General features: G+C 42.3%; 4 protein-coding genes, 2 long non-coding RNA genes and 1 pseudogene across 15 annotated transcripts in view; 2 read left to right on the top strand and 5 right to left on the bottom strand.

Annotated features, from left to right (window-relative positions):
• Nucleotides 1-32,422: 32,422 nt before the first annotated feature.
• LOC146894715 (interferon-induced transmembrane protein 2 pseudogene) lies at nucleotides 32,423-32,895 on the bottom strand (annotated as a pseudogene).
• Nucleotides 32,896-52,760: 19,865 nt separating this feature from the next.
• On the bottom strand, nucleotides 52,761-80,393 carry LOC125416053 (uncharacterized). 2 transcript variants are annotated; one of them, XR_015737631.1, is made up of 7 exons: nucleotides 80,339-80,393; nucleotides 79,913-79,952; nucleotides 66,507-66,601; nucleotides 64,470-64,597; nucleotides 64,039-64,209; nucleotides 59,180-59,213; nucleotides 52,761-53,800 (listed from the first exon to the last, which is right to left on the bottom strand). It is a non-coding gene; the product is annotated as an uncharacterized LOC125416053 (long non-coding RNA). The 2 variants fall into 2 exon arrangements; XR_015737630.1 differs by having other exon boundaries at nucleotides 79,740-79,952; nucleotides 80,339-80,391.
• Nucleotides 80,394-85,884: 5,491 nt separating this feature from the next.
• Arhgap32 (Rho GTPase activating protein 32) lies at nucleotides 85,885-334,432 on the top strand. Of its 5 annotated transcripts, none has more exons than XM_085689766.2 (23): nucleotides 85,885-86,331; nucleotides 190,470-190,578; nucleotides 207,100-207,191; nucleotides 207,674-207,715; nucleotides 208,068-208,152; nucleotides 229,220-229,306; nucleotides 242,602-242,739; nucleotides 246,599-246,691; nucleotides 247,918-248,040; nucleotides 251,041-251,118; nucleotides 275,499-275,580; nucleotides 307,107-307,256; nucleotides 316,352-316,454; nucleotides 317,085-317,229; nucleotides 317,641-317,723; nucleotides 318,460-318,567; nucleotides 318,846-318,991; nucleotides 319,745-319,940; nucleotides 321,401-321,546; nucleotides 323,657-323,728; nucleotides 324,800-325,678; nucleotides 326,340-327,322; nucleotides 328,556-334,432. In XM_085689766.2, the coding sequence occupies exons 1-23, from the start codon at nucleotides 86,282-86,284 to the stop codon at nucleotides 330,803-330,805; spliced, it is 6,240 nt and encodes a 2,079-aa protein (XP_085545892.2). In that variant the 5' UTR covers nucleotides 85,885-86,281; the 3' UTR covers nucleotides 330,806-334,432. The 5 variants fall into 5 exon arrangements, with proteins under 5 accessions (XP_085545892.2, XP_087761863.1, XP_048314654.3 ...); XM_087905737.1 differs by lacking the exon at nucleotides 85,885-86,331 and adding an exon at nucleotides 101,288-101,417; XM_048458697.3 differs by lacking the exon at nucleotides 85,885-86,331 and adding an exon at nucleotides 182,316-182,532.
• A 21,685-nt stretch (nucleotides 334,433-356,117) lies between these two features.
• Nucleotides 356,118-360,494, bottom strand: LOC146894714 (uncharacterized). Its single transcript, XR_015001898.2, has 3 exons — nucleotides 359,985-360,494; nucleotides 358,996-359,159; nucleotides 356,118-358,792 (listed from the first exon to the last, which is right to left on the bottom strand). It is a non-coding gene; the product is annotated as an uncharacterized LOC146894714 (long non-coding RNA).
• Nucleotides 360,495-370,545: 10,051 nt separating this feature from the next.
• Kcnj5 (potassium inwardly rectifying channel subfamily J member 5) lies at nucleotides 370,546-400,083 on the bottom strand. The gene is made up of 3 exons (XM_048458777.3): nucleotides 399,833-400,083; nucleotides 377,913-378,851; nucleotides 370,546-373,418 (listed from the first exon to the last, which is right to left on the bottom strand). Exons 2-3 carry the CDS (start codon nucleotides 378,847-378,849, stop codon nucleotides 373,096-373,098), a joined length of 1,260 nt encoding a protein of 419 aa, XP_048314734.3. The 5' UTR covers nucleotides 378,850-378,851; nucleotides 399,833-400,083; the 3' UTR covers nucleotides 370,546-373,095.
• A 23,983-nt stretch (nucleotides 400,084-424,066) lies between these two features.
• Nucleotides 424,067-449,838, top strand: Kcnj1 (potassium inwardly rectifying channel subfamily J member 1). Of its 5 annotated transcripts, XM_048458798.3 has the most exons (4): nucleotides 424,067-424,256; nucleotides 437,051-437,180; nucleotides 445,256-445,346; nucleotides 446,928-449,838. In XM_048458798.3, the coding sequence occupies exon 4, from the start codon at nucleotides 446,949-446,951 to the stop codon at nucleotides 448,065-448,067; it is 1,119 nt and encodes a 372-aa protein (XP_048314755.2). In that variant the 5' UTR covers nucleotides 424,067-424,256; nucleotides 437,051-437,180; nucleotides 445,256-445,346; nucleotides 446,928-446,948; the 3' UTR covers nucleotides 448,068-449,838. The 5 variants fall into 5 exon arrangements, with proteins under 5 accessions (XP_048314755.2, XP_048314754.2, XP_048314757.2 ...); XM_048458797.3 differs by lacking the exon at nucleotides 445,256-445,346; XM_048458800.3 differs by lacking the exons at nucleotides 437,051-437,180; nucleotides 445,256-445,346.
• A 23,626-nt stretch (nucleotides 449,839-473,464) lies between these two features.
• Nucleotides 473,465-499,684, bottom strand: part of Fli1 (Fli-1 proto-oncogene, ETS transcription factor) — a 116,642-nt gene continuing 90,422 nt past the window's right edge. Inside the window, exons 6-9 of the mRNA XM_048458682.3 lie at nucleotides 481,018-481,083; nucleotides 479,154-479,213; nucleotides 476,774-476,821; nucleotides 473,465-475,434 (exon numbers count right to left, since the gene is read on the bottom strand). Of these exons, the coding sequence (XP_048314639.1) occupies nucleotides 474,905-475,434; nucleotides 476,774-476,821; nucleotides 479,154-479,213; nucleotides 481,018-481,083 (704 nt within the window). The 3' untranslated portion in view covers nucleotides 473,465-474,904. The remainder of the gene's footprint in view (nucleotides 475,435-476,773; nucleotides 476,822-479,153; nucleotides 479,214-481,017; nucleotides 481,084-499,684) is intronic.

Below are 499,684 nucleotides of genomic sequence, written 5' to 3'. Positions count from 1 at the left end.
TTTACAGGAGGCACTGGATTTTTTTTAATTTTCCTGGTGAGACATGCTCTCCACAGTAACTGGGAATGTTTGGAGCACATTTGTCATGGGGGCCTGCAAGAGGTCCCCCCAAAGAGTTTCCCAATGATATCAGGTTGCCTTGTCTGTCTTTTGTCGACCTACATTCATTGGTCCAATGTCGGCCTTTGCCACACCTACTACATATACCTGAAGGCTGAGTCCTTCTATTCTTGTCATTCCCAGAGGAGGTATTATTCCTAAGAATTCCATGTCTACAGTCTCTTCTCAGATGTCCTATTCTACCACAATTAAAGCATTTGGCAATTTGGTGTCTCCTCATGTCATTGGAAATTACTTCTCCTACCCAAGCTTCAGTACTATAGTCAAAGGTCTCAACATTCATTGTATGCAAGATCCACTGTATTGTATGCATCCATTGGTGATGATCTGATCTTTAAAGGCCCAAGGATCTTTTTGCATTCTAAATTGGCATTCTCAAAAGCCAAGGATTCAACTAGTACACATCTAGCCTCAGGGTCTGTTACTCCTATTGGTACAGCCTTAGTTAATCTTTGTAAAAAGTCACTAAAGGGTTCTCTCTGATCCTGTTTAACCCTAATATATGATTCAATTATCTTTCCTAGTTCCTGAATCCTGTCCCAAGCATTTAAAGCTGCTGTGCTGCATAGGGACAAGGTGTGTTCATCATAAAAAGCCTGATCCTGAGGACCAGAGTAAGTCCCTCGCCCAGAATTTGATTTTGGGAAATCTCAAGTCCGTTTGCTTTTCCCTGTTGTTCTGAAATTTTTGCTTCTTCCCTCCAATAACATTTCCAAGGAATCTGCAGTCTATTTTCTAGGACCACTGAGATTAATTAAAGCCAATCTTGAGGGGTTGCCTTATTGCTTGAAGACCACCTTTTGATCATTTCCCTAACAAAGGGTTAATGTATTCCATAATTAACTATTACTTGTTTAATTTTCTTTAGATCATTCATACGTATGGGTTCCCATGTAAATTCTTCAACTACCTTTAAGTACTTGGTGCCAGATGCTCTTTCTGATGATGTCACTGGATAGGCAGGTAGAACTCTGGGTAAGCTATCCCAGAGTTTGGTACGTATTGATTAGGCTACATTTTGTCTTTGTACCTTCTGTCCTTGGTCATAAAATTTGATAAATTCCTCATCTTTTCAAGTCTTTTTACCACTGCTCTTTGTAAAGTCTAGATCTCCTGTCTGATGTTCTGTTCTAATGCCCTCATTGAAGATTCCAAGGTGTGAAGTCTGTCCAATAAAGATAATGTCTCATCTTTGGACGTAACTTTAATATCATGCATATTACCTTCCTAGAGAGACGTTCTATCCATCAATCTATTATAACCATTTGACAGAGTCTGATTAATACATTCAACAGTTAGAACTCTCTCAGATAGAGAGCACCCTCTGTCATTGACTTAGTTTTGTTCCCAAATTGGTTGCATTCTTATGCAGAGTGCTGAATTTCCCTTTTAGTTGGTCATTATAAGTCTGTAAAGACTGTATCATTTTTAAAAGTGCCGCATTCTTGACCCTATTATCAAACCATGTTTTTAAGGAGAAATATGAAGGACAAAGCTAATCCCCAGAATCAAATAGAGGGATGTAGAAGGGAAATCACATGCATAATATCATACATGGTATAAGTAAAAAGCTGTTAAATTCTTGTATTATCAAGTTATCTGTCATCTTGCCCTTTTAAATTATAATTATATTAAATTATAAATCTCATCTGTGATGAATTGGAGTAGGTGCAATAACCGTTACTGGCCAGTAGGTGTCGGGGCGCAGTTGTAGCTGCGTGACCAGCTTGAACTTGGTTATAGTGCTAGATACTGAAAAATGTGCTCAGATTAAAAACAGTTATTCAGTGTAAATCACAGACTGTGTGCTCTGCAGAGGTCCCTGACTAGTCAGCAGTATCACAAGCACAAGGCCAGCAAGGCAACAAGGCCAGCAGACACCAGGAGAAGCATCCCACCTGAGCTCCTGTGGCCCACCAGTAAAGCTGGACCCACAAGCCAGATGAGCAGCTGTCGGTGGCACAGAAGTCTGAGGACCTAGAGCGGCTCCGAGATGCTATCAAGGCTAGCGACTACTCAGGGCTGCTGCAAGGGGATTCTATACCCAAACATACCATGCGGAGTCTGACCGTGGTTGGCTGGAGCCACAGCGGATCCAAGCCCCACGATTCAGTGCCAACTGGCGAATTATCTCAGGTCAAGAAATAACCATGCTAGCTAAAAGATAGAGCAATTATATTTTTCTTTATGATAAGGGGCAAACTCATGAAACAGGAATGAGAAGTCCAAGCTTAGCTGTGTAGAGCAGAAACCACAAAGAGAGAGAGCACCTGGGCTGTGTAGCATTTTTCTCCAGATATCCAGAAAGCCAAGCCCTAACTTGGTCCCACCTCTTAAAATTGGCTGACAAAGATTCCGCATCAACATGATGAGGGCTATCAAAGCCCAACCCACAGTGACACACTTCCTCCAACAAGGCCATACCCACTCCAACAAATCCACTTTCCTAATAGTGCCACTCCCTATGAAATTATGGGGGCCCATTACATTCAAACTATCACATTTGCCTTACACTTTCAAAAGATGAGTCCATGACCATCATGACAGGGAGCATGGCAACAGGCTGGCAGGCGTGGTGTTGGAGCAGTAGCCAAGGGCTTACATCCTGATCCAAAACAGAAAGTAGAAAGACCTAAGTGGAAATGCTATGGGCTTTTGAAACTCCAAGCCCACCCCCAGGAACACACTTCCCCCAACAAGGTCACACCTCCTAATCCTTCCCAAATAGTTCTACCAACTGGGGACCAAATATTCAAACAAATAGGCCTATGGAGACATTCTCATTCAAACTACCACACATATAATCCAGGTACTCAAAATAATCTTAAAAGAAATTGCAAAAGTATACTCAGATGTTCACTACATTAGTATCTACTATGGCTAAAAATTACAGAAACAACATGAGTCTAACAACAAAAAATTAAATAAACATCAAATGTTACATACGCACAAGAGAATGCTATTTGGCTAAGCAAGGAAATAAAGTTCTGATACATTCTACATAGATGCATCCATTTAAGTATTACACTAATTGAAATAAACTAGATACAAGTATATAAGTATTTTATTAGTCAAATTTATAAATTATTGAGTAAATTAAATTTATAACCCAGCTAATTATAAAAGCACTTGTCTATAATCCTAGCATTTGGGGAGGGGGAGTAGAAGAACATGATTTGAGGCCAGTCTGAGTTAGTTCTGTGACGCAGGTTCAAAGAAAGAAAAGAAAAAAGAGGAAGGGGAATGTAGGAGCCAGCCATGATAAACTAAATAGAAACGGATCACCCGAAGGAAGTTCTTAACTTTCAAACATTATCGCCTGCCAGTGTAGGACTCAGCCATCAATAAGTTTAATGGAGGCCTGAGTCTCAGTAGTTTACCTGGAAGCAATACCTGGTTGCAGGAAGAACCACAAACTGAGATTACCTGAGCACCACCCAAGAACTGATCATCCAAAGAAAATGCCTAAAGTTCCAACCATTGTAGAGAGGATCACCTGCCATCACATACTTACCAAGACACTGCTAGACAAATGTCAGCCAATCAGGGGTCCTGAACCCCAGAAACCCCTCACCCCCACCTTTACTACTATAAAAACCCAAGCTCAGGGCTCTCCGATTAGTCCAGTACATTGAACAGACAGAGAAACCAAAGTTCGTAAACTTGTATAAAATAAAGGCTCTTTGTTTTTACATACGGGACTCAGTCTTCCTGTTGGTTTTTGGGGGGACTTTGTGGATCTGGGCATAACAGGCAAGAGCTAAAGAAAGGAAGAAAAGAAAGAAACAAGGAAGGAAGTATTGTTGGTTGTTTTATTACTCTTTTGGCTCTTTGAGGGGACCACTACCCAGCTCCCAAATAAACACACATGGAGACTTATTTTTACTTATAAATGCCTGATCTTAGTTTGACTTATTCCTAACCAGCTTTTCTTAACTTAAATTATTCTGAGCTATAAAAGAAATAAAAGACAAAAGCTTAGAACAGCACCAGGAGGGAAATTCGGTGAATACTGAAACACCCACATTTGTTTTCCACATGCTTATATACTTCACTCCAAAAGGGGAGGGAGGCAACAGACTTCATTAACATGATTTAAGGAATAGACTTGAATTCTCTGACCTTTGGTCTAGGTGGAGCGGATCCACCTCTATACCTAAAATACTAATTAACCACACCCTAGGTCAGGATCTCTTGTTTGTAATAACACCTGTTGTCAGCAACTTTGAAAGAGCAAACATAAGCTCAAACTCTCTGGCCTCTAGGCAAGGTGAAACAGGGTCACATCTGTGGGCCCCCACACTTCATATTTCATATACTGCTTTGATCAAACCACGCCCTATTCCTTCCCCTCCAATTCCTCCACTGTTTTCCCGCCACCATTTCCCTGCATATTTCATGCACTGTCTTTTTTTCTTTCTTAAGCTCGTTAATTTTACTTAGTGCCGCCTATATGTACATAGATGTATATGTACATAGATGTATATGTACATAGATGTATATGTACATAGATGTAGGACTATCTATTAAAGCATGGGTAGCTTTTCAGAGGTCCCATTCCTGAAGAAAACATACTCTCACTTCCCCAGCTCCCATCGGTTGCTAATAGCCTCTTAGCTAGCCCCTCCCTCCTCCATGCTGGACAATCTTGTGTCAGTCTTGTGCCTTCAGTCCTAATTACTGTGAGTTCATGTGTGTAACAGCCTGTTATGTCAAACAAATGTATTTCTCTTAAACTTCTTTTCAGTCTATAAGAGTTTCCGTGGGATTACATCTTGATTTTCAAGATAAGATTACAGTTTTTCAACAAGAAAGTGGATATATAAATTGTTCTACATTCATAAAATGGAATATTATCCAGAAGTTAGAAATTAACTGACTAGGGCTAAAGACATTAGTGGTTAAGAGTACACTGTTCTTCAAGAAGACCCAAGTTCAATTCCCAACACCCACATCAGGTAGTTCACAACTGCCTATAACTCCTGTTCCAAGGGATGACACAGTCTTACACACACTTGCATGCACACGTGCACACACACTAAAATAAATCTTTTTTAAAAGAAATAATTAGCAACAGCACACATTAAATCCACAGACAAAATTTTGTATGTAGTTACTGGGTGGTGGTGGCACACGCCTTTAATTCCAGCACTTCAGGAGGCAGAAGCAGGCAGGTCTCTGTGAATTTGAGGCCAGCATGATATAGAGAGCCAGTTCCAGGACAGGGTCCAAAGTCACACAGATAAACCCTGTCAAAAAAAAAAAAAAAAGGAAAAAAGCTGTGAATGGAAGCTGTACTGAACAGATTATAATACATTTCTATTATTTTTAAAGATAAAGGGCCCACTGTGTCAACTTGGTGATTGATCAACTACCAAACATGCCAGAGGTTCAGAATCACAAAAGAAAGAACTGAGTAACTATACTGTTTTCTGATGTTTGGATATTATACTTTGGGGTTTTTCAAAAATCTTTCTAAATATCCTTAGAACTTCGTCACGGGGTCCTAGATTATATCAGCCACAAAGAAAACCACAATGTCTTGGGTTTTTTTTGTTTTGTTTTGTTTCGTTTTGTTTGTTTGTTTGGTTGGTTTTGCTTATTCAGCCGACTAGGCTGTCTTATGATTGAGGAATTGAGAGCCTAACTTTCCGTTATTATTGGAAGGTATTTGTTAATTACTGTCATATTTATATTTTATAGTATTGGTGTTTCCTGTTCACCAATTACCGACTGTCCCAGCGTGTTTCATCTTTCCTCTGCCCTTACAGATGTCTCCATTTTTCGCTTCGGTGCATAAAATTCCTTCCAGTATCTTCTGCAGTGTTGGTGACCGTGCATTCCTTTGGTTTTTGCTTATTTTGGACAATTTTTATTCCTCCATAAACTGCAACAAGGAGGTTTGCAGAACACAGTCATCTCAGCTGGCAGTTATTGTCTTTCAGTGCTTGGGTTAAACTGCTCCATCCTTTCTGATGAGAAATTGCTGTAATTCTGTCTTCCATTAGATCTAGTCTATTTGTGAAGTTTTATACTGGGGTTTTATGTGAGTTAATGAATATTTTGTTTCTGAAATTTTCATTTTATTTTTTCAATCTATCTCTTTATTGAATTAATTTTTTAAAATCCTGTATTGACTCATTTACCTCATAAAGTTCATCATTTATATTATTTTAAAATGTGTTTAGGAGCTTTTTGACTCCTCTCTGATTTCATTAAACATTCTTATAATTATTATTTCGAATTATTTGGGATTGAGTCACTCTTTTTAGAGCCCGGTATTGTGGGATTAGTGTTGCTCAGGGGGATCATACTATCTTGATTTTTTTTAAAAAAAATGTTTTTTGTATTTCTGCATTGGGACTTGTTCATCTGGGGTCTGGATTTATGCATTCCAGCTGTTTTTTTGTTTTTTTTTATTGAAAATACTGTTTCCAGACAATATACAATGATCCAGTTGAAGTATTTACACCTCTCAGAGAGAACTAGGTTGAGGTGTTCTCTCTCCCCAGCGGGCAGGGGACTGCGTTCTGCTGTTAAACCCTCAATCCATGTGCTCAGGATGCTAAGTGAGAGCCCCAACATCACTCTGAGATTTGAACATCAACTGAACATGCAGCCACAGTCGTCTCTAACATCAATAACAACAAGGACAGCGCCACATGTACTGGGGACATTAGTGTCTAAGTTAGTGATGGAATAGAAATGGACTAGAGATGGGCATGAACCCATCAATCTCCTCCCTCCCACAGTACCTCAGTGCAGGTTCTCTTCAACCCATTAGGTGTCTTATCTTGAACCCATGATTCCCCTTTCCTCTGCCTCCCTAGAATTACAGGCATATACTTCTACATCCAGGTCAGGAATTACTATTTGACCAACTGAGAAAAAAAAATCCAAAAGGGAAAGTAGGTGCAAAGAGAAGGTTAGGATGGTATTAAGACTCTCAGAGTTTACAGATAATTAAAGGCAGCCAGTAATTGTGGTCCTTGACTTTAATGCCAATGCTCAGGGAGGCAGAGGCAGGCAGATTTCTGAGTTTGAGGCCAGTTTGGTCTATAGAGGGAGTTCCAGAACAGCCAGGGCTACACAGAGAAACCCTATCTCAAGAGAGAAAGAAAGAAAGAAAGAAAGAAAGAAAGAAAGAAAGAAAGAAAGAAAGAAAGAATTTAAAGGAAGAAAAAAGAAAAAGAAAAGAAAGCTTATTGGGGGCTGGAGAGATGGCTCAGTGGTTAAGAGCACTGCCTGCTCTTCCAAAGGTCCTGAGTTCAATTCCCAGCAACCACATGGTGGCTCACAACCATCTGTAATGAGATCTGGTGCCCTCTTCCGGCCTGTAGGCATACATTCAGACAGAATACTGTATACATAATAAAATCTTTAAAAAAAAAACAACAAAAAAAACTTAAAAAAAAAGAAAGCTTATTAAAGTCACAGAAAGTAAGAGGTTAAAAAGGGGAAGGGATGGGAGAGAGACGGCAGAGAAAGTGAGGTAGAATGAGAGGGCGAGCGCACAGACGCACAGACGGTGTGTCGAAGGGAAGTCGGTGACTATAGAATAAGCACAAGCCTGAGTGACCAAAATAAACTAATGCAAAGCCAGGAAGAGGAGCCGAATTTTTAAACAAAATAAAAGAGATTTTGAAAATTATTTATAGTTGGCAGACAAGATGACCATGGAGGCAAAAGAGACTGCTGAGCAAGCCTGGAACCGACATAAAGGTGGTCAGAGAGAACAGATTCCACAAAATTGTGTGTGCGCGCGCGACGGAATAATAAGTAAATACATTTTTAAGATTCTGTTTTTTTTTTTAAATTGAAACATTGCTTCCTTTGTGGAATTGGTTGTGAATTACGCAGAAGCAGGAGGTGCGGTTTACAGCTTCAGTTCAAACCGGTAAAACACATTTGCTAGTGTACCAAACTCCACAGGACACAGATTTGAGTCCTGTGGAGTTCAAATCTATTGAGCTGAGCTTCTGCTCAGTCACCACTAGGTGTCAGCACACCCTTTGGTTTTTCTTTTTCTTTTATTTCCAGACCTTCCAGGAGAGCTCTTCTGAGAAATGTCCATCAATTATTGTTGCACACAAGTATTGGGTTTCTCAGTTAAAGCCTGATGTGACCACGCCCCTCTGCCGGCCATATTTAGACCTGGAAAGCTTCTCCTCACCAGCGCTCCACTGTGTTTCTTGGTGTCCACCTGGAGTTCTCCCAAGTTGCAGATCAAGCCCTTTCACCTGTGGTGAGCTCTGCCTCCGCCGCCACATACTGAATTCCTCAGCGCATTTCTTGGCTTGCCCAGGCGGTGGACCGTCAACAACAGGTTCACATGTCACAAGAGCTTCCGTCTCTCGTCACTTCGTTGGGTGTATCCAACCAGTTTCTTTTTCTTTTCTTTTTATGTAAGCGGAGATAGGTAGAGAGAGGGGAGAGGGGGAGGATTGGGGAAAACTTGGGGGAATGGGATGGGTGGGATGGAGGAAGGGTGGATATGGGAGCAGGGAAGTAAATATCTTAATTAAGGGAGTCATTTTAGGGTTTGCAAGAGACTTGATTCTAGAGGGGTTCCCAGGTCCAAGGAGAGGTCCCCAGATTGTTCCTTGGGCAGCAGAGGAGAGGGTGCCTGAACTGGCCTTGTCCCATAGCCACACTGATGAATATCTTGCATATCACCACAGACCTTCATCTGGCGATGGATGGAGATAGAGACAGAGACCCACATTGGAGCACTGAACTGAGCTCCCAAGGTCCAAATGAGGAGCAAAAGGAGGGAGAACATGAGCAAGGAAGTCAGGACCACGAGGGGTACGGTACGTCCACCCACTGAGACAGTGGGACTGATCTAATGGGAGCTCACCAAGGCCAGCTGGACTGGGAGTGATGGAGCATGTGATCAAACTGGACACTCTGAATGTGGCTGGCAATGAAGGCTGACTGAGAAGCCAAGGACAATGGAGCTGGGTTTTGATTCTACTGCATGGACTGACTTTGTGGGAGCCTGGTTTGTTTGAATGCTCACCTTTATAGACCTGGATGGAGGGGGGAAGACCTTGGACTTCCCACGGGGCATGGAAACCTGACTGCTCTTAGGACTAGAGAGGGAGGGGGAGGTGGGAAGAGGGAGGAAAGAGGGAGGTGGGGAGGAGGTGGAAATTTTTAATAACTAAATACATTAATTAAAAACAATTACTTTATTATTTCCTGTGTCGGGGTGTTTTGCCTGCAAGTATGTCTGTGCACCACATTCATGTAGTGCCCCAGAGGTCACAAGACGGTGTTGGACCTTCTGAACCTAGAGTTGCTATATTGGTGCTGGGGATGAAAACCCAGGTTCTCTGGAAGAGTAGCCAGTGCTCTGAGCCAGCAATCCATTGGTCCAGGCTCAACCACAGTTTCTCACTAGACATGCCTTTAAAAATATTCTCTCCCATTCTTTGGGTTGTTTTTTGTTTTGTTTTGCTTTGTTTTTCACTTTTTAAAATTTCTTTGAAGCACAAGTATTTACAATTTATTGGGGGCTTTTAATTTTTTAGTTTTCTTTTGTAGATTACATCTTTAGTGTGGTATTTAGCAAGGCTTTGGTAAACACAACATCAAAAGGACGAACTCCTAAAATGTACTAGCAGGAGACTTATCATTTTAACTCTTCAGTTATTCCTCATGATATGAGGGCAAAGTAAACCTTCCCTCCAAAGGGATAAAAGGCAGTTTATTATGAGCCAAATTCGAGGGCACATGACCTGGGACACTGATTCGGGCTGCATCAAATGACACACTTCTCCTGGAAATGGTTGCGTGAACTTTCATAGTTACAGAACAAAAGACGGTCACAAATCCAGACTCTGACACAACACAGCGGGAAGGTGGTCAGGAAGGGCGGGATGACAGATCAGACACTGCAGTGGGCAACCAGCGGATGGCTATTCAGAGACTTCAAATGTCCCAAATTGGGCTCTGGATTCCAGCACATTCTCTACACAGTCATGAAATTCTACTCGATCCTCAGATTCTTTTTTTTTTTTTTTTTTTTTGGTCCATTAGCTCTAGCCTTTTATTGACTAACTCTTTTTTTATTTATTAATTAATTAATTTGTTTGTTTATAAAAATTTCCACTTCCTCCCCTCCTCCCCATACCCTCCTATTCCCCCCCTCCCTCCCCCCCCCCTCCTCCCTCTCCAGTCCAAAGAGCAGTCAGGGTTTCCTGCCCTGTGGGAAGTTCAAGTTCCTCCCCTCTCCCTCCCGGTCTAGGAAGGTGAGCACCCAAACAGACTAGGATCCCAAACAGCCAGTACATACAGACGAAACAAGACCCAGTGCCATTGTCAATGACTTCTCAGTCGGTCCCCATGTCAGCCACATTCAGAGACTCCGGTTGGATCACATGCTCGTTCAGTCCCAGTCCAGCTGGCCTTGGTGAGCTCTCATTTGATCAGTCCCCTTGTATCAGTGGGTGAACGCACCCTTCAATGTAGGTGGAAATTTTTTTTTCAGGGAACCTTAGCTCATAAGACAGACCCCTTTTAAAAACAAATCAGCTGGCTTTCTGTGACAATCTCTCCCACGCACATGGTGAACACTGTGAAGACCCACCGGACATTCCGCTAGACAAACGACAAGCACCAGTTCACGAAGTGGCACAGTACAAGATGAGCAAGAATGCTTTGCATGCCCAGGGGGAGCGGCATTGGGACAGGAAACAGACTGGCTTTGGTAGGCAGACTAAATCTATTTTCCACAAAAAAGGCTAGAACTACAAAGAAGATTGTGTTGAGTTTGAGTGTGCTGAGCTTAACTACAGTCTAAGAGAATGCTGGCTATTCAGAGAATATTGACTATTAGAATTGGGAGGGGGTAAGAGAAAAGGCGGCGGGGCAGAGAGAAGACAGCCCCAGCGAGAAACAGGTACGTGGAGCAGAAATGAGCGAGAAGGAGGAGCAGAGCAGTTCCTGTACTGTGGAGAGCAATGGAACTGAAGACACAAAGGAGGTGAAGAACAGGCCAGTCTGGACGGCCTGTGCTGCCACCAGCGGCCATGGTGACAGCTGAGCCCTGCTGCAGCCCAGGGCCATGTCTGGGTCTGTGTTGACATCCGTGGGTCGTGTTACTAAGGGCCATGGGAGAATTGGTCCTGTCCCTCACGACCCTTGCCTGAGGTCTGTGATGCTATTGGAGGCTCAGACTCAGCAACCACCCAGGCCACATCCATGGCTTTGAGTTGGTCCACCCTAACATCTACCCAATCTGTGACCTGCTGGAAACATGTGAAGGGACCGGTCCTACAGAACCATAGCTGCAGGATCTCCATGACTTATGGCAGCAGCAGGATGTCTGAGAGGTATTTCAGAGAGTATCCGGAGAATATCCATTATTGATGGTATACCAGAAGCCAGAGGCCTTGAACCAGACCAAGAACTTATTGCAATAAACATTTGCAAGTAAAACTGTTTGGGCAAAAGAGTCTACTGCGCGACACACCACAGCTCCCAAGGTCACGACAACAAATGCATATGAGCTGAAAGAGGCAGGAAAGATGGAGGAGCTAAATGGGTTTTGGTTTGTTTGTTTGGTTTTGGTTTGCTGGGGTCGGGGATGGGGGAGACTGCATTGGTGGAGGGTAAGCATGGAAGGTCTGGGAAATGCGTGGAGTTGGGGTGAATGATGTGAAATTCCCCCAAAAAAAATCAATAAAAAAATAATTATAAAAAAATAAGAGAAAATTCCAAGTGATCCAGTAAAACTATAAATCGTCTTGTCTGATTACTTTCATTTTGTTTCCATGTATCTCCAACAATATAATATAAGATATATAAATAATAGATAAAATAGCAGTATTTGTGTTATGAGATATTAAGAAGAGTAAACACTGAAGATTTTGATTTTCTTCTGGAGAACTCTTTGGTGTATTTTTGGTTGTGTGCTGGAGAAATCACATTAAGTGAAAGTATGCATTTTTAAATGTTTGTTCTATCTCATTGGTTTAAAGATATGCAGGGGTGCCCAGCTAACTTCAGGCAACCTGTGATGGTTAGTTTTATGAATCAACTTCACTAGACTATTGTATTTGTTACTTCTGTTGCTATGATAAAATAGCACAATCAGAAAAGCAACTTATGAAAGAAAGTGTGTGTTTTGGCTTGAGGTTGATAAGTCCCTTTGGCAAGGAGGCACAGGAGCAAGCAGCACGCAGCATGCAGCAGATATGCCTACAAGGGCAGGAACTGAGCAATCACATTCCCACCCACACAAGGGAACTGGAGAAGGAACTGAGTGCAGGATAAGCCAAGGAACTCTTCAAAACCACCCCAGCCAGGCTGTACCTCCTAAAGGTTCCATAGCCTCCCCAAACAGAGCTCCAAACAGGGTACCAAGTATTTAAATATGTGAGTCTATGGGGAACACTTCTTTCTTTCTTTCTTTCTTTCTTTCTTTCTTTCTTTCTTTCTTTCTTTCTTCCTTTCTTTCTTTCTTCCATTCATCCTTCCTTCTTTCTTTCTTCCTTCCTTCCTTCCTTCCTTTCTTTCTTCTTTCTTTTTCAAGTTAAGGTTGTTTTTAATTAAAATCTCAGTTATTCGATTTTACCAATAAAGGTTCAGGAACCAGATGCCTGAGAAGCAGAGAAAGCACCCAGCTGACCTTCCTCCTCAGCTAACCTTCCTCCTCAGCTGACACCCCAAGCCTCTCTTTTCCCAGCCTTCTCAAACAAGACCCTCAAACTCCATGTCCCTCCCTCCTACTTCCTGTGCATCTTTCTAGGCATCCTCCGGACTTCCTCTCTGTGTTTTTTCTTGTTTGCTTCCTGTCAACTGACTGCTTGCTCCACCTCTTGACCTAGTGCTGACTTTACTTAATGCTGTTTACAATATTCAATCTGAAAGCTCTTGGATTGATTAAAGGTGTGTGCTAGGGCTGAGTCATATGACAATTAGAAACAGGTTTTTCCAGTAAATAATCAGGGTTCACGATGTTCTTAAATATTCTGCAACTTAGGATTTCTATGTGTAGCCCTGGCTGTTCTACAACTTGCCCTGCTGACCAGGCTGGGCTCTGCCTGCCTCTGCCTCCCAAGTGCTCAGATTAAAGGTCTGTCAGTGCCACCACTGCCCAGCTGGGGGGCACTTCTTTTCAAACCACCATAGCTATAGTTCTTTTTTTTCTAAATTTTATTACTTTATAAATAATACCATTCAAAATTTCTACTTCCTCCCCTCCTCCCACTTCCCTCCTGCTCCCCCACCCACCCTCCCCCTTCTCCAGTCCTAAGACAGGGCAGGATACCCTGCCCTATGGGAAGTCCAAGGCCCGTCACCCCTACATCCAGGCTTAGGAAGGTATGCATTCAAATATAGAATAGGATCCAAAAAGCCAGTACATGCAGTAGAGACAAATCCCAGTGCCATTACCATTGGCCTCTCAGTCTGGCCCAGTTGTCAGCCACATTCAGAGCGGCCAGTTTGATCCCATGCTCCTTCAGTCCCAGTCCAACTGGATTTGGTGAACTCCCATTAGCTCAGGCACACTATCTCAGTGGGTGGGCCAACCCCTCATGGTCCTGACTTTCTTGTTCATCTTCTCCCTTCTTCTGCTCTTCAGCTGGACCTTGGGAGCTCAGTCCAGTGCTCTGATGTGGGTCTCTGTCTCTATCTCCATATGTCGCTGGATGAAGGTTCTATGGTGATATTAAAGATAGTCATCAGTCTGACTACGGGACAAGGCCAGTTCAGGCATCCTCTCCTCCACTGCCCAAGGTCCTAGCTAGGGTCATCCCCGTAGACACCTGGGAACCCCTCTAGAATCAAGCCTCTTGCCAACCCCAAAATGGCTTCCTTAATTAAGATATCTTCTCTGCTCCCATATCCGTCCTTCCTCCATCTCAACCATCCTGCTCCCCCAAGCTATCACCAACACTTCCCTTCTTCCTTCTCTCTTCCCCTTTCCCCTTCCCTCCACCCCACCTGACCCCCATACTCCCAACTTTTGCCTGGCTATCTTGACTGCTTCCAATTTCCAGAAAGATCTATATATGTTTTTCTTTGGGTCCACCTTATTACTTAGGTTCTCTAGAATGGCAAACAATAGGCTCAATGTCCTTTGTTTATGGCTAGAATTCACTTATGAGTGAGTACATACCATATTCATATTTTTGGGTCTGGGTTATGTCACTCAGGACAATGTTTTCTATTTCCATCCATTTGCATGCAAAATTCAAGATGTCATTGTTTTTTTTACCACTGAGTAGTACTCTAATGTGTATATATTCCAAACTTTCTTTATCCATTCTTCCATTGAGGGGCACCTAGGTTGTTTCCAGGTTCTGACTATTACAAATAATGCTGCTAAGAACATAGTTGAACAAATGCTTTTGTAGTATAATTGGGCATCTCTTGAGTATATTCCCAAGAGTGGCATTGCTGGATCCTGAGGTAGGTTGACTCCCAATTTTCTGAGAAACCACCACACTAATTTCCAAAGTGGTTGCACAAGTTTGCATTCTCACCGGCGATGGATGAGTGTTCCCCTTACTCCACATTCTCTCCAGCATAGGTTAGGTGTTTTTTATTTTAGCCATTCTGACAGGTGTAAGATGGTATCTCAAAGTTGTTTTGATTTGCATTTCCCTGATAGCTAAGGAAGTTGAACATGTCCTTAAGTATCTTTTGGCAATTTGAAATTCTTCTGTTGAGAATTCTCTGTTCAGTTCAGTATCCCATTTTTAATTGGGTTATTTAGAATTTTAATGTCTAGTTTCTTGAGTTCTTTATGTATTTTGGAGATCAGACCTTTGTCTGATGTGGGGTTGGTGAAAATCTTCTCCCATTCAGTAGGTTGTCTTTTTGTCTTAATGACTGTGTCCTTTGCTTTACAGAAGCTTCTCAGTTTCAGGAGGTCCCATTTATTCATTGTTGCTCTTATTGTCTGTACTACTGGGGTTATACATAGGAAGTGGTCTCCTATGCCTATGTATTGCAGGCTACTTCCCACTTTCTCTTCTATCAGGTTCAGTGGGATCAGATTTATATTGAGGTCTTTAATCAATTTGGACTTGAGTTTTGTACATGGTGATAGATATGGATCTATTTTCATTCTTCTACAGGTTGACATCCAGTTATGCCAGCACCATTTGTTAAAGGTGCTTTATTTATTCCATTGTATAATTTTAGCTTCTTTATCAAAAATCAGGTGTTCATAGGCTTGTGGATTAATATCCGGGTCTTTAATTTGATTCCATTGCTCAACATCTCTGTTTTTATGCCAATACCAAGTTGTTTTCATTACTGTGGCTCTGTAATAGAGTTTGATGTCAGGAATGGTAATGCCTCCAGAAGCTCCTTTATTGTATAGGATTGTTTTGGCTATCCTGGTTTTTTTTTGTTTTTCCATATAAACTTGATTATTGTTCTCTCAAGGTCTGTGAAGAATTGTGTTGGGATTTTCATGGGGATTGTATGGAATCTATAGATTGCCTTTGGTAGAATTGTCATTTTTACTATGTTGATCCTACCAATGCAAGAGCATGGGAGATCCTTCCATTTTCTGGTATCCTCTTCAATTTCTTTCTTCAAAGACTTAAAGTTCTTGTCAAATAGATCTTTCACTCCTTGGTTAGTGTTACCCCAAGATACTTTATGCTACTTGTGGCTATTGTGAAAGGTGATGTTTCTCTGATTTTCCTCTCCACTTCTTTATCCTTTTTGTATAGGAGGGCTACTGAGTTTTTTTGAGTTGATCTTATATCCTTCCATATTACTGAAGATATTTATCAGCTGTAGGAGTTCTCTGGTAGAGTTTTTTGGGTCACTTATGTACACCATCATATCATCTGCAATTAACAAAAGTTTGGCTTCTTTCCAATTCGAATTTCTAATTCGAATCCCCTTGATCTCCTTGTGCTATCTTATTGCTATTGCTAGAACTTCAAGCACTATATTGAAGATATGGAGAGAGTGGACAGCCTTGTTTTGTTTCTGATTTTAGTGGAATCACTTTGAGTTTCTCTCTATTTAATTTGATGTTAGCCGTTGGCTTGCTGTATATTCCTTTTATTATATTTAGATACGATCCTTGTATCCCTAATCTCTCCAAGACCTTTATCATAAAAGAGTGTTGAATTTTGTCAAATTCTTTTCAGCATCTAATGAAATGATCATATGGTTTCCTCTTTCAGTTTATTTATATGATGGATTACATTGATAAATTTTTGTATGTTGAACCAGCCCTGCATCTCTGGGATGAAGCCTACTTGATCATGATGGATGATTTTTTTTATGTGTTCTTGGATTCGGTTTGCCAGTATTTTATTGAGAATTTTTTTGCATCAAGGTTCATGAGTGAGATTGGTCTGTAATTCTCTTTTCTTGGTTGAGTCTTTGTGTGGTTTTGGTATCAGGGTAACTGTAGCTTCATAAAAAGAGTTTGGCAATGTCTCTTCTGTTTCTATTATGTGGAACACATTAAGGAGTATAGGTATTAGCTCTTCTTGGAAGTTCTGGTAGAATTCTGCACTAAAACCATCTGGCCCTGGGCTTTTTTTGGCTGGGAGGTTTTTGTTGACAGCTTCTATTTCCTCGCGACTTAAAGGTCTATTTAAATTGTTCACCTGGTCTTGATTTAATTTTGGTATATGAGATTTATCTTAAAAAAATGACCATTTCTTTAACATTTTCCAATGTTGTGGCGTACAGGCTTTTGTAGTAAGACCTAATCATTCTCTGAATTTCATCAGTGTCTGTGGTTATGTCTCCCTTTTCATTTCTGATTTTGTTAACTTGAGTGTTCTCTCTCTGCCTTTTGATTAGTTTGAATAGGGGTTTGTCAATCCTGTCGACTTTCTCAAAGAACCAGCTCTTTGTTTCATTGATTCTTTGGAATGTTTTCTGTGTTTCTATTTTGTTGATTTCAGACCTCAGTTTGATTATCTCCAGTCTTCTACTACTCCTGGGTGAGTCTGCTTCTTTTTTTCTAGAGCTTTCATGGGTGCTGTTAAGTCTCTAATGTGAGCTTTCTTCATTTTCTTTATGTGGGCACTTAGTGCTATGAACTTTCCTCTTAGCACTGTTTTCTTAGTGTCCCATAGGTTTGGGCATGTTGTGTCTTAATTTTTGTTGAATTCAAGGAAGACTTTAATTTCTTTCTTTATTTCTTCCCTGACTCAGGGGTGGTTCAGTAGTTGACTGTTCAGTTTCCATGATTTTGTAAGCTTTCTGGGGGTGGAATTGTTATTAAATTCTAACTTTACTCCATGGTGATCCGATAAGACACAGGTGGTTACTCCAATTTTTTTGTATCTGTGGATATTTGCTTTGTTACCGAGTATGTGATCAATTTTCGAGAAAGTTCCATGAGATGCTGAGAAGAAGGTATATTCTTTCCTGTTTGGGTGCAATTTTCTATAGATGTCTGTTAAGGTCATTTGATTCATTACATCTGCTAGTTCTCGTATTTCTCTGTTAAATTTCTGTCTGGTTGTCCTGTCCATTGGTGAGAGAGGAGTGTTGAAATCTCCTACTATTAGTGTGTGGGGTTTGATGTGTGATTTGAGTTCTAGTAATGTTTCTTTTACATATGTGTGTGCTTTTATATAAGGGGTGTAGATATTCAAGATTGAGACTTCATCTTGATGAATTGTTTCTGTTATGAGTATAAAGTGTCCTTCTCCATCTCTTCTGATTAATTTTAGTTTGAAATCAATTTTGTTAGATATTAGAATAGCCACACCCACTTGTTTCTGAGGTCCGTTTGCTTGGAAAATCTTTTCCCAATCCTTTACTCTGAGGTAGTGTCTGTCTTTGTGGTTGAGGTGTGTTTCTTGTAAACAGCAGAATGTTGGATCCTGTTTTCATATCCATTCTCTTAACCTGTGCCTTTTTATAGGTGAATTGAATCTATTGATACTAAATGATACTAATGACCAGTGGTTGTTAACTCTGGTTATTTTTTTGGTAGTGTTTGTGTGTTTCCCTTCTTTGAGTTGTGTTGGTGGAGGGTTGTCAGATGTCTGTGCTATTGTAGATGTTGTTAGCTTCCTTGAGTTGAGGTTTTCCTTCTAGTGCTTTCTATAAGGCTGGATTTGTGGATACATATTGTTTAAATCTGTTTTTGTCATGGAATATCTTGTTTTCTTCATCGCTGGTGAAAGAAAGCTTTGCAGAGTATAGTAGTCTGGGCTTGCATCCATGGTCTCTTAGTGTCTGCAGCATATCTATTCAAGACCTTCTGGCTTTCATGGTTTTCATTGAAAAGTCAGGTGTAATTCTGATAGGTTTACCTTTATATGTTGCTTGACCTTTTTCCTTTGCAGTTCTTAATATTCTTTTTTTTATTCTGTATGTTTTGTGTTTTGATTATTATATGGCGAGGAGATTTTTTTTTGATCCAATCTATTTGGTGTTCTATAAGCTTCTTGTACCTTCATAGGAATATCCTTTTTTAGGTTGGGAAGTTTTTCTTCTATAATTTTGTTGAATATGTTTTCTGGACCTTTGAGTTGGAATTGTTCTCCTTCTTCTACCCCTATTATTCTTAGGTTTGGTCTTCTCATGAATTTCCTGGATGTTTTGTGTTAAGAATTTGTTGGATTTGCTGTTTTCTTTGATCAGTGAGTCTATTTCCTCTATACTATCCTCGGTGCCTGAGATTCTTTCTTCTATCTCTTGTATTCTGTTGGTCATACTTGTCTCTGTAGTTCCGGTTCATTTACCCAGGTTTTCCATATCCAGCCATCCCTTGGTTTGTGTTTTCTTTATTACCTCCATTTCGGTCTTCAAGTCTTGAATTGTTTCCTTTACCTGTTTGATTGCTTTTACTTGGGTATCTTTGAGGGATTTATTAATTTCTTCTAACTTTTTGTCTTCTCTTTCATTTCTTTAAGGGAGTTTTTCACTTCCTGTTTAAGGGTCTCCATCATTTTCATAAAGTTACATTTAAAGTCTATTTCTTCTACTTTTTTCTGGGTTAGGGTGTTCAAGTCTTCCTGTTGCATGTTCACTGGATTCTGGTATTATCATGTTGCTTTTCAGGATGTTGTCGGAATTCTTGCATTGGCACCTGCCAACCTCTTCCTTCAAATGAGGCCAGCACAGTTTTGGCGTCTTGGTCCAATCTTTGCTGTGGCTGACTGTGTACTTGGGAGTTTTTCTTGGTCTGCCCTCTCTTAGGTCCCCTCAGCACTGGAGCAGGCTCTCAAATGCCAGCTGCCCTGACGCAGGCTGTGTTGGGGGATCCAAGGACCCCTGCAGATGAAAAGAAGTGCTTGGGGGCAGGGTGAAATGGGGTAAAGAAAGCCAGCAGCCAGGAACACACCCCACTGGATGACAAGAAAAGCTTAGGGACTTGGAGGGGGCCTGGACTCAATTTCCCAGGGCTGTCCGGCCTCGTGGCCACTCACTCACCTCTCCCAATCCCCTCAGCACAAGAGCAGGGCCTCTTGCCGGACTCCAGGGACCTAGCAGACAAGAAGGTGGACTTGAGAAGCAGGGTGGGATGGTACAACAAAGCCCCAGCAGCAGGAACACTCCCTGCTGGCTCCCTGGACCTCACAGCCCTGAAGCAGGCTGAGTTGGGGGATCCAAGGACCTCGTAGATGAAACGGAGTGCTTGGGGGCAGGGTGGAATGAGGTAACCGGCCAGAGAAGCATAGGGGATTGGAGGGGGCCTGGACTCTCTTGCTGGGCTCCAAGGACCTCACAGACCAGAAAAAAAAAAAAAAACAGCTGTGGTTCTTTAAACGGGTTATGGAAAGCTGTTAGATGGAGGTCGCTTCAATGCCCTGGATTCTTACATAAGTGAAATGAAAATTGGGTCTCACTTTCTGCAAGCAGCAAAGCAAAAAGACAATGAGAGGTGATCCAAATTAATAAGTCAGAGATGAAAAGGAGGGAGCATTTCAACAGATACTGAGAAATTCAGAGACTCGTGAGAACACACCTTAAAAATCTGTGCTTTGGGAAGGTGCCCACAGGCCTACCTGGTAGTCATGATTACGATGAGCAAATATATGGTGTAAAATGGGAGAGAAAGAGAAGCAGACCAGTTCATGTGCTGTGGAAAGAGGCAGATCTGAAGAAAGGTGGCAGTGATTGCTTGCCATCCGGGTCATGGAGACATACAGCCCCCCACCCTCCTCCCCACTCCTTCAACCCCCCCACCCCCGCTTCTCCCTAGGGCCATGTCTAGGTACATGGCCTTACAGCAGCCAGGGTCTGTGTTGACACCCCTGGCTTCAGTTATTGCTGAAGTCCTGGGGTCGGATTGGATTTCCTGGGATCTGGTCAGTCACCCGAGTCCATGTTGGTGTCCGAGAGCCAGGCTGCCAATGGATCCAGGCTGATCTGAGTGGCCTGGGATGCTGTCTGGGACGATGGTGTCTGGGCCTGAACTGCAGCCAAGGTCATGTCTGGTCTGTGACCCTACAGCAGACAGGGCCTGTGTTTGTATCCATGACTCCTGTTACCACTAAAGGCTGTGTGCAGGCCCAGGGTTTGGGCCTCAACCTGGGGCCATCTTGGTCTCTGAGGGCCACGCTGACTCTGCGACAATGCTGATCTGAATGGCCTGGGCTGCCACCTGGAGCCACAGTGATGTCTGGGCCCCAACTGCTGCCAAGGGCCGTATTGGGTCCATGGTCCTGCCACAGCCAGGGTCTGTGTTGATCTTCGTGGCCCATGTTACCATAGGGGCCATAGGAACCATTCCTATTAACATCTGAGGGCTGTGCTGAGCCAGCACCACACTTTGCTGACCCTGAGAGAGCTGGCCCTGCCTTTCTCTGGCCACTGCAGCTGAAGAATTGGTTCCATAGAGGAGAGGTTGCCCTACCCCTCAGGATAAGCATGGGAGAACTTGCTCTAATGGTACTGGTATAGAAGAGCTAGCTCAGCCCCTCACCTGAGAGGGGGCGGTCCCAGCAGCTCAGACTGATCACATCAGCTAAAACTCAGAGCCATATCCAGGACTTTGAGTTGGTACACCCCAAAAACTACCCTGTCTATAACATGCAGGAATGCATGAAGGAACTGCATGAAGGAACTGATCCTGTAGAACCATAGCTGCAAGATCTCCATGACTCGGGGCAACAGCAGGGTATCTGAGAAGAGTCTCAGTGAAGGTCCAGTATTGATGGTGTACCAGAAGCCAAAGACCTTGAACCTGACCAACAACACATTACACAATAAACATCTGCAAGTAAAACTGAGAGGAAAAACAAGTATATATACTGCGTGACACACCTCAGCTCCCAGTGCCACTGGGTGGATGGAGATGTAGGAAAGACAGAGAAGGGTTTTGTTTTGTTTTGTTTTTATGCTTTGTTTTGTTTTTAATTGATAGTTTTAATTTTGTGGCGGTGGAAGGCAACAAGAGGGGAGGGATGACTGAGAAATGAGTAGTGTTGGGATTCATGATGTGAAATTCCCAAAGAATCAATAAAATACGATGTCAAAGAAAATCTGTATTTCACTGAGCTACATAATCTAAAAAAAGATGAATTTCCTGTCACATGTAACCTACCAAAGTTAATCAAGATGAAATAAGCAATTTAAGCAGACCCACAGCCACTAGTGAATTGGAGAAGTAATTAAAAATTCCCCAACCATACAACTGGGTGGTGGTGGCACATGCCTTTAATCCCAGCACTTGGGAGGCAAAAGCAGATGGATCTTTATGAGTTCAATGCCAGCCTGGTCTACAAAGTGAGTTCCAGGACAGCCAAAGCCACACAGAGAAACTTTGTCTTGAAAACTGAAATAATAAATAAATAAAAATAATATTTTTTGACTTCCCAACAACAACAACAACAAAAGCTTAGGGTCAGATAGATTCACTGTAGGGTTCTACCAGGCCTTTGAAGAAGAATTGATGCCAATATTCTTCAAATTGTTTCACAAAACAGAAACTGAAGGAACATTTCCTAATTGTTTTCATGAGGCTAATATTACCCTGATACCAAAACCACAAAATAATCTTCCAAAAAAGAGAATTACAGAACAATTATTTATTATAACATAGATGCAAAAGTTCTCAATAAAATACTTGAAAGCAATATTCAAGAACATGGCAAAAAGATTATCTGTCATAATCAACTTAACTTCATCTCAGAGATGCAAAGATAGTTCAATGTACATAAGTTAATAAGCATAAACCACCACATAAGCAGATTGAAAGAAAAAAAATCACATAATCTATCCATTAGATTTTTTTTAAAGTCTTTGACAAAAAAACCAATACCCGTCATAGTAAAAGTCCTGCAGAGATTAGGGATACAAGGGGCACACCTTAATAAATAAATGCAATTTGCAGTAAGGTCATAGCCAACATCAATCTAAACAGAAACTCAAAATATTTCCACTAAAATCAGACAAGGTTGACAAGGTTCACTAAAAGCTAGACAAGGTTGCCCACTCTCTTCATATCTATTTAATGTAGTACTTGAAGTTTTAAACAGAACAATAAGACAAGTGAAGGACATCTAGGGGGTGCAAATAGAAAAGAAAAAAGTTGAAGTATCTTTACTTATCTTTATTATACAAAAGGGATCCTAAAATGTCCACCAGGAAATTTCTTATAGCTGATAAACACTTTCAGCAAATTAGGAAAATACAAAATTAACACACAGAAATCAGTAGTACTAAGTTAACAGAAAGAAATCAGGGAAACAGTACTTCCTTCCACAATAACATTAAATACATATAAATGTGTTTAAATATGTATATATGAATATGTATATAAGCCTATATAATAGATATATCTTATGTATCTTATAATAGATATCTTTTAAATGCAATAGACATATTATAAGATATGTATTATATATGAAGATTTATTATAAGATATATTAGGATGACTCTAACCAAGCAAGTAAAAGACCTATATAATAGACATATTATAAGATATGTATTATATATGAAGATTTATTATAAGATATATTAGGATGACTCTAACCAAGCAAGTAAAAGACCTGCATGATTAAAAAACAGCAAAACAACTTTAAGACATTTTAAAAAGGAAATTGAAAAAGACATTAGAAGATAGAGTCCCAACACTCATGAATTGGTAGGACTAATATTGTGAAAATGACCATCCTAGCAAAAGCAATCTACAAATTCAATGTAATCCCCCATCAAAATTCCAACATAATTCTTCACAGAAATTAAAAAAAAAAGAGAGACAGTCTTTGTTTGGTTTTGTTTTGCTTCATTTTTTTTTTCAAAACTGGGTTTCTCTGTGTAGCCCTGACTGTCCTGGAACTCACTATGTAGACCAGATTGGCCTGCAATTCGTAGATCCACTTGCCTCTGACTCCCGGGTGTTGGGATTAAAGGTGTGCACCACCACCTCCTGGCTGAAGAAAGACAATCTTAAACTTCATATAGAAACAAAAACAACCAGAGGAGCTAAATCCATCCTGAATCATAGAATAGCTACTGGAGTTATCAGCATTTCAGATTTAAATTGTGCTGCACAACGATAGTAAGAAAAAGAACACAGCACAGACACAGTGAACAATGAATGGAACTGAACTGAAGATGCAGAAGCAATTACACACACCACAGAAACCCAATGTTTGTGAAATGAGCCAAAAATACAGAACGAATGGTGCTGGTCAGACTGGATGGCTGCACGGGGAAGAATGAAAATTGACCCATATATGTCACTTTGCACAAAATTAAACTCCAAGTGAATTAAGTACCTCTATATAAGACCAGATACTCTGAATTCTATAGAAGAAAAAGTGGCTAATAGTCTTAAATTCATTGGCACTTTCTTCTGAACAGGACTAAGACCAACAACTAATAAACAGATTTCATAATGAGAAAAGTTTCGGTATGACAAATGATACCATTATTCAGGCAAAGCAGCAGCCTACAGAATGGGCAAAAAAGTGTACTAGTTATATAGCCGATAGAGGGTTAGTATCTAGAGTATATAAACAACACCCCCCCAAAAAAAAACCCTGAGCATTAGGAAAACTAATAAATCAGTTACTAAGAAAAAATGGAATTATGAAATTCACAGGTTGGAGCTTAAAAAAAAAACATCCTGAGTGAGGTAATCCAGACTCCAAAGGACAAATATTTTATGTTTTCTTTTATATGTGTACATTAGCTTTAAGTTTTTAATATGTGTGCTACACTCTGAATAAGCACAGAAATTAATTACCTGAGAAGGGACCAGGGAAGAGACCACTAAGGAATGGGAAATAGAATACGATGTTATGGAGAGATAAGAGGAAATGAGAGAGAGGGATGGAAGAGAAGGGGAGGGGAGGAAATACATGGAGGAACAATTCACACTACAGGCCATTTGAAAAACACATGGAAACCTAGTGCTGCATAACAAGCATAATTCCCTAAAATATATACATATAAGAAAGAAATCTAAATGAAGCCACCAAATAATAGAAGTGACAATGCTCAACTAGACATCTTACGCCACCAAGTGAAACCTCCAGTGCCATGGAATAGATTATATCTTGTTGAGTCATTGGCCAAAGGGATCCCAGGAAACCCGCAAACATCACAGACTATTTTCAAGGCTATTGACTGTTCTCCACAACTTGATGAAAGATAATAATTGTATGTGTCATCAAACTGGGAAAAAATCGAGCTGGTCCCCAACTAGAAGCTTCACCTGCATGGACTTTATTTGTTTTCTTAATGTTCAGGGTTTTAATTTGGTTGTTGTTTATATACTCTAGATACTAACTCTTTATCAGATATATAACTAGTACACTTCCTTTCCCATTCTGTAGGCTGCTGCTTTGCCTGAATAATGGTATTTTCCATGAATAATGGTGCTTGTGGTACTGGAAGATACTTTGCATGGTGCTGGAGGAGAAAGATAGTCATCAATAGCACCCAGCTACAGATGCTGTCACCTACAACAGTGACCTGCCTGTAAGACATATTGATACAATAGTGGCACAAATGTTATGGGAGTAAACAACCCCTTTTTGATTGAATTTTAGTCCCATTCCATGAGCCAGAACCCATACCTGGCACTGCCAACGTGGCCAAGAATCTGAGGCCAGGTAGATCATGGGCCTGGGGAAAACCTAGTGCTATTATTCTGCTAAAGGAACATAACAATAAAATGACTCCTAATGGCATAGTGCTATACCCATGGATCTGGGCCTTGCTTAGCCGTCAGCAGAGAAGCTTCTTGTAGTAGATGAGAATTGTCTCAGAGATCCACGACTTGATAATGTGGAGAGAGTGAGAGGCTTTGGATCACTTAGCCATAAATGGGATGTTTTTTCATCAAACTCCTCTCAGGGGTCAGGGATCTATGTGGAAGAGGAGGCAGAAAGATTGTAAGAGCCAGATGTGACGGATGACTCCAAAAAAAGGGTCTACCAGACACAGGACCAACGAACATACGAACTCACAAATGCTGTGGGAACATGCTCAGGACCTGCGCAGGTTTGAGGTAGATGGGGTTCTAGCATGGAGAGGAAGAAGTAGACACAGGGTTCCACGCCTAACCAAGAAGTTATCTGCAATTTATACACGCTGGAAAAGGGAACATCAGTTTTCCCCAGTGGAGTGTCACTGGGCATATCAATGACATGCCAAGACAGGCCTCTTGCCCAGAAGCTGGTCAACAACACAAAACAAGGTTAATGGAATGGTATTTTTGTGACTTTTTGTTCTGCTGTGTTTTGACCTTTTTTTTTTGTCTTACTAGTCTTTTGTCAGTTTATTTAGATATTCATTTTTAAGAGGGTATTTGCTTTTGTTTTTGTTTCTCTATTTTTTTGAAATGGAGAGGGGGAAAGAATATAAAGTTGGGTGGGTAGGGAGGTGGGGAGGATCTAGGAGGAGCTGGGAGGGAGAGATAAACATGATCAAAATATTTTGTATCCACCCAGCAGTGGTGGCACTCACCTTTAATCCCAGCACTCGGGAGACCGAAGCAGACAAATGCATCGTGGGTTCGAGGCCAGCCTGGTCTGCAGAGCAAGTTCCAGGACAATCAGGCCTACACAGAGAAAAACTGAACAAACTAAAAAAATATATTGTGTGGGGGAAACTTTCTTATTAAAAAAGAAAGTTTAAAATAAAATAAGATAAAACAAAATCTTTTGTAAAAACCACAAAGATAAATATTATCTTAATAAGACTGACAAAATCTCAGCTAAATTAACTAAAAGACACAGAGAGGAGATCTAAATTAACACCATTAGGGAGGAAAAAAGGGATGCAACAATGGACTTTGAGGAAATTTTAAACCCGTGCTCTACCAATTTTGAAACTTTAAAAAACGTGGATAATTTTCTTAAAACATGCCACGTAACAAAGTTAAATCAAGATCAGACAAGCAATTTAAACAGGCCTATAACCCCTCATAAAATAGGTGGAGTAATTAGAAATCTTCCAACCAAAAAAGCACAAGGTCAGATTGTTTTATTTCAGAAGTCTATCAGATATTCAAAGAAGAGTTAACCCCCATACTCCACAAATTATTTCACAAAGCAGAAACAGAAAGAACATTGCCCAGTTCTTTTTACAAGGCCATATTACTCTGCTGATACCTAAGCCACACAATAAACCAACAGAAAAAGCAGATTACAGACCAATTTCCCTTATGAACATAGATGCAAAAATTCTCAATAAATTACTCAAAAACAATTTCCAAGAACATTTCAAAAAGATCATCCTTTATGATCAAGTAGGCTTCATCACAGAAATGCAGGAATGGTTCGACAGCTGTAAAACAATAAATGTAATCCACTTTATAAACAAACCAAAAGACAAAAGCTGTGTGATCATCTTATTAGATGCAGAAAAGGTCATTGACAAAATCCAACACCCTTTATAGCAAAAGTCCTGGAGAAATTTGGGATACAAGAGATGTGCCTCAATATAATAAAGGTAATTTACAGCAAGCTCATAGCCAATATAAACTTAAATAAAAAGAAACTCAGAGCATTTCCACTAAAATCAGGAACAAGAGAAGGTTGTCCACTTTCTCCATACCTATCCAATACAGTACTTGAAATCTTAGCTAGAGCAATAAGACAACCAAAGGAGATCAAGGAGATACAAATAGAAAAAGAAGAAGTCAAAGTATCTTTATTTGCAGATATGATAATATACTAAGTAACCCTAAAAATTCCATCAAGAAACTCCTACAGCTGACAAACACTTTCAACAAAATAGCAGAATACAAAATTAACATACAGAAATCAGTATATACACAAATGACAAATATAATTTGAATTTAAAATCCTATATACAAATAAAAAACAGACTAAGAAAAAAAAGTCAGGAAAGCAAGATCTTTCACAATATTCTCAAAAAATATAAAATAACTTGGGGTAGCTCTAAGTGAAAGACTTATTTAATAAAAGTTTTATGACATTGGAGAAAGAAGTTGAAGATGAAAATATCTCCTGTGCTCATGGATCAGTAGGATTAACAGTAAAAATGGCTGTCCTACTAAAAACAATCTACATATTTGATGCAATCCCCATAAAAATTCCACTATAATTCTTTACAGAACTTCAGAGTACAATTTAAGCTTTATCTGGAAAAACAAAAAAACCCAGGATAACTAAAACATTCCTAAATGATAAAAGAACTTCTGGAAGTATCTCCACCCCCAATCTCAAGTTATACTACAGAGCTACAGTAACTAAAACAGCGTGGCATTGCCACAAAGCCAGGAATGTTGGTGAATGAAATAGAATTGAAGTCCCAGACATAAGTCCACATGCTTATGGATACCTGAATTTGGATAAAGAAACCAGAAATAAATATTGGGGGAAAAAAAGACAATCTCTTCAACAAATGCAGCTGGTCAATGCGGATGGCATGTGAAGAATGCAAATAGGTCTATACTTATAACTCTGTCAAAACCAGACTTCAAACGGATCAAAGACATTACCATAAGGCCCAATACTGAATCTGATCGAGGAGAAAGTGGAAATAGCCTTGAGCTTATTGACACAGGAAACGACTTTCTGAACAGAACACCTATTGCACAGGCATTAAGATCAACAATTAACAAATGGGACCTCATGAAACTAAGAAACTTCTGTAAGGCAAACGACACTGTCATTTGAACGCAGCAGGAGGCTTCAGAATGGGAAAAGATTTTTTTCCAACTCCACATCTGATAGAGGACTAATACACAAAATGAATAAAACATTCAAAAATTAGACATCAAAACAAATAACTCAATTTTAAAATGGAGTGCAGAAACAAACAGAACATTCTCAAACGAGGAAACACAACTAGCCAAGAAGCACTTTATGAACGTGCAATATCCTTAGTCATCAGGGAAATGTAAACCAGAACTCTTTTGAGATTTCATCTTTGGCCAATCAGAATGGCAAACTCAATAAAACAAGAGACAGCTCATGCTGGCTAGGATGCAGAGTAAGGAGAACACCCATCCGCTGCTGGAGAGAGTGCGTGCTGGAACAGCCTTTGTGGAAATCAGTGTGATGGTTCATCAGAAAGATGGGAATTAATCTACTTCAAGATCCAGCTATACCACTCTTGGGCATATACCCAAAGGATGCTTCATCCTACCACAGAGACAACTTCTCAGCCATATTTATTGCTGCTCGGTTCATAATATCCAAAAGTTGGAAACAACTTAGGTATCTGTCAACAGATGAATGGATAAAGAAAATGTGGCACATTTATACAATGGGATATTATTCATCCATCAAAACAAATGAAATCACGAAATTTGCAGTAAGTGGATGGAACTAAAACAAACCGTCCTAAGTAAGGTAACTCAGACCCAGAAAGGCAAATATGGTATGCATTTATTCCCTCATACATGGATGTTCTCTGTTAAGTCATTGATAAGCAAGCTACAGTCTATTTAGGCACAGAGGCTAATTGGAAAGTAAAGGGCTAGGGGAGAGGGATGGATCTTCCTAAGAAGGGGAAATGGAGTAGATAGTTATGGATGGACAGGGTTGAGGACTCGAAAAGAAGAATCAAACAGGGAGGGAAGAGGGGGCTGAAGGGAGTAATGCAGAGAGAAATAGCTAAAACTAAGGGCCATTTGAGGGGTCATACAAGAAACCTAATACAGTAGCAGCTTCCTATAATACATACATATATGAAATCAACCTGAATGAAATCACCAAATAACGAGAAAGACAGAGCTCCAATTGGATGTCTCATCACCAAATGAAGCTTCCAGTACCAGTAATGGGTTACATCTAATCAAGTTGTTAGCCAAAGGTGTCCTATGGGAACTCCCAAACAACCCAGGCTTTTGCTAAGGCTAGTGATAACTCTCCACAACTGACGTCAAGGTCTTATTGCTAAAGACTACACCTCCACACAACTCATTGAACACAGAGAAGTTGAGCTGGTGCCTTTACCCCTACGGTATCTATTCATGGTACTGGGAGGTATTCTGCACACTGCCAAAGGAGAGAGGTAAACAATGCCTCCATCTTCAGGAGTCACCAGTCTGCATGACATAGTGGGGCAAAAGTGTCACAAAACTTGTGGAAGGAACTAACCAATATCTGATTTGAGTTAATGCCCACTTCATCAGGTAGAACCCACATCCAACGCCGCTTAGGTGGCCAAGAACCTGAGACTGGATAGCCCAAGGATCTAGGGGAAAACCAAATATTACTGTTCTGCTAAAGAAATGAAGCAATAAAATGACTCTTGATGACATCCTGCTATATTCATAGACTCATGCATTGCTTCGTCATTGTAAGAGATAATTTCTCTTGCAGCAGATGGGAACAAATACAGAGACCCAGAGCCAGAGGTTAGGCAGAGAATGAGAGACTCTGGTACACTCAGCCCTAAATGGGATATCTCCATCAACTCACTTCCTTTGGGGCTCAGGGAATTCTGTGGAAGAGGGGCCAGAAAGAGGGTAAAAGTCAGAGGGTACGGAGGACACCAAGGAAACAGTGTCTTCCAGATACAACAAGATAGGCACACATATGAACTTAGAGAGTGAGGCAGCATGCACAGGGCCTGCGTAGATCTTCACCAAATGAGGTCTTGGAGCTGAAAGAAGTGGACGCACACCCTATCCTTAGCCCAGAAGCTGTCTCCAATTGATAACTACTTGCAAATGAAAAATTAGTTTTCACCAAGGGAATTTCACTATCCCAACAGTAGATAGTCAACACAAAACAAACTCATCAGCATTTTTGGAGGTTCTTTGTCTCATGATGTTAAGTCATAAGTCTCATAATGTTTGTTTTATTTTTTCCCACTTTACAGGCCTTTTCTGTTATATAAAAGCTTCCAGTTTGAAGTTTTAATGGGATTCCTGAGTGTGCGTATGTGCGTGTGTGCATGTGTGCGTACGTGTGTGTTGCGTATGTGTGTGCGCGTATATGTGTGTCTGCATCTATACATGTTTCTTGTGCTTTATTCTTTTGGCTCGTTTGTTTGGTTGTTTTGTCAAATTCCAATTGTTTTGTTACTGATTTATCTTATTTTATTTTATTATTATTCCTTAGGTTCTATCTATCTATCTATCTATCTATCTATCTATCTATCTATCTATTTATCTTGACTTTTTTGAGACAGGGTTTCTCTGTGTTGTTCTAGCTGTCCTGGAACTCACTTTGTAGACCAGACTGACCTTGAACTCACAGAGATCCACCTGCTTCTGCCTCCTGAGTGCTGGGATTAAAGGTGTGCGCCATCACCACCCTATGGCTTTTGTTTTCTAATAGAGAAAGAAAGGGGTGGATACAGATGGGAAGGGAGGTGTGAGACCAAATCAGGAGCAATAGACTTTGAAAGTTAAAGGTTCTGTTTGTAGTTAAGACAGCTAAAATTAATTATCTGTTTATCCTCTTTGTTTGACCTATCTGCACTGGATGTGCTGGGTCCCATGTAGGTGGGAGGTACATAGGCTGGAACTATGTCAGGATGTATGCTTTCCCCTGATTGGACTTGGTGGGAAATGGGGTGAATTATGGGCTTTGCCTCTTTAAGATCCTGTAAAACTTGACTCGTGACCATTCCCTGAGTACCTGGGTATGGATCTAACTAGAGTTCATCTACTCGGCTAGTATTTAATTAAAGTTTACTTCAGATTTGGTAAAGATTGTCGTAGTGGTCTTACCCTCAACCAATGTGATTAATAGTGGGAGGGTGGAACTGGGAGGAGGGGGATTGTAATTCGAATATATTACATGAAGAAAGCTACTTTCAATACAAGAAAAGAAAGCATTGTTGGGAAGGCAGCAATACATAAAGGAGGCCCAAAGTGAGAAGCATTTTTTTTTTCTTCGAGACAGGGTTTCTCTGTAACTTTGGAGCCTGTCCCGGAACTAGCTCTTGTATACCAGGCTGGCCTCGAACTCGTGAGCAGCATTTTAAAAAAAGTGTGAAGAAAAGAAAGCGTTAGCTCTGACTTTGGGGTCCACGGATGTCTTCCCATGACATGTCGTGAAGCACAGCCCTGCCCAGCTCTCCAGTGAAACTCATGCACACTATTATTAGAGAAAGAATTCTTTTAAGTTTCCTAGAAATAGTCCTCAGGGTAAATGGCAAATGAAGAAACAGCAAACCAAGAGCGTCTAATGCCAAGGGAAGAGTCTGCGGTTTAAACACAACCAGTTACTTGTAACCACCCTAAGAGGAATGGGATCGGTCTAAAATCCCCTCCTTTTGGTTACCGGAATATTGAAACAACGGATTGGAAGAAACTGGAATTTCCCCAAGAGTCTCTTGCTAGGAGAAGCAAAAGGCAGATACTGCCAGAGGAGGAATTTGCCTCCCTGAAAGAGAGTCAGCATGTCTGACTGCCTGCAGGAGATACTGGACCCAAGACAAGGATGAGTCAGCGCTGGGCAGAGCCAGGCCTTGACCAGCTCTTCTTAGCTGTGCATAACATATCTAGTGTCCTCAACTTAAACCTAAGCCTCATGTTAGGACTCCAAAGATGGGTTTGTGGGTCACTGGACACCTTTATCTCCTCTCAATGTGACCACAGTGAATAAGTCTCCTCTCTCTGCTTCCCACCATTATCTGCTTCTTTAATTGGCCTATTGAGAATGGGAGGACAAGCCTAGCTTGTGTGCTGCCAGGGCCCATGGTCTGACGCTAACAACCCTGGCAACATGCCCTCTCCCGTCACCCCCTACCCACTCCACTACAGCTACTGCAGCTGAGCGTACAAGATTCCATCCTCCTCCATTTTCAGTCAGAAAATCTTCTTCTCTGGAGGATCAGGCTACCAGAGTTTCCCATCCTGTCTCCATGACTTTCTATTTTTCGCCTTGCCACCGCGTACACGTTATTGACTCCACCTCGGACAGACGTGTGGAGTCTGCATCTGTAGGGTAAGGGGTCAAGGCTTCAGCCTAGGGGGGAAATCAGCTGTGGACCGTGGAGCTGCAAGGCAGAACTGGAATCCAGACGGTGGCGCTCTTTGTGAAAAGGCTTGAATGACGGACACAGAGGTGGTGGAGACAATAGAGATGCAGATAGTGACCACGGGATGGGGAAGATCAGGGAGCTGAAATTCAGGCAGAGGCCTGGACTCCCATCCCATCACCCAGAGTCTTCCTGTCCCTGGACTTCACAGAGTAGGCACAGGCAATGAAGCCCAAGCAGCAGATGTCCAAGAAAAGTGTGCTGAACAGGGACCAGACTGCACGGGCAGGCACAGAGGCCTCTCTGGGCATGTTGATCACAGTGGTCTCACAACAGCTGAGTTGTGGGGTCCCTCCAGCTCAGTCACTGCATACTCCTTTTTGATTTTCTCATAGCTTGGGAAAGTCTGGTATTGGTAGCCAAGAAGGCTTGGGAATTATGACTCATGGTATTACTCTGGGAGAATTGCCCTGTCTCCGTGACTTCTTGTTACGGTCAAGTCCTGTGGGAACACACAAGAGAGATGGCTCCCTTCTGCTGTTCAATCCACTTATGAAAGGGAGGGCCAACCTTGGGCTTTGCCTGCAGGAAAGACTGGAGCCCTGTCACTTTAGCAACGGCCAATGCAGTAGTGGATCTGTGTCAGAAGAGGCAAGATGGAAGGACATTTGGAAACTGCCCTCATCCCGCCACTAAGCACTCTAGGGACAGCAGCGTCCTTCACAGAGAAGCTTGCTGTCCTCAGTCCTCACCCAGAAGCACCAGACTGGCTCAGAGGAGTCACCTGGAGAAAAAAAAAGTGGGGGGCATGATAGAGGGAACTCCTAATTTCCTCCCCAGAAGAATCTGCTCATTTACAACAGAGCTTGGGGAAGTAGGTCCTACATAGAAACTGTGGGTGACAGGAGCAGTTCGAGGTCCAAGACAAACCACAAACTGGCTGCTGTGTAGGACAGGAGCTCAGACTACAACAGCCAAAAGGAGCCCTCTTGGGAAAATACCAAGTGCTGACCTCAGAAACCATTTCTATAAAACAGCTATGATTTTATTACATTTGTCAATAGAGTGGTTTATGCACTAGGAAATCCTTGCAAACAGAGAAGCAATCACCTGGTGTTTGTGGTCAGAAGAAAGGAAGGAATCCCTGCGGAACCATTGGCTTCCCAGAATGGCTGTCTGTTAGGCCACGGAAGCTGGACTCCCGAGGGACATCACCATATTCTTACTACAGTGCAGTGAAGCGAGGAGGTCGCTTCATTGGTCCAGAGTTCCCAAGCAGGAAAGTTGCTGAGGCAGGGAAATGGAAGGGGGAAAAAGAGGAAGGTAAAGGCTTTGAAACATTAGTTTTATTAATTTTTTTAAATTTTTATTTATAATTATGTTTATTGGGTTAGTATGGACACAAGGGCAGGTGCCCCCTGGAACTGGAGTTACTGGTGGTCATATACTACCCCATGTGGATGCTCAGAATTGAACGTGGGTCTTTGGCAAGGGTAGTGCTGGAAAAGAATATTCTTGGTGTCTTGTAAAGAAGCACAGGAACAGAGTCAAAATAATGAGCTATGTAGTAAGACCTTATCTCAAAATAATAATACTAATAATGAAAACAGTTTAATGTATTATTTTCTCTTGTGCTTCACTTTCATATCACTTAAGTGTCCAATATCCACTATTAACACTGGCAGTAAAAGGCTACATTGAGCAACTGACCTGGAAACAAACTTTACAATGGTTAAGGACTCTGAAGACAGAAGGTCAGTCAGTGACGGCTGTTGTTCATCAGTCAGGAATACCCAGTGCACAACAGCTCTGGGCTTGAAGATCAAGAAGGAAGTGATGGCAGTCATTAAGAGATTGGCTTTATTAAAGACATTAAAATGAACAAAAACTTGAGAATATTCTGGAACAGAGAATCTTGTAATGACAAGCGTAAATTCATGTCAATAATAGCCTTAAGTGTGAATGAATCAAACAATCCAATGAAGAGACAGAGATTCTAATATTATTCAAAGTGGCCTATAGGTCACTGTAATCCCCATTTGAGTGCCCACTGCTTTCTCTGTAATAAAAAACCAAAAATTAACAAGCTTCTTTTAAAATTCTTATGAAGCTGCAAGACACCCAAAATTAAGAAAGTGTTTTTGAAAAGGAAGAACAAAGTGAAAGGACTCAAGTTTCCCAACTTGAAAACTTACAGCAAGGGACTGAGGTGATGACTGTGAACAAGATGCCTGCCATCCAAGCATGAAGACTTGAGTTCTAATTCCTTGTACCCTCTTTTAAAACACAGGTGTAGTCTCTTGTGTCCAAAACGTAAGCAATATCAGGGTGGAGACAGGCAAATCTTTGGCACTAGAAGGCCGGCCGGTCTAGAAAATCAGTGAGTTCAGAGGGAGATGCTGTCTCAACAAACATAAGGTAGAAAAGGATAAAGAGATACCTGACATTGACCTCTGATCTACACACAGGTGCTTGCACAGGTATGCACACACACACACACACACACACACACACACACACACACACACTACAGAAACAGAAAACGATTACTGCAAACCAAGAGTGGGCAAGAAAGTGTGGTACTGAAAAGGATGACTATAGGTCAGTATAGTAGGATTGAAAGTCTATGTAACTTATGAGCAGCAAGGTTTCCAGGACCATTCCAGGCAGAAGAAGAACCATTTGAAAACAATCCTGGAGGAAGCAATGATGCTGAGACAACTGGATGGCTACATGCACATGAATGAAGCTGGGACCTTACCTCCCAACATACACAAGAAATAACTCAAAATAAGTTGAAATCCTAAATACTAGAGCTAAACAATAAAGTTCTTAGCAGGAAACACAAGATTAACTCTTGATGACTTTATGTGTATACTAACTGAAAAACATATTGTCAAACTAAAGTTGTGAAGATTTCTCATCACATTTTTCCTAGGAATCTTGTGGGTATTAGCACAAATAAATTTCATCTCTTTAGGCAAAGGAACTGAATATACATTTCTCAAAAAAATCAATAAGAATGGCACATGAAGACCTGAAAAGACACTAACATCACTAGTTATCAGTGACAAGCAAACTAAAGCCACAACAAAGGCTTAATATGGTAGCCTGTAATCCAAGCACTCAGAAGACTAAAGTAGGAGAATTACAAATTCAAGGACAGCATACGCAACTCCATTTCACAAAATAAATCATTGAACAAGAACAATGAAACCTACTATTATTCGGTATCACTTTACTCAATCAAGCTGGTGGCCCTGCCTACAAGGTCTTCCCTGATTAAAAAAAAATAAAAAATAAACACAAGTGCTATGATGTAGGATTCCCCTTTGTATGCTATGACTATGTTTTGTTGTCATTGGTTAACAAAGAAGCTGCTTTGGCTTATGACAGGGCAGAATGTAGCAAGGTGGAAAATCCAAGCAGAGATAGAGGAGGACAGGAAGTGGAGTCAGATGCCATGGAGCTGCCCAAGAAGCAAAGGTAACAAACCACGAACCTCGAGGGAAAGTATAAAATAATAGAAAATGGGTTAATTTAAGATGTAAGAGTTAGTTAATAAGCTTGAGTTAATAGGTCAAAGAATATGCAATTATTATTAAGCCTCAGAATGGTTATTGCAGGAGCTGGTGAGCAGAACCTGGTGGGTGGAGAGAGGAGAACCAGTGGAATGGAGAATATTTGTTGCAGCAGTAATAGCCATCCTGTAAGTCACTTTCCCCAATAGAAAGAATGGGACTTTCTTTTATTTATTTATTTATTTAGTATGTATACAATATTCTGTCTGTGTGTACGTCTGTAGGCCAGAAGAGGGCACCAGACCTCATTACAGATGGTTGTGAGCCACCATGTGGTTGCTGGGATTTGAACTCAGGACCTTTGGAAGAGCAGGCAATGCTCTTAACCACTGAGCCATCTCTCCAGCCCCAGAATGGGACTTTCTTACATAGGTAAGTGTATTACAGCTGTTTTCTTCTTTCTCAGAATGACTTCTCTCCCTCAGTTCTCTTTATTATTCCCTTGCATGCTGATCATGGGGGAGTGAATGATATGGTGTCTTCGTAGAGTGTCATCAGATGCTCCCAGCCCTCAGGCCTGAGCCCTCAAGCAATTGCTTTCAGATTTCCTGATGAGATCAAACATCATTTCAATCCCATTCAAAATCAAAAGAAAATCCCCCTCCATCCATTGTCTCATATTGTTTCTCATACATAATTGATTTCTTTAAGGAATCTTTTGGTCTCAGGTTCAAGTCCCAGCATCCACCAGGCAGCCCACAACAGCCTGTAACTCCAGTTCCAAGGAATTTGACACATTCGCACAGGTGTATATGCAGGCAAATTACTGATACACATTAAATAAAAATAAATAGACTATTTTTAAAAAGAATCTCTCTCTTATAGGGTTATATCATAGTCTTTTTTTAAGTCATAGGTAATTTGGCCTTATGAGCTTCTCCATGAACATTCTGGCGGTTGAATAGACAGTTCAGTAGCTAAGAGTGCTTGCTTCTCTCACAGAGGACATAAGCTCAGTTCCCAGCACCCACACTGGATGGCTCTAGTCAATTCAGTATCCTCTTCTAGCTTCTCCAGACACCTGAATACACAGAGAGCACACATACATGCACACACAGAGAGACACACACACATTCAAAATGTTGTGAGGTATCAATAAAAGGTTTTATTGGCCAGCTGGTGATGAAGCTCATTGTTCTGAACCTGAGTGCAGTCCTGAGCTTCCCTCCGGGTGGACTTTTAAGGGTTAAAAAAAAAACAACACATCTTGCATTGACACACCCAAGCAAGAACAGCCAGAGTGGAACTACAGAAGCCGCAAAGCAAGGTCACTATGTTTAAAACTTTGATGTACCAGGTCTTTCATTTTCTTTTGGCAGGTATTGCTGGGTTCCAAAGCATGATGCTTCACCATGGCATCAATTGTGCTAAGGTTTGGGGACTACTAAGGTCTTGGGACCAGTTACAAAATAAAAATAAATTTAAAACAAGACTAAGAATTATAATATCATTCAACTTGTTTATTTATTCATTTTTGGCTTCTTGAGATGGAGTCCTCTTAGACTTACTTGGAATTTTTTTTTGTAGCCTATGCAAGTCTTGAACTCATGATCCTCCTGCCTCAGACTCTGGAGTGCCAGGATTGTAGGCCTGTAGCATTATGCTCAGCTCAGTTTTTTTTTTAAAGTATGAAAATGGGATTAAACATTGGCCTTAGTATGAAAGCTTTATTTTCTTCCTCCTAAAATTTGGGGGTAGCTTACTTTAATATAAGTGAAATCATTCTACGAGTCCCTGAAAATATGGGAGATCCAGGTGCTGGGCTTTTTGAGTCCAACTTATTAAGCTGCCCCCTAGTCTTTCTGTCTTTGTTTCCTTAGTTCCTAGTCTGTTCACAACTGATACTCAAGATGCTTATTTTCAATGAAATTAAAATTCTAGACCCACCTAATAAAAAGAAAGAAAAAACAAAAACAAAAAAGTTGTTTAAGAATCAAATGAGAAGCCAGGCAGTGGTGGCACACACCTTTAATCCAGCACTTGGGAGGCAGAAGCAGGCAGACCTCTGAGTTTGTGTCAGCCTGATCTACAGAGTGAGTTCTAGGACAGACAGGGCTACATAGAGGAACACTGTTTTGAAAAAACAAAGAATTAAATACCAAATGAAAGAGGAAGCGATTTATAATAGCTGGATGTGATAGTATAGAGGCAGGTGGGTTTTTGTAAGTTCAAGGCCTGCCTGTTCCACACAGCAAGCTCCACGACAGCCGAGATGACATAGATAGAACTTGTCTCAGAAAGAACAGCAACAACAAAAATATCTGAGAGTCTAGACAAATAAAAGAAATCTGGGGGTGATGAAAGAGATGTTCACTGGGGGCCTGGAACTAGTATTTCTCCCCTAGAAGAAAGAGCACCCTGCTGAGGACATCTCTAAACTGGGAAGCAGAGAAAAACGTTGTCTTCCTCAGTATCTTACAGAGGCTTAAGCCTGTGTTGTGCTCGCCCCTTAGATCTGGACAGCTGTCAGGAAAACCAGCAGGGGAGAGGAACAAACATATGTGAAGAGACAGGCAGCCTCAGCCTACAAAAGCTGCTCCGCAGGCCCAGCTCCAGCAGATGGCAGTGTGTCAACGGGGAGCCTGACTGGGGAGACTCTGGGAGCCCCGATTAAAAGGCCCTGCGTGGCCTCTGGAGCGGAGGAACTGTTTGTTTAGATTGCTGCTGATAATGCTTCTTCTCATTGTCTAATGAGGACTTTTTTTTTTCTCAGCAGCAAAGAATCCAAAAGTGAGTGCATTACTATATCCTTTACACACAGTAAAATCTATGATTGGGACCAGGAATTATGACATACCTGTAACAAACCTGTAACAGGGACAGGCGCTGTGTACCAATTAGATCATCAGCATTGTTCTTGTCAATTACAAACATCACTGGATTGACCTTCCAAATTGCCTGAGCAATGCTGTAAATTGTACAGACAGCCTAGGCTAATAGTCATTGCAAGAATATTGTCTGTGAGGATGAGAGCCTTGCTATGTCAAAGGTCATACTCACCAGGCGGGTTGTTTACATCCTTCCCCCAGCAGCCAAGGGCATGCGGAGAGCTGCTGCATTGCCCCATAATACTTGCCAGTGCAGGCTGCCAAGCAGTTACAGGAGCATGGGCCTTGCTGTTAGGACACTGGTCTCCCTCTGCTAGGGCTGCCATAGCAACCTGATACAGACTGAGAAGCTTACACAGCCCAGACTGATTCCTCACAGTTCAGAAGGCTGCAAGTCCAAGTTGGTAGGACTGGCTTCCGAGATCTCTCTTTGGCATACAGAGACACCATGTTCTCCCGTGGTTTTCACACAGCCTTCCTCCTGTCCCTGTCAGTTCTGCTATCTCCTCTTCGTCTGTGGCCTTCAGGCTAGGCTAGAACCTACTCTGCTATCTCAGACCTCCAAATCTGGTCAGATCCCAGGGTGCCAGGGCTTCGGGCCTCAGCACATAAACCTTGAAGGGTCGCAGCTGAGCCTGTGACGGTCACACTCGAACTCTCAGTCTAACGCTGACTGAGTGGGCAATGTGTTGGTGCCAGCTGACCACACAAGTCACTTTCTAGGCCTAAGGATGCCTGGCTATAAAATTGAGGTGGCCATTTTATATAAGCCCAATGGCCTCGGTCTGTGATTACTTCAGTCTGAACTGTGAGTCTGAATTTTGCAAAATGAAGAACAGCATGATTTCCCAAACCAGCTACAAAGGACAATTGTCTACTTGCATGGAACACAGTATGAGTCTGCTCACCCATGTCTTCATGGACCCACATCTGTAAAAATGCTTTAATTGGTTCAGGAAGGCCACACTCAGAACAAAACATAGTAAGGATGTATGTTTGGTAATTTTTCAATATTTGAAGGAAACAAATACACTTAAGGGTCCCAGAAGTAGTCAGTTTTCCAGTTGCCCCAGCCTCTTTATTGTCTTCAATTTATTTAATTTATGTGTGCTTTGCCTACATGTATGTATGCATACTACATGAATGCTGGGTTGTGGAATATTCCTTTACACTGTGTGAATATATGTCACTGTGACTAGTTTAATAAAGAAGCTGACTGGCAATAGCTGGGCAGGATAAGGTCAGGGGGAGAGCTAAACAGAGAGTGCTGGGAAGAAGAAGGGCAGAGTCTCAGGAGTAGTGAGTGGATTCAAAGAGAAGCAAAATGGACATGTCATCCTGAGAAAAGGTATCAAGTCACATGGCAAGGCACAGATAAAAATAGGGTTTAATGGTAAGTGTAAGAGTTAATTAGTAACAAGCTTGAACTATTGGCTGAGCACTTATAATTAATATTAAGCCTCCGTGTTGGTTATTTTGGAACTGGTGGGCAGAAAAGAAAACTCCACCTGCACTTGGTGCCTGAAGAGGTCAGAAGAAGGCATTCAGTCACCTGGACCTGGAGTTACCGAAGGTTGTGAGCCACCTCATGGGTGCTGGATATCAAACCAGGTTCCTCTACAAGAGTGACAAGTACTCCTAGCCACTAAGCCATACTCTAGCCCCACCCCATCTTCTATCATGAGTCCTTGGCTCTGTATCAATGCATTCCATAGTTCTATAGGACAACCACAGGCATCAGTGCTCAACTCTGATGTTATCTCCTCCATAAAACTGTCTTCACATTCCCAGAGACTATGTCAGCCTTCCATTCTATCCATAAACCCGGTAAACATTCCTGTGGTAGCAAAGGCAGACTGAGTATCCCTCATCTGAACTGCTTGTGACCAGAATTGTTTCAGCGGTTTTCTGTATTTTAGAAAGGGTGCATAGATGTATTGGGGTATCTCAGGCATGAGATGCACATCTAAATTCCAAATTCACCCATGCTTCTTACACACTATTGTGGTTTGAACAAGGAATATCCCAAAGAGTTGTACATTAAAGGTTTGCTCTCCAATGCGTCCATATACAGAGGTGAGGCTTTGGAGAAGTGAAGGATCATAAGGGTTCCAACTTTTTTAAATATCATGTTTATTTCTTCACAACTTTATATGTATTTAATATGTTTTATCATAATTTACCAATTATTATCTCATTCATTTCCCCTTCCTTCTTACAATAGACACTTTCTGCTTTCATGATTGTGTGTGTGTGTGTGTGTGTGTGTGTGTGTGTGTGTATGGTGTCCACAATATTTAGTAAAGATTGCCTGCTGGGTGTGAGTGAAGGTTTGCTTACTTGAGCAAGGGAAACTTACTGGTGGTTACACCACTGAGGAACAGGACTTCCTCTCTTTCAGCAACTGTTTTAGTTACTTTTCTATTGCTGTGAAGAGACACCATATTCAAGGCAACTTATAAAAGAAAGCATGTAATTTGGGGCTCACAGTTCTAGAGGATTAGTCCATGACCCTCATGATGGGGAGCTGGCAGCAGACACATCACTGTAGCAGCAACTAAGAGCTTATATCTGATTCACAAGTGAGAGATAGAGGGAAGGAGGGATGGACAAACAGACAGACAGAGATAGAAGAGAAGGGGCTAACTGGGAATGGCATAGACTTTTGAAACTTCAAAATCCACTCTCAGTAAGATACCTCCTCCAATAAGACCACACCTCCTAATCCTTGCCACACAGTTCCACTAACTGGTAACCAAGAGTTGAAACATATGAGCCTATGTGACTGTTCTCATTCAAACCACAACAACCTTTATGTGCTTACAGCTTCTTAGCAAAGGGTAGAACCTATGACCTCCTCTCCCATCCATGATGGAATGCCAATGAGCCCAGTCTTGTGCAAGTAGCCAATGTTGCTCTGGGTTCATAGGTGAAGCAGCTCTGTCATGTCCAGAAAACAGCATTTCACAGTACTCCATCCCAACCTACCTCTGGTTCTTACATTCATTTTTCCCCACTTTCTACAACATTTCTTGAGCCTTTGAGGGAGTAATAGGTTTTCTATTGCTGGGACAAAACACCATGATCCAAAAGCAAGAAGGGGCGGAAAGGATTTATTTGACTCACATGTCTATGTTGTAGTTCACCATTGAAGGAAGCCAGGACGGAACTCAAACAAGGCAGGAATCTGGAGAAAGGAGCTGATGCAGAAGCCATGGAGGGGTGCTGCTTACTAGCTTGCTCATCATCATGGCTTGCTCAGTCTACTTCCTCATAGGACCTAGTATTAAAACTAAGAGTTTTGACACCATATATATATATATAATGAGGACATGTCTATTTCAAGGTATAGTAGAGGGGAAGATTTTTTTATTGTAGATGTGAGGAAGAGTACAGTCAGAGATTCTGGAAGAGTGTGAAGCAAATATAAAAAGTAGTAAAGTGAACATAGTCAGCAGACTTGGCCATGAGAGGGGTGACAGGGAGCAAGAGAAGGAAGACAAAGGGAGAGAGAGAGAGAAAGAGAGAGAGAGAGAGAGAGAGAGAGAGAGAGAGAGAGAGAGAAGACAAGAGGGAGGCCAGTAGAAGAACACACAAGAGCCCATAAACTAGAGAAATGTAGGGTAGGGGGTGGTACGAGAAGAGCTGAGAAGAGCCTCAGGTACTGAGTGAGCCTGGAGGCTAGCTTGGGCTTTGGTATGCTATTAGGCACTACAGACAGTCATTTGTCTGGAATCTATTTTCAACCTGACACCTAGGACCAGCCCAGGGATGGCACCACTCACAGTGGACTGGGTCCTCCCCCCATCAATCACTAATTAAGAAAATGCCTTACTGCTGTATCTTATGGAGTCCTTTCCTCAACTGATATTTCCTCATTTCAGATGACTTCAGTTAGTGTCAAGTTGACCTAAAACTAACCAGCACAGCCTGTTTAGAGCTGAGTACTCAACAGTTACTTATTCTTAGCAGAGACTTCTGGATTTGTCCAGGAATTAATCTATGAAGGGAGGGGGTTCTAATTTGATGGGCTATTAGGAGGTGATGGAGACTGAGTCATCCCTTGGGTAACATCTTGTCCTTGTTGTCTCCTCTGCGGGAATATAAGCTGGTTTGCTCTACCACATAGGATCTCCATGTCCTATGGTGCTCTGCCTCACCACAAGCTCAGAAGCGAAGAGGACTGAAACTCCTAAAAGTATAAACCAAAAGAAATCTTTCCCCCTTCAGGGTTTTTGTCATAATCCTAAAAAGGCGACTAACACACATGTATACTTTATCAACACGGCTGGAAAGTAATTCTGTGCAGGATTTTTAGTTTACTTGCATTGTTTACCACAACCTATCAAATGAAGTTGGGTAGAATTTTCCCAATTATGGTATCAATTTAATAGTCCAAAACTTTCAGGTATTGGACCTTTTTGTTTGAGGTTTCAGATTAAAGTAGTCAACATTCAGTCCCAGTCGGTGACACTGACTACCCTGGCCTACATAGTTATTCTTCTGACTTGTCCTGCGTGTGTTCCTTAGCAGGTCTCTGGTAGCCACTATCCTCAAAGTTGAGGCCAGTTCAAAGTATTCAATCTAGACCTGGCTTCAGTAATTATGGACTATTGTTTTTCATGCCGGACCGAATGCTTTCTTTCTGTTGGAGTGTTAGCCTGCTGTTGTTTGGAATATGGAAAGAATACCAGGTGTAGTGGCACAGGTCTTTAGTCCCAGAATTAAGAAGGCAGAGGCAGGTGGATCTAGTGAGCTCAAGACCAGCTTATACAGAAGCATCCAAGGATACCCAAGCCTACATAGAGAGACCCTGTTTAAAAAAAAAAAAACAAATAAGCAAAAACTATACAGAGGGAATTACTATAAATGGTATAGGAGGGTCTTCTTTCTATGTGTTGCTTTCATTGGTCAAATAAAGAAACTGCCTTGGTTTTTTGATAGGGCAGAATTTAGAAAGGTGGAGTAGACAGAACAGAATGCTGGGAAAAAGAAAGCAGAGTCAGGCAGACACCATGGCTCTCCTCTCTGAGACGGACGCTGCTTAGACTCATGCTGGTAAGCCACCGTCAAGTGGCAATACACATTAATGGAAATGGTTTAAACTAATATGTGAGAGTTAGCCAATAAGAGGTTAGAACTAATGGGCTAGGCAGTGTTTAAATGAATACAATTTCCGTGTAATTATTTTGGGTAAAGCTAGCCAGGAGCCGGGCGGCAAGAAGCGGCCCGCTGTTCCTTTTACAACACTATAAAGGTAGAGCAATACCCACAATGTTCCTTCTCTGGAGACGCTGGTAAATAGATGACATTAGCCCTAGATTTATCACCAGCCTTGCAGTCTATCAAACAGAAACCACAAGAGCCCCCTTCTGTCCTCTGCCTATTTTCCCCTGTCCCAGGCATCTATCAGATAGACGTATCTGGCTAAAGCTGTATGACTACAAGAAAATCAGTAACTTGTTCTCTCTTTACTTACAAACAAGTGTTGAACTCTACCATCACCAAGATGCCCCTTGGCTATAGAAATCCAATTCTCCCAATCCATTCCAGGCAAGTGTGGAACTTTTTGGCAAATTATTTCCGGTATAGAGGAGAGAGAGACACACACACACACACACACAGAGAGAGAGAGAGAGAGAGAGAGAGAGAGAGAGAGACTTTTCAGAGGAAAGGAGTATTAGGTAAAGAGTTACAGGCTTTTTTGAACTGGCTGTAAAGAAAGCAAATTCACATCCCACCAACGGACTGGGGGAAGAATGCATATGTGAAGACGTGTATATTTCTGCATCAGCTTTTTTTGCTGGTGAAAATTTTCATCTATTTCAATTAAATAAAGTAATGAATTTGCTCCATAGGCTGCCAGAATAATGACATAACTGGTAACTGTAATTTTGTTCCACTTTAATCATACATTTTGTAGAAGAGCAAGTATAGAACATTTTAATGCAAAACTCATAGAATAGAAGCACATTGATATGAAATTTAAATGGGATAAATTTTCTTTGATAGCTAAACTTAGTAACTTTAGTCTTATGGCTGGGGGAGTCACATATGCAAAATAACTTTAGCCTGAGACCAGATTAGATGCTGTCAAATTTCAGACTGTTTAACGGTTGGGCTTTGGGTTAATTGAGGGAATGTTGTGAGCTGGGAAGTTCTGCACTCTTTCTGTTTCTCAACTTTGCTCATGCCTTTGTGCACAACCCCTTCTTTAGTGACCTCTCCGCGGATTTTATCCCTTGACTTCCCAAGGGATAAAATTTGCTTTTCCTATTTTCCCTCCTGTTGTAATTCTCAAATTAGTTTCATTTTCCCCCAAAACATGGTATTTCCTAGCTAGTATTTCTCTACACTGCCTTTATGAAAGCTAGGTTGCCACGACCTCCAGTTACTCAGATCCTGAGAATCAGCCTTCCATGACAATGTCCTCCTAAATAATCCAACTGCTGCTCCAGTCCGTGCACAGGAACAGAACACTTGCAGCAAAGGAGCTGACTGCATGAAAACTTGCAGGGCAGTCCCTAGAGCTCACCTTTAAAGCTTTGTTAATTGATAGGAGTGACCTCAGGGAGAACACTCTCCTAGTTATAAATAACTGCTGAGATGGCCGTAGCTGAGTGCAGTGAGATATGCCTGCAATCCAGGCATACTTGGACTTGAGTCCAGGTCTGGGCAATCCCCAAAATGATAACAGCAGTAATACTGAGAAGGAGGAAGAGAAGGAGGAGGAGATGACTAAAGAGAGGTCAGGAGGGTAGTTGGCACTATGAAAATTTGGGGAGGCATCTGGGGATTTGTTTGCCTAGCATGTGCAAGGCTCCGGGTTCAAGTCATAACACCATTAGAGAATAAAATAAAACTTTTGTTAAAAGAAAGAGAAAATAGGAAAGTTACAGGAGATATAGAAGATGGGTAGAATGTAAACAAAGAAAACCAAATTCTGAAAGACGGGGAATAGCTTTTGCAAGCTCTGTTGTGCAGCAAGGTGGTCACGGTTCATCCAGATGCATTGAGTGTCTCAAATAGCTCCAGGAGTAGATTTCAAAAGTGTGTCAAGTGCAGACATCCCAATTTTCTTGACTCAAACCTTCCACAATGTATATGTGTTATTGGACCATCTAATTTGTGCCTCATACCCTAGGCTATTATTATTTGTTAGTTTTAATTTTTTGATAAAAAAGGAAAATTCATTGTCTTAGAAAAAGTGCAAACTATTTACGATGTTTAGCATAGAAGAGAGAGAAAGCCTAGCATTGCGTGATAATACATGGTGGTCTTATTGTTTTACCCCAGGAGGTGAAGGAGAAGGAATCACTACAGGTTACAGAAAGGCAGATTTCAGTGAAGCGTCCCCTGCAAAAGCTCACATACGGAAGGGTTCATCTCCGGCTGATGCATTATTGAGAAGTGGTTAGATCTTGAAACTCTAACCTAATCTGTGACTACTGAGCATTCTTAATTTAATAGCTTTATTAGAGGCATAAAAACTTAAGAAGGCAGCGCCTCCCTGGAGGAAGCAGATGGCTGGGTCCCTTTAGAAGTGTGTCCCCCACCTCCTTCCTCTGTGTGGCCTGCTTCTTGACAACACTGAAGTGAGCAGCTCTGCCTCACCATGCCCTCACCACCATGATGCCTGACCTCGCTCCAGATCTAAAACAATAGAACCAGTCGACTAAATGAAACTTTTGAAACCATGAAACAAGCTGAATCATTTTCTCCTGTAAGAAATGGTTTGTGGCCTCCCCGCCTTGCAAGGCGGGTGATGGGAGCCAGCCAGCTGTGCCACTAGGATGAACAAACACGTTCTGGAGAGGTGAGAAAGACGGGGAAATGGAGCGGTGCATTCACTGGGAGAGAGACTGGAGAGGCAATGGCGGTAACAGGAGCCTGGAGTTTATGGAAACTCAGACTTAGCCTCGGAACATGCCACCTGGCCTTGGAATTGCCCCAGCTCTGGGCAACATTGGAGGTCAAGATGAGGAACGATTCACTTTATGGACTGGCACTCCTCAAAGGACCACCATGGTCTGTGATGTCACCAGAGGCTGTGCTGGTGTTTGTCTGTGTTCTGTGCTGCTGCCACAGGCCATGATGAAGCCTAAGATCTATGTGGACAGCCACAGTTTGTGCTTGAAGCCTTGGTGATGTCCTTGGGCTTTCCTGCCTTGGGGGGGATCATGTGGATATGAGTGGCCTATGTAGCCACTTGAGGTCAGATTGAGGCCCATGGTCCACGCTGCCGCTGAGGGCCATGAGTGAGTCTGTGGTGCTGATACAGCCGGGGGCCGGGTTGATGGCTTTAGCCAGTGCTGCTAATAGGTTTCTGTAACACAATAATAGGGTTCTCCTCTGATGCAGTAAGCCAAATCAAGCCAAATAGAAAAAGCAAAAGAACAGGTATATTTGAGCAAAGCAACACCTGGGAAAGAGAAAGCCACATGCCCAAACTAAAACAGGGAGCTTATATACCCTGTAGGTGAGGGGTTATGACACATCCTCCCCAAGTTGGGTTTGTGCCCAAGTATGGTCAAAAGCTGACCATATTAGGTGGGGTCTTGGGTTGCTGGCAACTTCAGGGGAGAAGCTGCTGCAGCCACCAAGAATGTAGAACTGGGCTTTTGGGCATCTTTTCTTTGTTGGAAATTCTCTGAGAGGGCAGGATTTGGAGCGAGAGAAATGGGGCTTTCTGGATCAAGCAAAAGTGAACTGGGGGTTCCAACTAAACAGTTACCACCCAAGGCTATGCAGATATTCATGGTTAGTGCCACCACCTAAAGCCATGTTGATGCCTAAGGAACATGCTGTAGGCCAGGGAGCATGTTAAAGTGAGTAGCCCATGTAGTCACTGGGGCCATGCTGATGCCCTTGGTCTATGCTGCTGAGCATATGTGAGTCAGTGGTCCTGACGCTGCCAGGGGCTAGACTGATGTCCATGGTTCACATTATCACCTAAGGCCATGCAGATGTCTGTGGTCTATGCTATGGCCTGAATCCATGTTAATGTCCACGAGCCATGCTGCTGCAGAGGGCCAGGCTGATGTGAGTGGTCAGTGCAATCATCTGAGGCCATGCTGATGCCTGAAGTCTGAGGGTCATGTCTGAGTCCGCGATGTTACCCATGATGTCTGGGACCCGTGTTACCAAAGAGGGCCATGAGAATTTCCATGGCCTGTGCCGCAGCCTGAATCCATGTTGATGTCTGTGGGCCGTGCTGCCTCTGGGGTCACACTGACAGGAGTGGCCTGCACCACCACCTCAGGCTATGATGATTGCTATGATCTGGGATCCCTCTGTGGGTCTTGTTTGGGTTCATGGTCTGTGCTGTGGGAGACCTTGATCCATCCTCACACTGACTGTGAAGAGCAAGGAAGCTACTCTTGCTGTGGTCTCAGTGACTGCAGACACAGTTGACAAGGAGGGACACAGAAGGCCTCTGTGACAGCCCCTACCCCCATCCCAACCCCCACCCACCCAAAAAAAGTTAGAGCCTAAACAGGAAACCATTGGAGAGAACTCATTAAAGTGTGATAAGGATGCTGCAGTGTGGCTCCCCACAGCTGATGACCTCTAGCAGGGGTGTGGGAGGGCAAGGAATTGGTTCTATTTAAGGGGCGGGCCATTGTGCGTGTGACCACGCTCCGGTGAGCATGGGTGAGCATGGAGATAACACAAAGTGAACTACTTGCACTTTTTTTGTCCTATTTTTAAACTTTTATTTATTTATATTTTGGGAGGTCCCAAGGGTGGGGGCAGGAAAGACTGAGGAGTGAGTGTGATCAGGGTGCATGATGTGAAATTCCCAAAGAATCAATGAAAGCATTGTGTCGGGGAAAAAAAAATGTTTGCATCAACTACTTTCTCTCAGCAATGAAAAGCTGCCTAGCAGAGCATCTAAGAAGAATATTCTGAAATATCAGAAGTTTCTCTTCAAGGGATGGAGGAGTCCATGAGTCAAGAACCTGCATTTGACTAAACACGATCAAACAGAAACTCACTGGGCAGCTGAAGAAACCGTTTTTAAAGGAGGAGATTTGTCAACAATCATTCATCGAACACTTCCTCCTCCTCCTCCTTTGCATTTGGGGGGGAGAAAGATTTGTTTATTTCTATTTTATTTGTATGAATGGCTTGTCTACATGTATTTTTTTATTTAACATTAACATAACTTCTTTATTGATTCTTTGGGAACTTCACATCATGTGCCCCAGTTCTGCTCACCTCCCAATCCTCCCATACCCTCCCCTCACCAACAAAAGAAAATTCTAAAAAAATCAAACCAAAACAAGCTAGAAAAAAACAACAAGCAAAAACCTCTCTGCTTCTCCTTCTTTCCCACTTCTCCAACACCACTTCGTTCATCCTGGTAACACTGGGAGTGGTGTGTCACACAGTACACCCTTTAGTCCTATGAGCTTTACCAGTAAATGTTCATTGCAATGAGACATTGGTCTGGTCCAAGTCTCTGGTTTATGGCGCACCATCTTCACGACAGCCTCAGTGAAACTCCTCTGGGATATTCTGCTGTTGCCCCAAGTCGTGGAGTTCCTGCAGGTATCATTCCACAGGACCTGTCCCTTCACACGCTCCGGCAGGTAATGGACGGGACAGATGTTAGGGTGGGCCTGGGTGGTAGCTGAGATTGTCAGTCAGGGCCATTGGTGCCACCTCCACAAAGGTAAGGGGGCAGAGTCAACTCTCCTACATCCACGCCGTCATGGTCAGTTCTCCTTTGCTATGGTGAGGGGCGGGGCCATCTCTCCTGAGTTCAGCTGCCAGGTTTCTTGCTGCAGTGTCCAGAGAGGGGCAGGGCCAGATAAGGGGAAGGGTGGCTCAGTATGACCCTCTGATTTCATCACAAATTGTTCCTATGCCCCCTGAGGTGATACAGGTCATAGGCATCAACACAGACCCCAACTGCAGCAGGACCATGGACCCAGGCATGGCCCTTGCAGTAGCTCAGGCCTGGACCACATTCTGGCTCTGTGTGGAAGCACCAGCCACTCAGATCAGGATGTCTCTGGCAGTGGCACAGTCCCTAGACATCAACAAGTCCACAGGTTGTGGCCCCAACCCCAGGCTTCCATGTGACTTTTGGTGGTAGCACAGGCCTTGGACTTAACACAGACTGTGACTGCGGTAGGACTACGGACCCAGACATGGTCTTCAGCAGCAGCCAGATCTGGATATCACCATTGCCCTTGGTGACAGACAGTGCAAGTCACACAGATCTGCACAGCCCCAGTGGCAGTGTAGCCCTCAGACACGCTTGAGCATCTGTATGGCTTTCCATAATAGCAGCAACCTCAGACATCAACACAGACCCTGACTGCATTATGGTCACAGACCCAGGCATGGTCCTCAGCTACAGCTCTGACCTAGACATCACTATAACATCGAGTACGGCACAGGCCAATCGGATCTGTGTGCACCTGGCTACAGTATGGCCCTTGCACACCGACGTGGACTCAGGTGACTGACCTGACCCCAGGCATCCACATAGCCCTCGGTGGAAACAGGAGCCTCGGACACCAACCCAGACCCTGGCTGCTATGAGGCCAGGGACCCAGACATGAACCTCAGTAGCAGCTCAGGCCTGGATGACAACATGGCCTTGGGTGGCGGGACAGGCCACTTGGATCTTCATGGCCCCAGCTGCCTCCATGTATGTTATTATGTATGTGAATTGAACATTTTTTAAGTGTGTGCTTGTGTGCAAGTTTATAGTATATGAGTGTGGATGTGTGAGAATGTTCATATATAGTATATGTGTGTGAATGCGAGACCGCGAGAGCATGTCAGGTATCAGACTTTATCATTTTCCACATTTTCCCCTGGAGGGAGGGCCCCTCCTTAACCTGGAGCTAGGCTAGCAACCAAAAAGTCTCAGTGATCCTCCTGTCTCTGCCCACCACAGCACTGGGATTACAGGCCCAAGTCCGTCACTGCTGGCTAATGTTTGGGGATCTGCACTCAGCCCTTCTTACTGAGGCAGCAAATGCTGTTAACAAACGAAAACAAACAAACCCAAAAACCCACTGGTACTGCCATGGGAGTCATCTAGATGGAGAAACAGACCTATGTGCACCCAGCTAGTATTAGACCATAGTCAAAGCAAGCAGGGCCACTTCTCTCTGTGTATGACTCCCAAGCTCCTCTCCTTTCTGAACACTAATGACCCCATTCTGCCAAGGCAGGCATGAACAGGTCATGTTTGAAGGTCCAGGACTAAGAAGGGAAGAACTTTTACTGTAACCAAGTCCTGACATGTTGCTGCTACGTGTTCAGTCACTTGGGGTTCCTCAGCGACGAGAGGGAAGAGAACTGGGGTTTCAGAGGTCTCCTTAGTGATTTTGCTTGTACAGCAAAGTGTCTTGGTAAGACTCAAAAGAACCGGGACAGCCTGTGCTGTGCAGTCTAGGTCCATGTCACTCAATGGTTAAGGCTGGTTCATTGCTTCTGGCTCTGTGTGCGCTGCTCTTGCGGTATTTACTCACAGTGACAACTCAAACAGCCTAGAAGGTCAACATTGCTCCTGCTTCCCTTCTCATCCCAGCCCTGTCTCTCGGGGCCAGGAGGCTGATCCAGTACAGATGGGATTCCTTTGGCAGAAGTGACCCCAAGGCTCTGAGAGTGTCCTAAGGGGGAAATTTCATTTTGCTGTTTGCAGCGCAAACAGGATGCCACATCCTTCAAGCACAGCAGAATAATGAACCTCCCGGAAATGCCAAGAAGTCCTTGAGGAGCTGAAACAGCCTTGATTCCGGAGAAGGGGGAAAACTATAATAATGATATTACCCCAAAGAAACTACTTAGAGGACTCAGTTGATTTTTTTTTTAACCTGAAAGTAAAGCTCTGCGAGGGGGACAAGATACACAAGGAGGTCCCTTGAAGGAGTGGATGTTGCAACACTGTATCCAGATGGCTCTTTCTAGCATAGGCTAACCTGCTAGGGAAGAAAATGGGTAGGAGGTAGTGTTCACACCAGGCAAACAAAGGGAAACGTGCATTTACTTTTAAACAAGAATTCTTGGGCTCCCGACCGCTGGAAGCACCAGACAACACAGGAGAGGAAAATATCAATATTGTTTGGTGTGTGCTATCGTGAGAGAATTCGTTCTCTCGGCAGTCACCGCAGACAGTTCCCATGTGTTTCCCTGAGGGCAGTGGATTCCAAAGGGAGTCCAGGCCAGCATGGATTCTCAGAGGAGCCATCTGTGTTACAGATGTGGGGCAGAGCTGTCATTTGATCAAACTATTACAGACATACCTGGTTTATCAGAATTTTCAATGCTGCTATACTGCAGTGCCTCTAGGTACATTGTAACATTCCAAAAAAAGGGGCAGTATGTGGTAGCTTCCAAATTTAGATGAAAAAGTATTTTTCATAAAATGCTCCCCAGACCTAGCATTCTAGCAATGCTGTCTGGGAGCTTTCTTTTAACCCCGTGTCTGATTATCATCTAGTCTGGCAATCTCACTTGAACCAGTGTTTCCTCTCTCAGCTGACCTTACACTACTCTCAACCCCAACACCTCAACCATATTCCTTATACAATTCAGTTATGTTTACCAAGTTTATCTCTTCTGCTGACTCTGAGATACCACAACATTTGGGTCAATATGCCTCCGCTTTTCCTTGGAATAAAGACAAGTCGTTGAGTACCAGCCAAAGACAGGAACCATACTGAACACTTTCTCAGGAGTCCCTCAGGCTCCATGGAGAATTGGTTCCAGAGTCTGGGGCACCAAAATTTTAAGTCTTATGTGTGAGATACCTTAGCATTTGCATATACCCCAACTGTACAGCTTAAATTCTCTTGAGATGAAATATGAGGATGCCATAAATCGAGTTGTTTTATGGTATTATTTAGGGAATAGTGACAGGGAAAAACATACTCAGTACAGATACAATGTTTTATTTACTTATTTAATTATTCATTCATTTATTTAAAATTGAGTATATAACCCAGGATAACCTTGAACTCTTTATAAACTCAATATCAAGGATGATGTTTAACCTCAGATCTTCCTGCCTCCACCTGTCAAATGCTAAGATTATAGTCACGTTTTACCTCAACTACTTGATATAACACTGGGAGTTAAATTAAGGGCCTCAAGCATGTTAGGCAAGCACCACTCCAACTCAGCTCCATATAGGCAGGCCTACATCTATAGTAGGGCTAGGATGGCCTTGAACTCTGATCCTTCTGTTTCCTCTTCCCAAGTTCTGGGACAAGAAGATTATGTTACTAGACACCAAAAACATCAATAAAAATATTTTTTTAACTATAGTTGCTTGAGTCTACGATTGTGGAAGTTGTGGCTATGAAGGACCAGCTGTGTTTATTTGTTCATTCAACTTTCTCCAAAACTTTGCCTTTTAATTTTTTAAATGTATATGGATACTTCGCTCACACGTATGTGTGTGCACCACTTGTGTACCTGCTGCCCACAAAGTCTAAAAGGGTGGGTGTAGCTCGCTAGAACTGGGGCTACAGACTTTTGTGAGCCAATGTGTGAGTTCTGAGAATCAAAGTTGTGTCCTCTGAAAGAGCAGCCAGTGCACTTAACCACTGAGCCATCACTCCAGCCTCTCTTTGGAATGTTTATAAGTAGAAAAGCAGACGGGGTTTGGTGACTTGTCCAGGGACCCGTGTCTTATTAGCAGCAGCATCATAGAAGGAACACAAACCTTGAGCAGGTGCTACAGATTGGCCCCCGGGGTTCCCTATTTTCAGTTCCTCTTCCCAGGCCTTGCTCATGGTATATCTGCAATCTGCACCCTCCTCTCGCACATCTCATTCTTCTAAAAACGAGCTTTGGTCCAAGGAGAACTTCGGGGAGTCCAGACAGAGAGTTTGGTCCTGACACCAATAGGGGCCATGAGTGGTGTTAGGAATCAGTGAGGCAAGGGTGGGTTGTGCGGTTGAAGTCTCTCGCCTAGAAAAAAATGCAGAACAGGTTGGTTAAAATCTGACAGTAGAGAGCAGGGAAGAGTTTTGAAGACTAATAATTCATTTAATTCTTACAAAAGCCTATAAGGTTGGGGTACTGGTCTCCCCACTCCCATCCTACCAATGGAAAAACTAAGGATCTGACCCAAAGTTACCCAGCTAGAGAGTAGGTCAGGCCAGGTTTTGAGTTGAAATTTGTTTATTGTTGAAATGAAGCCACACGTATTTCCAAAGTTCTCCCAAGTGTTTTTATTCTTTTTGTAAACTTCCTTGAGAAGCAGTCACTAACTGTTTGTAAATTCACAGGAAGGGGACAGACTGGATTTTGTGAACCAGTGAGAAGGGCATCCCTTGCATGCCTTCCAGCCGAGCCATTCTGGTGAGTGCGGCTCTGGACAGAAGTAAAGAGATGCCGGGGACAAATCACCTTGAGAATGACCCAGAAGGAGACTGCAAGATGGTGAGGAGGGAGATGTGAGAGTCAAGGGTGAAAGCGGAGCCAGAATGACTGCCTAGAAACTGGGGTATCTCCCCCAGCTTCCATTGTCTCCTCTGACCTCTCGCCTGGGCTGCTGGTTCCCAGTTTCCGCAGATGAATTTCTACCCTGCTCCTTGCTTTCTGCTTTATCTTCACCAAAGAGCCAAAACTGGTAGGGGAGTAAGTTAAGGAAAAATGACTGGTATAAAGTAAACAAAAACTCAAGCAGGAATAGTACAGAGTACCCCATCATTATCCAACAGAAATCTAAATCCCTGACAGGTGTCTGTCATGTGCCAGGCCCACACAGCTAAGCACAGGACATGTCGATGGAGGCACAGATTAAGGTATATCAAAACACACCTTGAAAAAAATCCTACTGCACCGAAGTCCTGGAAGAGAAGGGACGGAGCGCACTTGCCTCAACTCCAGCACTTGAAATTCTATGAACTCTCCAAATAGGAAAGCTTAGAGCCCATTGTATGCAAAAACGGGATCCAAAGGGCTTGAATAACTGCTCCAATACCAGCTTGTCACTGGTCACAAATTCAGAATCCTGAATTCTCCATCTCTAGACGCTTCTCTGCTAGTGGAAATACTGACGCAGAGAAGCGCAATGAGCCGGCATTCTTAGGATCTCAGTCAGATTCTCCCCTCCTTCTCCAAAGGAAGGGCTGCACAGGATGTTGTCTTGGAGTTTGCTAACAGTTACTGTCTGGATCCTTTCTTCAGATCAGGCAGCTGGGGAGATGCTCCCAGGCAAAGTGACAGTGTCCTCAGAGACACCATCCCTTGGGCTGGTAATCTACTTAGGAAAACAGTCTTTAGGCCTCTTTTAATCCATCTGTCTCTCCAGCCCTGCTGGGAATGAAATCTAGGGCTTCCAGAAAGCTAGGCAAGCTCTCCCCACTGAACAATATCCCCAGCACTATTAAAAAACAAAACAAACAAAAAATCTTATAGGTCTTATCCACACACAAAGGGCTCTGCAGCACCTTTGACAACAGATGGGTTCCAAGTCACTATATCAAACATCTTTAGTCGTATCAAGTCCAATTTATACCCCTAACCCCATAGAAAAGGGCCCGAGTCTCCGAGTGAATGACCATCCTGCCCAAGGTCATACAGAAAATAATTAGAGCAGTCACTCAAGGTTATTACTCAGTGGGATCCTGGTGGTTTAGAGGGCCAGCGTGGAAAGCAATCATAAATACAGTGACATTTCAGAATCCAAAACTAGGACATTAGCCTGACAGCCCCTGGTGCCTTCCCAGAGGCAGGGAGGGGTGATTGCAGTTGGCATCAGCCCAGATAAAAGGGATTAGTGGTACTGACTGCAAGGACTCACCCAGTCCAATCTGCTCATTCACAGCTGAGGCCCCTGAAGAGACTCGGTGACTTGACAGAGGAGGAGGAGGTGGTGGGCAGACATGTTTTCTGTTTTCTCAAGTCTCAAGGTTGAGTCAACAGGCGTGGGTGGGCAGAGGACAAAAAGGAACCATTGTTCCAGGCTCCGTCAGATGGACTTGACTGACCCACAGTGCCTGCTGTAATCCAGAATAGGTGCAGCTCTCCCCTACACACCAGAGACCCCATGGGAAGCCAGATGGAGCTGAGGGTCTCAAGTTCTTGCAGACTGAGGCAGAAGGCCTTTGGAAAACTACATAGAGGTGTTTTTGCTTTAATTGTTTGTTTTTTTTCAGAGCATATCGTTCCATGCAAAGTAGCTGATATTTCCTAAGGTTTTCTCTTCCTTTTTTTCTTCCAGAAACAGAATATTAAACTGACAAGGAGCAAGGCTAATGACCTCTCTGGCAAACCACATCCTGGTGTAAGTTGGGGCAAGCAGTCAAACTGACAGGAGTTTAACAAAGATCTACATAAGCCCCGTGATGAGCTAGGCAGCATAAATATTTATTAGCGAATCCTCAATTTGCTTCTAACCCCTACTGCATGTGCCATTTGACCTCATTTTATATTTAGTAAGAGAAGACACCAGGAAGAGTCAGCTCAAGGGCTCCAGTGGGTGGGGTCCGCTCTCAGCTAGCTGCCATTGCCTGGAGACTATTAATCTCTAAATCAACACTCTTCCACATTAAACAATTACATCTCTTAGCGTCCTTTTAACAGGGTCGCTATCTAAATTAGGACTCTGGGTAGCAGATGGAATCCTTCCAGTGGTCAGCCTAACCTCTCCTCTTGCAAATGCCCAACCTCGGTGCTGATAGAGAAATTGCTTCCTGGGAAACCAATTCCCTCCCTATTGTCCTATGTGCTGCTAGGCGACACCGTGGTGTCCGGGTGGGCTCCTGGCCTGCTTCCTCCTCTGAGGGGCCCGTAAAGCACAGGCAGTGTGGCTGAGCCCGGGGTTTAGAAGATATGTGTGAATGGAAGTTGTGTTCCATTTCCACGGTTTAGACATTTTTTCCCTGCTGCTTATTTTCCATTTGTGGAGCTGCTATGCAGCCTGCAAGGGCCTGGAGCTAGTGTTCTCAAAGCCCTGCACTGCCCACATTACACCCACTATTACCCGGGCTCAACAATTATTTCATTCATTACTTCGTTCATTCATTTCCTTTAAGCTTGTTTCCAAAGCAGCGTAACACATCAGTCAAGCTCACTCTCTATTCTACCGGCAAAGAGACTGGGCAGAAGGTGAATGCCCGGTGGCAATGCGCTCCCAACACACTGTTCAAGCGAGGGCACTTTTCTCTTCGCTGTCTACCTCAACCTTCAATCCAGCCTTGAGTGAGTGCAAGTGACAGTGAACTTGAGAAGAGCTAATAAAAACCTGATCTCCCTGATAGGATCTTCTTTAATTATTTAGAGAGAGGGACAGGCTGTTTAAAAACACTTCCTGTTCTAGTTCTTGGGTTGAAATTCTGAGTCGGCGACAGGTCGTAGAGCGGGGAACAGCAAGGGGTTGTCACTGTGGAGAAGGTGCAACAGAAAAGACGTTTTGGAGCCGCGCTTTTCAACCTTCCTCATGCCGCGACCCTTTAATACAGTTCCTCATGCTGTGGTGACCCCAACCACAAAATTATTTGTGTTGATATTTTATAACTGTAATTTTGCTACTGTTATGAATAGTCGCATAAGTATCTGTGTTTTCTGATTCGTCTTAGGGGACCCCTGTGAAAGAGTCATTCAACCCCAAAGGGGTCTTGACTTATAGGTTGAGAACCGCTGCTTTAGTTGCAAAGAGGAAGGTGGGGCTGAAGACCTGTCATTTAGAGAAATGCTATACTTAAATTCTTTTGGCCACCAAAATTATTAGCAAGTATTCTACATGCTAGAGAGAAGAAAGGAGAAGGCTGGAGAGCAGGCAAGTCTGACTCCTGTGGGAATGTGGGCGAGCCTGGGAATACAGAGGGAGGGTGAGAGGGTCAGGTCAAAGGTCACTAGTTGTGTGAACTAGGACAAGTCTTAAATTTATCTAATCCTGGGCATCCTCATCTACAAAACATAACATCAACTGTCTGAGAGAGGACATTTGAAGATAAAGTGGGGGGATACAGGGAAGTCTAAAAGAACTTGCCAAGGACTTAATACATGGTGAAAAGTACCAAGCAAGTACGAGACCACTGCCATAATTTTGAACCAAATCTAAAGCAAGCTTTATTTAAATAGTGGTCAGGATGATGTGCTCTGACAAGGTCCGTTTCTGGGTTGTCAGAAAATGACCCCAAGTCACATTTTGCAAAGGCTCAAAACGGCAAACCCACAAGGCCATCGTATCAGGGCAAACATAAACCCTGACAAATTTCTTGCCTACATGTGCTCAAGCTCACCCAGTACAGATGGGTTAAACAAATGTATTTAGGGGAGCAAAAACATAACAATAGCCTCCAGCATTTCAGGAAATATCTGTCCTTGGATGAGGGGCTTACAGGTTAGAAGCATTTTTGTTTCGTGGATATCCTAGGCACAATAATTGAAACTTAAAACAAATTTTGGTATAACTGGGTTTTTGGTTTTGTTTTTTGTTTGTTTGTTTGTTTACTCTTTGGGGACCTGCGGCCACCCAGCTCCCAAATAAATATACGGAGACATAATCTTACTTACAAATGTCAGGCCTTAGTTTAGCTTGTCTCTAGCCAGCTTCTCTTAAACTAACAAGTTTCTCTTCTACATTTTGCCTCTGGGCTTTTCCCTTTCTCTATTCTATATACCGTTCTTTCCTTCTTACTCTGTGGCTGATTGTGTGGCTGGGTGGCTGGCCCCTGGCGTCCTCTATACTTCTCCTTTGCTCCCTCCTCTTTTCTCTTATTTATTCTCTCTGCCTGACAGCTCCTCCTATTTCTCTCTCCTGTCTAGCTATTGGCCAATCAGCTCATAATTAGACCAATCAGATATTTCAGATGGACAAAGTAACACAGCTTCACAGAGTTAAACAAATGCAACACAAAAGAATACAAGACATCATTGCATCATTAAGCAAATATTCCACAGCATAAATGAATGTAACACATCTTCAACTAATATTCCATAATACTTTGACTCTCACAATTTATGTGTGTGCGTGTGTGTGCATGCATGTGTGTGTGTGTGTGTGTGTGTGTGTGTGTGTGTGTAAACTTACAAATGAATAGAGCAATCAATTAACAGAAGAAAGGGAACCAAACAAATGACTGCCTGAACACCTGACAGTGTTTCTGGCAGATTTCTTTCTTTCTTAGGCTTTATACCTCAGAACATGCTCTTGAATCCCTCACACAAATTTAATAACCATGCAATAACCATGCACTTAATTAGGATTAGACACAATATTCAGTGAATTTCTGGGTATTTTAATGAAAAATCACAAAAGGAAATATTGGAAGCAGGGCAGCAGGTAGGAGACATGGAAGGTGCAAGCTGCACTATGGTGTCTGCTCACAGACTTACCTGGTCCATGTGGATTGACCAATCAACTCCTTTCCTGGAAGAGAAAAAAACACTGAGTAGAGAGAAAAGAAGAGAGGGCTGATGGAGATGAGCCTGCCTCTGTTGGTCAATTAACAAACTATCAACCGTTGGGTAGTTTATAGACAGCGGAACTACATTTTCACATGTGGAGACTGGGAATTCTAAGACCAATGAGCCAGCAGTGTCAGGTGTTTGGTTAAAGGCAATGTCTGGTTTTAAGATGGAGCCTTGTTATTCCACCCTCCAGAGGGGATAAAAGCCATCTTCATAAGACAAGAGGAACAGAAGGACACAAGGAGCTTGAGCCAGTTCCCTCTAGTCCTTTCGTTACATATTAATCCTGTCTATAAGGCACAGCACTTACAATCTAATTACCTCAAAGAGGCCCCACCTCTTAGTACTCTTGCATTGGGGAACAAGTTTCAACATGGATTTGGGAAGGGACACAGGCATTGAAACTCTAGCAAGGTACAACTTGCAACGTTAGCAGGGGAGGGAAACAATAGAAACAATAGCTATCTTAGGAGAAGCCAGGCTCAACTCTTTCACAGTCCTGGTGAATGCATTAAAACTAATTTCAACAATTGAACGAAAAAAGAAAGAAAGGAAAAGGAAAGGAAAGGGCATGACTGCTTTGGTAGGTGGAGGAGGAGGTTTATTACAGATAAAAGTAGAGCAGAGGCAGGAACATCTGGGAGCGTCCAGAGTGGACATGACCAGACTGAGCCCGGCCATTGTAGGGAGAGAGGGAGGGGAAGAGAGAGAAGGGAACCAGGTGCAACAGCCAAGAGGACAAAAGTACGAAAGGGACACAGGTAACCAAAGTGTCTGGATTCCGTATATATAGGGAAGAACTGAGGGAAGAGCAATGCAGTCCCCGGACCACAGAGTTCAGGGTAGACGGCAGGGTGTGCCAATCACACTCTGTAACAGGTAGGGACTGAGGGATGCTGGGAGAACCTGGAGGTTAGATCTGTTTTGATGTTAAATAGGCACACCAGCTGTTTGTCCAAGGTTTGAAACTTAACAGCAATAATTATGAAGAATCTGTCTGGGCAAAGCACCGGAAAATAGTGGAATGAATAATTTTATTTAATATTCACATGGAGTTTGCTGTGTTCTAGGCACCTTTCTAAGGCTCTTATAAATATTAGCTTGGTTAGAATTCAAAACAACTCAAGGTGATGGATATTTTATTAGCCCCATTTTTTTTAAAAAACCACAAAGGAACTGAGGCATGATGGTAAGACTCTTTACAAAGAGTCTGTGGGCAGGGTTTTGGTAGTGCTTAAATGTAGTCCTTAGAACACTGTAAAATCTGATTCTTGTGATTGTTATTTGTGGTTTATAGAGGAAGAAGCTCAGACCAAAGAACTCACATAGCCTACTTACAGTTACATGGCTACGTGGCTGAATTCCACTACACCAAACCATCTCCAGGGTTTCCAGGGTTCTCCCTCAGGGAGCTTTGATGATACATGACAATGTAACTGGTCCATCAGGAATAGATACATTCTAAAGAGACAGTCAGAGTGCCCCTCTTCCGCTATCAGACCGTTGAATTATAATTTTGCCAGTAATTTGACCTGGGGGCATCAAGACATGGAACTTATCTCAGGGAAAAGGGTTTATAATTTTCTAGATGACCTTGCAGGACAGACCTATATATAGCTGAGACAATGGTGGGCAGAGACCACACCTTGCACCACTGTTTAGTTTTGCCTGTCTCTTGTTTTCTAGATAAACACTACCTGGATCCTTGAAGTCAGACTTGTAGGAGTTGCTGGGTCTCTTTGTCCCTCTTCCCCATATGGCCATAGTGAATAGATCTCTTTCTTTCTGCCTTTCACTCTTAGTTTGACTCCTTTGGTTGGCTTATTGAGGAGGAGTGGGTCCTGGCTTGTTGAGGGTATAGGCTGTAACCCAGAAGTGCAAGAATTTTCTCCATCCTGTTCCTCCCCTTTCTCTACTCTGACACTTTATAAGAGAATAGACTTTCTGGCCTGGTTGGAGACTCAGCATTCCAGCTGGGCTAGTTCAGTCACTTTGGCTAAGATATTACCCCTAGGAAAGTGGGCTCACTTTAAGGCATGCTAAAGAACAGGCAGAATAGTTATTTCAAAACAAAACAAAACAAAAGGCACATTTTGTTTATTAGATTTTTGTCATTTCACTTTTTGTGTGAGTGTTTTGCCTGCATATTTGTTCATACAATACATGTTTCTGTGTGTATCATGTGTGTACTTGGTGCTCACAGAGGCCAGAAGAGGGTATTGGATCTCCTGGAACTGAAGTTATAGATGGTTATGAACCCCCGTGTGGGTAGAAAGAACTGAGCCCAGGTCCTCTAGAGAAGCAACAGTGCTCTGAACCTTTGAGCCATCTCTCCAGGCTCAGAATAATTAGTTCTCTAGTGAGATAGCAAGCTTTCCTTCCCAGAATCGCCACTCCAAAAGCAGTGGCTTTTGGGCAGCAGTCATGTGAGGGTTGTAAACTTTCTGCACGCCCTTTCCCTTCCTTCTCTCTCTTTTCTAAGCATGCTTTCCTTGACACTTTTGACTTTCCTCCCCAACATTCTGGGCAGCTGGGCTGCCATGTGTCTGACCTCCACGCTAACTTCAATGGTGTGACCTTTCCATCACTCCTCCTCCAAGTGGTGCAGGAGAATTGTCTGTAATCTGTCAATCATATTTTAAATAAATGCTGATTGGCCAGGCAGGAAGTATAGGTGGGAAAACCAGACAGGAAGTAGAGGTGGAGCAAAGAGAATGGGAGTATTCTGGGAAGCAGGAAGCTCCCTCTGCATTCCTGCCCAGATCACCAAAGAAGCAACATGTGAGCTGACAGCAGAAAAAGGTACCAAGCCATATGGCTAACACAGACAAGAATTATGGGTTACCGTAAAATGTAAGAATTAGTTAATAAGAAGACTGAGCTAATGGGCCAATCAGTTTATAACCTAATGTAGACTCTGTGAGATTTTCTTTGGGACTTGCGGGCTGTGGGGTACTGGGTGGGACAGAAAACCCAAACAAGCCAGCCCTCATGTTACATCCAAGGAGTGATGACTTTACTTGCCTTGGTTTTTGTGCTTGGTTTGGTTTTGTTTTTTCAAGAAAGGGCTCTCTGTATAGCTCTGGCTATCCTGGAACTCACTCTGTAGACAGGCTGCCCTTGAACTCATAGAGGTCTGTCTGCTGTCAAGTGCTGACATTAAAGGCATGCACCACTACGCCTGACTAAAATTATTTCATTTTTAATTATGTGTCTGTGTGTTGATCTGTGCATGTGAATGCAGGAGTCTGGAGAATAGTGGTGTCAGACCCTCTGGAGCTGGAGTCGTACATGGTTGTGAGAGCCCCAACATAGGTGCTACAGAGAACCGAACTCGGGTCCTCTGAAAGAACAGTATATGTTCTTAACCACTGAGTCATCTCTTCAGTCCTTTCTTTTAAACTCTTAATAAAATTGTCTTTGAAAAAAATAAATAATAAACAAATAAACAAAATTTTCCTTGAGCTTCTATTTGAGTGTATTTTTAAGTCATGTCATTTTAAGAGCCCCAAAAGGGACTCCGTTTTCCCTGTATCAGTAAAGGTGGCGCAGAAAGAACCAGATTTCTAGGGAAACTGCACACTCTCTCTCCCTGCCTCGGCAATGCTCTGGGGCCCAGAGATTTAAGGGTAGAGATCTCATTCCATTGTTCTGAACTCCGCTCCCATCCTTACTCCCTACCGCAATCCCCACCACATCTAGTCTGCCCTATTGTACATCCCCCAGTCTCTGGAAAAGAGAGACAAGAAGGAAGTGACCTACAGAGCGCAGAGCCAGAGGATCCCAAAGAGAAGTCCAGACATCATTCCCTGAGAGGCCTTACTAAGACAGAGAAAGACAGGGCTCGGTACAATAGGGTGACTATCAGCGGGGGTTTCAGAGTTAGGGTCAGGAAGATCCCCAGAGTCCTGAGACAGAAGAAATGGACTCAAGGATCACCTTTTGTGGCTACTTCTGCCTCCTCCCTGCCCCTCTGTACAGTTACCAGGAGTGCTGAGTTTGGGGCTTCAGAGTCTTTCAAGTCCTCTTGCTCTTTGCCCTCTAGTTCCTTAATGGATCAGCCTTCCTAGGGCAGGACCCACATTCCACACACCACCCTCTCAAAAGGGACCTGATAAACCTGGTCTAGCCGGTTGCTGCTGGGGAGGAACCCTGCAGCCAGCGCTGCCACTGTGTAGTTAGGTAGCTGTAGTGGTTAGCGGGGCAAGCCAGGAGTCAACGGGAGAATGACTATACGTCACGTCATACCTCCTATTTGCTCTCTCTGCCCCACCCCAGGGGCTGAGTTAGCACAGACCCTTGAGTTGTTCTGGACAGAGCCAAGAGCACCACTCTCAGTCAATGTTTGGGAAGGATGAACTCAGATATTGGGAGAACAGACAGCGTGGAGAGGCAGGTGCATAGGAAGCAGGGAGTAACCAGTCTGGGACAATTGCCTGGAATAAATACAATTGTCTGTCACAGACTTTTCTGTGCCAGCCAAGCCTGCTGAGCCAGCCAAGTTTAAAGGGACAATTGTGGATTTAGAGGCCAGCTGATCTCATTACCGCAGTAACTGATTTCAGGATGGAACCTAAGGTTCATCACAGAGGCAGGCCAGAGTCGGTGGGACAAGAAAGACCCAGGCTGAAGACTGAACCAACGTTGGATGATGGTTTGTACCAGTGAGTGACTACCTGACTAACTACCAGTGCCATCTCCAGTGGGTCAGTTTAAAAGCAAACGAAAGTGACCAGAGACCTTCCAGTGTCTTTCCAGATATCTGGGGCCAACCAATCACGTACCTGCTGCCTCCTTCACTCATCTATGTTATGCGTGACCTGACGAGAGCAGACACCACCACCTAGCTTGTCCCTCTGACCCCACCAACGTTCACCATCTCTCAAAGGCTGGCTTTCTGTGTTGCAGGAAACTCACATCCGCCTATTATTGTCTTCTCTGCTCTGAAGTCCAAACTGTGAAGACAGAAAGATTCAGCTGTATCAGCTGCCACAGTACCCTCGTTTCACCTAGTGATATCATCCTCTTCCTACTTCTTGGGGGAAGATTTGCCATCTTGTTCTCTCCCCTCCCTCTAGACACTGTTAGGAAACTCTCACAAAATTGGAGCCCCATGGAAGAGGGCGCTAATATGCTCCCCTAGAGAGAGCCCATCCAGAGGACAACAGGACAAACAGATAAGTCTCCTAGGAAATTGCCCCTACCTTATTCCTACCTCTGGACTTTCGTGAAACTTCCTTTTGTTTGAAACGGATCTTCTAAAACCTGTCAGCCTTGAACTCTCTGTCTCCACGTAGCCAAGGGTGACTTCAAATCTCTGGCCCTCCGGCTTCAACTTAACAACTGCAGTGATTGCAAAAGTACACAGTTAGGGCAGTGCTGGAGGCTGAACCCATGTCCCCTGAATATTACGTACATACCTTACCAACTGTTTTATATTCAAAGCCGCCCTCTCTAATAATTGCTCAGGGTCAATTAAGGTGATCGTCCCCCATACCTGGGGGGTCACACCCAGGAAACTTGGTAGGTAAGAGTTCTATCAGGTGATCTGGGTCCCAGCGTAAGGATCCGTTTTTAGTTCTTATAACGAGGGAAGTGTTAAATCTGAAGTGATGGAGGCCATTTGGAAATAACAGAAAGCAGATAGACATCCCCAGAAGCAGAAAGGCTGCAATCTCTCTGAGGAGGTGAGACTGCGCACACACGATTGGGGTGGGGGTGGGGGGTCTTTGAGTTTTAGAGACGGGAAAGGGGGGGAAACTTTGGGAATGGAAGAGTCCATTAGCAGGTCAGTTCTCCTGCAGTCTCCACATGGTAGGAACCAGAGGATTTGCCACGTGCATCTGCTAACAAGAAGCCTCTATGGGTGTCACCAGTCAAGTTAACTTTCTTGTCCAGAGCTTCTCAGTCCACCTTCTGAAGGGTGGGAGGGCAGAAATGGAAGGAGGAAGGAGAAGTGGAAATAATGAGGCCTGGCTAATCATTGGTGGTGCTTCCTCACCACCGCGTGAATGGAAAAACATAAACAAGAGAAAGAAAGAAAGAAAAAGGAAAGGAAAGGGCATGACTGCCTCGGTAGGTGGAGGAGAAAGTTTATTACAGATAAAAGGAGAGCAGAGGCAGAGACAGGGACATCTGGGAGTGTCCAGAGAGGACATGGCCAGGATGAGCTGGGCCATGTAGGGAGAGGGGGAGGGGAAGGGAGAGAGGAGAGAGAGGAACCAGGGCAGCAGGCAAGAGACAAATGGTGAGGTAACCAAAATGTCTGTATTCTATAGGGAAAAGTCTCTGGGGGAAGGGACAGCTCAGCCCTTGGACTGGAGAGTAGTGTGGGTGGAGGGGAGGGTATGCCAGCCTTACCCTGTAACTGGGAGGGACTGAGGGATGCTGGGAGAACCTGGAGGCCAGGTCCACTTTGATATGTTAAATGGTCTCCTCCACTGTTTGTTCTGGATTTCAAAGTTAACACCTTGCTTATTTTAGCCTTTCTGTTCTTTGTTTTTCTGGTTTTTGTTTGTCTGTTTGTTTTTGTTTTGGCTTTTTTGTCTGCTCATTTGTTTTGGTTTTTGAGACGGGGGTTTCTCTGTGTAGCAGAGTTGCCCAGCGTGGTTGAAGAAATCTGAACTCAGGTCCGTCCTCTGGAAGAGCAGCCAACCTTCTCAGCTGCTGAGCCATCTCTCCAGGCCCTGCCTTTTTTTTTTTTTTTTTTACACTGAGACCTGAACTTAGGCGGTGGGGATGGCAGGCCAGTGCTACATCTCGGATTCTGGCTCTGTCTCTCATCTAAGCCTAGCCGCATATTAGCCAGAAACAGTAATCCAGTAAGCCAGAGAATAGGAGGGGAAGGAATCCTGCCTCCTGCCTCACTGGAGTCCGTGTGCTTGTCCTGACCGCCCAGTGAACACAGACTCCTTTTGCTTGTGTATCCCTGGGATGCACAAGTGCAGAACTGGCAGTGTTCTGTGTCTGTAGTATCCGTAGCACACAGGCAAGGAAGCCTGATGTGTTTGTGTTTTCTTTGTGCACAGGGTCCACCTGCCCAGCTTAACACATTGCACACGAGAAATTAATAAACATCTCAAACTTGAAGGTTTCCTGCTGCCCCCGGGCTCCTTTAATCTGGTTTTCCCCATCCTCTGTTGTGACAATTCTTGGCTGAGCTTCAAAATCACCACTCACTGCTCTGTCTAATCTGAAAGCCCACGGCAGGCGGAGGAAGGAAGCATCTTCATTTTCTGGTTGCCCCACTTACCAAGTCAGGGACTGCCAGACCAAGAGGTATGTATGCACTGAGATGCTCCAGAAAAGTGAACTCTGACCTTCTGAAGGATTCTGCAGAAACAGCCTCTGGGGTGGGGGTGGGGGGGAGAAAGTATATGCTAGTTGTTATTATGATGAACGTGTTGGAAGAAAAGCCAAAACCAAATACCTTGTCTGCTACCTAAAAAGGTTCTTGGAAAAATTTTGCCTGCCAGCAAAACACTCAGCCAATCAGAGTTTTTCGGATGGCATCATACTCCACAAACGAGTTTTATTGGTAGGAGAGCCCTTAGGTATTGTGAGAGCGTGAAGTTTCCACTGTAGCACAAGGGAAATTGTCTGTGGCTTGTTTAAGGTTCTACTGAATTCCACCGTGCCAGTATTTCCAACCAAGCTGAGCCTCTTTGAGGCACTTGTTAAAAACCGAAGAATTAAGAAACTTTGTTTTCTTCGGCTCGCCAGAGCAGCAGATTCCAACCGAGTCTTCTAGTTTTGCTGTCTCGCAGCTGAGCGTTTCTTGCACAGAGGCCTTAGGACCCTTGCATAAGTTCACCACAGAGGTAGGAAGCGAGGCCACTGCGGGTCAGGCAGTAGAAAGGACTCTTTGGGGATGGGGGAAGGAAGTGAAGTAGGCTACACGCCTGCATTTCCATCCGATGAATTCCCTTTGCAGGCACGTCCTAAGTCCTCTATGCCCTGAGATGCTGCGCTAAAAATAGCTCCAAGATTACGTCCCTGCTTTGCAGCCTATAGTCCTCCAGACAGAGGCCCCGCTGTCAGCCAGTCTGTGCTGGAATTAGCACACAGTGTCAACACTGGGTTGCATCCCTGTTGGTGGAGGCTGCGGCCTCCCGTGTCCTTTGGTTACCTGTGTCCAGGAGGCCAGCCACACCCATCCTTAACCACTGATGTAAAGGATGTCATGGGCTGACTCACTCTCTCTGTGTTATTTCAGACAGCAAGCTGTTCCTGCCTCCAGCACCTTTCCATAAAGCAGCTTTTCCTTCTCTGTAACTGGCCCCACCCTCCCGGGCATCCAGGAAACCTGAGCTCCCAAACTCTCCTCCCTGCAGTCAGTGTCTTTCTCTCAGCCGCTGTCTTTGCCACCCTCTACCCGGCTCTGGACTCCTAAGCTGTGTTCATGATTCTTGGACAGGCTTACGTATTTTTGAGTTTCTGGGTACCATCTGTGTGTGTTCTCCTCACCTTCACCCAGACACACTAGAAACATTACTCATTGAACCTGAAGTCAACCAGTCTGGAAATCAAAGCGGGTTGATATATTTATGGTGTAGAGAATTTGTAAGATTAATGGCCCGAAGGAATTTGAGAAAGATTGGTTAAACTGAAATCCTAGAATGTAAATGTTTAAATGTCTTATATATACTTACATAAGTATATATAATCTCCTGCCCCCATTTTTCTCGGTACCTAATTCCTAGGGAGATGAGAACATACATGGTTTTGTGTTCAGAAATCTTAGCAAATAAATGAGATATGTTTGTCGGTTTTTCAGACAAGTTCCCATGGTGTTGGGCAGGTTGGCCCTAACTCCCAGGCTCAGGTTTATTCTCCAGAGTATCTGAGGCTACAGTCACTCATTACCAAATGTAGCAAATAGGCAATTTGGGCATAAATTACAGCCTGTCTCAGGGTTACTAATGCTATGATGGAATACTGTGACCCAAGTAACTTGGGGAGGAATGGGTTTATTTGGTTTACACTTCCTTATCACTGTCCACCATCAAAGGAAAGCAGGACAAGAATTGCAATGGGGCAGGGACCTGGAGGCAGGAGCTGATGCGGAGGGCTAATGGAGCTGCTGTACTGCTTACTGGCTTGTTCATGGTTCCTACAGCCTGCTTTCTTATAGAATCCAGGCCCTCCCCCCGTAAATGGCACCACCCACAATGGCCTGGGCCCCCCCCCCATCGATCACTAAGAAAACGCCCTACAGCAGGATCCTATGGAGGCATTTTTCTCAATTGAGATTACCTTCTTTCAGATAACTCTAGCTTGTGTCAAGATGGCATAAAACTAACCAAGACACAGTACAATAAGATGAAGCATTTAACAATCCAGCACCAGCTTCCTAAGGGCAGGAAGGAAGTTGGAGGACCAAGTGTGAACTTTTTTCAATGGCACACTCAGGTTCAAGGCACAAGAATTTTCAAGGGACATATCATCGCTCTCATTTGCCCTGACAAAGGGCCATCCTTCACCTACTTCAGGGCATGTTCTTCCTTTCAGGTGACATTCCATCACTTAGTTCTTGTAGTGGTGGTAATAATTAAGGCACCTATAAGGCTGGAACTGATAAGAACACAAGGGCCTGAACAACTTGTTTTACTGAAAACAGCCTCCCAAAGGTGGAAATGTCTCTGTAGGTCCCAAGAAACTTCAGATGGAGGAACAGAAAGGAGAGGGAGGACTGTGGTGTGAATTCAGTGGTAAAGCTTGTGCTTAGCACACACAAGACCTCAAATTAAGATTAGTGAAAGAAGAAAAAGAACAGAGGGAAGGAGGAGAGGGGGGAGAGAGGGAGGGAGGGAGGGAAGGAGAGAGGAAGGGAGAGAAGGAGAAAGGAAGAGAGGAAAGAAAGGAAGGAAGGAAGGAAGGAAGGAAGGAAGAAGAAGAAGAAGAAGAAGAAGAAGAAGAAGAAGAAGAAGAAGAAGAAGAAGAAGAAGAAGAAGAAGAGAGCAAACTGTTTGCCCCTGAGGCTCAAACATAGAGTGAGAGTTCTTCAGTAGAAGTGGTAGGCAAGACCTGCCTCTTAGCCCCATCCCTTTGGGCCCTTGTTAGCACCATCTCTTAATCCACCACCAGAGGTTAAATAAAACATTGAAGGACTCAGGTTGTTAAAGTATGCCTTGCATTCCCATATAAAACCATGTAGCCAAATATGGGGGTCGTGGGAAAAAAAAGTGTCAATAGCAAAGGTTTCTGAACATGCAACAGCAAGGACTTATTTAAAATCAAGCAAAAATCAAATTAAACCAAGCATGCAACCAATCAGAGTTGCTTCTGGCAGTGTTTGCCCATGTGGTATCGAGCAACCTCACTGGACCCTTGGCACGTGCAACATACACGCTTCTGTACTGTGTATGCTGCCACGTCACGAACCAATGAGCGCTCCTGAAACATCTTGGCTCAGATTAGAGGCAACGGCACACGTTTTTGAACCACAGTGCTTTTACTGCATACATATGGTTTTCTGCGCTTATGGAAATGCCTTTCTGTCTCCTGGCTAGCCTTTGTCATGTCTCGGTCTTCAGACTATGGTATCTTGTGCAGACAGGTCTCGTCACTTAAAAAAATGAAATGGAGAACGAGACGCCTTCAGTTGTGCCTCACTTTGTTCAGTCTCCTTACCCTTTCTCACAGCAAAGGCCGTTGTTGGTTGACTGTGGTATTTGTTTGGTTTTGCTTTGCTGGCGAAATTCTACTCAAGGCCTTTTGGATGAGCTATATCTCCCTCCCATTATTGACTATTTTAAAATCTGTAGCAAGCACCCATTCATATATCCTGTTTTGTATGTACTCTCTTTAAAAACTAACCCTAAAATCGGGTGTGGTGGCACACACCTTTGATCCCAGCACTCAGGAGGCAAAGGCAGGCAGATCTCTGAGTCCGAGGCCATCATGGTCTACAGAATGAGTTTCAGGACAGCCAGAGCTGCACAAAGAAACCTTGTCTTGAAAATCGAATACAATCAGACAAACAAACAAACAAACCCCTAAATTTAATTATGTACCTGCTATGCTGAACATTGTATTTGGAGTTAAGAAAACATAATCACCACAAGTATGTGTGGCAGAGACAGTCCTCAGTAAATTTTCCATGTGCTCACTTCTAAAGCAGGTGATTAGTACAAGCTAGTTCTGCCTAGTAAACTATGAAGAGAATTATCTCCATCTCTCTTCCATGGCAGAACAGGTTTTGTGTTTGTTTTGAGATCGGATCTGTTTTTCAGGTTCTCCAACCTGTGGCTCATGACTTCCTTGAGGGTCAGATGACCCTTTCCCGGGAGTCCCATATCAGACATCCTGCATATCAGATATTTATATTATAATTCATAATAGCAGCAAAGTTACAGTTATAAAGTAGCAAGAAAAATTATGGTTCAGGATCACAACACAAGGAACTGTATTAAAGGGTTGGAGTATTAAGAATATTGGGCACCACTGCTTTGTATTATAGCCCTGGCTGTCCTAGAACGCACTGTGTAGACTAGACTGGCCTCGATCTCACAAGAGATCTGCCTTCCTCTACTTCCTGATTGCCGGGATTAAAGGTGTGCACCCTGTCACTGGGCTGGTAGTCTTGGAAACTCGTAAGATGGCGTCATGAGCTGTTATATGAAAGGACATCCTGGCTTCTTAGTAGCATGTTGATAGGACAGCTGGAGTTAAGGTATCCCCTTTGTACGAATAGGAAAACACCTTTCATATATGCCTTAATTAGGGCTTCTGCTGCTGTGATAAAACAGCATGACCAAGAGCAGCTTGGGGAGGAAATGGTTTATTTTAGCTTAGACCTCCATATCACAGTCCACATGATGGAAGACATGGCGGGTCCCCAAACAAGACAGGAACCTGGAGGTAAGAGCTGATGTGGAAGCCACAGAGGACTGCAGTCTACTTGCTTGCTCCCCCTGGCTTGCTCAGCTTGCTTTCTTACAGCGCTTAGGACCACAGTCTCAGTGGAGGCACCATTCACAGTGAGCTGGGTCCTCCCACATAATCATCAGCCAAGAAAATACACCACAGGACAATCTGATGGGGGCATTTCCTCAGCGGAGGCTCTCTCTTCCAAAATGACTCTAGCCTGTGTCAAGCTGTCATAATTTAGACAGCCCAATATTTTCCCCTGTGGTATTAAGGTTTGTTATAGATGCACAATTTGACATTGTGCTCTCTGATCAATACCACGTAGAAGTATTAATCAAGTATGGTATTTGTTCCTATTTCTACCACTGCCTAAGAATTGTTTTCTAAAAAAACACAAACTTAGGCTAGGGCAATAACTCTGTCCATAGGGAGTGCACTGTGCAAGCATGGAGACGAGTTCAGAGCCCACATGAGAGGCAATACATGGCGTCATGGATTTGCATACCCAGTGTTGCTTAGGTAGAGACAGATGGATTTACTGGTAAGCCAGCCACGCCTTCTTGGTTAGTTCCAGGTCACTTAAGAGACTCTGTCTCAAAAATCAAGGTGGAAGCTGGGTGGAAGAGGCGCCTGCCCGATCTCTGTGAGTTCAAGACCAGCCTGGTTTATAGAGTGAGTTCCAGAACAACCAGGACTGTATGGAGAAACCTTGTCTTGAAAAACAACAACAAACAAACAAGCAAACAAATCAAGGTGGTGGGCCCCTGGGAAAAAATACCTGAGGTTGTTCTCTGGACTCTGCAGACGCAAGCACTTGCATACACACGTGTGTACATACACATTCCTGCACACACACACACGCGCGCGCACACGTGCATGCACACACACACACACACACAATCCTCAAAATTTATATAAATCATATAAGTTTGTTATAGAAAATCATGAATACCTGTTGCATGCAACCCTGCCTTATTTGCATGTGAACTCAGGGAGGGCCTAGAGTCTATAGTGTGTGTTGGGGTGGCTAGGGGAAGAAACCTCTATCAATGGTTACAGGAAATGCCTCAACCCCTCTCGGTATGACCTTTAAGGGGGGACAGAAGCACCAATGCCCCTTCAAAGAACCCCTCTTCTATGCTCTGTAAGGAAGCTCAATAATGTCATTGGTTCCCCAGGGTACACTTGGGCAGTATTGTGCCTTGGTTTGCCTTTGGGACCTTAGAAGAAAGGGTAGATGTTGCTTACCTCTCCCCCCGGAAAGTAATTTTAACAATAAATCCACATACAAATGCATTCATATTTACACATTGTTTTGAAAGCTGCTTGAAAAGATACCCTGTTTATTTTCTCAACAAGCCGTAGAAATTATTCTTGAACCCAGTTCCCCATCATCACATACCATTGCTTTGTAGTTGTCCCTATTTATCTGCTGCTGGACAATCTCCTGTCTCCTTCTACCTAAATTCCTCCCAGAGCATTTCGGCTCCTTTTGTACATATTTTATCACTTCCTCTCCCACTCATAGGATGACTCTTAACTATGCACATTCACAGAATTCAAATGAAACAGTCCGAAAATAATAGAAGCAGCCATGAAATTCACAATGTGTGATATTTGGGGGTGAGGAAGGAAAAGGCGAAGTATTTGCCCCGTAGCCACTGTTATAATTATTACTGTCATCCTTACCCTCATTTGCTGCTACATTTTAGTTTTTATTATCAGAGTTGTGGACCCAATGCGAGGAAAATAGTGAGATGGCCGGATGGAAAAAACCTAAAAGCAATTCTAGTTAGGGTAGGTGTGTTGCCAAGAAGCAAAGCAACATCGAGCTCAAAGGAACAATGGTTTAAGTAAGAAAGAAAATTATTTTACTTTTGCATAAAAGTCTGATGCACGCACCTATGCCATCCATGACGTTATTGTTTGAACCCAAAATGTACCCCACAGTCTTGTGTTTTGAATACTTGCTCCCCACCTGGGACCTAGCTGCTGGAAGTAGGTCACTAGGGGTGGGTCTTTGAGGGATAGGGCCTGACCCGTGGTCTAGCCTTGTCTTCCTCATGGCCTGCCATGGTGTAAGGAGCTCCAGGAGCTCCATCAAGCCTTCCCCACCATAATGGTCTGAATCCTCTAGAACTCTGGGACCTTACGTTGTCTCTCATGGCAGCATTAACACGAGAGTAACTAAGGTGCATCAGAGATCCACTCTTCTCCTTAACTCCCTGAGACATTTTCCATTCTTGGGGTCACCTGGCAAGATCTGAAAGGTAACTTCAATATCAACATCCCATCAAGAGGAGAGGCTGTAAATAACAATGTCACCCCTTTTCAATTCATTTTTGGGGTGAGTTGAACACCCCATGTCTACTTATCATCCGACCTTGTACTGAAGCAAGAGAGAAAAATGTCTATTCTGAGTGTCCCTGTGCCCAGACAACAACCTAGGATGCAATCGCCACAGAAGAAATCAAGGATGCATATTGATGGGCACCAGATATCTGTCACAAGAACCATCAGGGCTTTTAACTTAAAAAAAAAATGTTTTACAATTTTGAGAAGTAAATGCTCTGGTCGTGTTCCTGATGGAAGGAACTCACAGTGAAGATGCCAGCGGTGAGGTGTAATTAAACTCTGGCAATGAATCGATGGGCTAAGTAAATATGTGTTCATTGTCAATTCCTGTTGGGTTTCTGAACAGCCAACTCCTATGGAACGGACATGTGCTAGAGGAGAGACGACCTGATAACTCCCAGAGCATCTAAATGAGCACCTGGCTTCCTCAGAGGGCTGCTACCTGATACATGGGTAGCTGAGCTTGGCAGGCTCCCAGGGTAGCTAGGTACAATCGCTAAGGGAAGAGTGGCTGTATGGAGAGAAGAAGCCAATCTCCTTCATGTTCCTGAGGCTTTGCTCCGGTTGTTCCACCCATCTAACATCCATGGTCCCTGCTCTTTGGGAAGAAATGCTGCTTCCCTCTTATCCCTTAAGGCGCCATTTAAATCTTTGCTTCTCAGGATGTCCGGTTCTGCTCCTTTAGTTCCACGATCCATTTGTTTACTCATCAAATACTGGTACAGTCGACCGTGTCACAGACACCGTATGAGACACCAATGCTCGCCATAATGAGCATTGCAGAGGAAGACATGAGTTAGATAAGGATAAACCAGACGTGTCTGTGCACTTAAATAGAACTGGTTAGATTGGTTGGCGGAGCGTTCTCCTAATGTGCCGGGCTGTCTGACTAAACAAAGGACAGAGAGCGTCCAGAGGGCAAATGGCTGATGTTTCAATTAGCAAGCGTGTGTAGAGTTCATACTGTGTGCCAGGCACTGTTTCGTTCTGCATAGATTCGTCTACTGACTCTTCTAAGTTTCGTGACAATCCTTTGAACACATACTCACCATCACCCTATGTTACAGGAGATGAGACTGGAGCAGTAAGAAGTCACTTGACCAAGGTCACACAGCCGGTAAGTAGTGATGATAAAGTGGAATCCAGGAAGACTGGCTCTAACTAGTGTGCACATTGTATGACTCTCTAGGCCACTATGTACTCCCAGTATTTAATAGGATTCCCGGAATGTAGTTGGTATTCTATAGGTGTATGTTCAGAGGCAGTGAGCGAGCTGCCATACAGGGTCAGTTCTTCTCTCTAAGCCACACTCTACAAAGATGAAAACAAGTTGGCCTGACAGATTTCTAAAAGTCTTTAAAACTCTGAACTACAGAATCTAAACTTACCACCTATTCATGCAATGATATCCTAGCTTAAGTCTGGGGAAGATCTTAAAGAACCATCAGGTAGGACCCTTAGACTTCAGGCAGACTCTATCTGCAGTGGATGGATGAGGATAGCTTTGGTTTATCAAGTCCTCAGGGCTGCCTCACCTCTGTGAAGCAGGGAGTAGCTGAGCAGAGACTGCAAATCATACCCTGTAGCAGGATGAAGAAGCTATCAGAAGGTTGTTCGGGAAAAGACCTTCCTCTGGGACAAAAATGGTTTTGTAGCAAAAAATATTTAGATCTCTCTTCCCTTTCATCTTAAGAGGCCTCAGATCATACTCTTAACTGTTCCTGCCCTTACAATAGAAAGATGGTATGATATCTTCCAGACCGCCATTCTTTATAAATTTGGCTGCAAACAATACCCCACTCCCGATAGCTTACTCTAAATTACTCTTTCAGATTATACTATGACATGGCATTGTTGCCCAAGACCTGACAGTACAAAGCACCAGACCTTTGATCAGAGGCCAGCACAGTCCCCATGATCTGACTGAATGCCAGTTCAGGTCATTATACTTTGGCTGATCTTCCCTTCCCTACCGCGTAGATTGGCTCTACTGGCGTTCTTCCCCAGCGCATGCTGCCTGGTAATCCGTGAATTGGCAGGGCTGGTTTCTCTGGCAAGTGATGGTCAGAAAAAGGCATGCATTGAGTTTGGCTAGCACTGACCACAGGGGTAATAAGCTTCCTAAACTATAATCAGCACATGGATTGTTTTCTGTACAGAGCTGAAGTCAACAGGGAAGTACTATGTACCCCTGCATTTGAGGATTAAATGTGCCGTGGAAATTTTTAACTACTTTTTTTTTTAACTCTGAAGTCCGTGATAGAAAAATTTTGATTTTTCTTTCATTTTGCCATAACAGCTGTCCTGGAACTCACTCCGTAGACCAGACTGGCCTCGAAGTAGCAGAGATCTGCCAGCTTCTGCCTCCCAAGTGCTGGGATTAAAAGGATGTGACACCACTGTCTGGCTATTTTTGTTTGTTTGGTTTTAACACTTTTTGGGGGGGGGGTTTCAACACAGGGTTCCTCTGTAACTTGGAACCTGTCCTGGAACTAGCTCTTGTAGACCAGGCTGGCCTCGAACTCACAAAGATCTGCCTGCCTTCTGATCATTTGTTTGTACTGCAGCTGTGCACAACCATGCCTGGCTATGCTGTGCTGAGGAGGACTTCATCCAGGCCAGGCTCTACCAACTGAGCTACAGACTTATCCCTCTTCACTGAAATCTTATAAATCTATTTTGTGTCTATGTGTTCTTAATTTACATAAATTGTTCCCTATTTCTCTCTCCCTTTTCTCCCCCCTCTCCCCCTCCTCTATCTCTTCTCTCTCTACCCCCTCTCTCTCTCCTCTCTCTCCTCTCTTCTTCTTCTTCTTCTTCTTCTTCTTCTTCTTCTTCTTCTTCTTCTTCTTCTTCTTCTTCTTCTTCTTCTTCTTCCTCTCTCTCTCTCTCTCTCTCTCTCTCTCTCTCTCTCTCTCTTTGGTTTTTCAAGACAGGGTTTCTCTGTAGCTTTGGAGCCTGTCTTGGAACTAGCACTTGTAGACCAGGTTGACTTCGAACTTGCAGAGATTCACCTGTCTCTGCCTCCCGAGTGCTGGGATTAAAGGCTTGCGCCACCTCTGTCCAGCCTTCTTTGTCTTTTTTTTTTGTATGTCTGTCTCTCTCTCTCTCTCTCTCTCTGGTCTTAATCTAAGGCTTTATAAATTCCAGGCAAGAAAAGCACTTTGCCATTGAGTCACCTATCCTCCTTTCTCTCTCTCTCTTTTTTTTTCCTCCTACTCTACTTTTTTGGAGATAGCGTCTTGGCACCACATCTGGCTCTTTTCATATGAAGCTAAAAACTATGCTTTAATATCATTCAGGTTATCAAATATATATTATTTAACACTTGAACTATCAGCATATCATTTCATGGCATACTATTTTAACATATTGTTTGTCCATTTCTCTTATTATGGACACTAGGGTAGCTCTTTATATATGTATGTGTGTGTGAATATATAGACTTCTGTGTGTATTATTATTGTATGTACAAATGTCTTCAATATGCCATATATATGTGTGTGTGTGTCTGTGTGCGCGTGTGTGTGTGACTGATGAGTCTGAGTGCTCGCTAGGTTCTGACAGACAGCTTGCCAAGTAGTTGTCCTTATTTACATTGTACCAGCAATATATTTCATATTTCTTATATTATAAGTCTTAGTTGATTCGATTTACTGACTTTAAAATATATTTGTATAGTTGGACAATCAATTAACTTACAAAGCAAAAGGTAGGGAAGAGTCAGATGAGCAGTCCTCTCCAGAGTCGCTCTTCCCTTTCCCTGTCCTGTGTGCCTTGGTCCCTTCAGATTACTCCATACTCCGCTGGAGGGAAGCTTTATCTAAACCTGCTCCCTGAACTACTTCCTTCTTTCATCTCTTTTAAGTGACATGTTTTTCTAGAAAGAGAGATCAGGAAAATGGAAGGTGTGAGTAGGGTCAGCCTCATACTTTCAGGACGTCAGTACTTTGTGTTCGGGTGGAGGCTCCACCCCAAGCTCCTCTCCTGGAGCGGCCTCAGTCCAGACTCTGTCCCCTGAGAAAGCCAGTCAAACAATGACCCCTCCCCAGAGATGCTCAAGACCACTCCCATAGAGTATTTAAGCCATCCCCCAGAGAACAGACTCATGGTTTTCTGGTCTTCCTTTCCCATCTTCTCTCTGGGAAGCTGGAAAGCCATCTGGGAGCATTTGTATCCATTAAACCTGGGCTTTTTCTAATTTGGTTTGATTTGGTCTGATTTGGATTATTGCGTCAGTGGAGAGGCTTATAGAGGTCCAGAAACCTTTCACTTTGGTTCACAGCGTTTATGTGATTCATAATCTCTCAGTTTCTGGAGGCGAATTAAATCCCTGGACTAGGCTCACCTATTAACTCAAGCCAGTCTTCCACAGGGTTACAGAAGATGTCCCTAGAAGAAATGCACGTGGAGTATTGCAATTGCAAAGTATCTCTCAGTCACATACATTCCCTCTCTCACAATTTATGTGCCTTTGTTAACTCAGAGTTTGAGGAGCTAACCAGATCCCAGGAGGACCTTTGGAGCTCTCTGCTGAGCTTTGCCTGTTCCGTGTAGGGGTTGTCATTATTAATCTTTCAGCAACCACCTGCTCAGTTGCTGAACAACAGTCAACCCTCCATCTCTTTCCCATCTACTAAAATTAATTCAGAGAAATAGCCATTCCCACCTGAAAAGTTTAAGTCCCCCGGAAGTAACACAGCTGCCAGTAATAAATTAGATCAAGTCAAATTAGTAAATCCAGGTTTAATCTGAGCATAGGAAAGCAACTCCTGGGGACCTTTGGGAAGGCAGGGGAAATGACACATGGTACACATGGTAAATATGGCTAGCAGGTCTTATTTAGCCTGTCGGTGTGGTCTTGACCAGCTCCTAGGAGGAGCTGACTTTTGGCAGACTTTCTCAGGGATGGGGTTTAGGATGGGCAGGAGTGAGACCAAAGCATGGGATGGGGCCCCTAGCTAGAGATCCCTAACACCACCCCTGTTACACAGTATTATTTTGACATCTTGAATTTTCACATAAAAATCTTATGTTGTATCAGAAATCAATTTTTGTGTGTGTGTGGTTTTTATTGAGACAGGGTTTCTCGGTGAAACAGCTTTGGCTGTCCTGGAGCTCACAGAGATCTGCCTGCCTTTGCCTCCCGAGTGCTGGGGTTAAAGGTGCTCACCACTATGTCTGACCTCAAAATTCATTTTTCAAATATTAGCTTATTTTCTGTGAAGGGGTGTTCTGCTTGGAGGACTGTCTGTGCCCCATGTGTGCCTGGTGCCTCTGGAGGCCAGAAGAAAGCATTGGATTTCTTGGACCTAGACTCACAGATGGTTGTGAACCTTCGTGTGGGTGCTGGGAACTGAACCCAGGTCATCTGGAAAAGCAGTCAATATTTTTAATTGTTGAACCATGTCTCTAGCCCCAAAGTTAAATTTTTAAAGTTAAATCTCATGTAGCCCATGCTGGCCTTAAACTTGCTCTACGGCCAAGGATGACTTTGAATTCCTGAGTTTCTTTCCTCCATTCCCCTCAAAGTGCTGGAATTACAGGTGTGTGCACCACACCCGATCACCTCTTGGTTATAATCAGAACATTGACATACTTTAGGGGGGCAGAGTCAAACTACAAAACTGCATTTCCCAGTATGTCTGGTTGTTGGCAATTGACATGACAGTTATTGCCATAAAAGCGAAAGACAGCGGCATCTATGCAAGACTTTTGAGAATGTTCTTTAAGGACAGATGAATAATGCTTTTGTCCTCTCTACTTCTTCCTTCCTAGAATGTGAGCACGGTATCCAAGAGTGGAGGTGAAACGGATACTATTTTAGTATCATGAAGATGTAGAGACGGCTTACTCCATGGATGACTGAACAGAAACATAAAACAGAATCTAGAGTGCACATGGAATGACCTTTGCTACCTTGGACTGACTTCTTCTAGAAGATTTGTAATGCGTGGGTGGAGCTATAAATTAGTTCAAACACTCTTTCTTTTCTTTCTTTTCTTTTTTCTTTTTTCCTATGTAGTCCTGGCTTTAGCGGAACTCACTCTATTGACCAGCCTGGCCTCGAACTCAGAGATCTGAGTCTGTCTCTGGAATGCTGGGATTAAAGGCCACAACCACCTGGCAGTACAAACACTCTTTTTGCATGTTGTCTATTGTCCATATGCAAATTTAAATTTTGTGTGGTGATAGATTTACTGCACTTTGTTAGCAATCATGCCTGGTTCAGAAGCAACCTAATGAAAAAATCAGTTACCTCCACTTTGTGAGAGCCAGTTTCCAAGATCAGAGCTTTCAGGTGGAACTCGGAGCCTCGCCTCAGGCCCCCTGCCTGTCTTCCACCTGGTGAATTTAGTTGCTGTAAACAGCCCTTCCCTTGTCTCTTTAGATGATCTTTCACGATAAAGCCAGAAGGTGCCACACACTTACTTTTCTGGTCTCCTGTGCAGCAAAGGATTGAACGCGAGATCTGAAAGGCAACGGAAAGACAAGGAAAAAAATCAAGTGCTGAGTCATCTTTGGTCTGGGAGGCAGAAGATGACGGCAGAACTGAGCCGGGCAGTTCCTAGCCTTGGCATACTTCTGAGTCACGTCACCAGTCTGGATTCTAGTAGCCTTTGAACATGTAGTAATGTTTATGACACGTCTTTTAAAGTTAATTAATTTTTAAATATTTACATTTTTTACATGAAGACATTAGAAAAAAATCCTTTCTTCTGTGTTTATGAAATTCTGTTACTAGCACATGGGTGTCAGAAGAAGGCTGGTATCTCACTTCAGCATTCCTAAGTCAGCCTCTGTCTGTCTGTCTGTCTCTCTCTCTCTCTTCTCTCTTCCAAACTCTTAGTTCCTTACCCAAGGAGAACTCTGGGCAGCCTGCTTGGCCAGTCATTCATCCAAACATGCTCAGACGGGTCTGAGGCTGTGAGCAGGAGAGCTCAGACTTTGTACCGAGCCGTCTGTTCTACCCCGCCTCAGGCCTGTCTCCTCTAGTGTTTCAAATGTCAATACAATCTCCAAGTGTGGTGTGCTGCCATTTTTATTATGTGCAATAGTTTTTATGATCAGTGAGGAGCACTAGTGAGAAAAAAATTTCTTTGTTTAAAAAAGAAAATTTAACGTTGGGCTGGGAGTATACCTCCTGGGAGAATACTTGTGTAACATGCGCAAGCCTCTGGAATTAATCCTCAGAATAGAAAAAAGGGAGTGAGGGCTTAGTTCTATGTTTTGAAAAATCCACAAATTTGACTTAAAATGCATGAAGTAAAATATGGATCTAAACTTTCATCGGCCGTTAAAGTACTTGACAATAGTTTAGGAGTTTATTTAGTAACCTTTAAAGGAGAAACCAAAGGAGATATTGACTTGTTTTAAATAAACATTCTATTTAAATTTATACCCTTGTGTATTCCAGGTGAGATACAATCAGATCTTTGGCCCTGCAGGACTTGCATCCACATTCAGCCAACTGCAGGCTGAAAACACTTGGAAAGAAAGAAATTATACTGAATGCCTACAAGCCGTTTTCCTTAAGCAGAACAGAATAACAGTTTTTGCATAGCATTGATCTTGTACTAGGTATTATAAGTAATCTAGAAATGACTTAGCACACTGAGGAGGAGGTGTTCAGGTTATACGAACTTGAATGCCCACGGACTGGGGGATGAGCAGGTCTCAAGTCAATCTCCCACACACTCTGAGAGATGATTATATTTGTTTCTAGTTAATTTTATATTCGTTTGTATGGTAGATCAAGAGGGGACTGCAGGGCAAATAAGACTAAATACTGAATATTACAACTCAAACCTTCCAGGTGCGTGCATGTTTTGATTATTTTCTGACCTCATTCTCCCCACGGCAGATATACTGGTCAATCCAAAGTAGCTGAAAGTCTATCTGGCTTGCGCGAAACCTTTGCAGGAAGAGGGAAATTTTTCAGTTCAATTCTGCTGGTCTCAGACTCAAAGGTAAAGCCTAAAGACAGACTCGGGTATTTTCTCTCTCGCAGACAGTTGGGCAAGATAAAGACACACGATTGGGGTTTGTTTTTGTTGTTGTGTCCTGAAAAAGTTACAAAATGCCCCAGAGGAAATCTCTGTCTTGTTATGATGAAGAAAAATAAACCTACACACTGGAGTGTTGCAACCACACCTTGTTACCAAGGATGTGAAACTTCCCTAATGAAGTGGCATCCAAGGGAAAAGACTACTAAAACAGATTATTTTCGTATTTGTATTTTTAAAGCAGAATTTAGTTAATCTAGTAAGGAAATTTAGCTAGGCGAGGATTCATGGTCAGTTAGAAACAAGCCCCGCTCTGAGTAAGAACTCTTTGTACAACTTTTGCTAGAGACCTTTGACCCTGTTTGGACCTTGCTTTGTCTTTTGTCTTTGTGGCACTAGACTGAACCCAAGGCACCCTGCCTGCTCGATGAGGGCTCCATCCCTAGGCTACCTTCTCTGCCTATATTTGGATTCTATACTGTTAGCAAGAACTCTAGAGGTAGGATGGAGAAGGTACTGTTAATCCCGCCAGTCGAGAATAAGACGACTACCTGATTTTAAAGCCAAATTTGAAGCAAGCATTAATTCAATTAAATTAAATACTGGCCAGGTGGATGGGCTCTGGCCAGGTCCACTCGAATTTTTAGAAAATGGCTGAGTCATGGTTTGCAGGGGCTTTAAAAAGGCAAAACCTACAATCCATCACATGTCCCATCAGGTCCAGTCTGTCTCCCTGCCTGCAATTTGTGGATCAGATGTGAGGTCTCAGCTGCTGTTCCAACACCAAGCCTGCCTGCCTGCCTCGTACTCACCGAAATGGTCGTGGACTCACACTTTGGACCTGTAAGCAAGCCTCTAGCTAAATGTTTTCTTTTTTGCAGTCTGAGAGTTAGACTGGGCCTGATAGAAGCTTTTGAAAACTCAAAGTCCGTCCCCAGTGACACAATCTCCTTCAACAAGGCCACGCCTCCTGATCCTTTAAAAAAAAAGTTATACAACCTAACAGACCAAACATTCAAACACGTGAACTTATGGGGGCCATTCTCATCTAAACCATCAATCACACTTACCCAAACAGGTTAGATATTTCCCAAAATAAAAGTGTCACTTAAGAGAAGCAAAGTCATTAGTAACACCTTGGTGATGGTAAGCAATGTCCTTCTCTTGCCACTGCCTGCTTAGGGTTTAGACGAGTAGTGAGGGTGAAAAAGAACTGGGCTAAGAGACTAAACTTGCTAGGTTTTTGTGAGGATTAGATTAGAATATTAGAAATGGTGGGACTGAGAGCAGGGGAAGGGAAAGGTAGAGGGGAGAGAGAGAGAGACAGAGAGAGAGACAGACAGATTTCTTGGGCAAGCACACATTGCCCAAGTCATGGAGCTCCTAGGGAGGCAAGGCATGCCTCCTCTTGCTGGTTATAGACCTTGTTTAGATAGGTAAAGCAATTACCTTTTTTCCTGTTTCTGTTTTATTTCATTTTGTGTTATCAAAACCATTTAGCTACCCTCAAGTTTGTTTTTTTTTTTCTAATAAGCTTTAGAATTTTGGGGAAGATTATTTAAATCCTAGAAATAACACAAAGGTGGATAATACTTCTTCTCCATGTCATATGGGAACAAAGGTCACCTTAGGTCAGTGAGGACACATATTGCTGCTTCCTGTTGGATAAGGATGCAGACACTGTCGTTACTTGCTGTATTGGCTACTTTTCTTGTTGCTACGAGAAAATAACTGACCAGAGCTAACTTAAAGAAGGATCGGTTTCTTTAAGGTCACAGTTGGAGAGCACATTTTGTCTTGGCTGGGAAGGTGTGGCAGTTAAGAGCCGCTGTGGTCCTGGAAGAATGAGGCAACAGGTCACATTGTGTCCTTAGTCAGGGACAGCGATGGGAACGCTGTTGTTCAGCCAGCTTTTTCTTCTCCATCAATCTGCAACGCAGCCATGGATAGTGTGGCCCACATTCCAGGTGGCTCTTCCCACTCAATTAAACACCTCTGGAAAAACCTTCAACTGTGGCTGGAATGTGGAATGTCCCCCGCAGGCTCATATCTATGAACCCTTGGCCATCAACGGATGGGGATGGTACTGTTTCCAAAGGTTGTGGACCTTTTAGGAGGTGGAGCCTCACTGAAGGAAGTGGGCCATTGGGAGCGGGCCTTGAGACCTTTACAGCTTGGTCCCACTTCCTGTTCATGCTCTGCTTCCTGACTGTGGATACAATGTGACCAGCCAGCACCTGCTTCTCCCACTGTCCCTTTCCTACCCGCTACCATATTGACTTTGCTGTGGACGCTAGCCCTCCAGGACTCTAAGCCAAAATAAATTCTTTCTTCTTTAAGCTGCTTCGGACTATTTCGTCACAGCAGTGAGAAAGTTGACAAGGCAGCAACACATTCAGAGATTTCTCTTCAATTTGATTCTCAATCGTACCAAGTTGACAAACAAGATTAACTGTCACACTTATTAAGTTGTAGATTATTTTTTTGGTCTGGTAAAGGTGCAAGTATTTTTTTTTTTGTCCCATAAAACTGATCATCTCAGATTTATAATGTGTTGGATATTATCCAATTTTAACAAAAGCAGACTTGGTAACCTCAACATTTCTTTGTATGAGATAGTTTGTAGCAATGATTCCTTTCAAATTCTCTCCACCTCTGTCATGCTGTCACACTGATTTCCTCATTAGTTAATGACAGAAATATTTGACATGAGCTTATTCAGTATCTGCCTGATATATGCTATTATATTACTGAAAATTACCCTTTTACGCACCATATTCATTACCACCAAAAAACATTAGTGGAATTTTTTTTTTTTTTAGAAATTTGTGATATTTATATAGTTGTTCAGAGAATTCTTCTGGAATACTCGCTAGATTTAGATTCTGTGTTTTTTTTCCTTAGAGGTTTAGGATTCCCTTCATCAAAATTCTATACATTTTCTGTCCATTATTCTTTGGTAGTTTGTGTTTTAGCTATTGATAATGAGAATTGTTTTAATTTTTATTTTCCAAATATTTATTTTTTAGAATATGAGAAAGATTAATATTTATTGATTCTCTTCTTATGTGCATGAGTGTTTTCCCTGTATGTATGTCAGTACGCCACATGTGCCTGGTACCTGAAGAGATAAGAAAAGGGGGTTGGACTGGCATACATCGTTAGTCCTAGCACCTGGGCAATAGGGGCAGACATATATCTGAGCTGAGAGCAGCCTGCTCTACAGAGAGAGTTCCAGGACAGCCAAGGCTACACAAAGAGGCCCTGTCTTGATAAACAAAAACAAAACAAAAATGAAAACAAAAACGAAGAGGAGGCTAAAGTTGTGGATGGTTGTGAGACATCACGTGGGTGCTGGGAACTGAGCCCAGGTCCCCTTGCAAGAACAACAAGTGCTTCTAACCACGGAGCCACCTCTCCAGCTCTGATATTTACTTTTTATTTTGTATTTCTCTTGTAACTGATCAAATTAGTGAATTCTCATACCATTTTTAAATTTTTACTTAATGTGTACGGAAGTATTTCCATGCAGGAATATGCATGCTTGTTGGAACCCCTAGAAATGGAGTTACTGATGGTTGTGAGGTACTGTGTGGAGATGGGGACTTGAAACAAAGACCTCAGCAAGAGTGACAGGTGCTCTTAAACTGCTGAGCTCTCATACTTTTTCTTATGGTTAATTTTTCCCTCAGATTTATAATGTTATTATAATTAGGTGAATAATAACCTTGCTGCCCATTTGCCAAAATGAATAATTCTCATCTTCATAAAGCACTCTCAGAATAGTGTTGAATGCTAGAGCAAGCACCTTTGCTTTGCATAATATCACCACACTTAATGTGAAAGAAGAGCTGGGAGTGTACATCTCAAGGGGAGAGCCTTGGCCAGCTCAACACTTTCCGAAGGGGGCCCAGGAAAGCATATTTTAATAAATTAGACACATAGGAAAATGTCCTTGGACAGCTCAGCCTTCATTTCCACCTGGCACCCTGTTCCTGCAGGTCTGTCTGAGGCCTGCGTTCTCTTGCGTTGAAGACAGGCAGTGCTACTAATGCTCCATTCAGGTACCATTATGCTGATGGTTTCTATATATAGTGACTGTAATGTTCTTTGAATTTACCCTGCATTTCAAAATAAAAATAAAAACAAAAGTTGCTGCTTGGATAGATAAAGGATGTTTTTAAAGCTGGAGGCAATCTTGGGAAAAGTGCTCGGAACAGGTTGCCCAGTTCCTGCTCTGTGGACCGTGCTGCCCTGTCCAGGTGACAGGAGGGGCCAGACGAGTAGCATTCCTGTTTCTGCCAAAATGGCCCTGGTCACTGTGCTGGCTTTGCCAAGGGCAGGCCCCACGATAGGCCCTGTGGACTGAACGCTGAATACAGAATGCTTCTCTGTGCTTCTCGCCTGTGCGGCAGGCTTGTCTGCCCCAGATCACACTTGAATAGATGAAAAGAATCCGTTTTTTTTTTTCCCCCTTGCCTTGGCCTGAGGCCTGCAGTGGAGGCCACAAAGGCGCTTACAGACAAACTTAAGTGGAAAGGCAGCAAAGGAAGCAGAGGGAAGACCCAGGAAACCGAAAGAGGACACAGACGTGGACGTTTCCAGCCGATGGAGATTATCGGTCGCGCCGTGACCTGCTCATTCACATTTGGAGAAACGACCATTGCAAGGCAACTTGTTCCAGCGTCCTGTGATTTCTCTGAAGAAACATCTCACAATCTCTTTCTGGAAATCCAAATCTGTCAGCTCTGAGGGGGTGGGGCACCTTTGGAAATGAAACGCCCTCATAAGCAAGATGGATTTCTCCTCTGAAGCTGGAGCCATGAATTCAAGAGCTTATCAAAAGTAAGAGAAATATGTATTATGGATGACAGTGTTGTTGGGGATGTAGTAGTGGTTTCTATCATTGAACTTTGGTGAGTAATTGCGAGGACTGGCCCTGCTATTTGAAAGCTGTCTTTGGGAATATTGGGAAGGCAAGTTCTTACTGTAGTCTTACTCAGGCGGCAGTCAATAAGATGGGAATCTCTTGTATGAGCACTGACTGCTTCCGTCGCAGGTTACCTGAGTCTTAGCAACAAGGAGGAAGGCTCTGTCTGTAACCCTGAGTTGGGGCTGAGCAGTGAGTGAGATCTGTGAGGTTTAGGTCGCTGAGGAAGCTTGACTCTGCTAGGCACTGGATGTGTTAATTTGGACTGTTTCTGAATGACAGGAAACATATGTTTGGGGAGGAAAATAAGTAGACAGACAACTCTGATCCTCAAAAGCTATCAAGTCTATGGATTTGATGGTGAATCCCCTTCCACATATGACTTACATCTGGGCTTCTTCACTATCTGCTCGTTGCCAGTCTTTGCTGGTGAGCAGAATCGTATTTCGAAGTGCCTGACTTGGGTACCTGAGCAACTATGTCAATACTAGTGGTGATGGATGTTAACAAGCCGAGTCCTGGTCACCCCAGAATGACTAAATCAAAAGATCGGGAGGAAGGAGGAATGTGCGTATCTAATTCTGCCAAATTTGAGACGGTCTGACCTCTGAAGGCCTAGAGACCTGGAGTGCTGATGGCTGTGTGTGACGCTAGGGAAATCATCCAACCTTTGCCTCGTGTCTCCAGGCTACAAAGCAGATATAATTGTATTTAATTGAATCTATTGTTGGAAATGCTAAGTGACATACGTATAATTAATGTGAATAGCTTAGCATGGAGCAAAGTAAGTGTCTCACAGATGTGAGCGCTTATCTGATCAAATACGTAAAACATTTCTTAGGCCCCATGCCTAGATGTTCACATTAGTACTACGCTGTGTTATGTGTTTATCTCTGTGCTTAGGACTCCGAGGTGATTGCAGGTCAAGCTGGTTTACGGTTTACCAATCTGTCCTTCTTTAGCCCTTCAGTAGCCACCCCTCCCCCACACCCTGCCATACACAAGCAAGAAGCTAAGTGCCTTGAGTCCTTATCCCAAGTATTAGTCCCGGTCAACTTTTCCTGTGGATCTTGTCCCTGCTGCTCCTTGCCTTATTCTTCTTGTCACTCTGCCTGCTGGCTCTGTTTCCTGGCTTCCATTTCTGCTGCCTAGCTCAGTGCGGTGACTTCCAGGCTCCCTGTGCTGGTTCATGGTCCCAGCCTCTCTTTGAACGGCATGTTATCTTTATTTTGGCTGTATTTACCATGTTTTGTAAAATACTGCCCTTCTTCCTCTCTTTTCCTGTGGACCTCCCAGGGGTGCAATGAGGTCCTCCATCCTTTGTCAGGAAGAGGTTCCAAATTCCCTGTGAACAGACCCAGATGGAGTAATGGAAAACAATTGACTATTTGTTCAAAATCACTCTCCTCTTGGTTAAAGCCTTTGGTCCATATTCACTTTATAAACATCTTGATGTTTGCTTTTAACATCATTTTCACTCATTAGCCTTTGAAGATTGGAAAGTAAGCTTCTGTGATTTTTATTTTATTTTATTGTTTGTAAAGAAGGCATGCTCGTTAAGGTTTGCAAGCGCAATTAAAGTAGCATGATGGGCATGCATGTGGTACAGAGTCTCACATGCAGGCAAAACATCCATGCGCATTAAACAAACAAACAAACAAACAAACAAACAAATAAGCATGTTAGACATGACAGCTTCCAACTCAAGGAGCTGGCTATTAATTGCTAAGCTTGAAATTCCAGCTATGTGTGAGTGGGTAGAGTCTCCGCCTTCTCATGCTTGCTTACTTTGAACAATTGCGTCCTCTTCCCAAGAGAGCAGTACAGAAAGGAAGCATCCTTGGCACAGTTGCTTCTTCTTAAGGGTTGAGTGAACATATAGGCTATATAAAAGATAGCCTGAAGTAATCATGTAAACAAGCTCATTCTTATGTCTCTGCAATGGAAGGAGTCGGAATATATTATCATCCTTGGTTTTCAGATATGCAGCGGGAGGAATGGAAGCAGTCTGTCATTTTCACAAAGCAGCTACCTGGATCTCTGGTGGAAACCAAACCAGCACTTGTTACATGTCTGGTAGCCCTTAACATTGAAGATCCCTTTCCCTGGAGATAGAAGAATTCATTCATATTCTCTCTCTCTCTCTCTCTCTCTCTCTCTCTCTCTCTCTCTCTCTCTTTCTCTCTTTCTTTCTCTCCCTCCCTCCCTCTCTCCTTCACTCTATTCTCTTTCTCAGTTACATTGAAACAGAAACTTCAAATATCCTGGACTCAGCTTTTCAAAGGTAGCTAGTACACTGTGATAACACAGCTCAGAGCCACATTTGCTTGGGCTGAAGAAGGTTCTGGATTGATAACTTAGAAGAACAGTTGTCTCTTTGTGGGTTACAATGCACCAGCCCTGAATTCTAGGACCCTTTCTTACAGTTATATTGCTTAGAAGTCATAAAAAATTACCATACATGCAAATATGTGTATGAATACAGGTGCCCTTGTGGACCAAAAGAGTTGAATCTTCCCAGAGCTGGAGTTCTGAGCCACCTGATGTGGGTGCTGAGAACCAAACCCAGGTCCTGTGGAAGTACAGTTAATGCTCTGAACCATTGAGCAATCTCTTCAACCCAGAGCACTTTGTAAAATTGATGTCTTCATAAGGATAATTCAATGACCCTGCAGTAAATAACAATGAACTAAATAGATTTATGTTTTAGAAATCCAAACAAAAACATGAATGAAATATATGAAACTCAAGAATAAAATTAATGGCTATGTCAACCAGGTCGAGAGAATATGCTAAGAACTGAGTCTGTTTCCTACAATAAACTAGATCTAGGGAGTAATTAGCGTCAGACAGAATTAACTATGTTCCAAGCTGCTTGAAGATTTTATTCAGTTACAAAGCCATAACATTTCTACTGGAGCATGCATGAACTTCAGGGCTTCTTTTACAGGATCAGGCGTAACATCCATTTTAAAACTCATCCCAGGACTTCTCATGTGAAAGTGGGAAGTATCAAAGAGGCAGAGAGAGGCAAAGAAACAGGCCTCCTAGCTCAAGCATAATGATATTTGCAATCTGGGCACTCAGGCTGAAGGGGAGGAGCTTGACTTTAGGGACAGCCTGGGCTACACACTGAGACTATATCAAAAGAAAAGAAAAAAAAAGTTTCTTCTAAAGCTGTTTTACCTTTTTTTCTTTTTCTTTTTTCTTCCTTTTCTTTTCTTTTTTCTTTGCACGTGGGTGGGGTTCCAAGACAAGGTTTCTCTATATAACAGTCCTGGCTGTCCTGGAACTTGCTCTGTAGACCAGACTGGCCTCGAATTCAGAGAGATCTGCCTGCTTCTGCCTACAAGTGTTGTGGGAGTAACTTCCGCTGCCTCAACCAATAATCACTGAAGCAGGAGCCCACAGTGCAGCGGGGAGCAACTTCCGCTCCGTCAGCCAATAGCTGCTGAAATACCAGCCCACTGGGGCGTGGTATATTTCTCTTTTAAAAAGAGAAGCAGTTCCGGATAAGGCCCTCTTGGTTCCGGCTCTTGGTTCCGGTGCTCGGTCTCGGCTGCTGCTCCCGGCTCCTGCTCCAGCGACTAGGCTCCCTTCCTGACGGTTTATGGTGTATGTAAGTTTTACCCCCCGCCAAATAAATAACCCCTTAAAACATAACTGGTGTCGGATTGATTCGTTAATATACAAGTGCTGAAATTAAAGGTGTGTGCCACCACCATTCGGCACTGTTTCACTTTTTAAACTAAACACTGATCTTTTATCTCTGAGTTCTTGGTATCAGTTAGGGTGAGGGAAGGCTTTTTGTGTGTTTAGCTTGGTGTGTATTGCTTGGGATTGAACTCAGGACCTTATGCTAGGCAGGTACTCTACCTCTAAGCTACATCCCTAGTAGGAGAGAAGACATCTAACTCTCAGGAGTCTACAATGTGCACACACTTTCAGCTGCAAAGATGATCTGCCAGCTGGGCAGTGGTGGTGCCTGCAGAGACAGGCTGATCTCTGTGAGTTCAAGACCAGCCTGGGCTACGAAACACGTTCTAGGACAGGCACCAAAGCTACACAGAGAAACCTTGTCTCAGAAAACCAAAAAACAAACAAAAAAGATGATCATTGCTCTGGGGGACTATGAAAGAGAGTATGGTATGAATATATGATTACATAAAAATAATGTAAGCACTTATTGACATGAAAAATCTAAATGATACTATGAAGGAAAAAAGTAGATTATATACAATATTTCCAGTATGATCTTTTTGATATAATTTTTAAAAATTCATAATTTTCAATGATATTTTATTTATTGATTTGTGTTTACACACATCCATGCCATGATATGCACGCAGAGGACAGTTCTACTGTGCCCATTCTCTGGATGTGGCTGTCCATTCTTCCTCTGTCACGCGGGAGAGGCTATCTGTCTTGAAGGCAACGCCTCGAAGCTACTGTATATTATTGGCCCTTGTAAAATTTTTAATATATCTATAAATACCAAGTTGTATATGAAAATATTAACAGTGATTATGTCTAAATTGTGGTTCTGGATTTTCCCATGATTTTCCCACTATCATTTCTAATTTTATATCAATAAGATTGCATTGTTTTGTTTCTTTTAAAATCTTTACTGCTTTTTCAGATATACACTACGAGATATAATGTCTCTGGACAAACATTTATTTCCACTTAAACACCACAAATCTTCCTCCTTTTCAGCATCTAAAGTAAGATTCAGGAGCATCATAGTAAATCATCAATCATTACTGTGTTCCATGCACCAGGTGTCGGCTCCAGGCATCTGGGCTGATTTAAGCTGTGTCTCTTCGTTAGGAAGACCGAGGACATTTCCACGCTGCCAGGCTAGCAGGCAGGGTCTCCCATAGCAGCGGGCCACTGCTGTTCACTTGATGGCCCTGAATGCACGTAGGAAATCCAGCTGTCCTTTGAGGAAGGGCAGTTCTGGTGGCAGCTCTCAGGCCTCTTCACTGGGTCCCTGCTGTTACTGGCCACTGGGGCCATCTCTAGCACTTTAAAATTAGTTACTGACACAGATTCTCAAAAGCACGGCCTTCCATAGGAGAGCAACTTCTGAGAAACCAACTCAGTGCATTCCGAAGACCAAGGTTTAGAGGTTATGCACCCGCGGATGAGGGTTTATGTAATAGTTTGTCTTTGTTCCCTGAGCCACATGTGACCTTTCTGCTCCTTTCTGCCGACATCATCACCAACAGAAAAAAAAAAAAAAAAAAGCTCTTTGCCTCCTGTCCCTCTTCTTCTCCCGAGAGCCCTAGTCGAGAAGAACAGCAGCTGTGCGACTTTTACATAACGTAAACACTTTATTTACTTTCGTGTTTAATTTTCTGCCGCTGCCCAATGTTTGCACAGCTGTTTGATGTCTGTATGCCCATAGATTAGCCCTTGCTGTTTTCATCTCTCTTGAAGTCCAACCCTTGCGAATCAGAGGCACTCCCTGTTTGCCTTTCTCTGCCCACCCTTTAGCATGGTCCCTACTGTACAGGTGAGAACTTAATTAGGAAAGTTGCGGTTCCGTGGGCTTTCCTGGTCTCTCTGGAGCTAGCTTTCTCCCTTGGTAAAAAGAAAAGACAAAAGCCCTGACCTGCTGTGGGAAAACAGGGTGATGGTTTCTCTGTTAAAGGACACTATTGAAGTATCACAGTTATACCTAGAAAGCTTCTGACTGGTCTAAGAAACCACGATGGGGGTAGTGAGGAGTGGGGTGGGCGGAGAGGGTATGGGGGTTAGTTTGGAGGCGGGGCTGTTGATTATGGGATGGACTGATCTCTTACTCTGGCTTACATGCCTATCAAAAGACAAAAAGGAGTGCTGGGCATGGTGACACACGCCTGGAATCCCAGCACTTTGAAAGCCTAGGCAGGGGAATCGTGAATTCCAATCTATCCTGAGCTGCGTAATGACATTGTGTTTCCGAAACCCAAACCAAACAAACCAATGAGCAACCTTTCCCTCCCTCCCTCCCTCCCCCACCAAGAAAAATCTCAGTGAAGATTAAATGGTTGAAATGACTGTTAGTTGTAATGTTTAATCTCTGTAGGCGGGTCTAGTTCGAATCACTGTACCTGGGTGTGGAAGTATTGTCTTTGACATCTTCAGTGGACTTGGGAAGGGACACGGTCAATTAATGTGAAGCAGTGATGGGAACGGAAGTGCAAGGACCCTTGTTTTCTCACCCCTTTTGGTAGATGTGAGGAAACAGGGTGGAAGTGGGTGTTCTCATGGGGCGGGGGCTCTAGCCTTTCATATGTAAGAAAGCCTGGTCTGTTGAGCAGCTTTCTGTTACGATACTTCAGAAAATTAGTTTATGTAGAGGAAAGGTCCATTTTGGCTTCTGGTTCTGAAGGTCCTAGTCCCTCATCAATTGCTCCTATTAATTAGGACCTGAGTTGGCACATGACCACTTTTAAAGCCTGGTGGAGTAAATTGAGCTCTTACTATCACAGGGCTCCCCTTCAGTGACCTAAAGGCCTCCCACTGGGTGCCACCCCTTTTTTATTAACATATATTCGTTGTATACAATGATGGGTTTCATCAAGACAATTATTACTGAAATTTATTGTGTAACTTTGTTCATATTCATGTCCTGTTTCCCTCCTCTATCCCCTCTCCCACTGATCTTTCTTTCTCAAATAGCACCCCTTCAGTTTCCATGTTACACCCCATACACCCCTTTTCTACATTCTGTATGTGACAGAAACGTGGTACTTGTCTTTTCTGATTCTGGTGTAACTTCCTTAAAATGAACTGTAGCTCGATCCATTTTTCTGCAAATGAGATAGGTTCATGCTTTTGTATGAATGAGTAATGGTTCTATTGGATACATGGACTACGTTCTCTTTCAAAAACATTTTTATTATTTATTTATTAGTGTGTGTGTGTGTGTGTGTGTGTGTGTGTGTATGCTTGCATATGACACAGAGTCATGTGAAGTTCAGAGGACAACTTTTTGGAATTCTTTTCTTCTTCTGCTGTGAGTTCTAAGGACTGAACCCAGGTCATCAGACTCGCCGACAAGTGCCTTTACCTGCGGAAGCATTTTCCCAGCCTTAATGCTCACTATGCAGTCATTTGTAGGTTCTTTGTCTGCCTGCCATTGCGACTACTGTGCAGTAAAGAGGAACAGTCTACAGGTATCTCAGTAGCATGCTGGACTAAACTTACTAGGGTATATTCCCAGTGTTCCTAGGGGTGGAACAGCTGGATCACTTGGTAGTTCTAGTTTTAGTCTTTTGTTCTTTCATCTTAAGATAGGGTATCATTATGTATTCAAGGATGTCCTGGAACATGCTGCATAGCCCAGACTTGCCTCAAACTCATGATCCGCCTGTCTCTACTTCCCAAGCATAGGGACTTCCCAAGCATAGTTCTTTGAGGAGCCTCCATGCTGTTTTCACTGTGGCCGGTCTAATTTATTTCCACACCAAAAGGATGTAAACCCTTCCCTCCCAGTTCCCAGCCGTGGTTATTTGTTTTTTTGATGATTGCCATTCTGATAGGTGTATAACTAAATCTAAGTGTAGTTTTGATTGCATTTCCCTGATGGCTAAAAAATTACTTTCATATATTTATTGACCATTTGCACTTCATTATTTAATATATTTGGGGGGATTATAATTACATCCTCTCTTCTTCTCCTTCCAATCCCTGCCATGCACTCACTCCCCCTTGTTCTCTTTCAAATTCATGGCCTCTTTTTCTTTAATAGTTGTTACATATATAGGTGTCTAAGCGTATGTGTGTGTATATGTATATAAGTATATTCTTAAACATATAAATGCAACATTCTTAGTCCATATAATGTTACTTGTATGTATGTTTTTAGGGATGACCGTTTGGTACTGGATAAGCAATTGGTGTGCTCTTCTCTGGGGAAGACTATTTCTCCTGCTCTCAACATTCCTTAATTGCCTATAGTTCTTTGTCTGGGTTGAGACCTAGTGAGCTTTTTTCCGTCCACTTTAACTTGTCTATTGGTGTTGTATTATTTACATTATCTTTCGAGGACATTTACTGACTGTGCTACTTCCTCAGCGCAATAGCGCTCTTTATTATCATATAGACTTTATGAATCTCTCTTTGCTTAAACTTCTCTCAAAGTCAACACTGTCTCATACTTGCATAAACACTCAGTCTTCTACTGAACACCCCAGAGAGCATTCCGAAGCATCTAAATTACCATTTTCTCACTTGTTCAACACTATCTCTTGGTTGTACTATATTACAAACTATCCCATGCCCTAAGCAAGAGGGCCATTGCTTTTTATTTTTTTTAATCCATCAAAGACTACAGAGAAATTGTTTTGAGATTAGAGCCTGACCCAAGGAAGAAAGAGTGAGCTGGTGAGTTAGTGTGTTTCCAGCTCTGCTGGAGACTGGCCTTTTATATCACTCAGAGGAGTAATGCTGTTTGTTTTCAGTATGAAATTCATAGAGGAAAAATTGAGTGGGGAACAGGGGACTAATATTTTGATAGGGTAGTTTTATTGTTTTGTTTGATATATTATGACCCCTAGCTTCCAGTATATCCAGGGATCATCTGTATTTAAAGTTAAACACAAAACAACTTCCTAAGCCAAGGACAAGTGATTAAAAAAATGTCATATAGGATTATCTAGTGCAGTTCCTCTCAAGCTGTTGGGAAACCTCCTATTTTCTGCATTCAGTTTCAGAAGCCTAGGTGAACCTCTCAGCCAACATGTATTTTGAAAGTGTCAGGAAAACCCAGATGCTTTAAGACTGTCTGAAATGAATTCAGTACTGAAACTGGAAGTCATAAAAGACAAGATTGTGGGAGGGGAATTGCTGGGAGCACCCTGGGAAAGCAGCAGCCTGAGGTTGAGTGACCTCTCTTTGATCTTTCGCTTTCCCAAGTCACTTTCCCATGCATTCCCTCCACACTGGCTTCAGTTCTTTAGATCTAATAAAAGGCTTTGGGGTTGGAAGCATCACCATGTGTCTGAGTGGAGTGCTGATTCAGGCGAGCTGAGCTTGGAGGGAGGAGTGGAGCATTCAGTGCATGTACAGGAAAAGGTGTGTGTGTGTGTGCGCGTGCGCATGCGTGTGTGCACATAAGTGTGCATGTGTGTGCTTTGTCATAGTGTCATCTCACCACTGTCATAGCCACCAAAGGGATTTGGAGATTCTCCCAAGTCACCTCAGGTAAGTATGCCCTCTAAGGCAGCAGGCTTGCTGAGGTATACAGCTTCAAAATTGCTCTGTACCACACTCCCCTCCAAGATATTTCGCTGCCTCTCAAAGGTCTCGTACCCAAAAATGGATAGTTTTCTCTTTGTCCATTAAACTTTGCACAAAACTCCACTTGATTGTGCTTGCTAAGAAACAGAACCAATCGTTTCTATACAAATATCTACATTTCCGTGTTATTGCCTTAATTTCCTGGCCCACCTCGACAGCTAGCTACACAATTAATTATGTGTTGTCTTTCTGATTCCACAGAGTATGGGATCTGACTAGGTGGTATACTCGTGTACAGGTTGCTTCGGCCTGTCTTTTAAGCTGGTTTTCATTGCTCTAAGGGAATACTTAATGCTGGGTAATTTGTAAAGAAAACAGGCATATATACCTCATAATTTGGGGTGTTTGAAATCCCAAGCAGTGCGTTAGCTTTGGCATGCTACTGCCCACCCACCATGGCGTTACATCGTGACAGATGGCACTATGGCCGGAATATATGTGACAGGAAGAGACCACATGGTTAGATAGGAGACCAGAGACAAAGGGAGAATCAAGTTTACTCTCTTATAATAACTTGCTCTTGAGAGAGCAGGGTCCTAGAAAAATGACCATAATCCCTTCCAAAGGGCAGGGCCTCCAGTGGCCTAACCAACTTCTACTAGATCTCACCTTTTAATTGTTCTAACAGCCAGGCATGGTGGTACATGGCTGTAATCCAAGGCCTGAGGCAAGAGGATGACCTAAGCCCACAAGTTTGAAACAAGTCAGGACATTACAGAAAATGTCTCAACATTGCCACATGGAGAGTAAGGGGTGGAGGATAGAGAGGGGATAAGCTTTTATTATATGGACCACATTGCTATTTCTGAAAACTTTTTTCTGATACTTTATAAAGGCTCAGGGACTTAAATGCTCATTTAAAAAAGCCAATTATTTAATTTTGTAATTTGAAGCTGCCTCCATTTGTAGTAATACAGAGTAACAAGTACCAATAGATAAGTAAGTTTTTTTTCCTGTGTTTCCTGTTGGTGCCATTTATCCATTTATCCATATGGACACAATGGTGCATAAAGAAAGTTGTTACCCTTACAGTCCTTACATTTCAGTGAAAGAGACAAATACTAAGTATCAGTCTCACACAAAACCAACACAGGGGTAAGTGCTTTGTGGAAAGAAAAAAAGGAGAAGCCAGAGTAGACAGACCATTTGAGAGGAAGTTCAGGAGGTTAATTTAAAAGCCAGGGAAATGAAGCTGCCCTTGAAGGTCTGAGGAGCAGTGGGAGGCAGGTTGTTGGTGAAGGGTGGGAGAGTACAGGCTGGATAGACAGGCAGGGCTTAGGGACTGGAAAGGCTGAAGGAAGAGGATCAGATTTCACCAGTTGTGTGGTTAGAAGCAGGGAGTCCTGGAAGGCTTCAAGCAAGAATGGTGTCCTATTAGCTATCTAAAAGGCATTCTCAGTGGGCTGTATTGAGACTAGACCATGGGGAAGAAAGAATGGAAGCTCATCAGGAGAGCCATCATGAGGGTCTGTCTAGATGGGAGTAGCTAAGAGGGAAGGATTTGGGTTCAGTTTGGAGGGTGGAACAAGAAGAATTTGCTGACAAAACCCACATGCTGCTTGACAGAAAGGGGTGCTTTGGCCATGGGATGGGAAGGCCTTGGAGAAAGCAACTTTGGGTTTTGTTTTGAATATAAATAATAGTTTTCTTTTAGGACTGGGAATGTAGCTTGGTAATAGTGAATGCTTGTCTAGCAGCATGTGTAAGATGTGTAAGATTGTGGGTTTGATCCTTAGCCCCCCGTCCCCCCCCCCCAGAGAGAGAGAGAGAGAGACAGACACACACACACACACACACACACACACACACACACACACACACACACAGAGAGAGAGAGAGAGAGAGAGAGAGAGAGAGAGAGAGAGAGAGAATGAGCTGAGCATGGTGGTGCATACCTGTCAAGCCAGAACTCAAGAAGTAAAAGCATTATGCATTCCAGCTTAGCCTGGGCTACATGATGGGTTTGCTTCTGAGTTACACAGAGAGATTCTGTCTTAAGAACTTTTCTGTTTCAGATACATCAAGGTTGAAATATCCAAGCATAGCTGTCTGGGAGTCAGCTGGATGTATAAGTCTGGAGCCCTGGGAGAGGTCAGAGTCAATGCATGGAGTTCTATTTAAAGCCTGACGTTGGAGATTGCCCAGGATGGGAGTGCAGGAAGAGAAAAGGAAGAGCCCAAGGTCAGAGCTCTGAAGGCCACGTTTAGAATACTAGAGGACATCAGAGATGACAAAGGACTTGAATGACTCAAAAGCAAACATGCAGACAGGTGCAGCTGGTGTCAAGGTTTAGAAAAGGTAGAAAAAAAAACCTTTTGTGGGAGAATAAGCAAAAATCTCTATGTTGCTGAGTAAGTAAAAATTAAAAATCGTTGTGGCAGAGGGTAATAAACTAAAAGTGATAGGGCAAGAAGATGAAAAGGTTAGCATTTCAAATATACCAAGATTTGTCAAGCCTCAATGAAGAAGACTCCACATGTTCCTTAAAATGTTGCCCAACAGCTAGGAGAATTAGTACATTAGAGAGCAAATATTGTTTTTATTCTTTCAAGACAGGGGTTCTCAAGACAAAGTAGCCGTGGCTGTCCTGGAACTCGGTCTGTAGATGAGACTGGCTTTGAACTCAGAGATCTGCTTGCCTCTATCTATCTCCTGAATTCTGGGATTAAAGGCATGGGCTACCACTGCCAAGCTGATAGCAAATCTTTTTTTAAAAAATTTCCTTTGTTGTTCTCCCCACTTTTGGAATGGGGATGTAATATGGAGCTGGCCTCTTGGCCAGAAAAATAAATAAGCAAGGCAATGTCAATTGTCCGTTGGGGAAAATTTCCTATTAAACTTGGCCCACTCTTAGCAACTTGCTTGTCTCAAGTCAGCTGTTGAGCATTCAGTTTCGGGACTCAAATAAGCTCCTTTCTCTCCCTCACAGTCATCTGTGAGGCTGCTCTTTTGGCTGGCTCTATCCTGCACTGTGACTCGGCTTCACAGCCTAGAGGGGACTGCAATGCAACAGATCTGAGATGCAGGGAGCGAGCCCAGATGCCACCTCCTGGAAGATGACAGTGCCAGGGCTGAGAAAGGAGGCCAGCCTGACGCATCCAGCAGTTCCAGAGAGGGGGAGTATGCATTCCTTTTTCTCTGTAAATTCCCTCACCTTGTAAATACCGAAGCAAGTCACAAACAGATAACAAATCTTACCATTTAGCTCCATTTTATAGTTGGATGGATTTTTAAAAAAATTTTTAGGGACTGTTGCAATTTTTGTGATTTATATATTGAGTCACTGAGGGTGTTATGAAGACAGAGGTAGTTGATTATAAACATCTAAAACACCAAGGTCAGATGGCTACAGACCTGCCCAGTGATCAAAGCCTCAGGCTTGTATGCAGGTTTAGCAATGATAGGCACTGACAGGAGGACTTCTGGGTGATTCTCTCCAGAGGGAGGGAGTGTGGCTCACAACAGATAAAGGAGGATTAGAATTTTTGAACTTGCCTGTTCAGCGCTGGTGTTTGGAAAACACCTGGCATTGATTCTTTCTCTGAACTAGATAAAGTACAAATAAAGTCAGAGTTACTAAAACATTTAAAAGGATTTAAAACAAAATGTATTTTGTATCATCCAACGTATATGTAAACCCTAACCCCTTTATATATCGCCCAATCCCAACACTGGATCACAAACCACTCAACATTCAGTATTTAAGGGTTTTATGTAAAACTTTAGCATGTGAAGCTTTTCTGAATAGAATGGAGACTCTTGGGGTGGGGGGATCTCAGCTGAGAGTAGTCAAGATGCTGTGGCCTTGGGAAAAATTTGCCTCCTGTGGTGACCTAGTTCTTCCACTCTGTCGTCCTTTGGGTATTCCAGGGTATTTCAGGGTATTTGTATGTCGTGCTCACCAAATCCCCAGACCAACGTAAGTTACCAGATTCATGCTTGTGCCTCTGGCAGACATTGCTCTCTGTGACCCAAAGGGGCAGTTGAGATTTGGTAAAAGAAAGAATTTACAATTATAGAATGTTCCCAGAGTTCCTCATTTACCTAGGACCCAGGTGCTTGTGCTTCTTCCGGTAGACGGCTCAGATACACTTACCAAACATGGCTTCTTGATGTTTCCCACCCCAGTTCATGCCTCTCCAATTCTCATTCCATTGCTTTCCCGATTCTAGGCTAGAAAACATGTAGGATCTTTATCCTAAAGAAACGTTGGTTTTACTGACACTTTCAGGAAAATGGAATTACTGTACGTGTTCACTCTCTAATCTCTCTCCAGGATGTGGTGAAATCCTGGTTCGTGTGTGCCCTTGAATTTCAGCTAATTGCGGTCAAGGCCATGTTTTACATTCAATGACTCCCACTGAAATGACTGAACGCTGAGTGGACCCAATCACTGCAGTGACTTTAGACGATGCAGTATTTGGCATTAATAGGCTTGAACGTAAAAGCAAGTTATGGAGGTTAACTGCTCCCCTTGGCCCCAACATTAAGACATGGAAGGAGTCAGAAGGACTAAAGGGTATATAAAAGAAAAAAGGGGGGAGGATGGCGGCGGAGGAAAATCAGTAGACTATCCTGCTATCTTTCCTGCATTCTGTCATACTGATGGCTGTTGCAGGTGGAAGCTCTGCACAGTCTTTGGAGGCGGAACAAAAGAACGGGCGGAGGGTGGCGGGGGAAATCAAGGGCAATGGCATCCAGTCAGAGGGTTCCTAGGGAGTCCCTCTCCGTCTTACCACGCGCCTTCAAGTTCCCTACTCTTTCACCCTTTCTTGCCCTTCCTCTCACCACTTTCAATTTGCTGGTCCAGAACTCTGGATGAAGGAGCCAACTGAGGGAACTTTTAAGCACCCTACACACCTCAATTCCAAAATATAAAGCGACGCGAGTTCAGTCTAGCCCCAAATCAGCCTGAGAGCAAGGGTCGAGGTCTCCCGATTGGCGGCCACGACCCCTCCCGTCCCGGTGCACTGACAGGATTCTGGGGTCAGCAAAGGGAGGAAGGAGAGAAGCCTCTGTCGTGGTCTTTTTTCCTGCTGAGGCTCTGGAATCTTAGCACCCTCGCAGGACGCAGGGACCGAGAGAACAGCCGAAGTACAAGGTCCAGGGCAGCAACTCGGCTCCCCGCTCCCACCCCGCAGCGGCCCCCAGCCGCGCCCCCCGTGGTGCACACGCTCGCCCGGACAACAGCAGGCGAGGCCTCGCGGCGCGCGAGGCGGCCGTGCGCGCGCTCTTTGCGCCCTCCTCGCGCGTGCTCGCGCCCGCGGCCGCGGCGGCGCGCCTCTTCTCCCGCTGCGCGCGTCGCGGGTGCAGAGGAGGCGGAGCGCTGGAGGCGGAGGCCGAGCGGGCGCGGACCAGCGGGGCGGGGGCGGCCCGAGGCGTGCGGGCGAGGGGCTCTGCAGCGCGCCGCGGCGGCCCGGTGGTCGAGGCGGCCTCGGGAGGGGAGCGCGCCGCGCGCCTGAGGTGCCGACCCGAGGCCGCGGCAAGCAGCCGGCGCCCCCGCGCCTGACGGGGCGGCGAGGCGGGATGAGGCGCTGGCGCGGGGGGCGCCCGGCCGAGCCCCCGCGGCGGCCCTGGGCGGCCCGGCGCTAAGCGCGGCGGCGGAGGCGGCGGCGGACGAAGACGGCGGGCCCAGCCCGCGGAGGGCAGACACGGAGCGGAGAGCGGCGCGCAGCGACGCCGCGGCGGCGCGGCGGGGCCGCGGGGTTCGGTAAGGCGCGGGCGGGCAGGCGGGCGGGCGGGCTGGCCGGGGGCGCCGCTGACGTGGGCCGCGCGGCGGGCTGGGCTGCGGGGCCTCCCAGCTTGGCCGGCACCGGTGCTTTTGGACGTGCACGTTGCGATCCGATGCCCTTGGGGGCATCTTGGATCTCTCCCGCCCCCTAGGGCGACGGAACAGCGTGCCCGCCACCTCCCGTTCTCATCCCTCGGCAAACCGGGCATTCCGACGGCCTCCGGGCCTGCTGTGGCGCTTCCCGCCCGAGGCCGAGGCCGGCGACCGCGCGCCTCCCCGGGGACCCGGCTGCTGCCAAAGGAGCCCCGGCGCGCGTGGGGACCGCGGAGGCAGCGGTCTCGGCTCACTGGGACTCCGGTAGAGTTTCCCTTCTCATCCTAATTGGTTGAAGTTGATGCTACAGTTGGACGGTAGTGGTGACTTAGTGCCTCCCTTTTTCCCTTGACTTCCCCCCCCCCCGCCACCCCCGCGTACTGCGTTTCCCATTTTGTTGACTAGAGTAAATATTTATGCTAAAGGTTTCGTGCACAGCGCACAGGACACTGTAGGGAGAAAGTCACCCGGTTTCTTACCTTTAATCTGGGACCATTTAGAATCTCACCTGCGGCCGAGGCTTAGAGAAGGTGGCTGGGAGGAGGAGGCCTTCTAAGGATGCTTGGGATGGTCTCACAGTTATCCTTTAGGAAATAGAATTCGGATAATTATAATCTTGATCCTATGTAGAATTACAGTGAAGCTGTAAACTGCTCGAGGCATTGCATGATGCTACATGGATAGCTGGGCCGTGGCATTGTTGTAAAGCATCTCTCTTTATTTTCCATTCTTTCAGAGTTTTATTTGCACAGATTGAGACCTTTTACGTGAATCTGAATGGGAAGAACTTTTCTGATACATTGGTTGCTTTTGTAAACATTGCCTTTATTTGTGTGCTTTTATTGGAAGAAGAAAAGGCAAACGGTGCCTGTAGTAGTAACTGGCTTTTCGAGTCCACAGACTGCTAGTTTGATTCAATGACTGGGTTTGTTGGGATATTTTTGAGTAACGATGTTTGTGGTTCATGAATGCGTTGTTGTCATTATTGAGTGAATTGAAGTCAGAATCCACATTTGTTCCTTGGCCTTGAGTGGGAAGGCAATAGGAGCAGCAATTGCCACAGCACATCCTCAGAGTTTTTTAAGAGTTCTACTGTATATTCTTTTTCAGGGGGTTGTTGTGAAGATGAGGTATGATGACGGTGTGGTTTCCATTTGCAGGCATGTCTGGAGTCTGATTCATCCTAGAGTTGGACATGGCGGTGATGCTTTTCAGAATAAGTAATCTGTAGCGGTGTGAGGTTGGAACTGTACTTAAGCCAGTTAATCTCTCCTTCCCGAGGTCTGTGAAGCAGTCCCTGGAATAAAGCAGCACTGTGGACAGAGGCTTGTCCAGCTGTAGCTATGGTGGCAGCCCAGATTGCTTATGATCCTGCCCGTGGAGATGGGGGGCAGGGTGACGCAGTGGGGGACAAAAGATGTATGTGGGACAGAGAGGAAGTGTTAGTTGACGAACCTTGGTCAGTTATATAACAGTTTTGTTTCCGAGGGAGAGGCTGAGAACCAGCAAGGCAGGCTCAGCTGTCATTAGAGCCTTTGATGTCGGTTTGAATTCCAGTAGTAGTTATGGTCCTTTTATTTCCTTTTCCCAACCCCACATTATTTTTCAATCACCAGAAGCTTAGCCAAGTTGGACCTAGACTTTAATGACAATACATTCATTTCTGCTTCTTTCTTTTCATCGTCTCTTTCGATGTTATACTGAAGATGGTTTTACTGTTGCTTTTTCCTCTCTGGCTGACTTTTTTCTTCGTTTCTTAAGACAAGGTCTCAGGGGTGCGAGGTTGTGCTCAAATTTGATATGTAGCTGTGGAAAAGACACATCACTAGACTCCACTTATACGGTGTTTCATGTATGCTAGGCCAGCTCTGTTCCAACGTAGCTGCATCTCCAACCCCCATTGGATGTTTTTTTTTTTCCCATCAAAATAATCCTCTTTCCAAACCGACTGGGCATATTTTGTGCATAGTATATATAGACTCACTGTTGCCTATAGATGAGTTTAATAAATGTCAGGAACTAGCAGATGTTTTCTTCATAAGACTGTAGCAAAAGGAAGATGAGATGAACTAAACATAGTATCTTTAAAGGCTAAGACTAGCATCTTTGGGAATTTTAAGGGTTTAACCAGTGAACATGTAATCTGGTATCCATGGAAGTAGTCAAGATGCAAGTGGACTTGAAGATAGGCCGTGGCTGTTCTGCTACTCAGTAACTATTCTAGTTACTTTTCTGTTGCTCTGAAACACTGGTCATCATGGAGAGGAAAAGGTTAGCCTAGCTTACACTTTACAGTCCCTAGCTGCGGGATGCCAGGACTAAAGCAGGGACTAAAGCAGAGATAGTGGGAGAATGCTGCTTAATGCCACTTCCTGGCTTGTTCGCCATGGCTTATTCATCTTCTGTTTTCTGTTTCCTTTTCCCCCACATCTTCTTTCTCTACAACCCAGAACTCCATGTCCTGTGGTGGCACTGCTTGTAGTGAGAGATACCCTCTCTCATCAGTCATTAATTAGAAAAATGACTCCACAGACATGCCTACAGGCAGGCACTTTGATGGAGGCAGTTCTTCAATTGAAGTTCACTCTTCCTAGTTGATTCTAGATAGTGTCTAGTTGACGAAATAAAACTGATCAGCCCAGTAGCTTAGTTGCATTATACTCTCCTTGGGCTCAACTGGCATCTCAGAATCTGGTTTTATTTATTTATAAAATAGGTGTGGGAAAGCTTGTGTTATCTTCTTTTTATAGTTGTGAAAGGTCAGGTGGTAGAAAGCATGTGGAAATGCTCTGTAAAACCTGCTGTGAGTGAGGCAGCGCTGTGATTACACACAAACGGTGTTAAATACAGTCCCGTCTCACCTGGCAAATTGGCTTGGCAAACTGTTTCATTAATTTGATATTTTCTTGTGGTGCTCGGGGTTGATCCCCGGGACCCATGCATACTAGGTAAATAAATGTTCTGTCTTTGAGTTTGATCCCTAGTCCTTTGCAAATATTTTAAAAGTGATTTACAGCATGTAGATAATGAACAAGGATGTTTTAGATTTCTTCCAGTTCTAAGCTTTTGTGGTACTTATTTCTGAGGCGATTCCTATGCAATAACTACAGTTTTGGATTTTTGAGAATTTTTAGTTATTCTGAGAAAGGTTAAGTTTATTGAGACCTTGGGCTTCTTTAGAGTATTCAGAATACTAAGAATTTTATAAGTAAGCATTTGTAAGTTATGAAGTTATTATATAGGGCTAGGTATGTAATGGTGGAGTGCTTGCTTGGTACGGCCAAGGCCCAGGCTTTGATCTCTAGCACTCTAAGAAGCAATTGTGTTTGTTTGTATTTATGTGTGTGTGCGCTCTTGTGGGTGTCCATGTGTATATGGCGGGCAGAGGTCAGCCTCAGGTATCATTCCACAGGAGTCGTCCATCTTGTTTCTTGAGACAGGGTCTCTAATTGCCCTGGAGCTAGTCTAGACTAGACTGACACGTCAGTTCCAGGGATCTGTCTGCCTGTCTGCACCTTCCCAGCGCTGGGATTGCACGTGCAGACTATAAGACTAACCCTTTTCCCCCCTTTTTTCAAATGTATGTTCTGGGGATCTGCACTTAGGTCCTCATGCTTGCATAGTTGGTACTTTATTGATTGAGCCATTCCTCCAGCCTCTTTGCATTATTTAGGTTGGGATTGACACAATGCAGACTACAAGCCTAAATGACTCATGAGCTAAGAGCAATTTTAAAATTTTTTAAAGGTTGAAAAATTAAAAAAAAATACCGGGAGCTGGGGATATCACTCAGTGGTTTAATTATAGAGCCCTGCTCTAGCTGTGGAAGACCTTGGGATTGATCCTTGGTGCCATAAGAAAAAGTTTTATTAGATATGGCCACGTTCATTTGTTTTACGTGCTATTGATGGCCAACTTGACATTTAATAGTAGAGCTGAGCGTTTCTGGAGGCAGTGCATCCAGCAAACTTCTAAAATCTTTAACACTGAGTCCTTTGCAGAGAAAGAACTTGACATTTTTTGCTGTAATTAGCACAGGTGTTGTTTCCTGTCACAACCTCCTGAAGTTGAAGTTCTGACTTCTGGATGACCACTAAATTTTAGTTTGGAGCCAGATAGACTTGTATCCATTTGATATTAAAAAACCTTTGGTCTTGCATAAGCTTGTATCTTGGTGATATGGGTATCTCTGTTATAAGTAGGAAATTGTCTAGTTACAGTCTACTTTAGGAAGCTATCATGGGGGTTAAATGAATGATGCTTGTCACATCTTGACACAACACTGAGTACACAGTGAGCAGTAAGTAAGTGAACATGGTGGCTGTGAGTTCTAGTCTAAAATTTTGTAATAGTTTGAGCTCAGATTATAGAGTTTTTTTTCTCCTTGAGTGTTATGCTACTTGGAATTTTATGGAGTTTTCTCTTTTACTGAAACTATTAGTTAACAACTAACAATAAATAGTTTGAACTATGTGTTATGTATTGTAATATGTATTTATTAAGTAAATATACTAGATAATTAAGAGAAAGGGGAAGATGCGTCTGTTTTTTCAGAGGTCCTGCTTCTTGATAATTTTCTAGCAATACCCTCAGGTGAATTTAAATACCACTTCTATTTTGGTATTGGCTTTTTTTTTCCTTTTAGAAAGATGTGTGAGAAAGACCTGCTTTAATTAGGCCAGGGAAGATAACTGCCCCTGTGTGTGTGCTGTACTCCAGCTCTTAGGATTTGCAGCAACATCTTTCTAACATTCTCTTTGGAATTAAAATAATAAAAATTATTTTTTTTTGCTGTTTAGAGACCTTGATATTAAACTCTTTCTCAAGTATTTGACTTAAATTATTTTACAGTTCAGAAATAGGAGGTACATCTCAAATGCTATTTTGTTTAGTTTTAATCCCAATGGAAGAGTGAGCAAGCAGAAAAAGGCCTTTGTTCTGACAGTTAAACAAAATAGAATTGGGGTCACTGTGGCTCTAGCAGTCCTGGAAATTGGGTGTTGTCTGGCCTTGTATGATCCTTAAATGAAGTGATATGAACCAGGGGAGGTAGAGGAGGTGATTAAGTTCCCTCAGTGCTCTTGATAGAACAGTGGTTTAGAGGTGGAGGGGGTCTTCCATAGTGGGTCAGCACTGTGCACCTGCTAAACTAATGGGGAACAGTTGTAGCACTTGAAAAATTGAGAAGTCTAAGGTAAGGTGACATTCTCTCTACAGATAAAAACCCAACAAAACCAGAGATTTCTTAATCTGGCAGATGAAGGTTAAACAGAAATATCCCCTGAGGGACTAAAGAGTGGGATCTGATAAAAGTAATTACAGTTTAACAGTATACCTGGACTAGGACTCTTCCTTGGTATTTTAAGGAATCCACTGTGGGATGGAGAAAATTAAGTGAGGAATGGGGTATCTGGTTTACTTTCTCACATAAAAAGCATGAACTAGGATATTCAAAGTGAATGTAATATTGTATTTTGTGGAATTACTCAGTGATTTGGCTTATGGCCATCCTCTAGCTTTTCTCCTTTCTTAAAGATTTATTTTTCATTTTTATTTATTTGTATGTGTGAACCACATTTGTGGATGCCAAAGAGGTCAGAAGAGGGCATTGCATCCCCTGTAGCTGAAGACAGAGGAGTTTATGACCCACCTGATGAGGGTTCTGGGATCTGTTAATGGGTTCCCTGGAAGAGCAATGTGAACTCTTAACGGCTAGGGCATCTCTCCAGCCTGCTAGTTTTGCTTAAATGCTGTATCCCATTAATCTTGGATCTTGTAGAGATGGTATACTTTGAAAATAAAGGTGTATTGCCACCATCAGAACATGTTAAACTAGATTCAGGTTGTCTGTAAGCATATGCTGGGTGATAACTGCAGTAGATATTCCATTCAGTTGTCTGAAGTAGTAAGATCTTTATTTTTTTGTAGCCCAACCTTTATCCTGGGTAGGTCACCTGACTGTGCTCCTGTTTCTCTTTTCATTGCAAAAGTAGATGGTCAAAGGATTCTGCCAATAAACATTTTTAGTGCTTTAAAGAATATATCATTTAAACTCAGTAATTACCCAGAGTATTAAACACTGACTGCCCCTCCTAATGAAGCAACTTTTACAGGTTCAAAGGAGTTTTGAACCTAAAGCTGGAGAACCGAGGCATTTATTTTGACCCTGCTGTGAGCAGTTTGTGACCTTGAATATATGGTTTGTCTCTCAGATTCATTTTCTTCAGATACAAATTGAGAGATCAGATTGGAGGTTGCTGAGGTCCTTTTTTGATCCAAAATTCTTCACCCCCCCCCCATTGTGGGGAATGCTGGGGATTGATCTATGCTCCCGGTTCCTGTGTGTCAACAGTTTTTGATTCTGTCAATTTTTTTTTTTTAAAATTAAGTGAGGACCTTTATCTTATCTTGCCCATTTTCTGTTGGCTGTTCCAAGGGGAACCTGACAGGTTATATCTTGCTGTCCCTGCAGTCCTTCACATTCAGTAGTTGTCTTCACCTCAGAATGAGGAAAACCATCTCTCGCTTATCAGTAGCTATCAAGTACACCTACAGATTTTTGTATGTTGCTTCTACAGTGAAAAGTAGAGAAGAAAGAAGGTGTCTTGGTCTCTGCTCTAGGAAGCTTTGTTAGGAGGAGCATTCAAAAACACAAGAAGGAAGACAATGGAATGAGGCTGTTTTGTGGCCTGCCTTCTTGAACATGTGCAGATGAGCTCTATTAACTCCTTCCAATTCTGAAATTTGGTTACTTTCTTCTTGGCCCAGAAATAACAGCTCTGAATGAATCTATTAATATTTAAATGAGAATTACTTAGTCCAGGCCATATTAGATGGAATTTGCTTTTTTAAGTTTTTTTTTATTTATTAATTCTTCAAGTTTCTATTACTGTGAAGAGACACCATGACCGTGGCAACTTTTATAAAGGAAAGGATTTAATTGGGGCTGGCTTACAGTTCAGAGGTTTAGTCCATTATTTAGTCATGGTGGGAAGCATGGTGGCATGCAGGCCAACATGGTGTTGGAGAAGGAGCTGAGATCCACATGAGACAGGAAGAGAGTGAGACACACTAGGCCTGATTTGAGCTCAAAGCCTCCCCAAAGTGACATACTTCCTCCAACAAGGCCACACCTCCTAATAGTGCTAGTCCCTCCGAGTGTATGGGGACATTTTCATTCAAACTACCACATTTCTTTACTCTTGTGTGGCATTTGTGACCACCTGTGTGCATCCAGGGGCTAGAGGAGGACTTTAGGTATTTACCTCTGTTGTTCTCTGTCTTATTCCTTGTGACAGGGTCTCTCACTATCCATGAAACTTGTCATTTTGGCTAGGCTTCCTAGCCAGCAAACTTGAAGAATCTACCCATCTTTGTTAGAGCTGGGGTTTCAGGCACCTGTACGTGGGCGCTAGGCATTTGAACTCAGGTCTTTATGCTTACACCATAACTATTCTTACCTAAGGAGTTTTCTCCCCAGCCCTAGAAATTACCTATTTTACATACTTTAATTTACTAGAAGTACATGGAAGGGGCAGCCTTCCTTCTGAAAAGGCAGCCGTGTGAGAAGTGACAGAGCAAAAGGATCCTGTTCCTGACACAGTTTAAACCACAGATTTTACCTTCTTGGCTTTCATTTGCTCTTCTTTCTTTCTTATTTTTACCATTCTTTCTTTCCTGGCCTATCTCTTTTAGGCACACATGAGTATGTTACTGGCAAGTTTGGTAACTAATTGTTTTCTAGATGCTATTCCTACAGCTTTCCTCAGGTTTTAGCTTGACACGTATCTGTCCAGCTAGTAACTACATTTTGTAGCCTTTTTCTGACCGCTAGGCATGGATATGTGTCTCAGTTCTGGCTAAATGGATGTGAACAGAAGTGGTATGTGTGATATCTAGGTAATAGCCTTAACAGAGGAAGCTAATTACCTTCTACTTCCTCCTATTCCTTTTTGTGGATGAGAATGTAGCATGTTAACACAGAGCTATTAGTGTGGACATACTATTCAACCTTGCAGCCGAGAGCTTTGCCTTTGAGGGCAGTGGATACATATTATAGGTCCTTGATAATTTTTGCAGTAGAACCATGGCCTAGCTTGGGACTGCTCGTTTTTCTTAGGTGGACAGTTTGAGAGGAATAATATTTTTCCTTCCAGTCATTGTTATCTTAATTGAGTAAGTCACTTGCTTTAAACCACCTTTGCTTTTACCTTAGCCTTTCTTCTGCTGCCCAATTACTTTGTTCTTTTTGAAGCAGAAATTTTGAAGAGTTGTTTACATTTATTGTTTCTCCTTTCTTCCTGGATTTTCTTTAGCTTGATTTATTCATACTCTTCTCCCACCATTCCACTGATATTGTGATTTTTTTTTTAAAAATACACTTTAGTCTGTCTATGTAGATCAGTTGATAGAGTGCTTGCCCAGTATACATAAAGCCCTGGATTAGATCCCCAATGTCAAACAGCCTGTACCTAAGTGGCACATACCTCTGATCCCAGCATTCAGAAGGGGGAGGAAGGAAGATCTGGAGTTAGAGTTCATCCTTGGCTTCATAGCTAGTTTGAAGGCAGGCTGGTACGTATGAGATCTTGAATCTCTCTCTCTCTCTCTCTCTCTCTCTCTCTCTCTCTCTCTCTGCTTACCTACCTACCTATACCTACCTGTACACACAAGCACACACACACACGCACATACATACAAAGGCATGCCAGGTTTGGTAGCATACATCTACAAATCTAGCACTTGGCAAGCAGAGGCAGGAGGATCAGAAGTTCAAGGTTAGCCTCAGATACATAGTCTGTTCAAAGCTAGCCTGGATTACATAAGAGCATATTCTTTTTTTTTTTCCTTTTTGCCAGATAGGGTGTCACGGTGTCACGCATCTATAATCATAACATCCAGAAGTCAGAGAAAATGATTGTCACAAGTTTGAGCCCTGCTTGTTCTAATGATTTCCAGGACAACCAGAGCTACAAAAGGAGATTTTATTTCAACAAAATATTAAAAAAGGATTTTTAATCAGTTATTTATTTTTCAGTCCTGTGAATGAAAGCCAGACCATATACATAAAAGGCAAGAACTCTCCCACAGGTCTACATCCCCAGGCCTTGAAATTGGTATTTTGCAATCAGGTGTACCTTACCTGCATCTTGTTGATATTTCACTCTGGCTGTGTCCCGCAGCCACATTTTGTTTTTTCTATGTCCTTTTCTGTCATCTTATTCCTGCTTGAAAATTTGAAATGACTTTGGTTCTCAGGTGACTCACCCATTTTCATGGTTTAGAGGTCACTCGAGTTACATTCTGATCTCTTCTCCCTTAGGGTTTCTATGGTTCTGAAGAAACACCTTAACTGTGCAACTCTTATAAAGGAAAGCACTTAACTGGGTCTGGTTTATAGGTTCAGAGGTTTAGTCCATTATTGTCCTGGGAACACAAGCAGACCTGGTATCAAAGAAGTAGCTGAGAGTTCTGTATCTGGATCCACAGGCAGCTGGAAGAGAGAATGATACTGGGCCTGGTTTGGGCATTTGAAACCTCAAAGCTTGCCACTAGTGACACATTTCCTCTAACAAAGCCACACCTTCTAATAATGCCACTCCCTATGAGCTTATGGGGGCCATTTTCATTCAGACCACCATACCACTTGAGTTCATGTCTCTCCCTAAATTTCTGATGGATTCCTCTGAGGAGAGCATGGACAAAACAAGACTGTAGGTTCCTTTGTTTTACTTCTCCCTTCATGTCTTCCCTGTCTCAGTAGGTTGCACCATCAGCCATGCACTGTGAAGACCAAAACCCCTGGAGTCACCTTTGACCTTTTCTCTTTTTCTCATATTAAGACTCACCAAGCTCAGCCATCACAGTATAGTCTGTCTGGTCCTGACTCCATCTTAATTTTCTTTCACTGTTTACAATGTAGGCCAAGCTACTTTCTCTGCTGGAAACCTGCCAACAGTTTCTCTGCCTCTGCTCTGGACTCTGTCCTCCTTACATTCCTCATCACAGGGGCCAAAGTAATGATAAATGTTAGTCAGATCTTAACACTCTTACTTTGAATGGTTCCAGTACACTTAGTACAGAAGGCAAACCCTAACATTTTAACACAGAAGCAAAACCTTTAGCCTGACCTGTGTCAGTGGTTATCTACCCAGGAAGGTTTTGCCCATAAGGAACATTATGTAGTGTTTAGGGACAGATTGGCAATTGTGATTGACATCTAGCAGGATTGAGGCCTGGATCTGCTAAGCATCCTACAGTATACAGAATAATTTCAGTAATGACATACTCTAGTCCAGCATTTCTATGCACATCCTCTGATCCCTAGCTTCTTCCTCGATTTTCTCCTGGTCATTATACTGAATTCACAATGATTTTCCTCCTTTTTTTTTAAAGGCTATTTATTATATAGTTTGTCAATTTGTCAATAAGTCCACTTAATGAAGCTGGGGATAGACTCTAAGTATTACACATGCTAGGCAAGCACTCTACCACTAAGCCATGTAGACAGATTTTTAGGTTCTTAGCAAATCTGAGTAAGTGGTAAAAGTGTCCCATACAAATTTCCTGACTCCCCTGTCTCCCATCTCCATTATTAACAGCTCTGGTGTGGTTGCATTTATTAAAGCTGGTGAACTCATACCAACACATCATCCAAAAGTCCAGGGCTTATTGGTACACAAATGGTAATGAATGATGTATTCACACTTTTACCATACAGAATAGTACCACTGCTGTTAAAGTCCTCTTGTGTCTGCATGCTCAACTGCATATTTATCTCTCCCTAATAGCTGCATGTCTTTTTACTGTTTTCACAGTTTTGACTTTTCCAAAATGTTTTATAGTTAGAATTATGTACAGTGTAGCCTCACCATCCTTTCTTTCTTCAGTAGAGTATTTGTGTGTATGCTCACATGGTATATCTGTTGTATGCTCATGTGTATGTGCATGGGTTTGTGTACCTGTGCATATGTATAAATGGCAGAGGAGAGTATTGGGTTGTTGTGTTATTCTCCACCGTATTCCTTTGAGACAGGGTCTCACTGAATCTGGAACGAAGCTGGCAGCTAAGAAACTTCAAGAATACTGCTGTCTTTGCCTCTCACGGCACTGAGGTTATAGACCTATGTGTGGCCATGCCCAACATTTATTTATTTATTTATTGAAGAATGTGGGTGCTGACATACAAACCCAAATCCTTACACTTGTGTAGTAAATACTCTTCACCGTTGGATCGTATTTCCAGCTCTAATGTAGCCTTTTCTTTCTTTTTATTTCTTTAAATTTATTTTATGTGCATTGGTGTTTTGCCTACATGTTAAGTCTGTGTGAAAGTGTTGGATCCTGGAATCACAGGCAGTTGTGAGTTGCGATGTGGGTGCTGGGAATTGAACTCTGGCCCTCTGAAAGAACAGCCAGTGCTCTTAACCACAGAGCCATCTCTCCAGCCTAATGGAGCCTTTTTATACTGGCTTCTTTTATTTAGTAATGTATTTAAGATTCTTACATGTATTTTTGTGGCTTGGTAGTTCATTTCTTTTTAGCAATGAATAATACTCCATTGTTTGCATGCACCACAATTCATTTATGCATTCCTTTGCTAAAGGATAATTTGGTTGCTTCCAAGATTTGGTGATTGTGAATAAAGCTGCTATAAACACCCATATGCAGGTTTTATGTAGATCTATTTTCAGCTCTGTTTTGAGCAATGCCAAAAAGCATAGTTGATAGGATCATCCGGTACGAGTATGTTTAGTCCTGCAAGATCTTCCTTCATAAGTGGCCATACTATTTTACATTTCCTCTAGCAGTGGATGGGGATCCCTATTGTATATCTGTGTCAGCATTTGGTGGTGTCACCCTAATTTATTTTTGCTATTGCAAAATACGTGGATGATATTCATTTTTCCTACTGCAGCAAACACATATACTTTCTTAGGTATGTTTGCTTGCTATTCTCTTTGATTAAAATGTGCTGTTTTCAAGAGCTAGGATCATGGGGCCCTAGATTCAATCCTTAGAACAAAAAATAAAATAAAATAAGCCACCCCACCCAGATCAGTTAATGTCTGCTTTCTTCTCCACCAGAGAGGCCATTGTAATTACCTGTGTTTAGCAACCACCTCCATCTTATGTTCTTTTATCTCATCTCATTTTATCTTTTTCATATTATTTTTATTTGATTATAGATTTAGTTTGCAATCATTTTCTCCATAAGCTCAAAGAACACGGGTTTGTTTTCTGATGAGAGAGGGTAGAATTTAAAACAGGCCTTCACTTTGTAGTCCAGGCTAGCCTGAATTTCCTTATGTAGCCCAGGTTAATTTTGTGATCCTCTAGTGTCCTCCTTTAAAGTGCAGGGAGATTATAGGTTTGAACCATCATGCCTGGTTTACAGCTTCCTCAGATAAATTTGTGTGTGTGTGTGTGTGTGTGTGTGTGTGTGTGTGTGTGAGAGAGAGAGAGAGAGAGAGAGAGAGAGAGAGAGAAAATGTGCAAATTGAGGGTAGAGGTCTATGATTGGTGTCTTTTCTGCCACTCTCTACCATATTCTTTTTTTGAGATAGAGTTTCTCCGTGAACTTGGAGCTTAAACAGGCACACTCTGTCATGTGTTTTTAATGTATGTTAAGGTTCCAAACTTAGGTCCTTGAGTCTGCATAGCAGATACTTTATTTCTACTGAGCAATTTTTCCAGCCTACCAGATCAGATTTATTTTTATTTATAAAAAAGAATTTATTTTTACTTAAGTGTATGTGTTGTCTGCATGTATGCATATGCACCAATTGCATGCCTGGTGCACACAGAGGTCAGAAGAGGGCAGGAGATCCCCTGGAACTGTAGTTAAGAATACTTGTGAGCCATCATGCAGATGCTGGGAATTGAATCTGGGTTCTCTGCAAGAGCAACAAGTGTTCTTAACTAGTGAACCATCTCCCCAGTTTCCCCTCGCTCAATCTTTTAAAAATGTTAAAAACATTTTTTTTTTTAAAAAAAAACCCAACCAAGCAAACCTTCTTTCTCTTACGTTAGAACACAGTTTCCTGCATTTCCACTATTACATAGGTCTGCTTAGTTTTCATGGGCTAGCTCTTTAGCTGACGGAAGATGACTCTTTTGTCTTCTTAGTAGCCTTTTCCATTTCTAGGCTAAGTGTATATTTTTCTTCAGTTATTCCTTATGTAACAGTGTTTTTAGACCTGCTTCTAGATCCATACCTAACATTTTGGGGGAAGTCTTCTTGCTAAATGTCTAAAATCTGAAGTTATAAATCAAACCAACAGAGAAAGGAGTCCCATTGTCTGCCTTACAGTGATTTGGATCAGTCTTAGAGATTAAGAGATTGAGAAGTTCTGCTTGAGAACATGGTGCAGTACAGGTAACTAGTCTCTTCCCTGACACCTTCTCTCCACTAGCCTCCTGTGCCAGTGATACGTACATGGTGTGAGCACTACAGCCCGAACTCACGCAGCAGCACTTTGTCAGCCTTTGGTCTAGGGCTGTACATAATGGTACCCTTGAGAGAATTAGCTCAAGGAAGAGGCCTGGGCACACACTGGCAGCAGGAGTGGCTTTCTGGGGTCTTAGTTAAGGAGAAGGCATGTAGGTTGCTTACGGACACATTCTGTAGGTCCTAAGAACTGGCCCCATAGGAGTGTAGCCAGAGGAAGGGCTGGTACATTTTTTTTTTTTTCAGGCAGGGTTTTTCTCTGTATCCCTGGGTCTCCTGGAACTCCCCGTGTAGACCAGCTGGCCTTGAACTCAGATCTGTCTGCCTCTGGCTCCTGAGTGCTGGGATTAAAGACATGTGCTACCACTCACAGCTTGGTATAAGGCTTTTTAAAGCCTGAGGCCCAGGACAGGAGTCCTAGTTGATTAGGTTCAAGGTGTTGTAGATCTGTCCTAGTTAGACTGTGGACTTTATCTTGTTTGCTGGAGTCATTTACTAGGGAGTGCCCCCAGTTGGACTTGGGGCTTTACTGAAAGTGTTGTAACTGGTGGGCCAAGTCTTGTACTGAGTGTGCACAGATGGGTCAGAAATAATGATTCCCTGGTCTTCAGAGAGGACTGGCAGGACAGATGAGCAGGAACTAGGTTGATCATATTTGGGCTCCAGTGGCATGACCCATTTACCCCAGGGTTCTTGCACCAGTACTGTCATTTCTGTTATGTATTGTAAGATGTAAAAGGCTGGGAAACCTTCCTTCCCTTCAGACTGCTATGTGACCGTACAAGTCTCAAAATACCAGGGATTTTATGTACAGCCTTAAAGGCATTCTAAAGGAATCTTTTGTGTGTGTGACACTTGACAATGTTAGTGCTGTCAAAGTGTTTTTTTTTTTTTATTCTTCTCCTTATTAATGAGGAAATAAATCAGGTTAAGTGACTTGTCTAGCAACACATTCTCACTCAAGTAGGCCAGCTGAAACTGGAACTCGATTCCTTCGACTCTTTTTTTGGTAGTCTCTCTACTAACCCAGATAGTGGTCCTTACATCCCCCCATCACCTCCAGATTTAGGGCATTCTGCCAGTTCTTTTCCTCCTTCTCCTCCTCTCTCTTTCTCTTTTTTAGAACATTGCTATCCTAATTTTCATTATATAGTCACTTTGTATTTTGGCCCGAATATAAAGTTTACTTAATATATCATAAATTATTTTTTATGAAATTGACAGTTAATCTAACATCTTGAATCTTGACACTATATGTTAACAATATTAATTGTTCTCTTTCTTAGATTGGTTTTGTATTTGGTTATTATAGTAATATTTGCCTGAAATGGTCAGTTTTGAAAACTTTATTAATTCTTTGTGGATTTAATATTATACATCCTAGTCCCATACATCTCCCAGTCCCTTTGTATCTGCCCTCTGCCCTTGCAACCTCTGCCCCAAAATACAATTATAGAAGATTTAAAAGAAAAAAAAATATTGTCATGGAAGCTGTAGTGTGACACAGTGAGTCACACAGGGTACTCTTTAGTCCATAAATTTTTACTTGCAAGTGTTCATTGCAATAAGTCATTGGTCTGGTTCTAGGTCTTTGGCTCTTGCTACACTATTGATACTGGGTTCTCACTGGGAGTCCTTTTGGATATTCTGTTATTATTCTGTGGCATGGAGATTCTGCAGCTTTGGATCTGCAGGACTGGATTCTTTACATGATCCAGCAGATCATAGATGGGGTAGATGTTGGTGTGGGCCAACTCATAGCCCTGGTGCTGGGTCTGGGTGGTAGCTAGGTTGGTCAGCCTGCCAGCTCTCCTGCATCCTCAACGCCAGAGTGAGCTCTCCAGCACTGCCCTGGCTAGTTCACCCTATGCAGTAGGCAAGAAGGGGCATGGCTAGTTTGCCTGCTCTCACATTGTCATGACCAGCTCACCCACAACTCACACTGCCAGGACCAGCTCTACTGTGCTGCTCAGGTGAGGTGCAGGGCCCACTCCCCAGTGCTGCAGCTGATGACGGGGGTGGGGGGCAGGGCCAGCTCTCCTGCTTTCATGCCCCTGCCCCCAGGGCAGCTCTCTCCCCTGCTATAGGTGGTGATGGGGGCATCCTTTCCTTGCCCATGCCACCACATGGCAGTCAAAGGGGTCAGGACTAGATCTCCTACTCTCATGCTCTCAGGGCTGGCTCACCCATGCCCTGTCAACAGGGTCAGCTCTATTATGCTTCCCAGGTGAAATTCAGGGCCTGCTCTCTCAAGTGTTGCAGCTGGTGAGGGACAGGACCAGCTGTCCCACTCTTATGACCCCAGGGCCAGCTGGCCTATTGCAGGTGGTGAGGGGCAAAGGGTGGGGGGGCGCATCTCTCTATGAAATGGTCATTCTAAAGTATTTATGAAAAATTAAAATACATTAAGGAAAAAATACATTAAAGTAAAAAAACATGTAATATATTTTCATAAAACTAGTTTTAAAGTGCTAACCCCAAAATATAAATTTATTTTTCCTTTTCACTGAGTGCATACTTTTATTGATCCTTACAGATGTCGTTTTATTCAGACTTTACAACAGTCTTGGTGGTGGTGTCATTCAAAGAAACATGGTTAACTAATTTTAGCTTGCTCTGCTAGGGTGAGGGTAGATTCAGAACATAGGGCTGGGGTCAGCTGATTTGAAGTGTGGGTTTTTCTCAGCACTACTTTGCAAACCATGTGATTTTATAAATACTGAATTTGGCCTGGGAAAGGAATGTCTTCCAGATTTGTTTTTACATTTGGAGAAATTAATTCTCTAGCATACTGAACAAGCAGAGAAACCTCCCCTGCTTACCTGTCAAAGAACTATCTGGAATGAAATGTCAGTTGTGCCAAGGTTCAGAAACTGCTGAGAATTTTTGGGTAGTCAGCACATCTCTGCCCACCTTCCCTTTCATGGCTTGGACAGGGTGATAGGCAGTAGAATGTTAGCTTCAGCTTTGTGGGGTAAATCCAAGAGTCTTTCATGTGTGTTAGGCAAGTTCTCTACCAATGAACTACATCTTTGGCAAAAAACCGGAGACAATGTTAAAGGTTTTTATAAGCAGTGAATGCTAGGCCTTTTATGTTTTAATGCTTACTTTTTTATAATTTTAATGGGAAAAGTTGACTTGAAACGTGTATTTGAACTGGTTTTTGTCGATTGCCTTGGTAATCTTCTATGAGAACGGATTTACCTGGAGCATAGGCAGTTTAGCAATGCCCCTCACCCACAGCATCTATTAACTGCCAGTAGCTCCTTAGTTAGGGATGGAGCCCATGAACCTCTCCCACACGTGTGTTAGAATGTGGATTGGCTAGGTCTTATGTCTTGTGACTGCAAAGTATCCACAGTGGATTCCTGAGTACAGTAGCTGTGTGTGTGCACAGGACAATATTTCATACCACTCCTTCCGGTCCTTTGCCCTCTTCAGCAGTGTTCCCAGAGCCTTGGAGAGCAGGGGAGGAGAGCAGGGGAGAGGAGCGGGATCTAGATGGGTTTAGGAACTGAGCACTCAGTTGTTTCTTAGCACTTTGACTAGTTAAGAGTCTCTGCAGTAGCTGCTGCCTATGAGGAGAGAGGCTTCTCTGATTGAGATTGAGAACAGCACGGATCTGTGGTATGAAAGTATATATTTAGAAGACAGTTGACAACATGTCAACAGTAGTAGGTTCCTTTTAGGTCTTACATCCTCTCCAGCTTTTGACCAGATTTGCAGTAATGGGTATGATTTCCCTCTTATGGAACCAGCCTCAGATCCAATTAGAAATTGATTGGCTATCCCCATAACAACCATGCCACTACTTCCTAGTGGGTATATCATACCTGTTAGATTGGTGTTGTGACACACAGGGTCCACAGCTAGGTATAACCATTGATGATTCCCCCCTCTTCTGGAGTCCTGATCGTACAGGTCATTTCCAGCTGGATTTCTCTGTATCCTGGGACTCAAGCGTGTAGTGACTTCACAATAGGCCTTTACCATCTGGTTTAGTAAATAACCCAGAGCAGAGGCAACAGCCTATGTTATTTTTAGGTTTCTAGGGGCTTCCCTGATCAACAGCTCATAAAGAGGTACCCTGTAGCTGGCAGTGGTTCAACATTGAATTAAAAATATTTTATATGTACGAGTGTTTTGCCTGTATGTTTGTCTGTATATCTTGAGCATGTGTGGTCCCTGCAGAGGCTAGATAAAGACATTAGATCCCTTGGAACTGGAGTTACAGTTGAGTGCTGCTGTGGGTGCTGGGAAGGTAATTCAGGTCCCCGGAAGAGCAGCTGTTGAGCCATCTCCACAGCCCCCTAGTTCAGTTTTTTTTTTTGTCTTGTTTTTTTGAGTAGGGTTTCTGTACATAGTCCTGACTGTCCTGGAATTCACTCTGTAGACCAGGCTGTTCTTAGACTCAGAGAACTGCCTGCCTATGCCGCCTGAATGCTGGGTTAAAGGCGTGGGCCACCACTGCCTAGCAATATTTTTAACAGGAGTGTCCTGTTTCCCACTGTTTCTGAGTTGAAGGCATGACCAGAGCTTCCTCTTTATTTTCAATGCTTTCTCCAGGCTTAATATTATGTCTCCTTGATCTGGATAACCACATCTACCTCCATAAATTTCAGTTTTATTGTGTCGGTCTAAGCAGTCAAAAGTCATTGTAATTATCCAGGTGTGTACACCCCTTAGTAAGCTCTAGTTTCCAAGAGAACCTTTTAAAAGATATCCACCATGATTCAAGACTCCGTTTTATTGAATAAGAAGTTAATAGCTGTAGTAGTTCTTGTTATTGGTAATTTAATTATTATTAAGAGACTAGGAACCCTTCATAGCCCCTCTTAGAAGTTACTTGGTTTATTCCTCACAAATACCTTGTGGAGTAGTCCCCTGCTGTGTGTTTTTTTTTAAAGATTTATTTACTATGTATACAACACTCTGCCTCCATGCATGCCCACAAGCCAGAGGAGGGCGCCAGATCCCATCACAGATGGCCGTGAGCCACCATGTGGTTGCTGGGAACCGAACTCAGGACCTCTGGAAGACCAGCCTGTGCTCCCAACCACTGAGCCATCTCTCCAGCCCCCCTGCTGTGTGTTTTTGTGTAAGATGTACACAGTATAGAATTTCCTATCCAGTATGTTGAGGTGCACTGTGGTAGTGTTAAGTGTCTTCACAGTATAGCACAACTGAGCTCTGGGGGGTTTCTTCTTACTTTCCTTAAGTGTTCTTACAACACAAGAGCTGGAGATGCCTCTGTGACTGTCAGAAAGACTTCCGTACAGCATTGCTGGTGACATAGTAATTGCCTGCTAAATAATTTCGAATATTTAAGATTGTTTTATTAATTTTCTTAAAGTCATTTAGTGAGACATTTAAATTGAAAATTGCCTTGATTAAGAGAACCAGTTTACTTGAGCTGTTTGCTCTGAGTAGGAAGCAATTTTCCGTATATTTATTTTCTCAACAGTATTTCCTGAAAACTGATAAGTTTTTCCTACTTGCTGAGCCTGGGAGAGAGTTGGAGGTGAAAGAAAACTCTTTATTATTGGCTTTATTCTTTCAGTGTTTCTGTGTAAGCATGTGAGGAGCAGGCTTCTTCTGTGGAGAAGCCATCTATTGTAACTGGAGCTTTGCTTTTGTAGGACAGCCTCTTCAGAAACAGGAAGGGAAGTCTGAACTGGAGCAGAATTTCTGAAAATCCTTCATTTTACTTTTAACTAATTCAGTGACACCAAAATATTTGGCTATTCCTACTACTTTTGGACTATGGATTGTAGGAGAAGCAGAAAACACTCTGTTCAGTGACTTTATAAAAGTGACAACAGTTTGTAGATTCTCTTTGGTCACCGACAGTCCTGCTCCCGCCTCACAGAGTTTCTCTGTATGTCTTGGAAGTCTCTCTGTAGACCAGGCTAACTTTAACCTCATATACCTGCCTCCCTCTGTTTCCCAAGTGTTGGGATTAAAGGAGTGTGCCAACATGCCTGGTTCTTTGTTACTGAATTTTATGCCATAAAATCTTGGATAACTTTCCCGTTTTACTTTAGTTTTTAAAAAATTCCTAAAAGTTTTTTAGCATGATTCAATTTCAGCAATGTTTCTGTGACCTTTGCTGTTGTGATCTTTGTGTCCCTCTTTCGGAGCTTTCAGCTGTTTCTCTCTTCACTTTATGCTCATTAAGATCAAAAAATTATAAATGATTGGGCTCATTTTCTCAGTGGATTGCAGTATTTCCCACATTGCTGGTGTCTTAGTAAGTTTTGAATAGTATTTTCATCCTTGTAGAGTGTTTGCCTTGGTTAGGTAGGAGGTGTGGAAAGTTTTCTGTGACCAAGTGGTCCTAAGTTTGTGCTTGCAAAGCTTTTTCTTCTTTAATGCCATGGTTCAGTTCTTTGGTGTTTCTTCAGAGTTTACAGGGTGGTTGTACAAAAAAAAACCAAAAAAAAAAAAAAACCTTTCAAAGATGCTCAGGTAACCTGTGCTTTATCACTGCCTAATTTTTGGGAGTAATTTTTAGATTAACTATCCAGTGATAATAAAGTAGATTTGGAGTTCCTAGTAGCATGTTAAAGTAATAGTAATTTACTTAAAAATATGCAGTTTAGTCATTTTAAGCAGTTCTTATTAAAGTATATAAAGAAAGCCAACATTACTTTTATGTTTTAAGTATATTATTCTAAATAATGTACATATTGGTTATAAAAGCTGATTGTTTTAGACTTTTATTTGTTGCAAATAAAGTTAATAACTTTAAGATTTCTTCTTTTGTCTGTCCATCCTTCCTTTCTTCCTTTCTTTCTCTTTCCTTTTTTTGAATTTTTTTGAGTCAAGAGTCTCACTATGTGGTCCTGCCTATCCTAGAACTCACTCTGCATACCAGGCTGGCTTTGAACTCACAGAGATCCACCTGCTTCTGCCTCTGCCTCACCAGTGCTGAGATTAAAGGCATGGTCTACTTTAATTTTAAGATTTAAACTTTAAATGTAACATAAGATTTATATATCATAGTATAAAGGTCCATAATACATTTCAATATTTTATGTATAATTGAATAAAGTAACATGGATAAGAAAAACCTCAGAGAAATGAAGCTAAAAAATATCTCAAAACAGTGCTATATGACATATGATAATTATCAGAAGAAATCATAAAGCCATTTGGGCCAATGATTGTGTTTGACTAGAATTAATATTACTTTATACCCAGGTAAATAAATGACTTCCTTTCACAAAAGAAACGTGATAACTCAGAGTTGAAGTAACCTGACTTGTGCAGGTTTCAGATGTAACTCAGGCTGCAGTTGCTATAGCCCATTTCACTGAAGGAATGGGGACAACAGTTTGTTTGTAACAACCATGGAACTGAGTACAAAGAAGCCAGTGACCTCTGGACTTCTGTGGCTGTGCATATGAAGGAGGAATTGTTTGAAGATGAGAAAAGCTGCCAGTAGACTTGGGATATTCTTTCTCCTTGTTTTCTGCAGAATTGTTTAATGGTCCTACTCCAGAAAAACAAAACACCAAGAAAGTCTCATTGGAAGAAATTACTACGCTCTCAGAAGAATCTTGGGTCTGAAAAGCAAAATATAATTAGATATTCGTATCCTAAAGTGATAGTCATTAAAAACATTGCTTCTCTGTAAAATGGCAGCGTTAACTGTTGCTGTTTCATACACTAAGAAGGATGGTGCGTGCCTGTGGCTTCTTCCTCAGCAGTTCTTGTTATGCTCCTGTTTACAGCTGTCTTCCAGCTCCAGTGGTTGAGAAGTCCTGAATCTGGGTCATGCTAATTCCTTGGCTTGCTTTTTACATCATTTAGACATTGGGCATTATTCTGAGAATAAAACCTACGAATATTTGTCAGATGAGTGAGCTGGTCACAGCAGTTGCATACTTTGTTCTCCTTTTTTTCTTCCAAGGTGGTTAACAAAAATCTGGCAGATGTCTTTAGCACTTACTATATCAAATATGTCTGCAAGTAACGGAGTAGCTCAGCCTTTGGTACACTGCGCTTTGTTATATACTAGTATATACTATATATACTAATGATCAAGTTTGGGTCAATATTACAGGCTTTTATTTAAAATCTGTTGTCCTTGGAAACAGTATAGAGAAGATTTTGGATAACACCTCGTTTTGATTCATGCCATTTTGTAGCTGTCTTTTAGTATACAGAGATGTTTGTATTTAATTATTTGTATTTAATTATTTAATTATTGTAATTAATACCCCAATTAATCATTAGATACTACATGTTCTTTGATATGGTTCCTCTCCCATTAATGATACATCTGTGCCTGTATTTTTTAATATACTTTTAGGTAGTTTTATTCCCTTTTTTTCAAAGATTTATCTATTTTATGTATGAGTGCTCTATCTGCATGTATGCCTTTATGCCAAAAGAGAGCATGAGATCACACTAGAGATGGTTGTGAGCCACCATGTGGTTGCTGGTAATTGAACTCAGGACTGCTTGAAGAGCAGCCAGTGCTCTTAACCTCTGAGCCTTCTCTCCAGTTGGATATTTATTTATTGGGTTACGGAAGGGAAGAGGAGAAGGAGAAAGAGGAGGGGGGGCATAGTTTTCTTTATAACCAGTAGTGAGTACCAGACCTTAATGTTCTGGTTAGGATATGCTTCAGACATCTGGGGTCATATTACGTAACTGGAATCATATAATTGAATCATTAGCTACTTTGTCTTAGGTAAGGAATGATAAGATGTAATGTGGGAAAAATTAGTGTGGTAGTTATGGTAAGAGAATGATTAATGTTTCAATAATGTTTTGAAATATACTGTTATATATTTCTATCAATTAAAAGTTTAACATAAAATTTAAATTGGTTGATAGAGAATTTTATTCACTACATTTATGAAAAATCATTTGGTAGTTTAACCTCAAATATTGATTTATTAGCTATTTTATTTTTTAAACTATTCTTATGTGATAAAACAATTTATTATTAAAAGTGTGAAAACTCTATGCCTGTTTTAAAGACCCAAGATAATATGATTTTCAGGAGTCAGTTATCTGAGACCCCTTCCTTTAGGAGTCAGAGATGTGAGTGACAGGAACTGTGAAGGAAAGAGTGGGGATGAGGAGACTAATGGGGATAAAGAAGTGTGTACGGTGCAAACTGCTGCAGACAGCAACTGTTCACACTCAGCCTAAAGGTGATAGGTGAGAGACTGGACTTTGGGTAGGATCTTTGAACATCGTGTATGTTTGTGTGTGTGTGTGTGTGTGTGTGTGTGTGTGTGTGTGTGTGTTTTATTTTTTTTAAAGATTTATTTATTATGTATACAGTATCTGCCTGCATGTACACCTGCATGTCAGAAGAGGGCACTATATCTCATCATAGATGGTTATGAGCCACTATGTGGTTGCTGGGAATTGAACTCAGGACCTTTGGAAGAGCAGTCAGTGCTCTTAACCTCTAAGCCATCTCTCCAGCCCTGTTTGTTTTATCAGGTGAAAGGCACCATACTTAAATGGCTGTAGATTAACAAAACAAAACAAAACAAAAACTAAACTCAAAAGATTTGGGTTAATTTGTATATCTTTACTTTAGTATTATGTTTGGTTTCTTTAAAATTAGCCCTATGATATTTGTAGGTCTGGGTTTTAATGCGATACCTGTTTAAAAAAACAACAAGTAGACTATGGTGCAGAATAGAGGATACATTTGACAGAATGCCATAAAATAGCCAAATAATATTGCATGAGTTGAATATCTTGCTCTCTCCTGCCGTGAGCTGGGGGTGAATCTGTGGCCTGGCAAATTCTGTACCACTGAGCTATATCCCAGCTTTTGAATTCTCCCTGGACCTGAATGTGATTCAGTGGTGGAAGGCTTTCCCAGCATGTGCAAAACCCTGGATTTGAAAGAAAAATGAACATGAAGTATGTTCAGTTACAATTGTATGCAAAAATACTGATTTTTGAATTGTCCATTTAATTAAAATGGGTGGATTATAAGAGGAAGATAAAGAAGAGTACTGAAAAGTGTGGGAAATACTGATTGTAATAATTTGTACATGTTATGCTTGAAGGAAAGGCCTGTGTTCTGATATCTACATATCCACGACAGTGCCACATCATAGGAGGTCCTCTGAACTGCAGTTCAGCATCCATTGATTCAATTAACTGTCAGTATCAGCTCTTTGAAAGAAAAGCATTGCATCTGTGCTGAACAAATATGAACATTTTCTTGTCAGCATTCCCTAAACAATACGGTCTAACAGCTATTCACATAGTTTATTTATTTATTTTTTTTGAGACAGGGTTTCTATGTAGCCCAGGCTGTCTTGGAACTCACTCTGTAGACCAGGCTAGCCTTGAACTCACAGAGACCCACCTGCCTCTGTTTTTCAAGTGCTGGGATTGAAAGTATGTGCCTAACAGTGAATTGTATGTTATTACTTATGTTGTTTTGGGACATATACAATAGAAGGTTTAAGTCTATAGAGAGTTGAGCAAAATATTACCCATTTTACATAAGGATTTGTGCATACATACATTTTAGAATTCATGGGAGTCAAATCAATCCCTTGTGTATACTGAGGGACAGCTGTATTTGATTCTGTAAAATGAACAATGGTAAATTAATGTGAGTAACCTAAATCTTGGGTCAGAAAAGCTCAGACTGAAAACTTGGTCAGTCTCTTCGATTGACATTCTCTTCGATACATCTTTTTTTTTTCCTTTTAGATTTCTTTTATTTGTATGAATGTTTTGCCTGTATCTATGGATGTGCATGACTGTTACCTGAAGATGTCAGAAGAGGCTATCAGGTCTTCTAGACTTGGAATTATAGATGGTTGTGAGCTATCATGTAGGTGGCGGGAGCCAAACTTGCCTCCTCTGCAAGAGAAACAAGTGCTCTTAATTGCTGAACCATCTCTTCAGGTCCCCCCATCTCTAAAAATGATTTATTTTGTGTGACTATTTTGCCTCTATCATGTCTCTGTACCATGTGCGCCTGATGCCCTCGGAGGTCAGAAGAGAACATTGGAATTCCTGGAACTGGAGTTACAGATGACCATGAAACACCATGTGGGCACTGGGAATTGCACCCAGGTCCTCTAGAAGAGCAGCCAATGTTCTTAACTACTGAGTCATTTCTCCAACCCTTAGTTACATTGTTTTTGATCTGCCATTATCTTACAGCATGAAGAAATACTGTAGGAAACATATTCAACTCTTTGGTAAATATTTGGTTAAAAGGCCTGAAATCTGACACGCTGGACACTGGTCCCTCTGCCTAGCCCTTTAGTTAGAGGGCTGGTGGTGCTGTTACAATTTCCTCTTTTTGGAAGTAGTACCAAAAAAAAAAAAAAGCTTTGGAAAAAAAAAAGTTGCCAGAATTATACTACAGAAAACTTGTAAGGGTGTGAGTCAGGACTTGTCAGTTGTTAAAGAAATATGCTCAGTTGGCAAACACATTAGGCACACATCGTTGCAGTGGCAGTCATCCCTGTGTGCCTTTCTTACCCCACACCTCCTCGCTTTGTCGCTCTATGTATTTGTTAGCTTATTTCCCAGATGGAGTAGCCACGTGGCAATCCTTGGTCAGTGAGATGGAGGTGGAAATTGTGAATGACGTCATGAAGTCACAGTTTTTTTTTTTTTCTGGCAAAAGCCTACCCCTCCCCTCTTTTTTCTTTTTGAGACAGGGTTTCCCTTTAGTCCAAGCTGGCCTGTAAAACTTACAGTCATCTTGCTCCTGCCTCCCCTACATACTGGGATTACAGATATTACTGCCACATTTGATGGGAATGATAACCCCCCAAGCCCATTTCTTGTTCCTTCTGCCTAGATATTACACATGATGACAAACTATAGCAATATTTTGGAAACATCTGGAAAAGGCCAAGCAATTTAGCCTTTATACAGGCTAAAAATGAATGTGTGTGTATGGTTATGTTTTTCATGTTGAAGGAGCTGAACTTGGAGTTGAATGTATGTATATATGACAGCTCTATGCCATTGAGGCCCATCCCTTTCTTATATAGTATTCTTGAACTGCAAGGCCAAGTGTCAACAAGTGCCTCCTTCCAAACTTGCATTTCACGGGAAGAATAAACCTTTAAAATTATAAAAATAGTTTTTTTTAAATTAGTGTGTGGATGTGGAAATGGGTACATTTATGCACAGGCACACACATGTAGCTGCATGTGTACACTCGAGGCAGTGTGCTTGTGTAGAAGTCAGAGGACAGTTTGGTGGCATCATTTCTCATTTTACCTCACGTGAATTCAGGAAATAAAAACTCTCCAGGCTTGGGAGGTAAGCTCCTTTATATTCCTTAAGAAATACATTGTTCTGATCCATTTTCAGTGTGATGTATGCTTGGAGTTCATCAAAGTTAAAGGTAATTAGGAGGCTCTAGGGTGTTCTCTCTCCTAGCTGTTTGTCTCAAAACTCTGAAAGTTGGAAAGTTAACAGGCAGCCTGCTATGTGACTGAGCCCACCATCAGAAAAAAGGGCAGTCTCAAGCCCCATATTACTCATTGGGTAGGCTTTATGTTCTAAACCAATAAAACAGTAAACTTAAGAAGGGGGTCTGTGTAGCCAGGCAGTAGTGTTGCACGCCTTTAATCCTAGTACTTAGGAGGCAGAGGCAGGTGGATCTCTGAGTTTGAGGCCAGCCTGGTCTACAAGAGCGAGTTCCAGGACAGCTAGGATTAGGACTGTAACACAGAGAAGCCCTGTCCCGAAAAACCAAACCAACTAACCAACCAACCAACCAAACAAACAAGGGGCCTATGTTAGATTGTGAATCTCTATAAAAGTACTGGCCTGTGGAAAAAAGAGAGCAGGAATTTCTTGTGGTCAGGGACTTAAAACCACTGTCTTGTACCAATCAGCACATCCACCATTTTTGCCTTTTCTCTATCCTAGTGTCCATTTGTGTATTAAAAGTGTTCCATTTTCATTAGTGTTGAACTGATTATTACAGAGAGAGGATCAATCTTATTTCCTACACCTCTGAGCCATCTTGCCTGCCTGTCCCAAGGGAAGAGTACCCTTTACCTTGTTGAAGCCATTGTAATTTGGACTTCCTCTAACATGTCTCCACCTTTGTCTCTAACAGATAAATTAGTTTCTGTGCCCCTGTGACAATATGTCAGGAAATTTGGAGACTTCTGATTTTAATTTGCAAGGGATTTTTATTTTGAAATTTTTGGAATTGCTTCTTTTAGTCTTGATTGACTAAGCTGGATATCCAGCCAGATGGATGCCAGCTACTTGCTGGAGAGTTGAGAAATGCAAGGGACATTCAAAAATAGTCTGTGGTATTTTCTACTATCATTTCATCTTTAAGTCTTCTGGCTTTATTTACCTATATAACCTATAGAAACTATAGCACTCCCAACAATTTCGGTAACTGTGGCATAATTAGGATCAGTCTGGGCTAATCCAAGATAGGAGCTTATGGTCTAGATCCTTCTGTATGCCCATGTTCACTGTTCATTTTCCTATGTGTTAATGGATTCTAAGTCTATCCATATGCATAACTCCATGACTGCCACCTGAGCATGTATGTGCAGTTAGCTTCCGATGAGGATCACAGCAAACACTTCTATTGCCTTGGTGGATTTCAGGTTTGAACTTTAAACAGTAGGGATTAGTTCTTGCCTGTGTCAGAATTGTAGACTGGAGTTGTACAGAACATACTTATTTTGTGTGTGAGTGTGTCTGGTTCCTTTTATTCAGCATCCATATTATTATGCATAATTATACATTATGCTCAGTGCTGTATAGCATTCCATTATGTAAATATACCCTAACTGTTGGTGGGCATTTTGGTTGTTTCTTGCTCTAATTATTGTGAATACTGCTGTTAAGAATGTTCTAGTACACATGTTTTGGTAATTGTATGGTTGGTTAATATGTGTAAGCATTGTCTTGTGTATGTACTTGAGAATAGAATGCAAGATGAGAGGGTGTCAGCAACACACAGGGTTCTTGACTGTTGTTCTCGCTGGCACTTGTTTTTAACCTAGTCATTCTGGTTTTCTTAGTACCTGTTCAGTTTTTTTTACTTACCCTTCTATTGGGTTGTCTTTTCTAATTTTTGTTTTTTTTTTAATATAGCAGGTTATAATTCTTGTCAGATATTTATATTATGAGTTATCTTTTCTTACTCTCTGGGTTACTCTTTAACTATTTTAGATGCTTTTCAGTTATTTTGATCAGATAAATTTGATTTCAGTCTGATTTCATGTATTTCAGGCTGGCCTTGAATTTGCTATGTTACACAGGATGACCTTGAACTGATTTCTGGCCTCCACTTCCCCAGTGCTGGAATTACAGGCAATACATTACCACACCCAGTTTATGTAGCACCAGAGCTAGAACACAGGAATTTTTGCATGCAAAACAACCTCTCTAACTGAAGTACACCCTCAGCCTATGTTAAGAATCCTTTAAAGAGTACGTCCAATGTATGTGTAGTTTGGATGGCCATGTTTTCCTTCCTGGTTAATGCTTCTTGCGTTTGTGCTGTCCGGCTGCTGTGCTGTCACACAGGTGACGGCACACGTTTTCTCCCAGAGGACTTTGCTGCTTGACCTTTGCATTCCACCTGCATCCTTCTGTACTTGCTTTTTCTGTAGGATGTGAAATGCTACGGGGAATTTTTTTTCTCCCCAAATGGATGTTTAGTTGAGTCTTCATCATTTATTAGAAAGATGATCTTTTTTGTTGTAAATCAGGTAACCACTTATTTAGGGAATGCTTGTCAACTCTGTGTAATTGTGTTCTATTGACCATATTTTCTCTATTTGCAAAAACCACACTGTTCCAGTTATTATAGCTTTATGGTAGGTTTCCTAACTCTTTTTTTTTTTAAAAAATTGGTTTTATTGAACTATATATTTTTCTTTACTCCCCTCCCTTCCTCTAGGTTTCCTAACTCTTACTATCAAATTCTCTAGTTTTATTCTTCTTTAAAGTGGTCTCAGCTAATTTTGGGAATTTCCATCCGGCTAGGTGAAGGTATATTTATTTTGTATGCCTTTAAATCATACTATATATATATCCCTCAGCCTGCTGTCTGGCATGCTGGCATTAATCTACTTCGCCATATAGAGAACCCAGTCAGCATCTTTAACCTTTTAATGGATTTGCAAGTTTCTTAAGTGAAGTGGAAATATTTTGTGGTTCATGAATTATACACACACTTAAAATCAGTGCTCACTTTTAGCATCAATAACTATAGTGTGTAGTAATCATTCTTAGTTCAAATGTGTATATTTAATTGCACTGACACTTGATTTTCTCATTTGTAAGTAATCAGCTGTTTCGTATACCATTATGACCAGCTCTGTAGATGTGGTGTTTGGGAATTAGTTTGTTTCAGAAACATGAGACGAGAATAGTGACTGCGTCCATCTGGAGGTGTGAGTCATCTTAACATGACATTTAAAGGCTTTTGTCATCTTTTGTCAAAGATGTTCTTTTTAATAACCTGCCTTCTTTTCCTTTCCATTTAATGTTAATTCATGTGACAGAAATTGCAAGGTTTTAAAGTAAAATGGTTATAATTTATTTACAAAATTAATCATTTGTAGCTTTTGTTATTTTAAAATAAATTAATTTTATAAAGTTTTTAAATTAAAAGAGCTTGTGAATAAACATCACATATAATAACTAACCAGACCCAAAGTATATAAACCTCAATAAACTTCTTTTAGGATAGCCATTCTGAAGCTGTAGAGTTTCATATTGGATTTTACATTTTCACTATTGAATACATTTTATTCACCACCAAAAATAAAAAATTAGAGCTAGAAAAGCCAATTAGTATTATGTCTTAGTTAGGGTTACTATTGATGTGATGAAATACATGACCAAAAGCAGCTTTGGGAGGAAATTTGGCTTACATCCTGAGTCACAGTTCACTAAGGGAAGCCAAGTCATAAACTCAAATTGCTGGGAACCTGGAGGCAGGCGCTGATGCAGAGACCTTGGAGGAGTGCTGTTTACTGGCTTGCTTTTCATGGCTTGTTCAGCCTGGTTTTTTATAGAACCCAGGATCACCAGTCCAGGGATAACACCACCCACACTGGGCTGTGCCTCCTTCATCAATAACTAATTAAGATAATACCCTATAGACTTGCATAGAGCTGATTTTATAGAGGCATTTTTCAATTGAGGTTCTCTTCTCTCAAATGACTCTAGCCTATGTCAAGTTGACATGAAACTAGTCAGCACATGTTATATCCTCTTTCATAACTCATGTCTATTAAGTGCATCCAGCCCTTTCCCATCCTTTAGTATTCCTTGTTTTCTTTGGTGAATGGAGACTATAGGGAGGAGGAAGATATGTAGGTCCCTGGGTAAGAGAATGTATGCTGTACAGCTCGGAAATTGAAATATGTGACTGCCATAAGAACTCTGGGAAACTTTTTTCTTACTTTTAGAAATAGGTGACCAGATACAGATCTGTGTGCATAGGAGCTATATGAATGATTTTTGTTCCTCCCATTTGGTTACCGAATGCTGAGTTATAAGAGCAAAGTACATGCTTGATTCAGAAATTGAAACTGAAGGTGAGTTATGTATTTAAAAACGTATTTAAATATTTATAATAATGCACCTCATTTATAATGTAATTTTAGTAGAATTAATCTTGTACAGATAAAATATATGCTTAATTGTGTTCTGTTTCACTCAGATGAAGGCTCAGAGTTGCTGTGCTGCTTGGCAGTCTATTTACACAACTGTAGAGTGGGTGGGGTTTCTTTTCTGTTCACAGATCAGGTATATGTTTTTGCCTGAAGAGTTGAATGACAGCCTTTGCGCTTCGATATTTACTGAGTACATGCTGATTTTCAAACTTTGTGTAAATGCCAGAATAGAAAAATAAGTGAAACAGATATGATTCAGATAGAACTTTCCAGTCAGAGTTGAGCAGAGGAGGTTCATAGCATGTCTTATTTGCATTTGGTGACTTTGCTTGCTGGTAACAATATAATTTGGTATTTGTGTTTGTGTAAGGTAGATACATCTTGGGACCCACAGTGCATGCTTACAACATTGAGCTGTATCTGTACCGTTTTTTTCTAGACTTATATACCTATAATAAGGTTTAATTTATAAGTTACATTTAGTGAGACATTAATAATAGTAATATTAAACAGAAGAGTTATAACAATACACTATGATAAAAATTACAAGAAAATGGATCTCTTCTCCTCTCACTGCAACTTGCTGTACTGTGCTTCCCTTTTTGTGGTGATATCAGAGAATGGTAAGTGCTCATCAGCCACTTAGCGTGATATGGTTACCAGATCAGCTATCACAGGTTACTATATAAGTAATTCTTACCTAGTAGCCTGTCATTCCATCACAGCTCTTGCATCATTCATGTTGCTTCATCTTATCCTATCTCCTTAAATCATGTACCAAACAAACCCTTCCTTTTTCTATCAGGTGTTTGGTCATAGCATGTAGAAGTAAGTAATATAATTCTGTTTATGTTGTTATAGATTGTTATTATAGGAGGAAGAATGGATACTTACCTTACAGTCCAATCCTCCAGAGCACACCTGGGCTTATTTTATTTATATAGTTCTGTGTTTACATCTTTTAAACCACTATCAATTTGTCAATGTCTCTTCACTTCTGTTGCCACTGCTTTAGTTATTTTTAATTAAAATAAAAAATTAGCTGGGTGGTAATAGTACACACCCTTAATCCAGTCTAGCACTCTGGAGGTAGAGGCAGGCAGATTTCAAGCCAGTCTGATCTACAGAGTTAAGTTCCAGGACAGCCAGGGCTACACAGAGAAACCCTGTCTTCAAAAAGAAGAAAAATCACAAAACAAACAACAACAAAGCAAACACCTCCCCCCAAACTGCATATGGGTGTTTTACCTGCATATGGGTGTACTTGGTGCATCTGTGTCAAAAAAGGGTGTTGGATATCTTGGAACTGGAGTTAGAGACTGTTGTGAATCACATGTGGGTGCTGAAATTGAACCTGGGTCCTCTGAAGATCAGCAAGTTATCTTAACCATTGAATCTTTCTCCAGCTCCACCGCTTTAGTTCTGGTAGGTGTTCTGTCTCCTCCAGTGATTATAGCAGCCTCTTGCTGTTCTTCGGTCAGACCTCAACCTTACTGTTTTAATTCCTCCCGTTTGTTTGGAATGGCTCAGGAGATCCTTCGTGCCTTAGTTTTCTCAGTAGATGGAACTTCAGGTGTACTTCACGTGCCAGCTCCTGTTTTGAAGCCAGATCATTTTGCTCAGATGCATGTGTAGGAATTCTGGAGCTCTCTAAGCAATATGCTCCTTGGTTGTGTTTACAGCTTGGCTAAAAAGTGGCTGGAAAGTGGTGACTGGGGAGAGGGATTAGAATTTTGGAAGGCTTTCATGTTTTTAACCACGACTGGAGTTCTTTTAGACTTAATGATTATTTACCTCAGAATATGCTCGAAAAGCAGTCATACTGCTTTGTGGTAATATATAGTTTTGTTTCAGTGTATTGAAACAATGATTGTGTGCAAATAACAGTTGAACCTGTTCTTATACAGTTGGATTTGAAATATCATTTCTGCCCTTTGTAACTAATAGTTTTATAAGCTATTGGCTTGTTCCTCCGATACTCCTGCAATATTTGGCTTACTTTACAGTGTTTATTTAGTTAACAAAAAGAGTTGATTTCTTTCCTTCTTTTCTTCTCTCCTTCCTGTCTCTTCCTGCTTATCTTTGTCTCTCTTCCCTTTACTGTATTGACCAAGCTTGCTCTGAAGTACTGGGCTAGATGCCCCTGCCAACTCTAAGTACTGAAACTATGGACTTGTGGTGTTGTACTGGGGTGAAATTCCTAATTTATAATGGTGATCAGTAGTTTTCTCAATGCGGTTGGTATCCCATGTCAAAGAAAGAAGTTGACAGATTATTGAGTAAAAACAGCATGTTTACTAGTATGGGGGTTATTGTAATATAGGCATAGTTAGAAAAGGCACCATTATTCTTCTTACTATAGTACCCCCAAACCTTACAGAAACAACTTAAGGGAGGAGATTTATTTTGGGTCACAGTTTCACTGGGTTCAGTCCATTGTGGTTGGAAGGCTAGGCAGAGTAGCTCATATAGCGGAAGACAGCAAGAAGCAGAGAGAACATAGGAAGGGTTAGAGCAAGATAGAGTCACAAGGGGCTGGAGAGATGGCTCAGAGGTTAAGAGCACTGCCTGCTCTTCCAAAGGTCCTGAGTTCAATTCCCAGCAACCACATGGTGGCTCACAACCATCTGTAATGAGATGTGGTGCCCTCTTCTGGCCTGCAGGCATACACACAGACAGAATATTGTATACATAATAAATAAATAAATATTAAAAAAAAAAGATAGAGTCACAAGGATGTCTCCACTGACCAGCATTCTCTCACTAGGCCCTACTCTTCACTATCTCTCATAATGTTACATTATGAATCCATTGATACTTTGACCCATTACTAGAGCCTTTAAAACTAGTCTCTTCCCCCAAACTCATCAGCCGACAATCAAGCATTCATTAGAGGAACTCATGGAAGACATTTTGGGTTTGAACCATGGATGTAAAAATTCTCAATAAAATAGTGGCAAACCGAATCCAAGAACACATCAAAAAAATTCATCCATCATGATCAAGTAGGCTTCTACCCAGAGATGCAGGGCTGGTTCAATATTCGAAAATCTATCAGTGTAATCCATCATATAAATAAACTGAAAGAAAAAATATGTGATCATTTCATTAGATGCGGAAAAAACATTTAACAAAATTCAACACCCCTTCATGATAAAGGTCTTGGAGAGATTAGGGATACAAGAATCATATGTAAATATAATAAAAGCAATATACAGCAAGCTGACAACTAACATCAAATTAAATGGAGAGAAACTCAAAGCGATTCCACTAAAATCAGGAACAAGACAAGGCTGTATGCTCTCTCCATACCTCTTCAATATAGTGCTTGAAGTTCTAGCAATAGCAATAAGACAACATAAGGAGATCAAGGGGATTCAAATTGGAAAGGAAGAAGTCAAACTTTCATTATTTGCAGATGATATTATAGTATATATAAGTGACCAAAAACACTACCAGAGAACTCCTACAGTTCTTACAGATAAATACCTTCAGTCAAGTGGCAGGATACAAGATCAGCTCAAAAAAAATCAGTAGCCCTCCTTATACACAAAGGATAAAGAAGCTGAGAGGGAAATCAGAGAAACCTCACCTTTCACAATAGCCACAAATCACATAAAATATCTTGGGATAACACTAACAAAGGATGTGAAAGACCTATTTGACAAGAACTTTAAGTCTTTGAAGGAAGAAATTGAAGAAGATACCAAAAAATGGAAAGATCTCCCCTGCTCTTGGATAGGAATAATCAACATAGTAAAAATGGCAATGCTACCAAAAGCAATCTATAGATTCAATGCATTCCCCATCAAAATCTCAATGAAATTCTTCACAGACCTTGAAAGAACAATAATCAACTTCATATGGAAAAACAAAAAACCCAGGATAGCTAAAACAATCCTCTATAATAAAGGAACTGCCGGAGGCATCACCATCCCTGACATCAAGCTCTATTACAGAGCTACAGTATTGAAAACAGCTTGGTATTGGCATAAAAACAGAGATGCTGACCAATGGAATCAAATTAAAAACCTGGATATTAATTCATGCACCTATGAACACCTCTGATTTTTGACAAGCAAAAATTTACTATGGAAAAAAGAAAGCATCTTTAACAAATGGTGCTGGCATAACTGAATGTCAGCCTATAGAAGAATGAAAATAGATTCATATTTGTCGCCATGCACAAAACTCAAGTCCAAATGGATTAAAGACCTCAATATAAATCTGACCACACTGAACCTGATAGAAGAGAAGGTAGGAAGTGACCTTCAATGCATGGGCACAGGAGACCACTTCCTAAATATAACCCTAGTAGCACAGACAATAAGAACAGCAATGAATAAATGGGACTCTTGAACTGAGAAGCTTTTGTAGAGCAAAGCACACAGTCAATAAGACAAAAAGGCAGCCTACTGAATGTGAAAAAAATCTATACCAACCCCTCATCAGACAAAGGACTGATCTCCAAAATATATAAAGAACTCAAATTAGACATTAAAATTCTAAATAACCCGAATTAAAAAGTGGCGTATTGAACTAAACAGAGAATTTTCATCAGAAGAATTTCAAATGGCCAAAAGATACTTAAGGACATGTTCAATTTCCTTGGCTATCAGGGAAATGCAAATCAAAACAACTCTGAGATACCATCTTATACCTGTCAGAATGGCTAAAATCAAAAACACCAATGATAGCCTATGCTGGAGAGGATGTGGAGCAAGGGGAATACTCATCAATTGCTGGTGGGAATGCAAACTTGTGCAACCACTTTGGAAATCAGTGTGGTGGTTTCTTAGAAAACTGGGAATCAAACTACCTCAGGATCCAGCAATTCCACTCTTGGGAAATATACCCAAAAGATGCTCAATCACACTACAGAAACATTTGTTCAACTATGTTCATAGCAATATTACTTGTAATAGCCAGAACCTGGAAACAACCTAGATGCCCCCCAACTTAAGAACGGATAAAGAAATTGTGGCACATCTACTCATTTGAGTACTACTCAGTGGTAAAAAATAATGACATCTTGAATTTTGCATGCAAATGGATAGAATTAGAAAACACTATCCTGAGTGAGGTAACCCAGACCCCAGAAAACGAATATGGTATGTACTAGCTCATATGGTATGTACTAGGCATTGAAAAAAGGGCATTGAGCCTATAGTTCATGATCCTAGAGAAACTAAGTAATAAGGTGAATCCAAAGAAAAGCATATATAGACCCTTCTGGAAATTGGAAATAGACAAAAATTTGGGAGCATGGGAACAGGGGGTAGAAGGAAGGGAAGAAGAGGGGGTTGAGGAGAACTTGAGGGAATGGGATAGTCGAGATGGAGTAAGGACAGATATGAGAGCACGGAAAGAGATACCGTGATTGAGGGAGCCACTATGGAGTTAGCAAGAAACTTCGCTCTAGAATAATGCCCAAGAACCCACAGGGATGACCCCAGCTAAGACCCTAAGCAGTAGAGGAGAGGATGTCTGAACTGGCCTTGCCCTGTAGTTAGACTCATACTTATCTTAAATACCACCATAGAACCTTTTCCAACAACAGATGGAAACAGAGGCAGTGACCCACATCAGAGCACTGGACTGAGCTCCCAAATCCAGTTGAATTGTGGAAGGAGTTAGACTATGAGCCAGTAATCCAAGACCATGAGGGATTCATCCACTGAGACAGTTTGCTTGAGCTAATGGGAGCTCACCAACTCCAAATGGACTGGGAGTCAACTCTGAAGGGGGTTGACAGTTGGGGCAGACTGAGGGGTCACTGATAGTGACACTGGGATTTGTCTCTATGGCATGTACTGGCTTCTTAGAACCCTGTTGTCTTTGGATGTAAACCTTGTTCAACCTAGATGTAGTAGGGAGGCCTTAGACTTTCAACAGGGAGGGGCGCATGGCCCTCTCTTAGGATTGGAGGGGGGTGGGGTTGGAGGGTCTGTGAAGGGAGTGGGAGGAGGGGAGGGAGTGGGAGGGGAGTGGGAGGAGGAGAGGGAGTGGGAATTTGGATTGATATTTTTTTAAGTAATAAAAAAACAAAAACAAAAATAATCTTAAAAAAAAAAACCAAACCCAAAACAACAACAAAAATCCTTGCTGTAAAACCCAGGCTGGTTTGAGCTAATGACCCTTCTGAACTACCTTTTTGAGACTAGGTCTCAGTGGACTTTTTTGGTATTCTTCTGTTAACATACCCACACCCACACCCACATCCACACACCCACACACACATGTACGCTTACGACTATAGATCACAGAAAAGTTGTCATAGTAAAAATTAACCAATTAGTATGGCAGCAAAGATGTTTCAAGGTGATATAACATACTGTAGATATAAATTAAACATTAGTTTAGAATTGATGTTTCCTTTTGTTTGATAACATATATTGAGACCCTATCATAGAGGCTCATTTTGGTAATGACATTTTGCTGTTGTTTTAGCGTTCACTGTTTTCTGCCTTATTTCTTTGATAATACTTTGACATAAATATAATCCAACTATCATTGATGCCATTTTGTATGATCATTAGGCAGATTTCAGTTAAAGTTATCATATAAAATTAGTTTCACTTAAATATTAATTATAAGCAAATTAGATGTTATTTTCTGTGTTTTCATTAAACCATTTTTTTGTGTTATTTGTGTAGGCTGCTCCTGTGCCCATGGCTAATCTTGATTTTCAACTTGACACCTGCAAAGAGGCAACCTCAGTTAAAGAATTGACTCCATGGATTGTTTGGCCTGTGGGCATATCTATGGAGAATTTGTTTGATTGCTAATTGATGTGAAGGGCGCAACACATTGCTTGTGCTATGACTTGGGCCTTAGGCCCCAGCCACATCAGAAATGAAGCTGACTTGTGAGCTTGGGAGGCAGCCAGTGAGCATTTTTTTCTCTTTTGAGTTGCTTTCCCTGTCTCTTTTAATGATGCATTATGACTTGAAAGTGAAATAAACCCTTTCCCCTTCATGTTGTTTTTGGTCATGGCATTTATCCCAGCAACAGAAAACAAACAAGGACAGCTGCTGCATCCTTTTGTTTGTTTGTTTGTTCTTGTGTGGCAGTGCACAGAGACCAGAGAAAGACATCAGTACCCTGATTTCTATTTCTGTTCTATAGAAACAGTGATTTCTATTACTGTTCTTCTTATTTCCTTGAGAGAGGATGTCTTACTGAACCTGGATATATGCTTATGGCCAGTGAGCTCCAGTGATCCTTTTGTATCTACCTTTCACAGTGCTGGGGTCACAAATACAGGTGTACATGGCCTCATGTGGCTGCAGTTGCTCCCACCAAAGCAAATAATCATACATACACCCATTCCTGCATACATATATACATATATACATACATACATAGTGGGTTCTTGAGATTTAAACTTAGGTCCTTATGCTTACACTAGCACTTTGCCTGCTGAGCCTTCTTCTGTAACCCTTTCTGTACCTTTTATATTCAGATGTACATGTCTTTGGACAGTTTGTCCAAAGAGTTTATAATGTAGTTGGTGGAAAATGAGTCACTTAGCAGAGTTACAGAGTTGTACTCCACAGTCCAGGTTGTTGGAGCACATTTCACCGAGGTACAGGTTCCTGAGAAAAGTAGTCTACACCTTGGCCAACTTTGTTATCTTATCACCATCATCATTGGAGTTACTTAGTGGGACTTTCTCAAGATAGGGTCACTTTACTTGTCTTCTTTGTTAGAATTACTTTAACCAATACATAAGAAATCATAACTCACTAATTTAAATTATCAGATATTCTCTGATCTAAGCAAAGTCCAAAGTTGAGTTTTAGCATTCATTGCAATATTTTAGCTTCTAGTACTTTGTATACATTTATATATATATTTAAAGAACAAAAATAAGCTGGATATGGTGGTGCAGGCCATTAATCCCAGCATTTGGGAGGTAGAGTGCTGCGGGAACTCCTTCCGCTCCTTCAGCCAATCGCCACTGAGTTACCAGCCCATTGGGGCGTGGTCTCTCTCTCTTTAAAAAAAGCAGCGGTTGTCCTCCTCTCCCTCTCTGACTTCCGGCTCCACTTCCGGCTTCTAGACTCCTTTCCTGTTAGCACGGAGGAGCTGTTGTCTGGGACGGTAATCTGTAAGTTTTTTCCCCTTTGAATAAATAACCATTCTATTAATCATAATTCCAAACTGGTGTGGGATTGTCTGTGACTTACGCCTTCATCTGGCGCTCCACGTTTGGTTGTACAGATTTATAATATGCAGAAAGAGTTATTTTGCATATTGAAACCGCTGAATTCATACCAGATGACACAGAGTTGACTTCATTGTTTATCCAGGTACAGGACATAATTAGGAATAAGCTGTGTCCAATGTATATAATACACATCCGGTCCCATACCGGTCTGCCTGGCCCTCTAGCACAAGGTAACGCTGAAATTGACCAATTATTGATTGGAAGCATTCTGCAGGCCTCAGAATTTCATAAAAAACATCATGTCAATAGTAAAGGCTTAAAGAAAGAGTTTTCCATTACATGACAACAAGCTAAGGACATTATAAAGAGATGTCCTACTTGTTCTTTCTATAATCAAACACCGTTGCCTGCAGGGAGTAACCCAAAGGGTACTCAAAGGAATGAAATCTGGCAGATGGATGTGTTCCACTTTATGGAATTTGGTAAATTAAAATATGTACACCACACCATAGACACATATTCAGGTTTTCAATGGGCAACTGCCCTGAGCTCAGAAAAAGCTGATTCGGTAATCACACATTTATTGGAAGTTATGGCCATTATGGGTATACCTGCACAAATAAAGACAGACAATGGTCCAGCATATGTATCTAAGAAAATGAAACGCTTCTTTGCTTATTATAATATAAAACACGTTTCAGGTATACCAAGTAATCCTACAGATCAGGCAGTTATAGAAAGATCAAATTGTACTATAAAGGATATGCTAAACAAACAGAAAGGGACGAAAGATACCCCCAGAAATAGATTGCATAATGCTTTATTAACCTTGGATTTTCTTAATGCTAATGAGAAAGGAACAACAGCATCAGAGAGGCATTGGATAATGGAAAAAACTTCTGAACTAAACCAACCTGTTTATTTCAAAGACGTGCTGACCTCTCAGTGGAAGCTAGGAGATGTGCTACGTTGGGGAAGGGGTTTTGCTCTTGTTTCTACAGGAGAAGAAAAATTGTGGATACCGTCAAAATTAATAAAGGTTCGATTTGAAGAGGAGAAACCTCTTGGAAAGGAGAAATGACAGCTCATCTACAATGATGATATTCATACAGGTGGTAAGAAAAACAAATAGAATGGGGGCAGGGTTCTGTTCTTATCTCCACAGGAAAACACTGATCTTTGAAAAGTTCAAGGGACCCTGGATATTTGAATACTGACAGATGGAAAATAACGGCCCAATAGGGACTATCAAGAAAACTGAATAGGTTCTGTAAGTACAATATACTAAATCATATTTCTAAATTTATAGAGCTGGTTTTGGAGTTGGACTCTGGCTCAGTCCCTCTCTAATTCTAAGCCTGTTGTTAAAAGAAAAACCCAGAGTTTCTGGAGTTTCTGTCTCATGTCAAGAGCCATGATATGGGACAGAAAGAAATATGAGTTTAGAAAACATCTTTACTTTTTTTCGTATCTATCATACCTTTCATTAAATATATCTATCATGCCTTTCATTGAATATATGTATGTCTGTATATGTCTATATGATTACTGTTTAAGTTTTCCACAATGAACGATGAGTTTTTCCTGCAGTGACATTTGAAGTTTCCAGGAAGAAGATGGGGCCCCATAACAACAGCTCCACCTGGTTGAGATGACGTCATGATACTGATAGCGCTACTACAAGACCTGTTTAGGGTACCAGCTGCACAAGATGGTTCCAACGTGGTTAGCTGAAATGGTGCACATCTTGTACAACATTCTGGCCAGACCTCCACAAAATACTCAGAGACTATTTGCAATTTTAAAAGACATTGATCTTGAAATTTAACCATCATTTTACTTTCACAGGATCCCCCAGAAAGAACGTTGCCCCCATGACAGCTGGAAGTAATTCTAGACAACGACGTCTCCTCTCCCAGTAAAGTTTGTCCTTGGGTTTAGGGACATCATTTAGGGGTTGGTTATAATTACTATACGGTTGAGGGTTGGGGGAGAAATTTTATAAGCGCAGGAATCTTTAAAAAAAAAAGAGGGATAATTGGATTATGGGATAATAGATTTGTACTTGTGAGCTATTGTTTTTAGACAAACATATTGGTGTCGATTCTTATATATTGATACAAAGTTAAATTATGTTGACTATTTTATGCATGCATGCTTCTACCTCTGTTTAAAACATTTTTATGTATTGATATATATATTGTATTGATATATGTATATTTACCATATTGCATTTGTACACTTCTACCTCTGATCAAGATACTTATATATTGTTTATGTATTGATATATATATTTACCATATTGCAATGTATACTTGCAAATCGTTTATATTTGGAGGTCACATTGTCCTCATTTATTGCACAATTGTTTATTATCTCAGTCTTTAAGTTAGGTAGATATTGATCATATAGATCAATAGTCATCTAAGTTTGTCATTTATAATTAGACTAGTCAGGTTCTTTAGATACATAGAGATTATATTCAGTATAGATAGATAATCTTCAACCTCTTCAAAGAGCTGTAGAAAATGGCCTTTAATCTAATTCAGAGAGTGTGTGGTAGGGAGACACAATCGCTTCTGGCAACACCCATCTATTCCCGAGAGAATGTTGAGCATCAAAGACACTCTACCTGGAGCCTTTCTTCTTGGCAGAACTGGCCTTTGGGTAAAGAAATGCTCATACCTCAACTACTGAGAGAGTTACAGAACATCCTTAAATGGATAAAACAGGACTGTCCTATCCTGCCAAGACAGGGTAAGATAGTTTTGAAGTTTCTTGCCTTTGAAAATGGTATGTCAGTTACATCAGGCCTTAGCCAAAGTTGGTTGTTTCAACGCTGCAAACGTGACTTTGGTTGTTTGCCCAGGTAGCCAGTTGTCTCTGTGATTTGTTACATGTTCTGGAAGTTGTTTGATTGCACTTCCTAATTACTCAGGTAACATTATTTCCCTTCTCAGATCTTTGATGGGATTGAAGATTATATAAATGTAGTTACTTTCCTTTCATGACTTGGCCAAGTTATTTGTTATACAAGACTTAACCTAGTTAGAATAGGATATTTGTATTTATTGTATATAATTTCGTAGGTTTGTACTTATTGTATATAATTTCGTAGTAGGCTTAGAACTCTCTTACTTAAACAAAAGGGGGAGATGCTATGGGAGCTCCTTCCGCTCCTTCAGCCAATCGCCGCTGAGTTACCAGCCCATTGGGGCGTGGTCTCTCTCTCTTTAAAAAAAGCAGCGGTTGTCCTCCTTTCCCTCTCTGTCTTCCGGCTCCACTTCCGGCTTCTAGACTCCTTTCCTGTTCGCGTGGAGGGGCTGTTGTCTGGGACTGTAATCTGTAAGTTTTTTCCCCTTTGAATAAATAACCATTCTATTAATAATAATTCCAAACTGGTGTGGGATTGTCTGTGACTTACGCCTTCAGTAGAGGAGTGGCAGGCAGAAGATCTCTGTGAGTTCCAGCCAACCTATTTTATGTAGTGAGTTTCAGTGCAGCTGGAGCTATAGGTAGACCCTGTTTCAAAAACAAAACAAAATCACCAAACAAAGATAAAAATAATACAGTGGTAGAATTCATACCTGTAGTTGACTGTTTTTTACTCTTTGCTCTTTTGGCTCCCAAATAAATCACACACAGAGGCTTATTTTTTTCTTAGAAATTCCTGACCTTAGCTTAGCTTATTTCTAGCCAGCTATTCTTAAATTATCCCATCTATCTTTTGCCTCTGGGAGTTTATCTTTATCCTGTATACCTTACTTTACTTCATACTCTGTGGCTTGCTTTGTGACTGAGTGACTTGCCCCTGGAGTCCTCCTTCTCTTGCTTCTAGATCTTTTCTTTCCAGATTTCTCCTTCTATTTCTCTTTTTGGCAGCCCCAGCTATCCTTTTTCCTGTCTTGCTATTGGCTGTTCATCACTTTATTAGACCAGTCAGATGTTTTAGGCAGGCAAAGTGTCACAGCTTCACAAAGTTAAACAAATGCAACATGAAAGAATGCAACATATATTTGTATCATTAAAACAAATGTTCTACAGCATAAACAAATGTAGCACGTTTTAAAATAATATTCAACAACATATACCTGCTAGTTAAATAGAATGTATTTTTATGTAGGACAATTAGACATAATGTATCAAGATCCATGAAGTGTTACTCTTCACCCAGTAGTTAGGCTTTTAAATTCCTTTTTTCTTATTTATTATTTTTTTGTGTGTGTGCGTGATATTTGTGTGTATATGTGCCATCATGCATAGGTATAGTTCAGAGGACATATGTGGAGTCAGTTCTTTCCACCTTTATGTGGGTTCTGGAGATTGAAATTATATCCTCAGACTTACAGAATAGGTATCTTTACTTGCTACACCATCTCTTCAGCATCCTATGATCCTATCTAAATACAATTACACGAAAGATTTAACCAAAATACTTAAGATAGTCTTGTATTCATTGGTGAATATTTGACAAATTAAAACTTTTGAGGAAAACAATTTTAGCTTATTCATATTGACAAATTTTATGTAACCATTGTAAAGTTAATTCATAAAGACTACTAAGAAAAGTCCGCACAAAAAGATGAATTTTCTAAGTATTTGTCAGTTGAGAGCAAAGTCTTGGAGCTACATTTGCAGCTTTGTGAGAGAACTTATGTAGTACACACAGTTTTGGGTTCATGCTAGTTCTGTACCTCCATCCTAAACCAAAACACAAGTGAGACTTGCAAGTACCGACCTGTAATGATTAAATATGTAAAAGGAATAATATGTACATGCACACAAATTATAAGCACATACATGTATTCATACACATACACCAACATACAAATGTACACACAAATGAAAATAAAGGTAACTCTCAGAAAGAGAAAGCAACATATCAAACATATTGTGAATTGTATTTATAATCAGAATTAAGGATATACATAAAAAATATCTGTTACTAGCTCTGGATTTAGAGAGGAGGGGAAACTATACTTTTTATTTACTTATTTATTTTTGAGATAAGATTTCTCTGTAGCTTTGGTGCCTGCCCCGGAACTAGCTCTTGTAGATCAGGCTAGCCTCAAACTCCCAGAGATCCGCCTGCCTCTGCCTCCCGAGTGCTGGGATTAAAGGTGTGCAACACAACTGCCTGGCAAAACTATACTTTTAAGTTTTAATTAAATTTTGAGTAAAATGCATTTATAAATCATTTATAATTAAATGTAAAGAATAGAACTAGTAACATTTGGGAAGGGATGCAGAGTTTAGCCATCCATGACTACATAAACATGGGCTACATAATCCTATTTGTCTTAAAAAGAGGGAAAGGCTAGGAGATGGCTCAGCCGCTCCTGGAACCCGTGGAAGGGTGGAAGGAGAGAACCAACTTAAGTTGTTCTCTGATCCCTCTACATGTGTGCTGTGGCATATCCATCCCAATCATATACCCACAATAAAAAAAAGTGGAACATTATAGAAGCGGGAATATAGCAGAGTGGGTCGAAGAATAGGCTTGGGAGATCTGGGTGTAATGGGGTGTCCGTCCCTGTAGTCTCAGCTGCTTTGGAGGCTTAGGCAGATAAGAAGTTTGAGGCCAGTGTGTGCAATTTAGTGAGATCCTGAAAACCTTAACAGAAGGCTTGGGTATGTAATGCTTACCTAGCATGTTCAGTACCCAGCACTGTGTTTAAAAAGGTAAAGAATAAAACTATTTCCAGCAACTTTGAGATTCCATTTATAAAGAAAAATCCTGAAGTATATGCAGTGGCTATATTTAGAAGGCAGAAGAATGGGAGGTTGTAGTTTTCTTTGTACATTTCATGTGATTTTTGACAATGAATAAACATTAATTTTGTAATCTGAAACATTAGTAAGATACTGTGCTGGGAATGCACACATACTCACCCATGCAAGTATGTGCTCTACTACTGACTGCTATACTCCATCCTTGAGATTTAAGAAGGTCTGAATAAGGTAAAGACACTGTCTGGAATTAAAGTTGGCTTCATTCAGATCCTGACTGAGACTGTCACTCTAGTTGCATGATTCTAGAGAGACTGCTTTGGTTTTCTTCCAGGATTTTCTTTGAGGGTTAAGTAAGATGTGATAGAGGTAACTATTTAACTTTCTTCTTTCTCGGTTCTGTATTTAATCCTATAATAGAATATAACTGCTTCCAAAATGGATAAAAAATACCACAGAGCTTTTAAGATTTATTTATTCCTTTTATGTGTATCGATGTTTGTCTACATGAATGTCTGAGCATCACGTGCAAACCTACTGCCTGTGGAGGCTAGAGGAGGGTGTGGGATCTCCTGGAACTGGAGTTACAGATGATTGTGAGGTGTCAGGTGAGTGCTAGGAACCAACCTCATCTTCTGTAAGTGTAAGTGTAGTGAGAGCTCATACCCATCTCTCCAGTCTCCAAACACCAGGAATATTTTAACAGAAACTCAAAGGTAATAAAAACCTGGACAGCTGAGACATAGACCAGTTTCAGAAGTGCATCTGGTATAGATAGGAATGAAGATGTTCATTAGAGCAAATCAAAGTGGTTTGTGGAAGGAGGAGGAATTAGAATGCATTCTTAGTAACAATGTGTCTCTTCTAAACTAGGTTCACCCCTAGTTCAATGTAGTGAATTTTTTGTGTGTTCTGCTTTTGGTAAAGTGCTGTCTTTACTCATCAAACCTTCCAATACTAAGACAAAAGAGTCCACGGTTTGAAGCTAGTAATCCTGCAGTAATCACTCAACATCAAAACTGAGATGTCTTTTTTTTTTTTAAATTCCAGAGGTTGCATTTCTGTGGCATAATGAGAGAAAATAGCAGCATAAAGTACTCCAGCAATGAGTGATTCCATCATCTTACTGTGACTACTTCAAGTGCAATAGTGATAGAGAAGTTTGCCTTCTTGCTGTTTTGCAGAGTTTTTGCCACAGGTTTAATAAAGAATGCTAATTGATATCAAATAGCCTGTTAAGTGCAAAGCAGCGATCTAGCTCTGGCTGTCCTGGATTTCAAAGTGCTTGTGTTGTTGCCTCTAGGTGTTTTCATAAAAAGTTTTTAAAATAAAGGAATCAGTTTTTGTGGGTATCAGATGTTTCTGAATCTCCATTTGCTTCTTTTTCAGTCATGTTTCTTGAATGAGTATATTGCCTCCCCTTTATTGCTATCATTTTTTGTAGTCATTCTCTTGAGTTGTAGCCCTTCAATAATGCATATATTGAAAATGGTTTGGATAGGTTTTCATGTGCTTGAGAATGTGGCTACTTTGAGAAGTTGCTTTCTTGTGAGTGAGTCAGCAGCAGTTCATAATTGTAGTTGTGATTCTGCAGCAGCAAGTGTGCTTTTTAATATCAGTTATGGGTAGAAATGGTGATTTTAACACCAGTTCAGTGCCTTCAAAAACAGTAAACTGTAAGATTCCTTGAGATTGACCCTTCTGAGTTAATCTCTATTCTAATATATGTGTTTATATTCATGTAGTAATATTTTTAACCTCTTAAAGCCTTAAAAAAAATCTGAGCTGGTCTGTGGTGGCACATGCCTTTAATCCCAGCACTCTGGAGGCAGAGGTAGGCAGCTCTCTGTGAGTTTGAGGCCAGTCTGGTCTACAAGAGCTTACAGAAGGTTAGGTTAGAAATTGTTTAAGCAGGTCACACACATCAAAAGTTTAATCTCAATATCAGTTGTTTCTAGTGATCTTTAGGAATAACCCCATTGCTAAGGAAAAACACGAATCCGGTGACCTGTGAATATCAGGTTTTTGACTAAATGGGAGGCTTAGTGACAGAAGTTTAATGAATATCTGAGCATAGATTGTATTTTTATTCATAAATATTACAAAATAACTTCTAATAAATTTATTAGGCTCATTGTTTCTTACAACATTATAATAATACCCAGACACAGGCCATGAGGTAATGAGTTGAGCAGTTTAGGGTCAGGGATGAAGCCTGTCCTTCTTGGCTTGGTTTTAACTATGAGCAAGAAAACCATTTCTCATGTACATTGTTAGTAGTTTCTTTAAGACTCCTGTTAGAAAACACAAAAATAAATATGAAGAACTGCTAAAGCGTCTGTACTATTTGAATGTTACAATTTTTAGCATAGAATAAAATAGTCTAAGGAACTAACAGTATCCACAGAGAAGCTAATTATAAAATCACTTACAAATGGATTATTGTTAAACCTTGAATAAGTGTTTCTCTGTTATAGTTTTCTTTATTTATAAAATGGAAGCTGTATAGGTTGACCATCCCTACTCTAAAATTTTCCAAAATGTGAATTTTTTTTTGGCCTAAGATAAATCTTTATTATATATATATTTTTAATTTATTAAAAATTTCCACCTCCACCCCGCCTCCCTTTTCTCTCCCCCTCCCCACCTCCCTCTCCCTCTCTAGTCCTAAGAGCAGTCAGGGTTCCCTGCCCCTTGGGAAGTCCAAGGTCCTCTTCCCTCCATCCAGGTCTATAAAGGTGAGCATCCAAACAAACCAGGCTCCCACAAAGTTAGTCCATGCAGTAGAATAAAAATCCAGTGCCGCTGTCCTTGGCTTCTCAGTCAGCCTTCATTGCCAGCCACGTTCAAAGTGTCCATTTTGATCACATGCTCCAACACTCCCAGTCCAGCTGGCCTTGGTGAGCTCCCATTAGATCATCCCCACCGTCTCAGTGAGTGGACGCACCCCTCATGATTCTGACTTCTTTCATGTTCTCCCTCCTTCTGCTCCTCATTTGGACCTTGGGAGTTAAGTCCAGTGCTCCAATGTGGGTCTCTGTCTCTATCTCCATCCATCGCCAGATGAAGGTTCTATGGTGATATGCAAAATGTTCATCAGTGTGGCTATGGGACAAGGCCAGTTCAGGCACCCTCTCCTCTGCTGCCCAAGGAACAATCTGGGAACCTCTCCTTGGACCTGGGAACCCCTCTAGAGACAAGTCCCCAGCAAACCCTAAAATGGCTCCCTTAATTAAGATATTTACTTCCCTGCTTCCATATCCACCCTTCGTCCATCCCTCCCATCCCATTACCCCAAGCTATCCCCCATCCTCCCCTTCTCCCCTCTCTCTACCCATCTCCCCTTACATCTACCGCCACCCCCGCCACCCCACCACCCCCGTGCACCCAAGTTTTTCCTGAAAATCTTGTCTACTTCCAATATCCAGGAGGATGACTATATGATTTTCTTTAGGTTCACCTTCTTATTTAGCTTCTCTAGAACCACGAATTATAGGCTCGAAGTCCTTAAATTATGGCTAGAATCCACTTATGATTGAGTACATACCATAATCCTCTTTTTGGGACTGGGTTACCTCACTCAGTAAAGTGTTTTCTATTTCCATCCATTTGCATGTAAAATTCAAGATGTCATTGTTTTTTACTGCTCAGTAAAACTCTAATGTGTATATGTCCGACACCTTCTTTAACCATTCTTCTATTGAGGGGCACCTAGGTTGTTTCCAGGTACTGGCTATTACAAATAGGGCTGCTATGAACATAGTTGAACAAATGCTTTTGTAGTATGATAGGGCATCTCTTGGGTATATTCCCAAGAGTGGAATTGCTGGGTCCTGAGGTAGATTGACTCCCAGTTTCCTGAGAAACCGCCACACTGATTTCCAAAGTGGCTGCACAAGTTTGCATTCCCACCAAGAATGGATGAGTGTTCCCCTCACTCCACATCCTCTCCAACATAGACTATCATTGGTGTTTTGAGTTTAGCTATTCTGACAGGTGTAAGATGGTATCTCAAAGTTGTTTTGATTTGCATTTCCCTGATCGCTAAGGAGGTTGAGCATGACCTTAAGTGTCTTTTGGCCATTCGAACTTCTTCTGTTGAGAATTCTCTGTTCAGTTCAGTACCCCATTTTTTAATTGGGTTAATTAGAGTTTTAGTGTCTAGTTTCTTGAGTTCTTTGTATATTTTGGAGATCAGACCTTTTTCTGATGAGGGGTTGGTGAAGATCTTCTCCCAATCAGTAGGTTGCCTTTTTGTCTTAATGACAGTGTCCTTTACTTTACAGAAGCTTCTCAGTTTCAGGAGGTCCCATTTATTCATTGATTCTCTTATTGTCTGTGCTACTGGGGTTATACATAGGAAGTGGTCTCCTGTGCCCATGTCTTGTAGACTACTTCCCACTTTCTCCTCTATCAGGTTCAATGTGGTCAGATTAATGTTGAGGTCTTTAATCCATTTGGACTTGAGTTTTGTGCATGGTGATAGATATGGATCTATTTTCATTCTTCTCCAGGTTGACATCCAGTTATGCCAGCACCATTTGTTAAAGATGCTTTCTTTCTTCCATTGTATAATTTTAGCTCCCTTGTTGAAAATCAGGTGTTCATAGGCTTGTGGGTTAATATCTGGGTCTTCGATTCGATTCCATTGGTCAACATCTCTGTTTTTGTGCCAATACCAAGCTGTTTTCAATACTGTAGCACTGTAATAGGAGTTTGAAGTCAGGGATGGTAATGCCTCTGGAAGTACTTTTATTGTATAGGATTGTTTTGGCTATTCTGAGTTTTTTTGTTTTTCCATATAAACTTGATTATTGTTCTCTCAAGGTCTGTGAAGAATTTTGTTGGGATTTTGATGGGAATTGCATTGAATCTATAGACTGCTTTTGGTAGAATTTCCATTTTTACTATGTTGATCCTCCCAATCCAAGAGCTTGGGAGATTTTCCATTTTCTGGTATCCTCTTCAATTTCTTTCTTCAAAACCTTAAAGTTCTTGTCAAATAGATCTTTCACTTCCTTGCTTAGAGTTACCCCAAGATACTTTATGCTATTTGTGGCTATCGTGAAAGGTGATGTTTCTCTGATTTCCCTCTCTGTATCTTTGTTCTTTGTGTATAGGAGGACAACTGATTTTTTGGAGTTGATCTTGTATCCTGCCACAGTACTAAAGGTGTTGATCAGCTGTAGGAGTTCTCTGGTAGAGTTTTTGGGGTTGCTTATGTACACTATCATATCATCTGCAAGTAATGAGAGTTTGACTTCTTCCTTTCCAATTCAAATCCCCTTGATCTCTTTATGCTGTCTTATTGCTATTGCTAGAACTTCAAGCACTATATTGAAGAGGTATGGAGAGAGTGGACAGCCTTGTCTTGTTCCAGATTTTAGTGGAATGACTTTGAGTTTCTCCCCATTTAATTTAATGTTAGCTGTCGGCTTGCTGTATATTGCCTTTATTATATTTAGGAATGAACCTTGTATCCCTGATCTCTCTAAGACCTTTATCATAAAGGGGTGTTGAATTTTGTCAATTTTTTCAGCGTCTTATAAAATGATCATATGTCTTTTTTCCTTCAGTTTATTTATATGATGGATTACATTGATAGATTTGCATATGTTGAACCAGCCCTGCCTCTCTGGGATGAAGCCTACTTGATCATAATGTCTAATTTTTTTGATGTGTTCTTGGATTCTGTTTGCGAGTATTTTATTGAGAATTTTTGCATCGATGTTCATGAGTGAGGTTGGTCTATAATTCTCTTTCTTGTTTAAGTCTTTGTGTGGTTTGGATATCAGGGTGACTGTAGCTTCATATAAGGAGTTAGGCAATGGCTCTTCTCTTTTTATTTTGTGAAACACATTAAGGAGTATAGGTATTAACTCTACTTGGAAGATCTGATAGAATTCTGCATTGAAACCATCTGGGCCAGGGCTTTTTTTGGTAGGGAGGTTTCTGATGACAGCTTCTATTTCCTCGCGACTTACAGGTCTGTTTAAACTGGTCACCTGGTCTTGACTTAATTTTGGTAAATTGTATTTATCTAAAAAAGTGTCCATTTCTTCCACATTTTCCAATTTTGTGGCATACAGGCTTTTGTAGTAAGATCTAATGATTCTCCGAATTTCCTCTGTGTCTGTGGTTATGTCCCTCTTTTCATTTCTGATCTTGTTAATTTCTATGTTCTCTCTCTGCCGTTTGATTAGTTTGGATTGGGGTTTATCAATCTTGTTGATTTTCTCCAGGAACCAGCTTTTTGTTTTTCATTGATTCTTTGGATTGTTTTCTGTGTTTCAGTTTTGTTGATCTCAGCCCTCAGTTTGATTATTTCCAGTCTTCTACTCCTCCTGGGTGAGTCTGCTTCTTTTTTTTTTTCTAGAGCTTTCAGGTGTGCTGTTAAGTCACTAACGTGTGCTTTCTCCGTTTTCTTTATGTGGGCATTTAGTGCTATGAACTTTCCTCTTAACACTGCTTTCATAGTATTCCATAGGTTTGAGTATGTTGTGTCTTTATTTTCGTTGAATTCAAGGAAGACTTTGATTTCTCTTTTTATTTTTTCCTTGACCCAGGGATGGTGCAGTAGTTGACTGTTCAGTTTCCATGAGTTTGTAGGCTTTCTGGGGTTAGAATTATTGTTGAATTCTAATTTCGTTCCATGGTGATCTGATAGTGCACAGGTGATTAGTACAATTTCTTTGTATCTATGGATGTTTACTTTGTTACCAATTATGTGATCAATTTTTGAGAAGGTTCCATGAGATGCTGAGAAGAATGTATATTCTTTTCTGTTTGGGTGGAATGTTCTATAGATGTCTGTTAGGTCCATTTGGTTCATTACATCTGTTAGTTCTCTTATTTCTCTATTAAGTTTCTGTCTGGTTGACCTGTCCATTGGTGAGAGAGGAGTGTTGAAATCACCCACTATTAGAGTGTGAGGTTTGATGTATGTTCTGAGTTCTAGTAATGTTTCTTTTACATATGTGGTTGCTTTTATATTAGCTGTGTAGATATTCAGAATTGAGACTTCCTTCTGATGAATTGTTCCTGATATGAGTATAAAGTGTCCATCTCCATCTCTTCTGATTGATTTTAGTTTAAAATCTATTTTGTTAGATATTAGTATAGCCATACCCGCTTGTTTCTTTGGTCCATTTGATTGGAAAACCTTTTCCCATCCCTTTACTCTGAGGTAGTTTCTATCTTTGTGTTTGAGGTGTGTTTCTTGTAGGCAACAGAATGTTGGATCCTGAATACGTATCCATTCTCTTAACCTGTGCCTTTTTATAGGTGAGTTGAGTCCATTGATATTAAGCGATATTAATTACCAGTGGTTGTTGACTCCGGTTATTTTTCCTGGTGCTATTGTTTGTGTGTTTCCCTTCTTTGAGTTGTGCTGGTGGAGGGTTGTCAGATGCTTGTGTTATTATGAGTGTTGTTGCCTTCCTTTGTTTGTGGTTTTCCTTCTAGTATTTTCTGTAGTGCTGGGTTTGTGGCTATGTATTGTTTAAATCTGTTTTTGTCCTGGAATATCTTGTTTTCTCCATTAATGGTAAATGCAAGCTTTGCTGGGTATAGTAGTCTGGGCTTGCATCCTTGGTCTCTTAGTTTCTGCAGCACATCTATCCAAGACCTTCTGGCTTTCATGGTTTTCATTGAGAAGTCAGGTGTAATTCTGATAGGTTTCCCTTTATATGTTACTTGACCTTTTGACCTTATCCCCTTGCAGCTCTTAATATTTGTTCTTTATTCTGTATGTTTTGGGTTTTGATTATTATATGGCGAGGGGATGGTTTTTTTTTTTTTTTTTGATCCAGTCTATTTGGTGTTCTATATGCTTCTTGTACCTTCATAGGAATATCCTTCTTTAGATTGGGAAAGTTTTCTTCAATAATTTTGGTGAATATATTTTTTTGGGTCTTTGAGCTGTAAATCTTCTCCTTCTTCTACACCTATTATTCTTAGGTTTGGCTTTTTCATGGTGTCCCAGATTTCCTGGATGTTTTGTGTTAAGAATTTGTTGGATTTGTTTTGTTCTTTAATCCGTGAGTTTATTTCCTCTACAGTATCTTCAGTGTCTGAGATTCTTTCTTCTATCTCTTTTATTCTGTTGGTAATACTTGTCTCTGCAGTTCCTATTCATTTACCCAGATTTTCCGTATCCAGCCTTTCCTCGGTTTGTGTTTTCTTCATTACCTCCATTTCATTTTTCAAGTCTTGAACTGTTTCCCTTACCTGTTTGATTGCTTTTTCTTGGATTTCTTGTTTTTCTTGGTTATCTTTGAGAGATTTATTCATTTCATCTACTTTTTTGTTTGTTATCTCCATTTCTTTACGGCAGGTTTTCACCTCCTGTTTAAGTTCCTCTTTTATTTTCATATAGTTCCACTTAGAGTCGATTTCTTCTATTTCTTCTAGAGTAGAGTGTTCAGTTCTTCTAGTTTCGTGATCCCTGGATTCTGGTGATGTCATGTTGCCTTTCAGGTTGTTGGAGGAATTCTTTCATTGGCGCCTGCCCATTTCTTCCTTCAAATGGAGCCAGGAGAGTCTTGGTGTCTTTGTTCAGTTTTTGCTGTGACTGACTCTCTGGGTGGATCTTTTCAGTGCAGGAGCAGGAACTGTTCTTTTTCCTCTAGATGGTACTCCTCAGCACCCTCTGGATGGAACTACTCAGCACAGACACAGGAATAGCCCTCTGGATGGAACTCCTCAGCACCCTCTGGATGGAACTCCTCAGCACTCTCTGGATGAAACTCCTCAGCACTGAAATAGGGATAGTTGGTATTCCAAGGACACAGGAGACAAAAGGGCGACCGTGGGGGTAGGACAGAGTTGAGTGGAACACAGAAGACCCTGCAGCAGAAGCTGGGGGGGGGCTTGTGTATGTGTGTGCTCTCTGCCAGGACAGTCTGCCCCGAATAGCACAGACTCACCCCTCTGGATGAAACTCCTCAGCACTGAAATAGAGACTACTGGTATTCCAAGGACACAGGAGACAAAAGGGCTACCATGGGGGCAGGGTAGGATCGAGTGGAACAAAGAAGACCCTGCAACAGAAGTTGGGGGGGGCTGTGCTCTCTTTCGGGACAGTCCACCCCAGATAGCACAGACTTACCCCTTTGGATGGAACTCCTCAGCACTGAAATAGGGACAGCTGGTATTCCAAGGACACAGGAGACAAATGGGCGACTGTGGGGGCAGGGTAGGGTTGAGTGGAACACAGAAGACCCTGCAGCAGAAGCTAGGCAGGGGGACTTTGCTCTCTACCAGGACAGTCCGCCCCGGATAGCACAGACTCACCCCTCTGGATGGAACTCCTCAGCACTGAAATAGGGACAGCTGATATTCCAAGGACACAGGAGACAAAAAGTTTGTGAAATTTTTGAGTGCTACAAAACATTCCAAGTAGAAAATTCCATACCTGACCTCATGTGATAGGCTGTAGTCAAAATGCAGGTACATTGAGAGGATTGTATAAAATTACCTTTATAATATGTGTAAAGGTGTTTATGAAACATGAATAGTTTTAAAAGTTATCACTTGTCTTCTATTCCTAAGAAACACTTTATCATGCATTTGAAAATATAAATAAGAATGTGAAATCTGAGATACTCCTGGCAATTTCAAGTAAATATTCAATCTGTTGTACCTTTTTAATACAGCTGCTATGAGGAACAAATGGAATATTGTATGTATTGTGCCCAGGATAGTGCCTGGAGTATGTAAGGTGTTCAGATTTGGCTGCTATTACAGGCATGTTTTATTATTTTAGAGCCTATAACCCTTTCTAGATATTTAATTCTGATATTGTACTAGACACTGTAAATAGGGCAGTAAGAGATGAGTAAAGATTTACAGATGTTGCTGTCCCCTCTAGCCACTTAATGACGACCATTGTCAACCTTTCCATTTTTTTTAAGATTTAGTTTTAAATTTTCAATATGAATGTGATGATTGTGTATGCCTATATGTGTCTGTGCACACGTGAGGGTGTTCATGGAGGCCAGAGGACTTGGATCTCCTGGAATTGGAGTTACAGGAGGTTGTGAGCCACTTGGCATGGGTACTGGGAACTGAACTCCATCCTCTGCAGAAGTGATATATACTGAGCTATCCTTCTAGCTCCTCCACCATGGTCTTGGCATGGTCTTGGCATCACAGTTGATGGTGAACTCTTGGATTGTGTTTCCAAAACTGTTTGCAGACAAAATTCAAAAGATAGCAGAACACCAGTTCTCAGCCCCAGAGAGAAAAGACTTTGCTATGAGGGCTCCTCCATCCTCAGAGTTACTGCAGAGTCCGTGCACTGACTTCACATGCTGTAGTGGCACTGCTGGTTGTCCACAGTGAAAGACTTGGTGATTGAAAGCACAGCTTATTAATAGAGTATTTAATGGTTGTATTGTGGCCATTATCTGTAGAAAATGTGCTATTACTTGACTGGTCATCCTGTACTTCTCTAACTGTGATGAGAAGTATGGGAGCATGGGCAGTTAATAGAGTCAGTAGGTGAGAAAATGGAATTAAGTGTTTATAAAATGAAGGGACGCTGTCTTAATTTGTATTTCTATATCTGTGATTTTAAAAAAAAGAACACAAAAACTACTTGGGGCAGAAGGGGTTTATTTTACTTATACTTTCCTATCACAGTTTATCCTTAAAGGAAGTCATGGCAGGAACTCAAGGCAGGAATCTGGAGAAAAGAGCTGGTGCAGAGACCAAGGGATGCTGCTGCTGGCTTGCTCCTCATGTCTTGCTCAGTTTGTTTTCTTACACAGCCTAGGACCACTTGTCCAAGAGTAGCAACCCCCCATAATGTTCTGGGACCTCCCACATCAGTCATTAATCAAGAAAATACTACAGGTCAGTTTTTCAGTTGAGGTTCCCTCATTTCAGATGACTATAGCTTGTGTCAGGTTGACAAAATCTAGCCAGCACAGACAGCATGTTGCTATGTAGTGAACTACAGGAATTGTGCACATCATCATTGGGAATTGTTCAAACTTAAATGCAATGTTGAAACTTTCTGATAGTTTACTATTATGGCAGTATACTGATAAAGGCTGCTGCGACAGAAAGACCATTAATACCAAGGATTGTATGTAGAGACCATTATTTGTGAAGTGGAAGAGGTGATGAGAATTGACCAACAGGAAGCTGGAGAAGCAGTGGTGGAACATGTATCTAACTTGCGTGAGATACTGATTGGCGTCTCAGCTCCACAAGCAAACAGAAACACAAACACAAACAACTCAAAAAAAAAACCAACCAAAATCCCCCAAGAAGTATTAGTTGTTTTGCAAACCTTCCTTGCAGAATATGTTTTCATCTATGTGTACTATTTGTGTGAAAATGACTTACTGTTTTGCTTATAGCTAGAGATATTAAGATGGTTAATCTTCAGTGTTGTCTGTAAGGCATTGAGACTGAGCTTTTGTAAGTAGAGTCATATTTTCTCATTTATATGTATGTATTTTACACCTGGAGAAGCACCAACTCATAATAGGTTGGCAAGTTGTTAATGTTCACCGAGTCATTTCCTTTTTGTTCTTTGCTTCATTTTTTAACTTTTTTTTAATTTTATGCATATTGGTGCATTAATTGTATTTAGTGGCCACAGTGGCCAGAAAGTGTCAGATCCTCTGGGACTGGAGTTACAGACAATTATGAGCTGCCATGTACATGTTGGAAATCACATCTGGGTGGGTCCTCTGCTATAGCAGTCAGTTCTCTTTAATCACTGAACTGTTTCTCCAGCCCCAGAAAGGCATTCATAATGCCAAATGTGAGTTAAGTGAATCTGAATTTCCTTGAAATTCCTTATTCTTCTTCAGAATCTCCATAGATTTTATACTTTGTATGCCATATCATATTTAATATTATGGAGGTATAGCAGGTATTAAAATTGATCTTCCACTGCTGGAGAGATGGCTCAGAGGTTAAGAGCACTGACTACTCTTCCAGAGGACCTGGGTTCAACTCGCAGCACCCACATGGCAGCTCATCCCTGTCTGTAACTCCGGTTCCAGGGGAACCCAACACCCTCACACAGACGTACACATAGGCAGAACACCAATAAACATAATATAAGAGCAATAAATTATTTTTTAAAAAATGATCGTCCAGGAAGACATGCCATTTTGTCTTTCTTTATATACTTACCAAGTTTCTCTATTTGACTAGTAGTATCAAGATAGCCTGTAGGCAGTTTTCTGTCTCACCAGCAGCTCCCAAATAAACACACTGAGGCTTCTGTTAATTACAAATGATCAGCCAATAGCTCAGGTTTATTTCTAGCTATATATTACAACTTAAATTAACCAATTCTTATTAATCTACATATTGCCACATGTCTCATAACTTTATCCGTCCTCCAGAAAGGGTAAGGCCTCCTGTGGGGAGTCAATAAAGTCTGGCATATCAAGTTGAAGCAGGACCAAGCCCCTTACCCCTGTATTTCGGCTGAGCAAGGTATCCCTCCATAGGGGATGGTTTCCAAAAAGCGAGTTCATGCACTGGGGATAAATTCTGGTCCTACTGAAGATGACCAGTTTTTAATGTAATCATTTATGTTGAAATATCAAACTTTGAAATGGAACCACAAACAGTATTTCACCTAAAAATTATTTGTCTCTCTCTGTGTAAATGTGGGTGGTGGTGGTGGTTGTGGTGATGGTGGTGTGTGTGTATGTATGAATTTGAGTGTGTGCCTTGGTACATGTGTGGTGGTTAGAGCCCAGCTTTCAGGAGTTGGTTCTTACCTTCCACCTTGTTGAGACTGATCTCTTGTTTCTGCTGCTGCATTGCCTACTCTGTGTTAGCTGGATTGCAGGCTTCTAGCTAATTCTTGTCTCTGCTTCATTGTAGGAGTTCTGTGTTTTAAATTTTTGATATATAATTTACTCTCAGAGTGTAAAAGTGCTGTCATTTTTCTCTAGGGTTGCTTGATAGTCTGTTGAATGTTGATGTCCCAGTCTGTACTCTCCCCACCCCGTCTGGATCTCTCTTTTACCAGTGCTTGAGTGGGTTGTTGCATTATAGCCTTGACTTTAGTGTTGAAAAATGCATTGTCTCTTTTGTTCACAATGATATGTAGAGCTAATGAAAAGAATGAAGACAAGTATTGGGAGCTGAATGAAGAAAGGTGTTCTCTGACATTTCCTAATTGCTAGAGATAAGAGGAATGGCAAGTGGCTGGGGTGGAGATGCTTTCCTTACTGTGGCCATTCAAGGCCTTAGCTAGGGAGGGCCATTCAAATGGACCTGGCTGGAAAGGTTGCTGGGTTGAAAAGCTGAGCAATGAGTGCAGAGGACTTGCAGGAGTGAGCAGGGGCTGTAGCATGAGTAGGAGAGCCTTCCAGACTGCAGGACTGTGGTCCAGACAAAAGTGAGAAAGGTTGATGGAGTCCCATGCTACCATGGAGAGTTTAATAGGTGAATTCAGAAAATAACTCTTTGTTTCTGAGATGGGAGGGGAGTTTTAAGCAGATGATGTTGCTGGTCAGATGGAAAGTGTTGGAAGTTTGGGTTGCAGGAATAGCTGTGGAGACACAGATTTAGGAAGTGTTGTAGGTAGAGCTTCAGGATGTACTGATGAGGTAGTTGGGTTTTGAGGGAGAGGTGATTGTTTCATTTACATGACTCCGTTTACTTATGAGCAATTTGCGCAGTAGTTTCAGAAGTATTGACTGATGATAACTTGCCTATGTGAGCCAGTGAACTGCAGTGCTATGCCAAATGTGAGAGCCAGCCCTGGGTCACTTTCTGTATACTTTCTCTACTACTGAACTTTAATTTTTGCCCAGAACCCTCCTGCCTTTTTAACTTAAATATTGTTATGTGTATGGATATTTTGTCTGAGTGTATGTCTGTGGGTCATGTGTATGTAGTGTCAATGGAGGGCAGAAGAGTTACAGCTGGCTGTGAGCCTCCCTGTGGGTTCTGGGTTCTTAGTAAGGTCAGTGCCCTTAACCTCTGAGCCATTTCTCCAGTTCCTGCTTTGTCTTCTTGTCCTTCCCTGGCTTCCAGATAGGAACATCTGCTCTTGTTTTACAAACTATGTTCTTTGTTCCTTGCTTTGTCCTCTCTTTCCTTTACTTTGTGCTCATGAGGGTGCACAGGTGCTGCTGCATAAGAAGGGCCAGGCCAGACAGCCTAAACTATACCTAATATTGACCCTGGAGCCCACGTTAGAAGGAGAGAACTACATCCTTCACGTTATCCTTTGACTGCCACTCACAAGCCATGGCATATTCACACATGTACTACACACACACACACACACACACACACACACACACACACACACACACACACACACACACGCTGCGGGAGCTCCTTCTGCTCCTTCAGCCAATAGCCGCTGAGATACCAGCCCATTGGGGCGTGGTCTCTCTTTAAAAAAGCAGTGGCTGTCCTCCATTCGCTCTCTACAAGCTTGACTATTATCAATGATTGTCCATTAACAACCTATATTTCCTAATTATACATTACATTTTTAAATGAACTACACAATCACAATACCTCAATCAAGAGCAGAAACACATATGCATATAACAAAATTGACCTTAACTTTATACCAGTAAAGTAAAATAAAATTTATACCAATGTAAATTATTCATATCTATATCATATCCCCCTTTAAATGTAAAAGAACATTTATAAACAGTATTTGGGAATATGGGCGCAGTTATTTCTCCAAACTTTCTCCTGCTGTATGGGGGTGCTATTAATATAACCTGTCTGCTAGGTTCATCTCAGTCAGCAGTTGAGTGAAGTAATTTTTTGAGGGTGTTCACCACAACCTTTCAGGAGGGCATGGTCTATCATACCATATTGGGTTAGAAGCAATCCACAGGGTCTCATCCTCTGTGAAAACAAGAGAAGAACCTCTTATCCAAAGCATCATGTCCTTAGACCCAAATTCTGAAGTCATAATACTTTTATAAAAATATACATGGTGGTTTAGCTTAGCAGCCCGTACAATGAAATGTCTCTCTATACTTAGCTCCTTCACAGTCAAAAAATTCGAAGAAAATTTCGAATATACAATTCTGTATACAATATACAGAATCCAAACTCTCTGTGAATTTTCCATTTTTACGTGGCTTATTTTTCTTTATTTCTTTTAATTTATAACTATCTGTACTCTGTCTCTTTAAAGACTTTACCCCCCCTTTTTTTGTTTGAGGCATTAACTTTATTCTCTATATTCTTTTTCTTCTCTCTCCCAAGCCTACGTATGTCATTGTCTGTTTTTGCTTTGTGCTTTTAAATCGCTAAGCACTTAGGAATCTAAGCTGTGACATTCCTAGGTCAAAAACAGGTACTGTGGCTTGCCCCCCCCCCCCAATGTGCAGAGCCCTTGTGACTCTTAATCAGATGCACCTCAGAGCTGCAGAACGGCGGGCTGCTCTGAGTGTTGGCTCCACCTGTCTCCAATTTCAAAATGGTGAACGTACCATTTCTGCTAGCTCTGGGGCCACCAGGTAGGAACATTACTCAGCAGTTTAACTCTGAGACTGAGCGTGCAGCACAGAAACTCTTTTCATCCAAGTTACAGCCAAATCTGACAGGCAGAGCACTGTGCAGCCTGGAAACATCTCTGTGTATGGCGGCGGGAACACACACACAGGCTGTGGTAAGTTTGCACATATGCACACAATAAATAAATGTAATAAAAAAAATTAGTGTGGGGACTGGAGAGATGACTCCGAGGTTCAGAGCCCTGGCTTTTCTTCTAGAGTTCCTGAGTTCAATTTCCAGCACCCACATGGTGGATCACAACCATCTGTAATGAGACCTTGTGCCCTCTTCTGGCATGCAAGCATACATTCAGGCAGAACACTGAATACATAATAAATAAATCTTAAGAAAACTTTAATGCAATGACTTCATTTTACCAGATTAGTTTTTATAGATCACATCATGTTATACTGACTCCCCAAAGTCTAATTTCCTTTGACGAAACTCTGCTTCAGTACCACAATCAGTTCCCATATTTCCTTGTTTTAGGATACCCAGGGACAGAACATGTGTCTTCTCTGATATTTCTTGTAAAGGACACTTGTCTTTGGGTTTAGAGTCTACTGAATCCAAGATAATTCCATTTTTAAGATTCTTATAAAAGATCATTTTTTTTCAAATATGAAGGATTCACTGGGACTGGGAATTCAAACTTGGACATGATTTACAGGCTGGCATTCAACTCTATACTGATCAAAACCTGTGAAGCCCTCATTGAAAACCTGGAAAAACAAGGGAATGATAGAATGGGAGTTCAAAGACAGTGACAGTTATGTGCTTGTGTTTGGTTCGAAAGTCCAGTTATTCTGGCACGAACTCCTGGTAGCTTTTATTCTGAGTAGTTCTCCTCAGCCCAACCTGGGGGTTCAGAAAACACTCTTAATACTTTTATTTAAAAAATTAACATGAAACATATAGATCATGTTTTGTATTCTGCATGTCAGTATATGAAGCTATAATTTGTCTTATTCAATTTATCTATCTCTCTATCTATCTCTCTCTCTCTCTCTCTCTCTCTCTCTCTCTCTCTCTCTCTCTCTCTACCTACCTACCTACCTACCTACCTACCTACCTACCTACCTACCTATCATCTTAACTCTTTGGAGTCCACCATCCAGCTCCCAAATGAGACTTATTCTTCTTTAGCTTGGCTTGTTTTTCTAATTTAAATTAACCCATTCCTCCTCTTCTACATTTTGCCTCTGGGCTTTTTACCTTTCTCTATTCTATGTATCTTTTTTCCTTTCTTACTTCGTGGCTGCTTGTGTGGCTAGGTGGCTGGCATCCCCTTCTCCTTTCAAGCCTAGATTTTCCCTCCTACTTATTCTCTCTGCCTGGAAGCCCAGCCTATCTCTCTGCTGCCTACTTATTGACCATTCAGCTCTTTATTAGACCAATCAGGTATTTTAGACAGGCAAAGTAACACAGCTTTACGGATTTAAATAAATGCAGCGTAGAAAGGCAACACATATTTGCATCATTAAACAAATGTAACACATCTTAAACTAATATTCCACATGTATTTTCATGGTATTAATGTTCTGTACTCACTTGTCATTTTATTTAAACACATGTAGGTGGTTGCAGTTTTGCTGTAAATTGCTTTGAAGCTTCTTGCATATGTTTTCTTGTGCATATATGCTTGCCTTCTCTGAGGTATCCTAAAATTGAATTGCTCAGTTGGAGTGTATATACAATTGATGTTAGTAAATTTTAGGCAGTTATCCTTAATAATTTAGTTGTATCAATTTGTAGTCAAACTAATACATATAGAAAACTTGTCATGTATACTTACTTCCAGGAATTGGTTAGACCAGGAATTTTCTCATTATAAAAAATTTCAAATATAGATAAAAGTGAAGACAACACAGTGAACTCTAATAATGTATGTTTCTGTAGTTTCACTATATAACCAATTTTATTTTAACCAAAGCAAGACCACAATGCTGGGCATGGTAGCAAGCACATGTAATTCCAGCTGCCACACATTTGGTGTCTGATAATTTTTTTTTTTCTGAGAGTAACTTTTTTTTCTTTTGGTTTGGAGTGTGAGGAATTGAACCTGCAGAGTTGTGTTTCCAGCCACGGAAAGACACTCTATCAGCTCTCCACAGTGTGACTTTCAGTGAAAACTCAGCTCTCATCATTTGTAACGAGTGCTTTCCTTGAACTGGCAAAGTCATTTATTTTTAAGAAATCATTAAATATTGTTTGAGTGACTGTAATTTTTTAAAATGAAAGTGGTATTCCATGAAAATGAAATCCTTTAGATCAAGGTTATTATAATCTTATCTTTGACATGTTTTATTGTCAGCACACACTGTGGAATCTCTCCCCTATTACATACTGTTGGGAAGTAATACTGTGAAAAGATCTATTTAAGTTTAAAGACAAAATGTGTACGGTGAACTGTTAATTTGCTGTCGTGACATGTTTTAACAAAAATGTCTTTCAAGGTATTTTGTAACCAAAATAAACAAAAATGGAAGTAAATCAAATAAATTTAGTCATACAGTTTTATATACGGTATGATTTTCCTTGTTATTAGAAGCCACAGTGAGGGAGATTAGGAGAGAGTTAAAGGTGCCTGTCTCTCATTCAGACATAGACATAACTGCTCTTTTAGTAACATCTGAATCATTTCAGATTATGCAGGTATTATTTTAGGAAAAGTGAACTTATTTTTGTATGTTTAATAAATTAACCTGAATTGGATATGCAATATCATGTAAAATTTTTTTAACTCTTTTGAAATATTTTTTTATTAAAGTACTACTAATGTTCCCATTCTTTTAGAGCAGCTAGCTGTATAGTTTATTTAGCATCTTAAAAACATTTTTTGTTGAAAACACTCAACAAACACAAAACCAGACCATGAAAGTAACATAGGGGCCCACAGGGAAGAGGGATTTCAGTGGGAGTGGGAAGGAATGAGAGGGCAGTGGGGGATGAAAATAAGAAAAGTTAAGTATGCACATGTATGTAATTAACCAAGAATGAAAGGTATTTTTGTTGTTTGGTATGTGGCTAGATTACTGAAGGATATCTGCTATCCACACTGATTGTCCTAGCAAAGCATATACAGATCAGATCTTTAAGTAACCTAATTTTTAAGAAGTTGACAATTTTAGAGCATTCAGATATACCGTTATTTTCTGGTGTCTGAGTATGCTGTCTGCAACCTCCCTGCCATGCTACCTTTGTGTATTTGTTCTCTACAAACTCCAACCTTAACATGATAGCAAAACTATTTTGTGTTGGTAATGGGGTACTTTACAATATTGCAAATGTGAACATTATATTCATTTCTTCATTGGTATTTTGAAGTAGTTGACTCAACTATATGTTTATGGAGACTTTTGAGGTTTAATGATTAAATTACTGTAAACATGATTTAGGAGAATATTTTAAAAGTAACATTTATATATACTTGTTTTTATTCATTTACGTATGAGTAATGCTTTAATTATACATAGTTTGCATTTTATTTGTAGCAAGGGTTTCCTCGAGTTCCCAGGTACTGTGTGAGTGAGTACACACTTTTAATAAGTATGTAAAGTTAGTAATGTAGTGAAAACTGAAGCTACGGGGAATGCGCATAAGATTTAAACCAAAGCCATGATATGAATAAATATCAAAATTTTGCAAAAACTAATTTATTAGTATGACTATATCTTTAAAATATGCTTCAGAGGGGCCGGGTGGTGGTGGTGGCGCAAGCCCTTAATCCCAGCACTCAGGAAACAGAGGAGGCAGATATCTGTGAATTCAGGTCTACATAATGAGTTCCAGGACAACCAAGGCTACACAGAGAAACCCTGTCTTGAAAAACCAATGTCAACGCACGCACGCACACACACATGCACACACACATGCACACACTAATGTATAGCTATATGTTTTAGAGGGATGAGGGAAATGGCTTAGGAAAGGGCTTGTAGACCAAGCCTCGAGACTTAAATTCAGACCTTCAGTACACCTGTAAAAATCTGGTAACATGGCTTGTCGCTGTAATCACTGGGAAGGCAGATATAGGAGGAGCCCTGAGGGTTCACTGGCCAGCCATTGTAGCCTAATCATTGAGCTATAGGTTCAGTGAGAGAACCTGTCTCTGACTGATATGATATGATATGATATGATATGATATGATATGATATGATATGATAGAGAACCACTGAGGAGGATTAGTCTGCTCTATCAGCCCCCCCCCCCTTCTTGCACCTCTCTCACACACAGGAAAAAAAATAGTTTAGATTTTCATGAATTCTGAAACTAGTCTAGATAATACAGCTTTGTATAAAGAATATGGTATTAAATGTAAACTTCTCTGTTTTCTGGTTCTTTGTCCTAAGGTAAGTGATCTCTCTTTACTTTTGTGTGAACTGGGCATGGCCAAATGTTCCTTTATGGGTAGAAGTGGCAATTAAGTAAATTACATGTATTGTTTAATAGTTTATAACCAGTATTAAAAACTTGTCAGTAGTGTTAATCTTTTTGTTGTGTGGCTTTTCTTTTTCCTTTAAAGATAAGGTCACATTATGAATGGTAGATTGGTTTAGAATTTGGCAAACCTCCTTCTTCCTTTATCAGTGCTGGGGTTACAATTATGTGCCACTACACCTGGCACTGCTAGAAGCACACACACACACACACACACACACACACGGAGGGGAGGGAGAGAATTAGTGTGTGTGTGTGTGTGTGTGTGTGTGTGTGTGTATGTCAGTGTTTGAGGCAGCATCCTGTTTTATATTCAGGTGACTTGGAACTCATGTGTCTGATTTTATCTTTTTTAAATCTTACTCTGCTGTGTGTTGATGTAGTCAGCCCAGCTGTCTTTTTTGTGCTGGAGTGTGTCTTTTCTGTCTTGCAACTTGTTTGTATCTTTATATAGTCATGTGGGGCTTAATGATGGGAATGGGTTCAGAGAAACGTTTTGTTAGACACTAGGCCACTATGTAATATCCTGTGGGGCCCCTGTGATAAATATGGTTTGTTCTTGACAGAATGACCTTACACAGTACTTATATTTAAAATATCTCTTGTAAATGACACACATATTACTAATGGAATGCTTATTAGAAAATGTAATTCATATCCATTAAATTATATTAAAAGTTATTGATAAGATATGATGTATACTTGCTATTTGTCTTCTTTGTTTCATATCTTTTTAATATCTTTGTTCCTCCGTGTAGTTTTCTTTCCTACAGCTAGTCTTAGCCTAATGGCCCAGGGGCAACTTTTCTACTAGATATTTTCTAGTATCTACTATTTAAATTTTCCTGTTCTCATTAAAAAAATTTACTACTTAAATTTTATAAATCCATATAATGTGTTTTGTCCATATCTTTCCCTTACTCCATTCTTTCCAGTTCCTCCCATCCTCACCCACACGTGGTGATTTTGCCTCCAGGAAACCTCAGAATGAGACAGAGCCTGAAGTTATCTCCTCCCATTTTATAATCCTCTCTAGTTCTGGGATCAAGGGCGTGCACCAGTACTGCCTGCTTTCTATGGCAAACTAGTGTGGCTACTGGGATTAAAGGTGTGTGTGTCACCTCTGCGTGGTGTGTAAGGCTGGCGAGTGTGGCTGTTTTACTTTTCTGCTCTTCAGGCAAGATTTATTTGTTAAAATACAAATGAAATGCCACTACAAAATGTCCTGAAATTTAGGGTGTATTTGTACTTTAAGTTGGAAGCCCTTTCCTACGTCTTTTAGTGCAGCATGGCACATCATTTGGAATTAGTTACCACGTAGGGCCTATAGATGCCTTCTGCCTGCCTTTGGAGAACCCTAATTTAGTTGATGAAGTCTCAGAGTTTAGTCTGTTTGAAAACTGCCCTGGGTAATTCTCCTGTGTCCTTAAGCCTTGAGAACCATCACAGCCGCTTAGATATGTGAGATCCTTACCTTCGCAAATTCTCCACAGAACCAGACTTAAGACTGTAACCTAGCCATCAGTCATCTGGAAGTTGTTCAGCATGCACATTTCTGAGCCTGAACTTTCTAGATTTAGAGTTGAGTCAAGAGCCCTGCTATTTCTGTGGTCCCATGATAACAGGTAAATCTGGCAGTAATCCAGACTGGAGTCTGGAATCTGGGAAGCTCTTGTTGAGAAAAATCTGACTAAGATAAGGTAAAATTTAAATCAGTCTCCCCTAGTTTCCTAGTTATCAACTGGTGGTTTTTTGTTTTTGTCTTTTTAATATAACTTATCGATTATTTTAAAAGCAGAGCTGCTGGAGAAACAGATACCATTTTGCCATCTATTGAAAGCAAAGTAGTTGGGTAGGAAGGATTGGGAGTGGGTATAATTATAGTTCTCTTAAAATTTAGTTTTTATTTGGTATCTGTAGTATGCTTATTTGGGGCTAGAGAGTAACTTTATATCTTCTTAATTGGTACTTTTACCTTATACCTACTTCTGTCTTCTTGTGCTTACCTTTGAAAATGATACCCTCTGTCATAGCTTTGTGACCTTAACACATACTTTATATCCTTTAATGGTTCATGAAGTTAATTTCTCTGACCTTAAGAAGTATTGGGAGTAATATTGGATTTCCCTGTTCAGAAAGCCATGCCATTTTCAGTAGTAATGTTGAAAGTGAGGGTTTTCTTTTGTAAAAGTGATCTGTTGTTTTTTGTTGTTGTAATGTTTTAAGATTAATTTACTCTGCCTTCTTTTTTGCTCACAAAGCTTATTCATGTTTTCGTGTCCATATTGGCCATGATTTCCTAAACTCCTGATCGCATGCCACACACAGTCCCTTCCTTTCTTTGGCCTTAAAATTCAATCCCAGAGTTATCTGTTTCCCTTTGTTTATTCTGTGTTCTCCTGGACATAGCACAAGGCAAGTGAACATTCTAGCAGGACTTAAGCTGCATTATCTCAGTTAATAATACTGGTTTTCAAAGTTAACACAATTCCAGAGCTTTTCCAACCAAATACAGGAAGAGCATAATCACTGTTACATGATCTGGTCTGGTAGGTCTAGTTTTCTAGGCAGTTTATGCAAATACCTGTCTTTGAACCCTTCATTTTCCTGGTGTCTGATTCTTTGTCATTGTTTTTCTGTCAGCTTGAGGATGAATAGATTTGACCAAAGACAGGATTGCCAGCATTTAGTTTTTCCTTGGCAAAGAGTTATCTAGATAGCCTAGAAGGTTAAGTTATGCAGAATGAGAGCGAACATGGTTTGTGTTAGTGATTAATACAAACATTAATAATTTTGGAATTTTAGGTTTTTATTTGTATTTGCTTATATTTACTTTTCCCTTCAGAGTCTGAATATTAATTATTATGTGCTCAAAAATAGAGCTGTGGTTTGATTTGTTAAAGCTTGAGGCTAGGAGTTTTAATGCTTATTTTCATAAATAATACGCCAATGCTATTAAAGTTATTAAAAACCAGAAAAGTTTTAAAGTTTTTGGAGAAATGATTATTTCTAGGACAGAAGAGTGTTATCAGCAAGCCCTAGAGCCGGTCTGAGAATATGGTGTGGCTGGTGCGTTGACTAATACTCTGCTTCATGTGAAGCGTAGATGACAGAGCAGTTCCTAGCTGAAACATAGGCACAACCTTTTCTGCCCGTTACTGTGTGAGAGTCATTCTGGAAGTAGTACAGAAACGTGCCTTATTCTTCCCTCAGTCAGAACGAGAACCCTTGGAAAGGATATCCTCGGCACATCCTGTGGGAACATCATGGAAAAGGATGAGAACATAAGTTTTCTGTGTCCATTCTGGTGCACACATAGCTGAAGCTTGTTTCTATTTCTGGTGAGATAAAGTATAGCTATCAAAATGAAGCTTTTCCTTTTTTTAAAAGTAATGTTCCAACTAGAAGAAGAAAAGAAAAAAATTAAAATTCAGCCATAAAGTTAATGAGAGAGAAATCTGAATTAGAGTGTAATTGTATGTTCACTCCACCCCCAAGCTGCGTGTATGTGTGAGTGAGGAAATGTATCCCTTTCCCCAGTGTCATCCAACAGTTAGTTGATGGGGGGTTAAGAGTTCTGAACAGGCTTGCTCAGTTAAAAGCTTCTTGAGGAGTTGGCTATGGCCTGTAGTCTGGATGAAGCTTTCTTACTTTGCTCAGTTACGATTTTCTTCTCACTGCAGATGGTTTTCACCAGCAATTCCTCCTAACCATCATCCATGCATGTGCAAAAGTCAGCTTTCTGGAGACTCTAGCTCGTGTTCTCACCCTGTCACCTCCCAGGCTGACTATAGGACCCTGACCTTGTCATATCTTGTCTTGCTTCTTAGGCATCCCATAAGAAATCTGGGTAGGAGTTTCAATAACCCTTGTAACTGTTATGTATGACTGTAAAACTAGTACTATGTGGGTAATCCCAAAGTCTGCTGTTAGTACCAGACACTGCCAAACTACCCTGGGGACATAGTAGTGGCAGCCTTTGAGTGCCCAAGTGGATGAGCACCATGAAAGCAGTATTGGGGAGACAACTCTGTTAGTGGCCCGGTGTCATCAGGGTGTCCTGAAGGAACCTCACCCCTAAGAGAAGGTTTTTAAAATTAAAACTCTAGTTACTTGTTCATGCCCTCAAGACTCCAAATGGGGTCTGGCAATTCGTTGTTTTCCTGAAACCATCTTTTCTGTTGTCCCAGAGTGTTGCTGCTGCCATCACTGCTGCAGCACCTCATTGGAATGAATGAAAAGATAACATTTTTTATTAATTAAAAATTTTCATTTATTTTACATACCAATTAGTTTCTCTACCTACTCTTTTCCCATTCTGTTCTCTCTGCTTCCCCTCTACCCCCACATCCACTCCTCCTCCTTCTTCATTCAGAAAGGGGCAGGATCCCATAGACTTGAAGTGACAGTTTTTAAAAAGTTTATTTATAAAAATATATGGGTCTTCCTCAGTGGATGTTTGTGCACTACAAGCATGCAATGCCTGTGGAGGCCACAAGGGGGCACTGGATACCCTGAAACTGGAGTTAAAGATGGTTAGCTGCCATGTGAATGTTTGACATGAACCCTGGTCCTCTGGAAGAGTACCAGTCTTTTTAACTGCTCAGCCGTCTCTCCAGCCCTGTTCACTGTTGTAAGTGTTATTTAACTCTTAAGAAATAACGGCTGCTTCAGTCCAGCTTCACAGACTTATCTGATCAAACTGTAGGTATTTCTGCTGTGCCGCTTTTTCTCCCTAATTATTGCTGTATGTAAACCTGTTTCAAAAGTGCCAACAATATCTATGACATGACCTGAATATTTTGCTACCTTGAAATTTCTTCTAATAGATTAATTAGCCCATCACCTTTAAAGTCATTCAGAGTCTTAGAATATGTTAAAAATGTAGGCGAATTCTTTGTCAGACTTATAAAATGAATGGTTTAAGGCTAATTCTCAGTGGAGCTGGACTTTGGGAAATAGACTTCCTTTCTGAGGTAAGTAGGATTTCCCCAGGAACTGTATAACAAGCTATATGCAAATATGAATATTATGTATAGTATTCGAAAAGTAGATACTTGTTTTTGAAAAACAATTTATTAAGCACGTACTGTGTTGTGTGTTGTGACTATCCTGTCAAATCTTTTGGCGTATTGTCACACTTAACTCATGTTATTCTTCTCAGGTTGGTACTGGTAATCAAGTTTTTTGATAAGGAAATGGAGGCCAAAGTTAAAATTCCTGCCCAAGAATCCAGAGTAATAAGCAAGGCTCAGATTTGGCCTGTAGTCTAATTAGTTCCTTTGTAAGGCTGATTTAAGTCACACACACATATACCTACCCCTTCTCACACCCACTCCTTGGCTGGAGATTTATAACAACTTACAATTAAAAATATTTAAAAACTATTTTGAATTATATATATGGATGGACATGTGCACATATGGTGCCCAGAGGGACTGTCAGAATACCCTGTAGCTGGAATTACAGTCAGTAATGAGCTGCCCAACATGAATGCTGAAAACTAAACTCCGGTCCTCTGAAAGAGTAATGTGTGCTCTAACTACATAACCATCTATCTGTTCTACCTCCTGGAGTATCTGTCTATATCTGTGTGTCTACCATCTCTCTTTTTTATGGCTAGGTTCTCACTCTGGATCAGGCTGCCTCCAGCTTGTAGTGCTCTTCCTGACTTTGCCTCCCAAGTTCTGGGATTGCAACCATTATATATCAGCTAAAAGTTTTCAAAAAGCAGAAATGGAGAATGGTTCTGAATATGCCATCTCTTATGAGCATGTATTTCTAAGAAAGGTGAGAAGACATGTCAGAAGAACTTTTTATGTGGTTCATGATAGAGAGGTTCTAGAGCTTATGTGCACATAGTTGTAAGAGAAGTGAGCTCTAGAAAGTGCTTATAGATGGGAGATACATTGTTTATTTTATTTTTAATTCATTTTATATACCAACCACAGTTCCCCCTCCTTCTCCTCCTCCCTCCCACCCTTATCCACTCAGAAGGGAGATACATTTTATACTGAACTTACAAAAACCACCAACCAGTACTCAGCATTGGATTTTGAATAGTTTTAGATATACCTAAAAGTTTCAGAGTCAGGAGAATTCCCACTTTCTCCACATCTACTGTGCTTTATGATAACTAATGCGGATATCTTGGAGACAGGGGTAGATATGATCATATTTCATTGCACATATATGTGATGTTCTCAATAATAATATTTTTTAAAGATTGCTTTTGAAAGTGAAAGAAAGATCATTTCTTAGTGAACAGTACCAGATCTTTTTAGCCGTTTTCATCCCTCTTTCTCAGTGCTGTGCAGTTAAGGGATGAAAAGGCTGCACACCCAGTTCTAAGAGACTTGAATGAATGAAGAGAAGAAAATAAATATTAGCCAAAGCTTTCAGTTAGCTACCTAGTATTAAAGAAAATCCTGCTAGTGTGAGAGCAAAGAGCAAAGTGTTTGCAATGTCTGTGCACCCGGGAAGCTTCCTTCTCACTACAGAGCTCTGGCTATCTGAATTCTTTTGACTGATTGTCTGCCTGCCTTCCTGCCCTCCTGCCTGCCTGCCTCCTTCCCTTCTTTTCTAAATTCTTGGGTCTTTGAGAAAAATTGTAATTTAAGCTATGTCGGTGCCATTAGTGCTTTTAGCTCGTGCATCTTAAGCTTTCATGAGTCTACCACTGCTGGTAAATGCTGCCACAGCTATAGTCTGCAGTACAGCAGGAACATTCTAGATGGCATTTGGAGTTATTTAAGCAGCTTGTTGAAACAAAATGCTATCTGGTCCTTCATGGTTTAACATTATATCTATGTTTGTGATGTCTGTCTGTCTGTCTATATGTATGTGATTCAGAAAGCAGTACTGTTTTAATTGGGGAACAAAAATGTACTGAAATTACATATAAAGAAACAAATCTTATTTGTGTTATAAAATTAACCTTTTATCTGTTTATATTTTTACCTGACCTTCATATAATAACCCAAAAAGCCTCAAATTGTATTGCTCAAAATTTCTATTTCATTAAAATGAAGTCCAAATGAAATACAATTGTAGGATCTATAGTTTCTTTTGTAACCAAACATTTCTAGTCCCTTGGTCACTTCACTTGAAATGACAATGATGTTAATGAGATACAGGGTAATCAAGAAATTCCCCCAAGCTGAAAATGGGAAGAAATTATTGCTGCTTCAGCTTAATCAGAAATACTCTACAGGGGAGTAAACTGGCCCAAAGTATATGTTTTTTTTTTTTACCACCTATAGCCTACATCTTGCCTCCCTTTTATTGAGGGCAAATGATAACATAGAGTAATGTAATGAAGCTACCTGCATATGACAACAAGGGCACCCACAGTTAGTAAAGAGATGGGACCAGAAAGTGACTACATAGCAATACAAGGTGCACACCTCAGTGTGTACTGTAGGACATGTTGAAAATGGTGCACCTTCCTGCCAAAGGAGAAACAGTCATAAACACCAACCTAGGACAGACCCTTTGGTCTACATCCTGCCTGTCAGATAAGCTAGTGCAATGGTGGCACAAACCTTGTGGGAGTAACCAATAAATATCTGATTTGACTTATGGCCCACTCCACAAGATGGAGCCCATACCCAACACTGCTTGGTCTGAGACTTGATAGCCTAAGAAGCTAAGGGAAAAACAGATAGATACTGCTGTTCCATTTTTTAAAAAGTAGCAGTAAAATGACTCCTAGTGATATTCCATTATACTCATAGATCAGTCCCTTTCTCAGCCATCATCAGAAAAGCTTCTTCCTGCAATAGATGGGAACAGAGAGATCCACAGCCAGACATTATGCAGAGAATGAAGAGACCTTGGAACACTGAGTCCTAAATGGCATGTCTCCAGAATCCTTCCCTTCAGGGCTCAGGGAACTGAGGTGGAAAGAGTATAAAAGCCAGAGAGGATGGAGGACACCAAGAAAACAAGGTTCCTTAAATTAACTGGATTGATGCACAGTTGAACTCATAGGGACTGAGGCAGCACATACAGGGCTTGTATGGGTCTGCATCAGATGGGGTCCTAGAGCTGAAAGAAGAAGTGGACACATGCCCCATTCCTAAGCTAGAAGCTGACTTTAATTGATAACCACTTGCAAATAAAAATTTGTTTTCACCAAGGGAATTTCACTGGAGAAACAAACTACTCTTAAGGGTAGGCCCCATGCCTAACAGTAGAAGAGCAACAGAAAATGAACTCAACACATCATTGGATGTTCTTTGTCTTCTAAGTCATGTCAGTTTTTAAAATCTCATACATGTATATATATATATATCATACATACATACATATATACATATATTCTCTTTTTACCATGCAGGTCTTTTGTGTGTATTACGGTTTCCAGTTTAATGTTTCCCTGAAATTCCTAGGTACAAATGAATGGGTCTCTTAGTTAGTATCTGTCTATTGTTCCTTTCTTTGGGGACTCTTTTCCTTCTGTTTGTTTTGTTCTATTTCATTGTATTCGTTTTTATTTTATTATTGTCTCTCAGACTCCCATTTGTTTTCCAATGAGAGATAGAAAGGGGATAGATCCGGGTGAGAGGGAGATGAGGAGGAAACGGGAGGTGTAGAAGGTGGGAGATCCATTACCAGGGTATGTTATATGAGAAAAAAAAACTATTTTCAATAAAAGAAAAAATATTCCCTTAAAAAAGAAAATAGTGTACCTAATCTCAACTGAATTAAATAAATCATGCATTACTAAAATATAAATGTTAGACTAAAATTCTGAAAGTGCTTTAAGTAATTAAATAACATTTCATATTGTAGGAAACATTTTTAACATGCAATTTTTCATAATGTTACCCGAATGATTGGTCCAGTTTATGTGACAGAAAAGTGGTACGGTGGAAGAGCTCGTGCTTGGCCCCGAAGTGAGATGGAAAATGGTGCAGTGGGTGAGGGAATGGTCTCTGCGGTCAGACTCCCATTCTCCCCGGTGTCCTTGGGCAGATGAGCTTTCCTCTGCCCATTTCTCCTGTATATTTGAAGACAGTTTAGAGTATGTAGAGTAATACTTTTGAAAGCATTGCAGGATATTTTGGTCTGGGAAAATAACTTGAAATTTTCTCAGTGAAAGAGACTTTTTAAGTGTTTCTTCCCAGGTGACTTAGGAGGTGAATGAATACCCCTTGTGAATTTATGTGACCCTGGCCACACATCTGTTTCTTGAGATGTAATACAGGAATAGTGTCATCTATCTTATCAGGTCGCTAGACCTTTGGAGAATAAGAATTAAAATGAAATATATGATTATTGACCACAGAATTGTAAGATTGAAAGTAGAAGTGTATGAATATGAGTTTAACTTTTTAGCTGACTTCAGACTTAATGATCTTTATGCAAATATCTGGATCTATACAGTTTCAGTATGTGCTAATTATTGTGAACAGTCCTTGGGTTTCTCTGATTGATCTTTTGTTCTGTAAAGTAGGAAAAAGTTACTCACCTGGTTCTTTACTATCACATCTGCATGAGATAGTCCGTTAGGCAGATGCCTGCCTTCCTTTCTTTTCTTTCTTGTTTTCAAATTTGACTGATACCTCCCTTGAACTTCTGGGTTCAAGTGAGCCTCCAGCCTCACTGTCTTCAGTACCTGACATTTCAGGTGTGCTACTGTGACCAGCTTTGTTGTTTCTAGTTCAGAAAGGGGAGCCTAGCAGAGATGTCAGTAACAGTGTGGTGGTTACTCCCTATACTGCTTCACAGTCCAAGTTCTATGATGCTGAATATCCAGTTATGTATCAGTTTCTGCTGTGTTTAGCCATGAACTGTGTATATGGGGGGTGAAGTGGGGAGTGGAATATGGTCAAGAAATCACCCTTCACACTCTCCCTGAAAGATAAATGCCTAAACAAAGCTGTGGGACTCGGGAGGGTCAGGCTAATAGGAGGAAGTGCACAGTTGTGGGAACTGCACATTATTTTCATTAGATGTCCATATGGTGGGTAGGTATGGCTGACCCTGCGTTTACAGCTCTCTTTATAGATATGCTCTCACTAACTGGGTAGCCCAGGTAGGCCTTGAACTTCAAATTCTCCTGCCTCAGCCTCCTGAGTAGGTCAGAGTGTATAATATTTGAAAAGCTTCTTTCTCCCCTGCCTTTCTTCCCCCTACACTTCTTCCCTCCCTCCTCCTCTTTTTCCCATCTTCCTGCTCTCTTGCCCTCTCTTACTTTCTTTCCGCCTCCCTCCCTGAATCTCTTTGTATAGCCCAGTCTGGCCTAGAACTTGAGCTTTTCTGCCTTGGTCTCATGAATACATGAAAAGCATTTTCCGTGCAAATTTGTGACCTGCATATCCCTGGGTGATGAATATGCTTTACTTGCAGTACAGCAATTGTGTTGGTTTGTACCACATTTTTTTGGGGAATATTTTTACTATTTTTATATATGTTTTAATTATTTTGGTCATTTTCACACTCCCCATTATCTCCCCCCCCACTTCAACTAAATCCCTTCTTCCCAACAACCCCCCCTCCTGTCTTCATCTTTCTTTTAGTGTATGCTTTTCTTCCCTGCCCCCCCCATAGAGTTTAGTTAGAGGTTCTTGAATGAGGCATGAGCAACTTACAAGTAACTAAATCACTGAAAAAATTGTCTTTCCTTCCCCTAATGACCATTAACTTCCAGTAACTACTCAAGGAAGTGTAAGACCTCATGAGTCCCTTCCATCCATTACTGAATATTGATGGGCCTATCGTAGACTCATAGCCACTGTGAGTTCATGAGTGTAACAGCCGTGTTGTGTTCTAAAGACTGTCTCATAGCACTCCTCCACATCTTTGGGCTTTACATCATTTTGACTCCATTTTGTTGATGTTCCCTGAGCCTTGGAGGGATGAAATAGATGCTCTGTTTAAGATTAGGCATTCAACAGTCACTTATTCTTAGAAGTTTGACTAGTTATGATTCTCTATTTCTACTGACTCCTTTTGTGAGTAGAAGCTTCTCTGACAAGGCTGAGAGAAGTACTGATCTATGGCTATAAACATAAATATCCAGAAGGCAGTTCAATACCATGTCCACTTAGCAATACAACACAGCAGAGGTTTCTGTAGCCTCCACAGCCATGAGCTTTTGACCCATGTACAGTGCTAGACACAGTTTACCTCCTATGGAGTGACCTCAGATTCAGGCAGGAAGTGATGGGTTGCTCATCTAACAGACATGCCACTATGGCAGCTATAGTGGCATTATTGTAATAGTATTATTGCCAGGCTGGGAGGTATTGTTGTAGCTACTTGGTTTCTGCCTCGTAAACTGGTTGTCAGCATTATGCAGAGGGCTTAGCTCTGCTGCAGGCTTAGTGTTTGCCGCTGTAGGACTTCACCACTGCTCTTTGAAAAATAAGTCACATTTCTAGAAAAGCCAAATGTGGTAGTACATGCCTGTCTGTAATCATCACAATAGGAGGCCAAGGCAGGAGGATTGCCATGAATTTGAGGTCAATATGGGTTACATTGTAAGGTCTAGGCCAGCTTGGGCTACATAGCAAGACCCTTTTTCAAATAGCATTCTCACCATTCTCCTTAAGAAGTTCTTCTAACAGGATTTTTTTTTCACATTTCTTTATTGTGAATGTATGCTTGCACATATGCCAAGGCTTGTATGGAGGTCACAGGACAGGTTTTAAAAGTTGGTTCTCTCTTCCCACCATGTAGGTTTGTGACAAGTGCCTATACCCTCTAAGTCATTTAGGAGGTGCCCTAGTGGGACTTTTAAATCATTTGTGGGAATGATTCTGAAACTCACTACTGACATCATTGGTGGGAATGATTCTGAAACTCACTACTGACAACTCCTGTGAAGTAGTGTACAACTTGCTGCCTGCCAAAGCTAATTGAAAGTGAAGCTTGCTTGCTTGGGGTTTAAACAAGCCAACAAAAGGTGCTGATAATACAGCAGAGTGGTGGATCATGTATGCATGAGGACTTAGATTCAGTACTACAAAACAACAAACAAACCAAATGAGGAGAACATGGCATCAGAGGTGTGGTCACCAGGAGTTTGGAGTTATTGTCTGCTAGTTTCAATTATCTACTCTGTTTCTCTTCCTGTTCCCTTCTGGTGTTCATTTATTTGTTCTGCTAGATCTTTATTGACTGCTGAAAGGGGAACAGAAGATGGAAACACGAGTTGAAAAACATAAGTTGAAAAAAAAAATCTGATGCTAGGTCAAAAGTGTTAAGTGTCTCAGGAAGTCTGCCTGGTGCCCGTGGGATAAAGAGTGCCCCTGACAGGTTTTACGTATAAAACCTGTCCACAGTTTATCATGTTTAAAGGATGTGCAGAAGTGAGGAAGGTCAGCTGTGAAACTGAAGAAGCAAAAGAAGGGGTGAAAGAAAAGTGACTGGGGAGTGGAGAATGTTTAGAAATAAGAGAACCAAGATTTTGTATACTGTAGCTATATACAAACACAATTACCTCTTGAGGGACATCAAAGATCAATTTTTTTGCAAGGGCAATATAATATATAAATAAAGTATAGCACAATATAGTGAAAACTCAAGTTTTCTTTCCTGGAGGCAAGGCTGTTCTGTTTTCCATGGAAGATCTGCACATCTGTACGGGCATCTTTCTCTGAAGCTGAATGGTCGCACCTGTATGTGCTGTGCTACACTTGGCCTCTTTTTTTTTCTTTGCCTTCATAGTATTTCTGTTGATTGTTCCCATCATAAGCATTAGGCTGCTTTGTCTTCTCACTTATGTAGCATTGTGCACTGTGGCTTCTCAGTGAGTTAATTATGTGATTCAATGTTAATCCAGACCTAGGTGCTGTGTGGAGTGTTCTTTTTTTTGCTATCACTGCATGGACTGACTTTGTGCGAGCCTGGTTTGTTTTGATGCTCACCTTTATAGACCTGGATGGAGGGGGGGAGGACCTTGGACTTCCCACGGGGCAGGAATTCTGACTGCCCTTAGGACTAGAGAGGGAGGGGAAGGTGGGGAGGGGGAGGGAAAAGGGAGGCGGGGAGGAGGTGGAAATCTCTAATAAATAAGTAAGTAAGTAAGTAAGTAAGTAAGTAAGTAAACAAAAAAGAAAGAAAAAAAATAAAGTGTACTACCATGGGCGTTTCTGTTTGTAACATTCCTGGGCTAAGCAAATGCCTATTGTATTTTGGTGGGATTTGCCAGCTCTTCCTGCATAAAGGATGCACCTGTTTAAGCTCTCACCTACATGCATGTTGATTTTCCCTTACCATCTTTCAGTTTAAGATCTTTACATTTTTTGAAATTAGAATATAGTTACATCATTTCCTTCTTCTTTACTTCCCTCCAGTCCTTCCTATGTACCCTTTGCTCTTCAAAAATTTATGACCTTTTTTCTTTAACTGTTGTTATATATATATGTGTATGTTCCTAAATATATAGGAAACTGCTCAGTCTGTATATTTGTGTATTACTTGTGTATAGATGACTTTAGCACTAATCACTTGGCATTAGATAGCCAATTTAGGAACACTTCCTAGGGAAGACTAGTTCTCCCACTCCCAACATTGCTCAGTTGCCTGTCTTTCTTTGTCAGGGGTTGAGTCCCAACCATATATATTCCTTCCATGTTAGGATGTCTCAGTGTCATCCTTGTTTAGGATGTCCTATAGGATGTTTAGCTGTCCTATAGGCAGCTATGTTGGTGAAACTTTTTTGGTCTAGCTTCTCTGACATTTTTAAAAGACACAACCTCACATCTCACAGCATATTTCCTGTTCCTCTTGTTCTTACTGTCTTTAGTTCCAGTCTCCTCACCTCGCCAAACAATTCTCATTGTGATCTCTGAGCCTTAGGTGCAGGAATTGTGTTGTTGTAAATGCATCCATTAGGCCTGAGCACTATATGGTCCCTTGTCCTATGCTTTACTTGGTTGTGGTTTTCTGTATTGGTCTCTGTTGTAGACTTTTTTTTTTCCTTTTGACGAGGGTGAGGCCTATATTTACCTGTGAGGATAAGGATAAATATTTAGAAGGTAGTTGAGAGTTATGCTGTTTTAGTAAAGTGATGGTTGTATGCTCCAAGATCCAGGACTTCACTAGCCTCAGGTAGTTAGCTAGGTTTCTGGTATCAAGCAGAATTTCCCTCTTGTTGAGTCTTCAGTCCAATCAGGGAGTTGTCTGTTACTGCTAAGGTATGTATGTGTGCTGCTATTGTGCGTTACTGGTCTTTGTTGTGGTTCATAGACATCATAGCTCAGTAGGATTAATACTTGTTTTTCTCCTTTGGAAGTTTGCATGGTATCTTCTGGTTTTAAAGATAGTCCTTAGGGAGATTTTCAGGTCCAGCTCTAATCCTCCAGGTTTTGTGTCTAAAATACAGCAATAGAAACTTACCTTCCACTTCCAGAAAGCAACCAAGGACAGTATCATTAGCCTATAGAGTTTTGGGAGTCTCTTGGATTCCCCTGACCAACTTGGAAAAGGGGGGCAGGGTTTTCATGCCTGGTGGTGGGAATTTGTTAGTTAACGGCCTGCTCAGGCAGCAGAGTTTCATTGTAGAGCCATGGGTAACCTGGAACTCATACTGATGCCTGCCTCTGCCTTGGGACGAATGGTATGCACTACCAAACTTACTTATTAAACAGATTTAAATCCTTGCTTATGTGCAAAAATTTTAAAGAAGATCTCTCTTTGTGGGCTTTCTTCCCTTGTTCCTGTGTTACATTAAGTACTTTTTCATGTGTGATAAGATCTTGTGAGTTTTGTTGGTTCTTTCTTTTTTTTTTTTTAATCAATTTTCCTCTGGGCTCTTGGGTCTTAGAGATTTGTGTCCACTGATTGGATATTTAAAAAAACTAACCATCTGTGATGTGCTTCTCCCCCCACTTTTGTTTACATTTTGACTGTGTTCATGTTTGATATTATTGTTATAGAAGTTATGAACACTCCCCCCACTGGTGTGTAGATATAGTCTTTTGTGTGTACATGTGTGGAAGCCAGAATTTGATATGATGTCCAACTCTGTCACTCACTGCCTTATTTTCTGAGAAGTAATCTTCTCACTGAAACTGGAGTTTAAAGTTTGGGCTAGACTGAAAGGGTTTACCTTTTCTGCTCCCATTGCTCCCATTGTCACAGACACATGCAGCCATACTCAGCTTTAGAATTTTTTTTAAAAATTAAAAAAATATTTTTATGTGTATGGGTGTTTTGCCTGCATGTCTGTTGGTATGCTGTGTCTGTAACTTGGTGCCTGAAGAGGGCTTGATGGTTGTGATCATCCATGTGAGTGCTGGGAATTGAACCTGGGTCCTCTGTAAGAGCAATCAGTACTCTGAACTGCTCAGTCATCTCTTCAGCCCCCATGGTTGGACTTATATGTGGATTCTAGGGAATTTAATCTTATGCCTTTATATTTGTGTAGATGACATTTTATCTACTGAGCCATTACCAGCGGGATATAAACATTTTTATATAAGAAGATTGATTTGTGTTTTATGATTTTTATGGCTTTATAAAAATTTAGTGAGAACTCTATAAAATTGTACTCAGGACACTTCTACTGTAAGATGGTTGGTTGAAAGGAGTTTCCCATGATGTTCAGGAATTTAATTTTTAGATTTAAATATCTGTTTTGGGGGACACTTATGTTAATGTACAGAACAAAGAAGAAATGTAATTTGCACCCTCAAAGTCTTTGTTAGCTGATAAGAAATTTGTTAGAGTGGTGATACCCATGGCCATATTCTCATTTTGAAGTGATTATAGAGATCTGAATTTGCTAAGATTTGTCTTAGCAATATTTTGTCTTGAATATTTTGCAAGATGTTTTTATGTAAAGTGTTAGGGAATTTTTCCAAATCCCTGTCAGAAACAATTCATTTTTCATACCTGTTTTCAGTCTTGCCAACAAATTATAGTTTCTAGCAGGAGACTAAACCTTCATCAGTTGTCAAAGCTGCAGCATTAAATCAATGAGTATTCTATAAGTTCCAGGGAGGAAAAGGTACTCTATTAGCCAAGTCACCCAGAAGTTAATTTTCCGAGCTTTCAAATGAGAAAACTCTTGGATGTTGGTTTTGTCCTTTTCTTTTTCTAAAGTCTGTTTGGACCTAGCATAAAAGTCAGGGCTCCATGTTTGTTGTTGCTCAGCAGGAGACAAGTACCCACCGCTATAGGATACATCTGTGGTTGCTAACAGCATGGCTGTTTTCAAAGAAGCGATTGTGTTGTTTGCAATGTTACTGATCCATTTCTTGGACTTACTTCCTAGTAAACCATTTTACTGCCAGCACCAACCTTTCCAGTGTAAATGTGTGAATATGCCGTAATGTTTTTATTTCATATAATAATTGTCAGTGTCTTTCAATTTTTTACACTTTTTTTCTTAGATGAACCCTGAACAGGCTTATTTTTCTCTGATCACTCGGGTCACTTGAGCAAAGGAAGGAAAGATACGTAACATTAGAAGGCAGGAAGCTGGGAAGGTCCCTAGACATTGCATATCTTCTCTATTAATTGTGATCCTCAATAACTGCGGGGTGTGTAACTGTGTCTTGCATGGAGCCTAGTACAGGACACTGATGTAGTAGTTAGCCTTTCGAGTTTTCTGTTTGTCATTTTAAAGCCTGAGTTGCAAACACAGGCCTGCTTTTTGAAAATACCTATTACCTGGAAACGAGATAAGAAAAATAGTTATTAAAAGTGGATAATTAGTGAAAGATCACCCTGATTTCGACTCTGGTTTTTATTATGTAGGTCATAGAGCCTAAGGCAGTGGGAGGGTCTAAGGTATGACAGGTGCCCAGTCATATGCAGTGAGTGTGCTGCCTGGGATTTCCTGTCTGTACTCCCAGCTGCAATGAAACCAGCATCATCACTTACCAGCTAGAGCTGACACATTCTTGAGTGAGCATCAGTAGTGCTAACCAACCTGAACACTGGTGCTCCGTATCCCATGCCTTGAGGATCTCAGTTCGAGATGGAGACAGAAAGTGAGAGTGGCTCTTTGGGGGACGACAGTGTGTTTTGGCTGGATTCTGAAGTTGTAACCGAGCTGACTGATGATGAAGACGAAGAAGGGAAAGAAAATTTCAGGTAATTAAGGAGTTCTCCTCTTCTCAATCTTTTGTCTGTTCTCTCCCCCCTTCGGTCAATTCTGTTTCTCTCTGGATAGATTTGGAATGGAAGAGGGCAACTTTTCAATTGGCTGTAGCATTCTTCATTCCACAACTTGCCCTGAGCTTGTAAAATATATTTTCAACTACTTGTTCCAACACCAGGAAGAGAAGGTGTTAGACAGGTTTTATAGTAGCATTTCAGGAATTTCAAGTAGAGACTCATAATGAACTGCTACCTCTTTCTGTGTCTGATTTGTATCTTAATAGATTTGATCTGAATTTGCATCTAATAGATATTTCACCTTTTTTCTTGGTAATGTGTTCTGAAGTGTGGGGTGTGTGTGTGTGTGTGTGTGTGTGTGTGTGTGTGTGTGTACAGTTGCCTGCATTTATGAATATATTGGAAACATCTTAACTAAATTCACGTCAGCTATTTTGTGGCTTTGATTCTCATTTTTACCCACTTACCCATACCCATGTCTTTCTGGGCTTTGAAATTTCTGATAGAAACTTAATACTTGAGGTTTTGTAGGATGCTTCCTGGTTGAGAGTTCTGTGGCCTCTGTTAAACCAAGAGGTTTTGCTACTGGAGGAAACTGACAGTACTTAATTTCATTGCATTGCTACAGAATTTAGGAAGTCTTTTTTGTTTCATACATGGTTAAGGACTTAACACATTTATAGACATTAAAAAAATCTCTTGATGAAATTTGAAGTTTGAGTTACATACACCCACTACCATAATGAACATGGGCAGTTAGATATCTTTGTAATTTTACCTAATAGTCCTTAGGCAGGTGACTATCAGTTCATCAGATACTCTTTATGTTTAATACTCAAAACAAGTATCCCCCCCCCTCTCTTCGTGTGCATGTGTGTTTCCCTCTCAAGTTAAAGGATTTTATTTTTTAAATCTAGCATTTATTTTTAGATCTTAGTTAAGGAATGGAGCAATTGAATGTTAGAAGCTCTTGATAGATCACATTAAATTTATTACTCATGGTTAAAATAAATGAGAAGTATATTTTAAAATGTTGAGACTATGAAAATGAGCTTTTATTTCATATCACTTTTTCATTTCATTTTTTGCACCATAATTTTATTTAGCCTTGCAGATTTGCATAAGCCTCATCTCTCTCAAGGGTGTTGATGTTCCACATATCCACTGGTTTTTATTGTGGTCTGTGTATCTCCTACCAGTATACTTTTTTTTAAAATTTATTTTTATTTATTTATTTATTTTTTCTTTTTTTAGTAAAACCAACCTTATTAAAATTGTGATAGTTACTTTGTGGATTTGCCAAAGGAAGGTGCAACTTGGGCCTGGCGCTGTTGATACTTTATAATATGTTAAGTACTGTAATTCTAGATTTATTTGTTAAGCAGTGGAAATTCTCCTTAGATTTTCTTTTGACATTTAAAAGTAAGTCTGTAAGGCTGAACCCTTGTCTTGGGGAGTACTAACAACATAGTCATTCTGAGAAACTGAGCTACTTGTAGGTATTGTTTTAGGAAACCATAAAGCCATAGGGAGTTTGTTGTTGTTTACAATTGTATATCCTTTCTGAATATCGCCATCACTCTTCCAAACCAGATATGCCTTTGGGATTTTATTTACAAATCCCAGAAAGAGATGTGGGTTAGGTCCCATTTCACAGTGTTTCTCACCCTATTCATCAGTAAAGCATGAGGAAACAAGGCAGTACAGGCTTTCACAACATCCACAGCATGTTCCTGCTGAAACGCCAAACAGAAAAATGCATGTGGGTGTGGAAGGTGAAGGGTTGGATGAGATGTGCTGCAGCTCTGACTCCAGAGAAACAAGTAATACAGTCTACCAGAGGGGAGATGTTTTTAAAGTTAATTTTATAATTAAGTGTACACCAAAGTTTTGACTTTTTTCTTTAAAACCTGTGCTAATTCACCTAATTCCAAACCATTGCCTTGGTTGCACTCTAAAAAGAGTGCATAAAAATATAGACATAAAAATGTCTGTTTGTCTCTCTGTCTCTTTCTGTCTCCTAAATGAGATGAGGTCAAAAGATTGTATATTATTCTTCTCTCATGAATAGCATCTAAGTTATGTTTTAAATATACTCTGAAAAGAATGATACCATGTCACTAGAGGAGTCCTGGGTGAGAGAGCTAATGTTATCAGGTATCTGGAATGTGGGTTCCTGGTGACTCTAGCCACTGTCTACTTTAGGGAAGGTGCTGTACTCAGAGAGAAGAGCAAATACATGTCTGTTACCTTCAACAATAGCCTTTATCTTTGGACTTGGTAGCAGGAAACAGAACTTTTTCTGGCAGCACTGTAGGAGTTGTTCACTCTCCGTTGTGAGGTCCAGGGCCATGGATGCTGATCTCTGCTCCTCTGACTTCTCGTTTGTACTATGGAGTTAATGTTGTGTGCTTTATCTACCTTGTCCCCCTGAGCAGTGCTTGTTAGACTATTTAGAAAGTCTTTGAGCCCTTAGGATAGAATAGCCTTTAATGATCATTAAAAGGAGCTTTCTGTAAGGGGGAAGGGAACTATAACCCAGAAAAGGAAGATCGTAAATGTTGAATATTGTCAGGAAAGAAAGAGAAATTTTATTTAGGAGTAGTTACTTAAAGTATATTAGGCTAAATATCTGTTCACTGTATAGCAAATCTATAAAATAGTCATTTTTTTTTAAAAAAATTCCAGATGGGGTTTTATGTCTTAGATCTACTTAGCCAACATTATCATGTTGCAAAGACATGTAAAGATTTGAGTCCAAGTGTAATGAATGAAAGAGTTTCATTGTAGAAAAGGTTCGTGATTTATCTGGTCTATTCTGCTACTCTCTACTTAAGCAATAACTTCTCAGAGGTACCACAGTTTTGAAATTCCTTTGAGGTGTAGTGATGTGTAGATATGCAGCCAACACTAGGGTGGAGCCATGAACCCACTATTTCGAGTCCCTCAAGCACCTCTACTTTTGTCTGCCTTCTAGACCATTGTTTTTAAGTGAGAAGAGAAACTTCTTACTCCACTTAGCAAAACAGTGTGGTGTACATACCTTACTGAGTGGGCCAGGGAGAGTGTATTGATCTTAAACATTATGGAACTTATATCTCATGTGCTTGACTGGCTTATCCCATCTGCCATGCTTGGAGCGATGCTGCAATGATGCTGCAGTGTTCAGTAGGACTGGGTAGTGAGGCTTCATTTCTTCTATGGGTTTACTTTTATAGTAGAGTGATTTATTTATGACTAGAAGACTTTACAATTCCCCATTTTTATCATTCTTGACTTTTTTGTCTTCTGAAGTTTCTTTCTGAATTTTGAGATTACCAACCAGTTTTTATGAACTGGGAAGGATGGAGGGAAAATACTAAAACCTAACCATCCAAATAATTACAGCTCTACACTCATGTCCATTGTATAAAATAGAACTTTTTATAGGCATCTCATTTTAATATCTCACACAAAATGTCAACATGTGTATATTTTGCCAGAAAGAATTATGTTGCTTTGAAGTTCAGTTTGGTCCTCAAAATATTTATTTAATATTAAATACAATTTTTAGTGAGCATATTGTTAGCAATGTTAGAATAATAATCATGAGAGTCTGGTGTAAGCATCCCTAATCTCAGAAAATTGTATGTAATGTTGGAGCTCAGCCATTATTCTGTTGTTATGATTTGTGAAATAAATTTGTCCTAACCTCAAGACATGCTAGTGCAAGACTTTCCTGGTATTTCAGTAATTCAGCCCTTTGGGTTGGTGCCCAAGGTGAACCTTTCATAAGAAAGGCATATGCTTGTCTGCATAAGGTTTTTGATGTTCAAAAAGGCCTTAGAGCATAAAAACAGTGTAAATAGTTTAAAAATTCTTGATTTATTAATTTGTTTATGTTAAAAAAATATGGGTTAGCATATGGGCCAGTGTTAGAATGCTTGTCTAGTATGCCTGGGTTTATTCCCAGCACGCATGCGCGCACACACCCACATACAGAGAGAGTGGGAGAGAGATGGGGGGCACTTAAGATTCCCACTAACCATTACATTCTTTGTGAACTCAAAGTTTCTCAGTTAATTACACTTTCATGCTTATTAAATTAAAACTTGGACATACTGAAACTTTTACTCATAAATGTACCATAGTTAACCTTAAAAAAATAGAACTTTTTTTTTTTGAGCACTCTTTTTGTCACAGAGCTTAAGGGTACCTCTGTGAGTTTGAGGGCTGGTCTACATAGTAAGGTCCAGGCTAGCCATGGCTACATAGACTGTGCTTCAAAAGGAAACAAACTTAACAAGAACAGATGACCCTTCCTGGACACTTTGGAAGTTCTGCTGCTCGTTTGCTTTCTTTGACAATCATTCATTTTCTTTTCTATGTTCTCATTCAGTTATAATTATTTTAAATCAAATAATATCTTCTACCTAAGTTTTTTTTTTCCTGTCTTGGCTCTCTTTTCTTCTCTTTTCCCTACTTGGTAAGGAAAGCTTTGTAGGATACTTTTGCCTTCTGTGCTTTCAGTCTCATCCCTGCCTTAGGTGAGACTTTGGTTTACCAACCAGGATGATCCCATTTGCTTTAGTCTGGCCTGATGATGTCAGCCAGGATTTATTTTGTCCAGGATTCTTTTCCCTTTATTGAACTTAGAGAAATTTTGCAGACTGGGGCAAGACATTTGTTTTTTCACATATATGTAGTCTGGAATGCGAAGCACAGTGCCAAAGTTGTTTTTCTGCCACCCCAGTCCCCCAAGGCCCTTGATAGGAAACTTCTCTGAAGGGCTTGGTGCTCAGCATGCTGTCTTCAGACTGGGAAGTAGGGCTTCCAGGAAAACTGTCTGCTATATCTAGAGTAATTGATGTGGCAACACATTCCATTTTTTCTTTTTGTAAAATATCTAATCATAGCATATCAAACTGTCAAATACCAGTAGGTTAGAAGATATAAGTGAAGAAAAAAGTGATAAATTTTAAAAAGATGCCCCAAATCAACCTAATCTGGTTCATTAAGACATGTTTAAAAATGACAACAAAAATAACAGTATAATATAAGACTTTACCAAAGAACATAAAATAAGTCAGGAAACAAACTAAGAATGTACTTTGTTAGACTAAAACTATATAATACCATAAAGATGTTAGTTCAATCTAATTGTGCATTCAATATAATAAATAGGTGAATAAATGTTGAAATAAATTGATTTGGGCTGATTAACTTCATCGTGGAATGATTAGGAAAGAGAAAACCGTAAATGACTTGGGCAAGTGAATATGGAATAACTCCATAGTGGTTGAAATCTGTAGTGCTGAGTTGTAAAGAAAAGTCCTAGGATGAGAAGCTTAGAGATGGTCTAGAGGGCTCCTCCGAGCCAGTGGGGCACATAGTACCGTTCAGTAGTGGGGGATACTGGACTGGGAACTTTTGTTGCTAAAACTGTAATGACTATTAAAATATCAGGCATTTTCAGTTGGAAGTGAATAAGCTGACATCAACTAGCTTTAGAAAATCTGGATGTCATATTCAACAATGTAACTAGCCCCATTAGTGTTAGAAATTTTGTTTTAAAAATTTCTTATGAATTTTGAGTATTTTAAATTTATTTAAGCATGTATTAATCTATAAAAACTATCCAGAACAAAGATCCTGCATATATTAAAACATTGGTTTATTTTTAGTTTATGTCTGTAGGTATTTTGCCTGGATGTCTGAACCAATGTATGCAGTGCCTGTGGAGGTCAGATCCCCTGGAACTGGAGCTATAGATTGTTTTATCTACCACGTGCATGCTGGGAACTGAACCGGGATTGTCTGGAAGGAACAGCATATACTCTAACTGCTGAGCCACCTCTCCAGCACCAGGCTCCTATATGTAGAGGCTTTGCAGTCACAGCTCTTAGTGTCTTCCGAAGGTGGGGTAGTGATATATCATACTCTAGGGTGTCAGGTTGTAGTTTGTCTCAGTTGTAGGTGGACAGAATACACAGAAGCCTCAGAGCTTCACACTTACTACTGAATTACTTCAGCCACAACTGAGATAAGCTGAGGTGATCAGATTTGCTGTTAGGCTATCCCCCAGAGCCATCTTTATCAGTGGAAGTGAAACACATTTTGTCTATATAGACAAAAATTGACTAAACCTCCAAAGTTACTCGTTATCTCTGACAGAGAGCATTTGTCCTATCCCTCATATTCTCTTACGTATAAAATCTCTGAGAATGGCTTCTGGTCCCTGTTAGCTCTAGTAGGGAATGGCTTACTGGTTCAGCTGTAACAGAACCAGGGCCTGATCAAGGACAATACATAAATAATTGGGAAAATTAAAAGAGAGAGAAAACACTGCTGCTGCTTGGAATTTATTCACAGGGCCAAGAAGAGGTATCTGGGCTGGAGTAGTCATGGAGGTGCTAGTCTGGACTCTAATATGGTCTTTCTCTTCAGAAAGGAGTCTACCCGGACCTCTGTTGAACTTCAGAACTGCTATGCATGCGTTTTTACAAGGTAGAAGAAGGAACCTGTAGACGGAGGCTGCTTGTTTGTTTCCTGGCTGCTCAGACCCGAATGCTCACACAGAAACTATATTAATAACAACACTGGCTGGCCAATGACTTGGCATATTTCTAGCTAGTTCTTAAATCTTAAATTAACCCATTTCTATTATTCTGTGTATCACATGAGTCTGTGGCCTACTGTTAAGGAGTTCAGGCATCTTTCTCCTTCTGCAGCTGCGTGACATCTCTCTGATTTCACCTACTCTCTCTCTCTTAATCTCTACTTGAAATTCCCACCTTGCTTAACTCTGCTAAGTCATTGACCAAAACAGCTTTATTCATCAACCAGTAAAAGAAACACATATACTGAAGGACCTCCTGCATCAGGAACTGGTACAAACAGTGTGTGTTAAAGATGTGAAGAGTTTTCTCAGGAGAAGCAGCAGGGTAGTTCAACTGATAACTTTCTTTTTGAGGGAATTTCTCATTTTGTTCTACTGTATACAGACAGGTTCAAGATCAGAAATGAAAAGGGGGACATAACAACAAACATAGAGGAAATTCAGAGAATCATTAGATCTTACTACAAAAGTTTATATGCCACAAAGTTGGAAAATGTATGAGAAATGGATTGGTTTTTAGATAAATACCATATACCAAAGTTAAATCAAGACCAGATGAACAATCTAAATAGACCTGTTAGTCGTGAAGAATTAGAAGTGGTTATCTCAGTTCTGAGACATGGCTTTCTTGGAGTCTCAGTCAAGAGCTTAGAGCACATAGTGTTGCCACATTGTTCCTTGTTTCTGCAGTGTTGCTGGGCTGCTGATGAGTTACTCAGTTCTCAGCTGGTTCTTTCCTTTTTTTTTTTTCTTAACCTTCATTCTGAATGGCTTTGTTGACATCTTTGATCACATAACCATTAATATATTGATTTGAGGGGAATTTCCACAGGGACTTGTATGTTAGTGGTGGCGTATGTGTGTCCGTGAACAGTGTATTACATACAGTCTTGGCCACGCAGGTCCTCGTGCTTGTGCAGTAAGCCATTAACAAGCCTCACCATTCATCATGCATCTTCCCAGACCCCTTACGAAGGTTTACTAATGCTTAGCACAGTTCTGTAGACACAGTTTCAGAGTAAATGATTTCTTTAACAGATCATTTCCAAGGTTCACATTATGTTGAATAGATGTAATCAGGCCTTGTATAATAATTATTATAGTTATTTTCTGAAGTAGGAAGCAGGTGTTTGGTATGTCAGGGTAGATCTCTGGAAGCCAGAGTAGAAATTAAGGCTCACCATCGACCACTCAAGTTTTTTGAGTTAAATTTAAAATCTGAAGGTATTTTTATTGCCTTTTGGATTATGTTCATTGTGACAGTTTTTGTTGAAATGGAAATTCTTACAAAAGTCTCTCATGTTTCTCTCTCTAGGAAGATGAAGCCCTCAATACAGTCTGAAGAGGATGATTTTGTTCCAGAGCTACATAGAAATGTTCACCCTCGAGAGAGGCCTGATTGGGAAGAAACACTTAGTGCAATGGTAAGTCAATGTTATGTGTGTGTGTGTGTGTGTGTAGTATTATGTAAGGAAAGATGATTGCAACATTACTTACAGGAAACAGTACAGTATTTTTTGTTTGTTTGTATGCTTAGTGAGTAGATATTTTCAGGTACTGTTTTAGAACCTGTGAATACAATGTGAAATAACAATTGCTGTCTACAGGTGGCTTTTGTGAGAAGGTGAAATATGAGCAGACACTGAAGAATGTAAAGGAGCAATAGTATGTTTATCTGGGAACACATTAGACAATGGAAGAACAAGTTAAATAAAGGCTATGTCATAGAATTAAAAAGAAAGCTGAAAGAAAAACAAATGGTGTAGCTCAAATTAAATGAGCTGGTGGAAGAATATGAGCAAGTCAGAAGTATTCTGGGGGTGGAGAACAGATCATGTGCTTCCATGTGATCTAATGACAAGGACTTTGGCTTTTGTTGAGTGAGGTTGGAAACCACAGAACTTATGGCTGAGGAGTGACAGGATCTGGCTTGACTTTTAAAGGAAGTCCAGATTGGAAATAAGTATCAAGAAGCAAAAAAAGGAAGTCAAGAGACCAGTGATTCCAGTAAACCAGAAGACCAGTGAGGGAATGCTCCAGTTAGCCAGGAGACCAAGGAGGGGATACTCTAATTAGCCAGGAGACCAGGGAGGAGGTACCTCAGATAGCTAGGAGACTAGTGAGGTAGTGCTCCAGTAAGATAGGAGACCAGGGAGGGGGTGTTTTGGTAAGCCAGGAGACCAGGGATGGGGGGGTGCTCAATTTAACCAGGAGGCCAGTGGGCGAGTGCTCCAGTAAACCAGGAGACAGTGAGAGAGTGCTCCAGTAAACCAGGAGACCAGTGAGAGAGTGCTCCAGTAAACCACTGAGAGTGCTCCAGGAGACCAGTGAGGGGTACAATAGTAATACAAGAGACTTCTGTGTGTGTGTGTGTGTGTGTGTGTGTGTGTGTGTGTGTGTGTGTGTGAGAGAGAGAGAGAGAGAGAGAGAGAGAGAGAGAGAGAGATGGATGAGGGGAGGGAGGCGTGCTACAGTAAGCCAGAAATGGTGATCATCTGACTCAAGATAGTAACAGACGCAGATGCAGTGAGGTTAGAGTTTAGATCTAGGTTTATAGATTGAAAGGAATGATGTTTACTGATGACTGTGACCTAATGATGTCATGGATAACTTCATGTTTTTGAACTGATTACCCTAAGAAATTGAGTTTGCTGAGTTGCTGGGAAACCAATTTTATTTGAGAATTAAGGTACAAAAATCATCAGTGTAATTTTCCAGGAAACATGTTTCAGCCACTCATTTTACTTATTTAAAAAATCTTTAATTGGGGTCTATCCATAAAAATAATGAAAATTTTTATGAACTAAAATAACTATTTTCAATTGTAGTTCACAGTTAATATTCCATGTCATAAAAATGTAGTGTAAACACTCATCTACCAATGCTGGTCTATGAGAATTCAAAAATTTCAGTTTGTAAAAGGTAACTTCATTCAGGTAGGTCTGCAGTTATTGATAACAGGTTACAAACATAATCGTTTTTATGTGCTCTGTGCTTGCCAGGCAGGTGCATGAAACTGTTTCTAGAGTTCCAAGTATATTATCTTAATTCATCAAATTTTGATACTTGTATTTATATAGTTATTAGATTTTCTTATTTATATTTGCCTTTTAACATCTCATTATATTACGTGTTAAGTACTTCTCATTGAAACATTGTTTGAAGCACCTCATTACACAGTTAAATGACATTTATTATATGGAACTCACTTTGCACATGCATTATGGTCTGAACAACACTGCCCTGAGCCTGCAGGTTGAGTTTGAAAATTATTTTCATTACAAACTTTCATGGGAAAGAAAATCTCCCTTCTTAAAATTTGATAGCTTGGGAAGTGTAAACAGTAGCTTATGAGTACATGTGACTCTTGGAATACTAACCATTCAAATGACTTTATAAACTGCTTTGCTTTGTAGTTTTAGGTTAAGTTGCTTTCAAAATACCAATTTTGTAACAAACTAAGTTATCAAAGCATTTTAGTGTTCAATAGTAGAAACTAAAATATGTCCAACCAAATCTTTTTCTGCACATATTTATGCCCAAGTCAGTTATGGTATAGTTATGGTAAATTCTACTTTGGATTGTACTGAATTAATGCTTATTTAAGTTATTTGTGAACATTCTGTCCTGTAGATGTGCAATGCACATCCCTCATAGGGGCCAAGACTTCATCTCCTCCAAACTCTGAATCTGAAACTTATTAGTTACACATATCTATCCATCGAGGGAAGGAACATTATTGCTTAGTTTTTTTAGACCAACTACTGATATTTTCTCAACTCTTCAAACAGCTGTTTTCCCTAAATAGAATTAAGTCAGTTCATATTTTCTGGGCTTGAATTTTTTTGAGTTTGAATTTCTTGGGCTGCTATAGTCAATCATAATTGAGTTGTCTCCACTGGTAATCAGCTTTTCTTGTTCAGCTAACAGATGAACTGTTAGAAAAGCTACTGAAGTTACAATTTTGTAATTTTATGAAGAAATACTAGATGGTGATATGTTTGTTCTACATGGTGTTCTGTTTCTGATTTTTCAGACTTCTCCTCTTGTAAGTTGAAAATAACTTAATAATATTGATTTGTTTTTAGTTCACCATATAATATTTTGCTATCTAACCCATCTGTAACTCCAATTCCAGGGGATCTTACACTCTCTTTGGACCTCAGAAGGTACCAGGCATGCACATCGTGCACAGACACACATAAGGCAAAACACTCATGCTCTCAAAAAGAAAGAAACCTAAAAATGTAAAACAAAAAGAAAAACAAAATACAGGAATGAAATTTGAGCCAGTAGTTTACTAACTGTTCTCTGGAGATACATGTTAGTTTACATACTGACTAAAAATGAATTTTGCACCATTTTCTCTCAGAACTACTCAAGTGAAATACCATTTTGAGAAAAGTTTATTAAAAGAAACTTTCTAATTTTTTCTCTAAAACAGTTCCACTTAATTAGTTTTGAGTTAATGAAAAAATTAGTGGGCTTAACTGTTGGTTTGTATGGTATAATGAGAAAGTTAGCTTTTTATCAACATTTAAAGAGATTCAGAAATTTATGAACTGTTAAATTTAAGGGATTTTATTTAGAGATATTTTAAAAATCAAAGCAATAGTAAGCCCCTGAATTAGTGCTTTGCTTCTGATATGACTCGCTACTCTTCACAGATTGCTAACAAAAATCATTATTTTAAAAAATTCAAGCCAGAGGCTGAAGTGATGGCTCTCTTGGTAAAGTACTTGCCACACAGTCATGGGAATCCAAATTTAGATCCGTGTACCCACATACAAAGCTGGGTACCATCATGTTTGCTTGTAATCACAGTTGCTGAGACCTGTACAGCTGGGTCTTGGGAACCTGACTGGGAGAGAAGACCATAAAGACAGAAACCAGGGACAGAAGTCAGAATTCAGTGAGCGGTGTGCTCAGGTGGAGATGCACCAGTAGCCCGGATACACAGTGTTGTATGGCAACCAGTGAGGGGCTGAGTCACCTGATATTGGTAGGGACTCTGTAGGGGAGCAGTATCATCCTGGAGAGGAAGAAGCTGTAGTGGGAGCTTTTTACACTTATGCTCTCAGCGGATGTTCAGCCTTTCGTGCACATTCATACCCTGGCCAGAGTGAGACCTTTCCATGCCTTCGAGTCTGAGGCATTGGCCCCCTTGACCAGGCCATACCCATGTCAACAATGCACCCTCCCCCAGAACTTCATCTGCTTTCCACATCCAGCACATGGGAGACAGAAAAGGGAGGATCCCTGTGGTTTTATGGGTGGGTGAGCTCTGGGTGCAATGAGATTTTGTCTCAAAGAAGATAAGGTGAAGAGCAGCTGAAGAAGACCCCTGGTGTTATCCTCTGGCCTCTACACATGGTGCAAGTGTACCTGCACACATATGCTCATACACATACATACATGTAACCATTCTCACAAAATGAAAACTGTAATGTAGACACTGCCTGTAGTCTCAGCAGCAAGAAGACTGAGTTTAAGTTTACTTGAGTCCAGGATTTTGGGGTCAGCTTAGTCAATATCATAAGATTCTGCCCCTACTTCTTAAAACAGAACAAATCAGTGAACTAAACAAGAAAAAAATTAATAAAGAAATATAGAACTTTTCTACATTACTAAAAATGAATTATTTGTAATTAACATTGAAAAATTTTAGTAATTGCATATTATGGATTTTTAAACACTAACGTAAAACAACTAGTGTGTGTATATACACACATACTTGTGTGTGTGTGTGTGTGTGTGTGTGTGTGTGTGTGTGTTTTGCCAGTTTTGGACTAAAACCACCCTGACCATCACATTTGTATTCCTTTATTCATTTTGGTGCCGTCATATTAGGATTTTGTTATTCATTTTATGTTTGAGAACTATAAATACCCAAACCAACCATGTGTGACATGTGTATGTATGTATGTAAGCATTGGTATTTTAAAAACAGAACTATTCAGTGCACTTGGGAATTGAATGTTGCTGTGATTTAGTAGTGCAGCTTACAGCATGCCAAGCAGCAGTGTTGAGCTGATAAACATGCTGTTTTAATGGTTTGTGGTAGGAACATTTTTCACCTCAGTTTACTTTTCAGTCATTAAAATTCATATGTGGTCAGCACTCAGCTAAAGCAAATCAGTTCATGATTTGGGATTTTTTTTTTATTTAAACAGAAAAGGGGAGGTGATGTGGGATTCCCCTCTGTATACTGTGAATACTGTTGGTTAATAAAGAAACTGCCTTGGCCTGTTGATAGGGCAGAACTTAGGTAGGTGAGGGAAACTAAATGGCATGCTGGGAGAAAGGAGGCAGAGTCAGAGAGAAGCCATGTAGCCCCTGGAGCCAGACGGAACTTTAACCGGTAAGCCACAGCCACCTGGTGATACACAGATTAATAGAAATGGATTAATAAATTAATATGTAAGAGTTAGCCATTAAGAAGCTAGAGCTAGTGGGCCAAGCAGTGATTTAATTACTACAGTTTCTGTGTGATTATTTCGGGTCTGAGCAGCCGGGAAATAACTAGTGGCCTCCCTACTACAATTTCATGTTGGAGCAAATAAAATTATTGAGAACAACATAAATGGCTGGTCTATAAATACCTCTGTTAACAGCTGTGCCCCTGAAAACAACATAAAATTTCATTTTTCAGAGTATCACAGTTTTAAAATTAGGAAAACAGTCAGTATTATTATTGCAAATCCTGCATGTGTGAGTGGCTTTCCCTCCATCACTTAAGGATACACAGCAGACATGCCCACACGCTGACTCAGCTATACCTTTCAGGTTGCTTCCTTCCCACTGTAAGTGTTGGCATCCACAGCCACATGCATCTCTATGTTTGTTACCTTCTCGTTCCTCACCGGCATTGCAGTGCTCCTGACCCTCGTATCCCTGTCTCTCACCCCTAAGAGTACTCATTCCTCCACCTAAAATCTTTTGAACATCATGAATAACAGATTTTTCATGTATCTCATCTTTGGGACTCCTTGGAAGAGCCTTCCCTTTTCCTGTTCTGTGGTTTATGTTAGCAAATTGACTTTATCATCCATGCCCCAAACTTTGTATTATTATGAATCGGATAATTTAAAAGTCCTTTCCTACTTGATTTATTTTGACGCTTACACAATTCTCAAGTGTGCTGAGCATTAGCTCATACCATGGACTAAAACCATCTACACCTTCACTCTTGTTCCTCCACTATTTTGGTGCCATCACACTAGGATTTTGATGCTTTTTCTCAGATCATTGTTAGGCATGCATCCTCATTTTTAGTGATCATGTGTTGCCATCTTAACTAAAAGAGTAATCCTGCACTCCTGTGTGTGTATGTGTTGTGATTTTTTTTTTTTTTGAGTCAGGGTTTCTTTGTGTATCTCTGACTGTCCTGGAACCAGCTCTGTAGACCAGGCTGGACTCAAACTTGCTTAGATTTGCCTGCTTCTGCCTCCTCCGTGCTGCGATTAAAGGTGTGTATCACCTTTCTCTCTCTCTCTCTCTCTCTCTCTCTCTCTCTCTCTCTCTCTCTCTCTGTTTTTTGTTTTTGTTTTGTTTTTTGTTTTTTTTTTTTGTTTTTTTGAGACAGGGTTTCTCTGTATAGCTTTGGTGCCTTTCCTGGAACTAGCTCTTGTAGACCAGACTGGCTTCAAACTCAAAGAGATCTGCCTGCCTCTACCTCCTGAATGATAGGATTAAAGGTGTGTGCCACCACTGCCCAGCTTCCCCTCTGTAGTGATACTTTGTGATCTAATAAAGTTTGTCGGACGATCAGAGTCAGAGTGTAGAGCTAGTCACTAGTTAGCCATAGAGGCCAGACAGTGGTGGCAACACACATTTAACCCCAGCACTGGGGAAATAGAGGCAGACCGATATCTGGGAGTTCAAGGCCACCCTGGGCTAAGCGAGATTGAATCTGTCTAAAAGAGAAATAGAGCGCACCACAAAGGTGATTCCTGCAAATGGGATGACATGCCTTTAGTCCCAGCACTAGGTAGGTGGTTATGGCTGGGCTGAGAGAGGAACATGAGGAGGATACGGGAGCTCTTATGTAGTTTGAGGTTTCGTAGAGATGACATTCAGTCTGAGGACTTGTAGAGACAGGATACCCTATTCGATCTGAGCATTGGTAGAGGTAAAAACTCTAGTGGCTGCCTGCTCTACTTCTATGATCTTTCAGCATTTATCCCTATATCTGAATCTGTGTTTTTATTTTTAAGATCAATTAGAATTTGTGCTACATTAGTGTGCTCTAATTTTCTCTATATTACTTATTAATACTGAAAATTTATGTGGTTATTTTTTTCTCCATTGCAATGTGAACTGTGTGAGTAGAGCCTTTAATTATGGCTAGTTACTGCTTTATTCTCTGTGCCAGGCATAGTAAGTTTTCAGTAAATATTCGTTTAGTAAATGGAATTGCCGTTCTTTATACAAACGAAATGACCTTTTCCTTAAAACCCCGAACTTTCTTCATTATCTTTCTTTTTGAACATTTGCACAGGTTAATTTTGTCAGCCTGACACAAACTGGAGTCTATGAGAAGTCACTCTGGAAGAGGAAACCTCAGTTGATGAGTTGTCTTGATCAGATGGCCTGTGGGTGTATCTGTAGGGTATTTTCTTGCTTGCTAATACATGCTGACCCAGCGTACTGTGGGTGATGCTATCCTAGGCAGGTGTGCCTAGGCTCTATCAGAAAGGACAAGGCAGAGAAAGCCAGCCAGTAAGCCACATTCCTCCTGGTTCCTGTGTGAGCTTCTGCCATGGTGATAGATTGTAACCTGTAAGAAGAGAGAAACCCTTTCCTTTCTAAGTTGGTTTTTACCACAGCAACAGACAACAAACTAGAACAGACATTAATATGATTTTTTTCTGCCCCCCCCCCATTTCTTTTTAAACAAAAGTGAGACTTACTGCTACTTTTTTGGGGGCTCTCACAAGCAGCTCTTTATACTCGGGCTATTTTCCACTGTATCGCTTAAAGTTTCTAGCAGAGCAAGCTTAGATAGAAGAGCTGGATTATTCCTTTAGAGTAATTAATGAAGAGGCAATTTCGGAGTGCACGTGCGTGCGTGCGTGTGTGTTAGTAGATCTAATGCATACTATATAGTTTATTGTAGAACTGATCACCATTTCTTTTTATTACATTGAAGAAAAATAATTTACCTTAACAAAGTATCTTGACCTGGGATGATGGCTTAGTGGGTAAATTGCTTGCTGCTCAAGCATGCAGACCTGAGGTCAGATACCCGGGACTCATTCACTTTAATGCCTGATGTGCTGCCTGTAACTCCTGCATTGTGATGGTATAAAAGCAAACAGCAGATGGAACTTGTCGTTTGATGCCCAGTCCGTCTAGCAGAAACAGTGTTCTCCAGGTCCAGTGAGAGGCCCTGTCTCAAAACAAAGTGGAGAGCAGTTCTCCATGTCACTTTAGCTTAACCTTTGATCTCTACACACATGTACACACAGGTGAGAGCATTGTAATCCCCCCACATACTTGTATGCACAAGTCAGCACCCAGATAAATACCTGTAAAGATAATAGTATACTCTTCTTTGATTTTCCTAGAACATTTTATAAAATGCATGATAAAATTATATGTTTTTTGGGATCACATATAATCTGAAGAAGCAGAATTATTTTAAACAAGTAGGGCAGTGGAATGATGTAAAAAGAGATGGAGAAGATGAAGCTCAGTTATAGAAAAGCATAAATTTGCTAATATGTAAATGTGCTAATTTAGGTTGATTATCCAACTGTTGCTGAGCAGAGGAGTTGTGATAATTATCCTAATGGTGCTTGCTAATAATTTTCCCAAATTGTTTTAAACGTTGCCTTTGAATAATTTCTCCTGCTGTTAATTGGTTCTCTGAGATGTTTCTGGTAGACGTGAACCTTAAGGCAACTCTTCTACTGGAGAGCAGCTTGTTTCTCCATCATGTTCAGGTGTCATGTTACTGTTTTGCTTTGCTCTTCTCTTCCTTTTGTTTTTCGTTAGAAGTCGATAGTTGAACTGAAGCAATGTATTTCACTTAGGACTGTTTGTATGGCTTATACATTCATTGTTCAGGGTCTTAAACCTGCCTGCAGCCTTCTTTGATTCCTGTTTCTTGTTTTCAGTACTTGTCTATTTATGATGCTAGGTAAGCTAATTGACTGGTGTGTTCCTGGGCCTGGTCTGTGGTGTCCAGATATTAGAAAATAAATATACCAGTTACCATTATTTATCTCACAGAGCCTTAGATTTTCCCATCCTTCCTCTGTCCTCCCATACATGCTTGCCTCCCTCCCCCCTCTCTCCCTTTCTCTTTCTCCCTTCTGTCTGAGACAGGGTCTTTCTGATAGCCTCACCATCCTGGAACTCATTCTGTAGACCAGGCTGACCTCAAACTGATCTGCCTGCCTCTGCCTCCTGGGTACTGGGATTAAAGGCATGTGTCACCTCCTGACTAGATTTTCATGTTAATGAACTTGTTTTTGTTAGTAAATCAAATGTTATCAAAAAGTTATCAAATGTGATGCAGCTCAGTAATGCTGAACAGACTTTTAGGAGAGAACTATAGGCAACATTCAGAGACTTGGTGTATCTTTTACATAATTGTGACTTTTTTTTTCTTGAGACTTTCACATGAACTCATGATATTCAGACTTAAAAAACCTGTTTCTTTCCTTCAGACTGCTTGGTGATAATTTTCCTGGAGAACATAAAATTGAGAAGTCTCTTGAATAAGTGAAGACAATTGTTGTTCTTGTTTTTTAAAAATATATGTATTTTGTGTTCATGTTCTTCTGAAAATATTCCAAAAGGTACTAAATCTTTTTGTAACCTATTTATCCTTTAAGGGTGCATCATTTTAATGATGGTGTTACTTATTGTAATATATTCTAGGGTTAATATGTTTATTTTCTAAGGTATTAGAATGGTTATTAGATTTTTTTTCCTTATTATCTCTTGTTCTTTTGTCAGAAATGGAACATTATTTTCAAAGGCACCTGCAAACACATGTTATTTCAGAAATATCTTACTGGTCCTGTTTTTTCTTTATAGTATATATTTTATATTAAAATCTCATCCATCTAGTTATATAGATACATGTAATACTTTGTGGGGTTCGTGTGTGTGTGTCTGTGTGTGTGTGTGTGTGTGTGTGTGTGTGTGTGTATGTGTGTGTGATTTTCTTTTTATTTTTGGGACAGTGAATTAGTTACTTTGTTGCTGTGATAGAACACCAGAACAGAAACTTCTCACAGAAGAAAGTGTTGGTTTTCTCTGTGGTTCTGGAGAGCGAGTCCATAATGACAAGGAAGGCGTGGCGGCAGCGGAAGAGTGTATAAGGTTATTGCTCATTCAAACCACTGCAGACTGGTTCTTGCTATATAGGTCAGTCTGCTCTCTGTCTCATGATCCTTCTGTCTCAGCTTTCTAAGTCCTGGGAACAGTAGGCATGAAATAAAGCTGATACAACAAACTGAATCTTAAGAGAGTAAAAGTGGAAAATGGTAACATGTGACCAGGTTTTCTAACTTACTTTCAGGTAGTTTTATCACAAACTTATAGATTGGAAATAGTAGGCATTCATTATTTCTGTAAGCTAGGCAGGTGGAATGTTTTCTGCTTTGGGCCTTATGACACAGAAAGCAGCATCCACTGGGCTGAATTCTCATCTGGAGATGCCGTGGAGCAGTCAGCTTCCTGCCTCGTTCAGGTGGTGGGCTGGAGGTAGTTCCTTGTGGTTCTGAGCTGTCAGAGAAGAACCTGTCTCTGCTCTTTAAGTGACCGTTTCAGCCTTCGAGCTAGTAGTAGTCGTCTTTGACTTTCTTTTCTGTTACGAGTCAGAGAAAATCTACTTTGGGATTGCTGTCCCAGATGAATCTGGTGTTTTAAGACTGACTGACTGACCTGAACCTTTAATTTCATCTGTAGAATCACTTCACTGAAGTACCCAGATAGATGAAGTAATGGAGAAGTAGGAAAAGGGCTTGTTTTAGAATTTTATGTAGAACAGTATTATATGTTTTCTTTGGCTTTTACACATCATAATGTATTTGCCATATATGTTAATATTAGTTGATGAAAACAGAGATAGTGCAAAAAATTTTAATTCATCAATATTTATGAAACCAATTGCTTGGAGTAATTTATGTATTCTGTATGTTGCTGCTGTTAACACAGAAACAGTGCTTTGGGGCCAGACAGATGGCTCATCAGTGCTCTTCCAGAGGACCCAGGTTTGACTCCTGGCACTAGATGGTGGCTCACAACTGTCTGTAATTTGAGATTTGGAGTATCTTAGGCCTCTGGCCTCCCAGGGTGCTGTATTCACCTGCACATAGCCCCACATGGACACAGACATACATACACATGATTAAAGATAATAAAAGTAAATCTCTTAATAATAAAAAATAATTTTAAAAGTATTAACGTATTTAATGATTATCTAATATGCCATAAAATAGAATGTAGTTCTGTAGTTAATAGAGTCCTAAATCTATTTCATATTTTTTTGCTTTAGTGAATGACTTTATGATGACTTTTTATTCTCTAGAGAGAGAATTGCTGAGTAAAGGGTATGGAGATTCCTAGATTACTTGCCAATTTAATTAGAATTGTGCCTAACACTGCTAACTGCTGTTCTTTCTTGGCCTCAGTTTCTTTGTGACACAGAATAGCTGGGTCAGATTTCCTTCACTTTTGTGAGACGTTGAGCAATTTTCACGTACTGTATTTTTTCTCCTTTGTCTTTGTTCAAAAGTTTGAAGGACCGAGAGGGGTGGGTATGATCCAAAAACCATTGTGTTCATGTACACAATTCTCAAAGAATAAAAATTTTGAAGTCTGTAATCCTTGTTAATGTTCTGATACACATCAACATGGAGTTTACTGCATTTTGAAGATTCACACCCAGAGATATATTATATTACATTGCATTACTGCTAAATGATTTTGGAGTTAACGAGGCAACATTGCCAACCACTTTATTAGTATATATCATCACCAAAATCAGTTACCTGAGTGAGTCTTTAGTCATCTGCACCAGTAGGGTGATGGTAGAGTAATTTTAGGAGAGTTAGGGAGCTGTAGAAATAGACAGGACAAAACATTTCTTCCTGTTTATTCATGTTTTCCAAATCAAAATATGTTTTAGTAGGATGGGTCAATTGTTCCTTATGGTTTGATTGGCTCAGACTGTAGAGCAGTAAATGCTCGTCTTGTAGATGTGTATTTCTAAAGACTGCTGGCTTTTTACTGGAAGGAAATCCCTTTGCATTATTTTAGGTTTCTGGTAGATTTTTGCCTCAGTTCTTGTTACGTGAGTTTTTGTCAAACAAATCATACTCCAACCCTATCCTTACACATTAAGTAGAACTTTTACCATGAATTTAGGGCTTTAAATTTGATTCTTAGTGAATTTGGCATTCATTTCAATTTGTCTTTGCAACTCATTGAAATTGTTTACCTTTAGCATTTAATGTCACTTTTCCTTTCAGTGGTCTTCTTTCTGTACATTTGATAAACAAGTCATATGTTTTTATATTTGTTTCATAAAGGTGTTGTGAAAGGAATGAAGGCCTCATGACAACGATTTCCTTCCTGTTACACATTTTTGTGCAGTATCTGACACTTACTTTACCTTCAATATTTAATCAGCTCTCAGTTCAGCCGTATTCATATAGAACTTATTTAAGAACCTTATCAGCAGGTACTTCACAGAAGACCAGTTTTAGGTCAGCCTTGCGATGGCTGAGATTCTTTATGCCTTCTGCTTTGGTCCGTCATGTCATCAGAGCTGTATGTGAACATACACATAGCATTATCACATGCACAGCAGAAAGGACTACAGACTTCTACTCAGATTCCGGTTTTATATTACTGTTTCCTACACTAAAGTTCTTAGTATTTTAGTGACATTAGTAGTTGCTTGTTTGATCTACTCTTCCATTTTTATTTCATTTCAAAATTTAATTTTATTTATTGTTACTGTGTGTATGCTTGTGTGTGAGGTATATGTAAGAACAAACACGTGTTCCTTGGCATGTGTTTGGAGGTCTGAGGACAACTTTCAGGAGCTGGTTTTCTCCTTCCACCGTGGGTGTTATGGAGTGAGGTCAGGTGGTCAGGCTTCTGCACGTAGGACTTCGACCTGCTGAGCCACCTCACTGGCCCATCTTCTACCTCTGTTAGTTTCAAAACAGGAATGTCAGTTTTTTAGAATACAATCTGTTTCACTTCAAGAAATATCCTTGTAGGGATATATTGCTTTACTTTATTGCCACTTGAAGTAATCCAATCCCTCTCTGGGCTTAGCCACTAACATATAATTAGGATCATTTCTTTTATTTCACTCTCTATTTTTAGAGGGTGCTGCTTTTTCCCATTTTAATTTATTTTTACTGATATTTAAGTCGCTTCTGTGACCTCAAAATTCTCAAAATAGGGGCAATCTGTCTTTTTTCCTTTTTCTGTCTTCCTCATTGGTAAACATTCAAATTAGCTTTTGCTTACTCTTCTATTTTTTAAGCAAAACACACATGCATATTCATACTTACTGTGTTTAAGGTAGCCTGGCGCAGACTACTTCACAGCAATAGGCTGGAATCTTCCCGATTGCTGTATAGTCATGATTATTTCATTGTATGGACAGTTTATACTTTTGCCAATGTAGGATGAAAATGGCAGAAAGGAAACCATTCCTGTCTTGGTAAAATGTGAGAGGTCAGAGATGAGTGTTTTCTTTGTTCTACAACTTTCAGCCACAATCATTGCCAGATACCTCATCATGAAAACATGTTGAGTTTTATCTGATAAATTGTATTTATCAAGTTTATATTCTGTTTTCCCTATTCACTTTAATTATAATCAAGAATGAAAGCCAAGGCATAGATTTAAAAATATTATATCACCCTTGTACTTCTAGAGCACATTAGTTATGAAGTATTTTTATTAATTTGTTTTGTTATTTTGTGACTGACCTATAATTTTCTATTATAATGTTGTCTGCCCTTTCACCATTTGCTTTTTCTTTACCTTTTAATGAAAGCCTAGTTTACATATGGAGAAGTAGCATGTTTTGTTTTGTGAGACAGCGTTTCTTTGTATAGTCTTGAACTAGCTCTTTAGGTCAGGATGGCCTAGAAATCACAGAAATCCACCTGCCTCTGCCTCCCCAGTGCTGGGATTAAAGGTATGCACCTCCACACCCCTGTCCCTCATCCCACCCCCACCCCTAGCTAATAAATCTTAACGTGTATGTATTGATTAAATTACTTGTTTTCTTCATGTATGAACAAGATCAAGATTTGAACATAGAGGGGGCTGGAGAGATGGCTCAGAAGTTAAGAGCACTGACTGCTCTTCCAGAGGTCTTAAGTTCAATTCCCAGAAACCACATGGTGGCTCACAGCCATCTATAATAAGAACTGGTGCCCTCTTCTGGCAAGCAAGCATACATGGAAGGAATGTTATATACATAATAAATAAATAAAATCTTAAAAAAAAAGATTTGAACATAGAAAGTTCTATAAAATTCGGAAACCTCTTGGGTGCCCCTCAGTCAACTTTTTCTACCAATTGTCTATTCCTCTTGTACATGAAATCCTACAATGTAGATGTGTTTTTTGTATCTGCATTCTTTTGTGTATATGATAGAGTTCCACAGGATCCTTTTTGTTTCTGTGGCAGTTATTTGTATCTAGCAGTGCTTCATATTCTTACTGGCTGTTAGACCTTATCTTTAGATGTCCTAGTTGAAGCCTTATTTTATCCTTTTGTTATATTTTTTAATCTGACCTTTAAAATTCTTCCTAAATCATGAATACTGGTTTTTAGGTCTAAAGTGCCATTCCCCACTGCCCCCCCCCCCTTCAAATGGCAGTACTGGTGACATTGTCCTAAACAGAAAGATTTTGGCCAGGTAAGCAGAAGGATTGTTAATGGGTAAGCAGAGGCTTTCCTGAGTTTCAGCACCAGATGTAAGCAGGGGTGCAGTGAAACCTCCTAACTAGACTATTCCCTTGGAAGGAAGAAAGGTTTATTGGATGTTAAACTGCCAAGGATGTCTCTTAGGGGGCAGAGAGAAGAATAAAATGGCAGAAAAGCAGGAAGATTTTGTACAATAGTTATCATGTGGGTTCTTTGAACTGATACAGGCTGTTCATATTTGACCAGGAAGTAGATGCAGCTGGCGCAAGGTTGTTGTCCTTTGGGGCGGATTAAGGGAGATTCCTGGTAAACAGAAACCTGCCTTTATATTTTATTTGTTTTAAAAAAAATTTGGCCTCCGTAGCACACTTCCTTCAACAAGGCCACACCTCCTAATCCTTCTAATCCTATCAAAGAGTTCCACTTCCTTGTGACAAAGCATAAAAATATGAGTCTATGGGGGGCCATTCTTATTCAAACCACCACTGGCTATCTATCATATTCCTAAGAATATAGCAAAGAAGTCTACTTCCCAGTTGCCATTTGGACCCACTCAACCATTTTTATAAATCTCTTGTATTATTGGACCTTGTATTGATTTTTTTCCTTATTTAGAAAGTTATTTTATGATCCCAGGTATTGTCTTATCAGTTGTCAGCATTCATCAGTTATTCCAGATACCAAACAAAATTAAGGCATTTAGAAAAGTAAAATGGGGGAGACCTCATACTAGACAAGTAGGCAGACTTTTTCTGAAAGGGCCATCTGGTGTATATTAGTGTCTAGCCATCTCCCCAACTCTGACCATACATGGCCACAGTCCTGTAAAGGTTACTGCAAAGGCAAGTGAACTGCAAGTTGAGTTCCGCAACATTTGACCTACAGACTGGTGCCCATTGAAATCATTCATCGCCCAGCTTTTGTGTGAAGTTGTTCAAATGATTGCATCATTCTTCTAGATGGTTTAGGGCTTTTGTTTGTTTTGTTTTGTTAGCTTAGAGACATTGGCTTTGTGGTCTGCGTTGTCATTTCACTGAATATATTCATTGATTCCATAGTTTCATATGCCTTCTGTAGCAGAATAGAGAAGAAAATGACAAAGTAAAATTCTTCACAGTGACCAGAAACATCAAAGGATGGATTCAAGAGGTGACAGCGCTATAGACAGCAATGGTGGGAAAGTCATCAGACAGTGCATTTTTCACTAATGCTGAAACCTGAGATAAAAGTAGTACAATATCATAATGACGGGTGAGCCGTATATTTCCTCACTCACATGCACTCAGTCACACACAAAATAAAAAGGTACAGAATGAATATAGTGTACATTCTTTCTTGTTTTGAAAACCTTGAAAAGAATAGGGGAACATCTAAGAAGATTGACTGTCAAATAGCAGGTCTTATTAATAGTTAACATTGCTAAGGAGAAAAAAAATTGAAAAAATAATCCTACTTAGGGTAGTATACCAAGAATCAATAAGTTAATGCAGTTACCTCCTGTAGTTGAAACATTTTTAACATTATCCAAACTCTATTGACTAATTTTTTATAGGAAAAAATTAATTTAGTTAAGGTTGATTCTTAAGCTAGAAGACTGAAACTTTTGAAGTAAGAAATGCCTGTTGTTCCATTGTTCATAATACCCTTTTTAACACTTGTTGATAATTATAATGTAACCAAGATTATTTTGTTCCAATAACTCCTAGGAGAGATTTTAGTTTGTACTGAGAATTCTAATAACTGATTATAGAATTTTATGACAAGAACTAGAAAATTTTTGTTTTTACAGCAAGTTTTCCCTTATATGGTAAACTCAGGTATTCAATTTTAATATTTTTTGTTAGTTTATTCTTAATAGCTAAAAGTCAAGTAATTTCACAATTTAAAGGAATATTATATCAAAACATGTTCCTATTAATATAGATTCAGAAGAAACAGTAAAAATATATTTGTAGCGTGTTTTTATAAAAGAAGTCTCAATACTAACAGAATCACCATAGCTTTTCTTTTCTTTATTTTCTAAGGCAAGAGGAGCAGATGTCCCAGAGATCCCTGGAGAGCTTTCCCTTAAGGCCTGTGGCAGTGCAGCAAGCATGAAGGTTAAGCATGTGAAGAAGTAAGTACAGACAGGAGTGAACTCTAACGAATTGCTTCAAATGAATGTCAGTTCTATCTTCCTATGCATATGACAATTTATACTGTTAAGACTTATGTTGTAACTCAGTAATGAACTGAGTAGGTCTTTATACAACTCATTTCCTAAAAATACACTTTATTTTTCTTCCATATACATTGTTGCCTATTACATTTCATTTGTCTAACAGGAACATCTAGACCTGCCTCTGTACCTCTAATGCATTATCTCATTTATTAAGGAAAATCAGCTTTATTGGTTCAATTACAGAATCCTAGGCTTGCCCTTAAGAAACCTGAAAGAGCTAACCTAGATTTGAAAGTTACATGAAATACCTGAGTCTTTCCTACATAGTTTTAACCGGAAATCCAGCTTCTACCTTGATAAAGGAGGGCTAAGCAGGGAAATAAGCTCCAAGTGTAAGCCTGGGCAAGATAAGGATAAAATGTTCGTTCTGTACCCAGGTCCAGCACTCCCGGACTGATGGGCTGTGACAACATCCACAGGTAAAGTCTGGTGTGCTTTGTGTTGTGAATTCTGCTTCTCTGCAGAAGCAGACAGTTCACACTTAGTTTGCCAAAGGTCTGGCTTTTCTATGAACGTCAAATTGAGGCAACGTTAAGAGACAATGTCTCATTTTTGGTTGTTATCCACACATTCAATGCAGTATGCATCTTGTTCCATGTGTTTCTAAAAAGGTTTGTGTAAATGTTTATGGCTCACATGCATGTGCTTATTAAGTATTTTTGCTTGCATGAGCTCTGAAATCCATGGTGTGTGTGTGTGTGTGTGTGTGTGTGTATGTATATTTTGAGTAGTCAAGTATCTTGTCTCGTATTTATTTTCATGTATTTTTAGGTTACCCTTCACCAAGGGACACTTTCCAAAGATGGCTGAATGTGCACATTTTCATTATGAGAACGTGGAATTTGGCAGTATACAGGTATATTTTAAGTATTTCCTACATTCTGAATTGAGATGAGTGATAGTTGTTATTTTAATATTTGTAATATTTTGATATTTACTGATTGATATAAAATCTATTATTCTTTTCTGTTGATTAGTACTCGATGCCAAATTAGCACATATTTTTAATTACCATACTAACATGGATCAGTTAGGGACCCCTCCCTTCATTATGAGTCATGTTCATATGTCCGTGGCTTTGTAAAGTAGCTTTGTCTTCTGAAATTATATAGCCTTGCTAACACTACCTTGTTTGAGTCCTCACTGAGTTTTGAGACCTGGAAGGTTAAAGTGCCCCCACTTAATTCTTTTTCAAGTGTCTTGGTTATTATTGGCCTCTGCATTCTTTCTTGGTATCAAATGAAATACTTTGTTCTTGTGATAAGTCACTGGCAACTTAAGGTGAAAAATGAAAATTTAAAGGGGGCAGGTTGTGATTATTTTAAAAAGCTATGCTTTCCCAGAAAAACAAAAGCTGTTTTTCATTTTATTTGTTTTTTATGATAGTCAAATAGAAAAAAAGATCTTGATTTCCACACACTACATAGAGAAGTTCCCCACCTGCCAGTCTAGTTCTGCCTTGTCTCGAATGAAGTCTTCCTAACATGATTGATATGTGTCAGAGTGACTTTACTTTTCTTACTTGTATCGTAAAACCTATTTAGATGGATTTGGTCTATAGGATAAATGAAAGCTTAGGATATTCTGTTCCAGGTAATTGGCAGTTTAAATGCAACAGAGATTTCTAACACTTGACTATTTGACTATTGACTATAAGATACCAAACAAAGGGTGTTTTTTTTAAACTTTTCTTTTTTAAAAAAAATTTTTATTCATTTATTTATTTATTAAAAATTTCAACCTCCTCCCCGCCTCCCTTTTCCCTTCCCCTTCCCACCTGTCCCCTCCCTCTCTAGTCTTAAGAGCAGTCAGGGTTCCCTGCCCCTTGGGAAGTCCAGGGTTCTCCGCCTCCATCCAGGTATATAAAGGTGAGCATCTAAACAAACCAGGCTCCCGCAAAGTCAGTCCATGCAGTAGAATCAAAACCCAGTGCCATTGTCCTTAGCTTCTCAGTCAGTGCTCATTGCCAGCCACATTCAGAGTGTCCAGTTTGATCACATGCTCCATCACTCCCAGTCCAGCTGGCCTTGGTGAGCTCCCATTAGATCATTCCCACCGTCTCAGTGGGTGGACGCACCCCTCGTGGTCCTGACTTCCTTGCTCATGTTCTCCCTCCTTCTGCTCCTCATTTGGACTTTGGGAGGTGAGTCCAGTGCTCCAATGTGGGTCTCTGTCTCTATCTCCATCCATCGCCAGATGAAGGTTCTATGGTGATATGCAAGATATTCATCAGTGTGGCTATGGGACAAGGCCAGTTCAGGCACCCTCTCCTTTGCTGCCCAAGGAACAACCTGGGGACCTCTCCTTGGACCTGGGAACCCCTGTAGAGTCAAGTCTCTTGCAAACCCTAAAATGGCTCCCTTAATTAAGATATCTACTTCGCTGCTCCCATATCTACCCTTCCTCCATCCCACCCATCCCATTCCCCCAGCTCTCCTGAATCCTCCCCTTCTCCCTTCTCTCTACCCATCTCCCCTTACATCCACCCCCCACCCCCATGCACCCACATTTTGCCTGACAATCTTGTCTACTTCCAATATTCAGGAGGATAACTATATGATTTTCTTTAGGTTCACCTTCTTATTTAGCTTCTCTAGGATCACGAATTATAGGCTCATTGTTCTTTAATTATGGCTAGAATCCACTTATGAGTGAGTACATACCATATTCCTGTTTTTGGGTCTGGGTTACCTCACTCAGTAAAGCGTTTTCTATTTCCATCCATTTGCATGCAAAATTCAAGAAGTCATTGCTTTTTACCGCTGAGTAAAACGCCAGTGTGTATATGTTCCACACCTTCTTTAACCATTCTTCTATTGAGGGGCACCTAGGTTGTTTCCAGGTTCTGGCTATTACAAATAGTGCTGTTATGAACATAGTTGAACAAATGCTTTTGTAGTATGATAGGGCATCTCTTGGGTATATTCCCAAGAGTGGAATTGCTGGGTCCTGAGGTAGGTTGACTCCCAGTTTCCTGAGAAACTGCCACACTGATTTCCAAAGTGGCTGCACAAGTTTGCATTCCCACCAACAATGGATGAGTGTTCCCCTCTCTCCACATCCTCTCCAGCATAGGCTATCATTGGTGTTTTTGTTTTTAGCTATTCTGACAGGTGTAAGATGGTATCTCAAAGTTGTTTTGATTTGCATTTCCCTGATCGCTAAGGAGGTTGAGCATGACCTTAAGTGTCTTTTGGCCATTCGAACTTCTTCTGTTGAGAATTCTCTGTTCAGTTCAGTACCCCATTTTTTAATTGGGTTAATTAGAGTTTTAGTGTCTAGTTTCTTGAGTTCTTTGTATATTTTAGAGATGAGACCTTTGTCTGATGAGTGGTTGGTGAAGATCTTCTCCCAATCAGTAGGTTACCTTTTTGTCTTACTGACAGTGTCCTTTGCTTTACAGAAGCTTCTCAGTTTCAGGAGGTCCCATTTATTCATTGATTCTCTTATTGTTTGTGCTACTGGGGTTATACATAGGAAGTGGTCTTCTGTGCCCATGTCTTGTAGACTACTTCCCACTTTCTCTTCTATCAGGTTCAGTGTAGTCAGATTAATATTGAGGTCTTTAATCCATTTGGACTTTTATGCATGGTGATAGATATGGATCTATTTTCATTCCTCTACAGGTTGACATCCAGTTATGCCAGCACCATTTGTTAAAGATGCTTTCTTTCTTCCATTGTATAATTTTAGCTCCCTTGTTGAAAATCAGGTGTTCATAGGCTTGTGGGTTAATATCTGGGTCTTCGATTCGATTCCATTGGTCAACATCTCTGTTTTTGTGCCAATACCAAGCTGTTTTCAATACTGTAGCACTGTAATAGGAGTTTGAAGTCAGGGATGGTAATGCCTCTGGAAGTACTTTTATTGTATAGGATTGTTTTGGCTATCCTGAGTTTTTTGTTTTTCCATATAAACTTGATTATTGTTCTCTCAAGGTCTGTGAAGAATTTTGTTGGGATTTTGATGGGAATTGCATTGAATCTATACATTACTTTTGGTAGAATTTCCATTTTTACTATGTTGACCCTCCCAATCCAAGAGCTTGGGAGATTTTCCATTTTCTGGTATCCTCTTCAATTTCTTTCTTCAAAACCTTAAAGTTCTTGTCAAATAGATCTTTTACTTCCTTGCTTAGAGTTACCCCAAGATACTTTATGCTATTTGTGGCTATCGTGAAAGGTGATGTTTCTCTGATTTCCCTCTCTGTATCTTTGTTCTTTGTGTATAGGAGGACAACTGATGTTTTGGAGTTGATCTTGTATCCTGCCACAGTACTAAAAGTGTTGATCAGCTGTAGGAGTTCTCTGGTAGAGTTTTTGGAGTTGCTTATGTACACTGTCATATCATCTGCAAATAATAAAAGTTTGACTTCTTCCTTTCCAATTCGAATCCCCTTGATCTCTTTATTTAGTTGTGCGTTTTGTTTTTGTCTTTACAAGGCTGAGAGCCCTCTTTTGCAAATAATAAACTTTGTAAAAATGTCTCATATACATCAGGAAGAGAAATAGTCTAGAGAGCTGTAGCGAAATTGAGAAGATGGTTTAAAATGTTGGCATTATGTGACAGGCCAGGAGTCTTTGAGGACTCTGATTTAAAATAAAAAGAAAGCTATTATTAGTAAGCTTGACAGAATGAAATTACAGGCTTTAGTTAGTGCTAGCCTTTCTACTTGGAAGTTAGGAACTTTGTGATCTTGAGCAAGCAGGTACACCTCTTTGCATTTCATTTCCTTTATTGCTGAGATGTATAAGATTATAAGATATTATAGCACTAAACTTTCGTGTTTTGTTTTGCAATTAAGACTGTATAATGTGTGTATGGAAGAAATGTGGATTAGGGACAGTACTCAACTGGGTTTGACTTCTCTGAAATAGTGCTAGAGGCTTAATAGGATTTAAATCCTCAAGACTATATCACAAAAGGAAATTTTAGGTAGACTTCTTGCTGGTGAGCAGAGACAGTCTTCAATGGAAAGGAGCTGTACTAGTTCTACCTGTTTTTGCTACCTCTCAACTAGAAGAGAAAGGATGAGGGTATAACACAACGCCATTTATAGAAACCAGCTCCATTTACCTTGTAAGTTATTTCCTGAACCTTCTATTATCTGTTGGTCATGCTCCATTTGGATGAATTCCTCTTGAGAAATCTACTTCTTGTTGATTTTGTCTGGAGCTGGATCTCTCCAGCTAACTCACAGGTTCTGCTACTGATGTGGTTGAGCCAAAGTCATGTTTTGAAGGAAAACATCAGTTTCCATGCGCTGAGTTGTAGTTGTATAGTAAAAGAACTGTAGTAGCCACCTGGCTTGACTATCTGTTGGTGATTGCTGACTTGCTATTTGTGCTTAGCTTGTGTATGGTTTTGTGTTTTATAGTCTGGTTGAATGCCATTTATAGGAAAAGTAAACTTAATATTGATCTTCAAACAATTCTACATTCTGTATAATACAAACAGTTAAAAATAGTCTGTTTGAGTTATCACTTTGTTAGTGTGTTGCTTTTTACAGTAGATAAACCCTAGTACACTTGATCCTAAACATATCATTTTACATATAGATGTGGGTTCTACTATATACTCTACTTTCAAAAATGCTTTTTTATTTGAAAGTATGAACCTTGGAATTATTTTATTGCTCCTGCACTGTAGGAAGTCTTACAGCCAGTGGTTACCTGCCCACTGGGCGTGGCCTCTTATACTTATATATGCCGATGTAGAACATGTGTCTGGCCTCTCTTTTCTAGCTGCGGGATTTGGTTTCTGATCTCTGTTTCAGCAGAGGATTCTGATTTGTGAGTATATCCCTAAGTAAACGTCTGTTTTTTAATTCTGAGCTAGTATGGGGTTTCTTTTAAGCGTCCTTCCACTTTTGGTGCCCATGTGGATTCGGACTCCATGCCTACTGGGTAGACAGACTAACGACGGCCTAGCTGGTCCACAGCCCAGACAGTCTCCTAACCCTGCTCACCTAGCTCCTGAAAGTCACAACATATTTCACAGTTCCATGTGTATTACTTACTTTCTATTGTTGTGATAAAATACAATGACCAAGGCAACTTACGCGAGAGAGGGTTTACTTGGGCATGTGGTTCAAGAACTATAAGAATATATTACAGCAGACGTGGCAGTAGGAACATCTTCGAGCCCACATCTTCGAGTGCTACATCTGGAACCACAGAGGCTAAGCAGGAAGAAGGAATTGAGATAGGCAGGTGACTTTTGAAACCTCAAAGCCTGCATCCTTCAACATACAGCTCCTTACCTTATCCAGACGTCTCTACCACCAAGTGATCAAGTCATCAAACATTTGAGCCTGTTGGAGCCATTCTCATTCAAACAACTATAATATGCTATTTATTTTATTTTTAAAAAGCATTTACTTTTTTGTTTATGTGTATGAGTGTTTTTTCTGCATGTATGTATATGTACTATGTGGGTGCCTTGTGCCCACAAAGGTGAGAGTCATCGGATCCCTGGAGCTGACGTTAAAGATAGGAGCCATCACATGGGTGCTGGGAACCTAACAGTTCTCTACAAGAGCAGCAAGTGCTCCTAACTGCTACCCCATCTCTCAGCCCACCTTTTGAAAAATTGTACATAATTTATGTAATTAGCTTTCTGTTAATAGATATTCTGTGTTTTATTGATCTGACAGTGTCCTCTAAATAAAATCCTATGAGCGGATTCACAGGCTCCTGGAGTATGTACATTTAAAATATTGGCATTTTTTGTTAATTTGTTGTTTTTTTCTGTCTTAAGTGTAGTAATCTCCATAACCCACAGGGAAAGGGGGAGGGGGAATCCCAAGCCCTCTGGTGGATGCCTACAATAGCACATATTCTGTATATACTGTTTTTTCTTATGAAAAACTTTAATTTAAAAATGAGGTATAGTAAGAAGGCAACAATAGTAAAATGTCAACAATAACTGAGAATAATTGCAGCAACATATTTAATAAAATTGCTAGTATCTTCATTTGTATTTTAGAGCCATTAGCACATAAAATAAAGGTTATTTAAATATGAGCCCTGCAATACCATGACAATTAATCTTATAATTGAGATGATTACTGAACACCAAGTGGCTATATCCTACATAGTGTGAGTAATGCTGCATGATGGATGTCTCATGTCCAGTATGGGTAGGACAGCATGGAGTTTATCACTAGTCAAAATTACACGCAGTTGAAAGCTCGAGTTGCTTGTGTCTATTGGACTTTTGAAGGCATAGGTACCTGAAACTGCAGAAAGCTAAACCACAGACAATAGTGGAATAATGGGATGTGGACACAACAGGAGGTGTGCACACGTGCACTTGTGTGTGTGTTTGTGTGTGACTTTATGCCAGTTTGTTCTGAAGGCAGTGAGAGTGTGTTTTCCTCAATATTTATGACAGTAGCAGGCATTGTTAATTTTTTTTATATTTTGTTCATAGAACAGGTAAATTAAAGCAGTGTGTTAATGAATGTCTTGTCTCTCTTTGTGTACCATATCTTAGAATACTTTATTATTTTTTCTTCTTTTTGTTATTCTTGTTGGTTTTTTTGTCTTAACTGTAGTCCAGCACAAGACTAGACAAACCAACAAATTATAGTCTGGAAATAGATACCTACATTTTTCTTGTCTATTAAAGAAGATTACCAATTTTGGATTCATGGAGCAAGATGAATTGATGGATTGTCCAGTATGTGTTGGTTAACAGATCATCCATTTTGAAAACATTAAGCTTGGTTCTTGTCTTCCAAAGCTCGTCTGAGTTATGTTCTGTTGTCCCAGTTTAGAGAGGTGGACATTTGAGTGATGAAAGGATACCTGCCAGGGCTTGCACTGGTAACAGCCAGCATATGAAGTCAGTCTGTCTTTGTATGTTACCCTAAGAGCATTTCCTTGCTTATTACTTACTTTGTAAATGATTCTCAATTCCATATACATGCATAAATACATACATACACACAAGAGTTGGCAGCACATAAGCGTTATGTTGCAGAAACGAGGTGAACTCCTGTGTTGTCTCTAGTCTGGTAGTTTATCTAAGCATCTTGGAAGGCCTCTGCTAAGCTGATGGTGCTACCATGCAGAGAAGTGATGCTGGTGTGATGGAATGTATGAGCTATGTGTTGCATTCTTATTGTACTATGACTTATTGCACTACAGGTCAGATTGTCACTTAATCTTCGTGTTGCTTTCTTTATCTTCATATGGGGTTTCCTTAATGCACTAGAAATACTGGACGGTGGCAAATGTTTTCTTTTGGCTAAGAAACTGGATTATGTGCTCTGATGCAAACCGTTGAGATGGTGACAAGGTGAATGGAAAAGAGACACTACAGCGCAGGGCAGGGAAGGTTATCCCATGTTGTGTTAAGTCTACCTCCATCCAGTGTGAATAGCTGTTTTTAAAAAAGTAGTAGAAATACAGAGTTTCTCTTGTTCTAGAAATAGATTGTTCAGATAGCTTTACATTCCTGGAACATGTTCTGTTATGTTACGTGTATTTAAATATAAATTTCTTTGATCATTTTACTAATATTTCTAAATTGATCTCTCTACCTAAGCTTGGGGGATGTTTTTACTTATCGCTTTTAATAAATACCCTCGAATAATTTGCATTAATTAGAGCTATCTGTTGTTTGAAGTTTTCTTGAGTTTTTCTGTTAAAACCTTTGTGTTTGCTCCCAGTAAGAGGTCTAATTTTTAATTATCATTTCAAGTTAATATTTAAGATTGATCTAATTTGTTTTTGTTTTTTTAAAAGATTAGTTTTTATATTTTATATTAAGAAAAACATGTCATGCCGTTCAAATTTATAGGGTATAAACTGTGTAAAATATTCTAAAATTTAAGTCTGACCATAAAGCCAGGTTTTAATTTTCTTGATCAACCTGTCTTCTGTCATTACTCAAATGATTGGTTTTTAAAGACATTTTTTTCTGTTTAATTTTTTTCTTAATTGGAAAGTTTATTTTTATTTTTGTTTTTCTGGTCAAGAGTTGAGGAAAACATACTTACTAGTACTTACCTATCAAAAACGGTTTGTCTTAAACCACTCTTTCTTCTTTATTTTCCATTAGTATTATCCAGCTAATGTGGTATATCTTTTCTTGAGAGAAATACATTGTTATAGGAATTGTTAATAGTTCATTTTACTTCCAGCTAGTCAGTGCTGGGTGCATTGTTGGGTATTTAATCCAGGGTCTTACTTATGATGAATTTGTGTTCCACCTGCTAGTCAATGTCCTCATATAGTGGTTTTTAATAAATACAGTCATTTTTTTGTAATTTCCTTTGAAAAGTACTTTGGTGCTACAAACTATGGTTGTTGATGCACCAGTGTATTGTATTTTGTTTAAGGAAATAAAAATATGAAAACAAAAGATACTTGCTGTTTATGTTAGACAGCGTGGTGATCCTCCACTCCTGGGAGGTCACCATACTAAAATCAGTGCTGACACTGGTTTAGCAGAGAATTCTACAGGCATGTACCATGCTGCTCCCAGCAACTTTTATTGCATTTTTTCCAAATTGTATTGGAAATACATGAACAAAAATAATGATTTATCCAGATATCACAAGATATTTCTTTTGCTCTGAGGGGAAAAAGTCTCCTGTCACATTCATAGAAACAATAGCTACTTTTATCAATTTGAAGGCCCTCTCTTCCTCTGTGCTCTGTGTCATACTGCCATCTAGTGGTAGCCTGACAAGTAGACATATTTGATTATAGGAAATCATTTGTTTAGTTTTAATCTTATACCCAACATTTATATATACTGGTAAGTAATTTCAGTGCAAGGTGGCAGGTCAGGTTTAGTCAGAAATAAGAAAAGTGTAAGTTTAACACCTGAGTTCTAAGGTTTTTAAGGGGGAGCATTGTGCAAGTAACTTGGGAGTGCAGCTATGACTCCCTTTATTACAGTCTTGCATTGATACTGTGAAATGGGGAAAGAGGTGGTGACGTGTGGCTTAAAAACAGTGAGGAGTAATGATACACATTTTTTTAAGCCTGGACTTTTATTTGATTATTTTAGACAAGGTTTTACTTCGGAGCCCAGGCTGGTCTAGAACCTACCATGTAGCCTATGCTGGCCTTGTCTGTTGACTCTGCCTTCAAATTACTTGGATTTTAGACTAGCACACCTGGTTCTGGAATCCCTTCCGTCCCAAGTGCAGAGGATTCAATGCAGGGGGACTCTCTAACACTGAGCTGTATCCTTAGCCTTTCATTTTAAATACGGTAATTTGAATTATTTTTAACTGTTTGCACGTGGTCTCATTAATTCTTCACAACTATTTCAGTAAAGGAGTTTGAAATAAGCATTGATGAAGAACTTACTGTGTGATACAGAACTTCTGAATGTTCCTTTTCAAATAGAAAAGGATAAGCAGGCTGAACTAATACTTTAGTTAAAAAAATGAACCATAGTTTTAAAATGTCCTAGTTGAAAGTTAAAAAGTATATGAACTATGTTGTTGCCACCATTTGTTAAAGAAAAATAAAAATATTTATCCTAGTTATGTCACAGAGTACTGTGAGAAGATGAGAGTTAAATAATAGACTAGATTACCTAGAGTTCTTTGAAGTATTTAAGACAGAATTCTTCATTTATTTGTTTTGTGTGTGCATGCATGGGTACTTGTGTGTTCCTCTGTATATACCTTGACTCATGTAGGGGCAGCAGAGCACAACTTGTGGGAGTTGTATCTTCGCTTTATGTGGATTCCGGAGATTGAATCCAGGTCATCAGATTTTGTAGCAAGTGCCTTCACCTGCTTAGCCATCTCAGTGGCCAGCAATTCTGTTTCGTGGTGTATTTTCTGAGAGAGTCTTACTATGTAGTTCAGGCTGGCCTACATCTGTGTAGTTCTGATTGACCCTAACTTACGGTTTTCCTTTAGAGACACATGCTACCATACCTGTCTAGAAAAGAGGCAGAAGTGCTAAGGCAGAAGCTTGGTACAGTCATCTGAACACTGAGGATGTCACGTTTGTTTTGATGACTGAAGATGACGATGTCAGGTTTGAGGTGCTAGGAGTGACTTCACAATATACTTTTTCCAGAGAGTCCTCCCATCCTTAGTTTAGTTTTCCTCAATCCAAAAGAAATTGCAGCTCCAATGTTGGGCATATTCTATAGCAATATTTCAATCTAAGAGAAAATCATTGTTATTTGAGGGGATAATTGAAAGTTCAGATGAAGTTATCAGTGTTGCTGTAACTAAGGACTTATTGCTGTAAAAGTCCTTAGCTTATGGAAAATTTATATTTTGGAGTCATAATTGTCCTTGAAACTTGCTTTTCAGATTATTCAAATAGTACTTGAAAACTGGTGTGTTGACTCTGAAACCATGAAAGGTGTAAGATGTTAGTCTATACCAGTGGTTTTCAACCTGTGGGTCCCAACCCAGACCTTTCACAGGGGTCACCTAAGACTACAAGAAAACTCAGATATTTACGTTGTAATGTATAGCATAGCGAAATTACAGTTATGAAGTATATTGTTTTTATGCAATGCAATTATATTGTTGGGGTCCCCACTATATTTAAGGGTCTCAGCCATTAGGAGAGTTGAGAAGACTCACTACTATATAACCTATCGTATTGGCTTGCCACAGTTATAGACCCAACAGCAACAGAGAACAGGCTGTTTCTAATCATAGCATGACTCCTGTTGCTGTATTGGGTGGAGTGATATGATGAGAAACAAATAGATCTTGTGTTTGGGGTTTGTAGCCCAGGAGAGACACGGTTATGAAACTAGGAGTTTAGTTTAGGATATGTGTCCTTTTACCCAGCATTTCTCTTTGCCTCGATGGAGGGAGAAAGACCTTGCACTTGACTTTGTGCACCTTCTCTGAGGAAAAAGAAACAGAAATCCATTCACAAACATCCTGGAATGTAAACATGACTTAGGGTGAGAGGCAAGGCCCTGTCTCATGACAGTTTCACTTTTCAGTCTTCCCCCTAAACCCAGTGCCAATGATCTTTGCTCAGAAGACCCCGATGATGCAAAAATGTGTAAGTAGTCATGAAGCATTGCTTCCTACAAGTGTGTGCTCTGATGTAAGTCACAGTCAAATGGGACATGATCCTGCTGTGGTCCTGGAGGGACTTTTTCTTTATTTTTACATCTGTAGACCATGAACACCACACTGAGCTGAGTGTGATTGTAGTGTTTAGATATGAGTAAATAAATCAGTTCCTTCATCTGCACTCATCTGAGGAGCCAGTGCTCTGCTGACACAGTAGGTACACTAAAATGATTGTCAATCTCTAGTCTTCTTTAATAAACTTGAAGGCCAATTGTGTTACTGATATTTGACCCATAGACCAAAATTAGTGCTTATTTGCTTGATAATGAAATATGATCCCATAGGCCCCCCCCCCTTTTTAAACCAGTGCTATAAACTAGGTAGTTGGATTAATAGTTGTAGAAATTAGAGGATGAAGTATTATGTCATTTAATATTTTACAGCAGAGCTTGTTCTCATGTCTCTATCTCCTGTAGACTTCTGACATGAAAGGAAGCTTGTTTACAGTTTATAGATACAACACTGAATTTGCCACCATTATCCATCTGTAAACGATGAATGAAAAAAGAACTCTCTGTGCTCTTTGCCATCTGTTGATTAAGCTTTGGAGAATGACTCTGCTGTGGGTGGAGTGTCGTGTTTTACTCGGCTTTCTGCTCTTGCCTTTCACCCTCGCTGTGAGAAAGGACTTTTCTGAATACTTGGAGCTTGACGAGTAGAGTTGTATTTTTAAAAATTCTAACAACACTAATAATGATTGGTTTCCTTGGTAATAAAGAAGTAAAGCCAATACAGGAAGCATGGTTCCAAAGATAGATTTGGAATGAATTTAAAAATATGAACTTTGAAGGTTGTGCTATTTCTAATAAAGGACTGATACACTGTTAATTTGAAGAGCATGAAAATTGCTTAAGTTACTGAGTTTTGTCAATTTCTGTGGGTAAATTTAGCTCATTTGTTTGTAGTTTGGTTTAGACAGTTCATAAAAGACATGCGTTGTTCAGACCGGGGTGTAGAAGTCCTGGTTCTTTCCCAGATTGCTTTCTTAGAAACCTTGCATCACCACTTAGAAAGTACTTCTGACAGAAAGTCTCTGGGAAAGCGAACGGTGTAACAGTAAGCAGTTAAGAAGAAAAAGTATAAATGTATAGGTATTCAGATGTCTGAGAGGCGATTTCCCGAAGCACTCAAAGTAAAATAGAATATACCTTTATTGGGAACTAGACGGAATTTGAATGTTGAAAGACAGTTCAGATCATCCAGAGAGAAACATTCAAAACATAAAGTGCCTGCTAGGGAAGGTGAAACACACATTTTGAAGATGCTTTTGCTAAAAACCATTAACTCCTTACTTGGACTTACAAAGCTGAAGGCATAGAAATATGTCATTGTCTTAAACCTGCATTCCTTTTGAATTCCAGTCTCTTGTCTGTGGGCATAAGGCTAAGTACTTAGACTGCAGTTAGGAATTGTACTTTACAAGTAGAGGGTAAGTTGCAGGTCCTCCTCCAGGATCCATGACCTCACTGGCACCTGGAGGTTGGTTTCCAGTACCAGGCATGATTTCCCTGCTGTTGAGCAGAGTTTCAATCCAATTAGAAGACGTATTGATTTCTGCCAACATGTGAGTACACTACTGTAACTAGGGATAGCTTGCCATGCTGGTCTTTTTTTTTTTTTTTTTTTTTTGGCTCATAGTCCTCCCTGCTGACTAGGGCTAGTCCCTGCCTTCTTCCCTCACCACCTTGCGCAGCCCATTTGTTAGTTTCTGTTTGGTCCTACTTACTGGCAGTTTTTTATAAATACAATTTCTTTTCACCCTTTTCTTCATAGTTCTCTTTGGGATGAATGATTTTTATTTCTTAGTCTTTATTTCCTACTTTTTAAAACTTTAAAACGACCTAAACAGAGAACTCTCAACAGAGGAATATAAAATAGCTGAAAGAAAGACAAGGAAATGTTCATATCCTTAGTCATCAGAGAAATGCAAATCAAAACAACTCTGAGATTCCATCTCACACCTGTAAGAATGGTCAAGATCAAAAACACCGATGACAACTTATGCTGGAGAGCCTGTGGGGAAGAGGGAACACTTCTGCATTGCTAGTGGGAATGCAAGTTGGTACAACCTCTTTGGATGTTGGTGTGGTGATTTCTCAGAAAATTAGGAAACAACCTTCCTCAAGACCCAGTAAAACCACTTTTGGGTATATATCCAAAGGTTGCTCAATTGTGCCACAAGGACATGTGCTCAACTATGTTCATAGCAGCATTGTTTGTCATAGCCAGAACCTGGAAACAACCTAAATGCCCATCAACCGAAGAATGGATAAGGAAAATGTGGTCCATTTACACAGTGGAGTACTACAGAGCAGAAAAAAATAATGACATCTTAAATTTTGCAGGCAAATGGATGGAACTAGAAAACATCATATTGAGTGAGGTAACCCATACCCAGAAAGACAATTATCACATGTACTCACTCACAAGTTTTTTTTTAAACATAAAGCAAAGAAAACCAGCCCACAAATCACAATCCCAGAGAACCTAGACAACAATGAGGACTCTAAGAGAGACATACATAGATCTAATCTACATGGGAAGTAGAAAAAGACAAGATCTCCTGAGTAAATTGGAATCATGGGAACCTTGGGAGAGGTTTGAAGGGAAGGGGGAGGAAGGAAGGGGAGCAGAGAAAAATGTAGACCTCAATAAAATCAATAAAATAATTATTTTTTCTTCTGGCTTGGAAAATACATTTTTAAGAATTTAATTTGAGCATCTAACTTAAGTAAAAAATGTATTAGTGTCTGGCCTTCTTCTATAGTGCAGCCCCATATTTAGTGTTTTTAACCAGATTCCTATTTCTTATCTTCCATACTCTGGGCTGTCCAGGGCAGCCATTCCGTTGTTTTGCCTCCCACGGGTCGTCACTCTTATTTCCATACAGGCAAAATTTGTTAGCAAGTGTAAACTAGTGTTGATGGCTTCCTCAACATTTCTGCTTTCTGACATGCTTTATTCTCTCAGGCTTGCTTTTCTTCTTCTCAAGCATGTATTATTAAAACTCTTTCAGCCAGGCTTTATTGATGGGAATTTTGTTTTTGTTCAACAAAAAACCACTTCATTTTGACTCATGTTTTTGCATGGTATTTAGGTATGAATAAAATCTTGGTAAATTTATTTTAGAGCTTGAAGATATTCTTAATCTGCTCCATCTGTTCCTGTTCATAAGTTAGATGTTCTGTATTTTCTTAGATGTTTGCTGTTTCTAGTATTCGTACCTCCCCCTGCATTTTTTAATTTTTGTATGGAAATATTTCACTTTAGAACAAAGAATTTATTTTTGCGTTTCTTGTTGAACTGGTCTCTTAGAAACAGATCCCTCAGATTTTGTAATTTGTAAGTATATTTGTATTACTTACATTTCTGAAGGTTATTTTCATGGACTATATTAACAATTTTTTATTCATCACTTTTTAAAATAAAGTTTTAACTTTTTGAGTTTATGTGTAACCATATCATTTCCCCCTTCCCTTTCCTCTTTCCAAATGTTACCACATCACCACCCCCCAACCCTGTGCACGCCTTCAGATTCATGAATACACATTCTGTTCAGCAGAGCATGAAGCTCCTCTGTAATAGATCACATCTTGGGACACACAAAAATCTCTCTTCACTCTTTAAAAGACCTTTTTCTTTGGCTTTTTCCCTCGCTTGTTTTTGGTGAAAATTTAGCTGCCATTTATTTTATACATTTAGTAATACATATTTCTTCTTTAAAGATTGAAAAGCTCTTTTTTCTTTGTCTTGATAATTATAGGCATGCATATGATATGCCTAAAATGGGTTTATTTATCATATTTGGTACTTACTAAATCCATTTGATTTAGTATTTGAGGTTTATGCCTTTAATGAATTTTGGAAGTGTTTTTTTTTCAATCAAACATCTCTGCCACTCAGAGATTTTAGACGCTCTCAGTATCTACTTTATATCTTTGGTTATCTCTCTGAAATACTCAGAAATCTAAACGGTACCGCTAAGTATCTTCATTTTTTTTTTCTTTTTGGTTTTTTTTTTTTATAAACTCCATGTTGTCTTGCTTTTAAATTCACAGTGACTAGTTTGGTATCAATATCTGGCAATAATTTTTCATTTCCTTGGAGATCCTTAAAGTTTCAATCTTTTGAAATTCTCATATGTTCTGTTATTATCTTTAAAATTTGTTTTATTTTATGATTGCCCTTCAGGTTCACTTTGTTATACCAGTGTGTCAGAGATTTTATACTTCCTCAGGCTGGATAATATCCTTTGTATAAATATAAGCTATGTTCTGCTTATCCATTCACGTCCTGATTTATGGCCTTTGTTTGTTTGTTTGTTTTGTTGTTGTTGTTGTTGAAAGCTTGCCTTTATTTGGGGAAATATATACACAGAATGGAATTGCTCTATTCTGTACTAATTGTTTTTCTTCAAGGATCACCATACTGTTTTCACAGGGGCCAACCCATTTTTATATTCCTACTATTGCACAATAGTTCCAATTTTCCTGTATTCATATTATCATTTGTTTTGTTTTGGATAATTGCCATCTTAGTAGATATGGAATGGTATCTCATTTGTAATTTAGATTTTCAGATGTTGCATTGTAGTATAAATTTTTCTGATGATTAATTGTGTTGGTTATCATTTCATGTGCTTACTGGCCATTTGTGTATTTACTTAGAGAACTGTCTCTAGGTCTTTTTGCTCATTGTAAATGAGTTTATTTTTGCTTTTGCCAACGATGAGTTGTAGCCCTGTTCTACATACTGTTGCCATTGATAGATGTTATGGATTACATACACTTAGTTTGTATTATTTTGATCTGATTTTTTTTTAAAAAGGGTGTGTGTGTGTGTGTGTGTGTGTGTGTGTGTGTGTGTTTCTGGATATGTGCATCTGAGTGCAGGTACCTACAGAGACAAGAAGCATTGGATCCTCTGGAGCTAGAGTTACAGGAGGTTGTGAGCTACATGAGTGCTGGGAACTGAACTCAGGTCTACTAGAAGAGAAGCAAATGTTCTTGATGACTGAGTTATCTCTTCATTTCCAAAATCATGTTGTAGGAAAGGAAGAAACAACCACTGGGTTTTTTTGTTTGTTTGTTTGTTTTGTTTTGTTTTGAGGCAAGGTCTCACTGTTCTATCCCTTGTTGGCTTGGAACTTCCTATGTATACCAGTCTAGGCTCAAACTCAGACTGCTGGGATTAAAGACACTGCCACGGTTGACTTGATGAAAATTTTAATAATTTTTTTGCCTTAAAATGTGTGTTACTTATTTTGCTTCTTATGTCATTGTGTTGACTTTGTATATTGCTCTGAGGAGTTAGTCTTGAGAACTTTATAATATTAAATTGTCTAATATATAAGCATAAAATACCTTTCCATTTATATCATTCTTATTTCATTGGTGTTTTATATTTATATCAGTGTCAATAGTGCCGAAAGCTGTTCCTGTAGCAGCTCCATTTTTGTTATACCTGTCACAGAACTAAAAGTATAAATTTTTGACACAAATATTAACTAGTAATTCTTTTAAATGCATTAGTCTCTTAAGTTACACAGGAAGCAAAATATGGAATTTTTAACCAAGGTTAAAAGATTACTCGCTTTTAATGTAACACTTTTAGTTATTACTTTTGTTTACTTTTCTGGTCCTAGTGTGGAATTCTGAGTCTTTTTTTTATTATTATTAAGTTGTATTTTCAATGCAGTAACTAGGTTTTTTAAACTTTTGTTTACACTGATTTTTTTAAAGGATGAATTTCTTAAATCATGTACACAAGTGCAACCATAACCCAATATTATAGTTATACTGGCTTATATAACTGTGCATGCTTTTACCTTTATTGATATTCTTACTTGATCATGTTTTGTGTTAGTGTTTGCTATTTTATTTTACTCTGTATGACAACCTTGAATATTACCTATAGGACAAATCTAGTAACAACATACACCTCAACTTTTCTGTGTCAACAAACATAACAATTTGTTGTGATCATTATCACATGTGCAACATTATACTTTATTCCTGTTTGTTTCCCTCTTCTAGTCCTCTTCCTCCTCCCTCCGCCCCTACCGCTGATTCCCTTCTTTCTGCAGTTGTTGTCTATATTTACTGTACTGCTACCTGTATGCCATTACACTTTCAGTTTCTCATTTCCATTAATATCTCCTTCTTCCCTCATGTGATTCTTAGTTTCATGGCAAACATACACACAAGCATACGTACGTACATACATACATACGCACACATGTATACTTGTACATGGACAAGTTTAAATTAGTTTGTGTGTATGAGATAAAACAGAATATTTACTTTTCTGAGATTGGTTTATTTTATCTAAGGATTTCAAGTTTCCATTTTCTGCAAGTATCACGATTTTAGCTTTTATTTATTTATTTATTTATTGCATAAATTCCACTGCATATATGTGCCACATTTTCTTCATTTATCAATAGGCATCTGGGCTGGTTTTATTTCCTGGCTATTGTAAATAGTAAAGCTATAAATATGGATGTGCACATTTTTGTTCTGTTTTGATTTAGAGTTCTTCAGGCATTTATACAAGGTTAGTATAATTAGATCATGTGGCAGTTAGCTCTATTTTAAGTTTCTTGAGGAACCTCCATACTGATTTCCACAGTGTTCCGTTCTAAATTGACTTTTCTACAGGGTGAGAAGAACCACATGAGAAAAAAGGAAAATCTTAAAAAAGATAACATATTGAGTCAGCTTCTTCCTGGTCCTTCAGAATTAGATACAGTTATATACATGAGTGGATAAAAAGTCTCTCGGTGTGTGTTATGTCTGATTCCTCCCGGAACTGTCCTTGAGTGACCATTTGGATGTTCTGACCTCTGGCACCCAAAGGTTCTGATGAGGGTGGTTGATGACCTCTTGAGAACTCCTTGTCTGTAGCCCAGTGGGGGTCTTTCTGGATGCTTTTAAGATGTTTGTCTTAGGACATTTGTCTGGTGTTGCATGTGGGCCTCTTTAAGTTTGTATTATTGAGGTTCATTGTGTATCTTGATATTCATGTCATTCATCAAATCTGGGATGTTTTTATATTTGTTTCCTGAAATTCCATTGCCCTCTTTTTTCTCTTTTCCTGTTTTTTGTTTTGTTCTTTTTTTGGATTCTATACACACCAATGCATACATTTGATGGTTTCCTGTGCTCCACTAGGGTCTGTTGCTTTTCTTCAGTACTTTAGTCTTATTCTTTCTTCTCCCTCTAATTCAATCATTTTCAGTGTTCTATTTTCTGGTTCACTGACTTTTCTTCTGGTCTGCCTTTGGCTCTTTTGGATAAATTTTCCATTTCAGTTAAACTTTTTTAGCTATCCAATTTGATTTTGTTTTCTTTTTAGTTTAACACATCTTATTGATATTTTATTTCATTTATAGAGTGTTTTTTTACTCTCTTCACATCTGATCTTTCTCTGAGGGTCATGAATGCAGTTGTTTGTCTGTGTGTCTGCCATGAGGTCCTTTTCAGGGCAGTTTTGCTGATAACTTACTTCCCTTGCTTCTTACTTTCTTCTTTTTCATATATCAGTGTGTTCTCAAAAGGAACACCACTGATAAAAGGAATATACAGATTAAAGGGCCATTTATTGAATTGGCTTACAGGATGTGGTCTGGGTGGTCCAATAGTGGCTGTCTCACACTGGAGAAGCCAAGAACCTGGTTCATCCCATGGGGGTTGATGCCTCAGCTGTCTCAGTCTGGCGCTAAGGGCTCGGAGAATTCCTGAAGAGTTTCTGGTCTTCGGTCTACATTGGAATCCCCAAGAAGTCAGTTCTGTTATTGGAGAAGGAGTGTTGTAGCTTTAGGGTTGGTGAATTTGTCTACAGAAGTAGGGGTAAGCAGACAAAAAAAAAAAAAGCAAAGTTATCTTTCTCCTGTCTCTATGTCTGGGTTGCCACTAGAAGGTGCTGCTCACATTTCATGTGTGCCTCCCTGCTTCAGACAGTCTGGTCAAGAACATCCCTCACAGGGGAAACAGAAACTTGACTTTAGTTGATTCCAGATGCAGTTAAATTAATAACCAAATTTTACCACCACGGATAGAGGTCTTGTTCTTTACAGCAGTTTTAATTAGTTCCTTTAAATATTTGTGGATACAGTCTAGACTAGAGGTTAATTTTTGGAGAAATGTGAGGACTGATGAGGTACAGTCTCTGTCTTTACCGCCCCAGTTCTCTGTGTGTAGCCTATGCTCTCTGTCTGCCTTCACAGCTCTTTTCTCCTCCCCTCTGCTGCCACAACTTTCCTTCCTTTTGTAACTCAGTAAGCTCTCTACGTCCCAGGCCTTGAGAACTAGCTGCATTATACTCTCTCAGACTAGACTGCCTTCCTTGGCTCTTTTCAGCTTTTCTGGGCCATTTCAGTCTTAGCTGTTGAGTGTCATGGTGCTTTTAGAGGGATGTTTCTTAGCCCTTCTTGTCTTTGCAATACTGTGCTTCAAGGCTATAGGGTCCTTGTTTAAAGAGGCTCCCTGTTCTGCATAGGCTGGTTCCCAGATGCTGCTTTTCCTTAGTCTTTAATGTGTCTTGGTTCAGACTTGGGAAGCAGCTGATGACTGGACATCAGTCAGTTCTGCTGCTGTAATTAGTTTGTCTCTTTAGTCTACAGTCTCCCAGGGTTTGACTGACTTCTCCTTGTCCTGCTTGAGGAAGAGTTTTAATTCTCTGGAACGTACCAGGCATCCAGACCCTTGTTTGTCTCCTGACTCAGCAAAAGTCTTGTCTCTTTCAGGAATTTATTTAGGCTTCTTTTCATTCTTAAGTCTTTAAAATTTTAAAACTGCATTTGTGCCATGAAACTAGATTATTCATTGTTAACCATGTAAATTTCTTAATATCTGAAAATACTTTTTAATAAATAACTTCCTGAGATACTGTTCACATGGAGAATGTATTTTTTTTAAACTGAGCATAGTTTACAGCATTAACTACAATGACATGTGACATTTGTGAAGGATTTCTTGAGTGCCATGTGACTTGAGAACAAGTGTTAGGTTTTTTCACTAAGTAGATAGATTACTATTACATGATCTTATTGTTACTTTTGAACACAGGGTCATACTTTTAGGGGATAGTCATAATTTCACTTCCACATTGGAGTCAGGTGTACCACATGAATCTGTAAAGCAAATAAGAGTACAGGAAACATAGCAAAGCTAACAGCACGGTGGATGGTGATCCTTAGCCTAGATGGCATAGAACGAGTAGTCAGATCTGTAGCAGACTGTTTTGGATATACACTTCATCTAAAGACAATTTGGTCTCAGCTTTTGCCCCTGCTCACATGTCAGCCCAATGTTGCCGATTTTCTGTTTTCTTTCAATAGAAGCCATAATCTATTTTTTGTATGAGACCCTAAACTTTCTATATTCTGTCAACTTAATTCATGTAAAAATAAAATAAAAGAGCCAAATGGTAAGTTTGAAATTAAACATGGCTATAGGTTAAACCATTTTATGGGCAGCCAGTTTGTTTTCCCTACAGTAGTCTGGGCTATTTTTTAAACTTGTGATGGCATCTCTAAGTTTACAGTTTAATGTTTTTGTGCATAATAAATAAATAAAGGGAATGAAGACCTGATTATGTTACGGTAACTTGCTTATGCGTCTGTGCAATTGCGCTAGTTAGGTAAAAAGAATGAAGGGAATTCATGAAAATGTACTTTTGAAATTCTGAATTTTTCTTTTACCTGCACTTTAAGCTATAGACTTCTAGAAGGCACATTTTACATAAACTTGAGGTGAGGGTCCAGATATAACTGTATGCTTAGTTTATTCTTATTTGTGAATCATGACTTTGTTCCTTTTCTTCTGTGACACAGCTTTCACTATCAGAAGAGCAAAATGAAATCATGAAAAATGGCTGTGAATCTAAAGAGCTGGTCTACCTCGTGCAGATTGCCTGCCAGGTAATTCTGAGGATGCATCCTCTACCTAGAGTGATTAGTAATACAGTCTATTTCTCACATTGCTGAAAGACTTATACTCTGCAGAAAGATGCTTCTGTTGAAAAGTAATTGAGCTGTGAGTAACTATTACAAGAAAACACATTGGTATCTTTTTAAAAACAAGTGCCATACACTACACCATCAAGGTTTCAGTTGTGTTCCTTCTTAGCAATTTGTGAGGTTACTGGCACGTTGAAGTACTGAGCAATGAGGAGTACGAGCACTGTGCTTCTTAGCTTTTCACATCAGCACTTCTAATGCTAGAGCTGAAGCTGTCAGTTCAGCAGAGTCAGTTTCCATCTAAGACCTTAAGTAAAAGTATTTCTTACAAAATAAATACAAAATTTATTGATGAAATTAAATCAGTTTCTAATCCTATGTCATGAGAGAAGAGGCCATTTTTCTCTTCCTCAAGTTATTATATAGCAGTGGTTTTCAACCTGGGGGATCTCATATCAGATACCCTGCATATCAGTTATTTACAATTCATGACAGTAACAAAATTACAGTTATGAAGTAACAATGAAATAATTTTATAGTTGGGGATCACCACAACATGAGGAACTGTTTAAAGGGTCACACCATTAAGAAGGTTGAGAACCACTGTGCTTAGGTGTAATAAGATGTATGCATGGCTTTGTAGCTTGCTGCTTCTTGACTGCTCATATTGGTGGCTCAGTGACTCAGTGACTGGGGCCGTGATTGCATTCTTGAAGTTAAAATTTATTAAGTCTAGAAAATTCTGTTGCTTATATAAGGAATATGTAAATTCTTAGTTCTGGATTTGAACAATTTTTTTAATTAAGTACTTTTATTTTTAGATGTTGAAACATAGTATTGGAAATAGAATTTAGCTTGTATGTAATTTGGATGTGCTTTGTTGAATGTCACCACGGTTTCTTAGAGGAATGATGAAGTTCTAAATTCCATGTAACAGTTCATAAAATATTTTTGGTTAGAGAAGTACTTTCTTATTTCAAGGTATTGATAACAGACAAGACATAAACATTTGTCTTTGATACTTTTTAGGGTATAGAAGCACACAGCACTTATTGAGACACAAACTAAAGGTTTTGGAACCTCCATCTTTCCTTTGAGTGGATAAATGACAGAGAAACAGCCTGTACATTTGAGGCTGAGTCCAAGATGACATTTGCCCCAGTCCTGCTCATGGTCGTGTACTTTTTTAATATTTACTACTACTACTACTACTACTACTACTACTGCTACTACTACTACTACTACTACTACTACTACTACTCACACACACACACACACACACACACAGACCCTATTTAATCTTGGTGATTTGTATAAGCCAACCAGGAATTGTATTTGTGCTGGTGAGACAGAATGAATGACTAGCATTGGGTGATTGATGAGACCTGGTGAAAGAGAAAGAAGGAAAACACAAAATCAGAAAAATCTCAGGCCCTTGCTGATTTTGACCATATTAAGAGAAATGCTAAGTTGGTTTCTTAAATGCAAATATTAAATGCTTTTCTAATGTATCAGTGCTACTAATATATGAAGAGAATCTTGTGTTCTTTATTCATAAAACATGATTGGTATATCTGGAACCAAGTTTTCAGTTCCCCCGCAGTCTAATACATCTTCACATCTCTTCTTCTGATCAACCACTCTTTAAATGCATAATTGTTACATGATTGCGCTTCCATGTATTTCTGACCTAGATGTTAGATAGTTTCCTCATTGTAAATGTTCTGTCAAACTGCTTAAAACATTTTGGAACAGTTGCTAATAGTATTTATTATGCCAGAGTGATAATTTACTACTTGATAATGATGCCATTCGTCTCTTCTCTGCCTCACTCTATATAATTACTGAAGTATCAGTGCTCAGTTTAATAGTCTCACCACATATGCCAACCATAAGCTATATTAAATGAGAATTTAAAAAATAATTGACAACCTCACTACTGAACCCTTTAATTTTGCAAACAAGGAAACTGAGGCTCACAGTAATAAAGTAGCTGTCCTAAGCTATGTGTAGTCTTAGCAGCAGGAGTGGTGAAAGAGTTCAGCTTTCTGACTGCCATCTTTACCTCTACTTCCTTGCAATATTCATTCCAGAGTAGATTGGAAAAATTGGTTAGTCTCTAGCAAGATAAGATCACCATTTCACACTGCAATGGTTAGTTTTAATTGTCTACCTGACACAGTCTAGAGTCACCTGGTGAGAGAGTCTCAGTGAGGGATTGTCTAGAGCAGGTTGCCTTATGGGCATGTCTGTTGGGAATTGTTTTGATTAGGTTAATTGATGTAGCAAAGATCCAGGCCTTTGTGGACAGCACTGTTCCCTTCCTTTGGATCCTGGGCTGTGTGAAAGTGGGAAAGGTAAGTTAAATAATAGGCATCGTGCATTCATTCTCTCACTACTCTTCACTGTGGCTGTGTCATAGCTAGCTGTTGTAAGTGCCTGCTACCTTGATGTCCTTGATATGATGAACTTCAACTTGGGATTTTAAGCTACAATAAGCCCTCTCTGCCCTAAATTGCTTTTTGTTAAGAGTATTTTACCACAGTGACAGGAATGAAAGACTCACACTGATGTAATTTGCTTCAAGAGCTGTTCATGCATTTTATACCCCTGCTAACTTCTACATTTTAACAATATGTACTTAAAGTTCTTCCTAAAGTAATTTTATATGTGTGTGAGTTATTTTGCCTGCATGTATATATGTGAATCACAGGCATGTCTGGTGCCTTGGAGGTCAGAAGATGGTATTGGATCTCTGGACCTGGTTGCTTGCTGCCATATGGAAACTGGAATCTGAACCCAGATCCTTTGTAAGCGTAGCCAGTGCTAATCACAGAGCCGTCTCTCCAGCCCCAAGTTCTTTTTAATTTTCTAAAATTTTTGATCTTTCATCTTACATGCTATTTTGTTTTATTAGCAGCTTCTGGCATTAGAGAAGGCAGAAACAAAGATCAGATAAACCTGAGACTGGGGGGATATCAATGTGTATACAGCAAGGAGAAAGGACACTGGGAAAAAGAATGTTCAAAGAAGCAGCAAAAGACCAAAGTCCTGCAATTAGATGTGGACAGTGATTAGGGGAGTTGGAGTTTGGACCCCCTCCCAGAACCCAGGATAACCCTAATGGTGGAGGGAAAGAAAATTGACTTTGATAGACACTGGAGCAGAAAACTCAGTGTTATTAAAACCAGAGGGGGCCTGTATTTAATAATAAGATCTGGGTACAGGGAGCCACTGGAACCAAACTCTATTCATGGACTACTCAAAGAATGGTGGACTTAGGAATGGGATAGGTAACCTATTCTTTCCTGGTGATTCTGGAATGTCCATATCCCCTTCTGGACCGAGACTTGCTCACAAAGATGAAAGCCATTTATCTAGTGACAGGGCTAAGCTACTCCACCATAATGGGGCGCTGTTCCAAATTTTGGTCACCAGTGCCTTGACTGAGGAATATAGGCTCTACCAGAAACCTGGAAAGCCTGATCCCTCCATGTAGAACTGGCTTCAAAAGTTTCTCTTAGCATAGGCAGAGATGGGAGCCATGGCATTGGCATCCCACCAGCCCCTGGTCTATGTGGAGATCAAGCCAGGGGCAGATCCTGTAAAAGTCCACCAATATCCCGTGCCCCTTAAAGCAAGGAGGGGGATCATTACTTCACATGTAAGGCGACTGCTGGAACTTGGAGCCATTCAATGGACTTGGAACACTTCCATGCTGCTGGTAAAAAAGTCTCATTCCAATGATTACTGGATAGGGCAGAGCCTGAGAGAGGTAAACAAGAGGGAAGCGGATATCCATCCCACAGTGCCAAACCCTGACATTCCCTGACTGGCAGAGGTACATGGTCCTGGACTTAAAGGATGCTTTCTTCAGTCTGCCACTAGTCCCCAGTAGCCAGCCCTATTTGCCTTTGAATGGCAAGATCCAGAGATCTGCCTTCTCTATTGCCAAAAGCTGCTTGTCGTATTTCCTGGTGTGGGCCATCTTTTTCTCTTGATGGGGCCTTTCTTGGCCAGCTCCTAGTGGTGGCATTCCTGCTGTGCCTCTAACATGTTAACAAGGCTCTTTTCTTGTCTTTTTTTTTCCTTTTTGTATTCTTTTTCCTCTACACATTTCCTAGTGCTAAAAACTCTCTTTGCCACCATCATTAAATCTCTGATATTTTTTTCCCGTAGTCTATCTAGTTTTTGAAGCTTTTTCTTTATATCTGGAGCTGCTTGGTTCATAAAAGCCAAGCTCAAGGATATTTCTGTCTCTTGCGCGCGCCTCTGGTTCTTAGGGAGTATACTGCCTGAAGGCCTCCTGCAAGCGTTCCAGGAAGGCTGTGGGACTCTCCTCAGGTCCCTGTCTTACATCATAAACCTTACACATATCGGTCAGCTGCCTGGCAAATGCCTTGAGACCTACCAACAGTGTCTGGTGATAGACTTTGAGTCTCTCCTTACCTTCTACCAAGTTATGATCCCCATTCTGGCCAGACAGTGGGGAGCTCTGCATCTATAAAGGCTGAATCTGCAGTGTTCTCCCCAGTGGATCTGGGGACAACTTTGCAGGCTTCTATGATGATCCTGTTTCTTTCTTCAATGGTGAAAAGGACCTGCAATAGCTGCTGATAATTGTCCCAAGTAGGTTGGTATAAAGAAGACAGTTTCTAAGAGGTTAGTGAGGTTATGGGGATTCTCAAAGAAGGGGGCATTTTGCAAGCACCAATTATACAGATCACTAGTGGTGAAAGGCCAGTAATAATGCTGTTGGTTTCCATCCTCATTCGGCAGCCCAGTTGACCGCAGTGGTAGGACCACATGGCCCTGAGGTTGGAGAGTATTTCCCTGCTTGCTGCAGGTAGCCTCGGCTGGGCTTCTACCTGCTGCCTGATTCTCTAGTGGAGCTTCCACAGCAATGTCCTTAGCAGGCTCGAGGCCCCAGGGCAGGTGTATAGGGTTGAGGAAAGATATCCTCTTCATCCGATCTCCCCCTTTAGGATTTGGGCAGAGGCAAGGCCTCTGGGTTTTCTCCCAGCAGCCAGAACCTTAACTTGTTGAGGCAGAAAAATGTTTTAACCCATTGTAGAGAGTTTTCTATCAGTCCCTGCTAGGTATAGGGTATCTGATCTGGGTGGCCAGTCCTCGGTTGGTAAATGATGTTCTCTACTGCACCTACAAGGCTGGCGTTAAAGGATCCCTCTGTTGGACATCCAACATTGAAAGAGGGTCACTCTAAGCTACAAAAGATATTAAAATTTTCCTATTCTGATTTCTACGTTGTTGTTATGTGCACTCACCTTGACATCACCCCAATGTGCAGGGCAAAGCTCTAAGGGAGAAGAGTTAGCAGTCCCATGTTAGCAGTCAGCGTCAGGTCAGTTGTCTAAATAATGAACAGAGATACAAAGAACAACACAAACACAAGGGTCCAATGAGAGGAAAATACCTTGAAAACAGAGTCAGAGATCTACGGTCTCAATGAGCCCCAGATTCCCTTCTTCTGGAGTCCGGGGGCTCTAAAATACCAAAGATCATGTACTTTGGGGGCACTCTGTCCCCTGGCAGAGTTGCCTGGTCCTCCACTCCTGTCAGGACCTGGTATGTCTCCCAGATCCTTGCAACCGGAACCTTCAAGCACATCCGCCTAGGTACCTGGGTTGTTTCAGAAAAACTGGATTTTCGGAGGATTCCATGTCTCAAAATCAGTCAGATATGTAAAAGGCAAACTGAAAGTAAATGAAGAGAAAGACAGATAATTGACAGATACAAATGGGAACTCACTGGTCTGTCTGAAAACCTTTGGTGTCAGGGATTCAGGGGTTGCACAGGCTCCAGGAATCCCAGACAAGCCCCCAAATATTATTCCTGAGTTGTGAGACCCCCCCAACAAGACCACCATGGAGCTGACTTACAGATGCAATTACACCAAGTTTCTTTATTCTTACAAGCTTGCAAACAGGGACTTCATCCTACATACCAACACAGTGGATGAGGGAGGAAGGCCCATAGCTCACAGTGCAAGGGGTCTTTAAAGGGAGTTATATGCCTTGGCATTACTGGATTGAGTAGGGGGTTGTGCTTATGTTGCAGTTGGCTCTAAGTCAAGAGGTGATTTTTGTAACTTTCCACAGAAACACCTAATAATTGTAAAAACTTGTTTAACTTCTGCTTGACTGTCCTCAGGTCTCTAGACAGCCAGGCAGTTTTGGGGGCATTTGTGACTTTTCTCGGAATTTCCAGGTACACAGGATGGGGTGCCTGTTAGGTTCGATTTTCACAAAATAGGTCCTGAGTTTTTAGTCTTGTCTCTTCAATGTAAGTCTGCTGAGAATTAACCATAGGAAAAGTACTTCTAGATACTTTGATCCTAGAGGTCACTGATCCTCCCAGTCCTCATTTCCTCTTACTAATATCATCTAAAGTTCTCTTAATTAATATGTGCCTCAGATCTTTCCATTCTACTCTCTTCATTCTGTCCTATCCTTTGTGAGCAAGCACATCAGCTACCCCAGAAGAAAAAATATTGTCTTCTTTGTGTCTTGTTTATTGCTGTAGGTGGAACATCTTCTGAAAATGATGCTTCTTTTTTCTTTGTATATTTCTTCCATTTTCAAAGAAAAAATGTTTATTTTAAAATTTGTGGAAATGAGTAATAACCCTGGGAAATTTAGAAATATTATACAGAAAATATGAAGAAAACTTTATTGTCTTCTATGTTGAAAATTGAGTAAGTTTCAAAATTCAGTAAGCACAGACATCAGTTATAGATGGTTCCACTCATGGGGTGAAGCATTTATGAGCATCATGTCGATGGTATTTAGTGTTAAAAGTATTTTTTTCCACTGTTACATTCTTTAGCAAATCAGAACTAGTTTTTTTTTTAAAGAAATACATTTATTTATTTAATTTACATCCTGACTGCCCTTCCCCCTCCACCCCAGTCTCCCTTCCCACTCTGTTCCCATCCCCCAGTCCACTCCCTCTTGGTTTCTATTCAGAAAAGGGCAGATCTCCCATGAGTGTCAACAAAACATGTCATATCAAGTTGCAGGAAGACTAAACACCTCCACATATGTTAAAACTGGGCAAGGCAACTCAGTATGAGAAGTACGGTCCCAAAAGCCAGTAAAAGAGTCAGAGACAGCCCCTGTTCTCACTGTTAGGAGGTCTATACAACTGTTAAATATATGCAGAGTGCTTATGTCACTCCCTTGCAGACTTCCTGGTTGTAGATTCAGTCTCTTTGAGCCCATATTAGCCCAGGTTAATTGATTCTGTGAGTTTTCTTGTGGTGTCCTAGACTCCTCTGGCTCCTACAGTCTTTTCTTCCCCTCTTCTACAGGATTCCCTGAACTCTGCCTATTGTGTGGCTGTGACTCTCTGCATCTGTTTCTATCAGTTGCTGAAAGAAGCCTCTCTGATGACAACTGGGCTAGGCACCAATCTGGTCACAGGAGATGGCCAGTTCAGGTTACATACCTGTTATTGCCAGTAGTCTTAGTTGGGATCATCCTTGTAAATTCCTAGAAGATTCCTTGTGCCAGTTTTTTTTTTAGTCTGACCCTGAAATATGCCCCCCGACCCTTTCCAGTAGTCTCAGTACTGTCCCCCTCCACCCACAACCTGACTGCCCATGTTCCTATCCCTACCCACCCGTCCTTGGTTTACTCGCAAAATCTCTTCTATTTCCCATTCCAGAGAGATCTAGAAGTCCCCCCCCCCCCGTGAATCCTCCATGTTACCTTGTCTTTCTTGGTCTATGGATTATAGCATAGTTATCCTTTATTTTAAAGCTAATATCCACTTATGAATGAGTACATACCATGTTTGTCTTTCCCAGTTTGAGTTACCTCACTCATGATGATATTTTTTTCTAGTTCCATCCATTTCCCTTCAAATTTACTAGGGTCCTTGCTTTAAACAACTTATTCAAACCCTGTTTTTAACACTGCTCCTTTGTGTAATGTACTATCGGCGAATCAATCACACACCAGTTATGTTTTAAGGGGTTATTTATTTTGGGGGGTAAAACTTACATACACCATAAACCGTCAGGAAGGGAGCCTAGTCGCAGGAGCCGGGAGCAGGAGCCAGGAGCAAGCACCGGAACCAAGAGTCGGAACCAAGAGGGCCTGATCCGGATCTACTTCTCTTTTTAAAAGAGAAATATACCACGCCCCAGTGGGCTGGTATTTCAGCAGCTATTGGCTGACGGAGCGGAAGTCGCTCCCCGCTGTACTGTGGGCTCGTATTTCAGTGACTATTGGTTGAGGCAGCGGAAGTTACTCCCACAACAATGTACCACATTTTCTTTACCCTTTCCTCAGTTGAGGGACGTCTAGGTTGTTTCCATGTTCTGACTATTAAAAATAAAACTACTTTGAATATAGTTGAACAAATGTCCATGTGGTATGATTGACCATCCTTTGGCTATCTGCCTAAGAGTGGTATCACTGGGTCTTATGGTAGATTGATTCTACTTTTCTGAGAAACCACCACAGTGACTTCCAAAGTGGCCGTATCTATCACCCTGCATAAAACTCAAGTCCAAGTGGATCAAAGACCTCAACATAAATCCAGTTAAACTGAACCTGATAGAAGAGAAAGTGGAAAATAATCCTGAATGCTTTGGCACAGGAGAAAATTTCATGAAAAGAAAACCAGTAGCACAGGCACTGAGAACTGAAAATAAATGGGACCTCATGAAACTGAAAAGTTTCTGTAAGACAAAGGATACCATCAAGGACAAAGCAGCAGCCTACAGAATTTGGGAAAAGCTTCACCTGATCTTTCTATCTGACAGAGGACTAATTTCCGAAATATATAAAGAATTCAAGAAACTAGATATCAACAAACCAAATAATCCATTTTGAAAAATGGGGTGCAGATCTAAACAGAATTCTCAACAGAAGAATCTCAAATGGCCATCAGGGAAATGCAAATCAAAACGACCCCGAGATTCCATCTTAACACCTGTCAGAGTGACTAAGATCAAAAATACAAGTGACAGTTAATGCTGCAGAGAATTCAGAGCAAGGGAAACTCCTCCATTGCTGGTGGGAGTGCAAACTTTACAGCCACTTTGGAAGTCAGTGTGGTGGTTTCTTAGTCTCAGTTTAAAGTGACAAATTTAAACATATTTATTCTAATGTGTCAGCTGAAAACTCCTGATTTTTTCTAAAATATAGTTTTCTTGGTAGAAGAGTATTGTTATTTAATAACTACTATTTTATCCTATTGTTTTAGAGTAGATGATATTAACAACCCTTTTCTATTTTTTTGATGTGTGTATGTGTGCTGACATGATTTATGTGTAAACATGCACACACATTCACACAAAGGTCAGAGTATATGATATCTCCTGAAATCTGAGTTACAGGCAGTTCACAGCTGTGATGTAGATGCTGGGAACCAAATCCCAGTCACGTAGATGAGCAGTAAGTACTGCTGAGCCATCTCTCCAGCCCCAAAGACACAATTCTTATTGAAATATCCTAACTATACTTTGACTATAGCTACAATTCATCCAGATTCATTAGTTTATCTTTTCCGAAGATAAAATAGAAACATTGCAATAATCTCAGGGTTCCTTTTTGTCATGGTAGTGGAGCCGACAGCTGGTTTCAAGGGAAGGCTCTCTGTCTCAAAATATCTCCTGCACTCTGGTGTTTCCATGTTTGACATTCCACTGCAGAAAAGCATTCTTTGCATTACCTATTTCCTCTCAACTCAGTCCATTAGCAAATGCTATTACTACTACAGTGGACTGACTATTAAGATTTGGAGAGCATCTGTGTGTGAGCAAAGCATGGAGGCAGATTTAAACTTTGTACAGTTTATGGAAGGTGGAGATGTTGTTACCCATTTCACAGAGGAGTAAACTGTTGCTCACAGGTACTGAGCAGTTGTGTCAGATTCTGTATTGAGCATCGTCCAGCCTAAGATTTAAGTTGTTTCTTTCTTTTCTTTTAACTGAACTTTATAATTTATAGCAACTGTCATTTTTCAGATTAACTTTTCCCAATCAAAAGAATTACAAAATTCAAATTCAAAAGAATTCAAAATTCAATTTCAAAAGAATTCAAAATTCTTTTGAAATTTGTAAAGGCGGTGGTGGCGCACGCCTTTAATCCCAGCTCTCGGGAGGCAGAGGCAGGCGGATCTCTGTGAGTTCGAGACCAGCCTGGGCTACAACAGCTAGTTCCAGGACAGGCTCCAAAGCTACAGAGAAACCCTGTCTCAAAAGAAGGAATTATAAAAACGTGGGCAATGATTGTTCTCAGGAAGGATAGCGAATATTTCCTTTTTTTTCTTAGACTTGCTAGACTTACTGGTTTTTGACATTATTGAATAACAATAACTATGTGTTAGTGATAATTAAGATAAAAATTGGTAGAAAATTAAAATTATTAGAAGTACAATGAAGGATTTTGCGTTGTTCCTTTATATCATCATTAAAATATTCTAGTTATCATTGTATTTATACTTCTCAGAAAGTGTTTTATTTATACTTCTCAGATTAAGAATATTAAAAAACAAAGTTTTAGTTTAACTTTCTTGTTTCATGACTGCTTATCATATAGGATCTTTAGTTGAAGATTTTTTCCAGTAAATTTGAACACATTAGGAGATTTTCGTATTGCTCTGATTTCATAAATGAAACTGTGCAGGAAATTTTGTTTACACAGGAAATTTTTAAGAGACAGTCAAAAAGATGTCCACAGTTATGCACTTAAGAGCTGATGAATCAATAGAGAGTTATCATTGTCACTTGAAGCCCACAGTCTACATTGGACCATACTCTTTGGGCACAACATAGCATGAACTTGGCTGAAAATTTAATGACATCCAGCATTCTAGTATTGTAAAAAATAGTATGTCCTAAAATCATGTGCAGTTACCTTCCTTCCACGATCCCTTCACAAACATTAGTTTTGCTTTGTTTCCATAGTTTACCATCCCTGGAATGAGAATGTCAGAATTGGTTCTTTTTTACATGTCTTTACTTGCTAATAAGACTTTAAAATTTCTCCATGTTAAAGGAGATGTGTGTCTTTATATTTGACACATTAACAATTTGCATTGATTCTGGAAAATGCAAGCCTAAGTATTTTGGTAAATAAAAACTGGTGTATATCTTATGGAAATATTTTTTCACACAGTAGGTGGCTTAGTGTTTAAAATTATGGTATGATTTGGGCCTGGAGAGAGTTAACAGCATGGGTTGCTTTTCACAGCACCCGGGTTGAGTTTTCAGTACTCAGTACCTATTGACTTATCTGTAACTTCAATTACAGATGAATCTGATGCTCCCTTCTGGTTTCCATAGTATCAGACACTTCGGTGGTGCACTTAACATTTATGCAGGCAAAATGCCCATACACAAAAATAAATAAATTTTTTAATGTAAAGAAGTTATGATTCATTGAATCCCATAAAGATAATTGGAAGGAATTTGCATATATTGTCACTTCATGTGTGTCTGGAGAGCTTCCTCCATATCTTTTGTGGCTTGAGTGTTCATTTCTGCTTATCCCAAAATACTGTTCCTTCAGGTGCCTGCCCCACTTTCTGTGCGTTCACAGCTGAAGGCCCTTTTGGGTGCTTGCAAATTTGGATGTCTATAAGTAAAGTTGCTATGAACATCCCCTTGATGGAATTTATGTGACATTAGTTTTCAGTTTATGTGTGTGTTAACTCAAGGTATGAGGCTGGGTTGCATGGTAAGAGTATATTTAGTTTTTTGAGAAAATGCTGAATTTCTTTCAAATTGACTGATCCATTTTGTATTCTTCACAGCAGTGAATGGGCATCCCTGCTGCTCTGTACTTTGCCTGTGTTCAGTATTGCTAGAACTTTGGATTGGGACCATCCCTATAAAGGCCTTTTTTGAATTTTCAGTCCTATAATAATATAGGATATTAGGCAATTTCTCACATGCTTATTTATTATTTCTTACATTAATCTTTTTGGTGAGGTATTTGTTAATTTTTTTTTAAATTAGGCTGTTCTTTTTCTGTTTTTAGGAATTCTGTGTGTATTTTGGGTAACAAGTTTTGTCTAGTTTTGTAAGTAAGCTAATGTTTGCCTCACAGGCTGGTTTAGGAAGTATCCTCCCTTTTGTTTTCTGAAACAGATTCTAGAAATGTGATATAATTTCTGCCCTAGGCATTTGGTAAAATTTATCAGTGAACTCATTAGTGTTAGTTGCTGTTTTTGAAATATATTAAAATAGCTTAAATATATTCACTTAACTCAAATTGTGTATTTCTTGGTGTGTGGGTTTGACCAGCTCTGAGTTGCTTACATTTCCCTTTTGTTGTCTGTCTAACCTGAGTGGGGGCAATGCCTCTTTGTAGATTTAAATTGCATTTCATTCACAATTAATGATACTGACATTTTTTCATGTATCCATTGGTTTTTTGTAAAACTTCTTTTGAGAATTGTTTATTTAAGTCTAATGCCCATTTGAAATCTTATTATTATTATCATGCAATTAAGTTGAATTATTTGTATCTTCTGTATTTAGTGCCTCGTCAGAAGTGTTTAGTATTTTTGATTTTAGTTTTTTTCTAGGCTTAGTGTTGATGATAACATAGCAGGATTTCTAGTTTTCTAGTCATTGTTTTAAAATATCCAACATAATGGTGACGTACTTTCTGATTGGATGCTTCAAATTACTAGTTGTTAATGAGAGCCGTTATGCTAGGATGAGAAAGGAGGGGGAAGAAGGTACTGCAGGAGAGATGTGGTCAATTTACCCTTCCACATTGGGGATGGGGTACTAACCAGCCCACATATACACATGGGCACTGACCCTCCCAAATGCTGCTTTCTGTTTTTCTTTTTCTTATTCTTCAACGAGCACCTGCTTCCTTTACCATACTAACTAACCAATAAATTAATTTTTTAAAATTTTTCTTTGATTTTAGGAAATAACTTGTTGCCTAGTTACACAGTTGTTCTTTCTGTAGATTGAGAGTCACATGCTGTCTTACCCCCAGCAGTGATTTTCAGTGAGTAGCAGTAGACTTTGTAGAGTAGTCGGAGAGGACAATGGAGGGTTCATCTTACTTGTGTAAGTATTGACCTTTCCATAATATGATTCACTGTAGTGTTTGAAGCAAAACTTATCATCATTAAGTTAATAGAAACTTCTTATTCGGAAATACAAAATTTCATGGATAAGATACCATTAGAGAATAAAGGCCTGACCTTAAGCATTTTGAAGAAAAATGAATGTATTGGAATTTTGTTCTTACCCATAGGGCAAAAGTTGGATTGTTAAAAGAAGTTATGAAGATTTCCGGGTACTTGATAAACATCTTCATCTCTGCATTTATGATCGTCGATTCTCTCAGCTCTCAGAGCTTCCCCGGTCTGACCTCCTGAAGGACAGTCCTGAGGTAATCATTTAGAAACCCACAGAAATAATAACACATGAGCATCAGTCAACATTTTTGTCAGTGTGGTATACAAGAGGTCCTAGGATTTTTAGGGTTGCTTATTTCAGAAGAGAGACTTACTATGTTATTCAGAAATAAGCAAGCATCAATGGATATTTTATGAGGGAGGGAAAACCTCGTAATGATGTCAATGTTAATAGTAGTCAATATGTTTAGCAGATCATTCTTCTAAGGAATGTGAAAATATGAAAGCCAAAGATATGAAAAAAGTTAAACTACTAATGAAATCCACAATGAAGCAATGCTGTTGGGTCTGTTTTGATGGCAGACTATGTCTATACACTCATTTTCACTTTTGAAAAATTTCTAAAAACATAGAAACTTAACCATATGTATAAAGAAGAGATTCTTTATCATGCCAATAACAAAAAAGTACAATTGGAATAAAAATTGTGAGTAATATTTGAAAATAAATGAGATACATTTTGTGGGAAAACAAAATATAGCCCCAGCCTTTGTATAGGATGATTGTAGAACAGGATGAGTAGGAATCTTACACACAAACACTGAGTAAATAGTAGCTGAGGTCATTGTAGAAGGCTTTTGAAAGTAAGATTATTGCTTCTGGGGAAGAATATGTTCATGAAATGAGAACATATTTTTGTAAAGTAGAATAATCAAATCTTGAAAATGAAATATCATATACATCAATAATAGCAGATCTAGATAACTTGACTACATACATAAAGAGACAGCTACAGAGAATTAGTGAGGTGTATACCACATTATAAGCATATAGCCACTGAAAAGGTCAGGATTTAAGACGTTGTGAGAAGACGTTTGGACCTGTGGAGAATAGGTACAGAGTAGTCCTTACTTCTTAGAGTTATAGGAGGAGAGCAGATGTAAGGGAATAAATAAAAGTTGATCTTAAAAACTTTGTAGAGCTAAAGAAAATAATGTCTTCAATTTCAGGGGGGCTCCTTAAAATTCTACCAGACAACTGAGTGAAAGCCTCATACATGTCTTAGTTACTGTTATGTTGCTGTGACAAAACACTCTAGCAGAAATAACCTAAGGGAGAAAGGATCTACTTTGGCTTCCCCTTTCAAAGAGATAGTTTGTCATGTCACAGATGACATGGCAGCTGGCAGGGACATCATGGTGGCAGGAGTAATAGGCTGACTGGTCACATTCCATGCAGGAGAACAGGAGGTAGATATGGGTTATAACACTTCAAAGCTTTATAGACAGAGGTTGCTTGTTTGTTTCCTGGCTACCCAGACCCTAAATAATCACAAAGAAACAGTATTATTACAGCACTGCTTGGCCTGTTAGCTCACGCTTTTTATTGGCTAGTTTTTATATCTTAAATTAACCCATTTCTATTCATCTTTGTATTCCCACGTGATTGTGGTCCAGTATCCAGCACAGTTTCCTGTGGCAACTACATGACTTCTCCTTGACTTTGCCTACTTTCTCACTATATCTCTTCCAGCCTGACTATAGGCCGAAGCAGATCCTTTTATTAATCAATGATTGTAAAACATATCCACAGCATGCAAAGGGGAATCCCACATCAAGGCTGTGACCTGTTTCATCCAACAGGCTCCACCTACTGAAGTTTCTACTACCCTCTAGACAGCACCACCATCTAGGAAGCCTGTTCTGAAACACATTAGAATATGGGAGACAGTTTACATTCAAGCAGCAACATTCTGCCCTTTGCCCGTTTCATGGCCATCTCTCAATGTAGGATACATTTGGTCCAACTTCAGAAGTCCTCATGGTCTTTGACATGAACACCCAGTTTTATTTTTTTCTGAGACTCAAGGCATTCTCTTAAGTATGACACCCTGCAAAATCCAAAATTGAATTGATATAATTCTAACATGTAATGTCATTGAGTAAACATTCCCATTCCAGTGGGGATGAACGAGGCAGAGCCAAGAAAGATTTGACCAAAGTGAGACTAAAACCCATCAGGGAAAATACCAAATCCTGTAGCTCAATATCTATCATTTGGTACTGATAATGGGGTCACCTTAGTTACAAAGGAATTTGGCAGCCACACCCGTCTAGTTCTGCTGCCTACAGCAGGCATATCCTTTCTCTAGGACTGGAACTTCTTTGTGCGTGCAGCTTTCTTCAGTGGGCATCCATGGTCCTGGCCTCTTAGCAGGTTTCACTTTCATAGCTTCACACAGTAGCCCTTTTCTTCCTTGCAGGGAATCTGACCCTGCCACTTGTTTAGCTTCATGGCTCTCAGGAACTGTGGGCAGACTGAATTCCTCAGTCTTGCATCTTCCATGCTTGCAAGACTAGCACCACATAGATGACCCTTGACAAGTTCTGCTGCCTCCTGAGGTGGAATTTGGCCCTCTTGGTTGTAATTTTGTTTTTGGCAGCATTATCTAAATTTTTAAAAATTTGAGAATTTCATACATGGATACAGTGGAATAAACACATCCCTCTATTTCCCCATCTACCTTCCCTGTACTCTCTAAAACATGCCCCTCCATGCCTTCTTTTGATAACCCAATAAGTCTAGTTAGTGGTGTACATGGGTGTGTGGCCATCCATTGAAGCTTTGGTAATTTACCAGTTTCCATACTCTCCAAGCACAATAATTCCCTCCTTTTCCCCTCAATTTGTCAATTGCCAGTAGCTCCTCATTAAGAGTGGGGCCTGAACATTGTCGTCCCCATCTTTGCTGTGATTTTAGATAGTTTGATCTTGCATAGGTCTGTGTAAGTAACCACAGCTTGTATGGTGAGTGCAGTAGCCATTTCATATCTGGAAGACAGTGTTTCCATAGCACTACTCCTTATCCTGTAGTACTTAAACTCTGTTTCCTTTTTCAAGCTGTTCTCTGAGCCTTCAAGGATGTCCTAGGGTAGGGGTACTAGATAAAGATGTCTCCCTTGGTAATGAGCAATCTTTTCTTTCTTCTTAACACTTTGACCACTGTCTACATTGACTGTTGCCCTTGGGTGCAGATTCTCTAGCCCATGTTGAGAACACTGCCCCCATCTATAGGTATTCCTACAAATATTTAGAAGGCAATTTGACAGACATCATATCTATTTGGCAAAATAACAATAACATGCAGTGCCCTAGGGTCTGATTTTCTAGGTCTTGTGTATGCTTTTGACACAGGATTATTGTACCGTATATGAAATTCCCTCCTGTGGAGAAGACATCAAATCCAATCAGAAAGTGCTTAGCTATCCTGTAATGCATAGATGTACAGATGTAGGTTCGGTATCATCCTGCTGCCTCAGATTATCATGTTCCAGAGCACTGAGCTGTACCGTGGTGTAAGATCACATGATATGGCTGCCTGTGTACAGCTATATGCATGGGAGATTACAGCCATGGAAAGTATAGAGGAATATGGGAGAAGATAGGCAGAAAAGCCACGGATGTATGTCTTCTAATAAATACCCTGTGTATTTTCAGTACAAGAATAAAAAAAAGGTCATAAAATCAAAACCTCTACAGTATGACCCTTGATGATAAGATGTTAAAAATTGAATACCCGACAATAGACAGTGGCCGAATTATTCTTTAAAAAATGCCATCATTTCAGTGATAGTCTTGTGTAACTTCACTGAAGAATTCTCTATAGCTATTATTTTTTAGGTGTTTTAGATAGGCCCCAACTGGCCTCACAGAGATCCACCTGTCCCAGGTTCCTGGGTGCTAGGATTAAAGGTGTGTGTCACCCTGCCCACCCAATGTAATTATTAAATGCCCAAAGATCTGTAGGGGTTTTTTTTTTCCTCCTAAAAATAACCTTTTTTAAAAAAGTAGAGAGTTTCTCTTTCCTATGAGTTACGAGACTTTTTCTTTTCAGTCAGTTACTCAGATGCTTATGGCTTACCTGTCACGCCTCTCAACTATTGCTGGCAACAAGATCAACTGTGGGCCTGCCCTTACCTGGATGGAGGTATCTGTCTAATCATCTTGGTGAAAGCTTATTCTAAAATGATTTACTTAAGGACTTTATTGAAATCTGATAGTTAATGAGTTTCACAAATAAAGAAATAAAGTATGTTCTCATTTTCTAGGAGAATTGATACCTGATATTTTTAATTTTAATGTGTATGTATGTCTGCATGTGTGCTGTGTGTGCCTGCTACCCCATATAGCCAGAGGAGGACTTCAGATGCCTTCAAACTGAAGTTACAAATGATATGAACCATCATATGTGTGCTGGGAGATAATCTTTACAAGAGCAACCAGTGATCTTAAATGCTGAGCCATCTCACCAGGATAGTAGTTGATATTCTGATATTAAATATTTCTCTTTAATTAGAAAATCATTTTAATATATTTTATAGATCTATTTATAAAATATTTATTACAGATTTTAGATAAAATTTAATAACTTATAAATCTGTAAAAGAACTATCTTGTTATACAGTATTATGTTAATGGATATATTTTGTAAGCTATTTGTTTTTCATTTTTTTAAGAATTGAAAATATTTTTGTTATTTATGGACAATTAATCTTTTATAGGTCCCAATTTAAGAGTGTCTTAAGATATTAACTGTTAATTTGTGTTTGTAGAATTATATATTCTTTCCTCCCAGTAAAAATTGAGATACTATAAGAAAAGAGGGATATGGAACCCTGAGCCAAGCCTGCTTGCACTAAAACTATGACTTTACCTTTGTTGGTTGAATGATCTTAGAAAAGTAATTTAATTTCTCTTAAATTAAATGGCTTTCTCTAGTTTTTCATCTTCCCCTGTAAGTGAAGGTAATGATAATATATTTTGAGATTATGAGAATTAAATAAATCCCATACAGTATATGCACAGCACACTTACCACCATCCGTATATTAAAAGTGATAAGATTTTAAAGTTTTTTTTTGTTATATTTGTGGGGTGGAGCATACACGTGGCACAGAACATGTGTGGAAATCAGAAGACAACTTGCAGAAGTTGATTATCTCCTCCCAACATATGGGTCCAAAGGGCTCAAACCTAACCTGCTCAGACTTGTTGGCACGTATGTTGACTTGCTGAGCTGTCTTGCTGGCCCTCATAAATGAGAGATTTAAAAAAAAAGACTTTGGGGGCTTATTGTCTCTCTAAATTATCTCTGTTTGTGGGTGGACAAGTCCCATGACTGTAGACATTTCATGGTACTTGATTTTCATTGTAGATCGACAATAAGGGGAACCATCTTCTAGTTCACGAGGAGTCATCCATCAACACTCCTGCTGTCGGTGCTGCCCATGTCATCAAGCGGTATACTGCTCGGGCCCCTGACGAACTGACCTTAGAGGTAAATGATTTGAAAGTGTTAATTGTCCTCTGGTCCTTGCTACCTTTATTGCCTGTCTCTAGCTGTTTTAAGAATTTACTTAATTAAAAAAAAAATATGAAGGCATGAGATTTTTCTATAGTCTTTTATTTTTTGGCCTGGAAAACTTTCTAATTTTATTTAAACGACTATTTTCATCCCTCAGCATTCACTGTCAGTGTCTCCCATGTCTACCAGGAAGTCATCTTTGTGTTTACTCCATGGGGACTGCATACTCCAAAGCAGAGTTGGATGCCTTTCAAAATGACTCTCATCACTCTGACATGTAGTTGTGGTTGCCTTGTTCATGTCAGCAAACATAATATCTAGTACTTAATGGGATGCTGAGTTATCAAAGGAGAAGCCAAGAGTAAAAGGAGTATTTCTTGCTGTCATGTGCAGAAGGAAGGGGTTTAAGTTTCTGTCTACAAAAATATATGTTGGCTGATAAGAGGCAAAATAAATGCTAACCGTTTTTCATTTATCAGTGAGCCATATAACATCCTTTTATTGCTGCTCTGTTCTCAGTAACAAGATTATGTCATCAGCAGATGAATGGAGAAGGAAAATGTATGTGTGCACAATTAAGTTTTACTCAGCTATGAAAGAAGAACAATATTATGTCATTTTCAGGTTAACCGAGGGAACTGGAAACCATAATTTTAAATGAAATAAACCAGACTTAGAATGACAAATATCACGTTTTCTTTCTTATATGGAATCTTGATTTAAATATGCCTGCCTGTTATCTATCAAACATGAAAGTGGAGGGGGTTCGTTTGCGAGAAGGAAACCAGGGAGGATAGTGTGAGAGAGGGCAACAGGATGATGGGACCAGAGGGCATGGTGTACTTGTTGAAAAAAAAATTAAGCTCATTTGTGCATCAGACATGTGCTAATAAAAATTGAAAAAAAGAAGTAGAAGAACATCTGAATCCAGTTGTTTATCATAAGAATGAAATGTTTGATCATGCTGAAGTCTGAAACATGTATCTCTGGTGTTCATTTTTATTCACTACATTTATGATAGTATAATAAATCAGCAAATGTGTGTTGATTAAGCAAATAAAAGGAAAAACAGTGTAGCAGTTTTATAGTATAGAATAAGAACTGTTCTCAAATTAAACTGTTAGGCTTTGCATATAAAAAATGCAAGTATTGAAAGATACCATGACTCTTAACAAACGAAGATTGATTATTTGTGTCCCAAGAAATAAGTGTAAACATAAAAGGCAGATTCCTTAGCACAAACTGTAATGGTAACAGTCTTGCAGATGGTTCCCTGTCATCATAGCTATCAGCATTTTTCTTTTTAAATTTTTATTCTTACATTGGAATTAATCTATACTGAAAATTTATATTTTGTCATAAAATAATTCTCTGTTAATAAATTTTAATGCTGAGCATTGTGGCACATGCCTTTGGTTCTAGCACTCATGAGGCAGACAGGCAGGTCTCTGAGTTTGAGGCCAGCTTGTCTATGTAATGAATTCTAGGACACCCAGGGCTATTCATGAGACCTTCTTTTGATAACTAAATAAATAGAAATTAATTTGAATGCTAAATAATAAAATATATATCATACAAATTAATTTCTAAATTTTAAAAACATAGGGAAGTTAACAAGTTTCATCATTTCAATACTTAATATGTATTTTCTTTTTAAGTTTAATATTTTTTAAAGATTCAGAATTTGACATATGTATGTAGAGAATTATGATCATATGCATCCCAATTTCTTCCCTTTACTGCCTCCTCAGTTCTCCCCTAACACTTGGCCTTTTCTAGTGTCACGTTATCTTCTTTCTCAGTAACGTATTAACTCCAATTAGTGCTGCCCATATGTGCATTTTTTATGAAAGATTATAACTTCTACTAAATATGTGTTTGAAAAGTTTTATGCTTATGATTTGTTCATTGGTATAAGCTTATACATTGCCATTTACAATGAAGAAATTTGATTCTTTAGTGGAGTGTTAGTACCTTCTACTGATAGTGGAGTTAGATGGCTTTACAGTTACTAAGAACTCATCTCAAGCTTCTTCTGTGTGATTAAATAAGATATGTCAGACACTCAGGGGTTGTGCTAGTATGAGCATGGTAATCAGTATTAATAGATACTATTACTCAAAATATATGTATTTAGTACTGTCCTTTAGACATAACTTTGGTCACCGATAATAACAGCAGGAACAAATTTCTGAAGCTCCTTAACTGATGTCTCAAAAAAACTGGAAGCACTATTGAATCAGAAATTAATTGATATACATAACCCTGGCTTTGCTGCTTAGGACTAGAGTATTTGTGGTTTTCCTACCTGGTCATCTGGCTGGCTGTTTTCACTAGCATACAAAAAACATCATACAAAGTTTATACCGAATGCCTGCTGTTTGCTCCACAGTATAGCAAAACCATCAAAAGTTGACAGCTCTTTTCTAACAGAAGTGATAGTGATGGTGGTGGAGTAATGCCTCATTTTAAAACTGTATTATACTGACTGGGGCTGGAAAGGTGACATGTCAGTTAAAAACACTCATTGCTATGGCAAGGACCCAGGTTTGGTTCATAGAACCCACATGACGGTTCACAACCATCTATAATTCTAGTTCCAAAGCTCTGGTGCCATCTTTTGATCTCTGCAGGTGCCAGACACACATTGTTTGCAAATACGCATACAAGCAAAACGCTATGCAGAAAAATAAATAAATTTTTAAAGGCGTATTATGTCAAAATCTAGTTTTTGAAAGCACTGCACTTCTGTTAGCCGAATCAGTTTTGTACTATTTAACTTTCATTAGAATATCCTTTAATAAAGGGTAAGACTGTTAAAATTATTTTTTAAAAGTCAGTATGTTTCCTCAGAATTTATTAAGCATAAAATAGTACTTTGCTCTTTTATGTAATTCATATCTTAATTAAAGATATGGCAATTGGTTTGAAATTTATCAAAAAATGTTTTACTTAAAATTTTGATTCCTGCAGGTGGGAGATATCGTATCTGTTATTGACATGCCTCCCAAAGTATTAAGTACATGGTGGAGAGGCAAGCATGGATTTCAGGTAAGCAAAAAAAACACTAAATGTGGGAAAACTCAAAGAACATTTTCTGTATATTCCATTAGTGTAGCTGCTTACAAGATGTGCCAGGAGATGGCATTAGAAATGTTCAAAGATGTGTGTGATAGTGGTGTTAGCCCTGACCTGAGTCTAGTTGTACTGTGCTGCCTTTCATCCCCCCCAGTTCGCTGCCGTCCTTCCATTCCATTCCTGAACTGGCTAGAACCAGGGTGCAGGCAGTCTCAGGCCTGAGGACTGACCACTTTCCAGGTGATCAGAGCTTTGAATATGCCTTGCTTCTAATTGGTTTCAAATAACAATTCACATATGTTTTCTGTTAGAATTTTCAGAGTTTCATCAGTTTATTTTTTTATAAAAATGAATCAGTGTGTTGATGACAGAACAGTAGAACTGGAAGATTTCTCATTTACCTTTTCCACATATGTTTCAACAATTTGATATTTGACAGTGACCATCCTTTAGCAATCTATAGCTTTAACCACGTGGCCACTTTATCACAATGGCATCTTTTAAATTACCTTGCACTGATATATATATATATATATATATATATATATATATATAATCTTATCTGTTAAAACTATACAGAGTACACTCTGAAAATGTCTTAAAATTATATTCTTAACCTGTACCCAAGTTTTTGGGAGGGAGGGATAAGATTCTTGCTGGTAGTTGTGGCTTCCCTATAAAACTGTTGCAAAAGCATATAAATTGTATTACAAAGTTAGATATTTAACTGTTATGTAGCTATTTTAAGCTTACTATTTAAGAATTCTGATTTTTATCTTTTTATTAAATGTGCGTATTTAGAAAATATTAGTGTAGTTAAAACCGTGCGGTGTGGTAGTTAACTATAAGCTCTGGTGCCAGTCTGCCAGGCTTTTGTCCGGTGCTGTGTCTTCTCAAATAGAGATCACAGAACTCTACTTGAGCTCACAGTTTGTCCTAGAGGTCAGTTGGGTGAAGACAGAAATGTTAACTGCTTGTATCTGGCCTAATGTATATACTATTTTGTTCAACTAATGTTAAAACTTAAATGTTTTTATTTGAAATTTTTAGTTTTATCATTTTTGTTACAGCATAGACAACAATTTAATTTCCTAAGATCAGAACATTATCTTCATTTTGCTACACACTTTATTTGTGTAATTGTACATTTCTTTCTTCTAATTTCTTCACAGCTCTGAGTAATAAATGCTTTGATGAATTGTAAAACTGGGTATGAGATGGCTTGGGAGGTAAAAGCATTTGCTGACAAGCTTAACAACCTGAGTTCAATCACTGAGGTCTAAATAGTGAGGGAGAGAACAATCTCCCAAAAATTGACTAGTTTTCCACCCATGTGCCCTGACGTGCATGTGTGTACCTGTGCAAGTGTGTTGCAAATAAATAAATGCTACAAAAAAAAAATAAGTGACCAAAACCAAATTGGCTTTAAAATAAGTGGTGGTTTGGTCTTGGCATTACTACTAGCTTTTTTCCGTATAGCCTTAGATGTGTTATTTGTTTCCTTTAGATTTAAATTTATTATTAAAATCAGAGGTTCTGCTGAAAATTTTCATATTCTCTTTCAGCATCTTATTTCTATTACTGTTAGTAATAGTTTCCCCTCATTCCTATAACAAATACTTGTTGAGTTGTGTAGGCATAGATTTACTCTCTAAATTTTTTAGTTAAGACCTATACAGATTGGTTTGTCAGACTAATACTTTTCAAAGTCAGCCTGGGGACTGACTGTTTAAGAGCACATGTTGCTCTTAAAGAGACCCAAGTTCAATTCCTATCACCCACATGGTGGCTTTCAACCACCTGTAACTCTAGCTCCAGTGCATCTAGTGCCCTTTTCTAGACTCTGTGGGAACTGTATCCATACACTCAAGTATAACCCCCCTCTTATATACATATTTTAAATATTTTATAAAAATATGCAAAAATAGTGTGCATTAACTAGTTTAAAACTAGTAGTAAATCAATTTATTGCCATGATATATTATGTAACATAAAGTTACTTATTTGAGTCAGAGTCTCTTTACGTAGGGAATTAGCTGTGGATGTCCTAGAACTTAGAACTTACTCTGTAAACCAGGCTGACCTCAAACTCATAGAGATCTACCTGATTTTGTCTCCCAAGTGCTGGCATTAAGTGTGTGCCACCATACTTGGCAAAAATGTTTTTTAATATAGGTAATTTGTATTTGACATAAAATCCTGTTTATATGGATTTTTTTTTATGTTTTCCTTGGCCTCAAGAAAGCAAGTACGTGTAGATGACATTGGAATCTCCTCCAAGAACAGCAGTTGATGAGATACCTATATACCAAGAGCAGATCTTCAAATGTCACTGTCAAGTTTTTAAAAATGAGCCCAGTATTTTAAGAACAGGCTCCACTCAGCTCATTATTCCTTGCACCTACACCAGTCATTTGTAAGAGTGCATATGGCCAATTGCATGGAGAAGTATGAGTGGGAAAACGTGTTGGACATCTTTGGGGGGAGGTGTTACATAGCATTTCTAAAGCAGTGTTTTGCTTTGTTTTAATTAAAAAAGACTTCCAGGTAATTACTTCCTCCCACTGTTAGAGAAGGTAGTTTTTTTCTTTTTATAGATTTTTGAATTCTGAGTTGTGGGGACTTCAGCAGAGCTAGCAAATACTCCAAGTTACTAGTGGGCTTCATTTTATATAGTTAAATGTATTATAGCACAACCTACCTGAATGTTGTAATCTTTAAAAGCCTTTAAAAGTTGAAGGGTATTATAGGACTGATTCTTTATAAGAGAATATTTATGTGATCTTTTTAAGAAAGACAATAATCAGAGTGTCAGTATTCAAGTTTTAAATTTATCTAATGTAAATTATGTTGAAGGTCATTGTATTTCATACATTCTGGTATAAATAGGTGATAAAATTTCAGGAATTGAATAGTGGGGTGTGTGTGTGTGTGTGTGTGTGTGTGTGTGTGTGTGTGTGTGTGTTCATTCATGTTCTATTATTGTGCATGGTTATCTCTAAGGTTCATTCATTGCTTTATTTGTGTATTATATGCTGTGCTTATTTTCTAGAGATTTCACAACAAAATACCACAGTCTGGGTGGCCTAAAGAACATAAGTTTATTTTCATAAGGTCTAGAAGTTAGAAGTCCATGAGTAAAGAGTTGTCAGAGTTGGTTTCCTCTGAGGGTCCTTTATATATCTCATATACACATTTGCTAGAGAATACGGTCTTCTCTAAGTTCCCAGGCCAAAGTTAGCAAGAGCTTTGAGTATTGGCCATGCTTAATAAGAGGTCCTTGTGAAGAATTTCCTGGAAAGACTGCTGGGTTGGAATGCTGCCTTACTCTTGAGGTCAGGTGTGTCTGAGAAGGTCCCATGTCAGGCTCACAGGGTAGCATCAGACCCTCCTTGTTATGTCAGAAGTCTTCGTGGCATTAGGCACTATGCTTCAAGGTACAGAGGGCAAACAGGTTTAGTACCCTCTTCAGTGTTTCTCAGCTAGAGTCTCTGGAGGTCTTGCAGGGATCCCTGGAGCAGTGAAGTCTTCAGTTTATGTGGGATGTCCTTATGTATATGTGTTGCTTTTATTGGTTAATGAATAAAGCTGTTTCGGCCAGTGGCTTAGCAGAGTAAAGCTAGGCAGGAAATCTGAACAGAGATATATAGAGATAGTAGGTGGAGTCAGAGAGATGCCAAGTAGTTGCTGAAGGAGAAGGAACGATATAGGTGAATAGAAATGGGTTAAAGATGTAAGAGCTAGCTAGGATTACGCCTAAGCTATTGGCCAAAGAGTGTTGTAATTAATACAGTTTCTATGTGATTATTCAGGTCTAGATGTCTGTCTGTGTTCAGTGGTGCTCAGGTGACTTGTGGAAGTCTTTGTTAGAGGGACTGGGCAGAATGGCCATACATAAACACTACATCACACCATAGTGGAGGAGCCACATGCAGTGGCAGCCTACTTGATAGAGGTACACTGGAAGTGAAGGGCTGACTTGACTTAGGGTGACTGTGATTCAGGTCTTTATAATAGTCTTGGTGACCCATGTGCAGATGACTTGGGAGAGGGGAAGAGAGGAATGAGGTTATGGGCTGCTGCTACCCATTCTGAAGAGAGTCTGCTGGGTTGCTATCCTCTGAGTACTGCTGTGGACCTCCTTGAAACGTCCATGCTTACAGCTCTACTTGGCTGATGAGCTTTCTGTTTTTGTTACAGGCCCGCTTGTGACAGGACTGATCCCCACAGAGAGATCTTTCCTGGTGGTTACTGTGAACTACTTGTGTAATTGCTGTGTGATGTAATTGTTTTTTTTTTTATCATTTATAAAAAAAAAACTAGACCTGATTTTTAGTAAAGTTTTAGACTTCAGGCTAAAGTGAACAAGTAGTTCACAGTTTCACAGAATTATTTGCCTCATAATTTTTCCATTATGTACATCGTGGTTTACAGTGCATTTACATATTTGACTGTGTGACTGACATAGACCTTTGCCACCCATGAGATGTTGGCAGAGTTCATATACAGCACACAATAAGTATTCTTTCTAGAAAGTGGTCTGAGGTGATGTACAGGCTGTACACAGATCAGAAAAGTGCAGTCTCAGCTCCTGTTCCACAACTACTGAAGACCAGTTTTTGACTTGGTTTAAAATTAATGAACCAATATTGATATACTATTTTAGCTGTAGCCACTTTTTAAATTAAGATGTAGAGTATTGTGTATAGTCTGTGGTTTTGAAAGAGCATGTGTATTGGATCATGTCATAGTTTATCCTTCCATTCACCCATGAAGGACACCTTACTGCTCCTGTGTTCTGGCAAGTATGGGTAAGTCTGCCTTTATAGCCATTTGTCGGTTTTGTGTAGATTTTAAGCTTTTAAGTCCTTGGTGTGTCATGGTGTGTGGTTATGGAATCACATAGTAAGAATACATTCAGCGTTTAAAGAAAAGACCAAAGTGTCTTCCAGAGTGGCTATACCATTTCCCATTCCTACCAGGTCTGCGGGGTCTTGCCGCTGAGCTTCCTTGTTCCTGTGTGACAGCAGTCAGGTTTTAAGGGCTTATCCATCACACTAGGTATTTAATGGTATTGTGCGACTGTCGTAACACTTCAGGTCATAATGCTCTTCTGCTACCAGTTGTTCTTTTCTGCTCATCTTTGCCTCTGATGCTTCAGCTTTAGTGTGCATAAGAACCACAAGGGAAATATCATAAAACACTGAACTCAAGGACTAAAGCCCCCAAATTCTGCTTCAGTAGTTGTGGGATAGGTTGCCAGATCACTTCTGGTGTGTTTTGTCTCTGTGCCTACTAGGTAAGTTCAGGTAGTCAGCTGGAAGTTGGTTAAGACCAGCAATTTGCTACATTATGTTTAACACATTGTTCTAGCCCAGACTATAATTTAGCTGTGAGAACAGAAGAGTAAGTTCATCCATGTGTTTAAATTATACCAGGACTCTCTTTTCTTTAAACTTCTGGGAGTAGGAAGTTTGAGATTATATTAACAACAATAATTTGAAATTCTGAAATGTGTAGTTTTGTCTCCTAAGAAATACATTGAATCTTTGTTTTTTAAGGTTTTCAGCATATTACATATTTCGGGTGGGAAAGAAGCCGTCACTGTTTTAAAATAGCTGGCATCACTCTCAGCAATGCTCCTAGGCATGGACCATGCTTGGTGTGCGGAGTAAGGTCCTTAGGTCAAAGGCTTTATACAACCATAGTGGTAGCAGCTTTGATCAATATTAGTTTAAGTGCAATGTTCTCAGAGGGTTTCTGCTTTTGTCTTGGGATGGGCTCCACTTACATCAGAGTGACCCAAGAAATATGTTAAAACTGGGTTTTGGACCGGGCGATGGTGGCACACGCCTTTAATCCCAGCACTCGGGAGGCAGAGGCAGGCGGATCTCTGTGAGTTCGAGGCCAGTGTGGTCTAAGAGAGCTAGTTCCAGGACAGGCACCAAAAACTACAGAGAAACCCTGTCTTGAAAATAAAAAACAAAAACAAAACAACAACAACAACAACAAAAAACCAACAAAAAACTGGGTCTTAGTATCAGGATCTGAGGGCATGGAGTAGGAGGTTAAGTTTCATAGCAGATTCCACAGACGATTTTCATGGCACATATGAAGTCCACTGATCCAACCTTCTGTTGTTAATCCTGTGCAGAGTTAGTGAGAGTCAATACAGTTCAACAGTTGCTCTGTCTTCCTAACTCACAGGGATTCTTCCTTACATATGTTGGCAATGTGGGTAATATAGAAGATAAATCCCATTTGGAGGTGACAACGATTTGTATACTTCTCCACAGGATGGTCAAGGATCACATGTTTTGTTTTTTAATTATTCCAGAACAGTGTGTGAGTGTTTCTGTGCACAAAAATTAAAACAATTCTTCAATACCAATACTTTCTTTACCTAAGAGTTTAATGTTTTTCTGCCCAATTGTCTTAACAAATGTAGGTACTTGGAAAGCTTGCCCTTCTAAGAAAAGCTGCACCTTTTTATAACCCCAAAAAAGAGCAAAATGTTTCTTTTATAGATAAATAATGAGAAATCATATGAATGTACAATGGATTTCATCTAGAAGCTCACATATTTTCAAGAGCAGAGGAAATACATGATATAATAAAAGCGCGTTTTCATTAACCTTTAACTCTGACAGCTTTAGGTGAGAGTCCTTTTATCATATTTACATACAGAATAAAACTAAAACAGCCTGATCAGTGTAGAACTCACATAATAACAGGCATTCTGGGTAAAGAACAGATCACAGTAGCAATTTGTGAACAGTAGTGACCTCTACTTGTCTGCTTGTAAGAATCCTAGATTTCTGTAGTAGATGACAGTGGGCCATATGGTTCTAAACTGTCATTTAAGGGATAGAAGTCTGGAGGTAGAACTGGGGAGATGACTCAGAGATCAAAGTGCTTCATGTTCAAGCAAGAGTACAAGAGTTCATAGTCCCAGAACACTGCTGGGTGGGTGTGCTGGCTAAATTTTAATTCTAGTCTTAGAACATAGACATGGGTTTTCCAGGGCAAGATGGTTAGCAAGACATACTGTAGACCCTGGTTTTGATTGAGAGACCTTGCCTCAAGAAGAATAAGGTGAAAAAGCTATTAAGATCCCCAATATTGGGGTCTGAAGAGATAGCTCAATGGTTAAGAGCACTGACTGCTTTTCAAGAGAACCCAGGTTCAATTCCTGGTACTCATATGGCAGCTCAGAACTGTCTATAATTCCAGTTCCAGGGGATGCAACACCCATGGCAAAACAACAGTGCACATAAAAAAAAATCCCTATTGTCAGCCCTGTCTCCAAATGCATATGTACACATGTGCTTGTGTACATGTTCATCCTCACATACGTGTGCACCCACAAACATGCAAATAGGCACACACATACAAAATCTAGACACAGAAATATAAATTGTTTTATTTCATAAAAATGGTAAATACAAAATACAGTCATTGCTAGAATACTACAAATACAGAACTGAGTTCTGACTTTGCACCAACCCTCCTTTAGATCACAGAAATGTGTAAATTTTACATATTTTTATTCATTGCTGATGTTTTAAGTTTTTCAGGTTGGTGCATTGTTATCATTGATACCCAGAGATGAATTTGCTACTGCATAGCTTTTTATTATTTTATACCATCACAATATACCCTACCAAGTGACGTCTGACATGTCCAATTTCACTGAAGCCACTGATAAGACAGTTACAAGCAGTAGTTACTAAGGTCTTCAAGCTATATATTCTCCCGTTTGAACTGTCTTCTAAGACCTTTCTTATGACTCAAAAGTAAAAGGTACAAATAACACCTCTACCTACATGTGTATACAATTTCAAAAACATTTGAAACTTTCACACACAAAAGACATAAAAAGCAAAATAATTTCTGTCTTTTAAAATACACAATATTTAGATATAGCTACTTAGGATAAATGCATAAGAGCTTTCCTACTTTAAAGGAAGTCCACAGACTGAACAGCATTTATTAAGCATGACAAGGCCCATTTATAATAGCTTCAAAAATATACAGCCGTAAAGCTAAAAGGAGATGTGAGAGATAGGTATACTGTATACTACAGGAGCTTGTTGTTTGAAATGAAAGACAACCCAAGTAAGTGTGTATTGGTAGGCTCTGTTTTTAAATTATTTTTTCTTACCAAATTGATCCTAGGTAAAAATTCCCACAAACTTCTTTTGTAGAAACTGATGAGAAGATAAAACAATTCACATGGAAATGCAGAATATTTAGGATAGAAAAACCAGGCCTGATTTGTAATCAAGAGGGAACTAGCTCAAAGTGAAGGTCTGCTGTAGAACTTCTGGATCAAGAAGTATTAATGCAAATAAAGACTGTTTAGTGGAACAGAATAGAGTCTAGAAATAGACCCACACCTATATGGATAAGTACTTCCAATAACCATCAGATGCCAGTACAGTGAAGGAATGACTTATTTTTGCCTCCAAGATGAACTTTAGTTCATATGTTGCATCAAGTGTGAAAATTGACTCAAAATGGATCACATATCCAAAAGTAAAGAATAAACTATAAAACTCCTCAAATGAAAATAAGAGAAAATGTCTGTGGCTTTGGATTTGGTAAAGGTTTCTTAAGGTGTAACATCAGATGAACAATTCATAGAATAATTTTAATTTTATCAAATTTTAAAAAGCACCATAAAAGAATAGAAAGATGAGCATAGACTGGAAGCAAGTCTTTGCCGTAATTACATCTGATAAAGAACTTAAATATAGGACATATGAATGAATTCCAAAACTCACTAGGAAATGGAACTTGGTTTCAAAGATGGGCAAGGATCAGAACATACACATAACCAAAAGGATTTGAATGACAAACATAGATTTTCAACACCAGTAGTCTTTAGGGAAGTGTAGGTTATAACAATGAGGCATAGCACCATAACTTACGTGGCAAGCCTGAAGAATTAGAAGTTGTTTACAGTGCTGGTTAGAATGTGGGGTTCTGCATTAGTGTATAGGATTTTTAGTGAGTTATACAACTATTACATATCTTGTCTGTTGGGGGAGGCTGTACGTTCATTCCCAGCAGCTCAGACCTGAAATAATCACTCAGAAACTATATATATTTGCCATATTATATTGTTTGGCCAAGAGCTTAAGTGTATTGCTCGGTAGCTCTTATATCCTAAAGTAACCCATCTCCATTAGTCTGTGCATCATCATGAGGTCATGGCCTACTGGCAAAGTTTCAGCGGCCCTAGTAGAGACGCTTGTCTCTGGTGGTGGCTACATGGCTTCTCTCTGACTCCCGACTACTTTCTATATAAATCTCTTTCAGCCTGGCTTTACTCTGTTAAGCCATTGGCCAAAAGCAGCTTCTTCATTAACCAACGGCAAAACATATTCACAGTGTGCATCCCCTCCCACATCATTTATCTAATCCTTCCCTAATGAATTACCCAGGAAGAAAGAAGGAATATGTTTATGCAAAAGCTTGAACATGGATGTTTATAGCAGCTTTATATATAATAGTCTAAGACTGTAAATGATTGTATTATCTGCAAGCTGCAGATTAATTGTAACATGAGGGGCCGGCTTGTTGGGGTATCTGTTCCCACCCAGTACTCCACAGCCAACAAGTCCCAGAGAGAATCAGTTACACAGAGATCTCTATAAGTTATAAAGCTGATTGGCCCATTAGGTCAGGCTACTTATTAGCTCTTATAACTCATGTTACCCCATTATCCTTATCTACGTTAGCACATGGCTCAGTACCTTTTCCTCTCCGGTGGTCTGGGCAGAACTGTGGAGGGAGCTTCCTGCTTGCCAGAATGCTCCCAGTCTCTTTGCTCCACCTCTACTTCCTGTCTGGCTTTCCTGCCTATACTGCTTGCCTGGCCAATCAGCGTTTTATTAAAATACGATTGACAGAATACAGACAATTCTCCTGCACCAATTAATGACTAGGCATATGATAGCATCCATACAGTGAAGTTTTTCATAGTAATAAAAAGGAATTAAGCATTTTTTTTAAAGTAAATTTTATTAAATTATAAAAGTTTCCATTTCCGCCCCTCTTCCCAACACCCTCCCACTCCCCCCACTCCCTCTCCTCCTCCCTCTTCGTCCCTTAGGGCAGTCAGGGTTTCCTGCCCTGTGGGAAGTTCCAGTTCCCTCCCCCTCCCTCCAGGTCCAGGAAGGTGAGTGTCCAAACAGACTGGATCCCCAAAATCCAGTATATGCAGAAGAAACAGGTCCCAGTATCATAGTCAATGGCTTTTCAGAAAGATTTCGGGCCAGCCACAGTCAGAGAATCTGGCCAAATTCCGAGAATCTGGTTAGATCACCTCCTCGTTCAGTCCCAGTCCAACTGGCCTTGGTAAACTCTCATTAGATCCGTTCCCTTGTATCAGTGGGTGATAGCATCCCTCGCAGTACTGATTTCGTTTTTCATGTTCTTCCTCCTTCTGCTCCTCATTTGGACCTCGGGGGGCTCAGTCCGGTGCTCCAATGTGGGTCTCCGACTGTATTGCCGTCCTTCGCCAGATGAAGGATCTATGGTGATAAGCAAAATATACATCAGTATGGTTATGGGCCACGGCCGATTCAGGCACCCTCTCCTCTGTCCAGAGAACAATCTGGGGGATCTCTCCTTGGACCTGGGATCCCATATATAATCAAGTCTCCTGTAAACCCTAAAATGACTCCCTTAGTTGAAATATATTCTTCCCTGATCCCATATTCATCCTTCCTCCCTCCCCCCCCCCCATCCCAGGCCACCGAGCTTTCCCCGTTCCTCCCCTACTCCCTTCTCTCTAACACTCTCCCCTTCCATCAACCCTCCCACCCCCCCATGCACCCGAGGTTACCTGGGACTCTTGTCTATTTCCTACCTCCTGGTGGATAGCTAAATAATCTCCATCAGGTTCATCTTATTTAGCTTCTCTAGGATCACGAATAATAGGCTCAAAGACCTTTAATTATGGTTAGAATCCACTTATGAGTGAATACATACCGTGTTCCTCTTTTTGGGTCTGGCTTACCTCACTCAGTAAAGCGTTTTCTATTTCCATCCATTTGCATGCAAAATTCAAGATGTCATTGTTTTTTACCGCTGAGTAAAACTCCAATGTGTATATGTTCCACACCTTTTTTAACCATTCTTCTATTGAGGGGCACCTAGGCTGTTTCCAGGTTCTGGCTATTACAAATAGTGCTGCTATGAACATAGTAGAACAAATACTTTTGTAATATGTTAGGGAATCTTTAGGGTATATTCCCAAGAGTGGAATTGTTGGGTCCTGAGGGAGGTTGACTCCCAGTTTCCTGAGAAACCGCCACACTGATTTCCACAGTGGCTGCACGAGTTTGCATTCCCACCAACAATGGATGAGTGTTCCCCTCACCCCACATCCTCTCCAGCATAGGCTATCGTTGGTGTTTTTGACTTTAGCTATTCTGACAGGTGTAAGATGGTATCTCAAAGTGGTTTTGATTTGCATTTCCCTGATCGCTAAGGAGGTTGAGCATGACCTTAAGTGTCTTCTGGCCATTCGAAGTTCATCTGTTGTGAATTCTCTGTTCAGTTCAGTACCCCCATTTTTTAATTGGGTTAATTAGAGTTTTAGTGCCTAGTTTCTTGAGTTCTTTGTATATTTTGGAGATCAGACATTTGTCTGATGAGGGGTTGGTGAAGATCTTCTCCCAGTCAGAAGTCAGCCTTTTTGTCCTACTGACAGTGTCCTTTGCTTTACAGAAGCTTCTCAGTTTCAGTAGATCCCATTTATTCATTGTTTCTCTTATTGTCTGTGCTGCTGGGGTCCTACTTAGGAAGAGGCCTCCTGTGCCTATATCTTGTAGACTACTTCCCACTTTCTCTTCTATCAGGTTCAAAGTGGACGGATTAATGTTGATGTCTTTAATCCATTTGGACTTGAGTTTTGTGCATGGTGATAGATATGGATCTACTTTCATTTTTTTACAGGTTGATATCCAGTTATGCCAGCACCATTTGTTAAAGATGCTTTCTTTCTTCCATTGTATACCTTTAGCTCCCTTGTCGAAAATTAGGTGTTCATAAGTTTGTGGGTTAATATCTGGGTCTTCTATTCGATTCCATAGGTCGACTTCTCTGTTCTTATGCCAATACCAAGCTGTTTTCAATACTGTAGCTCTATAATAGAGTTTGAAGTCAGGGATGGTAATGCCTCCAGAAGTTCTTTTATTGTATAAGATTGTTTTGGCTATCCTGGGTTTTTTGTTTTGCCATATAAACTTGATTATTGTTCTCTCAAGGTCTGTGAAGAAGTTTGATGGGATTTTGATGGGGATTGCATTGAATCTATAGATTGCTTTTGGTAGAATTGCCATTTTTACTATGTTGATTCTCCCAATCCAAGAGCAGGGGAGGTCTTTCCATTTTCTGGTATCCTCCTCAATTTCTTTCTTCAAAGACTTAAAGTTCTTGTCAAATAGGTCTTTCACTTCCTTGGTTAGAGTAACCCCAAGATATTTTATGCTATTTGTGGCTATCGTGAAAGGTGATGTTTCTCTGATTTCCCTCTCTGCTTCTTTATCCTTTGTGTATAGGAGGGCCACTGATTTTTTGGAGTTGATCTTGTATCCTGCCACGTTACTAAAGGTGTTTATCAGCTGTAGGAGTTCTTTGGTAGAGTTTTTGGGGTCACTTATGTAAACTATCATATCGTCAGCAAATAACAAAAGTTTAACTTCATCCTTTCCAATTCGAATCCCCTTGATCTCCTTATGTTGTCTTATTGCTATTGCTAGAACTTCAAGCACTATATTGAAGAGGTATGGAGAGAGTGGACAGCCTTGTCGCGTTCCTGATTTTAGTGGAAAGGCTTTGAGTTTCTCTCCATTCAGTTTGATGTTAGCTGTCGGCTTGGTGTATATTGCTTTTATTATATTTAGGTATGATCCTTGTATCCCCAGTCTCTCCAACACCTTTATCATAAATGGGTGTTGAATTTTGTCAAATGCTTTTTCAGCATCTAGTGAGATGATCATATGGTTTTTTTCTTTCAGTTTATTTATATGATGGATTACATTGATAGATTTGTGTATGTTGAACCAGCCCTGCATCTCTGGAATGAAGCCGACTTGATCATAATGGATAATTTTTCTAATGTGCTCTTGGATTTGGTTTGCCAGTATTTTATTGAGAATTTTCGCGTCGATGTTCATGAGTGAGATTGGCCTGTAATTCTCTTTCATGGTTGTGTCTTTGTGTGGTTTTGGTATTAGGGTAACTGTAGCTTCATAAAAGGAGTTAGGCAATGACTCTTCTGTTTCTATATTGTGGAATACGTTAAGGAGTATCGGTATTAGCTCTTCCTGGAAGTTCTGGTAGAATTCTGCATTGAAACCATCTGGTCCTGGGCTTTTTTTGGTAGGGAGATTTTTGATAACAGCTTCTAATTCTTCGCGACTAACAGGTCTATTTAGATTGTTCACCTGTTCTTGGTTCAACTTTGGTATATGGTACTTATCTAAAAAAATGTCCATTTCTTTTACATTTTCCAACTTTGTGGCATATAAACTTTCATAGTAAGATCTAATGATTCTCTGAATTTCCTCTGTGTCTGTGGTTATGTCCCCCTTTTCATTTCTGATCTTATTAATTTGCATGTTCTCTCTCTGCCGTTTGATTAATTTGGATAGGGGTTTGTCAATCTTGTTGATTTTCTCCAAGAACCAGCTTTTTGATTCATTGATTCTTTGGATTGTTTTCTCTGTTTCTATTTTGTTGATTTCATCCCTCAGTTTGATTATTTCCAGTCTTCTAGACCTCCTGGGTGAATCAGCTTCTTTTTTTTTAGATCTTTCAAGTGTGCTGTTAAGTCTCCAATGTGTGCTTTCTCCGCTTTCTTTAATTGGGCACTTAGTGCTATGAACTTTCCTCTTAGCACTGCTTTCATAGTGTCCCATAGGTTTGAGTATGTTGTGTCTTTGTTTTCATTAAATTCAAGGAAGAGTTTAATTTCTTTCTTTATTTCTTCCTTGACCCAGGGGTGATTTAGTAGTTGACTGTTCAGTTTCCATGAGTTTGTTGGCTTCCTGGGGCGAGCATTGTTGTTGAATTCTAATTTTAGTCCATGGTGATCTGACAAGACACAGGTAGTTACTAATATTTTTTTGTATCTGTGGAAGTTTGCTTTGTTACCGAGTATGTGGTCAATTTTCGAGAAGGTTCCATGAGCTGCAGAGAAAAAGGTATATTCTTTCCTATTTGGGTGGAGTGTTCTATAGATGTCTGTTAAGTCCATTTGATTCAATACCTCCAATAGATCTCTCAATTCTTTGTTTGGTTTCTGTCTGATTGACCTGTCCATTGGTGAGAGAGGAGTGTTGAAGTCTCCTACTATTAGTGTGTGTGGTTTGATGACCGCCTTGAGTTCTAGAAGAGTTTCTTTTACATATGTGGGTGCCTTTATATTAGGAGCATAGATATTCAGGATTGAGACTTCCTCCTGATGAATTGTTCCAGTTATGAATATGAAATGTCCATCTCCATTTCTTCTGATTGAGTTTAGTTTGAAGTCGATTTTGTTAGATATTAGAATGGCCACGCCCGCTTGTTTCTTAGGTCCATTTGCTTGGAAAACCTTTTCCCAACCCTTTACTCTGAGTAGGTGTCTGTCTTTGTGGTTGAGGTGTGTTTCTTGTAAACAGCAGAATGTTGGATCCTGTTTTCGTATCCAATCTCTAAGTCTGTGCCTCTTTATAGGTGAATTGAGTCCATTGATATTAAGTGATATTAATGACCAGTGGTTGTTGACTCCAGTCATTTTTTTTTTTTTTAGGTAGTAGAGTGTATGTGTTTTTCTTCTTTGATTTGTGCTTGTGCATGGTCGCTAGATGTTCGAGTTATTGTAGGCCGTGTTGGGAATGTTGGATTCCTTCGGTAGTGATTTTCCTTCTAATATTCTCTGTAAGGCTGGATTAGTAGCTACGTATTGTTTAAATTTGTTTTTATCCTGGAATATTTTGTTTTCTCCGTTGATAGTGAACAATAGCTTGGCTGGGTATAGTAGTCTGGGTTTGCATCCATGGTTTCTTAGTTTCTGCAGTACCTATATCCAGGATCTTCTGGCTTTCATGGTTTCCATAGAGAAATCCGATGTAAGCCTGATAGGTTTACCTTTTCCTTTGAAGCTCTTAAAATTTTTTCTTTAATATTTATGTTTTGTGTTTTGATTATTATATGGCGAGGGGATGTTTTTTTCTGATCCAGTCTATTCGGTGTTCTGTATGCTTCTTGAACCTTCATAGGAATATCGTTCTTTAGGTTGGGAAAGTTTTCTTCTATAATTTTGTTGAATATATTTTCTGGGCCTTTGAGCTGCAGTTCTTCTCCTTCTTCAATCCCTATTATTCTTAGATTTGGTTTTTGTATTGTGTCCCAGATTTCCTGAATGTTTTGTGAAGAGAATTTGTTGGATTTGCCGTTTTCTTTGACCAGAGCATTTATTTTCTCTATGGTATCTTCAGATTCCGAGATTCGTTCTTCTATCTCTTGTATTCTATTGGTTATGCTTGATTCTGTAGTCTCTGTTCGTTTACCTAGGTTTTCCATATCCAGCCGGTTCTCCGTTTGTGTTTTCTTCATTGCCTCCATTTCAGTTTTCAATTCTTGCACTGTTTCCTTTACTTGTTTGATTGTTTTTTCTTGGTTTCTCAGGGTCTCATTCACGGATTTACTTATTTCTTCAAACTTTTTGTTATATTTCTCATCAATTTCTATACTCATTTCTTCAAACTTTTTGTTATATTTCTTATCCAATTCTTTAAGGGAGTTATTCATATCCTGTTTAAGGGACTCTATTGCTTTCATAATGGCACTTTTTTCCACTTCTTCTGGGTTAAGGTGTTCAAGCCCTTCTGTTGTAGGGTCCTTGGGATCTGGTGTTTTCATGTTGTTTTTCAGATTGTTGGATGAGGTCTTGCCTTGGCGTCTGCCCATCTCTTACTTCAAATGTTCTCTATTGGAACTTCTGTTACCGGGTCAGGCTCCCTTCTTGGGCAGGGACTTAACTGACAGAATGCCCACCTTTCCTCAGGCAGGCTATTGAAGCACAGGCACTCCCTCTTTCCTGGATGCGCTTACAATGCAGGCTCAGCTTGCAAGGCAGCTGAGCTGGGGAAAATTTTATGGCCCCAGGGGGAAGGGAGAAATATAGGAATTCGTACCTGGATGGGAGCTGGGATGGCAGGCGGGAGGGGGTAGCCAGCACTGCAGGGCGACCTGGGCGACTGTGGGGTCGGGGAACGCCAAAGCTCTTCCTCACCAGGACCCTGTCAAGGCCCGAAGCAAACTCACCCCTCTGATGGCCCTCTGCTAGAAGTCAGGGCCCCTGCTGGTCAGGAATGTGGCTGACCTGGCACCTGGTCCACCTGTCCTCAGGGAGGCCTTTAAGACCCAGGAACTGCCTCGAGCCGGGCTGCGCCTACAGCCCAGGCCCAGCTCGCAAGGCTGCTGAGCTGGGGAAATTTTATGGCCCCAGGGGGAAGGGAGAAATATAGGAATTCGTACCTGGATGGGAGCTGGGATGGCAGGCGGGAGGGGGTAGCCAGCACTCGGAATTAAGCATTTATACATGCAGCTACATGAATGATCTTCAAAGTAATTATGCTGTATGGAAAAAGACAGATAAGGACACTTTATTCCACAGGACTTCATTCAAATGAAGTCATAGAAAATTTGGAGTAATGTACAGTGGTATATAGGTATACGGGTTGCCTGGTAGCAGGGGAAGAGGGTGAGATATAAGGAAAGAATTACAAGGGAACCTTAGGGTTCCTTAGGGTTGGTGAGTGTATTTATATGCTTCCTTGACTGTGGTGTCAGAACTTACTAAAATATAGTTTTAAACATGTGCAGTTCATTGTTTACCAGTTGAACTCAAGAATAGTAAAAGAAAAAAATTATGCCCAACCCACTTGACAATGCACATCCATTTACTCTTCTTCACTTTACATAGCATAGTTTTTTATTATTCTATTCTTACAGATTTCCCAGTGAAACTCCACTTCTTACCTATCCTATCTCTTCTGCTTTGAAAGACACATTGCTACTAGATTTCTGCCTAAAACAGATCTTCTGTCCTCTGGTGTTCAGAATTTTCTAGTTTTATTTTCTGCAGAATGAACTTCAAATTCTTTGCTTGCTATGATAAAATGACCACTCATGACTCTGACTGCATATTCTCATTCATTCTCTGTTTCTGTCTTATATACTGGTGTTATCTCTTTTAAAGATTTTCATTTTTGTTATGTGTATGAATGTTTTGCCTGCATATATGTAAGTGCATTATGTGTTTGTTTGTGGTACTGGTTGAAGCCAGAAGAGGAGCATTGGATCTCCTGGAACTGAAGTTACAGGCATTTGTGAGCTGACATGTGGGTGCTGGGAGCTGAACCCAAGTCCTCTGCTAGAGCAGCAAGTGCTCTTAACTGCTGACCAATGCTCTATTTTATAAACTTACTCATTGATCATATTTAACCATTAACCCATTCACTCTGACTTAAACATGTTACTCTTTGCTGCTCTTGTGTTTTTTAAATGATAAAGGAAACTAATTAGAGTTTTCAGACAATTGTAATTTTTTTTGTTTTGTTTGACATTTCCTTGATTTAATTCAAGAAACAGAATCTCCTCAGGTGTTTGCATCACAAAAGACATGTCTGCTCCACCCTCTAAGTTGTGATTGATGTCATTCCATTGTTCTTCATTTCCCCTCACCCAGTTCTTATATTTACTGTCTCTATCCAATCTAGATTCTAAGCTCAGCATTACATTGAAAGTGAAAACAATATTTTCCTCCCAACCCTCACAAATATGTAGTTGGGACCAGACTCTTATAACAAAAGGCAAATTACCAAGAGAGAACCAAGTTTATTATCATGTAGTGCATGCAGCAAGGGACAGCTTCAGGGAACGGGAACTGAAGCAGTGGACCTTCAACAGAGGAGCAGCAATGACACAAGGGAAAGCAGCCCCAGTTTTTCAGAGGTGGAGAGCCAGTGAGGCAAGTGTGGGAGAGAGCCCTGGTATCATTGCAAGGTTGTACCAAGGATCAATGAGATTGTACATCATCCTCTAGGGTGGAGGGAGAACTCAGACCTTTTACGAATGTAATGAATTTTTGTCCTGCTTTAGGCCAGGCCTGCTTAAACTCCCCACCTCTGAAACCTCTCCCACTAGAGAACCAGTGAACCAGAGAACAACCTTGGGTGTATAGGTTAAAAAAAAAAAAACAACAAAAAACAGAGATACAAATCAAACACTTAATAAATCATAAAGCAATCTATTTCATAACAATTCTTTGGGATACGTATGGTTTTATTTTTAACAATATGCTTGCTTAGCATATTACAAATTAAATTAAACCTTGACTATGTATTTTATAATGTGGGATATAGAACATCATCAATATTTTTCATGTTTGATAGCTATTTTAATTTTGTTATCGTCAATGCTAATATTAATACTGCATAAATACCTACTGTTAACTTATTAGAAGTATGTTTAGGACCATTTCAGAAGTGGTTGGAAGTTCTCTCCTAATTTCTGGACAAAATTTATTTTATGATTTTTATATTAAGCAAGACTCAAACAGGTTTTTTGTTTGTTTTTGAGACAGGGTCTCTCTTCATAGCCCCGGCTATCCTGGAACTCACTATATAGATCAAGCTGTCCTCTAGCTCACCGAGATCTGTCTCCCTGCCTCTGTGTTTTGGGATTAAAAGTGTGTGCCACCACTCTGCCAATCAACAGTTTTTACAATCAAGCATTCTAATCAAATGTGCTACAAATATGCACTAATTTAGTAGTTACTGATGAATGATGGCAGGAAAATAATGGAATTTTTGTTTTTAACCATTATAATTTCTTTAAGAGCAGAAATTTTGCATATGCAATAAAAACACAACCGTGTTACTCTTAACATTCTATAGTCTCACATCTGAGCAAAGGTAATTTCAAACCGTGTTCATGGGCACTGCATGACGTGGCAGCACAAGTTTGCATGTTGTGTGCTCAGAGCCCAAACTGAAACTACACGAGAGAGCCCAGGGAAGCACTGCCAGAGACAGCTTGGATACATTAGTGTTTGACTTTTAATTACATTTTTTGGTCCTTTCGTGTGCAAATGCATTTACTATTGCCAATTTTTTATAACCCCCACTTATGCAACCTTTATTTCCAGAAGCTGAACTTTAGACAGTCAGAGGGAAGACAGAGCTCCCCTGTATTTTTATTGTCTTCAGCTCAATATTCTTTGTGTTCTGAGGAGGTAGACTGTAGTTTTCTTCAGCCGTCATCTATCACAAGTATGCTCCTAAACCCTACATCTATGACATCACTGTGGTCTCAGACAATGTAAAAACAACTATATGATTTTTCTTATTTATTGTATCTAAACTTGCATCAGCATCTGATTGCTGTCTTTTTGACACCTCTTGACTGACTTGGCACAGCACTTTGCAAGTTCTGCCTTTTTTTTTCCTGTTGCCTTGACCAGGGCATGCTTGACCATTTGCCCTCTACATTTTGGGGGAGAATTACCTCCTCGTTCTCTTTGCTCTGGACATTTTACTCTCTGAACTTTAAATAGTATGTTTCTGTCAATCTATGACCTTATTTCTGAATATCAAATCAGTCTGTCAGGCTGTAAAGGTTTTTTTTTTTTTTTTGGTTCTAATGGAAATTAGGGAGTGGGCATTTCAGAAGACAGTGCGGTGTGCTTCTTTGGGAGATGAAGAGTAGGGAAAGGAGAGACTCAAGAAGAACCCACACCAGTAGGTGCAACCAGAAACAAGATAAGGAAATGAGAATTTGCACTCTAGCTTTTAGATCCTTTTTTGTAAAAGCTTTTGCCTTTTTAATTTTGTTTTGTTTGTCTCTTACTCTTTATTTGTGAAAGGTACTGTTTTCCACTTCTAGTAACTCACTGGAAACAGTATTTGCTCTAGTTTTAAAATCTAGACTAATCGACTCTATAACCTGTCATGTGCATGTATGAAATGGTACTGGAAAGGACCTGCAAGTCAGACTGGGCTCGGTCAAAAGCAGAGTAGATTCTCTGAGAATGGTTGTGGGAAGGGGAAAGTAATTTGCATTTCTATGTTTTTGGACTTGTTTGACCACCTCAGTTACATGGTTTTCTTCAAAGGTAGATAGTATGTGCAGATATAGAAAAGCTTTAGTTTAGTTTTGAGTGTTGCTGAATTTGACTTGGTACAAGATTAATATGGAAGGAAACTAAGAGCATCGGTTTAAATGTTTAAATGGTCAACAGGGTGTCCATACTGGATAGAAAAAAAAAGGTTGAAAGAGACATGTTACTCACTGGGGGAATATAGGCATGAAAGGCCTAGAATGGCTCAAATTTCAGCATTGGTTGCAGAATATAAACACCAGAGATTTAGGGGGAAGGAAGTTTTAGTCAACAAATGAAATACTGGAGTTGTAGCTTCCTGAGGCCAAATAACTCCCATAGAAGAATCTGTGGTGCGACTGAGCAGCCATAGAATTTGCTTATAAGCTTTGCTCTTATGATAACGCCCGATAAATTAAACTTAAAAGGTTTGTGAAAGTCAGTGATATGCTTGTTACTGACATGTTTAAATTTCTTTTTAGCTTTTGGTTGGCTGCTTCAAGGAGACAATATTTAAGAGAAGGCCTCCCTGTTGAACAAGGATTCTTTTCTCTTCCTACTTGTACCAAAGCTCCAGGCTATTTCTATCTCATTGCTTTCTACCTAACATTTTCTTTAATTTGCATCAAAATATTTTTAGTCTGCTCGTTGTTGAAGCTAAACCAGACTCTCCTAATTAATTTACATGTTCTCAAGAGAGTCCGAAGCTGAGCTAGGACTTGGCAACCAGTCAGAACAGATTTTAAGAGCTACCAGTGCTGCACAGGCACATGACCCAGTAGATAGCTACAGATTAGGGTGAACTGGAGTCACTTGTAAAACTCTCTGAGTTAGTGTGGTTGGTTGCTAAATGCAACCTTTACTAAAAATTGAGGTGTGTAGGTTTACAATAAATGAATTGTATTAAAATATGTTTTCTTACTATTCTATTATATTTTACTATTCCTGCTCCTGAGGTTCCATTCTTCTTATGAGTTTGTATAATACAAATATATTACCAAGTGCTATTCTGCATCAGTTTTCAATCTTGTGCCCCATTGGCACTTTAAAAACTAACTATGGTAGGGGTGCTTATGCCACAAACACTAGAATGCCATAAATCAACAGCATTTTCCTCACTGGGGCCCGTTAATGAACACCAGCACATTTCCAGCTTCAATACCCTCTCCGATGGCTCACTTCATCGCAGAGACTTATGGGGAAGCTACTGAAGCAATGTTCCTCACCCCTTTCTGTGAGCCGTCCTCACTCTGTCACAAAGTCAGTCTTCTTCCCCTTTTAATGTCTTCCTCTGCTGCTTCTTTGCCAACCTCTCCCAAAGCTGAATCTCATTTGAGCCTGGATGATTGATAGGCCTGATTCTCTTCTTCCCAGCACTGATTCAGAAAGAGTAAGATAAGAAACAAGATGTCACAGCAAGAAGGTCCTTATTCCCAGTGCTCTAGACACTTTCAGCACTTAACACTTGGGGTGATTTAGAGGTGTTCATATGTGCTGTAGTAGTTAAGTATCTGTCTGATAAGTATCAGTGTTCCTTAGCTGTTTCAGGGTTAGTTAGGTCAGTGAGTAATACTTTCAACAGAATACAGTTTCATTTGTTTGCAATGGATCATTTGTAGAATCTGTTTGCCTTCTACAAATATATAATTGTCTGTCTTAAATAAAAGAGCCCTTCACCATTAAGAATGCTTTTGGCTTTAAGGAAAAGAAAACAAGAGGAAAGGTAGATAGTATCTACAGTTGAGTCAACAGCTTAATGATGGTAGGCAAAGGCTTCTGAGAGTCTCTAGGTCTTTCATTGTGGTCAGATGATGCTGAGATGCCAATAAGCACAAGGAGAGAGAGGAGAGTAGCGTGACATTGCATTCACAAATGTTTTGGTTTCACATGAATGTCAAATCTAGAAACTAAATATTTTGTTTGCCTAATATTACAGTGTGTAAGAAAGAGCACCGAGAACAGTGATCAGAATTCGTCATTCAGTTGATCTATTGTAGATCTGCACAGGATGTGAACAGAATTTTCCCATATACTTAAATAGTCCATTGAGATAAACTAAGAAGATAAAGATAGTGTACATGGTGACATAGTCCCCTGAAGAAACACATCAAGCTTTGAGCAGTCTTTGCAGGGAAGGGATGTGAAACTCATTCTTTGCTGAGTTTCAGATAACACCTGAGTTCAAGAACTAAACTAGGGATACACACACACACTGGTTTTTCAAGGCAGGCCTTCTCTGTGTAATAGTTCTGGCTGTCCTGGAACTCACTTTGTAGACCAGGTGGGCCTCAAACTTGAAATTTGCCTGCTTTTGCCTCCTGAGTGCTGGGATTAAAGGTGTTTGCCACCCTGCCTGGCAAGGCTAGGTATTTTTACTTCAACTCTTGAAGTATGAGTGATGAGATTCCTCATTTCACAAGCTGGAAAACTACGCTGTTTACTCAGGGCCCAGAACCTACGAAAGTGGATGAGCTACTTTTCCAGTCTAATCTTTATGGCAAATTTCAGGTGTTTATAAATTGAACTGAATTAAGCTATTATGGGAGGAGTAACAGTTGAGAGTAACTTAGCTTATATACACAGAGAAGAGATGACATAACATCCTATTCATCTGGTGGAGGAGCTAGAGTCCTGAAGTCTTCAGTAACCAGCATACTGGGATAATAACATAGCATTTGACAAGTGATTACTACATGCATTCAAGTAAAACTAATCTGTTAAATCCCCATACACACCCTTATGAGATTAGTATTATTATCATTGTGTTTGGAGAGGGTAACTGAATTACAGAGAGGCCAAGTTGCTTATCTAACCTAGCAAGTAGCAAATTCAGGATTGGTCCAGGCCTCTTGCTTTTGAAGCTGCCCTGTTAGCTGGTATGCCTTGTGTCCTCTTGAAGAATGCATAAATGGAAAAAAATGGCTTTTTTTCAATTTGATTCTTATCCAGTCCTTCCAATCTTGGAAGAATTTTACTTGTTTGGAGAAACAGGAAGTTGAATAGAAAATGTTAAACAAATTTTACTACTAAAACATATTTGATGCATCATTTTGCAAGACATGGCTTTAATAATCCCTAATTCAAAATTTTTAGACAAAATTCATACACAATTAACAACCTCTTTTCAACTTACTGTGTGATTATCCTTTATAATTTTAAAACATATCAAAGAGTATCGATCCAGAAATTAAAATAATAATGTAGCAAACGAATCTGTGAAAAATAACCATACACAGATGGAAACTATGCAGCTCAGAACATCATGAGTCATACTCTTGGAAGACAGTCCCATTCTTCCCCAGTCTGTCAACAAAGGGGGATGCAGCGTGGCGTAGTTTTCATGTTTCACTTTTAGCATCTGCTGCATGGCATCCCATTTATATCCCTATCTGAGGAAACATCTATAAATATTGGTAAAGATTTTCTTTATACATTTTCTCTTGGGTGTTTATCTTTGTAGTCATTCTCTTGGTCACCATATCTCTGAGTGCCTGGAACTCAGTATTTTCCAGATACACCTTGTTGGGATTTCACCTAAGGCCCTGCAAGCAGCTCTGATGTAAGGGCAGTGTGGTGTGCTCTGCAAAACCAGTTTGTTGCTCTTGGTGAAAAGTCTTTCTTTTTCCTTCCTGCTTACTCTTATCTGCACTGCTGATTCCTTAGCAGTAGTGGGCATTGTAGTTTTAATGAGTCATTATTTCAGAAACTTTCTTATCTTTACTATTTTTAAATGAAACCTGCAAGAGAGTGAAAAAGATACTCATTAAACAACTTGAATTATGGCTTGATGTTGGTCCTTTTAAAATCAACTTAAATGTTGATTGTAGAGGTATCAATACAACGAGATTAAGATTTCAGCAAAGTAAATTATTAACTACATATTATTTTCCTATATGATGTTTGGCTTGTAGTCTGATTACATATTTTGGTTGGTATGAAAAAATTTTTAGGAACCCTAACAAAGCAGACTTAGATATTTGGACAGAAACAACACATAGCTTTGCATACTCATAGCAACAGATTGTTTTATTATTTGTTTGTGTAATTGTCATCTGGTATTCAGAGACTTGGAATATTAGAATCATTTGGGAGGGGCTGTAGAGTACATTACTGGAACTGAGTCGACAGTGTGCACACACTGGTCTGTTTGCTGGTTTGGAATCCTCTCTTTGTTGCTTTTCTTCAGGTGGGACTCTTCCCTGGTCATTGTGTCGAGTTAATTAACCAGAAAGTTCCCCAGTCAGTGACCAACTCAGTGCCAAAACCAGGTGAGTGCACCTTCTCCATCCTGTGATTGTGGCCAGCTGGTTGCAGATAACATACGGTGTATTTCAAGAAAGTGTTTTGCTTGCTTTGCTGTTCTTAGCATTTAATGATAGGTATGTTACAGATGGTTTTGATTTTTAAATACCTTCTTTTTTGTAGAGCATGTCAAAGAATTATTTGCATTCCATTATTTTGGCAATTTTAATGAATTGTGGCTTGTGTAGCTTTTTAATTATTTGCTCTTATAATTATATAGTAGGAGGCTAGATACTGATGGATAAGGTGAGTACACGTTAGAGAAGTAACATTGGAAGCCACCTATGGTGACTTTTATTTATAATCCTAATATGTGGGAGGGAGAGGCAGGAGAATCAAGAGTTCACGACCAGACTCAAGAGTGTTGTGAATTTGAGTTCAGCCTAAACACTTATGTGAGACCCCTTTTCAAACATCCCCCAATCTTCCTTCTCTGTCTCTGTCTCTGTCTCTGTCTCTGTCTCTGTCCCTCTCCCCTCCCCTTCCCTCCTCTTCTCTCCCTCCCTCCCTCCCTCCCTCCCTCCCTCCCTCCCTTTCTCTCTCTCTCTCTCTCTCTCTCTCTCTCTCTGTAGGAAAGAGAGAGACAGACTGACTGACCTACCTAATCTGGGTAGTATGATTAGTTGAAAATTAAAAGATGCTCTTTGCAACTTTTTATCTGTAAGTATGGGCATAAAAACTGTTTGGAACAGCATTTTTAGTTATTTATGTAGCTTATTTAAATATATATAAATAAGTTCATAAGTATGCAAATAGTACCACAGGTTATAAAGAAATAAAGTAATATTACAAGGGATTTAAGGAAGAAAGAGAATGGGAATTTTTAAATTTATTCAAGTGGTTTTGCCTGGGCAGGGTTCTACTGAGTTCAAGGATGCTTGATTTGATAATGCGTTTTATTTTTATAAAAAATAGTCTTACTGTGTAGGGCAGTGTGGCCTCAAACATGCACTCTCCCTGCCTCTGCCTACTGAAGATTAGAGGGGTAAACTACATACCTTGACATCAATTTTTAAAAAGAAAAATAAGAACAATGAATTTTGAAGGGAACAAGTGGTAAAATTTGCTTTTTTTTCCTGGTTATCTTATGTTTCTTCTGCTCTTTTCCTCCTTCCTAATGAAAGAAGAAATTTCTGGGCCCCAAATTTATTTAAACTGTTTTTCCTGAAGTCGCCATGAGTATAGAACTCATATTTGAAAAGCAGGAAAAGAAAAGCTTATTCTTTTCTCTTATGTGCTCTCCCTCATCTGCGCTCAGCACACATCAGGCAGAAACGCTAAAGGGGACAGCCTTTCACAGCGTACTCTTCACAGCTTAGGGGGCCATTGTTTCCCTCATAGTGATTTATTTTAGGGAGACTAAATTTATTTCTCAGTAAAGAAAATTGTTCCAAATAATGTTGTCTGCAATTTTGCTTAAGCCAGGATTTTCTTGTCATTTTCAAGCAATTTTTCCTGCTTGGGGTGTTCGATTGATAAATTTTTATTGGTAACTTTTATGATTTTAATTTTTTACAATATGTCATTAGTCATGTAAAGACATTTTTAAATATAATTTTTTTGTACCATTAAGTTCACTTTTTAAAAATAAATAATTCAGGGCGGCAAAATGGCTCAGCAGGTAAAGATTCTTGTTACTCAAGCCCAGCAACCTGGGTTTATCCACAGAGCTCACGTAAAAGCGGAAGGCACAAAACTGACTCCTCAGTTTACCTGTGACCTCCTTATCACGCATGGCATGCTGCCTAGACAGACAGTACACACATATACACAGAGTTATAAAATACAATATGTAATTCAACATCTTCGGTGTCCTCACAGTTGTAAAGCCAATATGAAATGTTTTTATTATTTCCCCCAAGGAAATGTGTCAATTAATAGGCATTGGAAACGTTTCTGCCTTACCTCTCTGACCCAGTTTACTCTTTGTCTCTATGTATTTTTTTCTATTTGGGACATCATATATTTGCTGTGCATAATGTTTTCAAGGCTTCCCATGCTATAATGTAGCTATAACTTAATGGTATTTGCCTGTTCATGTGGGGTTTGTATTTCTGACTGCTCTAAACAATTACATGCAACTTTTTGTCATGTTTTCATTTTTCTAGAACATAGGGTTTTTAAAATTAATGTAAAAACAATGACTCTCATAATGACACATACACACTACTATATGTTGCTCATATTTGCCCGCAACTGCCTTTAACTGTTCCTACTCTTCCTTATCACTGGTTCCCTCCCCCACCCCAAATAAATGTCACTTTCCTGAGATCTAGATTCTACACACACACACACACACACAAAAAAAAACTAGACAATATTTTGTTCTTTTAGATCTCGCATGACAAAATACTTGTGTAAATTCAGTTTTCTTTTTCCTTATTACCCCCTTTCATTCCTCCCTATCTTTAGGCACTTTGCTCCCCCACGCACAGTTAGTTCCCTACTCCATGTCAGTGTACGTATTTAAATCTGGATTTGACTTGTAAGAGGAGATATGATAGTTGTCTTTCTGAGCCTAGTTTATTTTGCTTTACACAAGGACTCAAGTTTCATCTATTTTCCTGTAAACATATGTGACAGCTAATCTCAGTTGTCAACTTGAGACACCTGGGAGCAGTCTCCTTCATGACTAATGTGTATATTACCACATTCTTAAAAAAAAAGTTCATCTGCTGATGGACATCTAGTCTAGTCCCATATTTTGGCTATTGTGACTGTTGCGACAGTAAACATGAATGTGCAAGTGTTTGCGGTGGTTTTGCTAATGTAGCTACCTTTGGGTATGTGCCCAAGAGTAGTGTGTTATTTACTTTCTCATTTCTGTGACAAAATGCCTGACAAGAAGGAGGGCCTTGTATTGACTTATGATTTGAAGGAATATAGTAGGGAAAGCCTGGCAACTGGAATGTGAGACAGCTGGTCACATTATGTCCTCAGTGTCTTAGTTGGGGTTACTGTTGCTTTGATGCAACACCATGACCAAAGCAGCTTGAGGAAGAAAGGGTTAATTTGGCTTACACTCCTGTATTATTGTTCATCACTGAAGGAAGTCAGGACAGGAACTAAGTGGGACTGGAACCTGGAGACAAGAACTGATGCAGAGGCCATTGAGGGGTGCTGTTTACTAGCTTTCTCCTTTTGCCTTGCTCAGCTTTCTTGTAGACCTCAGGACCACCACTCCAGGAACGATACCACCAACAGTAGGTTGAGCCCTCCCTCATCAGTCATTAATTAAGAAAATGACCTTGTTTCCATTTTGTTTACAATTCATCTTCTGGAGTCATTTATTTAACTGATGTTTTCTCCTTTTAGGTAACTTTAGCTTATGTCAAGTTGACATAAAACTAGCCAGCACAGTAGGAAGTAGAGAGATGGATGCTGCTGCCTCCTTCCTCTTTTCCCCTTTTTATTTAGTATTTGAATCTAATCTATGAGATAGTACCATCCACATTCAGAGTAAGTTTTCCCCTGTTAAGTCTCTCTAGAAACATCCTTATAAATATGCTCAAAGGCATATTTATATAGTCAAATCACCTAGGTGATTCTATGTTTATTGGTCGTTTATTTTTTTTTAAGAATTGTCTGTGCAATTAACTTGCTTCATTTATTGATTGGATGATTTGTGGGGCAATCTTTATAGAGTCTAAATATACTTTTTAATAAATATACTTTTTGTAATATACAGTTGATTAAGAGTTTAACCCATTCTGTAAATTGTCTCTTCACTCTGCTTTGCTTTCTTTGCTGTGCAGAGGCCTTCTGGTTTCATGCACCTACAGTTTGTCAGTTCTTGAAGTTATTTTCTGAGCTATTAGATGTAATTGGAAGTTTCTGTCCTGCCTGGTCCCACAGCTGTTTATATCCAAAGAAACATACAGAGGCTTATATTAATTATAAACTGTTTGGCCTGTTAGCTCAGGCTTATTATTAACTAGCTCTTACAACTTAAATTAACCCATAATTCTTGTCTATGTTTAGCCATGTGGCTTGGTACCTTTTCTCAGTGAAGTATTTTCCTGTTGTTTCCTCTCTGTCTGACTGATGACTATATCTCTGCCTTTCCTCTTACCAGAATTCTCTTAATCTGGTTGTCCCACTTATACTTCCTGTCTGGCTATGGGCAATCAGCATTTTATTAAACCAATATGAGCAGCAAATCTTTACAATGCACAAGAGCATTATCCAACAGCAATTAGAGACTTTTTCAGAAAGTCCTTTCATGTGCCTATATCTTGAAGTAGTTTTTATGCTCGCCTCTAGCAATTTCAGCATTTCAAATCTTAAATATTAAGTTTCAAAACATGCATTAAGTTTTGATAATTTTGAATTGATTTTTGTGCAGTATGAGAGGTAGGGATCTGATTTCATTCTTCTTCATGGGGATATTTATATTCCCCAAAATGATTTTTTTTGAATCCTGTGGATCCTTCTGGCACCTTTGGAAAAAAATTAAATGACTTGTCTTACTTTTAGACATTTCATTCTACTGTATTCTCATGAAGGGGTACACAGAGACAGAGGGGGTGGGGCAGAAAGAGGGAAAGAGAGAGTCACACAGTAGCATGCCTTGTAGTTTGGGCACTGTAGTTTAATTTCAGATCAGGTCCTGGGATACTACTAATGTTGCTTTTCCTGATTAGGGCCACTTTCACTCTTCAAGGACCTTATGCTTCAATATAAATTTTAGGATTCTTTTTTTTCCTCACTTCTGTGAAGAACATTGTTGGAATATTAGTGGGTATTATATTGACTCTGTAGATAGGTTTTGGTAATATAACCATTTTCACCATGTAATTCTTCCAGTCAACAATCATGGGAAGTTTTTTCATCTTCTAGTGTTTTTTTTTTTCTTTGAATTTCTTTCTTTTGTTTCTTAATAGTTTTCATCATGGAGTTCTGGTAGGAGAGGGCCTTCTGTCTATGTGTTGCTTTTATTGGTTAATGAATAAAGAACTGCTTTGAGCCTATGGCAAGGAAGAACAGAACTAGGCAGGGAAAGTTAGGCTATATGCTGGGGAAAAAATGGGCAGAGTCAGGGAGAAGTCATGGAGCCACTGCCAGGGTCAGATATGCCAAAACTTTGCCATGCTAAAACTTTGTCGATAAGCCACTGCCGCATGGTGATAACACAGATTAATAGAAATGGGCTAAATCAAGATGTAAGCGTTAGCCAATAAGAAGCTAGAGTTAATGGGCCAAGCAGTGATTTAATTAATACAATTTCTGTGTGATTATTTTGGGTCTAAGCTAGCCGGGCAGCCGGGAACGAAGAAGCAACCTCCCTCCAACAGAGGTCATTCACTTCTTTGCTTAGGTTTATTCTTAGGTAGTCATTTTATTTTTTAAGCTGTCGTAAATTATTTTCCTCCACTTTCCCCCCTTTCTCATCATGTTTGTTCATTGTTAGTGTGTAGAAAGGCTGTAATTTTTGTGTGTTGAATATGTATCTTTCTACCTAGTTAAAAGTGTTTATTAGATCTAAGAGTCTTCTGTGGGATTCTTTAGGGTCTCCTAAGTTGTCTGCAAATAAAGTAAAATTGACCTTTTTGCCTTTTTATGTATTTTATATCCCTTTGATACATTTCTCATGTTCTTCTGTTCTCGTTAAGATTTTAGGCACTATACTGAATTAATAGTGGATTGGATACTCTTATCTTGTACCTGGTTTTAGAGCCCATACTGTCAGTTCCCCTCTTACTGTAACATTAGCTATAGGTTTTTTATATGTGAATGAATGAAATTTATGCTCTGGCAATGCTGAAGCATACATGGGCAGCCCGTATATGGCAGTTCTGTTGCACTTGTTCATATTGGTTTCATGGTCTAAGTTGATGAGGATGACTGACCAGGTCTCTTTCTCAAGAGAGCACCAGATCTCATTACAGATGGCTGTGAGCCACCATTTGGTTACTGAGAATTGAACTCAGGACCTTTGGAAGAGCATGTTCTTAGCCACTGACCATCTCTTTTGTTGACTTGTTATATGTAATCTTTATTATATTAGAGCATTTTCCTTCTATTCTTTACTTTTCCCATGAATTTACATTATTTTTTGAACTTTATCAAAGGCATTTTCCTTCTAATGGTATTATCCAGATTTCTGTCCTTAAGTCTATGTGATTCTTTTTTGTTGTTTGTTAAACCATTTGTGCTAGATATTTTTTCTTATCAACATGACACAAGCTAGAGTCATCTGGGAAGAAAGAAGCTTAATTAAGAAAAATGCCTCTCTATCACATTGACCTATGGGCAATTGATTAATATTGATGTGGAAGGACCCAGCCCACTGTGACCAGGTGGTTATATAAACAAGGAAGCTTAGTGAGTCATGGAGAATATGGTGGTTTGAAAGAAAATGCCCCCCCTCTTGTGAAGTGACACTATTAGGAGATATGACCTTGTTGGAGTAGGTGTGGCCTTGTTGGAGGAAGTATGGTCAGTAGAGGTGGGAGTTTGAGGTCTCATACATGCTAAGCGATGTCCAGTGAGGCAGTTCACTTCCTGTTACCTGCTAGATGTAGAACTCTCAGCTCCTCTCCAGCACCATGTCTGTTTGTACACCTCTATGTCCTGCCACGATGATAATGGACTAAACCTCTAAAACTGTAAACCACCCCATTAAATATTTTCTTTTATAAAGAGTTATTATGCTTATGGTGTCTCTTCATAGCAGTAGAAACCCTAGGTCATAGAGCCAGCCAGGAGGCAGCATTCCTCCACTACCTCTTCTTTAGCTTCTGCCTTGAGTCCCTGCCCTGACTTTTCTTCAGTGATGGATCATGACCTGGGAGTTATAAATTAAAATATACCTGTTCTTCCCCAGGTTGCTTATGGTCATGATGTTTATCACAGAAATAGAAAGCAAATTAGATACCACCCTTGCATCATGAAGCAAAACTAACATAGCCATGTTCTTTGATCTTGATGTGCTCTGTATCTGCTCTGTATTTGTTTAACTGTTTTAATGAGTTTTGTGTGCATATTTTTGTATGTATATTCATTGTGGAAACCAGTCTGTGATTTTTCTCTGTTGTGTCTTTATCAAATGTTACTATTACGGCAACACTCAGATTCACAAAAGGGCTTGTATTTGTATTTGTAGAACAATTTGAGAAGGATGAGTGCTAACTCTTCTTTGGAAGTCTAGTAGAGTCAGTGGCAAATCTTTTCAGTCCAGAGATTTGTGGTAGGTGGGACTGCTTACTTCTAGTTCAGTGTCATTGCTTGTTATGAATGCTTTTATGTTGTTGTGTCTCTTAATTTTCCTAGGACATATGTGTTGTGAAGAATTTTTTCATTTGTACTTTCCAATTATTTCAGAATATGTTTTCAAATTATTTTCTAATAATCTGAATTTCATTAGAATTTATTGTACCTCTTTTTTATTTTTATTTATTTATTTATTTTGTTTTTGTTCAAGACAAGGTTTCTCTGTAGCTTTGGTCTATCCTGAAACTAGCTGTTGTGGACCAGGCTGGCCTTGAACACAGAGATCCGCCTGCCTCTGCCTCCTGAGTGCTAGGATTAAAGATGAGCAGCACCACGTGGCTCTTTTTTATGTCTTATGGGGGTGAGTCTTCTATCTTCTTCTTTTGGTTAGATTGAATAAAGGCTTATCAGTCTTTTTTTTTTTTCAAAGAGACAGCTCTTTGGTTCAGTTTTTATTTATTTTCTTAGTCTCCATTTCATTATTTTTTTCTCTGGTGTTTATTAGTTCTTTCCCTCTGCCAGTTTTGGATTTGGCTTGGTCTTGATTTTTCCTATGATTTTAAAGAGCATCATTAAGGTATTTATTTGAGCTCTATCCATGAGTTTTAATCTAACCATCCATAGCTATAAACTTTGATTTTTCAAACTATCTTTGCTGCATCTCAGGAGTTCATTTTCATTTAGCAATAGTCTTTATTTCCTCCCTGTAACATGAAAAGGCCGGGCCTGCTTGTTTGTGTTTCTGTCCTGCCCGGCCCCCCAGCTGTTTAGTCCCAGAGAAAATCACACACAGGACTCTGTAAGTTATAAAGCTGATTGGCCCATTAGGTCAGGCTTTTTACTGGCTAACTCTCACATCTTGATTAACCCATTTTTCTGATCTATGTTAGCCATGTGACTCAGTACCTTTTTCAGTGGGGCAGCTCACATCCCACTGCTTCGGTGGTCTGGGCGGGAGTGGAAAGTATCAACTTCCTCCTCCCCAGAATTCTCCTGCTCTCCTTGCATCATTTCCACTTCCTGTCTGGTTTCCCCGCCTACACCTCCTGCCTGGCCAATCAGCGTTTATTTAAAACATGATTGACAGGATACAGACAATTCTCCCACACCACTTCCCCCTCTTTTTTAAAAAAGAAAAACAAAGGAAAATATCCATAGTCCATTTTTTGGGAATGTGGGCGTAGTATTCCAGGCTACTTGCAGCTGGTTGGGAGCGCTGATAATCTTATGGGGACCTAAAGAAAATTTAGAGTTATGATCAAGTTCTGACTGAAGTATCCTGTGAGTCTTGATCATCTCAGACAGCAGTCTTGAACCTGTTCTGGATGAAGAACTCAGACATCTGGGCCATCTGTTCCTACCGGAGAGTTTTCAGGTGGCCTTCCTTGATCAAAGGTAATTTTTCTTAACTCTGAATAAATCCAGAGCCTCTCGTTTTCTGTGGAAACAAAAGCAAAATCTCTTCTCCAAAGTAACATACCTTTTTACTTCAATTTTGAAGCCAAGGTATTTTCAAAATATCTACCTTGGATTGATTCTGCAGCATTTATAAGCAAATATCTTTTAGTAGCTGTTCCTCCTTCCTCAGCATTTAAACAATTTAAAGAGAGCATAATAGCATACAGTATCAAGATTCTCCATGTATTTTCCATCTTTACGTGGCTTTATTTTAACCTCTATTTCTTTTATTTTTACTTTTAACTTTTGGCTTTTTGAGACAGGTTCTCTGTATATCTTTGTCCTGGAATTACCTCTGTAGACCAGGCTATCCTTGAACTCCCAGAGAACCGTATGTCTCTGCCTCTCCAGTGCTGGGACTAAAGTTGTGTACTACCACACCCAACTATTCTCTTTCTTTTTTATTTTAAGGCTTTAAACATTTTTTTCAAGCCTGCATATATTTTTAACACACTGTAAACCATTTATAAGTTTTTTTACTCATTGAATCTCTCTTTACTGTCTATCTCTCTTTTTCTGACCACATGGGTCTTTAATTTGCTAAGGAATATGGAGAAAACAACACTCAAAAGCTCTTAAGGTGTTTCAAGGTCCTTGCCAGGAAGCAAGCTGCAACATTGTGTCCATAGCTCCATAGTCCAAACTGCCTGCTTGAAAGAGTCAGCGTTTTCCCTGGCAGGACGGCCCAGAAAGCCGGCATTTTAAAACAGTGCAACTTTTTTCCTGCTATGGCTGAAAACTGAAATGCTTTACTCTAGTCTTTCCCAAGCTTTTTTAGGCTTTTTGTGGATGCAGTTATCCACGTTGGGTGCCATTCTGTAACATGAAGGGGCCACCTGTTTGTTGGAGTTTTTGTCCCATCCAGTACCCCACAGCTGGCAAGCCCAAAGAAAATCACACAAAGATCTCTATTAGTTATAAAGCTGATTGGCCTTTTAGGTCAGGCTTCTTATTGTGTAACACTCACATCTTGATTAACCCATTTTTCTGATCTATGTTAGCCATGTGGCTCAGTACCTTTTTCAGTGGGGCAGCTCACATCCTGCTGCTTCGGTGGTCTGGGCAGGAGTGGGGAATCAGCTTCCTCCTCCCTAGAATTCCTCCTCCCTAGAATTCCTCCTGCTCTCCTTGCATCATTTCCACTTCCTGTCTGGTTTCCCCACCTACACCTCCTGCGAGGTCAATCAGCATTTATTTAAAACATGATTGTCAGAATACAGACAATTCTCCTGCACCACCTCCCTGATTTCTTCAGTGTCTATCTAGCCATACAAGAGTATGTTGTTCAATATCCCAAGTGTTTATGTAGCTTGAGAATGTATGTGTGTGTATATATATATACATATATATTATATATATGTATATATATATATATATAATATATATTATGTTGTTAACTTTAGTTTTATTCCACTATAATATGAGAGGATACAGAAAAATCCCAACTCATTTATATTTGCTGAGACTGGTCTCATGGTCTAAAATGTGGGCTGTTTTAGAGACTGTTACCTGAACTTCTGAGAAGAATATATATTTGGCAGATTTTGAATGGAATGTGTTCATTTGATGTATAGAACACTGTAGCTCTTTAAGTGTTGATTTTCAGTCTGGTAAGAGTAGGTACTGAAGTCTCCCATTATATTAGATCACACCTGTTCTACTATATCTATCAGTATATGTTTATGACGCTGGGAGTGCCAGCATTTGGTCCACATATATTAACAGCTATTTTCTTTGTGTTTCCCTTTGTTATTATCTAGTGGCCTTTTAATGTCTTCTGCTACTTTGGGGTTTTAATAAACTTCACATATCAGGTTACCTATGTTGCCTTGATCTCAGTTGTGATTAGCTGGGTACACAGGTTTGCATCCTTTCACTTGCAGTCTGTGGTATTTTTGCCATTAGATTTCTTGGAGACATTTCATAGATGGATGTTGTCAGTGTTTCTGTCCTGCCTGGTTCCCACAGTCGTTAAGTCCCAAAGAAATCACACAGAGGTCTACATTAGTTATAAACTGATTGGCCCATTAGCTCAGACTTCTTATTAACTCTTATAACTTACATTAGCCCATTATTCTTGTCTGTGCTAGCCACATGACTCGGTACCTTTTTCAGTGAGGCAGTCACATCTTGCTTCTTCACAACTGCAGAGGAAAGGGCTTCCTTCTTCCAGAATTCTCCTTTCTGTCTGGTTGTCCTGCCTAGACTTCCTGCCTGGTTACTGGCCAATCAGCGTTTATTTAAAATATAATTGACAGAACACAGACCATTGTCCCACACTACTGTTGGATGTTTTTAAAATTTCATAACTAGCCATTGTCTTTCAAATAGAGAATTAAGACTATGTATGGTTAGAGTTATTGCCGAATCCTGTAATTTTTGGTTACTTTTTCTGTTTGGTTGGATTGTTATTTCCTTTTAATTATTTACTACAGTGTTGGCTTGTTGGTCATGAATTGCTTTAGTTTATGCTTCTCTTGAAATATCCCCTTTCCCAGTCAATTTAAAAGCATTACTTTGCTAGATTCGGCAATGTTCAGTGACTATTAACTCTGGAGGATCAGTTCCTAGTACCACTCAGAGAGAAGGAAAGGGCTATGGTAACAACAACAATAGGACAGCAAACAAGATAAAGAAGTACCCTGAAAGTCAATTGGCAGGTGTGGCAGCAAGATAATTTAGTAACTGAAGGTTCTTGCCACCAAGACTGAGGATGGGAGGAAAGAACTGACTCCTGTGGGTTGTTCTCTGATCTCTGTGCCACAGGCTGCACTTACGACTGCACATGTCTACACATACACACACAAGCACACGCACGTAAATACATACACACATACAAAGAGACTGGGGAGATGACTCAGTTGGTACAGTGCTGGCTTTGTAAGTATAAGAACCTCAAGTGAAAGATTATGCCTGCTAATCCTAAATTAGGATGCACGGGCAGACAGGACAATCCCTGGTGCTCGCCAGCCTGTCAGTTTAGTTGATTCCGTAGGATACAGGTCCAGTGGCAGACCTTGTCTCAAAAAATAATGTGGAGAGTGATTGAAGAAGGTACTCTATATTGACCTCTGGTTGCCACATGTACTCAAGAACAGCAAATGCCCACAGTAATGTAGAGTGTACTGTGAAGATAAATTCAGTAAATGTAAAAAGAGGTATAAAAACAACAAAACATTTGAAAAATAATAAAAAGACAAAATATCACTAAACAAAATTTGCTAAACAAAAGAGGAAATACATGAGACCAGAAATGAAGGATAAAAGAAAAATTAACACTTTTTAAAAGATGCATTGGTTTTCAGGGAAAAAGTTGATACTGGAAGAATTTACTTTTCCTACAGTGTGTGCTAGTGCTGCACCTGTACAAGTGTCTAATGTCACTTTATAGTAGCTTCCCTTTCTGTAGCAGGGTCCACATGGAACTTTGCAACTGACAGGTCAGAAACTCTCACTTCTTCAGCCCAGATTCCTCAGTTTGCACGTGCAAGGGTGGGTACCATAGTAAGGAGCTATCTCCAGAGTGTGTTGTGAGTGGAGAAAGCAAACAGTTGTATGGTGTGACTTGTCCTTATATTTTCCAACATGTTAAGCATCAAGTACCCGTTTGAAGCAGTGTTGCTGTAATGTCACTTAGTCTACTGGGCTTGTGGGTAGGCCCGCAAACCATCACCAGGCTGACTAGCTTTCCTTTGGGTATAGTTTCTAGTTCACTTCCATAACACAGAGGGCCACATGGTTGGAGCCACATGCTGCTTGCTTCTTTTTGATGAATCATCTTTCTTTTTTTCTGCACCTTTAACCTGTCCTATCTCTTCCTATATGTTTTTCAAATTTTTTCTCTCTTTGGAATATTTTTAAAAAGTATTTTTAATTCATATGTGCATATGTGTGTGTGTGTGTGTGTGTGTGTGTGCATGCATGTGCGTCACATGCACATAAAAGCAGATAACCCCAGAATGTGTCAGATCTCCTGGTTTTGGAGTTACAAACCATTGTGAGCCACCTGGTGGGGTTCTGAGAACCAAACATGAATCCTCTGCAAGAGAAGTATGTGTTCTCAATCTCTGAGTCATCTTTGTTATTTTGATTGGTGCTTCTCATTCTCCACTTCATCCAGAGGCTTGCAGTTGCTGTCTTATTCAGAAGCCTCAGTTCTAATAGCATTTTAATGGTTTCTGTGGGATTCCCTATATTAAAAATATTTAAAAATCATATGTACAAATACTAGCTCTATTCTGGTTTGTATGCAAGTTTTATTTATTAATTTTTCTTGATGGTTTTTTTTGGTGAGATCTACCAGCACAAAACTGAATAGAAGTCAACAGCGCGTACACCATTTTTATCCACAATCTGGGGGATGCATTTAGTCTCTGGCCATTGAGGGAGATGTTGTCTGTATGCGGTTTCATAGTTGTACATTACCAGATTAAGGAACTTCCCCTCTAGTTCTGGATCGTTGAATGCTGTAAAAATATGTTAAATTCTTTGAAAGCTAATTTGATGTTTGATATCCTTCTGTATACATGTTTATTTTATTGGGTAATTAATAAAGCTGTTTTGACCAATGGCTTAGCAGAGTAAAGCGAGGCAGGAAATAGAGAGAGAGTAGGCAGAGTCAGGGAGACACCATGTAGCTGTCAAAGGAAAAGGATATGCCAGACCGTTACCCAGTAAGCCACAGCCTCATGGCGATATACAGATTGATAGAAATGGGTTAATTTATGATATAAGAGTTAGCCAGGAACATTCCTAAACTAATGGTCAAGCAGTATTGTAATTAATATAGTTTCTGTATGATTCTTCGGGTCTAGACAGCTGGAAACAAAATGCAGGTTCTGTCTAGATTAATTGTTAAGGTCTTTGTGGTCTTTGTGGTTGAGCACAAGAAAAATAAGTGTAATTTCTTCAGCGTGGTTTTATATGTCTTCCTGTGTTGTAACTTAAAAGTTTACTACTTATTACATCCTAACACTGGCAGTTTCCTTCAAAGGTGTCCTATAACCTGAGTTTTTAAAACCTAGTGAACTTTGGCATTACAATTTTTTGTATTAATTGCATAGTTTGTCATGGTTTTCAAGGAAAAGTAGTGCTTTTTATAATAATAATTTCCAAAGCCTTTACCATTGTAAAGTTAATCACTTATAAAAAGGTTTGTATTTGCAGAAATGCAAGTCATTGTTAATTTTAAATCATTAGTAGAAAAACAGGTATACCTTCACAGCTCATGGTTTATCTTTTGAAAACAACTCAGAGTTGGCTTAAGGAAATGTGCATTCCTAATACAGATTGAAAGAGATGATGCAAATTCAATCAGCCTCGGGCTTGTTTCACACTTTAAAACTGTCTTTGCCTACAGTATAAACAACTTGAATGTTCTATTTATTTTTAACATTGCCATCTGTCACTGTGAGATGCCATATTGGAAAGATACAGCTATAGTTTGAGTCTGAAAACTTAAAGCTCCCTGTACTATTATACAACAAGGGTAACAGGAAATTTTTTCCCTTTAAAGCTATTTTTTATGATCTTAATATGTTCAGTAATTTGTGTAGATAAAAATGAAACTGAGTTTTTGTGACCTAACCAAGACAGCAAATATCCTTGGTGCTTAAGAGGAAAAAAAAGTAAGTTTGAGAGAACAAAAAGGAAAAGCTGGTAGTGAATAATAGGATATAGTTTGATGGAAGAAGCTGCAGTCCTGCTATGAGAGGAGGAAATACATCTTTGGGTTTGTGTTGCTTAGTATTCATGGAGAAACTATTGATATTTTTAACACTTAGGAAATAGCCTCAGTTGTTGTCTCCTCTCTTTTCTGATCCACATTGCTTCCGTTCCATGATACTGCCCCCACCGATCTTAGATTCTATTGTCCTGCCTATGTTCTCTGATTTCTTACATGGATACCTTATGTTCTCTGATTTCTTACATGACTTCTTACATGATTTTCTTCTATTGACCTGTCTTCAACTTCAGTGATTCTGCCTTCTGCTCTGCATAGTTTTGCTTATGTAATAAATTCTTAAATTTTCATGTCATAGTTTCATTATTAGGGTCAACACCTGATCTTTTAAAAATAATTACCTTCATGACATTCTGTCACAGTATCTAAACTTATCTGTGAAAGAGGAAGGGGAAAGAAAAAGAAGAGGAAGAGGAGACAGGAAAACCATTGAGAAAAACTGCTGAAAAAAAGCAAAAGTTTCCTCTGTGTGTATGTGTGTGTGTGTGTGTTCCTTCAGACTATTTTTTAATGACTCCAACTTCCCAATGTTAAAAAAAAATCACCAGACCAAAAGATTCCAAGCAACCTTATCTTCTATTTTGTATGTATGTATATGTCTGCTTGTATGTATGTATGTGTGTATATGTATATATGCATATATATTATAAACTTAAAAGCATAGCACACAAACAGTATAACCATCCAACACACAAAATATTTAGCATATAAGAATGTGAAATTACCCAGGCAGTTGTGGCACACACCTTTACTTCCAGCACTCAGGAGGATCTCTGAGTTTGAGGCCAGCCTGTTGTACAGAGTGAGTTCCAGGACAGCCAGAGCTACACAACAAAACAAACAAACAGAATGTGAAATTAAAGTGTACTTTTGAGGTATGAGCTTCTAAACAGAAAAGACTAGAGACTTAGAGAAACCTCTCTGACCACTATTAAAATAGCGGGACAGAAATTTTTAGAAAGCCAACTTAAATACTGTGGTCATTTAGTAGAGTAATAGTATTGGATTCTCTTCTTGAGCCTATGACCCATGGAACCATATGTTTGTAATAAGTTATCACAGTGCCCATAGATCTTAGCATCTGTCAGCCTTCATCAGAGAAGCTTCTCCTTGGCATAGGTGGCAGTTAATACAGAGACCCAATTGACCATGTGCAGAGAACAAAAGACTGTAGAGTGTTCAGCCAGCTGGGCCACACAAACTGAACCAGCTGGGGAAAGAAGTAATTCTTTTTTTAAAAGGAATCTTAAAGCATGATGTGATGGTATGGGCAGGTTGAAAGGAGGGTGATAAGGGGAAGAGTGGGGGAGTATCAATCTGTTCAGAATGCATTCTATGTGGGAATCTGATTTTCTGAACTCTCTCTTCAGGCATCAGGAATACAGGTGGTACACAAACATATGAAGGGAAAACACCCATATATTTATAATAAATAAATCTTTAAAAATATGTGAAATTCTCAAAAAAATAATATTTTTTAAATCTAAGAAAAGGAAATATAAAAATATAAATTTGAACTAATAGAGAGTTAACAAAATAACAAACAATCAGAATTAAGCTAAAGTAGAAGGAGATATGTCTGTCTACATGTCTGTCTGGAATCTGTTCATTTTTCTCTGTGTTGGAGCTTCAGCCAGGTCTCAGGTATGCTAGACAAGTCCCTATTCTTAGTTCTTCTCCAAGTTCCTATTCATTGATTCATGTTGTATACTCTTCCAGTCAGAAACAAGATCTTTGTAATTGGTGTAGATAATTTTTGGTTTAAAACTTTTCCAAACACAGCACAAAATATTTTTATTGAATGTATTTAATGTGTGTGTGTATGTGTATATGTACACACATGTGTGTGTCCATGTCACGATATATGTGTGGAGATCAGAGGACAGCTTGTATGAGTTAGTTCTCTCTTTCTGTCCATCCTGAGTCCCAGGGATGGAACTCAGATCTTCAGGCCCAGCAGCAAGTACAGTTACCTGCTGAATCATCTCTTGGGCCCTAATTATAGTATTTATAGCACAATGGTGGGAGAAGGAGCCTCTTTAGATGGTCACATAAATAGGCTTGCATGATGTATTTTTGTTCTCTGCTTAGTAATAGCCAGTTTTATTTTCCTCTGGTAGCAGATACAGAAATAACTGAGCTTTCACTTTGGGGAATAATTTTATAGTTAAAACATGTAACTGATGAGATATTTTGATTTATTTAAGAAGTAATTTAATATAATACCTTATCATTATAGTTTTGAAATTAAAACAAAACCTAAAGTTCTTCATAGTTTTTGGGTTGTTTCTTTGTTGTTTGGAGTACTGTGGGTGGAGTCCAGGGCCTTGGCTGCATGCTGGTCAAAGGCTGTATCCTAGAGCAGCATTCCCAACCTGCAGTGTTGAATTTCTTTGTTTTTAATTAGTAGTTCTTTGAGAGTTTCATAAACACATTTTTGTTAGACCTACCCTTCTCCCTCCTACTGTGTTCTTTTAAGGCAAAACTTTCTTGTAGCGTTCTAAGAAAGTGATCTTCTAATATCTTGCTTTCTTTCTTGTTTTATTTGTGAAGTTGCTAATTCCAGTTCTTTCCTTTACTTCCTTTTTCTCTTTCACTCCTTCCTTCCTTCCTTCTCTCCTTCCCTCCTTTCCTTTCTTCCTTTCTTTATTCCTTGATTTTCTAGCTTCTTTATTGCCATGTTCCTTCAGTGTCACTTGAATTGAAATGATCACACTTTTCCTCTCCTATTTGGAATGTTGCCTTAAATATTCTTCCTGCTGGACGTAAACATGCATGAAGCTGGCACTTTAAAAATTGAGTTTGGCCTGGAGAGATGACTTAGTGGTGAAAAGCAGTGACTGTTCTTCCAGAAGACTCGGGCTCAGTTCCTAGCACCCACGTGCTGTCTCACAGTTCTATGTAACTCCTGTTCCAGGGGACTCTGATACCTTCTCCTGGCCTTTGTGAGTACCAGGCATGCAGATAGTACATAGGCACACCTATAGGTCAAAACACTCATAACAGGAATAAAATTAAAATTATAATAAATTTTAAAAAGGAGGATCAGGTGATAAAACCAATATCTTTTATGGAAGTGTCAGGGGAGTGTTAAAATGTCCGAGTCAGTTTTCTCGCTGAATATACTATAAAGATTATGTCAAAATAATATTTTCTCTTTTTTGTTTTGTTTTGTTTTGTTTTTGAGACAGGGTTTCTCTTTGTAACAGCCCTAGCTGTCCTATAGCTAGCTATTGTAGACCAGGCTGGCTTCGAACTCACAAAGATCTGCCTGTCTCTGTCTCCCAAGTGCTGGGATTAAAGGCGTGCGCCACCATCACTCGACTATCTAGATAATATTTTCTTATGCTTCATCAGCAAAAGAATCCTAGAAAATTTATGACGGTTTTCCCCTTTCCTGCCCTTTCCTTCCATTTTATGCAATTTTTGCATCCTTTGTGCCTGATACATACTTTAAAACAGTTTCTGACATCTGCTTATGAACAAAATCTGTTTCTATTAGAGACATCAAAATGTTTTCTAACGTCTCACATCCCCTTCAAATTGTCTTAGGATGGGCCCCTAGCCACAGTTGTCTATTCTAATTAGTCTTTGCTATTTTAAGATATCATTTCAAGTATTAGTTTCATTCATTAATCAGATTTATTTATTATCTTGTGTGGTACTAGAGATCTGACCTTAGTCCTCATTCATGGTAGGCCCAGTGCCTTGCCAGTGAGAAATAATAATGCTCCAATCCCCTGGTCAGTAATTAATTATAATACATGTTGTAGCTGAAATAGAATACAACAGATGGAACTGCAGTCTTGGGGTAATTGAGAGGGAGTGATGAGAAGGGGTGGTGGTGGATAAATCAGTGAACTATTATGATATAGCAGGTAAGTGCTGTGGAGAAAAATACAGCTGAGAGAGGGGTTCAGAAGCTGAGCATCTAGGATATTGTTCATACAGGGTTGAGATTTCAGGAAAGGGACTGTTGGAACATCACTTGTGAGCAAAGATTATAGACTGCAAATGTGCCATTAGGAAGGCCAGAGGAGCTAGAGAGAGAATGGAGGGTTTAGGTCAAAAAGGGAGAGGTTGATTTCACATCCTCTGGGCCTAGGTGCTGCTGTGGGACTTTTGATGGTATTGGGGAAGGTAAAGAAGATTATAAGCAGAACAATTGCTTGATCTAATGTATTTTGCCAAAAGAATCATTTTAGTGACTGCCTTAGAGGTAAAAGAAAAGAGTCGCACAGTGGCTGCTAAGGTGACCAGGCAAGTGGTGATGGTGTGTGGGACAAGAGAGTGTTAATTTTCTGCTTATATTTGGCCATAACTTCAAAGAATTTGCAGACACTGTGGAGACTTTTAAATAAAAAGTTAAGAATATAGCCAGCTGCCTCCCCAGTGGATTCTCTTGTGCCTCCTACACACCAAGGCACATCCTATTCATTCCTTACAGATGATAGCTCTAAATGCTTGTTAAATGTGAAGGGAAAGATGACAGGTGGCTTCCCCTTTGCCATAGGTGTGCAATAGTTGGCACAATATAGTGCATTTTTCAGTTAGAGGTACTTTCAAATTTTTTATTTTAAAATAATGTCTTAGAAGTTGCAGAAATAGCACAGAGAGGTCCCTTGTACTTTTCACTCCTCCAAGTTGTTACGTCTTACATAACTAGCTATGTAGTGCATAATCAAAAGCACGAAACTGACATTATCCCAGTAGTTAGCCATAGGGTAGACTTTACCCCCAGATCTGCCAGTTTTTGTGTACACTTTCTTGTCTGCTTCTACTTGCCATAGAGAACAGCCTTTGGTTTAACATGAGAGTCTGCTGTTGTTAACTGTGAGGTTCTCTCACAGCTGCATAAGATTTTATGGAGTTTGTTTATTGTACCTGTTAATGTTTTAGGTAGTACAAGGGCCTTGTGGATTGTACTAGGTACTAGCAAAGTGACTTTTCTACATTATATTTGTTTTTCTTCTTTTCCCAACTTTATTCTTTGTGTTGTGTGTGGGGTGTATATGTATCTAGACATTTGTGTGGATGTGTGTACACCCTTGCATGTATGTGGAGTTCAGAGGTTGATGCTGAATGTTTTTCTCAAGCACTCTCCAACTTATTTTTTTGAGACTTTCTCACTGAACTTGGAGCTAACCAGTTCAGAAAGACCGTTTGGCTAGTTAGCACCAAGTATTTTGACCATCTCTTCCTCCCTGGTGTTGAGATTGTAGACACCTTCTACTGCACCAGGCCTTCTGTATGGGTGCTGGGGATCTGAATCAAGTACGCATGCCTCTGTGGAAGCCACTTTACAACCTCGCCCCAGCACAGGCTTTGTTCTTACTTTCTTCTTCTGACCATTGCCCTCTGTTGTTTGTGTTCATATTGAGCAAAGAAAGGTTTGGGAGGGAGAAGTGTTTTTAATTTGAAATTCAGAAAGAATGGGTTTTCCTTCTCTGTCATGAATAAATTCTAGGAGCCTTACATCCTGTTCAACAAAATCCTGAAGTCCACAGCTGTTCCACTAGTGGGAAATTAACTTGCTTTGTTCCTGCATCCTTTTGTATTTTAAAATCAAATTAATTCATTACTTTCTCTATTGTGGCTTGCCATTTAGCAACAATTTTATATTCAGAGCTATGTTCAAAAAAGGAGAAAAGAGTAAGTGTAATGAACAGTCTCGCACAGTGTGTGTAACTCCTGTGAGCGTCGTCTCTGCGCCTCGTAGCTGTGCACTTTTGGCGTGTTTCTCAGCCTCTGTGCGTCTGTAAGATCAGATAACAGTATCAGCTGCATAGAGTTAGGATGAAGATTTTAGTAAAACTTAGCATTGTGTCTGGTATGTCGTAATGATTTTGTTGAAGAAAGCAATATCTGATGGTAGAATTTACATTGGAATTAGTAAAACCTCGGTTGGAACAGGAAGTATATCAGTGTTTTCCGGTTCAGCGGTGATAATGTAGGATAAGTGAAGATTCTCTTCAGTGTGTATATATAATGTTTTAATAGTCATTTGGCAGAAGTTGCTGAGGTCTGAAGATTGCCTCATTTGCTGGTCAATGTTTCCAGTAGAGGACAGAAAGCTCCTTTAAGACAGTGGTAAAGCCTCACCCCTGTGCAGTGAAAGTTCCTTTGGAAGCTCTGAATTTTCCATTTTGAGCAAACTTCTTTTTTCCGTGATCCATGCATAATCGTCATTCTTAGAACTTTCCATGCAGAGTCTATGTCAGTGGATGCATTTTAGAAACATGTCAGTAGCCATCACATTCACAACTTAGCATCAGCGGAGACACTGAAAGGTTGGTCCCCTTAGCCTGCTGCAGTGGGTTTTATGATTCAGCCTTTTACTAGCAATACTTCCTACTTGATTACTTTTCTTGTCTTGACTTTGGCCTAACATGCCTCGTTTTGTCAGTTTCACTGCCCCCACCCACTTAGCAAATACAAATAACTGAATAGTAAGGAATTGGCAAAGCATGAAGGGCACAGTTAAATGGCAGTTTTCTAGGACTGCTTTCTGAACAGGAAGCACTCACCTGTGGGAGGCTGATGGGCGGAGCCATGCTGGTGAAGCCTGTTCTGCAAGTGTGAGCTTAAATCGGGGCGTTCCTGTGTTGTGGCAAAGCTGCACTGACTGAGAGAGGAGGATTAAGCTTCTGAGGCAGAGCTCCTACAGAGCCTGGCTCAAACAGGCCTGAAATCTGGGCCAAGTGCTTCTGAGAGGGGGACCTGGAAACAGCTGGCACCTCCAAGTGTGGTGAAGACCTGGCCAGGAGCGCTGACATGCTGGATAAGATCTGAGCTGGTGTGTGATTGTGCTGTTTTATTAAGCTGTTGGGGACTGCACAGCTCCCATTGCCTGCCGACTCTACTGCTAAATACAGTCACAGAGTAATTTTAAATACTGATCATAAAACTTTCACCACAGCAAGAGGTAAGGAGATTTCAATCCGTCATTCAATATTTCATTCAAACTACTTTTGGACTAATTCCTTGGTTCTATTTTTAGATCATATTTGAGCACATGTTACCTTGGTTCTCAAGTGCGTTCTGGTTCAGTATTTATCTGGAAATGAAATAATAGCATTAATATTTGTCTTGTTTATAGAGATGTAATTACTTCTTAAAGTAGAATTTGTCAGTTGTGCTTCACGGGTGTTATTTTCCCAGAGAGTTTTAGTAAACATGTATTTTTCTGCTATTTTTGGTCTGCCTAGTTGGTAATGCCTTCTAGACCTGAGTTAATGTAATAGAAGTTTTTATTATTAGAGAAGTGTGTGTGTGTGTGTGTGTGTGTGTGTGTGTGTGTGTGTGAGAGAGAGAGAGAGAGAGAGAGAGAGAGAGAGAGAGAGAGAGAGAGAATATTTCTTGTGGACTAATACTATTTCAGTGCTTGATTAATGGAAAATGAACAGTGCTGTTTGATTTAAGACTTCAGCAGGCCCTGGAAAGGCTGCTTTGGTTAGCATAAGGAAGGAAGTCCCCTTCTGCCCCTTCCTGCCAGTACTCTGCTCCTTCCAGCACTGTCTGTCTCCACTCTCAAAGGACTGTGTATTTCTAGAGACTGCATGGCTAGATCATGCTCATTGCTGCTTTGATAATGAAGTATTTTCATTATATTATTTCATGAGCACGATATGAAAATAAGTAATTTTTCTAAATCACACATCAGCTCAGTTATTTTTTTTCTTTTCAAGGTTGACTTACCATTGCTTAAATTGTAATCAGTATTGTGATTTTCAAAATATTAGGTGGAGAAGTTTCAGAATTTAGAGTTCTTTTTCATAGCCAACTTTGCATCTGTCACTCAGTCAAATGATCTGAAAGCACAACTTTTTCTTCTTCCAAGCACTAGGTAATATTGTTGTGTATTTAGTAGAAGAGAGTAGAAATGTAAAATTAGGTAGAAAATTACAGGAAGGAAAACTAGAAACCATTCAGCATTTGTCTGTGCCCTTCCTTCAGCTTGGGTCTTTCATGGAGTTGTGTGGCCAATTGAACCAAACAAGGTCTGAAAAACAGAGTCAGATTCTTAGTCAGTCATGTACCAAAGGAAGATTATTGAAGTTTTCAGATCAAAGGGAAAGAGAAATTGTAATGGGAAAAATGACACAGAGCACTTGGCATTTGTCATTTCTTGTGAGCCAAGTGGTGGCTGTTAGTATTGTCCTTCTATTGAGTCATGAAGGAAGTGAGATTTCAATAGGTAATTTGCTAAAGACTTCGGAATTTTGAAATGAGGAGAGACTGGATCCTAATCCTGGGTCTGACTTCAAAGCCCAGCTTTTGCCTTTAAAGAGACTTAATGTAAGTTCCAAACTCTAAAAATATCTATATTTTTAGAACCTATCCCTTTCACTTTTTGCTCTAAAGTCTCCACAACTCCCCCAGCCCACCTATGATAATACTAATGCTCATACCAACCTTCATAACTTAATAGAATACAATGAGAGTAAAATTTGAAGATGCTTATGTTTGAATCTAATCAAAGAAGAAATAGTAGTATCCAGGAAAGAGAATTTTCATGCCATTGAATTTAAAGTTCCAAAATTTTGTTCCCTAAAAGTTCATATAGTATTTTGGTAAACTCAACTTTGATATACCTGAATTCCTAAAGTACATGATTGCTATACTTTAATTTTGATGAGACTGTTCATATTAATACATTTTTTCCTGAAATCATACTTGCCAAGTAGTAGTGAGTCATCCTGTAAAAATTAGAACCCAAACAATATTAAACCTCTTAGCACATTAAAAAAAAAAAACAAACCTATAACCTGTGTATTATATCTCATTCTGGTGTTAAAATACTTTCAACATCAAGAAATTTATATCCACCTCATGCTTCCTCCTACTTGCTTCTGGTAAAATGCAAATCTTCCTTTTGTTCCACTTTTAGAAATGAAATTAGTCATAGTCTTTTATATAACTATGTTGGTAAAGTCACCAAGTTATTTTAACAAAAAGAACTTATCTTGGTTTTGCAAAGAGCTGAGGAAGAAAACTACTCATATATATTTTAGTTTGTTATTAAAATTTAAAATAAAAATAAGTGGCTGTGAGTTGAGAAAACATAGCTTACTTAAAGCCACTTTAAACCTGAAGTCACATAATCTAGATTTGTGCCTGTATGATGTTTCTAGTAAGAAGCACAGTTTCCTGGGAAAATCAAACAAGCAGGGTAGATAATAAGAGCCTTATCTAACGTCATGACATTTTCCCAAGGAACATGGCTTTGAAAACTTCATGTTGTAACTTTGTGTGTTTTGTATCCTCTGTGAAGGACAGCCGCCTGATGCTTCTTTGGTGTCAAATATCCATATATGTTAGGCATACCATGTTAGTGCCTTGTGGTATGGGGAAACTGGTTGCCTTTTTCCTCTTAGCTCTTTTTATGTGAGCTGTTCTTCCTTCTATCGCTGGAAGATATTCTGTCTCTGTCTGGTGCACCACCACTGCCTGGCAAAAGATTCTCTTTTTAAATTCACTGCAGACCTGTTTTCCAGAACCTTTAATGTCATTGATTTGCTTTCAGGTCAGCTTTGGCTTTGAAATGACTCCTGATCTCCCTCATCTGCAAAGGAGAGCCTATTATATAACTGACTGTCAGTAGAGTTCTGTCACTTGCGCTCTCCCCCTCTGTCTCTCTGTCTCTGTCTCTCTCTGTCTCTCTCTCTCTCCAACAGAGAGTTATTACTGCCAGTGTGCCGTTTTAAATCCAGCCTGCAGGACTTGGCAGACATTCCTAGGATACCTGGTTTCCTCCCTTTGAGGTTGGAATGTCATCATCACTGTGAGCCATGCAGGCTCTAGATATTTTCTCTCTGGCAGCCTCTTGCAGCTGTCACCTGCATCAGTTACAGAATTATGTTTTCTCTTACTTTTAAAATTATTAATGATATCTCAAGCAAGAAGGGTTCTGTACTTTTTTTGTTCCACAGTAACATCAAGAGCATTTTAAAAGCTGAAGCTCAGCTTACCTAAAGAATTTTTGAATATATGTTTGGGGAATCAGAGTGTGAAATCCAAAGCTGGACAACTGTTCTATTCCTGATTTCAAAAATAGGAGCTAATTACAGAAGACATTAAGGGTTTTGGCTTTTGAGCACCACTCTGCAGAAGCCCAGAATTCTGTAGGTAAAATTTACTGTATTTTTTCTTTTGCTATAGTAACTTTCTTCTTGAAACCTAGGGCCAACGTTAATCTTTATGATGTGTATGCAATTGACTAACAAAAATCATAACATAAATGTCACTTCATAGTTGTCTAAGTACTTGGAAGCAAAATAAGTCAAAATCATCAATAGAATATAATATAGCATAATCAGTTTTATCCCTAAGTCCTAGAAAGGGATGTGTTATATAAATTAGTTATATAAAGATCCTCCCTCTCATTTTAAACATCCATGGAACAAAATAAATAATTAAAAAGAACTAAACTCTGTATACTAGACATTAAACAATAACCTTAATAATGACTTTTTAATATTAAGTTCTTATGCTACCCTTTCCTCAGATGACTTAGGAAGCCCTCTGCCTTTAAAACAGAGCTTTCCAATTAAGTTTTAGATAATGCCCCTGATAAATTATTTAAAACATATTTTATATAGACTTGAGGTTTTCTATGCTGTTATACTGTTTTCCCAAAGAATTTTATGTTTGGGGGTATTTTTATTGAAATCTATATTTGTGCTGCCTAATGAAACATTTTATTATACTATTAAACTAAGATTTTACACTGATTTCATTGTTTATAATCTAACAGGAATCATTGTCAAAAACGTATCTTCGTCTTTTTGGCCCAGTACTTTTTCACTAGCCTAGCCAACAAAGGGCTTACCTTATCAGACCATGGATTGAACATACTTAATCTGAAGTGCTTAGAATTCAAAAAGTTTTATATCAAAATGATGTCACAGATGAAAAATTGTACACCGTATCTCATGTGACAAATTGCAGTCAAAATGTGGATACACAGTACCATTACATACAATTGCCCATAGACTATATGTAAGTCATGCATGGAATATAAATGGATTTTATTTAAGCTTGGTCCCCTCTCATCTTTTCCATAGATACATGGAGAGATATATATTCAGATAGATAGATAGATAGATAGATAGATAGATAGATAGATAGATAGATAGATAGATAGATTTGTCTGACTGAAAATATCTGACATCTGAAGTTTTTCTGTTACCAAGCATTTTAAATAAGTGGTACTTAACCTGCATTTCTCTTATTATTGAAAAGCTATAAAAGCTTTAAATTCCTAGATCATTGGCTCTGGTGTGTTTTAAAATATTCAGATAGAATGACTTACTAAAGAGGCTTTAAATATGTGTGCTAGGTTATCTTGATAATTTATTGCTGGATATATAGAAAAGAAAGGCATAAATGACAGTGTTCCCACAACCCTTAACATAGCATGTAACGGGAGGTAATCATTTTATTTAATATTTCTGTTTGGATTAAGAGTGTAATGGTGATTAGGTACTCTTTTAGAATGCAATATTAATACAAACTGAAATTAAATTCATCAGTATCTTTAAGGTCCTGACAGCAGCAGCCTCATGTTTAGAAGTTGTTGTCTAGACTGTTACAGTAGAATCCCTCTTTCTTTACAAAAAAAAAAAAAAAAACACAAAAAACAAAAACAGTGTTCATGTTTATTTTCACTTCTGATATTTATTCCACTTCTGCAGAAGAACTTTTCATGGCTTGCAGCTTCAGTTGTTAAATTCTGACCCCTCTTCATCAAATCTCTTAACCTGAAAAAGATATGAAAAGTCATACAAGACTTTTAAAGGGGGGTTGAATTTAATTCACCACTTTCAAAATTTTAAAATAAAATAAAAAACAAGACAACTAAAAGATGACCTTAGTAGATACAGAACATCACCTGATAAAGGTCATCACTAGTTTATTTTATACTTTTATTCAATTAGAAACAGGGAAGCTCTTCACATTTGTTTTCTACCCAAAAGACCCAAAGTTATTTTTAATGGTGAAATACAAGAAACAATCAGATTAAATCTGGGAACAACATAGACATTTAAAAACATTATTTCTTTTGTTTTTTGAGATTTTAATATATCATTTTCCCCTTCCCTTTCCTCCTTCCAAGCCCTCCCACGTACCTCTTTTTGCACTCTTTCAAATTCATGGCCTTTTTTTTTATTATTAATCTTCAGTGATTCTTGCCTTGGGTGCAGGAGTTTATATTGGAGATGTATCTATAGGGACTGATTGCCACAGCTCTGTATTTTGTTTGTGGTTTTCTATAATGGTTGTGATCTGTTACAAAGAAAAGTTTCCCCAATAAGGGATGAGGACTAGGCTTATCTGGGAGTATAAGGATAAACATTTAGAATGTAGGTATGGCTTATGCTGGTTTAGTAGAGTAGCAGTTGTAGATTCTCCTCTAATATCCAGGACTTCACTATCCCTGGTTAGATGACTAGGTTCCTAGTACCAGGAATGTCTTAAGTCCAATTAGAGACTTTTGTTTACTGCCAGGGTATGCATGCAATTACTGTACTCTTAGGGTTATTGTGCCATGCTGGTGGTTATTGTGGTTCATAGGCAGCATAGCTGGGTAGAGCTGTTGGTTGCCTACTTCCTTTGGTCCCGTGAAAGTTAGTCTTCTTGAGGAAGCATTCATGTCAGTTCCAGCTCAGAGGTCTCTGGGTCCTGTGTATGAAGTGCATAATGTCTTTGGCAACAGGGACTTACGTTCTTCCTCTGGAGAGAAACCAAGAGCAACAACTGCAGTACATATTTTGGAAGTCTATTGAACAACCCTGACCAACATTTCAAAAGAGGGCTTCCCTTGTCAGGTGTTTATATTTTTATTAGGTGTTTTTGGCTTTCAGAGGGAGCATTATCAGCCCAAATAAGATAATTTTATTTAAACTATGTATGTATATTTATATACAAGCATACATGTATTATCTTTTTAGGTAGATCATAGTATCTCCTAAAATTTTTTAGGTAGGTACTAAATAGTATCCTCTTTATAACTTTTTCATACATCCTTACTGTTATTTTACCCTTCTTTCTTTTACCTATCTTTTTAAAAAAGATAAACATTTTTTAAAAGATCCAGTTAAACAAGACAGAAACAAAGGACTGAAATGGTAGAATTAAATTGAAATTGTTTATATGTCAGTCTAGAAAGGTCTGTAGTCACATTATTATATTAACAGCAGCTGGACCTATAGAGTTAGCTTGACAGGTAAAGGTCCCCACTGCTCTTGCAGAGGGTTTGAGTTTGACACTCCCCACCCTCTCCCCCAACCCTAATTTCTAATCCAGTGTGATTAACCTTTATCACCATGAATAGGTATTATTTTAGGCTTTAGGCTGGGATGTAAATATTCAAGAAGTAAATCTGCCACTCTCTTACTCCTGTATATCAGTAATGGCTCTGAAATTTAACAGGAGCAAAATGGCTGTACAGTAGAAGCAAAGAGAATGTGCACACAGGCAGTTTCCCTGCACCCTCAAGTATAAGTGGGACCTAGAATTCCTAGTGACATCCTCTGTTCTTAATTTTTATTGCAGCTTTAATTAGTTAGATTTTGTGTCACTGTTTTAGAAGTGAACAAATGTTCACACTCTTTATCCCATCAGGAAAGAAAGCCAAGAAGCAGGGATTGAATAGCCTACTGTCCTGGAAAAACCAGTTGAATGTGGGATAATTTCTGAATAATGGGTTTATTGTATTGAGAGTTTGGTTAAAGGATCATAATTGTAAATTTATCCCATCATTATCAGTTAGTTATGATTTCTATGTGTAATTAATTCTTATTGATGATTCTAGGTATGATCTTTCCAAGTAATAAAGAAAAAAAGAATATTTGTCCCTTTCTGCTGTTAAGTTTATTTAAACACATGTAAATATGCATAACCAAAATAAATCTTCTGCCCCTTGCTGATTGGAGATGGAGGAGGAGTGAGTGAATGGGGAGGAGGTTTGATGGAAGTGGGAGGAACAGGAGGAGAAGGAGAAGAAACTGTGGTCAATATGTAAATATATAAAATATATACATATATATATATATAATAAAGGAAAATGTTGATAAAAAATAAAATTAAAAAATAATCTTAGAGTGTTATAGGGAGGCTGCTTGTTCATTCCGGCCACCCAGAACCAGACTAACCACACAGAAACTGTATTAATTGTATCACTGCTTGGCTTATTAGCTCTAACTCATTATTGGCTCTTACATCTTAATTTAACCCATTACTAGTAATCTGTGTATTGACATGTGGCTGTGACTTACCGGCAAGATTCCAACCTGCGTCTGTCTCTGGCAGGGTTCCATGGCTTCTCCCTACTCTGCCTTTCTTCTCCCAGCATTCAGTTTACTCCCCGCCCCCCACCTAGCTCTGTTTTTTTCTTTTTTTGCCCTATCACAGGCAAGACAGTTTCTTTAGTCATTAACCAGTAAGAGCACACATAGACTGAAGGACTTCCCACACCATTAGGGACTGGAGAGATGACTCAGAGCTTAAAAGCACTCTGGCTGCTCCTCTATAGGACCCCTGTTGAATTCCCCGCACCCACATGACAGCTCATAGCTGTCTGGATGGATCCAGTTCCAGAGCATCCATTGCCACAGGCATGCTTGCAGGCTGGATGTGGCAATGCAAGCTTTTAATTCCAGCCCTTGGGAGACAGAGGCAGATGAATCTGAGTTCCAGGCCAGCCTGGTTTACACAGCAAGTTTCAGGCCAGCCAGGGCTATGTAGTGAGCCCTTGTCTCAAAAAACTAACCAAAGGAGCAAAGAAATGCAGATCAATAATTCTGTTGGAGTGTAAAATGATTTATTCAGCCAACTCCTTATTGGTGCATGTTTGGCTTTCTCATATACATACTGGGTGACTTTTTAAGTAACCACTTGCTTTAAATTGTTTAAGCTAGTCATTGTGTTCCCATGGCATAAAGCCCATACTCTGTTGTGACCTGTCGTTTGTAACCACATTGAATACTTGCTGCCCCACTAGCTCTCATGCCTTCTGGCTCTGACACATATTCCTTGGAGCAGTTCTCCCTGACCATCCTGTCTCCTGGGTTGCTTTGTCCTGTTTCCTTATTAACCACTAAAAACATCTGGCTTTCTCTTGTTCTCTTCATTTAGGTAGTATACCGTTGCTGAGAACTTGGGTGTTAGCAAATGGCCTGGTTTTGAATTCTAATTATTTATCCCTAGCATGTTGCCTTACTGTCTTGTGCCTCATCTAAAATTGGAGATAAAGGCTGACCATATGGCTCAGTGTAAAAGCACTTTCTCACAAACCTCTTAACCAAATATGTTCAAAAGCCAGATGTTGTGGTGCCTGCCTGAATTCTGGAATCCCAGTATTCCTGCAGACAGAGACTGAAGAATCACCTGGAATCTCATGAATGATCTAGCCTGGAATATACAATATGGCAACAACAATAAGAGAGACCCTGCCTCAGCAAGGAAAGGACTCCCAAAAGTTGTCTTTTGTCTTCTACATGCTTTGTACATACATGTACACACAATAATAAATATGAATTAATCATATTACTAGCAGCTAGGGGAAATAAATATACACTAGCCTATTATTATAGTTTGTGTCACAGACTCTGAAATTAACCAATATTGTATAAATATCTCATCACATACTGGTGAAATTAAGAGCATGACATTTAATTTTACAGCAAAGAACTTTAGACAGGAAAGTTTTTTAATTTTTGTGGGTTTAGCACATTAAAGGTAGCACCAAAATTATATTGATTCTAAGTAAAAAAAAAATTTGTTTTGAGTGAATGCTTACTGTGTAGCACTGGCTGGTGTGGAACTGTATAGACAAGGCTGGCCTCAAAGTCATTGATCCACCTGCCTCTGCCCCCTGAGTGCTTGAATTAAAGGTGTGTGCATCATGACTGACTTCTGGTCTAGAGTGGTCCATCTGGATCCTGAGTTGCTGTAGGTGCACAGAGTTCCCTCAGCCATCTTCATCTGCTCTGAAGATTCGGATTTGCTGAAGAATCCATAGAAAGATGAATCAGACTCCAGTAATCGTGTGTACAGAATAAGGATTTAAGACCTAGGGAAGCGCCTTTAGTCCAGCTCCTGATCTCTGAGCTTATGGTGTCTGTTTGCTGTGTGCTGTCTTTTAGAGTAACTCACCCTGAAGCCTGCATTTCTTAGCAAACATCACTATTCTAGGGATTTGTTTGTTTCCATTGCTTTCACTGTTGTCTTTCTCATGTATTAATCAATGGAAATGTTTTTTCCAAATACTATTTTTTATTTATTGTCTTGATCTTCAAACAAGTTAAGTTGATGTATTTAGGTAATGTGGTATTTTATTGCCATTAGGTTGATCACCATGTTTTATGCCATCATAGGATGTGCCTCCTGGTGGAAGAAGAGGGAAGACAGTTTCTTTCTCCTGTTGCATCCCATGAATTACAAATGCTGTGGAAATATCTTACCATTAAGAAAAATATTTTATCCAGGTCTGAAATTCAGGCCTATCTCAACTAGTTGGGAAATTAAGGCAAGAAGATCTTAAGTTCAAGGCCTGGTTAAAAAAAGATAAAAGCTGTCCATACAACTTACCATCTCAGCATAAAAAGTGTAAAGGCTGAGGATAGCTTAGTGGCAGGGCATTTGATGAGCATACACAGGACATGGGCTTACTCTCCAATACTAAAAAAGAAAAAAGAAAAGAACATTTTAAGACAACTGGATGGGAACCACCTTTATACTCTGCCAGGCCTTTCTTACTATGAAGATATCCAAAACAAGACACTGGATCTGAACTCAGTTCCTTCTTCATGCTCTGAGATGATGACTGGTTTGCCAGACGAGCTTGATTTAAAGGTCACAGACTACAGTGCATGTAATTGCTTACCGTTCCATCAAATAGGATCACAGTCTAGGGAGAACAAAGTGCATCAACAGTCAGACAACTGCCTACACTTATAAAATATGTTTATAGCAGGTTATCTTGAAGGTAGACTATCAAGGTTGGTTTCTTCTTGTGCTAACCGAAATGTAATTCTTGCCACAACTAAGATATTCTTTTTGTTTTTATTTTTTTAGTGTCCAAAAAGCACGGCAAGCTCATTACTTTCTTACGAACATTCATGAAGTCTCGCCCAACAAAACAGAAGCTAAAGCAGAGGGGAATCTTGAAGGAGAGAGTATTTGGTTGTGACCTGGGGGAGCACCTTCTGAATTCTGGGTTTGAAGGTAATATTCAGCTTTATGAGCTTATAGTGTTCCTGACATGTTTGTATTGGTTTCTGTCACCAGTAACAGGGCAGATGTGGTGACCAGTATGCTGTGGTTCAGTTCAGCAGCTGGTGCTGCGGTTCACCTCCATTCTGGGTGGAGCTGAGTCTTAGGAAGAAGTTAGGAATTGTTCTGATAGGATAGAGTTGGCAGCATACAAAGGGCATTGTTACCTTGTGGACTTTGTCACATCTGTCCAGGTTACTTCTTCAACCAGCTTCCCTGTTCATGTCCTCAAACATTTGTTTCCAATGACGGGTGTTGTTTTTTGAGACTGTAAAATCCTAAAACCAGTCTCCTAGATTTTATACCTAAAATTTACATTCTTTTCTCCTTAAATTCTGAATGAATAATTTAGTGGTTGATGAATTGTTGGAGGGAGGGAAAGGAGTTTGAAGTTTTGTTGGCTGAAGTTTTAATTAGAACAGAAATGTGTTTTTTTAGTATCCAGGTTATATTTCATTTAATAAGTGTGTAAAATTTGAGACTTTGTCTATATTGTTTGCAGTGTATATCTGCAGTTATACCATGAATATATATTTTATACACACATAGACTATCTAAAGTCTAAAAGAATTAAGTTTATACTTTAAATTATAAAACAACTAGAACAATCAGGGAGAAAAATATTCATATATGGGAAGAAGGGAGGAAGTGTAAATTTTTGAATGGAAAAAAATAAATATAAATAAATAAAAGAAAAATATTCATATTTGCATATATATATATAACTGTGAGAGAAGATGAGAAATATAGATAAAGTAAAAAGATCTACTTATGTATTACATATAATAGTTTTTCCTTACATTCACTCTGCTTTATTTAGACATTATAAATAAATGACAACTGTAAACTATAGTTGTGTGCTCCAGAGTGCTGTATTGGGCAGTGACAGATTGTATCTGTGGCAGTAGTGTATATAAGGCTGCAGTGTAGCTGAAAAATTCCTGTCACGTAGTGAGATTGTAGGCTTCCAAAAACTTACTGCAGGTTGGAGATCTCAGGGCTTGGGTTTAGTTTCCAGAATAATTGCCTCCCAGCAAAAAGTCTCGGCCAGCACAGCACAGCGTATTTATGTCAAGATTGGTACTGTCGTTCTATAAAAGTATAAACTGTAAAATTATGACATACCCAATTTTTTATGTTTTTTAAGATAAAGTTTTTCTATGTAGCCCAGACTGCCGTCATATGTAGTCCAGAATGGCCATGAAGATCCCCCTGCCTTTGCTCCTGAGTGCTGGGATTATAGGTGTGACCTAGCAGACCTATGTACATAGTTCCTGATAATGATAGTGAATGATATTACTATTTTATGTAATAACTGTACTATTTAAAATAAGCACATTTTACTTATAGAAATTGTTTCATTGTGACAGTTTTACACATGAATTACACTTGTTATTTTAGAGTGCATTGCTTCTATTTAAAAGTTACTCTGGAGCAATATGGTGTGCTGTGATGGCAGCAGCCTTACACATTTTACATTTGCTGTGTCTCTTGACTGGATAATTTTCTTTAATAATCTCATTTGTATTTAATCTCATTTCGTGTTTTTCATTGTAGTCCTTAAGTTTATAAAAGCAGCCATTAATGTTATCAGGAAGAGGCCACATTGCTTATACTGGACACGGTGTTAAGCATGATTAGCAACTATGCAGGTAGAAGGCAGTCAGTGATGACTGGTCCATCCTGTCAGGCATGCTTGTTCTGTCATAGCTCTGATTATAAAGAAAGACATGCTCATGACTGTTAAGAATTCTGCTTTATTAGAGACCCCAAAATGATCAAAGTACTGAAAATAAGTAACAATGAATGCTCAGTTTTAAATGGGAAATTTGCATAACTCCTTCAAGGCTCAGGGAGCATCGCAGACTAGGAGGCAGAAAGAATGCAAGAGACAGAGGATCCTCTGGGCATGTCATGGCTATTGTAGCATAGACTGGAATCAGCAGTGACTATCTATGCAAGAGATCATTAACATTCTGTCTCGATGGGAGGGATCTCATAAGGCCCCATCCCTCCGGGTAGCTGGAGAGGGAGTGTCTTACTCCTCAGTGGTGTATACTCTGGTAAGTTATCATTGCTCAAATAAAGCACTACCATCCATGCTCACGTAGTGGGCTACAAGCACACACTCTCCCACGTGCAGGAAAGTAGCAAAAGAGTGGCTGAGAAGAAGGGATTTAGTAAAAGAAAGTAGAGAGAATATGAAGATAGTAAAGTGGGGGAGGGAGAGAGAAATTATGAAAAAATAAATAAATATTTTAAAGGACACTTTGCATTATTAGGGGCAAGGAGACTAACAGAAATTGACAGTCTGGGGCTAGGGAGATGACCAAGCATTTAATTGCTGACTTGTGCTCAGGCTGATGAAGTTCTGATCAGATTGAAACACTCTTACTACCAGAACCTTGCTTGGGCATCACCAAAGCATGCTATAAATGGCATCTAGAAGATGAGTAAGAAGAGTCTTTCTACTTCAGAAAATTTGCCAAGGGTGGGAAGGTTGTGAAAATCAGCATGACTGAGGTGGAGCTGGCAAACGCCTTAACCCTAGGTGTGGGTGAGGGCGATACTCAGTCATGGGATGTTCTTCAGGAATGGGTGACTGTGGAATAACTGGAACTGGATCAAAAGTGCACAGTTGAAGAAGCAGCAAGAGTAAAGGAAGCTGTGGGAGAAAAAGAGCCCCCCAAATTCATGATGGGGCTTTCGCAGCAGCTTTCCTAGGCCTCAGCAAGCTCAGTTTACACCAGTGCCAAAGGCTGTCTGTGAGGACTGTGTGGTGCTCCTATTGGCAGATCTGCGGTAGAAGAGAAGTAGGCCAAGCTGCCTACTGTGGATACCTGGAGATGGACAGCTCACTAGGAACAACTGTGGCAGGGCTTCAGAGTGACCCCAGAAAGCACTGTCAGCTTCCAGTAGGACAAGATGGGGATGTGGAGACTATGGTACTGAAGATTCTGACCCTGAGTTAGACTGGGTTAGATGTTTATGTCTTTATTTCTAAGAAGAAAGCTGAAAAAGTAAAATAATTTTAAAAAGTTTGAAGGTTAAGCAAGAAAACTATAGTGAATTGAGGTTTTATCTGTGATTGTGAAAGAGTCAAAATGTAAAAAGCTTATAAAATAAACAGTTATAGTAGCTGAGATTAATTTATTAAAGAAGAATATTTTTATGAGCTTAGTGCATCCTGTGCTACAGCTTTCTAGTCAGAGGTGCATAGCATGCCCTGGGCCTAGGCACTGATTCACCCAACACGTTTTCAAGTCCTGAGATCCCCATTTATAGTAAGTGCACTCAAAAGGTGCTCGGTATTTTTTATTTTATACTAAACTTTTCTCCACAATTGTTATGTTTAGATATGTTCACAGATACAAATATTTACCCATTGGGCCATGATTAACCACGGTATTCAGAACAGTAATATGCTGCCCAGGTTTGTGCCCTTGGAGCAGTGGACAGGATTATACAACCTGGATGTAAAGTAACCACATGGTTAGGCGTGTGAGTACACACTCTGATGTTGGCACAGTGAAATCGAGGATGTTTGTCTGAGCATATGTCCCTGTCCTTAAACAAAGCATGATTCAGGGTCTTTACCCGAAACATGGATATTTGTCACACATTTTTTTCCTGAGAAGTTCATATCAGAATAATATTTTGCTGAGCGATTCATTCTCTGAGTTGTATTCCTAGTGAGTGATCAGATTTACAGAGATAATCCTGTTACACTTTCTACTTTTTAGCACCTCCTTGTTGAAGCAAATCACAAACCCAACCTGTTTCTCTTACATGGTGTTGTAAGAAATCATGTAGGAGCCTGACAAGCCAGTTTTCTGTTTATTCTTTATTTTCTTGTCCCTAGTGCCCGGGTTCTCTTGGGATGATTTTACAGAGCTTAAACTCTCATAGTTTGGCAAATATGAGCTCACTAAAGATTACAAATACTTATAAGACTGGCTCTTTAAAAATCTGCCAACAGAATTTTCTTTGCAGATACTCTACTGATTTTTTCATTTACTTGAACATCCTTAACCTTAGAGTCAGGTTATTTTCTTGTTTTTATGTCTCTTACATTGTACATGCTTGCTTGGGTGGATCATTAATAAGAGTCAGTCTTCACTTGGGTGTTCCATGCCTGATCTTCCAGCATCAGCTCAGACCTAGAAGTTTTGACCCGCCCTCCCTCCCTCCCTTCCTTCCTTCCTCCCTCCCTCAGTGATTAGTGGATCCCTTTCTCTGTCCCTCTGTCCCTTCATAGTGAAGTGAAAAACAGTGGAAAACAGCTGCTAACTTTTTGTGCTGACAATTAGAAGCTTTTACACAGTGTTTATAAATTCTATGATTATAAAGTCTGGTCAGGTGGAACTTAGTTTTTGAGTATCTAAGATTTTTTTTCCATGAAGGCTTCTTTTATTTATTGTACATATTTAAAATGGGATTTCCTTAAAACTTTGAAAGGAAATTGCTAATAAGAATAGTGAGAACTTTGTAGGAAATAAGTAAAATTATTTTGATCTGAAACAAAAGTATTAGTGCTGGAGATGGAGCCCATTTATGGGCTTGCCCAGTAGGCAGAGCCCCAGGTTTCATCCCTCGTACTTTGTTTTGTGTGTGTGTGTTTTTTTAATATTTATTTATTTATTTATTATGTATACAATATTCTGCCTGTGTGTGTGTGCCTTCAGGCCAGAAGAGGGCACCAGACCTCATTACAGATGGTTGTGAACCACCATGTGGTTGCTGGAAATTGAACTCAGGACCTTTGGAAGAGCAGGCAAGGCTCTTAACCACTGAGCCATCTCTCCAGAGATGCCGCCCTCATACTTTGTAAAGCAGCATGGTAGAGTGCATCTGTAGCCCCAGTCCTTGGAAGACAAAGTCAGGAAGATCAGAAGTTCTAAGTCATCCTTGGTTACAAAATGAATTCTAGGCCAGCCTTGGCTTCATGAGACCCTGTGACAAACAAGAAAAGAAAAAAAAAATACATGAGAAGTATTTTAAAATCTAAAGGGAGGAAACTGTACACACTACTGTTTTTAAAGTTATTTGTTTCCTTTAGCAAAGGCTTTTATTTTTAAACCATTGTACATAGATGAGGGTTTTATGACTAGAGCATAGTGGCGAGGTGGGGGGAACAGATGAAATCACTCCTGAGTTCAGTTCACCTGGGAGTCATGCTTGTTCTCAGTGCACGGCAGTGCTGTGGCAGTGCACAGAGCTGTCTCTCTGAAAGTCAGCTGTGCATTGCATCCTTGTCCACAGTGCCTGCATGGCTTCCACAGGCAAAATAGACCTAATAAATACCATTTGGGCAGTGTGAGAAAAGAGACCAATCGTAAAACCAAGAGTCAGTTTTTGTTGTTGTCTCATTCTCCTACTTTTAGCAGTAATTTTAAACTTCCTGAATTCTAACTTAAACGTTTCCTTATTTTCTTGTTGTAAGATCATACCCCAAACTGAAAGTGTTAAAACAAACCAGAATTGTATTTAGAATATTTGTGACTAGTTCTTGAAGTGATCTTATTTTGGAGGGATCACTTTGAAGGTTTCTGTAGTTATAGTCCAACTAGGGTATTGTTTTATATGGAGTTGGCTGGTTTGGTAGAGGTTGGTTGGGAGGGGGTAGCTAATGAAGTTTTCCTTCTTCTTTGGGAGATTGTGAACATATTTACTATCACATGATATAAGTATCTAGTAAAAGTTACCTGTGCTTTTTGGTATTTTATTTTTATGAAAATAAAATAATGTATAAATAAAGAAGAAATAATTAATACATAAATGAAAAATAAAATCCTCTCCTGACAGGATTTCTTCCAAGGCCAATCCTCATGTACACGGGTGATCTAGTGTGCTTAGTAAGAAGCTGTGTGTGTGTGTGTGTATGTGTGTGTGTGTGCATGCACATGCGCACATGTGCACATATGCACATGTGCTGGTGCATACATGTGACTGCTGAGTAGAGAGGTAAGTGTTGGATCTATTTCTCATTTGTCGCCACCTTATTTTTTTTGGAACAGTGTCTCGCTGACAAGCCAGCTATAAGTCCCAGGGTCCCCATCTCCTTCCTAGCATTAGGATCACAATGTGGACCATTGCACCCAAATTTTATGCACTTACTGGGGATGAAGCTCAAATCCTTATGCTTGTATAGTAAGCACTTTAACCAGTGAGCCACATCCTCAGCCCTATGAAAAGCTTCTTTAACAAAGAATAAGGAGCTGGGGTTGAGGGGAGGTTTGTGGCTCACTGAGTAAAAGCACAGGCGTGAGGAGCCAGGACCCACATGGAGACTAGACGAGTAACATGAGCATCTGGAACCCAAGCGTTGGAGATGGGAGGTGGTAACAGGAATGTCCCTAGAGTTTGTAGTTTGGCATGTGCAATAGCAAAACAATAAGAATGTACAAACACACACACACATACATATGTATACACACACATTAATACTTCCATTTCCCTTTATAAAGTGTTCACATTCATTATTCCAGTAATCTGTAAATATATTTGCTTTGGAATAGGTTACAAATTTGTAACCCTAAATTTTACTCTACTTCTATTGGAAATGGGATCTAAGCTTAAAAGATGACTTCATATTTAGCACACCAGATTGATGATTTCTTTTTTGGAGGGAGGGGTAGTTTTTCAAGACAGGGATTTTCTGTGCAACAACAGCTCTGGCTGTCCTGGGTACTCACTCTATAGACTAGGCTTGTAATAGGAGGCCACTTGTTTGTTTCCCAGCCACCCGGCAAGCTCAGACCCAAAATAACCACACAGAAACTATGTTAATTAAACCACTGCTTCGCCTATTAGCTCTGACTTCTTATTGGCTAGTTTTACATCTTAGTTTAACCCATTTCCATTATTTTATATTTTAACACGAGGTTCATGGCCTACCTGCAAGGTTCCAACATGTCTGTCTCCTGTAGCGGCTCCATGGCTTCTAACCCACTCTGCCTCTGTTCTCTCACCTAGCTCTACCCTGCCCTATCAACAGGCCAAGGCAGTTTCTTTATTCACCAGTGGTATTCACAGCATACAGAAGGGAATCCCACATCAAGTGATCTCGAACTCAGAGGTCCACCTGCCTCAGCCTCCCGAGTGCCGAGATTAAAGGTGTGCGCCACCACCACTACCACCTGGCTCAGATTGATTATTTCTAAGAAACACTCAAAAACTTCAAAAGTTCTGCATCTTTTTTGTTACTGAAGTTCCTGAATGTTTTAGAGACAAAAGTACACAACTGAAGATGAATATAGCTCTGTATGAAACCAAAGCGTTCCTTGCCCGCCTCCCGTTAAGTAACTGGCTCTCAGAGCGTGAGTGAGTTAATCACTTGCTGATTTTGTAGTCATATCAGGATGGTACTCCTGAATGCTGAATGCCCAAAGATGGAGGAAACTTGTTTTGGTTTTTCACCTTGAAGAGTTTACAGTTGTGAAGGGGTACTGGTGTACAATCAGGAGACATTTGGAAATTATCTGTCCAGTAACCACATAAGCAGAGTGCTGCAGCTTCCTTGACTTTGGGTCTTTGGGGAAGCTTAAGAGTGTGACCACTGAACCTGCTAGAACAACAGCGTAGAGTTCTCTATGTGGGGAAACTGGTTAAAGAGGAGTTTTGTTTCTCTAGAATTATAAAACACAGAAATAAGGTGGTGAGTATAAATTATAAAGGGCTTTATGAACCTGGCAGTATATTGCAATAATTTAAAATGTTGACTCTGCTTAAACTACTAGTGTTGTAATTTAATTTCCATTACAGTTCCTCCAGGCCTCTGTGAGAACCATCCAGTCCTTACAGAGAACCCCTGTGAGAAGCTTTACACCTGAAGATGTAGTTTGTTGACTATAAAATGAGGGTAATAGTAGTTAGTACTCTGCCCATACAATTTCTTTGAGAATTAAACAAGTATGCATTGTGCAGTTGGTGAGATGGCTTATCAGGTAAAGCCCGATGACCTGAGTTTGATCCCTGGGAGCCACATGATTATGGAAAGAGAGAACCAGTTCCCTCATTGTCCTCTAACTTCCCTTCCATGTATGTCTCATGGTGTGTTTGTGCATGCACATGTTGGAGAAGGAGGGAGGGAGGAAGAGAGAGAGAGAGAATGTTTTGAAGTGTCTACACTGTAAGGACTAGTCCTTGATATACAAAGTGATCCATGTTTTTGCCACTGCTTTTTGATATTTAATCACACGGGCTTTCAGATTTTAAATGTGAAATATGATAGCTGATAGAATTTGAAAGATGGGTTGCATGACTTTAGCCAGAGGCAAGAAAAGCAAGGTACCATTACAGTCTAAAAGAAATGACATAGTAATATACACTAAGTGAGATTCAGTAGCTCAGATTGTCTTACTAACACACCCAACCAGCTTCATTTACAACTGGGTGTTTTATCCTTAGTGTAGTATTGTATTTCTTTACAGACCGAGTAATGTCCTCCCAATTATTGCTTGTCAGGGATTTTAACTGACAGTATCAAATGACCAATTAAGACGTCTGTGTGCTGATTAATTTGCATTGAAAAGTAAAGAGTGCCAATCCCCAGCCATGGTAAAAATTTAAATGGTTACAGAAATTTATCACATAGTTTCAAACTTTTGTTCTAGCCCATATGCCTGAAGTAGCGCTCCCTTTGCATTGACTGAGGGGTAAAAGAAACATATTTAGGAGTGAAGTGGTGCAGCACTTGTAAGTAATTACCTTGTTGGAAGACGTGCTTACCTTTGTAAAATTGTTTGCTGTGGATGGCATTCGAGTGAACTGCTGTCTGTTTGTTGTAGTTTGTAGTTGTGTTGGGGGTTAAACACTTAAATGAGTCTGTGGCCAGAGACTGCACCATGTATAAACAGAGCCAGGCTTGGTGTTGCCAGGTTTAGATATGAGGTGTAATAATCAGATTCTCTTCTTTTTTTAATAACAAACTAATTAATTTGTTCTTCGATTTATGAATTTTACTTTGTTTATGAAAACTAAGATGTTTTGGGTGTCATGTTGGTTACACTGAATAGCAGCAATAATCTGTCTTAAACTCTCTTTAGTGCCCCAGGTTCTTCAGAGCTGCACAGCATTCATCGAGAGGTATGGCATTGTGGATGGCATATATCGTCTCTCTGGCGTTGCCTCCAATATCCAGAGACTTCGGTAAAACTCTATGACATTTTCCTTTTTGTTTTTTTTTTAATTCAGTAAATTAAAATTATTTCAGAAACTAATTTTTATAACCATAGTTATCTGTAACATGGTTGAGATAAACTAGCAAAGAATGTCCCAGAACCATGCATGCTAGCCTTCTCAATACTTTAATAGTACTTCGTCTCTCTAAAATGTTTGAAGAAGGCCGGTGAGATGACTTAGCAGGTAGATACTTGCCACCAAGCTCTGTGACCTGAGTTCCAAGCTGGAACCCACATGGTAGAAAGAGAGAACACACTCCCAAATTGTGTTCTGATCTGCATGCATGTACCTTAGCATGTGTATCAAAACTCAACTGTAATACATGAAATCTAATGATTTGAAGAAAGTAGCAACTTTTGAGCTAGAGGTTATTTCTATTTTATTATTTACGTTGTGTCCTTATTTTCCACACGGATATCTGACAAAGATAATTTCTTGCTATTATTAAAGTCCAAATACTGGTTTGTTAAATGTAATTTGAAGGAAACAGTGGCTCTGAAATAGAGGTGAACATTTTGTGTGTTTGCGTTCTGTTCTATGGAATATATTTTCTTTTCTTCATTAAAGTAATCCTGTCTTGTTTCATGTCTGGGTTAGTCATGAGTTTGATTCTGAGCATGTCCCCGACCTGACGAAAGAGCCTTACGTTCAAGACATCCATTCTGTGGGCTCCCTCTGTAAGCTGTACTTCCGAGAACTCCCAAACCCTCTGCTCACCTACCAGCTGTATGAAAAGTTCTCTGTGAGTATGGGCTGGGGAACATCATCTCACATTCTCTGGGTAGTTCTGTTGTATTTTCATTTAAAATGTATTTTGGCTTAATCTCCAATGAAAATTCATTTTATTCTTAAAAAAACACAAAACAAAAAACCTCCTTGAACAAATAATAGTAGTAAAAGAAAACTAGGTGTTTAAAGTTTTCAAATTGTTATTCATTTATTTCTCGCTTTGAACCACTAACTTAGCCTGTGTGACATTGCATACCATCACACATTTTAACAGTGGCATCTGAGCACCAAGCATGTGGAAGCAGTGTTCCCTCTTGATGCAGTGTCTTGATACATCCTGTAGATGAGTATCAGAGTGAGATTGCAAGTCAAGAACTCTCATTTGGACTAGCAAAGCTAACTGGTTTGTTGGGTTGTGTTACAGGATGCCGTTTCAGCAGCAACAGATGAAGAGCGGTTGATAAAAATTCATGATGTCATCCAGCAGCTCCCCCCACCACACTACAGGTGAGTCATGACCTGGCAGATGGATATTAGCAGACAGAGAAGTGCATGCTGGGCACAACTAGATCTTTGTTGGTTCATATATAAATTGCTATTTCTAATAATAGAAACTTTAGTTCTGTCTCTGGGCCACTGTTTTATTGGTTTTAATCTTTGTGTAGTTATCCAGAGATGCTGCTGTAGATGGCTGATAGGTAGTATACACGGATATGTGTGTAGGTGTGTGTGTAGGTGTGTGTGTGTGTGTGTGTGTGTGTGTGTGTCTAGTTTAACTGAATAAATTGATCACTTATTTCCAAAAGTATTCTGTTCAGTTATTTAATCTCAGTATGCATAGAATGGTTTAAATAAATAAGATGAACAAGGACATTACAGCTGGGTGGGCTTTTCCCTGTGAAAGCACTTCAGCTGTACAGGTCCTCTTCCTGGTGCTACTAGCATTGCTCAGGTCACCTTTAAGTTTGTAATGCCTTGTTTTTATGCTTTTAGATGGTTAGACCCTTTCCTTTTAGTTATTTGCAGAAAGTACAGTAGCATAACTTCAAAATATCATTTGGTGTGGAAACTTAGTTTTTTGGAAATTTCATTTTGAATGATGTTTAAACACATGTTTAAAGCACAAATATGTGTATTGTGCATGCACTGTTTCCTATTCTGCTGTCAGAAATTTACTAAACAATCATCTCCACACTGCCCTATAGTGTCTCTTTCAACTAGCATGTTCTGTTTCATTTTTCAGAACACTGGAGTTCCTGATGAGACACCTCTCTCTTCTAGCGGACTATTGCTCCATCACAAATATGCATGCAAAAAACCTTGCCATTGTCTGGGCACCAAACCTGCTGAGGTAACTTACATTTGATTATGAACTTTAGAGGATGCGTTTTCTTAAATTGCAAAAAGCCTTGTATCATTGTTCGTCAAAAAAAAAAAAAAAAACAAAGTTAAAAAGTAAAGCAAACTATTATTTTAGTAACATCTCCCTAAAGCAGCCTGTAGGCATTGCCTAAGGGACTGTAAAAGTATGATTTCTTCCACTGATGTCTCTGGAACTTCTGTGCTGAAGAACTGTGCATCAGTAGACCTCCCTTCGCAGCTCTGATGGGACTGTTATTGACCCCACAGATCAAAGCAGATAGAGTCGGCCTGCTTCAGTGGGACAGCAGCTTTCATGGAAGTGAGAATTCAGTCTGTGGTTGTTGAGTTCATCCTCAATCATGTAGATGTGCTCTTCAGTGGCAAAATCAGCGCTGTCATGCAGGAAGGGGCAGGTATGGCTCAGATTGCTTTTCCTTATTACCAGGAACAAGTTTCTAAAGGAATGGAGAACTTTGCAATTACCATTTCATCTAATACTGTGTGACAGTGATAGGCAACAGCTAATTTAAGTTTGTGCAAGCTCAACAAATTGACAATTACTCCATGAGTGTATATAGTGACACCATATATGGGACTGCCGTAAGCTCATTACTCATCAGCGATATCTTGCATCAGAACTGGGGAGATGATTTAGCAGTTAATAGCATTGGCTTCTCTTCCAGAGTACTCAAGTTTTGTTTTCAGAACCCACAAAGTGGCTCACAACCATCTGCAACTCCAGTTCAAGTGGATCCAACACCCCCGTGAGGCTTTCGTGGGTACTACATATCAAATAGTATACAGTCACATACCGGCAAAACACCCATACACAAAAAAATAATTAAAAGGATTTTAGACATTATAAAAAACCTCACCCACATTATTAGTATATATAAAAGTATGAGATTTATCATAAAAAGAAAAAATCCTTCTAAAACTAAAAATGTTGAGTGATTACCTTTACCTAAAAGGAAAATAGATTATGGTAGAATTTCACTGTGCTCTGCAATGTCACCTTCTGTTTCTTATTAAATATAAAACACTGTGATATTTGTCATTGAAAGACCTTGAAGAAAAGTTGAAACACTGTCGCTAGGTAGAGATTGATGGTGGGCAAACTGAGTTGCACATACAACGCTAACATTCTTCTTCCCTTTCCTCTGAAGCTTCTCTGTCAAGGCCCAAGTCCCTGCTGGTGTCTTCCCCATCTACCAAGCTGCTGACCTTGGAGGAAGCCCAGGCAAGGACACAGGCTCAGGTCAATTCTCCCATTGTGACGGAAAATAAGTACATCGAAGTAGGCGAAGGGCCTGCTGCGCTTCAAGGGAAGTTTCATACTATTATTGAGTTCCCACTGGAAAGGTAAAATAGACTGTCCTATTTTTAAATATGGTTTCATAGCTGTAGAAAATAATTTGCTCTAAATTTTTTTATTATTATTATAATAAAATCTGTGGCAACTTTAGAAAATATTTAATTGAATATGAATGATGCCAAACACTTTAAAAGAAAGTTAGTTGTACAAGGGAAATTGCTAATAAAGGGATACATATTCTTTGTATGACATTGGCTTTTCTCTCTGAGAAATATTATTTAGGAATTTAAAAATAAGTTGTACTGTACTGAAACAACTCAGTCAGAAAGTAGTGAATGTGCAGTGGCTTCTCGGATACTGGTTCCTTATCCAGCTCCAACAGACCCCTGACTAGTGTTAGCGTCCCTGGTAACTGAGATATATAGACCCTTCCACCCAGCTGAGACCCCACCTGGTCAGGAACGGGGGTGGAGCCTCCTGTGCAGTTCTGATGAGTGCAGAAGTTGTCATACAACCCAGAGAAGCTGCAAACTTGACCCAACACAAAGTTACAAACTTGTATGAGACTTTGTTTGTTCTGGAGTGTTTAGTTGAGTCTCTCCAAACTGATACCCTCCCTGTCTGCTTCCCTGAGGAACACTAATAACAGGGTATGAGTCCCTTGCTAGGGTCCGTAGGATGATGAATGAATGTGCGGGTTATGTTTGATGTGATGGCTACCCTTCTGGCTTGTACTCATGAATGTAAGGATCTTGTTTCCTTAAAGGAGGCAACACTAATAAAACCTCAGAATTTGTCCTTTTTCATTGTTATGTATTCTTCCACCTTCCTTTTCTTTCTGTGAATAAAAAGCAAGAAGTTAGTATGCAATGTTACTTTGTCTTCAGCGCCCTGCTTTCATGTATTAGTCCTGATTTACTCAAGGATGCCTTTACTGTGTAGTGATTCACTAAGTAGATATTAGGATGTAGACATGTTTAGGTTTTATGAAATTCTCATTTCCTCACACAATTTCACAGTAGTATGGAAATTAGCTGAACTTCTTAGGTCTTTATTTAATCGGCCTCTTGTGTGGTTATCTGATTTTAAAGGACATCTAACTGTACATGGGTAGCTGGCACACTGCCTGGCATTCAGCATATGCCAGATTCTTAACCATCCTCTCTTCTGTCCTTGTTCTTTCTGCTTATCTCAGTTTTTCTATACTGTTTTATTTGTGGAGGCTTTAATATCATTGTCTTATTTTCAGGTTGTTTTTTTCTTCAGATTGTAAGGTACAGGTGACCTTTGTAAAGCTGTTGCTCATATTACTACCCACATGTTTAGCTTCCCTGCCGTACAGCACTGCACTGGACAGTGCACCACACGCAGGGAGAAGGCTTGTCTACGGTTCCTGTTATACCTCCCCAACTGTTTTGTTCTTTCTACCATTTGTTCATTACTTGTTCTGTAGGAAAAATAAAGCCTCAGTTACGTTAATACTGATAAACTGTTTTCTGTTTTGTAGAAAGAGGCCTCAGAATAAGATGAAAAAATCTCCTGTGGGCAGCTGGCGTTCTTTTTTCAATTTGGGGAAGTCATCTTCTGTCTCTAAACGCAAGTTGCAGCGTAATGAGAGTGAGCCCTCAGAGATGAAAGCCATGGCTTTGAAAGGTGAGCACTCTGCCACCCCTTCTGCTGCAGCAGACTGCCTGCTTTCCTCATGGCTGCTTTCCCATGCCATCACGACACACCTCACTGTAAAGCGTGCATAGTTGTGGGCACAGGTGGATTGTCTTCAGGTCTGATTATCACCAGCTCATAAGAGAATATAAATTACATACAGAAGAACTCAGTTTCTTAAGGAAACTATAGATTTTACACACAAACACTTTAAGAATTAGCAGTGCATTTGTGCCATTACTTCTTTATTGTAACATAGCTTATATATTGCTGACAATAAGCAAATACTGCTGTGTTATGTAATTGTTTTGATATTTAGTTTTACAGATTTAAAATTTATAAATCTTTTTCAGCATACTTTTCACATTCATAACTATAATAACCAATGACAATCTCTTTTCTAGGTAACTTGCTGATGAGAGTATTGTATTCTATCAGATAGATCTGCTACTGTTGAGTAAAATACTCTTTAAGATAGTTTTTAAAAACTTGTGCTTTAATAAGAATATCTAATAAGAATCTAAAAAGAATATTTTTCTCCTTAGGTACTGTTAGAAATAATGTTCATTTCACTTATATCATTTAGTTTGCAATCATGTATTACCCATATAGTAGTTATTTTGATGGCAAGCTGTGCAGGAAGAAAATTAAGGTAGTGCCCTGCCTTAAGAGTCTAATTAGGAAGGAATCTTTGTGAAAAATGACTTTCAGCATGCAAGCACAGCTGATGTAGAATTCTGTTTGACATCCTTGACGGGCATTGTCAGTTCTTACAAGGGTGGGCTGGTAGTCAGGAATGCTAACTGAAAACTAATCAGTATTACATTATGTGTACAGATGCCTTGCCTGCATTTGTGTGCACACTCCATGTGCTTGGTGCTCATAGAAACGAGAAGAGGGCACTGGATCCCTTGGAACTGGAGTTACAGGTGGCTGTGAGCTGCATGTTGTATGGGTGCTAGGAATCAAAGCCAGTCTGCTGAAGAGCATCAGTGCTCTTAACCACTGAACTAGCTCTCTAGCCCCAAGGAAGAGAGCTTTTGGGTGTTAAAGGAGGTGCAGTTCACCTGATCTTTAAGGGAACTAAGAATCCTGTTTCAGGAAATGAGAGCAGAGTAGGAAGACGGGAAGTTTGGGGGGAAAAAGATTTTTAAAGGACTGCAAGAGATTTTGTTGTCAAGAGAGGAGAGCAGGAAGGTCACAAAGAGCTTAAGAGACAGGACTTAAAGCACCTGCAGTTTGACGTGCTTACTACCAGCAGACCAGCAAGACGTGGTAGGGTAGCAGATAAGATTAATGCATGCAATTAAAATAACTGAGTTTCCTGCAACTGCCACTATAAATGATTACAAATTGAGACTGAAGCACAAAAGTGTGTGGAAACTCAGAGTCCGGCAGGTGTCAGCTCGACTGTGGTCACTCATAAGTTCTTCAAGGAAGATTCCCTCCTGCCTCATCTGTTCCCTCATGACCCTGACATCTCTTGCCTTTAGGTAGAGTCACTCCATCCTCTGCCTGCATCTTTACAGGGTCTTCTTCTCAGTGTGTCATTGTCTTGTATTGACACTGTCATTGACAAGTGTCAATGACAAGGGCACTGTCATTGAGGGTGGGGCCACTGTAAGATGTCATCAGAGGAGTTGGGGGAATGGCTAAGTGGTCAACTCTTCTACAGGAGAGTTCCTAGTTCAGTTCCTAGCACCTGTGACAAGCTCTGGGGATCCATCATCTTCTTCTGGCCTCCTAGAGCACTGGCATGTGTGTCCATACACTCACATGGACCATGCACATGAATGAATTTTTTAAAAAAAAAGTACTGTTAAATACATCACCCAAGGCTGTGAAGTTGGTCATCAGGAAACATAGAGGAAAGAAGTGTTTTAGTTTGCCTTGTATGCAAGTTTGTAGGCGTTGGAAGGGTTTGTTTTCACCTGGGAAACAGAATAGTGCAGCGCTTTACATAATAGCATGGTAAACTGAATATGACTGTTAAAATGACTAATCACACTTGGAAATACAAAGTTAGGAAAAACGCCAAACCCTTTAACTGCATAATCCTTAATAATCACAGGTTTTACACTGTTTGGTTTTGATTATTTAGGTGGCAGGGCAGAAGGAACCCTCCGCTCAGCTAAAAGTGAGGAGTCCCTTACTTCTCTCCATGCAGTTGATGGTAAGACTAAATGTTCTGTAATGGATTGCATAAAAGAACATGCATACAGCAGTGTTGTAAATATGTGCCTAATAAGAAGACTATGAAATATCACTTCCAGTAGTTTGATATTTATTAAATAGGGTTCAGTTAAAACTCATGAATATTTTAATATGGCAAGGTATTTTGGCATGAGTGCTACTTATATCAAATGGCTGAAATGTTTGAAAAGAAACATTTATATTTGTCATTGCTTAAAAGTAAGTGTCACTAATTCCTTTAGATTTGGTATGGGAACAGCTTTGAGCTTCACTTGTTCATTGATGGTGGGTGGTCTCCATTACTCAAGGGTCATTAACATTTGGACATGACAACTTAAAGCCCGAGTCTGCCTCCAAAGGGGCCAACATCTCCTGGCAGATGCTGGAGGGAGACGTGGTTACAGCTTAAGTTGAAACTCACAGGCAAACTTTATGAAAGCAAGTGTTGTGTTGTGTTGTGCTGTGCTGTGCTGTGCTTCTTGGGTTTGTTTGAGAAGTGAAAAGCCTGTTCTCTTTAGGGAAATAAGTAGAAGTGTTTTGAGTGTGTGAATGGAGAGCTTTACAAAATGCATGTGAATACTTTTTATTAGGAAGAAACATGTTTGCTTTAAAAAGAAATTTGGATACCATAAGGATATTTTCTCATAATAAGCAGCCCTTTTTTCTTACTGTTATATGCCCATGGTGTTATTTTAAGTGATGACTTCTTCTTATAAGTTATATATGAAGCCAGTGATAAAATAAGACACAAAGAAAGTGAGAAACCTGCCCAGTGTTATGGCAAGAGTCAGTGGTGGATCAGTAATACAATGCAAGAGTCCCTTGCCTTTTTCTTATCCAGGCTATGGAACAGTGCCTTCTTTGCTAATTTGGAAGTTTTCTTACCATAAATGTCTGATGTCTGTACACCCAGAGACAGTTTGTGGAAGAAAATTAAAAGTTACATTTTTTTACCCTGTGCAATATTACTATTGTACTAAACGGGTGACTAGTCATGGTGTTGTGTGTCTTTTGACATTCATGTTTTGATATTGTTGTCCATTTTTACCAGGTGATTCCAAGTTGTTCCGACCTAGAAGACCCAGGTCTAGCAGTGATGCACTCTCTGCCTCTTTCAATGGAGAAATGCTGGGGAACCGCTGCAATTCCTATGATAATCTGCCCCACGACAATGAGAGTGAAGAGGAAGTGGGACTACTCCACATTCCAGCTCTTGTGTCTCCTCACTCAGCTGAGGACGTTGACTTGAGTCCACCAGACATTGGAGTGGCCAGTCTGGACTTTGATCCAATGTCATTTCAATGCAGTCCTCCAAAAGCCGAGTCAGAATGTCTGGAGAGTGGTGCTTCCTTTCTGGATTCACTAGGGTTTGCCAGGGATAAACCGAGTACCAGTAAGAAGGATGGAGATGCAGGTGGTAGCCAGTCGCAGACTCCAGGCAGCACTACAAGTTCTGAACCTGTGTCTCCAGTCCAGGAGAAGCTGAGTCCATTCTTTACCCTGGACTTGAGTCCAACTGAGGACAAGTCTTCTAAACCATCTTCATTTACGGAAAAGGTTGTTTATGCTTTCTCTCCGAAGATTGGACGGAAGCTAAGCAAATCTCCTTCCATGAACATATCTGAACCCATTTCAGTGACTCTTCCACCTCGGGTGTCAGAAGTCATTGGTACTGTCTCCAATACCATAGCTCAGAATGCATCACCTCCGTCTTGGGACAAAAGTGTGGAAGAAAGAGATGTCATAAATAGATCCCCCACCCAGATAGGAAAGACGAAAACAAGTGAGAGAGAGGCACAGGAAGGGTGTGAGCCTGAAGCACAGCCCCTGGAGCAAGGGGCAGCTGAAGAAGTAGAATTGCCAGGGGCAGAGGAGCGGCCTGTCTCGAGCAGTCAGAGCAAGGCTGTACCTTCTGGACAGAGTGAGACAGGTACCGTTTGTTCTCCTCTATTCCTTCCCTAATTTAAGAGGGGTCTTCTGTCCTGTGTGCCATCTGTGCCTTTTAAGAGAACGCCTTCTCCACAGCTAGGCTATAATCAAAGAGAATGTTTTTCTGAATGGTGTTGAGGGTTCAAAGCCCTAAACTAAAGCGAGTCAAACAGAACTCCCCAAAGGGCCCGTGATCCTGCTTCAGACCTTCACAAAAGACCCCTACCTCTTTGGACAGTCAGAATTCATGGATAATTTTTTTGCACAACTTTGTAGCTCTTGATTCTATTTTCTCTTCTGATACATATCATATTATGTATTATGCCTTACAAGTTAACGAGCCAGCCTACATCACAGTCTGTAAGCACTGGAACCTTGTACTCTAAGTGACCTTTTTCTAAGTCAGGTGGGGGACCTGCTTCTCCCTCCACCCAAGTTGTAGCAGTTCAAGAGGAGTTTGCAAATTTTAAACCCTGTGTTAGGTTTCCTTTTGAACCTTGTGTGTTCTCAACATTTGCATGTGGGATCGAAGATCATGGATTGCCATTTTGAGATATGGAAGGCACCTGTTTTTAGTGATCACATGGGGAGTGTTTGGCTTTCCGTGTAGGGTAACATAAGCTACCTTTTCATTCTAATTTTTTTTCCCAATTTCCCACTAGGAGCAGTTACCCATGACCCCCCTCAAGATCCCGTTCCTGTCAGTTCAGTCTCTCTTATCCCACCACCACCGCCTCCGAAAAATGTCGCCCGAATGTTGGCACTAGCATTAGCTGAGTCTGCACAGCAAGCCTCAACTCAGACACTGAAGAGACCAGGGACTTCCCAGGCTGGGTGTACTAGTTATGGAGACATGGCAGTGGTTACATCTGAAGAGAAACTGCCTGGTTCCTACTCTAGCATTACTCTAGATAAAGCCTATTTCCAAACGGACCGACCAGCAGAGCAGTTCCACCTGCAGATCAATGGACTCGGAAATTGTAACCAGCCTCTCCCAGAGACAGCAGCTATGGGAGATCCCACTCATTCTAACACAACTGACTGTGGGGAGCAACTCCACCAAGTAGACGTAATAGGGAATCCGCTACATCGAAACCATTTTTCTGGGGACCCAGAAAAGGCTAGAAGCACTGCAGCTCCCTTAGCAGACTCAGAGAAGTCTGATGATCATGGAAGTTTCCCTGAAGACCAGGCTGGGAAGACCAGCATGTCCGCTGTCTCCTTTGTGGAGCAGGACCAGTCTCCACCTCATGTCTCCAGTGGAGATCAGCCCCCCTCTTATCTTGGTACCAGTGTGGATAAACCCCATCATTCCTCAGAACTTACAGACAAATCTCCCATGCCTTCTACTTTGCCTAGGGACAAAGCTCACCCTCTTTCTGGGTCCCCTGAAGAGAACGCCAGCACAGCCACTATGGCTTATATGATGACAACTCCAGGAAGAGTTGAAACAAGCAGCAGAGATACCAGCAGGGTCATGGCTGAGCAGCCAGCTGCTGCTGATTTTGTGGCTGCAACCCTTCAGCGTGTGCACAGAATTAACCGCCCCCTCCCCCCACCTCCTTCCCAGAGACCAGCAGAGCAACCGCCAGTCTTGGGGCAGGTACAAGAAGCACCAAGTATAGGATTGAATAATTCCCACAAGGTAAGATGGAGAGGAAGTCAGTGAAGTGATGTGTTTTATTTCCAAAGGTATGTCATTTTTCAGTGGGATGTTTATCTTTGAGTGAGATATGTTTCAGGCAAGTGGCAGGTTTCATAAAATAGCTGCTGTTTGGACAACTCTGCCTTTGCCTGGCTACTGGCTTTGCAGTAAAGACAGAACAGAGAGCCCATGGTGACTACAGTTAATCCTCCTTGTTGCTTTCCCTTCTTGAAGCATGGAGGTCCTTCACAGTGAGATCCTGACAGAGTGAACAAAGTGAGCCCCAGATATCAGGGCTGAGGTGGTAGTTCTCTTTTCCAACTCCATCATTGTTCGCTGTGGCCGAGCGAGTCCTGTAACCACCCTGTGGCAACCCTTCACATGTGTACACTGAAAGACTTCATTCTACACATGTTTGTAGGATTCTTCTTACAGAAGAATATATTTAATATCTTACAGAAGAAGATATTTTGTGTGGTTGGTTTGTTACAATTTCAACCATAACCAGTAACCAGCTATGTTCCTCAGTTAAATACCTGCTCTCATGAGAGAATGTTAAATACAGAATCTAAGGTGTTATTTTCTAATTTTTTCCTTTTAAAAAAAGAAACAGTATAAATATATTACTATAGGTTTTGTGGTCACCTTAAGCCAAAAGGAGCTAAACTTCTAGTCATTACTGGAGGATGTTATTTGTAGCACCTGCTTCTCGGGGACATTTAGTGTGTGTCCCCACAGACAGGGTGAATGGAGAGAAAAGGCAGTGAGCTCTGATTGCTGCCATCCCAGACGAGCCCTTTTTAGCTCTGTCCTGAATCTGGAGGTTTACAGCTGCTCTCTGGGTGGAACTGAGTCACTCTGAACCCCTTCCGGCTGATGAAACCAACTGTTGCCATTTTAAAAATCTTTCTGGTCTTGAGGCTGAGCTTAGACCAATAGGCAGGATGCTTAGTTCTAAGTCTGGCTCTGTTGTTTGTCTAATCCTGTGTTTGGGTCGGCACATTAGAGTCCGCCGTAGGCAGCCTCTCCTCATATGTAAAGCCTAGCATGAATTAGAAAACACTACACATTTCTCCACAGGTAGAAATTAACTATGTAGCCACGCAGATACTCTTTTCTAGTCATGGGGTCAGGAAAGTCCATGCTGCCGCCCAAATAGCCTGGGTTTGCACATTGGTGGGGGTGGGGGTGGGAGTATTAAGCAACAGACTCAATGTCACTGTCTTTTGGCAGGTCCAGGGAGTAGCTCCAGCTCCAGAGAGGCCACCTGAGCCTCAAGTCACAAGTGATCCTGCATCCATCTTTGTCAATGATGGCAGTGCAGCTGCCCAGTGTCCCATGGCTGCTTCTGCTCTCCAACCAGGACTGCCTGAGAAGGTACGGGAAGGCACCAGGGCCCCCCTGCTCCACCTGCGTGCTGAGTCTTTTCCTGGCCATTCCTGTGGCTTTGCTGCCCCAATTCCCCCAACAAGGACAGTGGAAAGCAAGATGGCTGCTGCCATGCACTCCAGCACTGCAGATGCCAACAGCAGCTCAAATTATCACTCCTTTGTCCCTTCATCAGCCTCAATGGATGGTGTATTGCCTTTGCCACTCCCCATCTCACAGCCTAAGCATGCTTCTCAGAAGATAGCCTATTCTTCCTTTGCTAGACCTGATGTCACCACTGAGCCCTTCGGTCCAGAAAACTGTTCACATTTTAGTATGACTCCAAACTGCCAGTTCCGTCCCCAGAGCGTACCTCCACACCACAGTAAGTTAGAGCCACACCAGGTATATGGTGCCCGATCAGAGCCACCAGCTTCCATGGGTCCTCGTTATAACACCTATGTGGCGCCAGGAAGAAACATGTCTGGACACCACTCCAAACCATGCAGCCGAGTTGAGTATGTCTCTTCTCTGGGCTCTTCAGTTAGGAATGCTTGTTGCCCTGAAGACATTCTACCTTACCCCACTATCCGGAGGGTCCAGTCCCTCCATGCACCCCCACCTTCCATGATCCGCTCTGTTCCCATTTCACGGACAGAAGTTCCCCCAGATGATGAACCAGCCTATTGCGCAAGGCCCGTCTACCAGTATAAGCCATATCAGTCCTCCCAGGCCCGCTCAGATTACCATGTAACTCAGCTTCAGCCTTACTTTGAGAATGGACGGGTCCACTACCGTTATAGTCCATACTCCAGCTCCTCAAGCTCCTACTACAGCCCCGACGGAGCCTTGTGTGACGTTGATGCCTATGGCACAGTCCAACTGCGGCACCTTCACCGCATATCCAACCGTGATTTTGCTTTATACAATCCAAGGCTACAAGGAAAGAATTTATACAATTATGCTGGTTTGCCTCCACGTCCACGGGCCAACATGACTGGCTATTTCTCTGGTAATGACCATAATGTAGTCAACATGCCCCCCACTGCTGATGTAAAGCACACCTACACCTCGTGGGACTTTGAGGACATGGAAAAATATCGCATGCAGTCCATTAGGAGAGAGAGTCGAGCACGACAAAAGGTGAAAGGGCCGGTCATGTCACAGTATGACAACATGGCACCAGCTGTGCAAGATGACTTGGGAGGAATCTATGTCATCCATCTGCGTAGTAAATCAGATCCTGGGAAAACTGGACTCCTTTCTGTGGCTGAGGGGAAAGAAGGGCGGCACCCAGCCAAGGCTGTCAGTCCTGAGGGGGACGACCGTTTCTACAGGAAGCATCCAGAGCCGGAGTTCGACAGAGCCCACCATCATGGGGGGTATGGCAACACCCAGGTAGACAAGCCATCCCTCCCACAGAAGCAAAGCAGCCTTAGGAACAGAAAGCTTCACGATATGGGTTGTAACCTCCCAGAGCACAGGGCGCATCAGGAAGCAAGCCATAGGCAATTATGTGAATCAAAAAATGGACCACCTTATCCCCAGGGAGCTGGCCAGTTAGATTATGGGCCCAAAGGGATGCCAGACACTTCTGAGCCAGGCAGCTACCATAACTCTGGAGGGAAATATGTCACATCAGGGCAGGAGTCTCTAAGAATGAACCACAAGGAGGTGAGGCTCTCCAAAGATCTCGACCGGCCTCGAGCCAGGCAGCCACCTGCCCCTGAGAAACACTCCAGAGACTGCTACAAGGAGGAGGAACACTTCTCTCAGTCTATGGTCCCACCCCCCAAACCAGAGAGGAGTCACAGCCTAAAACTCCACCATACCCAGAACCTGGAGAGGGACCCCAGCGTGCTATACCAGTATCCAACACACAGCAAGCGCCAGAGCAGTGGGACTGCTGTGTCCCAGTATGACAACCTGGAGGATCACCACCCCCTGCCCCAGCACCAGCGAGGAGGCTTTGGAGGGGGAGGCACGGGAGCCTATGTGCCCTCTGGCTTTGTCCATCCTCAGAGCAGGACATATGCCACAGCGTTGGGTCAGGGGGCCTTCCTGCCCGCAGAGTTGTCCTTGCCACATCCTGACACACAGATCCATGCAGAATGAGCCCTGGGAGCAATAGAGTTGAAGCAGCCTCTGCTGGACAGTGGACTGTTCTATTTTTTTCAATAACCAAAAAAAATTTAAGGAAAAAATAATGCTACAAAACCCCTGACCATATGAAAGACACATAATAAAAGTAAACAAACCACACCTTCCCTCCCCCCACTCATTCCCGCCTCATCCATCTATAGGCTGTGTTGTTTGTCTGTAAGGAGATCTGGATGATTGTAAAGTGCTGTGCTGAAAGCCTCCTAGGGGAGAAGTTCTCGCCACAGACCCTATTGCTGTACAGGGCTGATTTGTAAGACTCTAAGGACTGCCTTTAACTCATTGCATTTAACGTTGACCTTTCTTAGCACTTGCTACCTAGCTTAGAGCAGTTTGCCTATATTCCCTGGTGGGCTCTGCATTTCCTGTTGTGTTCCCATTGTGGTAGGGGCCATGTAGCCTGCCCAGGTGGACTCTCCACTCTGTTCTGCTTTCATTGTCCCAGTCCATGAAGGAGCCCAGCGTGCTAAATTCAAAAGAAAACTCCCTGATCCTTCCGCTGTGTCATTTAGACTGTTGCAGCATGATCATTAAAAGGTAAAGGAATTAGGATTTTAAACATTTAGTGGCAGGTCATTGTGAAATAGCGGTCCAAGCTGAACCACATTCTTTACTAGTCTGTCCTTTTTCTTCTTGTCACTCTGTACGCTCCTCTCACTGCAGAAACATGAGGGGCTACTTTTTTAAGTTAAAATTTAAGAAACTTTTCTTTGAAAGAAAGAAAATGAAGTTCTTATTGTCAGTGAACTCTGTTAATGTCAGAAAACATCACTAGTGCTTTCAGTGAGCTGTCCCCCTGCACAACCCACAAGATTCAGGAAGTTGTAGTGCCAATAAAATAGTCACCTGTTGGCTCTAAATCCAGAACATTCTCACTAAGAAAAAAACAGCATGGTTTAACTGGGTACAGTTCCTTAGGGATATAAATGTACATGTTACTCAATTTCTAACTTACAGTGCAGGTTCCCTGAGAATTTGCAAAACCCCTACAAACTACCTGTTAGAAAACTACCTTGTTCATTGTCCCTGAGTACTCAGTTCCATCTCACCCGCTGGCGTTCTGGAATCTCGTGGTTTGGCTCACTTCTGTTGTGTGGTCACAGTCTTACTGCGTTTGTCATCTACACCAGCATTTCAGAATAGTTCTTTCTAACTCTCTAGACATGTTAAACATGTGGATACCTGGAACTTTCTTTTGAAAGTTGCATTCCTTATTGGGCTTGGGACAGGGTAGCTCTTCAGCCCAGCTTCCCTCTTGTTTCCTAGGCCCATCCCACCCCAGCCAGCCAAGTCTGGTAAGGCAGACCTGTGTTAAAAGTGAGTTAGATTGGCATTTCATTCCATAAGTCATGATAATACTTGAGTTTTGTACATTTGTATCTTTTAATACTCTGTAGGAGACACAGGAGATTTTATTCCATATGGTTGCTGCTCTGGATTTTTAGGATGGAATTACCTTTTATTTAGAGCAAAGGAAGAAATCTTTTAAGAGACTAAAATCATGCTGCTGTTACTGCTGTGAAATTGTGAAAGATTAGATTTACGGCAGTCTTTGTAATTAAGTCATATATTTGTGTTTTAAGGGTTTATATTTAGAACTAAAGTTTTAAGAACATGTTTATATTTGGAGATAGTCTGTAAGGTGTTCTTTGCTTCCCAGATTGACCAGAGGGATCCAGTGAAGTCTAAAGTAGACACCTGGAAACACCTACACACAAAGGTCTGTGGGAACTCTGGCACCTGCATTAAAGATGCAGACTCAGCTGATACATAGAATGTCCAGAAACTTAATGGCTGCCTCTACCTGGCACATGGATGTGTTGGCAGACAGTATTTTCTTTTTCAACCCATGTCATCTTTTTTGTCAAGGAGGCAACTTACTGCCTCCTGAAGACAACACCAGCCCTGAATGTTATCCTTAGCGTCACAGAAGGAGGGAGAGAGGACAGGGAGACAAGGGGCTTCAGTACTGCAGGCCTGGCCTGAAAAAAGTGCTGAAGTCCAGACCAGTTTTGATATTTGTAGGTTTGTTTGTCACACATATTGTTTACTCCTGAAGCTAAAAGTCTCTTTTATACATACTAGGGTTAATTCCTTACAACAATTTCTTTATTAATAGCATCCTATGGGTTTGGAAATGTCAGGAAAATATATTAAATATAGAATAATTCAGATTATTGGTATAAGTTTGAAAACAAAACTTTAGATAAAGTCTAAAGTTACTTACTGTATGTAGCAACAGCCTTAACTTTGGATTCCGCTATTTGAACAACTTTGCCCACATGTTTCTCTAGCAATGTGGGGGCAGAAATTGGATGGCAAATCACTGTGAGCCAGGTTACCTCAGTGTCGTCCACCTCGTGTGTGACTTCACAAACACAGGAACTGAATGTTCTTTCAAGTGTTGGCGTGGAGCACTATGGTCAAGGAAGTGGAACTGCCTTACACATCAAACAGAATCTCATCCCACTGGTACCTTTGCAGCCATGTCTCCAGATTTTATCTCTTTGGCAAAATTCCACAGTTCGGTTAGATTAAAGTAGATGTTCCTAGGTAGCAGGCTAGGAGCTCAGCTGAAAGCTCCAGGGGCATCATGTTCTTACTAATAAATCTAATCTGAGCCTTATTTCTTATTGAGTTCAGTTTCTTTTTAAACATACATTCATATATTTTAAATGCTCGGTTTGGAGAAGTCCCTAGGACAGTCCCAAGGGCAGAGCCTGCACATTTCTTCTAATGGTAAAACATTTTTTAAAATGTAGGGTCAGGTTAAAGAAATATTCTGAGACTAATTCTGTGCGGAGGAGGGACCATGGAGGTGAGCAGATAGAAGAGCTGTTGTCTGTTTGGAAGCAGTAGTGAGTGCACGGAGAAGGGTCCTGAAAAGTCCATTTCTCTGTTCCAGCCCTGTTGGTCGCCCGTTCAGTATGTTGGCAAAGTATCACCTGAGCAGAGCGTGCAAGAAAGTAATAAAGAAAGCTAAAGTATGTCAGAAAGTTACTTCCAAATGGTTAGAGGCATGTGATTGTCAGTACTGTGTATTATGGAAATGTCAAGAATGATGTATTTTAATGTGTGCAAGATAATGTTGGTGTGCACAGAGGGTCTTTTCCTTATCTGATTAGTACTGTTAATGTTCAAAGAATTAAAAATGATTGTTTTACAGTTTAGATTCTGAGATAGCGAAACCTGATTTTCAACCATGACCTGCATGAGAGAAGCATCCTAGGAAGTCTTAGATCATACTTTTGAGTTCTTTAATTTATATAGTGTTTTTTTATGTTTTAATATTTTTGTGAACTGGTGTAAATTGTTATTGCATTTAAGCTTGTGTATTTTTGTAAATAGTTTTGTGATTTACTTCTTGCTCCCTGTGTAAATATTTACAGTCTCATTTCTTTCAAACTTATTTGAAACTGAGTTGTGGGTTTGGGGTTTTGTTTGTTCCCTTGTTTGGCGTGGGTGGGGGGTGGTAGGGAGAAGGGGTTTTTGTACTTAAGATGGAGATATCTTGTGGTTTAAAGCAAATGTCCCACTGAAAGCAATTCTAATATCAACAGAATTATTTCAGCTTAAAACAGACTTTTGTGTATGTGTTTCCTTTCTGACTTAGTATGAATTGTGGTGAAGTAGAAGGGGTAAGAATCTAGTGCTCGGACTAGATGTTTGTATGTTACAACCTGTTAGGTTAGATGGTGTGTGAGGTGAGTTGCAGTGTGTTTTCTGGCCACGTCTGCTTAGCTCAAACTCTTCAGAGAACAGGTCTGTCTGTTTTGGAGAGTCTAAGCAGACAGTGCCCTGGAGCTTCCCTGAGGGATCTGCTGTCTGCTGCTACCTGGCACTTAGTATGCAGTCCCCAGAAAGTTGAACTGGCTTCTCAGAGTCCTCCAGAAAGGGAGTTTGAATGAAAAACACATGTCTTCCCATTCTCAAAAGCATCTTAGACATCCTGTATTTGGAGCGAGATAACCAGAAAATAACCATTCCCTAGACTCGGCTGCCTGTGGTAAGTTGGCTTTTGCACACCCAGTGAAAGCAGTGTTTTGGTGAAAGAACTTGCTGTAGGTACGAGTAGCACATCCCCCTGGCAGGCCAATGTTGCAATGTCAGCAAGACTTGGGGAGATTAGACCTTAGTAGTCAACTATCAGATACTGGTCCTCCTACTGTCGGCCATAAGTTACAAATCCCTCTTGAGAGTGTATTAGAGCTGTGCACCCTTTTTCCAGCATTAGGGAGTTTCTTTCATGGTCTGGGTGCCCCAGGGTGATCCACTCATCTTGTATATATCAGAACTACAGACTAAGCAGCAAGATTACATCTCCAGCAAACTCTCCAGACCTAAGTATTGTTTCCATGGAAACAGATCAGATGTGGTGACAGAAAAGCCACTTAGGACAGTCACATTGAGTGCTTCTAGTCTCTGTTATTCTGGCTGTTTTATTACCAGATTTCCTTAATATTGATGAAATTACAGGACTGACCTCACCAAATGTATATTTATCAGGACTTGATACCAAATAGCATTGTCAGTGTTTGAAATTTTACTCATTTGTGTTACTCCAGGAAGAGCACATTTTACCGTAATGCTAATTCCTCACTGCAGTAGTACCTAGGATGTGTGCAAACACCAAAATTAAGACCGTTGGCCATGCTTTCCACATTGGGAGAATGTACTTCTTAAAAAGAATGAGACTTAATTTTCTTTTTTCAAGTTTTATATAAGTTTAATTTCATAATGCACTTGGAATACACAAAGAAGGTTTCCCAGCCCCTCCCACAGGAGTCAGTTTCAGATATGAGAAATCACATGATAGCCCGTGACGTGGGGCTTTGTGGAAGGTAGTTCATGAAGAATGTTCTTAAGACAAGAGTATTCAGATACCTGCCTCTTCCTGTTGCTACCTGGCTCCCAGTGTGCCTCTTCTGCTTCTTTCATGATGCGCTATGGAGCTGCAAGCCCATGCGCACCCTCCCTAAAGCTAGTAAGTCAGAGTGACCCTTCATGTGATTGTGTCACTGCAGATGTTTTGTCACTGCACTTACTACATTAGAGCCAAGTTCATCTTGTAATTTCTCTGACAAAAAAAAAAAGTTAAAGGACTGCTGACCCCTGTTGATGCTCCCTTTCCTGCACTTTGCAGTAAAGTCTTTTCTGGTGTGAGGCATTCAGGCTGGCTAGAAGTGCAGGTAGAACGTATTTGCTATTTAGCCAGTCAGCTATTTTAAATACTGTGTGTATGAAGTAGAAATAGCTCTGGTTAATTTGAACTGATTTCTTCCAAAAGTATTTCATAAGGACTGTTAAATCTTTTGCTTAAAAAACAAAAAACAAAAAAAACCCTGTGTGTTGAACAACAGGGCAGTATTTTTAAAGCTACCAATAACTGGTGTTCAATAGTGACAGGCACTATAGTAAGCATTAGATATCTTAGAACTAATTTATTCTTTAGCTACTGTTCTATAGATGAAACCAAGGCCTCATCAGTTTGCACACTATCACATAGATAGTTAGGGGTGAGGCTGAGACTCAGACTCTGTACTCAGAGTTGCACTACAGGTAAAGTGGTTTTGGTTGACTCACTGAAACCTGACTGCTACACACTAATTCTTAGCCACTTACTGAGCTCATTTCTAAAGCTACTACAGCACCTGCTAAGCTGTGGCATTCTCATCTCTAGACGAGAATAGTAACATGTATCTGGTAGGGGCTACTGTGGGGATTGGGTTTTACATGCATCTTAAAGGGCTAGTGTGAGAGAAAACAATGAATAAGTTAGCTAGAGTTTACTATAACTGAGAGTAATGCCACACAGCACAGAGAAGAGGACTGCCCTTTGCTTACATGGTTGCTTGTAAGACTTTAATTCATTTCAGTTGTATTCATTTGCAACTTATTTATGTCCATCATAGAAGAAAGAAACTGGTGTGCTGTGGGAGTGGCTCAATGGGTGTGCTGCCCAAACACAAGGACCTGAGTTTGTATCCCTTGTATCCATGCAGAGAGCTGTGCATGCAATGAGTGCCCATAATCCTAACAGTGGGGAGGACACAGGAAGACTCTGGGGCATTGCCTGGTTAGCCAGTCTAACCAAATGTATAAGCTTCATGATACAAGGTGGATAGTCAATCTAATGTTGATTTCTGGCCTCCACACACATATGTCTATATGCACAAATATGTACACAATTAAAAATGAAAAGCCAGTTGTGATGCAGGCCTTTATTCCATGTGCTAAAGAGGCAGAAACAGGTAAATCTCTATGAGGAATCCAAGGCCAGGTTGGCCCACAGAGTGAACTCCAGGCCAGCCAGAGAGCTGTATAGTAAGACCCTGTCTCTAAATAAATAAAATAACTCCTATAATTTTTGCTTGGTTAATAAACTTTGTAAGGAAAGGGTTCTGGTGATTAAATGCACGGCATAATTTAGTCGTTAAGGTGACATCACAGTGAGTCTTAGAACATATCTGATAATGAATACTATTGCTTACTTCAAAGCCTTAGTAAATACCTGAAATACTTTTTTAAAACTTTTCAGGGAAATATATATTTCTGTAATATTGATCATGTAACTCCTGAACTGTACCCATGTACTGTGTCAGAACTCAGTTGTGTTGTGTGTGTGTAATAACACATCTGAGGATGGTGCCTTCCTGCTAAGGACACTGCTTTCCATAGGCTCCTCTTGCTTGTGCTCCACTTCTGACTCCAGTTGCCCATAGACTGGCTCTCTCTCAGCACAAGATGGAAGAAGTTTATGAGTTGCTGAAGAAAAAAAAATGCTAAAGAAAAATAGATGTGGTATTTTAAAAAAACATGCTATAAAGAAATGGATTTTGCCTTCCTCTCCATTCTAAGTTAATAAGATTTGATTTCTTTATCTTTAAAAAAATAGATACATTCTTCAAGATTTAACAAGAATTAACACAAAATGTTTGGCAAAAAAAAAAAAGCATGTCGTGATGGTATTGAAAGTAGTTAACAGCACTAACAGTTTATTGGCTGGTTACCATGTGCAAGACTGTCCTAATTGTTTTACAGACATTAGCATCAACTCATTGGTCTTCCTGACCCCAAAGCTAGAACCCTTCTGCACTGTGAGCTGAGCCTCAGCACAGGTGGTGTCTAATGCACCTGAGCCTATTCCGCTGACATTCAATGGGAGTCCAGAGTCTGCAGTTTCTGTCAGCTTCACTTCTGGACCAAAGTGTGTTTTCAAAAACTAGAAAGCCCTAGTTTTCAAAAACTAGAAAGGTAGAGGAGTGGGTGAGACTGCTGCTAATTACAGGGAACAACGCACCTACCCCTGAGCTGGGATAAGCTAGGCTCATGCTATAGATCACACCATCAAAATACCAGTATTTTTAACACACACACACACACACACACACACACACACACACACGGTTTATGTTGTACTGTGAATCCCAGTGATGGGTAAGAATTTCCTGTGCGGGCTCTCACCCCCCACATCTCTTAGCTCTATCACTGGAAGCGTAATCCTTGAGCCAGGGCTTACAGGAACTGAACATTGGTGGCTATGGTGAATCGTTAAAATGCAGCTCAGGGTTGCTGAGCTAGCTCAGTGGTAAAGTGCTTGCCATTCAAGTGTGAGAACTTAAGTTTGAATCCTTAAGAACCCGTATAGTACACATCTGCAATCCCAGAGCTTCTATGGTAAGATGAAGACTGATACAGGAGAGAATACCCAGGAGGCAATGGGCCAGCTAACCCGAATTATGCAGTAGCAAACAACACAGACCCTGTCCTAAACAAGGTGGAAGTCAAAAATGAGCACCCAAAATGGTCCTCTGACTTTCACAAGCATTTTATAGAAATGTCATCACACAAATGCACAAATACATTCCAAAAGCACGGTAAGGTAAGTCATTCTTGTTCCCATTGGTTGGGAATGTGCCCCAAAAATTTGCTTCCTCATGTGGGGGTAAAGGGTAGGGGCAAGGCCAGAGAATTGTAACATGAGCTTGGAACAGCACATGGTCCTGCCACCTCTCATCCCATTCTTCTCCACTCAGATTCTCCCACTGACCTCTGTAGCTGGGAAGGCAACATCATGCACAGCAGTGCTTTGGCATCCTGCTGGTGGAGAGCAGTGTTTAAAACCCAAGACAGGCTGCAGGGGTAATACAGCTTTGAGTCAAAGCCACTGAGAGCAGCGTAGGTTAGAGGTAGCAGTGTATTTGGTCAGTGCAACTCTTGGTGATTTTTTTTAATTTTTTAAAAATTTTATTTATTTATTTATTTATTTTTGTCTTTTGTTAAAAAGTTTTTGTGCTGGCTCAAACCCTGTTTCTGGGGGCTGGAGAGATGGCTCAGCAGTTAAGAAGACTGGCTACTCTACAAGCACTCGTGGCAGCTCACAACAAACTAACAGATACAAGGGCATGCAGCATCCTCTTCTGGCTTCCTCAAGCACTTCGTACAAATGTGCAAATGGACATGCAGGCAAAACATCTTTTTTTAAAATGTGGGTATTAGCTGTGTATTTACAAGTTTCTGACCATAGACTGGAGACAGGAAGCCTTTGGAAATGAAGAGAGTGTCTTGCTCCGGGCCTGGAGAAATGGAGGAAAGCTTGTCAAATCTTTTCTGAGAGTCGGTTTGAGAGCAAATATGACCACCCTCCCTCTGACTGTCGCTGCAATCTCATGGCCCTTTGCTCTTCCATAAACATAGCAAGTTGACTTCTACCTAACCTTTGCACTGGCTCACCCCTACATGTTCAGATTGCTCTCTCACTTCATCTTTGTTCAAAGTTCACTGCCTCAGAGATAACTTCCTCCATTACCTTGTCACTCCCAAACCCCTTACCTGGCTATTACCTCATTTTATTTATTATCTTAATCCTCTGTGGTGTGGACTCCAGAGGGCAGGGATTCTCTCTCCTGTTTTTTACACACTAGTGCCCCTGCAGCTGTTGGGAGAATGAACAGGCCCATTGCAGTGCATTAGGAAGAAGATGTTGGCAACTGGAACACGGCAGATCATTTTCCATAGACCGAATCTCATTTGTTTGTTTTATTTTCACATATTATCAGCACATTTAGACTAACAGTGTTGACTGGTGGTTACAGAAGGGAAGACAAGGCTAAAATTATCTGCAGTCCTACCTCCACAGTCATCAAGTGCTGGTAGAGCTAGTCATAAAGCCCGAGAAGACGGATTGATTTAGGGTGAGAAAGACCTCACAATACACACTCCCTTACATCATCCTGCGTGTAGACAGTGAAGACTGATCCCCTTTCTTCCAGGTGTGGCAACTTAGAGAGAAGAGAAACCAAGGCTTAGAGAGTTGACAAGCATAAAATCCATGCACAAAAAAAATAACATTTAGGAAAATAAGAATTAAGTAGTTCCTGCCTGATTTACTTGTTTGTTTATTTGCTTGCTTGCTTGCTTGTTTGCTTTGAGACAGGGTTTTTCTGTTATAGCCCTGGCTGCCCTGGAACTCACTTTGTAGACCATGCTGGCCTCAAACTTAGATCTGCCTGCCTCTGCCTTTCTAGTGCTGGGGTTAAAGGCGAGCACCACACTGTCCAGCCTGGATTACCTATTTTTAACAGAACTCCATGAATTTTAGGAGGAATGCCATTGGTGCTACACAAACCCTTATGGGATAAACTTCCTGGAACCCCAAGACCTCCTTATTCTCTGATGCTAAGGATCATACATGTCTAGAGTAGTTGTCCTACCTGTGTTTCATGGTTGTCTGGAGCCTGCTAGCAATGCCATTGCGTTCCTTGCAAGCTTCTCTTGATGCCACTTAATTATACTGTAATTATGATGGGAAGTTGTTCTTTTCAATCAATACTTACAACTATTAGGAGGCTGAAATATGGGGCTCTTTGTCTTTTATGACCCTTCTAAAAAGCTACACAGATAAGGAGTAGCTTCTGTGATGCCAGAAAAGGCTTCCAATGCTGGGCTCAAAATATTTTACTCTCCTAATCACAGATGAGTGTTTCAGGATAGTGACTGATGCCATCACTGCAATTTAAAGGTTATCTTGACTCCCTGGAATGACTCCCACTTAATCTTAGAGAACGTGGCTGACTACAGTCCAGGAAGATTTTCTATCATCCACCCTCACAGCTCCTCAATTCTTAGCAACATACCTAGCTCCCTTGTGACCCCCCACCAGAGGAAAAACAAAAAAAAAAAAACCACAAACAAACAAAAAAACAGGAGACTTGAGACGGTGGGATAAGCATAAGAACCATTCATGAAGTGTATACAGCTCTCGGAACAAAAGGCTTCTGCCTTCCTGTGAAGGGCGCTAAATGGTAGAAGCAATCAGAAGTGGCTGTTGAAACTGTGGCTGTTGAACATGATGCTCAGTGGCACCATGCTTACCAGCGGCAAACACGGGTCACAGGAGTAGCTGCTTATCTGACAAGAGTGTGGTAGGAGAGACTAAAGCACCAAGTGGGTAACTAAAGCGAAAATTTAATGTCTTTCCAACAGCTTATGTGATGTGTGGAATCCTAGGCGTACAGCAGTCTCTCCTGAAAGTTGTTAGGGAGTTAACTGCCCGCTGCGTGGTGAATGCTCTGTGCCCCTCATGGAGAATTCTTCCTCCTTCCTTTAGCCTCTGACACACACACACACACACACACACACACACACACACTAAGTCCAAGCTCTTTAGTCTGGCCCATAGGATTCATCTCCTCTTTAAATCCCTGGAATAAACCATGGGAACCCACCCCTTCACAGAGAGCCAACACCACCAGAGAGCCTCCATCGATTGCCCAATTTGAGGTGTCGGTTTGATCACATAGCCTTCTTAATTCTTTAAATACTGCCTCTCAGAAGTAATTTACTGAGCTGCTGATTCTGTTTCCTTGTTTGTAAGCTCAATGCGAGTTTGACACAAAGTAAAATGCCCTTGGTCACAAACAAGCAGTCGGTTAGTTCAAATGTGCTTACAGCATGAGGAGTAGTACTTTTGTGAGCCACGAGAGGGTGCTGTCAGCATACTTTTTATTCAGAAGGACCCTGATTACTGTAGCTTATGATTGAACACATGGTTCAACAGCTGATTTTCTGGGTCCTCATCTTCACTCCACTTTTACAAGAGAACATTTTAGAAGCAATGACCCCGCAGAGAATGGAAGATGAGAAGTGATTGCCAATAAGCACTGTTTTGGAACTAGCCCTGAAACTTCAACCAGGCGCCCTGTGAGTGCCAAGGACTCTTCCATGTATTTGAGTTCATAAGTGTCCTTTATTGCTATACTTTATAAAATTGCATAGAGCTTCTAGACTTCAGCTCCTTTAGTTTTATGTGCTTTTTCAGACAGGGTTTTATCTTAAAACCTCAGTAGCATTTGCAAACCCCTGGATGCACACCAGAATCCTTGTAAGTTTCTTTTCTTCCTTCCTTCCTTCCTTCCTTCCTTCCTTCCTTCCTTCCTTCCTTCCTTCTCTTCTTCTTCTTCTTCTTCTTCTTCTTCTTCTTCTTCTTCTTCTTCTTCTTCTTCTTCTTCTTCTTCTTCTTCTTCTTCTCCTCCTCCTCCTCCTCCTCCTCCTCCTCCTCCTCCTCCTTCTCCTCCTCCTCTTCCTCCTCCTCCTCCTCCTCCTCTTCTTCAATGCAAATGTCTGTGCTTGCTCTGCTGAACTAGTAGTCTCTTCTTAGACCACAGAGGCTGCATTACTAATAGGGCCTCCTGGGCAGCTCCTTTCCCCCATGACTTAGGAGCCGGTTTCCTGGAGAAAATTTTTCCAGTCTTAGATTTTAGCCTATGTTCTGTATAGCATCGCCCAAACTTTGCTTCAAAGAACTTATTCCTGAGAGTGTCCCCAATCCTCCAGATGATGTCATGATCACAGATTAAAGCCAGTTAGTTTGCTTGTCATATTGGATTGCAGAATATTCTGTCCATAGGCTGTTTTCCCAGAATGCATTTCTAGGAAGGCTTTATAGTCACAACGAATCTCAACTAGATGTCGGTAAACCTTGATTTTAGTCATACTCCTTATTCATAATCATGTGACTATACTATTTGATTCCACATAAAACGTGAGGGAGCTGACCCCATGACAGATACACACATACACACCACAGCTTCCACAACTGTCTTTGTAAGGGGGATGCTGACCTGATCTATGGTCATGATGCCTCCGAACCACCCAGGAACAAAGGAAGAGATCCATGAGAAAGTGGTCTGGAAAAGGTAGGATGTTGTCTTAGTCTGTTCTGTCGCTATAATGCAATACAGAGACGGTGGTTTAGAAAGAACAGACGTTTATTTGCTATCTTTGGAAATTAGAAGTGTGCCGTGAGGGCTCATCCCAGGCTGGAAAGCAGAAAGGAAGGTGGGTGGGTACCGCAGATAAAAATGGAAGAGGGGGCCTTGCTTTATAACATCCCACCATGTCGGGATTTCAACCTCTCAAGGGCAGAACTATCACCCAGAGATCTGTTATCCCTCATGAGGGTGGATTTGTTGTGATCTTCTTGGCAGGCCTCACTACCATGCCATACTTACACTGGGCACCAGGCCTCACCCTGAGTTTCATTAGGGTCATCTAAATACTCAAAACCATAGACCATATAAGTGGAAGATGTGTCCAGTAGATGTGAAATCCGACTGTTAGCTCCCTGGAACTGAACATTTCCAAACCAGGACAGCATCCATTGAGAACACAATTTTCCTGTAACATAGATGATTAGTTTTAAAAGTCAAAGCAGTTCACAAGTCTCATAGTAAAAGAGCACCAGCCATTCATTAACCCAGTGTCTGCTGCCTGGGGTGGACTTTCTCTTCCGGGCACTGTTCTGGTATTTACAACCCATTTCTAAACACTGCTGGCCATGAACATCCCCATTTAGATATTTGATGAGTCTCTCTGGTAAGCAACAGAAAACCAGTACTCTGCTGCCACCAAGTCAAGTCCCAGTCACACACAATCATTGTATGTCAACGTCTGTCCCTGTAGCAGATTCCGGAGCCAGTGAAGTTATGAAGAGGACAGGTATGTGTTCATGATATCAGCGCTCCATCGGGATCAGTTCATGACTGATTTACTCTGTTGCTTTGAGCCTGTGTTGAGTGGCACATCACAGTGAGGGCCTGTGATGGTACTTAGGCCTCCACCTCATTACTGAGCTAAAGCTGGGAAAGTGAGAAACTGGAGGCTCACACTAATTTCCTGTAGCCTCCCCAAAGCACCAAGAGAGGGACCCAGGTTTAACACGGACCTTGGAATTGTAGGGATACTCCAGATTCAAAGTATCACTCACCTCTACACACACACACACACACGCACACGCACACGCACACACAGAGCCCAACCTCTGACTTTCCTATCTCTGTTTACCTCTTGAAGGCACCATACAAAGCCTTTAATCAGTGTTCCTTGTTCCCTGTGTGCCTGTTGCTTCACCCTCGCAGCTCTGAGCAGTGGTCCATTTCCTGACAGTGTTATCCATTCCCGTTTCTTCCTGCCTCTCTCCTCTGCAGCCACTGATGGAGACCTGGGGCCCTGCATGCCTGTCCCCCAACTCAGATGCAGCCTGGAGTCTGCCAGCCTTGTTTCATGGGACCTGCAGTGGCAGGCTGCAACCCTATGCTTCCTTGCTATGTTCTGCACTGGGTGGTTTCACTCCCTCCCTCTTCCTATTGGAGAAGGTGCTGAGGAAGTGAAGCTGTGGCTGTGTGTGTGAAGATATTTTTTCCGACTCTTACACTTCTGGAAAGTCTGGCTTACTTTAGAATTCTAAGTGAAAGCCAATTCCCCTGAGAGTTCTGATGGCATCGCCTTTGTCTTCCAAGACAGATGTTAAGTCTGATGCTGTCTGGTTTCCTGATCCCTGTGTAAAACTTTTCTGTTTGGAAGCCGACTTCTTTCTCCGTGGATCTGTGACTGCACCATGCTGTGAGTCTCTCTGCGCTCCTCTGGCCAGGCACCGGCTGCTCCTGCCAGTCTGCAGCCATTGCTTCCCAGTTCTGCGGATTTGATCATTCTTAATTTGGTGTTTTCTTCTCAAAGAGAAAGGAACCTTTATGAACACTTGCCATTTGAACTTTGTAACCGCTGGCTTGATTCCCCCTCTCTCTTTTCTCTTTAGTCACTCACCTTTGACATATACTTTCTGGGATGTTTTCTCATTTGGGAAAAAAATCCTTATACCTTTTTATATATATATTTTAGGGCTACTTCTTATTCTTTGAATGTTCTTTTCTTTTTTCCTTTCTTTCCTAGTTGTTTTATTTAAAAGACTGGATGACTGGCAGGGAGTCAAAACTCCTCCTGCATCAGCCTCCTCATGCTAGAATTACAGGTGTGCACCACCTCACCCAGAACGTGTTCCCTTTCTTATGTTTCCATGTCTTTCTGTTTGTTCACGTGCTCAAGCAGAACTTACCTCTGAGATACAAGATGCTTCTAGTGTTACTATTTCTAGTTTGTTCCTTTCCCTTTAATTTCTTTTCATCTATGTCTTTTATTTATTTATTTTACTTTGTTTATTTACTTACTTTACAGGTGTGAACATTTTGCCTGAGTGTATGTTTGTGCACCATGTGGGTGCCCGGTGTCCACTGAGATCAGAAGTGAGGGTCAAACCCCCTGGAACTGGGGCTGTAAGATTGCTGGGAAGCAAACCCTGGTCTTTATGCTGGATCTTTCCTCACACACATGCCATGGTTGATGATTTAAATTTGAGTAAAATGTTTGTGTGCACACGGATGAACACATATGCTGACTGGAAGGTGTGTTAAAGGCAAGATTAAGTAGTTAATGAATGTTGTGGTCGTGAGACTGTTCCTCCAAAGGAACAGTGCTCCTCCAAAGACTTGTGTATTGCAATCCCCAGAACCTTTGGGTACACAGGTTATGGGACAGAGGGGAAGTAAAAATGCGGGGTGTTCCATCTAAAACAGGGATAATGTCTGTGAGTTCAGTCCAATCATGAGTGTCATTCCGAGTGGAAGAGGGGGCAGGAGAAGCATCGAAGTGGTGGATATGAATGAAATGGCTGCTGGTCCTAGAGAAATGGTGTAGGACTCACCTCATTTGACTCTGAGGATGGAGGAAGGTTACCCGCACCAGAATGTGGGCAGCATCTGGAAACTGGAAAGGCAAGAATGTCAATTGTCCCTCGGACCGCCCAGAACCAACAGCCGTGCTGATAGCTTGGTTCTAGCCTCCTGTGATTCGCTTGAGCTGCACTTGTGGAATCCAGGACTGCAAGGCAAGGAACAAGGGCCTGCAAACCACTGTGTGCTCCAGCAGCCACGGGAGGAGTGTACGGGCAGGGTGGGACCAACAGCGTGTCTGGGAAAAGAGTGCAGAAGCTCAAAGGAGCCAGAAGTGCTCGGAGGCCTGAGATGGGACAGGGACAAAGTTGCTGGACTTTGCCTAGAACCGTGGTAGATCTATGCTACTCTGCCACATGGGAGACTGGTAGCCTCTCAGCATCCCGTCTTGCTGTATTCTGCCCTGCCATAGGCCAAAGAAGCTTCTTTATCAACCAGTGGCAATAAAGCATATTCACAGCATACAGAGGGGAATCCAACATCATCAGAGAGAAATAAGGAAGGCCTGTTCTAATCCAGAGACACCTGGCTGCTTCCGCCAGTAACTTCCATGACTGGCCTCCATCTTGGTGTGGCTTACAGATGAAGCAAGGAACCTTTGGGATCCACATCCTGCACTTCCCTTGTCTGTGACTTAGTTTGGGATGTGGAGACTGAGTCAGGAGACTTTGCTCTGGCTGGGTGGGGCACATGCCTTTAAGTCCAGCACGCAGGAGGCAGAGGCAGAGGCAGGCGGATCTCTGAGTTTGAGGCCAGCCTGGTCTACAGAGTAAGTTCCAGGACATCTCCACAGAGAAACCCTGTCTCAAAAAACAAAACAAACAACAAAAAAGACTGCTCTGTTAGCACCAGACTTCCTGTACTCATTAAGGACTAGGGAGCAGAGTGTGGGGCTTCCTTCCCATCATGAGTCATACGTATTGGTGGCGATATGTAAATATGTGTGTAACATATCTTATCTTTGAAAACAATTTTCCATCTAAAAAGTCAAATCACTATAGGAAAATTTCAAACTTCTTTAAAACATGAGGCAAAAACTAACTGAGCTGATTAATCAGTTACAGAAAGAGCATTGGTGCTAACAGTTGAGGTCTCTGTGCAAGACCCCGCACACTAACGCCACACCCACCACAGGCATTAGCTTGCTTTTTCCAGTTTCAGGTTTTTTTGTTTGATTTGTTTTTTGTGCAGATATGCGCATGCATGGAAGGGGCATGTCATTGCACATGTGTGGAGGTCAGAGGACAACTTATAGGAGACAATTCTCTTCCCCCTTGTGGACCCGGAGAATTACATTCAAGTTGTTAGGCTTGGCAGCAAATACCCTTATCCACTGAGCCATCTCACTGGTTCTCAACGTGTTTTTTTATTTTTTTTTAAATAAAACTTTTGTACTATGAAATAGAACACTTTGGGAAAGTGCCAAGTAAGATTTGTACCAAAGTGAATAGCAGGTGGCCACCATTCAAGGGATCAGAAGCGTAGCCTGTACCCAGAAGGCCTGTCGATGGCTCATCATTGGCCTTTCTTCTGTGGGCTGCCTTGAACTTGGTGTTTTGTTTGTCTTTCTTCTTTTCATTGTCATGGTGTTTTGTATAATCACGTGGACGGTGGCAGCAGTGGCAGATGCGCAGCTCACAAGCCATCGCCCAAGCAGCCTGACCGGTTCCTTCTCAGACACATCCACTGTGCCAAGCCCTTGGCCACACAGTGGGAAATGCAGAAGAAACCAAGGTGGAGCCAGAGTCCACGCTGGGGCATTCCAGGAGAGAATAGGGCACCCGTGCTGTGGTGTGTGCTGCTCAAATAAAGACGACAGTGGGGTGTCTTGGTGGCTGTAGGGTTGGGTTTAATTGTCAGCTTGACATAATCTAACATCCCCTGGGGAGAGACTTTGAATGGGGAAAGGTCAAGTTTAAGTTGGTCTGTAGATGTGTCTGTGAGAGACTTTAAAATTCTGTTAGGGTGAGACGATCTTGGATGTGAATGGCACAGTTCCCTGGGATCCTGAGCTGAGTGAAAGTGGGGAGAATACACTGACCACAAGGTAATCCTGCAGGGCTCTGTTCTTTCTGCCTTTGACTGTGAATGTGACCGGCCGTTTCCAGTTCCTGCAGCCTTGACCTCCCCTGCCAGAGTATACTGTAACTTGGAATCATTAGTAAAGTAAATCCTTCTTGCCTTAGGTTGCAAAGTGTGATCAGGGTATTTTATCTCCCCAACGGGAAACAAAGCTAAGACAGCAGCAGGCATGTACACCATCCTCAAGTTACATCTCAAAAAGTTGCTATTATAGGACAGCTCTGGAGGTGCCTTGGATGGGAAACTATTCTGATAAGCAAATACCAGAAGGATAGGCTTGCACACAGGGCCTGGGACACGGCCTGTTACTATAAATGGACTTTCTGGTATGATTCCTCAAAAATGGTCAGATAATCACTGAGGAGAAGGACTTTGACAATTAGGCCTTAAGCATGATTAATTACTATTTTAACATTCTTATTTGACACATCTATTTTTTAAAAGAAATTTCTCTATGATAATAACTTCACAACAACTGTTCATTTTTGAAACATTTATTCCTTTTTTGTATGTATATGAATATTTTGCCTGCATGTGTGTCTGTATACCATGTATGTGTTGATAACCATAGAGGTCAGAAAAGGACTTTGGATCTCTTGTAACTGGAGTTACAGATGGTGGTGAACTACCCACATGGATTCTGGGAATTGAACCCCCTCAGGTCCTTTGCAAGAGCAAAAAGTGCTGTTAACCAGTGAGCCATCTCTCCAGCTCCATGGTTGAGATTCTTGGCTTTCCGCCAGGGAGAGGCTATTGGTGTTATCATCTGGACCAGGACTTTCCAGGTTCTTGACATCTTCTTCAAAGGCCTGAAAATGTGCACACAAATGGCAAAAGCAACAAGTTTTATTTATAGAAACAGTACAGGTCACACTGCAAGGGAGCTGCAGGCTACCTTAGTTACAGAGCCCAAAGTCCTGTTTTTGCCTGTGTCTCTTTTTGTTGGGTCCAGGAGGAGGAAGGGTTGGTTACCAAAGTGTAGGTGGTCTTCTGCTTTGGTTGATAGGCTTGGCTTGTGCCAGTCTTTCTTCTTTGCACATATTCTTCTCCATCCATCCAATTTTAATCATATATAGCATTACCAGTTATGGATTGGCATAAAATGGTAAGTAGGGGGTTTCCCTAAAAGTCTGCTTATAGAACACAATTTACCTTACTGTGCATGCACTTCAAGCCAGTTTAGGTTGGCTTGGCCCCATGTCTCCTGTTCCTGGACATGTTTGGAGCCATGTTTGAATGGATATGGGGCATTTCCATAGGTTGTCAAGGAAGAGTAATTACGGCCCTTATTTGACGTGAGATATAAATGCAATTCAATACAGGGGGAGGAAACTGCAGGTACATTGCTAGGAAAAGTGTGTGTGTAACTCAGGGCAGATGTGGGTCCCAGGCTGCAGGTGCTAGAAAAGGGTATGTGTGTGTGTGTGTGTGTGTGTGTGTGTGTGTGTGTGTGTGTGTGTAACTCAGTGCAGGTGTGGGTCCTACGATGCTGGTGCATTGCTAGGAAGTGGGGGTGTGTAGTTCAGGCCAAGTAAACTCCAGGTTACTAGCTTATCTCTCTGATTGCTTATCACAGCTATGAGTGAAGTCCTAAGAGAAGAACGCCTCTCTCTTCCCAGCTCCCAGGGTTTCTCCTATCACATTACCCTGCCTCAGTATGAAAAGAACAACAGGAACCCTATGTTCATTTAATGTACTGAATCCTCTCCCACTCTATGGCTCGCACATAACTCCCTTAATGTTTTTCGCCTGTTTGTTTGTTGTTTTAAAACAAAACCTTACATTTAATGTGTATTTTACCAATATTTTTAATGGCTAGCTTGGAGGAGTGGAATTTCCTATGTGTATGACTTGGTATTTCCCAGCTGTACAGTTAAACTCCCAGCCATACTCTCTCTCTCTCTCTCTCTCTCTCTCTCTGTCTATGTGTTGGGTCTACTTCATTTGCCTTCAATTGCTCCTATGTACAGTTTGACATAGCCTTTTAGTGATTCCACCAAAGAGAGTGGGTTCTTCAGTCCACTGCTAAAGCAAGCTTTGGATTCCAATCCAGGTACAGCAGGCCTGGCAAATAGCCTCTCAGCTTTTCAGCCAGCTCTTTCAGAACTCACCCTGCCCTCAGAGCGACAGTGGCTCAGCTACTGGAATGACTTGGCTGGGCCTCTGCCCCTTAGGTCTTCTCTAGTATTTATCACGGGTTTCTAACATGGGCTGGTGAGATGGCACAGTGGGCAAAGCACTTTGTGCTTACGTTCAAGGACCCCCAAAGTCCGTAAAGCCAGATACAGTAGTGCTCGTCTGTCATCCAGTGCAAGGTGGGAGGTGAAGCGGGAACCCCAGGAAGTTTAATACCCAGCGAGCCTGGTGGGCAGCGGCAACAGCAGGAGCCCTGCCTCAAGTAAGGTGGAAGGCAAGGACCCTCACCCGGGGCTGTCTTCTGACCTCCACGTGCACAGCACAACACATGTCCCCCCACGCAAATACCCTCAGCATATACACACACAAAAGAGAAAAAAATTAAACAGAAATGTTGTTAGCTCATTAACAATAGCTAAGGAAGCCTTTAAGAGACACAATTTGTCCTCAAATTGGGGGCTATTTTCAGTGACTAAGTTCCCCAGCATCAGAAATTCCATCTTGCTAGCATTCTCAACAGAAATCCGGCCACTTTGAGTCCCGGTATTTGTCCTTTAACACTCCGTTATGCAGTAGGCAAGAGCTTGTGTCTGCGCGTGACCGAGAGCACGCAGGCGCAAGGGAGAGAAGACGCATGGGCACCTGGGATGCCGGCGGGAGCGTACGAGTTCCAGGGTGACTCTGGACTGTAGCGGACCTCCAGTTGTCTCTATCTTTGCTTCAGAGATATACTCAGATTTTAAAAAGAAGCTGTTTTCTTTATACATTATCAGAAAGAAATGCTGTTAATTCTGTAGGTTTTAAAAGAAATTATGTCTACATTTCTCTGAAAGATAGAAAGACGTATTTATTCTAAACAGACAGAAACACCAAGCTTTAAAATATACTTCAGTGTCCCGCGCTACCGTCTCGCCAGCAAGAACCACGCGGTACACATAGGATACTTCTGCAGTAAAGCTTTAATGCCCCTTGGGAGAGCGGGCATCAGCCAACATGGCGGAGACCCAGATAAGATGGAACCCAACCCTTATAAAGGAAACAGTCCTCGCTTCTGACGTGTCACTCTTGGATTGGTTCACTGCCCATTATCCCAGATGATGCCTCGGGAGTAGGCAGGGACGCAGCAGTAGAGAATTACCAAGCCCGTGCGCTGGGATTAAAGGCGTGTGCTACATCACCTTGAACTCACAGAGATCTGCTTGTCTCTGCCTCCCAGGCATTGGGACCAAAGGCGTATACTACCACGCCTTGAGGTCACAGAGGTCAATCTGCCTCTGCCGCCCAGGCATCAGGACTAAAGGCGTGTACCGCCACACCTTGGGGTCACAGAGGTCAATCTCTACCTTTGTTCCTAGAAGCAATGGAGAATGTGGTCCGGCCCTCCACACTTCAGGTTTAGATTCACGAACTCAGACAGTTTGGGGAAATAACTGGCAATATTTTTGTGAGCTAAAAGTGCCTCCCTGAGCTCCCCTCCATTACTTGACTCATTCATTAAGAACGCGTCTCTGGCCTTTCGCTGCCTTCCTGCACAGCGACTCCAAATATTGGGAGCATGCATTTGCTCACCTCGGAAACTTATCATCTGGCTAGATCCAGAGAGCGGAAAGTCATCTAAACTGATGAATATGTATAATGCTCACTAATGACATGCGCATATATTATAAGGTCCAAATCACCTGGTATCAAGGAAGAACATTTATGAATCATTCTGGCTTGCTGATTGTTAATTTGCCAAAAGCCCTCATGTCAGTCCAGGGGTATTAGCTATATTTGACTTCCTCTGGGAAATTCAAAAGTACCTGTATAATCTAAACTGTTCCACTTATTAATAACCAGTAGGTTCTGGGTAGGAGCTGCATAAACTAAGACAGGAGAACAAGCCCAGAAGCCAGCTGCTTGGGACGACTAGATGGGGACCTGGATAATATTATTGACCTCCAACCCCTCTGTTACTTCTCTATAAAACAAGGCTAACAGCCTAGCCTATAGCATGGCTGTGTGGAGCCGGTGGGCCCATAGAGTAACACACTTAGTATGAGGCCTGGCACACTGTAAACTCCATGTAAATTCTTACATTTTTTTCAAGGCTCAGTCACGGTTAAACATTTACCGGACGAAATGAAATGCTGTGTAAATAGGAAATAGTTGTGAATTATTACCAACAATATAAACAGGGAGAGGGAAAATTCATTTTATTCTCAGTCAAGAGACATTTGCAGTAAATACCCTTTCTGACCCCATTCAAATATGAGGGACAGAAGCAGCTTGTCCTCCCAAGTGACCTTATGCTCACACCTGAAAAGATCAGCCAGTGCCATTTCTTACTGAAGGCAATGTTACTGGAAGACTTTTACTTTCTTAACATGCAGGGGCTCGAACCCTTGAATAGGGTCAAATTATATCCATGCCATTTCAACTAGCACTAGCTATTCTGCTACCTAGCTCAATCCTCTCCTCACCTCTCTGTCCAAACTAGGACTTTAAATCTTTAAAATTTACTTTGAAAGATGTAGTGATGTTTATTTATGTATATGTGTGTGTGCTGTGCCTTTGTGAGTTTATGTGCACTGTGTGTATTCAGGTGATGGGGTGGGAAAGGCCAAAAGATTGTCTGCAGCTGGAGTTCTAGGTGGTTGTGAACCACATGGTGCTGGTGCTAGGAACCAAACCCAGGTCCAGTGGTTGCTCTTAGCTGCTGAGCCATCTCTCAATTTTATTTATTGATGATGGTGATGATGATGATGAAAATGATGATGATGATGATGATGATGCATCTCTGAGTGCAGACATACTCATGCGTGGTGCATGGCACATGTGTGCAAGTCAGAGGACAACTTTCAGAGGTCGGTTCTCTCCCTCCGTTGTGGAATGAGGAGATCAAACTCAGGTCCTCAAGTTTGTACAGGAAGCAGTTTTACTCCCTGAGCCATTGTGCTGATCCCAAACTAGGAATTTTCTTTCTGCCTACATCTTATCTCATTGAGATCATCGATTAAATATTTTAGGTAGCTTGGGCTCATACTTCCTAGTCATGCCCTTACATGAGCATTCCGTCATTTTCAAGTATGGATTTCTCTAAAATGGACACATATGCATGCAATAAATGTTCACACAAAGTTAGCACCATTCAGTGGACATGGCGCCCTTCCTCCACCTGCCCCTTTGGTGTTGACGTTCCAGAAGGTTCTGCCACCAGTCTTCTTTCTCTGCTCTCAGGTTCTCAGGGAAATTGCTCAGAAAATGACTTTCCCACACATTTGGATCCATGTCTTAGAACTTACATTAGGCTCCAGACCTATCATTTCAACTTCCCCTTAGGCTTCCTGAGTCTGGGTAGCCAAAATGGCCTGGTCTGTTAATGCTTTTCCTCTTTCTGAGTGCTCTAATTGTTCCTTATTTACTCAGTCATTCAAACCCCAAATTGTTGGGTTGACTTCCTCATACCTCTTTCCCCAAAATGACTTAGTTCATGGCCTTGTCATTTCTCAGCTGGAGTCTTTTGTAGTCTTGCTATTTGAATCAAGTGTAGCTAAAGTGGCCAGTGTCTTCAATGAAAGTGTGTGTGCACACTGGTCTCCTCAAATGTCAACTGTAGAGTCCTGGGCCCTACAGGACTGGAGGCTGAGTCCTACTGGAGACTGAGACTGACTAAACTGATTTGGGGTGGAGCTCTAGGATCAACAAGTTAAGTCCCATTGAAACAGGTGGTCTTGGGCTGTATCTAAGGATGTCTCCAGGATAATTCTGTCCTCTTGACAGCTTAGATAGTAGCTATTTTCTGGACTTTACCTCGCTAGCTTTTTCAGTGTTTACCCTCCCCTCATCTTCCTCAGTCCCGTATTCAAGGACAGTGACTAGAATGGCGTTAGGCTAATGACCCAGGAATGTTTGCAGTTTGTTCATTCATTTTTACTTTGGCCAGTTGAAAGAACACTGCTCGGCAAGCTATAACAGACAGTAGTATAAAAAGTAACATTTATGACCAGCTCAGATGATGCCAAGTGCTTTTGAGTCTGTGGTTCATATAGATGCTGAAATGCTACGTGGATTAGCAAAGGACAATGGACGGGAAGCAAGGTACCTCTCCTGGGTCAACAGGTGGAACAGACCAAGTATACAAAGCTGACATAGCCCAAGCGACTAGAAATGTGAGAATAGATAAAGATGGTCAATTCTATGAGGGAGAGGCCTCTCTGAGGGGTACTTACTATACAGAGTACAAAACCTAAGAGAAGTACTATCTGAGCCACACAATTCCTTTCTAGCAGCATGTGGTTGACCTGCTTTAAGAAATATCACAGGAGCGTTGGAAGAAGACTGCTGTCCCTGCCCCTTACTCCCCAGGGAGAAGGGTGTTACTTCCCCAACATTTGTTCTCTGGTCACTGGACAAGCAATGGTGTTGGAACTATCCCGACCAGAGCGCTTCACTCCATGCCATCCAGACTCCTTGAAATACAAGGAAGGGGATGAATTTGAATAAAAATTATTCTTAGTAAAATTCATACTGTTGACTGGAGAATAAGACCAGGAAACATAAGTTAAACCTTTCAAAAATACAGATAATTTTTAAATTTGTATTATTGTGTATGTCAATGCGTGTGCATGTTGTGTGTGAGTGCACATGTGTGCCATACTGCAGGTGGGGGTCATGGAGTACTCTTGAACCAATGCTCCCCTTCTCCCTTCGCATGAGTTCTGTAGAATTGAATGAAGGCAATCAGGCAGGATTGGGTGGCAAGAGCCTTTGCCTGCTGAACTATCGTCCTACAAAAAAAAAATGGAATTTTAATAACCCAAATGGGACTGTTACTCAGAGTAGGGTGACCTAGGCAGTGTAATAAAAGTGCTGAGACTTCTCAGTAGTGAATGTCCATCACACTAGGTCTTCATTTATTAAGAATGGAAGCTGATTTTCTCAGTTCCGAAGGCATGTATTGGTAGGTTCAGTGTGTGATGGGAGCCTGGTCTCTGCTTCCAAGATGACTTATTAGGCCCCATGGGGGAGGAACAATCTATCCATCCGTGACCCTTGTGTGACCTAATCCCAAGATCTAAAGAGCACCATTTCCTGAGGCTAGTACATCAGAAACTGAGTTCTGGAGGGGAAACAGTCAAACTAAAACATCATTCAAGGCTACTTCTGCTAGGGACTCCATCAGATATGGGTCCAAAAGTGTTTAGCTCTGCCTCATCATCGCTGGAGAGAGATGCTTGCCTCTCTCAATGTCTTAAATAAGACTCAGACCACTTTGTCATCTAAGTGGGTTCCCTTGCAGGAAGCAGTGGGATTCCTTGCCATTAGAAACCAGAGGTGACCACTCTATCTCTTATTTGGCTTCCAGATGTTTGGGGTAGCCACCCAAGGCACTGCAAGCAAGGGTGCAACAGACGGGGCCAGAATAGTGGAGAAATCTTGTGCATGACCTTGGCCTCAAGCCTGCACTGAACCTTGCTCTGCTTGCTTATGCACTAGCTTCCTTCTTATTGGAATGAGAAAAAACTTATGAATGGAGCAAGGACTGCAAGAAACAGTATGTGAGCAGTGTTCAGCCAAGCTACAGGCACATGCCAGTGTCCACTGAGATGAATGAATTGTCGAATGTCTGAGAGGAGGGCTAAAAATGATGGTCTCCCTGTACTTTTTGCCCCGAGCTGTGATTCCCATTAGTTTGAGCCTCCTGCCTGTAATGTACACCCCCTGTGACTTTTGTCCATTTCCAGGGAAAGAGAGGGAACTCTTAAAGGTTTTTCTTCTCAGTGCCTCTGCATGGAGAGTGGCTTCCTCATGCCGCTCTGTGGGTGATCTCTGTGTGTGATTCGGGTGCTGTGGGGGGGGGGCACACCGAGTCTCACTAACCATCCAGAATGAAGTTCTGCAACTCTGGTGAACTGCCACTGTCCCTGCTAGAAAAAGGAGCCACCCCATCCAGCAAGGCCCTTCACAGACACCAGGTTCTTCGCATGCTTAAACCCTGACCACAGAGCCCAACTTTCTACTACCAGAAAAGTCTGGAATAGTTTCTGATCATGTGTCTTCAGATCCTGTCCCAGACAAGCTGGCACAAAAATAGCCATCACAGCATCTTAGGGAACATTCCCGGAGGGAAGATGTCACCTTAGCTGAAAATCAGCCTTGTCTGGAGAGACTACTCTTGGCATTTGGTAAACAATACTGGTGTCGTCCACTATCCCCCAACGATTCTGTACCCTAAGTCGTGAAAGGAAGAGAAACAGAAGGCAGGGTTCACATGACTTATCAATAGAGAGTCCCGGGAAAGCAGTCAGTGCACAGATCACATCTGGGCTCCTCTGTCTTGAACTCCTGCTGTTGAGGGAGGATGATGGCTGCTGCTGCTGGTGTTTTACCATCCTATCTAGCACTTACGTTTACTGTGGTTCAGACATTGTCCTAAGTCTTTTAGAAACAACAGCCCTCTTCGCCAGCTCCACATCCTATCTCCCCTGCCCTGTGCCAATGCTGAGGCCGATGTGACTGGTCATTCGAAGGTGTGAATCAACCTCGTCTGGGCACAGACCTCCCCAGGAGGGCGCCAAACAGTGCTGTACTCTCCACTCTCCCATCTTCCCTGATATTTTTCCTGAGCAAGAGATGAATGCTGGCTATGGTGGACATGTCTGCTCGGCTGTGCGGCTCATACTTCATTTGTTCTCAGTGCCTTCTAATGGTTTCTGAGATTAGGGCCCAACTTTGTTGACACAGGTTTGATGAGCAGAGGAGGACAGGAAGCAGGGATCCTGGCAACAGCCCAACCTTTACCTGTCTGCCATCCTGAACCCTTGCTTTGTGCCGAGGTTTCTTAGTTGCCCGAGGTCATCCCTGTCCCAGGGGTAAGAAGTGTGTGTGTCTCATTAGCCAGCTGTCTGTCTCTAAGCATATGCTAGGACTAAGTGCTGATAGACTTGCAAAGAAGGGAGCGCCACACTGATGAACAGGCCAGTTGGTGGTGGATGAAGCTTTCGGTAGATGAACCAGGCCAGCGTTTGGTAACAGCGTGCAGCGGAACACGCCAACCTGATGTAGTCAGCTGTGTGTTTGAAAAGCATGTTGGGTTATCATTTTCTTTGTTCTGTTATAAACTGACGCTGCCTGAGGTCATGGAAGTTGGGATCAACTAAATCTGACTTCCCGAGCTGTGGACACTCGTACTTGGCTCCCAAACAAATTCTCCAAGATAGATTTGTATTTCTTTCTTTAATAAGATGTCGCCACAGGCTCCAAAGAATGGGACCAAGCAGCGATGGACTGAAACTTCCCAAACTGAGCTAACACAAGCCACTTTTCTTCACAGGTTGATTTACTGTGGGTGTTTGTGTGGTAACAGAAGGCTTGCAGTCACATCAGCTGTTGAGGCACAAATCCAGGAATTCTATCCTCCCCTCTTCCTCCTTTCCTGCTTGCAACCGCACCTCTTAGCTTTCTCCCGAAGCGGTCTGCTTCCTCCCATCCTCCCCTGGCCTGAGCTGTGAGTGTCCCCTTCCTGGGCTAACACCTCTGCCCCCTAATTGACTGCTCGGTAGCCATACTGTCCTTCCTTTAGTCACTCTCCACACTATGACTGAGTGGCCTGTTTCAGGACTGCGAGTCTTATTTAAAGCTGTCAGAAGCCCTCTTTCTGCAGATCTACTTTGGACGCAGAAGCCCCAGCATAGCCTGGCAGCCCGGAACGCCTCTGGAGCCCAGACCCATCCTGTGTGGCCTCGCTTCTCTTCCTGGTTCATGGCCAAGTCTGAGCACTTTCTCCTCCCTGGCCTTGGCACAAGCTGCCTCCCATATCTGAGGCTTTTTTTTTTCTTCCATGCCTCTTTCTCAATTCCTACCTGATTCTCTCCAGCGCTCACATTCAATGTCATTTCCTTTAAGAACAACTCAGGGAATACTTGGCCTGGCTTAGTCTTGTCCTGTCATACACTCTCTTCTGCCACACTGTTTAGAGTGGACCTCAAAATGCTAAGTCAGTGCTAATTGCAGAATGACTTTTTGGGTGTTGTCCCAGCCCAGAAGTAAGAATGTCAGCCCTGGTGCTGCCACCACTGTGCCCGAGGCTCGTGTACTCTCTGGGACTCGCTGCTGGCAGCATCACTCTCAAGTCCTTAGATCTGATCCTTGCAATCTGTCACAATCTGCGGGGCGGCCTGATTGACCCTCAGCTCTGCTTGGCAATCTTTTCCCCTTGGCTGAAAGAGGCTCTAGATGGTCCACACCAAGCAGCTAGTGTCAATAATGAGGGTTTGGGGGAAATTCACACTTAGTTTTAAAAACTCACGTGACATTTACATTATAGTCTATGATAGCACCTTCTAAAAATTAAGATTGCATACGTCACCACAAAACTCTAGCAGGAAAGTCAGTGCTCCCTGCATTGCCCTGCTGCTGGGACCTGGCACGGGGCATGGACCACGAGAGGAAATAGCTGAGATGGGTAGGTGGTACAGCAGTGCAGTGGTTGCCACCTGTGGCGGATGCCGTGGGTGGCCCAGGTCAGCCTCTTTATTCTGCACAATTGCAGTGGCCAGGTATTTCCGTTCCCGGCTGGTTTGTAGTTGGTTTGGCTTTGTTTTCAGTTCCTTTTAGGTAGAGTCTTGGTATGTTGTCCAGGTTTCTTTCGCAGTCACGGTCTTCCTGCCTCAGGCTCCTGAGCATTGGGATGAAAGGTATGCAGTAAGTTCCCATACCGCCGATATGCCCTGCCTAGAGCCCCTGCCTCTGTCTGCTTGTCAGCCTAAGGGCTACTTCTTTAGCTGTGGCAAGAGCCCCTTCGGTGTCCAGACTGCCCTACCTTTAAAGGTCACTGGGAGCTTGGGGTCCAGGAGACGGCTCAGTCAGTCAAGTACTTACTGTGCCGACAAGAAGACCTGACTTCAGATCTCCAGCCCACGTACGCAGCAGGACATGATGCCATGAGTCTCTATTCTAGTGCTAGGGAGGTAGAAAGAGGTACGAGGATCCCAGAACTGGCTCAGTCTCGCTGAATCAATGAATTCTGGGTTGACTGATAGACCCTGTTTTAATAAAATAAAATAAAAAATGATAGAAGAAGACAACCAATTTCAAACTCTGGCCTCCGCATGCTTGTTCTCTCTCTCTCTCTCTCTCTCTCTCTCTATATATATATATATATATATATATCATATATATATGATATATATATATATATTTCTCTCTCCTCTCTCTCTGTTTCTCTCTATATGATTCTCTCTCTCTCCTCTCTCTCTCTCTCTCTCTCTCTCTCTCTCTCTCTCTCTCTCTCGGGATTCTAAAACCCTCAGGGCAACTGTCAACCTGTATGGGAAACTAATTGATGACAAAGCCCCTTATTGCCTTTGGTTGGCTAAATCTATTCGCAATGGATGCTAGACGGGATCCCCAGTATCTGATCTCAGTGATTCACAGAAGCTTGAATGGGAAGACAAATGAAGAGGGCCCCAGCCGTCAGGCCACATTCTAGCACATGGAATGCATGGGGGCATGGCAATGGCTGTGGAGTTGCCAGTTCTCAGCAGTGGAGAGCCACACACCCAAGCTCACCGACTGTGAACCCAGGGTGTGTCTTAGTTAAGGTTTCTATTGCTGTGAGGAAACACCATGACTAAAATCAACTTTCATTGAAGAAAGTGTTTATTTAATTTTATAGTTTATAGTTCATAATCCAGGGAAGTCAGGGCAGGGACTCAAAGTAGGAACCTAGAGGTAATATCTGATGCAGAGGCCATGAAAGAGGGCTGCTCACTGGCTTGCTTCTAGCACCCAGGACCACCAACCTACGGGTGGCACCACCCGTAGTGAGCTGGGCCCTCCCACATCCAGTGTCAATCAAGAAAATGTACCTCAGACTTGCTGACAGGCCAGTCGGGTAGGGGCATTTTCTCAGTTGAGGTTCCCTCTTCCCAAATGATTCCAGTTTGTGCCAAGTTAACATAAAACCATCCAGCTCAGGATGTGACTTGAAGCTAGCAGGTCTCTGCACCATGTTCAGACGTCCTTCTCCTGCTAGGCTGAAATGAGGTCAAGGTTAGCTTGATTTCTGCTGCCTGAAAGATCAAATGAATGGGCCCATAAGTTCTTCATGCTAAAGTTAACGTGAGACTGGGAGTTAGACAGACTGACTGGTAGGCAGACAGACAGAGAGAGGGGCCAGGGTCAGGTAACAAAGCTGGCAAGGTTCCAAGGTGGCCTGCTTCTTCTGTGCCCTCTTGACTTGAGACAAAAACCTGGCAGCATGAAGCAAAGGCCTTGTAGGTTTTTGCCTCCACCAGCAGTCACCCTGCTGATGGACTGGCTCAACAAGTTCAAGGCCAGATTAGAATGGATGTGTCACACACAGTTGCCAGCTAATCAATCATCCTGTCATTCTTAAATTGACCAACCCTAAATTAGGGAAGGAAACTTCTTCAGAGATTTAAATAAACAAACCCCAAAGCCAACCTTCCCGAAGAGAATGGGATTTTCAGTATTCTGAGTCTCCACTTTGCAGAAGATCCTTTTACTCTGGGTGTCTGCTGCCTATGTGTGCTTCCTCATTCCCCCTCCCCCACCAAGAAAACACCTTTCAACTGTCAAGCCTGTCTGCAGTGCTCAAGGTGTTTCTGCTACCACTGTTGCGCTGCAGTTTTCCTGCCTTTTAAGTCTTTAACGGGCAGAGAAAATGAACCCGATAAGACCTCTAGACTGTGTCATCAGCACCTTGATAGGAAACGCTAGCACTCCAAAGCATGGAATGATTTATCAGTTGAATCCTCCAGGAAGAATATACCCGAGCCCACATGGGCATAGTGGAGATGTGCCAAGGAGAACCTCTGTGAATGCCGTGCTGAGCTAAGCAAAAGTGGGTGGATGGAGACTTACTCAGGCTACTATTGAAGTCAGCTGTGTATGGGAGGTGAGGGAGGAGGAGGAAGGGCCAGACCGGATCATCCTCAGATGGTAGGGGTCTCAGAAAACTCTCAGTGAGACAAGTGGAGATCTCTAGTTCAAGACCGTTCATAGAGGAGCCCACCATGTCCCATCACTGGCCGGTGCTGTCAAGAAAGCAAGCAGACTTGGGCTGAAGGTGTCTGTATCTGGGGCTGTGGGCTAACTTCACTTCTTGGCAATACTGGTATCATGGAAGGAGAACATATCTCTAGTCTGCAAAGGGGTCAAATACAATAGGTCACCTGGCTCCAGACCTGTGTGGCCTTGGGGAACTGATGCTCTGTCAGACGGGCAGAACGGGGCTGGCCACTTGTTGATAACAGATGTGAGGGTGTGCTTGAAGTCTTGGCTCTGTCTGGGATAATAATGCCAACACACAATAATCAAGAATCTTGACACCCACACACCCACAAAGACAGGGTCTCCATATATATCTCTGGCTGTCCTGGAATTAACTTTGTAGGTCAAGCTGGCCTCGAACTCACAGAGATCTGCCTGTCTCTGCCTCTCAAAATCTGGGATTAAAGACATGCACCACTACAGCCAGCTAAGAATCTCGACTCTTTTTGGTGATAAGAACGCAGGGGCTCATATCAATCCTCCAAGGGTGGGATCTTCAAGACCAGGTCAGACACCTTTATTCAGTGTGTGCTTCAGGTGACTCTCATGTTGCAGGATATTTGATGGCGCTGTAAAACCCTAGACTGTGTTACTAAAATCAGCCTTGGGTCAGTGGGCAGAGCCAGCAACTAGTTGGCAGGGATTAGCCTTGGAGTGCAGAGGAGCCAGAAAGACTGACAGAGATACACACAGGAAAGACTAGGAACGGACTTGGAGTTTCTCTGTCTTTTTGGTTTGGGACACCTGGAGAGGTGCTGCGCTTGATGCTTCTCGAACCAAAACTGAAGGTCAGCTGATCGCTTTTCAGCATCTCTGAGCGAGCAGGTTTACACCCCAACATCCGACTCCCAAGTCTTTATCGGTAAATAGAATGAAAGATTGAGTTAAAAACTACATTTGGCGGTAGTGGTAGAGGCAGTGCTTGCTCGACTGGAAATCCCACCAGACTGTGGCCTGAGCGGCGGGGCGCTGACTGCAGGTTCTGGGGCTGCAGAAGGTAGTTAAAAGATCAGTAGATGCAGGTGCAGCCACTAAGTCAGTGGAAAAACAATACCCTCGTGCATCCAGGATATGGTTATAGCTGTGTAAAGAGGCCCAGAAGGTCAGACTAAAGGACTAGTGATGGATTTATCTAGTAACAGCCACCGGTTTTCAGAGGCAAAGGAGCCGGGTGCTTGAGGTGTAATGGGATCTCTCCAGACTGATTTTTCTCATCACTAGATCTTTGCTTGGAATCTGAAATGTTCCCAGAAAACTTGCGGATCAGAACACTTGATGCCCAGCCGGTGACAATATTTTGGGGGGTGGTAAAAATGTTGGGACATGGACCCCAGCTGACAGACATAAGCCACTAGAAGCGAGCCTTGAGGGTTTATACCCGGCCCCACTTCCAGCTTGCTTTCTGCTTTGTGATCTGCTAGGATGTGAGAAGTAGAAGCTGCTGGCTCCTCCCACTCCAGGTAGTCACCTACCGTGCCCTCTCCACTGCAGTGGACCATATTCCCTGAAACCATGAGCTGAAAGAAAACTTGGTCCCATAAGTTGCTCCTGTTGGGCATTTTGTTGCAGTGATGAGGGACGTAACCAATACTCCACAACAAAGGAACCTTTCCATCAGCATGCTTGGGTACAGCTTGTCCTATCACTTCTGCATCACAGGGACAGCAAAGAACTTCATCTACCATGACTGCTACCACCAAATCTGTGAGCTGACGTGAGTAGGTCCCAGACTTAGTGAAAATACAGCATACCTAGCTCCATTTGAATTTCAGATATGGAAAAAAAAAACAAAATAGAAAACATCTTAGTGTAAGTACATTGCAAACATTGCATGGATGTATTCACATACAATTCCTTATTACTTACCTGAAACTTAAATTAACCAGGAATCCTATATTTTTACTTGCTAAATCTGTAGTTAATACCTTGTCTCCCCCACCCCCAGGAAGTGTTTGGCCTTCTTACTGTGCTGGTCTTGAGACTTGGAAAAAGTCTCAGTCAACTTGGAATAATCTTATAGATACTGTAGACTGGGAAACTTAAGCAATAATTTATTTCTCATAGTTTTGAGAGCCAGGAGGTTCAAGGTCAGGGTGCCAGCGGATCTTGTGTGTGGTTAGGACCAGGTCCTAGTTTGTAGATGGCATTTTTAAAAATATCCTCATAGAGTAGAGGGGAATGGAGCTTCTATCTCTCATTTTTTTATAAGGATGCTAATCTCAAAGTAAGGAGCTGACCTCATGCTGTCATGAGACACTGCCCCCAATGCCCTCATCTCCAAACACTGCTGACATTAGCATCAGCTGTGCATTGGTGTGAGTCCGTGTGTGTGTGCGCGTGCATGTATGTGTGTGAACATCATCTGTTGTACATCAGAAGGCAGACCCAAATAACGAAACATGTAACTGAAAGGGGAAGAAGAGGAGAAGAGAAAATGAAATATTACAGGGAAGAGAACACCATGAAGAAGCCCAGCAGAAAGGCTAGAACAGGGTCTAGAGCCAACAGCCTCTCTTGCTTACTGCTGCCGTTCTGGCATGGCACTGCGAAGGAACTGCATGTGTTGGGAGTGGCGGTCCAGATAGTCAATCCCAAACCTCATATCCACACACAGTCTAGCTTACCCTCTTCCCGGACAGAGCTGTGCAGGGCTGCCGGCTTTCTGCAAATAGGTTCTGCAACAAAGCTCTAACCCCAGCTGTGCAGTGTACGTGTCTGCAGGACTAGCGGCAGTCTGGGGCTGCGGTCACCGTTTTGTTCAATAACCATGGCAAACAATTTTCTGGGGGCTAGTCTGCTGTAGATTAATTTATTACAGCCTTCTATTGTGGCTAATATCCACGTGGCTCCCTTATATCTGAACAATGTGTTTAGCATGCAAACTAGCCCTCTAATTTGTGAGTGAATCGTTCCACTGGCTGCCCACGTGAAGATCCAGAGCCTTTTCTTTTCAAACAGAAATGTTTTTGTGGGGGAGGGGTGCTATGCCAGCATGAATGTGGGGATCAGAGGGCAACCCGTGAAAGTTGGCTCTCCCCTTCTACCATGTGGCCCAAGTGGTCGAACTCAGGTCTCAGGCTTGTTGCAAGTGCCACTGAACTGTCTCACAGCCCTAGAGTCCTTTCCAAAGGCCTCTGTTGGGCTTGTTATCGTGAAATCTGAAAACCTCCACTGTTTCTTACAAACTGCAGGGGAAGATTGAGGGGAGGGAGGCTACTGCTTCCCCTTCCGTAAGAATCCTTGTCTGTCACGGGTACAGCAGTAACAAGAGCTGATGGTTAGGCAGCTCAGCCTCAACACCCTGCACACAGAGTATTCGAAGCGAGATGGGTTTTAGTTACTGCCTTCCATTCTCCCTTGAACAAAGACATGGCGTGACACTGGACACCCAACTAACCACAACATGGTACATGCTTAGTGACTGACCGCAGAGTGAGTGAGTGCTGAAAGGCTGGCGACATTGAAAGGTTTAAATAGGAAATGCCATCCTCTTCACTTTGTTATTAATAAAGGGTTTTTTGGACCCCAGCTGGTAGCATATTTTGGAGGGTTCTGGGTATTTTAGAAGAAAGGGCCTAGCTGGGTCATTAGGGGATTGTCCTTGGGGACATGTATTTTGCTTTAAGCTTTTTTTCTTTCTTTCTTTCTTTTTTTTTTTTTTTTGCCAAGAGTATGGGGGCTGGAAAGTCTGACAAATACAACCAGGTAGAGTGTAAAGAGAAAGAAGCAAAGAAACACCATGGCAGAGACACAGGACCTCTCAGGGGCATATGGAACAGCTACCAGGAGTGAAAAAATGTCTGACTTTGAACTTAAGATGTTCTTGAAAGGCCAGCCATTCTGAGATAGATGCTGCCATTATGGAGTAAAAGAGGAAGAGGCAAAGGAAGAGAAGATGAGGGAGAACAGACAGGAAAGAATTAACATCCTTAGTTGCTGGCCAGTGATGAAGGTGGACAGACATGCTGTCCCTTTATGTCCACGACCCCTAAGGTAAAGAGATCAAAGCTTGTATTTGCAAACCATCAGAAGAGACCCTTCCTTCCCAAGAGGCTCCATGGCATCCCATGGGGTATCCCTCACTGGTCCATGGTAGAGAAAGATACTCAGAAGCCAAATGCAGGCCTGCAGGCCTGAAAGGGTAGTAGTGAGAAGCTAGACAAGCCATGCTGAAGCTAGTGTGGAGTGCTGATGCCTGTGCGTGGGGTTCTATTTATACCTCGCTCAGGAAATTGATGAGCAAGGCAAGGGTGATTGCAATCATCTCAAAGGTCAGTCAGGGGAAGTAGTGATAGAATTGTGAAGTCACGGCTGCAGCCTGCTGCGAGCCTGGGAGGCTACAAGCCTGGGAGGAGACTTGTTGCCCTCTATGGCGTGGGAGTGAGAATGCTGCCGAGTGTTGATACCTCTGTGTGTGTTGAAGTCTGTTTGAATGTTTTACTACGGAACCTTGAGCACAACTGTCTTAGCCTTCCTAAGGAGGGAAAGGACAGGGTTGTGCCAGGCTCTGAGGACAGGAATAATGCGCTCACGAGACACAGCTTACTCTTTAGAAGATGAAATACGTAAAATGGAACATTTGGGACATCAGCTATAACCAAAAGTGCTTCTATATACCCTTCCGGGCAGAGTCAATATAAATTAAGGGAATAGGGCAGGTCTGGGGCAGTGATGTAGGAATCCAATTTTATACCAACTCTTACTATTCAAGGTTTTCTGCCTGTGGTAGTGTCTTAAATTTTCCTCTGAGCTATCATATTGCAAAGGAACCAGTCACTTCCTTGGTGCACCCTCTGCCCACCAGCGCTTTCTGAGGATTCCACTGCTTTCTCTCTACTGCCCACCAGCGCTTTCTGAGGATTCCACTGCTTTCTCTCTAGATGAAATGGAAATGCAAATCTGCAAGAAGAATATGGAAATGTACTCTTTTAAGCTAGCGGCATGTCAGATTCACAATAGAAACCAAAGAGGTGACAGGGAGTTTAAAGGGAATGCTTCAGAAATGAAAATAAGGCTTTCAAATGGGCAGTGGAGATGGAAAGGGGCGGCAAAGCTACCATGTAAAAAGAGCTAATTAGGCGAAGTCAGAACTGCTTGGATGTAACTTGCAGAAAAAAAAACAAGGCTATATGCAGAAGGGAAGAGTGGGCATCAGAGGGGAGCCCATGGGCAAGATGTGCCTGGGAAGGGGAACTGAATAGGAGCTTCCAAAGGTGATTGTCTGCTTAGACGAGCAGAGCTACCGTAAGTCATTTGCCCCTGGACGTTTGCTCCTGACCATACTTCTGAGGGCTCCCTACCCAGTTCCATTTGGAATCCCAGAGGGCTTAGCAACAGCAGTTCTCTTGGTGGTATCTCAAGGATGTTTCCATCTGAACATCTTGGAGAGTTCTGGAAGGTGATGTGCAGTATGGCGAATTCCTCTTCTCCTCATTCCACAGTCCCGTTTTCTCCAGCTGGTGTCATGCCTGCAGGAGCTCTCTTAGGGCCATGTCTCAGCCAGTTAGGGGCATCTATTTATTCTAGGATAATCTTCTCTGGGGATTCAATTTCAATCCCACATCTATCCTGATTACTCCCAATCCCAGGACTCTCATCCGTGCAGACCTAGATGGATGTTTGCAAATACCTGCTTCTGAATGTTTGAATGCTTCAGAAATGAAAATAAGGCTTTCAAATGGGCAGTGGAGATGGAAAGGGGCGGCACTTCATATTTTCATTGCTACAGGGTTATATGTGCAGGTATGCACTCATTGGATGGGCCACAGGAGGCCCTAACCCTGAGAAGCACTTTGGCTTTACCCTTGACTCCTCTATGGGGCTTTCAGGCTTCTTAGAATCCTGGCTAGATCTCCCATCCTGATTGCAGAGCTTGGTCCACACGTCCTTACTCCCTGGCCTTGGTATTTCATCTCCTGCTGGAACATAGTGGTGGTGCATGTAGGAAAGCTGAAGGCGTGAGAATTCAGAGGCCCTTTGGACATTTTGTGAATTGAGCCCTCTGCTTCTCTCTCTCTCTCTCTCTCTCTCTCTCTCTCTCTTTCTCTCTCTCTCTTTCTCTCTCCCTGTCTCTGCCTCTGCCTCCCTCCTTCTCTTTTGATGTATGCTGGGAATTAGGTTCAGATCCTTGCGTGATATCTTCCACTGGGATATATCCCAGCCTGGACTTCCGTTTCCTTCACCATAAGACTGGTGTTGTACACCTAGCAAAGGCCTCCCGGGCCCAGAGAGAATGACCAGAATGAACAGCAGTTGGATTGATGCTCAGGTTTTCCTGCTGTGGGGGTTCTGAGAGACATACAGACAGGAGCATCCTTATATGCACAGAGAGCCGGTTAGGAGCCCCAAAAGATAGAGTGTCTTAATGGAGAGAATTCTAGCCTGAAGAGGGGGAAAGGGAAGACCTTGCTAGGGCAACACTGCAAGCTGCATGGCTCTTCCTCGAGAGCACAATCAATCTGAGGATCACGCTTCCCTCTTTTCCACTTGTCTCCACGGACCAGACCCAGTGAGCTCCACTCTGCAAGGACAGCAGATGGTAGGTGAATCCCGGAATGGCTGCAGCGGCTCAATTCTCCTGGTAGCAGCCCAGCTAGGAGAGCCTGGGAGTTTCAGATCACACAGGGCTGACTGCAGTCTCTTCCGTCAATGTGTTTATTTCAGAGGTGATTCAGAATGTGACAGCAGCAGTCAGCAAGTGCACACAGAGGGATCCTCAAGGCACAGGCATATGTACCAGCTACTTTCTTCCAGCAGCGGCCTCACCCCGAATGACCCTGGTTCTCTGTGCTTACACTTCTACCGTTTGAGGAGGAAGAAGTTCAGTGTGCTGGCTAACACATTGAGTTCTCACCAATTCCTCCCCTGTGGTTTAGAATGCTTGCCTCTAACACACGGAAGCCAAGGTTATTTGAATAGCTGCTTTTGAATAAAAGCAAATAGTCCCCTAGAGGGAAAGAAAAAAATCTCAACCAACGTTTCTATTTCCAAAACTCTTCCCTAGACATCTGTTTACCACAAAAAGGTTGACACATCTTGTTGCTGGGCTCTGCTAGGGTCTAAAGGGTCTGTTATGTGTACCTAGGGTGGGTTTTCTGGGAGTCTGCTCCTAGATTCATGTATCTACTGGTCTTTCCTCAATTCACAGCCCTGTTGGGGATTTCTTTTCCGATAATCTTGCTTTAGACACCTGCACAGGTTTCATGGTTGTGCCCTCAGGCAGGGGCATGCTCAGTGAGAAGCTGTTGACCTTCCAGCAGCTCCCTGGCTCATGCCTGCGTCTCTGTTTTCTATCACTCTCAGGCAGTGCCCACATTCAATGTCGCTCAGTGTCACCAAGAGCTCTTACTGACTGCTGGTTGCTGATGGGAGGAGTCTGTGTGGCTGCTGTCTGCCAGGGCATCTCTTGGTTTCCTTCTTTCTCCTTAGCCTGTGGGTGGGCGCTAGGTGAGACATGGGATATCCGTCACACAGTACCTAACTGCATTGTCCCAGCTGGGGCTTCTCCAGCCACCCCTCAAGATGAATTAATGTCCTGGCTCACTGTGTCATCTTTACATGGGAATCTGAGTGAGGAAGGCCTAGTTAGCCACCATGGCTGTGTGAGATTTTGACATTGCCGATTGATGACCAGAACAGGGGCCCACTTTCTGTCAACTCCATTGCCAAGGACATTCTCAGGGAGCTCGGGTCTCCCATGAGGACTCTCTGACTCTCCTCAACTACCGTAACCTCCCTGTCTTTCCCCAGGGTTCCCTGATTACAGTCATTACTTATGCCTTGCCTGAAGACTGACTGACAGCCCAGGGACCCCCTAAAGTGGGTATTTTCGAAGTTAGTCAAAGCAAAAAGATACTTTGAAGTCACTCATGACTTAAGGTGTGTTCTGATTATCTATCATTAAATAAAAGGTGGACAGACAGACTGTGTGGCTCCCTGGCAATTTGTCTTGGCTGCCATCTTGATGTGTGCTTTCCCTGTGAACCCTGTTACTGGGGCAGCGGTCTCTCTAGGCCTGACCCTCCTACCCCAATACCGGCCTAGACAAATGCCAATAATTGCAGGTTTAAATGAACAAACACAGGAGCGAGTTTGCTCCAAGTGGGAATGCACCTGACTTCCGACAACTTAGGATTCATCTATTTTAAATGACAAAGAGCTATCTAAGGTCAAGTCGCTTTGTTAGGTGAACCTTTAGCAGGGTAGCCACATTCTTTTTCTTAAGATTGAAATCCTACACTCAGGAGGGCAAATCGACACAACAGTTTAGACTACTGATAGAGAACCCAGGCCCAGCAGTTAAGTAGACCCTCAGGGAAAGCCATTCTTCCCCACGGAATCTTTTCCCAAGGTTTATTAGTTCTCTGGGCATCAGAGAACGGTGTTGCCTGATTATCCTGCTGCAGGATGAAGGGAATGCTGCTCTACAGCACAGTAGGGCATCCACTGTGAGAGATGGGCCTCTGTGTCTGCAGCCTGGAGAGCTAATCCCTAAGGATGTTTCTGCAGGATGATCCCCCACCACCACCCCGGCTGTGGCTGTGTTTGCTTGAGGGGTGCCATGCCTCTTATTGTGGTAACAAAGAGCTACAGATACCTTCACCGTAGCATTTGGGGAACCGCGTCCAGGAATCCAGGAGGGGTGTCTAACCACAGCCCCACATGTGACAGGTGCAAAGGTATGTTTGAAAAGTCAGCGTGCCACCTTTGCTCTTCGCCAACCCCACGGTGAGCTGTGTCTGCCTCTGTGGTCCTTGCTCAGGGGAGTCACACAGCTGAGGCCAGCTGGAAGGCAGCCATGGGATAAGAGGTGTGAATGAAGGTTCCCAGTTGCTACAGATAACAAACAGGGACATGTTCCCCAGATAGATGGGGACTCCTCCCCATCAGTGCTAACAGCTCTAACTGTGATCTCAAAGCAGCCCAAGCAAAAGGAAGCAAGTGGGTTCCTTGATGGTAAACAAGGCCAGTGGGAGCCGGAGCAGTATCTGAAGCAGAGAGGCCTGGGAACAGGATCTTGCGGTCACGTTGGCAGAACCTAGCAGGTGCCAGATTGGTGGGAAGGAAGAGAACTGGCAGAAACTTCTTTGGGAAATTTCTACCAGCCCATGGAGCAAGAGATTTCTCCAGAAAGGAAAGACATGGTAGTGAAAGCAGGAAGTCGGCTTCTTACACTCAAGGGGCAGAGATCTCTGGGAATTTTTGTTGACCTCATCTTCAGCCCAGCAACAGTCCTTTGTGGGCCATCAGGGATGGAACGAGCTCAGAGTCGTACTAAAGGACCATGACTGACATGGTTCCTTCATATGTAGGAATTGTGACCCATTGAGATGTTGGCCAGCATCAGACCTGGCATTAAACAATAAAGCCATGTTTTAAATTTATTAGTCAAGAACTTCCAGAAAATGATTTGAAGCATTTGAAGAACTTTAGTGAAATCAGCTGTCCATGGAGATGTGAAGGGCCATCCCCCACATTTAGGTCACCGTGCTAGAAACCTGAAGAAGGTAGCTACCTAATTCCAGCACATATCAGCTCTGGCTTTAGGGGATCTTAAAGAGTGTACCTACTCTTTGATAGCTTCTACAGTGTCTCATTGACACACTAGTGCCCTGACTCCCCCAAATCACTGGTCTCCCCTGGCCGGTTGTGGGGATGCTCCAGAAACACAAATAAGGCAAGTGTACAACAGGAACCAGCCCATGGCTGAGCCATCGCTCCCTGCTGCTTCTCATCCTTACCTAACTGCCTTACTATGGGTCCTGATAGAGACAGGGTTCATGGCCTACCAAGAAGTGAAACTGGTCCTGCCCGTGAAGGCCTGGGGTCTAGAAAGCCAGGCCAAGTGCCTGTCTCTTGTGACAGCTGCTGTGTCTCCTTCCCAGACATCTAGTCTTAGCAGCAGGCTCCCTCCTTGGACTCCGGATGCAGCTTACCTACTGAGTGCTATGGACCTGCTGGTTTTCTCCCCTGAGTGGCGATGGTAGCTTATTTCCCATTCCCTGCTAGACCTGCTTCACCATAGAAAGAGCTTGAGACCATAACTGGCACCTTATCACTGTGGGACCTCAGCACCACACATACATACACACATACATGCACACACACATACCCCACCATATACACACCATACACTTCAGACATGCATACACCACACCTTCCACATCCCAACATCACACCATCCCCACACCATACCACACACACACACACACCCCACCATATACACACCACACACATGTACACAAATGCACACACCACTCAGGGCCTAGACCATCTCTCAAGGTTTAGTCCAGGTGCCAAGTAAGGGATCCGTGTTGCATGTGTGGGCAGTTTCTAAGTGTAACTCTTCCTCCAAGACCACTTTCGCTCACCAGCCCAGGACCCTGGGAACTAAGTCTGAGGTGCAGAAGCCATTCCCTTGACTGGCTTAGCTTCTTCCTGTAGATCCCAGGCCACGTGCTCCAGGGCGTGGCAGGGAAGTGCTTCCATTTTCAAAGCTGGTTAAGAGCTCTGAATACTGGGGTAGAGCTGTTGGGGAGCATGCTGGCATCTTTCCAAGACCAGGGTCAGCTTTTCTTTTTCAAGTTAAGATCCTTTGAGCTGGCCATCAGCCCTCCAGACTGAAAGAGAAGAGTCTCTGAGGCTGTTGACCTCATGGCTCTTCTCCACCATTTGGCTTTCCTTTCCCTACTTCTACCAACTCTCTCACCTCCTGCCTTCGGGACCTGCCTTCCGGGTCCCGCCACCACTGCCTTGTTGGAGCTGTTCTGAATGAGGGCGATCCAGAGGCATCTCACTGCCAGCCTCAGACTTTGGCCCACCCTTGGCCTTCTGCCACCTCTGTTTCCACTTTTCTCCTGGAGCCCCCAAGCAGCGAGCGAGGCAGATGTTTTCTCGTTGGTTAATGTATCTGTTGCTTTTTTTGATAAAGGCCTATACAGCCCTTGCTGGCCTCAGATTCCCCATTCTGCCTGAGCCTGCCAAGGCTTAGCATTACAGCCATGCATCAAGTACACCAGGCTCCAGATGCTTATATGAGAATTGTCCTTGCTCACCTTTTCTCGCTGCCTTCCCTGTGTTAGTACCTATTAGTTCATCTGGCGCTCTGGAATTCACATGTTCAGGACCATATTACAGGTTCTTTGAAGTTCTCGGGCCAAAAAGTCCTACAGAAAGCACAACTGCTGGGTTGTCCTTGAAGTGCAAGGCACAGTATGACTAGGAGTAGCAGGCAGTTGTGAAGACAACATTGTGTGTGCTCCTAGGGACTCAGTGTCCCAGGGTCACTCGCATGAACTCAATTACCCTGTAAGCCGTAGTGTTCACACAACATAGAAGAGAAAACACACACGCAGTAGGGAGTAACAGGTGAGAAAGGAGCCTCGCAGAGAAGTTATTAGTAAGTGGTTTTGGCCTCAGACTCAAAGGCATTGTCCCTGACTTGGGTAGCTTTAGCCTGGGAGGTCTCTGTGAACTCATCCCCAGCTGTGGGGCGAGCATCCATGGACAGTATTGCCCTCCCTCAATCCACAGACCTCAGTGGTAAGAATCAGGGGTAATCCTGTCAGTCCCTAGAGGAGACCAAATCAGGGAGGGAAGTGAACAGGTGGCAGTAATCAGAGAGAGGGTAGAGGACACCCTAGAACTCATTCTGGGAACCCCGCCCTGGCTACAGCCTTCGCTAATGCTCTCATTCGCTGAGGCCTAGAAAGCACTACCTGAGAGGGCTGGGCAAGGCCACTCTCTCAGAGGCCCTGAAGAGATATGAGGGCTCAAAACACTGTTCCTCTCCCTAGAGCTCCCATGCTCCTGGGGCCCTGCAAAGCTTGCTCAACTAATTGGCCTCTCTGGCCTCCCAGGCTCCTTAGTGTCTGGCAAGAAGAGGCTCTGAATGGAGCACAGACTTCACATTGAGCCCCTGGTTGCCTGGGACACACTCAGTCCGTCGGGCTCATCCTCTTCATCCTGCTCAGCCTCCGCATCTCCCCCAGCCTCAGCACACCCGCCAAGCAAGGGAGGGCTGGGAAGGTACTGGAGGAGCCGACCATTCCGCTTCATTTCTGCCAGCTCCTTGGCGCAGCAGCTGGGTGTGTTGGTCTCATAGGTGTCATGGAAGGTGTTGTAGTCCACCTCATAAAAGCCCTTTTCCAAGGTGAGGACGGGAGTGAATCGGTGACCCCAGAGCACCTCGGTATCCATGTAGGAGCTTCGTGCTTGGCAAGTCATGCCTGGGAGACAGAAGCCACATGCATTAAGATGCATCCATTTAGTGGTCCATGCATCCATCATCCACCTCCTTCACATCCATCTCTCCATCCATCTTTCATCACCCTCCATTCATGTAACTCTCCATTCATTATTTGTTTAGCTATCCACTCAATCAAACCCATCGCCAGCTATTAAACCATTTATCCATCTGTGGTGGATTGGAATGAGAATGGCCCCCATAGACTCGTGTATTTGAATGTTTGGTTACTGGTTAATAGACTATTTAGGAAGGATTGGGAGGTATGGCTTTGTTGGAGGGTTGTGTTTCTGGGGCTTAAAATTGAGGTTTCAAAAGCCCGTGTCAGGCCCAGTCTCAGACTCAGTCTCTGTCTCTCTGTCTCTCTCTGTCTCTCTCTGTCTCTGTCTCTCTTTCTCTCTCTCTCTCTCTCTCTCTCTCTCTCTCTCTCTCTCTCTCTCTCTCTCTCTCTCTCCCTGCTGCCTGTGGATAAGTTGTAAGTTCTCAGCTACTGCTCCAATACCATAACTGCCTGCTGGCCTTCCTGCCACCATGCTTCCTGCCATGATGAATATGGATGAACCCTCTGAAACTGTAAGCAAGCAATCCTATTAAATGTTTTCTTTTATGAGTTGCCTTGGTCATGGTGTTTCTTTACGGCAATAGAAAAGTAACTAAGACACCATCCATTCATCCAATTATCCAGCTATTCATCCAGTCATCCACCTATCCAACCATCCATTCCTCCAATCATCTATCTACCCAGCATTTATTCCTCCAATCATCCACCTAGCAACCATCCATTCATCCAAACATCCATCTATCCAACCATCCATTCCTCCAATCATCCATCTACCCAGCATTCATTCCTCCAATCATTCATTTACCCAACCATCCATCTACCCAACCATCCATTCCTCCAATCATCTACTTATCCAGCCATTCATTCCTCCAGCCAGCCTTCTACCCAGCATTTATTTCTCCAATCATCCATCTACCCAACCATGCATTCCTCCAATCATCTATCTACCCAACCATCCATTCCTCCAATCATCCATCTATCCAACCACTCACTCCACACATCATTTTCCAAGCACCTCTTGAATATCTACTTTGTGCCCAGGATCTAGAAGGTGAGGCTGAATATGAGATGGTCCTTGTGGTGGAGGAGCTCGAACTACAATGAGGGAAGAAAATGACAAATGGACTTGCAAGACTCTGGAACACATTTCTAGATGCTCAAGGGGGAAATGAAATAGTTGGAGACAAGGACACATTTTTGAAGCAGTGTCTAGGATTGAAAGAGACTGACTGGAAAAGAGACAGGACAAGGGTTTAAACAAGGAAAGTTCAGAGGGACCAGAGAGCTGCTGACAGGCATTCAGAACATAGTTCTGAGTGGACAAACAGATGCCTGCACACTCATGAACACATACACGTACATGTATCCATACATAGACATGCATGTGTGCACAGTAAGGGAAAGCAAGCTAACACCCAGCCTGGCTTCTGATTTGAGGATGCTCTGATGCCCCTGGTGTCTGTCTCTGCAGCTCTGCCATGGCTGTGTTATTTTTAGGTGTTGCTTCCTCTCCAGAGAGGGAGGGCAGTTTTGTTTATGGATGAGGAAACCTCTGTGCTTAGGGTCACAGAAAAGCAATTTTTTATTTAATCTCTGTCCAAGGAAGAACTGGCTTTTGCTCTTCGGACACTGAAGAGGAGTCTTCTCCAGTTCCACTGTGGGCCTTCTCTGGGGGAGGGGTCATACAAAGCTGCTTCCCGTTATCTGTGCCTGGGCTCCCTAAAGCATCCCATGCATGGTGGGCTTATAGCCCACTCTTTGCTTTCAGGGTGATGCCTGCCCCAGCCAGGCCTCTCCAATCAGGGTGTATGTCATCAGCCCAGTAGAGGTAGAAACACCCAAGCTGGATACCAACCAGTCTAGCCCAAGGCCCCATGCCTGCAGGTTCCCAGAGACTCTGAAAAGACCCTGGCACGGGATCTGTTCCCTTTCAAAGCACTTACCGGCTCCGTGTTCCACCTGTGGCACTCCACCTGGCCCTTCAGTCTTCCCACCAAGTTAAATCTCCTGCCTTGCAGACAAGCTCAAGCAACTTACCCAGACGCACATAGGAAGGGTGTGGAAGAGTTATGCTGCTTAGCCTAGGCCTGAATTAACACCAAGGCTGGGTTTCATGAGCGTAACAAGGAGACAAAACAACTCATGCCATTTGTGAGTAGGTGGTCTCAGCCTCCCACAGACAGAGACCGAAGATTAGCTATCATAGCTTATGGAAGGGGACATCAGGCAGTTAGAACAGGACAGTATAGACCAGGGCTTTCAGGGACATGTGGGAAGAGGGGTGGGCAAACAGGACCAGCATCCACTCCCCTTCTGGTGGTCTGTGCATGCTCTCCTGCTGCACACTGGCGGCAGTGAGGGCATCGCCAGGAGACGATGAGACCGCCTCTGCCCCATCCCTCCTTCAAGACCTCAGAGAGGAGCTCCTTCCCCAGAAAGTGATCCTTTGTTCTAGCCTGACCCTGTTATCAAGGACACAATGACCCTGGAGTCTCCATCCACACGAATCAGCTTACTACTTCCTGACTGCCCTCAGCCCCAGGGACTCCTCCAGCTGCCACCATATGCTTCCTGGCTAGGCTCCGGCCCCCCAGCAGATGGCCAGGCAGCCTTCGGCATAGTCTCTAGGGCCTGCTATCACCCCGACTGACTCCGAGTTGGAAATGGGAAGGCTTGTAGAGGTGCTGTCTGAGTCTCCCAGCCAGCAGTCAGATTCTCAAGGGCTGACGGGTGTACTTGGCCGCCTTTAACAAGCCTCTAACATTCTTAGGGACCAGTGTGGCATGCAGAAAAGACTGGGGACTTATATAAATGAGAGCCCCAAACATGCACACTTAAGTCTGCCTGGCACTTTTGCAGTTCAGCATCCGTCCCTGTAAAAGGGGGCGAGAAGCACATAAACACTATTGGCAAGGTTTTGAAGTGTTATTCTGAGCATGGTGGCGGGGCGGGGGGTTGAACAAACCGTCACTAGGGTTAGCACGCTGCTCAGTCTAATGGTGAGTTATAGAGAAGGAAGATAAAGGAAGACAAACACAGCATTTGGCTGGTGGGCACTCCTTCCCAAGAAGCAGAAGGTCCAAGCATGAAGGTGGTGCCTGTGGTTCTCAACTGGAGCTCAGATCCTCTTAGACCTTGGACTCACTGGGTCACCTTCAGAGAGATCTGCCTCGGCAGGTGGAAAGTTAGGGGACAGGCTGCTCCTGAGAGAGGACAGCTGGGAGAGCATCTCTCCCAGATCTGTAGCATAGATGCTCTTAAAAAAAATAAAAAATAAAAAAAGAACTCTGCAAAATACTCATAAAATACTCATGAACTTGGGAAAGGCTGCGTGCTGGGTACCATCTACACTGATTCACTTTTGTTATCACCAGAAACCAGAGTCACCTGGGAAGAGGGACTCCCAGTTGGTTCCAACGGATGGACCTGTGGGAATGTGTGTGTTCGAGGGGAGGTTCTTTTGATTGATGGTTGCTGTGGAATGATCCAGCCCGCCACGGGTGATACTATCCCTAGGCAGGTGGACCTGTGCTATGTAAGGATGCAAGTTGAGCAAGCAAGAGAGAGCAAGCCAGGAAGCAGTCTTCCTTCATGGTTTCTGCTTTAATCCCCCTCCCTGCTTGATGGGGTTCCTATCCTGAGTTCCCTCAGTGATGAACTGTGACCTGGAAGAAGAATAAAGCTTTTTCTTTCCTAGTTGCTCTACGTCATATTCTAGTTGATAGTCCATCACCGAGACAGAAGGCAACAGCATCCTCTCCTAATGAGGAGGGCCTCATGTACAGCAGTGATCTCAACCTGGGCCGCATGTGGGCTGCCCTGCATATCAGCTCTTTACAGTATGATTACAAGGGTAGCAAAAGTTCAGATAGGAAGTAGCAGTGAACTAATTTTATGATTGGGGTAGCTACAACACGAGGAACTGTATTAAAGGGTCACAGCATTAGAGAGGTTGAAGGGGCCATGATGTCTGGCTCTAAAACACCACCTCTTTTAGTCAGCCCAGGCTTCCCAATCACCCCATGCCTGTCTCGGGGCAAGAAGCACTTAGACCTATTGGAAATTCAGGCTGGCTCTGGGGTCCTGCTGCTTTCATGGTGTTTGCTTGCTCCCATTTGTGTTTCTGTTTGTAGACCATGGATTCTCCCTATGGAGGTGTGGAAGAGCCTCAGTGCTGTACTACATGTTTAAAGTCAAGGACCATGCCAGGAAGCTGGAGAGCTCAGTCTGTGTTAGTTATTGTTAGTGCTCTATCTTGGGCAACTGCCCCTTGGTCACATTAGGGATGGAGCAGGGTGTCCCTCATTGTCATTTTGGGATTCTTAGACACGAAGGTCTACATTCTAGGGCCACAGCTGTCTATGCGCCAGGGGGCAGGAAGAGGACCAGGTGGCTGAGGAGGGCAAAACGTCTTACCTGTTGCTTCCACCATTCCCTCTAGGATGACCACGACCTCAAATTCTTCCTGTTCCAGCTGGGCACGCGACATCTCCCAGAAAGGGCTCTTCTCATTGATCTCATGGGAGATGATGAGCGGGGACACCAGGAAGAGACGGTCATCCCCAGTGTCAAAGCCCACATTAATGTCGGTCTGGTTCAAGGGGATGAATTCCCCTTCTTTGGTCTGCCGGGATTTGATAAGCTTGGCGCGGATGGAGGCCTCCACGATGTGGGAGTTTCGGAGGTCACCTACCCGGAACATGAGACACAGCTTCTCATCCCGCATGGAGATGACGGCATTGTTGGAAAACATGAGGGTCTCTGCTCTCTTCTTTGGCTGGCTGATCTTCACAAACATGCAACCCACCATGAAGGCATTAACGATAGAGCCCAGAATGGCCTGCACCAGAAGGAGTATGATCCCCTCCGGGCACTTCTCAGTGATGACGCGGAAGCCATACCCAATGGTTGTTTCTGTCTCAATGGAGAACAGGAAGGCAGACACGAACCCACTGAGGTTTTCAACACAAGGGATCCACTCTTGGTCACCCACATGGTCCAGATCACCCCGGATGTAAGCAATGAGCCACCAAATGAAGCCGAAGAACAGCCACGTGATGGTGTAGACCATGGTGAAGACCAGAAGGTTGAAGCGCCATTTGAGGTCCACCAGGGTGGTGAAGAGGTCACTTAGGTAGCGGTAGGTCTCCTGAACATTACCGTGGTGCACATTGCACTTGCCACTCTTCTCCATGTAGCGCTGGCGGGGCTTCTTGCCTTCTGCCAGCAGGCGAGTGCGGTCGGTGGCGATAGGGATGTATTCCCGTGCCTGCTTGGGAATCTTCTTGTGGTCCTGGGAAGTGACTCCTATCTCCATGTCTTTGTTTGTAGCGTTCCTAGAATCGCCAGCCATTGCTGAGATACAATGAATTAAATGATACCATTAGTAAAGTGGCCTATTCTGAGTACAGACCTGGAACTGGAGGCTGCTCCCTTCTGGGGGTTCTCAAGTGTTTCTCTTCTAGGATGCAGTGTCCCAGACTCTGAAATTCTCAAGGGCTGGGGACCAGGTACTCTTACAGCATTTCTTTGTATCCCTGGTGCCCCTGGAGAATCTAGGATGTGGCACATGCTCAGGAGTTTTTTGAATGGCTAAAACTGGGGGCCGGTCACACAGGAAGTGTTTAAGGTATTTGGAGAAATCTGAGAGCAATTTGAAAAATAATAATTGCCACAGTTTATTAAATGTTTATTATGCTTCATGGATTGTCACTTGTGATTAGCATAATAGCCTGTTGGAGTTAGTGACTGCAATCCCCATTATATACTGTGTAGAGTGCATTTCTTTCTTCTAAAAAGAGATTTAGTTTTAAAAAATATGTGTGCATGTTTTGCCAGTGTGTGTATGTGCCCTGTGTGCATGCCGGGTGCCTGTGGAGCCAGCAAAGACATTGGACCCTCTGGGAATGGAGTCGCAGACAGTTGTGAGTTGCCATGTAGGTGTATCTGAACCCAGACCCTCTGCAAGAGCAGCAAGTGCTCTTAACCACTGAGCCATTTCTCCATCCCTTCATGTGGATTTCTAATATTTTGCTAGGATGGATACAAGGTCCTCAAGTGCAAGGATTTGTGTCTGTGTGTTCCTTGCTACATTCCAAACACAAAAATGGGATAGACCGCCTGACCCAGACTGGTTCAAAAGCACTCCTGCATGCAGAGTGGAAAGAGGGGAAGAGGGTATGGAGGGCAATTTGGGGATTTCTACTTGCCTGGCCCCAAGCCTGTGCTTCCCTCTACAGGCCACTGCCTTCCTCCCTTATCGTTTGGGATCCTTTAGCATCTGATGGAAAGGAGAAGGCAACATATGCCTGTTTCACTGAGTGGTCCCTGTCTGGATGGGGAGTCTGGTCGTCTGAGTACTTATTAAAATGACAAACCACCGTGTAGAGGCACCCTTGAAACATCTGATCTAGTTAGTGCTGAGAAATTGAGATAGACGACATGTTCGTGCCCTGAGACTTTCAAAAGGACTGCGTTTTAGAGGGCATGCCCCACTTCAAAGAGACACACAGACACCTGGAATATTCCATCCACTGCCTTCCTGACATTTTGCTCAAGCTCCTTTAAAACGCTTTGAGAGTCTGATAAAGATAGGCGAGATTGTGAGCCCCCCTGATTACTGAGAACAGCTTACTCAGGGGCAGAAGTTGAGCTAAGAAATGTTCCTCCATTTGCCTGCTTATTCCTATCACAAGTCATTGAATGGTTATATATTATCTGTCCATTTTTCTTTGGTTGTTGCTAAAATCTTTGCTTATTCTTTGTTTTTGAAACAGTTTCAGGTTGGCGGGGAAGCTACTATGTAGCCCAGGCTATCCTCCATCCCTGGTCTTCCTGCTGCGGCTGTGGCGTTGGTATTGCTGGGGTTTGCACTGTACTGAGCTAGTGTTTCCATTTCTCAGTAGAGAAAATGATGCTGGAAGCAGCATGTGGCCAGTTTAGTTCTGGAATCTGACTTTATCTTGCTGTATCCCCAGAGGCTTAACCCTGACAACATGGTGATGTTCTATGACTCAAGCTTTAGCTAAGAGACTGCTGCGTCCAGAATTTTCTTTGAGCTCTGAACCTGACATTTCTCTTAGGCCTCCATTTTCTTCATTGCACTGACTGAGCAACAAAGCGTCTTGATCACTCTGTGACCTGGGCCAGTAAAATTGTTCTCTTGCAGGCTCCAATCCAAGCACCCACTCTGGATTGCTCACCCTGGGGTTTGGCAAATCTCTCTTTGGAATCCAGTGGGGGGGGGGGGCGGTCCCTTGTGGGAACACTAGTTTGGGGACTTTAGGGAACTTGTAGAAACCATTCTGGCGAGTGTACTAGAAACCGGTAGACAGCCGGTTAGAAATTAGCAGGCTCGGTGGACATGAGGACTGGGCCCCTTCTTTACAACCAACGTCCTGTGAAGACCAGGACAGGAACTGTAGGACTCTAGCTATTGGTCAGAGGAAAAGGACCTGAGTCAAATCTGGTTCTTGGATGGGACTTCCTGAGCTGCCTGATGACGTTTGTTTGTAACTCTTTAAAGCTGGTTCCAGGTCAGCAGTATGCATTCCATACATACCAATGCCTACTCTTGTGACTGCCAGTCAAATTGACCCATCAATCCTCTGGATGGGAAAACACCCCTTGGGGAAGCTGTTGTCCTAGTTAACTTCAGCTTGTCAACTTGACACAATCTAGAGTCACCTGTGGGGAGTCTCAATTAAGAGATTGCCTATGTCAGATTGACTTGTGGCCATGTCTGTGAGAGATTGCTTGGCTGATGATTGACGTGGCAGAGCATGGGCCACCATGAGCGGCACTGTCCCTAGGCAGGTGGGGCTGAGCTATATAAGAAAGCTAGAGAGATGAACACAAGCCAGGGAGCAAGTCAGAGTGAGCTAGCAGTGAAGCTTCTGCCCCTAGTTCCTGCCCTGACTTCCCTCGCTGGTGGGAGGTAACCTGGGGGTTACAAGCCACATGAACCCTTTCCTCTCATAAGTTGCCTTTGGTCAGGGTATTTTAGCAAACCAAAAGAGATGAAACCGAAACAGCTGTCTATTTTAGGGCCACTAGACATAGTGTAGGCTGTCTAAAATGTAAACGGGTACAATGTTCTCTTGGGGACGTTCTCACCCCCGAGGGTGTCCCATGCCACTCTGAAATAAACTCTGTCTTCTAACTAACTATGCTCTCTATGTCTTATCTGGATTCTTCTGGCAGGGCTCACAAGACTAGAGATGAGTGGGGACAAGAACAAAATGCCCGTGACAGAGAGCACAGAACCAACGGTCCCACTGGCCAACTAAGGCCATATTGACCATCTTGAGGAATCCTGTGACAGCCACCTGGGTGGCTGAAGCAGTTTCAAGGTAACCTTTAAAATGTCATTCACTTGAAGGGCCATTTGTCTCAGACATCCATTGGCCATTTCCCTCTCTGCGCACAGCCACCTGCTCCCTGCTCTTACATGTGGCAGCCGCAAAGATAAATGAAATAAAAAGGGAAATGCTTGGGCCATCTTTATACAGGGCTGTGCAGGATTTTGTTCTGATCCCCTGGATGAGTCTTTGTACCAAAAATCTGACCAGAGATTCCTAGAGCTGGCAGACTATGCTGGTGACCCCGAAGCCCCTGCACCCCTGGAAACTCAGCTGTGGTAACCCACATTGGCTTCCAACTGAAGTGTTTAGTGAGTTCTCCCAGCCACACATGCTGAACAGGGCTATAGCAGGACCATGAGAATGAGTCCTGTCCGGGGCACTTGGGAAGTGTGTTGTACCCTCGACTCTGCTGATTTTCTGCACTGTTTCCTTCCTGTTTTTAAATACACTCTATGCCTTCGTATAGCAGAGGGCCCTGTGATGTATTAGAAGCAGAGTGATATTTTCTAGGACACCTGTGTCCAGGTCTGGAAAAGTTGTGCACATGGGGAAGGCTGCATATTTCTGATTTAAGAGCCATGCATTTGCCTAAAATATCCCTTGTGTCACCTAGGGTGTGATGACTAAGTTCTGGAGTCAGCTCGGTTGGACTAAGAATCTTGCAGGTCACTAATGAGACACAACTTCAGGCTTGTCTGTGCGGGTGTCTCCAGGGAGGCGAACCCTGGATGTGTGTAGCACTGCCCCATGGCCTGGAGTCCAGACTGACTCATACAGAAAAGGAGAAAGCACATGAGCTACGGCAGTCCCTCCTTGTTCTCCGATCCCTGGTCTGACCAGATGTGAGCAAGCTCACCCTGCCAGGGCTTCCAGCTGCTTCGCAGCCATGTCTTCTTCTCCACTGGGCTATCCTTTTAAACTCTGAGCCAAGCTAAACTTTCCTCCTTCAAGTGGCTTTCTTGAGGTGTTTGATCACAGCTACCGGTACACGGGGTATAGGACTTGGGTTTGAGCTCATTATGCAGCAGATTTGTTCTCAGTGACTGTTCTCTGCCCTCCTTGCTTGGGGGCCATTGTGGAGAGCCCTATAAAGGACACATGATACAAATATAAGAAAAATGTAGTCCCGCACCACATAATAAGACTTTGATTGGCGACAGACTGCATATATGACCCTGGTCCCCCAAGACAGCGTCAAACATTAGTAGAGCCTGCACTCGGCCATCTTAATTGTATAAACTAACTGTACAAAATCACCTAATAGTGCATTTTCTTCAGACTGTCCCTGTCATTAGGCTGGGTGTTGTATATATTTATAATCTCTCCTTCCTTGAATTTAAGTGCAGAGCGGTGCGCAATTTTCAAATTTTTAAACACCCCAAGAGAAGAAACGCCCAAAAATCAAGCACATGAAACCTCAGTGGTGTTTGCAGTGTGGGTATTAAGATCCTTGATCACGGAGCCATTGCCACCCAGGTTTCTTCAAAAGTTAAAAGAGGACTTATTCTGGAAAATTCTGGCCTCCAGTGCTTGTGTGCCCATCAACTCAAACAGATTTTCAGGGACAATGTGGGCAGACATTTAAAAATCATGTTCTAGGTAGGATCAATTCAACTAACTGTGCCTCCATTCGGTAGGTATTAATTAAGGATCTGTTACAGTCCGGTCCCTGACCTGGGAGCTGGACACAGAGCAGTGAAGAAGGTAAACGCAGCCCAGCCTACCTGCACTTTTCATCTTAGCGTTGTCTCTTTCTACCCAAGGTGTCCAGAACTGTGGGTAGCAGAGAGGCAGGACGACAGGCACAGGCCTGCGAGAGAGAAGCCGAGCATCCCAGCCACTCTCTTCAAGGCTCCAACCTGAGCGAACCCTCTCACGCCTGGCTGCCCTGTGACTGCACTTCTGTTCTGGCTGCCTTTTGTGCCTAGGGATGGGGAGAGCTACTAGAACATGATAAAAGGTCTCTGCAAAGACAGCTTCAAGGCCAGCAAAGAGCCTTAGTTCCTTTGATACAAAACATAAGTGGAGAAACTCAAAAGAGGCCAAATCAAAGGAGCTGTACTGAGATGGCGCCTGAGAGAAATGGACATTCATTAAATAAAACTTGGTGCAAAGGATACCACAGACACTCAGAACAGTGCAGGGGCCTCTGGGACTTGGAGAGGTCTAGGATGCTAGGGTCTAGGAGTCCTTGTATCGCAGTCTGATAAGAGCCATACTCAGACTTGGCGGCACTTCCTGGACAGAGCTCTGGGTTGGGAGTCTTGTCTTAGGCTAAGTTTCCCAATTATGAAAAATGGGAATCACAGACATCTTCCTGAATTCCTCTTTTCTTTCTCTCATGAGCTGGGTGGCCATCTGCATGCCCTGAAATTCGGGATATGAGATGAAAAACCTTAGAGAAAGAGGCACAGAGGAGGACATACTCATGTCCCCGCTGAGAATTCTGGGCACTGTTCTGAGTAAATCTGATGAGTGTGCTAGGTATCTAGATGAGATTGACAGCATTGGAGACCTTTGATAGCAGCAAGAAAAGAATCAGCTTTGCCTCAATTTAAGATTTAAAATACCAGAAGAAAAGGTGGATATTTCAGGGCTTCATTGAAGTCTGTTAATAGACTGTAACTTCCTTCTATTAAAAAAAAAAAATTCTGAAGTCAAACAGTGGCCTTGATCTGTAGTAAAGATTAGAACATGACATGCTGTTTTCTCCCCCTTTAAGAGGTAATGTTGAAGCTGGGCATAACAGCACACACCTTTAACACTGACACTTGGGAAGCAGACGAAGGCAGATTTCTGTGAAATTTAAGATATCCTGGACTACATAGTGAGTTACATGACAGTCGGAACTATGTAAAGTGACCCTGTCTCAAAAAACAAAAAAACAAATGACAAAAAAGGTTGATGTTAAGTCACTAGCCAAAGGGATTCCTTAGGCTCCCCCCCAAAACATCACAGACTATTGGTTACTTTCCATTACCTGACGGTAAGACCCATTGCTGAAGATAACACTTACTTATGTCAAACATGAAGACCTGGATCTGGTGCCCAACTAGAAGCTTCACCCCTACTGACTAGTATTGTGCTGCTGGAAAGTACTTTGCATGCTACCAGAGAAGAAAAGTAATCATCAATATCACTCAGTTACAAACCCTGCAACCAACAACAGAGATCTGCCTGCAACACAGGCAATAGTGGCACAAATGTTATGGAAGTAACCAACCACTTTTTAAAAATTGGATTTAATGAATTAAAAAAAATGGATTTAATGCCCACTGTATGAGAGAGATCAATAACTGATACTGCTAAAGAGGCCAAGAGCCTGATACTAGCTAGATCTTGGGCCTGGGGTAAAACCTACTATTATTCTGCTAAAGGAACATAGCAATAAAATGACTCCTAATGACATAATGTTGTACTCATTGATCAGTGCATCACTCAGCCCTGTTAGAGAAGCTTTTTCTTGTAGTAGACAGGAATTAAGACAGGGAGCCACAACTGGATAGCGTTCAGAGTGTGAAAGACTTTGTAGTACACAGTTCTAATGGGGTGTATTTATCAACATCCCAAACCCCAAGGCTTAGAGAGCTGTGTGGAAGAGAAGGAGAAAGATTAAAGAAGCTAGAGGTGGTGGGGGGATGACTCCAAGGAACAGCACTTTCCAGACACAGCAGAACTAACACACGCATGAACTCCCAGATGTGACAGTGTCCACAGGCACATACACAGGTCCAAACCAGACAAACATCCCAGTCGTGAGAGGGCAAGTGGACACTAAGTCCCATCCCTAATCAAGAAACTATTTTCATTTGATGCTTGCTGGGAGGGGAAAATCAGAGAGGAAAGAAGATGAAGTCAGGTGGATAAAGATGTGGGTGAGATCTGGGAGGAGTTGGGGAAGAGGAAGAATATGATCAGAATTCGGTTTATGAACAAATTGTGACTGACAGGAACAACAAAAGAGTTAGTCCAGCCAGGCCTGTCAGTCACTGGCCAGGGGACTAGCTCACAGGAAACTGGTTCCCCTAATTGGAAGAATGTCCTTACACGCCTGTGAGCTGCTTATGAAGCTTTAGCTTGAGTCTGGAGAGGTGGCTCAGCAGTTAAGAGCACCAGCTGCTCTTCCAGAGGACCCAGGTTCAGTTCCCAGCACCCACATGACGGCCCACAACTGTCTGTAACTAAAGTTCCAGGGAATCCAAAGCATTCTTCTGACCTCAGTGGGCCTTGCCTGAACATGGTACGCAGACATACACGCAGGCAAAAGACCCATACACATAAAATAAAATAATAAATAAAATAGAACACTTTTTAAAAAAACTTTTGCTGTGCATTGCTGCTAAGCCTGCCCACTTTCTTAAGTTCTAACTAAATAATAACAGTAAATTTTCCTTTCCCTTTTTTCTCTATCATTTATTTGAATACCAACCAAAATCCTAAATGCACATCCCTGACACCTTGGGCACCTAAATCTCCTCTCACTTCCACCACAGAGCGGGTTTTGGTCACCACTGCTGAACCTGCCTGCCTTCTTGAACTCTAATTATAATGACACAGCCATCTCACTTCCTCTTATCCATCCCTTTTTTCAGTTTGCCTGGTCTATAGGTTTTCTTTGAAACGCTAATAAAATGGCCCTACAGGCTCCTTCTGAGTGTGTTTTCAAACTTGTTTATTAACAAGAGTGAGACCCACAAAAGAAACCCCAACTTCCTCAGAACAACTACACTGAAGGGTTAGAAGCTGAGAGAGCCCCAAAGGATGGTGCCTGGGCTGCTTTGGTCCTCTAAAGTGTGCACTGATTAACAGGGAGTGTTAAAGGCAGAAGAAACAGTGTCTATATCCTGCATAGAGAAGGCACATTAACCAGGGAGGATTCTAAAATGCCCCCACGATCCCTATTCCTTTCCACACTCCATGAAATCCCAGGACTTGGATTCCCTGTTCCCATGGTTGGCACAGGTCAAAGGTGATGTCAGCCTGGTCTAATGGTAGCCACCCTCTGCAGGACTTTCCTGAGGCAGGAGTTGGTAGGTTTCTTCTTTCCTTTAAAGATAGAAGGGTCTACACAGCAAGTGGCTGTTCCTGGGGACAGAGAGTAGCCGATGGTGGCTGTCAAGGCAGCCACAGCCTACAAGGGCAAAGACTGGATTTCTCACTTCCCCGGGAGCAGAGAGGAGAAGCTCAGGTTCCCCATGAGAACTGAGCAGGGTCGTGATCACACAGTGGCTGCCCCTCTGATGCTAAGTGGATGCTGCTTTGAGACCTGAGTTAGGTCTGTGGCCATCTCTTGTGGCAGAAATGGAAACAGTACAGATTTGATGCTCAGTGGCGGATTCACAGTGGAGCCACCAGATCGCCTCAGTTCACAGTGCTCCACTTGTCAAGGAGGGTGAGCTCATGGGCTGAGACCCTCGTGAGCCTATGGCTCCATCTCCATTTCGAAGGAGATTTTTGTCTTTGTTTTATGAAAAAGGAAAACAAGAGCTTCTAAATCTTTCCAAGGACCCTGGTGTGTTATTTTATACCCCTCCACCCCCCACCACAAACCCTGTAGATTTGGATTCCTCCTCTTTCCATACCATAATTAGGGACCTCGCCTCTCATCTCCCCAAGAAGCCGCATCTGAAGTCTGGAGGACTTTCTAAGAATGCTTCTTTTTTTTTTTTTTTGCCAGTCTACCCCAGCCAGAGCTGGGGCAGGGTTTGTGAGTAGTTCTTTGAGGCTGGACGGCTTGCTTACCGCTCCAGGGATGCTATCTTGGGGAGGAAGCGACCACCATGCACACTGTGACCTGGAAAACCTTGCGGTGAGGGCAGCTCAGAGCGTTGTAGAATGGGATCCCCAAGCAGGCCATTTGGGGGGCCTAAGGCCCGAGGCTTCAGGATGCAGTGAGAACCCAGAAGCCCCGAGAACCTGAGGCTTTCAGCCTGGACTTGCAGAATTTGAGTGACGTGGGAGGGTTGGTCACCCACCCTGTGGGCAGTCTGGGACAGCATCACTGCTGGGACAAACCACTCAGTTCTCTCCACTCTTCTGCCCTCTAGTCCCCTGGCTGATGGCCATCCAGCTGTCCGGGGAAAGCCCCAGATACATATGGACTTCCTCAGCTGCACAGAGACATTATGGCTAGGCTGCCATATGCCAGGGGGTGGTTGAGGAAGAGGAGACAGAGAGGTGCTATCCCCAGAAGAACGGGAACAACTGGGCTCGGGGCTCTGGGTGGGAGTGGGTTGGTATGATTCAATAATGGGCTAGGCCCAATCTCCTCACCTTGAGGGTCCTTTTTCTCAAGGGGGTCCAGTGGATGTCCCCTCCCTACCCCAAAAGCCTGCGTGCAAACCACACTGAAAAGTTGGCCTTTTTTCTGGGGGAAAATCTTGATTTTCCAGCATTTCAAAATTATCATTCTTACAGCAAAACCCTTTTTAGAGTACTCTGAGGCTTAATGGTACAGAGACCAGCAGAAATAAATCTTTAAAAAACCCATCAGGGAGTTCCTCAGAAACCCCGTCATATTGCTGCTATTTGGTCTAGCAACTTAGGTGGGATCCAATCTTGAATTCCTTGCTGGCACGCTTAGGTCAGTCTGGGTCATAGCACAGAAGGTACTAAGCATGAAAGCTCAAGGGAATGAGAAGCAAGGCTTTAACCAGCCAGTCAGCCAATTAGTCGGTTAATGAATTCCCACTGAACACTTGTGCTTTGCGGGGCCCTGAGGGTAGAGGACCCGAGGAGCTCACTGTAGCCACTTTGACATGCCTTCCATTCACGAAGCAACTGTTGAAATGCAGGTTCTGACTCACTGAGTCTGGGGTTCCTTGAATCTACATTTTCCCCAAGGTGTCCCAGTGACATCATCACTCATGGCCCTCAGTCAGTACCTCCCTGAGTGGCAGGGCTGCCCCCACCCCGAGTGCACAGGGCAACCAGCTCTGGTTCCGGGAGGCTCTGGAAGGCAAGAGAGTGGAGAGCACACGTCTATTCCCAGGCTTCAACCGGCTCAAGAGATGAAAGGAACATAATGACTACCGGCTTAGCTCCACAGAGAATGATATGAAATCCAAGGTGCCGTTCTTAACTGGGTGCGACTGAGCAGGTGAGGGAGGGTCAGCAGAGCTACAGCACACAGAGCCTACAGAGAGGAGCAGAGCAGCAAAACCTTGTCACGAGGAGAGGGGCCAAGCAGGAATAATGGCTCGGGTATCCAATGCGAAGCCAGTCTCCGCTCTGGGCGAAGCCAGTCTCCGCTCTGGGCGTCTGTGCAATGCATCCTCTCACGCACGTCTATCACGTCCCTTTTAATAGCCCGATGTTGCAAATCATAAACGCACAGCCGTTAAGTACCCTGCTTAAGGCTGCAGCATCTGAGTGGCAGGGCCAGGTTCCTCTTGACTTCACATGCTCTGTGCAGGCTGCTCCCCATCAGCTCTCAGAGTCTGGCCAAGCTGTTCCGTGCTTCCACGGCTTCAAGAAACCTGACCCAGCTTGCAGCCAGACTGACAGACACCTGATTTGTGCCAGGAAGCCAATTAATATTGATTGCCGTGTTCCTAGGCTGCTAGCTAGAGGCATGGTTGCTTCTCTGCTCTCTGGGGCTGTCTTCTCCCTGGGCCCTCCTGCTTCTCTCCGGATACCCCAGAGCCAGATGACAGCATTGTCCCTCATTGTTCCTAGGAGATCGAGACCCCTGTGGTCCAGGGAGCATCACTCCTGCTACGAGAATCACTAATGCTGTTTGCTTACACAGTGGACCCTACACAGCAGAGTGTGGGTGGCAGCCACTTGTTCCATTCTTTCCCACCCCTACCCCCCCCCCCCCCCACTGAATTACTCTTCATCTGAGGGAGTCTGCTTCTGCCAAGAGTCAAGGGAAATATTTTGCTCCTCTGGAATACTGTGCCTAGTGCAGTGTATAAGCTGGTAGCAAACAGAACCCATGATGGGCACCGACCTCTGCTGCCTACAGAAGCGGATACGAGGCGCCAGTGAGTCACAACTGCACTGGGCTCTCGAGGTACACCCTGCATAGCTGCTTATCAGTCTTAGGCAGATAACAGGCTTTCTCCTATTTTAACTCAGATGTAATGTTTTCTCACATCTCATTTCTTTTTTTCTTTTCTTTCTTGAAATGGGGTCTCAGTACGCCAGGTTGGCCTCAAGCCAAGGATGATCTTGAAGTTCTGGTCCTCCTGTCTCCACCCCTGGAGTGTTGGGATTGTTAGTATGTGCCTCTTAGTCTGGTTTGCATTGGATAATTTGTTTTATGAAAACTTGAAATACTTCTTTCTCTTTAGTCTAGGAAAAGCAATTATCCAAACAGATGATAAATGTAAACAAAATCGTTCTGAGTTTAGGGAGTACGGGAAGGCACGGTGGGGACCGTAGCAGCCCTGTGTAAGTGCGCTGTGGAAGGACGGAGCCAGGGAGGCGTGGAATCGAGGCTGTGCATCGACTGCTTTTCTTCTAGAAATGGAAAGAGTTGGAGATGGAGCTGGGCATGGTGGCACATGGCTGATCCCAGCACTGGGGTGCCTGAAGCAGGAGGCTCGCAAGTGTGAGAGCAGCCTTGACTACACAGCAAGTTTCAGAGAGAGCCTACTAGGCTACACAGAGAGACTCTGTCTGAATAGTAAAAGAAAAGAAAGATAACACATTATCATCTGTGTTATGATGATGGGTTCAACTTTGGAAACATTGTATAAGGTAAAGAAACCAGGTTCATCATCTGCCAAATCATGTTTCTGGGCTCCTGTGTGGGAGAGGGGCCTCCTCCCTGAGTGAGGTAGACGGTAGTTTGAGTTATGGTGATCCTGGCACGTTTTCTCTTCTCTTTACTGCTCAGGCACTGGCAGGACAAAAGGAGGCAGGGGCTTCAGGGGCTTCAAGCTGGGCACGTTCCCCAACAGAGAGGGGTCAAGGTCTGTCTCCTCTGTTCCCACAAGCCCTGGCTGCTCCCTACAGCCTTATCGTCCCAGCCCCTCTGTCATGCAGATGGCCTGTCAGGGCACCCTGCACCCTGCCGAGGACACCTCTTTCTCATGAGCAAGCACCCCTTCCAGAGGGCTGCAGAGAGCAGCACACCAGGCAATGGGCTATGGGCCTCCATTTCACTAGTCGTGGTGGCGAGGCTCTGGATGGGAAGAGAGTTCTGACTGCAAATGCAAGCCCTTCAGGGAGGCTGTAAGGACAAGTGAGCAGAGCAGGTCACCTCTCTGCTGCCGTCTGTCTCAGATGCAATGGATGCCAATCACCTGCAGTCAGTCACGGTGGCATAGCAGGACTGTGGCGTCATGCCACGTAAGTGGGGCTGATGCAGGTGCCAGTGCTTATACCCAGGCTGTTGCTATGTCTTGGGAGGCTCACAAGGGCTTGAGGAGTGCATGGTTCTTTTAACTTTGCTCTAAGCAGAAGGCTCTAGAAAAAGGCTCTCCTACAACCACAGTAAAGATCTCTTGTGGCTTTAGGGATGGTGACAAACATAGGCTATGCTCCAGGAGCAGGGCAAGGGGCACTTGGTAGAGTGCAGAGCCAGGAACAATGTGACTCTAGGAATAGATGGTGTCAGAAGGGACATGTCATCGCTGCAGGGCTGTATCTGTGCCCAGTGCTCTGGTTGCCAGGCTATGGGCTGAGAAAAGCTCCACCCAAGGGAACGGTGAGCAGAAGTCAGGGGTGGATGAGGGCTCCTCTCCATCAGCCTTGTACAGACTCTGTCCCTGGGGATCTGTCACAGACGTGCAGTCTCCTCTGCTCAGGACACCCCTGGCCTGCATCCCAGCTGCCTCTGCTCCTCAGAGGAGAGCCCTGGAAGCGGCCCTTCAGCATAAGTCGCAGAGTCAAGTCAGAGAAAAAGACAGGGGACTGAAGTGGAGGCAGAGTCACTGAGCTGTGCCACATTTGGACTCAGATACGACGGCCAGAGCACCATGCTTAGAAAGGGGCGTCTGTGCTGTGTTCCCCACAGATTCAAACTCTTCTAGCTCTATTTATCTTCTGTAAGCATGTGTTCAGTGTATTTCTTGCAGCAGGTTGTACTGACTTCTTTGTAGAAAAACTCTGTAAGTAATGTGGGGCATGCATGCATGTGTATGTGTGTGTGTGTGTGTGTGTGTGTGTGTTTGAATGTGTGTGCATGCGTGTGTGTGTGTCTGTGCATGTGTACACGCAAGCATGTTTATTTGTGTGTGCTGACAACTCTGAACTGGGGGCTTTACCTATGCTAGCTTGACAACATTGGGTAGCAAATGTTATGCACCCATTGTGCAGATAGAAACTGTGGTTCAGAGCAGGCAGGTGACTTGCCCAAGGCCACATGTAGAGAAGGAGCAGAGCCCAGCCACAGGCCCACACGACCCTTCTTCTTGCCCATGAGAATCCAATGATCTTGCCTATGAATTGTAATCCTGCCTCTCGTGACCACACCTGTTCCCTGGATCACATTTACCCAATAGATTTCTTTCCCTATAGTCTCTTTCCCTATAAGGATGCCCATGGAATCATCACACCGAAGAAACTACTTGCAATCTCATCTTGGCGAATTCCAGTGTAATATCCCCGGCTCCTTCGCTAGACTCACACCGGACAACTATTGTACAGCAGTGTGATCATGGGATAGCAATGGTGTCTCCAGTTCTCCTGGGTTCTTCCAAAGCTCTCCCACTGACCCATGAGACTCTGATAGCATTAGCCCCATTTTAGAGCTGCAAAGTAGAGGTACCTGGGAAAGTGCTGGTACTGACCTCCTTCCTAGGAAGCCACCAACAGAAACACTGAGGCTGTAATGGGGACACCGAGTGATTTCACAGCAGGCCTCACAGGTGACCTTGACTTCTAGCCCCGCAACAAAGGGGTCAAGTGGCTCTAAAGGAAGACCAGAAGGTGAGCTTGGGGCCTTTGGACCCTCAGGCTGCCCAGACCAAGGTGGTGATTGGCTGTTGGCTCAAACAGCATCCTTGGCAGATACCCCATCACCTGTCTAATGAAGTCATAAAGCCTCCTGCATTGGCTTCTGGTGTCTGGAGAGACATAAGTGCCCAATCAGAAGTGCTCTGGACTAGTCTCCTGGCTATTGTGTCATTAAAGAAACAGGAATCCTGACCTGTGACGAAGATGAAAGCAGAAGGGGACTAAATGGAGGCTGTGGGATTTCCAGGGAGAGAGGACCAGGAGAGAGAGAGAGAGAGAGAGAGAGAGAGAGAGAGAGAGAGAGAGAGCTAGTGTTCTGCTTGGGACTTTACTTCTTTGGAGAACATGCAGGGAGGACAAAGACAGAGAAACTATTGGAGTCCACCTGTGGAGAGGACTGCTAGCTTCTTCAACTGGAATATTTCGTGGCTCACCCTGGAGAGCGGCTGGGGGCTGCTCTCAGCTCCATTCGCTTTGATACTCGGCTGTGGTAATACTTGCCTAGCGCAAGGTACCCTTCCAGCCCTCTGCAGAAGATGTATGAAAAATCATGAATTGAAAAAAAGGCATGAAAGGATTAATAATTAAATCAAAAATAAAAAAAAAGATACTTGTTTTCGCTCTAAGGCCTGGGGGACAGATTTTGTGGGCTGGTGCCAATTGGTCAGGGATGGTTAGAGAGGATCACACGGAAGTGCGGAGCTGAGAACAGCAAGCCAGCTGATGGGGTGAATGTGTGAATGTTTATGTAGAGGGGAAGGGGTGAGGTGTGAGGGGAGACATGATCCAGGAGTGAGGGAAAAACATGGAACAAGGGTACACTAGGTATGGCCCCCAGAGTTACAGCTGAAACCTATTGGGTATGGGAGGGCATGGCACACTAATTCTGAACACTGTGTGTATACTGTTTACTTAGTCATTTCAGACAAGACGTGGGATTTGTAGTCCTTTCCCCCTGTCTGGTTGATAACACACAGTGTGTGTGTGTTTGTGTGTGTGTGTGTGTGTGTGTGTGTGTGTGTGTGTGAGAGAGAGAGAGAGAGAGAGAGAGAGAGAGAGAGAGAGAGAGAGAGAGCTGCATCAAAGCACTGAGTTAATGTTCTAAGTTTAAACCCAGGCTTGTCAGCCTTAGAGTCTCCCTCAATATCTTCAGAAAACAAGGGAGAGAGAATGGCTTCAGGTCCCACGGCACAGGGAAGATGTAAATGCCTTGGGAGGATGAATGAAAAAGGGAAAGTTGGTAATAACGGGAGAAAAATAGAAGGACAGAGGACTGGAGACAGGAGTTGAGAAGCAGCCAGACAGTGGTGGCACACGCCTTTAATCGCAGCTCTTGGGGAAGCAGAGGCAGGTGGATCAGTGTGAGTTTGAGGCCAGCCTGATCTACAGAGCTAGTGCCAAGACAGCCACCAGCACTGCACAGAGAAACCCTGTCATAATAATAATAATAATAATAATAATAATAATAATAATAAAGACAAAACAACAAAAAGAGTTGAGAAGCAAAGGATGAAAAGGAAGCAAGGAGAATGACCAAGGAATCTGTCAAGGGTCATGTGTCATTGTATTTCCTGTACACCCTGTGAGGTTCTTGCCATCTGCATCTTCAGTCTTTTCTATGCCATTTCAAGATGCGCGTCATCTGGCCATTTTCTAGGAAGCGAACTTAGAAATCCCGTGATTCCCAGGGTCCTACAATTCACTTCTGGTAGAGGGGACAAGGACTGCTGTTGACTGCAAAGGGTGGTGGCAATCGAAGGAGAGAGGAGAGCTAACTGAACGAAGAAGCACACCGGTCTGCAGATTCAAAGAAGAAATGTGGTAACGACGGGGACTTTCCCCAAGGTGACAGGGAGTTCATCCCATTTTCTTTCACATACAAAGAAGACTTTACTAAGATCCGTTAGAGAGATAAACAGTTTAGCTTAGGTAAAATAACTCTCGAAAAGAAAACAAGAATAAAGTGGAAAGGATCAATTCCCCACCCCCATTTCAAGAATCACTACACAGCTTGGATAAACAGGAATGTGGTGGTAGAAGGAGATGCACATAGCCCAAAGGAACAGAAAGCCAGAAGAGACCTTCAGAACGACAATCAACGTTCTTGGCTAAATTTGTTTCCAACAAAAGTGCAAAAGAAATTCAATGGAGAAAAGATCACCTTTTCAACGATGAGGAAAGGGTGGTCCGACATCAGGGTGTGGCGGGGGGACTGAAGTCTCTGACTTTATAAAAAAAAGAATCTCAAAATGGATCTTAGCTGTAAGTGTAGGAGAGAGCTTGTGGGAAAGGCTTCAGGATCTAGGGTAGCTGGGCAGAGTTCTTACACTTGACATCAAAATCATAATCCATAAAACACAAGAATGACAGCGTTCATCATGAACACATCTGCTTTGGAAAAAGGCTTCTAAGGAGACGGCAGGACAGATTACAGAGCAGGAGAATTGCTTGCAGAGTGCATACCTGACAAAGGACTAATGTACACACTGCATGAAGAACTCCCCAAACCGAACGGAGAAACAAAGAGCCATCCAATTAGAAAGCAGGCCGCAGATGTTGCATGACATGAGCAGAGAGAAAACGAACACAATGGAAGGTGCTAGCTCCTTATCCACGGGGCCAGTGCAAGCGATCCACAGCAGGCTACTGCATGCACCTGTCAGAAAGACCAGCGCACAAGGGAGACAGCAAATGTCAGCAAGGGTGCAGAGAAGCTGGGCCACACTCATCGCCGTTGGTAGGAATGTAAAATGATAGCCACCATGGAAAAGTCTAAATTTTTTTTAAAAAAAGGTGTTATTTTGTTGTTCAATGATGTGTGAGCCTGAACATGAATTGTGAACTCCCAGATATGGGTGCTGAGGACCAAAGTCAGGTCTGCCTTCTATGAGTTCTTAACCACGGACCTGTCTGCTCATCCCCTTGACTTTTTTTTTTAAATGTAATAAAAATAATCTCACCGCATTCATTGTCACCTGATAATGACACAAGGGCCACTAAGACAATATGAATAAATGTTTTGGGACTGTGCTCCCAACAGAAGACCCCTTTAAAAGCACTGCACTTCCTCTTCGACTTCTCCAGTGCTTGGCAGCCTCTAGCTGGAAACACTCTGGAGCAGAGTAACAGCTTCTCCTTTTAGCATGATCTGACCCAGTTGTTTTGTTGACTTTGTTTTAGAATGAATCTCTTCTGCATCATCTAGCACAAGGTGCACGTACTCATCAAAGCCAATAACACACCCCTCTATCCGCATATTCATTTGCTCATACAGTCAGACCTGAATCCGAGACCTCTTTTGCAAGTGATGAAAAACAGTGCACTGCTTCTGAGATCGAGAGACTGGAATGGGAGAGAAGCTGAGAGGCAGCTTCCCAGCCCCAGCAGTCACATCAGGGACGTGATGAGGTGCCTGCCAAACCCCACCCAACTCCTTCTCCTTCATCTCTCTCAGACACTCTGGTCAGCCTGGGGGTTTGTCCTTGGTGACCAGGAAGTGCTGTTGCTACCTGCGAACGGGTCAGATTAACCCTGACCTTTGCTCCCAGCCTGCTCTGGTCCCTAATGACAGCAGAACTCAACGTTTAAGCTCCAGCCAGGATCTCCAGGGTCGCGAGTTAAAGGTTTGTTTTTGACATTTAGCATTAACACAACCCTTGGCAAAGGTTGCTGTCACCAAGGGCTCTGTTGACAAGAATAGCTCCCTTATCAGAAAGTCGAGGTAGGAGGAACTGGACACCCAGGACAGCCACCCAGTCCCTTCCCCTGTGCTTCCTCTCCTCACTTTTAAAACAATTTAAAAAAAAAAAAAAAAGCCACTTCCTAAGCTGCTTTTGGGGGAGGGGGAGAATCATTTAGGTAATTTTATTCAAATTTCTCCCTGTAATTCTTTGTATCTAAACTCTCATTCTCCTGTCTCTAGAAAGAAAGAAAAGGTAAGGAAGGAAGAAAGGAAATGTTCCCAAGGCTGACAAGTGGCTTAGCAGACAGTGGGTGACGGTCCCTTCCGAAACACTGCCTCTCAGTGACCAGTTCACACAGTGAGAAGCTTAGTCTGAAAATGGGTACACTGAGCCACCGACGGAATCTGGCCCCCACTCAATTTCTCTCCATTGTCCTCCATTCCCTGCCTACACATCTGGTCACTATAGTCTTGAAAAATACAGACAAGTTTTAGCTAATGTCCTTAATGGAAAACAGCCCTGCCTAGAAGAGGATATCCATAAGGCTCCCAGAAACAGCCTAAATGCCCCTTGTCTGAAGAATGGATAAAGAAAATGTGGTCTATTTACACAATGGAGTACTACACAAAGAAAAAAAAATGACGTCTTGAAATTTGCAGGCAAATGGATGGATCTAGAAAACATCATATTGAGTGAGGTAACCCAGATCCAGAAAGACAAACATAACATGGACTCACTCATAAGTGACTTTTAGACATAAAGCAAAGGAAAAATAGCCTATAATTCACAATCCCAGAGAACATAAACAACAAAGAGGACCCTAAGAGAGTCTACAGGGGAAGTAGAAAAAGACAAAATCTCCTAAGTAAATTGGGAGCGTAGGGCTAATGGGAGAGGGTAGAAAGGGCAGGGGAAGGAAGGGAGGTGAGGGGATAAAAATATATAGCTCAATAAAAACAATAAAAAAAATCAAAAGACTCCAAAAATTACTTATTCCTGGTGCCTGCTAGGTGATCAACTGGATGCTGAACTGATTCTAAGTAACATTCAGAAGTGGGTGGAATTCTAGCATTTATTTCAGGGGCTTGGCCCCAGAAGGCATGCAGAATCCCAGCACCTTAAACATGAGTGGAAACTCAAGACTGGGCATCCTGTTGTGTGGTAACCTTCATCACAAATGACCATAACAGCCTTAGAAGGCTCCTCAATTGATGGACCAGAAACCCGGTCACACAATTGCAAAGGACCCCAGAGGGACCTTGCAACTCATGCATCATGTACCAGAGGAAGCAAGGCCATGGGACCCACAAAGAGAGGTGTTCTGCATGCTCAGCATGTGGAAGAAAGACTCAGGGAATTCTATAGTGGGGAATCTTGCTGAGAACTGACTTTATAGAGAGTAGGTATTTCCAGCTTCGGGACAGCTCTGGACAGAGGGGATGACCAGCCCCATCCATCTCCTGCCCTCCCCCTGTCTTCTCTCCTCCCACAGCTGACCTGCTTGCTAGATGGAGCATAGAACGCACTCTTTTTATGCTTAAAACAGACACACTCTTAAGCAAGAAATGCTGCTTCTGAGTGGTCAGCAGTTGGTAGCTGTCTTGGGGAGGCGATGCCAGGGTACTGGGCTCTTTTCTGTTGGAAAGCTAGGTAGTAAGTCCGGGGAAGATGGCTAGGTGTTGTTGGAGGATGAAATTATTTCTGTGACGGTTCCTCTTTCAACGCTGGTCAGTCATGCTCCCAAGCACACCCTGGGTCATACAAATCACCCTGGAAGCAGAGCCTTCCCCTGTAAGACTAGTACATGTTTAATAGTCTGTGATCCCAAGGGGTCTAACCAACCCTTTTATGTCAGAACCCAGTTCAATCCGCTTCCAAATTCCTACAACATCACTCTGTTCTATTCACCTGCCAGAGCCTAGGAAACCCTGGGATGGGATTTAAGACTGCATTCACCTAAACCAGGCACCATGTGCGGCTCCTGCCTCTAATCCCAGCACTCCAGAGGCAGAGGTTGGCTGATCTCTATGAATTCAAGGCCATCAACAGCTACAGAGTAATACTTGGTCTCTCTAAACAAAATAAACAGCGATGGGGGAGACTGTGCCTAAGCAAAGGCGTTGGCTGAGTAGATTAGAAGTGCCCTTTAGGGCCCAGAGTTCCTTATGCTTTCCTTCCTCCTAGAAACAGAAAAACCAAACTCCACCATACAGAACTTGTGTCCAGGTTAGCATCCCAGATCCATAAATACCAGCAGCTTTTCCCGACTTTCCCACGTGGGAATGTGCTCTGTGAACTAGGCAGCTTGCTTATGTTAAAGAGTAGGTATGTACAGTTTGGAGTCAGACGTAGATGAGAATCTCGTGTCATAAGCTGTGTGTTACAAGCAAGTTACTCCTCCTCCCTGGACTGCCGTTTCTAACCTGTAGGATAGGATTGGCAGTTCCTGCTTAACCTAGAAGAATCTTAGAGTTTTTGGTAAACATGCATGTTCCCACTGGTCATCTTGTATTTGAAAGGGTCCCCAGTTTTTAGTACAGATACTGGGCAGGCTAGAACCTCCTACTTCCCCTTGTGGGTATCCTGTGGAATTTTGAGGACCCAGCACTGACCAAAGTGGGTTCCACAGCCCCAGGATAGAAAAGCCCCCCTCCCAGTGGCCTGTCCTGGCATTTGAGAAAAACCCTGACAGAATCAGGGTCTGTGGAGCAGATCTCCAGGAAGAAACACCGTCAGGGAAAGACAAAAACAAAAAATACTATGACAGTATACTCGCCCTCCTCAGCTTTTATCTTTAACCTTTTCTTTTTTTCTTTTCTTTTCCCTTTCTTTTTGAATACGGCAAAGATGTTTTAAAAAGAATGAAAGCATGTAAGTAGCGGCCAGCGCACGGGGGCGGGGTGGGGGGGGCTCGTCTGGCACCACAAGAGAGGCTTCCCAATTTGACCAGAAATCAGCTGAAGCTGAGAGTCCAAGGTTCAGGGGTTCGCCCCACCTGGCTATCTCGGCCCCCACTTGAAGGTAGAGCTGTGACTGGGAGCAAGGTTCTCTTTATCTCCTCCCACAGCCTGGTCTGTCTGGCAAGCCAAAGATGGAAGGCTGTTTCAGGCGCCCAGGTATCCCGGTCTAGCGCCGAGAGCAGGGGCGTTTACAGTCGTCGGGAGGCTGGACTCCTCATCTCCCGGAGGCCAGCTGCTAAAGCCAAGCTTGGGTTTGCTGAACTTTGGACCTCGGGATCTTGTTCCCATCCCATCGCAACCTGGCAGGCTCAGGGGTGCAGAGCGGTATACGCCTGCTTTCAGAACCGAAGGACCCCCGGTCCGGTCCGGCTTGGGGAGTCGCTGGGCTGGGGAGGGACTCAAGGGGAAAGGAGACAACTTACTTGTAGAGAAGGGAGCTTCTCTGAACCCCTGGGGCTAACTTCTGGTAGTCCTTCCTAGGCGGTGCAGGTGGCGCTCAGGGCTCTCCCGGGGATTCCCTAGCCTCAGGCATTGCCGACCTACTGGCAGCTGCCCGCTGCTACTCAGGAGTCTCAAGTCCTGCGGGCAGAGGCGTCTGAACCTCCCGCCCCTTCACGGGTCTGCCTCGCCCTTCTAGCTAGAGAGAGCGGCAGTAGGCTCTCCGCTGTCCTTCTCCTCCCCGCCCTTCTCTGTTCTCCTGCCTCATCCCCTCCCGTCCCCCTGGGCTCTCCTCCCTCTGTCCCCCTACAATTGAATCTCCGGAAAAGAACACGATTTAAAGGGCCACAGGCAAAGAAGAACAACAAGGAAAGACAACAATGTGGGAAAATGCATGCACAAAGGGGCAGATAGTGGAGATGGGTGGGGGCTGTTGGTATCGGGGTCGCAGTCACTTGGCAAGGAGTCGGGTGCTGGAGGCCTATCGGAGAGAGCTAGCAGCCTCCGCCCTACTGTCTTGCCCACTGCCCCGCCCCCCTCCTCTCCTGGTTCGCCACCTCCCTCCTGGACCTCCCTAGTGATGTTCCTGTGTTTCTAACCACAGACCTAAACGGACTAATGTGAGTTTGTGAGAGCTGCCCGTGTACATGTGGGAAGGCTCGCGTGTATATGTGTGTATGTGTGCTCGCTCGCGTGTGCGTCCATGGATGTGTGTGTGTGTGTGTAAGCGCCCCCGCGAGTGTGTGAGCGCCCGCGTACCTGTGTGTAAAGGCTACGGAGGCGCAGACAGAAGAAACTCTTGGGGCAGAAAATGCAGGCTCAGAGTCTTGCAGGGACTGCGCAGTCACTCTGGGGGCGCTTTGAAGGGGGGTGTTGATAGAACTTCCGTGCCTTTCCAGAGACCCAATGCAGCAGGTGGGAACATTCCTAGGGAAGTCAGGAGTCACCGTCCTGGTGGTACCTCAAGCTGTATCCCAGCGCTGGCGAGTTTGGCTCCTGTAGTGGGACCAGATTCTGAAGGTCTGAACCTCTGACTGGAGGTGAACGTCTAGAGAAGAGAGAAGGAAAGGGGTTTGTTTTAGGGCATTCTGCTTAGGCGCCTTCTCCCAAGCAGCTGTAGCTAGGTGGGAATGGCAGGGAAGTGGCCTTTCATAGAAGGACAAATGAGACCTGAACCACCATCGGTTAAGGTGGGTGCTTTGCCTCCCACTGCCCCACTTCTCTCTTTGTCTCTTCCCAAAGGCTCTTTATATAAAATATGAAGAGTGTAATGTCGTTTGTGAAATGAAGTCCTGTGCACATTGTTGTATTAATAAGTATGCTAACGACAGCTGTGCGATAAGGGTATTGATGGCACGGTCCTGAATGCCCATGTTTCATTAAACACCAAACCCACCACCTCCCGGTTCTTTTCTTGTACATTGTTCTGTAGCCACATTCTCTGCCTCTGATCAGATCTCAAGATTTGATTTCCTTTTCTGTGCGACTTTCTCCACGTATATACTCCGTTGGCTGCTGTTCTGGAGGCTGAGCGTCCTTCCGGGATCCATTGTTCGTCTCTACACAGCCCCATCCTTCGCTGTGCTGCCTGAAACGCCCACTCTCCTCACCCCTCCTCTGTGCACTCCTGGCCTTGAGCAAAGAGAACTCTATTCTTCAATCCCTGTGACCTGTAGGAAAGACAGAGCTGTCACTCTGCGTAGGGAGGGCTGCTGTCTGGGAGAGCCAGCAGGTGACTATCTGCTGGTGCCTTCAGGGGAGCCTAGAGAACTCAGTGGTGTCAGCTCTTCCCCATCTCTGTTACCCAGCCTTTGGGGTTAAACACCAGGATATCAGGCTTAGAGTAAGCGTTCTTTGGCCCCAAAGGCAAACACAGCCTGTCTGTGTTTGTGCATCCCTAGGCCCTAGCTTCTGTTGTTTACATATTTATTATGGGAGAATATTTATCATGTGAATGATGGCCATGACAAGGAAGCTGGTTTATTCCATGACGAGGAGAAACATGCCTGTCACTGGGCCTGAAGGGCCCACTCAGGAACAGAGCTACGTACCACCAGGCCAGCGCTTGCCCCTGGTTACTCACTGTGGCCTACTCTGTTAGTCAGGAAATCTGTCTGTCTGTCCCTTGAGGGACTTTGACTGTCTTGTGCTCATGTCATTGTCCTGGTTAGTTTGACTGTTGCTGTGCGCAGCACTGTGCCCAAGGGCTGGTTGAGGAGGACAGGGTTTATTTGACTTATGCTTCCACACTGTAGCCCATCACTGGGGGAGTCAGGACAGGAACGCAAACAGGGCAGGAATTGGAGGCAGGAGCTGATGAGGAAGCCATGAAGGATGCTGCCTACGGGCTGGCTCAACGTGGCTTGCTTAGTCTGCCTTCTTCCTAATAGATCCCAGGACCACCAGCCCAGGAATGGTACTACCCACAGTGGGATGGGCCTGCCCCATGGATCATTAATAAAGAAAATACCCTACAGCCGAATCTTATGGAGGAATTTTCTTAGTTGAGGTTCCCTCCTTTCAGATGACTCTAGCTTGTGTCAAGTTGACATAAAGCTAGCCAGGACGACCATTGTGTGCTCGTTGAATACTCGGCAGGTTGTATTTTGATTGTCATGAGAAGCGTGTTCTCTGAGATCCAGCTAATTAATGCGCACTTGAAGCTTTTGCTGGGTCTCAGCTCCATGTTCCACTCTGCAGCAGCAGTGGCCTTTGGGTTAGTAGAGAGAACATGGTATTCCGTCTGCCTCTTGATGGGACATGGGAGAATTTGTAACAAAACAGGGTGGTGTGGGCAGAACTGCTTTGACAATATTCTCTCAGTGCTGGGACCTTAAACCAGAGACAGAAAAATCTGACTGAATCTCTCTCTCTGTCTCTCTCTCTGTGTCTCTGTCTCTCTGTGTGTGTGTGTGTGTCTTTCTTTCTCTCTCTCATGTGTGTGTGCTTAGCCTGGGCCTGAAATTGAGGTAGGAGTTGGTGGGATTCTAGTCCTGACTAGTGTTCACAGATTTAGGGTGTTCTGGGCTTCTCCAGCCCATGTAGGGGGAGCACAGATGGCATTTAAGGACAGGTGACACTCTACTCAGAGAGCTTGGAAGGTGCTAAGTGTGTCTTTCATCGTCTGGAAATTAGTGAGAGGTACAAGAAAGTAGCAGAACTGGTGTGTATTCTCGCCGTTAATTAGAGCGCAGGCCCACTTCCTCGGTCCTCTTTGCTTCTCTTCCCTTTTTTCACAAACAGGAGCTGAGTTCGCAGTTAAAGTTTTTCTCTTTAGCGTATGACACTCAGAGGATATAATTTTTCTCCTATTTATAGAAACTGCATTTGCATTTATGAGGCCGGTAATGTCTCATAAATATTTCCTGCCAGATAAAATATTAATTAAAAGAGTTTGTTGAGTTATACTCTGAAATCCTAACTAAATCTCTTCTAAGACAAATATTTTAAGTCCTTTTCTTCTCAAGCTAGGAGACTCTCTCATACATCACCGTGTATGCTCATAAGCTCTCCAGCATCAGCAGATATCAGACCATGAAAATTTTCTCAATATTTGACAAATAGTCAGATGGCATCTGTGCAGTTTACTACTGAACCCCCTAAAGTAATACATCCCTTTCCCTCAAGAATTTGCAACCCGAATTTGGCTTCTGTCTTAAGGTTTATTTATACTAAAATTGCATGCACACACACACACACACACACATACAGAGAGAGAGAGAGAGAGAGAGCACGCTATCCAATCAGTGGACACCCACCATGTACACACACACACACATACACACACACATACACACACACACACACACACAGAGAGAGAGAGAAAGAGAGAGAGAGAGTGCGCTATCCAATCAGTGGACAGCGACCACGTGTATACACACACACACACACACACACACACACACACACACACACACAGAGAGAGAGAGAGATCTAGCCAATCTGTGGACACTGACCATGCACACAGCAGCTCCTCCACATTCTCTATTATACTTTCTCTGGCTTCAGTTACCTGCAGACTGCTGTGGTCTGAACAAATCAAATGGAAAATTTTGGAAACGCTCAAATTTATAAACTTTAAATTGCACACAATTCTGAGTAGCATGGTGAAATCTCACATCATCTCGGCCTGTTCTGTCAAGGCCCAGGCTGTCTGCCCTGTAGGAGGGACCACTCCCCGGGCATGTACTTGGTAGCGAGCGCTAATGTCAAATTGTCCCTCCCTTACTGAATAATATCTCTGCAGCAGCAGTGTAGTGCTATAGGCTGCGCAGACCCCACAGCCATAAACTCATTCCTATCGGTGAAATGGTGAAAGTTCCCAACTTCAGAAGGAAGACTTTTCATTTGCCCAGGGTTGGCACAGTTTTAATAGTCAAAAACGCGACTTCTGTCTGTGGCCCATCAAAGAAGGGGAAAGAGATTTGTGCTAGCTTTGTTGTTGTGTGAGATGTGGATCCCATTGTGGTCGATGGATGACATGTGCTTAGTTCGGTTGAAGAGGGAAACCAGCAAGTGCTCAATTATTCATGGGGGATCTGGGGACAGGCAGAGGTTAAGGGACTCATGAGCTTCACATTGACCAGCAGGCCTGCCGTGCGGGAGATGCCCTAAGAAAAGGTAACAAGCACAATAGACTTGAATCAGAAACACCTCCTATAGAATTGGGAGGGTCAGCAGGTGTACAGGGAAAGTCAGCCTTTTAATCAGGTTCTAATTCCTCCTGGATACTTGGGTGATGGTGTGGAACTGATCAGAATGCTAATGAAGCCCGGAGAGAGCGCCCGGCAACCAACTGGGGCTGACTCCTGGCTGCCCAGGCGAGGAAGAGAACAAGCCTGGAAAGACTGCTAGGATTTTCACAGGACAGAGGATGGATACTAACCAGAAAGGGCCAGGTGAGCTGCCTGGAGTGTGTGGTATCAGGGAGGGAGGTGCTACAGGGATTTGGGGACAGGACCGGTGGTGGCAGATTGCAACTCACTGAGTGCCTACTCTGCTCTCAGCGTCGCTGGATGCTTCCTGTAAGCCATTGCCTGTCATTTTCTCAACAGTCTGTGAGTAACAGACGCAAAGGAGAATGTGTCCTCCCTGCTGGTGCTGTCCTCAGCACTGTCTCTGAGTTCTTAGCAGAACCCACCTTCCTTAGATTCTAGAATCACCGTTTCTAATTATGATGGACTGACCTGTGTACCTACCAAATACTTAAGCTGAAATCCTAGCCCCAAGAACCTTGGTAAGTGACTGTATTTGGAGACAGGGCCTTTAAAGAATTGATCGAATCAGGATGGGGATACTGTGGTGAGTTCTAATCCAATCTGGCTTATGCCCTTATAAAGAGAGGACATTTGGACACAGAGAGACACCAGAAATTGCGAGGCCCAGAAGAAAATCCATAGGAGGACCACAAGGAGAGGACAATTGTATACAAGCTGAGCGGGGAAGGAGAGAGCTCATGAGGAACAAGGTCTTCAACACCTTCATATTGGTCTCATAGCTTCTAGAACCGTAAGAGAGAAAATTCACTTAAGTGTCTAGCCCTTGGCACGGTATTTAGGTATGGGAATCTGGTAACTGGTGCACCAACCCCTGAGAGGGCCTGAGTCTTTGGGTTTCCATTGCTGTAATAAAGCACTGTGACCAGAAAGCAGCTTGGGGAGGAAAGGGTCTATTTCTTTTTTTTTCAATATTTTATTTATTCATTTATTTTGTTTATAATATTCTGTCTGTGTGTGTATGCCTGCAGGCCAGAAGAGGGCACCAGACCCCATTACAGATGGTTGTGAGCCACCATGTGGTTGCTGGGAATTGAACTCAGGACCTTTGAAAGAGCAGGCAGTGCTCTTAACCTCTGAGCCATCTCTCCAGCCCCGGAAAGGGTCTATTTCATCTTACAGCATATACCTCCATCACTGGGGAAGCCGGGGAGGAGCCTGGAGTCAGGAACTGAAACAGAAACCACAGAATGATGTTGCTTACTGACTTATTCCCCATTGTGGTGATATTTCATTCGTGATCTAACAAAGCTTGCCTGAAGATCAGAGTGCAGAGCTAAACCACTAGCTAGCCATAGAGGCCAGGCCGTGGTGGCACACACCTTTAATCCCAGCACTCAGGAGGCAGAGGCTGATGGATCCTTGTGAGTTCAAGGCCACCCTGGGCTGCACAAGAATGATCCAGCCTAAAAGAGAAGCAGGGCCAGATGGTGATGGCTCACACCTTTAATCCCAGTATTTGGGAGTCAGTCACACACCTTCAATCCTAGCACTGGGAAATGTTGGGGAAGATTATTTTCAGGTGTGTGACTTTTGTTTACGCTGCGTTTGTTTAACTGTGTGAAGCTGGGTTACTGTGCCTGTCTAAAACACCTGATGGGCCTACTAAGGAGATGAACAGCCAATAGCAAGGCAGGAGCAAGGATAGGAGGGGCTGGCAAGCAGAGTCTATAAATAGAATAAAAAAACCCGTGAGAAGAAGGAAAGGAGCACTAGGGGCCAGCCACTCAGTCAGTCAGGGAGTAAGAGTGAAAGTAAGGTTACAGAAGAGAAAGGAAAAAGCCCAGAGGCAAAAGGTAGTGGGAACAATTTAAGTTAAGAAAAGCCGGCAAGAAACAAGCCAAGCTAAGGGCAGGTATTCATAACTAAGAATAAGCCTCCATGTGTGATTTATTTGAGAACTGGGCAGCAGGCTCTCCCAAAAGCCAAAAGAGTAATATCCTACAATAAGGAAAGTGGAAACAGGAAAGGATATGGCTGGGGGAGAGAGGACTGTTTGGGGAGAGGAGATAGGAGCCCAGAACACTCAATCTGAGGTTCCTAGCGACAGGATCGCCCCTTTGGTCTGAGAATTTGGTAGAGGTAAGGACTAGTGGCTGGCTGCTCTGTTTCTCTGATCTTTCAGTGTTAACTCCTATATCTGATTTGGGTTTTTATTATTATTATTATTATTATTATTATTATTATTATTATTATTATTATTATTAAAGCCAATTAGGATTCACGCTCTACCCCATGATTTCATCAGCCTGCTTTCCTATAGGATCCAGGACAACAAGACCTGAGGTGGCGCCCACAATGGGCTGAGCCCTCCCACATAAATCATCAACCAAGAAAATATACCACAGGCTTGCTTGGCCACAGACCAATCTAGTGGGGACAGTTTCTCAACTGAGTTCCCCTTTCCCAAATGTGTCAGGCTGGCATAAAACCAGCCAGCACAGCCTGTGTCCCAAGCTATGGATTTGGAACTGAACTCTGCAGGCGGGAAGTCAGTACTTTAGATTTCCGGGCTGGGGAGAATTATGAACGTCACTGTGAGGGTTCCGTGGGGCGATTCATTTATTTTTTTCCTCATGAATAATTGCAGAGCATCTATTTCATGGCTCCTGTGGTTATAGAACCACATAAATCTGGTTTTCCCCTGAACACTGCTTGCTCCCGGGGCTAACAGCACCTGGTGCACACTGGACAGCCAGCAAACGCTGTCACGTGGAAGAACGGATGTGGAGCAGGTTCTAGAAATGGAAGACATGGCAAAGCAATTCAGAGATGGACTTCATAGCGCTTGGACTCTGTGGGGACAAGCACTGTACAATTTGTCCCCAAAAGCGTCACTTCGGGGGGTGAGGGGCAGACATTATCAAGAGGTGCCACCCTACAGAACTTGACAAAGAATGTTAGCTGTACTCTTCCTGTTTGAGATAGCACGTGTGGCCACTAAATATGTCAAATGTGCCACTGAATACAAAATAGAGTTTGAACTATGAATTAACGTTGATTGAAACAGGCCCTGAGGTGACAGTCTAGGATTTAGAGGCCTGGAGAACACTGCTGGCCTGGAACCGGGGCAGACGGGAGGGGATAACACCTCAACAAATGCCCTGGGAAGGAAGAATCTTATGAGTCACTTCTTTCTCAACTTTATTGGTTAAAAGAAAACAAGAACAAAATCTCTCAATTCTGTCTTGTGGAAAACTATAAATGCCGGGTACTCCTATTCCCGCAAGGTGCCAATGGCGCCATCTGGTGGTGGAAAAAGATTCTGCATTAAGTAGAATGGTGTTTACTTCGTTCATTTTCATCTGTAGTTTGTGTTTCTATTAAAGTAATATACTCATGTATTTTATGAAGCATGGCATTGCTGTAGTTTGACACGATAACAATTTTGCCTCTTCTTCCTCCATTTCACAGTCTGCCGAAGCCACCCTTCCTCTTCTTTGGACACTGCTCCCTATCCCAAAGGACATTCACAGTAATACTTGTAGATGGACACTGGTGAGGATGGAAACTTGACTTTCCTTCCTTCCCTGTCTTCGCCACTTGCTCGCACTCTTCCCAGTTCTTGCCCAGAAGTGAAGCTATGCCGCCGCGCTAGTTGGACAGCTTGGGTGTTACTATGTCCTGAGGACGGCAACCATAGCTGATCCATACAACAAATCTTCCCCATCCACTTCTCCTTGTATTTTTGCTCTGTGCTTCCACTGTTTCTCTTAACTCTGACATTGAGAATTTTATGTTTTTCTCTTGTGTACAGTTTCCAGGAGCCTCCATTGTGATTTCCTGCATGTTTGTGGTATTGGCAGTTGGCAGTGTCTTTTCTGTTTCAAGTTTTATTCTCCTTGAGCTGTTTTCGAAACATGCGTTTTCATGTCTGGTTCTCCTCAAATGTCTGGTAACCTGGCAGGAGAAAACTGTGGCCCGTGATTAGGACTCGGTACCTGTCTGGCTCGCTGGAGGATTCTCTGGCTGAGCCATGTTAGTACAGGAACTTGAATTCTACGTGATGCTTTTGAGGTAGTCAAAACGCCCAAGAACACTTTCATTTCTTGAGTGGGAGGGTGGAACCCTGACCACCAGAACCCTAACAACTAGAACCCTGACCACAGAACCCTGACAACTAGAACCCTGACCCTCTGGTAAACCCGTCAACACCAGAACTCTGACCACAGAACTCTAACCACCAGAACCCTCACCACTAGAACCCTGGCCACCAGAACCCTTAGGAACAGAGCACTGACCACAGAACCCTGACTACCAGAACCTATTAGAACCCTGACCAGAGACCCCTGAACTCCGGAACTCTGACCACAGACCCTCCAACCACCAAAACCCTGGCTACCAGAACCTTGACCACAGAACTCTGATCACAGAACCCCAGCCACCAGAACCCTTATAACCAGAACCCTGACCACAGAACCCTAACCACCAGACTTGGGGATGAAGTGAAGATTTGGGTCTTCACATGGAGTGTGGATATGATCACCTAATCATCGTTGGGGTGTAAATAAGCTATCCTTTAAAGGTGCTATGTGTCTCGTAGTTTAGCACCTTGTGTTGTCTGCTCTCAAGAGGTGAAATCATCAGCTTTCTGGAAAGTCTAGGGGACGTTTTGTCTGGGCTGGGTCAGGGAAGGGGTCTGGGGGCTTACTGATGACCTCTATGGGGGCCCTCAGTCCACCGGCTTCTTTCATGTGGCTTCTCTCCCCATCTACCACAGAAAGTGCCACAGTTGTGTGTGTGTGTGTGTGTGTGTGTGTCTTTTTCTGAATGATTAAAGTGTTTGCATCTGAGACATCCTCAAAGGAGCATGCATTAAAACTGTATCCTCTAGCTTGGTGCTGTTGGGGGCTGGTACACTCTTTCCGAGCTCCTCAGGAGCCTTCATGTCAGTGGAGACCTGCCCTTGAAAGGGACAGTGAGACTCTGGCTCTTTCTTTTTCCCCTCTCCTCTGCCTCCTAGCCACGAGGTAAACCGCTTTCTTTTTCACGTGTTTGTATCATGATGTGCCCACCAAGACACACTGCCTTGCCATAGGCCAACCAGACTGGAACCTAGAAAACTGTGGCCCTAGACACACCTTTCCTTTTTATGTGTTTATTAGCTCAAGCATTTGTTACAGGACGGACAGCTGACTGGCACATGGCCTAGAGGAGAATGCAGGCACTATCTGGATTTTGGAAACATCAGAGTTGCCATCCTCAGATCTTCTTGCCCTCGAAGGCTTATGCCTTTTCCTGGGCTGCCTTGTACTGGGCTGTCAGAGGACACTGGTCACTCTTCGTTGAAATCATTCACTTTGTAACCACTTGTTGGCCCTTATCCCAGAAATCGACCTGGGTTGGATTTAGCTGTGTGCTGGCTAAAGCGGGGTTCTCTGCCCCACAGGGACATCTGTAAACACGTGGCAGATGAATACATAGATACGTGTATTTCGAGCAGAAATACAGGTAACTGAGCGGATTAGGACTCTCCATGGAGGTCAGATAGGCTGTTTTCCAAGCTATTCCAGCAAGTAGGTCACTGGCAGGTCCAGACACCTGCTTTTCTGCACAGCCGCCTCTGCCGCCTCCTCCCAAGAACACCTGTCTCTCGCCGATTGCCGGCTAGCTTCCTGCTGCCCGGGTGGGAAGGCTAAGTCCTTAACACATAGTCAGTGAGCCCCATGAGAGAAAATACCCGGGCCAGCTCCATCCACACACACACACACACACAAACACTCTCTCTCTCTCTCTCTCTCTCTCTCTCTCTGCAGGAGTGAGCTGCCTGGAGAGTTAGCCTGGGAGCTGTCACGGGTGGACTAGACTGAGTGATTTGAGTTTGGGCTGTTGAGCTAGGGCAAGGCAGTGCTCAGTGGGAGGTAGAATCGCCCTACAGTGTGAGGCCGCCTTTTCCTGGAAAGTGCCTAGGGGAGAGAGAGAGAGAGAGAGAGAGAGAGAGAGAGAGAGAGAGCACACAAGCACATGGGTCCCTGCTTCCCTGTTTGCTCTCCTCTTCCTTCCCATCCCCTCCTCCCTCTTTTCTTACCCATGGTCTCTTCCCTTCCATCCCTCCTTCAAAAAAAGGGTCTCTCCTCCCTCCCCTCTTATTTTCTTAATATAAAAGCTTGATCTCTACATGAAGACACAAAAGGGTTGGACTTTTTCTAAAGGGATTTTTTTCCCCCCATGAGACAGGGTTTGTCTCTATGACAGCCCCGTCTATCACGGAACTTGCTTTGTAGAACATATTGGCCTCCCAGAGATCCGCCTGCCTCTGTCTCTGCACCACCGCACCCTGCTTAAAGGGGCTTCTTTTCTAAGACTGCCTTTATTCAAGTCCCCACTCTCAGCTGCAGTGGCCTGCTTGAGACTCCCGGCCCAGGCTGATTGTTTTGGGAGAGTTGCTTCTTGGAGTGAGAGTTCTCTGTTGTGGATTGGAGACTCAGAAGAGAAAGAGTCATAGAAAGAGACCCTCCTTGTAGGGGAATGTGGTACAGTAGGGTGTTTGGACATCCTGACTTATCTGGAAGCCAGGATATCCTTAGAGCAGCAATAAGACAGCTTGGGGGTGGGGTTAGAGCCGCAATAGGACAGTTCTAGAGGCTGGAGCTGCCATAGGACAGCTCAACCCTGGAGGAAAGGTGTCCTGACTATCGGGAAGCCAGGCTACCTGATGCTGGGGTGTAGTGGGGGATGGTCTCCCGGCAGGATATAGGGATCCTGCTCTTCTTCTGGAGAGCCACTACATCTAAGCTCTGCTCTTTTCCCTTAAGGGAACATCCTAGCAGAGCTATCTGCTTCTTCTGCTAACACTCTGCTAAAGGGAAGCCTCCTGCAGAAATGTAGCAATCTCCTCCGGCTCCAGACAAAAGTTGTTACTTTTCCTTGCTGGTCTTGCCTCCTTAAGGGGCGTCCTAGCAAGGGTCTTCCGTTCTGCTCTGCCTTGCTGAGGCCCCCTAGGGAGTATCTCAGCACGGTTTTTCAGCTCAGCTCCCTAAGGGATGTCCTGGGGAATGAAGGTCAGACATTTTTGAGAAAGAGGTTTATTTGAAAAGGAGAAATCCAGGAGGGTGGCTGCATCTGCCAGGGAGGGATTAATGGCACCTTTTAACCTAAGGGGTGGAGAGGCTTATATAGGACTTCTTAGGGGCGGAGTTCTCCCAGGGAGACGGGGATTGGTTAATTTTTCCCTGCTCAGGGATTGGTCAGTTGGTTGGGATAGAGATGGCTCTGACTTCTTTCACTGGTCCTTTTTAGCTTTCTGATTCTAATCTCAGGACCAGGGCATATTTCTTTCACTGGCTTTAATTCTAATATTTAATTCAAAGTATGTTTTTGTTTTGTTTTGTTTTGTTTTAAAAAAAACATTTTATTTATTACTTGTAGTGTTCTGTCCTGCATGTACACCTGCAGGTCAGAAGAGGGCACCCGATCTCATTACAGATGACTGTGAGCCGCCATGTGGTTGCTGGGACTTGAACTCAGGACCTCTGGAAGAACAGTCACTGCTCTTAACCTCTGAGCCATCTCTTCAGCCCCCAGAGTATGTTTCTTTGACACTAGTTTCAGAGCCAGGGCACCTGTCTTTAGTTCTGAGTTCAGGGATAAAGATATTTCATCCCCTGGCCCAAGTCTCAAATCCAGAGTGTTTCTTTCTCTGGCTCTGGGTTCAGAGTCAGGGTGCTCAGCGATTGGTCGGTTTCCTGCTCCAGTTGTCCCTTTTACCCTACACTCCTGACTTAATTTTTAATAGTATCAAATATCACTCATTGGGCAGATGGTGTCTGCAATCCCCTCCCCTGGAGCCTGGCAATCATCAGTGTTCCTTCAAGGATGAGACCAAGAGTGAGGGTCTTGGGGAGAGGGACCTCCTCTTCCTAAGAGTTTCTCTTCAAGGCTGGGGACCACATTCTGGTGCCCCATGCCATCTGTGCATGGACCCAGGGAGGGTCAGGCCCTGTATGGGCTGCCCAGATGGGGAAGTACTGGGGTAACAGCACTGGTTATAGCCTGGACCACTCCTGTTACATGATACCAGTGCAGCTGGAGTGACAGGGACAGGCTGTTGACCTGACATGGGACCAGGGAGAGTCCTCGACCCTCTCTACTGTCACCTTCCCTTCCTTAGCTGGTCACATACTAACGCCAGCATTCTGTGTGAGCGCCCGGCCAAGGGAGGTCACCGCAATGATCGCCTCAGAAATTCTGCCAAGATCCTGTGACAGCCAAGTTCCCATGTCCTGAGACCCATGCCCAAACCAGGCTCCATTTGTCTTCTCCAGGCTCCATAGGGAGTCCTATCACCCCAAACCCCATCTCCCAGATCCAAGTGTCCTCAGAGCCACCGGGACAAATGCTTCTGCCTCAGCTGGAGGACCACGGATCGCCTCCCCTGTACACGACTCAGAACTCAAAGCAAAGCTGAGGACTGCCCAGGTCCTGGCCATGCTTGGCTTTAGTATTCGGCATAATGAGAGACTGACGGAGAGCAGTGTTCAGCTGACACTAGGCACTTCTACACAGTCACGTAAGGCAGGTAAGGTGACCCTCAGGAATGTTATACAACTACCCCAAGGTCGTATAGCTATGACGTGGCAAAGTCAGACCTCAAGTCCAGGACTTGACTCAGTGTTTTTCCTCTCATCCAAGCTCCCTGAGGCTCATTTGGGGAGCCTTATTCTAACACATGTTTCCCACCCTTGACAGAAAATCCTCATGACCTAATCCCCATGGGATTATAGGCCCAGAAAGCCGGTGGGGTGAGCGGGGGCAGGCTGGGAGGCCATGTTCTCTATATGAGAACATGGAGAAGGGCCTAGAGCTTGTGGTTTGTCCTCTGTACCAAGACTGTCCCATTACATGGGGGTAGGCATCTAGGAGTAATCTACCGGGATATGGGACAGGTCACAGTGGCAGAGAAGAACCGTTCACAGCAGCTAATCAGCCTGGATGTTGCCTGCAAGGTCGCTGGACAGACCCCAGTGCATGTGCTTGTTATGCAGATGCCTGTGATGTCCTGTGTCAGGGCTGGGTGCTGGAATCAGAAAAACCCTGGTGAAGAGGCCGGCCTGGGCACAGGATCCTGCCAGAGCCGTCTATGCACCTGCTAGCTCCTTCTGCATCTCCTGCCTCCTGGACCGTCAGTGAGCACATGGAGCAAGCAGCTGGGAATGTCCTTTGTCCTGTCTTCTGATATTAAGGTGACATGGTCCAGGTAACGAGAATCTGAAACAAGCGTAGAGATTAGGAGTGAAAAACTGGTCAAAGACAAAGTCCAGCCATCCTGCCCTGCGAAATGAAAATGCTTGTTCCTGAGCCTGTTTGGGAACTTTCCAAAAGCCTTCTGTGGGATCCTGACCCACCCCGGGGCCTCTTTCCAAATGGAAGGCATCTGAATAGTGGCCTCAGCAATGAGGCCACTCAGCTTCATCCTAAACCAGATTCTTGCTGATGGGTGTCTCAGTTATTGGAAGCCCACCTGGTTAACAACTCTCCAGCAAACAGAACCCCTCTGTGGGAAACACTTCCTCTGCCATTTGACACAGATAGCACAGTGCCACTGGCCATTGTTAGGAATATTTCCTAACATGAGCTCCCTGCCGACGCAAAATTCCCAATCAAGCCAAATCAAAACAAGCCAAATTAAGAAATATCCAGGTTTAATGGGAGTTCTGCACTCTCGGGTGGCCCCAAGGGGGAACCCGGGAAGCCACAGAAACCAGACCCCTGGGAGAAAGAAAGGGAGACCACGTGTTCCTCCTTTGTGGGATCACTTAAATACCCTGGGGAGTGGTCCTGACCCCACCCCCAGGGAGGGGTCAGGACCTGGCCTGCTGGGATTTGGAGTCCAGACCAGGCCTGGGGGCTGGGATAGATGCGAGAGGCTGGGGCCTACGCTCCCAACTTGACAGCCATCCATATTCAAACAGCAATTCATGGAAAATAGTTTTTAAAATAGCAACTACACTAAACACACAGGCTCCCCCACTTGCCTTTAATCTCCAAGCAGCTCAACCTAACACATATTTCCATTGTAATTACATTATGTTAGGTATTCCAAGCCATCCAGACTACACAAATGCTACACCATTTCACACACAGAGATATTGGTGTCTGCGGGAGGTTCTGAAACCGATTCCCACTGAATAGCAAGGAACAGGAGTCTGGAGACCATGTGTGTCATGACAGCCCCTATGAAAGGTACAAAGGGCTTGGTGGCTATGGTGTCATCATCACTCAGGCCAGGGTGGCAGGAAAAGAAGAAATAGCAAGAGTCCTGCCTTGATCTTGAGTGTATGCAAGACCTTTATAAGATGTATGCTGGCGACTTTTGAGAGCGATTTTCTTAGGTGGTGGCATTTGTAGAGGATGGTCAGTCACCTTCTGTTGGTGGATACAGACTTAGAGAAGGAAGCTGTCTCCCTGGACTAGTCAGCAGGCTATGCAAGAAATGGCTGAGAAGTACCTGAATTAATTAACATCTTGTAGGCAAAGCAAGTCAAACCGGAAATTACCTCTAGTTTCATGTAAATCACCCAATGAGTATGAGGGGTAGGGGAACTAATAGAAACCTGATATACAGGACAAAGGAGGTGATAGCCCTGCCTTTGCTGGGGTTAGGCTAACCATAGTGAGCCCTAAGGGCCAGATTTTAAAGCCTACTCTAGGCAGGTTACAGCATTTGGGGAAAAATAGAGGAAATGTGAGTGGGCCAGAGATAATTTCTAAATGTGTGGAGCTGGTGAATCTGGACCTTGTTTGCACCATGAGGAGGCACCTGCCTGGAGAAAGGGGGTGAGGGTGGGGAGGCCCAGAGTCACCACCCCCTCACCCCTGATATGGTAGCCAGCTGCCGAAAATATTGAAATGGTCAAGGTCACAGATTCAGAGGAACTTGCAATCCTTCTAAATCCTTCTAAAGTGAGTCCTACGAAACCCATTTCTTAATCGCTACGACAATGATTTAGAGATTACTCTCTGTTTCCTTTCCAGGGAGAAGACACCAACATCAGAGTAACTTCAGGGTGTTTGGGAACTGCAGGGTGGAAAGCAGGTGGTCATTGTCACTTAAGGACCTTGCCTCCAGGTCTAATACGGCCCCTCTCATGAGCAAAGCTTCCCAGGGCAGCTAGACAGGAACCTAGAGTCCTAATGTCACTTTCCCAACTCTAGTGAGAATGATTTCCTTCAACCAGCAGGCATCCAAGTGCCTGGGTAGTCAAGTGCACAGCCCATGGGCTGACTCATTCTTAGAAGAGGGTCATCCAACCCAGTTATGGTCATTACACACATCTGCACAAGGAGGAGAGTCAACAGTAAGGTCCTCCTCAAGGAACAGGAGCTGGGAGATGCCCTAAAGGACAAGGGAGAGGAGACAGGGGCTTGCATATGAAAAGCTGGTTTTCCTCAGTGTGAAATATCACTGGAATCTTCATCACACTTCAGGGTATGCCCCATGCCCAGCAGCAGACAGCCAGCATCCAATGAACGCAATGGTATTTTTGTAGGCTTTTTGTCTCATATTGTTTTGTTTGGACTTTTGATTATGTATTATGGTTTCTGATTTTGTATTCTTAGGGGTTTTGTGTGTGTGTGTGTGTGTGTGTGTGTGTGTCTGTCTGTCTGTCTGTCTGTATGTATGTATGTTTCTTGTGTTTTTTCCCCCTTTGCTTTTTTATTTTATAAAGAAAAGAGAGAGGAAAAGGAGTGTAAAGTTGGATGGAGAGGCTCTGGGAGGAAGTAGGGGAGGGGAAACGTGTTCAGAATATATTATCAGAAAATTTGTTTTCAATAAAAAAGATCACATCTCCCACCAGAAATCACATATTTAAGAAAAGAAAGAAGCCGGGCTGTGGTGGTACAGGCCTTTATTCCCAGCACTCAGGAGGCAGAGACAGGCAGATCTCTGTGAGTTTGAGACCAGCCTAGTCTATAAGAGCGAGTTTCAGGATAGTCACCAAAGCTAAACAGAGAAACCCTGTCTTGAAAAATCTAAATAAATAAATTAAATAAATAAAAAAGAAAAAGAAAGGAATAAAGAAAGAAAGAAAGAAAGATTCTGAGCCATGGTATCACATTCTTTTAATCCCAACACTTAGAAGCCAGGCAGATCTCTGTGAGTTTGAGACCAGCCTTGTCTACCAAGTGAGTTCTTGGACAGCCAGCACTCTTACACAGAGAAACCCTGTCTGGAACCAAAACAAAACAAAACAACAACAACAACAACAAAATTTTAAAAAAAAGGAAGAAAGGAAGGGAAAAAAAGAAAATAGGTCGGTGGTAGTGGTGTATGCCTTTAATCCCAGCACTTGAGAGGCAGAGGCAGAGGCAGGCAGATCTCTGTGAGGCCAGCCTAGTCTCCAGAGTGAGTTCCAGGACAGGCTCTAAAGCTACACAGAGAAACCCTGTCTCAAAATAATAAATAAATAATTTAAAAATTATGATAAAAGAAAGGCTTTCTTGAAATTCCTTGATGTAAATGTCAGAACTCCTTGGTTCTAATTCCTAGGGGACCCTTTCTATTTTGATCTCTTGTACTTTAACTCTATGTGGTGATTTGAAAGAATGACCTTATGGACTTATATATTTGAATGCTTGGTCTCTAGCTGATGGAACAGTTTAGAAAGGACTAGGAGGTATGTGGCCTTGTTGGAGGAGGCGTGTCTCTGGGAATGAGGCTTCAAGAGGTGACACCATTCCCAATCCGTTTTCTCTGCCTTATGCTTGTGCATCAAGGGACAAGCTCCTGCATCTGCCTGCCTGCCTGCTGCCATGCTTCCTGCTAGGATGGTCAAGGACTCTCCCCTTCAGGAACTGTATGCCCCAAATAAAGACTTTCTTTTGTGTTTCCTTGGTTATGGGGTAGGAAAGTAACTAAGATACATTTCTCCTATTTATTTCCCAATTCTTTCTAGAACTTCTGTCTGGGTTCTCAGTGAAGTAGAGGATATGCTGATACATAACTTTAATCTCAACATTTGGGAGGCAGAGGGAGGTGAGTTTCGGTGAATTCAAGGCAACTCTACATAGAGTGTTCTAGGCCAGCCAAATCTGCAAACTAGGATTGTTAAAAAAAAAAAAAAAAACTAACCAAAATTAAACAACCCATAACGGATAGCAGAAAGATTTTGTTAAGGGACAAAGGGACACGCCTATGAGAGAATATTTGGAGGAGGGGTGAGGAAAGCCTGGGGGATGACTTAGTCGCTTGACATCCTCTGTGAAGGAGAGAGGGAAGAAAGGTTGGAGAGGCTACCACTTACCATCCTTCACCCAAATTCCCTTGTTTAGGTATCAGCTCTTCTAGGACCTGGTCTGTCTTGATGTCCCTGCTTCAGACAATGGCTGAGAACATCCTGTGGGACCATGGTTTTGGAGCAGAAACTGGGATAGGATTTTTTACGTGCATCTGCAGGTGGCCATGTACAGGGTCATGGCTGCCACATTTTATTATCATGCAGACACTAAATCTCCTGCCTCAAACCTATTCTTCTGGTATCGTTTCTATCCCAAGTTTTCTTGGCTATGTTTTACATCTTTTTCCGCTGTAAAAATTTATGTTTCCAGGTGCATCCCCCCCTCGACACCCCCACTTCCTTCACTTGTTCTTATCGATAACATCATCTTGGTTTATTTTGCCCATTGCTTTGTCTCTGCTTATTCTGGGTTTTGTACACATGTTTGTCAGAGTCTCTTTCATGTTAGAGGGTTTCCTCAGATGTCCAATGACCCTGGGCTGCCCAGCATGGAAGAGAATGGCACTTATTGAAGCAGTGAGGAAGAGGCTGTGTCTGATCCTGCAGGTGGTGTGGCCTCAAGATGTCCGTCTAGACGGTGTCTTGTCCCTCAGCCCATAGCTTCCTTATTAGGACTTCTTCTAATGGTCAAGATCCAGCACTTGAACCCAGAGTAGGGGAAGGAGATGTGGGCCTCTTATTAGGCAGTTTGGATTTGCACAAAGAATTGAATCTACACTGTAGAGTGCCTTGTGCCCACCCTAAGCTGTGACTAAAGAAGCCAAATTACACCCTTTCTAGTTTTCTCTAGAGTGAACCTCAAATCCTGGGCTGGGAAATCTGTTTCCTCTAAGTCCTTTCTCCTTTTCCTCCTTCTCTTTCTCCTCTTCCTTCTCCACATCCTTTTCTTCTTCTTGGTAGCATCTCTCTAAGTAGCTGTGACTCTCTTGGAATTTTCTATACAGATCAGAATAGCCTCGAACTAATAAAGATCTATCACTCTTTACTTCCCATGTGCTGGGATTAAAGGTGCCTGCCACCATGTCCAGCCCTATAAGGACTTTCAAACTGTATTCCTGTTTATAGACCCTAATATCAGCCCTGTTCAGAGGTATCTAAACACTCTTGCTCCTCTGGTTTGAGCTTTTCTAACTCCATTTTTTTTTCTTTCTTTCTCTCTTTTTTTTGGTTTTGGTTTTGGTTTTTTGAGACAGGGTTTCTCTGTGTAGCTTTGAGCCTGTCTGGAACTTGCTCTGTAGACCAAGCTGGCCTAGAATTCACAGAGATGCCCTGCCTCTGTCTCCCGAGTGCTGGGATTAAAAGCGTGTGCAACCACTGCCCAGCATTTTCCAGTTTCTTAAACCTTGTAAAATCTCTTGACTACTGTATTCTCTTTCCTGGTTCCTCATTGCTTTTTACCTTTGGGGTTCTTTACTCCATTTATCTTTAAAACAACACTCTAATACATTTTTATATTAAGAACTTTTCAAATTTCTTCCCTGATTACCCAAAAGGTGAGTTCAGGGTTCTGCACAGACTATTTTTGGAGCCATAAAGTCTACAGTTACAAGTGATTTTGGATGAATTAGATCACTGGAGGGACAAAGACTCCATTCCTCCACTGGGGAACATTTTATCTGCTCCATAGATAATTCACGAATCAGCTATTGAGTGGGCTTCCTCACCACTGGTAGGCCTGCATTTGAATTTCAGTTTATGCACAAAGTGAATGTATCTAGAAGCAGGTACCTCTCTGTTAATGGATTAGGCAAAGTCAAGAGTCCCCAAACGATGAACTGTGATGCTATGTGCAGAGTCCTTGGCCAGGACACTGAGTTTCTCCTCCCTTCCTCTTTTTGACCAAGTGGAAGTCACATTGGCTGTCTTCCATGTCCTTCCTATTCCTCTGCTGGAAGCAAAGACCTGTATTTTGAGATCTGTATTTTGTTTACAGCCATCTTAAGTTCACAAGTAAGATATTCACCTTTGCAGGCAAGTTCCCCACCTAGGACATTAGCCTAGTGAGACCTGCAGGCACCAGGCTTTTAGAAAACATTAGCATTTTCCTTGGTTAGTCAACAAGCACAGTCCCTCAGTATTTACCTATCAGCTAGCGATGTCTCCAGGCCTGAATTCCAGCAGACCTGACACCCCTTCCCTCCCCGCTTGTCCGTTTGCTATATAACAGTCTCTGAGAATATGACAATCCTGGTGGCTTGGTCAGAAATACTGTCTTGCCATCATTTCTCTTGTCTCTTGCTCTTCCATTTCTTTCCCATAGGTTTATCAGGGACCACTGTTCGCATCCTGCTGGCCGGGATATTCCTCCAGCCATCTCTGCAAAACCATCTCTGCCTTCTCTGCCTGTTCCCACCTCCAGGGGTCTTGCCCCTGGAAATCCGTCACTGTCTCCCTTTGTTGTAGGAGTAGAATGTACTGTCAAAACTAAAGCACACAGACACCCCTAAAAATGGGTTCTCCAAACAACTTCTATCGGGATATTCAATGGCAACAGGACAATATTTTTTAAAATGTTCTAAATTTACTAACTTCGGTCGCATTCAGGTGCTCGGGTGAGGTGATGCATCAGACTTCCTTCACTGTAAGCAAAGCCAGCGTGCTTAGATAGATACACGGGAGGTCAGGAGACGGAGTGGCGGGGTTGGAAGGGAGACCTAAATTGTTTTCCCTAACTGTAGAAAGAAGTAAAACAGCAGATAGGGGTTGGAGCAAACAGTGGGATAGAGGGACGGCTGGACGGAAGAGCCACGTGGGTTTCACAGAAGGCGTGGCATCCACCAGGTCGGCCGGCTTCACCGACTCATCAGCGCAGAGATTTGTGGGATTGAGAGGATGAATCAGCCCCGCCCTCCTCTGTTGCTTAGCAACGAGTTTCTTTTTTTTTTTTTCATTCCCTGCAGGTGCAAAGGGGCCCAGTTTTGAAGGTTGGGGACAAGAGGGCGGTGGACAAAGTTAAGGTCACTACCTGGTCAGCATAATAATGAGGCAGTCTGGAGCGGTTGTGCAAGAGGCACCTGCTTCGCAAATAAATGAGGCAGCTAAGAAAATATTGATTTTCCGTATTTGGGGTGTATTCTTCACATTTGATAAGCACTGTTTATCTTTGAGCTCTAAGTGCTTGTGGACATGTTTGTCTTGCCGCAGTCATCTGCTGGTGTCTGGGAGGATGAAAAGGCAGACCCACAGTTCCCAGGGACAGGCCGATGTGAGCTCTTGAAAGTGCTGCTTAGGATGATGGCTTGTGAGAGCTCCTTCCCTAGGATGCTCTGTGGGACCCCAATGTCTCTCTTGTCAAGCTCTGTGGTGGTTCCCACCTTGTCTGTACAACCCACTGTGTCTTTTCGAGTGCCCCAGAAAGCAGAGCGTAAGATGAGGTTGGTGGTGGGATGGATTTATTAGGGGATATACCCGGTGAGATAAAACACGGAGGGGGTCAGAAGTAATCAAGGACCGATTCAAGGCTGTGAATGAAGAAGAGGGGAAAGGCAGGTTGGTGGATGTATCTTAGGCCACTATAGAGACTGAAGAAGATTCATATGACCACGAAGGTTTCTCTTTAGCCTCCTGCTGGATGTACTACATCAATGGCGTGGGCCTGGCTCTTGTTGCATTTGGTGGTCTTCAGGGGTTGTCCTCAGGGAACCCTATTCCCAGACTTGAGGAGGTTAGACTGCTCTGGAGGAAATAGGATAGTTTGGGATTAGGCTAAGGGGTCAGTCTGGCCTTTGGGAATATTCCATTGTTGGGGATATCTGAAAATATAAGAGAGCCACACACTGAGGGATGAAGCAAGGAGAAGGAGTGAACCTAGGGACGGCCATGCAGCTTGGAATTAGTGTCCATGGGAAGCTTGTATGGAAGGAAAGCTTACACTTAGCAAGGGCTTTGAGTCTCTGCTCTTGTTTTCCTCTGTGTTGTATGACTGCTCCCTGGGAAAGTCTCATATGAACTTGACATGGGAAATGCTGCCAAAAGTGATTTTACTTACAGTTGGGTCTTGGCCATCTTGGATTTCTATAACAAAATACATGAGATTGGGTGATTCACAGACAACAGATATTCATTTCTATAATTCTAAAGGCTGGAAATCCTAAGACTGGGGCAAGGGTAGAGTCTGCATCTTCTGAATGCCTGGTCCACCTTCAAGATGGCACCTTCAACACTATGTCTTCCCAGCACAGAAGACAGAAAGGCGGGAAGGAGATGGATGTTGTGCCCTACAGTAGAAGAGAATGTTCCCACTCCATCAAGCCCTTCTACTAAGGCCAGGATTGTTATGGTTAACTGTCACTTTAAGAGACAAGCCACGCCCACTCTCGGTGACCCCTGCCCTTCTCTCGCCATCTTGATTCTCACTGTCCTCCCTCTTGGCGCGCTTGTCCTTCTCTCCCGTTCTCCCTTCTCTGTGTCTCTCCTCTTCTTCTCTTTCTTCACCCCCCCCCCAAGTAATAAATATCCAATTCTATTCTGTACGATGTGCCTTCTACCCGCCACCTGCTCACACCCCTGGGCTCGCTGGGACCAGTCCGCCCACTGTGCACCACCCCACAGGGGACCAACCATCGCTTGGACAGCAGTCATCTCTGCCTGGGACTAGCTGATCTATGGGTCCACTGCCTACAGCCGCCTGGGATCTTGCAGCATTTTTAATAAGGATACCATCCTTGAGGGCTTTACCCTCATGATTTAACCACCCTCGATAGGCTCTGCCTTTTAAGATGATCATGTTGTCAATTACATTTCAGCGTGTAAGACCGCAGCAACCCACGACATTGCTTTTCCTTTCCTACAACACCCAGCTACTGTCCTTCACCCACGGAATTCTCGAGCAGTTTCCATTCTGTCCTTGTTGCAAACATCGCCGTGTGTGAGTTCTCTAGAAAGCCATGTCTACATGATTTTTCCTGGGGCAGTATGGACAAAGGTCTGTTCAGCACTGAAAGGACATTGATGGCAGACAAAAGAAACAGTTTTACCCAAATCTAATTTGATGAATCAATGGGCTCACTGGGGTTATTTACAGGAGGCTTGGATGAAGCTTCTTAAAGAAGTGTGGGCAACTCAGGTAGCTGCGTTACCAAAAGGCTACTCCTGCATGACTGGCAACTCATGAAAGAATCTCCTCTCCACTAACAGTTGTTTTCTGTCTATAAAGTTTTGAGGAGAGGCCTTTTGAGTCTTACAATTTTCTCGTTGTGAGCCTCCCTTCCCTTCCTTGGTGGAATGTTTCATTTATCTACCTGTCTACCCCGGAGAATGTTTGTGGTTTTATTTTTTTTGTTTTGTTTTTGTTTTTTTAATGCAGCCTTGGCTGTCTTGGAACTCCGACTCACAGAAATCTGCCTGCCTATGCCTTCCAAGCACTAGAATTAAAGGCCTGCACCACCACCACCCTCTCGGTGGAGTGTGGAAGAAATGGCTATACAGGAGCTAGGGTGTCAGAGCCACTGGTGCAGCATCTCCAGCCTGAGCTGCTTCTTGGACCTTCTGCTCGTTCCATCGCTTCCAGTCCCGAGTTGGGGCTGCTGTCTCCGTGTTGCCGGACAGTGAAACTGTGTGCTATTTCTGCTGCACAATGACAACTTTTCCATGCTTCGAGGGGTGACTTGTAGTAAAGTGTGTTGGGAGACTGAGGACACTGCAACCTAAAGGGGCACCTAGAGGCACAACTCAGAAGGAACCCAGGATCTGATGGCAGAGTCAGAATAGAGTTCTGCCAATGCATTTCCCACATCACCTCACTCACTTCACAGCCCAGGCTTTTGAGTGGGAGCAGCAAGCTAGACAACTTGACTCAGGTAGAGGTTGCTGGATCAGGGTCTCAACCCTGCCTGACTCCTCAAGAGTCTGCACAATAAAGGCCAATGCTGGCGCATAACTACAGTGATGAAGAGGAGGTCAGGTTGGCCTAACCTTCTAGGATAGCTGAGTGAGTCACCAGGCAGGTGACACTCCGGAGGGGCTCCTTGTGTACCCTAAATTCCCTCTTTAGAGCATCTTGACCCTTGTGTATTCACCCATGTGACAGGGACACTGTCTCCCAAGAAGACCTCCCTTTTGTTCCCAGCCCTGGCTCCAAAATCCCGTCTCTCTTAATTATCTTGGCAGCTCAACACCTTCGGTGTATATCACGCATTTAATGCCACGCCTCCTCTTGTTGGATTCGGTTATAAAGTAAACCATGTTCTTTGAGAACTGTGCATATAGATGAGTCAGTAGCCAGTCTAAGCTGACCCACAGACATAAAAACCCAAGGCGCTGAGTGCCTTCAGCTGGGACATCCAAACTCTCCACTCAAAGCTGCAGGGAACTGGCTCATATCAGCCACCTGGCTGCTTCCTTGGGGACCAAGAAAATGAATATTTGTCTCCATATTTACCCCAGCAATCCATGAGGTAAGAAGAGAACCTTCTCATTGTCTCTTTGTAGAAAAAAAAATAGTTAATTCTCATGGAAATGTGCCCTCTTTCCCCCTACTGGTAATCCAGACAGGTTTGCCCCTCCTAGCCCAGGGGATCAAGGTGTGGTTTTAAATCACTTGTCACCTTTCAACTGCTGCTTACTGATGGATTAGCAGCCGGATTACGCGTTCTGCCTTCCCTTGGCCACTTCGCAGCTCTGAGGCCGGATGGCTGAATCTGATTGCATCACTCACAGCGTCTTCTCTTGGCAGCAGAGATGAGTGTAGGTCTCCTGCATCTGGGGATATCCTTTCGGGGACACCTTGCTTATAGCAGAGTTCCCTTCTGACCTTCTCTGTCCTGAAGGCAGAGGAGAAAGGTGCAGGTGAGGTCTAAGGTGGAGAAGGCAGGCTACACATTATATGACATTTTGTCTCAGGCAAGTGCCTTCACTTCATTTTCCTACACAGCACCTTGTGAAATTTTGTACCGTTCAAGTGCAGATGTTCAGATCTCTCATTGTTTGTTCAGCTCCCTAGCATTGCTCTGACAGATGTCCTGGGGTGCAGCTCTGGGAACCAAGTGGTCCTCTATGCTCTGACAGGCGCGGGGCTCCTTCTCCAAATATCTGTCTCTTTGGATTTGATTTGGATTGAGTCTAAGGACTCAAAAGAAGGTGGCGTTTTTGTCATCGACATTTAGGAGAAGGGCAGCCTACAACTCTTAGAGCAGAGCACATTGTGGAGGGAAAGCAAAGGCAGACAAGGGCTCCTCAGACACCCCTGTGCTGAAGGAGGGGCCCAGTACCGAGGTTCTGGAGTTTCTCATCGACCCTTTTCTGAGTTTGCTTTATCCTATGCGCTCTTTTGTGTGAATATGCTCCTAAGTCACAATGGGACAGGATTATTGGGAAAGTATCAGTCATTTTAAGTTCTTTCCCCCGTTTTCTTTTCTTTGACACTCAACTCATGGAGTTGGATTTCCTCTGCACAAGGAAGGGAGCAAGTCCTCTCAGGCTGAAGACGGAACTTGTAAAGAAGCAGAGAGCACAAATGCTTCACAATGGAGCCTTGCACCTTTGTGCTGGGGGTGGCTTTTGGTTTGCGTGGATTCTTAAAAGCAATCGTGACATAAGATGCTTACGATGCCCACACACGCTCTGCTCTGGGGACCTGAGAGTCAGAACCCCCCATGCATGTCTCTTTCCTTTTCTCTGCCAGGTGTTTTTCCATACTAGGTTACAGATTTATGTGAGTTCCTGAAGATCCAGCTGTGACTCACCTGTTTTGCCTTTCTCTGCCCTGGGGTATCAATGAACTCCCCAACTCTCTTACAGAACTTTCTCTGAGAGGACTGAATGTTCTAGAACTTTGATCCTCACTTAACCCATATTTGGCTTTTCTTCCTCTTTCATCAAACAGGCTTTTGATGACACTTATCTTTTTTTTTCATTCTTGTACAAATATTAATATTATGCCTGATATCTTAAATATCCATACGCTTATCCATAAGTGTATAATAGGAAAATTTCGAATGTTTTGGGAATTGTGCTGGGACAGCACTACATGGCCAGACACATGCCTGTAATTAGCAGCATTGCTGTAGAGACCTGCCCCTTACAGTCTAGGTTACATGTGTGATGTGTGGAGTAGACATACAGGGGTGGTCTGAGGCTTCTGCACAGCAGGGCAGTCTTGGAACCATGGCCGAGAAGAAGTGCAGTGCACTCTACACTATCAAGAGAAGACTTCAAAATAGCATGATCCTAAAAATTTCAGCTAGATAGGATGGTGCCTGATGGGGGCAAGAGAAAAAACATTCCAGAATAAGGAATAAGAATATAGGCATGGCACATGCAGGGGGCATTAAGCTGGTGTTGCAGCACTGGGGCTGAGAGTGAATGGCAATATAAGACAAGGAAAGAGTGCATAGGACAAAGCCTCCCAGGGGGTGATGAGGGGCTCAGTGTATCTAGAAAGCCATGGAATGCCAAGTAAGAGTTTAGTCTAGTAGTAGAAAGGAGGCTTTTTGGTACAAGGCGGACCGGGAACCCAAGTAGGAGATCACTAAGAGACAGACTCCTTAAGATCTAGTAGCTGATTGACTCTAGCAGGAAACACGGAAGAGTGAAGTAAAGCCTAAGATCTGGCAAGGTCCCCAAAGCTCACCTGATGAGTGAGCAGGCTTTGAAAGGCCGTGAGCTCTTTCCTTACAATTAATCTTTGTACCTCAGTCTGGGTTGCAGCTTCAGAAAGCTGGAGCATGGCGCATGGTGGGCAGTGTTCCCGCTTTGCAGGGGCCTCTGGTCTATTCTACTTCACTGGAACGCAAGGTTGTCTGGGGAAAAGGTGCAACCAGAATTTCTTTACCGTTGGGTGCTTGGGCCTTAAGTGAAACATTCTGTTGGAGCTAGAGTCAGCTTGGTTTCCGAGTACTAACTCCTCAGTGGCCCTGTAGGACATAGGAATGACTTCATGTGACTGTCTAAGGTTGAGATAATGCCTGGAGTCACAGCATTGCTGTTGAATGCTAGAGGCTCTTTGTTACTATGTTTACCCCCTTTGTCTGAGTCAGCCCCAGGCTAGTAGTCCAGGGGATCGTTTCTCCCAAGAATGCTGCTGCTGCTGCTTGGACCCCCTCAGTGGTGAGTTAAAATGAGGTTGAGCCAATGTTTCCTGAGTTTTTCCTGTTTGGCTTCATGGGGCATGGTGGTGTTTGTAGGGTTTCCTGTATATGGGGATGAGGCTGCTGAGCCGGCTACCTCAGGTCCTCCCTGACCTTTGGAGGCACAGAGATCAAGATCTGAGACCCATGACATCATTCAAAGTCCCCTGTTGGGAAGCACTGGGCCAAACCCTGGTGTATGCAGAGCTGAGATTCATATCTAAGTTCCATGGGACCCCAGGACCCCCATTCATTCCTTCCCTCTTCCCTTTTCAGGTGGGATTATAGGCTTTGAAATGCCTGGTAAGGTCCCAAGGTACAGAATGTTTGGAAATTCAATGTTCTTGGCTCTAAGTCCTGACCTACTTTAGGAAAGCCACTGTAAAGCCAGCTACTTTAGGACTTTGGTCCCTATACCTGAACTGACCCTTAAGGTTCCAACATCAATCCAAAGAGATTCCAACTTAGCTTCTGTAATGTCCAAGGAAAGGGCAAACCCAGGCCTTCAAATGAAGGTCGATAGTCCTTTCCTACTTTTCCTCAAGGCCCAGATCTGTCTTTTCAAATAAGCTCATCCCAACCTGCTGGGTGGAGAAAAGGCAGATTGTGGGGACACAGGCGAAAACCACAAGCAAAGGAAGGAGCATCTCCTCCCGCCCACCCCCACCCCCAGCCTACTCTTTCTCCTGGAGCACGTATGATTCATGAATGTTAGCTCTGCTCTGGAAGGGCAAAGAATGGCTTTCTGGGTAATGTGCTTTGAAAATGGAAAAGCAGGGTGTGGACACCGGAAAAACAAAGCCAACTATGAACAAGAAAAGTCTTCAAAGGGAAAGAAAGTAGAGGAAACAATCCACGTGCGAGAGTCTTGGAAAAGTCAACAGTACTTGAAAGTTGACTGAGGTCACAGGAGTCCTGGCGCGCATTCCAGGCTCCACCCTTGGAGCCTGAGCCATCTTCACTGTGGTTATTGTCCAGTCCTCCTGTTTGTTGCCTTGCCGGGATCTTCCAGCAAACTGGAAGAGGAGCAATGCTGACCCGCAGATTGCCAGAAGCTTTGTAAAGCAGTAGCAGTGACGAGCTGGAGGCATGCCTCAGTGGTAAGAGCCTGTACCTCTTTTGTAGAGATTATGAGTTTGGTTGGCTCACAACTGCATCTAACCCCAGTCCTAAAGGAATTTCACTGCCTCTGGCCTCTAGAGGCACCTGGACTCATGTAGACAGACCTGCACTCACACACACACACACACACACACACACACACACACACACATGTACAGTCACAAGTAATTAAAAACAAAATAAATCTTAGAAATAGCAGCAAGAACCCAAGGATGATGCAAGTGACAGGCAACCTCAGAAATACTGACAACCCCAAAATGCTGTGCCTGACTTAATTGTCCCGAACTCCTGGAAGGGCTATAGCTTCATCCTGTTGCATACAGCCCCCAAACACTGCCTTAAATCTTTGAGTCCAGCTTATTGGTTGCATCAAAGAAGAGACACTAAGGTCCACAGTATGGTGGTGACTTGCTCAGGCTTCAAGAAAGAGAGTCTGAATTCTCCCAGCAAACCATTAGATCAATAAGTTCTTCACCCAAAAGAGCATATTACCTTCGTCATTACCCCAGGAAGAAATGGAGTCCAACAAGGCCTGCTTGTCTACTCAGTCCTGTGTTCTACACGTGGGATGCTTGCAAACCCTGCACATTACTTAGACTCATGGGGACCACCTTTGCTTCAGAGAGGCGATGCGTATTTGATTCTCATAGATACAGGCTAGTACCTTCCACTTAGAATTTTCCAAATATGTCTTTCAAACACTGTGTTTTTGGCTCGGGTTCAGGAATTGTGTTTACCACTGTTTATCAGTATTGCCCCCGTGTCTCCAGGGAGACGATTTAAATATGCACCGAACACTATTTGAAATCAACAGGTTAATATGGTGGTTTTTGCAGAATTAGGGCAAGCAAAGCTCTCTCAGGTGACTGCCCCTAAGGGAAGTCTTCTGGTTCGTTGCCCTTGATTAAATTCTTAGGAGCTTTCTGGCTCTTTCCAGAACAGTCATTTGTCCTTGAAGAGTGAACTTGGCAAATGTGAGTGGCTGCTATTAGTGTCTCATGGAAAAAATGTGAATAGAATTTGGACCCATGGAGTCAATAATGAGATATTCAGGGAGATTAGAGGGTCTGGTCTGGTGCTTATAGGCACAGTCAACCTTTTATTCTGATGTTATTAGGGGGTTGAGTTACCGATAGTTATGCATGGAGTATAGAGTTTGACTTGCCATTAGAGATAAGGTACAGGTCACAGGATCATGCTAGAAGACCCCCCAGGAAGCCCTGCCGGCCTGTGCAAAGTGTGAAGACAGTTCTACTCTGCAGGACTTTCCATCTCGTTGGAAACACAGAAAGGGTGTCCGGCATAAGGGCTGCGAAGGCTAGGTAGCTAGCTAGATATTCACAGACTTGGAAGACATTGAGGATGGACCCATCCCCATTTCCCTGGTAACCCTAGAAATAGAAGCATCACAATTATCCCCTAAAGATTTAACTACCATATGAAAAGTTGGAACCTCAAGGGTTTGTTGAAGCCAACCAAAAGAACTGACTGCTGGTTCAAGGAACGGAATCTGGGTTCTAACCTCTACCTAGGGTTCAGGTGTGACATTCCAATCTTTCCTCAAAACATTACATGCTTTTGTCCCTTTCCTGTCAATCACTTAGAAAAGCCCACCCCCACAGGAAGCTGCCCAGGCTACTTTCTAATGTAAATCTGACCAGCAGCCCCTTTAATCATGGCCCACTTTCTCCCCTGGGAATACTTTACTTGGTTAAACTCTGTCTTCTCCACCACCACCTGAAATAAAGTCTGTGTTCTACACGCTGCACTTGAGACTCTTTCAAGTCCATCTGATGAAGAATGTAAGGAAGGGTGGGGAGCCAAATGGAGCAGAGTGAGACCCTGGGACATCTCTTGGCATTTCTACCCGATTACACTGGATCTTCCTTGTCTTATTGGGGTAAGGCCTGGACTCCCCTCTCTTGGGTAGAGACCATGGAACTCTTCCTGCTCCCTTCTATGTCTGCACTTCTGTGCCTGGCCATAGACTCTTTCTGACTTTCCTACAATCTGACAGACCCTGGATCATTCGTTCTTGCTCCAAATATACCTCGTCTCCTGCTATCTCTGTGCTAAGATAGCATGGACTAGTTAGACACTCAGGTGCCTTTTTCCAAAAAGGACAGTCAATGCTGTTCTTGTTCAATGTGTTCTGGCTGTTTCTATTACCAGCTGATAAAGTCAGTGTGTTTTCTGTAACATCATGCCAGACCTCCACGATGGGATCTTCTGTTTTTGGAACACTTTTACTGAACATTACCTAATATATTTTACTGGGTTCTAAAGGGAACTTAAAAGTTTTTCTGTGATACACTGTACCAAAATATAGGCCTCCTTTTGGATTTCTTCTAGACAATTCCTGATATTTATAAAAAGGAAATTAGAGCCATACTTGAGAGAGGAAGTCATACCTTTTCTTTTCTATAGGCACAAAAAGTCCAAGCTTAATCCTTGCTTATCAGGGTGACCTGTGAGTTCTTGTCTTCTCTGACTGAAGGCATTTTGGAATTTGGGTGGAGTGTGCCACCTGAATTTCCAACAAGATTTTAGACTTTGGTTCTTGCCAAGATAACTCCTGAAGTAGCAGTACACATTATTACGGTTTTCAGGCAACATGTGGGTCCTGACCCTGTTGGTCAGGAGGGCTGACAGTCCCCCATAGTTTGCTGGTTTTGCTTTCTTTAATGCAAACTCCTCTTCAATTCCTATCCATTCACCTCTTGGATGGATTCTTTATAATTAAAACAGAATTGATCCACAACTGTAAGGAAGAAAAATCCTTTTTTTTTTTCGTTTTTTTTTAGAAAAAAAAAGAGTGTGGGCCCACAAGGCCAAACAACAAGCTTGGTGGATTGAAAACAAAGCCAGAATAACGTAGCATCGATCCTAAAGCGATTTTACACCTGGGCCACTCTTGAAAATGACTCACAAATTTTCTAAGCTACATTTTGTACAAGCTTTATTTTATGAAAAGATGCAAATTTACGCCCAAGTTGTAAAAGTGATCTAGAAATAGTAGGCGTCTTTAAATAAGATGGGCCCAATCAATAGACAACTGCCCCATCCCTGGAGAATTGTATTAAACCAAGATTATTGAAACCTTTGATAATCTGGCCACCCCAGCACTAAAGTCCAGGTGCCCCATATCTGGAAACATTTAATGATATGTCAACTTATCCTGCCTGCATCTGTCCCTTCCCAGGAGCTGCTGGAGGAATCTGATCACCTCAGAGCCCAACAGTCATTCTTGTTCCAGATCTCTAATCAAACAGGACCTGGAGAGTTTCTCAAATGAAAATACATAGAAAGTTGTTGACACCTCTCACAAAATTATAAGCTTTATTAAGAGATGCAATATTATAGGATGATCTTTAACTGATTTTGTAAAAAACAGACTGGTTGAAGTGGGCCCATGGTAGACAACAGATTCCAGATACCCCACAGAGCCCACAGCGGTTCCAGGGCATACCCTGAGCTGAGACTATGAGACTACTACAGGAGACACACAACGGGATGAGAAAGTACTTTGTCCGCATACTTTTTCATGAGACAGAATATCTTTATGTAGTCCTGGCTCTCCTGGAACTCTCCACATAGACCAGGCTGGCCTTGAACTCACAAAGATCTATCTGCTTCTGCCTCCCAAGTGCTGGGACTGAAGGCATGCGCCACTATGCCTGGCTCATTGTCATTATGCGCATTGATGTTTGGACTACATGTATGTCTGGGTGAGGGTGTTGGATCCTTTGAAACTGGAGCTACAGAATTTTATGAGCTGTCCGTTGGCTCCTCTCCTGGAGGAAATACACACAGACAAATGCCAGGCCCACTTCCTGGTCTCCTCGAAGCCACTTGTAGTTACCATGTATTCCTTAGTCCGTCTCACAATTTACTATCACTTTGTTTATTTTATTTTCTGTGCATTGATGTTCGGACTGCATATTTGTCTGTGTGTAGATGTTAAAATTCATTTGCTTTATTGATCAAATACTGAGGGGATTTTGTATTTGGACACCTGGTTGGGGTTCTCATTTTCCACCCAACTTTGCCTCATAGGTGCTATTTAACCTCTCTTGAATGGGTGGGGGGCGGTGGACAGCACACAGCTTGGAGCTTAGTAGAGTTTAGAATGGTGCAAGGTCTAGGTTCAGTTCTGGTGCCCCAAACAGTGGCCGTCACTCACTAAACCTCAGTTCCCTCCCTTGTAAAACAGAGTTGAGTCTATCAGGGCATCACTGCCAGGTCTGCATGAGTTACTCCTGCAAAGTTTCGTTTCTGGTACCACGGAGGAACTCATTGACCAACTGCCCGCTCCTCTCTTCCACGGTAATGCCGTGCCAAGGAGGCATCAAGTCTCCAACCCCAGTCCTGCCACAGGACTTCAGTCACATGGGAAGGGGCACCTGCCGAGAATGTCCTACCAGCCTTCAGGTGTGACGGACCTAGGGAAGGATGCATTTTAGCGAGTTTCACCCAATAATGAAATCATGACTAAAGCGGGCTAGCTTCCGATTTCCTGACAGTGTGAATACCATTCATTTACTTGTCCTTTGTAGTCTCCGGTGTCCCCCTGCTCCTGTCTACCCAGGAGAGAGTAGAGGTAACCACAGCTAACAATGCCATGAGCAGTTGTAATTGTTTTAGCATAAAGAAAGCCTGAGATGAATGCCCATAAATGTCATTCTTCGGATTTGTCCCTAAACTATTTTGAGGCTAAACTAGATTCAAGAGACGTTCATGGAACATTCGAGATTTTTCCAGCCAGTTTAAGGCATCCAATTTCTTCTCATATTCAAAGCACTCTGGAATGTATATCTCCTTCCCATATTTTTATTCATTCATTAATCACTCATCCAACACCCCGTACCTTTAGCCAGAAGAATTTACCATACTAACAGAAATTAAACGTCAATAAAATGTGCCGGCGTAGCTCTGACAGTTTAATTGCTGTCCCCTATGTTTCATTCGGGGGCTCTTCATTTTCATTTCTCTGCTCCTCCTTTTCCTCCTTGGTCCTTCTGCTTGGTTGGTCCCATTGCTCTGGCTTGTCCCTGTAACATGGCTGCCTCGTCATCCCCAAACTGCTTAGATTCTTTTTGATCTCTTTATTCCACCTCCATGGTCTTTGGTCTCTTCAAGCTTTTGCAGAGGGTCCTACTCCTGGCTTTGTAGCCTTGGTTGTCCTGGAACTTGCTCTGGAGACCAGCAGGCCTTGAACTCACAGAGATTTTCATTAAAGGTGTGGCTTTTTTTTTTAAGTTTAAACCCTTGATAAGATAAATTAGTTTGTAAATTTTAAAAATGAGCAGGTCTTTGGCCGCAGAAACAGATGCTCAGTACGGATATGCCCACACTGTAAGTTGTCACGTGTAAGCATGGCTTAGGAAAATGAAGACGCTGAAAAGTGCCTCCACTGTGTCTGGGAGAACTGATTCTCCTTCCTGCCATGGCCTCCTCAGCGTTTTCTGAATTCAAAATGTATGCTTTTCATACTGTCCTAGATATTTGTGGCGTAGCCAGTCAGCTGATCAGCTAGAACAGCTTCTTTCCCCGGGTCGCTCTGTTAGAGAGGCCACCAGGCCTCAGGGGGTGTTGGGTATGAAGCAGTGACAGCATGAAAGAACCTTGCACACGAGGCTTCCCAGTCCACTGGTTGACTGCTACTCATTTAAGAAACATTTGTAGACCGTGGGCACTACCTCAGTCTTAATGCTGATTGCAACTTGGGCCTCACAACCTCCAGGAGCCAGAGACCCAGGAATTTAGTTCCAGCCGAACACAACTGTCAATCTGTTCACAATTCCTAGAGGTCTTCTTGCCCTCTCAGGGGAGCCTTAACAAGATGGGACATGTCAGGGTTTAGTCTGACGCTGCCGACGGAGGAATCATGAAACATTGGTGCAGGCTGGAGAGAGGGGAGAGCAGGAGAGAGAGGATGTACAACAGCTTAGTAATTGTGCCCCCTCCTTGCCCTCATGGGTTAGATGGGAGAAATGAGCCCTGGGAACCTCCAGGCAGGCTGCTTGGTCATGCCCCAGAGAACAGAAGAGCTTGAATTCAAGCCAGACTTGGGCACAGTCACCTGTCTCAAGGCCAGAGCCCAAAGGGAGCCTGCACTTGCTCAGCAGGTGGACTGGGCTACGTTTTCTCCGGGGAATTAGGGCTCAGACTGCCATAGGCTGTCTTTAAGTTTCTCCCCCAAACCATATCCCTGTATCTGGGGGACCTAGGTTTGGCCAGGTATCGTCAACCAGGCCCTTGTGATTTGTGTTAATCCAAGTGAGGATTCTTTTTTGTTTTGTCTTGTTTGCTTTGATTTTGAGGCTGAGTCACTTTATGAAGTGGTGGCTGTCCTAGAACCCACTATGTAGACCAGGCTGTCCTTGAACTCACAGAGATCCGCTTGCTTCTGCACCCTGGGTGCTGGGACTAAAGGCCTGTGTCACTACACCCTATTCAAGGATCCTCTTTTTAAAGGTTGACTACTGAACACAGAGTGGTGTCCAGTGAATTACTGCTGACTCACGAGCAGGACACTCCTCAGGAAGCAAGCAAGGACCTCAGCCCTGCTTTTGTCCAAGGGGCCAAACTCTCTAGGACTGATCCTGCCACCCTCTGACTGGATCCCGAGTCTGGACTCCATGCCATCTTTCTACCAGCTGTCCCCCTCTGGAGCAGCAAGTTCCCATTCGCTAGTCCTTTTCTCTGCTGGGGTCCTGTGGGGTGGAGTGAGCAGCAGGGGAGGGGATGGAGTGGTGGAACTATGGGGCACTTCAGATCAGTTCTCATTTTTTTAAATTTTGTAAAAATTATTATTTTGTGTGTATGAGAGTTTCTTGGAGACCAGAAAAAGGTCATGAATCCCCTGGAACCAGAATTACAGATGGTTTTGAGCTTCCATGTGGGTGCTGGAGATCGAAACTGGTCCTCTGGGATAGCAGTCGGGCTTTTAACTGCTGAGCCATCTCTTCAATCTCAAGGAATGGTTTTAAGTGGTCCTGGGGACTCTGGGTTTGCCTTTGAGTTGGTGTTGACCCTTTGGAGAGACTGGCTTCCATGATGCTGACTCCAGAATACAAGAGCTGTGGACAAGGAATTAGATGCTAGAAATAGTAGAAGTGCTAAATGACAAAGCAGGAAGACAAAGAACAAGAACCAGAGATGGATGTGCGAAGCAGGGTTGGGCAAACACTCTTGTGTGAAGCCTACATGTGGTGTGAGACCATCTTTCCACCTACTTACTATGGCCTGTTTAGGGCCCCATGAGGCTTGCCTGGAATACTCGTGGGTCCAGAAGCCCCAACTAACAGCCCTGGAGGTGTTGGGGAGTCCCGCCCTGGAGCTGAAGTTCTAGGTTATAATACATCCAGTGTAGCCTGATGGGGACCCAGGACTTCACTTTCTCTGTTGCACCTGACTCCCCCCTGCCCCTTATGGTTGGGAGAAGTTTAAGAAATTGTGGCTGTCCTAGAACCCACTGTGTTGACTAGGCTGCCCTTGAACTCAGATAAGAGAGCAGACGTCTCGTCTCTATAGCCAGGATGCAGAGAAAGGATGGCTGTCCAGAACAATGCTTTCTGTGCTCCAGGATGAAGTAACCAATGGGTAGCCATGATGGTGGTGAGTCAGGCTCACCTGAGGTTCCATCAGGTATCTGAAGGAGCGGAAGCTGGGTGAGGGTGGGAGGAAGTTTGTTGCATTGCTTCTCTGTCGCAGGTACTTTAGTGTGCATGTTCAGCTTTGGCGGGATATACCTCCCATTATACAATCCCGCCATCAGGAGTGTTCTTCAGTAATTTTTTTTAAAAATAATGTATTTACAAAGCTATGCAACTATCACCACAGCCAATATCAAAACCATTTCTTTTTCTTCTAAAGAACAATTGGAAGTCATCCCAGCAACTGGGCAGTCACTTCTCCACTTTTCTTTCTGTATAGATCTGCCTATTCCAAACATGTCTGGCAAAGGATCGCAGACTATCTGGCCTCCTTAGTGTAAGTCTGCTGTAGTGCCTTCCCTCATGCTGTGACTTCCATCAGACCATCATCCCTCCTTAGGGATGAGCAGTTTTCCATTCTATAGGCATGCCACTTCTTATTTACGGATGAGTGAAAAACACATAGGGCTGCTTCCTCTTGTAAGTCGTAATGAATAAAGCTGCTATAAACATCTGGGGGCAAGTGTTTGTGCAGGGCAGGGGCGGATGTCATTTCGTCCGTCTTATAACAAAGCCACCTTGCACAAATCTGCAGCCTAGTGAGGTCTGGAACCCAGGAGCTTCTCTCCGTTCATTTTGATGAGGACAGAGGGACAAGGACAATAGGAGAAAAGGAAGCAGATTTTCCTTTCCCCTTTCCAGGTCACTGTACCCGGGGAGGGAGGAAAGGCATGGGTGAATGTGCGTCAGACCAGGCTCCACTGGCCTCTCAGGAGCTGGGGCTGCAGTGGGCTGTTTGCCAGGCATGGTTTGGCCATGAATCCTGGAAGGATGTCCCTTGTGCTTGTCTTTCTCATTTCAATGACAGACACAAGAGTGGGGCATGTTTTTACATACAAGGATGAATGAAAATATTTTGTAGTTCTGGAGGGAATTGGGTGGGAAGAAGGCTCTGTGATGTCATCCTAAGAGAAGCACACTCTGTAGGGATTCTGCCTGTAGCAAGGAGGAGGCCGTTCAGTCCATCCAAAAGTAGAGCCCTGAAGACGGGAACCGGGCATGTGCAGAAGGTGGCTGGGTGCCGTGAAACTACAGGGTCACAGAGACTACCAGCTCTGCTTCCTTGTGGCCCCAGGACTTTCCCAGAAAGCACCTTGATGTGGAAGGGTAGATGGCGTGCCTCCCCATTAATGTAACTCTCATGGCTTGGCAGAGCTCAAGCCCAAACGGGTAATAATTGACCTCTGAAGGTCCCCTGGGGCACAGCAATAGAAGCTACAGGAAGACTGGTCCCCAGCTATTCCATGGGCCACCTCAAACTGTGTCCTTCTCTTTACCCTTCAGGAAGTGCCTTGCACTGCATGTTTGACGCGGGTCACAGGAGCCCAGAGTGAAAGGCTGCACAGACAATGGTGTCCCTGGGGCAGGTCCTCCCATCCCTTCTATTCCTTCAGGAGTGGCAGGACTTTGTAAGGTAAGTTTAGGCTCTATTCTTTGCTATCCCCAGGGCTGTTGAAGCTCCTCCTGTCTGTCTGTCTGTCTGTCGGTCTGTCTGTCTGTCTGTCTGTCAGGTACACCTAAATGTCCCCTTTACAGCTGAGGAAGCCGACCCACTACATGATTATGCAGCACCCCAGTATAAGCAAATAAATGACTGCCTTTTGATTCAAATCCTCAAACCTACTTGTCACATTCTACCCTGGTGACTCGATGGGACCGGAACGGGAAAAATACATACTATTAGTTAGAGTATGGGAGCAGAGGGCATTCCACTCGCCCCTCCAAACACAAGGGCTGACACTGAAGGCCCCCAGCTTTATCTGTGTATCAAGCTGAGCTGAGGCAGCCATTGCCTGTGGATGCAGGCCATAGACATTGGTTTCCACGTCCCTCTCCCCAGGCTTTAGTGGACCGTTATCCTTCTCAGTAACCAACGTCAAGGCTGGAAATTCCATATCTTTGCTCTAAATCAGGAGCTTACAGTCTTGTTGCAGGCAGTGTTTGGGGCTCTCATTCACATGGAATTCATTTATTTCTGGGCTGAAAGGAGTGAGTTGATGTAATAGCAACGCAAACCACAGAGAGTTAGAAGGGTCAGGCTAATAACAGGGTTTGCAAGCACATAATAAATAGGAGTTTTATAAACATTTAAATTCTTTCATGAAATTGCTGTGCCATTTGAGGTGGGTGGCTTGACATGTGAAACTTAAGAGCAGTGTCATTCTCGATGTGTCCAGTCTCCAGCCTAGCCGCCTCCACCCAAACGCACACTGTTACGAGATACATGAGTGCTCGGTGATTATTTGATTTGCAAAAAAATTGTTCTTCACTCTATAAAATAATCCACCCTAGAATTCCTTTAAATATCTAATATCCTCCTGTGCATGTAATATGACTTCTTCACAGTTTCTGCCCCATGCTGCCTGCTGAGAACATACACTGGTTTCCGTGTAAGATTATATACCTAGACACCTCCGGTGTAGATGTTCTCTGCTTAATAGAAGTAAGAATCAGAGGTCGTTAGACCAGGAAAGCCTCTGGATCATTGTGTTAATTTAATTTCCAATCCTAAATTTATTAGGGACCAGAATTTACTGTTAGGGCAAATACTCCCAGGAAGGCCTGGACCGAGACCAAATCTGAAAACTCGAGTCAAAGTTAATTTCACGAGAGGCAGAACGGGTCCTTCTGACTCTCTCTGTGCAGAAGAGTCTGGCCTACTCTATCTGCCTAGGATTGTACCCAGGATTCTGAAGGGAGCTGTCCCATCTGTCCAGACAGTGGCCTTGTGTGTTGGGCAGTCCCAGGTCTCTTCCTCACCGTCAGAATGAACTGCTACCTGAAGAAGGTGTGGATAGCCTGTAGACATTTATGACATCTCCAAGTGGAGGGCACTGTTTCTCCATCTGCAGGCCATTGCCCATACTGGCTCAAGCCATATAACCTGTAGGAGGAAGGAAGCAGAGTTTTCTTTCTTTTCCTTCCTTCCTTCCTTCCTTCCTTCCTTCCTTCCTTCCTTCCTTCCTTCCTTCCTTCTTTCCTTCCTTCCTTCCTTCCTTCCCTCCTTATTTCCTTTCTTCCTTCCTTTTCAGAGACAAGAGTTTGTCTGTGTAGCCCTGCCTGTCCTGGAACTCTCTCTATAGACCAGGCTGTCCTCAAACTCTCCCTTCCGAGTGCTGGGATTTAAGATGTGTGCCACCACTGCCCGGTGAGGCAGAGAAATTGATGGTGGCAAGTCTTCATCTGCATCCAGTTACCTCTTCGATCTGCCAGCATTTTGACCATTTTTGAGCTGTTCAGGACTTTGAATGGCACATTTAGTGGCACCAGTGACCCTCAGACCAAATCCAATCCAATGTGCCCTGTGCCCTTCGAGTCCCCTCGTGATGCCTTTGCATAGGCTCTTTCTTGACCCAAAACCTCGTTCTTTCCCCTCTAACCAGACCTCCCTTCTTCATCTCTTAGTAGTTCAAACCATTTGATTCCTCACACAGAGCAAGGAAATGTGCGCCAAGCTGCCATTCCCGTACACCGCGAGCAGGTGTTGAAATCATGTTTGCCTTCTGTAGCTATTTACAGCAGTTCTGAGTATGTTATAGAGCTTAAAAACAAAGCTCCTTCTAAGCTTTATGCTTGTTTTTCTACTTTGTGACTTTGAGCAAGTTGCATAACATCTCTGGGCCTCAGTTCTCAGGCTCTCAGAACTGTTATGAAATCCAAGTGCAATTGATTGATGCAAGTTGTGTCTGCGCTTGGCTTTGGGGCCCCCACGATGTCAGTAAGCAGTACCTCTCTTGTGCTCCAGGGGGCGCTGTACACACAGCATGCAACCGTGTCTCCTGGGGTGATCAACCGGAGAGAGGAGCCTCCTGGGGCCCTTCTTTTTGTCACCCTGCCCTTAGTCTCACTTTTTAAGACTGGAGGAGGTGTTGGAGGTCATTATTTTCATCCATTTTGGGGACAAGAGTCTTCATTTTTAACTTTCTTCCCCTGTCAACTCAGGCAATAAAGCAGAGCCTTTCCTCCTTAAGGCACAGTGTTCCTGGGCTTAGATGGGAAGATTGCTAAGAAAATTTCAGGCAGACTCTTGGGAGCTTCCACTGTGTGCCTGCCAGTTTCTCATGCCCCCTAACCCCTGGGGTGGAGGTCTGTTCTCTGTTGCCATCTTCATAGACCCCGGGGAAGTGCTCGTCTTATAAACTCCGGACAAAGCTGAGATCAAGCGTCCTCCTTTGCAAGGCAGTGCGTGCCACCATTTCCAAAGGACCTTAAGAAACAGTTGCACTACGAAATCTGCCGGGAAGCCACACAGAAGTTCCCAGCATCCACACCACTGCCATCTACCACAGCCAACACGTACTGTCACCTAAGACTGGTATTACTTCATGGGCATCTTCCCTGAGTGCGGCTTTGGCTGTTCGCAGCCTGGCTCATCCAAAGGAATGATATAGTTCCCGGAGCTCCCACTGGGGCCTGAAGCAGAGATCTTTGGTGATCCTCTCAGGATGCACCGTGAGCCCACAAGTCAGCTAGACAGCATCTAAATCCTAAACGTGCAGACTTTAAATCATTGCAGTGGCCCTCCGTGTATTATTTAGTAGCTTCCATGAGTCTCCACCTCTTTATAGCAGAACAATCCTATGCAGAGTGGCCCCTGCTCACGTGACTTCTGCAAGCAAGGAGCCCCTAGTGTCAATTTTCACCATCTAAAGCTCACAGTTTCTGAAGCTGAGCTCCAGGTATCTGCCAGTCTCCACCCTCAAACCTTCGGGTTGTTGAGTTACTCGCGGGGCTTTTTTACATGGGTGTTGGGGATTTGGACTCAGGTCCTCATGGTTGCAAAGCAAGCATTCTTACTCCTCAGACCTAGGACAAGCAGAGGGCTTTTGTCAATGATGTCTGTGACATTGCCTGCCCACCAAAACCTGATTGTGGGCATCAGGCAAGAGACTGCCCTTTCAGGGAACAAGTGTACGTAGTGGTGGTGCTGGTCACACGCTAGTTAGTTGCTATGGCAGCAAGATGCGCATTGTGCCTAGGTACCAGGCCTTTCTAAGAAAGGCTCTGCCTTTTTATTGACCAATCCTTCATGAATCATCTTTGCTTTTCCTAGGCCGTCTACTCCTATCAGGAAGTGGGGTCTCTGAAACCAGCATCAATCATAGATGCCGCGTATGGCTAGAATATGTCCCTCCCCTTTATGAGTGTTTTCTCCTCTGGTGCAGTTACAGGTTGACTGTGTGGTAGTCCATGGTGGTAAGAGCTGGTGACATTTGGCTAAACTGCTGTGTTGGTTTCGGTTTGGGAACCATCAATGAATATTGCCACTGTCTGTCTTGTGCTCTCGGGACACTGTGTATTCTGCTATACGATACTTGGCAGGATAGCATTAGAGTTATCTCACAGATGAGGAGATAGCTCAGGAAAGCAGGGTGACTTGCTCAGCTCACCTGGTCACTAAAGGGCACAGCTGGAGTTCAAGTTCAGGCCTGTGGACACAAGTTAGAACACTTCTGCTTTGTCAAGCTGCTTCTGGTCCTTTCCTGTTCTGGGAACATTCTCGGCCACATCCTCTATCTTCCTATAACTTCCCATGCAGAACGCACCAACTCATTCAGATAATGGGGCTGCAGCTAGAAGGCCCTGAGACTGTCAGCACTGTGTGCTTGTGAAGTGCCCCAGACCATGTGGCCCCTCTAGCTTGTTCTTGAACTTACTTCTGGAAGGAGAGAAGGACCCTAGGAAGCCTATGTTGTATTCACACCCCAGATAAGCTACTCTGATTTCCTGTGGGAGAAGTCATGAGACACACTTACTCCCCAACAGCGACGTATTTTCCCATGCATTACCCAGTCTAGCCTGGCAAAGGCATGGGAGACATATACCTAGGATGTAAGGTTGGGAAGGACTGAGTCCAACTGACCACTCCGAGTTCTACCCTAAATGAACCAGATGCTCAGTTATGCCAAGGACATTCGAGGTAAGTTCTGACATGCCCAACCAAAGACCTCCCACTCGGTGGGTCCTAGGCACATGAGAGGCAGCCCAGAAGGTCAGGAGATTTGAGGCTCCAAGGACTATGTAGGATTTTAGATCCAACAGGGAGGCTGTTTTCAGCCATTCTGTGATGATTTCCACAGAAAAGAGGAAGCCCTCTACAGAAGCAATTGCATTTTTTAAAACTTTTCAGCAAAGATGGGCTCAAGAGGCCATCTCCACACAGCCCCATGGGTACCACTTTAGTTTGGTGCATGATAATTACTGAGTGACTTCTTCGGGAGTGGTTGCAAAGTAAGGGCCATTCCTTCTTTGTTCCCATCATGCACCTGATACTTAGTAGGTGGTCAATGAGCTGAGCATGTGCTGAAGTCTATTAAGACAGCAGAGAAGATGCCCAGAGTCCCAGGGATGCATGACTGTGGACAATCCAGAGATGTGTGTTGACTTCACCTGATTCTTGGTCTGAGGCAGACCAATTTCGGAGAAACTTGAAGTTATTTTGTATCAGAGTTACCAAGGGACTAGAGACAATCATAGGGCACCTGATTGATTTTGGACCACCTAGTCCACATTTCCTACTCTACCATAACAACTGACTCCAGCATAGAAGCCATGAAGAGTTGAGTTGAAAGGCACAACAGCCCCTGTAATTTGAACTTGGGATGCAAGCATCGACCCCCATCTCTCATACACAGTGGTCACCGAGCCGCTAGGGTTGGGGGAAGGTCAGAATGATAAGTGCCCCGAGAAACCCCTTCTCCAATACGAAGTGTTCTTGGGCAGAAGCCCCCAAAACAACCTCTGCATGTAGGTTCTTGTTAGCAGGAAGAGCTTGTTTTGCTGGAGTGGACGCTGCATGCAAATGAAGCGTGTTTTTAGAGCACCAAGCCTACCCTGGAGGAAGATGCCTTTGCTTTCAAGGACCTTTACGCAGAGGTGTCTCAGGCTGACTTAGAAGTACGGATTGTCTCTGTAGCTCTGAGAGGATGGGCGTTCATTTCAGATCCAGCTTATCCTGTGGGTTTGTGGTAGTTCTGAGTGGTTTGGCCCCCACCTGACTTTCCAGCCCCAGGTTGCTCCAGCTTCCTTTAGCACTCTCTCCTGTGTGTTATCTTGGGTCTTCTTTCTTCTCCCATGCACTTGTTTTCCTTGTGCTGCTCCTGCCTGGGCCACACACACACAGTTAAATGTAGGGTGACTACAGTTACACGTCTCACTGTTACATTGTTACAGGACTTCTTGTAAAGTAGCTCTTCTGGGTGGGGGAGCTGATGGCTACTGAGCAGTATGGGAAACCGTCAGTTCTCACCATGGACAAACACATCCACCCATTTATTTATCGTAACTCAGCAATTGCTTATGGAGGCCTTGCTACCTGTGACTCGACCACATCTTTAGGGGTTGGCTTCTGCTCTCAATAGGCGCTCCCTGGAGGGTACTTGCTGGTTCCTATCACAGCGACAGTCCTCTAGGTCTGTTTGGACTCATCTATTCCTCTCCCTTGGGCCACCTGGGAGATGCCTGTTGGCATGGCCAATCAGCCATTACTTACGTGATGCCTAACATGGTGACTAGTACACACAGAAGTGTCAGCAGATCCCTATGGACTGATGATAGATGAGTATGTTTAATATACACAGAAAGGTGTTTGCAGTTGCTCAAAACACAACCTCGGAGGATAGATCCGTAGTTAATAGGAAATCCTATGGAAAAGTTGTACTTATGGGGTTACAGAAACCCCACTGAGTTCCGACCTAGGCAGCTCACCTTCTCATCTGACAGTGAGCCCCTTGAGACCAGGGAGAGTTCTGGGTATCTTTCAGAGCCCAAGGAATACGCAGACAGCCAATGAGCAGCAAGTGTCTGGGAAAGTCTTGCTTTCTGCAAATGTCCTATTTACGGAACAAGAATGCTGGGGCATAAAGACCAAGTGGCCATAATGCAACCCACTTGTTTTGCCAGCCACCAAGGATACGTGGGTAAACATTAGCTAATGTGCAGCCCTTTGCTTGCTATTAAGATTTACTGATTTCAAAAGAAAGGCACCTAAAAGCCGGGACACATTATATAATCTAAGACCCTGGCGATAATCTCTAATTGCCCAGTCGTTCATAAAGGCACATCGGCTCTGTCTGTGGTTAGATTAAATGTCACGGTCCTGGCAAAGTGGGATCTGCATTACAGCAGATCCGCCAGGCGGCTGATGGGTTTGGTGAGTGGATGGATTTACGTGCTTTCTTGGCTCTCCTCACTCTTTCATCAAACAGATCAACACCATATGCTTATCCAGTACGTGTAAAGTGCGCCTCCAGTCAAGTCCAGTTTTTCCAGATGAAACCCCACAATAGTATCTCAGTGTCTTGCATAACAGTGGTTATTGTATAGAGAGATTAATGTGGTATCTTGTTCCTTCCTGGTATGAGCTTACTCTTGTCTTGCAAACATGTTCCCCTCTATGTCTCCCCATCCACCTGTATCTGTGACCACGTGGAAAGGTTAGTATTCATTATGTTTCGGAAAATTGACTGGGAGGTTGATGGTAACTAATTGTTTCTAGCCAAAAGTTATTTGGCACGACTCAGGAGAACGGCAAGAGGGCTATAGACCGTGGCAAAGGAGAGGGGGGCCATGCTGGGATCCAATCCACGTTTGCTGCCCAGGACCTCAGCTGGTGGTATTTCATGTCTTAGCATGACGGTATTCAAGCCATGTGAGGCTTGAAAAAAAACATATCTATATATACCCAATTCCAGGCTTGGTCTGAGTACAATCATTTGTGTTAGTATAAACCACATGACTCCACTTGTTAACTACTGAAAGCTAATCCAAGTAAGCATCATTTAGAAGCTTACGGCTCATTTGTCTGGCTCTAAAAGAAGTCAGTCTTCCTACAGACAATTCCCAATAACACCACTTGCTTGCTTTTCCCACTATGGAGGCTGCAGAACGGAGTGTGTCCAGAGTGCTGGTAAGTGCAGACAGTCTGGGGAAAGCTCTGTGGGTTGCTGGCTGCTCCTGTTTTACTGCTCAGAAGGCCAGGAAGTGAATATCATATTTTACTGGCACGGTCATGGAAAACCCAAACTTAATTGGAGATGTGACTTCACTTTACAGAAATACCCTTCACCTTCAAAGTGAAGCAAATTTTAGAAAGGTTGGAGAACGGTGGAGGGGACGAAAAACTTGGGATTTGGTGTTTCAGAAGTCATCTTGAATTATAACGTGTGACGACGAGTGTGTGGGTTCCGTGGGTAATGCCGGTCTTAGAACTGGCAATAGGCGAGAGCCAGCCTGTAAGCAAGTGTGAGCTTCCACAAACCTGGGCAGGAGCATCTGCCACTTGAAAGTGCAGACCAGGCTACACCTAGGTGCATGAGCAATGGTAGGGAGGAACCAGGGAAGTAGCCTTTGCCATGTGTGTGCCCTACCTGGGGCCATCCTCTCGTCTGACTCTTGGGGACTTGAGGTCTGCAAGGGATGGACAGAGCTCTCTGGGTGTGTCGAGCTTATACAACTCCCTCAGTATCTATTTCTTGTTCTTATTTTTAGAGCCCGGCCTTTACATTTCAAGCCTCTGCTATAACTGGGCACTGCTTCTCACTGCTTCTGCTTGGTCCAGCCCCTTGTCTTTTCACCTGGGGTAAGGCCAGGAACGAGACACTGAGGAATATTGCTTTTGTTTAAAATGTGTCGCCGAGCTGGTTTCGCTTCCTAGTTCTTACAAGCAAACACATTTTTCAAGGGGGATTTTGAGATCTATTTTTAAAAATATCTTTGCATTTAATAAAAAAAATACCACAAAGACAGTGTTAACCACAATGGGCACACCTTGATTTTTTGGGGTGGGGGAAGAGGAAGAGGTATTCTAGGCTTAAGACCCTTGAGTTTCACTACTGTTGGCTGTTTAGGGGAAAGCCCCAACACTGTTTTGCTGGAAATCTCTCTCTCTCTCTCTCTCTCTCTCTCTCTCTCTCTCTCTCTCTTCCTCTCTCCCCCTTCCTCCTTCCCTCCTTCCCTTCCTCCATTCTTCCCCCTTTCCCCCTCTTTCTTTCTCTCTCATACACTGTTCTGAAGGACCTCATCCAGTCCCTGTATACCCCCACTCACGCTGATGAAGAGAGTGGTAAGCACTCAGTCTGAACTAGCAGGTGAGTTCTAGGAATGAGTTAAACATGGTTCTACCTTCACAGAACATGTGAAGTCAGGTGAAATCAGTGTTCATCAGCTTGGAGCTCAGTTGAGGGGAGTGTGGAATACCAATGGCCAATCTCATTCTATTTTTGTTGAAAGTCTTGGCAGAACACGTGAGTGAACAAGGACAGGCATGTGGATCTTCAGAGTCTGTGAGATCACCTGCTGGATTGTGAACTCTGCTAAGAAGTCCTGTCTTCAAGTGTTCTAGGGGAGCACAGCTTTAGGCTAGAATATTTGATAAATGAGCCAAAATATGACTGGCATGGAGTTGGTGGGCATGGGTGAGGGGTATGACTTTGGGCAAGTCATCTAATATTTTTCTTAGTTCCTTCATTTAATAAAGGAAGGAACTGAAATGGGTCAGGATGTCTCTTGATGTATTGGTAGAGCAGACAAGACAATTTAGTGGATATATTGATGAATTTCCTTTTTTCAGTTAATTATTTCATATATCATGAAAATATGAATAGTGCTCTAGGCTTATGATTTCACAGAAATTATTATATAGCAATAGATTACATTTTAACGCAGAGATGATTTGCATAGTATCCAATAAGCAAAAGTGCAGATTATAATGGGTCACTTCTTTTTCTTTCTTTTTTTCTTTTTTGAGACAGTGTTTTTTTTTTGTGTAACTGTTCTAGTTGTTCTGGAACTTGCTTTGTAGACCAGGCTAGCCTCGAACTCACAGAGATCTGCCTGCCTCTACCTCCCGAGTGCTAGAATTAAATGCATGTGCCACCATCGCCCCATTTTTAAATCCCTGTGGGACTGACTGAGGTCAGCAAATGCCTGAACATATTAGCTATTAGCAACTCTCTACTTGGTGTCTTCTCCACTTACGTGACATAGCAGCCATGTAAGATTTATGCTGGCACCCAGGGACAAAGTAGTTGGTGTGTGCAAATGATTAACCAGCCTGATGATTTGAATGCTCTTTTCAGAGGTGGCTGAGTGTGTATGTGAGTCACCCACGTCACCGCTGCTCCAACTGTAATCTGACCTGCCCCCTTTGATGTGTTTTCAGATCAGGACCCTGACAGAGAGGATGTTCAAACATCTTCGGAAATGGTTTGTCACGCACCTTTTCGGGCGTTCACGGCAACGAGCAAGGCTGGTCTCCAAGGATGGAAGGTGTAACATAGAGTTTGGCAATGTAGATGTGCAGTCAAGGTTTATATTCTTTGTGGACATCTGGACAACCGTACTTGACCTCAAATGGAGGTACAAAATGACCGTGTTCATTACAGCCTTCCTGGGGAGCTGGTTCCTATTCAGTCTCCTGTGGTATGTGGTAGCCTATGTTCACAAGGACCTCCCGGAGTTCTACCCACCTGATAATCACACTCCTTGTGTGGAGAACGTTAACGGCATGACCTCAGCCTTTCTGTTTTCTCTGGAGACTCAAGTGACCATAGGCTATGGATTCAGGTTTGTGACGGAACAGTGTGCCACTGCCATTTTCCTGCTCGTCTTCCAGTCCATTCTCGGAGTGATCATCAATTCATTCATGTGTGGCGCCATCTTAGCCAAGATCTCTAGACCCAAAAAACGCGCAAAGACCATCACCTTCAGCAAGACTGCGGTGATCAGCAAGCGTGGTGGGAAGCTCTGCCTGCTCATCCGAGTGGCGAACCTTAGGAAGAGCCTTCTGATTGGCGGTCACATCTATGGCAAGCTCCTGAAGACCACCATCACCCCTGAAGGAGAGACCATTATTCTGGATCAGACCAATATCAACTTTGTCGTCGATACGGGCAATGAGAATTTGTTCTTCATCTCCCCGCTGACAATCTACCACGTCATTGACCACCACAGTCCTTTCTTCCACATGGCAGCAGAAACGCTTCCCCAGCAGGACTTTGAATTAGTCGTCTTTCTAGATGGCACAGTGGAATCCACCAGCGCCACCTGCCAGGTCCGCACATCCTACGTCCCAGAGGAAGTGCTCTGGGGCTACCGTTTTGTCCCCATCGTATCCAAGACCAAGGAAGGGAAGTACCGAGTGGATTTCCATAACTTTGGCAAGACGGTGGAAGTGGAAACCCCTCACTGCGCCATGTGCCTTTACAACGAAAAAGACACCAGAGCCAGGATGAAGAGGAGCTACGACAACCCTAACTTTGTCCTGTCTGAAGTTGACGAGACAGTTGACACCCAAATGTAGCAGCGGCTTTTTCACCTGCAGGAAAGCTTCTGTGAACCTAGGGGCTGGCCGTGTTCTGGAGCGACCAGCAGTGGGGGGTGTGAAAGCAGGGTGAGAAACTGCCAAGTCTGCCAGCGTGGTCACCCCTGAACCCCATGGCTATGACTACAAGACTCATAGCTCTACAAGGCTGCAGAAGAGAGACCTGATAGACAAGTGTGACTGAAGCAGGCATGTGGAAGCCATAGGAACTCATTTGGTGTCTTTCCTATGACTGTGTGAGCTCATCCAGTATTGATGGGAACAAAGCCACCCAAGGTCGCATGGACAGACAATGCAGATACTTGTAGAAGACTCCTGAAAGATGTTAGGAGTTTTCTACAGCTTCGAGAACTAGCCATATTTCCCATTTGATTCTATGGATTAGAAAGATGCCCCTTTCATCTTAAGATAGACTTTTATCAACGGAAAATCTGTCCCCTGAGTTGGGGGAAGTGAGTCAACCAATCACTGACAATAAGAGACAGTCATACAAAGAATGACTAAGGCTTCTAAGACTGATGACTAACCTTCTCAAGCGCCTGTGTTTGAAGCCTTCATCCGAGTCTGGGTCACGTGTTTCCGACAGAGTAAAGTATCATCCAGTGACTCTGCACCTCTCTGAGCCCAAGGCAAAGAGGAGCAAGAAGTCCCTGGCAAGCTTTGTGACTTACCCAGATGCTGTGGTCCATCTAGAATTTGGCCTGAATTATCTCCTGTGGTCCATGAAACAGAGGCCACGTCTATTCTCTAGATGCTAAATGAGCATCCTCCTGCAAAGGAGGGTGAGTTGAAAGTGTTGCTGATGAGACTGGAGAGAAGGCTCAGCATGTAAAGAGCTTGCTGTGCAAACATGTGCACCGGGGTTTTGACCTCCAGCAGGAACACGGAAAGCCTGACTTGGTAGCAATTACCCTAGCACTGGGAAGGCCGATGTAGGAGGATGTCTGAGACTTGCTGGCCAGCTAATGGGTGAGGTCCAGTTTCAGTGAGACTGCTTTAAAAAAAGAATTTGAAGGGGCTGGAGAGAAGGTGGTGAAGATACTGTGGTTGCTCTTCCAGAGAATCCAGGTTTGATTCCTGGCACCAACATAGTGTTTCACAACCGTCTGTAACTCCAGTTTTCGGGCATCTGATTTTCTTTTCTGACCTTCATGAACACCATGGGTACAGACACACATGCTAGCAACACACCATACACATACAATTCAAAAAAATAAGGTGGATAATGAGGAAGAAATCTTATGCCAGCTTCTGATCTACTAATCTACACACACACATACACACACAGAGAGAGATCTGTGGTTGTACTTCTTATAATATTTAATGGATGGGTTATGGGGCTACAGGTTTATTAAAAGAGTTTTTATTCCTAGGTCTTACAAGATGATACCGACTGTGAAAGCAGTCAGCTTGGAAGTGGGTGCGATGCTAACACTGGATAGTTCTGTGTTTCTCTGTTTAGTGCTTGAACTGAAACTCTAGGTACGAAGGAGGGAATGAGACAGTCCCCACAGTCAGGATGCTGCCACTTCTCTGTCCATGAGGGCCAACCCTGCGTCTTCCGAAGGGAACAGTTTTGCAGGAGAACTTACCTCGGAGGAAGGTCCCGATGTGAATGTCTGCTTGTTCACTTCCCCACCTGTGTTATTGTGAACGTGCCTTGAGAAAGAACGTGGAATTCAAAGCTGTTTGAAAGTCAGAATATTTTCAGTATGAGATTAATAAATTTCTGAAACTGCGTGAGCAAAAAGTGTCACCTATGCATTAACTGTGACAGGATGATTGAGAAAAATATTCTTGCCAAGGCAGACTTTCTCTTGGAGAGGGGTGGGACCGGCAGGAAGGGGGCAAACTGCAAGCGTTTGCTGTCTAGACTTCCGAGGAGGAAAGGAGCTAGGCTGCAGACACGCCCCTTCTGGTCCAGCCACATCACATCTCTCCAGCATGAATCTTGGTACAGAGAAAGACAGCTACAAACCCCTGAGTAGGGATAGCTCTGCTTTTCTCAGGGGTTGAGTTTGTACGGGTTTATATACACTCACACTGCCATGGTCCTGACCAGTGGAAACAGATTGGGTTAAGATGCACACCTTGTCAGTGGCCACAATGGGGAACACATCTGGCCCATACGGACGGTTACTCTGTGCTTGTCAATCTTTGAATCCATGACATGATTCGCTGACCAAGCTAGAAGAAATCAAATATCACAAGCCCAAGGGAGCTGGAATTCTCTGCTGGTCCATACATAGACAGAGACCTTACCACTCTGCAGCTCCTTATAAACCAGCAGGAATGACATTCATTAAGATCATACACTCAGAATACACTACTCTGTTCTCTTCTGCTCCCTGCTCCCTGGTGTGGGTACAGCTGGTTGGCATGTTTCTGGTTTACTTCTAAACGTTCCTCTATCAGAACCCAGGAACTGTGCACTTGGAGTCTCCTTATTTGAATACAAATTCACTAGACTCATGATACACATCTCATAAAGCTTGTAGGAAGTGGGATGGGGCAGGCCACTCTTGAGAGTGTTCAGGAGTGCTTGGGGCTCAACACCAAATGAAGAGCCTTGGGCACTGGAGAAAGGGTGGCAACAAGGGCACAAAGATGAGTCAGGAAAGAAAACGAAGGGAAGCAGATGGCATCGGAAGACCAACTGGGTTGTAGGTGAATGCCAGGGTGAAAGTCAGCTTTTGTTGTTCAACACAGAAACCCTTTTCCCAATAGGCCCTACCCGACCACATCAGAACTGCTATTGCTTATTAGCAAGCTGTCTTACTGTATTTGCTGTTCTTCATCCATTTCCAAAGAGGTTCTGTAATTCTTAAGGAAAAGTTGCACCCTATGGCACACTGCTATAGTTAAACTTGAATTTGGTGCTGATCTCCCTGGGCTTGCCCAATTGATCTCTGTGACTATAGAGATATTGACATGGAGAACTGGATCCCATTTGAACCTTCCTGGTCAATATTTAGGGTGAAGATTCTGTAGGCTAAAGGGCAGAAAGAAAAGATCCCCCCCAGTCATAGTGAGAGTATCAGAATGTCCATTTCCACCACTAAGGATATTAGGGATAAACCTCCTGGGTTCCTGACTGGAAGACTTAGGCTTCATCCTTTATGGAGGTTTTTCTTAAATGAGTCTTCAACATTGCTTCTGTGACTGGTGTGGAGACTCATCCCATGTCTAGAACAAACAATAGAGAAACATCTAAAGGCAAGAATGCAAATGAACCCGAGGCCCCACCCCTGGGCCGTTGCTGTCTGCCATTACAGGAAGTGTGTGTCAATCAAAGCTTGACAGGGGAGATAGAGCATTTTATTTTGGAAGCCAGAAGTTTAAGAACAATGACTGGAATTTCCTCTTTCTGTCCAGCAAGGGCTGCATGTCACTGGGGAGATAAAAGTCCAGGGGTATGGAATAAAGGTTATCGGGAACTGCGCAACCCCGAGTCATGTGGGGGGCAGGCGGGAGGAGGGCTTTGGGAGGAAATCTATTTCAATGTCTGTCATTAAGTTTCCATTAAAAGAACATTCGGTTAGGAATTCAAAAATAATTTAATCTCTCCAGCCAGATGCACACAGCTGGACTCTTGGAGAAGAGCCCTGCAGAAGGGGATTTGTACGCACGCTGACCTAGGGACCATTATGTGCCTCCAACCAGCCTACCTTTGAATGCTCAGGACCTTCTAGACACAAGCACCCTTCAGGCAGGGAGAAACCTGGCATAGGGACCACTGATAAGCGTTTATTTACCTTAGGTTTTACTTGAAGTCTTAAACACATCTCCTGCCCTATTTTTCATGTGAGGCAGCTGAAATAAGCATCGTGCCCAGATCAATAGCTAGCAAAGAGCAGGCTGGGAGTCAGACCCAGTCAGTCAACCTGCACAGCCCATGAGTTTATTAATTTGCCCCCTCTGAATCCCGAGATAGACCTACTGCCCTCTGAGAAAACTCATAGCGCTATTGTGTATTAACCTGGAACCCACAGAGGGTTCATGACCTTTGCCTAGTTGTACACTTTAGGAAAAGTGAACCAAGATTAGCATATGGGACAGCCCCTGGCTAGACTTAACAAGCACTCCTAGCTTTATTTTAATTATTTTTTTTTCTGGGGCTCTAGGTAATAAACTTAGTGGGACTCCAGAACTACTGTAGGTGTCTTGCAGATTTGTCTAGCCTGTCAGTGCAAATAGTGCAACCAATTGCAAATATATATATATATATTTATTTATATATTTGTATATATGCATATATACATATATCTATATATACATACATATATTTAACAGTTATGTGGACTGAGCATACACACCCATAGCAAGTGTTAGGCCTTATGCTTATGCTATAGGCACATATAATTAAAAACTGTATAACATTTTATTTCATTCTCTAGAGCAGAGACAGATTCTAACCAGTGGAGAAAACTGGATTATGTTTAGAGATCAGTGTCTATGTTCCCCATTACTTATATATATTTCTGGTACTAATACACTCCCTTATAGCCTCAGTAATTTAGTCATGCAGTCATTGCATGACTAAGAGTGAATTTGGTCTCTTATTTACCAGTGAGCTTTTGTTCAAACTACACTATCTATTAGATGAGGGGCCTTGACAAACAACTCAACTTCATGAGCCTCAGTGTTCTTCGTTTTTTAAAAAGAGAACTTTTGAAATAGGGTTGAAGGGATGAAGAAAATAACAGATAGAAAATTTCCTTTGTCGAAAGAGCAGTGACTAGCTGCCAACATGGGGCAGGAGTGATGGGGTTGAACTCAAGGGACACTGGTCATAGCACAGACCTCACACTGAAACTACACAGGTACAGAAATTAGGACCCTGGACCCTGCACTTTTATTTTAAACTTACATATGTTTAGTTGAGGTCACTGTGAGCCAGGAACTGGAGTTGCCCTAATGGGGAAGCTGGGATCTTGCTCACTTAATCAATGGTCTGGGACTTAGTTAGCCTGGAGGGCCACTTGTGGAGTTTCATAATTGCTAATACTAGATAAGATAGTTTTTTTGTCATATTCAACAGCAATAGTTCAAAAATGATGCAGGTCATACTAACAGTAATCTAACCAAAGACTCTATACTGTCTACCCTTTACCCTGCAAGGGATGCACAGCCAATAAATTGCTGTGAGGTTGCTTGTTTTGTTTTGTGTTTTTTCCTAAATGTGATTCTTCAACAACTTGACTTGTTAAATTTCTTACTTTTCTTTCTGAATTCAATAATTGGTGCTTGCATTTGCCTGGTTTGTTGCTGCACTGGGGATCAAATACTGAACTATATCCCATCCCTGACTATTTTCTTTGAATAATTATGGATTCATATGATTCTGATGTCACAGAACAGGACTTAGAAAGCATGTTTACACCCTCATGCTCTGTACTCTGTCCCCTCCTTATTCTGTAAAGCTAGCCACTGCCAACAGTTTTAACTCCCTGACTTTCATATTCTGAAAGTCTTATTTGTAACTGATAAACAGTAACTGTATACCTTTATGAGGAACAATGTGATTGATCCCCGTGAACACTGAGCAATGATCAAATCAAGCTACACACACTGCACAGCCATCATCTCCAATATTTATCATTTTTTCTTCTCCCTCACGCCTTTTTGTTTTGGTAGAGTCTATATATTCCTGCCTGTCCTGGAACTTGCTATGTCGACCAGGCTGGTCTTGAATTCAAAGAGATCTGTCTGCCTCTGTCTCTGAGTGCTAGGATTAAGGCATTTGCCATCACAATCAGCTCAGTATGGTGATTTATTTGTGGTGAGAACCTCTCAAATTCTCTGTTTTAAGTATTTTGTAATGTGCAGCGTGCCATTCTTGGCACAGTCACCCTGCTGGGAAGTAGGTCACTACGTGGTTTCCTTTCAGGAAATATAAGCAATACGTATGCATTTACACCCTGCTTCTTTCACAGTGGGCAGCATTATGGGGGCCCTGTCCTTCAGTGTGCTTTGTCACTTAGCAATACCTTCTTAAGATCACTATCTAGGGATGCTTGCCGAGAGTACCAACATCCGCGGGACCTCCTTCTCATACTATCGAGGGATGCTTGCAGAGAGTACCAACATCCGCGGGGCCTCCCTCTCATTCTTCTTCATGCCACTTTGCAGTAGCTGCTAGGACTTGATCCTGCCGCTGTGGACCCAAGAGGCTATGGATGTGGCTGTCTTGGATCTCTGAAAGCCTGTCCTTTGGCAGGATGTCTGCAAAGTTAAATCTACCCACCCACCCTAAGATTAAGTTGGACTCATAGAATCAGGGTTCCCCAGTGTCAAATAATCTCTCTGGGCCTAGCAGCTTTTCAGGATTCACATCTGGGCTGGTTGTAAGGTCAGGACAGGGATCTTTATTCCTGTGCAGATGGCCTGGGAAAGGGAGATTCAATTTCCACGGTACTATTGATAACTACCTTTTAATTAGGTCCATAAAGTGTTTAGGGCGTCCACTACTGTAAAATGTCATGCATGAGTACATTACCATTAAAATCAATGAAATTGGTGAAGTAAGTAAATGTTAAAACTGAAGTATAAGAAAATGCTGAGTGAGCATTTCTCCCTGGGAGGGGGAAATAGAATAGATTCTGAGTGTGGATTGAGGGTGGTGGACAGGATAAGGTGAGGGTGGGGCATGGATGGAGAAAGAGCAGGGAGAGGTAGATGGAACTGGGGTTATGGGGGGGGCAGTGTGGAAACTGAGTGTGTGGAAACTTCCTGCAATCTATGAGGGTGACCCTAGTGAGGACTCCTAGTACTAGAGGAGCCTGAACCAGCTATCTTTTGTAGCCGGACAAGGCTTCTAGTGCTGGTTTATATTCAATTGGGTTGTTGACCAAGAAGGTCCTGTGAAGATCCCTAAACAACGCTGGCTGAAGCTCCGACAGAAGGTCACTTTCTAAAGCTAGGACTGAAGGTCACTTTCTGGCAACTGACACAGGGCCCCACTGCTGGGAACAACTTCCACACAACTCACTGAATACAGAGAGGTCGTGCTGGCGCAGGCATGGAGCCTTCGCTCGTACATTCTAGTCTCTCCAGGCTGAGAAAGTACAAAAAGGGAAACCTGAACACCAACCCAGCCACAAAAGCCGCCCTCTACAATCTGTCCTGCTTGCAAGATGTGCTGGGGCACTGGGGGCACAGAACATGTGGGAGTGGCCACCCAATGCCTGGTTTAATTTGAGGCCCATGCTCTACTCTGCCTAGATGGACAGGAAGTGGAGCCCAGAGACCTAGGGTAGAATCAAACACAACAGGAAAACAAAACCAAACCAAACCCCCCAAACCAATGAAATGACTCCTAATGATCTTCTGCTCTACTCATAGTAGACTAACTAGGCCTTGTCAGCACATGGGAGGGGTGCAGAATCCCATAGCCAGACCTTGTGTGGAGATAGCGTATTAATCGGAGGTCTCTATCGGGTCCCTCCTGTTGGAGATGGGGAAACCTGAGAAAGAGAAGGAGGAAAGACTGTAGGAGTCAGAGGGGATGAAGGACACCAGGAGAACCTGGCCCATTGAGTCAACTAAACAGGGCTCACAGGGGCTTAGGGAGACTGAAGGGGCAAGCTTGGGGCCTGCATGGGTCTGCACCAGATTCTTTGCATATCTGTTATAGCTGTTGGCTTGGAGTTCCCAGAGACTCCTAACAGTGGGAGTGAGGGTGTCTCTGACTCTTCCGCCTGCTCGCGGTACTCTCTTCCTCCTGCTGGGTTGCCGTGTCCAGCCTCGATATGAGAGCTAGTTGTGTTGAATCTTGTTTTGTCCTGTTCCCTCCACCCACAAAGTGCTGAGTGTGGTGGAGGAGACAAAGGCTTCTTGGCAGCTTATCTGGACTTACTGGGAGGGGTAAATTTGAAGTAAGGAAAGGCGAGGGGCAGAGAGTTGGACACATGCCTCAGACTAACAGAACTGACATGGGCTTCTGGGAAATGATGGTCAGGCTTGCATGGCAGGGCAGGAGGAAAAATTGAGGCTCAGAGGCTCTTATGGCACACCTGGATGCCAAAACTACAGAGAAGGCAAGTAGAGGTTGGAGCCTAGGGCTTCTGCCTTCTGCAGTTCCAGGCGCTTACATACCTGACTTTCTTGAGGTTCCCCCACAAATTCCATTCATGGGATCATTGCTTCTGAAGGGAAACTCACCTGGAAGAGGCAGCAGAAAGAAAGGGGGGCATGGAGAACAAGTCTGGGGAATAGAGACACATCACACCCTTGAACTGTTTCTTTGGGTTTCAGAGGCAAGAAGGCGTCTGCTCACGCATTCAAGGAGCCTGAGAATCTCAGCACACACGAGAGGCTGCTCTGCGTAGCTAAGGCGCTGTCTTCCTCTACTTGCGGCATGATTGGGACCACCAGGGAAGCTGTATTTAGATGACCTAAAAGTTGTACTCTAAGAAATACATTTATTCCCATATGGCCTCAGATACCCACACTGTCACCTGAGGCCGAGGCCAGGTGCCTCCAGATCCTGTGATAGTGCTGGAGGACATACTGAAGGGGGTACTGGGTGAAACTCAGAGGCTTTGAAGAAAGCACCCCAAAGTATATACCCCACACCATGTTCCTGATTCCCTTGGCCTGAACCCTCTTCCCTGCCTTAACCTCATCTCCTTTGCTTGGACTCAATGCTCCCTTAAAGTCAATGCAACCTTTCTCCCAAGGCTGCTTCATTGCTCCTCTTAGCCCCAGAAACCCAGCTCAGCAGTGAATGAAAGCTGAAAACACCCCAATCTTAAACTGTTAATTCACAGATGGAGAAGCCAAGGACCCCAAACTCCAGGCATTGCCCAGGAGCCTGGGGAGTAAGGATAGGAAATACTATTGAGCCAAGTGGAGGAGAAGGGAAAAGGGGAGGCACGCACAAGCAAGTTGGCACTCTCTGCGAGGTGTACTTAATGGCCAGCAGGTGGCGCTATGTACCTCCAGATCCCAAATGTAAGCCTGACCTGGTAGAAGTAGCCATATTCAGCTCTTTAGTAGCCATTATAACGATTACAGCATTTAATCGGGAGACACACATATGTGGGGCCTATCGTTGTTGGACTGATAAAATGAAAAGTTTCAGGAAACCCGATTATGGTGTAAATGTAGAAATGCTGCCACCTATATATACAAGATCCTGTATGCTTCACAAGCTGCCTTACAAGGCTGAAATACTGTTTCTACAACCCATCCTACATATTAGGAAACTGAGGCTCAGAGGGGTGAAGACACCAACAGATTCATGACCCAGTCGGGGCTAGGCAACCATGTATCTATGTACCAAACATTTATGTGGGGTTTATTATTGGCAGACACTGTTCTAAGTGCTTTGCAAGTATTTTCCCATTTCATCCCTTGTAACAAGTGTAGGAGACAGAGCCTCACTCTGGTACAAGCACAAGACAACCTATGTTAAAATCCACGGGTTTTCCTTCCTAAGCAGTAGGCAATCCACTGTCTGGGAGCTTGCAGTAGAATCCTGGCATCCAGTGGCTTCCATATGAATTTGGTGAGTCACGGAACCTCTTGAGGCTGGAAATCTTTCATCAGCAAGATGATGATAATGAAAAGAGCCACACAAAGTTGTGGGAACACCAGAAAAACATCTGTGAAAACAGTGCTGATTATACAGTGAGAGTCTCTGGTATGGGATTATTACGACCACAGACACACAACAACTTAATTCACATAAAGTTGTTTCTTCCAGTAGTACCTGTAGTGATGAGGGCCCCACTGTACCACAACCAGGATGCAGGAAATGCAGCACGCACCCAAACAGGGTGAAATGCTGTCCACTTTCATTGCATATTTAGACACTGAGCAAAGTTCTAGACACAGAAAACAAACGCAATGAGAATTCATAGACCAAGGCTTCTGAAAGGAAACATGCTTCTCTGAGGTGGAGCTAGCTCGAGGGTCGTTGCCCTAAGGAGAGAGAGCTTCCTGGAAAGACGTTAAGAGGAAGCGTGCGACATAGACTGGGCATCAGTACGTCATGGGCCACAGGAGGATGAAGCCGAGGATCAAAAGAGCAAGGTGTTCCAGAGAAGGAGGCACATGCAAAATGCAGAACGTGAGAATCCAGCATACCGCAGGCCTTGTTTGCAAACCTCATGGACACAAAGCTGTAGGCCTAGCTACTCAGAAGGCTGAAAAAGGAGGATCACTTGAATCCAGGAGCTCAGGTCAACCTGGACATTATAGTAAGAACTTCATGAAAAACAAACAAATAAGTAGATATAGATAAGGGGTGATTTTATCTGATGTCTTCAAAGTGTCAAGTGAAAGAAATACAAACTAAAAATCATAAGCATTTTTGCTTATGCTTTATATTGACATTTGGTATATTTTGGGAATATAACATTCTTGTGTATATGCATATCTACATATAAATGTATTTGTATGACTTATGACTCCGAATTAGCAACAAGCTCATTTGTTGGCTCACTCATTCATTCACTCATACAGTGTGTTTTGGGAGCCGGTGGCTCTGGGAGCAGCTAAGACTGGAGGGAGGCAGCCATGAAGAAGGCAATCATAAGCCCCACGCTTAGGAACATTCTTCCTAGGGGATCACCCCAAAAGACTATTAACCATATACTTCTCTATCATCCTCATCATTATTAAAGGTTTAAGCAGCTCCATGCAGGGGCTGAGCCCTGAGTCTGGGTCCTCTCTTGGTTCTGTCCCCAAGGGGCTGTCCTCATTTCTGTGGGTCTCTGAGAAGAATGTTGTTTGTGCAAGAGCTGACGAGGGGAATCTCTTCGTAGAGTTGCATTCGGAACTGTTGCATCTGTACCTGGATAGCTGCAATGGTGAAACACGTCCTGGAAATCAGCAGATGCCAACAGTCACAGGTTTCCACTCTTGGTCCCTCCAAGGGCCTGCTGTTAAAACTACCAGGGCACTACTGAGGTGGGAGTTGATCTGTCAGGCCTCGCTGTGCCCATGATCCCCTCGAGTGATTGTTATGAACACACCATGCTTGGGTCCCTCTGCAGACTTCTGGAATTAGATCATTAGTGTCCTAGAAGATTCCAAGGACCTAGAAGATTCCAAGAGACTTGGTTCCTGACTGATGAAGCCAATAGGACAAATACTTTAAATTCATTTCCACTTGAAAATATCTACACATGGTTGCCACCTGGGTTGGAAATTCTGAGGTTGATGGCAATTTTGTCAGAAGTGAGGTTACAAAGATCTCCTGAGCCATCCCGTGCTTACAAACCTGGACTCATGGCTAAATCTCTACCTTGGTCGGGCATTTTCTGTTACTTGGAATCCTGAGGCATCCTCATCCTGGGATACGAAGGCCCTATGGCCAGCTGTTCCTTCCCAAGCATGATGCTGTGTACAAGCACACAGCGTGATGGTGAACCTATGCACGTCCTTCCATGTCCTGGATTTCTTTTGAGTTCTTGGGAAACCATCCTGGCTCTACAAGGCTGCCCTGGAGCATGTAGCTCAAAGAGCTATGTTAGACACAATGGTATGATTCATTGTTCTCAAACTCTCCTTTACAACACTTGCTAACACCGCTAACAAAAAGGCCACTACCTCCATGGCAGACCACAGGGCCAGGAATGTGTTCTTCAGTCAAACAATGGCGTTGCCGGAGGGAAGAAGTGGTTTGCAACTCGTTCATGAGCAAGGACGCACCGCGCTGAGTGTGTAACACAAAGCCACAGAAGCCACGGAGCCCTCTCGCACCGCCTCTCCAACCTCCAGCACCTCTGCTCCTACCCTCACCTTGACACCTGTGCTTCACACCATCTCTCTTTCGGGCTGCTTGCCTCTCTTCTCTCTGGTTACACTGTTTCCTAGAATCTCTCTGAATCAGCCCTCCCTGGGTCTCTTAATCGCAAACCCTTTGTAGCCTTCAGCTTTCCACGCTGGGCCAGACAACTCTCTCTGGCTGCCAGGTGGGGGCTCTCAGAACCTTTTCTACAGCTTGGTGATGGCCCCCATACTCATACTCAACTTCTTAAACAAACAGAGGACCGCCCCTCCCTCCCCCGTCCCCCCTCACCCCCCTCCCCCGCCGCCGCGCGCTCCCCCTGCACTCCCCTGTCTGTCCATCGGTGACGTCCTGATCCCACCGACACCTGCAGTGCTCTAAGATTTAGGTAAAAGGGGAGTTCTCAGAGCTTGGGGAGCGCCCCCTCACCCTTCCCAGACAGTGATGTCTGCTCTGCCCTAGACAGAAGGCAGGGGAAGTGGAGACAGGACCTCAAGGAGGTTTCAAGCTGTTTCCTGAACTGACCTCCAGATCACACCCCGAATTAGCATCCTTTCAAGAAAACGCTATCATCACTGCCAGCTCGCGAGGGACTCACTCGGAAGCGGGACTCCCGGGGCCCCAGCCGGCCCACCCCATACCTGGATCTCCTCCACTGTCCTTGCCCCACCCCCACCCAGCCCAGGATGCACCCCCAGTAGTCCCGGAGTCCGTCGTCCCCTGAGACCCCGCGCCCGGGGCAGCGCCCTGACCCCGAGAACAGGAGGCGGGCGAGCCGCCGGGTCCAGCGAGTCGGCTCCGGCAGTCTGCGCGCCGCGCTCCAAGGCAGCGGGGTGAATGGACGGCATCCAGCCCGGCCGGCAATTTGAAAATAAAAATAAAACAGAGGGAAAAGAAATAAATACCAAGGAGTGCGCCAGAAAGCCAAAACAAATACAATGGCTCGGGCTTCGGGGCCGGGTGTGGGAGGCTGGGGGGCCTTTGTGCTCCCGCCCCCGTGCCTCGCTCCTAATTGAAGAAACACAATCCCGGCCGCCGACCCGCAGGCCGACAGGGCAGTGCCGACGGCCACAGCCCCGCCCCCGCCCGCAACAGGGGCCGGCTTGTTCTTTGTGCTGGCAAATATTTATTTTGGTTCGAGTGGCCCCCTTTCCACAAAGACCACCTGGTTGTAATCAATAACACCTATTTTCAGATAATCTGCTGCTCTCTAGGAGAGCCCAAGAACTCACCCAAACAGAGCCCTTTTTAAAGGGCATTTTAAATGGGCTGGATTCATGGAGGATTGGTGCAGGGACCCGGGTAGGGGCGGCAGGGAGTCAGGGCCTGGGTGGTCAGGAGGGAGGTGGGCTCTGGCCCTGTCAGGTGGGCGGCTCCGACCTCAAGGGGGTGCCGCTTGATGGAGGGGCTGGGGCCTTCCAGGAACCTTTTACAAAAGAAACAACGGGAAGTTTTTATTTTGGCAGACCAAATGTTGCTACAAAGGTAGCTTCTAGAAAATCCAAAGCTGTTATTGCTGTTCCCCAAAACAGCATCTAGGTCCCCCCCCCACCCCAGGAAGAAAGGAGCTACCCAGGAATCCCCTCTAGAAGTTAAAGCAACCTATGACAGAGCCATTAATTTGGAGCTTGATACTGAAGAAACTCCCAAACTAGAGTTCAAGACTGGCAAGACCTGTCTCAAAACAAGAACGATATTAACACAGAAAGCATGTCCACAATTACTGTGGGCCAGCATTTTGGGCTGCAGCAGGGAAGGGAACAGACAACACCCAGCTCCTGTGGAGCCTGTGGAGTAACAGACAATAAAAGAGTTAGTGGGTAAAATCCCAGGGTGTGCCCATGCTTTGAAAACTGTGAAGTGCTTCGGGTGAGAACAGCTCCATTTCTGGGTACTTGTTCTCTGTAGAACAGACATTCAAGGGGTAGAGACACCCGGAGAGAAGGGCAGAAAGACCTGCTCAGTTCAAGCAGCCCAGAGACTCCAGCCACAGGCCAGGGTCCAAGTTCACCCACTCCTGGTCCTCTCAGAGCTTTGGAGCCTTCAGCTAGGAAAACCACTACCGTATGTGTTGTGTTAAGGATCAAATGAAAAATCAACAACTATTGCTCTCCTTCACCCTCCAAATGGCTCGTTGTACTCAGGACCTGGTGGTGATGTGTAGTCGTTTGGTAAAATAGGACATTTGTAGACTTTCCAAAACTTAATTTACTATTTTGGGGTGAAGCATAGAAGCCAAATACCTTTTAGAAGCCAGGATGCTCATCAGAGATGTTGCTCTGGATCTTTCATCCAATGTGCTGTCCTGACTTTGGCAGGCTGACCAGTCAGGATGTTTGCCATATCTACAACCCTATCTGGCGAGAAACCCTGGCTATTCTTTCAAGGTTCCTATCTACCAAGGATGATATGTGTGTTTGTGTGTTTGCATGTGTATGTGTTTGCGCGCATGAGTGTGTGTGCGTGTGTGTGTGTGAAGGCTAGAGGTCAATCTCAAATGTCATTCCCTAGAAACCGTCCATCTTGTTTTTTGAAATAGGTTCTCTCATTTGGTCTGGTACGGACATAGGCCAGACTATCTAACCACCGAGCTTCAGAGATATTTCTGTCTTTTTTTCCCCTTGTTTTTGGAGTGCAAGCATTAACTATCATGCCCATCTTTTCTGAGCTTGTGCTGAGGAGCAAAGTCGACTCCTTAGGGTAGCACAGGAAGTATTTTCCTCCTGAGCTCTCGCCCCAGCCACCCAGAGGAAGGTTTCCAGAACATTCGCAGTTCTCCACAAAGCTTGAGATGTCTGGTAACCAGTGCAGAGATGTTCCTTGTTTCTATGTGGTCAGGTTGGCAGGGTGGAAGGTCGTCAGAGAGGCATGGGGTTTACACAACCATGGTTAAAAACACAGCAGATAGAGCTAATTCTAGACTGCCCCCTGCCTTATCCTGTAGCCCACACCTCCATGCTGCTTTATATCCCAATGCTGCTTTCTTTGTCCTCAGAGATGGCCGGAAAGGGGCTGGGGATGATTTACTCACTGTTTGTGTGGGTTAGGCCAGACTGGGGCTGAGGCTGGGTCGCTGTGCTTCATCAAGCAGGTGGTGTTCTTCCTCCGGGGAGATGTCTTTGGGATTGCTTCTCAGCGCTGCAACTTTCTTCAGAAAGATTAAACATGGGTGCAGATGACACAGTGGGGGTTCACGGCCCCCAAAAAGATCATGATAAGAAAGGGGTGACAGACAGGAAGCAGGACGGCTTGTTGGAATTTGGGGTAATTGAATTTGCTGTGCAGTCAGCAGTTGTGACTTGGGTCATCTTTTCGTCATAAATTCCCCAGGACACGGAAATTCCATAGTTAGGCCAATCTTGCTATTTTTCTCAGAGATCTGGGTGGTTAGGATTTAGGGAGACCTCAGTAGAATCCCTTCATCTTTGGGCGATATTTCCCCTGGATAATGATCAGACCCTTCTGTGTAAAGGACACTAGTCCATCTGTTACCCCAAATGCTGGACGTGGAATAGCCTCTTCTCCCCAGGGACCTCTTGCATATGTCACAAGGTGGTTGCTTTAACTCAGTTTCTCTCCATTGTGCTTGGATCCATGCCACTTGTAGTTAGCTACCAATCATCTGGATAACTGACCTCTTGAAGATGAGGTATTTCTTGTAGAGCAAGATTTAACCTACACACATGTATATGCAAATGCGACTTTTTTATAGACCGGTGGAGTTTTTGGGAAACTACAGATGTTCAATAGATCCTATCTGAGATTAACCAGGACACTTCTCTGCAGAAAAAAGGGGTCTGGATCCTGGAGCAATGAAGATCGGCTCAGTCCAGGGCAACCTGGGAGAACCACTGTGTCTTTGGCAATGCAACTCATTGTGCGGATGGAAACCCCTGGTTTATTCTCTTCTCTATTCAATTCCCTTTACCTATGAGGGCTCTGGCCACAATCGCTACTACTACAACTGTTCAACTGAGCCTCTGAAAAATCAGATTCATTGGAGTTTCGGGTCTTGGAGTCTACATGGGAATCATTACTTTGTAAAGATCTGGTGAAAGAGCTGGCTGAGAATCTTCTAGAAATACTCTTTGGGGGGCAGGTTTAAGCTATTGTCCAACAAATTTAGCTACACAGAAACTAGCGACAGGTCCACATTGGTTCTCTGTGCACTACCCCTATGGATACCCTGCCGTCCTCACAGCTCAGAGTTCTCAGAGGGATGTCTGACATAAATTGGTTTCCCGATGGTTGTATGTTCTATTATGCTATTTTTCTAAATGACAAACCTTTACGTTATGCAGAAAATTGTGTGATAAGTTAACTTTGTGGATTAAAAAAAAAGACAGAGAAAAAGCAGAGGAAGGTGAAACTGTCAGGAAAAGCAGAGGTGTCTGGGATGTATTGCTAGGATATATGTGATGCTTGATTAAACATTTCTTGAAACCAGGGGCTCTGGGCAGTATAATAATCAGCAAGGAAAGAATTACTGCATCTACTGGGGAAAACAATTAACACCAGACAAGGGCTCGGTAACAAGGGCTAGCAGGTTACAACGGCGGTCTAGTCTGATGCTTTGGCTGCGTCGTTTTATCCCCTCTGCACATCTTCAGTGTTGGCGGGAATGGAACAGACCCACACTCCATCTTGTCTCTCAGCTGGGCCTTGGACCCTTTCTGTCTAGCAGGTGCAATTTGATAAACAACAGACACGCACTGGAGCCTTCCGTAAGCCAGGCACGCAGCCAGATGCGGTCCCTGCCCTTCTTCTCCTTTTTGTCGAGTGGAGCACATAAGCTTTTAAACACAGAGAACCTGTGCTTTCACAGCCCCTGTCGTTGTATTGCTCAACAACCAAAAGTGATTTAAAAGTCATGCGTCCCTTACTCCAGTCTCTGTCCAAGACAGTAACATCATAACTCAGAACACTGGTTTTCCACACTTCCAAGCCCTACCCCCTTCTCCTGTTCCCATCTCTTTCTTCGTTTTTTTTTTTCCTGGACAGAGAAATATAAAAATTTATCATTTGTAAAAAAATATATAATGGAACATAAGATAATTAGGAGAAAGCCAATTTATAATTCCTATTTCCCCTAGTTTCTTCCGTTTCGGATATTTCCTAGCTCAGGAAAATACATGCATATGTGTGTAAATCAAGGTGGACGAAAGCCACAGAAGAATACATCTTATTATCTATCCTGCCTCTTCAATCTCTTTGCCTCCTGAAGCTGTAGGTGTGGCTGAGTCAGACAGGTGTCAGCTTGCAGCGGCACAGAGGTGGCCCGGTGTGCGGTGTGAATTTTAGTGCTCAGGGGAGCGAAACAAGGTGTGGTATGTGGGGGAGTCCAGATTATAGAGGGGTAGCCTGGCACAGGATGTTAAGCTGGAACAGGCTGAAGATGACACCCCACACTGGGATGGGATGAGAAGAGGTCCACGAAGTAGACCTCGACAAGAGAGAAACCTGCCACATATGGGTAGGGAGGGTCCAGAGAGTAAAGATTGGGCACTGGTAAGGAAGGAAGTGCACTCAATATGCTTAACAAAAACCACCGTTCTCATTATAAATGTGAAAAGCAAGAACCTGGGGGGATCCTGTGGTGTTGGATGGGAAATTAATGCATGTAAATGAATACTGACAGAGATAAATATGAACTGTGTACACATCTGTATATGAATGTGCTTAATAAACGTATGTGAATATGTATACACACACAGTAAGTGCATATTATGGATGTGTGTATTCATACATTGGTACTATCCACTGGGAAGGCATAGAGACAGAACCACTGTTAACAGTGGGCACATCTAGTACCCAGATACTGACTTTGAAAAATTATTTCCACTAAAATGATCCAGGAATCTGTGGCTTAGGGACTGGAAGCCTAAATGTGTTGTTGACAGAACAAATAAGGAAGTCAGCAAAGGTTGGTTGGTGTCAGCCAAAACTGAAACCCACCTGAATGGCTTCCTATTGGGACAAAATGCTCCTCAAACCAATGAAAAGAACATAACCCAGTCTCTCAATAGAATTGGAAAATATGAGTCTTTAGAGATGTATGTTAAGAACACTTATTTAAATATACATACATGAATGGACGAATGCATTAGAATTAGATGGTGTGGAGATATTCCCATAATTCCACAGGGAACAGCTGCACAAAATGCTAATGGCTAAAAGGAAAAGTGTAACTTTTCAGAAAAGCCTGGAAAGCACCATCTCTTCCACAAACCAATTAAGTGAACTCTATCAGTAGCAAGATACGTTGGGAGTGTGTGTCTCCCCACAGGCTGCGGGGGGACAAACCTAGTCATGCATGACTCCTGTGATATCGCTCACAGGGAAGTGAGCCTCAGTCAAACCGTGAACAGACACCAGAATATCAAACCCTGGGGTCATTCTACCACATAACTAACTCATGATATTCTGAATTGCCAAGGTTCTGAAAATCAGGGGAAGGCTGGATCTTCCAAACGCTGCCCCTGGATTCTGAGTGGTCCTTTCTTCTGTTTAGCAGATGGTGATGGGCTGGCCTGGTGGCACAGACATATTAATTCCTGTTCCTATGGAAACTGAGGCAGGAGGATCATAAGGACTAGCTTGACTACCAAGTGAGTTTAAAGCCAGCCTGGGCAACTTAGTGAAGCCTTGCCTCAGAATGAAAGTCAATCAGCGGTCTGAAAATAGCCCAGAGTAGAGAGTTTGTCTATTGGATGTGAGACATAGTTGTTCCAGTTCAGTTCCCAGAGTTGGAAAAGAAAATAGGGCCGACAGAAAAGTGATCAGTGCCTGAGAGAGACATGGAAGTAACCTGTCCAGGTTAATTTTCTGGTTCTCTAGCTTGTGCTGGACTCTGTAGGTGGAGACTGGTGCTTGGCAGAGATACACCCTCCAGTATCCAGAGCTGGTGGAGCTGGAGGCAGCATTGTCCTCCCAAGCAGTTCAAGGAAATATGCTCATTTGTATTTGTATTTTTTGTAGTTTTGTAAGTTTGTGGTGACCTCAAGGCTTTCTAATTCTCCTTTGTGTGTCTATATCCCGGTGAGTGAGCTATATGCAAACTTGTGTGTGCTGGAGCAGGCTAGTGCACAGATTCTCAAAGTGGGAGGAGAGCAGGTGTCCTATTCTATTGCTCGCCATCTTATTCCATAGAGACAAGGTCTCCTATTGAACCTGGAGCTGGGCTTGCAGCCAGCAAACCAGAGGGATCCTCTTGTTCCACTCCACATCCCCACCACACAGTGCTGATTACAGATGTACACACGCCTGAGGTTCAGTTCAGGTCCTCTTACCCTGGCAAATGCTTTTACCTACCAAGACATCTCTCCTGCCCCTAATTTTTTAAATCTAAAAATAGTTATAATGTGCAATAAGATAACATTGTTGTTTAACTCTGAGAGACAGACGGACAGACAGATGGACAGACAGAGACAGACAGAGGGAAAGAGAGAGGCTGATGTCATGTCTTCCTCTATTACTGTATAAGTTTTTGAGACTGGGTCTCTTCACTGAACCTGAAGCTCGCTGATTGGCCACAGAACTCCAAAGACCTGACTGTCCCAGCCCCACCATTGCTGAAGGTACAGATACACGCATCAAGCTTGGCTTACGTGGGTGCTGTGGATTAGAATGCACCGTTTGCCCAGCAAGCACGCTATCCACTGAGCCATCTTCTCAGTTCCCGATTTAACTCTATTATATTAGGGGGACCAGAGCCATGCTCAAAGGCTTGACATCCGTGTACTATTTTTGCACTTCGACAGTTCTTTCAAACAGAGAACACTTTTATTACATGATCGTATACCCCACTTCTTCGATATCTTTGGATGGTACTACAGCAGTCCTTATTTGACATACGAGGAAGACAACCTCAGAGACGAAAATTCATAACACAGGGAGGAACGGCTGGGATTCACAACCCGGTCTTTCTGACTGTGGACTTGCTCTTGTTTCACTCACCATATACTTAGTGACCAGCTGCCATGAGCCACTGCCACCATAGCAGCAAACAAGAGACATGTGTGCTCCATCTTCCATGAAGCCTTGGAGGGGCTTTAGGCCTGGGAAAATGTTGGACCCCAACCTATCAAGGCACAAAATTCAAGCTGCCAACTTCTACTTCTTAGCCAAGATTAACAATCCTATTCGATATTTCTGACAGTGCATTTTTAGCATTTCCTTAGATCAGTCTCCTTTCTTTGCAGCCCCTTGCAGCTTCTCTCATGCTCAACTGACGTGAAGTGAACACACAGAACCAGGGAAGGACAAGCACCTACGTGGGGCACAGTGAGGCTGAGGATGGCGAAAATGCAAATGCCCTCTGGAAAATCCAATCGACTCCTACAGTGAACTGGGTACCTGGGCAGAGTGGCCTCAGTTACTGCAGTCTTAATAACCGCCTTTGGAACGTCTTGCAGGTGACTGACTGTATACACATGCTTCCTGCTTAGCCCTTCGCCCTCGACTTCCAGGTTGTTCTCTGATGCCTCACAGGGTCACTGGCAGGAGATGCTGTTCAGCTCCCTAGTCAGTAGATATTGATAATTTGCCTAGCAGGTGAAAAGGCCAGAATTTGAACGCAGGGACCCTGGGAGTATATCCGCATTCCTTTAATCTCCCCAAATAACCTCTTTCCTTCTGCTAAGAAAACACTTGTGTTAACGCAATTAAAACCCAGAAGGTTAATCTAGCACTTGGAGGTAAGTGAGTGCGCTCACTGGGAACTTTGTTTTCCCATGGAGCTTTGAAGCTAAGTGTAAATTGACTATGTGCCTAGGAATTTACCAGCTCAGACAGACTGAAACAATCACACAAGAGGCCAAGTAAGAGTGAGGGAGGGAGACAGAGCCCAGGCAAGAGCTCACATTCCTTTCAAAAGTTTCCCTTCATATTCCTTCTTATTTGGCTGAAGCCCCAGAGGTTAGCCTGGCTAAACCACTTCCTCACAGAAGCGTCCATCCTCTGAGGGAGCCTGGGATTTGTAGTCTTCAAATTAACTGACCTTTCATAATCCTTAAAGGGAGTATGACTAAAGGCCTACAGTCTCAATTTCAGGAGCTTTCCAGTGATGAAATGCTCTGTGTGTGTTTTCAAAAATCACAAATTCCTTCTTGAATAAAAGTGAAGCCTCTGTGTGTCCACCAGAAGCCCTCTCCGCCTCCCCTCTCCAGTCTCCGCCTCCCCCTCCAATCTCCACCTCCCCTCTCCAGTCCCCGCCTCCCCCTCCAGTCTCCACCTCCCCTCTCCAGTCTCCGCCTCCCCCTCCAGTCTCCACCTCCCCCAGTCTCCGCCTCCCTTCTCTCGTCTCCGCCTTCCCCCCCAGTCTCCGCCTCCCCCCAGTCTCCGCCTCCCCCTTGCCTAGTCTCTGCAGATGCTCTACCTCCTGAGTTCTAGACACAAGTTGCTGTGTTGATAAGGTAGAGGAACCTCTAAAGAGACAGACCACAGCAAGGTACAGGATGCTGCTTGGACAGCAGAGCCCATGCTCACAGGCTGGCTCCCCAAGCACTTTCTTTCCAACAGTTTTCAAAGCAACATATTTGCGTCATGGTTATTAATAGACACACGAGAAAGTAGTAAGCTACAGAAAGACATCAGAGTCCAAAACCTCTCATAGGAAACAGGCTGGAGAGATGGTGGCTCAACTGTTAAGGGTATTTCCTGATCCTGCAGAGGACCACAGTTTAGTTCCCAGAACCCATATTGTGACTCATAACCAGCTCTAACCCCAGTAACAGGGATCTAATGTCCCTCTTCTAGACTCCATGGGCATCGGGCACTCACATGGTACACATACACACATGCAGATAAAACACCCACATACATAAAATACAATAAGATAAATAAATCTAAAACTCTTTTTTTAAAAAAAAAACAACAAAAAATAGTTGTACCTTGGAATTTGAGGGGTAATGGTTTCAGAAAGTCCCAGATATACCCAAACCCCTGGATTCTCAAGTCCCATATATACATGGTGTTGGTTTATAATTTAAGCATATCTTCATATATGTTAAAATCACCTCTAGATTACTGTTCTGTTTAATACAATGTGTAGATGGTGGAAGCAGTCATTACAGCCTGTTTTTCAGGGAATAGGGACAAGGAAAATATCTGGATGTGTTGAGTTCAGATGCAGTTTTTACAAACTATTTTTGATGGTAGTGGTTTTTGAAATTGTCACAAATGAAACCTGGTCCTGGCAGTGACTGTTTGGGCTGAATGGCTGTTCCTTTTTTCCTTGGCATTCGGGATCCTTTTCTCTCACTTGGTCTCGACTACAGGCATTCTGTCTGCGGAATGACACTTTATGTATCACCCGTGGACTAAATCGACGTGCTATACTTGTTCCCTAACTGCATGCAGACATAGGTTAAACATGATGATCACTTTAAAATGTTCTTAAACTTTTAGCGGTTTTTGAACACTGAAAATGTTTCAAAGTGACAGACATTGGAAATACGACTTCCTTTGGGTGTCAACAGCGTTTTGGGACTAAAAATAAAACTTCTTCTATACATTGAAAATTTATGCCCCCCTTTCCCCCTATGATTTGTATGTTGACACCCAACCCCTAATGTGTGGCTATGTGGAGGTGGCTTTTTGGGAGGTGACTAAGTTATGAAGAGGAACTGTCATGAATAGGAATAATACCCCATATAAAAAGACTACAGAGAGCTGCTTGGTCCCTGGACCTATGTGAGAGGACAGGTGCTTCCGTGAATTAGGAAACACCAAATCTATGGCACTTTGATATTGGTCTTCTGACCTCTAGAACTCTGAATACTGCGTTTCTGCTGTTTCTAAGTGAGCCAGCCTACATTCATTTGTCATAGCTTTTCAAGTGGACTAAGACACCCACCTGCTCTGAAGGGCTGTGGTCAGGTCCATAACTGAAGTGGGGGGTGAGGAGGATCCTTCCATAGAACCCCACACCGGATTGCTGCCCTTCTGCTTTTGCTGGCATTGTTTATCAGAAGTTACAATGTTACAGATGTTACAGTTGTTCAGGGCCCAAGCACAGAATGGTGGAGTGGGGGAAATACTGGATTAGCAGCCAGGATGACAAAAATGCCTGTTTGTTGGGGGCCTTGATGTAGCTGAATGTTTGTGAGTCAGCTGAGAACTTTAAACCTGGGCATTGGAGGAACTAAATGCCGGTCCTCCTCTAGCGAATGCTTGTGTGAACAAAAGAGCTCTGGACCAGCTTCTGGAATGTGGAATGGATCACTGTGTGAGATACTCAGTGTTGCAGCTTTGTACAAAAATCTGTTTAGAGGGCTAAGGAGGGAATGCAGACATGGCTGGTGAGTTAAAACCACTTGCTCTCCCAGAAGACACAGGTGAAGGTTGCCAGCAACCATGTCAAATAGTCACATGGCAACCAGCTCAACATTGCCTTTAACCCCAGTGTCAGGCTGTCTTAGACTCTCTTCTGGCATCTCTGGGTACCAGCACATATGTGATACATATACACACATACATGTATATATACACACACACATAAGATAATTTCTTCAACGGGGCGAACTAACAGTGTGACCACCCTGTTTTTACTGCAGTTGGGCCTGCATATGTGCCTCCTTGTTTTCCCTAATAGTACTTTGTATATTTGTAAACTGATGTGAGAACTTTCTAGTTGACTACTTATGAACACACCTAGCTTTCCTCATTTCTCTTTTTCTGCCTGGGCAGTTAATTCCAAGTCTTCCTTTTTTCTTCTTCTCTCTGTTAGAAGGCACTAAGAAATCCATATATGTATATAGACATATGCGCTTATTTCAAATGGTCACTGCTTCTGTTTTGAATGTTGATAGCAGGGGAGATGCAATATAGAAAAGGAAGAAAACAGAGCATCAACTTAAGGTATTTTTATATCACCTTCTAAAATTTTGTCTGTTTGTTCATAATAAATAATTAATCTTATTTTTTTCCTGATTAGGATGGGAGACAGATTACAGGACCACTTGAAGATGCAAAAAACCCATAGTTTTCCAAATCCCTTACTTAAAGGACAAAGTATTTACCTGCTTATCCTCCTAATATCCTCTAGATACTATCCAGATAATATATGATATCAAATGCAACGGCAAATACTATGCAATTAGTCGTTACAATACATAATTAGGTAAAATGACAATAAAAAGAGTCTGTAAACATTCAGGAAAGATACAATTATTTATTGATTTTTATTTATGTGTATGAGTATGTGTATATCTGTGTGGGTGTATATCTGTGTAAGTGTATGTTACGTGTGTGCAGGTGTCTGAGGAGGACAGAAAAGAGCATCAGATCCTCTGGAGCTGGAATTAAAGGCAGTCGTGAGCTTCCCAAAATGAGTGCTGAACAGTTAGAATTATAGGAAGTTGTGAGTCTTCCAAATGAGTGCTGGGCACCCAACCTGGTTTCTTGGCAAGAACAGCAATTGTTCTGAACCTCTGGTTGTCTCTCCACTCCACAACTTCAAACAGCTTCTGAATATTTTCAGTTATGGCTGGAGGAATGCTTAAGTGTGTATCTATGGTGTAACAGCTTGCCTATGCAACATAAAAATCAGTGTGTGTGTGTGTGTGTGTGTGTGTGTGTGTCTGAACACACATATATTGAGAATATATGTTTAATTAAATATTTAATTAAATATTTTAATTTTAAAATGTAGGGTGCAAGTTTAAAAAGTTGGAAGTCAGTGTTCAGACCTCATTTCATTTTCTTCAGGTAGACCTACCTGGTCCAGAAGTTACTCTGTTCAGCTCAGCACAGAGCACTGGGGACAAAACTCCTTGAGGGGGTTTCTAGACTTACTAATTCTGTAACAGTCCTTGCAACAACAAGGGCTTTTTCTAGTTTTACTCATCTTCGTTACAAAACAGAGGCACAAACTCCCTTCCTGGGAAGCCATTTGAAGCAAGCTTCTCTATTGGGCAGAAAACAGAGCTGGAAAGTTCATCAAACCATACTGTGGGACTTAAAATGAAGCTAGATTCTTGTTCTCCATTGTAGTATCAGGTCACCTTTTGGGGGAGAAGAGAGTCAAGTACGCCAGACAAGGTTCTGCAGAGGGCTGCTTCTGTAACTCCCTGGGTATAGTTTACCCATGGCCTTGCCGCTCACTTACAGCTGGCTTAGACAATGCTGAAAACATCATGACCAACACCTTGAAACCTCCCTGACACTGTACTGCAGTGCATGCATTTGGTGCAGAAACAAGTAGGCAGCTTCTCCCTGGGTCCCGTGAGAGATCTCAGTGGGTCAAAGTGGGATGTGCGAGACCGAAGGCCTGAGTTGGATTCCTAGGACCCATGTGAAGAAGCCAGACCTGGAAGTAGGCACCTATAATGAGAGACAGAGGCAGGAGAGCCGTGGGAAAGCTTGTGGACCCGCTAGCCTGAGGTCCACAGGGTGGTAGAAATACAGAGAGATTCTGCCTCAAAAATTAAGGTGAAAGGAGAGAACCAACTCATAAAAGTCAGCCTCTAATCTCTATACTTGTGTGATAGCATGCATACGTGAACACATGCGTGCACACACACACACACACACACACACACACACACACACACACACACGCCCCAACAGTAATAAAAACGATTTCACCATGGGAAAGCCCTTGATCTGGCAGAAAATAAGAACACAATGTCTTCAGTTCTGAGAGAAGAAGGCACAATTTATTTAAGTCAAATTATTTTACAACATAGTCTTCGTTGGACAGTTGTCAGCTTAACACTTATAGTTTAAAAAGTCACGATTACTTGCAAAATTATATATATATTTTTCTGTCTAAAAATATATTGCATATATGGAGCGGGAGAAGCCCTCGTGTCCACGAGGCAGAGTCTGTTCTTTTCAGGTTATTGCAGCCCTGTTATTTACAGATATTTCTGAAGCTCTGCAGATCTAAACACACCTTTCCTTTTGTTTTGGCATTCCTGTTAACTAACTGTACCACGGCTTTTCTTACTAAGAACACAGTGACTTTAAACGCCCTGTATCTTTTCATCAATAGTCACATTATGCTTATTTTAAAAAAACCCAGCTATAAAAACGTACAAATAGCCCAAATGTACAGATTGACAAAAGATCTACAAATTATATTTAAAAAAATAACAATGATTGATTTGATAGTAAAACTGCATTTGTGACCGAGGTCAACTCGTTTATTCACTCTTTTTAATTTTTAATTATTCATTTTTTTAATACTGTGAGATATAGGAAAATAACTCTGCATAATTTATACAGTAAGTTTTGATTGGTTGACCGTGATCTGGTGGTCTGACAAACGCACAGCGTTTGCGAATCTGTCTGAGTTTAGAAATCCCTATGACTTCTCAAAGTTCTGGGACCCACTGTCATTAAAAAAAAATAGTTATTTAAATCCTCTGTCCTTCAGGAGTGTCTGTGCCTGTGTTAAACATTAGCTCATATTCTGACTATGTCTGGAGAGAATGGTCAGCCAAGTGCATATTGTCCAATGAGAGGGATTTTGTAATACCCATGGCTTCTTAAATACACACATACACACAAATCTTTCTTTAATTCCAGTTGGGCAAAAACTTCACTGGCCTCCCAGCCAGTGTTCCAGTTGCCATCCACTGAATTAAGTCCTCCTAAGATAAGATTATAAACATCCTGCCTTGATTTTCACTAAGTCTCAAACATTCCTGGTCAAGTCCATGATTCATTTTCCTAAGGAATCCTACAATGATGAGACCTGGGTGGTTGAGAAGAAACTGCTTTGGTCATAAAACTTATAAAGAAAATTTATACTTCTTTCTCAGAACCACGGTATAACCATTCCATTAACCTAAATGTTTGACTCATTGGATGACAGGAGGTTGAGAATCCAAACAGGGGTACTGGCCCATGGAATGATTCGCTTTTGTTTTTGTTTTTCAGGTAGAGGAAGCAAAAGTTTTTGACATAAAAATAATCATTTTTTTAAAAAGAACAAATGCAAAAGTTTCATCCAAAGGAAAGAACGTCCAGTTTTCTTGTCTCTTCAAGGCCACTTATTGCCCTTTAAGTCCAGAGTATCCAGGAAAAGGGAGAGCTGGAACTTCAGCCAGAAGGCCACCGATGTTAAGTTCTAGTAGTAGCTGCCTAAGTGTGAAGGCACATGGGTGTTAGGATGGCGGGGGACACTGGGGTTGGGGTAGATCCCAGCCGTGGGGGAGGTCCAGTATTGTGACGCTGCTCCAAAGAAGCTGGAGGATGTGACAGGCATGGAGGATGGGTGGGGAGAGACAAAGTTCACCTTCTGTTGATGGGCATGGTAGGAAGGCATGTAGGAGATGTCAGAAGGATACTTGTACATGGATGACTCAGTGGGGTGCGGCTGCAGGGCCTGGGCAATGCCGTGGAAGTCAAATTTGTAGGCATACCTTTTGCCATGCACTTTGGTCATAATGTTTTTATCGTAGTAATATCGGAGGGCCCGGCTCAGCTTGTCGTAATTCATGTTGGGCTTGCTCTTCCGCTCTCCCCAGCGCCTGGCCACCTCATCGGGGTCCGTCATTTTGAACTCCCCATTGGTCCCCTCCCAGGTGATACAGCTGGCATTGGCGCTGTCAGACAGTAGCTCCAGGAGGAACTGCCACAGCTGGATCTGCCCACTTCCTGCAGGCGGTGAGGAAACAGGAGAGAATGGTCTCAATGCTGATTCTTAAACATGGCAATTTGGGTCCTTCCTAAGAAACCCTTGATTTCCTCTTGTGTCAGAATCATGGAGACAACCCTCTTTTGCCCTTTCCTTTAGAAAATAGAAGTAGGCCCGTAAGAATTGTACATATTCACAGGGCACAGGGTGATATTTTGGCAAGTGTGCACAGTGATTGATGTTAAAAGTGGGGTCATTAGCACGCCCATCGCTTCAAATGCTAGAGCATCATTAAAAATCCTCTCATCCAGCTAGTTTGAAAGATACAATAAAAACGGCTTGCCACTGAGATGAGCATATCACACAAGGTTAGATCTTAAGACAGACTGTCCCAAAGGTTGGTAATGAAGTGTTGGCTTTGTCCCCGTAAGCTGTTATGCTCAGCGAAGCCAACTCCCCACATCCTTTTGCTAAGATTTTTGACTCTTTTCTTCTCTTTAGGCCTGAGTCACTATCTAATCTCTACTTAGGACTTAAGTCCCTTAGGCTACTTTTGGTCTTAAAGAGTGTCAAGCATCCCAGAGACTCTTGGGTGTTGCTGTGAGTAGTCACAGGGAGAAGGGACATCGTGGATATAGGGTACACTAAGCTGGGTTTTTCTCCAGCAGAGTTCTAGTGTATAGCTTTTAGTGTTAATTTCTGCACAGAAGAATGTGGGCAGAGGTAAAAATAGCAGGAGGGGATGCTGGGTGGCCTCTTTATCTTCTGGGCAAGAACAGGCCCATACTAAAGAGCAGGGAGGAGGCCCAGAGAGTTTGTGTTTCCTGTGGTGTTGCAGATGCAGCAGGCATGTAGCCCTGGCTGTGTTGCCTTTAGTTCCCAATCTCCACGGTTTGGGCTTAGGAGAGCACATTTGAGAGTGGTTTTTAATGATAAATCCTTAACACATTGTCAAGTTGACTTGATGTGCAACTCTTTAGGGACACACTTCGTTTGAAAAGGTTGAATAACTCCAACACTCAAATCAAAACCAAAACACCTGGGGACATTTATTCACGAGCCCTGTATGAGGAGTAACCGAGAACAACTTTCCTCACTACAGCCTCTACTTGGGTCTTTACTGCAAGCACAAATGTCTGTACAAAGATGCAGGGCACACATTTGGTCTCCAGAAGAACCTTCAGCCAGTGGACACTGCTGCCCACTAACAGGCCCTGCTGTCTGTGCACAACTGAACGTTTGACTAAGGAAGCACATGCAGCTCCCCAGACAGGGCTGGACTCGGGACTAAGGTTCCTGTGACCTTCCAGATGCAGTGAACGTTCTGGGAAGAAAGGCTGGCAGGCCAAGGTTACTCACCAGGGTTGGCTAGGCGGCTGCTGGTCGGGCCCAGGATCTGATAAGGATCTAAAGAACAGCAAAAGAGGTTTGCTTCAGTCGTCGTCAGACGATTGGATAGCAGCATGAAGGTGAAGAACCCTCAATGGTTCTCACTTTTTATAAATCAATTTGATTTTGATTTCATAGGAAAACTTGACCAAAGACCTTGGCCACAGTTATGGCCCAATCAACGTGGAACAGCAACAGCATCATTTCTTCGTGTTTGGTTTCTAAACTTTTAGATTATGCTGTTCTTACCGCAAGCAAAATCACCCACACGTTTGCAGAGGAGCTGGCTAATACTCAGTCACATGGTGGATAAATGAGAGGATTGCTTGTTAAACGGGCTTCAAGGAGGCCCCGCAGTGATTACTAGACGTTAGTCCCCTTCCCAGTGCTGAAGACCCATACACATGCCTGAGGTTTCTGATGGACCATACAACCCACCAGGCGGCCTGGGTTCTCATCCCAGCTATGCCATGAACAAAGCACATTTCGGGCAACCTCTGGGCATCAGTTTTCTCAGCTGAGAAGGGTGGGTCGAGTACCTGGCCTCAGTTCCCTTCTACCAGAACACTCTGTGATTTTAAGCTTGGAAATAGCAACACTAACCAGAGTTTGTATTTCAGCTATGAAATGGCTGCTTGTTAAAAACACTGTTTTTTCCCCAATTATAATTGTAATTGTTAACAAATTAATGTAACTTCTTCATAAAATCTTGAATTAATGTGTACATTTCTTAAAACATTTTAGCCCACCTTCTTTTTTATTAACTTTTAATATTTATTTAAATGACACTGACATAGTTTGGGCAGACGATATTGGTTTTTTTTCCCCCAGAACTTTTAAAAAATTTGTTCTACCTGACTTGGTTTTCACTTGAATTTCACCTTTTATTCACTTTTTGTATTTTGGGTGGAATGTTTGCCCATCCCAAAGCAAATGACTTGTTCAGATCTTAATTCAGTTATATCACGTGTAAAAGACAGATCTGTGAAGGGTCTTCCTGTGGGACCTTTCCCCAGAAGACCAGTGGCCAGAGGGGAAGCTGAACAGAGGATACTTGCTCAGAATTGAGCCAAGGTAGGGTTGTCAACTTCCTCTTTGCTGCAAGTGTGCAAGTATGAGCAAGGGCCGAGGTGGGGGCAGGGAGGCATGTCCTAGGAAGTCATGCAGTAGAGGGTATTAGTGATTGCAGTCTGTATGTCATTCCAGTGTTAAGAGTCTCTAGGTTCATGGCTTCAAAGTTCTTCCCTCTTATCTGTTAAGAAGATTCATCACTAGGTGAGGGCATCTGCAAGTATGCAGCTAAGTACGGCTTAGTGCAGTGTAAAAGGCTTGGAAAAGAAGTAGGGACTCTGGCTTCAACCCTGTTTGTTTTGTAATAATTCCTTTCACTCACAAGATTTCTTCTACTAAATAAGGCATTGGGCCATTTCAGCTTGAAGTCCCTTTTCTGTCTTGATATTTAACAAATGGTTTCCTGGGTCCAGTACTTCCTACTTAATTCACAGATACTCTCTTAGAAGAGACAATGTGTGAAGTAGAGTTGTCCTTGGTATACATAGGGAGTAGATGCTAAGACCTATCAAGGCTATTAAAATCTGTGGTTGCTCAAGTTCTTTACAGACAATGCGATATTTGCATATAATCTATGCATATCCACCCATGTTCTTTGAATTATCCCTAGATTACCAATAGGATACAAGTGCTATGCAAATAGCTGTATTGTATTGTTGAAGGGATAATGAGAGAAAGCAAGACTGTATCCATTCAGTACAGATGCACAAGTTTGTATCCATTCGGAACAGATGCAGATGCTTTCCTGAGTGCTATCCGTCTGTGATTGGTTAGTACCTTGCTGTGGAATAATCCTTTTCTACACTATGAATATGTATTACTCTCATTGGTTAATAACAAGCTGACAGCTCATAGCTGGGCAGGAAGTTAGGCAGGAAAGTCAAACTGAGAATGATGGGAAGAAGGAGGGTGGAGTCAGAATGCCAGTCAGCCACCCAGGAAGCAAAACACTCCAAAGAGCAGGTAAAGCCAGAAGTCACATGGCAATGCACAGATTAATAGAAATGGGTTAATTTAAGTTGTAAGAGCTAGTTAGCAATAAGCCTGCACTATTGGCCAAACATTTATAAATAATACTAAGACTATGTGTGTAATTTGGAAACAGTTGTTGGGATCGGGAGCAAGTAGTTGGGACAGACAGAAAAACTTCTGTCTACAGATTCCCAGATGGAACACACAGATGTGGAGGGCCAACTGTGCATCATCTCATCCTCCACTGACTGTGGAATCCACAACCATATAACACACAAAGGAGAGGCTACACCTCTGGTCCAGGTACCTGGTTGGGGCCGCTGTTCAGTGTTCTTGCCCATGGTCTGTGCTCCTCCAAGGGGAGGGCCTATGGAGAAGAAAGCAAAGGTGGTAAGTGGATTGTTCTTCAGGGGGCAGGAAAATAGCCTTGTCTCATATCCCCCAGAAGGAGGGCACATGTACTGCCATCCACCCACTCTCTCATTGACTCACGTATTCATTTTATTATGGATGCTGATCACATTGCTATGCTGGCATTGGTCTCCAGGCAGGAGATTTAGCAGAAAATTTATATTTTAACAGAAGATCCAACACTGAGCAACGCCTGCTGATGCAGGTACTTGCTGCAGAAGCATGAGGGCATGGGTCTAGATCCTGAGCATCCACGTACAAACAGCGTGGTATGGCTGCATGCATCTGTAATGTGGGGCTCAGGAAGGGCTAGGTGCTGGCAGAGACAAGAAGATTGCTGAGGCTTGCTACCAGTCAACCTTGCTGAGAAATGGTGAGTTCTGGGTTTAACAAGAGACCTTATCTCAAGAGACAAGACAGCATGATAGATCAATGTCTTCCTTTGGTCTCTCCATGTGTATGCATGGATACGTGCCCACCCGTGTGCCCCCCAAAATGCACACATGTCCCCCCTACTCAAATAGATCAGTTAAAAATAGGGTCTCTGCAGACATCTCTCCTGAGGAAGTGACATTTGAGCCAAGATCACCTGCTTCCTGTGATTCTGTGTTTTGTGAGGGTCCCTCCATGGTGTCTCACACATGCCCCTTCCATTCCTCCCTGCCTTCCCCATCTTGAATGGGTGCTGCTTTTTGTGTGCTCTATGGCTTGGTGTGACTGGCACCCTCACAGGTCTCTCTTCCCGCTGACACATTGTGATGCTCACCACTTCAGTGATTTCTTACCACCAAGGATGTAGGTCTACTATCCCAGTATCATTCACTATCCCTTGCTCAACTTTTGCCCACCACACATCCTAAACTCCAGGGATCTTCTCACTGCCAGACATGACACCATGGTCTTCTCCGACCTCCACCCGTCCAGGTTTACCTGTCTTCTCTTGATCCCTAGACCTAGCCTGCCCTTGTAGAGCTAACTCAAATAGCAGCAGGTGCACGGGCATTCCTTCCCACAACTCAGATGAAAACAGTTGTGTGTACGTGATTTCTCTCTCCTGCCTAAATATCTGGTCCATGCCTGGCTCATCTTCATGTGTCCTTCAGAGTCACATGCTGCATGCAGAATGAACAAATCATGCACGTTCGTCACTAAGATCGATACTGGTTATTGCTTGTGCAATCACAGTCCCATTCTTAAAGTAGTTTCCTTTACCTCCATTTTATTTCCCAGCAGTTTAACTTCTTGGGAACAGTAATATAGACACATTGGTTGAGGACTGCATCATCCTCCTTCATTACCCCTTAATGGTAGATATTGGGTGGGTTTCAACAAGCCTTCACCTCATCCTTGTTGGGTAAACTAATGTTTTTGACACATAGCATCTCCTCATGTTTTATCCTCTGTGCCAGTCTCTCTAGCTGGGGCTAGGAACATTGGCATGACTAAGCCTTGTCAAGTGGAGAATCCAAGTCCTAGAGATTTATTGTCCTGTCTGAAATAACAAAAACCAGACCAATCACTTTTCTTTTGTGAATCAGCTTGTCCCAAGAAACCTTCAAACCTTCTAAGCTCTAAAACTAAGAGCAGCAAAACAAACCTCAGAAATCTGAACAGCCCCTGCAGAGTCAGACTGATAGCTAATCGGACAGCAAGGAGACAAATGCTTGTTCCTAGTGTGTCTCGCAACCCTATTCCCACCCCTCAACTTCTGGCTCCCAGGAAATATTTCTCTCCCATAGAATGGTTCACCATTTACTTACTTTTGTTGATGCCAGAGTTCATAGTATTGCTCCATCCTCCTCTCCTGACTGAGTCATAAGAAGGGTCTGTTGAGAAAGAACAAACAGGAGTGCATTAGCTTTGCCTGCTTGGCAGGAAGGCATTACGAAGATGCTCTCTCGGTGATAGGAAGAGGCTAAATTTATTTCAGCAATCGCTTGCTAAGCACCACCAAATCCCTGAAGGATGCTCTTCCCCGAGGACTGGGGGTTGGCTGAGAGAAAACACATTCGCTTTAATTTTGAGACTCGTCTTATCTGGGAGCTGAAGCAGTAGGAAGGATCCTGAACTTGAAGTTGGAAGACTGGCTCAAATTCTGTCCCTGTCATCATTCTTTGTGAGTTGTGGGAGGGATCACAAGACTTCCCCAATCCTTGTCTTTATGGTAGAAAACTTTTATATGAATTATCTGCCTGATGGGGTTATGCTCATGATCAAGTGAGAATATCTGTCAGCTACCTTATAAGATTTCCTAAAAATATAAATTGCCACGAAATAAGGGGGAAACCTGTTCATACATGACTAGTAAGGATCTTGGGCAGCTCTGAAGAGCTGAGGAGTGCTGTACAGATAAAAGGTTCCCTGGGCAGAGCAACTCAAAGTCCAGGCCATGACGTTCCTGGAAAGCCAGCTCCAGCATCACTTCGTGACACCAGTGCTATGGAATGGCACTCAGAGGTGTGCCCGCACTGTAGGCTGTCCACAGCCTCTCAGACATCTCTGTAGGCAGGAAAGGGTCCTGGTTTGACAGCCACACAGAAAGAAGAAAGGTCAGAGGGATAGCCAGAATTAGGGCTGAGCAGGGAATGAACAGACAGAGATGTACCAGCTAGAAGAGGCTAATACCAGGGCTGGGCAGGGAATGAGATGTTCCAGGTAGGAGATGCTAGTACTATATGGACCCTGAACTTTGTGCTATTCAACTTTTCTGGTTCCACAACCATGTTCGGAAATTGCTTAAGTAACTGCCTAGAAACAGTCCTCATTTCCTTTCTCATTGTGTTAGTATCCTTGAGACACGGCACAGGCCTAGTAGAAGGGCAAAGGATACCGAACACTGACTCTCAAAGTCGTTCCCTGAACAACAAAGGAACCATAAAATTCCATCTGAATAAATGGAACACAAACTTCCTCAAACAACTGTCTGACAGGGCGCAGCACAAACCATCCCCTTTGGTCTGCCCTCTCAAACAAATTAGAATAAGGGCTGGGAGGATTAATGGATGGGTGGATGGATGGATGGATGGATGGATGGATGGATGGATGGATGGATGGATGGATGGATATATCTGATTGCCTGGCTTCACTACTACTGGCTAAGAGGAACCAAAAGACAGGAAGTGTCCTTGTGGAAAAATCCATGTGCACATGCACATTCCTCATGGCTCTGGAAAAGTCAGTTCAGCTTTTAAAATTATAGTCTTTAGCAATTGGCACAAAAAGCAAAACAGAACACGAGGGGGGTGCGGCTGGAGAGGGAGGCGGGGACCAGGACAAGGAGACACAACTCAACTCCTTCAAGTTGTAGGTTTTTATTCTTGACCTACTTTTTTCTTTGTTTTCTGAAAACAAATTCTTCTTGCTTCAAAACAAGCACACGGGAAGCCAACAAGCAGTGGTTCTGAGCATGGAATGAGGTTGATGACTTTATGAACACTCTCTGAGGGGATCTGTGGAGTCCCAAGGACTGTCTGTAGCTTTAAGATGAGCCACTGGCGACAGAAGAGTCAGCTAAGTGTTTCTTTGGTCAGGAACAGGTTGCTGGCTTCACCTCCTGTCACTGATTTGGGACCAACTTTCCGTACTGTGCTGTGTGCATGAAGTGCTAGGGAAAGCCAGCCATATAAAATAAGGTCCTTCCATTGTAGACATGACAAGGTTCCTAAAATAGTCAGGTATTGTCATCAGGTGCCAAAGACATGGTTGAGATGTCAGTGGCTTCCTGGAGAGTGAAGAGGAAAAGGTAAGTAGCATTGGGAGCCCTTGGGACTTGAAGGAGACCTGTCTGGGGGCTGGGCAGTGAGCCACACAGCCAGGAACAGAGGTAGGTGGTGTGGGGCTGTGGGTGTGAATGGCGTATTGGGATGTGGCGGGAGAGAAGAAGAGGACCAGGCCGAGAGGGTTGAGTGATCACTCAGGACCTTGTGGGAGCTAAGCCAGCAGCATCTCTGTGGCCTTCATGGTTCAAACAATAGGATCCAGGGAGGATCCCAGTGTATAGCAACTCCGAGAAAGTGGAGTGTAAAGATTGTGTGGAAAGCTCAGAGGACTTATGGGGTGGAGGCCGTGCTAGAGGGACAGAACAGAAAGTGAAATTGAATGTGATGAATGCAAGTGTCTTTTCTAGGGTGACTATTGCTGCAATGAAACGCCATGACCAAACAAGTTAGGGAGGAAAGGGTTTATTTCAGCTTATACTTCCAGGTTGTAGTCCACCATTGAGGGACTTCAGGCCAGGTGCTCAAGCAGGGCATGGACCTGGACGCAGGAGCTGATGCAGAGGCCGTGAAGAAGTGCTGCTTTCTTAAAGAACCCAGGACCATCAGTCCGGTGATGGCACCACACATAGGGTGCAGGACCCTCCCCATTGATTGCTAATTGAGAAAATACCTTACAACTGGATCTTAAGGAGGCATTTTCTCAACCGAGGTACCCTCCTTTCAGATGACTCCAGCTTATGCCAAGTTGACATAAAACTAGTCAGGGCAGAAGTAAAAAAGAGGGGACCCCACTAAGTTATAGGAGCTGATATATGACATCTGAAGTCTGAAGTGCCACTAAAGTCTGTCTTAAAGTTTCCAACCTGCACTTGTCTCAGAAAGCTGTCCCGTAACTGTTCAGAATAATTGCTCTTTCAGTCCACTCCTGGCGGTGGCTGCGGTTACCATCCACTTCTTGTCGCCTTTCCTTGTATTATTTTATTCTAGTTCTCAGGACAGAGCAGGTGGACAAAAGTTCCAGAGCATAGGAATGAATTTTACCAGATTACTAACTAAACAGTTTGAAGTTGAAGCTTGAGGAAGGGCGTGGCAGTCCATCTTTTCTAAGATTCGGCAGACCACGGGGGTGGGGGACGTGAGCTCCCACGAGCATGTCTTGGGTCAAAGCCTAGCAATTCAACTAATCATTCATCCCACCCCCAAGTGAAAACAGAGAAGTTCTGACATGAGACTACTCCACTATCAGCCTGTGCAGTGCTCTCCCTCTGAAGTTCACAGAGCAACAAACGGCCGTGACATCTGTGGGCATCTTCAGCCAATGTGTGGCCCAGTCAAGGGAATCAGCCGTGAAAAACACGGACTTGCCTCCTCTCTGCCTTCTTATTCCTCTCTCCAGATGTGGAAATCCTTTCACTGGCCCTTAAGTCTGCAAAGCACAGCCAGTGCCCACTTACTACACAGTCTAGTAAATGCCCCATGAATGGGTTAGGGTGCAGGAGGTATCTCCCTCATGTAGGACTGAATTAAAACCGGTGCTTTGAGAGTGAAGTATCAAGATGGGAAAAGCCAAGGCCAAGAGCATCTGTCTATCTGCCTTAGATGTTTACAGAACAGAGAGCCTGGGAGCAGAAGTGAGACGTTCAAGTCAACACCGCACAGGAACCAGCATGACTCATATTTTTGGAAAACAGGTATCAGCAGGCCTAAGACCCACACCACTGTCACACATCTGAAAACACTTGGAACAGAAAGGCGCTGACCATTTTGTCAAGGGCACCCCCACCCGTTGCTCTCTATCCTTTTTTTACCCCCCCTTTCCCGTTTTCCTCCCTATTACCTCATCATTCATCAATTTGGGTTTGTTGTTTGTATTCCACACGGGGGGCGGGACCCTTTCATGGTTCAGAGTGTGTGGCAACACTGAGACCATGGCCTTGCCTGTGGTGGTGTGGAAGGAACGAATGACCAGATAGACAATGCCTTCTCCTTGTTAAATACGCACAGCCCCTGTTGTCCACTAGCAGAAAAGAATCCAAGACTCTTACCCTGCTGAACTAGGTCTCTAGCTAATTTAGGCCTGTGGTATGGGGATTGTTGACTATGTCAACACTGTCTGGGCAGTGGTCCACCTATTCTGAAGTGGAAGCTGAAAGCATGTTCCTTCAGGGAGGTCAGGAGCGGGGTATCGCTCTTGTATGCGCCTGGACCAGCTGGGAACAGCCCATAGGATGGTGGTCCCTTAAGGTCATATCATCTTGTGAAGCCATCACAATGGAAGTACATTCCGATGTTTATGTGGGTATATTTAAAAAAGAAAATGACCTGAAATGGTATTTATCAGAACTGGTCCCGTTGTTAAACAGGGCAATGGCATCACTAAAACGAGCGATTGTTTTCTCCTGCTAAATGTCCTCCAAAAGTGAAAACTTCGCAATGTGGTCAGCCCTAGTGCCAGACACACAGACAGACATCTCTGCCACTAACACGGAAAGGCTGGAGCAGGGCGCAGGACGGCTGCACAGATTCCTACAAACACCCTGGCTCCACAGCCTGATGCTGCCTGGGAATGGCCAGGGCCAGTGAGTGCAGACTCCGCCTACAGGCGGTGGAGGCTCCGAGCAGAGCAGCGGAATGCACACACAAACAGATGCCACACATGTGGTACATGGAGTCTGTGTCTTGACAGCTGGCTTTGGAGAAAAAAGTTTGAGGTGGCCAAAGACTCGGTGTCAAAAATGTGACAGTTCAGGCCAACCCCTGAGGTGACACGCTCAGGCCTTCTCTGTGGTGGCAGATGGCTTTATCAGCAGAAAATGATGCCCTAATTCTGACAAACTCCCTTTCTCCTCCAGGGAAGGCTGACACCCCCTGGCTTTAAGGAGCACCGAGATGACAAATCCTATTGTGTTTTCTTTGCTGAGCAGCCACCAGTGGGCTTTGCCTAAGGTTTCTGGTTTCAGGCAATCCTGAGGCCAGGTTTCGCCAAAGCAAAGAGACCTGGGCCTCATGCCGGGGATTCTGGACTTTGCCAGCCATTGTGGATAATTCGGCTTCCCATCTATGGCGCCCTGAACAGTTTCTCCATTATGCAATGCTCAGTGTGGCTGAATGTGACACTAAATGGCCTCTTAGGTTCCAAGGCATCCTCCCAGGGTAGAGTAATATGAGCTCCGAGCCCTGTCGGAGGAGGAAGGCTTTTGCTGGCTGTGACCATGGCATAGACACGGCGGTGTTAAATCAGTCCTGGAAATATGGTATTCATCTCTGCAAAGACCTTGTTTTCTGCTCTGATGCCTTCAGTCAACTGTCTGAGGCCCAGGTGCTTCAGACTCTACACAGCTCTTTACATGGCCATGACATCATTCCCAGCCACCAGCAGCACACAGAAGCCTCTCTTTTGGTCCCTTACTCCACTGGGCCCTGCTCTCTATGACTTGGTGGAAAAAGATGCACTTTCCTTGAAACTTCTCATTGAATTTCTGGTTTTTGTTGAGCAGGGCTGGCAGCCTCCCTGTTGTTTATGCTTGGGAAACCTGGGTCTGCTTGCCAATCTCTCTGGGTATTAAGTGAGCCCAATAGGTAAGGCTTGGTCTTTGTTTGGGGGGCATGTGCCTGTGTGACCTTCTCAGCTGATTCTCTGCCTGAGGTCTTGTGCTTCTAGTAGTTTCTATATTAGTAGAGGTAACTCTTCTGATCACTGACCTGACTGGGGCTCTCTGCATTGGACTCTTCTTGGGGCTGAACTCCTCCTGCAAAAGCCACCACTACTTGCTGAATCCCTGGTTTATAACTCAGGATCAGCTTCTCAACTTCAACCATCTCTATGATGCCCTCATTCACATTAGTCCTGACCTCCTCTTGTCTGACCTACTGGCCCGAATCTTACTTTAAATCCAGGGCAAAAGTCTCTAACCCAGAATATGTACAGTCTAAGCAGAGCTTAGGGCTCTGTCCTGGGGATGCTCTTTCTTACTAGAGTCTCATGGTGATTTCTGGGATCAGCTGGAGTCTAATCTCAGGTCTGTCCCTGTTCATCTGAGTTCTTTGATCACAGTAGTCTGTCTTTTTGAACTTTAATTTCTGTTTCTCTAAAAAGCAGAACAACAAGCCTGGTGGTGGCAGTGCAGGCTTTTATTCATAGTACTCAGGAGGCAGAGGCAAAGAAATCTCTGGTCCACAGAACAATTTCCAGCACAGCCAGGGCTTTATAGAGAAACTCTGTCTGGCGATGATGGTTGGGAAAGCAAGATAACAAAAGCCTTAAACTCGCTGTGAAAATCAACTGTGTTTTCCATAAATGGGAATTTAAAAATGTACATGATAGACACATAGTTTGTTCCATCTTGCCTTTATCACTACAGTCAAAGGAGGTCACAAAGCTCATTCAGGAAGGCCTTGAGAAGGAAGAGAAGCCCAAAAGTCCCCAAGGGCCAGCTCTACCCTGGTGCCCTTGGACAGTGATTCAAGATGTGATTTTCTTCCAGAGCAAGGGATGGATTCACCAGAACCCTGGTTTGAGAAACATGATCTCAGACACAGAAATGGGCAGAATCTAGGCATGATCAGCTTTTGCTTCTTCCATGACGAAGGGCTGTCTATGTTCCTGTTTAATTGGTCCTGAGACTCAAGGTGAGTCCCCTCCTCATTTAATCCATTCTCTAAAGCTCCCCCAGCCTTGCCTTCTGTGGCATTTTTGTTCCACAGAGCTACAGAAGATCTTGGCATCCCCCAAGACCTCAGGAAGAGGGAGGTAAAAAGGGCAGCCTTTGCTCTAGCTTGGAACTCATAGACGCAAGAGAAAACATCCTGGCTCACATATCCTTTTCTCAAAGACCTTGTCCTGGAATTCAAACAGTCCCTCAACCTCAGGACCAGCTCTGCTTCATAGAGCACAATGGAGGTAGTGTTTAAGATATTCTATGTGCAGAGGGAAAAGAAGACACGTGAGGAAAATGCTGGAAAGAAATGTTGGCTTTGAAATACGAAAAGTTTGACAAAGTAGGGGGCACCGGTTCTGGGCACAGTCTTGCCACCATCTCTCAAGGCAGTCTGCAGAGCCTGGGTCCTTCTTTCTCTTTGCCCTGTGGGCTTCTGTCTAAATGGCACAGATGTCGGAATGGACTATTTATTTTGATAAGGCCTCAAAGTGGAGCTTGGGGACGCATGTGGAATAGGAATTCAGACTGACTAGATGAATTGGGTGTTTGCCAAAATTCCCGTCCACACTGGGTCATGTAGACACAACTAAATTGCATACTTCTTTGGTCAGATGGACCTCAGGATTAAGAGGATTCCAGATAGGAAAAAGGAAAATATAACAGCTCCCTTAGGTAATGAAGTGTTGTTTATGTTTAGCCCCCTGCCCCTCCGGAGAGGCCACTCTGCCCACAAGATGCCCTCCTTTTCCGCAGGCATCGAATCCTCATAAATTGACTTTTGCATGCCTTTCTTCCAAGTCCTCCAAGTCAAGACTCACTGGTCACTTGTTCTGTGTTTACTGCTCTTGTGTGCTCAACTGTCCAGTGTCATTATTAAGCATGATACCTTGCTGGCTAGTCCAGTGTCTGTCTTAAGTAAAACACTTCGTTAGCTAGGTGATCTTCTCTACAGCAGAGGGACTGGATCTTTGTCACCTTTGTCCCCTCCCATTCTACCTCTGTACTAGCTTATTGGATTCAACGGACACATCCCACTATACATTCATTCACTTAACAAAGTTTTTATTGATCGCCTGCTCTATTGCCAGACACATTTATGTGTCTAGAATACACCATTGACTATGCAAACACCCTTGCTCTGTGGAGCTTAATTCAAAACAAATAGTAAACTCTGCAGTAGATTAGAAGGTGCTGGATGTGATGCAGCAAAGCAGGCCAGGGGAGGGCGGGCAGTGCTGGGTATGAAGGCCTCCCTGAAAACATATAATTTGAGCAAAGATTTGGACTGTCTAACGTGAGCTTTCTGTAACACCATAGTTCCCTCTGACAAGCACTTAGACTGTCCTCTGTGGAGAGCAAAGACTTTCAGGACAGTCAGTTCCTTTTTGTTAGTTCATGTCTAGTGGGAGCTGCTTGATGTCGGAGGGCAGTAACATTTAAAAACTCCACAGGGTCTTTTCACTGTTTGGATGAGGGACAGAAAAGGGTGAGTGGGGCTTAGTAGTTAAACAGTCAGCTGATTTCTGTTTATTCAGCATCAGGCCCATTCCCTAATCTGTGACTTAAGATGGCTGGTCAACACTTCACGAGACTGGTCTTTTGACAGACAGCTAAAGAGCCAACGTGGTTTCCAGGGAAGGACATATCTTTGGAGTCGTCATGGGGAAAGAAGACAGGTCAAGTCAAGCTAAAGGAAACTACAGTGCTTTGCTCTGACCTGGTAGGTGAGCAGGCCATGTCCAACATGGAATCTTACCTCTGTGTATCTGAGAAAATGATCCCAGTTTTGGTAGTAGACTGTGGTCCCGCTCTATCACAGAATGGGAGGCCCTGTTTCAACTTCAAGGGACCCCAGACATGATCTAAGCCAGACATGCAAATGAGCATAGGACCCAAGGCCCAAAGCTGGGAGACAGCATATGTGGCCACGTAAGAATTTTAATAGAAATTGAAAATATGACTCAGAGTATTAAAACCGACTTTCTTTAAAGTGATCTAGGCTCTTGGGCAGTCCTGCTGGATGACTGTGCAGGCAAACTAACACTTTTGAGGCTTGCAGATTTTTCAAAATTATACCAAGAACAGTTTTTTTTTGTCTCTTTGGAAGAATAATCGCTGAATCTTACCAAGCACTGGCCTGTTGGGGTGATGGGGGGGTCATTTAATGCTTTAAAGATATTTTGGGGGAACAATCACATTTCTCCCAGACAGTAGCACTATTTACTACAAAGGGAAGAACTCAGGATTTGGAGGCTCCAACTCTGTCCTCCACTTTCCATCTCATCAGCTCTGTGCTGTGTGAACCCAGGCGAGTGACTTCACTTCTCTGACTTCAGTTCATGAAAGGGGTATTCTTGTGGGAAACCATTGTTTATTTGCAAATTTCAGACTTTGTAAGAGTTAACAGTTTATTTATTCCGCACAATGATCACTGGAGAATGGATGAGTTCGCGTGTACAGAAAGGTTCCACATCCTCCAAGGTGTGCTTCGGAATTCTAGTTAATCTTTTCTGTGTCTGTGTGTGTGTGTGTGTGTGTGTGTGTGTGTGTGTGTGTGTGTGTGTGTGTTATGGGCATGTGGAGGACAGAGGTGGGCTTGAGTATCTGCCTCTATTAGTAGCATTAGTGTCTACTTCACTGTCTGGCCAGTGACTGGCTGACTAGTGAGCCCCTAGACTCCAGCTGTCTCTGTTCCCAGGCTGAAATTGCAGATGCATGCCGCCTTGCCTGCTTTTGTTTGTGTGTTGAATGTGAACACTTGGGGCCTGAACTTAAGTCTTCATGTCTGTGCGGTACTTTTTCCCAGTGAGCCATTTCCCCAAATCCCTCTTTTCCAGGTTTTATTCACAGGGGATGAGGAATTACTATTTTGTGTGCTAATTAAGTTGATTTCTTCTGGTTCTTTCTTTTGCGGAGTAAGACTGAGTAAATATTTAACTCAATTGAAAAAGACTAGATTTTCTTTCCCAGTGAATCTGTCAGTTGTCAATGTTATTTACTGAAAATCTACAGGCTGGGAGGAAAGAATACTGGACAAAACTCACAATTAGAGATGACAAGGTAATCTATAATTAGGTCCAGAAATAGCGTGTGGATGTGGGGCTCAGGGAAGAGACTCCAGTTGCAGAAGTAAGGCAAACACACTCTGAGCCAGGTACGATTGATTTGGGCTTTGAAGGTTTGTTGGATTTTGACATGTAAGTAATTATCCTACTAAATGCTGTTATTCTCTCTTTAGCTTATGCCTGACAGGAATTCAAACAGCACTAAAGGGAGAGGAGAGGCGCTCAATCCTCGTTTGTGGGACTGACGAATCCCTGAGAGAGAGGACAAGGCCCTCACGCACCTTTTCCAGCCTCAGAATCTCTTTGTCAAAGATTTTATCTTCTTTTTCTTGGGGATCCTTCAGGAGAAATGAGCACTTTGTGATCTTCCATTGAGGCTTCTCTGAAGAGAGGAAGGTGTTGCATCTATAAATGTGCTCCGGAAAGATCTTCATATGAAAATAACGAAGGACGCTGCTTAGCATGGCGTGTTACTAGAAGGTGCCCCTGTTTGTCTGTGGTTTTCTCTCTTTCTCCTCTCCATATAGAGAAAAAGACAGAGCTATACATTTCTGTATATAGATAGACAGATAGATAGACAGACAGATAGATAAAGAGATAGATAGATAGGTGATAGACAGATATTAGAAAAAAGCATGGGGAAAATTAAGGGTTTGTCAGCAGAGTCTTTCCTTTGTATCTGAGGGTGTCTTGTTTAAGAGTCTTTATCACATACCAAGACCCACAGATACTCATTCTTTATTTTGGCTGTTATCCCACCCTTTCATGACTAAGCCATCTCTGCAGCCTGAAAATTCTTTATAAAATGATGCAGTACTATGGTAGAACCCACGCCCATCCTCCTAGAGATTACCAGTCATTTCTGGATCACTTACACTGCCTCACAACGTGGGTATCACTTCGATGCACACACATCACCGTATAAATAAGGCACAAAACCTCATCGCCCCACTAGAGGAGTATCTAAAATATCTAATGTCTTATCATATCTAACACTTTGTAAGTCACTGTCATCCTATGCTGCTTAGGGAATGACAAGAAACTTGATTGTTCAATGGGATGCACCCTTATCAATCAATGGTTGGTTGAAACTGCCGATGTGGGAGCCCTGGATGTGAAAGACTGGTTGCACTTCCCAGAGGCCACTGCCCTTGAAAAAGCCTGGGATATCTAAACCATGGGAAAGCCAAGTACCTCTGGGCTACTCTGTGTTGAGGGAGCCACCAGCTCCCACTTGTAGACAATCTTCCTTTTCTTGCCAATTACCTTGAGTCCCTTCTCCTTCAATCAACTGGGCCACTTTTAGTTTTCATCACAAACCATACCACATGGTGAAGGTATTAATCCTCTAAGATCAATTTTGTTCTGACTTTTAGCTTCATTGTGCGGAATGAGACAAATTTCTAAATCAAAGAGAACCTTGGTAGAGATGGCAGGACGAATATAGCAACAGCCAGGCTAGAGATGAATTCAGAGGGCCAAGCCTACTTAGCAAGTGTGAACGGCCACTGAGAAATTTGTGTCAGGGTTGGAACTTCAGCCACAGAGCACCAGTCAGGAGGCCCCAGTCTGTCAGTGTGGGAGGAGAAGGAGGAAACTGAGTCAGGTTGGAAAGCTATCCAGGATGTCATTACCCACAGATACTTTTTCTTAGCCTTGTATATTTGCCCCTCTGTCTCAACTGTCTCAAGTGTTTACAGGAATCACGGTTTTTGTTTTTGTTTGTTTTTTTTTAAATAAAAATGCACCAAGGTACATGCATTCCCTTAACATTGCCGGAAACATGGGCACCTGCAGCCTCCTTTATTTCTCCAGGAAGCATCTGAAAGCAGCTCTGATAGGATAGAGCAAAGGCAGGTGCAAGGAAGGCACGTAGATCTAAAAGAGAACACCCGAGGTGCTCGGAATGTCTGAGGGGGTGGTGACTCCTGGTCCAGGGACAAGAGGTAAGCCCTGTAGTGTAAACCGAGAGGCTAGAGTCATCGTTAAGTGTAGAAATAAAGTGTAGGCTCTTAAGGTGAAGGTGGATTGGGGATAGCACTGCGGAAACAGTGGAAGCCTTCAATTCTAAGGATCCACCACTCAGCTGTAACTTATTTCCTCTGTTCCCTAATACAGGCAAGCTCAAATGTACAGAGGAGCCTAGGTGAGGCAGCATCCTGGCAGGTCTTGTTGACGTACAGAGAGGAGTCTAGGTGAGGCAGCATCAGCCTGGCTGGTCTTGTTGATGTACAGAGAGGAGTCTAGGTAAGGCAGCATCATCCTGGCTGGTCTTGTTGATGTACAGAAAGGAGTCTAGGTGAGGCAGCATCCTGGCAGGTCTTGTTGATGTACAGAGAGGAGTCTAGGTGAGGCAGGATCATCCTGGCAGGTCTTGTTGATGTTCAGAGAGGAGTCTAGGTGAGGCAGCATCCTGGCAGGTCTTGTTGATGTACAGAGAGGAGTCTAGGTGAGGCAGCATCCTGGCAGGTCTTGTTGATGTTCAGAGAGGAGTCTAGGTGAGGCAGCATCATCCTGGCAGGTCTTGTTGATGTACAGAGAGGAGTCTAGGTGAGGCAGCATCCTGGCAGGTCTTGTTGATGTATAGAGGAACCTAGGTGAGGTAATATCACCCTGGCAGGTCTTGTTGATGTGCATCTTATCCAAGGAGAACAATGGAACAATTTCCTGTACTGCTGTCCATGTCCCGCTCTCATTTTTCAGATTAAATTGATTGCAATGCTTGGTAATAATGTCACTCAGCATAATACATCTTTTATTAAAGCTCATTGTTTTTCATTTCTCTGGAGTGTAATATTGGGCTCACAAGGTTATATGTATCGTTACGTAAATCATAAAGTGTGGGTTTTTAAAGTGAGGGTAGAGTGAGGGCAACATTGCAAAAACAACGGAAGTTTCCAGTTCAAGGGCCCAGCTCCTCCATGGAAAGGTTTGTGAAACAAACTAATATGCCTCTTGGAACACAGATAAAATTGAGAGTCTTTGGACCACTGTAAGAATTAATACAGTCATATGGACTTAAAAGTACGCAACACCAGCTTCCTGAGGAAATGGGTCTTTTGGCGTTGTGTGATGGCTGATCACGTCAGGTTGACAAGATCAAGCAGACATCACAGGCCAGGTCTGTGAGGAACCTGATTACCTTGATTAAATTAATTACGATGGAAGTGAGTGGCGCCATTCCCTAGGCTTGGATCCTGGACTGGGTTAAAGAGACACGGTAGCAGAGCAGAGCAGTCACTGCTCTCTGTTTCCTGACTGGGTGCATCGTGACTGATTGCCTCAAGCTCCTGCCTCCAGGACCTCCCCATCACGATGAACACAACTAAACTGTGAACCTGAAGAAACCCTTTCTTCCAAAAGCTGCTTCTGTCAAGGCTTTTATCACAGCACCAGTAGTAACGGAGACATAGCAGAATGGAAATACTAAAGGAAAATTCAGAGCCTATCTCTGCCCTGGCTGGTGGGGAGCAGAGGAATGGTGAGAACAGATCTGCTTTGCCGCAAACCAGTGTGGTGATTTGGGCTCCCCATATATAAAATGGGAACGATGATAATACTAAGTTAATAAGGTTTTATGATATAGATAGCAAAATTGCTGCAAATAAGGTATTTAATAAATATATGTTATAAATGTTACAAAGGGGAGAGTATAAAAAATATAGAAACAGGAAAATTGAGGGGAGAAGAAAATCATTTTTCCTGGGGAGTCATTCTTTCCTTGGCTCCCTTCTGCATGGGCACAGACTGAGAAGCGTGTGTGGAGAAGGGTTAGCTGATAAAATACCATGCAGCATCTGGGTCCAAAGGACGAAAAGACCATTACTCCCTTAGCATGGAAACCTGCACGTTGGCACTTCCTTCCTTGTTACTTTGAGATGGGACCAATCACAGCTTCAGAGGGGATCACATAGAGTGGAAGTCAAGGCTAGAGGAGAGGGGAGTAGAGGAGAGCAGAGAAGAGGAGAGGCCACACCGTGCAGTTCCCACTGTGCAGTTCCCACAGGCAACACAGCCAAACCACCGATCTCCCAACTAGAAATGAGATCTTTGGGAAGTGGGTGAAGGCCCATTTTTCACCTGCCTATCCAATGGTTCCTATCTCCAGCATGCTTTGGTCATATGAGAGGAGAATTCTTCCTCTGGAATCTGTAGAAATTAGAAAAACAGTGCTAGAAACAAAACTCCTCAGAAGAGGGGCAGAAGAGACTAGAACCAGGTGAAGCCATGAGGCCTGGGCCTGTAAAGGTACAAGTAGGTCCCTGGGTGTGCATGGGGTAAGTTGGGGAGGCAGTCCAAACTTGATAGTAGGTAGGATTCCATTCAGAAATGAGAAAAGGTGTCCCAGGTGGCAATGCTCTCCCACCTCTGAGCCCCACAGTTGTCCAGAGGTGCTGGGACTTAAACCTACGTGGGTCCTACAGTGATGAATCTGGGTTTCAGATGTGAACATCTTGGAAGAGTAGGTGGCTGCTGCACAGCTTCTCACAAGACAAGGTCAAAGTTCCCAGTGTGACCTTCTTCCGGGAATGGCGGATCTCCTCTGAACTCTAAACCATCATCTCTCACAGGCCATTCTGCAGCATGAGGCAGATGTAACTGTGCGGGTGAGTCCCTTCTGTGGTGAGAGGAATAGCGAGCTACTCACTCAAACTTATGCTGAGGGCTGTTGTAGTGAGGGATGTGTGTGTGTGTGTGTGTGTGTTACAAAAAAACCCACACAAGAGTAATGCATATATACCCAACGCCAGGACAAAAGTCCCCCAGCCCCAATGTACCTATTTCTCACAGGGGAGGTGGGTTTTAATACTTCAAATCTCTTGCTCATTAGCCTGGAACAAATTTACACTTGTCTGAGGAAACATGCAAACTGTTTCCAGTAATTTTGAGAGCCTGTGTGTTTGTCACCGTGTGGCCACACGTGTGCAATAACAGAGCACACAGCACACCCGTGGAAGGGAATAACAGTTCTTTTACTTAGAGAAAGGAAGGATAATGGTTACTTAGAAAGTGTCCCAGACAAGCTGTCAAATTGAATTCAGAGAGTTGGAGTCTGACTCCAGGGCCGGGCTGGCTGGCTGGACTCCCCTGAGATTGGAGTTTCCTGCCTGCCAGGGCTTAGAGACAACGATTCTTTGTTTCCAGTCTCTCTCTCTCTCTCTTTCTCTCTCTCTCTCTCTCTTCCTCTCTCTCCCTCCTGTCTCTCAAAAAAAAAATAAATAAAAACAAAAATAAGAAAGCCAACACATCTCTGAAAGAGGGTCAGATTGAAAACAAGCAAAATATCAACTCTGGAATTTCAAAGAAAACAGTTAAAAAAAAAAACAACTGGAGAGAGAAAGCAGCTGTTTGCCCACAATATCCGTATCATCCATCTGCCTCTGGACCACAGAGATAGCTGGGAAAGACACATCTGCATACCCACACAGTGGCACACACAAAAATGCACACATTCTACTGTAACTGTTTAAGCCTGAAGACCTGAGTTCAAGTCCTAGAACTTACATGGCAGAAGGAACTGATTCTATATGGGTTGTCTCTGACTTCCACATTTGAGCTACGGCATACCACACACAAAATAAATTAATGTCATTAAAACATTAAAAATAAAAAAGGTATAACCCTATGCAGGTTGAAACGCTGTTATACAAAACGCTTGTGGTCAGAAGTGTTTCTGGTCATGGAATTTTTCAGGTTAATGTGTGACTTTGGCTAGGTCCATACATTTTATGGCCTCTCATTTCTTGTCATATAAAAGGTAGCCAGTAGAACTTTAGCTGCAGTACTTCCTAACTGTTGGTCCCTTTCTTACCTTCAGAGACATTGAATGTGACAAGTGACTTTGCCATTTGTGAATGTGGCTTTATGGCATTTCTTGGTGTTTCATGAGGGTCTCTCCCTAGGAGTTTTTGAGCAACTTGACTGTCTCTGCTCTAACAGAGTGTCCTGCACAGCGCTGCATGACGCATTAGCAGACAGTACCTTCACATCGTTAGCAGCTGGCAACCCTCAAATACCCTGGAATATTTTCCTAACAATGATGTTAATTACTATTTTAATTTTTGTCATTAATCACAATAATGTGCTGTTACTAATATAATTTTGTCAAGCATTCTTTGGGCATGTCAGACATCATGCTGACTTAGAAGGCCAAGGCAATTATCCTCATTTTATACATGAGGAAATGGGGTGTTGGGGCTTAATCGGAAATGTCTCCCACAGGCTCATGTTTTGGATGCTTGCTACCCAGTGGGTGGTATAATTTCTTGGAATCTTTAAGAGACAGTGACTGGCTGCAGGCAGTGTGCGGCTGGAGGTGGACCATTGAAGGGTATGGCTTAACCCTTACTCCATGTCTAGCTCTCGTCCTCCCGGCCTCCTGGTCTCCCATGTGAAACATGTCCCCTCACGGCCATCACACACGCCCACTCCCATGCTTTCTTTACCGTGTTGCCCTGAAGTCTCCCGGAAACCACATCATTTCTATCTCTTCCTGTTGAGTTATTTCTGCTGGGTATTGGGGCAGAAACCCAAACACTACCTCGAGACACAGAAAAGCAAGCCCTGGCCCATGGTCGCACTGTTGTTTCAGGAGTATAACAGTGAAATAGGAGGTGAATGCCTATCTTAGGTGAACAGAAAATACCCGCCAATGAATGCGAATGCTCAGTGCTGAGATTATAATATGGGAAGCAGCCTCCAAGGGAGCAAAGGAAACCTACACTGGGGTGAGGCCTGCTCTGCCCCCAAACACGGGTGTCCTCTAAGGAACACTGTGAGTTCTTGGCCTTATTGTCCTTATTTGCAGAGTGGGGAAAGAAAGGTAACAGACCTGTGGTCTCATGGTGCTGGTGTGAGGCACAGATGGATAATGGAGGCGGAAACATTTGCTAAAGGCTACAGAGAAGGACTGCTCTTTCATGCTTGGCCCTTGTTATTTTTCAAAGAAGCTCTCTTAAGCATGGTCCATACATGCAAGTTGAGTATCCAGCGTATGGGACACAGAGGTGATCAGTCCCTCTCCTCTCCATCCTTGGCAAGTAAGGAGACAGGCTTTTTACCCGTCAGTCAAGGATGGAGCTTCTGCAGACATCCACCGTTGGCAACGGAGTCAGTGGTTTTCGGTTTTCACATTCAGCATCGGGTCTCAAAGGCTCTAGCTGGGGAGCTCAGCATTCCACCAGCCCTTGGCAGTTGTGAGTTTCAGCAGTCAACCAACAAGGAGCTCAATATCCTCTGCCTTTTGGAGAGCAAGAGGTATTTAGACAGATGCCAGATGAGGGCTAAGGAAATTATTGGGGGCCTTAAGTACCAGCCTCAGTACCCACTCAGGGCTCAGAACTGGATGTCTGTACTATGAAGTAGGTAGCAGGTTAGGAGAAGCCTGGAAATCTTAAGAGAGGAAAAAAAAATCACACTCCTAGGGTCCTGTAGGTACCCAGTAGAGATTTAGAATGAATCCATTCTGCTTGTGCCTGGGCATGCATCAGTAATTGTTTATATTTTTGTATTTATATTTTGCATTTATATTATAAGGGGCTCTCTATGCAGGCAAAACCAAGGGGGATGGCCAAGTGGAGGCTGTGTAAGAATTCGTTTCTGGAAAGACAATAGGGATGTAGCTGGAGGCAGCGGTAAAAAACTACGGAGACAGAGAGAAATGCTGCAAACCTTTGAATTTCTGCACCGAACTACATTTAGGGAAAGATAGCTAGAAGGGAAAGACTGTATTTTTAAGGAGAAAAGCTTTGGTAACAAGGGCCCTTAAATTATACATATTTTAAAATTTTACAAATACATAATGCTTATGTACATACTTTGGGACCTCAGAGCGGTATTACAGAGCATATATGCAATCTGTGACAACCAAGTCAAGTCAAAGTATATCCGTCACTTCACAAGTTTAATCCCTGGGGCTGGGGAGAAGCCTCACTGGTAAATTGCCTGTGGATCAAGCATGGAAAATCGACTTTGGATCCCTGGTACCCATTATTAGCCTGCTGCAGTGTGGATCTATGATCCCAAAGATGAGGAGACAGAGGTGGGAGAAATTCTGGAGTTAACTGGGTAGCCAGCATGACAGAATGGATGAGTTCTGGGTTCAGTGAAGAACTCTGTCTCAAAAATTAGAGTAGAGAGCAGCCAAGAAAACACCTGATGTCAGCCTCTAGCCTCCACATGCATGGAAACACATGTGTCTACACGCACACACCCTCAAACACATAGTCACACATATGCAGTTGTTTTTAATGGTAATATCTGAAATCGTCCTACAGATACAGCCATTTTGAAATACTGAATCAGCTATTGTCAGCCATAGTTTTCCTACTATGTTCTTTTTGTGTTCCTGGGTCCCAATTGTCCCCACCGGTCACTCTGTTTCTGCATCCTTCCCAACTCCTGTCCTTCTCAGCCTCTAGTAACAACCACATCTCTCTCCTATGATGTTGACTTCTAGTGGAAAGGGGACTGTCCTTATTACACACCGAGGAGCCACAGAACCGTTCAGGAGACACTGTCATCTTGTCCCACCTTTCTTTACGGAGTGGAAACAATGACAGCCAATTCGCAGAAAGGTGCAAAGCTCAAAAGCAAAGTTGGTGCACATGTCTGACACATTCTAAAATCCTGTGCAAGTGACAGCTATGGCTGCTGCGGAAGCGGGTGACAATAACTTCTGTCCTCCTTTATTTTTTTAAATGTACTTAATTTGGCAGCAAACGGTAGAGAGAGAATGCCCAATAGTTCTATCTGGGTGCAACCAAGACTCTTCACGTGTTTAAAGACATAAAGACACGTGGAAATTGATTTTTGAAATGCCATCTTACTTTCTGCACAAAAGAATCCTTCGATATCTGCAGCCAGTTTGCCGGGAGACAGGCTAGAAGGGTGGTCATGTCGTTCTGAACAAAATGGCATCCTGGTTGATAAGTACCCAGAAGGCACTGACAGGCATCATCTCCTCTTTCCTTTGTGCCTGATGCC

Source organism: Myodes glareolus, chromosome 4 (assembly GCF_982192425.1).
Source record: "Myodes glareolus chromosome 4, mMyoGla1.1, whole genome shotgun sequence".
NCBI classification, from domain to species: Eukaryota; Metazoa; Chordata; class Mammalia; order Rodentia; family Cricetidae; genus Myodes; species Myodes glareolus.
The sequence above is the reverse complement of the archived record's forward strand: the minus strand, read 5'-3'. Positions and strand labels throughout refer to the sequence as shown.

What these genes read in the sequence shown, in the direction of transcription:
- Kcnj5 (XM_048458777.3), bottom strand. Translation starts at nt 378,849, where the DNA reads ATGGCTGGCGATTCTAGGAACGCTACAAACAAAGACATGGAGATAGGA. An exon ending in GGGAATGGTGGAAGCAACAG is followed by an intron (nt 373,419 to 377,912) that starts GTAAGACGTTTT and finishes TCTGTCTCCCAG; the next exon opens with GCATGACTTGCCAAGCACGA.
- Kcnj1 (XM_048458796.3), top strand. Translation starts at nt 444,639, where the DNA reads ATGGAGGCTGCAGAACGGAGTGTGTCCAGAGTGCTG. An exon ending in GGAGTGTGTCCAGAGTGCTG is followed by an intron (nt 444,675 to 446,927) that starts GTAAGTGCAGAC and finishes ATGTGTTTTCAG; the next exon opens with ATCAGGACCCTGACAGAGAG.
- Arhgap32 (XM_048458697.3), top strand. Translation starts at nt 182,417, where the DNA reads ATGGAGACAGAAAGTGAGAGTGGCTCTTTGGGGGACGACAGTGTGTTT. An exon ending in GAAAGCCATGGCTTTGAAAG is followed by an intron (nt 321,547 to 323,656) that starts GTGAGCACTCTG and finishes TTGATTATTTAG; the next exon opens with GTGGCAGGGCAGAAGGAACC. An exon ending in TTCTGGACAGAGTGAGACAG is followed by an intron (nt 325,679 to 326,339) that starts GTACCGTTTGTT and finishes ATTTCCCACTAG; the next exon opens with GAGCAGTTACCCATGACCCC.